Source organism: Microplitis mediator, chromosome 4 (assembly GCF_029852145.1).
Source record: "Microplitis mediator isolate UGA2020A chromosome 4, iyMicMedi2.1, whole genome shotgun sequence".
Taxonomy (NCBI): domain Eukaryota; kingdom Metazoa; phylum Arthropoda; class Insecta; order Hymenoptera; family Braconidae; genus Microplitis; species Microplitis mediator.
The window spans coordinates 8,964,718-9,541,433 of NC_079972.1; the positions used below are offsets into that span (position 1 = coordinate 8,964,718).

Genomic DNA, 576,716 nt, shown 5'->3' on the forward strand with positions numbered 1-576,716 from the left:
TTAGATAATTAATAGTATATTGTGTGACAAAGGATGAAACACGTATGTTTCTGCCCGCTGTATGAAGGTATTTTTGAATTACGAATTCGCTGGCAGTTGTTTGCAGCATCGGCTTGAAATTATCTTGTTTCGACGGGCAGTAGAGACTCTGAAACTTCAAGTTTCGATGCTGGTATCATGAAAATAAAAATAATATACAAAATGTTGTTTTCATTTTGTTTTACATCGTATTATTCGTACTAATCAAGCTTATCAATAATTCATAAACCGAATAATTCATGCCTACCATAATAAATCGATTACAACAAATAGAATCCTCAAGGGAATACGTTGCTGAATTTTTCATCAGACATAACAAGAAAATTTAGCCATGGCCCATATTTTATTATTGGCTATTATGTTACTCATTATAAGTATCGTGAAGATTTTACTATTATTTTTAGTTAATTGTCAAAAATCTATATACTTAAAAGTTTTGCACTAAAAATTGAAAAAATAAATTGTAATAAATTAAAACGCAGATATATATTTATGAATGGTAAAGGATAAAATGTTGTTATCGAAATAATATTATAGTATTCAATTCCTACCTTACATTCGTAAGTTATTAGTATGCATAATATATTATATCAAACGTTTTTATATTCGTGTCATGAGTGAATTCGCGTATTTCAACAGAAAGAAAAAAGTAGCAGTTATTAGATTTGTTTAATGGATATTCGTTTTTCCATGATTATATTTTTTGTTTTTTTATTACAATCTGTTTTTTTGGAAACTTTGTTCCATTAATACTTCCTATTAATAGCATATTGCACGGCAATAGTTAAAATAAGACGATTTCAGATAAGAATGAAGTTGGATGATACTATCAAAAGTTTAATCGTTTTAACCCATGCTACGTATTATATTTTTCATATTACCTGCATTAAAACTAAGTTTTACCATTATTTACAAATAATAATGCTTTCGAGGTCGGATAATTCGAAAACAGCGGAAAGTTTTGGAGTTAGCTTATAGGGTCAACTGTTTTTCAGATTTTTTTTATTGGAACTCATATTATTTTAAAAATTTTCTAAACACAACTGTTAGCTTGGTTGATTATTAGAATTACAAGTATTTAGAGGTTTACAATAAACAAATGCTCTTCTGATACAATGAAATGAAGTATAAAACGAATTTACCGGGCAGAAACTAATGCGCTTTTTCTCTAGAGAAGAACTTATCAGTTTCTGTCCGCCACATTGCATTGGTCAGAAATTGGCTTGTTTTGATTGTAACAACAGGCATTAAAACTCGCAATTTGAATACAAGAGATATAAAAAATTCATTAAAAAAATTAACTGTAATAAAAACTATGATTTGTTTTTTCTATGTCTGTACACTGAAAAAAATAATCGCTAGCTGCTATCTTTCGTATTCGAGATACAACATGAGTCATCCTATAAAAATAAGAAAAAAAAATTTTGTCAACTAATATTGTCTTGACGGCTCAAAAACCAGATAATTGCATGAGATGATTGATCTTCAAATTCATACTTACGAACATATTTACATGTATTCAATCAAATATAATCTATACATGCAAATTACTCAAATTGCACTCAAAATTTGGATGAATTAAAAACTTATTTTTCAAAAATCAGAATGATATCGATAATTTATTATTAGTTTTTTTTTTTTTTTAATATTCTAATTATAAAAAAAAAAATTTTAATACTCGTCGTTATTTTTTATGTAAAAAAGAACCACTTATCTTGACTGAAAAAACTTCAATTAAATATTTTTACTTGTTAAGACCCATATTAACTTACAAAAAATTTTGGGAACCCGAGCATAGTTCGATGACTCGAAATGCTTTATTAATCCTTTGAATGATATAATTAATAATTTAATTTTTTCTTATTTTAATTCAATGCACATTTCAAAAAATTTAAATAAATCTATAAATTTTGCAAAATGTTATACTTATATTAAGAAAAATTAAACTATATGAACATTTATCATATTCAAATCACTTCAGCACTTAGAGTAAATAAAAGTGAAAGTAAAAATTGGAAAGTAAATAATTAGATTGTCTACCCATTTCGAATCGATAAATAATCAATATATTAAAAAAAAAAATTTGAATTGAAAAAGCAATACTAACGTATTGTTTCAAATTTAAAAATTTTATTAAATTAGAAAAATAACCGATAAAAATTATATTTTGATAGGATAAAATGAAGATTCAAAAGTAAGTTTATTATCATTAACAAAAGTTCATTATTACACTTTCAACTGTCAAGTCTCATGGCATGACATTCACTCGTTTGCTGGCAAATATTTTCGCCCATTCTTTGGACTTGCCAGTTGATACATAACCATTGACGATAGTTCTTGTTCGGACATCCGCTGTTTAAAATTCTCTGGTTACTTTTTGGATTACTCGTACATAAAAATCATCAATTAATTATTTTGTTATATAAAAAAGCATTGATATTTTATCGTGTTGTGAAAATATCTCAGCTTGTGTATAATTGCATATAAAAAAATTGTTATAAAAATTAGATATTGTCATAAATGTAAAATATATCGTGGATAAACAAATACGTCTTGCTTTCGTAAGGTTTGTTGGCTCATCATTTTAGAGATATATTAAATATATAATATATTATTCGAATATCAAACCTGTCCCTAATTAAAAAAAAAATGATTAGAAATGATTGAAAACAATTTAATTTCAATACTATATAGATATACATTTATTATTGAGTAAATCGTTTTGTTTAATCAAGGGTCATACGTCACTCAAAAGTTCTTTTAAATTTCAATAAAATTATCATAATATAGATAATTCTGTTGATTATTTATTTAGATTTATATTTTAAATATTAAAAATAATTTTCAGAATAAAATTGTATAGTATAGCAAAGACAAAATCTTAAAACTATTACTGAGTATAAATTTATGATATAAATTAAATTGCGAGCATTGCTTTTAATTTAATTAAAATTTTCAAAATAGTCAATCTTTTTTACTCAGTTGGAAATAGCTTCCGTAGCTTTTACTGTAGGTATAAAGTTTATACCTTAATTAAAATATCATCATAGTTTAACAAACAAAAATTTTGGAGTATCATGATGATAAAAAGTCTACATGAATATAAAAACTTGATCAGTGCATTGAATTAATAATAAAGTCATTTAACATTTGCAATCCTGTTTGATTGTTACAAACTTATGTTGAGTGAATGTGTAGTAAATAGAAGTATATAATGTATAAAAAAATCAATTTTCTTATTTACTATTTTAGGATTGTGAAACAAATTCAAAAAAGTTAAAAACAATAATGTTGTGGCCGAATTAATTCGAATTCAGCTGCTAGAAATAATAATACTTTTATTCAATAATATATATTGATTTGTATGGATCCATATGACATCTCAACTTTGTAACTTTCATCATCTATCCAACAAAAATGGAGACGAATCTCAAGAGATCATTTCTAATGGTATGTAACTAAATAAACATTGTTATGGAATTAAAACCTTAAGTTTTATTATTTTTATAATAATTTATGCACATAAAAAATCAAGTATCACAGAGTTGAACGATAACAGATTATATCTTTTTAAATAATTGAAATCAGTCGATAATTCTCTGACGAATCTCACTCAATATCAATTATGAGCAAGTCATTAAATTAAAATATAGTAATCGATTAATTTATCGATACGTTGATTATGAATTATAAAGAACTCAATTATCTACAAAAGAAAAAAAAATTAATTAAAGATGCATCTTTATTTTTACACAGTTTCAGCATTTCATTAACAATCAATAAATTGGTAATATCTGCAGCCGATTTAATTGGAAAAATCTATTACTTTTTCGTTAACTTTGTCTTATTTCAAAACGCTAAAAATAAAATAATAACATTTTCTTTTTTTTTTTTACTTTTGACCTTGGTTAGTTGAGACAAGAAAGTTCTGCCCAAGGCAATAAACTCCTGATATGTGATCACATATAAGCCCCCGTTGGCGTTTTGCCCAAAGAGTAATGTCTGACGTAATTCTTGTACGTTCTACATTTTCTTTCTTTTATTTACTTCGTATGTCCAGCTATTGCGCAAAATAATCGACGATTAAGTATAAGAATTAACAGATCTGCTGACATTTGATATAATTTTCTAAAGAAACAAATCTGAGAAAAATAAAAAAAATGAAAACTAAATGATCAAGTCCAACAAATATTGATGAAGTGATTATGTAACTTAGGTATTTAATTGGTTGTATTTAATTTATTAATGACATTTTTCTTTATAATGATGATTAAAATAATCTGAAAAACGGTTGACCCTGCGGGACAACCCCAAAATCCCCGCTGTTTTCGAGCTCAGAGAGCTCAAAAACATTATTACTTGTAAATTTTGGAGCTCTTCGAACAAAAAACTGTTAGACCGACAAAACATATATTTTACTGAAAAAAAATAATTTTTGTTGAACGATATCTTTGGAACGATCGAATCAACGATTCGAGAATTATTGGTGGCAATCGAATGACCTCGCCGAGACTTAAAACTGATTACATTTTGAGGCGAATCGGGCAAGTGGTTTATGAATTATACGCAAAAAACTTTAAAAAAAAATTTTTTTAATTTTTATTTTTCGTATAACTTGTAAACTATACGACCGATTGACTCCAAAATCGAATCAATTTCAAGTCTTGGTGAGCCCTTTCGATTACCGCCAAGAACGTTAAAATCGGTTAACTCGTTCCAAAGATATCGTCAGACAGAAAAAGTTTGCACACACACACACACACACACACACACACACACACACACACACACACACACACACACACACACACACACACACACACACACACGCGCGCGCGGGCGGACGGACGGACGTCCGGAAATAGTCAGAATAGCTATAGCTATTCCTATAGGAAGGGCCTCAAAACGTCGACATCCGATGAAAACTCGATTTTCGAAAATCGAACCGAAACCAATAACTTCCCTTTTTTTGAAAATTTCCAGTCTTCATAGCAGGAAGTTGTAAATATTTCATAAGGATATACTTTATTATTTTTCGAGTAAATATTGAGGCATCAGGATTTTATTTTTAAACAATGAAAACACAGATATTGAGTTCTTCAAATACCACATAAATCTAAAGGAAATAAACTTCTTGTAAACAAGTATTTATGATAGATATCCAAACGCAATCACAAAGACATTCTACTATTTTTAAAACAATAAAATTCTGGGGGAAAAAGCATTGATCTTCTATACTATTAAACATATTTAATAGCAATCAATCAATATTTTTTTAGCAAGTTCAGTTTATTGGTCGGAGTACAGATTTCTCCATATATTAAGCTGTTCTGGAGCACAGTTCGGAGCAGAAAACTAAGGACGTAAATATTTTAGTAAACAAATTTGCTCTAAGCAGCCCAAAGCAACAACCCCAAGTTGAATAAAAATTCACAATAAATAAATAAAAGTAATGATTAAAAATAAAATGAGCGATTGAGGTGTGCAATTTTGGATTTTCCAAGATTTTTTTTTTTTACTTTTCATACGATTTGTACAAACTAGTTTTTAGGGTAAAGTTTTTACAACCGTTCTGTTTTTCTTTAATTTTTCAAATTTAAATCCATTTAATATCTATTAATTACGTAGAATATCTATTTTTAAATAGTTATTGGATTTTCATGAAAAATTATGTCTTAATTTTTTCAATAATCAACAAATTAATATTCTAGTAAAATTAATAAATTTTATTATATATCCGCAACAATTCTCCATGAAATTGTATTGAATTCTACTGGGATGATGGTTATTTCCTATCTGGGATTCTTTTACTAGTGGAAATATACAGTCAGCATATTTTTTTTCTAAAAAAAATTCATAATCAATAACATTAATTTTAAAAAATTTTGATCTTTGACAATGCTTAAATTTATAAATTATTATATTCTGGGTTTTCGTCATACATTTATATGTTCAAGTATTTTAGTGCGTATACAAGACAGAGACCTACTGATGAAAACCTGGTGAGTAGTACAAGAATGTGACGATAGATGGAGTGTAAAATTTTATTTAGTTCTGTTCTGAAGACTTGGGTTAGAGTTTTTATAAGCCATATTTTGAGCAGAATTAAGTACTCTGGTTTCCCTTCAACATTCGTATAAATCTTTCGCCTTTTACTAAAGATTTCCGTGGAGGGGAACAAATGATGAGTCTTAACAAAATTTTTTGTGTGCCCGGCGGAAGCTGGGCCAATAATAAACCCAAAAACAATTATTGATATAACTCAATATTTCCGAAACTCTTTGGGAAATTGTAAATTTATTACAAATCCCACAGTAATTGGTATATACGACTTTGATTCGTCCCAAGCCATAAAATAAATTTTTATTTTACTTTTCCTTTTACTTGCTCTTCAGTACCTATTACTATGCCGTTAACTAACATCTCCAATTGTTGAGAATGTACGTTAACTGAGGGCGACGGGATCTGTACAGATCTTTTTTTTGATTAATTATTACTAACTGTTGATTTTAATAGTGTGGAAATTTTTGGTTTTTTCCGGATCATCTAAACGCTCAGCTATTCTTTCTTGCATCTTGCGTATTTTTAAGATGACCTGATGCATATTATTTTGTTCCTAGAATTTAATATTTCAGTATTTTATATACATTTTTTATATAATTTTTCTGATTATATGGATTAGAATACATGGCGGTATATTTACGATTGTTCAGTCATGAGCATGCTTTCAAAATTTAAAAATGATATAAAAATTATAAAATTGAAAAGTATTATTTAAATAATTATATCGAGCTATACGTAATATCCTGAGCAAAAATGGTCAGATCTAGTCTTTAGAAAAATGAATCTAATGCACATCGCTATTTCAAAAGCCTGTAACTTGGTCAAAAATGAACCAAATAGCAATTTTTTTTTTCACTTTCTTTGTTTTCAGGTGTAGTTTTTGGAAAAAATTACAGTAAAATTATTTATGAGTATCTTCTACTTTTTTTTTCAATTTTTTGAAAAAAAAATCCAAATTTTTTCGAGGATTACCACTTTCAATTAATTTTTTCGTCTCAATTTTTCAAACACTGAAGTTGTCTATAAATCCTTAAAATTTTCCAGAGTGATGTTTTGTAAAAAAAGCCCAACTGGGCAAACATTTTTTTTTCAATTGATAAAACAAAAATAGAAGGAAAAATCCGCCCACTCTGGGATTAGCGGAAAAAATCGCAGAAAGAATTGAAGTTTTTTTTGAGAAAATAAAAAAAAAATCAAAAATGGCGAACTTTAAGAAAATAATGGTTTTTCTCAAAAAAGCCGAAAATTTCATAGAGTTTATCATCTCAAAATTTTTTTGAATTTTTTTGTCTGAAAAGTAAATTTAAAGACAAAAATTAAAAAAAAAAAACGTCCCAATTAGTCAATTTTTGAAGAAGTTATAGCTATTTGAAAAAATAAAAGCCTTATTTTTGAAAAACTCATAACTTTTTTTTGGTTGGGTAAAAAAATTTAGAAATTTCCTGAAACATGATTTTAATGGGGTAGAAGAGGAAAAAAAATTTTCAGCCAAATCGAAAGGGGTCGGGGTCAAAAGTGGTCGATTTGGCGTGGGATGTCCCATATACTTGAGTCGAAAAGTTGAATTTAATATTTTATTTTTACTCTAAATTTTGTTATTATTTATTTATTTCTTTTTCATTTTTTTATCTATTCAATAGACTGAGAATTTCAATTCCCGTTCAATAATTCAATATCGTAAAATTATTATTTGTCGACTTCCATATGCCCGAAAATAATTTCTATAAGAAAAATGCCAATGTTATTATAAGGAATTGTACGAATAATTCACATGTTAACACAGGAAGAATACCTATGTGATGATTAGAATTTTCACCATGTTGACAGAGTAAAAATCCCTATAATAACATAAGTATTTTACCTATATTAACATATGAATTATTTCTATGCAGGCGTGGTGAAAATTTCTATGATAATATAGGAGTTTTTCCCTCTCCTTTCATTTTTGTTCTCCGTGTACTTACACAACACTATGCACAGACACTCAGACATCATCCTGAAAATTGTCAAAATAACTTCCGAGAACATTAAAACGCCGAGATCCAATGAATACTCGATTTTAAAAAATCAGACTGAAAATGCTAATTTCCTAATATTTTTGAAATTTTAAATTACCTCAGCAGGTGATTAAAAAAACAAGTGGTACAATTATAATCAAATAATTAATATGAAAATAATAGATCAAGTATTCAAATTTAATTATGGATAATTAAAGTCCACGGTCCATGAGGAGCAGATGAAACGGCAGCCGTTACTCATTAGAGCAGTAATGTAATTGAGAAACTCAGTGCCGGTCCAATGTTCCGCTATACCATTAACTTACTTCTGCGTAATGAGTGATTATTTTATAAAACATGTAATCACTATCGTCGATATGACTCTTACGTTTCATGGTATAGTTTCATGATCGTGTATTATATATTAAATTGGCTGGGTTACTGTTACACATGGTAATGATTTTTGTTTTACTTTTTCTCTGTCCAAGTTTTTCCAGCTCAAAAAAATTATTGTGCACTTATATTTTTAAGCTCCAAAATACTATTTGTAAAACTTACAGTTTTTAGTTTTTTGAGCTTAAATAAAATTTTATAGGAAATATTATGTCATAGGGTAAGAGTACCACCACCCAGCCCCAATCACTTCACGTTGAATTATATCTATATATATTTTTAGCCAATGTTAAAATATATGCCCGGCTAGCTACTGGTGTGGTGTTGGGTACTGGTACTCTTACCCTACATTAATTTAGAAATGAACAGGAAAAAATTTCGTTCGCGATATCTCAAAAACAAATTGATCGATTCAAATAAATCTTGACCTTTCAGTGTTCGTATTTTTTATAGAAGCCAGCTTCTATTGTCTAATAGTAAGAAAGTAATGGTAATAAAAATGTGTGTGCGGCAACCTTTTCATTTTTCATCATGAATTTGCTTTCTACTTTAATTCGATAAAATTTTTCAATCAAAATTGAAAATCGCAATATAAATTAAGATTTGATTTTCAAATTTCGTTCAAATGCTTAATATAATAATTATAATATTTGAACAGTTATACAATAACTATTGACGCACTTAATATTTTTGATTTATCAAAAATACTATATTTCTTTGTACAAAATACTTATGGACATACCTAAGTATAGTAGTCTTTTAATAAATCAAACAATATTAATTATTTAGGATAATTCAATTGTATGAAATCGTTGAAATAATTTAAAAATTCATATATACTTCAAAATATCAACCTTTTCCATTTCAGGAGACCATGGAAATTTGGATAAAAATAAAGAGTTCGAATGGATAGACAAATCGTCTTTTGAATCATCGATAATTCCAGATGACGATGATATGGAATGTACGACAGCTGTAAGTATGTTTTTACCCATATAACAATCTTGTTCAAGCCTTGAACAAGCCTGGTCTCAAGTTCGATAGAAGTTAGTGTCTTTTCCTACCTATGTGTCTTGCTACAGATACTTGTGGCTAGATTTCAATAGCAAGTCTAGTGCAAGCCTTACACAAGAAATTCGCGCCAGATTACAAGTCAATTCTGGAGGAAGACTATAGTAGAAAATAGTTGCGCATGGCTTGCTCAAGATCTGCTCAGGGCTCAAAATTGACCTTGAGCCTTGAGCAGATCTTGAGCAAGCAATGCGTAAGTATCTGCCGTAAGTTACTGGTACAAGAAATGCGCCAGACACTTTTAAACTGCACCGTATCTAAGATATCTTCAATATTCTTGTGTACAATGCCTTGAGCAAGTCATGCACAAGCCTTGATGACGATTTCCTGCTACATGATCTTGCGCAAGACCCATACGTAGAAAAAGACACTAGTGACTAGGGGTTTTGCTCAAGACACCGGCACCAGAATTTTGCTCACACATGTGTTACTTGAGTAAATAAACAAAATAATGTTGATTAAAAAATTATTATTAATTAATATTCTTCGTCAATCATCATTCAAAACCCAAAAATCCTAAAATATGATAATGAAAGTAACTGAAAAAACAATAATATTATCAAATTAATTAAAAAAAATATTCAGTACCAACCCTCACTTAATATGCAATCGTACATTGTTCCCATACTATATTATATTAATATAATATAATTCATTTTTTCTTATCAAGAGAAAATGATAAATGATAAGTAACTGATAAGATCCGTTGAAATCCAATAAGTTCATTTATATATGATGACAAGATGCTAATTCGTGTCAGTATCAATTCGATATCTTTTGTACATAGTCCTAATGTATATAAAATATATCAACTTATGGTACACCAAGTGTCTATTCCAATATCCTCAATCCAGTAAAATGACAGAGCTTTTTTAAAAGTAAAGTGGTTGTGTCAGTGGTTTGCGAGCAAGTGCACTCCACACTCATTTGCGCATGTTTTCCCCACCACAATAAATGTAAAAATATATACCTGGTATTATAAATGAATAATAAATATAATTTAATTTGTTGCAAACTTGTGTATAACATGTTGTAACAATTGTTCGTAGAGTTTGCTAATCGAGTAAGTTATAATAACAGTGTATGTAATATAGCAAGGGTTGGTAACCAATGTTATTTTTAAATATTTATACCCCTGTCGCGACAACCCTTTGTTTTAGCAGAAACGTGGAGTTTGTTAACCTTCTAAAGATAACTTGAACTCTTTGTCTGTATGTTATACCGAGTTCATAAATTATTTTAGGCTTGGCAGTTAAAACACGTTAGTTCATAAGTACTTGAGTAGGGGTAATTGATTAATAAAGAGAGCACGATAAAAGGGGTGGTTAGTGTCTTAATATAGTTTTCATTGTTCGATAAATAATTTATCAAACTTATGAATAATCTCATTTATTATAAATGATTGTCTGGAAGTGAAGAAGGAAAGTTTAGTTAATAGACAAAGTACACCTGTATGATTTAGCGCTTGCGCTCTTAATTCTTCGGCTACCAGTTTATTGTGTGCCCTCGGTGAATTCACTTTAACTCTTTTAGTAATAAATCGGGTTGTTGTATACCTTTATTGATTGACGGCTGAGATAGACAACTGAGAAACAAGTAGGACATATTTTTCTCTACTCAACCGTTGAGTGTCATTCTTGATATTAGCTTAGTTGGCCTTCAACGGTGCATTGTTTTTTTTTTATTATTTTTTTTTTAACTATTATTATTATTATCATTTTTTTCTTAAGATATTGAAATGTAAAATTTTCTTATCATTGATAGTTTCTCAAGTGCGAGAACACTAGCTTGAAAATTATCTCAGTCAGTATAACTTTGACTTTAATGTTCATAAGGTTGACAGTTTATATAAATATCACTTACATTTTATACGCGTTGTTTATTAAAGTTTTTTTTGTGAAAAAATTGCAATGTGATAAATCTTAACGAGTTTATTAATTAAAATAAAATTTATATTTAATTAAAAATAAAGTTTATCTATGAAAATGTGTTTTGTGTTTGTAAATTATTATTTTCATTGATAAATGGTTTTCTATGTGTGAATTTATCCATTTTTTCGTAGTAAATTTAATGGTGAATAATAAAAAATGTGTGACACTAGACGATTAACTCATCGAACTTTATATATTTCCGGATCCACGGGCATCGATGATGTGATTATAAATGATAATCAATCAGAATCGTGGTCTTCGAGATTTTTTTCTATTTTTTGCGGTAGATTGAGCCGTAGAAAATTATTCTCGAATTCAAATAAAATGCAAGTGATGGTTCTCCCAACCAGTTCTTTAGTTAGTGATGTATGCTTTTGATATATACAATACTGATATATTTTATATTATAGTTATTTGTCGTTATTAAATTGTGCAATTGAGTTGATATTTTTTGAGGTACACAGTGATAGGAAGTAGTAATGAAAATAAGAGTGACAAAATACGCATGTATTGATTTAAAAATCGGAGTTTTACATTTTTTTTATAAAATGTGTTAATAAAAATTATTTTTATTTAATAAATTATTTGGATAAAAAGTAATCTTTAGTTCGTATATAAACAACTTTTTAAAATTTTTATTACTACACGGGAAAAATTATCTAATAAATTTTACTCGTTAATTGTGAGTAAAACTTGGCCTGCATGAATAATTACTCGTCCTTTTCTAGATAGTATTTAATTATGGGGTAAAAACACCCAATTTCGAGTAATTTTTAAATAAAAAAGAACAAAAAATAAAAGAAAACGAATCTGTTTTTATTTTTTCCGTATTTATTTTGTTTTCGACTCAGGTTTACTTTAAATTGCAGGGTAAATTTTATCAAAAAATTCTCTCCGTGTAGTTGTTGATTACTATATTTTATTGAAATAGTTGCGTATTTTTAATTCTTTTACTGTCTTCAGAATTAACTGTTTGTTTTTAAATAAATATAATTTCGAAAAAAGTAATGTTATATCGGTCCAAAAATTTTTTACAGTGTAGGTAGATTGTATTATGGCCAAGCCTAAAAATAAATTTTAATTGTTTTCAGCACATAGTTGATTTTATAATAATAAATATGTGTAATTTAAAGTTTTTTTTTTTTTTTTTTTCAATAGTTCAATATATGGGTCAAAAATAAAACTTGATTTAGACTTTGTTTACCAAGTCGAAATTTAAAGCCTTTTTTCACAAGACAAACTCGACTTTTTTTTACAGAGGTATGAAAGACATTGAGTTTTTGCCTTGGTTTAGACTTAACTGGCTTCCTTAGTCGCGATTTAAGACGAAAAAGTCTAAATCAAGTCGAAACTGACTGGGTTTAGACTTATTCGACTCAAATTATGAGGCGAAAAAGTCAAAACTAAGATGAAACGTGGAAAACAAATTTTACACTAAAAAATACTGCTTGTTTTTGTCTTAATCGCACAAGTCTACAGTAAGGCGAATAAATAACTTTTTTTCGACTTGGTTCAGCAAGTCAAAAGTAAGGTGAATGACTGTCGTGCTCGAAGTAAAGACGAATAAGTTCAAACTATGATGAAAAAAAGTTTAAAAAAATTTAATTTAAGTTGAAAAAGTCGAGATCTTATCGAAAAATCGTCGGCAAGTCGATAACTTCAAAAGAAAATAAGGTGAAGCGAGCCTGAGTCAGGTTTTACTTTTGAACCGGGTAATTCCCCGTTTTATTTATTTTTTTTTTGTTTTTCTTAATTGAAGAATCAGTTGATTAAGATTGTCTTTTGTTGTACGAAATAAATTGTACGATCTAACAAAAAGAAATATTTATGAAAAATTTCATAACTGCAAATAAAAAATATTTTACGAAAGATCCTCGTACTCGTCGTCGCGAAAAATTAGATTTTGTAAATGATGAGATTGTCGTAGAAAATTTCCCTTTGTCCTACTCTGTATGTTTTGAATCTCTCTGTTATAATAAACTTTAATTGACAATCCTATTCTCTTAATTTTTAAATAAAGGTTATTTACATATATTTATATTTAATTTTTTTTTTCTTTGCAGAATGGACCGCAGGATTTTAAGTCAACTTTATCGATAGCAGCATCATCTCAAATAGTTAAGGTAAAAGCAACAACTTAAATTTAAACTCAAGGAACATTTTTTTTTTAATTCATTTCTTTAAATTAAAAAATTTTTCTTCAAATTCTACTGTAACACTTTTGATTTCTGTAGATTTTATTAGTATTTTCTCGAGATGATCAACAGTTGGATGTTTTAAATACAGTATCAAGAAACTTGGGATGGAGTGTCTCGATAGCCAAAAACGCGGAGCAAGCAGTTGAAATTTTTCAAAATCGATGCCACGATTTGATAATAATCGATCGAAGAGGTCATCGAGCATCAGATGGCGATGCGATTTGCCAGTACACATTTATTATTATTTTTATAATTATATTTTATAATAGAAAAAAAAAATATAATAAAAATAACACAATTATTTAGTACACGGAAAAAAAATTATGGAAACGGTGCCCATAATTCTATAAAAATTTTTCCTATACCAACATAGGAATTATGACCATAAATTATGGGATCAGTTCTTATAATTATGGAAATGCCCATAACATTATTATAGGAATGCTTCCTATAATTATAGGAATGGTTCCTATAATTTATAGGAATTGTCTATATGGGTACCGCGACTATTAAACCGAAGACAGTTCAATCGGCGACACTTCGATCAACCTAGCCACATTTCAATCGACAAAAAATCCCTGATAAGAGGGAACCTAAATAAGGGGGTCCAGATTTTTTTCAGTTGAAATGTCGCTAGGTTGAACTGTCGTTCGGTTGAAGTGTCGTACGGTTGAAGTGTCGCCGGTTGAACTGTCTTCGGTTTAATTGTTACAGAACCACTATTTTGCGAAAAAAATTTTCTATAATATTATGGGAATGGTTCCCATAAAATTATGGGAATAGTTCCCATAATGCATAGCGAAAGTTCCCATAATTTTCTTTTTGTGTGGTATGATACTATTGTTTTTTTTTTTTTTTTTTTTCAAGAGCTATACGAGCCACGAACTATCATCACAGCAGCGTAATTTTAGCATTAGTTAAGAAGTCGTAAGTAATATTTTTTATTTAACATTAAGCTTATTTAATATAATAAGATAATTTATAATTATTTATTTTTCTATTAATTAAGATTTTTTACGGCAACCAACAAAGAAAAAATAATGACACTGGATCTGCTTAATGTCGGTTATAGTAGAGTAAGTAGAAGTGGCAAAATATGTAAGGGTATATTTCTCACTATTTATTTCTTTCACTTTTTTAGTTGTTTATTATTAAAATTATTGAAATTTTTTTTTGTAGGATTATTTAACTAAATACTTAAATTCTTTCAGGCAATGATGGAATGTTCACACGATGTAATGCTAAGTAATCATTTGATCGGGATCTATGTAAGTGAAATACAACCAAGAATGCAACTCGCTGCAGCACATGCGCTTTATGTAGCCATGGATAGATGCCGAGATATGGTGCATATAACTGATGATCAACATATAGTTCGCGTAAGTATATTAATAAAGCTTAAATTATATATTAAAAATAAATTAGAAAAAAAAAAAACATTTCGAATTTTAGTTCGTTAATAGAGCAAGTGAAAAATTATTGGGCTACAAGTATGACGAAATTTTAGGAAGTAATCTTTCAGAAATAATATCATATGAAAATTTCGTATTGATGGATCAGCAGCTGCAGCGTGGCAGAGAATTCGAGGGTAACATGAATTGCAGGAGAAAGTTCAATGATACAATTACAATTAACTGCAGAATTATTCCATTCTGTGCCTCGGGAAAGTAGGTATTTTTTTTTTATTTTGTTATATCATGTAATTCAAAGTTATTTATTTACACTGTGAAAAATCAGGAGTGACTATAATGTGGATATTATTTTTCTCCGAATTCACTTCGTTACTCAAAGCTCAGAAGTTTAAAAAAACTTTTGTTTCAGCGGAGTGATTTCGGAGTGATATGGATTTTATGTTAATTACATTCATACTCTAATTCGTAATTTTAATGTTAATATAAACTCGGGGATGCTACAGTTTCCGTAGCGTCGCTAAATGACTGTGAATTCTTGTTGAACTTGATGAAATAAGACTTTTTTAAAGAAGAAAATTTTTCGATATCTCGCTTAGTTTTTGAGAAAAATGCGATTTTTTTCGAAAAAGTGAAATATTTCATAGATCTTAATATCTTTAATTTTTTTGTATTTTTTTCCGGAAAGTGCATTTGAAGACAAAAATTCTGAAAAAAAAACGTCTGAATTAGTCCATCTTTGAAGAAGTTATAGCTATTTGAAAAAAAGTCTTATTTCATCGAGTTCTGCAAGAATTCGCGATCATTTGGTGGCGCCACAGAAACCGTAGACTTCCCATAAACTCCTCTTTGGAGTGAATTTCACTCCTAGGGAATTGAATAAATAAAAAATGAACTGCTCTGGATTTAATCCGTCTTTAATCTGCAAATTTCTTACAGTGTATGGGATATAAGTTCATCGTTATTAATTTTTATTTATTTTTATCAGAAAACCTACCCATTATGTTTACATTCACGATACCATGTACTTATTGGAAAATATTGGAATGACATTTAGTGGACAAAATCCTCGTGGTAGTCTACACTCACTTCGTCGCGGTTCCTACGATCTTAAATCAGTTGGTAGTGATCTCGGAAGTAAGGATTTATCATTTTATCTTATCTATGATAAACTTTATCTTTTTTTTATGTAGTATATTTTCTCAATATTTTTATAAATTACTCACACTTTTTCCGGTAGCTGTTGACTTATAATATATCGCTGTTTAAAAGATAGTATTGTATTTATTTTTTACATATTTAACAGCTCAACGACGATCAAGCTTACAAAAATTAAACAGTTTACCCCTGGAAGCTCCAATAACTAAAGTAATGATACTTTTGACAAATGTCATGACTGAAGTAAATGCCACGAATCCTGAATTAGCAATGCAGATTGATAGGGTATTGCTTTATATTTAAAAAAAGACGACAATTGTTTACAATCACGGCTCCACACATTTTTCAAAGTTCCAAATGCTTACACCTTAAATTTCCATAAATAAACTTTTTCTGCGTGTTCAGTTACACGCATGAAGTTTGCTGCATGTATTTTTGTCTTTAACACTAGATATCTATCCGGGCCAACATGAAATCGTGAAAATTTTCTAATATATAATTAAAATTTTTATATAATGTCGTAAGATAGACAGTGGAGTTCTATGGGTCTACCTAAGAACTACAATGATTTTGGAGCTCTCGTAATACTTAAAAATTAACATATTTCTGTTATTTTTATACTTTTACGATGTATTACAGCTCATCTAACATTTGTATGCAAGTAATTTGGACGGTATCTGCCTCCCCTTGCTAGTATAGTATTGGGTTCCCACACGGAAAAAGTATATATCCGTATATATTCGGGCAAATCTGAATATATACGGATATATAATTTTTCCGTGTGGGTTGAAGCCCGCAATACAGTTTTAGATCGGCGCGTACTAGTATAAGGCCATCTAATGGCCGATTTCTTCACTTGTAGTTATCTTACGATTAAAGTTATTTTTTAGGTAACGTGAATTAATTGAAGTACGTTAACATAACCTTACAGATGAGTCCGTTAACGTACCCAGAGTGAAACTACTATTTATTGTGGCATATAGGCATATACCTTAAGTTTTGGTGGTTGATAATTTTAAAATTAAGCATATTTATTTATCCCTTTAGTATTAATTTATAGCTTACTGATGCTTAAAAAACACCTAATTAATCAAATATATCTTCAATCCGCCGACAAATGCTTGAGGTTGAAAAATTGGTTTCAAAGCAATTTGTCTATATCTGAATTTTTGCTTGAAAAAAAAAACAGGTGGAGCCACGATTGTACACAATTACCAAAAAGACGAATACATTATTTATAATAATTAAAAAAAAAAATGTTTTTTTTTATGTTATAAGGCGATTGAAGCTCTTAAAACAACAGAACTTTACAGGCCGTATCTTAAAGAAGATACAAAAATTTATAATGATCCAGTTGCATCGGATTTAGTGGAAGCTCTTTTATCAGTAAGACTTAAAGTTTTTTTGTTTATTTATTTATTATCAGTGAGATACAAAGAACTATAAAAATTTTTATGATATAATTTAATAGAAAACGTCTCATTATATTCGTGATTCACGAAGATCATCAAACGATTCAATGCGAAGTGTAGCTATAAAAATTGGGCATTCAATAAGCAATCGAATGCAAGCAAAAACTCCACATGGACCAAGAGAAATTGATAAATTATTGGATCGAAGTCTTGACTGGGATTTTGATATTTTTTATTTAGAAGTACTAACTGATAGAAGGTTTATAAAAAAATATTATTTTTGTGTTTTAAGTAAAATTTATAAATCGTTAGAGGTTTAAAATATTAACTTTAGAATGTACAGTCGAACTTAATTAACTCGGATTCCATTATCTCGGAACTTCTCTTCAATCTTGACCCCCACTACGAACTACGCTGTCTCCTACCCGATGCTATACATTTGTATGGACAATTGATTTTAAAAATATTTAGCATTTTTCTTTATTTATAAAACAGTATTTAGTTGATTATATTTTGAATTTGTTACACGTAACGGACGAACGAACGACTTACACTAGACAGTGTACTGAAAGGCATTATAAACAGAAAGTGGCATTGTAGTCAAATATTGCAGCGATGTTCACTCAAATATGAAATCTATTAACTATTAATAAGTCTACATTTGAGACAAACAAATTCTTATTTCATTCAAATAAGGCTGAAAAACTGTTTCAAATAAATATATTTATTAATATCAAATAAATATTTGATGGCGGTGAAACGTTGCCAAGTGTCATATAATGGCGAGAAAACATTTATGGAGGAAAATAATTTTACTTCTATTTCAATTCTTCTTTTTAGGATGAACGGATACATAGTATTTTAAATATACTGACGAGTTGCTGCAAGTATCACCTTTCTTATGTATAGTTCCTTTTTATACTGAAAATAATTTAACATATTGACATTTGTTGATTTATCATCACAACCGCCTATGTCTCCATAAAAGCAATGTATTTTATGTCGATTTTTAAGAATTTGTTTCTTTAAAATATGGACGGTTACCTATCCCAAAATTTTGACAGTAAGTTCTTTGATATAAAATCTACTAAAAAAAAATCGGTCTATAAGTTGACCCTGCGGGCCAGCCCCAAAACTTCCCGCTGTTTTCGAGCTCAACGAGCTCAAAAACACTATTGTGAATACATTTTCAAGCTCTTCGAGCTCGCAAATACTTTTGTATGCCATTGTTTTGTAAAAAAACATTTTTTAGCATTTCTTTCTCCCACGATATCTCGCGAACGAATTAACCGATTTTGATGGTTGAGGCGGCAATCGACGCGTTTTGTCAAGTTCTAAAGCTGCTCAAATTTTGGATTTGATTTATCGAGTCGTTTTTGTGATATTTCAGGAAAAATAAAAATTTTTTTTTTTTTTAATTCTTTCGACAACGGTTTCTCTTGAACGAATGAACCGATTTTGATGGTTGAGGTGGCATTCGACGCGGCTTATAAAGCTCTAGAGCCCAGTCCATTTTGGAATCAATCTATCGAGCACATTAAAAGTTATCAAAAAAAAACATTTTTCAAAAAACTTTATTTTTGGAATATCTCTGAATGAGCCCTACCGATCAAGCTCAATTTTCTCTCGGCTTCAAGATATTGTCAATTCGCGTCGAATGACACCTCAAAGTTCAAAATCGGTTCATCCGTTCAAAAGATACAGGTATTTACATACGTACGTACGTACGTACGTACATACATACATACATACACTCGGACATCATCGTGAAATTAGTCAGAATAGCTCCCTCGGACCTCAAAACGTCGACATCTGATGGAAATTTGATTTTCGTAAATCGGACCGAAACCAATAACTTCCCGAATTTTTGAAAATTTACAATTTTCTTAGCGGGAAGTTAAAAAAAAATTCGAGCCCTTAAATTGAAAATTATTGTCACGCTCATACATCCTTAATATCAAATAATACTTCTGTCAGTATGTCCGAGTTAATGGAGTTCGGCTGTATTTGACTACAAGAGGATCAATCCTGTTTAGAAAATCTCATAGAATCTAATAGATTCTCATGAATTCCCATATATATTTTACAAGAATGAATGAGTTCTATGAGAAGTGCTATAGTTAAGTATAGGGTCTTATACATACAGCTATAAGAATCTATCGGATTTTTTAAGCAGGGAAGTTACGTTGATAAATAAATTTCATAACTTTATTTGAAAAATAAAATTTATCGTTAACAGGCCGCTGGTTCATTTGGGAATGAATCTCATGTGTCGATATAATGTTCCGGCTAGATTAAATTGCGATGAAACAACTTTACGAAATTGGCTTACCGTAATTGAATATAAGTATCATTTGGACAATAGTTATCATAATTCTACTCATGCAGCAGATGTTTTACAAGCAACGGCAAGATTTATGCAGTCAGAACGACTGCAAATGGTATTAGAACCTCTTGATGAGGTTGCCGCATTGATTGCCGCAGCAGCGCATGATATCGATCACCCTGGTAAATCCAGGTAAATTAAATGTGTTATTTAATTATAATTTATTGTGTACATTAATTTAATTATTTTTCAGTCAATTTTTATGTAACGCTGATAATAAATTAGCTATTCTTTATAACGATCTATCAGTTCTTGAGTCTCATCACGCAGCATTGACATTCAAATTGACATTAGCTGATGATAATGTTAACATTTTTAAAGTTTGTAATTTTTAATTATTTAATATAAATTGAATGTATCATTGGATATAACATAAGATATTTTCACTGCAGAATTTAGAGAGAGAAACGTATAAAATCATAAGGCAAAATATTATAGATATGATTTTAGCAACGGAAATGACGAAACACTTTGAACACTTGGCGAAATTTGTTAATATTTGTAGTGGTAGAGGTGGTGATGAGGTAAATAAAAATATTTCATTTAAAATAAGTTATTTTACTAGTGAAAAAATTTATGGAAAGGGTATAGGGGAGGGTGGGGCAGAGCGGCCCCCCTAAGCCAATAATTATTTTTTGTGGCTTTTAACCATAAGATCACTTTACTTTTGTCCTATTTCGAACAAATTTATGGACATTTTGCCAAAATTCTGAAATATTTTTTTTTTTTTTGTGGGGCAGAGCGGCCCCCCTTCAAAAAGTGATAAAAAAATTTTTTTTTTCGTTTTTTTTTTTTTTTAAATTGTTTTCATCATTAAGAATGTATTTCTTTCTCTTGACAACTATTTTTGGTTTTATATTACTCGAAAAAAATTTTTTAAAGCGTAAAAAATCGTTCACTCTCGATTACCTTAATTACTAATTGTTATTTAATAAAAAAAAAACATCAATTCTATAATTTTACTTTATTTCAAAAATTTATCAACTAAAAAAAGATTTAATTTTTATAAATTTTTAGTGACCAAATTTGCCTCTTACATAGAGAAACGGCCGAAAAATATGAAAAATAATTTTTTCGGAAGTTTCGGCTGGTTCATTTTGCCCCAGGTGTTATGCGTAGGGCTAGAAATGGGGAATTATAACAATTTTTTTTTAATTTGACGATAAAAATATGAAAAAATCACTTTTTCAAAATTTTGGGCTTGTCCATTTTGCCCCAAATGTCATGCGTAGGGGTAAAAATGCGCAAACATATCGGATTTATAGTAATTAGTCGAAAAAAAAAAAATTTTTTTTTTGGTCAAAATTTCAGGGGGGCCCCTCTGCCCCACCCTCCCCTATAGAGAAAAAAAAAAGTATTTCTAACGTACGTGATAAATAAACGAGACCAGGGCAAAATGACATACGAACTCCATTAACTCGGATTCCATTATCTCGAAACTTCCCCTCAATCTTGACCCCCACTACAAGCTATGCTGTCTCCCACCCAATGCTATACATTTGTATGAGTCTGTGTATATTTATATGTCATCATACATGTGATATAAGTGCGCATGCGTATAGTTTACTTTTTAAGGGAGAAGGGGTATCCGTTAACTAGGAAATTCCAATAAATTTCCGCTCCTCTGTGGATTAATTGTCCGAGTTAATGGAAGTCGACTGTACCATTTTTGAGACAATAAAAAATTTTATTTTGTTTTTAAATGCATAGTTATAGCTGATAGAAAAAGATGAGACAAGTTGATTAGTCCTGACTTTACTACCATTTACAAATTTTCAGTTCAAAAATAGTTTTTTTTCATTAGTGGCCCGATTTATCTCATAATCAACTTTTCCCGGTACAGTCGACTACCCGTCATGAGCCTGCCCTTCATAAGCCTCTTCTCCTCAGTCGGGAGTTACTGAGTCCAAAAAACTTCCCCCGCTTAACCACTCTAAGGAGTTTAGTACCACAGAGCCCGTTATAAGCCTCTGTTAAAATTATGAAAATTATAAACTAAGAATAGGAAAAATAGACAAATGAGAGATGAAAATTTACTATCTATGTTTCGCGGAGAATAACTTAATCATGATTAAGTAAAATATAATTTATTGTTCATAATTGTAATCATTAATTATTTTCAAAGCTTCTGTTACAATTGAAAAGTTTTATTGAGCATTAAGTTCATCAATAAAATTATTCTTTTTATTATTACTGTAATCAATACCGTTATCATTATAATTTTTTGCATTATAATTATTATTTGTGTAAAAAGTGTCGCGTATGTAACAAAATGTAAATATGACGTTTCAAATCATCTAAAATAAAACAGGCTTATAACAGGTAATCGAGAACAAAACTAAGCGCACGGTAGTGGGAAGACTGAAATTTTAAGAAAAGTTTTCCCTACGTCCCCTAGACCAGGCTCATGACGGGTATTCAACTGTATCAATAAATTAACAGTGTAATTATATCTATTATTTATGATGATTCCAGTATAACTCTGATGGAATTGATATGCCAACATTACTACAGCCGGAAAATGTAACACTAGTAAAAATAATGATGATTAAATGTGCTGATGTATCTAATCCTACTCGTCCCCTCAAATGTTGTATTGAGTGGGCCAAAAGAATAGCCCAAGAATATTTCAATCAGGTTATTAAAAAAATATTTAAAAAATATTGAAGATGAATTAAAAAAAAATAAATAATAATTATAATAAAACAATTAAAAATTTATTGCAGACTGACGAAGAAAAGAAACAAAAAATGCCAGTTGTAATGCCCATGTTTGATCGTAATTCTTGCTCTATTCCTAAATCTCAAATTGGATTTGTTGATTATATCATCAATGATATGATCGAAGCATGGGATGGTATGCATTCAGTATATATTTAATATTTAGTTGACTGATTTTTAATGTTTTGTAACAGAATAATATTTTTATATTTGATACTTTTGAACAGCTTTTATTGACATGCCAGAATTAGTAACACATATGAAACAAAATTATGATAAATGGAAAGAATATCACGTAAGTTAAATTTTTTAAATGAAAATTTTTATTTAAATAAAATATATTACAGTAATTTGTTTTCATAATACCTATGTCTAAAGTTTAAGTTCAAAAAGCGGCATTGTTTACCTTATGATGAAAACTTTCCTATTTTAATCCCTTAATATAAGATGTAGTTTTAAACTTTAATCTGTGGTTATTAATTTTTTTCTTAACTTTAAAATAATCAGCTTCACTGCTTTAATCAATGAAATTAACCGTCATAAGTCTGAAATTCTCATGTCATGATTAGAACAACATGGACTAAAATACAAAGCTTTCAATATAAATAATGACGAACAATATCATGCATGATTCAAGACAACAGACGAATTCAAAATTTTTTACTCATTCGAAACCGCGCTGTTTTTCTCTATGTCATACAATATACTATTTTTAATTTTTGTTTTCAGGAAAAAGGAATTTCGACATTGAATGATATTGAACGTCTTCAAATGTCACCGGAATTAAAAATACCTAGTTCACAATAACAAATACATTATGTACTTAAAATTTGTATAAACTGTTTTAATTAAAAAATATATTTTATTAATCATGTTATTTTGTTTTTTTCAATAATAAGTAATCCTACCAAAAATAGAATTTCTGTAAAAAAAATCGTGCCAAGTACACGTTCAAGCCCTTTTACAAAAGATTAAAATTTACTCTATAAAAATTAACAAAATCTAAAAAATACCAAGTAGCAGGCAAAATTTAAAATCATGAGAAAAATTTTAATAGAAATAAACGAATTAAAAAAAAAAAGATTCGAATGTACTTGGTGTGCATTATTACTTGATTTCAGCAAATTAATTCATATCATCGATTTTGAAAACGCATTGCTAAAAGTATACGATTCAAAATATAAGTGCTCGGCTGAGAAATAAAACTACATGCCCGAGTCGAAAAATTCACCCTCATTGCAACCTTAAAAACTTCACAGAACATCAACTGAACCTCCATAACCGCGTTTAAACCTAAAATAAACCTGTATAACTTGTCTTTAACCTTTTAATCTTTTAACATTTTTAACCTTGAGGTTAAAGATGTTGAATTGAGATTATATTTCGACCTCAATTTAACCTCCTACCTGCAGAAAGGGAAAAAAATATAGCATGGAGGTTGAAATGAGGTCGACAATTAAATTTGATAGTTCAGAGATAAACTTCATTTTAACCGCCTAAACCTCACTAGTTGTGAGGTTCAGGCAGTTGAAATGAGGGTGGATTTTTCGACTCGGACACCCACCTCATTCGTCGGACTTGGCTCCAATAGATTACTCTTTACTTAAGTCGGTAAGTAATCATTTACGTGAAAAAAGCTTTGATGACACTCAGTTGAAACAATTTATCAACGACTTTTTAAAGCGAAACCGGTAAAGTTTTATCCCTGATAGCCACCATAACCGCAAGTTAACTTCAAGCTACTGCCGTATTCTAAAGCCAACTTAACGGAAAGTGTTGGAGAGCAAGCAGTTACCTTTAAGTTGACAGTAAATTGTCTGTAACTTGAATTCAATTTGACTACAAGTGTTATTGTCAAACAATGACGTTTTTGATTGAAAGTTTTACTTCGAATTGATGGCAAGTTTTTCTGTCAAATTACATTCAGATGACGGCAGTTGATTTGCATCAACTTGCACGCAAGTATTATCCAGCCGAGGCTTACCAGAAATTTGTCGTTAAGTTAGCTGAAAATGTTTCACTGCCGAACTTGCTGAGCAAAGGTTGCTGTCAGGGATACAGATCCCACCCACTGTTTGCTTAATCGATGGAGAATGGTAGTAAACAACGGCGGTGATTATATTGTTAATGATTGATAGTCACTAATAAAGAAAACTTGCAAAAAAAGTGATTCGCTCTTGAGGTGTGCAATAAATAAAATTAGATAATAAGTAACTAAAATATCTTAAAATCTGATAGAAACAAGGTAGAGGTACCATTTGTGGCCATTGCTCCATTTTTGGACATTTAATACTTTATTTTTATTAATGAAAAAGTGTAAAATAAAATTTCTATTTTAATGGCGGGATAAAAGTATTTTGAAAAATATTCAAAAAATTAATTATGTTATCCCATTTTCTACAAATTATTTTATTCAAATTTTTTGAGTATTCAAAACTGGCTCTAAAGTGGCCAAAAACGGTACCTCTACCCTATCCATGATGGTTTTGTACATTTTGTAAGTCACTTTCTTATGAAAGTTTTTAATATCCAGAACCGGTAGGTTTACCATATGAAGGAATAAAAATAAAACCAATTTCTATTGTTGGAACTTGCATATGTTTTTATTTACCTGATAATTTGACAAGTTATTAATACATATATTTTATGATAGTAGTAGTGTTGATACAAGGTATTTTATTTCATTTTAATTATTACATGTTGGTATTTCCACATTAGAATTGATGGTTACTCGATACAAGATTATTTAATGGTATTTAAGGTTCAAAAGCCAACATTATAGGTGGTGACACTTTTTTACTACATAGCTTTACAGTAAAAACTTTCTTTTAAGTTTGCAACATGCTATGGTATAAATATTTATGTATGTATAATACATTTTCTCGCCGTTGACAAATAATAATAGTAATAAATGCTTTATATAATAGATTACAAATTTTTCGTTTTATCCAGTTACAGTCATACATTAATTTTACATCCGTATTATGCACTTACATGACTTTGTCAAAATGTAAGTAAATTTTCATGTCAAATAATATTTATTAAAAACTACATTATTTTTTTTTTGTTTTTTTTTTTTTTGTTGTTTTTTTTAAATTAATTGGAATAATGTAGTGATACTTGTTGTATGACTATGAGGTTTAGTAGTTGCTTAATTACTAAAAGTCTTATTATTAGAGATACTAAATTTTGTAATTTACTTTTGTATTTAATGTTATTAAGTCAATGAAGTAATTGATAGCGATTATTTAAGCAAAAAAAAAATTTTTCTTATTATTAGTTGACTCTAAATTATTAATATTATATTAATTAGCACTTTGATTACCTTTATATAGCTATAATTAATATTCCAAAATTATATTGATCGATCGATGTGCAATTATTACAAGAAAAATGATAAATTATGTTTACAGTTAAACATTTTTTTTTTTTCACTTATTTTTTTTTTTTTATCCTCCTTTATAAACAGTAAGATATTAATCCCCTGTAAAACGCTCACTCACGTTATAATTATTATTATTATTTTTTTTCAAATAATTAGCAATAGTACTTATTAATTTTATTCATGCGTAATCTAAGCATACATTTTAGTTCAAATACGTTTTTCCCAAAATATTTTATGTTCACTATTTTTATTCACGTTCATAGGTATGGAATTTCCAGCATTGCTTCGATTGTCTACGTATACGTAATATTTGTTTCACTAGTCTTTAAATATTTCTTATTCATTCTTATATTCATGACTGCTATAGTTGTATATTTTGTCATAAGAATATTTTCGACAACGTGAATCATTTCGAAAAATCTTAAGCTTTATTTTAGTCAAATGGTTCATAAATTTCGTGTAATTTTTAATTTAAGTAAACTATCCCACCAGCGAGATAACTATTTAAAGTTCACGAGTTTGCGTCACTAGCTCTCAGTTACTTCTCAGCTTGTGAACTAAGAAGTTAAGCAAAAGTGCGATTTAATCAGTGCGTATAATTTTAATAATTATTAAATGTAAATCTATATAACGATGAGTTTATTTGTTCTTATGTTAATAATTATATTAAGGCTCGTTTAATTTACATCTAGGTAGGAACGTAATGTTGAATTATTTCAACTGATCTTAAATTATGATTTTTTTTTTTTAAATTATCCGAAAGTATGAAATTAAAAAGAAAATTAGTATACATTTGTGAACGATAATTACTTTTAAATATATGTAATAATTTTAAAAAAAAGCATTGAATAAAATTTTTAAATGAGTACAGAGCATATCCACTGCGCTTCGCGATTCGAGAGTGCAATCGCCTATAGGCATAGTTAATTATACTAAGTAATTGTACTTATCAATACTTAATTTTTTTTGCTTATTATATGTTTCGATTCACGCGTTTTTTTTTTTTTTTAAAGAAACACTCACTCTATCATTTATCTCTTGGCTTTTTCAATTAAAAATTTAAAAAAAGTTTTTTAAAAACGATACATAAAAATGAAAATTTGTTAACTTCAATTTAAACTTTTTAAAAGTGATGTATTTAAGACGCGATAAACACTAAATTAATCAGTAATCTTTTATTTTTCACTGTGAATCTTAATATTCGATGTAACCTGAGATTGTTTGCTGTTTAAAGTTTATTTTTTTCTTTATTTTTTGTCTCGAGTCACAGCTTGACCATTTTTATTTCTAATTATTATTATCATTATTAAGACGTACTTATCATAATTATTATCAATTATTATTTAATTAAAATCTCAATCATAATTTATTTTAAAATTCAATTACTAACGAAAATAAAGTAATTAAAAATTTAAAAAAAATTGAAAGTTAAAGAATCAGACGCTAATTTAATAAACGATCAACTGAATTATTTGAAAAAATAATGAAATAAATTTATTTAAAATTTTAATAAAACTATAGTTCATTAATTAAAAAAAAATATATTAATAAACGAAACTAACTTAAGTACTTAATTTGGAAGAACGCATATACTATTACTAGTATTATTGATAGCCTTAATCCGTTAATTCACTTAATCTAATTATTCAAATAATTGTGCGATCATTTAAATTACTGACCAGTTCAATGCTCAAATTTTTTTTTTCCAATCAATTTAACTTAATACGTATATTACGAATATGATATTTGAATGATATAACTATTAATTAATTTGAAGATCATTAATCATTAGTACTTTAATTATTTTATCTTGCATTTAGATTATCATAATTATTTAAGCCTACATATATACACTGTAAACAATTTGTTGAGCAAACGCGGATTAAATCCAGAGCGAATGTGAAGACGAGGATTTTTTATTCATCAAATTCACCCCGAACGGGAGTTTATTTTTCTATTAAAACTCCGGATCAGGGTGAATGCAGATTAAGAAAAAATCGACATCCGAAATCACCCCGATATATTCTTTATTTACCCGAACTCTGAGTAACAGAGTGAATTATGAATAAAATAAGGTCCGTATTTACTCATAATCCTTCTCCAAAACTTCCGATTGTTTACAGTGTATGTAAAAGTACGTTAAATATTCGGTGTTAAAGCCCCTCAGTTATTATCCTAGCAATTTTATTCAAACCCTACGATTTTAATTTAAAAGATGTCCATGCAATTATCTAACGAATATTAAATCTCACAGAAAGTACAGCTCGATTTAATTATGATACTTCATTAATTAATAACCCTCACTCACTTAAAGTAATGCCGATAATAATACAAATTATAACTCATCGTTTTATTTATTACATTATATATTTATTAATATACCTAATTAACTTATTCCTTAATAGAATATGTCAGTGGTACCTCTGATGTTTCGCGATTGGTGGGATGACTTTGATCGTCCGACATCAAGGCTTATAGATCAACACTTTGGTAGTGCTATAAGTCGTGATGATTTATTTTCTGGTCTTTCATCGTGGAATATCAATAGACCACGTTCAATTTTTCCTACCTCGATGTATTACAGACCATGGAGAACTCTCGCAAGATCTAATTCTGGTGGTGCGAGCACTATTCAGTGCGACAAGGACAAATTCGAGGTAAGAATTTTTTGAATGGGATAGCGACGAATATTCTCGACGAATTTTTTTTTTTTTTAAGCATTTTACCGAATTTTTAAGAACCACTGGCTTGACTAATTTTCATTTTAAATTTAAATGTAGCTGACAGTGAATATTAAAAGCACACAATATTGAAGAGTTTATATTTTGCATAGTAATATAGTTATAATTATTATTTACTGGAATGCTAATTACGAATTAATAATATTAATTATAACATTATAGACCATACTGTAAATATCGCGTAGTTATATAAGTAAACATAAATTTAAATAGATATGATTTAATCTAATGATTATGATGAAACCCTTATATTATACATTGCTATGTATAAATATTGGGTAATGATTAGTCATGCTGATTATTATTTTTTTAATACGCATAAGACGATTTATAAGCAAAGCGTTTAGCTCTATGATGTCAATTATATTTTAGGCTTAGAGTATATTTGCTCAGGAATAAATACTTTTAACTTTTATCGAATGCTATTTTGTCAAGAGGTTTTTTTTTTCAATATCGTCATATTTATGACACTCTACCGAAACTATAACTATACTCTAAGGTCTTAGGGAGTTTTTATCATAACGTCGAAATGCATTATTTTGTTTTCGGTTTTACGGATTTTATTATGTCATTTTCAACAGGATTTTTTCAACGACCCTTGATTTTTCTGATACTTGGAATTTAAAAAGTATCAGAAAAATCAAGAGTCGTTGGTGGTTTAAAACTTATTAAACTGTTTTCAATTTAAAAGTAATGAATATACGCTTCTAAAAAAAAACTCGAAAAAAACGAACCAAAATATATATGAATTTAAAAAACTATTAATTTAATCTATCGATTAAAATTAATTGATTTACTTCTTATTCAATTAAAATCCGATATTATAAGACTTTACCAGTTACAACTGTACTGATATATTAATAAAAACGTGACTCAAAGTGATTTTAGTTCGCTATTTTAAAGGTAATGCTGTTAGCTAATAAATAAATCACAAAATTATATTATTAGTGATCTAAAAAAAGTAATCAGAACTAAAAAAAAAACTTCTTTTTTTTTTTAAATTAAAATATTTTGCTTATAACGTGTCGTGGAAATTAAAAAATACGATAAACGTATCTTTTAATTCCACGACACGAAAAAATAGAACAATATTCAAATCTTTAAATATGAAATTTAAAAAAAATCAACTTTTATTAGTATATCAAATTAATTCAAAGCTTCTGTAATTGTGCCCTATAACCACTACGCTAAAAATCGACAAAGCCGTGCAAATGGTTCTTTCTCTTGTTGGCAAATATCTTTTCAGATTTTACTTATATATCTGACTTTACTACTGGATAAAACGTATAATTTTTAAAAATTAAATTGTTAGTTTTTTAGTTATCTTATTTTTTGTAACGATAGATTGTAACTCGTTAACAACTATGATGTTTATTTTATGATCTCATACAATCTAGATGATTTTAGATTATGTTTCACACCACCGTTTAAATACCATTTAAAGTTGTTGTTTTTTTTTTAAACTTATTATTATATATGTTATTCAAATTTGATCTTTTTTTATTCAACCACCAATATCTATTCAAAACAATCAAATTAGAGCTTTCTTCTCAATGTTTTTCGAAATTTCAATAACAAATAAAATTATTTAAATATGAAAAATAAATAAAATAAAAGGAAATAAAAATAAGTTACTAATTAGGTTACATTATTTAAAATTTTATAAAACGCAAGTAAATTTAATGTTAAGTAAATAATATATTTTTAATTATAGTACAGAAATTATTGAATTTTAATTAGTAATGAAAAATAATATTCCGATACCCCCTCTTTAAGAGAGGGGGGAAAATAAGATATAAAATTATAACTTCAAATTTGCTTAGTAATTTTATTTGTTTTCAACACTGCTATTAAATGCTTTTATAAATTTTATAATTTTAATAAAAATTTATAAAATTTAATGCCGATAAATTATAGTTTAATCAACTACTATCAAAAATTTCTCCCTTGAATTTATTTTCATTTATGTACTTTAATGTTGACTCAAGTTCCCAGTTCAGTCTTAAATAATTACCCAATTTTTTTTTAAATTTTATATTTGTATATATTGTTGTACCATAAAAAATAATGAAAACACCCTCAACACCCCAAGGGGGTGTAGGGCTAAGTGTAACTCACTATTAGCTCTCTCTATTTACTAAATGTATATAAAAAAATAAATAGATTTAAATTCAAACAGCCAATATAATAACACAAGAGACGTTATCTTGTTAGCCTCGTTACTCTCACAGTCAATATATTTCCGTAGATAAAAGTAAAAATATTAGTAAACAATTAATAATCTTGAGTTTATTTCTGATAATAATAATTAACTTTGCATGAATCTTGGAGTCGAATATGATAATAATCAAACATATGATATTGTTTTATGTAATTAAGTGAAACACTTGATTTTTTGTTTGTATAATCGTTCATCACGACTAGCATTTTAATTCACCCACTTGTATGTCAACCTACAACTTTTAATTAAGAGTATTTTTCACACAAGTAGGTTAGCTAACAGCTACATTTTATTTATTGTATATTTTTAAATGTTTTTATATTGAGGTAAAAATTTATATTTATTTAATATAAAAACGAAAAAAATTAATATTTACAGTTAAAAGCGGCTATTATCTAGCAGTACTTCGACTCGCGAGCGAACTCGCGAGTCTAAAAGAAAAAAAAAAATCTATCAATCTGTTAGAAAAATGTCTTACAAATGGACTAGAAATTTTTAGTAAAAAGTTTAAAATACTGATAAATTATATTTTTTTTTCTTTATCAAATCAACTGCTTTCAATAACTTTTAAAAATAATCTTATGTTAATAGTTTGCGTATAACAGAATATTTGTACCTCGTTATTAACTTTTAAGCTCCAGTAAATTATTTATTACAGGTGATTTTAGATATACAACAATTTTCACCGGATGAAATAATTGTCAAAACGGTTGACAATAATATTATTGTGGAAGCGAAGCACGAAGAAAAAAAGGACGAGCACGGCTTTATCAGTAGGCACTTTATTAGAAGATATATTCTTCCTTCATGCCACGATCCACTGGAAGTAACATCAAGCCTTTCTTCAGACGGAGTGCTTACAATTAGTGCGCCCAAAAAGGTAACGAAAATCTATACAAATATGATTTTTTTGCGACTGTATCTTATCGCCTGGCTCTCAAACTCAAAAGCCCAGCGAGCGGGGCCCGCTTATGAGCTCCTAACTATCCGGATCTTAATCTATTCGCTCTTATTGAATTTTTCGTTCGTTTTCTTTTCTTAAATTAATCTGTATATACATAACTTAATCTGCTTCCATTAATTGATGTTGTATGTCACCGTTTGTATATTCGGCGATAATGCTGTTGACGCTACATCCCGAATGTACAAAGCAAGCACTAAATCATGAACAAAAAAATATTTATATTGTAGATATAGATAAACGCAGTACTATCGGCATCATTAATTTATGACAGGTCGTATTGCCTCTGGATCTGAAGATAAATCTACCGCAGGTCATTTGATTTGGGACTTAGATTTGTATAACACTATTCAATAAATCTTAATATAATAAATTTCTACATCGAAATTTTTCGAAATAACAGTTGAAAATTTTTTAAATAGATATTTTGGTGATTTTTCGTCTTTTTAAACCCTGTCTCCACCTTCGTGGCGCTGTGTCACATTTTCTACGACCCTCCCCATCAATATTGCGCCACAAATAATAACCCCCCCCCCCGCCCGTATATATTTGGTATTGTATTAGGGTTATCAGATATTTATGGCTGAGTTTTTTTTTTGCAAACAAAATCTTTAAATACATACTACAGACTGCGCATTGATGCACTACTGTCTAATCTAGAAGTGCGCTTCAATTTTTTGATAATATTCGTTTCTTTAAGAGAAAAGCTCGGCCAAAATTCCTGATTACTGTATTAGTGCAACAAAAATGATATCGTTCGCTCATTTGGGTGAGAGAAAAAAGTAAGAACGTCTATTAAAAAAATTTAGTCTTCTTTTAGACTGACATTTTATAGTGTTATAAAAATCTAAAAATTCGAATATAAGAAATTTTTTTTCAATTTGTGTTTTCGATACGTAATTTTTTTGCAGATACATTAAAAGTAAATTTTCTGCTAATCGTTGAATGATTTAATATTGTTATCAATAGTTGAAATATTTCTCATTAAATTTGTCCCACAAATAAAAGCCCTACAGTAAATTCATTTTCAAGTCCTACACTGTAAAAGAAAACCGGGATAAGTCCAGGCGGTGTAGGTGTTAAATTTAAACACCGTAAGCGGTGTTAAAATAACACTGCCGCTGGCGTAAATATTCTTTGCCGGTGTTAAAATATTTTTTGGTGTTGAAAATATCCCTGATTAAAAACTCCGATTGAAACCAATGAATTCTGATTGAAAGTCTATCGGATTTCAATCGGATTCAATCGGAGTCAATCGGAATTCAGCGGTTTCAATCGGAGTTTTTAATCAGGGATAATACTGTATCAAGTAGCTTTCCAAATTTAATACTCTGAACGGATGTAGTTTACCCCGCTTTGACACCAATATTACTCCGCCTTTACACCGGTATTTTAACCCCGCTCTTTTTACAGTGTATGAGAACACGAACCGGTGTCAATTAATTTCGCCGTGTGTACATTAATTTAGCGATTTTGAATTTTTAATTGAAAGTTTTTTTGGATTTATAAAAAAAACATTCATCTTACCTATAACTTGCTTGGATTATTCATTGAGAATGGGCAGAGTTTGATTAAACTTAACCCAGCAAAGGAGCATGAGATGAATAGTAAAAGCTGAAGTGTACGGATTACTTATTACGCCAAGCCCCTAGGGCACTCTAGAACAATAAGAAAAAAATATTTTATATTATTACACTTGAATTATTATTATGCTTTTCTTATATTATTATTTTACTGATTTCAGAAACTTATGTCGAGCACTAATGAGAGAATCGTTAATATTGTTAAAACTGGAGAACCAGCAGCAAAACCCGAAGAAATGAGACATATTGTAACTACCGAAGAAAACTAATAAAAATTCGTTTTATAATTTATATTTTATCGTAGATATTAACTCATGAATTTACGATAATTTGAATCAATTTACAGTTTAATTTATACTAAGAGTCTTAAATTGTTTCATATCGACTGTCTTCTGAAGACAAAACTCTAAATTTAAATTCAAGTAATTATTAAGGAAATTTTCAGACAGTACCCTCCCCTCCCACTTTTCAAAAATATGCAATGACTTTCAATTGTCATTAGCGTATCAAAATTTAATTAATGAATTAAAAAAAAATTAAAACTTTAATTGAAAAAAGGACAACGAAGAAGTAATTTCGCCGATATAGAATTTAAAAAAAATTACTTACAGTTGATATCAATCGGAAGTTAATCAAAATTTGTTAAATAAATTTCATTAAAATCTTCATGTCAATTTTTGACGTTGAATTTTCAAATTTTTTAGGCTAAAATTTATTTATCAAATTTTGATTAACTTCCAATTGATGTCAACTGTAAGCAATTTTTTTAAAATTCTATACCTCGGTGAAATTACTTATACGTTGTCCTTTTTTTCAATTAAAGTTTTAATTTTTTTTTTTAATTAATTAAATTTTGATACGCTTATGACAATTGAAAGTAATTTAGAATTTTTAAAAAGTGGAGGGCACTGTCTGAGAATGGCCTTAAGTTTTTATTAAACTATTAACAATATTAAAATTATAAAAAAACACTATATATTTTGTACTAAAAAAAATATTATACATAATATAATAACAAATGCATAATTTCCATAGATAAAATTGCAGGTATAATTTAGAATTAAAAATTTTCCAATGATTCAAAATTGAGAAGAAAAATTTGATCCTTGATTAAAAGAAAATTGAAAAGTATTAAAAATGATAAAACTTGGATTCTTTTCAACACTTCTCAATACTTTCAATACTTTTCAATTCCTTCTCTTATGGAGCTTTAACATTGTAGATCGTTTTCAATTCTTTTTTAAAATCTGGGATTGCAATATACCAAGTAATTAAATAAAAAATGAAATAGAATGTATTAATTATTTGTAAATAAAGTAATCAACACTAAAAATGACTTACGGGTTATTAGCGCGCTCCGCACGCACAATTGCTGCCTTTACATGATCCTGTGATGTTGTTGTCACCAGTTAATTTATGGTAAATATCTCAAAATGGTTAAAAATATAACTCGGAGTTTTCGACTATACTCTTGATGTGAATGTAGCGATGGCTCGTTAGTGAATGATGGGGAGCCGGCATACCGGCACGCTTTTATAGACCGGCTTCGGCGTAGAATCTTCTGGAGCGCAGTGGAACGAGGCTACTAAACCGTCAACTTACTACGCATTTACCTAAAACTCAGAAATTAAAATATCTTTAGCATCCAAATTATTACAATAATATTGTCATAATTTTTCGATAATTATTCATATTTTAATTTGTTTAATTATCACTTCGTTGCTATTTATTAAATAAATGTTCTTGTTGTCATTGGAGTATTGATCGAGCCGGCGAAAGACGAGATTTCTGGTACGTTCTATACCCCACCATACATGTCACGCCAGTAGCCTCCCAGCCGGCACGTAGGCCACTATTTCAATGTGTTTGTACTTCAATACAACTTTACTTTTCGTGTCTAGACATTGAACTTAATGATATATGAGGTTGTTTACGAATTGAAAGAATAAAAGGAACCGGTGAACGATATACGCAGTTATGCAACGTTTTTCTACCCGCCAAAACAGTCAACAAACCGACTTGTTTTTATTGTTGTTTATTCAATACTTTATATTTATAATTTTTTATTGTTACAAATTATGCAATCAGTTAAACAATAAAGTTTTATCAATCATGGTGAAAAATTATACGTTATAATTGTTTATTTATTTATTACATATTCACAAAAAATTTAACATCTATAAAAATAATTATAAGATTTTAGAACAAAAAATAGCGGGATTTAGTATGATCCTGAAGTTAGCAGACAATTAGTAATTTTCGGATTTTTTTTTCAGCAAATATTAATTATAGGAAAACAAAAACTAAAAATATGCAGATGTCGAAAATTCAAAAAACTACAGGTGCATTTTTTTCAAATATATTTTTTTTTTTTTATAATTTATTATTTAAAAAAAAATCAAAAAATTATTAGGATTTATTTATGAGTGAATGTAGCAGATATAAGATAAATTTAAAATTACAAACAAACAATTGAAAATATGAAAATAAAAAAAATGCCCATACTTATTTTCACATTCTATAAATGTGCATTTTTTAAATTTTGTTAGCTTTGAATTTAATTCACTTTTTTAAAAAATTTTTAAATTAACAATTGTCAGCTATATTTACACTCATATTTATTTACTGTAAATTATTATAATAAACTTTTATATAAGCAATTATCAACATATAATTGAGAAGATGATAGTAATTTAATAATAGTATAAATTATAAATAACTCAATATAGTTATTACGATTAACAGTATCATTAAAGTAAAATATTATGTGTGGTAATTATATATTTCTTAATAATTATCTATGAGACGAAAATTTGATTTATTTAATGTGCTTTTATAAATCAACAATTAATTGAATATAATTAATGTGACAAAAAAATTTTTATTTTTAAAAATTTGAATGTTAAACAATATTGTATAGAAATTTTTTTTACATAATGATAAATTTTGCACATAAATACAGAAAAATAAATAATCTAAAACGGCTGCGTCAAACGGTTTTATAACGTTTTATATATTTTGAATTCTCGAATGTTCTATGCCCTGGTGCAACCAGGTTAAATCGATAAATGAAACTGCGTCTCAAAAATATAATAAACCATCTCTTAAATAAAAATTTTCGTAGTGATCTGTATTTTTTTATATATTTACGAAAAATTCTAATATACGAAGCCAATGTATTTTTTTTTATTTTTATAAATTTTTACATTTTTATTCATCTTTAACTTTTAGTTACAATAACTCATTCATGTTGATATTTTCATTATTACTTGCATTATTATTATTATAAAATACTTTTATCGCTAATTTTAATTATTCATTTTATAATGATTCTTTGAAAAAGTATTTTTTTATTAATTTAAAAATTCTATTTTTACATACAGTTGCAGGAAAATATCATGAGTAATTTTTATGATTTAAATTATGCATATTTCAAATTTTATTTTTATACTGAATGTTATTATTATGTGCAGTCAAAAGATGATGTAAACCATAGCGAAATATTATCCTTTTGAGTTCAAGGTCAACGAAGTGTACTACCAGTTCAATATATTTGGGCTTGGATATACCGGCAGATCCCGCCCGTTTCGCGGGGTAATAAAAAAATATTAGTAATACGTAAAAAATATGTACTTTATATTAATGCGAAATTTTTTAAACATAATTGAATAATTTTTCTCTGATTTTCTTCAAAAACTACATTTGAAAACGATAACCTTGAAAAAAAAAAACGTCCTGATAAGTCAATTTATGAAAAAGTTACAGCTTTTGAAAAAAAAATTTTTTTTTTTTAATTCACAATTTTTCTTTGGTTAGGTAAAAAAATTTGACAAAATTCTGAGAAATGTTTTTGATCGAGTAGACAAAGAGAACAAATTTTCAGCCAAATCGAAAGAAGTTGGATTTCCATATATCTTTTTTTATTCGAAAAACAAGAACGATTGATAATCGATAACATTTATTAAAATGAAATTTGAAAAAAATATAGTTTTTATCATCAAAATGATAAAAATCAATAATTATATATAGCTAAAACCTTCTTTGAAATACGCAGAAGTATATGGTACAAATTTTGTGTCAAAATATTCACTAGTTTTTTCGTGATGGACGTTCGAAAAAAACACCTATCATTTTATAGATACAGATGTTAGGGTGACAAAGATTCTTCTATTTTTTATATTTTTGTTGGGTTTACCCCAAAATATTTCATTATTTTATTTCTTCAATTTAATGCAATCAAATATTTTTTAGTGGTTGCTTTTAAAATTTTTAAAGTAAAGTTTTTAAAATCATAACAATAGCTTTTTCATATTATTTTATCTGCCTTACTCTGTCTGAGTAATTTTCCATATGTCTTCTCATAAATATATCATTCGAGTTATCAAATGATGCCTTTTATACTGCTAATAGCTGTAATTACTAAATTAATCTTATTATATTTTATGCATTAATGAAAATTTCATTTTTCTATAGTTACGTTATGATTTTTTCTTTTTATATAAAAAAATTTATTAACATGACTACATATCATACTTTTAAATTAATAGTTACTAAAAATATGTTAGTTTTTGAGTTTCTACTGTTCATACAAGATTTGAAGATTACTCAAACAGAAAAAATATGTTTTTCAAATTGATGATTAAAAATTTTTAAACAGCTACTTAATGTTACTATTTTAATCCAATTTTTGGGTATTTAAGTATACTGATGAGTGTTAATCACAAATTAATCATGAATAATAATAAAAAGCTATTTTTCAAGTTTTGAAAAATTTTATAAATTCCGAATAACCTCTAATAATTGTTTTATTGTACGAAGCTTGTGAAGGTCATTTGCTTCAATAACAATCATAATATTTTAGAGTAAAACCGCAAATTATTTACAAAAATGATGAAAACAATAGTCACACCGGTTGATACCGATCTATGGTAATACATACAAATTATCTTTAAATTTTTACTTCAGTACCAATTTCAGGTAATTGTATGGATTAAAAAACTATCAATTGTAGTTAAAGTAGCTTGTTGAAGATTATAAATAAATAAATAATAGATTAAACAGCTATTGAAAATTTTATGGGAACCGTCGAGAGAATCGTTATAGAAATAAGAGTAAAAACATAAAATTTTTTATGGTGGTTTCGACGTAGGGTATATAGATGCAATGTATTTTCATAATTGATGTTTCTTTTTGTCGAAAGAGAGTTTCACCGAAAACACAAACTTCACTTGCTGTTTATATATTTATAAATATTGAAATGCAGTAGAAAAGTGGCTACTATTAATACAGCTTGATAATTTTATAACGAGGTGTCACCCCTCGTTAAAAAAAAGTTTTTATTATTTTACTATTATAAACGGTTGTGTGTTGTGACAAAACTTATGAGCGAAATAATTGATGGCTGTTCGGATAGACGTTCAACGATGAGTTGTCTTGTACTTTAATTTGATATTTTTTTTTCTTTTCAATTAATATTATAGTCTAATGTTATTCGAAAAAAATTTATTGAAGATTTTTTAAATTTGTGTCTTATTCATGCATTAGATCAAATGAGATTTTATTGATGCAACATTAAATTGTTAATACACTATTTTAAAATACCTGTGTGAAAAAATCTGGAAACTGGTTCCCGAAATTTCCCGCTGTTTTTGAGCTCAAAGAGCTCGAAAACATCCCGAGTCGAAAAGTTTCAGTATTATTTTAAACTGGTTCAGCTGCTAGTATAGCCAACAGTTGAAAAAAATAAGAAGTTGCTAATTAAAATACATTATAAAATGAGCCTGGACTTAGACTGGAAGGTCGTCATATTTCACTTTTCAGGACCATCAGACTAAAATTAAGCTTGAAAATACAATCAATTACTCAGGCTATTCAGTTTGACCAATGCGTCAAATCAGGCTTTTCAGGTTGAAATTATGCTCTATAATTGGAGCGTGATCAGCTTGAAAACAGTTTAAAATTAAGACTTTTCAAGTCCAGGCAGGAAGGCCAATCTAAAAGTTTTCGTCACAAATGAAAAAAAATCATAATCATAATTTAGAGAATTTTATCAGCAATTAATATCCTTTAAAGTACATGAATATGTAGATTTTATTAAATCAATGATTGATAAAATAGATAACGATTGTTTTTATCGTGAAGTAATAAAAATTATTAAACTAGCGTTTCATGGTTTTTTAATCTCATCGGCTGAATCACTTTGAATATCAGCTAGTTCAATATGACTTGAACTGATCTTCCTGTTTGGTATACTAAAGAATACTTGATATGTATATGTTCCAAGTAAAGCACCAAGGGTTGGGCCGATCCAATATACCTATTTACATTCATCACAAGAAATTTATAATATAGTGCATTAACAATAATAGGAAATTAAGCATGAAAAAAGTATTAACTCTATTAATTCAGCAACGTTTCGTACTTTATTAGCTCTTAATCAGGCACCTATTATGACAAACTATCCCCATAGCAACCGTTACAATGTCAACAGTCTCCATAGCAACCGTCTGTACGGCAACAGTCTCCATAGCAACCGTTTCCATGACAACAGTCTCCACAGCAACCGTTTCCATGACAACAGTCTCCACAGCAACCGTTACTATGTCAACAGTCTCCATAACAAACGTTGCTACGGAAACAGTCTCCATAGCAACCGTTGCTATGACAATTTTTTCCATAGTAACTGTTGCCATGACGACTATAAGCGGTGACATAACACCAACTTTTTTAGGATAGCTACGGATAAATTTGACTGCTTACAAATTTTGTACTGATGTAAATCCCATGTGTATTTTTTCTAAGCCTGAAAAATTGCTAATAAAGCACACAACCTTGCTGAATTAAACGAGTTTATATATTTTTGATGGTCAAATTCCTACTATTGTTAATGCCTTAAATTGAAAGTATTGATGATTGGTATGAAATATATTCATGTTAAATTTTTTTTCTTCAGTATATATGTATCCATATATAATCGTAAGAACCTACCCATTGATCATCCCACGCCCCATTCCAAAGTGCAGGACCGAAAGTTCTGGCTGGATTCATGCTGCATCCGGTATAAGGACTCTAGAGTAATATTGTTCAGATAATTAATAATAAGTATATTTTCTATATGAAATATAAAATAAAAATACTGTATGGAAAAAAACCTATTATACGATTCGTCATGTAACTTACTGCAGCAAATGATAAAGCAGCAACAGAGAAACCAAATCGAAGAGCAGTAGAATCAGTAGTATGTGCACATCTTTCATCCCAAGTAGCACAAGCAGTACACAAAATGATTCCAGTACAAATAGCTTCTATCAAAATTGCTTGAACTATTGTTACACCTTGATGTATTACAGTTACGCATAATGGAGTTGTTGAATTGGCCATGCCATCGTTAAATAAATCATCTGGTGTAACTATCTGAACAGATTTATAGACAATTAAAGCTAAAAATTTTAAGAGTTAATTGATATCAAAAAAAATTTCTCTTTGTGCTACGAAAATTCATTTTTCAGTATTCTCATGCAAAAAGTTCGAAATCTTGCCACAATTAGTGGGAAAAAATGTTACTTTTTGTTATAATGATCAAATAATAAACTAATATAAAAAACAAATAATATTTTTAAAGGATAAATTTAATTAAGTGAATAATGAATAAATAAATTTGAAAATAATTTTACTTAGTAAGTGGTAATATTATTCAAAAAATTAAATTGAACAGCAAGTATATTAGGATGATAAAAAAAAATGTTGGAAAATCCTAGATTGCATACCTTTATCGCTCATATGATAGTAAAGAATAAAAATAAATAAATAATAATTAAAATGTAAAAATGATTAGTCGGAATTTCCATTCCCGTTATTTGAATTTTTTATTGATTTACTATATGACAGCTTTGGAACCTTATCAACATGTTCATTTAGTAGTTCAGGATTTTATATTCAAAATAAAGAGTTGATTACTTTTAACAAACCGTATCCTGCAATGGCTCCGATAAATTGCCCTATAATATAGACAACACTAGTTGGGATAGTTTTTAATCCTACTATGGCAGCACCAATTGTTACAGCAGGATTTAAATGTGCACCACTGATGTGTCCAAGCATCTACATTATGTTGACAATAATTTTTTTTTATCTATCAATGACATTATTAAAAAAATTTTCTATATTTTTACTCATATACAAACCATAATGATCATATTAACTGTAAGACCAAACGTTAACGCACTTTGCATCGGTGGAGGGGGAGCTGGGCCCATGGTACCTATACCTCCCATACATCCAATGAAAATTAAAATGGTGGTGCCAATTACTTCTCCAATGAACATCGTCAGTGTTCCTTCTTGGAGTTTCCATATTGAATCTGCATTAGAATATCCAATTAAATGATAACATAAATTGTAGTAGTTACAGTTAAAATTTATGTAGAAACGTTAATTCTTTTGGCGAAATTCAGATCTATTGACTCACGTACTTTTATTAGTATGACTCATTATAATAAAACTACTGGTTTATAAATACTAAGTCCTACTAACTGAATTAAACTATTAGCACTGCTACATAATTTTCGCGTGATAATTGTTGAGATAAAGGAATTTAAAAATGATTATCAATGTGATGGTCACTTTTATGATTTTTTTTTTTGCTTATTAAAATCACTGTTCAAGTACTCAAGTAAATTGATACATTATCACAGGTCTTGAAAATTATTTATTTGTCTAGATGATGTTATCTTTTAAAGAATCGTATTTTTAAAAATATAAAAATAAAATTTATTACCGATAAAATTCTTTTATCATCAGTTTTATCTATATGATTAAATATTGCCAAAATTTACATTAATAATTTAGATAAAATGATTTTAAACTGCTTCATTACCATATTTAATAATTAATAAATATATTTTTGATTTTTCAAACGAATATTATACAGTTGAAAAATTTGTTAAATTTAACACAAATTACATGTCCCAAATGGTTTACACAATATGTAGCATTTTTTTTGTGTTACAGTAACAAAAATGAATCCTCGACTTTATAACTGTATGAATTCTCGGAATTTAGCCAACTGTTATTTTGTGTTAAATTTGTTTTAACACAAAAAATATGTTGAAATTAGATAACCCATTCAATTTTAGTTAAATTTACGCTTGATGGCGTCAAATAATTGACACAAAATATACAACCATTGAATTTTTATATACACGGAAAAAAATGATGCTCAAAATTTTAATAGTTTGTAGTTTATTTTTAACTTAAAATTAGTATATTCGATACTAATATCGAACCAGGATCATTATATATAATACAAAATGGCTATTATTTATATTAAAATTTGATACACATAGAAGAGCAAAATTTGTAATTTCGTATATTAAAATTAATATGAAAAAGAATCGATAAATTGATATCGATGAATTTATGATGAATCAATAAATTAATTTATAATAACATTTTATATTAATTATTAGTCAATGGGATAGAATTTATAAAATAAGAGTTAAAAGTTTTCGGTATTTTTATGAGCAAAAAATTAGTATCTAGTATACTAATTTTTCATTTTATTATTTACCATTTATTCGATTTATGTATTTGTAAATTAATTTATAATGATGAATAAATAATATTTTAAGCTAATAATTGATCAGTAATATCGAATTTATAAAATAAAAGTCAGAAACTTTTGCATTTTTTCGGCTGGAAAAATCAGTATCTAAGATACCAATTCTTAATTTGACCAATCATTACTTTTTAATAGATGTATGTCATAAATTAATTAACTTTCACTGATAAATCACGTATTTATATACCTAAAAGTAATAATATTTACTTACTTTTTAAAATAATTGATAGTGGTTTTTAGGAATCTACAAAAATTAGTAAACTACTTTGCATTAAGTACATAATGGTATTAATTATTGATAACAGATTCCACTTTTTACTATTATTTATTAATATTTATTATTCTGTTTTTTCCGTGTACAAGAACACAAAATTTTGAAGTGTGTATGTGACAAAAGTTTAGGTCTAGCACTTCGATGACTGAATAAAAATAAAAATAATCAATTTCTACGATATTTAGTGAAAAGTGGAGTAAGTTGAATGGCCGATGAAAATTATAAGTTATTATCAAACTTATAAGTATCAAATATTACTGTAATTCAAATTAAATTATACTTGAATAATAAAATATGTTAAGTCCAAATGTACATGCGTACTTCGAATCTACTTATTTTTCTTTCCCAAGTTAGATGGCCTATCAGTGAATCCACTATTTTCTAACAGAACAGGCTTTCGAAGAAGATCAGAAAATGGAAACTACAGCAACAAAAAATGATAATACTAATCAGAATAAAAATGAATTACAATTAACAAAAATTAATAAATATCAAAATGTGAATTATAAATCGGATGCAGATTATGCGGTAATAGTAGCTCGGACTCTTTTAACTCCACTCGGTATTTATCCATTACATGGGTCAGATACAAGTTTGAGTAAATTTTTAATAGGAATTCAAATAATAATAGTTTTTGGTTTAATGTTATTTCTACTGGTACCGCATTTTATCTGGACTTTTTTCGACGCTGAAGATCTTAAAAAATTGATGAAAATAATTGCTGCTCAAATATTTAATTCATTGGCTCTGATTAAATTTTGGACTATGATTATCCACAAGAAAGAATTGAGAAATTGTTTAATACAATTGGAAAATAATTGGAAAAATGTATTATGTGAGGAAGATAGAGTGATAATGATAAAAAACGCTAAAATTGGAAGATTTTTTACGATCGCATATTTAAGCCTCTCTTATGGTGGTGCTCTACCTTATCATATTTTGTTACCATTGACAGCTGAAAGAATTGTTAAAGAAGATAATAGTACTCAAATACCATTACCTTATCCTACTGATTATGTTTTTTTTGTTCCTGAAGATTCGCCTGGTTATGAAATGCTTTTTGTGACTCACATTATTATTAGTACAATGATTTTATCAACAAATTGTGGCATATATAGTCTTATGGCTACTTATATTATGCATGCGTGTTGTCTTTTTGAAGTTGTATGCCGACATTTAGATGAATTTTCAAAAAATAGAACTGAAAATGATTTCAAGGCTGAACTTACTTGGATTGTTGAGAATCATAATCGAGCTATACAGTTAGGATTATATTAATTTTGTGTTGATTTTGAATTTTATTACGAGCATTAATTCGATTAACGAAATTTTATTTTTTAGATTTGCGGAAGTACTTGAAAATTCACTTAATATTGTGTTTCTTTGTGAAATGGTTGGATGTACAGTCATAATATGCTTTTTGGAGTATGGTGTTATTGTGGTATGAATATAGAATTTAATAAATAATAATTTCAATAAAAGTGGATTTAGATGAACACGGAGAAAAAAAACAGTTGTTTCCTATGTTGGCATTGTAGCTACTCTGTGGATATAGGAATATTTCATATGTCAACATAGGGAATTTTACTCTATGGAAATATAGAAAAAAATACTATGTTACATAAGACCTTTTCCTATAATACATAGGAAAAATTCCTTCGCCAGCGTAGGAATTATTCCTATGTAAAAAAAATTATAAAAGGGTGACATTTTTTTTGCATACACGCTGAAAAAAAAATGCTAGCTATCACCATCTTGTAATAGGGAATGATTACCATCTGTCCCGGGAAAAAAAATTTAGATCTGTTCTGATCAAATTAGATCAGCTCAGATCAAATTTGATCATAATTTATACTGAACCCAGATCAGAGTAGATCTGATTTGATCTGTTCAGATCAAACTAGATCAAACTAGATCTGATCAGATATGACATTTTTCTTTGGGAAAAAATAGTCCAGATCTACCCTGATCAAATCTCATCAAGTTAGATCAACCTAGATCTAGTCAGATCAAAATAGATCAACATTGATTAAGCGATCAATTTATGAAGTAAATATAAATAGATCTAATTGGATCTATACGGATCAAACCAGATCTGAGCTGATATAATTTTTTTTCGGTAAAAAAAGTTCAGATCTGCTCTGATCAGATTAGATCTGTACAGATTATAAAGATCTTCGTGAAGAAATATTTCTTCACATTAAATAATAATTATAAGATTAACTAATCGTAATTGAAATAAATGGCTTCAATCCTATATATTTTATATTATTGTGATATATTTAATATATTTTAAATCAGACATATCAATTTTTATTAGGATAGAGATAAAAAACAGATCGATGTAGATCTAGCGAATTAGATTAAATTTGATCTGAGCAGATCTAAGAGTGTTTTTTATTTACCTTGATCTGTTTATAGATCCAAGCAGATCTATTCTGATCAGAGTAAATCTAATTTGATCCAAACAGATCTGGCCAAAATGCAGATCTGTTCAGATCTGAAACATCAGATCTAATTTGATCTGAATAGATCTAAATTTTTATTCCCGGGTAATCATTCCCAATTACAAGATGGTGCCCAATTACATTTTTTAGTAAAAAAATAAACATAAGCTAAACAAAAATATGTTGCATAGTAAATTTATCCTTGCGGATACGAATTACGGTAAAATACGGAAATTTCCCGTAAATTGCCGCACTTTGCCGTATATTGTAGTAATTTACCGCATTGTTACCATAAATTACCGTATGCTACATAGTAAATTTTCTTATATTACCTAGTTTATTTTTCTATGTTCACATAGGAAATTATACTATGTCAACATAGTAAATTTTTCCTATGTTAGCATAGTAAAAATTCCTATGTAAACGAAGAAAATCTTACTATATATCATAGGAAAATTACTTGTTTTTTCTCCGATTATATTGTAGGATTGGGAAGACGGTAAACTCTTAGGTTTAGTAACATACATGATTTTGATGACATCAATTTTCGTTAACTGCTTCATAATTTCCTTTGTTGGTGAGCGCTTAAAAGAACAGGTATTTATGAAAATTGATTTTTAAAAAATCATTCATACAAAATTTTAATTATATACCAATTATTTTTATGTGTTTCAAGAGTATTAAAATTGGTGAATCTGCATACTTTGCAGAGTGGTATCTGTTACCAAAAGGTCTTGTTTATGATTTTATGCTAATAATGATAAGGTCAAGTAAGCCAGCAAGTTTGTCAACGGGTAAAGTTAGTGATTTATCGCTAGCTGGATTCGCTGGAGTAAGAATACATTTTGTTAATTATCAAATAGTGTCACCAAATATAAATATAAGAGTTTGATATCATTATTTTCAACAGCTTGTCAAAACTTCAGCGGCATACCTGAATTTTATACGAGCTGTTGTCTAGTTTATATTCGACAGTCACTCGGAAAAATAGTCAACAAATTTTCATAAATATGTCACTTTATATGGTGTGTAATCTTCACTCGAATATGTATCGTTAAAAATAAATCTTAATTTCATACTTCATGCGCACATGTTGAAACAGATTACACCATAAAAATATTGTGTAGTTACGTTGAAAACGATCCGTATTAAAATTTTTGAGTGAAGCACTTAACGTTTTATCATGTTTTTTCCACTATGTTACTTGAAAATTTTTAACCGATTAATGTTTAACATTTAAAAATTTATATTATGAAACACTACAATTTTTTAAAATTTAAATTAACTATAAATGGGCTGTATTTCAAAACAATGGAATTTTTTGCTGACCGTTTGCAACTAACATCAAATTGTGTTGGTTTTAACTTCATATTTTTTTCTGTGCAGAACATACGGCTCATGCGGTTATTCAACTTTGATCTAATATGAAGCGATTACAATAATTGTTATTGAATTATGTATTGCTGCAATTTTTTTTAAACTTTGTTTTTTAGTATATACAACGCATAAGTTATTTAACTATAAGTATCGTAAGCTTACAATTTTTTTAATTTGATATTTTTGTTAAATTGAATCGTGAATAATTTGTGTGCGCAAGCGTATACAGTATTTGTATTCGTCCAAACCCCTTAGTTGTCTGTATATCATAACTTTTATTTTCAAAAGTAAAGATAGAACGTTGAACATGAAACAAACAATAGTTACAAGCTTAAAAACTTACAAGTACAATAACGATTTTGTAGAAAAAAATATTGAATATGCAATTCAAATAAATCGATGGCTTTTAACTCCTCTCGGTATTTGGCCGCTATCATCAAAATCAAATTTACTTGAAAGAGTAATTAACTATATAATTATAATTATATGCTCACTATTATTAATATTCATAATTGTACCGGGTAGTCTTTTTACTTACGTAAAAATAAAAAATCCTGCAATAAGAATAAAACTAACAGGAGCGTTGAGTTTTTGTGTGATGGCAATAATAAAATATTACTCACTGGTATCCGGGCGTAAAAATATTGCAGATTGCATCGAACACTTGGTTTCAGATTGGCTACGAATAAATCCATTAAATAACCGTGAAATAATGTTAAAATATGCTCAATTGGGACGTTACGGTTCAATAATTTGTGCTCTTTTTATGTATGGTGGTGGTTTATTTTATGCAGGTATACTTCCACATGTATCAGCAAGTGTTAAAAATGAAAACAATGTAACTATTCGGCCAATAGCTTATCCAAGTTACTATATTATTTTTGATCCACAAGAAAGTCCAGCTTATGAAGTTGTTTATTCTTTACATTGCTGCTGTGCATTTGTAATGCATTCAGTTACAAGTGCAGCTTGTAGTCTTGCGGTAGTTTTTGTGATGCACGCATGTGGACAATTAGATATTCTCATTGCTTGGTTAAACGAACTTGTAGATGGAAATGATCACCGTAAAGAAGTCAGTAAGAGATTTTCCGATATAATCGAACAACATACAAGAACTCTCAGGTATAATTAAAACTATTTTTATACTCGGAAAAGAAAAATAGGTAATTTTCCCATGTTACATAGCAATATTTCCTTGGTTCATACACTGTCAAAAATAACCGGGGTAAGTCCAAGCGGTGTAGGTGTTAGAATTTGCGGTGCTAAATTTCAACACCGAAAGCCGTGTGAAAATAACGCCACCGCCGGTGAAAATATTCTTTACCGGAGTTGAAATATTTTACTTTAGGAATGTTTTTTACTTTCTCGATCCCTACAGTTAAACAGTGTGCGTGTGTGTGCTCGTGTGTCTGAATGTGTGTGAGTGCGAGTATGTGAGTTTGAGTGTGTGTGTGTGTGTGTGTGTGTGTGTGTGTGTGTGTGTGTGTGTGTGTGTGTGTGTGTGTGTGTGTGTGTGTGTGTGTGTGTGTGTGTGTGTGTGTGTGTGTGTGTGTGTGTGTGTGTGTGTGTGTGTGTGTGTGTGTGTGTGTGTGTGTGTGTGTGTGTGTGTGTGTGTGTGTGTGTGTGTGTGTGTGTGTGTGTGTGTGTGTGTGTGTGTGTGTGTGTGTGTGTGTGTGTGTGTGTGAAGATATTTTTTGCGTTTTATAAGCTTTCCAAAGTTAATACTCTGAGTGGACGCACTTTACCCCGCTTTTACACCGGTATTTTAACACCGCCGAATTAAGCCTCCTACACCGATGTTATTTCATTTTAACACCGCGCGGAGTTAAAATGAGTCTATTTTTAACACCGCTCTTTTTACAGTATATGGAAATTTTCAGTATGTCAACATATCTGTTGACTCCTAAATAACTCCCGATTTTTTACAGTGTATAACAAAGTGAAAATTCTGTAACAGTGCGTTTTAGATTTCCGTCTTGGAGATTGGACGTAAAGATATCAGTTGCCCCTATAGCGATCGATTATGTTAATTTTGTGATATTTATAAATTTTCACACTGTTCACTTAATAATTGTTTTTACAGATTTATTGCAAGCACTGAAAATGTACTATGCGAAATCTGTCTAGTTGAGGTTATAGGGTGTACTTTAAACATTTGTTTTTTAGGATATTACTTGATGTTGGTAAGTATACTATTTCGTTATAAAAAATAAAAGAACATTTTTTATAACTCCTGTGTTTAAAGTTCACTATTCGAGCGTTGTGAGGCACGAATAAAATAGGTGTCTCGATAATTGACGAAGCTATAGAACGATATTGAAAAATCAGCTGTTTTAATTTTCAGCATGACTGTGCTGAAAATTAAGTTGCTATAATTATATACAAATCAAGGATAGAGAAAATCATCTCCCTATATATGATTCGTATCGCCTAGTTTATTTACCCGCACACTCGATACTCAAAAATTAACTAAAACAGATGAATTGAAAAACAAATCATATAAATAACTTATTTCACAAATACATTATATATTTCTTTGTAAAATTTTATATTTCTTAGTAAAACAATAATTTTTTTTTTTTTTTAATTAATTAAAATTCTCTCAGTTGAACTTTCAACATAATCGTTATAAAAAATATTGTTCGAGACGAATGATTAAAACGAGAAATCCTGTATACGTGTCTTATCAACACTCGTCTTAGCCCTGATTAAAAAAACGATTCAAAACAATTAGAAATGATTCAAACGATTAAATTTTAATACTATATAGATATACATTCATCATTGAGTAAATCGTTCTGTTTAGTCATGGAGGCTATGTTACATTGCAACGAGAACAAGTACATATATCTTTTTCGCACAAACGAAGCGAGACTTGTGTTGCCAACACAAGCATACCGCAAACCCTCGTTTTGATCCTATGTATCGAAAATAGCTATTTCTCACCTCCGGGCGGAAAGCGTCAACTTTCGTCCCGCTGTGCAAAACGAAGTTGCCGCTTTCCGTCCCCGTTAAGGAGAAAAATAGTATACACTACTCGGGAAGTAAATAAGAAAGCCTCAGATCACATGTTTGGTGATCTCGGCTTCGCCTTGGCATTACAAGTGATCTGAGACATTTCTTACTTTACTTCCCTAGGTGTGTAATATACTAATTTTTCTTTAATTTTCTTTACGTATTTTGGATAAGGAATGGCAGCAAAGTGATGCTATCGGAATAATGACTTATACAATACTTTTGATATCCTTCATATTTAATATTTTTCTTTTCTGTTACATTGGTGAACTTCTAAAAGCCAAAGTATGTTTTATTTTTATTAGTATACATATTATAATTATTAGCTTTATGAATTTATCAGCTGCAATTGTTTGTATTGACCACTTTGTACTGAAAAATGTTTCATTATAGTGCAGTGAAGTCGGCGAGAGAACTTTCATGATTGATTGGTATCGTTTACCTGAAAAAAAAGCACTTGGATTAACTTTGACAATTGCCACAGCACAAAATCCTATCACAATAACAGCTGGAAAAGTGTTTAATCTTTCTCTAAATGGTTTTTGTACTGTAAGTATATTTTTCGATTTTTTTTTTTTTTACTTAAAATACTATAATTTGAAAGATTTTCATTTTTCAAGGTAATCAGAACCTCGGTTACGTATTTAAATCTCCTACGTACATTTATGTCATGAAAGATTAATTCAATATTATTATTAATATTAATTACTTAATATCCATTTGTTAATTTATTTATACTAAAATTATCTTTAATCACTCAATTGCTGTACAAATTCTTTTATTTTGCATTCCTGAGTATAAAGTTAACCTTTTTATTTGCATATAGTTTCCCTGGTGGTTTAGAATCACGGTGGAAACACGGTGGGTTTGTTCCATTTTACCACCGAGATTACAAGGTGTTGCCACCGTGGTTCCACGGTATACCCAGAAAATCGGTTACACAGTGGGACCAAGGTGGAAACACAGTGGTAAAGCCACCGTGGAACCACGGTGGATACACCGCGTAATCACAGTGGATACACCGTGTTTACTCGGTGGTAAAATGGCACAAACCTACCGTGTACCCACCGTGGAATCACGGTGTTTACACTTCCACGGTGATTTCACCGTAATTCAAATCCACTAGGGTTACGAGTTCCTTAATTGTGTAAATGCTCGAATGCGCTTTATGATACACACACACAAAAAAATCTAAAACTTACAGTTTGTTTCGTAAATATATCTTTCCTAACCCAAGTGGATAAAGGTTACAACTTATATCGCACAGTAAAAAAAGTGGTGTTAAAATAGAGCTATTACCCAAATAAGACATGCTTGGGCTAGGGCTGCACTCGAGCCGAGACAAGACAAGATTGGAACGATCTTGTCTCGATCTTGACCTTTTTCGTCTCGTCTTGACCTCGAACTCGAAATGTAAGTCTCGCATTGATCTCGAAAATCAGTAAATTGATTATATCGTCTTGTCTTGTCTTGGTCTTGAATTATCCTGAATTTCTCTTAAATTAATTTAAAATATTTTACACAATTACATTTCATTGGTTTGTATTTTATAATTGGGATAATTTTAAAAAATGTCTTGAATTTGTTATTAAGTTCTTCGTTCTTTTTAAAATAAACGAGCTTCCATAGTATTTTTAAAATACTATTTTAATTCCATGTAATATAATTAATAATGTTAAATTATAGCAGCAGGTTAATGAGCAGCTAGAAGGCTTACTCAAGATACTTATTCCAGAATCTTGCTTAAACACCTGTTACTATGGCACCTCTAGTATATCGTAAGAACAAAATTCTGATTTATTTAGTGCGAAAAATTCAGAAATCAAAACTAAAGTATCCATTTAATATTTTCCAATAAAATATGTAAATTTAATAACAGTAACAATAATAACAGTAAACTAAATCACAAATTTTATTTAACAGTTTTTTAATCATTTTTAAAACTTTTTTTTTAATCACAAATTTTTTTTTAATAGAGCTCTATTACACTGTCGTAAACAACAACGATTGACTACATGAATTATAGTCATGTATAAAGACAAAATCTTGATAAAACTATTTCACATATATTTATTATATTGTATTGGTTCTTGTCAAGACATTGCAAGATTTTCGATGGTCTTGGTCTTGGTCTCGATATTGCTATCAATTACTGTAATTTACCGTAATTCGGATCTGCTAGGGTAAGTCGAGACGAGATCGAGACAAGATCAAGATAATCTCAATCTTGAGTGCAGCCCTATGCGCAACTATTTTCAACTATAGCCTTCTTCTAGAATTGAGTTATATTCTGGCGCGAATTTCTTGTATAAAGCTTGCACTAGACTTGCTATTGAAATCTAGCCACAAGTATCTGCAGCAAGACACATAGGTAAGAAAAGACACTAACGTCTATCGAACTTGAGACCAGGCTTGCGCAAGCCTTGAACAAGATTGTTATGTGGTTACAACACTGAAAAATCTTTTAACACTGGAAAATTTTCTCAACACTGGTGATGGTGTTATCCTAACACCACTTGCGGTGTTAAAATTTAACACCGATAAGTTGCAGATTTTGATAGTGGCGACATTGATTTTGTTCACAGTGCGTAATTATTAAAGTGTATGTAGTAATAGATACCGTATAATCAAGATCTAAATGTAATTGTAGTTTAATCGAATAGAAAATATTTTATTTAAAACTGAAAAATGCAAAAAAATATAAACATAATTTTACAATGTAGGATTAGCAAAAAATTTAAAAACAGAAACTTTTTAAATTACGAAACTGTAATTTAAAAAGTTTTTCTTTCTGCATGAAATAACAAAATACATAAACATATGTTTTTACGGTTGAACATTTTAATATAATATACTTATGTAATTTCAATATAGATTTTAACTTTAATTTTCTTTATGGATAAAAAAATATCAAAGGTGAAAAAAAATATTTTTAACTTTTAATAGAAAATAATTAAAACTTTTTCGCTGATCTAAGTAATGAATAAAAAAGTAGCATAGCAAAACTTTATAGAAAAAATTATTTAATGTACCTTTTAACAGTAATGATTATTAAACTGAACTGAGAATAAGTTTCTTGCTCACAAGCTATTGATATTAAAGTTCAGTCATTTGATGAAAAAAATGACTAATAATTTACTTCTTTATAATGACTGTAGAACAGTAATTTTATTTAATGACTACGAAACTTATTTGTAATTTTAAAATAAAAAACGTGCGCAAGCGCGACTATAATTTTTTCAATATATTTGTAGAAAGAACAATCAGTTAACTATAAGTGTTCTCCATAGAAAGATTAACTGACGTATATGAAAAGACAAATGTAAGGTCGTCATGAGAAATAATGAAAAGGACAATTTGGATAATATAAAAATGTTTAATGAAAAATACGCTTTACAAATTAATCGATGGACTCTTAAAATATTGGGAATATGGCAGTTTGTTATTGAATCCTCTAATTTTTCAAAAATTGTTGCTGTTTGTCTTATGATAGTTTGTATAAATTTATTAACATTTGTCATAATACCAGGCGCGCTTTTTGCATTTGTTCTCATAAAAGATCCGGCAGTCAGGCTTAGGATTACTGGAGCTTTGAGTTATATTGTTATGGGTATTATAAAATACTATTATTTAACAACTCAAAGATATAAAATTAGTGATTGTATGAATCATTTGATTTATGACTGGAAAAAAATAAACAAATTCGACGATAAAAGTATAATGATAGATTATGCTAAATTTGGTCGTCAGAGCTCTATTTTAAGTGCTATTTTTATGTATAGCAGCAGTATATTCTACGTGTTTATACTACCTTTTGAATCAACAGGAATGAACAACAAGGGTAATGTTACAACTCTATCATTCGTTTATCCCTGTCATTTTATTATTTTTAACCAATATGAAAGCCCAGCATATGAAATAGTTTACATTATGCATTGCTCCTGCGCTTTTGTACTGGCTTCAATTACTAATGCAACGTGCAATCTTGCTACAGTTTTTATTATGCATGCTTGTGGACAGTTAGAAATAATGACATTATGGTTAAATGATATAGATACGCCTGAAAATACAGGAAAAAAAACATATTCAAAATATTTTGCTATTATTGAACAACACACGGAAACTTTGAGGTAATTCATTGGTATATACATATATGTGACTTATAAGGGTAGATTCATTTTCCGACAATATGACGCGCACATAAATATTTAAGCCAGTAGTTTGGCTGGTGTTTTTTTTTTATTTTATTTTATTTTATTTATTTTTATATTTTTTTTTTTTTTTTGAAAGTACGTTGGAAAATAATAAGTGATCTCAAAAATTTGAGCTTGATACGACCAAAATTCAAACGCTGTCAAATTAAATAAAATTGAAAAAAAATTCATGTTTTAGAGTTTTTCACGATTTTTTTTTTCTTATACTCTATGAAATGTAAAAACTCAAGTAAAACAACATTCTTCTCGATGAAAAATGATTTTATCTAATTATATATGAGTATAAATGATTATATATGAGATTATCCATAATTATATATGATTGTACGTAATTATACATGGAATTATATATGAACCTATATATAATTAGATCTGATCAGACCTGGCTGATCAAGGGTAAATATCTCGCTGCGCTCGTGCGAGAAACGTGTATATACTCGTTCTTAAAATAGGAAAACTAGCAAATGACCTGGGTGATCTCTTAAAATAGTACACGGAAAAAAATTTACTGTTGCTGCAACAGGAAAAAATCCTGTTGTAGCAACAGGATTTTCCTGCAGCTGCAACAGGAGACAGCCATGTTGCAGCAACATTAAATTTTTTCCGTGTAGTTAAGGGCTCAAATTTTGACCAAAATATTTTTTTTTACAAATTCTACAAGATTTTGAGTCAGCACCTTGAAAAAAAAATATTGCTCTGAAACGAGCCACCCTAATGTATATACTTTTAACAGCTCAACTTTATTTCCCGTTTTTTATGTAGATTAGTTGAGAAAATTAAAGAATTATTCCAACATATATGCTTTGTGGAAGTTATCGGATGTACTTTGAATATTTGTCTATTAGGATACTATATTTTACTTGTGAGTGCTTTAAATATCTGATATTTATTATGAATCGAAAGATACATAAATAGTGTTAAAAAGATCTTTTCCACAAAATTTGTTTGCTAAGGAGTGGAAAAACAACGAAACTGGTGGAATGACGACGTATATATTGCTGTTAGTTTCATTCGTTTATAACATTTTTTTGTATTGCTACGTTGGAGAATTACTTACTGAAAAAGTAAGTTTCCATCACCTATATACATAGGTACGACATGCTAAAACAAAATATTTTTATGATAGTGTCAGGATGTAAGTAATGTTGTATATATGAGTAAATGGTATCAGTTACCTGAAAATCTTGCTCGAGGATTCGTTTTAACTATTGTCATAGCTCAAAATTATGAACCTATAAAAGCTGGAAAATTAGTCTATCTTTCTATTGACACTTTTGGTACGGTAAGTTAAGAAGAAAAAAGATTAAATTTGATTGTTCTATTTCTGTCATTATAATTGCTTCTTCAGTTTTTACTTAAGACGATTTGTTTAACTAAATTATTCCATAGATAATTCGAACTGCACTGGCATATCTGAATATTTTACGAACATTTATGGAATAAAAGTGACCAGTAAATTATTGAATATTATTTTTGAGTCTTATAATAAATGATTCTATTGAAATTCAATTAAAAAATTCTACCTTCCATTTTAGTCACTGTCAATTCACAGAATGGATACTGATCTAAAGAAACCTAGAAATTGGTGATATCACAAATTTTTTTGAAAAGTTGATTGATAAAAAAGAAATATCAGTCGTATTCATAACGATTTATTATTAACACACGTTTATACTTGTACCTAATAATAGTATAAAGTTGTACAATTGAAAAAATTGAAATTACATAAATTATTAAAATAAAGTTAATCAATAATGAAAAAGTTTTTGTAGATTATTGCAGGTGGAATTCCCACGTTTTTATAATAATTTTTTATCCGTTCGGTTTTAATTATTCATGTTGTACATTTATCAAGAGCGCATGCGCTTTGATGATTATTTTTTTGGAATTAAACGTAGCTTAATGTTAGTATTCTATAAATCTTTACGTAGTGATCATGAGAAACGGAATGGAAATTCTTGGTACTGTGCCTGATTTAACAGAACAATCACAAAGTGACATAAAATATAGTACAGAAATGAATCGTTGGTTTTTACAACCGATTGGCATTTGGCCAGCAAGTTCAAATATTTTTGAAAAAATTATCTCTGAAATTTTGGTGATTGTTTGTTATTTTCTAATTTGTTTTCTCCTAATACCATGTGGTCTACATACTTTTCTCAATGAAAAAGATCCAAGGTTAAAAATGAAAATGATTGGTCCCTTGAGTTTTTGTTTAATGGCAATTTGTAAATATTGCTTTTTAGTAATGAGAAAAAAACAAATTCGTGAATGCTTAAAACATATTTATGTAGATTGGCGCCGAGTTCGCTCACCATCAGATCGAACGATAATGTTGATAAATGCAAAGATAGGTCGTTTCATTGCTAGTCTCTCTGCAGTTTTTATGTACAGTGGAGGATTTTTTTATCATACGATAATGCCACTCTCAGCTGGTAATTTTATTACACCTGATAACATAACTATTCGACCACTAACATATCCGGTTTACGCTCCTCTTTTTGCTGCTCTGACAACCCCATCTTATGAAATTGTTTTTACAATACAGTGGTTCTCAGGTTTTGTATTATACAGCATCACTATTGGAGCATGCAGTCTAGCAGCTATATTTGTTCTTCATACGTGCGGACAACTTAAAATTGTCATGTCTCGATTGGAAAATTTGATCGACGATGATAATAAAAAATTTACTGACAGTTTGGAAAATCGAATAGCTGAGATTGTTCAAATTCATCTCCGTGCACTTAAGTAATTACATTATATTCTATCAATTATTAATGTATCGATTATGAAACTTTAGAATATTGTTTCAACTGTTTGCACACGTGAAAAATTATCTATCAGAAAATAGGTAAATTCATTTTGAATTTTTATACATAGAGACAGAATTATAGTGATCGTTTCTAAAATCCGTTTATAAAATAGCGTCTCATATTGTTATGGTAATAATTACTTGAACTTATGGGATATATACACCCATGATTTCTGGAAAAAGTTCCCATAACTACACGGAAAGAAAATTATGGGAACGATTTCCATAATTTTATGAATTTTTTTCCTATACTAGTATAGGAACTATGATCATAAATTATGGGAGCAGTTCCTATCATTATGGGAATGCTACTCATAATATTACAGGAATAGTTCCTATACTATTCCCATGTAAAAAAAATTCGTTCCAAAAAGATTCCAAAAAAGTTCTGCATGTGGAACTTCTAAAAATAAGACAGATTAGAACTTCGAATGGAATTTTTTTGGAACATTAGTAATTTTGATGGTAAAAGAAAAGTGTTTATGAACAAATTTAGAGTCAAAATAGGACGTTTTTGGAACTTTTTTGGAATTTCATACAGACATTCCAAAAAAGTTCCAGAATCACCACTTTTGACTTTTTTATGGACTAAAAAAGGCATTCCAAAACATTCTAAAATCCCTACTTTTGCATCTTTTGTAGACTAAAAACGTTCCAGAGACATGCTAAAAAACTTAAAAAATCACTACTTTTGAATTTTTTATAGAACCAAAAAAAACGCCCATAAAAAATTCTAAAAAATTTCCAAGAACGTCCTTTTTTGACTCTAAATTTGCTCATAAAAACTTTTTTTTTATCATCAAAATTACAAAAGTTCCATTCGAAGTTCTAATTTGTCTCATGTTTAGAAGTTCCACATGCGGAACTTTTTTGGAATCTTTTTGGAACGAATTTTTTTTACACGGGCTATGGGAACCATTCCCATAATCTATAGGAATGAACCCTAGATATTATAGGAATCATTCCCATAATGGTATAGGAACCATACCTATAACAGTATGGGAACTGTTAAAAGTTCCTGTATTGTATCTTAATTGTTAAAAAATTAATTGTCCTGGTGGGTAAATAATTCACGTAAATATATTCTTATATTTAATGATATTAATTTAAATATTCATCAGTTTTATAGTGCGAACTGAAAAAATTTTAAATGAAGTATGTCTTATTGAATTTGTCGGCTGTACTATGAATATATGCTTTCTTGGGTATTACTTTATGACGGTACATATTATTTATGAAAATATATACACATATGTCAACATTAATAATTTTTAGGAGTTTGAAAGAGCAGAAACAATAGCCACTGTGACATATTGTGTTCTTCTTGTATCATTTACATTTAACATTTTCATTCTTTGTTATATTGGTGAAATGCTGACCCAACAAGTAATTGATATCTTCAAATTTAATAATTACAATCGATCATAATTATTTTGAATTAGTAAATAATGTAGAATTTATTATTTCATAGGGGATCAAAGTTGGGTTAACAGCGTACACGATTAACTGGTATGAATTATCAGGAAAGAAAGCAAAAGATTTAATTTTACTTTTGGCAATGTCTAACTATCCTAATAGTATAACGGCTGGAAAAATGGCAGAGCTATCATATAACAGTTTTTGTGGTGTAGATTTCAAATTTATTTATTTACTTAATTTTTAGATCTAATATTTTATAACTGACTGTAATTTAAACTTTTTTTTTTCAGGTTTTAAGAAGTGCTGCAGCATATTTGAATCTTCTACGAACTGTTGTCTTATAACTAATTTCGTAATAAAAATTTTTCTAAAAATAGCTAATGACTGTCATGTGAATAAACCGAGAAATTCGCTTGACATACAATTTCTAAGAAGAATTATTTTCAATTATTAAATAATACTTGTCATTTATTTATTTTTTAAATTTATAATATCGGAAGCGATCAACTCTCTATCAACGCATTAGTGAAAATCATGTGGCAATCACTATTTGGCAGTGAATAGTCATTTATTGCCAGTCACTATTTTCGCTATTTCAAGTTTAAGACAGAAGTTACACGGAGAAATTATTCTCGTTTGAAATGCTATGGTGTCATATTAAAGTCGGTCTATGTTGGTCACCCGCAGAAATTGTATATAAACATGTTCAAAACTAACTATGGCCAAAGTAAAATTGACAACGATTATAGTCATTTTTGCATGTGTTTATTCAAATTTCCGTCAGATGGTCACTATGATCTGACTTAACTATGACACTATAGCATTTCATGACACCAAAGAATTTAATAACTCAAATAAGCAATGCGTTAATAATTGAATGCATATCGTTGCCAAAAGGCAACGCACTATTTTTTGACTCACAAATATAAAATTGCATGGAGAAAACAAAATTTTTCTAATGATAATTGAGCACTAACTTTTCATTTCACGTTCTAAGTGTGCAATCCCCCCATGGAAAAAATTTATATGTTGAATATATTAAAAATAGATTTCTACATATAAATCATATATAAACGCAATATAACAAAAATATACGTAAAATATACTGAAAATATATACGAATATATGCTACATATAAAAAAAATATAAATAGAATATATATGGAATATATAACTTTTGGCCGATTTTCGTATATATAAAATATATGTTCAATATAATGAAGTTATATGTATAATATATTTTGTATGGATAATCATAAAGGCAGTAAAAGTTCAAAGAAATATATACATGATTCAAACCCATACGAAAAAAATATATATCCGGATACATCCGGGCAAATCTGGAATATGTTACATATATCCGGATATATATTTTTTCCGTATGGGAACGATCTAATGGATCGTGATCTGCGAAGGGAACGATCTGTATAGCTACCGTCGCGATCTATTTTATTCACGATCCGAATTGCTGTCAGTACTATACACATATCACTACTCACACTAACCTCCAAATACCTAACGAATATCGTAACAGTGAGAATACTGTATCATGCTGATCACGATAAATTTTCTTCCATATGACAAACAAGTAAAAGATTGTCTTAACACAATAATTCCATAAATACGAACATTCAAATTTTAGTGACAATTGCTTTTATCATTGAAATTTATCACAGCAGATGATTTTTACAACAAAAATTTTTTTTAAAAAAAGCCCAATGATAAGCAACAATAGCTTTAGTACAATATTCGATGTTTTTTGTGATATCAACTAATTTTTATATTCTTTTGTCTAAATGAAAGAAAGAGAAGAAAGTAACGAAAAGTTATAGTAAAGTTTCTGATCAATAGTAAATTCAAATTATTCTTATACATACAGTCATAAATTTTAAATAAATATAAAGTAAGAAGTGATTATAATTTTAATTATTTAAAACTTTAGTTTTTAAGTGTTTTACGCACGCGCTATAAATTTCATCCCTACTAGGTTGTAAAGTTGAATTATAGAATAAAAATTATTTAATTAGCAATTGATCGTTATACTGATAGCCAACAATGAAACGTAAAGAGAAGAAAAATAGTCAAACGAAAAAAAAGATTAATTTAACAGTGTTTGATGATATTGAATATACTCAACAATTATTAAGTATATTAGCAATATGGCCTTTGGTATCAAAATCATCTACAATAAAAAAAATACTCTCTTGGATTCATCTTTTAGTAATTATCGGTAGTCTAATATGGAATATCCTTTTTCGATGTATTTTCATATATATTTATGTGAAAAAATTTGATGATCAAATAATGCTAATTGGCCCGACTTTTTTTCGTGTAATTATTTTGTTAAAATATTTAGCGATTATATATCATCGGAAAACGATTAAAAAAATATTTAGTCATATACAAACTGATTGGAATGGTGTAGAGTGTCAAGAGCAACAAAATATTATGATGAAAAACGTACAAATAAATAGACATGTTACTCTTGTATTTGCAATTTTCATGTATTCAAGTGGAACATTTTATAATTTTGTCATGCCTCATATACTACCTCTACTAACTCATCGGGGTTCAAGAAATACTTCTCAACGATTGACTATTTTTCCTGGCTATAATGTCCTTTTTGACGTTCAAAAATCACCACTCTACGAAATCACATTTTTTTTTCATATATTTAGTGTATTTGCTGGTTTCTCGGTGCTCGTTCTCGCGTGTAATATTGCAGTAGTTTTAGTAACTCATGCATGTGGACAAATTCAAATAATCATTGGTCAACTAAATTCACTTATTGATGATTTCACGAACAATGAAACAACTTTATACATCAAGTTTTCATCGATAATTAGTCGCCACATAAGAGTTATTCAGTAGGTTATGCTAATAAATTTATTTTAATTAAATCCACCTATTTATAATAACAGTGATTATGTATTCAGTGAGAATGGCTAGTACAGAAGAGAGTAAAACTCTTATTAATAAATAAGAGTTTCAAACTCTTGTGTATTTCCTACAGGTTATACATTGTAAAAATTGGGAGTGATCCTGAGTCGAAATTTAAATCGTAGATTGAACGTACTAGACGTTGAAAACGTACACGGAAAGATTAGAACCCGACTGGTTACTGTTCTGCACCCGACTCAGTACGGTGCAGAACAGTAACAAGTCGGGTTCCAATCTTTCCGTGTAAATTCAACCTTTCAAGACATAAACAGCCGTAAAAACGTATTTTAGACGTAGTTGACGTACACAGAAAAAAATATATATTACTGGTTACTGTTCTGCGCAGTAATCGACGAACAATATAGGGAAGTCTCAAGTGTCAGGAATAGTAAAGACACATATGAATGTAGTAACCGTTCATATCAGACCAAGACTGAGTACTGTTCTGGATGTTAATGAGATCTAGGAGGCAAAGTAACCATTCCTATCACTGTATAGTAAGTATGTTCGCATTCTATACAGCAACACGAGCTGTGTTGAGAAGTTTGTAGACTCGTCTACCGTGAACGGTGACTATAGTAACAGTAACCAGTCATATGTTTTATGTACTGTGTAGCACAGCACTGATTACTGTTTAAAAAGTAATATAGTCCAGTCAAACAGACCTGATAAACGGAAACAGGTCCAATCAAGTCTAATTTTTTGAGGTAAGCTTCTTAACATTATTATAAAACATACACCAAAAAATCAAGGTAAAATTTCAATTAGACAGGTGAAAAAAAAAATAAAAAACACTTTTAAGTAGCGTTATATCGAAGAATTAAATAAATTTCGGTGAAAAGTGCTATATAAACGTTGTAGAGAAAAAAATTATGAGTATCCTCAGTTTTATTGTACACAAGTAGTAAAGGTAACAGAGCACCTGAAAGTTTAAATGGAGAGTGGAGAGTTAATTCTTCGATAAAACGCTTATTAAAAGTGTTTTTTATTTTTTTTTCACCTGTCTAATTGAAATTTTACCTTGATTTTTTGGTATATGTTTTGTAATCATGTTCCGAAGCTTACCTCAAATAATCAGGCCTGGCTGGACCTGTTTCCGTTTATCAGGTCTATTTGACTGGACTTAATAGTGCGAGTTAAGCAATGACTCATTTCTGTTCTAATATGAATTAGTCATGTTTAAATGTATTTTTCCCTATATTGTTCGTCGATTACTGCGTAGAACAGTAACCAGTACTATCTATTTTTTTCCGTATAAGACACAAGAGTATAATACTCGATGTTACTAGATATATATAACCTTTTACTTAGATTTTCAAACAATATCATTAAAGATGCTTTGTATGAAACATGTCTTGTGGAGATCGGTGCATCTTCTGTACTTATATGCATCGTGGAATTTCTTTTTCTTAAGGTAATTATTTTCATAAGTAATTATCGGCGTATAACTATGAAGAAAAAACTGTTTTTGATAAAGCTTATGTTGTAGATGATAGAAAATAAAAATTATGCAAATATGATACCATACGCTATGCTTTTGGCAAGTCTAACTTTGAGTATATTAATAATCTGCTACTTTAGTGAACTTCTTGAGAATCAGGTACTCAATTTACAATAGCACTTATGTGTTTTTGAAATGTTAATGGTACCTTATGAAAAAACTATTCATAATAGTTCATTGAAGCCGGAATTCAAGCATATTCAATTAATTGGTATCAACTTCCGCCAAAAGCAAGGAAATATTTAATTTTAATAATTATCATATCTCAACGTTCTTACAAAATAACTGCTGGTGGAATAATTGATCTATCTTATATTGCTTTTGTGCAGGTAAATAATAAAGAAAAATTATGGATCGATTTATTTAAGACATTTAATTTAAAAATTTTCATTCTCAGATTCTCAAAACTGGATTTGCGTATTTACAACTACTAAGGGCCACGAAATAAGTAAATAAATAAAAAAAGAAAGTTCCGTATCACTAAAGGAAGTAAGGCACGCCGAAGCTAAAAAAAAACAGTTAAAGAATCAATTAGAACAAAAACATTTAGCTATTAAACAACTAATTATATACTCGTGAAAAATAAAATTTAAAAAGCTAAAGTGTTTTCAAACGTTTATTGAGTTTTTTACAGCTCTTATCATCTAAAAGAGTCTTAGTAATAAATTTGAAAACACTTCTCTCACCTTTCATTTTCATCCATGCTAATTCAAAAGTCACAGATCTCTGGAATTACTGAATAATTTTGTAGCATTTGATAAATAATATTATGAGTTATTCGGAAAAAATGAAGTAAATCGTTAAGTTTTTTTTTTTAATCACTAATATCTTTAAAAATAATGAATCGATTTCGGCGTTCAAGATGACATTCAACGCAGTTTCTTAACCACTGTCGTTCAAACATAAACTTTTATCAATTATGGTAAAAGACCTACACTGTAAAAAGAGCGGTGTTAAAAATGGACTCATTTTAACTCCGCCCGGTGTTAAAATAAAATTACACCGGTGTTAAAAATACCGGTGTTAAATCGGGATAACCGGTGTAAAGGCGGGGTAACCGGTGTAAAAACGGAGTAACATCGGTGTAAAAGCGGAATAACCGGTGTAAAAGCAGGGTAAACTGCGTCCACTTGGATTATTAACTTTAAAGATTATAAAACACAAAAAATGTCAGTTCTTTATGAAAATTAATAAAGAATATCATTTATTAACAAGTATAGCGATCGAGTAAGTAAAAATATTCACAAAGTAAAATATTTTAACACTGGTAAAGAATATCTACACCGGCGGCGGCGTTATTTTAACACCGGTCTAGAATATTTACACCGGTGGCAGCGTTATTTTAACACCGGTCTAGAATATTTACACCGGTGGCGGCGTTATTTTCACACCGCTTTCGGGGGTAAATTTAACACCGATAATTTTAACACCTACACCGTTTCGACTTACCCCGGTGATTTTTTACAGTGTAGTACTCGATTACTCCATGTATTTGTATATCTAAGTTTCGTAAAATTCAGTAAAAATAGATAGATAAATACATAAGTGATCGGGTACTACTTCCCTGATCGGGTGCTAGGTCTACCGTAGCTCAATAATTGGAATTTTATTAGAAAAAAACACTTTTTCGCAATTCTTTCGACAACGGTTTCTCTTGAACCAATAATATAATATAATGAATCGATTTTGATGGTTGAGGTGGCATTCGGCGCGGCTTATAAAGTTTTAGAGCTGATTGTATTTTGAAATCAATCCATCGAGTACATTACAAGTTATCAAAAAAAAACATTTTTGAAATATCTCCGAACGTACCGATTATGCTCAGTTACATACGTATATACACATACATGCACTCGGACGTCATCTTAAAACTAGTCAGAATATATTCTAGAGCTTCCTACAACCTCAAAACGTCAAATTCTGTTAGAAATTCGATTTTCAAAAATCGGACCGAAATTAATAACTTCCTTTTTTTTAAAAATTTTCTCAGCAGGAAGTTAAACAGTTAGTTTACGAGTAAACTACCTTAAATTTGAAAATAGAGCACATCGATGGAAATCATTTTTGAGGCCATGTGGATAGAATTCCCATACCAGAGCGCATTCCAGATTGATTTTCGCTCTTCATCGTCTTAATAATAAGAAACAAAACCAATAGAAAGTCAGGTAAAATTACGTCTATTCCTCTCTGATGCCGCAATATACATAACCATGTTTAGAAAATAAAGTACATAACGCGTACTTAAATTTATAAACACATTTAATATACATGAAATTATTTTAATAAATATGATGTAAAACAGACACAATTTACTCAAAGAAAATAAAGCGAATTTCTACTACTCTTAAATATATATTTATATATAGCTAATTGTCGGAGTGGTTTAAACTTGTTTGTATTGATATTTTTTATAATAACGAAAATTACGACGATAAAAAAGTATCGTCTTTGTATATTTTAGTTTGAGCGATGTTCAATTTTGTTTCTCTTTACTAATAGCTATTAATCTTATAGCTTGATTCATTGCTGAAGCAAAGTTATAATTTTATTATGTTTTATTGATAAAGAAAATAGAAACAAGTACTTTGTTCAAATAACAGTTACAAAGTAAAATGACAGATTCTAAATAAACAATGCGCACATGCGCAAATGCTATATTTTTTTTTCGTAGCTGTGCCAAAGAATGATTACTCGGGGAAAGTGCTTTAAACATAACAGTCAAAAATATTGGGGCAGCAAGAAAACAATTTTCTGTTGAAGTAAAAATCATTTAAAATGTCCGAAAAAACGACGAATACAATTATCACTTCAAAAACAGTTAATTCCAACTATGCTCTAGATGTTAATCGATGGATTCTAAAAATATTAGGTGTTTGGCATTTTGCGATAGATTCATCTTATTTCTACCGAGTTATCGCGTTCTGTCACATTATAATTTGTACATTTCTCTTGTCATTTGTTATAATACCGGGTCTACTTTTCATTTTTGTGATTGTAAAAGATATGACGACAAGACTTAGAATAAGTGGATGTTTTAGTTTTTGTGTTATGGGAGTCATCAAATATTATTATTTAATTAAAATTAATAAACAAATCGGAAATTGTATAAAACAGTTTAATTCTGATTGGGAACAGATAAATGATATTAAAGATAAAACAATTATGGTGAAATATGCTCGCTTTGGTCGTAATAGTTCGATTATTTGTGCTGCCTTCATGTACGGCAGTTGTATGATTTATGCATGTGTATTACCTCACGTGTCTGGAGTTTTCAAAAATAAAAATGATCCAACGGAACGAACATTTGCTTTTCCTTCTCATTTTATAGTCTTTGATCAGTATAAAAGCCCAGCTTATGAAATTGTATTTTCAATTCATTGCTGCTGTGCTTTTGTATTCGCTTCGATTTCGAATGCAACGTGTAATCTCATTACGGTATTAATTACACACGCATGTGGACAGTTGGAAGTTTTAATGGTGTGGCTCAACGATCTTGATAGTTTTCAACAGAATAAAGTATATGCTGAAAAATATTCAAAAATTATTAAACAACATGTCAAAATAATTAGGTACGATATACATGTAAGTGAGACCGGGGTACGACGGCCCACTTTAAAAGTTTGCCAAAAAATTTACGCACAGGCCGTAATACGTGAAGCCCTACTTGTGCATATTTGTTTATTTTTCTATATAATTTTTACTTCTTCAGATTTATTATCAAAATTGAAAATTTATTCCAACAAATTTGTTTCATCGAAGTCGTGGGATGTACTTTAATCATATGTCTTGTAGGATATTATATTTTACTTGTAAGTTTTACACGGAATTATTATAAATTCAAACACTTTTTTTTTATAAAATTTAATTTGAAGGATTGGAATCAAAAAGATACTGGAGGAATGACAACGTACGTAATGCTTCTTATATCATTCGTATATAATATTTTTTAACTTCCCGCTAAGAAAATTGCAAATTTTCAAAAAAGGGAAGTTATTGGTTTCGGTCCGATTTTCGAAAATCGAGTTTTCATCAGATGTCGACGTTTTGAGGTCCTAGGAAACTATTCTGACTATTCCCGGGTGGACGTCCGTGTGTGTGTGTGTGTGTGTGTGTGTGTGTGTGTGTGTGTGTGAACTTTTTTTTGTCCGACGATATCTTTGGAACGGATGAACCGATTTGAACGTACTTGGTGGCAATCGAAAGAGCTCACCAAAACTTAGTCTTGATTAGATTTTGGGGTAAATCGGTCATGTAGTTTACAAGTTATACAAAGAATAAGAATTAAAATTTTTTTTTTATTTTAGTTTTTTATTGATTTCTCAGAAACGACTTATACGATCAACTTCAAATTCTAATCAGCTCTAGAACTCAATAAAACGCGTCGATTGCCGCCTCAACCATCAAAATCGGTTCATTTGTTCGTGAGATATCGTGGGCAAAAGAAATGCCAAAAAACGGTTTTTTGCGAATATCTTTGAAACGACTTAACCAAACAATTTCAAAATTTGATCAGCTCTAGAACTCAATAAAACACGTCGATTGCCGCCTCAACCATTGAAATCAGTCGATTCGTTCGTGAGATATCGTGGGAAAAATAAATGCTAAAAACGGTTTTTTTCGAAAAGAATGGGATACAATAGTATTTTCGAGCTCAAGGAGCTCGAAAACAGCGGGAAGTTTTGGGGCTGGCCCGCAGGGTCAACCGATAGACAGATTTTTTGTATTGTTACGTTTGTGAATTACTTACTGCAAAGGTAAAAATGTTTATTGTTACTACACGGAGAAAAATTTATGGTAACAATTACAATATATTATGGGAATTGTTCCCATTATAACGCATGGTAACCAGGTTTTTTGAAATGTCGATTATAGGAACGGCACCAATATATATTATAGCAATCGTTACCATAATATATAAAGTTTATTCCCATATACTTAGGAACCGTTACAATATGGTTATAGGATTGGTTCCTGTTCGCTTATAGGAACTATTCCTATGAGTATGGTAATCATTAACATAATTCTTTCACATGAGATATGGGAACTTCCTGTTTAGAAAATCTCATAGAATCCAATATATTCTCATAAATTCCCATTAAGATTTTATGAGAATGAACGAGTTCTATGAGAAGTGCTTTAGTTCTCTATGTGAAGTGCTATAGTAGGGTATAGGGCCTTATACATACAGCTATAAGAATCTATCGGATTTTTTAAGCAGGGCTGTTCCCATACTTATGGGAACTTTTCCCAGAAAGTATGGGGGTCTATATCCCATAATTCCAAGTAAAAGTAATGATTACCATACACAGTAAAAAATATTGTGTATTTGTGTCGAAAACGGTTTGTGTTAAACTAACACAAAGTTTGTGTCACTTTTTGTAACATAAAAAATGTGTTATACACTTTTTATTAACACATTTTGTGTGTTACTGTGGAATTTTTTGCGCCCTCTTGTGGCGATATTTCAACATAATCTTTGTGTTAAAAAGGGGTTACACAAAGTTTGTGTCGAAATTTCAACACAAATTTTGTGTCAACCGTTTTTAACACACAAACTGTGTTGATTTTACACAATATTTTTTACTCTGTAATGGTATGGGATGATATTTCATAAACGCACTAGGAACGGTTACCATAAACTTCTCTCCATGTAGTTTTATCATAACATTATAATACTATACTTTAATTATAGTGTAAGTTAATAAGCGAATCGACATATTTGACTCGGTGGTATCAAATCACTGAATACTTTGCTCGAGGATTGATATTGACTATTGCAATTTCTCAAAAATCTACTCCAATGAAAGCCGGAAAATTAATACCTCTGTCAATAAATACTTTCGGCACGGTACTTGAAAATTTTATTTTCAAAATATTTTTATTATTTAATTGCTTATTTGCTGTGCTTTATTCATTTGTAGGTGATACGGACATCAGTGGTATATCTCAACTTTCTACGACAATTAATGGAATAAAATAAATGGTTATTAGGCATTGATTTCAAAATATCGTATTATGGATAAAAATAAAATATAAGTCTTTAAACCCTGGTTAAAGATTCCGATTAAATCCGATTGGAATCTAATTGAGATTAATCCCTTTAAAAAGGAATTAGTGAAGTTCACTGCGAATCAGCGGATAGTCGCTATGTATTTCTACAACTACACTGATAAAAGAAAACCTTTGAGTCAACTTGGTTTGAGTTGAGTCAAATACGCGACGACTTTAAATAATGCGAAACACGCTACGACTTTGACTGAAAAGCCACGCGTATTTGGAGGGAATCGTCTACTCGAATTCATGGCTTACTTGTGAACATATCATTTGCATTTGCGACGACTGTTGCGCACTCAGTTAAAGAATATACATAATTGAGTCAACATACTAGAGACTTTATTCCGCCTACCTCTGCTTTTGTTTCTACAATACTTAAATTTGATGTAAAAAATGATGATATTCTATCTACTTTTTTTTAATTTGAGTAAACTTGCATTTAGTCGTACGAATATAGTTTTTTTTCAACTTAATTGCTTTATATCTTTCTTCTAAAACACTGTAAATTGTACGAAATGTTTACAATGTTACTGCAATTTATTCAAGTTGTCGAGTCATTAATGATCGATCTTGCATCAAAATAATACTTTGTAGAATAGAATGGTGACATGACCGTTGATCCGTAGACAATTGATCCTAGCGACAAATGATCCGTAGACAATTGATTCTAGCGACCATTCATTCGAGCGATAATTTAATTAATAATTTAATAAAGAGAATCACCGTGGCTCGCGGATAGTCTAAACAGATGACGATGCATGAGACCCGGGCCACGACGGTTCTCTCATAGGAAACCTGAGATGCAACGTTAAAATTTTGATAATGTATTATACCAAGGAGCGACAGAATCAAGGCAGTCTATCACAAGATCTAGTAGAGCCAAGAACTCTACACAAACCTGCTGGCTTGATCCTGTCACTCGGACTTTGAGGCAAAATATATATCCGTATTTTATTAAAATATGCACTCCTTATTTAAACTTTGGGCGCTGCTACCGGCAGCTTAATACTCTCACCTGTTCTGGGCGTTGATACCGACAGCCTAAGCGCTTCCTTTCCGAATCCAAAATTCATGCCGAGAAGCCGAAGGACAAGCAAGAAGGCTCAGCTACGTCGCGTATTATGAACGATAGCCGAAGAACTCTGGCGATCTCATCACGGACCGTCCGAATTGTGGGTTGTTGCCGAGGAAGTCCTTCTTGATCCGGTGACGTTGGTCGTTCGAAATCCGGTTAACGAGTTACCAAGTTCGTGTATCGCAATAAGTGAAGTTCGTGAGCCGTCGAGCTCTTGTGTTGTTGATCCGTCGGGCTCTGGTAGTGTGATTCAACAGTTGGAGTCGCTCGCCCTTACGGAGAAACCGGGCCTTCAAGGATCGCCCTGTTCAGAGGAGGATTCAAGGGAGAACCCGACCTTCTGGACTGGCATCAACAAGGGTTGGCAGTTGGTTCCTGTGGACGTTCCATCCGTCTATCCACCTAGCGAAAGTATCCCGTTCCACGACCCTCGTTACGGGTACTATTCTGAGGCCTATTTCACGGCCACCGGCAGAGACGCATACGCACCTCGGGAGGAGAAGAAGTTACGTAGAAAAAGGGATTATTTGGGCCAACTTATGGGACCCATAATCTCCACCATGGTAAGTGAATAAAACTCTTTTGCATAAAATAACAGAAGGTCAACTGACGCACCTGGGGTCTATCGACACACTAACGACGTCAACCTGGTAAATTTAAAAATATTCTGTCTCATAAATTGAGAAGCCAGAATGTAACAATAAATTTTTTTTTTCAGTGTATTCATTTACTCTGGATACACGCAATCAATGAAATATTTAACTTTTTCAATTACAAAAGTACATTGCAGGTAGCAAATAAGTAGTCATATAAAAATGAAATAAAATTTAATCAGTAGTACTAGTTCATTGTGGCCAGAAGGTATCCAATTAGTTCAAAGTCATTTGTATTATCATTGAGTAAATTATCTGATTGACTCGCCACTATAATATATTGTGGAAGATAAAAAGTTAGTTAAGACGATTGCATAAAACTTTTCATCAACAACATTTACAAAATTGATTGAAAGAAATCAATGATTTCCATTAACTCAAAACAGTATTTTTTTCAAATTCATAGTTGCTTTATCACATACATAGACGACTTTATTGTAAGCCTAAACCGTAAAGTCTTTTATTCAAACCTCCCTGTAAACTTGTTTCAATTTCCATGTTTTTGAATCAATTGAAGGTACATAACGCGTACTTAAATTTATAAACACATTTAATATACATGAAATTATTTTAATAAATATGATGTAGAACAGAAACAAATTACACAAAGACAATAAAGCAAATTTCTGCTTTTTTTAAATAAATATTTATATATAGCGAATTGTCGGAGTGGTTTAAACTTGTTTGTATTGATATTTTTTATAATAACAAAATTACGACGATAAAAAAGTATCGTCTTTGTATATTTTAGTTTGAGCGATGTTCAATTTTGTTTCTCTTTACTAATAGCTATTAATCTTATAGCTTGATTCATTGCTGGAGCAAAGTTATAATTATATTATGTTTTATTGACAAGGAACATAGAAAAAGTACTTTGCTCAAATAATACTTACAAAGTAAAATGATAGATTCTAAATAAACAATGCACACATGCGCAAAAGCTATTTTTTTTTTTTTTTTCATAGCTGTGCCAAAGAATGATTACTCGCGTAAAAGTGCTTTAAACATAACGGTCAAAAATATTGGGACAATAAGAAAACAATTTTCTGTTGAAGTGAAAATCATTAATAATGTCCGAAAAAGCAACGAATTCGATTATTACTTCAAAAACAGTTAATTCCAACTATGCTCTAGATGCTAATCGATGGATTCTTAAAATATTAGGTGTTTGGCAGTTTGCGATAGATTCATCATTCTTTTACCGAGTTATCGCGCTCTGTCACATTATAATTTGTACATTTCTCTTGTCATTTGTTATTATACCGGGTATACTTTTTATTTTTGTGATTGTAAAAGATGTAACGACGAGACTTAGAATTAGTGGAGTTTTTAGTTTTTGTGTTATGGGAGTGATAAAGTATTATTATTTAATTAAAAGTAATAAACAAATCGGAAATTGTATAAAACAGTTCAATTCTGATTGGGAACAGATAAATGATATTAACGATAAAACAATTATGGTAAAATATGCTCGCTTTGGTCGTAATAGTTCGATTATTTGTGCTGCCTTTATGTATGGCAGTTGTATGTTTTATGCATGTGTATTACCTCACGTGTCTGGAGTTTTCAAAAATAAAAATGATCCAACTGAACGAACATTTGCTTATCCTTGTCATTTCATAGTATTTGATCAATATGAAAGCCCAGCTTATGAAATTGTATTTTCAATTCATTGTTGCTGTGCTTTTGTATTAGCTTCGATCTCGAATGCAGCGTGTAATCTCATCACGGTATTAATTACACACGCATGTGGACAGTTGGAAATTTTAATGGTGTGGCTTAAAGATCTTGATAGTTTTCACCAAAATGAAGTATATGCTGAAAAATATTCGAAAATTATTAAACAACATGTCAAAACAATTAGGTACGATATACATGTAAGTGAGACTGGGGTACGACGGCCCATTTCAAAAGTTTGCCAAAAAATTTACGCTCAGGCCATAATACGTGAAGCCCTACTTGCGCATATTTGTTTATTTTTCTACATATTTTTTACTTCTTCAGATTTATTATCAAAATTGAAAATTTATTCCAACAAATTTGTTTCATCGAAGTCGTGGGATGTACTTTAATCATATGTCTTGTAGGATATTATGTTTTACTCGTAAGTAATACACGGAATTATTACAAATTCGATCACTTTTTTTTCATAAAATTTAATGTGAAGGATTGGAATCAAAACGATACTGGAGGCATGACAACGTACGTAATGCTTCTTATATCATTCGTATATAATATTTTTTTGTATTGTTACGTTTGTGAATTACTTACTGCAAAGGTAAAAATGTTTATTGTTATTAGTTTTATCATTACATTATAATACTATATCTTAATTATAGTGTAAGTTAATAAGCGAATCGACATATTTGACTCGATGGTATCAAATTCCTGAACATTATGCTCGAGGATTGATATTGACTATTGCAATATCTCAAAATTCTACTCCAATGAAAGCCGGAAAATTAATACCTCTGTCAATAAATACTTTCGGCACGGTACTCGAAAATTATATTTTTTAAATATTTTTATAATTTAATTGCTTATTTCTGTACTTTATTAATTTGTAGGTGATGCGGACATCAGTGGTATATCTCAATTTTCTACGAAAATTAATGGAATAAAATAAATGGTTATTAGTCATTGATTTCAAAATATCGTATTAGGAATAAATACAAAAAATAAGTATCGAAGCTCCTGGTTAAGGATTCCAATTAAATCCGATTGGGATCCAATTGAGTTTAATCCCGTTAAAAATGAATTAGTGAAGTTCATTGCGAATCAGTGAATAGTCACTACATCTACAGCTATAAGTATACCACTAATTCAACCAGCGGTATACTTATAGCTGGTTCCCAGTGAATATTCTCTAATTCGGAGTAAATTTCACTGATTCATTTTTAGAGAGATCAGAATAAATCGGTTTCAATCGGAAAAAAATGCACAATAATAAAGGTATTATTTTTCGATATTCCGATTGAATTCCATGGAAAATTTTTAATTGGAATGATTTGGTTCCAATAGTAAAATAATAATGAAATTAAAATAATTTTTTACGATTGAAACTGATTGAAAATTTTAAATGGGAATTAATCGGAAAATGATTTATATTTTTTTGCATTTTTTTCCGATTAAACTCAATCGGATCCCAATAGGATTTCGCAACCAGGGAGGTTCAGTACGAAATGAAGATTAAAGATTTATTTTTTATGACATCTACTAATACAAAATATATTAATAATAATAACTGACAGTATTAAACAATCATATTTTCCCAATTTTTCAAATAATACATGTGGGTGTAAGAATATAATACAGGTAATATAAATTCAACTATCGATATTTTTTGAAATTTCGTTCCGGACATTCGGTTACTTCTATTATAGTTACATTTTTCGTGGTTTGATTTTGTCATAATGCAGCTAATAATCACGAAAACAGTATGAAATTTTTCGAGATTATTTCAGTCGGCTTGAAAGTACTTGTATAATTAATTAATTAACTCGATAACTTGTTTTTCAAAATATATATATAATATATTTTGAAATATTGATTTTCGTAAAATACAGTTTTAAAACATCCATTAATAAAATTAAACTGTAAAAAAAAATGTTTAACACCATTTATTAATAATTTATTCCAGAAAATAAATAATGTCATTTTTATAATGAAATTTTTTTGCGAAAATCTTTGAAATTCATACGGTATTGATTTTACAATTAGATTGCGGAGTTAGATTTTTTTATACGTACGTTAAATTCATAGGAACTGTTCAAAATATATACTAATCAATAACAATTAGTTATATACTTATACGAATTATTATATTATAATTTTTTAAATTTATAAATATCGATTTAGTATCATCAATTTTATATAACAACTCAAACTATTTTGAGAAAACTATAAATAATCGCACGTACACAATAGTATTAAAATAAAATAGTAAAAAAAAAAAATAAAGTTTTAAACTTTAAAAACAATCGTTCAAATATAAATATTTGTTACTAAGGGTTATTTTAAAACTACAAAAACTTTTGTTTAGGTATAAACTTATATTTTTAAGGAATATATAAAAACTTTAAAAAAACTGTAATTGCGGTATAAACTTTTGATATGAAAGAGGTAGCTCATACCCATCTAAAGTTCGCGTATATTTTTATGTTGACAATTACAATGTAACGCATGCGCAAAAAATAGTCTATTGTATAAAAAAACGAGTTATCGAAATTATTTTCTTTTCTTCCTCAATGTGACAAGAACGGCTTATACTTGTCAGTTAGCCCTCGCGAAAGTAAAATATGAGTACTGACAATACTCAACTTGATGCGGACATAGAATACAATTTAAAATTAACAAAATTTATCCTCAAACCTTTGGGTGTGTGGTCCATAGTTATAAAAGATTATAGATTTATTAGCAAATTGTCATCAGTTTTTATAATTATATTAAACTCATTTATAATGTTTATAACTTTTATGCCTTGTTGTGTACATATGATATACAAAGAAACTGATCCAGCAGTAAAAATTATATTAATGGGACCATTTGGTTTTTGTCTTACGAACTGTTGTAAATATTATTTCATTATTTTTCGTTCCAATATCATTACACATTGTTTAGAAAATCTTAAAAGTGATTGGGCTAGACCAAAAACAAAGCAAGACCGACTAGAAATGATTAAAAATGTCAATATTGGGCATAATATTACGAAACTTTGTGCTGTATTTATGTTTTCTGGAGGTGTGTCATATCATACAATAATGCCAATTTGGAGTGGTAGTACAGTGAATGAAGCCAACGAAACAATCAGGCCGCTTGTTTATCCAGGAAATGAAATATTTGTAAACTGCCAAGAAACACCAATCTACGAATTCATTTTTATTCTTCATTTAACGTGTGGCATGGTAATGCAAACTATTACGACAGCGGCTTGTCACTTAGCGGCAGTATTTGCTAGTCATGTATGTGGACAAGTGGACATATTAAAATCACAATTACAAAATCTTGTAGATAAAGAAAGTCTGATGATAGATGGTACTATCGAAAACCGGATTGCATCGATTATACAAAGTCATGTTAGAATTTTAGAGTAAATCTTTGTTTATTATCACTGGTTGTTCGTCAAATTTGTCTTCTTGTAATTATAATATTAATGAAAATTTTGAAATTATTTTTTAGTTTTTCAACAAATATAGAAAAAATGTTACGTGAAATTTGTCTCGTCGAAGTAGGGGCATCAACTCTTATCATATGCTTACTTGAGTACTACTGCATGACTGTAAGATGACAATTTTTTTTTTTCTTTTCTAACAATCTAAAATAAAAGAGTTTCGTACTAATAATTAAAAATTTTTCTTGCAGGAATGGAGCAATAGTGAAACAATAAATATTCTGACGTACTTAATGTTATTAGTAGCGTTAAGCTTTAATATTTTTATATTTTGCTATATCGGTGAACTATTAAAGAAGCAGGTAAATACCTATAATCTTCAAAATACTATTCGCATGAAGTAATGCGTCAAGCTGTTTGATAAAATAATCTCGGTGATACCTTTACCAAAACTTCGAGTTCCAACGATTATTCAATTAATTTAAACAAGCCAATCCCAAAGCAATACGAAGTAGCATGATAAAATAAATGGATTTCTCTTCTCTCTTAAAATGAATCAGTGAAGAGTGCTTCAAATCAGTGAATATTCACTGCGAAACAGTCCTAAGTATATCCCACCAACTGATCCCACCAAAAAAGATTCTCTGTTATAAGGTCGCGCCAAGTACACGTTCAACATTGTCATTACATTAGTGGACAGACAGTTGTCTACAAGTTTCTCAGAAAGTTGTCGACAGGTTGCGGCAATAGATTGACTCCAAATTTCTGGGGAACTTGTAGTCAACAGTTACAAAAGCTGAAAGTTGTCGACAACTTGTCGTTAAGTTGGTCAGAACTCTTATACACCAACTATCTGATCAGAAACTCTGGCTATCAGGATTTAAACAAAATTAATTATGAGTTTATTGTAGGTTGGTATTTTTTTTTTTATACCCAAGTGAATAATAAATAATCGAATGACAATTCAGGATGACGTATATTGCATGCTTGACATTCTTTATATTATAAATAGATCAGAATAAATGAGATCAAGTTTGCCGAACAGATATCTCTTTTAATTTAACAGCAAATATACGTCCACTTCTGCTGTTCAGGTCTGTGACTGCAATTTAACAGAAAGCTGCCCGCAAAAGTTGCTTGTTCAACTTTTGCTAGTAATTTTCTGTCCGATCGTGGTAGTAAATTTCAACAAACCCTAATAGCACAGTTTGCTTAGCAGAGGTTTACTTTACAAAATTTTTCGTCAAATGTCCGTCAACTTTAGGCTTTTCTGATTTTGACGACAATTTGTATACAACTTGCTATACAATTTGAGGTAAATTTACTACCCGAATTAGAATGCAAATTAACTTCACAGGTTGACTAGAAAAAAGTTGTCGTCAATTTATCGTTAATTTGACTTGAAAAATTGTGAAGTATTTTTTTACCGTCAAATTGTAGACACTTCTATTTATCAATTTGTTTACCTTCTGTAATGGTAAGAATGAACATTTCCAACTTTTTTTCTAGTAAAAAAAGTTGCCTCCAAATTGAAGAAAAATTTCTTTCCACTTTTGCTGTCAAATTGTCGGTGAATTCGAGCTGTAATGTACCCCCAATAACCCTGAAAATTTTTAAATTGATCTATCGTACCGTTTTTGGGGGTAGATTCATCAAAGTTTTGCAAAACAATTAAAGGAACAAGTTTTGTTCCTTTAAGTGTGAAATCGAAATCAAAATGAAAAAATAATTTTTTTTCGACTTTTCTTAAATTTTTGCGTTCGTTATCAGCAAATGCAAGGAAAAGACACAAAAAAAAAAATTTCCAAAAAATTAAAAAAAAAAATTTCTAACACAAAAAAAAAACAAGTTGCAATTCTTTATTTTTCTGTAATTTTTTTAATGAATTTTTCGTATGAAGGCTGATATTTCAGCGACAAGTTGTCGTACGAATCTCAAAAAATATGCAAATTAAAGCTGATTAAATTTGCTAACTGACATATGCATTGGTTTAGCTGAAACAATTTTTTCGCAGCCCGTGGACTCTCTCAAAGAAAAGAACAAATTTTTGTCTCGCGGTATTTTTCATGTTTGCGCAATGGCTGAAGATCTAAAAAAATTTGATTAAAATGCGTCGAAACTAGAGATTTCAAGCTACAAAATGCTTTTTTTTTTGTTTTTCGATACGATTATTTATGTCAAAGTTACAGCCTTGCGAAAATCACTAAAAAATTTCTAAAATTTTTTCTTCTTTTAATTTATGGCATGAGTGTTGTTATTTAAGGACATGGTAAAAAAAAAAAAACATAATATTAAGAATATGTCACGTACCTCTCACACTGGAGATAAATCCAAGATGTCGTCAACCAATATAATGCCGTTGCAGACATCATGCTCGTAGCAGTGCTCGACACCATCTCGATCAAAGACACATACCACACTCTTTCGTTTTTTTTCAATGTCCGGAGAAGGCGGACAATCAAGTACAATTTCATAACGCTTATAACCGACAGAGTAACCGTCAATTTGTCAATTTGACGACCTCTGTCGGTCTCATTTTCTGGATCATTCGTAAGCCATGGTGTGAAAAAATAATTGGGGTGGATGAAACACAGTGCTCCTTCGACCATGCACGGATTCATTATTTTTCGCGTACAAAATGCCCTCTTTGTACTATAGTACAATCCAAAAGAGTACTTGTAGCTCTGTCAACTGACAGAAAAGTACTCGAACAAAATCGTACTGAAATTGGGAATTTAACAATTCTAGAATATCTTTCTTACCAGGGACACTACAAATGGTAGGCGCGATCTAGTGGCGAGCACCGAATTACTCCCGCTGCTGCTGCCTAGCACCGGTGACTTTCCCCGTCTCCATATCGATCTTTTCTTCCAATAGATTTTTAACTTTCCGCTAAGAAAATTGAAAGTGAATTTTCAAAAATTCGGGAAGTTATTGGTTTCGGCCCGATTTACGAAAATCGAATTTTCATCAGATGTCGACGTTTTGAGGTCCTAGGAAGCTATTCTGACTAATTTCACGATGATGTCCGAGTGTATGTATGTATGTATGTATGTAAATACCTGTATCTTCTGAACGGATGAACCGATTTTGAACTTTAAGGTGTCATTCGACGCGGCTTGTCGATATCTTGAAGCTGTAAGAAAATTGAGCTTGACCGGTAGGGCTCGTTCAGAGATATTCCAAAAATAACATTTTTTTAATAATGTTTCTTTTTTAATAACTTTTAATGTGCTCGATGGATTGATTCCAAAATGGTCTGGGCTCTAGAGCTTTATAAGCCGCGTCGAATGCCACCTCAACCATCAAAATCGGTTCATTCGTTCAAGAGAAACCGTTGTCGAAAGAATTAAAAAAAAATTTATTTTTTATTTTTTTTGAAATATCTCAAAAACGACTCGATAAATCGAATTGAAAATTCGATCAGCTTCAGAACTTGATAAAACGCGTCGATTGCCACCTCAACCGTCTCAATCGGGTTATTCGTTTGAGAGATATCGTTGGAGAAAAAATAGTAAAAAACTATTTTTTTCGAAAAGAACGGCATATAAAAGTATTTTCGAGCTCTAAGAGCTCGACAATGTATTCACGACAGAGTTTTCGCGCTCAAAGAGCTCGAAAACAGCGGGAAGATTTAGGGCTGGCCCGCAGGGTCAATCGATAGACAGATTTTTTCTCTTGGCTTAAGCAACTTTTATTATCTCGGTCGGAGAATACAAAAATATTTGCGTGAAAATGCAAATTTCAGGTAATTTCAACTGTCAAATTACTGTCAACTTTACGCTAAAGTGGCTATTAGGGAAGTTGAATTTCTAATTTGACAATAAAATGGCTATCAGGGTTAGTTCAATCAAAGTAACCTATTATGTATATTATATTTTCAAGTTACTAATGTTCCAACTCAATGATTGCTTCCAAATATATACAAAATAATTTTGAATATGCTTTGGCATGTATACTACTATAATATAATACTCGATATCTCATATAGTATATGAGAGCAGTGCTACCACCATGACAAATGTCGAAAAATGGACAATTATGTAAAATATTCGTAGGATCACAAAACGTGGGCGAGCATATTTCAATAGAGTATATTATTGTTTATTAACCACTAATTGTTAAAAAAATAACTTTTTTAGTAAAAAATGAATAAAATATAAAATAATTTATACTTTTGAAAGTTATTTATGGCTTAGATAAATATTTTATAGCAATTGAAAATTTGGAGCTGTCAAAGCGAGGTCTGTCTACAGAATAGAGACACGACAGGCTCGCGCTACACACTTACACACATACGTGTGTTTGAACGTGTACTTGGCGCGAGACACTGCCGTGTCTCTGGATTCAATTAGTGATATCTAATATAGTGATATACTTGGGACTATTTATGCAGTGAATATTCACTGATTGGAGTACTTTTCACTGATTAATTTTAAGAGAGTTCTAAGAACGATTTCGTTTCATAAAACCCAGAATATCTCTACGTCATTCTAATCAACATTGTTTACAGTTTTTTGTACTCACGACATTGGACTTAAATTAGTTTTTTTTCCAATGGTTCCAAACATTGAAAGGAATTGTTGCATAATATGCAATTTTGTCGCACAATATTACCCCTAGCGGATCCAATATTACGGTATAATTACGGTAAATTGTCGTAGATTACGGAGATTGGGTAATATACCGCAATCTTACTGTAATATACCATAATTATATCGTAGTATTACTGTAATGCTGCCGTACTCCTATCGTAATCTTACCGTATTAGACTGTAATCCTACCGTAATCATACCATAATCCAACCGCTGTCCTACCGTAATTCTACCGTAACATAACTGTACGCATACAATAAATTTACGGTAGAACTACGATAAAAATACGGTAACGACTTGTGCGATCATCAATAGCAAAGTACATGTCTTTGATTAAAAGTACTATCTTTACGGTTAATTACAGTAGAGTTACCGTAAAGCCTATAATCATTTACCGTACACTATACATTTTCTTACTCTACTTATATATAAGTAATTTACCGTACAATATATTTCCTTATAAATTATAAGTAATTAGGGGAGAGTGGAATAACTACTAACCCTTAAGAACAAAAAATAAGTCCGTTATAAAGCACCACCTCTCCGCTTCGCGTTCGAGGTGTGAAATACTATTGAAAAAATTAAAAAAACAAAATTGGCTAATTTATTTATTAATCAGAAATGTTGATCATTTGCTGTAATAATCATAAATAAAGTCAATTTTTAAATCAAGAATATTTTCTTGATACAAATATTTTTTCTCTCAGTGTACGAACATAGAAGTGCAAAAAAAAGTTCGATTTTTTAATTGGATAATCATAATTCTTTTTTAAGTTTTTTCATCAAAGTAAAAAGTTAGAAAATAATAATTTTTATAGTGTACTTCGATTGGAGAATCAACCTACATGATAAACTGGTACAAAATTCCTAGGAATAAGGGTAAACAACTGATGCTCATTATTGCTTCATCGAATAATCAACGTAAATTAACGGCTGGTGGTATGATGGAATTAACTCTTCGCAGTTTTGGCAACGTAAATACATTAAATATAAAATTAACTAATTATATTCTAATACAATCATTTCACAATATGCACAGTATTTGATTGATTACAATCTCGATTAATAGTAGGGGAGACTGGTCATAACAGACAACTTTATGAACGAAATACGAATATTGACCGGCTTCGAAAGGGATTTGCCGATATTTGTTAAATCCTATGAAATTATTGTGGTCATAAAAACAATCGCTTTTGGCGAATTTCACCTCATAATATAAAGTTCTCTCCAAGTAATAATTTAAAAGATTTTTTTTTAACTTCCTGTTATGAAAATCGACGATTGTATCAAAATTTGGGAAGTTATTATTTGCACTCCGATTTTCGAAAATTGATTTTTTATCAGAAGTCGAGGCTTTGAGGTCCCAGCAAGCTATTTCGATTGATGACTATTTCCAGGCGCGCGTATGTGTGTGTGTGTGTGTGTGTGTAAATAACTCTTTTTAAGCACTTCTACAAATAACACTTTAGCGAGAGAACGATCGACAACTTACCGCACTTATCGCACAATAGACTATCAATATTCAAAATTATAGCATTAGCACTGAAAATGTTTTATTTCAGCAAACTATAGAAAACATTGAAGTCTCAAATTTCGATGAAGATATTACGAAAATAAGATTTAAAATTTATATTTTATTTTTTAGATCATTAAAACTTCAGTGGCATACTTAAACATGCTCAGAACTGTGACTGAGTAAGAAACATTACCCATGTATGATTGAAGACTGCAATAATAATAATCATAGTATAATCAACAGCAATGAAAAATAAAAAATACCTTTGTAATACAATCATGTTTAAAATATTAAAATAATATATATATTTTGTAAAAGACGCAGTCATATAAAATTAATTTTCGTAAAAGCTATAGTAACATCACTGAGTTATATTTGAGATCACACGATCACCACTTTTCATACTTTAAAAATAAGTATTTTTTATTTCAAACCAAAATGATTTCCTAGATAGATATTTTCTAATAAACACAAGTAAATTGGGTTTCAACAGTTCACCAAATTTCTGAGATTTATGTTTTGCAATTAAATTAAATATATACAAGAAATACGATGTGAATAGTTTTGTCGATAATGAAGTAGACGAAAGGGTTTTAATAATTAATCTACGTCGCTAGTGTCTTTTTTCTGTCTTACGCTATCGTGCTAATATATATTAATTATGATAAACAATAATCGATAGTGAGAAATGTGAGAAACTAGACAGAAGCTCATAAATTTGTCTCCTGCAATAATTTTTTTTTTTATAGTATTACAATCTTAATCAATCGCTTTCTACAGCACTAGTAAATTAGCTAAAAACTATGACGATTTTACATGACAAAAAATTTTTTGAAAAGGATACGAAATATATAATTGGAATCACAGAATCAATTAAACATACGCGATGGCTTTTTACATTATTAGGCCTGTGGACTTTGATGTCTGATTACACAACAACTGCAGAGAAACATTTGAATAAAATTACAAGAATTATTTGCTTAGGATTAATGATATTTGTTATTGTTCCTGCATTATATCATTTGTTTTATTATGAAAAAGACTATAAAATGAAAATAGCATTATTTGGTCCTATTGGAGTTTGTATAGCATGTGCATTAAAGTATCTTGCAGTGATCTATCGCCGAAAAGAAATTAGGCAATGTTTTAATGAACTCGAAAAAGACTGGACAAAAATAAATAATGACACTGAGCGCGATCTTATGTTCAAAAATATACATAAGGGTAACAAAGTTACTGTTTATTTTGCTATATTCATGTTTGGTGGAGGGATATCTCATCAAGCAGCAGCCCCATTTTTACCCGGCACTCCGCTTTCTTTAGTGCGAAATTCAACAGATAAACCACTCGTTTTTCCAACGTCAATGTTTAATAACATTTTTGATACTCAAATAACTTCTATTTACGTGTTAATTTATATAAGTCATATTTTAATGGGTGCGGTTGTATGTATAATGACGGTTGGTACATGTAATCTTGGTGCTATTTTTGTCACTCATCTTTGTGGACAAATTCAAATTATGATTTTTAGAATAAAAGCTCTCTTAAATACTAATAGTGATATGGATAATAATAATTCCTACAAGCAAATCATTCGAATAATTATACTGCACAACAGAGTGATTACGTGAGTTTTCAAAATAATAGTTATCGTTTATTATTGATTTAATTATTGATCAATTTTTTGATTACGCATCTCAAAAAGATGCGTCATACATGTGCCATATTTTTCTTTCTCGTGGTTTTTTAAAGAAATGATATAATAAAACATTGGTAGATTTAAAAATGATGTTATACTCACATAGAAACTCATAAGGGATCCAAAAAAAATTATAAAAATATTGTAAAAAATAACAGTATACTCTCTTAAAATGAATCAGTGAAGAAACCTGCAAATCAGTGAATATTAACTGCGAATCAGTCCCAAGTATATGACTGATAAAATTAGAGATATACTTGGGACTATTTTTGCAGTGAATATTCACTGATTTGCAGGTTTCTTCACTGATTCATTTCAAGAGAGTATGGAAAAAAAGGAAAAACTGGGAAAAAGGAATATTTTCTATAAATGGATGAAATTTCTCAACCCTGTTTAGAAAATCTCATAGAATCCAATAGATTCTCATAAATTCCCATAGCAATTTTATAAAAATGAATGAGTTCTATGAGAAATTCTATAGTTAAGTATAGGACCTCATACATACAGCTATCATAAGAATCTATCGGATTTTTTAAGCAGGGAATAGACGGTCTATTTAAATATTCCGATAAATTCTTATAAAAGTTTTTTTATCCGAATTAATCAGAAATTAATACCAGGAATTCGATATTATTTATAATAATTTATGAGATATTCTCAGTGAAATTTATCAAAATATTTGTCATCTAACTATTGGGTATCATCCATTCATTGGTCGAGTTACTCTACCGAAATTTTGTTATCATTTATCATTGTTGGATTTTTATAGTTTATCGCAGAATATCCAATCAATTTTGAATGAAGTATGTTTCGTTGAAATTTTGGCATCAACTATTATCATCTGTGTAGATGAATACTATTGTATGATGGTAAAATGTTCATATTTGTAAATAGCAAATAAAAAATAATTTTTTTGTTATAACTTCATTTAGGTATGGAGATACAACGAAATGTTTGGTTTTGCAATATACGTTACATTGTTGATAGCATTTATATCAAGCGTTTTGATTTTTTGCTACATTGGTGAGCTCTTAAAGGAACAAGTACGTTATTTATTTTGTTATTGTTGAAATAATTTTTATTTTAAGCTCTAACTTCTATACAGGGGGAAAAAATTGGTCAATCAGTGTACATGGTTAATTGGTACTTACTTCCATCTAAAACTGCGCGTGATTTTATTTTAATTATCGCAATGACTCAACATCCAGGTAAAATCACTGCTGGCGGTTTAATCGAATTATCTTGTAATGGTTTTACTTCGGTATGTATTTCTTTTTTTTTATTTTTCAATACGTTTGTACAAAATTTCGATTTTCTGCTCCGTTAAACGAGAAGAAATAGTATATTACATACCTAGGCCAGTAAAATAAAAAAAGTCTTAGATGACATGTTTGTCAGCTCGGCCAACAATTACATGTGATCTGAGACTTTTCTTGTTTTACTGGCCTAGGTATGCAATGTACTATTTTCTGCAATGGGAAATTAAGATGCAATAAGTCATCCCTCGAAAACAGGCAAAAATTAAAACTTCTTGTAATAGATGTGGTGAAAAATAGTAACTACACCACGAATAAACAAAGTAGGAAGTCTGAATCTATGTGTTTGCCACCCTCGTCTTCGGCTCGGGTAGGCATCCACACACGTGCATTAAGATATCCTACTTTCTTTTCAAAGCGTGCAGTCTATTGTTCATATTACCTGCATTGAAACTCGTAGTTTTAATACCTGATTGGCAAGACGAAATGAACCAATTTCAGATCAATGCGAATCATTGAATTGAATCTATATTCAGTTTCTGCCATCGAAACGAAAACACTTTGTTTCTACGTGCTGCATTAGTTTCTGTCTTCTGAACTCTTCCAGAGTTACTTCGTTTAATATTGTATAAGCTTCAGAATGACTGTGAGTCGTTCTAACAAATGAAGTTGACAATTTAATTTGTACATATGTCATTGGTCTCAAGTTGTTTCATTTGATCTGGCTTCAGTTATTGAAATACGAAGATTGAATCTGTAAGAATTAATAATTTTTTAAATTTATTTTAAGGTCCTGAAAACTTCAGTTGCCTATTTTAATATTATGCGTGTGGTAGAGCTATAAGAAGTTATTTTAAAAATAACAATAATTTTCACGTATGTATGTGTTATTGTATATTTTTATTGATTTAATAGAATATTTAAAAATGTTGGAAAATCCAAAAGTGCGCAGCTCAATCGCTCATTTCATTTTTAATGATTTTTTTTTATTAAAACTTTTTTTAAATCCCGACTTTTTGTCTTACATGTCGTTATTTTTTTTTAATCCTACTGTCACACTAGTGCTGCTGCCAGCTAAATTTTTCGTGAATTAACGGTTTCAAGTTTTTTATTGATTACAAATAAACAAACAATAAAAATATTACAAAGCTCATAAAATAAGAAGTAGGCTGATTAATGTGTATCCAGATTTATTGTGTCTATGAACTTTCATATACGAGACAATTGACGGGACTAATTCCTTGGACTAAAATAAATTATTTATAGTATATTACACTACAAGGGCAGAAAGTTGAGATTCCTGCACTGCGCGCCATGATGCCCGAGGCTTCGCCCACAAATAAGACAATTGATGCCGGAGATATGTACTTACGACCAAGGTATGAAGAAAAATTTTTAACTCAATGGAATAATGAGTTGACTTAACATTAGGTTGAAATTATTCATTACTCAATTATCTTTATACTGGTATACAATTTTCCCATCTTGATGCAGTTAAAAAAATGTAGAAATGATTTAGGCGAGAAAAATAATAGCATATAAAATAATGCTCCCTTAGTACCTTATTCGCACTGGGGGTATGCGAAAGTACATCTATTTTTCATTACATAAGAAATTAATATAATTATATATTTTTCATCCACAATACTCTCACTTTTTCATTCTATACTTTCAAAAATAACGAATACGCGAACAAAAATTTCAGCTACTCCTCTGGGAAATTTACTATATCTGTTCAACAAAAAATAAGAAAAACCGTTTTTTCAACATATTTGAAGATTCTGTTTAAGCTTCCAAGGTAAATAAATTTTAAAGAACATCGGTCAAGTGATGCTTTTTTTCGAGATATTTAAAAAAAAAAATACATTTTTTTTTTTTTCTCCTGCATATCTCAGCACATACTTGACCAAAAAATTTTGATGCCTCAAAAAACATTCAAATTGATTCACTTGTGCGAAAGATATAGATAAAGAATAGACACATGCACGTATACTCATAAATATGTTCTAACATTCGCCTAAAAACGGTCAGAAACAGTTTCTTAGGTCTCAAAACGTCGACACATAGTTGAAAACCCGACGTGAATCAATAAATTTATTTTTTTCCAAATATTATATCTCTTACGATTTAGACTTTTACTCAAGTAACAGATCTTAAACTTTGTATATAAAATATACTATACAATGTATAATGAACTATACATAATATATTACTATCATTTCCATAGACAGTTTAAAATTAATAGACTCTTAATTATTAACATTTACTAAGTTTATAATTTAAAGTTTCTCTATTCGCTTCTTACGCAAGCGCAAAATATACTGTCCGTTCTTAACAACGATTCAAAGTAAAGCTGTACTGAGTTATTAAAAAAAGAACAATATAACAGAAAACCGGGAGTTATGGATCATCGTTGTCTTAAAAAAGTTAGTCAACCTAGCAGTTCAAATTCAATGAAATGTGACGCGTTTAAATATACCTATTGGTATTTAAATTTGATAGCAATTTGGCCATTAATTTCTCAGTCTTTGGCTATTAGAAAAGTAATATCTGTTATCCACGTGTTTTTTGTAACTGTTATGCTTTTATGGCAGATAATTTTTAGATGTTATCATGTCTATTTCTATGCGATCGACTTAGATGAACAAGTTACTTTAATTGGTCCTATGATATTTATTCTCGTGTCTTTACTTAAATACTTGGCTATTATTGCTCATCGTAAAACGATTATGAAATCTATAGAGCATATAAAAACTGACTGGAGTATGACTAAGTGTCGTGAAGAAAAAAATATAATGATAAAAAATATAACAGTCAGTAAAAAAATAACTATTGTATTTTCAATACTTATGTACACGAGTGGTGTATTTTATAATTTTATGATGCCTCATGTAATACCCCTTATATTTCGAAGTAATGACCGAAATTATACTAAACGCCTAATAATTTTTCCCGGTTATAATAGTGCTTTCAATGTTGATTCCTCTCCGTTGTATGAAATAACTTACTTGTTCCATACTATTGCTATATTTTTTTGTTTTACGGTGCTAGTTAGCACATGTAATTTAATAGTAGTTCTAGTAACTCATACTAATTGCCGAATTCAAATAGTCATTGTTCAATTGAAGTCATTGATAGAGGATTTTTTTGACGGAGGAAAGTTTTCATATCTGAAAATGTCAAACATGGTTCGACATCATATTCGAGTACTTGAGTGAGTTTTCATAACAAATTAATATTGAGTGTATTTATTAAGTAAAATATAATTAGTTCGAAATATATATTTTATTTTGTTTAGATTTTCTGATAAAATTCTGAGAAAACTTTTATCAGAAATTTGTCTTGTAGAGATTGGTGCAACTTCTATGCTTCTATGCGTTGATGAATTTTGTTGTTTAAGAGTATGTAAATCATTAATTTAAATTTTATTACACTCAAATTAAAATTTTTACAGCTGTTAAGTAATCAAGACTTCGCGAATATAGTACCATATATTATGTTATTTCTCGCTTTGAGTTTGAATATATTGATATTGTCTTACTTCAGTGAACTTCTTAACTCTCAGGTATTAAGTAAATGGAGGATCAGGCAGAATGGAAACACTATAGAAGAAATATCGCATCCGGGAAAAAATTTTTTATGAAATTTTCATGAAAATTTATAAAATTTCACATGATTATTATCAAGATCCCAAAGAATTATTGGTAAGAAATTTTATATAATTTCATGAAATTTCATGAAATCTATAAAAAAACTTTTTAAAATATTAAATAAATTTATAAAATTTTATTAGAAATCATGAGATAATTTTATGAAATTTCATAAAATTTTATAAAAATTTTACATGATTGTGAAATTATACATAATTTTGACAAAAAGATCACAGATCAAAAATTTTTTATTTTTTTTTCTCCCTGATTAAGAAAAATTATTTGAAACGAATTAAAACAATTTGAATTATGTGACGCATAAATACACACTTAACATGAACTAAATCATTTTTCTTAATCAGGGCTAATCAATATAAAATTCCAGTGTCAAATATTGCCGAGGTACATTTAATGACCAGGCACCTCAATACCCTTGAAATTAAAAAATCGGTGAATTTATTGATGAAACATTTAGAACTTCTGACTACTTATTTTTTATGAATTAAATTCAACAATTTTTCAATTTCTAAGGACACTTAGATACCCGGTTATTAAATGGAACTCGGTCGATATTTGACACTGTAACCCTATTCCCTTTTACAAGTTCAACCCTACCAACGCTTATTTTTTTTTTCTTTTTTTTAATTACCCTTATGGTTCCGAGGTTGTTACTAGAAACCATAAAGGCGTATAAAAAAAAGAATCCAAAACAAAAAAATTTGATTTCTTTTTTTGTTTGAACTTCTTGATAAAACTCGATTATGTAAAAATTAAAAAAAACTCATAACAGAAGAAAATAATATTGGATTAGAATACAATTGTTATAACAGCTTGAAATGTTTCCGACCGTTGTTTTGAACTAATTTAACATACTTTGAAAATGTAAATAAAATGTACTCATTGGTTGCAAATTTTCGGATAAATTCCATTGCGCTTGATCCTCTTCGATATTTTAATAATAGAAACTTATAACCCAATTTTTTATCAAACAAAGCCTTTATTCTTATTCATGAAAAATTTTTAATTAGTTCATCGAAATCAGTAATCAATGCTATATGACTGACTGGTATAAAATTCCTCTTAAAGCAAGAAAATATTTTATTTTGATTATGAATATGTCTCAACGACCTCAAAAAATAAGTGCTGGTGGAATAATAGATCTATCGTATATGACTTATGTACAAGTAAGTAAATTTTAAACTAATATATTTTACAGAATTAGTTAACATTTCAAATTGGAGACCGCTATACTTTCCATTTGGAAGTATCTAAAAATTATTATTCTCACAGTTATCAATGTATTGATTTCTTAAAGATTAATAATAGTATATTGTACAACTAGTGCGGTAAGTTTTCGATTGCCTACGAGAGCAAAGTTGAGCGCACGAACGAAGTGAGTGCGCTCATTTGCTCGTGTGGGTAATCGGCAACACCGCACGACGTAAACATACTTTTTTTTATTGTTAATGCGACATGAGTACTATTTTAGTGCTCGCTGTTTTGTTCCCCAAGTAGCTTTTTGCTGATTCAATTGTTGCCGCGACATTTTTGTGGGTTGTACGATAATCTGCATGCGACTAGAAGTAAATTTGCGTGCGACAAGTTTACTTGTCGCACTCAAATTTACTTGTCGCACGCAGATAATCGTATAACGCACACAAATGTCGTGGAAATAGTTGAATGGGCAAACAGCTATTCGGCGAACAAAAGAGCGTGCGCTAAGAATAGCACTTATACCGCATGAATGATAAAAAAAATTTTCCTACCCTTTAAAACACGCAAGGATACTTTGGCTATTTAAGTACGCAACAGGTTTAGCGATTCGTACTGAACAGAATTTATTTATTTTTTTTTTTTTAGATTATTAAGACTGGATTTGCATACTTACAAATTTTGAGAGCTTCAAATACGCAAAGTGATGATTAAGGAAATTCACTTCAAAAAAATGAATTTCATCATTAACCTGGACTGAGTTCTACGAACATTAACCCTAAGGATCAAAAGCACAATTACACTGAGAAAAATTATTTGTGAATTCAAATAAATCATTAACTTTAGAAACAATTCTTTGAATAAAAAAAAATATTTGTTGGAATTAAATCCATATTTATTTAATTCAGTAAATTTATGTAAGCAGAAATGATAGGTGTCTGTATGTGCATGTATATGGAAGCAAAATTTTTCCATATGATCTTTGAATTGATTAAACAGTTGAATAATTATTTTTCACAGCAATCTAAAATGTCTCTTGTGAACTTGAGTTTGATTACAATTCACATCGATTTCCCGTTGAAATTCTCTCCCGAGTTATCACAAAAAAAATTAGCTTTTGTCCATGAAAAAACTCGAAAAGTATTGCATAACTATTTTCTTATAAAGATAGCGTCAAACTAATTTTTAGACAAAATATTAACAATACAAATATTGTTTTTAGAAAATTGATCGTAACGTTCACGAGTTATTTTGAAATCATTTTTTTTTTTTTCGAATTTTAATTTTTGGAAAATCATGAGATTCTACTGAACTGATCGATTTTAAAATTTTATTGGATTTAATTCTCTATAAGCCTCTTCAATTGCCACAAAAAATACTCAAATCAGTTGATTCGTTCGAAAAACAGTACTTAAAAATTTTCTTCACACACACAACGTTAATGTTCAAAAAATGTCATATGAAAAAATTTTGTTAGCACACACACGTTAAAGTCCCCTTGAGCATCGTTAGAAACAATTATCTGGAATTCAAAATCTTAACATATATTGAAAACAGAAAGTTCGACAATTGGTCTCAATATAAATTAATAACTTTTTTTTCATTATAAAATAGTCAATTTCTATAGCAAAAAGTCATAAAACTTTAAAGACATTCAAAATTAATTTTTACTGGATAGAAAGTATTATCGTTCTTATTCATATCAACACTCAAATTATTCAATGTATTCCTATACCATTATCGAAATCATACATATTATGGCATATCGCATAGTTCTCATAGACAGTGTATAATTAATTAAATCTTATTTATTAATTTGTGCTTCGGTTGCCACTCGAAAATACTCGTATTGCTTAACACGCAAGCGCTAAATCGAACACTCATTCTTAATGAAGAATTATAAAAACCCAGCATTCAGTTAGCGAAGAATAATATATAGTAAAACCGGGCATTATGGATCGTTGTCAAAAAAAAAAAAATCAATCGAATAAACCCAACAACTCAAATGGTTACAACGTTTTTAAGTACACCTACTGGTTTTTAAATATAATAGCAATCTGGCCACTTATGTTTCAATCTTTGGCCCTTAAAAAAATAATTTCTATTATTCACGCGTTTATTGTAACTATAATGTTTTTATGGCAGATATCTGTCAGGTGTCTTCATATGTATTTTTACGCCAACGATTTTAACGAACAAATGACTTTAATTGCGCCAATTGCATTTATTTTTGTGGTATTACTTAAATATTTAGCTGTAATTTATCGTTGTAATATTATTATGAAATCAATAGAGCATATAAAAACTGACTGGAGTATGATTGAGTGCCAAGAAGAAGAAAAAATAATGATAAAAAATGCGAAAATAAGTAACAAAATAACTTTTGTATTTTCAGTTCTTATGTACACAAGTGGAGCGTTGTATAATTTTTTTATGCCTCATGTGATACCCCTTCTATTTCGAAATAATAACCGAAACACTTCGGAACGACTTGTTATTTTTCCCGGTTATAATGTTGTAGACTATGTTAATTCATCTCCATTGTATGAAATAACGTTTTTTTTTCATGTTATCGCTATTTTTTTTTGTTTTACTGTGCTCGTTAGCACTTGTAATTTGACAGTAGTTTTAGTAACTCATGCCAATAGTCAAATTCAAATAGTCACTGTTCAACTAAAGTCACTGATAAATGATTATCTCAATGGAATAAAATTCTCATACCCAAAGATGTCAATTATGATTCGACATCATGTGAGAGTACTTGAGTAAGTTTCAATAGAAAATTAATATAAAGTTTTATAAATTCTTTAAATATAAAAAAATACAGTATTTTTAAAGTATGTTTTTCATTTCATTTAGATTTTCGAATAAAATTCTTAGAAAAGCGCTATTAGAAATTTGTCTAGTCGAGATTGGTGCATCTTCTATACTTCTTTGCATTGATGAATTCTGCTTTCTAAGGGTAAGTAGATTATTAATTATTGTTGCCCAGTAAAAAATGAATCGTCAAAGTGTAAAAGAAAGGTGTGTTAAAATTCTGCGTGTTGAATTTTTAACACTTTTAAGTGTCAATTTAACGAACAGTATTTATTTTGTTTGAACTGTCGCAATCGATTGATTTTTTAATACACAAAAATGTTATGTTATACGAAAGTAACACTTCGGTTGCCCAATTTCAAAACACAGTAAGTGACAAATTTTTCGAAATCAATGTTTTAGTATTTTTAGTTCCAGTGGAGTCTTGTGAACATGATTCGATGCATATTTAAAAAATTTTATTTTTGTCAGTTACTGTGTTTTGAAATTGGACAGCCGACTTTTTATATGTTACTGTCAAATCAACACACAAAATATGCTAAATAATCTCGACCAACACAGAAAAATTCTTGGAAAATTTTTTTTACTTTTAACATATACGCGTGTAACTTTTTCAACACTCACGACATATTAAAATAACATATAAATAAGTGTAAATCGTTCGTTTTACACACGATATGTGTTGATTTTGACGAATCCTTTTTTAGTGTGTGCATTAAAATTGAATTTTCTCTTCTATATATTTATATTGAATATAGATGATGGATACACAAGACATCGCAAACACGATACCGTATATTATGTTATTTTTCGCTTTGAGTTTGAATATATTGATACTGTGTTACTTCAGCGAACTTCTTAACTCTCAGGTATTAATTAAAGAGGCGGGCCAGGCAAAATGGGAACGTTCAAAAATATTAAAGATAAACTTAGAAAAAAAATTGATATACGTCTTCGGGACCATATAATACTCAAAAAAAAGGAATTTCCATTAATTTTTTCGGGTGCTATCATAGATAAACTTAAAATAAAATAAAAATCGTTGAATTATGTAATGAATGTATTCCCCAACAGTCAGTTATAATTGAATATTATTCTCTTTATCCACGGAATAAAATTTACTGGTGCTGCAACAAGAAAAACTTCTGTTGCAGCAACAGGATTAATACTGTTATTGCGACTTGATAGTAAAATATAGTTACACAGTAAAAAATTTTGCGTCATTGCGTCAAAAAACTTAGTGTTAAATATTTAACACTTTTATGTGTACATTTAACATTTATTCTGTTAAATCAATACAAAAAAGTGTGAAATATTTAACATAAAAATTTTTAACACTGCATGCAACAGGACTGCCTCCTGTTGCAGCAATAGTAAATTTTTTTTCGTGCATAAATTGATATTTTATCAATGTAGAATGTCAATAAAACAGTAATTTACGTAATAATATATCAATTTTTCAAATAAACGTATAAGATTTATTACCATTTGGAAATTTTTACTATATATTTAGTAATATATCATAAAAATAATTCAATTAGTAATTTTTACTAAAATATATGAAATATTGTAATATTTTCGAAGCTCGTTTTTCCGTGTACTCAATGGTGGCAAATTTTCAGGTAAAACCCATTTTGCTTGGTCGTCTTTTTAATTTAATAGTACAAATTTTTAAAATAATGATTCTTCTTCATCGTTGATCATAAAAAATTTGAAATCAGTTCATCGGAATTGGCAATCAATGCTACATGACTGACTGGTATAAAATTCCGCTTAAAGCAAGAAAATATTTTATTTTGATTATGAATATGTCTCAACGACCTCAAAAAATAAGTGCTGGTGGAATAATAAATCTATCGTATATGACTTATGTACAAGTAAGTAAATTGTAAATGAATATCTTTTACAGAATTAGTTAACATTGCAAATTGGAGACCGCTATACTTTCCATTTGGAAGTATTTTAAAATTACTATTCGGTAACGCGCGTTTTTATCCTCAGACAAAATATCCTCGGACAAAGTATCCCTCTAACTAAATATCCCTACTATAAAAAATATTAAAGATTATTATTATTAATATATTTTATCACGATAGCATACACAGAAAACGTGTGAAAAAAGGGCATATCCTTATTTCATATTATTCTTCTGATAAAGATTATCTTTATTGTTGAAAGAATCAATCGGAGATATTTAGACGAAGGAACATTTTATCGTGAGGATATTTTGTCGAGGATATTATGTCCGAGGATATTTTGTCTGGGATCAAAAGTCGCAGAATCGTTACTTCGGTGATTCGAGTATACTCGTTGCCTATAGGCAACAGGTTTGGCGATTCGTACTGACAGATTTTTTTTTTTTTTTAGATTATAAAGACTGGATTTGCATTCTTACAAATTTTGAAGGCTTCTAATATGCAAAGTAATGAATAAGGAGATTCACTTTTAAAAAACTTATTTAATTATTAACCTGAACTGAATTCAACGTACATTAGCCATGAGGAGCAAGTAAAAGTATATTGTAATCGTGGATGTACTTCACTTATGAGTGTTTTAAATAGTATCATTATCGATAAATTCGATAAATCAATAAATAAATAATCAAATAAATGGCCACATTACGAAGAAAAAAAATATGTATATATATATATATTTGTTGAATACATACTACCAAAAAAAAAGTGCCATCTGGAATTTCCTGTAATAAAAAGGTAGATCTTTTATTCAAATATTTAAATTAAATTTGTAGAAATTAAACTAGATACTATTCTTTTCATAAATTATTTAATAATTAAATTATTCAGATATGAATAAAAAGTACGTATATGGGTAAAAATTTATCACCGTACGTTGTGTAACTTTCACACCGGCAGTCTTCAAAACATTACCATCAAATCATTCACACCAAACCTTGGATTCAAAATTTTTGACAGTCTATGATTCAAATTTTCTAATTGCACTTTTATAAATCTGCTACACCGAATAAGATATCACAAAGCATAGTTAATAATAACATAAGAATTTTGTACCATTAAGTAATGATAAACAGTATATTACACACCACGGAAGATATCTTCAGGCTCGGGTAGGAAATTTTACACGTGGCTTAGAATGTCTGACTTACCTCTCTTGGTGTGTAATACGCTATTTTACTCAATAAACTCATTTGTAAGTCCATTTAAATATAGTGGAGATCCACTAGTTGCGGTAAATTGAAAAAAAATAAATTTGATTTATTTTTATTGGCTGTGTATGTTTATTTATACGACATTATTTTTTAACACGTAACTTTATTCAAGAATTACTTAGTTCATAAATAATAAAAAACGAACTTAAAAGTTTTCAAAATTTCAGAAGGTTGTCCTCTTGCCAAAATAAAAGTCATTGTTTTCAAAATGTACAAAATTTTTAGAGTAAATTTTTCTTGCTTTAGATTCCACTGTGTCTTTTTAAGTAACTAATAAAAAATATCATAGTTATTATGTCACAAATTTTTCTTATTTCTCAATATAAAAACTGAAGAATACATAATGAATTAAGTACGTCAAACTCTTCAGACGGTCTCGATATGACTGAACGGTAGTATATTATGCAAGTGTAAAAATAGTATGACCGACTATACCACAAACTTTAGCATGATATATGTTGTAAATAAATACGTTCAAATCACGGATAATTTATCAGAAATTTAAATAATTCGTCAATACGCAGCAGTCAAAATCTTCTTTTTCTTATTTAAGCATTTGAATAATTTAATCATTATCAATAAGTTAACAATTTGTATACATAACTAAATATATGTACTAACGAATATGATTTCATTAAGTTGATTTATTAATGAAGTTATCGATAAGCTTGCGCATTATTCTGATTTAATGAGTATGCTTGGCGCAATATTATTAGTAATATCTATTTAGTGATAAATATAATGTCAGTTTCAAGAAGTAAAATTAAGAAAGCATCATTGAAAAACAATGACAGTAAAAAGGACATTGACATGTATATCAAACATACGCGATGGCTATTTTATATACTGGGATTATGGCCTTTTATGTCTAATCACTTGACAACTTCTAAAATATTTTATGCTCTGATTATACAAATAATATGTTACAGTGTATTGATGTTTGCAATAGTTCCATCATTCTATCATATGTTTTGGTATGATAAAAGCATCAAAATTAAAATAGCGTTATTCGGTCCGACAGGAGTATCTGTAGCGTGTGCTTTTAAATATTTTGCAGTTATTTACCATCTCAAAAATATTAAAAACTGTCTTAATCTAATGAAAAACGATTGGGAAGTTTCCAAGAGTGAGGAAGATTGGACGATTATGATAAACTATGCTAAGAAAGGAAGTAATGTGACCTACTTTTGTATCGCTGTTATGTATGGCGGTGGAGTGTCTCATCAATCGGCTGCTCCGTTTTTACCCAGCAGTCCAACAAGTTTACTACGCAATTCATCCGATCGACCATTACTCTATCCCACATCATTGTTTGATCCTTATTTTAATACTCAAAACTCTCCTATCTATGAAATTTTTTATTTATCACATATTATAATGGGTGTTGTTGTTTGTACTATGATGATCGGCACATGTAATCTCGGAGCTATTTTAGTTACTCATATTTGTGGTCAAATTGAAATTATAATTATAAAACTACAGAATCTCACAGAAAATCGTAGTCACAATGAAAATTTTGATAAAAATATGTCATTGATTATTCAACGTCATAATAAAATAATTAAGTAAGATTATTAATATTAAACCCTGTCGGATATAGCTTACAGTAGATGAACCGAAATTCACCGTATTTTCGGTAAAATGAACCGTAAATTTCCTGACATTCACCGTAATTTACAGTAAATTCGCCAGGGTTTACAATAAATTACTGTATTTTACGACAAGCTTTTAAACTTTGCGGTTACTCTCTAAAAATGAATCAGTGAAATTCACTTTAAATTAGTGAATATTCACTGGGAACCAGCTATAAGTATACCACTGGTTGAATTAGTGGTATACTTATAGCTGTAGAAATAGTGACTATCCACTGATTCACGAGAATTTCACTAATTCATTTTGAGAGAGTAAGCGACCGAATTTCAGAGTATGAATTTTATCATAAAACTACGATAAATATAGCTCAGTTTTACGGTAAATCGGCATAAAACCGTTTTTTACGGAAGTTTACGATAAATTGAATCCACTGGGGAAATATTTTTAAATGTGACCCAAGTAACGCATGCTTGAGCAAGATTCTGGTGCCAGTATTTTGAGCAAAACCCCTGGTCACTCGTATCTTTTTCTACGTATGGGTCTTGCGCAAGATCATGTAGAAAGAAATCGTCATCAAGACTTGTGCATGACTTGCTCAAGGCATTGAACACAAGAATATTGAAGATATCTTACACGGAAAGAAAATTATGGGAAGTTTTCCTATGCATTATGGGAATGGTTCCCATAATGGTATGGGAATAGTACCTATACTACTATAGGAATGGTTCCCATATATTATGGGAACCATCCCCATAATAGTATGCGAATAGTTCCCATACCATTATGGGAATGGTTCCCATAATGGTATGGGAACCATCCCTATAATATCATAAAATTCTTTTTTTGCACAATAGTGTAGAAATTTCCCAAAATTTGAATTTTCTTGAATGTTTTGTGCTGACAAAAAATTCTTGTTAAAAATTTTAATGTTTTTTTGCCAAATACGATTTTTTTTTTCAATTTTTGAATTTTTGTTTTTATGTTTAATAATATTTCTGTGTATTGTAGAAGTGATTACCACACTTCTTTAAATTAATTTTTTCATGATAATATGGGAACTATTCCCATAATATTATAGGAATGGTTCCTATAATTTATGGGAATGGTTCCTATAAATTATAGGAACCATTCCCATAAATTATAGGAATGATTCCCATAATATTATAGAAAGTATTCCTATAAATTATAGGAACCATTCCTATAATTATAGGAACCATTCCTATAATTATAGGAACCATTCCTATAGTGTTATAGGTATCATTCCCATAATTATAGGAACTATTCCTATAATTATGGGAAACATTCCTATAATTATAGGAACCGCTCCTATAATTTATGGTCGTAATTCCTATGTTGGTATAGGAAAAAATTTCACAAAATTATGGGAACCGCTGCCATAATTTTCTTTCCGTGTAGATACAGTGCAGTTTAAAAGTTTCTGGCGCATTTCTTGCACCAGTAACTTACGGCAGGTACTTACGCATGGCTTGCTCAAGATCTGCTCAAAGCTCAAGGTCCATTTTGAGCCTTGAGCAGATCTTGAGCAAGCCATGCGCAACTATTTTCAACTATAGTCTTTCTCCATAATTGAGTTATAATCTGGCTTGCATTAAACTTGTTATTGAAATCTAGCCACAAGTATCTGCAGCAAGACACATAGGTAGGAAAAGACACTAACGTCTATCGAACTTGAGACCGGGCTTGCTCAAGTCTTGAACAAGATTGTTACATGGGTAATTAGATGCGTATTGATGATTCTAATTTATTTTTTTTGCTATTTTTTTACAGATTGTCAGTGTATACAGAACAAATTTTGCGTGAAATGTGTTTGATTGAAGTCGTCGCGGCAACTTTATTTATCTGCATGGATGAATATTATTGTTTAATGGTCAGTATGCTTCAAATACATTTTCAATGTGTTCAATAGTATCACACACCTTAAACGTTATGAGTCTGTCTTTTTCCTGATAGAAATAAAATCAAAGCATAAATCTGATGATACACTTTTAGAGAAAATAAAAAAGTAATGGTATGAAGCAGTAATACAACCAAATTCCACTTAGTAATGGCTACTGTCCTATTTCCTCAGACATTCCTTCAAGGATATCACACTGTAAAAAATTTTGAGTCCACGGTGTGGTGTGAATGATTTGGTGTTAACATTTTTGTCAAATTGAAAGCAACTTTTGCTCTTCGGCTACTTTCCTCCAACTTTCAGGACAGCACTTGCTGTTAACTTGTCTTCCAAAAGCGGCAGTAGATTGAAGGAAACTTTTGTTGAGCAAATATTTGCTCAATGAACCTGGCTATCCCTATTCTTATAATATAAAACACATCAAATTTATATGAAGCCAAACTTTTCGTGATTGGCTAAAGACTCAAAACAGCTTAATAATATACCCAATTTACACAATATACATTAAGGGTGGGCAGTACTGATCAAATTTTATTTTTCTAATTACCTCTTTTAATAATTTTGTCACTCGAATGATGAAAATCTTCCGAAAAAGTTTGTCCACATACTTTTTCGGAAGCTATAAAAATTGCCGTAATAACAATTGATTAATAAATTAAAAGAAAAGTAAAATTCGGTTAGTACAGCCTGGCCTTAAAATAATTAAATACACTGCCCGATGAAAAAAGATTTTATACAATTATATATAGACTATATAATTCGTATAGAAATAATTTGTATAAAAATTTGTATAGAAATTGTATAGAATTCTATACAAATTGTATACAATTCTATATAATTGTATACAATTCGATATATTCCAATTATATAGAATTGTATATAATTATATAGAATCGTATATAATTATATAGAATTGTATATAATTTGTATAAAATTGTATATAATTATATAGACTTGTATACAATTTGTATACAGTTGTATACAATTGGATCGGGCCATTTTTTGTATATAATTTTATACAATTGTATAAAATCTTTTTTCATCGGGTGTAATAAATTTTAGTGTTAAAATGAGGTTAAATATCAGTGTAAATTACCCATCCTCGTAATTTTAACATAGTGTAATCTACTTTTTCACACCAATCTGTGCTACTACTTAAATAGATAATTATATTTTTTAGGCTTGGAAAAATAATAATAGAATTGGATTAACAATTTACTCCATCTTATTAGTGGCATTTATTTTTAATATATATATTTTTTGCCATATTGGTGAATTATTAAAACAACAGGTAATGAAATTCAATTAATCCCATGATTTTTCATATTTGTTAAATATTATTTTCGTAAATTTTAAAGTTTGGTAAAATTGGAGATTCAATATATATGATTAATTGGTATAATTTATCACCAAAAAATGCTTCGAACTTAATTATGATGATCGCTATTAGCCAGAATCCTCAAAAAATAACTGCTGGAGGACTGATTGAATTATCATTCAAGGGTTTTTCTAATGTATGTATGAAATTACTTTTTTTTTAATCCTAAGTATTTTTCATAAAACTAAATCACAATAACTTTGAAAATATAAGTTTTCGCATACTATTATATATCTAGTATGAACGAGAGTTTGATAGCTGTGTAATTAAAGCACTCACCTTGAACTCGTCATACTCGACACCCTCAACACTTTAGCTAAGTAGTTAAGGGGCACAAGTGCGTGCTGTGGGTAAGTGTGCTCAAACCCATTCATTTCGGACTTTAATGCATGGAATTGCGCACAATTGCCCCGCATGACTCTACGAAAAAAATTTTGGTGACAGTAGAGCACTACCTCTCCTCCTCGCGTTCGAGACGTGCAATATATATCCGGGATATATCATATCATACATACAATTTCGCCCTGATATACACTAATGGAAAAAATTAAAGGATCAAAAAAAAATTCCAAATTTTTGGGCGATTTTCAACAGGCCCTAACTTTGAGAGAAATGGTTGTACAAGATATTTAAAAAAAGGAAATTGTAGCTCCAAGTGTCTACTTTTTGGATTAGAACTGCCAAATTTTTTAGCGTCAGCGGTTTTAGAGTAATCTTAGAAAAACCAGCGACAAAAAAAATTTCAAATTTTTTTAATTTTTTTTTTTTGGTCTTCGGGCGTGGAAAAAATTTTTGTTGCTTAACCACTATGAGGATCGGATACATTCATTATTCAGCTTTAATTTCTTTTTTTATGGACCTTGATACGTCCACTTCTCGCCGAGATATCGGTCTTCAAATGGAAAAGGATACTTTTGTCTTTGATTATCGATATGTCAGAAACCAATGATCGCACAGAAAGTTAATGGTGGGTTTTAAAATCTTGAATAAATTCCCTTCAACGATTAGCCATTGCTTTTTCGAAAAAAAAATTTTTTTCTATCGTCACATGAATTTAAAAATGCAACAAAAAATGGCTTTTTGTGGTTTTTTGTAAAATCAAGCGCTGAAACGAAAATATTGTGGAAATCGATAATGTTAACTGTGCATTTTACAGTTCAATATGTCCACAAAAACCCTACAAAGAGCCAGATCAATCCAACCAGCCATTTATTTGTTTCACTCGATCAATTTTTTGAAAAAATTAAAGGATCACGTTTTTTGCTCTGAAAAGCTCATAATCTTTAACAAGATTAAAACAAACAATTTTTCTAAGCTTTGTCCACAATTTTATTGCAGACTGTGCTTAAATTTCCAAAAAAGATAAGTTTTTTTTTCAAAACAAAATTTTCAAAAAAAAAAATTTTTTTTGAATTTAATGACTGAGAGATCAGCAAAATCACCGGGCCACTTACACGGGCCTTTGGCGCGTGTATGTAACCCTACGACTCGTGCTGAAAATATTGCCCTCGCCACATAAAGACTATCTTCGTATCCTAGCTATGCCATATACTATTTTTCATATTGTTAACGTACTTACTTACACTATAGGTCTATAATAAACTACTCTTTTCATTATTATCTTTCTTTAAGGTAATAAAAACATCAGTGGCATATTTTAATATATTACGGATGGTGGAGCTTTAAAAATTAACTTTACAATATGGGAATGAACAATCAACATTTTCTTTCATTTCAATACTATGACATCCGTATGAATTCTTAAGCTACATCTATAAGACAATACTATTATTTACTATAGTCACTTTCCAATAGAGATATTATAATAAACAGAATCAATGCTGATTTGACAAACTACAAAACACAAATAATTATAGAATAATATCGCTAATATTAAAATAATAAAATCAAGATAAATTTAAAGATATATTGTAGAATTGTTTGAATATTTGCGTTTATAATTATAAAATGTAAAGGTATTAATGACCATATTTTTTTACTAAAATTGATTTTATATTGTCACTCAAAACGTGAGATGTTTTATTTGTTTATTTTAGAGCACGAATAAATAAACTTTAATAATAAATTCCAACAGCTCATTCTATGCACTGTAAAAAATTTGGGGAGTGAACGCGCATTAAATCCGGAGAGAATGCGAAGCGGATGAATGCTTATTTATTTAATCTCCTCAGGGTGAAATTTACTCCAAAGGGGATTTTATTTTTATAATATAACTCCAAATCGAAGTGAATTTGGATTGGAATAAAATCCATAATCACCCCGAATCCACTCCCGATTTTTTACAGTGTGCAATAATAAATATTACTTGAACCATTTTTCCGATAACCGATAATATTTTAAGCTCTGGATTATAGAAAATACTAATATTCACCCTCAGACTGTATATTGATGCGAATTTGTACCAGCTAAATCGCTAAGAAGTAAAATTAAAAAAAACACTGTTTTTTTCTTTAATAAGTCCATTATTTAGGGCCCAGCCCGATTACTGCATTGTAACAGCGCAATAGAGAAAATTTTTAGTGAGTAAAATTCTCATACTACTGGCACAACACTTTCCAGCTTTTTTGAACAGTCCAGGTTTTTGAGAAGATTTTTTTTCCGGCTCCCAAAAGATCAAAAAAGTAACAATCCATTGATGTCTACAAACACAGACAGCCCTCTGGTTATACGATGTAACTGGTATATCATTTACGTCACGAATATTAAATACTTGTCGGATGTAAAAAAAAAAAAAATATGATTGTTTATAATTTTTGGACATTAATATCTTTAAAATTACATCCATTTACGTTCCTCCTTTTTCTCATGAATGTATTCCAACATACACATAAATCCACATACATCTATACAAAAATTAAGAATTGACACTCCGATTAGAAATATGTTTCATACATAAAAATTCAAAAAGTATACATAAAAAAAACAATTAATGATTTCAAAACAGTTCGTAATTTCCCAATTTTTAATTAACTTAGCATTGTTTAAGCAACTCTTGTTGTCCAGTTGTTTCCTATGTACTTTTATTTTAAAATGAAAACTAAAAAGTACTAAGACAAAATAAAAATAATAACAATAACTGTGTTAATTTTTTTCAAGTGAAATTTTAAAATTTCTATTAAATATGTAAGCATCGGCATAAAAATTAAAAATTGCTGAATATTAAAATAAGTACTTAAAATGAAGCATAAGTTTTAATCGATCTAAACTCTTTAAAAATTAGTCGTCTTATTAAAAATTTAATGTTTCAACGCTACTATATTCTTCATATGGACAATCTATAATGAATTTATTTTTATTCATTAATGTTTCTTCTTTTATTATTTATACTTTCTCTTATTTCTTCATACGCAAGCGCAAGTTATACATGTGATATTAGGTACTAAAAAACGTAAAATACTGCAATCAATTATCAAAAGACAGTATAACAAAACCGCGCATTATGAAACGGATTTTAAAGCAAACTAATTTGCCCATTAGAACGAATAATAATTCAAATAAACACTACGCTGTTGAGTATACGTACTGGTTTTTGAGTTTACTAGGAATTTGGCCCATAATATTCCAATCATCGGTCATTAGAAAAATAATCGCGCTTATTCATGTGCTTATTGTTATTAGTATCTTTATATGGGAGTTTATTTTTAGATTCATTCATATGTACTATTATGTGGACGATTTTGATGAACAAATAACTTTAATCGCTCCTATATCATTTCTTTTTGTTATATTACTTAAATATATGGCTGTAATTTATCGACGAAACACTATAATGAAGTTTATAAACCACATAAATGCTGACTGGACTATGATAAAGTGCCAAGAAGAAAAAAAGATTTTGACTAAAAATCGTAACGTTTGTAACAATATAACATTTGTATTTACAGTATTAATGTATTTATGTGGAGCATTTTATAATTGTATAATGCCTCATGTGATACCGTTTCTAATCGGTAGTAGTAATAACCAAAATACTTCTGAACGAATGATTATTTTCCCTGGTTATAATGTTGTCATTGATGTTGAATTTTTTCCACTCTATCAAATTACATATATTTTTCATATCATTACTGCATTTTATGGCTATACTGTTCTCATTGCCACATGTAATTTGACCGTAATTTTAGTAACTCATGTGAGTAGTCAAATTCAAATAATCATTAGTCAGCTGAATTCATTATTAAATGATTTTTCGAACGAAAAAAAATTTTTATACGCTAAGTTGTCACTTACGATTCGTCGTCACGTCCGAGTTCTCGAGTAAGTTTTAATAATACATTTTAATGTTAATTTTATTTTAATTATGTATATTACTCGTCTAAATTATTGGATCAAAAAAATTTATTACAAGTTTGGTCATCTTGATTAGCTTAAAAAATGATCACCATGATAGTTTTAGATATAATCAATTGTTTATAAATTTGCGATTTTTACTTTAACAATTTATCACTTGAAAATTTTTTATTATTTTGATTTGAAATTAAGTACACAGTTTCTCTAATTCTTCCTCTTCAAAATCATAGTTTTGACGTTCTGATCCGATGAATAGTTTACATTTTAGAGCAGTTTGTTTACGCGGTCATGATTTAAAAATTATTGTTTTTTTCTAAACTAGTCACACAGGGTCTTTTTCCGGTAACATTGGATTTTCTCGTTATTTATATTATTTCGAACAACTCTACAAAGTATTCTTGGACTAATTATGCGACTAAAAGGTTGCGGAAAAAAAAACTTTTCTAAATTCAAAAATTCATATCTTCGAAAAAAAAAAGAAACACCTCTATGAAAATTTCAGTCTTCTAAAAACATATAAAGGTAGTCTACTAAAAAATTTGAGCCAAAAAAATATAAGCTTTTGATTTATTCAACTTTAAATATTTCAAAATTTTGTAATTTTTTGATTCAAAAATTTTTTTGTTTTCAAATATATTTTTTTTGTGGTCCTAAGTATCCTCTTTGAAAAGAACTAGTCCGATTCTTGCAACTATAATAGTTTTCGAGATATTGAAAAAATAAACTTGGAAGAATCAAAAAATGATAAATTTTTGAATTTTGCATAACTGTTGGAAAATATTTTTTTAATGGTTGTTCCGTTGGTAAAACTTCGTCATAGGGTGAAAGAAAACATCTGACCCAATTTCATCCAAATCGGAAAAGGTCGATTCCAACCATCGGTCGATTTGACATGGAATGACCCATATATTTTCTGTTTTATTTAGATTTTCTAATAATATTCTTAAAAAAACGTTGTTCGAAATATGTCTAATAGAAATTGGCGCATCTTCCGCACTTCTTTGCATTGATGAATTTTGTTTTTTACGGGTATGTAAAGAATTTATTATAATAACATTGTGCACGGAAAAAAATAGATAGGAATGGTTACTATGCTACACAAGAATGATCGTAAAGTATGTAAAAATTAATCTTAGCACATTACTAGTTCTCGTTATAATAGGAATGGGTCGTTTTTATATACGACTGAATACGATCCAACGTAGCAACCATTACTACACGGAGAGAAATTAATTATGGTATCTACAATACGAAATTTGTAATTTTAACTATCTAAAACGGTAATAACATTTTTCAGTGGTTATAATGATAAGTATAACTATTGAAAATGATAACAGTTACAATTGATGATGGTAACGGTCACTATCGAAGATGCTAATTGTAATTATTAAAAATTATAATTGTTACAATAGAAGATGGTAATTCTTACCATTCAAAGTTGTAAAAATTCTTAACTAAGAATATGTGTGTGCATGTGTGCGAGTAAGTGTGCGGGTAAGTGTGTGCGTGCGTGCGTACGTGCATGAATGCGGGTAAGTGTGCGCATGTGTACACACCCGTGTGTATGTACATGAGAGCACACCCGTGTGTGCATGTGTACGTGCGTAGATCCGTGTGCATGTGTGTGTGTGTAATTAATCACTTCCCCAGTTAAACAAATTACACATAGACGAGCGTCAGACTATAACGTTTATATTTTAATTTTTTATTAGCTTAGATGGTCATGATTATTTAGGCTGATGGTAACTATTACCATCAGGTTATTAAGAGTTACGATTTTTTATAATAGTAATAATTATTTAAGATAATAACAGTTATAATTTCTGGTTATCATAAATGATTGTAAACTTTACCATATAGATGGTAAATACTACCAGTCAGATTGTTTATTTAATAATTTAAATGATATCATCAATCATATAATTCAGTTTAAAAATTGTACTATAACTTGATGGTTACTTTTACCTTAAAATTCTCTCCGTGTATGTTACACATTATGTCGAAAACATGACTGGTTATCGTGTTCACAGTCATCATTCGCTTTCCAGATACTGCAGGTTCCTTTCAGCAGTCGATGTGTTACTATATAAAATAGGTATAGGTCCTGTGCGGATATGCGAAAGATTCCCCGGACAAATGCGTTTTATTGTCGTTCAGCATAGTAACCGTTCCTGTGCTGGACAGGAAATATTGCTTTCAGTCACATGTCTGACTACTGTTTACAACATTAGTTTCCACAAAACAGTAGTCAGACATGTGACTGAAAGCAATAGTTTCTGTCCAGCACAGGAATGGTTACTATGCTGAACGACAATAAAACGCATTTGTCCGGGGAATCTTTCGCATATCCGCACAGGACCTATACCTATTTTATATAGTAACACATCGACTGCTGAAAGGAACCTGTAGTATCTTGAACGCGAATGATGACTGTGAACACGATAACCAGTCATGTTTTCGACATAATGTGTAACATAGTAATGGTTGCTATGTTGGACCGTACTCAGTCGTATGTAAAAACGACCCATTCCTATTATAACGAGAACTAGTAATGTGCTAAGATTGATTTTTACATACTTTACGATCATTCTTGTGTAGCACAGTAACCATTCCTATCTATTTTTTCCGTGTAGTTGAACTGTTCTTTTATTTCTTATTCATTTCGGCTATAGATGTTGGATAAAAAAGATTTCGCAAATATGGTACCCTATTTTATGATATTTCTTTCTTTGAGTTTGAATATATTAATATTGTGCTACTTTAGCGAACTTCTCGACTCTCAGGTATTTTTCATTAATTATGAATCCAAATTTTTAAGACAAAAAACTTAGTCTTCATGAAACGAAAATCTGGAACAGTTTATGGAAATAGGAATACAATCATATGCGATTGATTGGTATAAAATTCCATTACGAGCAAGACGATATTTACAGTTAATGATAAATATGTCTCAACGACCTCAAAAAATTAGTGCAGGTGGAATAATTGATCTGTCTTTTCTTACCTATGTGCAAGTAAGTTTTAAAAAATTTATTAATATGTAATTATCTATGGACAGAAAAAAATGAAAGAATCGAACTTTTCAGATTATTAAGTCTGGATTTGCATACCTACAAGTTTTAAGAGCTTCAAATATACACAAAAAGTAGACAAAAAAAAAGTATGTTTAAATTATTTATTCATTGAATCGTAATTGATTAAAACTCGATATCAATTAAAAATAAAAACGTAACCGAGTTTTGTAAAGTGTTTGTGAATTATATTATGTGAGAAAGTTATAATTCATTACCGTCTAAAAAAATGTAGTTCTTTATTTTAATAAAAAATAGTCTTATCATAATAAGAGATACGTGAAAATGCCTTAAATTGTTATATTTAATTTCCCGCAAAGTCAAGCAGTTTGTTAGCGCAGGTATCGCTGCAAGATGACAGTGACTAGCCAACAAAGTAATTCTTACTGTGCTGTTTAGGAAGTTACTTTAATCGAGCAAAGATAGATCAACTTAACAAAATAAACTTTATTTGAAAACAATCTCTTACCAACACAGGATTCCTTCATGTACGTAACGGAAATCTTATCATTCAATATACTACTATTTCTGATGTTTCTTTTTTTCGTTAATTCAATACAAGGTAATAGTTACTAAATGTTTTATTGCGGTAGGCGTATTTACAATACATTTCTCTCCGTGCTCGAATCATTTCCAGCTATTATATGTTCGAGATGATTTTTACGAAAAATTAAAGAGGTGCTCTCTTAATCTGAATCAGTGAATATTGACTGATGTAAATAGTCCCAAGTATATCATTGCCAATCAGTAAAATGTTACTGATTGAATCAGTAGAAATCGCTTCATTATTCTAATCAGTAAAATTATTAATTATCAGCTTCACGGTGGATTAAATTTTTTGTATGTATTTTTGTCTTTAACACTGGATATCTATCCGGACCTTGCAGTTGAAGATTGACAAAATAGCATAAGATCATGCAAATTTTCAAAAAATAAATTCTTCTAATATATATTTAAATTTTTATATAATACCGTAAGATTGACGATGGCGATCTATGGGTCTAACTAAGTGTTACAAAAATTTTTTAAATTCTTGTAAAAGTGAAAATTTGGCATATTTTTGTTATTTAGTTACTGTTAAGGTATAGAACAGCTCACCTCACACTTTGTTGCAAGTAGTTTAAACGGTATCCGCCTCCCTTGGCTAGAATGGTGTCTGGCTGAAGCTCACAACACAGTTTTACGCCGGCGCGTACTAGTATAAGATGTAGTCTAAGGCAAGAGTGCGTTAACACAGCCTCACTGATGAGTCCATTAACATAGCCTTACTGAAGAATCCGTTAACGTACTTAGGACGAAACTACAAACATTATGGCAAATAGGCATATACCTTAAGTTTTGGTGGTTGACTTAAGAGTCAATTGAGTTATAAAAGAACAAACTCCCTATTTACTCCGTATGTGGAGCGATTTTTCGTGAAAATTCCGAAACGCCGAGCACCGGAGTGAATTCGGATTTATATAAAATCCATAATCGCCCCGAATTCACTCCCGATTTTTTACAGTGTGCAATAATAAATATTACTTGAGCCTTTTTTCCTATAACCGATAATATGTTATGATCTGGGTTATAAAAAAAATAATATTCACCATCAAACTGTATATTGGTGAGAATTTGTACCAGCTAAATCGCTAAGAAGTGAAATTTAAAAAAAAAACACTGCTTTTTTTTCTTTTATGAGTCCACACTGCAAATCCAAGTGTTTAACTCAGTGTGTTAAAATAAAACACGTTAGTGTTTTCTGCAACTTAAGCGCTTAGAAGTAAGACGGTATAAACGTTTAAACAATCGCATAAATCATTACAAGTGTTTTAAAGGTTCGCGTAAAGTGTTCAATCCGAAAACGTTTTATCCGTTTAAAGAAAAAAACACTTCTACCTGTTTTATTATAAAGCGCTTACTGTTACATTAGACGTTTAAAAAAACATCCAGTGTTTTAAATTAAAACAGATATTCCGGAATTGAACACTTTTTCAGAAAAAACGTTTAATCTAAAAAACATGTATATTATAAAACGCTTAAATTTCTTAAACAGTTTAAAAAAATTCTATCAATTTTGTCAATCGACAAATGATACAAATAACAATTTCAAAATATAAAAGTGTAATAATTTTCAAATATATTTATGCATTACAATATAGATGTATCAAAACGTATTTTTTTGTATTGAAAATAAAATTTTACGAATGATTGAACTCGGTTCATATCATCCAATGAATTCTAAACGATCATAATTTATTAATGAAATAAATTTTAGATTTATCATTTTAAACGACGATAGAGATATTCTTGAACTAATACATTTTTTATATCTCCAAAGTTAAGTTTCTGTGTATCAGCGTATTTTCTCTGATGACATTCTTTCTGTAACTAATAAGGAATAGTATTTTAAAATAAACATATGATGATTCGAAAAAAATAACCCGGGAAAAAATAGTATACTATTTAGTAGCAAAATAGTATACTATTTAGGGCTCCAGCCCGATCACTTCAAATATGTAACGGCGCAAGAAAGAAAATTTTTAGTAAAATTCTCACACTACTGGCACAATATTTCCCAGCTCTTTTGAGAAGTCCAGGTCCTTCAGAAGATTCTTTTCCAGCTCCCAAAAGATCAAAAAACGTAAACACCCATTTCTGTCTACAAACACAGACAGCCTACTGGTTATGTGATGTAACTGTTATTTCATTTACGTCACGAATAGTAAATACTTGGAGAATATAAAGTGAAAAAAATATTACTGTTTATAATTTTTGGAAATCAGTATCTTCGAAATTTTATCTATTCACGTCCCTTCTTTTTTGCATGAATATATTCAAGCATACACATGAATCCGTATATATCTATACAAGGAATAAGAGTTGACACTCCGATTAGAAATATGTTTCATAATTAGAAATTCAAAAAGCAGACATAAAAAAAAAAGTTAATTATTTTAAAACAGTTCGTAATTTCCCAATTTTTAATTAGCTTAGCAATATTTAAGCAACTCTTGTTGTCCAGCTGTTTCCTATGTACTTCTATTTTAAAATAAAAACTAAAAAGTACTAAGACAAAATAAAAATAATAACAATAATTGTGTTAATTTTTTTCAAGTAAAATTTTAAAATTTTTATTAAATATGTAAGCATCGACATAAAAATTGAAAATTGCTGAATATTAAAATAAGTACTTAAAATAAAGCACAAGTTTTAATCGATCTAAACTCTTTAAAAATTAGTCGTCTTATTAAAAATTTAATGTTTCAACGCAACTATATTCTTCATATAGACAATCTATAATGAATTTCTTTTTATTCATTAATTTTTCTTCTTTTATTATGTATACTTTCTCTTATTTCTTCATACGCAAGCGCAAGTTGTCCATGCAATAATAGGTACTAAAAAACGTAAAATACTGCAATCAATTATCAAAAGACAGTATAACAAACCCGCGCATTATGAAACGGATTTTAAAGGAAACTACTTTGCCCATTCGAACGAATAATATTTCAAATAAACACTACGCTGTTGAGTATACGTACTGGTTTTTGAGTTTACTAGGAATTTGGCCCATAATATTCCAATCATCGGTCATTAGAAAAATAATCGCGCTTATTCATGTGCTTATTGTTATTAGTATCCTTATATGGGAGTTTATTTTTAGATTCATTCATATGTACTATTATGTGGATGATTTTGATGAACAAATAACTTTAATTGCTCCTATATCATTTATTTTTGTTGTATTACTCAAATACATGGCAGTAATTTATCGACGAAACACTATTATGGAATTTATAAGCCATATAAATGCTGACTGGAATATGACAAAGTGTCAAGAAGAAAAAGAGATTATGACTAAAAATCTTAACATGTGTAACAATATAACATTTGTATTTACAGTATCAATGTACATAAGTGGAGCATTTTATAATTGTATAATGCCTCATGTGATACCGTTTTTAATTGGTAGTAGTAATAACCAAAATACTTCTGAACGAATGATTATTTTCCCTGGTTATAATGTTGTTTTTAATGTTGAATTTTTTCCACTTTATCAAATTACATATATTTTTCATATCATTACTGCATTTTATTGCTATACCGTTCTCATTGCCACATGTAATTTGACCGTAATCTTAGTAACTCATGTGAGTAGTCAAATTCAAATAATTATTAGCCAGCTGAATTCATTATTAAATGATTTTTCGAAAGAAACAAAATTTTCATACCCTAAGTTGTCACTTACGATTCGTCGTCACGTCCGAGCTCTTGAGTAAGTTTTAATAATACGTTGTAATGTTAATTTTACTTTACTTATGTATATTACTCATCTAAATTATTGAATCAAAAAAATTTATTAAAATTTTGGTCATCTTGATTAGCTTAAAAAATGAGTTTGAAACAATGATAGTTTTTAATATTAGCAATTGTTTATAAATTTACGATTTTTACTTTAACAATTTATTACTTAAAAAGTTTTTAATATTGTGATTTGAAATTTAGTACACAGTTTTTATGATTCTTCCCCTTCAAAATAAGACATTGAATTTTCTCGTTATTTATGTTATTTGGAACAACTCTACAAATTATTTTTCGACTAATTATTTGATTAAAAGGTTGCGAAAAAAAAAATTTATTCTAAATTCAAATATTCATTTCTTCGAAAAAAAAAAAATAAAAAACATCTCTGAACATTTCAGTCTTCTAAAAATAGCTAAAGGTAGTCTACTAAAAAATTTGAGCCAAAAAGAATATTAGTTTTTGATCTATTAAATTTTAAGTATTTCAAAATTTTGTAATTTTTTTATTCAAAAATTTTTCTGTTTTCAAATATATTTTTTGTGTGGCCCCCTGGTTGAGAAATCCGATTCACTTCAATAGGATTTGATCAAAAATTTCCGAAATATATATTATTTTTCGATTGAAACTCATTGAATCCCATTCAAAATTTTTAATCGGAATGAATCGGTTCCAATCGGAAAATAATTTTTATATTTCGTTATTATTTTCCGAATAGAACCGATTCATTCCCATTAAAAATTTTGACTAGGATTCAATCGGAAAATAATGTTTTTATTTTTATGCACTTATCGCGTTTGAAACCTATTCATTCCGATTATACTCAATCGGATTTCAATCGGAATTCTTAACCAGGGCCCTAAGTATCCTCTTTGAAATCAACCATTCCGATTTTTGTAACTATAATAGTTTTTGAGATATTAAAAAAATAAACTTGGAAGAATCGAAAAATGATAAATTTTTTAATTTTGCTTAACTTTTGGGAAATTCTTTTTTAAATGTTTTCCCGTTGGTAAAACTTCGTCATAGGATGAAAGAAAATATCTGACCAAATTTCATCCAATTCGGAAGGAGTCGATTTCAACTATCTGTTGATTTGACATGGAATGACCCATATATTTTCTGTTTTATTTAGATTTTCTAATAACATTCTGAAAAAAACATTGTTCGAAATATGTCTAGTAGAAATTGGCGCATCTTCCGCACTTCTTTGCATTGATGAATTTTGTTTTTTACGGGTATGTAAAATAGTAGTTTATCTATCGAGTGCAATCGTGTTTAAGACGCGAGTGTGAAGATTGGTGCCCGAGCCGAAAGCGAGGGTACCAACACACGAGCATCTTAGACTCGATTGTACTAGATAAATACATTAGTTTTTGTGACAGATATTTGAAATTTACTTCATTTAGTGCCTATAAATGGCAGGTTATAAATCTGCGTTTATTTATTTGGTAAGATTGTTTTGTGTATTTGTTGAAAATTAGAGAGAAGTCGGTAAGTGGACGAATTAAAATGATGATAATTTTGTCACAAGATGGCTCGTTAAGTTACTTCGATATTTTTGGTCGTTTGCTATCGCACATGTAACCAAAAAATATTTTTTGATCCGATGATGACGTCACTATTAGAAGGATTAGGTATCCTTTTTCCCAGCTGTATCTTATCTAATATTTTTGGCTGCCGGCTATAGGCTCTAAATGTCGTAGATTTCAAGTGTCAGTCACAAAAAATTTATAATAATAATATTGTAATTGAACTGTTCTTTTATTTCTTATTCATTTCGGCTATAGATGTTGGATAAAAAAGATTTTGCAAACATGGTACCCTATTTTATGATATTTCTTTCTTTGAGTTTGAATATATTAATATTGTGCTACTTTAGCGAACTTCTTGACTCTCAGGTATTTCTTATTAATTGTGAATCCAAATTTTTAAAACAAAAAACTTAGTCTTCATGAAACGAAAATCTGGAACAGTTTATGGAAATAGGAGTACAATCATATGCAATTGATTGGTATGAAATTCCATTACAAGCAAGACGATATTTACATTTAATGATAAATATGTCTCAACGACCTCAAAAAATTAGTGCAGGTGGAATAATTGATCTGTCTTTTCTTACCTATGTGCAAGTAAGTTTTAAAAAATTTATTAATATGTAATTATCTATGGACAGAAAAAAATGAAAGAATCGAACTTTTCAGATTATTAAGTCTGGATTTGCATACCTACAAGTTTTAAGAGCTTCAAATATACACAAAAAGTAGACAAAAAAAAAGTATGTTTAAATTATTTATTCATCGAATCGGAATTGATTAAAACTTGATATTAATTGAAGTAAGAAAGGTGACTGAGTTTTGTAAAGTGTTTGTGAATTATATTATGTGAGAAATTTATAATTTATTACTGTCCAAAAAAATGTAGTTCTCTATTTTATTAAAAAATAGTCTTATCATAATAAGAGATACGTGAAAATTCCTTAAAACTTTCTTTTCACTTCCCGCAAAGGAAATCGATGATTTTCGAAGAATTCGGAAAGTTATTGTTTTTACCCTGATTTTTGAAAAATTGAGTTAATCCAAGATTGATTTATTGTTGTTCGTATATAGAATATAAAATAGCCTACAATAAAAAATTATAATATATCATTTGTACAAAGAAAAAAATCGTAAATAAAAAACTTCGAGTTTGATCGAAAGTTGTGGAAGAAGCTTAAACGTGCCGTAACAATCATCTATATAGATAGTTGATTAAATGAAACATTGTATAGGTAAAATAGCAATCTAATCTTTATGCAAATAAAGTATTACGATATTAACAATCTACGATTTTCCAAACACACACCAAGTACATTGAAATATCGTTATACAATTTTTTTTGAAATTTTATCAAAATACACTTATCCAAAAAATTAAAGGAACAAGAAAATTTTATAAATTTTTTAGTGATTTTTGGAATGCTGTATTTTCGTGAAAAATGATCGTATCGAAAAAATAAAAAAAGCAAATTGAAGCTTGAAATCTCTAGTTTGAAGATCTTTCAGCAAAATATTTTTTTGAGCCACGTTTTTTGCGGAATCAGAAGAAAAAGGTCGAGACAAAATTTTTCTAAATTTTTTGGTTTCATTTTTTAGGTCTACGGGGCCGGGAAAAATTTTTTCGAAAAAACGAATTCATGGCTTGTTTAGGAAATTTATTCAGCTACAGTTTGCTTTTTTTTGTTTCTCTGTACGACAATTTGCTGCTGAGATATCAGCCTTCAAATAAAAAAGGATCCTTTTGTCTTTGATTATTGATATCTCAGCAAGAAATGGTCACACAGTGATTTAAAGGACAGTTTAATAAACTTGAATAAATCCCCTACAAGCTCCATTTTTGATTTTTTCAAAAAAAAATTTTTTTTCATCCTTGACATCCATTTGAATAACCTTTAAAAAATAGCCATTTTCTGGTTTTTTAGTCGACTCATCGCTACTCTGCAAATATTGATAGAAATAAATAATGTTGCCAGGTAATTTTACAGCTTAATGTACCCCCAAAAACCCTGGAAATTTTCAGATTGATCCATTGAACCGTTTGTCCGGTCCGATTGCTCAAAGCTTTGCAAAACAATTAAAGGAACAAGTTTTGTTCCTTAATTTGTGTTATCATTACCAAAATGAAAAAATTATTTTTTTTTTGGATTTTCTTTCATTTTTGCGTTAGTTATTCAGTAAATGTAAGGTAAAGAGAAAAAAAAAAAATTTTCCAAAAAACGAGACCAAACAAGAATTTATTCCAATTTTTTTTTTTTATGTTTTATTCGGGGGGTTATTTTTTTTTTTTCGTTTTTCGGAAAAAAATTTTTTTTTTTTCTTTACCTTACATTTACTGAATAACTAACACAAAAATGAAAGAAACTCCGAAAAAAATTGATTTTTTCATTTTGATAACGATTACACAGATTAAGGAACAAAACTTGTTCCTTTAATTGTTTTGTAAAACTTTGAGCAATCGGACCGGACAAACGGTTCAATGGATCAATCTGAAAATTTCCAGGGTTTTTGGGGGTACATTAAGCTTTAAAATTACCTGGCAACATTATTTTTTCTATCAATATTTGCAGAGTAGCGATGAGTCGACTAAAAAACCAGAAAATGGCTATTTTTTAAAGGTTTTTCAAATGGATGTCAAGGATGAAAAAAAATTTTTTTTTGAAAAAATCAAAAATGGAGCTTGTAGGGGATTTATTCAAGTTTATTAAACTGTCCTTTAAATCACTGTGTGACCATTTCTTGCTGAGATATCAATAATCAAAGACAAAAGGATCCTTTTTTATTTGAAGGCTGATATCTCAGCAGCAAATTGTCGTACAGAGAAACAAAAAAAAGCAAACTGTAGCTGAATAAATTTCCTAAACAAGCCATGAATTCGTTTTTTCGAAAAAATTTTTCCCGGCCCCGTAGACCTAAAAAACGAAACCAAAAAATTTAGAAAAATTTTGTCTCGACCTTTTTCTTCTGATTCCGCAAAAACCGTGGCTCAAAAAAATATTTTGCTGAAAGATCTTCAAACTAGAGATTTCAAGCTTCAATTTGCTTTTTTTATTTTTTCGATACGATCATTTTTCACGAAAATACAGCCTTCCAAAAATCACTAAAAAATTTATAAAATTTTCTTGTTCCTTTAATTTTTTGGATAAGTGTATTTGCCATGACTTTGAATCATATTAGGTGCTTGGTATTTTTTCAATTTGACTTTTTTTTTTAAGAAATAATTTTTTTTCTCTTCTAAATAATTTCAAGCGTGTACTTGGCGCGACTTTATACAGAGAATCTGTTTTTGGTAGGATCTATCCTTACTATGTAAAAAAAAAACTTAATAGCGGATAGAATAAGCTATATTTCCCTTTTTTTTTTTTTTTGTTTTACGATAATTTTTCCAATTCCAATAAGGGTTCAAAGTTACATGATTGACTCTTGTGAGTTAATAAAAATGACATTAACTCGTTATTATATACCTTTGAAAGTTTTCGACAGACGGTTATAAAATTTTGTATACTGATTCTTCAGGCAATTATATTGATCGGTCAAAAACTTACAAGATCGGTTGAGTATCTGGGAAATGGTGGCAATTTAAAGTTTTCTAATCAATGAAAAATGTTGCGATGGATTTTTTCTTTAATATCTTTTCAACGGAAACTTGAATTTTTATTATGTATAAAGAACGTCAAAGCCGAGAAAATAAGCTATATTTTTCTTCCTTTACTTTATGTTTTAGGATAATTTTTCTAATTTAGATAAAGGTTTAAAGTTACATGATTGATTTTTGCGTTATGGTTAAAATTCCATTTTTCTACCTTTGGCGGTTTTCGACCTCAAAATTCATTAAAAATGTCAATTAAAAATTAATTTATACTGTAATCTTATTTTAGAACTTCAAAATGATGAAAGAATAAGGAATCCACTCTCGTTTCGTATGCCGAATGGCCTTTTTTAACTTCCCGCTGAGAAAATCGACGATTTTCAAAAAATTCGGGAAGTTATTGGTTTCACCCCGATTTTCAAAAACCGGGTTTTTATCATATGTCGACATTTGAAGGTGTGTGTGTGTGTGTGTGTGTGTGTGTGTGTGTGTGTGTGTGTGTGTGTGTGTGTGTGTGTGTGTAGATGTAAACCTCTCATATCTTTTTGATGAATGAACCGATTTAGATGGTTCTTGCGGCATTCGAAAGATATTTTCTGAACTTAGATTTTCAAAAAAATTTTAGACCATTTAGTCAAATAAACTCTGAGATATTTAAGAAATACGAAAAAAAAAAAAATTTTTTTTTTCGTTTTTTTTGGATATTGTGAAAACTGTTGGATCGATTAATTCCAAAATCTAATCAGCTCTAGAACTTGAAAAATGCTTTCGATTACCACCAAGAACGTCTCAATCAGATATTCCGTTCAAAAGATATCGTCGACGAAAGAAACAGTAGAAAACGGTTTTTTGCAAATATCGTCGAAACGACTAAGCCAACCATTTCCAAAATTTTATCAGCTCTAGACTTCAATAAAACGCACCGATTGCCACCTCAACTGCCTTAATCGAATAATCCGTTCGAAAGATATCGTCGACGAAAGAATGAAAAAAAATCGTTTTTTTTTTGTTTTACGTGAATATTTCGGAAACTATCGAATCGATCAATTTAAAAATCTCATTAGCTCTAGAACTCGATAAAAGCTTTCGATTGCCACCTCAACCGTCTCAATCGGTTAATTCGTTCGCGGGATATCGTGGGGAAAGAATTGGTAAAAAACGGTTTATTCGAAAACAATGGAATACAAACGTATTTTCGAGCTCGAAGAGCTCGAAAATGTATTCACAACAATGCTTACGAGCTCAAGGAGCTTGAAAATAGCGGGAAGTTTTAGGGCAGGCCCGCAGGGTCAACCGATAGACAGATTTTTTTTATATAAAACTTTGACATTTTCTGCAAATCCTCAAATTTTTCCAGAGTGGTGTTTTTTCAATTTATATTTTTTTTTCCAATTGAAAAAAAAAAATTTTTTCAACTAACCTTATTTCTCATAACACCGTGCTTAAAATTTTTGAGAGGGCTTAGAAATTTTTTAAATTTGGAAAAAAAAATAAAAACAATAAATTTAAATAGTAATCATCGAAATTTGAATTTTATTAGAAAAATCAAGTTAAAAAATAGAAGGACCTTCTGAATGATTTTTTTGTATTTTTTTCTGAAAACTATATCAAAAACGAAGAAAACAAAAAAAAAAGTTTTCGTTTGGTCCATTCTTGGACAAATGCTGGGAGTTCAAAAAAAAAATTCTTTTAACCATAAAACAATGAGTGTAGAACAAAATTTCTAGTAACCTTGATATTTACTGAAATCGTGGCATTTCTTATGACTTTTTATTCTCTGGCAGTGCCCCTAACGCATGAAAAAATTTGTAAAAGTCTCTAAATTTGGGGTGCTATAGTATATGCTGGCCTAATTTAATGATTTAAATTATTTTTCATAACTAAAATGGGTAAAGTTTCATAATTTTATGACGAACAATCAATCATCTTTCGACTGAAAAAAGAATTTTCAAGAAATTTTTTTTTTTTTAAAAAGTTTGTAAAAATTGGAGCTAAATACCGTTCGGTCTACGGTATAGTGTAACAGGGTAAAATAGATTCCAATGGCTATTTATTAAGATCTAAATTTTGATTTGTCCACGGTCGATAACGGGCCCAAATTATAACCCGGTTTAGTAAATTAAGTGATTCGACATGTCACCGGGTGTCGCTAATCAGTGAGACCCGAACATCCGTCCCTCTCTTTGACTAATTAATTTAGTAGGGATGAGTTTTCCGGGGGTAAATCAAAGAGACCCGAATCGAAGAGTTATAAGGGAGTGAAATGCCAAAAATCGAGAGAGTCAGTCGGACGACCGAAGGCGATGGACGCCTAAGTGAAGACAAGAGTTAGTGAACGACAAAAGTCATCAAACACATTGTAATACAAGGTTATCTATCATATTACGAACGAAATAATAAAATTGTGACAGAAGGAATTACGAGGACAAATAAAGCCGGACAACGGAAAACCTGAAAACTCAACTAACACCAGAGAGATTGGTAGCAGCCCGAAGCAAATCATCACCTAAAAATTCCAAGGACTGCTGAAATAAAATTTGGAGGTAAATCATAATTAATTCAGGCCTCTGATTAATTTTGTTAATCTGGCAAATTAATTATAATATATTATTTAATATCTTTCCGTTGATCTCGCGTAAAGAAACGGATAGTTCAGGCTCTCCAGCCGTTCAATCTCGTGTTCTCGAAAGTTCCGTCGCGTCATTTGTCGTTAATATCTGGTCTAAACTCTGTAGTATTTATTCAAGGCTCCACAGCCAGAATAAAATAAAATTATCGCATAAATAATCCGGTCATTAAAACTATTAATTTATTAATTTATTTCAGGCTCTCCAGCCGTTATAATTGATAATTGATATTAAGATTAATACAGGCTGGAATTTATTTCGTCGGCCGCATTAATTCTAAGATTCATTAATTCAATCGATTTACTCTATTAACGTCAATAAAATCGGGAACCGCGTGACGCCAATTCACCGGCCGAAAATTCTAGTCAACCCGAAAACAAATTCTAGTCAGAACGTGATTATTAAATTAATTTTAAGTTGAATAAAATATCTAAAATTTAATTAAAGGATACTAGAGTTTGAATAAATTAAATTGTGAGTAAAAAGTGAAACGGATTATTTTAAAAGTGAAATAAATTATTGTGAAAATTGTCAGTGGAAAAATTAGGAATTGAAAATAATAATTGTATAAGAATTGTGGCAAATTAATTATAAAATTTTAATCAGAGAAAGTTAATTAGGAAAATTTATAAGTGAAAAAAAGATTAATTAATTTATGAATTATATTAAACAAAAAATAAATTAATTAATTGGAAAGGACAGTAAATCATAGAATGAAAAATTTTATATTGAGTATGGGAAATTATGAAGTGTTGAAAAATTGAGTGAGAAAGTTAATGAGTAGAGTCACTTAGTTATAGAGTCAAGTTAGAGTAAAGAAACTGTGTCTGTGATGTAAGTCCGGTGGACAAAGATTAAGTTAGGTTTAGGATATGTCCGGTGGACACTAGGAAATAAGAATATGCGGGTTAACGTCCTGTGGACGGTTTTTTAAAGTAGAATTAAGGAAAATAAGGTTTAACGTCCGGTGGACGGTTTTTTAATCAAAGTGTATTAAGGTTAAAGGTTTAACGTCCGGTGGACGGTTTTTTAATGAGAGAGTGTGTGTGTGAGTGTGTTACGTCCGGAAGACGCTTAAAATACGTGTGTGTGAGAGTGTGGAAACGTCCAGGGGACGATATTTAGTTTTGTCATAAGGAAAACGTCCAGGGGACGAGATTTAGTTTGTCATAAGTACACGTCCAGGGGACGCATTTAGTTTGTCATAAGTATATAAATTGTTAAACAAAAGGTTAAATAAATAATAAGCAAGGTGCTTAAAATAATTGAAATTAAAAGCAAAGTTTTAATAAAATTTATTTCAGCCTGTTCACTATTCCTCTCCTCTCTCACAAAATATAAATTTACAAACGACCCTGAGAATCAAAAATTACAATTAACATCCAGTTCTGGAAGGCCGAGTCCATCTTCCAGTGGCGCCCTAATATTCGACCATAATACTTAGGTGCGACCAGACTTGGCAAGCTAATCACTCTGTCATAATAGAGAACGGTAGGCTCGTGCCATGAAACATCACACATATACAGATGTTTGATTTGAACGTGAACTTGGCGCGAGACGCTACCGTGTCTCCTGATTTATTACAATTTGTAAAAAAAAAAAAAAAAAACAATTTTAGTAATGTAAAATTTTGTTAATTTCCAATTTTTTCGCTGAGAGAATATATTACTTATTAAATTACAAATTCGATAGTTTTGTGATTAAAAATAATAAAACATGAAATTTTAAGATTCTTAATAAACTTATTTATTGTAATCGTTTTTATAATACAGTTGATAACATACAGTCTAGCCATTACAAATGGATATTGTGCTCGTAAGGCATTTAACAATTATTTTGAAAAAAAATTTGTTAATAATTATATTACAAGCAAACAGTCTTTCAAAAGTAAAAATATTAAACATATAATATATACATGAACGAAAATAGTATGTGTATAATACTTAATTAAATGACGAAATCAATTTTAATGCAACATCTTTTAATAGGATAAAAAAAGTTTTCAGTAGTTGAAAACTTATGTAATGAAAAAAAAATGTTTTAATCAAATGTGATTTCAATTGTCTAACTTTTAACCTTTATATTAAATACTTACAATTAGTTTATTTGTATCCTAAGAACGAAACACGGCTGCAAAATACTGACTTAATTATCAAGAACTTGTTATGCAATACTTTTTGCATACTTTGACAACTATCCCATAATCTTAAGTGTTTTTTTCTAATCCTCTTATCGACTATACACTAATTACATTTTCTTATTAATTATATATAAATGAAAATGGTGTAATATTAATTATTTTATTTAACTTATTAATTTAAAGGATTAAATCCCAATCAGTAATAAGTAATGAGATAAAAGACTCTTAACCTGATCAATACCATAAGTCGCTCGCTTCATCTGATTAATCCCCGGTGGATCCGAATTACGGTAATTTACCGCATTTTGCCGTAATTTACTTTAAATGTGGTAATTATACGGCAACTTTTTGCAGTTTACAGCATTTTACAGTAATTGTGACAAAATACGGTTATTTACTGTAATTTGCGGCATTTTTACCTTAAGTACCGGACGTTTTTTTTTTATCGTTTCTACAGTGCAAAACCTCACTTTACGGTAAAATACCGCAGACTTGCCGGAATTTTACGGTGAATTACTGTTGGCTTACTGTAAATTTACGGTAAAAATGCCGTACTTTTTTGTGGGATATCGTACTTTTGTCGTAAAGCGCCATAAATTACGGTATTTTAGCGTAGAATACCGTGATTCTTCCGAATACTGTAAATTACGGTAATGACCGTAATTTACCGTGATTCAGATCCGCCAGAGATGCGTTTTCATGATTTTTATTAAAAACGCAGTTTTAAAAATCGCACTCAGCCGCTTGTAATTATATCACGCAATTATTCTGAAGTTAATAGACAATTAGTAATTCTCGGATTTTTTTTTTAACAAACCAATTACCAAAAAAAAAAGCAAGTAAAGATATGCACCTATAGAAAATTAAGGAGGCTGTAGATGCAATTTTTGGAGAATCGTTTTTTAAAATAATTTATCGTTTTAAAAAAATCCAAAAATTATTAGACATCGGCTAAATTCAGTATCGTGTTATTCAACATACAGTTGATGACTCTGGTTATAAGTTACATCGGATGTTCCACTCACTCTCACGACAATTTCATTTCTTCCTGTAAGTAAGAGTATAGACAGAAACATTGCTTATAATTAGAGTGTACTGTATTTTTCGACTTTTTGAAAATTAAATCAAGTAATTTATTTTATAAATTACTTTCCTAATCAATATACTTATCATAGTTCAATTGATATTGTTCTCAAACGAGTATAGGGCCATGTGCTGATCGCGTAATGGCTCATCACAATTTTCAGTGAGCGACTATGGGTACACTCAACGAGCTCATTTAAAAAATTAATGATATTTCTAAATATTGAATGGTTCAATCTTACATCAATGAAAAGTGACCGAGTAATGAGTCTTTTACCTCAATTTAAATATTCCATAATCTCAAGCGAATTTAAAATTTAAAAAAAATAATAATAATGTCGCTTGTAATTATATTTAAAAATTTGTTTGTTTTTTAATCATTCCGACCATTAGTTTTGTATAAAATTTTTCTCATACACACAATAAATCTATCGAACTTTTATAGGTAGTCATTTATCAAATAGTTTATGTTAAACTACCTCATTAAGTAATTATATATTTATTTATTTTGTAGTAAAAAGATTTTAATCAAAGTTTATATCAAATATTTATTTAAATAAGTATATAATTGTATATTGAGTATTCTCACCGTTCATGACAGAATTAAAAATTTATAAAAACAGACGATAAGCGATTTCATATATAATTTTCGAATACTTTTCAAACCACGAATCTAATATTTTTCTTATCATTTCATTTTAAATATTTACGCATTTCTCAAACTTTTAACTTTCAATCAAATTTTCTCAAATGGATTAAAACTTTTAAAGTTAAATATGCGATCTTTTCTCTTTATCCTTTTTTCATAATTTGTAGTTATTAGTGTGTTTCATACTTATGTAATATTTAATCTGCGGGATAAAAACGAAGAATTGCCCTACCATGGATTTCCGATGAACAAAGTTTTTGTACGACATCCATTGCTTCTTCAGCAGGATAAACAGTATGTGGTGGTGGTTCAATTTTACCGGTTGCAACTAATTGTACAAGCTCACTGAGTTGTTCAAGAGCACCTGGTTCTATAGATTTTATATTTTGTTCGCGTTCTTCAGCGCGTTTGCTAAATTTAGGCAAAAGACGATCAGCTACTTCTTTTATTACAAAAACTACACCACCTTTAGTAAGACACTGCATGCTACGATGAAGACTTCTTGAAGTTGTACCATAATCAATTACAATATCTACTGGACCTTGGCAGGCATCTGTAGTACGTTCAATTAATTGCTTTTCGTAAAGTCCTTCATTCCACTCAACTACATTGACACTGAAAAATTATAAATGAATATATATTGTACTTTGTATGCATAGTTTTTATTTTTCGTCAAGTGTAATATTTATTGTTTAATTTTCCTAAGCTTTAGCGCTTAATTTTAATTTAAGTATTTTACATTCGATTTTGAAGTTTTCCCATTTAAAATACTTAGGGAAGTTAGGACTTTTTTTTTAATTCTCTATAGCTTAGCCGCATTTCAAATCACCGGGTCGCCGATTGCGGGACTTTGTAGGTAATTTAATACTTTTCAAAAGTCTCCTTACACTCAGAGAAAAAAAGTTAGTCAAATCAACTAATTTGAGGACAACAAGTCAGTTTGATACTTAGGACTTGGTTCAGGTACTTGTTTCAACTATTTACTAGTAATATAGACTACAAAAATTTTGTTGTGGCAACTAGCTCTGATACTAATATTAGTAACTACATAGTTTCTGTCATTGTTGCTATACTTATGTTGTGCAAGGAACAAAAGTATAGTTAGCCTTTACTACTGATCTTTCATAGTAAATGTAACTATCCAAGTATAGTTAGATTACATAATCTATTTAGTTAATTGTACCATAGTTATCGGAACTACTATTTTTTGTTCTGATAGCATTCAAGTCCTCTTAAAATGATAATAAATTTTTTTGTAATTTATAGTTTATACAAGCGGTTTTTAAACACAATAGAGTATTTGATATAAAATAGAATATTTCAAAAAATTTTTAATTTTCTTATAAATAACGCTAGCAAAATATTTAATTTTACACCGGAAAAAAACGCTTCTCAAAAAACATTATTTAAGTGTTAAAGTATGTTGAAATTGTTAATGATCATTAAATTTATACTTTAAATATCTTTTGTATATCCTTCCACCTATTATATACTAAAATTTAAACTTTTCGTTTTTGTTAAAAATTTTAAGAACCTACAATTTTTCTAAGTATTTCATAACACTCATATTTAGGTACTACATCTGTTAGCCATACGACGTCTGAAAATTTTAACAAAGATCTCTTTGTAATAGGATTCATTTTTTTTATTACTCTACGTAACTCTCAATACTAAACTTTCTATTTCTCACGTATCGTTTTTATTCTTTTCTAGTTTCTTTGCTTTGACTGTTAAAACTTACTAAAATTGTCTGATACCTAAAGTATTTCCCAGTTCGGGCTATCTATATTTTTCTCAATTTATCTATAAATTGTCTTATTGAGAGGTTTGCATGTTTAGGTTTCCACTATATTTAAATGGTGCTCCGGGTGAGGAACGAACTCACGACCTTAAGATTATGAGACTTGACCTAAAGTATTTCCAACAAAGATCAGTTGTGAACAAGCAGCCTTGAGAGCACGTCGTGGCCACATTTAAGCTAAATATTTTAATTGAAAATCGATATTAAAATGTAAATTGAATTAATATACAAAAATAAGTTGATTATTTTTTTATGACTTTCCCTTCCTCACCTCTCCATAATTTTACACACTCAGGGAAATTTGAGTCGCAGTATCTAAAGTACCTCAACTTAAGCAATTAATTAAGGTGCTTAGATGTATGATTGCTTCAAATCGCTAGCCAAATCGACAGTTGCTATTCACTCTCTAAGACTGAATTAGCAAAATTCACTAGCAAATAGTGAATATTCGCTAATTCAGTTTTAGAGAGCATATTTCTGTGAAGTATACTCATAAACTTGAACCAAATGAAATTTTTTCGATCATAAATTATAACTACTAATTCAAGATGATACTTAAAACAACTAAATAGCAATCTTTCTATAAATTTTTGATGCAAAAAATACCGTAAAATTCTCTGCGTGTAATTGTTTTTTCTGTATGAGTTTTGACAATAATTTTTTTTTTAATAATTTGGGTTTTAGTTGATATTGACTAAATAATAAAATATACAGTAAAAATGCAGATAACGATTTTTCAGGAAATTTGATTCTCTACAAAAAAGGTCATCTTAGTTAAGTGGCTCAAGTTTTTCGTTCATGTAATATAGGGATTTTATTAATTTTGTAAATAAAATATTTTTTTAAAAAATTCGACCAAATTACTTTTAATTTTAATTTTAAATAAGTAAATAATTTTCTTTTTATTAATTTAACCCACTAATGAAAATACTACGATACTGAAGTTAGCCGATGATGTATAATTTTTGTTTTTTTTTTTAAATGATAAATAATAAAAAAAAACAAAATTTTAAAAAATTGCACCTGTAGTTTATTAAATTTTCTTCATGTGCATTTTTTTTTTTAATTTTTTTTTTTTTGATCGTTTATTATTTGAAAAAAAATCCAAAAATTATTAAACATCGGCTAACTTCAGATTCATAAAATACTAAGGATTAAATTTGATAAGCTTCGGAAAATATCTTGACAAATATTTTTTTTACAAAATTAATAAAATCCCAATATCACGTGAACGAAGAACTTGAGCCACTTAACTAAGAGAACCTTTTTTTGCAGAGAATTAAATTTCCTAAAAAATCGTTGTCCGCATTTTTACTGTAAATTTTGTTATTTAGTCAATATCAACTAAAACCCAAATTATTATTATAAAAATTATTTTCAGAAACCATACAGAAGGAACAATTAGTATCGCGGTAAAATTACTAAGGAGACTTTTGAAGAGTATTGAATCACCTACAAAATGCCGAAATCGGCGACCCGATAACTTGAAATGCGGCTGAGCTATAGAGAATTTAAAAGAAAAAAATCCTAGCTTTCCTATGTATTTAAATGAGAAATCTTCAAAATCAAATGTAAAGTACTTGAAATGAAAATTAAGAGCTGAAACTTGCAGGAAATTTTTTTTTTCAATGTCTATAACAATATTTTCAAGTGGGAGTGAAAAAAAAATAGTCATTCCAAACGGATCACCCTAATATATATATTATTTGCATGCGTAATAAAATGTCTTTTAGTCATGCCAGAGAAGTACAGCTTCCAACACACGTACATAAGAAAACTCACCGACTTTTTTCCAGTTTTTCTGGTAAACAAAAACGAAGTAAAAAACAAGACTCGAGGCATTATTTTATAACTCCGCAATCTACATTAGTATTTTTTAAAAATTTTTATTTGTTTGAGGAAGGCATGGACTAGTTCTCATTTACTATGCAAATGCAACAAGGATAGTACCGTCGCCCACTCAAGTGATAGAGAAAAAAAAGACTTCTTAATTAAAAAAAAAAATCAACGAATTTGTGGATGCCGACCTCTTAGAACTGGAATAACGAACATTCGATATTTTAACAGTAGAGCCAATTCTCTCCGCTTCGTGAATGAGGTGAGCAATTTATATTTATACGTACATAAAATTAATTTCTATATAATGTATATAAAAACTACTTACTGCTGAAATTCTTGTGCCATAAGTAATCCATCGTCTCTTAATGACGCTACTGTAATCATAACTTTATTTTGCATGTTACTAAAGTAATACGCAGCTATTCTAAGTGTCCACAGAGCAAGACCTCCAGTACCAACAATAAGAATCTTACAAACTTGATCTTCTGGACGTTCTTTTAGCAGTTGCTATAAAAAAAAATATATATATTAATTCATATTTTCGTACATAAAACAATAGGCAATAAACTATTAATAATTATTATGATTTATTTTCATTATATATAAAGTTATTATATACCTGTACGTGTTCGTGAGCAGCAAAAACAGTGTTCATAGCTAATAATGCTCCAGCTGGTAGCATTGCAGCAACACTCAGCGACATATTATCAGGGACTTTGATGAGATACTTGAGATCAGGGACAACAAGGTATTCAACATATCCATTAGGTATTCCCTCAAATGGATACAAAATTACACGGTCACCAACAGAAAATTTACAATCATCCGCAACTCCTGATCCAAGTGACTCAATTATACCAGCAACTTCATAACCAGGGAATAATGCAGCATCACGAACACCATAATGAGGTAGAATTACAGGAAATTCACTCTCAATAGATGTCTCAGTTGCCAGACTACTTGAACTTGATGCTGATGTTAAACTTGAAAGACTCGGTGATCGTTTTGGATGATAACAGGCACCAGCACAAACCACACGTATTCTGGCACCTTGTATTGGTACATCTGGTACAGGGACATCAAAACTAAAGACGCAATCTCGACCAGTCACACTAGGACTTTCGATAGATAACTGACGACACAGCTTATGCATTTTATTCTGAGTACCTCTGTATAAACAGAAAAAAAATAAATATATAATAAGACAATAATTATTCAAATTACTTTAATTTTTATAAATTTTTGTCATTCACGGAAAAAAGAGCAGTTGAAAAATTACAGTTTGTACAGTAAAAAAGGCTTTCGGGGCAAAAATCTTTAAACATTAAAGCTTAAACTGTAATTTTAGAAATTTGTTATAGTAATAAAATTAAAACAATTTTAAGCAGCAAATTTTACAGTTTAAATCGACAATATCGAGTTTGAAACTGTAATATTTGTTATTTCTGTAAAATTTACTGAAAAAAAATGTAATTTTCACAGTTTCAGACTCGGAGCGCTTTACTACTATACGAAACTGTAATTTTTCAACTGCTCTTTTTTCCGTGTTCATACAAGATAAGTGTTATCTTAGCGCACGCTCTATTGTTCGCCAAATAGCTTTTTGAGTGCGTAAATAAACTTGTCACACGCAAATTAACTTCTAGTGATGCAGATTATCGTTTAACCCACACAAATATCGCGGCTACAGTTGAATCGGCAAAAAGCTTGAGGAACAAAACAGCGAACCCGAGTCAAAACACAAGTTCTAGTTTAGTCCTCAAAAGCCTCAATTCCTTTAATGTTTTATTTGCCGCCCAGAAAGTAACTCTACTTGAATACTCAAAATCCTCAATGAAAACTATGAGGTCTAAATGCGAATAATTTATCGATTTTAAATTATAAAAACTAAGACCTCAAAATCCTCAACGAATGAAAAGTTATATTTCAGACTTTGAAAAATTTTAGATAGAAAAGGGAGGGGAGAGAATACGTCGAATGAGACTTTTGAGGTTCAAATGTGGATAATATTATTCCTGTATGTTTTGAGTATTTTGAGGCTCTAATCCAGATTATGTTATTCCAGTTTAGTCCTCAAAGTGGTAAAAAGGGTCGTAACTAGTATTTTAAGGACTAAACTAGGATAACTTTCTGTACTGTTGTCAATCTTAAAATTCTAAATTGATCCTCAAAAACCTCATTGAGAACTTTGAGACTTAAATCCGAATTTGTTTTTTGACTCGGGAACACTAAAATAGTACTCATATCGCATAAATAATAAAATAAAAGTATGTTCGATTTGTGCAGTGTTGTCGATTACCCACACGAGCAAATGAGCGCAATTACTTCGTTCGCAATCGACAACTTACCGCACTTGTTGTACAATATACTATTAAACTAATTTTTTAAGCATATATTTTACCCATTTAAAGAAACGTTTGAAGTGACACATGGTGAAGAACTAACTGGCGCTAATTCAACATGCATTTTGTAAAACTTTAATATATAATTTATAACTAATAATAAATAACAAACTATTAATAATAATAAATTATTATTTAAATAGCTTTTTATCAATAATGTACTTTTTTCACTCTTAATTTATAAAACAATATTAATTATTAGAAACAAAGCACAGCTTGAAATTGTGTTTCAATATCAACTCCATGAAAATGACTAACTGGAGTAAACAACGTTCTTCCGTCTTTATACGTACCGCATTCATAACAACCAAGAGGGGAAACATCTAGGTAGTGGGGATAACCTGGATGAACATTCGTAAACCGCGTGGTAACACAAAGATACTACTACTACTACAACGTATATATATATATATATATATACATATCATTTCTTATTTTTCAAAACAACCGTCGTCATTTTTTAGTGTGATTGTATAAAATGGACTTTAAAAAACTATGCATAAAAAAAAAGTTTATGATAGAAATGAAATAAATATAAAAATAGTTGATAATAATATTGTTTTTCATTAGAGATTACATGATAAATAAATTGAAACACGTATTATGAAACATATAAGAATTATTGATGATAACTCAACAATAATATTAAAATAACCTTGACATAATAATTATCAATTTTGTTATAAATATATATATAAATATAAACATAACAAAATTAACTTACGTATATATATATATATATATATATATATATATATATATATATATATATATATATATATTAGACTGATTCAAGAAAAGCGGCTACTTTTTTTTTCAAAAATTGTACGGAAAATATTCTTCGAGATGACGAAAAAAAATACCGTCAAAGTTTGAGCTCTTAATATTAATATTAACAGCCGCCTCATCGCAGTTTTGGATTTCACATTTAAATAATATGAGAAATATTATTTTGAAGTTTGTAATTTCATTACTCTGTAGAGAATCAGAGTATTGGTTACATCAATAGGCATATTTGTTGGAAATTGAACGCTGTACAAAAAAGGTATCTTATCATTTTTCGATAAATTAAATTTTTCAGAAGTTATTCGAGGTCACAGTTGGATTCATAGTAAATTTTAGTATTATTTAACTTTTTCGGCGAAACTATCAGACTTATCGTAAAATATTACAGGAGTTTCTTTGTAGATCATTTTATTTCCTACAAATTATCTGGAACAAAGTTTCCGAAATTTTTAAAAGTTCTTTGGTCATTTGCATTTAAAAGTAAGTGATTAAAATCGGCCAGTGTACGATTTCTTGGAACAAAGTGACATTTAAATGCAAATACCTAAAGAACTTTCAGGAATTTTGAAAACTTAGTAAGAAATAAGTTGTAGGGAATGAAATTATCTACAAAGAATATCCTATGATATTTTGCGATAAATCTGATAGTTTCGTCGAAAAAGTAAAATAATACTAAAATTTACTATGAATCCAACTTTGACCTTGAATAACTTTTGAAAAATTAAATTCATCGAAAAATGATAAGAGACATTTTTTGTAGAGCATTCAATTTTCAACAAAAATGTTTATTAATTTTTCCGATACACTAATTCACTAATAAGTAATAAAATTCCAAACTTTAAAAAAAATATTTCCATGTTATTTAAATGGGAAATCGAGAACTGCGATGAGGCGGTTGTTTTTCTTTCAAGTATATAATAGAATAGATTCAATAAACGACCTACAGTAATCCATGTCAAAATAAAATGTCCATAAAAGCATGTAGTACAAGTTATCAAACGATTATCAATATTGATTTAATATTCCTGACAGTTACAAAATACTATTCTTTAATTAAAATTTAATTAGAATAAAATTAAGTATAGAGAATGTATTGATGATATAAATGATTGATAGTAATCAACTACTTTAGTAATGTCAATTTAATCTATAAAAATTGATAAGTATAACAAAGTTGTGTTGAAATTTTTTATCATTATAACATATATTTCGAAAATTTGTATTTATAAGTTGATCATTATTCATTCTTTATTATACTGCAAAACTTAGTCATGAGTCGTTGACATCTTTCTAAAAATATGTAAAGTTTAAATTTACAAAATTCGCTTGATCATATATTATTTTGCATATTTTAATTATTATTAACTATAGTTAACAAATAAAAATGATAATTAGAATTACTTAAAATAATATGTACTTATATTAAAGTATCACTGAAATTTTTCTAAATTAAATACAAATTTTCAAATCAACTTCGTTATTTTTTCGGGAAGCTAATAAACATAAAACGTAATCGAATGACGTTATATTATAATCATAAAAAATATATCACTGTTATTTTCTATTTCCAGCGATGGAACACGCGAGAATGAAGGCCATCACGTAGTACTGTAAACAAGCTTAAGTCGTAAAATAATAAATAACATCTATTCGAGATAGAAAATTTAACATTAAAAATAGCTTTGAATAAAATGACTGATTTAAATATTTCTAATTGAATTTGATTTGAAATGATTATTGAAGTTTCAAAATAGAATCATAACATTCGTATAAATTTTTTTTTAGTGCAGTTGTTTCAAAAAAAATGTTTATAAATAATAAAAGAAAATTACAAAGATTGGTTGTAAAAGTAAAGATACCCAAACAAAATAAGTACACATGAGATCATACTTGTGCTGGTGTATGAGTGGAAAGTAAAAAAAAGAAAATGCAGAGAAGGAGAAGTTAAGCGGTCGATGCTGCCACCGATTCACGGTTTAATCACGTGCACATCAGCGAACATTCACGTGTTCGCGGCGAGCTAAACTGTGCACAGCTAATCCTATCTTACATTACTGCAAATATTAACTGCAGATTTTATTATGCTACTGGTTACTATCACTGCATTAATAATAAAATAACAACACACAGTTTTTTTTACGTTTGTTTATTGTCATTTATAGATACAAAACATATAAATCGATGAGCTACTTATAAAAATATGACACTTATAGAATAAATATTTCTATGAATTATGAATTTAAAAATATCAACTAGTGCACAATTACGCAAATGTTCTCTTTAATTTTTTTTTTCTTTGTTTCTGTTAAATTTATATTTTAAGATAATTTCTCACACTACTTCTATATACAAAAGGTAAATATTTAGGTAAATAATTATTCTTTTATTTGGCATGATATGACTAATTATCAAAAATGATAAACTTAATTATAAATATCGTAAAATAAAAATAACTTAAAAAATAATATATTTCAGTAGTCGTGTATAAACAAAGAAATTGTTAAGAATACTGATTTTTTATGTGCGTAGGAATAATTTCGGGCGTATTTTTCCGTTAAAAAAAAAAAATATTGTTGTGACATAAATATATCACACGTGAACTTCCTATCTACGCGTTGAATAAACACGATAATCATAATTTATATTAATAAAAATAGACAAATAATATTACACCGAAAAAAATATTTGTGAAGATTCTAATCTTCAAGGGCGAATAATAATTAAATTAAATATGAAACTACGCATTCATAAATTAAAATAAATATAAATTTTTAAATAAAACCTTGAAACAAATTAAATCATTTTAAAAAAATATATTGACAACAAGAATGTTTTTTCAAAAATTATTTAAACCCTTTTTATAAGAGTTTTATTTCAATTATTTATGAATATATATATATAAATATATATATGCATTTATCTTTGATTGTCATACAGTAAAAAAATACGAAAAAAATTATTCCTTACTAGATTTTAACATTGAGCAGATGTTGTATTGATAAAAAAAATAAACCTTTATGTTCTTACAATTTACAAAGATAAAATTTATCTCATTACAATAAAACACTTACTTTTTACGACATTCTATTAAGATTTTTTGGGTATTTACAAAATTTATTCATCATAAACAAATATCTGCGCGCGCATCTACCTATGCTACAACTCTATTCAGTTAATCGATATTGATCTTAAATTTTTTTTATCATTTTATATTGTTTCATTAATCAATTAATATGTTTGTTAAACTATATTATCAATAAACGTTGAATAAATATACTGTTATAACTGTTAATTAACTTCGTTTTCTGTATTGCTATAAAAAATAATTTATATGAAGTTAATGATTAGATAATTTGATAATGAATATTACCTTGAATTATAAAAAACGTTGTAATAAATGTTTATGTAACTCATACCGAAAAATACGCCTTACTGGCTAGAATCAGCTCATAAAATTTTATATTAAAATACAATCTTTCCTAATTGGTCAAAAGTGTAATTTAATACATATTAAATCACTTACTTTTATATTAAACCACTTAATTTGAGTGAAATGGGCGGAGTACATCCCTACTCAATAATTCAAGCCAATAACTAATCTATCAACTTCCTCTCTTGTAACGTCACTTTGAATTTAGCTACCTTATTAATTAATATGACCAAAATCTCTAGACTGCACATGCGCAATTAGTTAATTAGCCCACGCATGTGTAGATCAAAGCAAGGTCAGCTGAATTTTATAACCTTACGTAAGATAAAAGTCCTAGTACCCGATTAGGCAACTAGTACCGATCACTTCATGTATTTGTATATCTATATTTACTGGATTTTACGAAATATAGATATACAAATACATGAGTGATCGGGTACTAGATTCCTGATCAGGTATTGGGTCTCTTACCTCACTCTATTAATTGATACCACACAACATCAAGTTCTTCAACTTTCTGCTATAAAAATTGAAAATTTTCAAAAAAAGGGAACTTGTTGGTTTCGATCCAATTTTTGAAAATCGAGTTTTCATTAGATCTCGAAATTTGAAAGCCTCGAAAGCTATTCTGACCATTTTCAGGTGGACGTCCACGTGTGAGTGTGTGTAACTTTCTTTGTCCGACGATATCTTTGAAAAGAATCAACTGATTTGAATGTGCTTGGCAGCAATCAAAAGGATTCACCAAACTTAGAACTGAGTGAATTTTAAAGTCGATCGGTTGAGTATCAGTTACCAAGTTATTCGAAAAATAAACATTAAAAAAAAAAAATTTCAATATTCTTAGCGGGAAGTTAAATAGTATATTACATACCTAGGCCAATAAAATAAGAAAAGTCTCAGATCACATGCAATTGTTGGCTGAGGCGATGCCGAAGCTGACAAACACATATGTGATCTAAGGGCTTCTTTTTTTACTGGTCTATACTATGTTTATAGTTTTTGTTGCACAACTCAAAATAGTGACTGATTTACTTCAAAATTTAATCAAATCTAAGACTAAAATGTCCCTTTCGATTGCGGCAAAAATATTGCAAATCGGTTAATTTATTCCAAAGATATTGTCGGACAAAAATGATCCTTTTTCAGTAAAATATACTTTTTTCAGACCACTCGCTTTTTGAGCTCAAGGAGCTTAAAAATTTACCAGTAATAATGTTTTCGAGCTCAGAGAGTTCAAAACGTAAAGTTTTGTTAAATGAATAATATTAAACAAAGTATCCAATTTTTAAAGTGTAAATCTTTTTTAATAATATTGCGTAAATTATTTTAATAATTCTGACTGTATGACGCTGACTTTAGACATTTAACAGCGTTGTTCTTTATGAATTCATTAAATAAACTATTGTATACTTTTAGTGACATCGAGTATAATACCGATTCCACATAATGTATGAGATACTATTAAACAACTCATCGTGCACACAATAAGAATTTTTAATGATTTATGATGAGTATTCATAAATAATCATATAAAACATTGTAAAATTATGCTGTATTTTATAGATCAATAAATATATATTAGCGTGTCAACAGAAACTAATTTTTTTTTCAGGTCTCATAGTCTCAAAAGTTTCTTTGGGACCTAAAAAAATTCTTCTAAAAATCAGCTCAATATCTTAAAAATTGCACTGGCGCTTGACAATTTTATTTTCCCAATACACGTAAAAAAAATTTTTTTTAATTTTTCCTCGAAAATTAACACGAAAAAAGTTACAAGCCTTCAAAGTTAAAAAAAGAAAAAAAAATTATTTTTGTGTAATTACTGTTTTTACTTTTTAGGTAAATTTTGTAAAAATCTAGATATTGTATTTGCTTTCTAATTGGTGGTATTTTTTTTTCTAATTTAAATTTGCAATCTGTATTGATACAGATCGAAAAAGTAAAATTAATCATTACGGTTTTAAATTATTTTATACCTTGAAAGCTCGGTAATTTTTTTTCTATTATTTTACAAGCCCGATAAAATAATTACTTATTTGCAGAAAAATTGATTTTTATAAAAGATTGCAAATTCAAATTAAAAAAAAAAATACCGCCAATTAAATAACTAAAAAGTATAAACAATATTTATTTACACAAACAAAATTTTTTTTCACTAACTTTGGAGGCTTGTAACTTTTTTTATGTCATAGTTACGAGCAAGACTATTCAGGAATTTTTGTAGGGAATTTGATTTCCTATAAAAGTATGAAAGTCGAAATTGAACATAAATTTTTTCGATCAATTTTAGAGGAAAAAATGAAAATAAAAAAAAAAAAATTTACGCGCATTTTGAATGGAAAAATAAAATTTTTAAGCGCCAGCGCGATTTTCGAGATATCGAGCTGATTTTTCAGGTCCCAAAGAAACGTTTGATACTATGAGACCTAAAAAACAAAAAAAAGTTTTTTTTTCGACACACCCTAATATATGTAAATATATTTTAGTAATTTAAAGTCAAATAATCACGTGGTAGCTCAATAACGTAAACAGTACAGAATGTATAGGATTTGTGACGTAATTGAGGTCAACAACTGATAATGAGTAGTTTTAAATATGAAACAATCTATAAGTATTATTAAAAATTTTAAATTTATGTCTATTATTAAATGATGTATGAATCATAAATAATCATACATGATTGTCTAATATTTAAAATGAACTGTTATCGCGTAAAAAACAAAGGAACAAAGTTAAATCAAAGTCATAACAATAAATTCTATTGATCGAGCGGTAAACCGTGTGTGTACAGTCACTGTCAAGTAATTGAACCGGCTTCCGCATATACCATTAATGAAGATAATAAAATAAAAACTTTGTTTATCTTCAGTGAAGTAAAAAAAAAAGAGTTTATTATTGATACAGATAATTTTATAAGTTTAAACGCATGCATTTTAAATGATTAGATATAAAAAATAAAACTTACTAAAATTGACAGATCGAACAATGAACACAGGCGCACAATTTAAACGTTCTTAAGCGTTTGTTTCGTCGTGACGAATAAAATTCGATGACATTCAAAAAATTAATGTTATTATTTAAAATTGTAATCTTTTCTTTTGTCTCGAACAACTATGATGAATGAGTCAATAATGAGTTTCTGTACGCAGTCATGTCCGTAATGGACGACCCTGATAGGGTCTGGTATAGAAAACGCGCATCGCGTTGAATTACTTGCGCGCCGACGCCAATTGTGATACAGAATAAAGATATGTTACGGAATAAATTGCATATTTTTAATATACAATATGAGTATTCAACTATATCATTTAAATTATTCGATATAATTTTTATTTCATATATTTTTTACATATTATCTTTAACAAAGTTTCTAAAATTTTGAAAAGTTCTTTAGTTGTTGGCATTTAAAAGTAAGTGATTAAAATCGGCCAGAATATGATTTCTTGGAACAAATTGACATTTAAATGCAAATACCTAAAGAATTTTCAGGAATTTTGAAAACTTTGTAAGAAATAAGTTGTAGGAAATGAAATTATCTACAAAAAAGGTCTAATGATATTTTGCGATAAGTCTGAAAGTTTCGCCGAAAAAGCAAAATAATATTAAAATTTACTATCAATCCAACTTTGACCTCGAATAACTTTTGAAAAATTAAATTTATCGAAAAATGATATGAGACCTTTTTTGTAGAGCGTTTAATTTCCAACAAAAATGTCTGCTGATTTTTCCGATACTCTGATTCGTTGATGAGTAATAAAATTCGAAACTTTAAAACAAATTTTTCCCATGTTTTTTAAATGAGAAATCGAAAATTACAATTAGGCGGCTGTTAATATTAATATTAAGCTTAAACTTTGACAGTATTTTTTTTCGTCATCTCGAACAATATTTTCCGTATAACTTGAAAAAAGAAAATAGTCGATCTTTTTGAATCAGTCTAACATATATAAATATACATTTTCACTACGCATGCGTAATTTATCCTGTACAGTGCTGTTATCTAGCAACTCAACAAGGCACTCTTGACTGAGTTGAAATAAAAATCCCACGTTTATCTATGTATCATAAAAATGTTAATCTTTTTTTTTTTTATATATCACTCGCTCGGTATTTTAAATTTATCTCTACCTCTTTCTGCAGTTTACTACTTTTTTTTTATATTGCACAAAAGCGGCAAAAAATGAACTAGATAAATTTAAAAAAAAACGAAAACTTGTATTTTATTTGTACTAAAGGTCACTGGGTAAAAAATTGCTTTATAACTTGAAAATAAAAATTTCAATACATCACATTTCTAAAAAAAAAAGTTGATTAAAATTAACATAAAATTTATATATATTAATGACAAAGCAAAACGTACTCGTTTAGTTATTATGATTTTAATTTTTTTTCACATAAATTTGACGCTTCCGCTGAAAAAAAAAATTCATTAAAATCGAAACATAAAATAGTATTCTATAGTAGATCAAATTTACTTAACAGTTTCAGAATTCATTATTGATAAAAATGATTATTAAGTTCACAAATTTTAAAAAGGGAATTAAGAATCACCGACGAAAATCTGCTCACGTTCGTATGCATAGCAAATATATACATAAATAATTATATCATATATATTTATAGGCTTTAATAGTTAACCGAATTTAATTTAAAATACACATGTAGATAAATAAGCATAATTTTTATTTCAATTGTCATATTTGTTGAATTTATAATTTTTAAAAGGTATTTAATTTTTGAATAGCTCGCGTCACGAATTTCGCTTGCGTGTAATCATATACTTAGACATTATTATAATTACTTTCTATACTACTTGATCGAAACCCACTCTTCCGTTCGATTAAATTAATTACATTCGAATTGCATTCACTAAAGGTAGTGGAGTTTTAGCTGTTAAGTATGCAAGAAATCAGTAGTCTTTGATCCGCCAAACAGTTCACGTTCAAGTTGACAGAAAAAAAAAATAAATAATAAATTAGTTGTTATATAATATTATACTTATCATTGTGATATATTTATATTATTTTTAATCGATCAGAATGGTAATTTTTAAATTATTTTATTATAATCCGTCATTGTATTGGGTTCGCATGATAAGTTTTATTTAAAACAAGCGTGTTTTTGAATAATGTAATAAAAAAAATATATATGAAGATCCTTCGGTTAAATTCTTGGTCGTTAGATATATTAGATTCTTATAATTGATAATTGTTTAAATAAATATTTAGTTTTAATTAATATCTGATAAATTATGATCCTAAAGTTAGCAGACAATTAACAATTTTAGAATGTTTTTTTCAACTAATTAATTACAGAAAAAAAAAATCTAAAAATATGCGCATGTAGAAAATTTAAAAAACTATAGGTGCAATTATTTGAAATATTTTTTTTTATAATTTATTGTTTTTAACAAAATCAAAAAATTATTAGACGTCAACTAAAGTCAGTATCGTAATAAATTAATTATATTTATATTTAATCTAAATATAATTAAATACTTAAAATAAATAATTGACTGAAAATAATATATATATTACTTTTATTACATCCTATTATTAAATTTAATATCTATAAAAAATTTTGTCATAAAAGTCATTTTTTTAATGGTTTTAAAATAAATATTGATTAGTTTTTATTATTTAAAAAATTTTAAGTAATTATTACTTTTAAAAAATTAAATTCTTGTATTAAAAAATTTAATTTTAAAAAACTATTAAGTCAAAATTAAAATAAAATGCATTAAAAAAATTTTTATCGTCATTAAAAAATAAAAAAATAGAATTTATGCAACGTAATGATGGCTCAGCTATAAAAATAATATCGCGGCAAATAAATATTTAAAAATAAATTCGATTTATTAAATAGTCGATATCTCGAATTATCGAATAGCTCAATATTTTCACCTTGAGTAATACAATCTCGTGCATGTTATATATGAGGTAAAAGAGGTTTAAAGGAAACACCTGACTACACTTGAATCTTGATTTGACACAGTCAAAGTGACTTGACTAGTTGGCTGTGAGCCATCAATCTGACCTAAATCCAAACAATTATTTAAAAAACAATTAATTATAAATATATATTTTTTTAATTTCAGTTGAGTGGTCAAAGATTTATTCACGTTACTTTTCAATTAGCAAGTGCTGTAAAAGGTAAATTTATTTTTAAATATTTTTAAATAATAAGTAAACTTTCATTTTTACCGCACTTTCTCTTCAATGTTATCCAGCTGTTATTAGACCTCATTCCTTGATAATTTTGCAATACTCAGTTATACAATATATGTATATATACATACATACATACATATTTATATTAGTTTTGCAGCATGAGAAGATGATTACTTATCATCCTTCAATTTAAATATTTATTATTTTCTTTTTAGGAAAAGCTGACATAATGCCGTGCCCATTTCTCACGCGTCTCTCCGCTAATTACGTACGTAATTACAGTACGTCATTGATAACAAACTACCGTCAGTACTGTCCAGTGATGTCAAGATTATCTAGCACAGCAGCAGAAACTGAAGAAATTCGCAAGTCTATAGCATCTATTACGCAATGTCCTTTTCTCTTAAAAGAACCTTCAGCAATAAAAGAAGCGAGTTCTGCAGTTGAAGATGACATCATTAGTTTAGGTGATCCTAAAAATGAAGAAAAAACTTTTCCATATGAAGAATATTTTCATGAGCAGATAATTAAGAAAAAAAATGATCATTCTTATCGGATATTTAAAAAAGTAAATCGTCTTGCTCAAGAATTTCCTTCAGCGATTGAGTATTCTTGGGGTGAAAAACCAATAACTGTTTGGTGCTCAAATGATTATTTAGGAATGTCACGTCATCCAGCGGTAACAGGGTCTGTACATAAAGCATTGGATGATTTCGGAGCTGGCGCTGGTGGTACCAGAAACATTTCTGGTAATTCAATGGGCCATGAAAAATTAGAAAATCGTCTTGCTGAGTTACATAAAAAAGAAGCTGGTCTTCTTTTTACTTCTTGCTTTGTAGCCAATGACTCGACGTTATTTACCTTAGCTAAAAGTTTACCAGGTTGTCATATATTTTCTGACTCGGGTAATCACGCTTCCATGATACAAGGTATCAAAAATAGCGGTGTACCTAAACATATATTCCGACATAATGATGTAAGACATCTTGAAGAACTGTTGTCGAGTGTTGATCGTTCACTGCCTAAAATAGTAGCATTTGAAACCGTACATTCCATGGATGGAAGCATATGTCCATTAGAAGAAATGTGTGATGTCGCTAAAAAATACGGAGCTTTAACATTCGTTGATGAAGTTCATGCCGTTGGCTTGTACGGTTATTCTGGCGCTGGTATTGGAGAACGGGATTGGGTGCTTGATAAAATGGACATAATATCTGGTACCCTGGGTAAAGCATTTGGGAACGTCGGTGGTTATATCGTTGGATCGTCTATGCTTATAGACATGATAAGAAGTTATGCAGCTGGATTTATTTTTACAACTTCGCTACCACCTACGGTTCTCTATGGTGCGATGGCTGCCGTTGATGTTTTGGCCTCGGAGGAAGGCCGAGCTCTCCGAGGAATGCATCAACAAAATTGCAGTTACTTAAAATCAATGCTTACTTCCGCTGGTCTTCCTCTAGAACCATCTCCATCTCATATCATTCCTGTTAAGGTAATTATTTATTTTATAATTATTTTTTATAGCTGATAATTGATAATATATTTTTAAAAAATTGTTGAATTTATCCATAGGTCGGAGATCCTCTAGTATGTAGTCAGATAGCCGATACATTAATTAAAGAAAAAGGGCATTATATTCAAGCCATAAATTATCCGACAGTTGCCAAGGGTGAAGAAAAACTACGGATCGCACCTACGCCACATCATACAGCAGAAATGATTGATAAGTTTGTGCAAGATCTACAAGATGTTTTTCATCAAGTCAATGTACCTAAAGTACCATTAGCTTGTGAATATTTCTCACAGGCTATAAAAGTTAATTAACGTTTGTATAGATATTGATAAATAAGTCGTGCAAATGGTACAAAAAATAGTTTAATTATAAAAATTATATTTATGGTAATGAATTTTAAAATTGTTCAATTTTAAATGTACTAGAACATCTATAACGTGTAACATGTACGATTGTTAAAATATATGGATACATTATCCGGGATAAATTATAATTTTGCTGATTATATAAAAGTATCATACCACTTATTTTTTAAAAAAATTGTTTAATTTAAATTTATAATACGTATTTATGACGTGATCAATTTTAATTGCAATTATAATATTTTAACAAATGTTACTTTATGTCTTCAATACTTTATTTATTTTGATTCTTTTTTTATATTTTTCACAGCTGAAAAATATTCTTTTAAATTGCGGTGAAGCAAAATATTTTTTTTCAATAAAAATTTATTTTTAATTATTAATTCACATTGAATATAAACAATTATATTTATCAACTAATCTTTATTTGCTGTTAAACATGTTTTGAAAATAAACTTCCATTCGATTTTACTGAAAATTATTTAAAACTACAATATTTACTTTTAAATTATATTGGAAAAAAGTTTATAATTTTTTTGATTAAAAAAAACTTTCCTCAGCATTAAGTATTTTTTTTTCCCATCTACATAAATAGATAGATAGATAAATATATTGATTTGATCCTAGAGCCGTAGCTCCCTAAGGACCATAAAAAATATTGAAAATCTTACAAAATATATACATGTGTATGTTTTCCAGTTTTTAACAAAAATATTAATTAGTCAACTACTCGTCATAAGCCTGCCTTTCATAAGCTTCTTCCTCTCAATCGGGAGTTACTGAGTCCAAACAACTTCCCCGACTTAACCACTCTAAAGAGTTTGGTATCAGAGAGCCCGTTATAAGCCTCCGTTAAAATTATCAAAATTATAAACTAAGAATAGGAAAATAGACAAATTAATGATGAAAATTTACTATCTATGTTTCGCAGAGAAAAATTTAATCATTATTAAGTAAAATATAATTTATTGTTCATAATTGTAATCATGAATTATATTCAAAGCTTCTGTTACAATTGAAAAGTTTTATTGAGCATCAAGTTCATCAAAAAAATTATTATCTTTATTATTAAAAGAATGAGGAAAATTTTGTTCCCGCCATATCTATATAATAGAATTAGTAAATGTTATTGAAATTGGTATCATTAGATAGGTCTTGACTTTAATTTGTGTCTTTTCATAGCTTAAACTCTTTTTAATTGCCAAGTATCGAGATAAATAAATTTATCTATATCATTCGATTTACATTTAAAGTACGCGGAATAAAGACGATCGTATTTATTTTCTTTACATAAATTAATACTTTAATTATTCCGTCACTAAAAATGACTGAATGTCACTGAATATATAGCTATACTATTTATATCGCGTTACTTATTCCAAAATGACAGATTTTTATACTCCCTTTTGGTTTTAGGAATCTTCTCAAAGCCAAAAAAGTGTGCATAGAAAAAAAAAGGATTCATCGACACAAAAAAACTTTACTCGCCTAAAGAAAATTTTTACTTACCTCAAGAAATTTTTTGCATTATGAATTGAAAACAAAAATTTATTTAAAACTAGAAAAAATTACTTGGTACAAGGATATATTTCTTGACCAAAAAAATCTTTTTTCGTCCCAAGACAATTTTTGTATTTAATTGATAATGCATAAAATTTCTTGGTGCAAATTAACATTTTTTGCGGCAAGAAATCCTTTTTTTCTGCGTATTTTATAAATTTAGTAGAGATATTTGGGCAGTCACGTAGTGACTGCAGATTGCTCTTCATTATTAAGTAAAATAGAATTTATTGTTCACAATTGTAATCATTAATTATATTCACAGCTTCTGTTACAATTGAAAAGTTTTATTGAGCATTAAGTTCATCAATAAAATTATTATTTTTATTATTACTGTAATCAATACCGTTATCATTATAATTTTTTGCATTATAATTATTACTAGTGAAAAAGATAAGTATTTATTTTAGCACTATAGGCAGCAGGAAAATCGGGATAGTTGCGTATGTAACAAAATGTGAATATGACGTTTAAAATCATGTAAAATAAAACAGGCTTATAACAGGTAGTCGAGAAATAAACTAAACACACGGTTTGGGAAGACTGAAATTCTAAGAAAAATTTCCCCTACGTCCCCTAGACCAGGCTTATGACGGGTAGTCGACTGTAATTAATCATTGATATTCAAAAAATGATAAAAACAAGCAATCCTAAATTCTTTAAAAGTTTGTATTGACGTCAGTTCGGGCGGTAAAGAATTCCAGTAATTAAAAACGAACTTTCATATATTGTTAATCTAGATTTTGGTATTCTTAAATAATCTTGCCTACACACAATAATTAGAAATTATAATTCAATGATTATTCTGACCTCAAATATTTTTAATTAAATCTATGTGCATGCGCATGAAATAACTACATGCGCATGCGTATAAATATGAAAAATTATTTAGTACTCACAGCTGAATTCTTAAAAAATAACCAACTAAAATCTGTATTTTATATTTAATATCCAGAATTATAATCAATTATTAAATTTAAAAAATTTAAACTTTTATCGTCAACTGCCAAAAAAAAAAATCAATAATGAATATTTGAACTGACAAAAGTAAGTTAATAATGAAATAATTTAAAATAATAAAACAAGAAATTAACTTGTAATTTTATTCACAGGTATAAATTTTAAATAAATTAATATTAAGAGTAATTTCGAAAGCAATATTTATAGATAATAAATAAATAATGTATCAATAAATTTTTCGATTACTTGCTATTAAAAAAATTTCACAATCAGCCTCAAGTAAAAAGTAAAAATAAATAAAAAATGGGCTCAGAACAAAGTTCCCAAGGCGGAACTCAAGGATCTGGACGATTCAGCGGACGATCTCGAGGACAATTGAGACGCGGTAAAAGTGTACCAAGTCGTGAACATTTACCAGACGACACACCACCACGGTCATCAAGTCCAGGGCCTAGTATTTGTTCCGATTCAGACCTGCCTTACATATCTTATACTGTTAATCAACCAATTGGAGATTCTCCAAAGATATCAAGTAAACCATCACAATTAATAAGAGGAAAAAGTTTTGGTAGCTCAGAAGTCACAAGACGTAAATCAAGTTTAGGAGTAAGAAAATCTACCATTGCCTCAGGAAAACCAACATCATCATCAACAACGACAACAACAGCACACAATATTGTTGTTGTCAAACCAGCATTGTCTGACCCTGATGCAGACAAAGATCCAGATTTAATTAAACTGCAAAGCATACCGATGTTTTTACCAATAATGCGCGGTACGCTTAACTTGCCACCGGGAGTACGCGATCCCGAAATATTGGAACGACTTGACCCTGTTGGATTGTATAATTTATGTGCTAGATATCAACATCATTTGAATGCAAACGCCCAAATGATTGCTAATGAACAAAATGCGCTCTGTGTTAACATCGATGTTGAAATAAATAAAGTAATGGCTCAGGCTGTTGAGCGACAAAAGAAATTTGCTAAATTTGCTGAACATATGAATAAAGTTCATGAGCTCAGTAAACAATTAACCAAGTGCCATATGCAATTAAATCAAACATTAGAGAGTCTTGAAACGCTTAATAATTTATTACCTATTAAAGACCGCTTAGAACCTTTTGTTTGGACAACTGGATAGTTAACATAATAATTATTACACTCAATTACTCACCTTTTTATTCATTTGCATTAATTTTATCGATATTTTTCATTATTATCTTCGTCAATGTGTGTAAATAAAAAATCTGCGTTGCTAATTATAACTTTGATGTTTAAATTAATTTATTTAATGATAAAGTTATAAAAAAAAAAAATTTCCAACGTGTTATGAATAATTATTGTTATAACGAAGTTATTTCAGAAGATTTACGACGAGTTTTTAATAATTTGTAAGCTTCAACTGCTTCATTTCGATGGTTTTCAAGTATCCTTCGCTCTGCAGAGGGTAAATTTTTTCGCTTACCCTTTTTGTCTATCGACGTAGGCTGTATTTTATTGTCTTTCAGCAGCGAATGTAAAAGTAATTCTTTTTTAGCAGGCTGTAAAAAAAATTTCATTCAGTATTAATGTAATTAATTACAATAAACTATACTATAAAAATTTATTTATTAAATTAAAAACCTTATTTAGTTTATTTGTTTTAGGTTTTATTTTAATTTCCGGTGGAGCATGAGCAACTTCACCAAATTCGACTTTGTCTTTAACTATTAAGTCATCAGTACACTTTAGTAATTTTTTATCCTTCTTCACCTGCATCTTAAGCTTACGTTTTTGAACTTTAGTCAACTTAGGTTCTGTTACAGTTTTAACTTTTTTTTTCTTTCCAATGTTTTTATGTTTCATTTTTAATTTAAGTAACTCGTCGATTTCATCTTTAGGTTTTTTTTGTAAGCCCTCAACTTTACCAGTAACTGGATCTCTAACTACTTGTACATTAAATTTATTTTCAAACTCAGCTTCTTTTAAATACATTTGTGTTTCACCATTAACACGATGCCAGAATTTACTATCTGATTCACCAGGTCTTTGACTAAAAACAGGAACAACTTTTTCAGGTTTAGCTTTTGGATTGAATGACTGGACAGTATTTTGTGAGCCAACTGTTATTAATTTATTTTTATTTTTAACTACTGGTTTTTTTCTTTTGACTATTTTATTATCATCATTGCTCTTGAAACTCATAATTCGTTCCAAGCTCTTTGGTATCGGTTGGTCTTCAATATTAACTGGTGGAGCGTCAACTTTATCTTTAATTCTGTAAATAAAATTATAAACAGTTCAAAATAAGTAAAGTTTAAAAAATTTTTTTTTTCGTACTCAGCCCATCGTTTTGCACGTTGTTTATCTGGATCTTTAACACCTTTGTGTTTTTTTCCTGGTATTTTTCTTCCCATTATGATTTTAAATTTAATTTAAAAATTTTCAAAACTATAACAATAACCACGTGTTGCACAGCAACACACGATAATTTATAGGTTATATACTACCTACAAAAATAAACACCGTAGATAACAGAGAGCTTAAGACATGCCTGGGCATGTTGTTCAGTTTTATTATTTAAATTTAGTATATTTCTATGAAACGACAATAATTTAAAAATTATACATGAGTGTGAATGTAGCTGACAATTATTAATTTTTTTAATTTTAGAATAAATGAATAAAATGTAAGAAGAAATTTAAAAATGCGTATTTGGAGAAATTCAAAATTCGTACGCACATTTATTTAAATTATATATTTAAAATTTATAAATTGTCTCATGTCTGCTAGATTTACACTCATAAATTATATCTAGTTCGCATAGATAATCATTAAATTTGAATATAAGTACAAATTATTAATTAATGTTAAGCTTAGAAAAATATATACGGCAAATTTCACTCGTTAACAAAAAAAAGTGGCCATCGAGTCGATTGAAATAAATGGAAATTAGAAAAATGTAATGTCATATTTTCAAATTAAAAATTACATCGAATGAATATATGTAACAATATTAATTACAAATTAAAAAGTCTGACTGAATTAAAATTAAAATTTTTTATAACGTTTGACATAATATTTTGTTTTGTCTGATAATTATAAATGATGAAAAGTCAATAAATTGAACAAAAATTAAAGAAACATGAAATATAAGTTCAGCGCAAATTTTTTGCGCTTCAATTTTTACTGGTAATTTGTCATCCAGTTTTGGTTATACTGATGACAATCAGCAGTCAAAGTGGCTATTGGGATTATAAAAATATTATGTTCAATTCATTAATAAGTACATAATATAAAATTACAATATAACTATTCGAAGATAAAATATTATTACAACGGATGAATTCTCGTAGTTACTCATAAAGATTTTACGAGTATGAATGAGTTTTAACTATTAAAATTGCTAACAGAATCATCCTGAAGTTAGCAGACAATGAACAATTTTCGAATTTGTTTTTTTAACAATTTAATTTAAAAAATAGAACTAAAAATAAGGAAGGGGCCCTGTTCCTGACATCTTAAGAAGTATCAGCTGAGGTTATTTTATGATAACATTCACTAATCGTGCGCCTTTGCTGATCTTTAAAATGGCCAATGATTTGACGTCATAATTTCAGTTTTACTAACTATAATAATTATTATTATTAATAAATAATTCAAATTATTGATAAAATTATTTTTTTACAACGATTATATCATTAGCATAAATTAAAGAATATTTTCAAATATTATTTGTCCCTTTATCTATTCTAATAATACTTTTTTTATAAAGTTGAAACATAAAAAGTTAGTTTCCCATAAGACTCTGTGTTAAAACTTTGATTTTTAATCGTTAATAACTTTTTCAAATGATCCATAACATACACGGAAATTTTCAAGAACAATCATTCCCTAATTAAAAACTCTGATTAAAACCGCTGAATTCTGATTGAATCCGATTGAAATTTGATAGACTTTCAATCGGAATTCATTGGTTTCAATCGGAGTTTTTAATCAGGGTTATTAATTCTTGCCAAAAGTATAAAATTTGAATTTTTATCTAATAGTAAGACCTCACGCAAGAACGTCCTAAAATTGCTGAAATGGAAACTTTTGGACAGGGTAAAAAAAAACCGTCAAAAGAATAAATTTAAAAATATTTTTTTTTTTAAGTGTATATATATATTATTAGACCTCGGGTAATCCCATATCCGGCCACTTAGTCAAATACAATTTTCATATCAAATTCAAATTCATTTTTTTTTTAGTCAGTCAAATGGTTACCAGCCAAATTTAAAAAAAGTTAAAACAAAACTCAAGTGCTGCGCTCTGCTCTCAATAATGTAGTTTTATACCATCAATCAGTACATGTGTATTTTAAATATATCAGCTGTTTATGTATATATGTAAATAATATTATTGTTTTGTTGAATAAAATCATATTTATTAAAAACAGTAACAATTGATAATGGAACAATCAAAGTGAGTATTATTTCATATTAAAATATTTATCATTTGTAATAACTGTTGTTCTTTTGATCGCCTGTGATCCTATTATTGATATTAATTTGTGCAATAAAATTAAGTTATAAATATAATCCGCTGCGTAAAATAACAAACAAGTTATTTAGTAATACGATGGATAATTATTTGTATCTATAAATAAATAAGTGATAATAAAATGTCAAAAGTGTCACGGATTGCACCAATTATTTGGGAAAATAATAATGGATGCTGTTTGATAAGGTTTATGATTAAGAAAAGGTACAGTACTACCACAAATACTATAAATGATCATAATGATCATGATAAAAACAAATTAAAAAGACCAATTGTTACTGAAAAAGAAGTGAATCCTGATTCTATTGATAATATTGATAATAGTTCATCGAATTCAATTGACAATGCGGATGATTTTGATGAACCAGCAAATTGTTGTATGTCTGGATGCACAAACTGTGTTTGGATACAATATGCTGAAAAATTGAGTGAAAAATTGACAAACAGCAATGGTGATGTACAAAAAATTATCATGGATAAAGTTACGGATTCAAATATGCGTGCTTTTTTATCCATGGAATTGAGATTACGTAATATTAAATAGAAAGAAATTATTGTGAAACAATTAATTTTTAATTTTATTAATTTTATTGTGAGAATTGTATAAATAATTTTTAGAATGATAAAATTTTTAAATGTATAGAGATGAATAATTACTTGATCAAATAATTTATTATAATAAATAAACTTATTTTGTTTATACTTGAACTAGTTATTGGAGTATATGAGATTTTTCCCAGAGAATTTATTTTATTTTTAAAATACTGTATTGAAGTTGAAAGAATTATCACCTAAATCCAATATACCCGATTGTATCATACATGGTGGCCAGATTTCTAAGAAACCTGGAAATAGCAAGGAATTATAAATATCGATGTTCTAATTAGCAAATTGTCTAACTTAATATTTTTTAGTAGGTAATTCTGTGCAATTTTCAGAGAGTAATTGTCAGAAAAAATATTATTTGAGTAACCTAGACAACTTTTGAGTAACTAAACATTACTTTTTTATCACATGAATGAAGGATTTTCTGAAATAGTTAGACAATTTGCTAATTAGAACGTCGATATACTGGATAAATTAGGGAAAAGTCAGGGAATTTCGTCACAAAGCTGGAAAAATTTTTACTTTCTTTTCTTTTGACTGAAAAAATCTGATAAATTATTTTTTCTGTCGAAACTGTTCAAAAAGTGGCGCGGCGCGAATGCGATTGTAATATGGTCTTGAAAAAAAATTAGGAATTGATTCCAATAGCGAAAAAATGAAGCAGTTAAAATTAAAAAGGCTGTTAAGATAAAAAAGTCTTAGTAGAAACTAATCGTCAGAAACTTCAAGCTTTTAACATGAATATCGACAAGTTAAAAACCAAAAACATTAAAAGTATACATTAGTAATGAACTAATAAGTTTCACTATATATTATTCGCATACTTAATCGGTTACACAGCCGCTTATCGGTTCTCGAAAATTCATTTTTCAAAATTGTTGCAGTTATAACTCGAAGACAAATCACCCGATCAATTTGATTCGAATCGTAGCATCTTTTATTCATGTTTCTACGTACCATGAACCTCCAGTTTTCCGATCGAATCAAAAATGTAATTTTGGCAGGCCAAAAATCATCAAATTTTCGCGCAATATTTGAAATTTTTTTTAAAAACTCTACCATTTTGTTAAATTTCTATTTTTTTCTTAGCCCGGGGATCATGGTACGAGAAATACTTTCTAGTTCAATAAACTTTTTGGTTCTTTTTTATTTCATGCACTGTGAAGGTCGCTATTACTGTAGCAGTGACGGGACTTTTTTTTTTAAGCCTTGGGAGATTGTGTGTAACTCGCTGAACTTTGAATTTTTTGGTCCAAAAATTTAATCTTTTATTGATTATATATCCACAAATATATCCTTAAAACATTAAAAAATTCCATGCCGTAGTTTTTTTTTCAATAAATTCCCAAAAATCATCTTTTCTTCAGGAGGTCACACTAGTGGTCCCCCTTAATTGTCAATTTTCTTAACGGAAAATTAAAAAATTGTAGTCATTGCGTCTGAAATCGTCTCGTTTTATGTCTTCTCACGCATTGTACTATTTTTCACAAAATTTAATAGTGAAGTGAAAAAAAAAAATTAAGACAGTTCTTCATTTAAAATTTTTTTATAAAATATATTTATTCGAATTTAATTATAAATAATCAATAAAATTTATCATTAAAAAGTCATCTAGTTAATTACATTTCTTAATACATAAACATAATATGTAACTTTGGTGTATTAAATACATAAATTAATAATTATTATTAAAAACAAAGAATAAATTGCAAGCATAAGAGTAACAATAATTACATTAATGTCGTTAACGAAAAAATTGCTGCTGATATAAAAATCACAGAATATATCTGGCTTTCATAAATTTTGCAATTAATAATACTGAAAACTATTATCTTCGCGAAAAGACATTGTTATTAAAATGATTGTTTGTTTAAATTATTTACAAAATTATTAAGTACTATTTTAATGTCTTAAGTACAATTCAAAATATCTTAAGTAGTAATTGATATCGTGCAAAAATGATATTATTATGATAAATATTTCGTTAATGATGCGATAAATTTTTTTAGCATCAATCACGAATAATTGACGCTATTTTTGTTGCTTTTAGTATAATTTATAAAAGCACTATGAAAAAATTACTACGCCAAAACATAGTGAAGTTTTATTTACAACGGTTGTCATGATTTAATTTTTATCGTCATAAAAATAATTTGTCATGACACCAAAAATATCATATCAATAAAATCGATTATGATAATTTATTTTCTTGATTAAATAGCGTATAAATAACTTGCTTGAAGTTAGAGCTTGTTCGTGTCTCTTTTTTCTTTCTCAATGTTTCTTTGAATTGTCTCCATGCTGCATAACTCGTTGGGTTTTCTGGACCCCAATCTTCTGAAGGTTTAAATGCACTCATAATCATCTGTAAATGAAAGTCATTATTATAAATTTTGATCATAAAAAAGTATGATTAACAAAATGATGATATTAAGGGCATTCTCAGACAGAACTACCCCCCCCCCCCCTCCACGCTTTTTAAAAATATGCAATGACTTTAAACTGTCATAAACGTATTAAAATATAACTAATTAATTAAAAAGAAATTTAAAAAGACGACGTAGAAGTAATTTCGCCGAGATATAGAATTAAAAAAAAATTACTTACAGTTGATATCAATTGGAAGTTAATCAAAATTCGCTAAATAAATTTCAGTAAAATCTTCATGTCATTTTTAATTCGAATTTTTAAATTTTGTAGGCTGAAATTCATTTAACAAATTTCGTTCAACTCCCCATTGATATCAAATGCAAGTAATTTTTTTAAAATTCTATATCTCGGCGAAATTACTTCTACATTGTCCTTTTTTCAATTAAAGTTTGAATTTTTTTAAAAATTAATTAATTAAATTTTGATATGCTTATGGCAATTGAAAGTCATTGAAAATTTTTAAAAAGTGGGAGGGCATTATCTGAGAATGACTTTAATATTAAACTCTGAGCCCATTATAATAATACTAGTACGTTTAAAAGGTAAGATGGACAGTTTTGTTATATATTTTAGTATTTATAATTTGTTGTTGCATATCTATCTTTATATAGATATGCTTTATGATTGTAAATTTTAATAATTTGTAATAATGTTTTCATGGTAGAGCTCTGAAAAGTCAACAAAGGTGACGAAACGTTGGCGAATGAAATAAAAAGTTTTACATCACTTTTTTGTCCATCTTTCCTTTTAAACGTACGAGAATGGCTTTAATATTTTATTTTTATTTTTGAATCACGCATGGTCATGATGTTGATTGTATTTTTGGCTTAGATGGCCTTTTATTATTAAATTTTGGTGTCTTATTTTTGTCATATTGGAAAATCACTAAGGACCTTCACGAATATAATATATATAATTATAAGACTATTTAATAATAATTTTCATTATATATAAATTTTTTCATGTATCTAAAGATCGGAACGTTTTTTGCGCAACAGAAAAAAGAATTGGAAAGAAAAACATCTACTGGATGACTAGATTTCCGAAATATTTCGGATATAGATTGGTATGTATGTCAGCCAAAATTCTTAGGCCGCCCCAACCACCAGAACTACCCCTTAAGCAGTCAAATTACATAAATTTTTTCATTTTCGTTGCGTGAAAAATGTTCTAATCTTCAGGTATATTTTTTTCAGAGTAAATTCAATGTTATAATCGAATGGAACTGAGTAAAATAATGTTAATTTAGTTTGGGATGAATATTTAAATTAAAAATTAATAGTTACCTCTGAAATTCCTAAATCTCTTTTAGTCATCATTGTATATATCATCCAAAATGGTAATTGAAAAACACCAAATCCCAGTAGCGTCCAACCAACGGCTATCAAAAATAACAATGACAATTTTTAAATATATTTATAACAACTTGATGATCAAAATGATATAAAATAATCTATATATACCATAAGCTGAATTTGGATAAAGAGTATGACCATATTGAAGTGGTGAACGATCAATTAAACTATAAATAAATATTATTCCAAGTAATACAGGCGTAACAACACCCCAACAAATCCTCCAATAAACGGACGGCCTTTTTTTCAACATAAATTCAATATCATCTAAAATATTTTCGAGCCCGTAGACCCAAAATATTCCAACTATTTCGAAAAATGCGAAGGTAAATACTATAAATGATGCTGCATAGTAATCCACAAGGTTTAAAATAAATTGTCCACCCTATTGGATAAAAATAATTATTTAAAACATAAAGAAGATTTTAATATCAAAAGATTTAAAATATATTATTATTATTACCGGTGTACAATATACACTTCCGACACCTAATCCAAAAAGACATACGCCTAAAACGATTTTCCAAAATTTCAATTGTGGAAATTGATCACTAATAATACTGATGATACCACCGGCAAGTGCGATTCCACTGCCGATTCCCAATACGTATAACATAAAGAAAAATAAAAAGGAAAATAACTGAAATAAATTTTAAAAAATTAATTTATTTATAAATTAAGTTAGATATTATGTATATAAAATATTTATTACTGCTGTACCTGTGGTAGAACTGTAAATTTAGCAATCGCATCTGGATAAGAAATGAATGCAAGGCCTGTACCACCTTTGACAACAGTACTTATGTCTTCTATACCAAGTTCATGTGCGAGATTGCCGAGAATTCCAAATATTGTGATACCAGCAATAAGACTTGTGAATGTATCAAGCGTTGTAACAACCATGACATCTCTAAAATATATGTATATGTGATAAAAAATTTTTTCTTTGATGATCTTTACACTAATAAATTTCAAATAATAATAATATACAGGCCGATCGATCTAGTATCCGACTATTATTTTATTTATTATATAATTTACATATACAACGTTCCACACGCACAAAGAAAAAAAAATTCTCGACTGAAAGGATATATTCTTTGTTCAAGAAAATTTTTTTGAAAACCTCAATTTTCTCGGATAAAGTAGAAACCTCCTCAATTAAGATAAATTCTCTTGGTTCAAGAAAATCTTGACTTGTTTCTCGAAAATTTTCGTTTTCAAAAATATTTTCTTGACTCAAGATACCTTTTTTTTCTGTGCAGTAAATCTGTGGCAGTGTCAAGTTTACAAATTTTTTTTTTCAATCACAAAAATACTTTTAAAATCACAATCATGTCTAATAAAACATCCCTGATAGCCACCTTAACCGTAAGTTAACTGTAAACTACAGCCGTATTCTGAGGCCAACTTAAAGAAAAGTGTTGGAGAGCAAGCAGTTACCTTTAAGTTGACAGTAAATTGTCTGTAAACTTGAATTCAATTTGACTACAAGTGTGACTGTCAGACAATGACGTTAAGTTGATTGACAGTTTCACTTCAAATTGACGGCAAGTTTTTATGTCAAATTACATTCAGATGACGGCAGTTGATTTGCATCAACTTGCACGAAAGTATCATCCAGCCGAGACTTGCCAGAAACTTGTTAAGTTAGTCGAAAATGTTTTACTGCAGAACTTGCTAAGCAATTATATTCAGAGTGTGGCTATCAGGGATAATAATATTTTTTATCTGATTTTACTGATATTGCTGTTACTAAAATTATATGATAAGATCTCAAATACTGTATACTAAGTCAAAAATTGATTACCTAGTGACTGTGATAAGGATAAACTCAATGCAATTCGTAAAATTACTAGTTGACCTAAGTAAAAGTGAAGTTAAGACTTTATACCTTAAATCCTTCTTTTTTATACAATTATTACCGAATGAATATTGATGTAATTCAAAACTAAATTTATCTATAAGTATTCTTATTGTATATAGTCGTACTATGTACTCACAACTATATGTTCTTTTGTAATAAATGTAATTACTATGTTATGAAATTTGCCGTTTGGCCTGTGCCTTGGCATTAATAAACGAAATTCTAAATTCTAAAATTTAATGACAGATGAATGTTATTATTATTCGTTTATATTTAACTGACTATATGGAAAAACACAGGAAGAATACAGTTTCAAAAAGTGTTAGTGAAGCACTCACAAAATAACAGTTTGATAACTAAATCACTGGGCCTATATATTATTATTATTATTATTTGTAATATGTATATATAACATTCATTATTTATCATAAAAAAACTATAATTTTAAAATTAGGAGTTAGTAACCTTACCTATAAATATTGTGATTGAATTCATTATAAGAAGAATACATAACAACACCACCAAAACATACGGATAAAGAAAAGAAACATTGTGTAACAGCTGCATACCAAACACTAGGATCAAATAATTTAGCCCAATTTGGTTTTATGAAAAAAATAATTCCATCACGAGCTCCTTCAAGTGTAACTGCTCGTACAAGAAGTGCAATCATTATAACATAAGGAAATAATGCTAAAAAATACGCAGCTTTTCCAGAGCTTTTAACACCGCGTACTAAGACACCAAAAATACACAACCACGAGGCAAACAGACAAAGTGTTAATTTCCAATCTGGCCAGCCAATTCCATCATCAATGTTTTCTTTTTCATTCAACACGGATTTTCTACAATATAATATAGTTTATTATTATTAAATAAATTTAAATAATAAATAATAAACTTACGTAAAATAAAGTTCCGCCGAACTTTTCATATTTGTCATATTAATCATTGATTGCACAGTAACATTATTATTATCATTTTTTTGTGAATCAATACAATTGTCACCCCAATCAGGTTGACATTTAGCCCATGGCAATTCTGAGCTAAAACTTGCTAGAAGATATATAAGTGTTACTGACATTAATGAACAGTAATAAGTGCCTACGGATAACATTGAAAACATTTGAGCCCATCCGACACCACGAAATCCTGGTACAGCAGACCACATTTTAACAGATGATCTACTTGTAAATTGTCCCATTATCATTTCAATATAATAAAATGGTTTTCCAACAAGAAATAATACTATTATGTATGGTATTAAAAATGCACCACCACCATTTTCGTATGCTGTAAATGGAAATCTCCAAATATTTCCCAATCCTATTGACATTGCTATGCATGACATCAAAAATTCAGTTCCATTACTCCATGTTGCTCTTTCTGTTCCTTCGGTAACCTGAACATTTTTATTATTTTTATATTATTATGACAATATAATTTAATTTTTTTCTTTTTTTCTATATAATTACCGTTTGTTCAGGCGTATTTTTTAGCCCTCCGTGAACATGATCTAATTCGTAGTCGTTCTAATAAAAATAAAATACAATAAGTAAACCATTGAAAATAAATATTAATTGTACGATTTTTTTTTGTTTTGTTTTAATTGTTTTTTTTTTTTAATACATACTTTTGGTGATAATCCATTTTCTATATTTATTTTTAAATCGATTCTACTGCCGTCATCGTTAATAAATGCTGGGTTTGGTTTTCCATTCTGCGAAGAAAACATTCATTTCTTAAAATATATGAATTTTAAAAATGATACGGTTTATATTTAATGATAAAGTAATGAATAAACGTATAATAACACGAGTGCATTAATTAAAGTGACACAAGGTTACAAACGTTTAAATTCACTCTAATCATCAACCTATAAAATATGTTGAAATTTAAAATCTCTTGTCTATTTCCTAACATTAAATAGCGTTAATAACATATGTATGATAACAAGTGACAATTACTCAGTATCAGAAAATTTATATGTCCTAACTTTCGAATTTGTATCAACAAGTGATCAACAGAAGAAAATAAAAAAAAAATTAATTGCCTTTTACTTCCCGCTCTATTGACAAAAATTTATAAGACATAGTATAGTGGATAAATAAAAAAATTCCATACGATAACGTCGTAGTCGTGAATAAGCTTTCTAATTCTTTAATACATTTAGATAAATTTATATTGTCCCTATAATTCATATTGTGTATAGATATGTATTCAATAAACATAAGGATTTTTTTTTTAAGTAATGTTTTCATCGCGGATGAGTTTGCTTATGAATACCTTACAAGACATACAATTCTTATTCGCAAACAATAATAACAGTAATAATTGTTCTCACAATAATTAAATGCGACTGAATACTCATTATTTTTAAATGAATATTTATATTTAACGTTGCTTTAATAAATCCTTAATCGTAAAAAAAATTGTTTTTAATACTCGACAATTTTTATTTATTTTTTTTGACGGAGAAAGAGAAGGTCAGGCTTAAAAAAAAAATATTTTTTTAAACAAAAGAGAAAAAAAATAAAGATAAATTATTGTAAATCACATCGTGCAAACGCTCTTATGTAATGGTAATAAATTATATTTAAAATAAATTATAAATTTAAATTAATTTATATTAAATAACTGCAATTTCGACAATTTATCCTTGATTTAGAATAAGATAATCTTTCACTTTTAGTACTGTAATAATTATTGAGTTCAAACATTTCACCCACGTGCGGGTGAATGTTGTAGCTGATAGTAAGTTAAATACACGTACATACGAAAACAGGTTTTCATATACCTAACAATTGTTAGATTAATGCATCCCTATGAGGATCATTATATGTTCATGCAAATAGTTCTGTGTCATGAGGCTTCTACATTTGATTTAAAATGAATCCTTTTTTTTTATGATCATAAGAAACGAATGGCAAAATTTAAATAATTTTTTACATTTTCCCAAAACTTAGTTTTGAAAACGAAACTGAGATTCTTTTATGTATAAAAAATGTTTGAAACATACACAAGAGAAAATTTTAGTTAGAAATAAATCCCTTAATAGTATAAAAAGATTATTCCCCCTTAGATATTGGGAATATTTCTCGAATACTATGGGAAAAATTCTTATGGTGTAAGGGAACCATTCCAATAATACTTAAAAACCATTCCTAAAAATTATTGGAATGGTTTCCATTTTTATCGGAAGATTTCCTATCATCATGGGAATGGTTCCCACGACTAATTGATCCGTTAATTTTCTCTTCATGTACCATTATTAGATTATTAAAAACACTTACCTCCGAAGGATTCATTGTAAATTATTTACAATTTACTTAAAAATGTATGATTAAGTTAAAAAAAAAAGTTCGTAGACCCCCGACTCTAGCTAGTCCCGATGAATGTAAATAAAAACAATAGTTGATTACAAAATCGTTTCGAAATGTCGTGTGAACTAGATGCCGAACAACAACTCACTGACACCGGGGAATATCTAAACGGAATGGTCGTCCACTTTTGCGGCAATTCCATTTCAACTGAAGAAAAGAAGTAGGGATTATTAATATTTTTTTTCCCCTCTCTTTTTTCCATTGAGATTAAATCTCCACGTGCATACAAACAAGATTTAATCTAAATTATTTTTATTTCACATATACAGGTATATAATATAATGTTTCTTCATTAACACTCGAAAAATGTTATTAGTTCTTTTAATGACTTTTAAATCTTATCATTTTCACGTATGAAAAAAAAACATGATGAAATTTAAAAAAATATTACATAGACTTTTATTATTGATATTTAAAGTAATATGTCTTCCAATCATAATAATTATATATACATATATAGTTCTCGCACGAGGTCATGAAGTGATCCTGTCGTTCAGTAATTGATCAATTAGATTTATAAACATATAAGTATACAAAGCTTAAATAAATTCTCCATTTTTATTTCATTTTTAGGTAAATAGTTCAAGATGATTCAACATTTAAAATTATTTAATCATTCTTTAGTGTACTTAAGATGCCATTAAATTTCAGTTAAAATAAACTCATTATCGTGCCAAGTAATTTAAGATAATAATATACTTGAGGCGATAAATAAATTTTTTTAATTTACCTTCATTTTTGTAGGAAGCATGTTTATTTTGATTACACTTTCTTACTCGTGTACAATGTATGGATGCATATACTTTGTGTACATATAAACATTTTGCATCATGTAATATTATAGCATAAGTCATGGTATATGCTTAACGGTGTCATTGACGGCTATGTAATTTCATGTCATCAGAGAAAATGTTAATAATGAAACTTACATGGTTTTGATCAATTAAATAACAATTATACAAGGATCTTCATTGTTATTTATTTGTTATTTTTATTAATGGTAAGTTCAATAAAATTTTACATCATTTATCAAGAATACATAATTTTGTTTTTTGGAAGTGATTAATTTTTCTGTGAAAAATGAGCCATATATGGAAATTGGTTGTATATGTTTCATATATGCCCAGATAGCAAAACGACGTCTTGATGAGTTCTGAATGAATTCCTATTTATGATTTGGACGCCTCATCAACATCTTAAAGAAGTCTTTAAGAAATACTCAAGATGTCGAATGAGCGACCTAGTGAACTCAGTAAGACGTCTTTGAAAAGAGTTATTTTTTCTGACTTCGCAAATAAGACTTCAGTATGAATTTACCATGAAGTCTATAAGGAGCTCCTAATTTTGACTTCATAAAGAAGTTTAAAAAAGAATACATTTAGTCAATACAAAACTGACGTCTTATTTATGGAGTCTTCAAGTACTCTCAGTTAAGAGTTCTTAAAAATGACACCTTTAAGAAGTCATTATAAGACTTCTTGAGGACGCTTTCAAAAAGACGTCGTAAAGCAGTCATTTCGACTTTAATGCTGTCTGGGTGCGTAAATACGGAATGGGTAAAAATAACAACTAACACCGTTTGTTTCAATTTTTACTCTTTTTTTATATAAATGTTACTTAAAATTGAATACTTTTTACTTCATAACTGAATAATATCCACACGGAGAAAACAAAATAGATATTTTTCCTACGCGCTGAAAAAAAAATGCTAACTATCACCATCTTGTAATAGGGAATGATTACCATCTGTATGTGATAATCATTATCATGCTTTATGTTAACTATTTGTTTGTCATAAAGTAATAATTACTATTGCCGATAGTAATAGTTACCATCTCGATAGTAATATTTCTTATGTCTGAAAAATTTTATAATTTTGCCTTCTAAGATAGTAATGATTGTCATCACGGATAAGAATGATTACCATCTAAATAAGAATGCTTACCATCTCCGATAGTAATAGTTAACATAAAAGCACAATAATGATTATCACATACAGATGGTAATCATTCCCTATTGCAAGATGGTGATGGTTAGCATTATTTTTTCAGCATGTATGTTCGCATAGGAAAAAATCTTATGTTGCCATAGTGAAAATCTCTGTCAACATATATAGAAATCCACTTGTAAAAATGGGAAAAATACGTACATTTTATAGGAATTACTGGTCCTATATTATATAGTAATAATTCTTATGTCATTATAGAAGCTTTTCCTAAGTTGGCGTAAGGATTTTTACTATTTCAAGATAGTAAAAAATTTTATGTCAACATAGGAAAAGTTTCTGTAATAACATAGGAGTTATTCCGATAGTTAACATAATTGAGTTATAATCTGGCACGAATTTCTTGTGTAAGGCTTGCACTAGACTTGCTACTGAAATCTAGCCACAAATATCTGCATCAAGACACATAGGAAAAGACACTAACGTCTATCGAACTTGAGACAAGGCTTGCTCAAGCCTTGAACAAGATTGTTATATGGGATATTATCATCAGGTAATTAAGAATTACGATGTTGATAATCGTTATAAGTAGTTAAGATAATAAAAGTTATAATTTCTTATTATCATCAATAATTGTAGATTTTGCCATGTAGTTGGTAGATACTACGATTCAGATTGTTTATCTAATAATTTAAAGATATTCACTGCTGTCGAAATCAGTTTAAAAATTTAACTATAACTAGATGATAACTTTTACTATAAAATTCTCTCCGAGATGAAGAAAAAAATTATAAATAAATCAAAATTTATTATTATTATTTTTTTCGTTTCTTTACTTTGATTATTTAGTAAATGCGTCACGTATACTTGACAGTGTTATTTCAGTTACGCAGAAATACTATTGATGTGCAATAAAATTAATATAATACACCTTTTACGACAATTTGACAGTGAATATTTTGTTTGAAATATACAGTTAATGTTTATATAAATTTATACATTTTATTAAATGATAAAATGTAGATATAAATTAATAACGTAGAATCAAAATCACACAAATTTATATTCTTAGATTTGTTTTTGTTCATAAAATTCAATATTATAAAAATATAAGTGCTTAAAAAAAAAGTTTTTAGAAACATTGTTGATATTCGCTGGAAACAAATGTGATATTTCGAGAACTAAAAGTAACGAATGATTCTCATTTAAATGCATCGAAGTATTTTATGTTGATTTTCACACCGAAAAATAAATAAAACAAAACCAATAAATACCGTTCAGATGAAGAATTAAAGTACGAAAAAAAAAGCTGGCTGACCTTATACGAATCGAAATTTAATTTTTGAAATTTTGTAGAGAAATCTACAATTCAAATATACAATTATCTATTCATTTTTATATTTATTTTTATTATAATTTTGTATGTTGATGTTATGCACAAAAAAATGTAGTTTTTGCATATATTTTTATTTATGAAGGATATCTTTAAATTATTATTATTATTTATTACATTGATATCGAACTAATTCCTTTATCTTTGTTTAAAATGGATAACAATTACAATTAATTGATTCTATTTCCAGGTTAACATAAAGTATACACCCAGATTCTATATGAATCAATAATAGGGTCAAACTCTCATTCATTTAACAAAAATGAAATTACGCGCAGTCATGTAAAAAGTATAGTCATAATTATATACTAATTGAATTTCATAAAAAAATTATGAAAAAGAAAAATTTAAATAGATATTTACCGCTAAAATTGTTTAATTAAATACGTCTATAACTTTTACATAATATTTCACACACTCATACATACACACACGCCCATATATATCTATATATAGATTTATATCATGTATATTCATATTTATATTATATATTTATAATTTAATTGACATCTTAATGGTGTAGTTAGTGATAATTTTTCGATAAAATTTATATATCTGTCATCTATTAATATATTGAATTGTCATCATATGTAAATTTTATATAATTATGAATAGTTGTTCAATTATTTTGGTATTCTTTAATAATATCATTCCTTATAGAATTTAAATATACCATTTCAAATATATGATAGATTTATTTTTTATATTTTAATATAATACAGTACAACTGTCGTGAAAAAAAATCGTTGTCGTCGAAAGAAAAAATGAATCCCATCGATTTAATTTGATTGTTAATAAAATGCTAAGGCAAGAATGTAAAGATGATGAATTTCAGGAAATTGTTGTTGCATAAAAACTTCATATATACAACAAATATAAACCATCGACAGACCTTTCACAGTCAACGTCTTAAATTAACATACTTGCGGTTTCTACATCAAGGACAGAAGTAATTATTTTATATGCATACATATAAATAAAAAAAAATGTTTTATTACATATTATTGTCTATTTTAAAAAATATTTTTAATTATTTTTACTTTGATTTAGTGACTATTATCCCAACAGACCAGTTAATTTCAATGATTTTATCATATTTAGACATTGTCAAATTTATTATTCTTATTATCTCAATATTATTTATTATTTTATACATCCTGTAGAAGAACATAAATATAGATACATCCGTTGTCCATGTCTATTGTAATCATTGTCATTGTTTTCATTAAATTTAAATTTTAGGGGAACTCAGAGGACACCTAATTACTACGGAAAAGAATGAAGTATCTCTATATAATGCTGTTGAATAGATTTATATATTAGTTCGTTAATTAAAGTGTATATTTATTAAAATATACTTACATTAGTCATGTGTGAAAAATTTTTCCACTGTATTTATTGAGGAAAATCAACAAATTTGTTATTTTAATTTAATGTAGATGACTTATAATGTTTTTTACAAAAAAGTAACAAAACAATTTTTTTCCGTTTAATGAATGATGACGCATTGGAAATAAAATACAGCGGCAACTATTTTCACGTGTTCTATAGTGAATGTTATTTAATTTTATCCAGTGAATACTAGATTTAGTAAGATTATAAAAGAACTTTCACTTAATCTAACATTACAATACTACTCTTAACTTTTTTACTTCATTTAAAAATAACGCAATTTGCATATAATTATAGAGTAATTGTACTTGTTAAATGTCGTATAGGGCAAATGGACCAGGTAAAAAAAAAAAAATAATTTCAACAGTGTGATCTTTTTCACTAGTTCTATTTTTTTAGTCCTTAAATAGATACTCGTTATCAATATATTCCAGCCACAAAAAAAAAGTTTTAATGTGGGACAAAATTGATCGCCCTGAATAATGTATTTAATTTAATTTTTTTTACGTAATTTAACTTGACTTGGTCGTCAAGCGCAATGAGCTCTGCTCAAAAAAATTGAACATTTATAAATAATTTTTAATATTTAATTTTAAAAAGCTTGTATATTTATTCAATAAATGTATGAGACTATTCGTGTTTTTAATAAACCAAACTTTAATTAACTTATTTAAGACAAATTTGAGTTAAATTATTTGATTAAAAATTTGTAGGGCCGATTTCATATTTTTGATTTTTTTGTGAAAAATTATGCGTGACTTTGACTGTAGCCAGGTAGCTTATGCGAATAGTTTAAAAAAAATTTGGAATCGCATTTTGCCCCTTAATCAGTTGATTTTTTTTTATAATCAATATTTTTTGAATTATTCGCGCTTTTTTATGTAAATAAAGAATTTACAACTTACGTTATCTGACAGTGACAATAATTACACTAAAAAGAATTTTACTATCATTTAATAAAGAAGAAAACTACGTTTGTCATAAAATATATGTGTACATAACATATCAATATTAATATTTATTAACTGATATGGAAATTATCAAAACTTTTTTTAACCAAATTCTTGTTTAAATAATATACATTTTGTTAAAATATTGACTTGAAAATTTGAACAAATAAATTTCACAACCGAATCAAAAACAAGAAAAAAAATATCAAAAGCTTCATTTTTTACTTTTATCAATTTTTATTTTTTTTATTTTTGTTTATTTTTTATTTATTTATTTTTTTTTTTGTCGTTAACAATTTAGTCAGAAATTACTAATTACGGCAGTAGACCTGTGGACTGTGTTCTTCATGTTGTCGACCTCACTCAATTTCATAATTTATACGCCGTGTTCTAGTTCAGTCACCATCAACGATTATTACCCAATTACCATGTCAACGTGAATGATGTTGAAAGCATCAAAAGAAACAAAAGCAAAGTCTAGATTATGAGCGCTTACACACAATCAGTAACTAATACATGATGCATGAACCAGACCTTGAAATACTTTTCTGTATCTAACGAGTACTTATGGAGGATGAGGAGTTACATCGATATAATAAAAATTATTATAGCTATTCATTATGATTATATGATCTTTATTGTTATAAAAAGTTATAGTATTTAATACAACTTGTATATTGATTGCGAACCCTGTTTTGGAGAGATAAATTTTCGATTTGAGTTCTAATACACGCTAAGAGACCCAGTACCTGATCAGGGAACTAGTACCTGATCACTCCGTGTATTTGTAGGGGAGGGTGGGGCAGAGCGGCCCCCCTGAAATTTTGACCAAAAAAAAAATTTTTTTTTTTCGACTAATTACTATAAATCCGATATGTTTGCGCATTTTTACCCCTACGCATGACATTTGGGGCAAAATGGACAAGCCCAAAATTTTGAAAAAGTGATTTTTTCATATTTTTATCGTCAAATTAAAAAAAAATTATTATAATTCCACATTTCTAGCCCTACGCATAACACCTGGGGCAAAATGGACCAGCCGAAACTTCCGAAAAAATTATTTTTTCATATTTTTCGGCCGTTTCTTTATGTAAGAGGCAAATTTGGTCACTAAAAATTTATAAAAATTAAATTTTTTTTTTTAGTTGATAAATTTTTGAAATAAAGTAAAATTATAGAATTGATTTTTTTTTTTATTAAATAACAATTAGTAATTAAGGTAATCGAGAGTGAACGATTTTTTACGCTTTAAAAAATTTTTTTCGAGTAATATAAAACCAAAAATAGTTGTCAAGAGAAAGAAATACATTCTTAATGATGAAAACAATTTAAAAAAAAAAAAACAAAAAAAAAAAATTTTTTTTATTACTTTTTGAAGGGGGGCCGCTCTGCCCCACAAAAAAAAAAAAAAAATTTTCAGAATTTTGGCAAAATGTCCATAAATTTTTTCGAAATAGGACAAAAGTAAAGTGATCTTATGGTTGAAAGCCACAAAAAATAATAATTGGCTTAGGGGGGCCGCTCTGCCCCACCCTCCCCTATATCTATATTTATTCAAATTTGTTAGATATACTAGTTCCCTGATCAGGTACTGGGTCTTTTACTTTTTACTGTTAAAAAATATTTTTTAACTTCCCACTAAGAAAATTGCAAATTTTCAAAAAAAAGGAAGTTATTGGTTTCGGTCCGATTTTCGAAAATCGAGTTTTTTTTATTGAGGATAATTGTCATGGAAATTTAATAAAATTCATTCGTTTTATATGAATATCGATTTTCCACATAGTTAAGAAAATTAAAGCATAATTTTTACTAAAAATACAGTGAGACTAATTAAAAATATGTTCTATGTGTGATTAATGATGATATTAAGAGATTTTAATTCAAAGCATCGTAAAATAATGCAGTATAGACTTCACGGCTTGCCTTACTTGCTATTATAATTTTTCTAGAGCAGGGGGTCGTATTTGAAGCACCTGAGCCATTGTTGCCCTATAACTTCATATTTTTATGTTTTTTTCTAAGATTATGTAGTCGAAATCGGCATTTTGGCCAATGTCTGCCCATTTTCACGGCCAATAGCTCTCCGGCTGAGACTTTACGGCTTGCCTTACTTGCTATTATAATTTTTCTAGTACAGGGGGTCGCCCTTGACGCGCTTGAGCAGTTGTCGCCCTATAACTTCATATTTTTTTCTAAGATTATGTGGTGGAGATCGGCATTTTGGCCTATTTTTGCTCATTTTCAAGGCCAATAGCTCTCCTGCTAAAACTCAACGGCTTCCATTAATTGCTATTATAATTTTTCTAGGACAGGGGGTCGTATTTAACGCAGCCGTGCAATTATCGCCCTTTAACTTTATATTTTGATTTTTATTTCACGACTAAATCGCTGGAATTAGTTGCGTGCTTCGAAGTAAGATTAAATTGTTATAATTAATATCATACGTTTTCGTAACCAATCGACTCCTCAATTACGTTACAATTTTATTTGTAACCATAACAATTTGTTACCGTAAGCTTATCATATTTGTCACTATAAAGAAATTGTTCTATCCTGTCTTTTGTTCTGAAGACGAAACTCTTTTTCCGTGCTTTTGAATTGAAGTCCACATTTTGTTTATTCAAACAAGAATAATTCGCAAACAAACATGTAAACAATATAAACAGACCTTACCTTCAAATTTATTTTAATCTCAATTATTTTTACATCACAGTCATCGCGTATCTAATAAAAGATTATTTTCCCGCTGTTTGATTTAAAAATTTCCAATATTTGCGCGCGCATTTCTTGCAAGTGCATATGATAAAAAAGGCAAATATATTGGTAATCACGCCCTCTATTAAAGTATCTGACAGAGATCATCATCAGCATCAACGTCATCACAAGACAACAATATTATCTGCCAAATGACAATAATAAATATAATAACTATTAAATAAACTCAAGTAGCGAGACGTAAGAGTGAGTTACATCAAACATCTTGACCCTGATATTATTAATAAATTTTTTTAACAAGAATTACCCGGGCATTGGAGAGTAGTTGCTCTTAGTTGTCTTGCTATCGTTCAGTGTATCATAATTAAATCGGCTGTGTTAAAAATGTATCGATTGTCTTCCATATTATTAAATATATTTTAAATTTATAAATTTTATTTATTATTTATTACGAGTGCTTTTAATTATCAGTTGTCTGGTGTCTAATTACCAAGTGTTCTGCTGCTGTCATTGTCAGTTTTACAATCAGCTGTAATTTATTTATCTGTCATCCCCACCTTTTATTACCGCCCGTTTATCTCAGACGACTAGACGTTTTCTGTTTACATATTTATTATCTTTTTTTTTTCTACTTCTCTTCCTTTCTCTTTCTTTCTCTCTTCCTTTCCTAGTCGTGTCGATAAAATAAATTATGTCTCACGTTTGCGGTACAACATTGAGTAGACGTGTAGTTATCATTAGGGGCTGGTCGAGTTCAAAACATTCATGGGAGTACAGAGGACGACCGCTCTATCCATATTCACCGGGAATCGCTGCTAGTGGCATAAAGTTAACATCAACATATCAACTCCGTTCATTAGCTTCATTACCAGTCTCGTCATCGTCGACAACACCAGCAACAGCCGCGATAGCGTCATCAGTCGTGAATAAATCCGGTAAACCGACAACAAATCATCGAACTTTCAGTAGTACTATGGCTAAAGCTAGTGATCAATGTACACTTACTCTGGATAATGTTTTCTCAAATTTACGGCGTATGGAATATGCTGTACGTGGACCTCTTCTTCTACGTGCGCTGGAAATTGAGAAGGAACTTAAAAAAGTATGTAATTTTATTTAAAACTTTTAAATGATAGTAAAGTTTGTGGACGTCTGACTGATAATTTTTAAAACTTTGAAATAATAAATTAAAATTTTTATAAACTAAAAATAAAAAAATGCATGTTTGGAAAATTCAAAATTTTTTTAATTTTATTTTATTTTATTTGTCATAAGAAAATTTTATGCCTGCTACATTTGCACTCATAACTTTTATTTACATGAGTGTGAATGTAACAGACATCAGACAAATTTAAAATAATTAATAAAATTAAATTTTTAAAAAATTAAAAAATTAATAAGTGCATTTTTTATAAATATTATTTTATTAATTATTTACTCTATTTATTAATAATTTTAAACTTGTCTGATGTCTGCTACATTCACACTCATTTATTTACTAATATTTTATTTAATCTGGATTATTTAAAAAATTTAAACGCAGTTATTTTTATATTTTATTCAAATATTATTTTATTCGTTGATACTTTTAAGAATTTATTTGCACTTAGATTCAAAAATAATGGAGTTAAAAAGAAATTATCTTAATTATTTACTCTGGGAATTAATTATTTTTATTTCTCATTTATTTACTTTATTTTTAATGAGATAATAAAAAAATAAATGATCAAGTATACGTGACTTTTATCGAAACACTCATGACGCCGGCGTATTTTAAGTTTTTATTTTTAAATTAATTATTTGCGTACAAAGAGTTGTTGCGCATTCAGATATTTAGACAATAAAAATTAAATTGACTGAATGACATGTTTTGTTGACGTTCTGAGCATTGTAATTACAGTTTATTTTATTTCTATACTAGAATATGATAATTTATAGTTTATTGTTGAAGGGCATTCTCAGACTACCGCCACTTTTTAAAAATATGCAATGGCATTCAACTGTCATGACCGTATTAAAAGTTAATTAATTAATTTAAAAAAATTGAAACTTTAGTTGAAAAAAGGACAACGTAGAAGTAATTTCGCCGAGATATAGAATTTAAAAAAAATTACTTACAGTTGACATCAATTGGAAGTTAATCAAAATTTGTTAAATAAATTTTAGCCTGCAAAATTCAAATTTAAAAATTGACATGGAAATTTTACTGGAATTTATTTAGCAAATTTTGATTAACTTCCAATTGATGTCAACTGTAAGTAATTTTTTTTAAATTCTATATCTCGGCGAAATTACTTCTACGTCGTCTTTTTAAATTTCTTTTTAATTAATTAATTAATTAAATTTTAAAACGGTTATGACAATTGAAAGTAATTGAAAATTTATAAAAAGTGGGGGGCAGTGTCTAAGAATGGTCTTAAAAGAGAAATTTAAATAATAGTATTTGCATTATAGTCTATGTATTCTATATATCTATAGTATCTATATATTAGTAGTCTTTTAAAATAATAAAATCTTTCTTTGTAGATATTTACATATATATTTGTGTATATTAAGATGATTATTATAGAATTAAAGTATTAATGACCTGATATGCCATTAGTAATTAAAAATACTTAGCGATTTATCTTTATTACTAATCTAACATATAAAACATTGTTTATGTGATGACAAATGTCATGTTTTATGTTAATTATTATTTATCATCTACTTATTCAAGAGTTAGTCTTACTTAGTATAAATTAACAATACACTTTTAAAATTTTCTTTTTGATTATCAAAAGTAATTGTCATATTAATTTATAATTATTTCATAATCTTCAATGAAAATACAATGTTACTATTTAAAAATGTGTTCTATTTTATTAATTAAAGTATTGGTTTTAATTTTAATTCAAATAATTTGTAAAATATAGTAAAAACTTCTTTTTTTTTCAAATCTTCAACTAATATATTATATTATATATTATATTATTGCGAGTTTATTAAAGTCTTGCTATAAAAGTTTTCGAATTTAAAAACTAACGTGCATTAAAAAATAAACAACTTAAAATTATTGTTATGCTCTTTTAATAACTATCAGCTTTAAAATGAATATTACGTAAAATTAATTAACGTATGGAGAACAAGAAAACAGTTATTGGAATGAAATAAAATAATACACTGTGATTTTATTTTTTATATCACTTATAACTTGGAAATTTCATATTCATTATGAGATGAATATAAAAGTTTTTAGTTTTAGTTTAGTTTATTAACAATTATGCCAAGGCTAATGCTAAATGGCCAAGAGAAAATATACATAAGAATTTTTACATTATTTTGCAGTTTAAACTACAAACATTTGAAGTGTTTTGCATAAAAATATTTTAAGGATAGATAAAATTGAACTGATATAAAATTATGAATGAATATAATAATTGAATTTATAAAGAATTAACTGAAAAATTTAAGAGTCATTGAGATAACGGTAAAAAACAAAAAAGGAGATTGGAATTATAAAGAATCTACATCGTGTAAGTTCACTAAGAATTTGATGACTAACAATAAAAATAAGAGAATTGACTAATACTAAAAGTATTATTAACTCTAAAATAAAAATAATAATAATAACACTTATTATTTTATTGTATAGAGTGAGTACTTCCTGTTGTTAAATTGCGTACACAAACGAACAACTTGAATCGATCAACTTTAATTACGTACATTGACGCAGCATGCAAATAAATTCTCAGAAATATCACACAATTTTTCATTACCTCCATTATTATGACCTTAAATTATTATTAATAAAAATTACGAGTATCCTACAGTCACTACGTGACTGCCTGAGTATTATTATCAAATTTACAAAATATGATTTGAATTTAACTGTTTATTAAAATCTATACTCTAAAATTAACTCTAGAATCTTTTGTTTATTTCTATTATCATTGAAATTTAATGAGACAAATCTCATCAGTAACTCGCAAACTTATTGATTTCGATGATTGTATAATCATGGGATTCTTGAAAAAAAATCTACACGGTCAAATTTTTTTTTATTAGTCGTCTAATATATTTTTTTTCACTGATACTCAATTAAATCTGTTTAATTTTTATTATCAAAGAAGACATGGCATAGACTAAATTTTTCTTATTTTCTCTTAATTATATATATAATAGTTATATATATTCAGTGACAGAATAATTAAAATATTAATTTATTTAAAGAAAATAAATACGATCGTCTTTTTTCCCGCGTAATTTAAATGTAATTCGAATGATATAGATAAATTTATTTATCTCGATACTTGGCAATAAATAAGAGTTTGAACCATGAAAAGGCACAAATTCTAGTCGAGGCCTTTCTAACGATACCAAATTTAATAACATTAACTTATTCTATCATATAGATATGGCTGGAATAAAATTTTCCTTATTCTCTTAATAATATAGATGATATTATTGACATATATTTTTTTTATTTTTCAGGGTGTGAAAAAGCCATTTAAAGAAGTAATTAAAGCAAACATTGGCGATGCGCATGCTATGGGCCAACGTCCAATCACAATTTTACGTCAATTATTACTATTAACAATATCACCGGAGCTTATGAATGACCCGCGTTATCCAGAGGATGTTAAAAAGCGTGCACGAGATATATTAAATGATTGTAAAGGTGGTAGTGTTGGCTCGTACTCTGAATCACCAGGAATAGAAATAGTACGTAGACATGCAGCTGAATATATTGAGAGACGTGATGGTTATCCATCAGATTATAAAAATATTATTTTATCAAATGGCGCATCAGATGGAATAAAGTCATTTTTAAAATTATTTAACGAACAAATAAATGGACTACCGTCGGGCGTAATGATCCCAATACCTCAGTATCCATTGTACTCGGCAGCTTTAGCAGAGTATGGTCTGTCACAAATTGGTTATTATCTTGATGAAGAAAACAAGTGGGCATTAGATACTGCAGAGCTTGAAAGAGCTTACAATGAAGCTAAAAAAACTTGTAACCCACGTGTTCTTGTTGTTATTAATCCTGGAAATCCAACGGGACAAGTTCTTACACGCAATAATATTGAAAGTATAATACGTTTCGCACAAAAAAATCGATTATTTATTTTAGCTGATGAAGTATATCAAGATAATATATATGACCCAGATAGTGCATTCCATTCATTTAAAAAAGTTATGATTCAAATGGGTGCACCCTTCAATAAAATGGAACTCGCATCATTCATGTCGATATCAAAAGGTTCATAAATATTAAATAAATTATTTTTCTATTTACACAATTGATGTTTGCACATAGAAAATTTTTAAATAAATTATTTGTTTAGTTGTTTTTATACTTCAATAATTAAAAAGAATCAATAGGTCACGGATCTTATGTCTAGAGTTTATAACGTAACTTATTATTATTATTTTATCGAACATATATAAGAGTGTTAAACTAGTTTGCTTTAAAATATATTATTTTTATTTATCTTATCATTTATTTGCTTCAAAAGATCATATCATGAATTAATAATAACAATCAACTGACGATTGTTTGTCTACTTTTATCAAAAATAATAAAGATAATTTATACTGATTAAAATAAATATTTAAACAGGATACATGGGCGAATGTGGAATTCGATGCGGGTACGCTGAATACTTTAATATGGATCCTGAAGTAATGGCAATTCTTTCAAAATCGATATCAGCGATGTTATGTCCAACTGTATTGGGTCAAGTAGCTATGGATGTTGTAGTTAATCCTCCAAAACCCGGTGAACCATCATACGAACAATTTATAAAAGAAAAGACAGCTGTACTTGAGTCATTAGCCGAACGATCACGACTAGTTGTCGATACACTGAATAGTATTCCAGGTTTTAAGGTAAATAATTTTATTTTATCATATCACCTGCATTAAATCTACGGGTTTCCATGCCTGTTTTGACAGTCGAAACAAGTTAATTCTACACCAATGAGATTTACAGAGCAGAAACTGATCAGTTTCTTCCTTAGAGAAGATTTGATTTGATTTCTGACGATGGTGTCCCTGTCAGAGTTTAATTTGTTTATTAAAAACCTTTACCATGGTGACCACATTTCTGGAAAACCTGGAAATGTCAGGGAATTACAAATATACTGGAAAAATCAGGGAAAAGTTAGAGAATTTCGTCACAAAGCTGGAAAATTTCTTACTTTCTTTTCTTTTGACTGAAAAAATCTGATAAATTTTTTTTTCTGTCGAAACCGTTCAAAAAGTGGCGCGGCGCGAATGCGACTGTAATACCATCGTGAAAAAAAATTAGTAGAAATTGATTCCAATAGCGAAAAAATCAAGCAGTTAGAATTAAAAAGGCTGTTAGAAAAAAAAAGTCTTAGTAGAAACCAATCGTCAGGATCTTCAAGCTGTTAACATACATATTGACGAGTTAAAAAACCACAAACATTAAAAGTATACATAAGTATTGAACTAATAAGTTTCACTATATTTATTATTCGCGTACTTGATTAATATTTTATTAATATTCTATAAAACGTTCTTATTTATGAAATTTATTCTGGTGAAAATGAAAAATTTATTTATATTTTATTATAGAGTAAGTTATATAAAAACATAGATTTAAAATCAAAAATAAAAAATTATTCATTTAATAAATAAAAAAAACCTATGAACATTGACAAATACTAAAATAAAGTTTCATTTAACGGCAATGATTGATTATTTATTGAACTGACTTAGACTATTTTATTTTGAATTAAATAAATATTTCCAATGATTTAATATTACTACATATGGCCGGAATTTTTTAAATTATTTGACTGGAATACCTGGAAAAGTCAGGGAATTTCAGTTTCAAAAATCTGTGGTCACCATGAATGAGATTTAGCGATCAAAAACTGATCAGTTTCTTTCTTAGAAAAGAAACTCAATAATTTCTGACGATTTCGTCCCTGTATGAATCGAATTTGTTTATTAAAAACCTTCAAATATTTACGTAGTTTTGATAACTCATTAAACTAACAGTTGTGTTTGGAAAATTGAAAAAATAATGTGAGTACCGGTCATAAATTTGCCTGTTTCGACTGACTGTAGACATTGAAACTCAGTATCAATGCAGGTAACATGAAAAATACAGTACGTGGCTCGGGATAAAAGACAATTTCCGATTTCAGGTGATGTCAGTTGACCCTCCTCTGAAATTGTCTTGTTTAATCCTTTTTCATACAGTATACCATTTCCTTGTAATTAAATTAAATTCATTATTTTATTTTTACAGAGTAATCCAGCTATGGGTGCAATGTATGTATTTCCTCGTATAAATTTACCACCTAAAGCTATCGAAGCTGCTAAAGCTGAGGGTCAAGCACCCGATGTATTTTATGCATTTAAACTTCTCGAGTCAACGGGAATTTGCGTGATCCCTGGATCTGGTTTTGGTCAAAGACCTGGAACTTATCACATACGTACAACTATTTTACCACAAAAAGAAATGATCAAAACGATGCTTAACAGTCTTAAAGAATTCCACTTGAAATTTATGAAAGAATACAGTTAGTTAGTTTATTTAATATATTAATTAATAATATTTTTAATTCGACAATAAGGTCGACAGGTCGGCAATTTTTATCTTTTATTCTTTAACACAGGTGACATTATTATTAATTTTACTCATTAATTAATTAATAATTACAATCTATACCATAATTTTCTCTGTTAATAATAATCTGTAAATGTTTTATCATCACTACTATTTTTTTATTCTTAAATATTACAAATTAGCGTTGCCTCTATTTGTAAATATTTTTTTAAAATTCATAATCACTACAAAAAAAAATATTTTCATTACTAAATAAATTAAATGTCTATATATTGTTGAATAAATATTTGTTCAATAATTATAATAATAATCAATAATCACAGTCGTTGTCAAATTGAAACATTATAAATTTTAAATCAAGTAACAACTTTAAGTTATTTATATTAATAAAAATTAAATATACAAATGAATATTAATAATTAAAATGATTATCTTTATTTAAATATAACAGTAATTACAAATCTTCAGCTAGTACTTCAAATTCACTAACAAAAAATCTCATATCATTTTCAGTTAAACCCGAACTCTGTAATACAAGTCTGAAAAAATTTGGTCTACCATGTATTGGTTGATACGTGACCAGCATTGATCCTTTTTTGACCATTCTTTCTTTGATAATCGGTGCTATTTTGTGTAATATCTGAGTGAGTTGTTCATTTTTCAAGTGTCTTTTTGATTTAGGCAGATACCAAAAGCAAACATTCGTACACTCCGGTTCCTGAAGTAATGTCCAACCATCTCTGTTGCGAATTAAATCAGCGAAATATCTTGACAGTTGAAACACACGATCAACGTGCATTTCAAAACCCGCTGTACCCTTGGCCTTCCACATGAACCAAAACTTCAATACATCGGCTCTTCTTCCACACTGTATGTGTTTATCACCAGAATCAAAAGACGTATCGTAAAATTTATCTTTTTGGAATAGATAAGTGGCATTAGAGCTGTGGGCTGACTGAAGAAGATTTTCATGCCGTACCAATAGTGTTGAGCACTGCTGAGGCGCTGCTAATAATTTATGAGGATTCCAAGTTACTGAATCAGCGAGATCAACACCGTCAAGATACCGTCGATGCTTAGATGACATCAAAGCACCGCCACCCCACGCAGCGTCAACGTGTAACCACATATTATACTTGGTACATATTTCATGAATGCGCCGAAGAGGATCATAGACACCTAGAACAGTTGTTCCAGCAGTTGCAGACACCATCAACGGTATTGCATTCTCATCAAGAGCACGACAAATTTCTTCTTCCAGATTATCAACGTCCATTTTACCCATGCTATCAACTTTAACGCAGTAAACGTTACTGGTACCAATTCCTAAAAAGGCAGACAATTTTTTGATCGAGTAATGAGCATCTTCTGAAGTAAATACAACAAGTCGCGGTAATCCTGACAGTCCTGTTTCTTTCAACTGTGGAAATTTATGGTACCGAGCGAGATTTATTGCGTATCCATTAGCCATTGAACCACCGGGGCAAAAAATCCCATCACCTTGACCGTCTTTCCATCCAATTATTTTTCTCATTTCACACAATACTTTACTTTCCATCAATGAAAATACTGGAGATACTTCATAAGTATACACTGATGGATTTAATGCATCTGTCAACCATTGTCCTACTAATCCATATGGATCAACACTTGAAAACAATTGATTGACAAATCGTGGATTGCCAGTTTTAACACTGTATTTAATAACACCTTTAATTAAATTTATCAATTCTTCATGTGATGTACCTTGTTTTTTTAACTTAAGATTTATCAATGAAGGCAAACTTTCTGGATCCACCCACTCTACGACTTTGGTATTGCGTGACGTGCCCTAGATTTAAAATATATATTTTATAATCACACTGTAATTTTTTATTGCATTATTTTAAGTTAAATTTTATTGAATTATAATTAATGGTAGTTTACAATCATTTGTCAAGAAGGTATTTCGTAATAATGGAAATCAACTATCACAGAAAGTTTATTGACCAAGTGAAACGTAACGAGGAGAATGCTTGTCAGTAAATATTAATAATTCACGTCAAATGATTATAATTATAAAATAACTTTGGTATTAATAATTATTTACTATGTGATATTTCATTAGCAGGCTATTAAGTCATACGTGAAATAAAAAATTTAAATTTTAATAATATTTCAAACTCTATAATTAGTAAGGACAAGATTTTTTCCGTAATTTCGAATGAATGGTTAGAATGTTTGGTATTACGGCGAAAATATTGGTCTTATAAAAAAAGTTTTGAAACAAAAGTTGTAGGATATTTAATTTTCGAAAAAAATCGTCTCCTATGATTTTTTTATACGACCAATATTTTCATCGTAATTCCTAAATTAAGATTCATAATGAATGATTCAAATTTTTGATAATTATGAAAATCTTAATTTTGAAATTACGGTGGAAATGTTGGTCTTAAGAAAAAGTTATATGAAACATTTTTTTTACAAAATTAAATTTTGAACAACTTTTATATGAAAAATTTTTTTATACGACTAATATTTTCACTGCAATTCCAAAATTAAGATTCATAATGAACGGTTTAAATTTTTGATAATTATGAAAATCTTAATTTTAAAATTACGGCTTTCTTATCAGAGCTATGAAAAAATTATAAGAGACATTATTTTCGTAAAATTAAATTTCCTACAACTTTTGTCTGAAAAATTTTTTTATACGACCAATATTTCCACCGTAATATCACAAATTTGACAGCATCAATCATTAGTTGTTATTTTTCAATCAAATCAAAAATCCTGGCTCTAGTGATTAGTATGCAGAGAGTATTTTAATTTTAATTTTGAATTATGCAAATACTAATTAAACTTACATCAAATACTGCATGTTGTAAAATTATTTCAAAAGAATCTCGTAGAAAATTTTCGTGAGTTATTTTTGATGGCGCGCTCTGGTAAGTTGAAGAAGAAGAAGAAGAAGAACAAGAAGAGAAATCGTCAGCACAAATATTTGAATTTTCCATATCGCTCGATTTATTTTTATTTATTTTTAAGTCATCAGTGGTGATTTTATTTTGAAAATAATTATTATTAGAGACCGGCAGTTCTTTGAGATCTTCAAAGCTCTGGTGATCCGAATCTTCACAGAAAGTGCCCTCATTAGCTGGCATTGTTAACTCAATGCTGGTCAAACTAACTCTGAAACTTGTCTAGAGAACAGAGCGTCCTTTATAAGCTCCAAAGGTTTGATCAAGGACATAAGCGTATAAAACCCCTCCAACTTTTATGTTGCATTAAATAATTAAATGTTTGGTAAAGTCAGTCAACCGACGTCACATCTTTACTCTCGCACTCCTTCCTATCTATTCTAAACTATTTTTCCTGATCTTTAAATTGTTTCCTAGAAAAAAAAGAGGAAAAGACTTCATTTTTATTTTCTTTTCCAGTTATTTTTATTGTGTCATTGAAAATTCTTGGGTACTAAAGTACTCAGTCAATTCCTGGATCGTTTAATACGAGTTACAAGTAATTATTTTTATTATTAATTCATTAAAAAATAACGAGTAGTCGATTATCCTGTTAGGTTTTTTTTTTTTTTTTAATTAAATATCCTTAGGATATTATAAGATATTTAATAGTTTTAGTAGAAGGCCAGTTTCAGTGTCTCATGGGAAGTAATATTGAAGTCAATGTTATTTAGAATAATGAAACTATTTATTTAAAAAGATTCGAGGCTACTGCATGCAAAAAATTAACTTTCAATAGTTATTTATAATGATTAATGTTTTTTTTAATAATCGTTTTTCGTAGCTTGTATTTTTTTAAATAAATCAACAGCATTTACTTTCTCTGTTTATTTTTTCTATTTTCAAAAGAATTAAAAACTATGTCATTATTTTGGTTAAATTAATTTTCGATTATAAAAAAATGTATTTATTATCATGAATATTTATAAAATTAGTTTCAATGAATGAATAATTTAAAAAATAAATGTGTGAAGAAAATAAACAAAATTTTTTTTCCTTATTGTACAGTAATTCGGAAAATTTTGAAATTTAAAGATTTTATCCGCTTATTTTTGGATAATAAAAACCAGCTTCCGTTTGGGTCAGACAATTTTTTCCAGAGCGATTTAGATTATTCTACATTAGGGTATATATTTACTAAAATACATTAGAATATGTAATTTTTAATAAATAATTTCATCTATTCATGACAAAATCTTAAGATGTTTTGAAGCGTTGGGGAATTATTACAATGATTATTGATCATAGAAAAAATTCCTTAACGTTTAAAAACAGCTAAACATTTTGCGATAAATAGATGAAATTATTCATTAAAAATTAGGGTAGAGGTACCATTTGTGGCCACAGCTCCATTTTTGACATTTAATCCTTTATTTTAATTAATGAAAAAGTGGAAAATAAAATTTTCATTTTAATAGTGGGATAGAAGTATCTTTAGACATATTTTAAAAATTAATTATGTTATTGGGTCTTTTACAGATTATTTTATTTGGATTTTTTAAGTGTCCAAAACTGGCCCTAAAAGGGCCAAAAACGGTACCTCTACCCTATATGTTCTAATGTATTTTAATAAATATACTATAATAACAGACAAAATCTGCGAGTAATTTTATATCTTTCTATAACATTTAAAAATAAATAAATCTAATATAAAAAGTCTACAATTCGCAATTTAAAAAATGGTTAAATTCAATCACTGGTCTCCAAAATTATAAGTAAATAACAGAAACTATCAAATATTTCTATAATTGTCAATAAACAGCAAAAAATTTAAAGAAGAAAAAAAAATCAAATTTGTTTCAGTCTAGAACTAAGAAAATAGCTGCCTAAAAATTTTTCGATTAAACCCTTTCGAACATCATACAAATAACTAAGTTCTTGCCAAGCTTCAAATTTTTTCATCAATTATTACCAGAGATATAAATATTAAAGTTTAATATTTAAATTTAAAACTCTCGCTGTCTTGGGGGCCAGATTAATTTTAAAATTAAGAGCTACAACTTTACAGAATCTTTTTTTTTATTATTTGGAACAATTTGAGCGGGTGTAGCAATTAAAATTCAAAAGTGACCTCCGCAAGAACCACCCTATTATACATATATATTTTTTCAAATATTTTTCATGTATAAATCCAAAAATTTAAGATTTAGATTTGGATTATTCTGTTTAATTTTTATAAACAAATCCATCAAAAAATTAAAACTCCTCAGATATTTTATAAAAATACTTTTGAAAATTAAAATTTTTTTTTTTCTCAATTTTTACTTCGCAATCCAATAATTATATCAACCATATGAAGGTGTTACAAATAACGGTTACATTTTTAGTCACGTTATTGTAAAATAAAAAATTTTTTTTATTTATATACTTTACCATTGCCTAATTAAAAATGAATTAAACTAATTGAAGAAAGGAAATTAATAAATTATCGCTCAAGTCAATGTATTTAAACGACTGCGTAAATTATCAAAATTAAATATAAGTAACAATAACCTCATGATTTTACTGATTAGTCCTTATTAAGGAACAAAAGTTTCTAAATTGTTGATAACATCTCAAGGTCATTACACGTTAACAAGCATTATAAGTTAATAAAAACGTTTATTATTCGCAAAGTGTAATTTAACAGAGGGCGAGTTATGTTTATCCATAAGGGTATGAAGTAAATTGAATATATATCACATGTAAAATAAAATATCATTTATTATAACCATTAACTATGCATAAACATTTATAACATTCATAAACATTCAATAATTATTACGCGATTTTTAAATTCATACTTTCTATGGAAAAAAATAAATTATATCAAATAATAGTTTCGATTAAATTGATTCATAAGCACTTGATCGAGTAATTAATTTAAGTTTTGATCATTTTTCTCAATATAATAACAACATTAAAGCAATCTTAGATCTATAAAAAAAATTATTTAATTTGAATCATATTACAGTCGACTACTCGTCATAAGCCTGTCCTTCATAAGCCTCTTCCCCTCAATCGGTAGTTACTGAGTCCAAACAACTTCCCCGACTCACTCTAAGGAGTTTTGTACCGAGAGCCCGTTATAAGCCTCCGTTAAAATTATCAAAATTATAAACTAAGAATAGGAAAAATAGACAAATTAATGATGAAAATTTACTGACTATGTTTCGCGGAGAATAATTTAATCATTATTAAGTAAAATATAATTTATTGTTCATAATTGTAATCATGAATTATATTCAAAGCTTCTGTTACAATTGAAAAGTTTTATTAAGCATTAAGTTCATCAATAAAATGATTATTTTTATTATTACTATAATCAATACCGTTATCATTATAATTTTTTGCATTATAATTATTATTAGTGTAAAAAGTGTCGCGTATGTAACAAAATGTAAATATGACTTTTAAAATGATATAAAATAAAGCAGGCTTATAACGGGTCGTCGAGAACAAAACTAAACACACGGTTTGGAAAGACTGAAATTTCAAGAAAAATTTCCCCTACGTCCCCTAGACCAGGCTTATTACGGGTAGTCGACTGCATGATAATTGATAACAATTAAAATAACATTATCAATTATTAAACTAATATCACCTTTAAATTATAAGTATTAAATTCAAAATGTAAAGCTTAAAAAATTTCATTCAGTGGAATAATTATTTTTTTCTGATTAACCAAAATAAGCTCCACAATTAGAGCACTTTTTATTTTTTAACAGCAAGCAGCATAGAATCCCAAGTGGAAAGAAGAAAATTGCACAAAATAATCCTAAACACGTGTAATCATCTTCCAAGATTCCAACCTATTAATCAAAATAAATAATTAATCATATATTTATAATGTATGATCTTGAAGTTAGAAGACAGTTAAAAATTTTCAAATTCTTTTTTAATACCTAAACTAAAAAAAAAAAAAAACTAAAAATATGCACATGTAGGAAATTTAAAAAACTATCAGTGTAATTTTTAAAAATAAAATTCAAAAATTATTAGACGTCGGCTAACTTCAGTCTTATTATAATTTTACTATAACAATAAATAATAAAAATAATCAATAAGACAATATATATTTACTCTGCAAGCTGGACAAGCTCCAACAAGAATTATTTCTGGTACAATAACAGTCGTTGTAGCTCCATATGACGGAATTGATGAATTTTGATATGGAATTCCATCACTTGGATAATAACCAGGTGGCGGTTGCCACGAAGAAGGACCTACTATAATTTAGTAATCATTAATTATCATGAAAAAAAACTTCTTTGATAATTATTTATTCAATTATGCTGAGAATTGAATTAATTACTACAATGTAATAAAAATATGAGTGTAAATGTAGCTGACAATTGTCAAGTTTTTAAATTTTAGAATAAATGAATAAAATGTAAGTAGAGTATAAATAAAAAAATGCATATTTACATAAATGCATAATCTGTACGCGCATTTTTTAAAATTTCAGTATTTTAATTAATTTATTTACTTATTTAAAATTTATGAATTGTCTCAGGTCTGTTACATTTACACTCATAAAAATTATACAACTATGTAATTTTTTTCAAGTAATTACAGTAGTAATAAAAAAAAAATACCACAAAGATCTGGTTGTATTGTTTTTTTTTAATGAGATAATTAATAATTGCGTGATAAGATGAAACGAACGTATCAACTGTCATCGTAAAAAAGTATTGATAGATTATTTAAAATGATCATTTAATTTAAAAGTATACAATAAAAAAAGTTTTAAATAATTAATATCATGTCTCATGTCTTAACAATTTTATATTAATTATAATTATTTATAATTAATTATGATATTGCAGTAATGAATAATAAAGTAACAATAAAATATAATTGGATAATTGAATATATAAAAATTAACCTGATGGTGCAGTGGCAGCAGAATAAGGTGGTGGTTTATCATCTTTAGAATACAAAGGTTCATTTTCCATTATTATTGTTTATTTAAATTCAATTGTCAAACTATCAATTGTCTCGAAAAATTTTATTTTTATTATTACGTTAAATTAACTGTACGTTTAATCTCAGCTGAGATAAGTACCACTAATTTAATTACTAGAAAAATTTAATTATTTTTTTTTTCTTGCAAATGTTTCAATCCTGTCAGATGCGCAGAATTGCTGCGCTAATTTTAAATTTATTTGCATCATCATAATTCAATGTTTTTTTTTTATTAATAAATAAATATTTATACATTATAATCATTAGTTATGTAAGTAATTTATTCATTAAGTAATTATATGGTAGTACATTTTAATAAATTTTCAATGCGAACATTTAAATTATAGATTATTTAAATTTTCCCTCAATTTTAAATTTGCGCGGGATTAGAGGTCGTTTTTAAAATTGAATTTTACATGATATTCAATAAAATATATAAGAAAATATTATTGATTAATGAGTTTTTATAATAATTATTATAGTAAAAACCAGTTTTTAAAAATATTATGAATGGATTTAATTAATTTTATGCAACTAAGAATGTGAATGGAAAATAAAATAGTAACCATGAACATTTATTTGTAATTATTAATATTTTATTTCGTAATTAGTGAATAATTTAAAAAATAATGATTAATTGGAATGCCATGTATGAATTTATTATTCATTTGTAATCAACTTTCCTGCCTAGTTCAGTTCTCAATAAATAGGTCAATTAAAAAGTTATAATTATTTAAATTTATAAATAATAATATATGATTTAAATCTATTTTAATATCAAATTATATCTAGATAATTATTAATTCAAATTTTAATGTCGTCCGGTACTTTTTAAATAATTTGAATCTGAGTGTAAATGTAGCAGACATAAATTTTTTGATTACATATAAAATAAACAAATGATTACAATAATAAAATTAAAAAAAATGCATGTGCAGATTTTTGAATTTTCTAAACGTGCATTTTTTTATTTTTATTTTATTATTTCAAAGTTTTTAAAATTGCCCGCTAACTTTACTGTCATTTTGGGTCTAGGGTTTTAATTTTTATTTATTTAGTAACTTTTAAAATACTAGGTTATGTATTCTTTATTCATCATCAATATATACATGTGTGCATGTGTAGGTGTATACCTGTTTTATTTGACATACATATATATTTTCGAGCTACGTCAAAATTATAATGTGGCTATCTTTTTACTCACATCATCACTAGAATGTGTCAGTAATACAAATTATCAAAAAATATTCATACTACCCAGGTACCGCATCTCCAAAAATTTATTTTGAAAGAAAAAGAAAAATTATTGATCATAAAAAACGTAAATAATTAATAATTTAACACAAATTAAAATATCTATAATTTTTAAGTAAAAAAAAAAATAAAGACATTAACGCCCTTTGGATTTAACAATGTAATTAAATTATCATTGTTTAAATTTAAAAAACTAGTGGCAGTGATTATCAATAATAAATATATGATAAAGAATAAGAATATAAAATGATAATTTTATTAATGCATAGTGACAGAAGCATTAGTAACCTCATCTTAAAATTATCATCTTCATCAGTATCAGCAGCAGCAGCAGCAGTAAATCAAGAACTTTCAGTAAAAATTAATCAGTAATTCTGGATGCCTTAATTTTAAGGCTAAATGTTATTTAAGTCGATTGGGTTTTCTAATGACAATGCGAAATAATTCTAAAACTAGAGAAATGTTTATAGTAAGAGCACTAGAAAAGATTCTCGCTGATAAAGATGTCAAACGATCACATTTATCACAATTACGAAAATCATGCGAATCTGCATTGGGTAAGATTATAAATAATTATAATTTTTGTATTTTCAAATTAATTGTCTTGTTTTGCTTAACAGCTGTTTGTTTAAAATAAACAGTATTTATTAATTATTGTATTATTTTTTGACAGATGATTTACGGAATGAAATTAAAGAGGTACCAAATGTTCAAGGAGAAGAGACTGTTTCTAATGCGTTACCTCAACCGAGAAACGACTCAAATGTCATATCAGCTGAGAAATACTTTCTTCCATTTGAGTTAGCTTGTCAAAGTAAATCCCCGCGTATTGTAGTTACGGCATTGGATTGCCTACAAAAGCTCATAGCTTATGGACATTTGACTGGTAATGTACCAGACTCGACGGATCCGAACAAATTATTGATTGTACGAATTGTCGAGACAATATGCAGTTGTTTTATGGGTCCGCAAACTGATGAGGGTGTACAGTTGCAAATAATAAAGGCATTGTTGACTGTAATGACAAGTCAACATGTTGAAGTACACGAAGGAACTGTTTTACTCACTATACGTACTGTTTATAATGTTTATTTGGCATCACGAAATTTAGTTAATCAAACTACTGCACGTGCTACACTTACACAAATGATAAATGTTATTTTTGCACGTATGGAAACACAAGCAGTAAGTATCATTTTTTTTCTTTTTAAAACATTTTATAGAAATCTAACTATTGCATTTGTCTTCATGACGGAATTTTTGAAAAATTTTGCTACCTCTTAGCTCGACAAGCTGAGTCAGGAAATACATATGGTTCAAAAGTTTACATATTTATACATATATATTTATACGATAGAACGCGGCTTGTCACGACGATTGCGTCCACAATTCTTAATGGATCTCAATGAAACTCAACATTTTCTGTAGACGATATTGAGATCAAGTTCGAATATGAGCAAAAACGGTCGATTAGTTTAGAAGTTCCAGAATTTTAAAATTTTTTAAATGTAAAAAATTCATATTTTTACTGATTTTTTCTTCAACTTTTGAATGTGACAACATCGAATTTATATAAAATGCATCTAAAAGCTCTTTAAATAGGCTTTAATTTTTATGCCTAGGTAAACGCCTAGACCAAAGAAATTGCTTATCTTAACACTCATTGAATGAAATTTTGTTATTGTATTCGTTTCTGATGATCAAAGAAATTTTTTTGTGGCTTTTCCAGTGCCTCCGATTGAGGATATACATTTTTCATATATATATATCATGAAATCTACTTCCATTTCAGCTGTCGAATGACTTTTTTAATTTTACATGTACATTTTTTTACATGAACAAAATTTAAGCATAAACTTGAATAAAAATGCAGTGTGACTAATTAAAAATATGTTCCATGTGATTAATTAAGATGTTGAGTTTAAACTCAAAAATCTTTTGAAATACTAAACTAACTTTTTTTTTAAATACCTTAATTAGTTTTTAATAATTGCGAGTTTATTCAAGTTTGCTATGAAAATTCAAGTTTTTAGAAACTAATTATACATGAAAAAAAAGAATTGTCAATTAAAACTCAGGTTTTTCAAATAACCATCAGCTTTAAAATGAATATTTAAAATTTATTGACTTGGAAAATAAATAAGCAATTATTTAAATAAAATATATTGTGTTTTTAATTTCTATGACATTTATGACTTGGAAATTTAAAGTAATGTAAAAATAAAGTATATAAACAAGTTATTATATTATGCCATATATGTATTTTATATTTCTGACTGATATGAACTTGTTAATAACTTAAAAGAATTTACTTTTAATTTGAAGGAAAATTTTTAACAGTATTATTACAGTCGACTACCCGTCATAAGCTTGGTCTAGGGGACGTAGGGAAAATTTTTCTTAGAATTTCAGTCTTCCCACTACCGTGTGTTTAGTTTTGTTCTCGACTATCCGTTATAAGCCTGTTTTATTTTATATAATTTTAAACGTCATATTTACATTTTGTTACATACGCGACTATCTCGATTTCCCTGCTGCTTATAGCGCCAAAATAAATACTTATCTTTTTACACTAATAATAATTATAATGCAAAAAATTACAATGATAACGGTATTGATTACAGTAATAATAAAAATAATAATTTTATTGATGGAGTTAATGCTCAATAAAACTTTTCAATTGTAACAGAAGCTTTGAATATAATTAATGATTACAATTATGAACAATAAATTGTATTTTAATTAATAACGATTAAATTATTCTCCGCGAAACATAGATAGTAAATTTTCATCATTCATTTGTCTATTTTTCCTATTCTTAGTTTATAATTTTGATAACTTTAACGGAGGCTTATAACGAGCTCTCTGGTACTAAACTCCTTAGAGTGGTTAAGTCGGGGAAGTTGTTTGAACTCAGTAACTCTCGATTGAGGGGAAGAGGCTTATGAAGGGCATAGGCTTATGACGGGTAGTCGACTGTATTATTTTATTTATTTAACTGAGGTATTATATTACTTATTATTAAAAATAGGAAGAGGAAGCAATAAGAACAAGTGAAACACCTCAACAATCAGAAGCACTCGTCACATCTAAAGTTGAAGCTGAATGTGAGACTTCATCAATTGTCGATACTACTACCACCACTACTTCTATATCTAATGATACAACTTCATCGTTTGAAGCACATCAAATTGTTGGTGAGATTTTGGATGATATTGTTAATAATGTTGTGCCAGAAGACAACAGTATTAAGACAACAACAACTGAAGAGCAACCAAGTATTGACCATATACCTACTGATGACAATACGGATGAAACAGCAAATGAAAATGACAATATGGTTACAGCTAAATTTACGCATGTACTTCAAAAAGATGCTTTTCTTGTTTTCCGTGCTCTTTGTAAATTATCTATGAAGCCATTACCTGATGGTACACCTGATCCCAAGTAAGTATTTACAGCGTAATAAATTAACACCCATAAATTTATCAGTAAATACTAAATACATGTTTATTTTTAGATCACATGAATTGAGATCTAAAATACTATCGCTACAATTACTTTTGGGTATTTTACAAAACGCTGGTCCAGTTTTAAGATCGAATGAAATGTTTGTTATTGCGATAAAACAATATTTGTGTGTAGCATTATCAAAAAATGGTGTTTCGTCAGTACCTGAAGTATTTGAATTATCACTGGCTTTATTTCTTGCTCTATTGGCGCGATTTAAAGTCCATTTGAAAATGCAAATTGAAGTGTTCTTTAAAGAAATATTTATGAATATACTTGAGACTTCAAGTAGCTCATTTGAGCATAAGTGGATGGTGATTCATGCATTGACAAGAATTTGCGGCGATGCTCAGAGTGTTGTTGATATATACGTAAATTATGATTGCGATCTTGCGGCTGCTAATTTATTTGAAAGGTAAAATAATGATAACAAGCAACCCACAGTCACTACATGACTGCCTGAGTATTATTACCAAATTTATAAAATATAATTTGAATTTAAGTTCTTATTAAAATCTATACTCTAAAATTAACTCTAGAATCTTTTGTTTATTTCTATTATCATTGAAATTTAATGAGACAAATCTCATCAGTAACTCGCAAACTTATTGATTTCGATGATTGTATAATCATGGGATTCTTGAAAAAAAATCTACACGGTCAAATTTTTTTTTATTAGTTGTCTAATATATTTTGTTTCACTGATACCCAATTAAATCTGTTTAATTTTTATTATCATAAAAGACATGGCATAGACTAAATTTTTCTTATTTTCTCTTAATTACATATATAATAGTTATATATATTCAGTGATATTCAGTGACAGAATAATTAAAATATTAATTTATTTAAAGAAAATAAATACGATCGTCTTTTTTCCCGCGTAATTTAAATGTAATTCGAATGATATAGATAAATTTATTTATCTCGATACTTGGCAATAAAAAAGAGTTTGAACCATGAAAAGGCACAAATCCTAGTCAAGGTCTTTCTAACGATACCAAATTTAATAACATTAACTTATTCTATCATATAGATATGGCTGGAACAAAATTTTCCTTATTCTCTTAATAATATAGATATAGATAACTTGTAATTTATTTATTTTTTAAATTTATTACTTGAGAGCTTGTTATTTAATTTAATAAAATTTAATTTTTAGACTGGTGAATGATTTATCAAAAATAGCACAAGGTCGTCAAGCATTAGAGCTTGGAGCTTCTCCTAATCAAGAAAAATCAATGCGTATACGCGGCCTAGAGTGTTTAGTATCAATTTTAAAGTGTATGGTTGAGTGGAGTAGAGATCTTTATGTTAATCCTGGGGTACCTGTTGATCAACAATTGCCGACAGAACCACCCGATCCTCCATTAGGTCAACCATCTTTACCACGTTATGGCAGCGCTGGAAGTTTGTCTTCAGCTAATTCTAGTCTTATTGGTATAAAAGAAATGCCAGATTCACCAGAACAATTTGAAGTTCAGAAGCAACAAAAAGAAGTATGGGAAGCTGGCATTGATATGTTTAATAGAAAACCCAGCAAAGGAATTCAATATCTCCAGGAGCAACATTTATTGGGTACTGCGCCTGATGATGTTGCGAGATTTCTTCATAATGATGAACGATTAGATAAAACAGCAATCGGTGATTTTCTTGGTGATCATAATCATAATCAAGTTATGTATAATTATATCGATCAAATGGATTTTGCTAACAGAGATTTAGTCACTGCATTGCGATATTTTCTTGAGGGTTTTCGATTGCCTGGTGAAGCTCAAAAGATTGATCGTCTTATGGAAAAATTTGCTAGTCGATATTGCGAGTGCAATCCAAAGTAATTGTTTTATTTAAATATTTATTTATTTAATTGCTTAATTATTTATTTATTTTTTCTTTTCAATAGCAATGGTCTGTTTACAAGTGCTGATACAGCTTACGTGTTAGGTTTTTCAATAATTATGCTTACAACGGATTTACATTCACCGCAAGTTAAAAATAAAATGACTAAAGAGCAGTATATCAAATTAAATCGACGGATTAGTGATAATGAAGATTTACCTGAAGAATATTTATCTAAAATTTATGATGAAATTGCTGGTAATGAAATAAAAATGAAGTCACATCCAAATAGGCCAGGAAAACAAGGTAAAAAAAATAACAATTAATATCTGAATACATTTAAATTTAAAATTATTTTTAAAAAAATTACTAGTTATATCAAGTGAAAAGAAACGTCGGCTATTGTGGAATATGGAGATGGAATTGATATCAACGGCAGCAAAAAATTTAATGGACTCTGTTAGTCATGTCCAAGCGCCATTTACAACCGCAAAACACCTGGAACACGTTCGGCCAATGTTTAAAATGGCCTGGACACCTTTTCTCGCGGCCTTTTCTGTTGGGCTTCAGGATTGCGATGATCCAGAAATAGCATCACTATGTTTGGATGGTATACGATGTGCTATTCGTATAGCTTGTATTTTTCATATGACGGTAATTAATATTTACTATGAAGCCCTTATTAAAAGAAACGATTCAAAACGATTTGCAATGTTAAATGCTCACAAGAAGGGCGATTCAAAAAGTATTCAAAAGCATTAAAAAGTATTTAAAATTTTTTTTTCTAATCGTTTTAAATCGTTTCTTTTAATAAGGGAGTAGGGGTGTGCGAATTTTTGAATTGTTTGATAACCCAAGTAGCACAGAGACAACTTTTTTGGTATAAATATGACATGCAAATGTTGGTTCCGAAGACAGAGAAGAGTTGTGTTGTTTTTCCTGTCTTATTTCAATTAAAAAATCATTTGGATGACTTATTTTACCACTATTTGTGATTTACTTTTTGTCGTCACTTGTGTTAAGTCTTTTAAGCAGACATTTTTTCGGTGACATAAATTTTTCATCGATTTGTCAACATATTGCTGCCTTATCGATACAGTAAAAAGTTGCCTAAAAACTGATGTCTTATAGATATCTCAAAGGCAAGTGTACTACTTGGGGTGCTCCTTGAGAATTTTTTAACTATTTGAACTCGTTGCATAATTCGAATCCTTCAAATAGTTTATTTCTATTTTGAAGCTTTAGTATAATTCGAAATTTTCATTTCTAACTTTTTACAAAATCAAATGATATTTAATTCTTCAACTTAAAGAATACTTGAATAAAATTTCATTTTTCAATAACAGTGGTTATCGTAATAAATAAGATAATATAAAGTTTAATAAATATTTTATTGAACTTTAATGCTTCCGTAGAGATCGTTAATATTTTTTAAAATTTAAGTGTTGAGCAGTTTCAAATTTGCTTTTAAAAGTTTTATTTTCTTGAGTAATTTTTTGTATAGTTTTTAAATAAAACAATTAAAAAAATTTCACACTAGTTTATCATAAGTTTTGGTCTGAAAATTTTTAATTATTTGATTCTAATATTAATGTGGGATATAACGAGAACAATAAAATAAACAACGTCATGAATCAAAAATCATAAACTTCCAAATAATTTGAAAATTCACGAATTATTCGATTCGAATTTGTGTCGATTAACTTGTAAATTCGAATATTCACACACCTCTACTATTAAGAAGTTAATTTATTAAATAATTATAATAATAATAATTATTATTATTAACAGTTGGAACGCGATGCTTACGTTCAAGCACTGGCAAGGTTCACTCTTCTTACCGCAAATTCCCCAATAACTGAAATGAAAGCCAAGAATATTGATACAATAAAGACATTAATTACGATTGCTCATACAGACGGCAACTATTTAGGCAGCTCGTGGCTGGACGTTGTAAAATGTATTTCACAGTTAGAACTTGCTCAATTAATAGGCACGGGAATACGACCGCAGTTGTTGGGTCCACCATCAAAACCATATTTTCCATTACCGCTTAATAATTTTACAAATTTAACACACAATAATTCGCATCAATCAAATAGTCTCAATTTAAGTTCACTTGATCCGAGTGTTAAAGAATCAATTGGCGAAACAAGCTCACAGAGTGTTGTTGTTGCTGTTGATAGAATTTTTACTGGATCGATACGACTTGACGGTGATGCTATTGTAGAATTTGTAAAAGCTCTGTGTCAAGTATCACTTGAAGAACTTTCTCATCCATCACAGCCACGAATGTTTTCATTAACTAAAATTGTTGAAATTTCTTATTACAATATGGGCCGTATTAGATTGCAGTGGTCAAGAATATGGCAAGTCGTTGGTGATCATTTTGATCGGGTTGGTTGTAGTCCACGACAAAATATATCATTTTTTGCTGTTGATTCATTACGACAATTGGCAACAAAATTTATTGAAAAAGGTGAATTTGCTAATTTTAGATTTCAAAAAGAATTTTTACGACCATTTGAACATATTATGAAAAAAAATCGATCACCTGTTATTCGTGATATGGTTGTAAGATGTGTAGCTCAAATAGTTAATTCACAAGCACCAAATATACGGTCAGGTTGGAAAAATATATTTAGTGTATTTCATCATGCCGCTAGTGATCGTGATGAATCAGTTGTTGATTTGGCATTTACTATGACTGGGAAAATAATAAATGATTTATATGCTAAGGATTTTAGTATTATGGTAGACTCATTTCAAGATGCCGTTAAGTGCCTAAGTGAATTTGCTTGCAATGCATCCTTTCCGGATACTAGTATGGAAGCTATAAGACTGATACGCACTAGCGCCTCGTATATCGATGCCAATCCTCAGATGTTTGCCGAGGGTATGATGGACGACAGTGGAATGGTATCTGAGGAAGATCGATCATGGGTATGTTTAGAAATTATTTTATTTTATTTCATCGGTCCTGTAACATTTGGCACGTAGACGAAATTAGGGTAAGAACACCAGTACCCAGCCCCTAACAAGTAGCCAGCCGGTCATATACTTTAACATTGGCTCAAAATATATATAGATATAATTTAACATGAAGTCGCTGGCTACTGGTTTGGGATTAGGTACTGGTGCTCTTACCCTATATTAATAATAATAATCTATATAAATTAATGAAAGATATTCAACAAGTACACAATATTAATTTATTTTATTTAATTAAGGAAATTCTTAGATAGTACTCCGAACTTTTTAAAAATTTGCAATGACTTTAAACTGTCACAACCATATTGAAATTTAATTAATTAATTCCCTGGTTAAAAACTCCGATTGAAACCGCTGAATTCCGATTGATTCCGATTGAAATCCAATAGACTTTCAATCAGAATTAATTGGTTTCAATCGGAGTTTTTAATCAGGGTTAAAAAAAATGAAAACTTTAATTGAAAAAAGGACAACGTCGAAGTAATTTCACCGAGGTATAGAATTTAAAAAAAAGTTACTTACAGTTGACATCAATTGGAAGTTAATCAAAATTTATTAAATAAATTTCAGTAAAATCTTCATGTCAATTTTATAATTCGAATTTTCAAATTTTGTAGGCTAAAATTTATGTAAAAAATTTCGTTTAAGTCCCAATTGATATCAACTGTAAGTAATTTTTTTAAAAATTATATATCTCTGCAAAATTACTTCTACGTTGTCCTTTTTGCAATTAAAGTTTTAATTTGTTTTTTAATAATTAATTAAATTTTGATATGCTTATGATAATTAAAAGTAATTAAAAATTTTTAAAAAGTGAGGACTGTCTGAGAATGGCCTTAATATTCACGGTTATTTTGGTAGCGGTTACTTTGTCGCGAGCAACTAATCACGATACCCATTCTATATATCATATTTAATTGAACGTAATAATTAATAAACTATAATTATTAACAGGTGAGAGGCTGGTTTCCATTGTTATTTGAATTATCTTGTGTTGTCAGTAGATGTAAACTTGATGTACGAACACGTGCATTAACTGTACTATTTGACGTCGTCAAGACACACGGTGCTTCATTTAAGCCTCACTGGTGGAAAGATTTATTCCAAGTACTATTTCGTATTTTTGATAATATGAAACTTCCAGAACAACATACAGAGGTAAATAATAATATTTTATCATATCACTGTGAGTTTGAATGCCTGCTTTGCCAGTCGAAAGCCAATTTCATACCAATGCGATTTAGCATCATTTCATTTTATAACTACTAATTAATATCAACAATTGATATTTATTTTAGAAAGCCGAATGGATGACCACGACCTGCAATCACGCGCTCTACGCAATCGTCGACGTCTTTTCTCAATTCTACGATATTTTAGGTCCACTTCTTCTCGGTCAACTTTATTCCCAATTACTATGGTGTGTTCAGCAAGACAATGAACAGTTGGCTCGCTCTGGTACTAATTGCCTTGAAAATCTCGTTATAAGCAATGGTATTAAATTCGATGAAGAAACATGGACCAAAACAACTCGTTGTATTCTTGACACTTTCGAAAGTACTTTACCGTCAGTGCTCCTGACGTGGAAACCCCCGTCATCAAATAAAGAATCCGATATGGATGTTATCACCGGAGACCATGATAATCATGTGGGAATATTGAAGCGTAGTCCAAGTACACAAAGTCTTAATAATAATAACAACAACAATAATAATAATAATAACAACAATGACTTACCGCGATCACGATTATTTTCATCATTGCTTATAAAATGTGTAGTTCAATTAGAATTAATTCAGACTATTGACAATATTATATTTTATCCCGCAACATCACGTAAAGAGGATCAAGAAAATTTAGCTCTAGCACAAGCCGATATGTTGAACGGACGATCAAGTGATTCGGGTATCGATGGCTCAGGTAGTGAACAAAAAGAAGAACAAGGAATGTATTGTTTATTAACAACTATACATCTTTTACAACTGGTTGATTGTCTTCTGAGATCACACAGATTCGCTAAAAGTTTCAATGTTAATAATGAGCAACGCAATATCCTTTGGAAAGCTGGTTTTCGTGGTACCGTTAAACCAAATTTACTGAAACAAGAGACCCAATCACTTGCATGTGCACTCCGTATACTTTTTAAAATGTATAATGACGAAACCCATCGTACTAATTGGTCAACAGTCGAGTCTCATTTAGTTGAAATATCACGTGAAGCTTTAGAATATTTTTTAGTTTTACCAAATGAAGCTCATCGTGATGCGTGGACACCTATTTTATTACTGCTACTTAATAGAATTCTTAAAATGTGTGATAATCGTTTTGCCGTACATGCAGCAAATTGTTATCCATTATTATGTGAAGTCATGTGTTTTGATCTTAAACCTGAACCACGATCTGTCTTGCGTAGATTTTTTTTACGAATTGGTCCGGTATTCAGGATTACACAGTTGTAACGATAATTTTATTATTTTTATTTTTATGTAATTAAATCAAATATTAGAAATTGGTTATTGTTTAATTAAAAAAGACAACCGATAAATTATTATCATAATTTTATAATATTATATTATTATTACAATAATTTATTTTTTAATTTGTATTATGCGACGAAATTATTTCACACACATATAAATATGTAATGTTATATACATCTTATAAATATATTATATAATTAAATATAAATATAATTAGTAAAATAATGAGGAAAAATGCTTTGAATTATTGACTACGATTTAAATTGGGGCGTGCATGATTTTTAGTCTTTTTATTATTGATGCAAGTAAAATTTTTTTTGTTATACGTAGAAAATTAATATTATATACAACTATTTTATTATTATTTTATGTAGTAAGTGTACATTGAAAAATGAATATTGAATATGTGACAACAGGTCGGTCTGATTTTAATAAAAAAAATAAAAAATAATATTCGTGATTTTAAATTTAAAATACACTACCGCTCAAAAGTAATTGGCCACTCAGAAAAAGGTATTTTTTAAAAGTTTGAATAAGTGAAACGATTTCATAGTAATTTTAATTATTTATTAGTAAATTATTAGACGGAATACTAACAATGAAACCTAATAAAGTTGTTTTAATAGATTTATTGTTTGGAATATAAAGAAAAATATGATACTGAAGTTAGCAGACGTCTAATAATTTTTGGATTTTTTTTTAGACAATAAAAAATTTTTAAAAAAATATTTGAAAAAATTGCACCTGTAGTTTTTTAAATTTTCTACATGTGCATATTTTTATATTATTTTTTTGCAGTTGATTTATTGCAAAACGAAAATTCAAAAATTTTTAAATGTCTGCTAACTTCAGGATCATAGAAAAATGCAGGTGGCCAAATACTTTTGAGCGGTAGTGTCTTATTAATTAAAATGTACAACCTGGAAATCATCCGATTCCAGTCAAAAGCACTAAGAACAATAGTACGTACCCTGGTACGTATCATACCAGGGTGGCCACGAACCGGGAAATCCGGGAATTATCAGGGAATTTAATGCAACCGGGAAATATCATGGAAATGTCAGGGAATTTCGAAAAGTATCCGGGGATGAAATTGTAACAGTTCAAAATTTAAAAAATTTTAAATTATACACTAGTTATAAAAATTAAGGGATATTAAAAAAATTTCAAATTTTAAAGTGATTTTCAACAGGTTGTAACTCGAAGGAAAATTGTCATACGACAAAAACAAAAAAGGCAAATTGTAGCTTCAAGTGTCTAGTTTTCTGATCTGGGTTTTAAATTTTTTTATTATGTGCGGTTCCAGAGTAATCCTAAGAAAACTATTGAAAAAGAAATTTACCAAATTTTTGCTCGTCTTAAAAACGGTCTTCGAGCTTCAATAAATTTTTTTCGATAATTATGATTGATTTTTGATTGCTCCGGAACCGTGCATAATAAAAAAATTTAAAGACCCAGATCAGAAAACTAGACACTTGAAGCTACAGTTTGACTTTTTGTTTTTATTGTACGACCATTTTCCTTTGAGTTACAACCTGGGGAAAATTACTAAAAAATTTGAAATTTCCCTTAATTTTTGTAACCAGTGTATTTTGAATTTATTTAAATCACAAAATTTCTTATTAAATATTTTAACTTATACATTTTTAACATCGAATAATCAAAAATAGGCAATATTAATTTATTTTATTGACATTTTTTATGGTTTCTCGCATGATTTAACTATCAAATTTAATTATTGAAAATGAAAATATAATAAAAACTTTGAATATCTAAATGAAAGAAAAGTTCTGAATCAGGGAAAAATGTGAAAAATTTTACTGGAAAACCGGGAAATATCAGGGAATTTTGAAATCATTTCTTTGTGGCCACCCTGGTATCTAATAACAGTCTGCATAGAGACCTCTATATGATGACCGTCAAGGAAGAAATTCAGTGTTACAGCACCAGACACCACATAAGATGACTTAACATCCGAATAAGCTGGCAACTAAACTACTGGATCGTAGCTTAGAAGTCAAGCGATTAAAAATATTCAAACCACTAGATCTCCTTCAACGTTTTACATAAATAAAATCTCTGTCAAAACTAAAAAAGAAACATCACTGGATGCTCAATAAATACCTACGACATCTAAATGAATTAATATCCTAGGATAGATTGTAATTTTTCAGTAAATAAAAATAAATTAAAATGTATAACTAGGTAATGAGCCACACCATTCTTGTACAAAGACTAAGACGTCATTGAGTGGCGATTCAGAGGGAGCTTGTCGTGCAGCGTTCATCAGTTTATTCCAATCATCGCGATCAACAACGCGATTACTTCCTTCAAACCTGACAACAGAAGCACGAATTGGATATCCAGTTAAAGCACAAGGTTGTAGTGCAGCTGAACCATTTGCAGGACAGGTGAGAGACCCGATGTAAACTCCTCGCTGATCAACTGGCAGACCCTGTTCAATTTTCTGATCCATTGACACAGCCAGCACCCACTCGCGTACATCCTCTCGCTCTTCTTGCGTCAGACTGAGTGTCCCAGGAAGGGGAACTTCTAGAGGGAAGTCAGTAATTCGAAGATCATCAACATCTAAAATGCTTCCATCACCTTCTTCTATGCATTCTTCGAGATCTAAGAAGTGATTTAGGAAGACAAAAGCCTCGCTGTGGGATCCAGATTTGCGTAATTCAACTCCTGCTTCGTAGTAACAACGATCAGCGAGTACAACGTCTGTGTATCTCAGAAGAGAGACTGATGTCTTGGTAACAAGATTAGCGAGATTTGGAAACAGCTGGCAAGCGCATTTTACAGCTGAGTAATGAGTAGCTTGAAGTAATCTTCCAAACTTTTCTTCACTTGCTGACGAACCTTCTATTTGTTTTGTAAGGCCCAGTAAAAAAGTACGTAGCTGTGATAAACGTGTGTATCGTGATTCAGGAGATCCTTCATACAAATTTAAAATCATTTCCGCTAAACGATAATAAAGATTATGGTACTGGGCAATAGGAGGTGCTCCGTATTGTGAATATAATTGCAAAGCTGGCTCTGGTGTTCCAGATTTAAGTAATTGAGCAGCACGTTGTGCTAAATATTTGTGTAAGACTTCGGTATTTAATGTACTGGCTATTTCAAATACTTGGATCCATTGTCCCTTACGAGCAAGATTTTCCAAAGATTTATCAGCATCACGTTCTCCTCGTCCACTTAGATCATTATCAGTCATAGCAATGGCATTGTCTCGTGCACTCTCACGATACTTATCATCTAAATAAGATTCTAAGTCTGGTGCAAGTTCGTGAACAATCCGTCGAGCTCTCATCCAATCTCCAACGGACACTAGCGCATTAATAGCTTCCTTCATTTTGTCTGCTTGAAGATAAACCTGAGCTGCTAATGCGTGTTCTCCTGCAACGACTAATTTAGAACCCAGTTCACCGCCAACTTGAAGAGCCGTTTCAGGATCTGCTTGATTTAATAAAATATCTGCTGCTTGGATTAGTGCTGGACGTGATGCATCGATGATCAAAATATCTAACGCAGTGCGAACTTCTCCGGTTTCTAGCCAACGTCTTGCTTCATCTAAACTACTTGTTCCATCTATTCCGGAACTTTTGTGCGTTAATTCACGACGAAAAGCTGCCTCATGACTTGGAAGATACTCACGGCAAACTCGCATCGCTTCTGACCACATTCCTGCTGACTGAAAATTAATTTAAAAACTTTAACATCTAGATTTAAACAAACACGTAGGGGAGATCGGGACATGATGGCCCACGTTAACGAGTAATTATTTCTTGTGGATTTTGATTACCGGTTACCAATCACCTTCATATTTTTAAAAAATTTAGTTATTTTACAATAATTTTGATTAAAAAAATTTTTCTTTTCGGGGTACGACGGCCTGTACCTAAAAATTATTTTTCCAAATTTTTTATTTTATAGTTTATTTGTTTTTTATGCAAAAAAAATTTTTTTCTGCCCCCCCCCCCCCCATGCCCCCAAATATAAAATAAATTTTTTTTTTCATTAAAATCAACTTCGTTTTTTAAGATTTTCCAGTTATCTTATTTTTTTTATGTAAAATTTTAGGAATAGGCCGTCGTGCCCCAGATAGTTCGTATCACTTTGAAAAAATATATCAAACGTATGAAAAAAACTTGATAAAAATTTTTTTTTTAACTTTGGGGGTGGACCATCGTGCCCCGTCTTCCAAATATAACTCTAATTAAGTATAAATAACAAACCTTGTAATGGTCAATAATTATTTCAGGCTTGTGAGCTCTTAGTAAAAGTGACTCAGCAAACGCATAGTCTTTATTATCAACAGCTTCAGCAGCTCTGGCAACCAGAACCTGCGCCACGGCTTCTTGACTTACTGACTGAGCAACTTCTTCCGCAGCATCCCAGTCTCTCGTATGAATATACATTTGTACAGCTTCAGTAGCTTTCCCAGCTCTGATAAATTCTTTTTCAGCTTCAGCAAATTTGCCTTCATCCTCCAGTGCCATAGCATACTTGTAATGAACTTCTTGCTGCTGTTCCGGAGTTCCGTATCTCACAGCCTCCAGTGCCCAATCAAATAGATTAGCCTCGCAGGCCATCAGTAGACATGGATCAAAATAATTAAGTCGGATCAAAAGTCGAGCGCCCAATTCCGGTGCTAGAGTACGTGCCCACATTAGCGCCACTTGCTGAGCTGCAGTATCACCAGACGCCTGCTTAGCAACTCTTAAAGCATCTTCCCATAAATTTGCTGCCTTGTAAGCAGCCACTGCCCCTCTCCAGTCTTCGGCTCCAATGAAATGTTCTTCAGCTTCACGCGCTTTCCCAGCTGCTGCCAATTCGTGTGCTAGATATGCATGAGTAGTTTTCAATAAATCCGGACGATATTCAGCAACCAGCCGAATCATGTCATGCCGATGACCAGCACGACGGTACATCGCAATTGCTGCGTCGTACTCACCAATAGCAACAAACAATGCTTCGGCATAACGGAAGTTACCAGATTCTTGTAATTTTTCAGCATGTTCTGTTAAAACTTTAACGGCTTCTGTAGACTCCATGTGTTCCATCGCAACCTCGTAAGCTCGTGACCAGTTATTTGTTTTTATATGAATTTCAATAGCGCGTTTTGGATCTTTAGCACGTAAAAATAAATTTTCAGCTAAATTAGTATCGCCATTTGATGCACAATATTCACCAAGCTTATAACATTTTTCTTGAATTGCTGAATCCTCGCTGTCAATTACCTGAACTATTTGAAGAGCTTTACGCCACTGTCGTGCATTTATCGCTGAATTCAAAGCCGATGCTATTTCACCGGCTTCAATAAAATGATTTATAGCTGCGTCATGATGACCAGCTGTTGCCAAATTATGACCCCAATCTTTTTCAATACTCACAACAGAATTTGGCTCAACAGATCTTGCCAAATCTAGAGCTCGTGCAAAAATTCCAGCTTCTTGATAACACTTGATAGCACCAGAAGTGTCATTTGTTTTTTCTAAAATTTCTCCAGCTAGTTCCATCAAGTCTGATGATTTAAGTGCTTTGACTACTTCATCAGTAATTTTAGAGTCTTCTAATAGAGATTCGTTTGACAAAAGAAGTCGTCCAGCGCGACCTGCACGACCAGCTTCCAAAAAAAGTTTGACAGCACGACGTGGATCATCGGATTCAATTATCACAGCTGCTCGAGCTGCCTGTCCACTGTTAAGTAGCCAAGCTAAATGTCTATCCTTAAGATTTTTTAATCCAGTCCAGTCTCGATTTTCAGCCAAATCCAAGGCTTCCTCCCAGTGCCAATATTTTTGGTACATTTCCAATGCTTTGTCTAGTTCATTCTGTTCAAGATAAATCGCTTCGGCTGTTTTTAATTCTCCATTTAAAATAGCCAATTTAGCCCAACATTCAGGACTTGTCAGAGGATCATTACCCGTTTCTTGATAATATTCTTCACCAATTCTCACAATATCTTTCAAAAAACTCGAGTAGGCAACATCTCCTAATGCTGCGTAACATCTTGCAGCAATCAAAAATTTTCTCTCAGTCATAGCATTGCGCGCAACGTTTTCCCACATGGCTTCAGCTTCCGGTCTATCGCCCAAGTCCTCAAGAAATAAAATAACTCGACCGAAATCATTATCATGTAAAGCTGTACCAAATTCAATCAACCCTTCGTCTAATGGATAATTCACACGAGAACCAGCTTCTTCAACAATAACTGCCGTCTTTCCATCATCGCGGTCAATATCTACAGCATCACCACGTATAGAAATAAGTGTCGATGCTTCCGGTGCGTCAACATTATACCAAACTGCAAGTTTATCACCAGTCTGAGCAACAGCCACATCACTTCCAGGCACCCATGAAGCAAAACCCGTCCCAGTTAACAGCAATATCCTGCTACCTTTGTCATCGCACAGCCACAGTCGAGCTTTTTTGTCTCGCGACAATAATCTGTGGCCTGTTTCACTCAACTCCAACCAATCTACACGTGCGTCATGACCAATAATACTTATTGTTGATCCGTTTATTAAATCAACGATTCGTACCGTCCGAGAATCCAGTAAATAAGCAAGACGTTTATTCTCTGGCATACCTAGAACCTGTCGTTCATTTATGCGTACGCTTACAACATGTGGATTAACAGCTTCAGTTCTTACTGACCCCAGTATTTCATTTTTTCCGTACTCGACAATTGTCAGTTCTCCGGACGAAAATATTAAACAGACACCAGGATATTCAAAAAAAAATTTCTCACTATTTGATTTATCTTCCCAGGGTATTTCACTCAGTAAATTCAACGTGATGTCACTGATAAGTAAAGTTGAACTGGTACGAGCTATTATATGATTGTCTTTACGGCCTAGAATTCTTACATCTTCAATTTCACTTCCTGTGTAAGATTTAATGCTGACTGGACGGTTTGAACCACTTAAAGATCGCACGACAACTTGACTAGGACCTACGTAAGCAACTTCGTGACTTCCTCTTACCATCGCACGTTTCAAAACAGTCTCAAATTGTTCAATGACACCGCAAAGACCTCCAATTATTAAACGCGAACCATCTCGTTTCCATGCTAAAGCCGTAACTGTATAGAAATTTGGCAGTACGCGAGTATTCGTTTCTTCCCAAACAGCACGACGTGGACTCCAATCAATTATTCTAATTCGATTCCACGATCCAATGGCTACACTTTGTCCACTTGGACTGCAGCATGCGACTGTTATCTCTTTGTCCGTATTGTCGCGCGAGTAATCGAAAGTTTTGATTACTTTACCGTGAGAATCGTAGACTATAAATTTTTTGTCACTTCCTCCGGCACAAATATGATCATGCGGCCAAGCTAAAGCATACGCAGGTACTCCGTGAGTTAAGATTCTACCTGATGGTTCAGTGACACCATCACTTTTTAAATTGTATCGTATAATACTTCCATCGGCATGACTTGATAAAAATCCTGATTTTTTTTCACTGAAATAAACATTTATTATTTTTGAATATGTTTATAATTTAATTAAAATTGATAGGTAATAATTATTTTTTATTACTTTGATGCTAGAGCTATTGTCATTGCATCTGCTGTATAAAGTGTTTGTGCTTTATGAGCTTTTAAAATAGCGACACGAACTTTTCCATCACTCAAACCAACAATTATTGGACCCTCTGTTGGCCAGATCATACATGTTACTGATGAGCTTTGCGCAAATTTGTTACAAATAACTTTTTTTTCACCCCTAAAAAAATATTATCTCTTAAATTAATTACTCTTTGTTAAAATTTATTTAATTATGGCTAAGGGGGGTAAAATAGGCTTTTGAGATTAATTGGGCTTCCCCTGATTAAGGAATCTAATTTGAAATGATTTGAAAAATCTAAATTATTTGATATTGTGTCATACCATAACATTATAATTTGAAATAGTTCAAAATAATTTCAAATTCTGAAATTCAAATTATTTATGAGATCTACTATTATATAACACGTTTGCTTTTTTACAAGCACATCTTTTAGTTGGGCATTGCATGTTTGAAGCTCTACACGAGCATTTAGTATCCCTGCCCACCACGGCAATTTTTAACAGCTTCCCTCAAAGATAACAGATTATTCATGCCGATTTCATCCCGTAAAAGGAACTGTAGATGTCATGCTAGCTTACCAAGTATAAATAAATCAAATTTAATTTACTTTTTTATTTAATCCGCATTCACATCTATCACTCCTAGACTTTACACAATTAAGTCAGCAATACTACCATAAGAAATTTAACGAACTTTCGAAATAACTTCGGGATGTCATGTAATTCTGTAACATTACACGATCTCTCTGAAGCTCTGTTGCATTTCATGAAAAGCCTAAAAATTTTAGTCACCGTGTAACGAAATGATCATTACATGATCTGTCTACAGTTCATTAAATGTCTAATTTCATGATGTGTCTACGACATATACACCCCCGCTCGGCATGAATGTCAGAAAGATCTCTTTTGATATCAGAAAGATACCATAATTTTTTAGATAACCAACACAAGATTTGCAAATACATTGCATACCGTCTACGTTCAAGGAATACTGATGATGTTTACAGTCAGTACAGGATAAATAGCCTGCAGAGTAGTAGACAGTGTGCTAATCCATTTTTACAAAACAATCAATGGATATATCGATTCTCCTAAAATCTTGGAACAGTTCAGTTTCATCTGCTCAAGATCAGATCTAAGATCCCGAAGGCTACTGTATTTAATGAAAACAACAAAAAACTACGTATGTTATGGACCAATAAACAGGATTGCGAATCTCGTTAATAACCATTGTACTGAGTTAGATTACTTTGGTGGTTCACTCTCCTCCTTTACATCTAATGTAAAAAACTTGTTAATACTCTATTAATCTGTACTAGTCGGTGCAATAATTTTCTTGATAGTACATGCATAAAAATTATGCTATCTAATCATTTAATCTTGTAATAAAAACTTTATATGTATATAGCCGATCGGCGTTTATTCTATTCGAAATAAATAAATAAATAAACTTTATGATACCCAGAAGATGACTTTCTGACATTCATGCCGAGCGGGTCTCTAAACAATTTACTTCTAGTTCATAATACAAAAGATGGAACAAGAAAATTAAACTCCATAACTGTTTTTTTAATTTATCAGGAAATTGTCCCACATAATTTTTATTTTTTTAACTATTGGATCATATCGATAAATACTTTCTTAGTGACTAAAATAAAGTAAAATTAAGTAAAACCAATTAAATATTTTTAAGGAAAGTCCATGTAGCTTAACATTTTTTTTTAATTTTTATGTTTGCCGTTCTGAGTTCCCTGTAATCACTACTTAGTACTTACCAATCTTCACCAATTTTATATACATAAACAATATTATCTGTTTGTCCAACAGCAATTTTAGTTGAATCCGGAGAAAACGCTATTGCTTTTACAACATAACTTTTTTTTCCATACTAAAAATTAAATATATACATATTGAATTAATTATACTACTAATTTAAAATTAATATCTACTAAGTAATAAATAAAAAAAAATAAACCTTAGAATCTACAGGTTTTGTAGAGAAACGATCCTTCTTAACTCCTGTCTCATCAAAAAGATAAATAGATCTATCTGCCAAAGCAACTGCTAATTTTAAATTATTTGGTGACCAAGCAATACTGACAGCACGATTTTCACCCTCATTACCAGCCAATACACAACCTAAATATTTTAAAATCATAATTATAATAATTAACTCATCAACAAATAAACAAATATTATTTATTATACAAAATTTATTTATTTTTATCACATATATATTTTTGTTTACAAATTTATTACCATGGAAACACTCAATTCTTAATTTAAAATTCAAACGTTAGCTCACGTGACAGTTACCATTTTTTTTTAATTCGTATATTTACGAATAATAATCGATTAATTTATTTTAGATTTCTAAAAATGGATTATTATTTAAATATTTTTGAATGAGTGTGAATGTAGCAGACAATTTAAAATCTTTTAATAAATAAAAAAAATGTAAGTAAAATAAAAAATGAAAAAATACGTATTTAGATAATCGAAAAATCAGTTCGCGCATTTTTTGAAATTTCATTACTTTAATTCATTTATTTATTTATTTATTTAAAATTTATAAGTATAAATTTATGATCCTGAAATTGAGAGACAATAAAAAATTTTCAGATTTTTTTTCAACAATCAATTACAAAAAAAAAAGGAAAAACTAAGAATATGCACTTGTAGAAAATTTAAAAAAATTACAGGTGCAATTTTTTCAAAAATTTTTTTTTTCATAATTTATTGTTTTAAAAAAAAATCCAAAAATTATTAGACGTCGGCTAACTTCAGTATCATGTAAATGTAGCAGATATAAGACAATTTTTAAATTTCATATAAAAAAAAATTAAACAATTAAATTGATAATATAAAAAAAAATGCATTTACTGATTTTATAATTTTTCTAAAAGTCAATTTTTTAATTTTTTTGTTGAGAAAATTTTATTCTATTATTTTAAAATTTTTAAAATTTTCAGATGTCCGCCAACTTTACTGTCAATAAAATTTATACATTGTCACATATCTGCTACATTCACATTCATATTTTTTAAATTATTTAAAAAATTTATTAATTAAAATTTTTGAACATTCAGAGTAGTCACGTGTTCTCTTCTCCATTCAAAATATCTCATTTTCACGTGGTTATTTTCTATGAGTGTGAATGTAGCAGCCAATTGTCAATTTTTCAAATTTTTAAATAAATAAATAAAATGTCCGTAGGATAAAAATAAAGAAATGCATATTTAGAAAAATGCGAAATCCGTACGCGCATTTTTTTAAATTTCATCATTTTAATTCATCAATCTATTTATTTCAAATTTATAAATTGTCACATATCTGCTACATTCACACTCATTATTTTCTAGATAAAGATTAAAAAATAAAAATGTCAGCAGTAGGACGAGTGTTTACACAAAATCTTTTAAAAAATTATCATACTTTTAAAACCTTAGGTAAAGTAAAACATGATATTTATTATTTATACTATCAGTTATTTAATTACATGAATGTATAATTATTTAAGTTGTGATTTATAAATTTCATACTCCAATTAAAATCATAACCTTAAAAATTAAATGCCGAAATTGAATATAATTTGATATTTATAAGTAGGAAAACAGGCAAGATGTCTTGGAACACAAGCACCGGAAAATAAAACAACTGAAACCGACAAAGGATCTGATAAAAATAATGATGACGTTCTTGGTTTTTCAAAACCTCAAGATCGTGGTCCACAGGAGTATCGATTTATTTATCCCGAGTTTTTACCAGACCCAGCACCAGAGCATCGTAATTATCTGAGAGAAAGATTAGAACGTATGGATATGCTGTCAAGGAGAAAATTTGTTGATATTCCGGAGTTTTATGTCGGCTCGATACTTGCTGTCACTTATTCAGAGCCGCATGCTCCAGGAAAATCAAATAGATTTGTTGGGATTTGTATTCAACGAACTGGTTGTGGTTTAAGAGCTGCTTTTATACTCAGAAATGTCGTTGACCATCAGGGAGTGGAAGTACGTTATGACATGTATGATCCAGCTATTCAAAAAATAGAATGTCTAAGGCTTGAAAAAAGATTAGATGATGAATTGTTTTATCTGAGAGATGCACCCAATGAATTTAGTACATTTCCATTTGACATGGATACGGAATATCTGCCAGAGGGGACCCCAGTTCCCGTTAATAAAACTATAGTGCCTTTGAAACCATTACCTTGGGGTGCTAAGTGGGAACAATCAAATATGAAAGGATTGTCTGCTAATTTCAGTTTATTGTCTGCAAATCGGTTGAGGAAACGCGATGTCAGTGCTAAGCCCTGGGAGAAATATGATCTTATGAAAATTTACAGGTAAAGTTTAATTGTTATTTGTTGGTTTTTTAAATTTTGCTTTGGCAGTGAAACCACTTTTGCAATCAAATTTTAATGAAATTTGACAGGCGTAATTTTTAATAAATAATTTCATCAATTTTTAAGAGACTTAAGAAAAGGAAGATAAGAGATAAAGAATAGGAATAAGAGATAAAAATTAAATGATATACAGAACGGGTACCGCGACTAGTTGCTGGCGACAAAATAACCGTGAATATTAAAGCCATTCTCAGACAGTGCCCGCACTTTTTAAAATTTTCAATGACTTTCAGTTGTCATAACCGTTTTAAAATTTAATTAATTAATTAATTAAAAAAAATTAAAACTTCAATTAAAAAAGGACATCGCAGAAGTAATTTCGCCGATGTAGAATTTTTAAAAAATTATTTACAGTTGACATCAATTAAAAGTTAATTAAAATTTGTTAAATAAATTTCAGTAAAATCTTCATGTCAATTTTTAAATTAGAATTTTCAAATTTTGTAGGCTAAAATTTATGAAACAAATTTCGCTTAACTCCCAATTAATATCAACTGTAAGTAATTTTTAAAAAATTCTATATCTCGGCGAAATTACTTCCGCGTTGTCCTTTTTTCAATTTAAGTTTTAATTTTTTTTTAATTAATTAATTAAATTTCGATACGCTCATAGCAATTGAGTCATTGAAAATTTTTAAAAAGTGGCGGGCATTGTCTGAGAATGGATGTAACTATAAGATTTTTTAAATTAAAAAATCTTAATGAAGATTAATTCTGCGGGCCGGTTTATATTTTTTAATTGGACCGTCGTACGATATTTAGTGAACTAATCGATTCAGTAGTTTACGATTCGTGTGATAAAACCGTAAAAAAAAAATCCACTTTTTAGATTTTTAGATTTAATAAACTTTCAAAAATAAACTTTGAATTCTCGCCGAATATTTTTATTCACTGTTGCTTATTAATTTTCAGGGAAACTATTCCTGATGAAGAACAACAAGCCATTTATTCAGAAGTCTACACGAAACTGCACAGCCTAGAGATATCAAGAAAGAAATTGAAACGTAAACGTGGTTTCCTTCGTCCAACCAAAAAAGCGTAATTTTGTTTCATTGTATTTTTTTTTTTTAATATTATCAATAAAAATTGAACAATCGATAGAAAAAAAGGTTCTTAGTATTCAAAACATTTGTTTTCACTTACATTTAATGACATACATTCATTTATTTGTTTTTAAAATGTATTTTATCAACCAATTGTAGTGACATCACAAAACCAATCAATTTTTTTTTTTATAGTAGTGGATATTTCTTTAGCATACAAGATCTTTTAATAATTTTACCCTATGTACAAAAGAGTATTTCGTTTTTTTTTGTATGGATTTTTAATGTGAGTTATAAAAAAGCATATGATAAAAAAAACTTTAGTCATTACTATTTTTTTTTTCTCACAATATCGCACTGATTATCTGTACATTACGGAAAAAAGTATAATACTTTGCTTAAAAACTAGTTATTACAGAAGAGCTCATAAAAAATGATAATATTTACTAATAAAAATATTATGGAAGCTATTAATGACGATTAATTATTTAATAATGAAATTGAGATTTATCATTTTCCTTTTTATAAGTATATACAGTTTTGGACATACTTTAATTTTGATCTAGATCGAGACAAATAATTAGGCATTAAATCTATAGATTTTTTATAATAAAAAGATTTAAAAAAAAATTGTCTTTTAGTAAAAAAAATTTTCAGCTTAATATACTTTTTAATCGTCTCATTAAATAATATTCACTTACAGTGAACATAATTTGTTATTTTTAATTAAATAACGAAAATAAACGAATAATTGTAAAATTATAAAAATTTTATGTGGACAGTAGAGCGATGTTAATTTCTTTAACCATTTTAACACGATTTAACATTTTTACAAGATGTTCTTTAGCAAGTGGTGATGTTGAATACCAAACCGGACTGTCTGGTACACAACTCCGTTCTGGCAGGAGATAAAATACATCATTACGTGTTTTAACACTTTCTGGACACTTGGATATATAAAATTCGTAAAGTTTTACTGGACAACGTAGTGGATTTTCTTCATTTTCTTGTTGTTCATATACTTTTTTCTTTTTAGAATTGGCTTCTGTAATTAAATTATTTATATTTACTGGATTTAATTGCATACTTAATAATTAAAATAAAAGTAATACAAACCTAGAGTTGATTGGGGTGGATAAAATCGTAAAAGTACGTTCCGTGAACCAGGAGTTTTAGCAGCAGTAACTGTATTTTGTACAGTTGGATTTCGTTTCCAGTGTTTCATAATATGAGAAAATGATAACTGCATATGTTCATCTACTGACTGTTATAAAAAATATTACTTAATATTTTAATTTAAACTTTAAGTTTTTATTTTAATAAACTAATTTAAGTAAGAGACCTAGTACCGGATCAGGGAACTAGTACAAATACATGAGTGATTGGGTACTAGGTCTCTTATTTTATTTAAAATTAATTTTACAAATCCCTATTGATGTTTTACATTGATCATATCAATCAAAGAATTATATAAACTTAATTTATTTGTTAATTAACTTGACACTTATTTTTTGTGTCTTTTATTTAACGTTATATAGAATGATCGATCTAGCGAATGAACATGAGCAGTAAATGAACATTATTTAATTTTCAACTACATCATTTAAATTTTAATCACAATACTACATAAAGAAAATACTTGAATACTGTTTCATTGACAACTTTTAGAACTTGTATTATAATTTTTTTGCATCTTTCTATATTAAAATTTTTAAAAATACGACTGTTCATTTACTGACATTCACCGTATACTTTGTATATTCCCTTTAAGGATGCCAACAATGACACGGTAGTCTGGGTGAAGTTTGTCAATTTCGAACAGGAGATCCTGATATATCTGTTGTTTGTGCTCTTATTTAACCGTGATGTTATTTTGATATTATTATCATTATTGTTCGATTGTGAATTAATGAAACGATCAGAGATTGATATTTTTTGTGATGAAGGGGAAATGGCTTTACTGATCAACTTAATTGACTTCCTTTATTTAAATATTGGGTAACGTTTCGTTTAAATGATTTAACATCTTCATCAATACAATAAAATTTATAACATATAATAATTATAAAATTTTATTGTATTGATTGTACAGAAGCAAGGGTCTGAAGATGTTAAATCATTTAAACGAAACGTTACCCAATAATTAAATAAAGGAAGTCAATTAAGTTGATCAGTAAAGCCGTTATCCCTTCATTACAAAAAATTATTATTATTATTATTATTATTATTATTATTATTATTATTATTATTATTATTATTATTATTATTATTATTATTATTATTATTATTAGGGAAGTGCGAATAGTGTTCGATTCGAATAAAATAACTCGACAAATTACAAACTTTCAGATTATTCGAATATTCTGTTCGAACTTCAATCATAAAATTTTATCTAACGTATGATAATATTTACGAATATCTTTAAAACTGATGAATAATTCAAAAATTCACGAATAGTACGAACTTTTCGAATAATAAAAATATTAACATTCACTTGAATACAAATAATTAGTGAGTTCGAATTATTTGCACGCCCGTAATTATTACGTGTTTATTTTAAACATGTTTAAAGTATTAATAGATTCCCATCGATATCACAGAGAAATATTGTGCGAAATGTTTAGCAAATTAAATTTAAAAATAATTAATTAATTAATAAATTATAATTACCGTTAAATTAAAGTGCTTTGTATTGAAAAACATCAAAGTGTTTAACAGTACATGAGGAGAATGTGCTCCAAGTTGTTTGCATTCCCATAAATGTTCTTCTTCAACCCGTGTTACAATATATTCTAAAATTAAAAAACGATTATATCAAATATATGTATTTAAACTTTCACATATGTATTTATTTACACAAATAAAATGATACTTACGGGCGTCATTGTACAAAACAGAAAATTTTTTCGCCACATCATTCAAACAATCAGTAAATTGTTCATAATATGTGTCAGTAAAAATATTATCTATCCTATTATTTTCAAAAAGATATTGTTGTATTCCTAAACATAAATAATAAATTGTGTCTGGTGCATATTCAGCTCCATTAGGTTTTCTCACTTCCTTAACAAAATGACAAAGCGAATAATTAAGTTCATCAGCAGTCAGTTGTAGAAGATCCGTTTTAAATAATTTCAATTTTTTAGTGGCTGTTATTTGTTTCTCTAATTCATTATTTTTAGCAACGACCCATTTTCTCCATGCATTTACACCAAAAGTATATTTCAGTGCCATATTAGCGTCTGGTTTTTCAAGTGGTTCAGTAATTGTAGTTAGGGTTGTTTCTGTTTCTGTTGCTGCTGGTGCTGCTATTACTGTTGTTGTTGTTTTAGTTATCGTTGTCCCTGTTCCCGTTGTTATTGTTGTTGTCGCTATGGATTCTTCAGGTGAAGTAACATCAACATCATTAGCATTGTTACTGACAGTACTACTAGATCTACGTCCTTTTTTAAGAGATCCACCACGTGTTTTATTGTACGGAATAACACGTTTCCTTCCTTTATTTGTGGCCGCTGATTCTGAATTATCTGTAGAATCACTAGCAGCATTACCTTCAGTTGATTTTGTAGAATTTTGTCCAGCTGTAATAGTATTAGGTGTCAATGCAGCTTCTAAATCAACAGCAGCGTCTTCTAATTCACCTGTTGTCATTTTTAATGCTTCTTGTAACATATCATCACCCAGCGTATTATTACCATCAGCAACTTCACCGTTATTTTCATCTGCTGAATCTGATGAATCACTGTCAGTTTTCTTATCCGTAGCTACCATTTCTGCCATCATAAGCAATTCAGCTTCAAATGGATCCGATGGCACTTTATCCTGTATCCTTTTTAATTCTTTAAAAATACCCTTAGTACTATTCCGTGTTGTGGGAATAAAAATAGGTACAGGTATTGGCAATGGAAATGGTACAGGTACTGGAAATGGAAAACTCCACATGTGTACTGGGAATGGAACATAAATAGGAACTGGAATAGGAACCAAAATTTTCGGAATTTCATCAGTTTGAGTTGATTTTGTACAAGGATGAGGTTTTACTGAAACGCCTTTTGTATGCATCAATGGTTTGCACTGAGTCATTTTATTATGAACTTTAACCGGACTGACTGGTCTTGTTATTACTTGTTGTTTGTAAATAACTTGAGTTGCATTAGCATTTAAATTAGCAACATTGTTTGTACCGACACTTATCGATGTTGGATTTTTTTGTGATATTGCAACAGTTTGTCCATTAGAAGCTAAACTTTTAACTGACGATATCACAGGCATTGATTTTTGACCAGCGATTGTTATACTCGGGACATTGACCATTTCATTGGGTTTTTTAGCTGTTGTTTGCATTTGCATTTGATATTTTGCTGGATACGTACGTTTAGGCGTACCCGTTGGCACAGGTACTGTTGCTGTCGAAGTTGTTTTAGAATCATCACCACCAGGTATTGTTATTGGTGACTTAGTATACTGTGCTTGGAATTTCATTACACAGTCGTAACGACAAAAATTACGTATTGTAGCATCAGACATTGTCAAGTGATATTGAGCTTGGGCAAATTCCTTACAAAAATCACAATGTATACGCCGTGATGATACAGCATTCATTGATACTTGATAAAGTGTTAAACAATTTAAACTACACATCGTTATGACTGATCCATTTTTCAATTCTTTTTTAATCATATCAAAATTATATTTTTTAACTTTACACCAATTACATGGTACTATTTTACGGTGCGTTATTATAAATATATTAAGACAAGTTTTATTACAAAACGTGTGAGCTTCATTTTGATAAAATACCACAGTATTTTTCTTTTTTCCTTGATCGAAATATTTTTTACAAGTTGAACATTGGTCTGGATCAACTTTATTAACAAATTTAAATGCGGCAAAACATGGCTCACTGCAAATTGCCACTGGCGCTAAATGATTAACTTGTACTTCACAGTAAACGATTTTCTCCTCCTGACAAACGCTGCATGATTTTTTTTCAGGAGTTGGAGGTTCTGTTGAATTCATTTTAGAATATTTTTCCATGCAAAATTGAGTACAAAAATCTTTAAATTGTCCTTTATCACCAACTGGCGCCAAAAAACCATCAGAACCAGAGCTTATGTCTTTTTGACAGTAACTACATACTTTTAAACCTTTTTTAAATTCTTCCAAGCATGTTGAACAACAAAATTGACGCACGTCATATCCAAAACGTACGCAGTATTTACCTAAACTCATTGCTGCAACATTGCCGTTACAGTTACGACAATAACTGCCGTATTTTGTTTGAAATTTACCCAAGCATTCTTCGTTACAAAATTCCATTGTTTCCCATGATAAATTACGCTCGTCATTTGTCTCAACAATTAATAAACAATTAGCACAGCGTTTTTCATACTTTGAATTAGCTCCGTCGCTTGGTATATCTGTTGCTAAATTGTTTGTTGACGCATACGTACTTTGACATGCTGATGAGCAAAATTTTTGAATCTCATTGCCTACTTTTAGCTGATGACTGCATACTTTTTCACTCTTACATTGCTTACAAAATTCAACTCTACTTATTTCTTGGACTTCTGAGTTTTTAGACTCAGCTTCAACGTCAATAATATTGTCCACGACTTTTAATCCTAATTTTTTAACTCCTGTAATTTTTTTTAAATCGTTATTTTTATCTTGATCGCTATCTTTTTTGCTGTCTTTGTCTTTCTCTTTTTGATTTGTCGCAGCAGAGGATAGAGATGATGCAGATACAACTGTTACAGTTGGTGTAATTATTGGAGCATCACTGGCTTCTTGATTAACTTGCGCTTGGTTTACCAAAACTATTTTTTCAACGGATTCAGGAGATAGTGATTCAGATTTGTCATTTGATTCGATGATTTTTTCATTTATTTTGTCAGCAGTTATTTCTTTATCAGTCGGTTGGTCTGTTACTATTTTAGTATTGTCTGGAACAATACAGAGCTCGTCATCTTGACCAGGTAAAACAGATGACTGATCTCCAGTGCTTTTGGTTTTATCTTCATCTTTTTTATCTTTATCTGGCTCATTGTCATCAACTTTATCATCTTTACCAGCAGGACCATCGTCTTTGTCACTTGAATTCGTCAATTCGATGGTTATTTCTTCAATTACTTTGTCTCCCGAATCTCTGCGTTCTTTGGAAGATGATTTAAATTTATCAGATTCACTTGTCGTTTCATCATTATCAGGAACTGATGATTGATTACTATCAGCAGGATCTGCCGAGTCTTTAGCACTTAGAATATCCTGAAGATTGTCTGCTTGATCTCCAAGTTGCTGGAAATTAATATTCCGTTCTTCTAAATCCACTGTATCCAGTGATTCTGAATCAGCAGCAAGAGTATCGCCACCAAAAGGATCTTCAGCGTCCATTGACTGACTTTCAATTTGAGATTCATCCTGTTTATCCTGAACTATTTGGACAAATTCTGTATTCTCTGGTTGCTCCGATGACTTACTTGAGTCCTCTTTGTTTTGATTTTCTAAATCAACTTCCACTGAGGTCAGTTTATCTTCAGAACTTGCTGAAGAATCTTTCTGTGCCTCTGAAGCATTCGAATCTTTATCTTTGTCATCAATTATCTGAAGATCATCAGTCATTTTATCTACACCCGTTGAATCAGTTGTCTCATCGGGGGAATCTACAGATACTAGTTCAATTTCAGATTTTTCCTTATCATCAGTAGACTTTAATAAAATATTTTCAGCTTCATTTTCTACTTCCACTGTCGCTTCTAATCGATCCGTTTCCGATGGATCAGTTGTTTTATTATCTTCTATTAATTTATCTTTTAATTCAGTATCAGTCCCACTAGATACGCTCATTATTTCTGTTGAATCTTTCGCTACATCAGCTGATAGAATTTTACTCGAAATTTTTGATTCAGTAGATACTGGTGGCAAAGAATCAACATCAGATCCTTTAGATTTATCACATTCATTGGCAGTATCAATTAAACTCGTTGATACTTTAGTAGTTTCATTAACGCTCGTTAATTCAGTTTCATTGGTTACTAATTTATCAAGACTTGTTATGTCATTAGATGTTATTTTTTCATTCTCTACTGGTTCTTCAGTGCTGGCAGCTACTTGAGTATTGTCAATTGTTGAATTACTTGAGGAAGTATCTTTATCACTGGAACTTTCAGCAACAGCAACACTCGTTTCGTCTTTTTTTTCCATAATTGTTTTTTTTTAAATCTAGAATATATATTTGAATTTTTTAATGTTTATGTTGATAAATAACTATTTTATTTATATAGTAATGAATTTATTGGTAGCAACTTACTGGTAAAATATATTTGAAATAAAAAAAGTAATAATTAAAAAAAAAATGAAAGTAAAGTTTGCGGACATCTGACAATTTTTAAAACTTTGAAATAATAAATTAAAATGTTTATAAAATAAAAATTTTAAAAAAATACATGCTTAGAAAATTCAAAATTCAGTGCATGCATTTTTTTTAATTTTATTGTTTTAGTTATTTAATTTTTTTAGATGTAATTTAAAAATTTTCGAATGTCTGCTACGTTTACACTCATTTAAAAAGTATGAGTGCGAATGTATCAGAGATACATTTTAAATTATAAATAAATAGAGTAAATAATTAAAAAAAAATATTTGTAAAAAAATGCACTTATTAATTTTGAAATTTCTTAAATGCGCATTTTTTTTAAATTTAATTTTTTAAATTATTTACTCTATTTATTTATAATTTTAAATTCATCTGATGTATGCTACAGTAACACTCATAAAAATGCTAGGTTATGCTATTTTTTATTTTTTTTTTTTTTACCAGTGACATTGAGGTTAATTTTGTAAGAAATATTTATAAGAATCGTCATAAATTAATAAGTATTTTAAAATTTTACGTTTAATGACTTAAAATGTTGATTTTGAATTATAAAAAAATAATAAATAGTCGGCATAAGTGTGCAGTAGAATAGCCGCCAAGTCATTTTTTGGGAAAAAAAATAAAAATAATTTTTAAAAAGTTATTTTTTGTTAGTAAAATAAATTATTGATTGAGTATAGATAAAATATAAATAGCCATACTTGTTTATTTATCGTTTGTAGATTTTTTTAGTTATAATTTTTCATGCAGAACATTATTATCGTATCGTTAAGTTACACACATTCTCATTACACATATATATGAATTAAATTTACAACAGGAGCTACAGAGGATGCTCGATGCTTTAAAAAATTTTAACACACCATCAACAGCTACGCATAAAGGTGGATTTTTATTTAGCAATAATGTTATTTATATTTCATTATCCGGTTGAAAAAATACTTTCTTTTAATTGGCTGTTTTATTAATTCGGTGGCTTGTTTTTTTTTTTTAAGGTTAGACAGATAGAAGACGAGAAAAGAAACTTTTTGTCTACGTCGCTCCATCTATGGTTAAAAGTAGCGAAATATTTATACGAGTGCACAATCTTTCAAATTTAAAATACTAGAGAAGTTGCATGTTTTGTAATTAAAATTTTTTCTTAAAATTTAATGAAAGTTGTTAAGAAAAATTGAGGAAAAACTTTTATAATAATTGATTTCTCGATTAATTTTTAAATTAAAAACTGTAAATTCAAACACTAGTGACGTCATTAAATCGGTTCCGACGCGCCACCTCACGGAGAGATGAAAAAATATCCATGTTTACCCTATCAGAATCACAACAAAAAGAAAATACAAGAGAATTGTGTGACTTTCATTGGTTCTAAGCTCCAACAGATGTAATGACGTCATAACCAATTATAAGTCATTTTTTTTGCGCCAAAATTTATTTAATTTATTCATTTTTATAATTAATTTTTGTATTATATCCTGGAGTTAGCAGACAATTGACAATTTTAAAATTTTTTTTTTCAACAATTTAATTTAGAAAAAAAAAAAAAAAAAAACAATAACTTCCCGAATTTTTCGAAAATTTACAATTTTCTTAGCGGAAAGTTTAAAATATGCACATGTAAGAAATTTAAAAAAACTCAAGTATTTTTGTATTCTATATGCTTCAAATAGTAGGATTAATTTCCAAGCACTGAAGGTTTTTCTGCAAGTAAAACTCGCTAGCAAATACTATATCATCATCTATACTTCAACCAACTGTGCTATAAATTCAATCCAGGATGGCCTTGCCCAATTTGCAACACAAGAAAACCAGATTCAATGGAACACCTCATCAATGATTGCCCCATCTTTGTTCAATACCGCCAATTCTTTCTCCAACCGCATAGAGCCTCGAAAGTTTTAATGAGCCAAGACACACATTCAATTAAAGCTTTATTCTATTTTTTACAGTGCTGCTGCCGCTTGAGGGCTTTCTGCTTATGCGAATATTACACGCCCGGTTTTTCAACTTAGCTTTTTACGATACACTGTGAATTGCACGATATTTGATTCTGTTTTTTCTTTGCTTTTATACTCTATTTTATTTTTTTAATTAATTAATGTTTCTGATAATCTTCCTGTCTTATTTCTAACCAATTTTTATGGATTATGTATCCGGGAAACAGAAACAACAATTACAATTACAATGTATACTTTAAATAAAAGTTTAAAAAAAAATCATTGTTACATCTTATACAGAGCCTGAAAAAAAAACTGATTAAAAATGTATTTTTTAGCTTTCCAAGGTGGTCAAGTATCTTAACGAACTAATCTCTAAAGTATCAACTATATATTTTTTAAATGTTAAGAAATAGACTAGGAATAAATGTTTTCATGTTTTGATTTATATTTTTAAACTAGGCCTCACTAGCAAGGTGAAGGTTACAAGCAAAGCGATCGACTGTACTGACCGAATTTATTGGGGGTTTCCTTAGGTCACTGGTTGTGACATCCCAGACAAATGCGGTGCAGTATAGTAGGCCAGAATATAAAAAAACTGGCACGTGTCCCGTTTGGGACGATGTCCAAAAAGTAAAAAAAAAAAAAAAAATGACAGCTTCAGTCACATTGTCAGAAGAAATGACAGGATAAGAGAAAACTTTAGGAGCGACAATGGTTTTTTATTCTTGAAAAAGACACTAATCGGTGATATAAACAAAGTTGCGAACAATGAAAACAATATTTTCTCGAATACTTTCAACATTTATTTTATATTTTGTTGTCTAATTTAGTATCAATATATTTTTAAAATATAAAATGAATAGAGATCTCTTATTACTCAAGTAATCAGAGCAGATTTAATTAATATCGATCCAGACATTGTTTTAAATTTATGTACATGTAATTATTTTATGAAGTTTGGTTTCGACAATACAATATATTTTTTTATCTACTATCTGAAAGTGAATTAGCTAAATTCACTAGCAAATAGTGAATATTCAATAATTTTCACTAATTCAGTTTTAAAGAGTATGTTCAACGAGTGTTACATACTCTTCATGATAAAGGCATTGTCATTATAAATATCAGCATGATTTGAATAATTAGATTCCAATAAGACCTTGAAAGATAACATTTCACGAGATCGATAGCTTACATTTTCACAGAATAAATTTAAAAGATCAGTTAATGATTTTATGGTGTATAAATTACTATCTAACTCGTTGCTTTTAGAAACTGGTTGAATAGTTGTTACAATTGTTTTATCGTTTTTTTGTATTAGATCCTTTATCTTTGATTCAACTTCAGTCAATGCAGATTTATTCTAAAAAAATTAACAATACAAATCAGCCAATCTCAGGATTTACGACAGAATATAGTAGATCAATAGTAATACTTACAGTCAAAGATGGAAAAATAGTTGAAGGATTCCAATCATAACGACATGCTATACATTCACACAAAAAATTATAGTCATCTTTAAGCTGTTTTTTTCGCTTGGCTGTAGGAAGTTCGTCAAAATTTGGTCCGTAAGATATGAATAATTGTTCACCTTTCTTAACTTGTCGAGTGACTCGGAATGTCATTAAGTTTCCATAGTGTGCGGGGCACACATTGCTAAAACAGCTGTGATTAAAAAAACTTGCAAAAGATCCAAGTGAATCTCCTCTTTTCATGTCAATAAATGGCATAGACAGCTAAAAACAATATTTAAAAAAGTTTAAATAGATGAACTCATATAATATAAGATTTCTAATCTATATAAGCTTGGATACCAAAAAAATTCAAATAGTTTTGTAAAAACGTGGATTTGCGTACAGAAAAACAGTTTAATGAGCTAATGTGTATATTTCTTAAAATCAACGATCCTAAAAAAACTGCCCACTCATTATTTATACAGTCTCGTATGCCATTAATCCCAACACCTAATAATGTAGATGATGAAGCAAAGGAATGAAGAATGTATACACTGCTTAATAAAAGACCTTCAACTTCTGATTTTTCTCTAAATGAAACATCATGGACCAAAGAATAAACTGTAGAATATTCCGAGCGATCATGTAAGCCATGAGTTAAGACTTTTTCAATCGAATCTGAAATATCATTGACGAAATAAAATTTTTTCATGATACCAGCATCGAAACTTGAAGTTTCAGTGTCTCTACAGCCCGTCGAAACAAGCTAATTTCAAGCCGATGCTGCAAACAACTGCTAGCGAATTCGTAATTCAAAAATACCTTCATACAGCGGGCAGAAACATGTGTGTTTCTTCCCTTGGCAAGAAACACAATTGTTTCTGCCCGGTGTCAGTTATATTTAATGTTCATTTGCAGCCTTATTACTCTCATTTGTTTACTTGTCACTTCAGTTTACTCATTTCATTTTTTAAATGACAATTTTAATTAACCAAATAAAATTACTAAAAAATGAGTAAAAATAATATTTTTGTCTTATTTACTATTTAATGAGTGACTGTAAATCACATATTTCTCATTCTCTAACATTTCTCGCATCATCGGCTTGAAATTAACTTGTTTCTTACTGACTGCTGATACTGAATCTCGAAGTTCGGATGCAGGTAATCATGAAAAATATAGTGTGTGACTCAGGATAAAACACGATTTCAGACTGCGGCTCGGACAGCCAACTCACCCTAGTCTGAAATCGTCTGAAATCGTCTTGTTTCATCCCTTGTCGCACAATATACTATTATTTTGGAATATGGTTGAAAGTAATGAAATACCTGACATTTCATTGATTTTTACAAGATTATTTTTCAGAGCTTGTAATGAACCTGCTTCTTTAATTGCTTTTATCGTTATTCTTACAGCCATTAAATCAAGCCATTCACACTGACCCATTGACAATAACAGAGATATAATTTTACATTCCATATCATGATATTCGTTCCAAGCTTTATCTCGGCAATCTTCGTTGCAATAAATAACATGAACACAAGTCTCACAAGATACACTAGACCATGTACGTTTCGAACAATACCAGCAATGGCTATACCATAGATGGCGAGAATTAATGAGCGCATAAGCTTTTTGTACAAAAACAACTTCACCAACTTTAATATCTTTTGTAGCAACGATATGACGCCCATAATTTTCAGAATGTTTTAGCTCTATAGCACTGGAAGCTCCCACTATTTGAGGATTATCTTGAGGCGTTGATGGTAAAAATTTGTTAAAGTCATAGTGTATGAATGATGCATTTAACGAATAATTTTTCAATAATAAACTCAAAGATGTTTTAATTTTTTGTTGACTTGTTTCATCTATTTCTGACATCCAACATTGAGCTTTAGTTATTGCTTTTTGAACTTCAGGCCGCATTATTGGTTTGATTGCCCATAAAGCCTTGGCTTGACGAGTATATAATTCCGTTTTCAATTCATTTGGATAACCGATTTGTGAGGCTCTCTCTATATCTTTCAAACAATCTTCGTAGTACCCTTTATTGAACAATGCAACCGAGCGGTCACCGTATGCTCTAGCTAGTTCGTAAGACCCAAGAGGTGCAAAAGCAATAGCTTTAGAGTACAATTCTATCACAGATTGTGATGATTCAGCTAGCATAATTTTATTTGCTTCAGTTATTATTTTAATTGCAGCTTTTTTATTTTTAATATTCATGTCTTCTATTCCTGGAATATCAGTGACTGTCATACACCCTAGCACGTGCGCCATTATTTCTTCTTGATCTTTTAAATCTTCAGGGATATCGTTATTCACTGAAATTTCAACGATATCTAACGGAAAAGATTTTGTTTCAGCCATATCTGCGATAGTATGGAATATGAAATTTATTTACTGGTCGTATTAAATTATTCTATCATTTATATAAAATTACAAAATTACAACACGATTGACTTTTCATTGATCAATTTTTAAGTAATGGTACAATTTTAACCGTTTGAGTAAAATAATTAATGATTATCGATTTAGCATTTATTGGTATCACCTGATTTGAGAAAAATCACTTGTATATATTATATTCTCTTCTATATATTAGTTATAATTATCAGAATTTTTATTTCAATTAATTTCATCATTTATTTCCATTTAATTATTTTGTAACTTCTTTGTTAACAATTCACTTTTTAAATTTAAAAAATCTGACAATTTTAAAAATAAATATGAGATTCTCAATAAGATTTATAATGCTGATTGCAAGACATTAATTTTATTATTAATACACCTGAAATAGATTAATGATTTGATTATAAAATATAAAGTTAATACAAAAAAATGTTAACAGTAGACTTACTTGATTTCAGTTTTTCAACTATTTGAATTCAAAATCTAATTTATTTGTCAGAAATAATAAAACAAAGAGTAAAACAGTTGTAATAATTATTAAATCTCTGTTTGGATGGGTATCAATTAAACGATTGAACTATAATATAAAGTCGATATAAAAGTTTTATTTGCAATTCAATGTCACGTAGTGACTGTTTGCGAGTATATAAATATATCAAATTTATTTCATATTAATTTATAATTAAATTGTCTTTCAAATGATTCGCTCATTGATTATTATGAAATAAAACGATGAATGCTAGAATAATTATGTGGATATATATTTAAAACTCTCACAAGGGTTTTAAAATTTCTGTATGTATTTTATTTTACCCCAATGGGCACGTTTTTTGTAATTTACCTCAGCTTTGAGTGCGCTTGCGTATCTCGATACGCGCGCGGTAATAGTGTATGTACTATATTTTAAAATTAAATTCTATTTTTAAATTAATGACTATTTTTAGAAGTAACTGCGGATAAAAATATTTTAATTGATTATTTAACTACGCGGAAAAAAAAGAAATGTTGCTGCAACAGGAATAGGTCCTGTAGCATGAGTTTGTTGCTGCAATAGGATCCGAATTGTGACAGTTACAAGATTAGTCCTGTTGCAACCACAGGTTATTCCTGTTGCAGTCACAGGAATAGTCTTAAATTTGTAATAAGTATAACAGTGTGAATTATACATAATAGGGGAGGGTGGGGCAGAGCGGCCCCCCTAAGCCAATTATTATTTTTTATGGCTTTCAACCATAAGATCACTTTACTTTTGTCCTATTTCGAACAAATTTATGGACATTTTGCCAAAATTCTGAAAATTTTTTTTTTTTTTTTGTGGGGCAGAGCGCCCCCCCCCCCTTCAAAAAGTGATAAAAAAATTTGTTTTTTCGTTTTTTTTTTTTTTAAATTGTTTTCATTATTAAGAATGTATTTCTTTCTCTTGACAACTATTTTTGGTTTTAGATTACTCGAAAAAAATTTTTTAAAGCGTAAAAAATCGTTCACTCTCGATTACCTTAATTACTAATTGTTATTTAATAAAAAACAAAATCAATTCTACACCCTGATTAAACAAAATGATTAAAAATGATTTCACACGTTAAATGTCCATAAGAGACAGGATTAGAAATGATTTGAAGGATTAAAAAGTATTTAAAATGATTAAAAAACAAATCATTTTAAATCATTTTTAATCATTTTGTTTAATCAGGGCAATTTTACTTTATTTCAAAAATTTATCAACTAAAAGAAAAAAATTTTATTTTTATAAATTTTTAGTGACCAAATTTGCCTCTTACATAGAGAAACGGCCGAAAAATATGAAAAAAAAATTTTTTCGGAAGTTTCGGCTGGTCCATTTTGCCCCAGGTGTTATGCGTAGGGCTAGAAATGTGGAATTATGATAATTTTTTTTTAATTTGACGATAAAAATATGAAAAAATCACTTTTTCAAAATTTTGGGCTTGTCCATTTTGCCCCAAATGTCATGCGTAGGGGTTAAAATGCGCAAACATATCGGATTTATAGTAATTAGTCGAAAAAAAAAAAATTTTTTTTTTGGTCACAATTTCAGGGGGGCCGCTCTGCCCCACCCTCCCCTACATACATATTCATACCAGTTACTGCGCAAACTTTCGAGCATATTTACTTCGTTGTCTTATATATATTTATTAAACTGTAATGACAACTATTCAAGGATGGGACTGAGTACTATTCTACAAAGTCCTAATTCCCATGCTAGATAGCGATTTTTACCATTTTACTTGTTTCAATGTAACACAGTAATCATTATCTGAAAAATGGTAATGAATCATATTCTACATAGCATTATTTACCATTTTACAAAAGATGGGTCTAGTTACTAAGAAGAATGGTAATCATTACTGTTGAATAATTGTACGTCAGTTAAAAAAAATCTCTCTCTTATACTTTTACTTTTTAATTTTATATTTTATTTTTGTGTCTTTGGAGAAAATGCGGGGACATCTGGTCTGCATTTCCTCTGTCCTTAAAGCAGGATTAGGTTTCATTAATTCTTTGAAAACGAAAAGAATATTTCTCTCAGGGTAATAAAACTGGATATATTCGTGAGACAAAATGCAAGCTATAACTTATACGTAGACCAAATGTAACTGTAGGATGTAAGGACCTAGGATAAGAAATATATAGAAATAAATATTCAGTCTTAACTAGCTCTCCAAGCTGTAAGCACGTATCCTCCGATTGCTCTTTTCAATTCTAAATAAAATCACAGTTAAAATTAATAAAGACATAATTTATTTAAATAAAACTAAATACGATCCTGTAAACCTTCGTCATTTCCAACAATTACTATTCTTTTCTCTCCGCGTACGACAATAAACTAACAGAACAGCAATAAATATAAACGAACAAATTATTTCGAAATTTAACACTTTATCGGATCTTGACATTTCAGATAAACAAAAATTTCACAGAAGATTGAATCAAATAAAAATAAAAAAGATAAGCAAATGACCCCGACTCTTAATGACCTGTGTCTTGTTCAATTTACTGACGCATCTTTCTCTAATGTAACGCATATCCATTACTAAATAATTGATTGACGATATGGTAATTTAGACGAACTTGAAAATAAATCTGTTATCATTTCTATAAAGACGCGTTCACACTTCGGAACTAAGTGAGATGGAATTAATTCAATTATTTATTTTTATTGGTGGAATTTTTCTCTGTAACTGCAATAATACTACAATTGACGGTAGGAAATTGAATTTATATCTTTTTTGTTTAGCATAATTTAATACTTAATAAGTTTTTCATTTCAATGTAAATTATTATTAGCTATAATATTAATAATCATAACTAAAATTTAATTTATTTATTTTGTTCTATACTTAACTGTTTAGAAAATAATATAATATTGTAACGAGAGTGAAACTTATTTTTAAATATTTGAGTATCTAGAAAACAAATGTCCTTTTCTTTTTGAATAGGAACGCGACTCGAGTCAGCCGTGAGTCAGGAGTATTATTGACATTATCCGTGTCAAAAATGAAACTTGATTCAGGCTCGTTTTTTCGTTTCATTTTCTTTTAAAGTTATCAATTTACCGACGATCTTTCGATAAGATCTCAACTTTTTCAACTTAAATTAAATTTTTGTCAACTTTTAGAACTTTTTTCATCTTAGTTCGAACTTATTCGTCTTCACTTCAAGCACGACAGTCATTCCCTTTACTTTAGACTTGCTGAACCAAGTCAACAGCAAGCAGTATTTTTTAGTGTGAAATGTGTTTTTTGCGTTTCACCTTAGTTTTGACTTTTCCGCCTTATAATTTAAGTTGAATAAGTCTAAACCAAGTCAATTTCGACTTTTTCGTCTTGAATCGTGACTAAGTAAGCCAGTTAAGTCTAAACCATGGCAAAAACTCAATGTATTTCATATTTCCGTAAAAAAAGTAGAGTTTGTCTTGTAAAAAAACGGCTCCGAATTTCGACTTGGCAAACCAAGTCTAAGTCAAGTTTTTTTTTTGACCCGGATAATTCAGCTTTCATCTTGTATTTTAATAACTATTCTTTTCCATGCCTCATCTTTTAATTATAAGTTAAATTAAATTAATTATAAGTTGCTGATTATTATAATTATCAAATATAATTAAAAATCCATTTTAGGAGATGATACAAAGATGAAAATAGCACAGGGAGAAAAAAAATTGGGTGACCAGATTCGATTAATACTCAAGCATTATCAGCAACCGGATCCTATCGGCCTTCCGGGTGCCCCTATATCTGATCCAATGGAGATCCCAGAGATGAAATATTCGTTTTCCATGTATACTATGGTTTTGAAATCCAGCAAAATGTATGGTCTCTCAAAATTTCGGATTGAACACGTACATTCCGAATTAGCATTGATGCAGGTAAACTGTAACTTTGACGTAAAAAAATTCGAAATATTATAATGCAAAATAAAAATCGATAACCCGTTAGCAAAATTTAAATTCTGAGCGAGTTTTATGTGTTAAGACAAAAAATTATTTGAGTACCCAGTACCCAAACGCTGTAACCGTCAAAGCTCCATTAAATGTTTATTTTTGAGTTCTTAAAAAAGTTCAGAAACATAAACCTAATAATTATAATTAATTTGAATTTTCGAAGCTCGAAACTGGGAATTTTCAGACCCCTGCAGAGTCAGCCGTTTTAAAAAAATAAAATAAAATTAAAAGGTTTCAGCTTCTTTGAGCATTGAAACGATTGATGTTCGAGGAGTTTACACACTTTCTACATTTTCATCATGGCTGCCAGGATCATCTGGAAATTACACTGTTAAATTAACCGGAGTAAATGTTCAGGCCCTCGCAAAACTTCAAGTTGGACCAGATGGAAAACTTAATGCCCAGGATATCGATATGGATTTAACATTTTCAAATATTGATCTAGATTTTCAGAATCTTGGCTTTTTGGGATCAGTGTTTCAAAGTGTTGTTAATTCTGTAGGAGTTTTTATTTTCGACAGCGTTAAACCATTCATTCTTAAAGAAGTTAATACAAATATAAGGTAAAGATATCGCGTGCCAAATGCCAAAAGGGCGTATAAAAAATTTTTTTTTGTCATTCTTTTTAGAATCGCTCGAAACGTAAAGATCTGCAGAAAAAAAAATTTTTAACGTACTATCGCCAAAAGGGCGTATATCTTTAGATCTTCGTATCTTTGTATCTTAAGATTTACGCCCTTTTGGCTTTGGAAATTTTTTTTTGATTTTGAGGCTTAAAACATGTTTACAAAACGATTGGCACCAAAAAAAAAAATTATACGCCCTTTTGGTTCTTCAAAGCCAAAAGGGCGTATAACTATTATACGCCCTTTTGGCATTTGGCACGCGATATATATTATATTACGATCGTAATTGATGTTGTTGCTCAATAAAAGTGGTGAAAAATGACTATCGTCTAATTTTAGAGGTGAATTAAATAAACAGATATCTCAATTGCCGCAGTACTTTCCAAACTCTATTTCGCCCTTTGACATGGCAGTTGCCGAGGCTCGCAAACAAGTTTCTGATATGGGATATGACCCGTATAGAATTAAGGATTACTCTCAAAGTGTTGGAATTTTCACTGTTATGTCAAGCCACACCTGGCTCACTGGACTTGCGAGTTTTTATCGTATGGGTAACATTACACTCACTATGGAAAATGGAACGGTAAATTAATTATAGTATATTACATAATAGCTATCACTTAAAGGGGAACTAGAGGTTTCAGTGTGAAAAAAAAAATACTTTTTCGAATTTTTTTCAGCTATATGGATAGAGTAAATTAATTAAAACCATTTGTACATTGTTAAGTGTCATTTCAAGAACATTCCCTGAAATTTGTGCGCGAAAATATCCACAAACGAGCCGGTGACAAAGCTTTTCCGAGAACGCCTTTGAAAAAAACACGATTTGCGATGATCACGGTATCTCAGCTAAAAATGATCCGAAGTCAAGTCGAATATACCTCTAAAATTTAGTCAAAGCATCGTCAAATCCTCCCCCCAACGGTCTCTGATAATTTTTTTGTTCATTTCTAAATTTTTGGTGGTCATGTTAAGTGAAAAGTGCTACTTTTTACGAAAAATTCCGCTGTTTTGAGGATGGAAAACGTTGGGGGGAAGTATTTTATATATAGAAAGTGTGTACCGAGTTTGAAATAAATCGGTCGTGTAGTTTTCAAATGGCAGTGATCACGGCCTTTAAAAAAGTGGTTTCGAGAAAAACGCGTTTGAAGTTTTATAAAAAAAAAAGTGAAAACAAATTTTTTTTTTTCAACTTAGGGGAGGATGGGACAAGAAAGCTCTGATTGACTTGAAATTTTGGGATTATATTCTTTTAATATTTAACTATAAGAAAAAACAAAAAAAATCGATTTTTCAAAAGTGCAAAACCCTAATCCCCCTTAAGCAATAGCATACTTTTATTGGTTATCAACTTGTTATTATTTATTTCGAATTAAATAATTTAAACTAAAGGTTTATGCAATGATGGATGTGGGCACACAAGAGATCGAAGGTAAAAGTCACTGGGAAATGGGTTTGATCGGGGGTTATCTCTCCAGGGCTGGAACAGTTTCATTCACGGTTCAGTATTTACGAGTGCAAATAAAATTAAGTCAACCTGTGGATACCCGGAAACGTGCATCTCTAGAAGAACTTAATTTTGAGCTTGGTAATATTCAAACAAGAGTACACGGCGCGGGTACACTAGATTATATTATAGAAGCAGGAGTAAATATATTACCTAATTTATTACGGTATGCTTAAAAAGATTTTTCTTTATATAAAAATATAAGTATAGGTTTTACTTTTATTTTGTAATTATTTTCTTTTAATATGGTCATAAGATATCAAATCATGGATGCCATTGAGGGACCTGTCAAGAGACGGCTTCAAGATGAACTTGATAAGGTGGATGTAGAAAAACTGATTAACGACAAAATTCCGGAAATTGAAGAAAAAATAGGTTTTCTTCGAGAAATGACTCCGTCGGAAGATATTGTCCTTGAAAAATCGGCACCACCGCCTGTAGATCAAGAGCCATTTAATGAAAATGAAGAAGAAAGTGATTTTGAATTAAAATCTTTGTTCAGCTAAATTGTCATACACTTTAAAAAATCGGGAGTGAATTCGGAATAATTATGGATTTTATTTCAATCTGAATTCACTCCGGATTTAATCCGCGTTCACCCCGAAAATTTGTTACAGTGTAAAATCATAAAATTCATCATATTTTCGTTTTTTTCGAGTGCTAAGATATCACTGAATCGTTTAATTTAAAATAATCATTTAAAGTAATCATGTAATTAAAACTTTATGAAAATATCGATTATAATGTGTCACACAAAAGTTTGAAAATTAAAAAAAAAATAAACCAGGAAAAAAATGTGAACTTTTTAGTTTTTCCAAACATTTTTAAAAATTTTATTTGTTATTTCTTTCGCCACATTAATTTATAAATTGCAGCGGGAAGTTTAAAAAATTGTATCTAATATATGAAGTCGTACCTCAAATTGTTTTAAGTGAATCGACAATGAAGACAGCTTACTACCATCGGCATCGTATTTCTGAATACATCTATTAATAGTTTACATTGTTGTTATCAGAAGTATTTTACACGAAATAAATAGTTTATATAAACGGTTACATCTCACATAAAAAATTATCTCTGTAGGTCTGATTGTTGCAAAATATTACTCTGTATTTAAAATTTATTTTGATAGAATTTGTCTTCAATAATTAATTTAATGAATAATCATTCTAGCAAATTTAACAATTAAATATACATGTTTATTAAGATCTATTAATACTTTTATAGAATATATGAAGTAGTAATTAATGTAGTTACGACTCGTCAAGTTCCCCCAATGGAAAAGGTTTTGGTGATGGTTGCTTGTACTTAAATCCTTCAACATATCTTTCGACTTCCGCAGCTTTGTGACCGTCTAATGATTCAATTATTCTTATTTTTTCCGCGATCTCTTGGTGAATTATTGGCTGGTACTTTTTGCCGAGACCCAAATGTTCCATGTCATGCAGGAATTCAATGCGTTCTTTTATACCTCGTGTTACTGTAAGAAATATATTTATTTATTATTTAATAACTTATATACATTCATGCTAAGTGCAAAGCTGGTAATTATCGTATAGAAATACCCAAGTAAGTTACTACTTCTGTGTTTAGCACGGTACTATATATAAATATAATTAAAAATTATTATAATATATATATTTAATCAAGGAACTTACAGTCATCTAAAATATCATCATTACTCGGAGGTAATGGACCTTTTTTCGGCTTATGACGGATCGCTGGACCATGGGGAGTCTCTGGCATATCTTTGCCAAATGCCATCATGCATGCCAAATGACGTTTCTGTTTCTCTTTATTCACTAAAAAAGTTTTTTTTGTAAGAAAAAAAAAAATTTTTTTATTACATAAATTAAACTTTCTGTATACTTATAGAAGGTTATTTCTTTTTTATATACTTACATAATGGTGTAGTACGTCTATATTGTTCTCGTTCATAAGCTCCGCTATTTACGATAACTTCTTGAGATCTTCTTTTCCAATATGAAGATGGAATTACCTTAACAAAAACATTTTTTTTATAACTTGTAAACTACTTGACGGATCGACTTCATAATCTAATCAGTTCTAAGTTTTGGTGAGTTCTTTCAATTGTTGTCAAAAATAATCGAATCGATTAATTCATTATAAAGATATCGTCGGACAAAAAAAGTTTACACATACATACAGCCGGAAGTCCATTAGGAAATAGTCGGATTAGCTTCCTAGAGCCTCAAAACGACGAGATCTGATGAAAACTCGATTTTTGAAAATCGAACCGAAACCAATAACTTCCCTTTTTTCGAAAATTTTCAACTTTCATGGCGGGAAGTTAAAAAAAAAATAGAGTAAAAAAAATCTGTCTATCGGTTGACCCTGCGGGCCAGCCCCAAAACTTCCCGCTGTTTTCGAGCTCCTTGAGTTCGAAAACATTGTTGTGAATACATTTTCGAGCTCTTCGAGTTTAAACATACTTTTGTGTGCCATTGTTTTAGAAAAAAAAAACGTTTTTTACCATTTATTTCTTTAACGATATCTCTCGAACGAATTAACCGATTGATACGGTTGAGGTGGCGATCGACGCGTTTTATTAAGTTCTAGAGCTGATTAGATTTTGAAGTCGATCGTTCAACTCTTTTCTGAGAAATCAATAAAAAACTAAAAAAACAAATTTTTTTTTTCGTAATTCGAAAATATTTTCGAGTCTACTTGATCAATTGATCTGAGATTTTCAGGAAAGTTGATGGCCAACAAGCTCTTTCGATTGCGGCCTTAACTATCCAAATCGATTCATTAGTTAAAAAGTTATAGACTGTTCACACACATACATTCATACACTTGGACATCATGTTCAGCGAACAAAATTATACCATAAGAACGTTAAATTATAAATTTCACGTAATCCTAAATTTTTTTTTTTGCAACTATTTTAAAGTTTTTTCATGGTTTTTATATAGTTATCATTTTTTTTTAGTAATCATTTGATTGTTCATTGTATTCGAGTACCCCGTTTTGCCCTCCCCCCCCCTTCTCCTTCCCCTAAATACTAACATATTATTTTAATAACTACAGAATCTCATCAAGGAACGATGCTGCCAAGTGGTTAAATTCTTTAACTTTACTCTTGGACAACAAAATACAACCATCAGTAAACTAGAAATATCCTAAAAACAAAAACTGCCCAGGATATATAGATTGTATAACCTATCGAAGTATACGTCCACACTGAGAAAGAAATATTGTGGGATTTCTAATAAGAGAAATTTCAATCAGACAACCTGACCCACTTGACAACATCAGGAGACTTGCTTACAGGTTTTCAAGCTTGATCACCCTCATCAGGAATCGAGATGGATTTGGCTGCGGATAATTAAATATCTCTTAGAATCATCAATTTGTTTCGTTCACACTCCTATTGGATTGACATTATGGCGTCATGATAATCGAGACACCGAGACCACCAGAGGCCGTCAAATAAACCCGTGGCTAGTCACACTGTCGCGTATAGGTTTACTCAAGTCTTATTTAATTATCCGCCTTTTACGAGTCCTAAAAGATGATGAGAAGGCTTGGTATGCCTTCGTCATCGATTCGATAACAAGCACTGGTTGGTCAATAATATTGTCGATATTATTATTCTTAATAACAATGTCATGGATATAAAACCAGTGCGAGAGGTACGTGAAAGATTCTCAATATTGTGTTGTTCTTCACCAAGTCCCTAAATAACTATTTATATTTCGCTTTTTAGACAATTAATGAAAAGCGAATATATGGTTTGGAATTTCAGTATGCTGTATTGAAAACTTACTAAACAATTGTAAATTTTTATTCATATAGTAGAATAATTATTTTTTGTAAGTCCATGTTTAATTTCTAAAAAAAAATTATTTATGGAAGCATTGATAACAAATACTAATGCCACGATGTAAAACAGGATATACTATGAAATCATCGAGATGAGCACTTATCGTTCTGTTATACAACAGAAGAAAACTAGTACCAATATTGCTTCCAGCATTGGAATATACCACTTCTGAAATAAGTTTCTTACCAGGGACACTACAACCGGTGGGCGCGATCTCGTGGCGAGCATCGAACCACTTCCGCTGCTGCTTATAGCGCCGGTGACTTCCCTCTCCTAGATATATACATATATATCTTTACTCCCAAGTTATTTTTCTCTTAATAGTTTAAGCATTTTTTTTCTTGGTTGGAGCATACAAAAATTTTTGCGTTTAAAAAATAGTACTTATTCCGAGAAAATTTATTGTCTTCAAACAAGAAAATGTAATATTGCTTCAAAACACTGACACATCTTTCTCAACAAAAATATCTCTCATATTTAGAAAAATCATTTGTAATTTCAGTACACAGTAAATCAAATTACAAATAATGTTTGTAAATTTTAAGAATTTTTTATTGGAAACTCGTCAACGGTTCGGTAGAATTACCAAACGAATAAGCAAAATAAAAATTTTTGGCAAAATTACAATGGGTTATATAATTTACAAGTCAGAGTTGTAAAAGTATTGAAAATATTTGTGAACTTTTAATGACTTAATTGTAATTTCAGTTACCATTTTTTTTTGTAACTTTACAAAAAATTGTAGTAAATCAAATTACAAACAGTATTTGTAAATTTTTAAAACTTTTAATTGGAAACTGATCAACGGTTTGGTGAAATCACAATACGTGTAGAATTACTACATAAAGATAGTAAAACACCAACTCATCTTGGTAGGTTTCCTAACACGTTTTGGTAGATTACTCGAATTGTATTGATAACAAACTGATTTGTAATTTAACTCATATTTTGCTTTGTAAAATATTTGTAATTTTACAAAAATTTTTAACAGTATACCGAACATGATTTAAATAAAATTATGGGTGCAACACGTAGATTAAGTCATAATGTGTCAGTGCGAGTACGATATACTATTATATGAGTTGACAATATCTAAAAATAATTATCAGAAAGCTTTATCGCACTCATCATCAGGCAGCGCGCGACGAATGATAAAAATGTATAGTTCAGGAGAGTAAATAAAAAAAATCTGAAAACCGGCCTGATCCTGCCGGCCTGATCCTACGGTTATTACTTGTAAATTTTTGAGCTCTTCGAGTTCGAAAATTTGTTAGACCGGTAAAACATACCTTCACTGAAAAATTATAATTTTTGTCCGACGATATCATTGGATGGAATGAACCGATTTGAACGTTCTTAGTGGCAATCGAAAGGGCTCAACAAGACTTAGAACTGATTACATTTCGAGGCAAATCGGGCAAATGATTTATAAGTTATACGCAAAAAACCAAAAACAAAAAAAATTTTTAATTTCTATTCTTCGTACAACTCGTAAACTACATGACCGATCTACCTCAAAATCTAATCAATTCTAAGTTCTGGTGAGCCCTTTCGATTGCCACCAAATACGTTCAAATCGGTTGATTCGTTCCAAAGATATCGTCGGACAAAAAAAGTTTACACACACACACACACGGACGTCCATCTGGGAATAGTCAGAATAGCTTCCTAGGACCTGAAAACGTAGACATCTGATGAAAACTCGATTTTCGAAAATCAGATCGAAACCAATAACTTCCCTTTTTTTGAAAATTTTCAACTTTTTTAGCGGGAAGTTAAAAATATTGTTTTTTTGCGATTTTTTAAAAATTTTGATATAAGGCCAAATATGGAGTAATCATATATAGCCATGTATGATTCGTTTTTCACGGAAATAATTGAATTATTATCAAGTATCAAAATAACGAATAAAAATAAAATTACACGTGTGTGATTAACTGTTGCAGAAGATGAACGTGAAATAGGTGGTAATGATTCCCCACGATTTACTGCATTTTGTATAGACTTTCTTTGCAGCATTGATAACTTTGATTCTTCCATCAAAACTAAAAATAAAAACAAAACTTAATTAAAAACATGTTTTCTGACTAGAAAAATTAACTAATTAATAAATTAAAAAATCGAAACAAACTTTTAATAAGTTGTCGAGTTTCTTCGCTGTACTGAGCTCGTGGTGGATTATGAAATGCTCCAACCCCGAGTTCAACTCTTTGTTCCTTTCGCTCCATTGTATTTTATATATTTCTTATATATATATTTTTATTTGTTCAACTTTTATTCAATATTTCCCCAATTTTATTACTCTATAAATATGTAAACTTCCAATACTTTCTTTTCAAATAACTTATTTTATTAAAATTATTATTTAGTGTATTCGCTACAATGAAGCTTTCATTAATTGTGTTTTATACTTTTAGTTTATTAGTTTCGTTTGCTAGAGATTTATACGAATAGTTTCCATGGCAACTCAATTAATGACTCTGAACTAAGAATCGTATTACAATTTATTATTTTCCGCTTAATATTCAATTTTAAAAATTATTTATTTTAGTGGGAATTCTAAAATTAAAAAACTTTTATTAAGAAATAAATTATTAACTCTCCTAATTAATATTAACGATTAATTATCTAAAATAATTAAATTTATTTGTTCAAAATTTTTAATAATAATTTTAAAAAAATGTATTCATTTAAAAAAGTATATATATATTTTTTAATACACATATTTAATGATTTAAAATGTTTTTTCAAATATTTAAAATATATCTTTTAATGAATAAATTAAACTTTCGCCGAAACTTTTTAAAATAAATGTAATAAATTATTTTATAAATAATATGAAGCCGGTAGTTTCATATTTTTTTTTCTGCGAATATAATAAAGCAAATTTTCCTTATGCGCATGACAGAACCCCGGAATTTTCAACCCCTAGAAAAACAATATTCGCATACGGGGTTGTCGGAGACTCAGTCTATCGGTCATCGACGTTTCGCGAGTTGAAAAAATAATCAAAATTAAATTTTAAAGCACAACACTTGAAGCATAGTGACAAATAATTATTTTAAACTCTTCAGCACATTGTTTATTTATTAATAATTATATTTGTTTAACAATAATAAATACTTTTACTCATTTATTATTCACATCGGGCGACCATAATACCAGTTATTGATTCACGAGTCATTGCAATTTACACTGCCAAATACTAGTTTATTATTTATTTTATTAACTCATCGTTCTATATATTTTTTAAATTGTTTATACTAATTGTTAATTCATTAATTAATTGCCATCATTTTTTTTTTTGTTAAAATTACTCTTTGAAACGACAAAATAAAAGTAAATAAAAAATTTTAAATCGAGTAATTAAAAAAAAGAAAAATGAAAATTGGATTGCTGGGAAATTTCTTGCATTGTTTCAATTTGAAACAAGGCACCGTCTTAATTGCCATCTTACAATTAGTAAATTATTTTAAATTGTTATTGTTTTGTAATTTAAAAAAAATTTTCAATTAAGTAATTAATAATTTATTGTATGCAGTTTGTATCAGGAATTAGTATGACATTCTTCTTGTTGGCTTTGGCACACGCAATGGACATACAAGAAATGGTTGCCAGAGATTCAGAAGAGGCACTTGAACGTGAAGCTATGGAAGCTATATCATCAATGCATCAAAACACTAAAAGAATGGATATTGCCCATCACAATGCAACAGGTTTCTTCATTGTCATGCTTAAAAATTTTATTAATCAATGACTTTATGCTGCAACCAATATATTTATATTATCGTTAAATGTTTAACTATTAATTGCAGAAAAAGTATATTCAATGTATTGCGGATTAGTAATCTCAGTAATACATTTTATATCGACTATATTACTGCTTTATGGAGTTTTAATTGTGAGTGATTAAATAATTTGAATATTGTTTATTTTAACTATTAATTAAATATTTTTTTAAACTAGAATAATCGTCATTTTATGGCGCCTTGGATGATGGTAATGATGACAACGATTGTTGCTCTATTTTTATCATTGTTCCTTGTACAACAAGACTGTCCTTTTATTGCAATACTTGGTGGCAAAGCTGATATGATTGAACGTACGTACAAAACATTTTTAAGAGGATAACTCTACTGACCTCTAAATATAATGAATAACTTTAAAGATTTTTTTGTTGATATAAAATAAAATATCCGTTTCATATTTTAAATTCGTCGCTGACAAAGTTCTATTAACAGGGGTTATCAAATATTTTTGGCTGAGTTTTTTTCGCAAACAAAATCTCTAAATACAAACTACATACTGCATATTAATGCACTGGTGTCTAATCTAGCGAAGTACGTTTTAATTGTTTGATAATATTCGTTTGTTTAAGAGAAAAACTCGGCCAAAGTTTCCATTTACTGCACAAGTGCATCAAAGATAGTACCGTTCGTGGACTTGAGGGTAACAGAGAGATAAATGCGAACCCCTTTTGGCGTTTAAAAAATGTGTGTTTTTATATCAGCTGCATTGAAACTGACAGTTTAGTGATGTAGTGATTTAGCAGGTAGAATATTATCATTTCATTTCCGAGGGGAGAAACTCATTTGTTAGTTCTTCAATAGGCGGTGGGATTACTCATCCAACCGTGACTGCTACACTGTAAAAAATCGGGAGTGAATACGGACTTTATTTCAATCCGAATTCACTTTACTTGGAGTTCCGGAGTTAAAAAAAAATGATCCGCATACGGAGTAAATAGAGATTTTTTTTAAGGACGGTCCGGAGTTTTGATACATGAATAAATTTATATTTAATAGAAACAGATGTTAATTAGAAACATAATTATTTCAATAAATAATTCATTCAGATGTTAATAATTAAATTTAAAATATTATGTTCTTAATTTATAAAATGTTTTAGTAACTCACTAAATTATAATTTCATATATATAATACATAGTAAAAATATTGAAGTATTGAATAGCTATAGTGACATAGTTTTTATGGGAATATTTTATATTTCGGTACAATATGAAATGTTATCTCGTGGTATGGTTGATGTAAGTCATACGACAGTTTGTGACTCAGTGGAATTATATTTGTTCAAGTTTTATTATCAGCTGCTTATAATTTTTAAAAATCATTTCGCGCAAAGATATGAAAAGGGAGTTCGTAATTATTTCCGTACTCAATATAAATGTCAAAATATCAAAGACTTAAGCTCACTATGTACTAGTAATTTTTTTTGTAATTAATAAATTTTCTAAAACTCCCCTTCGAAGTGAAATTCACTCCAAGGGAATTAATAAAATAAAAAATCATCGTCTCCGTGATAACTCCCATTTGAAGTGAATTTTACTCTGAAGGAGAGTAAATGAAGAAAAAATCATCCACTCCACGTTCACTCCGCAAATTTTCTACAGTGTAGGGTACACAGAAAAAACAATATCGTCGTGGCAACTCTCTGGGATAGTACTGAGTACTTTCTGTAAAAAAAAAAATTTCAGGCAGTACTGTATGCTATCTAGACTGCGTCTACTACTATCTAGATTATATCCACTACTGTCCGGGATAGTACTCAATACTATCTAGAGAGTTGTGGATACAGTCTAGATAGCATACAGTACTGAAATTTTTTTTTTACAGAAATTACTCAGTACTATCCCAGAGAGTTACAACTACTATATTGTTTTTTCCGTGTAGAAACCCTGTTTAGAAAATCTCATAGAATCCAATAGATTCTCATAAATTCCCATAGAGATTTTATAAGAATGAATGAGTTCTATGAGAAATGCTATAGTCAAGTATAGGACCTTATACATACAGCTATAAAAATCTATCGGATTTTTTAAGCAAGGAATAAAAAAAAAAACAAATTTTAGAATTTTTATAACATATTTAAAAAAAAAAATCGCAAAAATTGAGTTTGTTCCATATACTTTCATTGACACAAATATAAGGAGGATGTAGTTCAAAGACTAATTGACAATATGTTGTGGATATTTTGTTTTAATTTTTGTTCTAACAATGAACAAAAGCATTTTCACAAGAGATGACTTTATACCTTTAAAAATATGTAAGCTTTTTAACATTTTATTTTAAAAACTAATGATTAATTTTTTTTAACCAGGAATTGCGGTTCTATTTTTAATAACGATATTCTTATACATTTGGTTTGTGGTATACAGTACTTACAAGAGTCTAGAGATTAAAAAAGGAGGAATAACACATGAAATTCATAATGTAAAGAAAAATAAATATGCATTAACACCTGGTGAAGGCACAAGTAATGGAAAAGTACGTTTACATTCAGGTACTCAAATTCCTTATGAAGTTTAAGACAATACTTATTTATAAAAGTTATAATAATAAATATATCAATTAAAAAAAAAAATTCATGTCAAAAAAATTTTTAATCCTTTTGGCTACTCGTGTGTAATTTTTTTTCTGTTATTAAAATCAAAATAAACATTAAGAAAACAACCTAAATAAATAATAATTTTCTGGAGTGAATTAATAAATATATATATACATATATATAAATCGAAAAGTAGAATGGAAAACTTTGATACGCAAAACATAAAAAGTAGAGACACATAAAATGCATTTAATTAAATATAATTAATCGATCGTTATCAATATTTAGATAAATTGTAATCGTGGTACAGCTATTCTGCTTCTATTATCTTTTTACACGATAAAAAAATTAATTATAATGATAATATTAATGATTAAAAATACAGTCAATCGGATTCATTTGTCCATTGAGTACAAAAATGTGTTCTTCATAAAATAATTTTAGGCTTAAGATTTTTTCACGTAACAAAAAAATAATAAATAATAAATAAATAAAAATATAAGATATTGAGGTGTAATTTAAATATTTAAATCAAATAATTTATTTTTGTTGTGTTTCATTCAAAAGAGTTATTGTAATTTAATTTTTAAATTAAACATATTTCTGTATTTTTAATGTGATTTAAATTTTTAAAGAGCCTGCAAAAAGTAAATTAGCTTCTCGTCCATCTTCTTCTACTTCTTCTATGACTTATTGTTATTGTTCTGTATGTGTATTATGGATGTGCGATATATTTATTAATAAAGCTTACAATGTCTAATATAAATAATTATTTTTATTTAAATACCTGTCAGTATATTTATCCTTTTAAAAAAATAACTATTTATTATTTATCCCAAGTAACAGTTGCTTGAGCAAGATTCCTATATAACAATCTTTTTTCAATTCTCGAGCAAGTCTGCGCTCAAGATCGATAGGTGCTGGTGTCTTTTTCAACGCATGTGTCTTGTTGCAGAAACTTGTGACCAGATTTAAATTGCAAGCCTTATACAAGAAATTTGTGCCAGATTATAACTCAATTCTGCAGGAAGACTATAGTTGAAAATAGTTGCGCATGGCTTGCTCAAGATCTGCTCAAGGCTCAAAATTGACCTTGAACTTTGAGCAGATCTTGAGCAAGTCATGCGTAAGTACCTTCTGTAACTTACTGGTGCTCGAAATGCGTCAGAAACTTCTTAACTGCATCGTATCTAAGATATCTTCAATATTCTTGTGTACAATGCCATGAGCTGAACATACACAAATCTTGACATAGGTTTGTTGATACACGATCTTGCGAAAGACACATGCGTAGAAAAAGACACTAGTGACTAGGAGTCTTGCTCAAACACGTGTTACCACGGTTCTGGTGCCGGTTTCTTAAGCAAAACTTCTGGTCACTAGTGTATTTTTCTACGTATGGATCTTGCGCACGATTATGTAGCAAGAAATCGTCATCAAAACTTGTGCATGACTTGTTTAAGTCCTTGAACACAAGAATATTGAAGAAATCTCTAGATACGGTGCAGTTTAAAAGTTTCTCGAGCATTTCTTGCGCCAGTAACTTACGCATGACTTGCTAAAGATCTGCTCAAGGCTCAAGGTCAATTTTGTGCCTTGAGCAGATCTTGAGCAAGCCATGCGCGACTATTTTTAGAATTGAGTTATGATCTGTTATGAATTTTTTGTGTAAAGCTTGTACTAGACTTGCTATTGAAATCTAGCCACAAGTATTTGCAGCAAGACACACAGGTTGGAAAAGACACTAACGTCTATCGCACTTGAGACCAGGCTTGCTCAAGCCTTGAACAAGATTGTTGTGTGGGACTATGCTATCTATTTCGACTAAAAGTTGTTTTATTTTTTAAAGAATATAAAATAGGAAATTATGATTAATATTAAAGTTAATATTTTTTATAATGCATACTTATTGATAAACTCCGTCAAAAATTTAATTAAATATTTTTATAAACATGTTTCCTTTAGAATTTCAAAACTAAAGGTAAAAAAATCTGAAACAATCAAGTACTACGTGTTACCGGGAGTTTTTTACGAAAATTATTCATGTTGTGGGAGCACTGGTTTTTCTTAGAAAAAAAGATAATCGCTTTTAGATTTACTATAAAACTAAATAAACAAATAAGCTTTTCATGCAATTTTTAAAGCCTAATTAACGCAAATTCATAAAAATTATATATTATTTGACGTGAATAAATACACAAGAAATTAATGATTATTATACAGCAGTAATTATTTTTTTAAACAACTTTAATAAATAACTTACGCAATAACACAAAGATCTTTACATATCTCCTCTTTTAATTAATTAACTCAAAATTAACTGATAAAAATGATTGGACATTAGGGTAAGCTAATTAAAAATTTTAAATCGCATTAAATATCAATTTAACCCTTAAATGACACCGGCTGGCATTTTGACCCCAGACCATTTAAAAAATTTTTTTTTTACTTCTCCATAAAAAAAAAAAAAAAAAAACAATGATTAAGGATGAGGCTTCTTTTGAAAAGTAAGAAATATGGTAAAAAATTTTTTGTATTATTCAAAGAGAAATTTTAAAAACTCTTGGCTATTTTTTAGAATATACTAAAAATTATTCAATCATCAAAATCAGCAAGTTTTAGGATAAATGAGAATATTTGTTGCGGTAAAGTTTACTGATACTATAAATTAAAAAATATCATTTAATAAATGATTTGATGTACAATTAAATTTTGAGAATCTGTAATAAATTAAGTAGTGATACTTGGACAGTCACGTAGAAACCGCAAGTTGCTAGTTAGTAATAATTTAATAATATCATAGTAAAGTAATTAATTTTTTCATACAATGATTATAAATCAAAGATCATAATAATTTGTGAGATATACGTACAGATGACTCAGACGGTATCCACTTGCATTTGATGAAATTTTTAATTAGGATATCTTAAACTATTAATTGTGTTGAAAAAAATTTGTATGTATATATTTATCAAGGTTTCCATTCTACAAAAGAGATCTCTTATGCTTTTTTAATAAACCTAGTCGTTTAAGAGATATTCGATGTCTAAGTTGAAACAAAATTTTCACAAAACAACTTGAAATTTTACTCTCATAATTTACAAAATCCTTCATATTTCAAGCGCAAATATCTCATTGCTGAAAAGTTATAGAATTTCAAACGAAAAATATTATTTTTTAAATATATTAAACTTTGAGCTTCGGTATCACCTACATAGTTGGATTTACGAAAACAGCGTAAGAAACCTTTTTTGAAGAGTGATGAATTTCCTACAAAAAAACTTATAACGCTTAATTGTACGTCTATGTGTTGAAGAGTAATCAAATTTCAAACAAGAACGCAAATTTTGAGAAGCAAATCAAACTTTGAGCTTCGATATCTCTTAAATAATTGGATTTACAAAAAAAAATATACGAGACCTTTTTGGAGATGATACTAAAGTTAGCCGACGTCTAATAATTATTGGAATTTTTTCAAAACGATAAATTATACAAAAAAAAATCGCTCTTGTAGTTTTTTTAATTTTCTACATTTGCATATTTAAAATTTTTTTTTTTTTTTTTTTGTAATTGATTTGTTAAAAAAAAATAAATTCGATAATTTTTAATTGTCTGATAACTTCAGGATCATTTATGCACGGAGAAAAATGTTGGCTCAAAACCTACCAATTTTTATTATGCTGTCGACCAAACTTGAAACAGGAAGGGAAGCATCCAAAAAATTATTATGCTCTTATGAAAAATTATTAAGCCGCATCACAATTATTATAATGTATGGAAGTAATTGTTATTAAATCTTATCGATAAGTATATCGCGCGTAGTAAGTATTATGATACAGCATAATGATTTTTCGTATGAGCATAATAATTTTTTGGATGCTTCCCTTCCTGTTTCAAGTTTGGTCGACAGCATAATAAAAATTGGTAGGTTTCGAGCCAATATTTTTCTCCGTGTGAAGAGCGGTAAATTTCCTACAAAATTTTGTATTAGTTATAGCTTTTTTTATTGTACTAAAATGGGAAAGTATCATTACTTAGGCAGGGTTAAACGGCATTATATTCAACTTTTTTGTTTTATTTTTATTAATTTTTGGTCACAAATAAATGATTTATAGCATGGCTAAGTAATAAAATCTAATTTGGGAAATAACGGACACCCTAATATATACATATGTATATATCAGGCATAACTTGTCATTACGTTGGCACACGTAATTTTCAACGAATTATAATTTAATTCATTTGAAAATAGTTATAATTAAAATTTACTTTATTTGATAAATACAATTTACTTTCAAAAATTCACCTTCTACTTCGAATATCGGATATTCTTTTGAAATTAAATACTTATAATTAAAAAAAAATTAATTTTTATAATTAACTCCAAATTCGTCGATTATTAATTTTCAGTTAAAAATAAAAACAGTCTCAAATATACAAGAAATATTTGCATAATTATTAATACATATAATAATAATTTAAAAATTAATATTTTTGACAAGAAATTCGGCCATTAACTTAATAATGAAAATTCTTTTATATCAATATTATTTTTCAGTTTGATTTAAATAATTAGCATAATTTTGGTAGCGAAAAAATTGCACTTCCATTAATAAACACTAATTCAAATACTTAAAATTATGATCATCAATATCAAAGACAAGATAAAAATAAAATTCAATAGAGATTCATCGCTATTAATTATTTAACAATTAATTAATTAATTATTAAATTATTCAAATGTAAACAATTATCACTTTACCTCGATCACATTTACGTCAACAAAAATTCGATTGTCCATAAATAAACTTGATATAAAGTGATTCAACGTTTATTTTTCAATAATATTTTGTTCTTTGTTTTTAATAGTAATTTAAATAATCACTTGATCACATTTTGTCGTCTGTCATTTCAAGAAATTGCGCGTAAAAATCACGTGAACACTCACCTTTGTTATTAAACACAAATTTATAATAACTACCATCAGCGCATATCACTGCAACAAAACATATAATATAATAAATTAATAATAATACTTAATAATGGAATTAGTAAAGTAGATAAATTTAATTATTTCAAAAATAAACTTCAGTATTCTAAATATATAAATTAGGGTGTGTTGAAAAACAACATATTTTTTTTTTTGGCACTACCAGAAATTGATAGGATCTGTCGAAACAAAAATTCTGTCAGAAGATCGGCTCTAAAATTCAAATTTGAAAGGTAGCTCATCGCATTTTTCGATTTTCCATTCAAATAACATGGAAAAATTTTTTTTTAAGTTTTGAATTTTATTAGTCACTAGGGAATCAGTTTATCGGAAAAATCAGTGAAAATTTCTGTTGAAAATTGAACGCTTTACAAAAAAGGTCTCTTATCATTTTTCGATAAATTTAAATTTTCAAAAGATATTCGAGGTAAAAGTCGGATCTATAGTAAATTTTAGTATTATTCGACTTTTTCGGCGAAACTATCAGACTTATCTTAAAATGTTATAAGACCTTTTTTGAAGATCATTTAATTTCCCACAAATTATTTTCTATCAAGTTTCCGAAATTTTCGAAAGTTCTTTAGTTATTCATGTTTTAAAGTAAGGAAATAAAATCGACCAGAGTACAATTTTTTGGAACGAATTGACACTTGAATGCAAATAACTAAAGGGCTTTCAGAAATTTAGAAAACTTTGTAAAAAATAAGGTGTAGAAAGTGAACTGATCTACAAAACATTTCGATATTTCCTATCAATTTCTGGTGGCTCCAAATAAAAAATTGTTGTTTTTCGACACACCCTAATATAAATAAATCTATATGTTACCTATAATACTATTATTAGTGCCAAATGCACACAAACATTGTGGACCACCTGGTACTTGAAATTTACAAAAACTCCAACTAGAACTAAAATATTTTGGTAAAAATGTTGCTGATGCTAAACTTGACTGACGATTTAATTTTTGATCTTCAACAGCAAAAACGTGGACTGTTCCATGATCACTTGCAACGCATAACCACGTTGAGTCATGATTAAAATTTATGCTAAAAAAAATTTTAATAGTAATAATTTTAAATAGATTTTTTAATGTTTAATTTATTAACAATTGTTAGCAACTATTGTAACAACATAGATGAGCAACCTCTGCCCGAGTATCTACCAAATTTAGTAAATATTAATTGAATTTAGTCTTAATAATTTACTTTGAAATTTTTTCATTCTTTCGTAAACTAATTGGTTTCAATAATTGTATAAATTTATAAGATTCCTAAAAAAAAATCTACACAGGGTAAATTTTTTTTTGTAAGCCGTCTAATATATTTTATTTCTCAACTACGATGAAAGATACAAAAAATTTATTACATTTTGAGGGTTTACCAAAAGGCTGTCTTCCATTGATATGAAAAAATCAGTATCTAATCTCAAAGTATCTAAACATTTTTAGGTCAGTAATTTTATAAAATCATATCGATGATGCAAAAAGAAAACTGCTCAAATTTCGGGGTTTACTAAAGAGATGTTTGTAATTAGCTGGTTAATTCCCTGGTAAGGCCGATTTTTGAATATGAATATCTAATCTGGGACCCGATTAATAATTATCAGGTGGAGAAGCTAAAAAGGGTTCAAAGAATGTTTGTCAGTCACATAAGATTTAGAAATAACGGAAGGAATATCTTGTGAGTCGGCAGCAGGCCTATGAATATATAGGCTGTAGGCCTCTTGCTGTTAGAAGAAAATATCTAACATTATGTTGTGGTGCTGATATTATTAAAAACCGATTGGATGTCCCTGAATTAGTTAGTCAGTTCAAGTTCGTGGTGCATTACATTAGTGTGAGAACATCAAGAGTACTCGTTGTCCCAAAAGTTAAAACGCGCTACTCCACGCGAGCTCCGCTGTATATAATATCGAAGTTAGTCAACGAATTTGCATCTGAGATTGACATTTTTGGTGTTTCGGCTAATAAATTTAAGTGTCGCTAGAAATTTAGTAATGTAATTAATAAAACTGTTATTTCCTTAGTCGCAAAGTGGCTGGATATTATTTATATATAAGTGGTATTTGTTATTTATTATTTTTTGCTGTTACTTTTATTTTATATTTTTCGCTTATAACTTTTTTTTTATTATCATCCAGGTGATGTTATATGTTTATTCAATTTGTAATTTTAGTTTATCATTTATTACCTATTGTTTCAATAATGTATAATTGCCGAATGGCGTAAATAAATAAATGAATAAATAAATAATTTAAAAAAATAAATAAATAAATTAAAAAATCCTGTATTTAATTATGTTTTTCACTATCATACTTTATATGGGATTTGATCTTACATCATAGTTTCGAAATCTATGTAAAAAATGCATTTGATTTATAAAATAAAATTAAAGTTATACAGAATAATTAATTGATTATAAATAATTACCAATAAATATTAGCATGATTAGCACCTCGTCGTAATTCATTAATCATCGTACCAGTTTGTGTATCAAACACCCTTATCAATGTACCTTTTTCAGATGATGTTGCTAATCTAGTACCTTGTAAATTTAATGCAATGCATGACAATGGTGTTTCATGTGCTTCTATATTCAAAGGTTGCTTTTCCGTATTCGCTAAGTCAATTACTGTAATTAAAAAATAAATATATGATTAATGAATTTGAAATAAATAATTAATATACACAAAAATAATTTATTAATTAAACTTTTCATACTCTGTATGTGTCCATTTTTACGACCAGGAAAAGCTAGTAATGAATTATCACTATTAGGGCATAGTACACAAAGTCCTCGTGGATTTGGATTTGTCTCGAAAACATGTAACTGTTGTGGATTTTGTGTGAAAGTAAATACTTTTATTATACCCTCGAGAATAGCAACTATTCTATCACGACGTAATTTAACTCCTTTTACAGGTGCATTAAATTCTAGAGTAATTGCTGGTAATTTTTTAATGTCATCCCATATTATAACTGCAACAAAAAAATTTATTTAAAACAGAACTTGTTGAATATTTAAATGAAAGTAAAACATTTCTATATTTAACTACTAATTTTTAAATATTTGTAACAAGTATGTACATAAATCAAATGATTTTACTGTTAATAAATTAAGTTAAAATAAATACTTTAATCTGTAATATGAGTTTTTAAAATTACTATTGATTAATAATTTAATATTTTACTAGTAGTAAAATATTAAAAATAAATGATTTTCATAAAAGGAGTTATCAGATATTTTCGGCTGACTTTTATTTAGAAACAAAATCTCTAAATACAAACTACATACTGCATATTAATGCACTGCTGTCTAATCTAGCGAAGTACGTTTTAATTGTTTGATAATATTCGTTTGTTTAAGAGAAAAACTCGGTCAAAGTTTCTATTTACTGCACAAGTGCAATAAAGATAGTACTGTTCGTGGACTTGAGTGTAATAGAGAGAAAAGTGCGAACCCCTCATAAATGAATTTTATTTGTTACTAACCCTAAGATAAATAAAAAGAAATTCAATAAAGTAAAAATTTTTTTGGCTTAGTATTATTTTAGTCAACTATATAATTGGCTTAGAAAAAATTGTATTAATAAAAGAATTGATGTTTATTTTATTAAAAATATACTTTCTTAAAGAAAAAATCAGGTTTGGAGTAGCAGAGATCACTAGAATTGAAGACGAGTAAAGTCAACCAGAAATTCAATAAAGAGAACTTGATAGCTAAGAGATAAATAGAAACATTAATCTTTAATGAAAAAGACTATTTATATTTAAATCTCGGGTTACTCTACTTGATTTGCAGAGATGGCAAAAGTAACAAAGTTTGTTTTAAAAACTGTACTTGTGTAATAAAATAACAATAATATATTTTCTTGATAATTATCAAAAAAATAAAGTCGTAAATCAAGAAATATTCAGTAGTATATATTTTTTTTTCAGTAAATTTAATGTCAATATTTTTAAATAGATTCAAAGTATTTTTATGTATTTAAAACAATTTCAAACGAATATGAATAGAAGTTTAAAATTTTTTTATTTTTGGTAAATAACTAATGAATACAAGCAACCTACAGTCACTACATGACTGCCCGAGTATTATTACCAAATTTATAAAATATAATTTGAAGTTAACTGTTTATTAAAATCTATACTCTAAAATTAACTCTAGAATCTTTTTTTTATTTCTATTATCATTGAAATATAATGAGACAAATCTCATCATTAACTCGCAAACTTATTGATTTCGATGATTGTATAATCATAGGATTCTTGAAAAAAAATCTACACGGTCAAATTTTTTTTTATTAGTCGTCTAATATATTTTTTTTCACTGATACCCAATAAATCTGTTTAATTTTTATTTTCATAAAAGACATGGCATAGACTAAATTTTTCTTATTTTCTCTTAATTATATATATAACAGTTATATATATTCAGTGACAGAATAATTAAAATATTAATTTATTTAAAGAAAATAAATACGATCGTCTTTTTTTCCCGCGTAATTTAAATGTAATTCGAATGATATAGATAAATTTATTTATCTCGATACTCGGCAATAAAAAAGAGTTTAAACCATGAACAGACACAAATCCTAGTCAAGGCTTTTCTAACGATACCAAATTTAAAAACATTAACTTATTCTATCATATAGATACACTCGTTGTCATTAATGCCTGGTCCCCCAGACTGTAGAATCTTAGCCATGCAGGGGGCCAGGCATCAATGACTACGAGTGTATGTCTGGTACAAAATTTTCCTTATTCTCTTGATAATATAGATAATAATAAACAAATAACATACCTCTATTAGTTGGATAAACAGGTTTATCACCACCGCCAATAAGTGCTAAATAATTGCATCTAAAAAGCATTTCAACGTATCCAAGACCTCCGTCATTAAAGTCATGACGTTCTTTTTCTTTCAGTGGGTCACAGTTATAAACACGATATCCATTCTCCATTCCACAAGCGAAACATCCTAAAAAAATGAATAATATCAAATACAAAACCTTCTTACCTAAAATTAATTATCGTTAACAATTAAAACAACTCTAAAGCTATAATATAAAATATATATATATAATTTCATACCTTGATCTTGATTAAAACCGGCATAAACCAAGCCATTGCTGTAAGTATTTCCCGTACTCAAGTTCATTTTATTATTTTATTTACATAAATAAATTGTTAGCTGATAATTAATTATTTGTTATTGTTATTCGATTGATAAAAACAAATTTAAATAAACTGACTAAATCGGTAATAATAAACCACATGGTAATTTTAATATTTTCATTATTGTAATTGTCACCATTTTCACGCGTGTCGTCTTCGTGTATATATTATGCATATGTACTGACTTGACACAAATAAAAAAAAAGTAACGTCACAGTACTCACGTTTAAATAAAAAATTTATAAATGATATGTATAGATTTTATGTGTATGTACATATATAGATGTATATGTATATTTAAATTATTTAAAGTTTAATAATAAACTTTAGTTGTATTAAAGATTGTTCATTATATCAATCAGCTGATAAATAGAACAACTAACTGTTTGTGAACCGATCCCACAGTTTATTCTTTTTTTACTTTTTTTTTCCGGGTGTTACACACTGTAAAGATTACTGCATATGTGAGTGTGAACGTAGCTGACAATTGGCAGTTTTTAAATTTTTTAATAAATAAATAACATGCAAGTAAAATAAAAATTTAAAAATACGTATTTAAATAATTGAAAAATCAGTACGCGCATTTTTTAAAATTTTATTATTTGAATTTATACATTTATTTACTTAAAATTTATAAATTGTTGGATGTCGGCTACATTCACACTCATTTACATGTACATATTATTTTTCGTGTGTTTATCGTAACTTCTGTCCTCTTCGTCTCCATCTAATATTTTAAAAATGCGCATGCGGAAAAAGACGTGGGAGAAAAAAGAGAAAAAAATTGTAGTTCAAAATTCATCCGCCTCAGCGCTAGCTTACAAAATTCGCGCGCGAAAAAATCTAGCAACAAGAAACTAAGTTTAAATTAGATGATTGTGAATGTAGCTGACAATTGGCAATTTTTTAAATTTTATAATAAACGAATAAAATGTAAGTAAAATAAAAAATTGAAAATAGAGTATTTAGAAAAATACAAGATCCGTACGCGCATTTTTGAAAATTTCAATATTTTAATTAATATATTCATTTATTTCAAATTTATACATTGTCTCATTTATAAAAATTTATAAACGTACTTATGTATCTATTTATTCAAATCGAATAATTTAAAAAAAAATCGAATAATTTAAAAAAACTACCTTAAATGAACAAATTAAGGGTGCATTCCGAAATGCGCTGCGAGCAGCTGTAGCGTAGCGCATTTCGAAATGCACCCTTATTAATTATTCTTATTACTTGCGCGGTAAATTTGAGTATTTGAAAAATAAGTTATTAGAAATTGGAGAAAACCAAAAATCGTACGTCAAAATAAAATCGGGACAGAATATGATAGAAAAATATTTAAATAATTGAAAAAAAAAACACGCAAGTGTTTGATGAACAAACCTTGGTGGGAAAATAATGATTGCTTAAACTAAGAGAAAAATAACTTGAGAGTAAAGATATATATGTATATATCTAGGAGAGGGAAGTCACCGGCGCTATAAGCAGCAGCGGAAGTAGTTCGATGCTCGCCACGAGATCGCGCCCACCGGTTGTAGTGTCCCTGATAAGAAACTTATTTCAGAAGTGTTATATTCCAATGCTGGAAGCAATATTGGCACGAGTTTTCTTCTGCTATATAACAGAACGATAAATAATCTCGATGGTTTCGTAGTATATACGATTTTACATCGTGGCATTAGTGTTTGTTATCAATGCTTCCATAAATAATTTATCTTAGAAATTAAACATGGACTTACAAAAAATAATTATTTCAATAAAAAGTATAGTCTATACTATATGAATAAAAATTTACAATTGTTTAGTAAGTTTTCAATACAGCATACTGAAATTCCAAACCATATATTCGTTTTTCATTAATTGTCTAAAAAGCGAAATCTAAATAGTTAGTTAGGTACATGGTGAAGAACAACATAATATTGTGAGAATATTTCACCTACCTCTCGCACTGGTCTTAAACCCAGGATGCTGTCACCCAATACAATAATATGGACGATATTATTGAGCTACCAGTGCTTGTTATCATGTTGATGACAAAGGCATGCCAAGCCTTTTTGTCTTTTTTGACTGTCCGGTAGAGGCGGATAATCAAATACAATTTTATACAACTCATAAGCCACAGTGTGACTAGCCATTCGGTTATTTGGCGAACTCGGTTGCCTCGGCCTCTAAATTATTATCACGCCATATTTTCAATGCACTTAGTCTAGGGCTCTATTAACATTTGAGCAGAAGGTTTTACTCGCTTCCTCACATGCTCTTAGCCGGTGCGTATATTTGGATAATTGACATGGGCAATCCTTGTATGTTCAAGTTCAATAATGCTACTCTATCATTCATGCCCATGAAACTTTCAATCCGGTTCTTACGGGTTTTATTTATTATGAAGCCGACTCTATGTTTGCCAGGTGTGTGTCCGTGTGGCATAGTATGAAGTTATTATATTTTTCTATCCGGGTGCCCGTCCTCCTTATTTCACACAATCCCATTATGTCGTATTTGACGTTGAAGCAGAAGCAGAAATTAATACTGAACGTGTTCTTAAAAAACGTAGTACCACTACATGAAGCCGCAAGACAAAGATACATTTTTTTATTTTTGTTTTTTTTTTTTTAAGAACACGTTCAGTATAAATTTCGCGAATCAAGTCAACGTTCAAATTTTTGCTAAAGTGAGGGTAGGGGAATGAATTGCAAAATCGATTGCTTTGTATCAACTAGCGGTCCAATAGCGGCAGTCAGTATCATCGACAACGGCAGTAGTAGTCCAGATCTTTCTTTACGTTTAAATTCAAACACAGTATTGCAATTAATTCACGAAATTATTCATAAAATTTATTGCTCACAGTCATTATTTAATTAATATATGCGGTGTTTGGAAAATTTAAATTGTGCAAAGTGTCTATGGTGTCGTCAAGTGTTGAGTGTTCAGTGCTAGTGTAAAGTGTAGCGAATTGCTGATGCTGATAACTTCCAAGTTCCTGAGCAAAATCATCATTTGTTCAAGCACTTGCGTGTTTTTTTTTTAATTTTTAAATTTTTTAAATATTTTTCTATCATATTCTGCCGCCTTTTGTTTTAACGTACGACTTTTCTCTAATTTCTTAAAAATTATTTTTCAAATATACGCAACAGCTTTTCGCAGCGCATTTCGGAATGAGTGTGAATGTAGCAAATATGAGACAAATTTTTAACTATAATTCAACAAAGTAAACAATTAAAAAAATGAAAATTTCAAAAAACACGCATACCGACTTTCAAATTCTACAAATGCGCATTTATTTATTTTTATTCGATTGACATTTCGTTCATTTATTTCAAAATTATAACTATTGACAAAGATCTGCTACATTCACAATCATGAGTATCAATGTAGCTGACAATTGTCAATTTAAAAAATTTCGAAACATTTGAATAAAGTGTAAATCAAATGAAATAAAAAAAATGGGCTTATAGAATTTAAAAATCAGTATGTGTATTTTTTTTATTTTTAATTTTAATTTTTTAAACGAGTGTGAATGTAGCAGACATCAAACAAATTTAAAATTCGAAATAAATAGAGTAAATAATTTAAAAAATAATATTTTTAAAAGATGCCCTTAATAATTCTTAAATTTTTTAAATGCGCATTTTTTAAAAATTTTATTTCATTAGTTATTCACTTTATTTATTTATGATTTTAAATTTGTCTGATGTCTGCTACATTCACACTCATATTTTTAATTGTTTAATTCGTTTATTGATAATTTAAAATTTCTCTCATATCTGCTACATTTACACTCATTAAAAAATTTAAATCTTACATAAAAAATTTTTTCTTAAATACTTCGAGTAATTTTAGTATTCATATTCCCACAATCATACATATGAACTATGGTTTCAAGTAAAAAATAAATCAAATTTAAATTAGCCACCAATTATTCAAAAATATAAATTATTTTCACTCATGACATTTTTGGATCAGACTTCTCATGAATGACTTTACGCTCATTAGTTTTCATTCATAAAATCTATCATTTTTTTATTCAGTTACATAATAAAATAAATGACATTTTATTTTTAATAAGTAAACGAACAGAAAGTGAAACAATAATTATTGCATTTCCGTGAATATAAAATTTAAAAAAAAGTTTAAAACTTAGTCGTGCATAGATGTTTTTTTTTCTTTTATTCTCTGTTTCAGTTTTTTGAATTACTCTGTTTCACTTGCACTCAATACCCTAGGTATTAATGGAAGCTAATGCTTTGAGTACTAACCAAAAAGAAAACATAAATCGCAGTGTGCTCTGATGGTGAGAGCCCACCCAGCAGAGCAAGATGGCTCCGCTCAGTACCACCAATAATCGACACATTTTACGTCATATTATTTACAATAAATCAAAATGTTACTTACTCTAATAATATTATTTTATTATTAATAACAGCTTAGTTATTTTATATATTTATTAATAAATTATTATTTGTTGATAAATAGGTGTACTGAGAAGTAATTGTGGATTTTAAATAAAAATTAACAAGAAAACGGCCGGTTGGCGTGCCAGACAGGTCAGTGTATTCCAATATCGAACTTTTCTCTTAGAACTGTATTATTTTAGAAAATTTTCATTTTTTTTTACCACTATTTTGTTTTTTATATAAAATCATTTTTTAAAAACAATTACAGTTCAAATTATAAACTAAAAAATCTTCATAATTTTTTTTTTATTTAAAAAAAAATAAAAATTATTAATTAGTATCGCTATTGAAACGTTTCACGGTTGTGTACAAAAGCATATTGATCTATCCATGCCTGTCATTTTTATATTTTCTTTTTTTACATATTTTTTTACCATCACATTAGACAATTATTCAATTAGTGATTAAAATTTTAAATAATTTATTGGGTTTTTTAGTTTTTTTAATTTAAAAATTTTTAAAATAAAATACTTTTGTCAGTTTCGGAGCTCAGGTAATTTACGTTTTGTTAAATTATTTTATTGTAATTACTAGAAAATTTTAAATTTAAAATTCGGTGGACCGAAAAATCGATAGCTTTTAATGTATGCAGTATTTAAGTTTATAATTGATAATATTAATTATAGATTGACAGGAAAGTGATTTATTTTTAGTAAACTTTTTTTGCCATTGAATATCGATGGGTATTGTATTGTGTGACCGTGAAATTTTTATTGAAATATTGGTTTTTAAATGTCAAATGCTATTTTACACGCGATTGTTATTATTAATTTACGATTCGATAAATAAATTTATTTGTGTGAATTAAAACAATAAATTGTTAGCATTTTATTGCGACTTAACAAGTTTTTTTCATAAATATTTATGATTGATTAATTACTATTATTTATTGGTTCAATTACTTGTGTTTAAATAACTGTAAAAAATTATTTATTTATATTTTTTTAAAATTATTGTTGTTTTTATTTATTTAAAAAATGAATAAGTAGACTTTTTATTACGAATTATTGAAGTGAATCATAAAAAGAATTAATTAATTAATTTAAAATGTAACTTGTAATTGAATTATATTTTGCTATTTATTGAACTCGAGTATATTATAAATAATTAAATTAAATTATTAGTAACTTAATAAATTAAATAAATTACAGTATTGATATTTGATTATAATTCTTGTAAGATAAATTTTTAAAATTTTAATTTAAATAGATTATTTTATTGTGACTTTATTTGAATTATATTTGAGTCATGAAATTATTTAACTTCTTTTTATTAATTAATTATTAATTTAAAATGGAAGTATGTAATTTATATTTTGGAAATTTTAAATACTAATTTGATAAAAAATTAATGTCAGACAAATAATAATTGAAAAAAAGAAATTTTTAGCTTTTCATGTTTTAAAAAAACGTTAAAAAAAATTTTAGTTTGTGGTTGAGTCTTTCTTGGTAAGGGAAATTAAATAAAAGTTAGCTGACGTTGTTCTTTGACATACATTTTTTTTAACTCATACGAGACTTTTTTGAATTTTAATGTTTGTTCTTAAAAATAATTTTAATTTTTTTTAAAAAACAAGGAATCATACTTGAATATTTTTAGTGATTTTTAAAATTTTTTCTTAATTAAATACAGTTCTACACGTACAATATACTAATTACTAATTATAATAATTAAAACTTTAATTATTTTTTAAAAACATCAAACTAATTACAGTATTCTTTTTTATTCATAATGTTATTATTAATATTTTAATTAATTTCTTAATTACTGAAAAAGATCAAATATAATTAATTAACTTAATATTTAAATGATTTTATTTTTATTACTCTGGGAACAAACAATAGAAATCTAATTATTTAAATGTCGATAATTTTCTATAATTAAAAATTTTTCTTTAAATTTGCTCTTAGAAATTGATATAAATTTTGTTAGATACAGAAAATATTAATATGTGAATTAAATGGATATCGAATAAAATTAAAAGAATGCGCATTTATAGAATTTAAAAATCAGCATGTGCATTTTGTTTTTTTTTACATTTTTAATTGTTGAGTTAGTTTATTTGTAGATCAAAATGTGTCTCACATCTGCTTCATTCACACTCATAAGCTAGTAGACAATTACCAACTTTCGGATTTTTTTTTCTTTTTTTCAACAAATCAATTACAAAAGAAAAAAAACTAAAAATATGCACGTATAGAAAATTAAAACAACTATAGGTGCAATTTTTTTCTAATTTATCGTTTTAAAAAAAATCCAAAGATTGTCAGGCGTCGACTAACTTCAGCATCATAAATATTAAAATAGTAAAAGCAGCAGACACTTGAGACTTTTATACTTTTTAAATACACATCAAATATTAATATCAAAAAAATTCCTTGTCACATTCACATAAAACTGTATAAATAATTCATTAATCAAGAGTAGGACAACAAAACAATTAATCAGCAATCAAAACACTTATAGATCAAACAATATTTTCATTGCTGATTAATTGTTTTACTGTTCAAGTATTCTTGATTAATTAATGATAAATATAAATATCGTTTTTGAAAATTCATATCAAGGACTGGAAAATTTTTATTTATTTCAAAATAATTTTTCTTTGGTAACTTGTAATTTTTCTATAAACATGGTGGCCACATTTTTGAAAAACCCGAAAATGTCAGAGAATTATAAATATACTGGAAAAATAAGGGAATTTTGTCACAAAGCTGGAAAAATTTTTACTTTCTTTTCTTTTGACTGAAAAAATTCAATAAATTTTTTTTTCTGTCGAAACTGTTCAAAAAATGACGCGGCACGAATGCAATTGTAATACCGTCTTGAAAAAAAATGAGTAGAAATTGATTCCAATAGCGAATAAATGAAGCAGTTAAATTAAAAAGGCTGTTAGAAAAAAAAAAGTCTTAGTAGAAACCAATCGTGAGGATCTTCAAGTTGTTAACATCCATGTTGACAAGTTACAAAACTAAAAACATTAAAAGTATACATAAGTATTGAACTAATAAGTTTCACTATATTTATTATTCGCGCACTTGATTAATATTTTATTAATATTCTATAAAACGTTCTTATTTATGAAATTTATTCTAGTGAAAATGAAAAATTTATTTATATTTTATTATAGAGTAAGTTATATAAAAACATAGATTTTAAATAAAAAATGAAAAATTATTAATTTAATAAATAAATAAACTTATGAACATTGACAAATAATAAAATAAAGTTTCATTTAACGGCAATGATTGATTATTTATTGAACTGACTTTTAGCATTTTATTTTAAATTAAATAAATATTTCCAATGATTTAATATTACTACATATGGTCGGAATTTTTTTAATTTTTCGACTGGAATAACTGGAATAGTCACGGAATTTCAGTTTCAAAAATCTGTGGTCACCGTGTAAAATAATTTACAAATTTTCTATTTTTTGTACCATAAAATTTAAATTTTTTTTTAGACTTTGATCTACTTAAATCTCTGTCTTTTAATTATTTATATCTACAAAGTTCTCAGTAGAAATAATTATTTCCCAGGATAAAGTAAAAGAAAAAATTCTATTGTAAAAACTGCAAAATCAACATTAACATAATTTAATATTAAAATATAATAATAACAATGAGGATCTAAATGCATGGAATGTTTTAATTAAAATTTTCCATTAAACATATGTTGTATGTACGAACACAAATGAGAACTTTTAAAGTCTAATATTAAATTATTTTATTTCAGGTAAATTAATATAGTGCCATTGTCAGAATAACATTGCTCATATTTAAAAAAAAAACAATAATAACGTTAATAGAAATAATAATAATAGTAAATGTGTAATCGCGCTCTTTTTAATAATAGCCATTAATTAAATAAATATTAATTAAAATAAATAAAATCGATAATAATTACAAATGCAACGAATTTTTTTAAAGTATAATATTAATGTGATGTTACGAACAAAAATAAATGAGTGGATTAAGTGATAACATCAAATTAAAATGAAGTCTATTAATAATAATAATATTAATAATAAATAAAATAAAAGTAAAATAGTGATTTAAATAATAAAATGGCAAAAATGTTGCCAAAGGGGACTTTTTTAATTTTTATATAGAGATTGTATAAATAAATAATACAACGACCAAAGATAATTATCGATACTGGAAGTTTAAATCGTAAATAATTATTAAGATGTGGAAAAAAATATAAAATTGAAGGCCACGTTGTGTCTAAGAGAGTTAACATTTAAAGCAAGTGGCGGGTGATAATAATTTTTAAAATTAATAACTGTTAGCTAATTAAGTTTAGCTAAAAATATATAAATATTAACTGTAATAAATGAGTTTTAACATGGCACGTAAAAGTGATAATATTAAATGTATTAACATTGCGGTTGTTGGATTGTCTGGGACTGAAAAAGACAAAGGACAAGTTGGAGTCGGAAAGTCATGTCTTTGCAACAGATTTATGAGATCACTTAGCGATGACTACAGTGTTGATCATATTTCTGTTTTGTCACAGGTAATTAATATTTTTTTTTTTTTTATAACTATTACTATTAAATAAATATATAGGTTGTTTTAAATCAATACTTTTTATTTAAATTGTTTGATAATTAATTGAGTTGTTCTTTTGTAAAGGACATTCTCGACAATACCCTCTCCCCACTTTTTAAAAATTCAATTAACATGAACTGTTATAACCGTATTCAATTTTTTTCAATTAATTAAAAAAATGAAAGCATTAATTGAAAACAGGACAACGTGGTTACAATTTCGCCGAGATATAGATTTAAAAAAAAAAAATTATTTATAGTTGTTATCAATTGGGAGTCACATGAAATTTATTGAACAAATTTCAGAAAAATCTTCATGTTAATTTTTTAATTCGAATTTTCAAATTTTGTACAATGAAAAATTATGTACTTGAAGATCGGAACGTTTTTCGCGCAACGAAAATGAAAAATAAATTTATGTAATTTGACTGACTGGGCTGAGGGCTGGCTTAAGATTTTCGGCTGACATACCAGCATCTATATGCGAAACATTTTAGAAATCTAGTCAACCAGTAGATCTTTCACTTTCCAATTTTTGTTTTTTCGTAACACGAAAAACGTTCCGATCTTCAGGTACACGAAAAATTACAGTTTTTAGTGCAAAAACAGGACCCTTGTATAAAAAAACTTTAAGTATTTATAGTTTGCACTATAATAATTTAGATTACTTCTTGTAATAAAGTAATCACAATTGTAGATACCAAATTGTACAGTTTCTAATGTATTTTTAGTTGAAGAAAACCTGTTTGTTATTAAGGTCTGATAAAAGTCTTGTATGAAACTGTAATAATTTCTATACACCTCAGAAATAATGTAATTTTTACAGTTTCGAAGTAGAGGGGCTTTTCTCGTATTTAAAACTGCAATTCTCGTTAGAAATGTTATGGTGTTATAGTTAAGCCGTACCATGTCGGCTACCTGCAGAAATTTAAATAAATACATGGAAAAATTACTTTGGCCATAGTAAATTTACAACGACTCTATCACAAATTACTGTAATCATTGTAAATTTTACTATGGCCATAGTAATTTTTCCATGTGTGTTATTTGAAATTCTGTGAGGTGGCCACTATGGTCCAGCTTTACTATGACACCATAGCATTCCAGACAGGAATAATTTCTCCGTGTATTTACCAAATTTTGTTCAACTTCTAATTGATAACTAAGTAATTTTTTTTTAAATCTATATCTCGGCGAAATTGCAACTGCGTTGTCCTTTTTTCAATTAATGCTTCAATTATTTTTTAATTAATTACTAAGATTTTAATACGGTCATGACAGTTCAAGTTTTGAATATTTTAAAAAAATTGGGGGAAGGGCATTGCCTGAGAAAGTCCTTAATATGAATAAGTTCAATTTTTATTGATTTTGTACATTTAAGACGTTTAGTTTTGAAACCGGAAGTAGATGTCAATAAAAACCAATTTTTTAAAGACAGTAAAAAGAAAAAAATGTCCGGATTCTTTGAATATAAATTTTGGGCAAATTTCTAACTTATTAATGATTAGATTTGTTTGATTTTGTAATCATCCGTTTAAAATTAATTTCTAGTTGTATTGTGTAGTAAATTCTTAAAAAGTATGACCCCAAAAATTATAATTTAAATTTATAAAAAAATTAATTAAAAATTTTTCAGATTATGTAGAGTAATTTTAAAACTTGACGCCTCATTTATAAATAAGTTTTTTTTGTTCATAGCAATTATTTTAATTAAAAACTTTTAATCAATATATTCATTGAAAGACATGATTAATCATGACACATAGCAGCTAACTCTTTGTATTTTCAAACAATGTAATGTACTTGTTTACATTCAATATAATTAATAATTTAAAACAGCAGTATAACTGTGACAATATTTGATCATGTAATATGATTAAATAATTTATTAATTCTTTGTCAATGTCACAATCGATTCGTCAATGTTTCCAAATTCTAATTAGTAAAAATTTTTTTTTTAATTATTTTCAGTAGCACAGTAAAGAAAACTTTTAAAAAATTAATTAATAATTTAATTTAACGCGTGAAATAATTGTCGTTTTATTGACATAAATACGTAAGCTAAAAATAATTACAGAATAAAAATGAATTATTGTACGGTGATAAATCAGAGCTAAAATATTTAAATTCATTAAAAATAGTATTTGAAAAAAATAATATCGTTCTTTTTTTGGGTAAATCTCGTAACTGCAAAATTATAATTTTTTCAGAAATCGGTCAAAACAATGTACCTGAAGATCGGAACGTTTTTCGCGCAACGAAAATGAAAAAAAAATTACGTAATTTGACTCCTTAAAGGGTAATCCCGGAAGTTGGGGATGGCATTAGATTTTCGGCTGTCATACCAGCATCTATTTGCAAAACATTCCTGAAATTTAGTCATCTAGTAGATTTCTTGCTATCAAATTTCTTTTTTCGTTGTACGAAAAACATTCCGATCTTCATGTACATTCACAACATCTATTCTGTTACACGTGCGTTAATCGAAATATTAAAATTCAAAAGTCTCTCGAACATTCGTTATAATTATTAAAAGTTTAAGCTTGTTTTACGCAGTAGCAGCACTAAAGAATTTTTTTCACTCATAATTTTAATTATGAAAAAAAAGTAGCTATGAGGTTTACCCAGAAAAGAGACGAATACATTCAGTCGCTTTATAAAATTTAAAATCTAGTGATCTCTTAAAGTTTTTAATCAAGTAAACGTTTATTAATAAATAAAAAATATTATTTTACAGTCGGACTTTAGTGGTCGTGTTGTAAATAATGATCACTTTTTATACTGGGGTGAAGTAGTAAAAGTTGCTGAAGACGGCACTGAATATCAATTTCAAGTAATTGAACAATCAGAATTCATAGATGATGCATCATTTCAACCATTCAAAGGCGGGAAAATGGAGCCATATGCAAAACGATGCGCTGCTACTAAAATAACTAGTGCTGAAAAATTAATGTACATTTGTAAGAATCAATTAGGAATAGAAAAAGAGTATGAACAAAAAGTATTACCTGATGGTAAATTAAATATCGATGGTTTTTTATGTGTATTTGATGTCAGTGTGGTACCAAATCGTTCAATTGAAAAGCAAATTGAAATCGTATCGAACATATTGAACAATTTAATAAAAACTAAAAAACCTGTTTTATTAGTGACAACTAAAAATGATGACGCTAACGAACAATATGTAAAAGAGGCTGAAAAATTGATATCACGAAAAGAATACAAGAGTTCAATTTCAGTTGTCGAAACTTCATCACATGAAAATATAAATATTGATGCTGCATTTCTAGTCTTGGCACAAATTATTGATAAAACTAAAGTTAGAAGTAAGATAATACCTTTTAGTGAAGCTGCTAGATTAAGAAAAGAATTATTAGACGCTTCAACAGAATCTCTACAAAGATTAATACGTATCCATGTTACGGATTATCGCGCACTATGGTCACAAGCTTCGAAAAAACTTGCTCAGCACAAAGAGTTTAATAATTTTGTTGAATTGTTTGGTATCGATGCTACACAAAGGCTATTCAGGCGACATATTAAAAAATTAAAGGATGAACAAATAGCTAAGAAAATACAAGGTTATTTAGATATGTTGCCAGATATTCTTCATGAAATTTGTCCAGATATTTCCAGTCTTATTAATGAGTGAGTTTAATAATTATATTTATTATTATGAACAATTTTTTTTATATTTTCAAAGGGAACTTACACTTTTTTTTCTTTCGCACTTGAGTGGAAGAACGAAACTGTCCTCGGTGTACTTGTACAGTAAATGGAGGCTTTGTCTAAATTTTTCTCCCAACAAATGCACGGAAAAAGAAAAAATAATAAAGTTTCGTATACTAACGCAGCGCTTCAAACAATAAACTGAAAACATTTAAAAAATTAGTTTCCATTAATAATTTTATTAAATAAAATTTTCAGTCATAAATTTTACAGTTTGAAATTTACTTTGGGCTCAATAGTTTAGTAAAATCTTTAAATTATTATTTGAAACTGCAATTATTTTTTTTTCCTGTGTAGAAACTTTCAATATATAGACCGAGGATCGCTAGATTATAAAGTAATGCATCGATCCTTGGTATGTAAATGTGATAAAAGCTTTCATTTGAGAGAAAAACGGACAATATTGTTTGGGAATCCCGCTCAATTATATTTATCATAAAAATATGCCTGTTGCAATCGGTTTCATAACGATACTTTTGAAAAATTTTTCCCTAATGTCCAATTTTGTCGGTTGTGTCGAAAAATACCATCGACGAAAGTTTATAAATATATACGCGCTTTGTTATCACAATAGCGGCCGCACAATTTTTAACGGATCGTAATGACATTTGATAAATTATTTGGGCGAATACTTTGATGGAGTTCGAAAATAAGTAAAATCGGTTGATTAGTTTAGAAGTCACATCTCATACTTATTTAAGGACATTTTCTAGTAGATTTTTTTAGTAGATTTCTCATAGAAATCTGGCTATTGAATTTGTCCTCATGGCTGAGTTTTCAAAGAATTTTGTCATAATCTAACATAATTCATCGAGTAGGTTCCAAAAATACTATTAGATAAAAAATGTATGTATATAACCCGGTTTGTGGACACGGTAGCGTCTACAATTCCAAACGGATTTGAATGAAATTTAACATATTTTTTTTTTTGGGTAAAAATCTAGGTCAAGTTTGAAGATGAGCCAAATTGGTTGGTTAGTTCAAAAGTTCGGCTGCCCAATTTCAAAACACAGTAACTGACAAAAATAAAATTTTTGAAATATGCATCGAATCATGTTTACAAGATTCCACTGGAACTAAAAATACTACAAAACCGATTTCGAAAAATTTATCACTTACTGTGTTTTGAAATTGGTCAGCCGAGTTGTGGGTGTTTAAAGTTTTTGAAATCAAAATGAAAAAAAATCGTTTTTTGTCAATTTCTCTCCAAATAATTTTTGAATGTAAAACGATAACTTATTTCTGTTAAATGTATCTGATAGCTCATGTAGTTAGCTTTCACTTTCGTTATTTAACTGACCATTTCGACAACTTTTTCAAATAGATTAATCACAAAAAATTTTTGAAAAAATTTTTTTATGGCTTCAACTTTCAATGTCTTTTGAATGATACGTTGCAGGTTAATTTCGTTGATTGCATCTTGTAGCTAAAAAAAAGCTTCAAATTACACTACTATGACTTTATCTAAATGAAACTTGGCACACACATCGTTCAAGTTAATACTTAAATTTTGATAATTTATTAAAACAATTATGATTCAAACTTTATATCATAGATTTTTAATGTGCTTACTATTATCAAAACTTTTAGCGGTTCAATAATGAATAGATTCCGAGAAATCTGCGGCCTTTTTAAATATTCAATGATTTTCAACAGTTATAAAAGTATTAGGATTTTATTAATTAATTTTAAAAAAAGTCAAGGTAATTCTCAGACAGTGCCCCCCACTTTTTAAAAATTTTCAATGACACATCTGTCATAAGTGTATCAAAATTTTATCAATTAATTAAATAAATATTAAAGCATTAATTGAAAAATGAACAATTTTGCGAGTTAAACGAAATTTGTTGAATAAATTTCAGTAAAATCTTCATGTCAATTTTATAATTCGAATTTTGAAATATTGTAGGCTTAAATTTACTTTCCAAGTTTCGTTTAATTCCTAAGTGATAACAACTGCAAGTAATTTCTTTAGAATTCTATCTCCAGACAGAATTGTAACTGCGTTGTCCTGTTTTCCACTAATGCTTTAACTTTTTTTGAAATTAATTAATGAAATTTTAATACGGTGATGACAATTCAAGGTCATTGAATATTTTAAAAAGGTGGGTGGTCTGTCTAAGAATGCCCTTAAAAGATATTTTATAGAGAAAAGTTAAAAGCTATCTGTTAAAATACTTTTTAATTATCATAAATGTCACCTCAAACTGAAAACTTATACATAATGTGAAAGTTATTAAGACGATCCAGAAGTTCATTAATAAAAGTTATTTTTTACGTTAATCTCAAAATTATCTTTTCAAATATCACATGAAAGTTTTCTGACACACCAATCTTATAAGTAACGTCACGTTTAAGTCAACAATAGATAAATCTTTGAATGATTTAAAGGTGATTATGTCACTTGAAATAGAAAGTACACCGAAAAAAGTATACTATTAAAATGAAATAATAAAAAATATGTAGAATATGTAATATAAAATGTGTACTTTATATTAATGGGAAAATTTTTTTAAAATAATTGAATAATTTTTTTCTAACTTTCTTCAAAAACTACATTTGAAAATCACAATTTTGAAAAAAAACGTCCTGATACGTCAATTTTTGACAAAGTTGTTTATTGAAAAAAAACCTTTTTTTCTTAAATTCATAATTTTTTTTTATTGAGTAAAAAAAATTTGACAAAATTCAGAAAAATGATTTTGATCCAGTAAAAAAAAAGAAAAAAATTTTCAGCCAAATCGAACGGAGTCGCGTTCCAAAGTGGTCCATTCCCAAATAGGACAGAGACAACTTTAAGATGTCTTAAAGATGTCTTTTAAAAACATAAGACAATTTTTTTTTTGTCCCAAAGTCACCTTTTTTGGTATAAATACGACATGCGAATGTTGGTTCCGAAGACAGAGAAGAGTTGTGTTGTTTTTCCTGTCTTATTTCAATTAATAGTATATTACATACCTAGGCCAGTAAAATAAGAAAAGTCGCAGAGCACATGTAATTGTTGGCCGAGGCGAAGCCGAACATCAAACATGTAGTTTGAGGCTTTCTTTTTTTACTGGCCAAGGTGCGTATACTATTTTTCTGCTCGACGAAGCCGGAAAGTTGCAACTTCGTTCAGGGCAGCGGCCAGAAAGTTACCACTTTCCGGCCGGAGGGCAGAAAAAAGTCATTTAGATGACTTATTTTACCACTATTTGTAATTTACTTTTTGTCGTCACTTGTCTTAAGTCTTTTAAGTACACATTTTTTCGGTGACATAAATTTCTGATCGTTTTGTCAATATATTCGTGCCTTATCGATATGTCAGAAAGTAGCCTAAAAACTGATATCTTATAGATGTCACAAAGGCAAGTGTGCTCCTTGGGTTTGGCCCGAAATCCCCCATATATAATATTCTTTTGTTTTATTTGAAAATAAAGAACGATCGACAATCAATAAAATTTATTGAAATCAAATTTGAAAAAAATATAGTTTTTATCATCAAAATGATGATAATGTACAGCTAAAAACCTTTTTTGAAATACGCAGAAGTTTATGGTGCAAATTTAATATTAAAATATTCAGTAGTTTTTGCGTGATAGGCGTTCGAAAAAAACACCAATCATTTTATAGATATAAATTATTTTTAAATTGATAACTTGATTTATTTATTGAGTTAATGAATTATAATTATTAAAATTAATAGAGAATGGTCAACAGTACAACAATTTATTAAAGAACATCCAGACTTTCATCAACATTTCTATGAATGTCCAGAAGATATATCGTGGATTGATTACGACTTTGGTGAAAATAATACAACTAAAATTCCATATGAAGTTCTTGAAACTCCAGAAGCTGAGACAGTCTTCAAGAATCACATCAACGCTCTGCAACAAGAGCAAAGACGATTAGAGTAATTATATTATTTTACAAACTTATTAATTAAATTAATAAATAATTGTCCATAATAATAATAAATAAATATATATATAATAATGCTTATGCTTTATTTTGGGTGGCGTTTCTTTGTGCAGACTTCCAAAGAGGTAATTTGTCAGTTTAATAATTGCTCATTAATTCATTATTTTACTAATTGCATGTTAAGTTAATTAATTTTACCTTTTAGTTTATTTACTGTTAGATATTTACTTTAAAAGTTATTTTAAATTTAATATATGTTATTTATATACATACATATTTACGTTTGTATACATATTATATGTTTTTATCAGATGGAAAAAGCAATTTAAGCAATTGCTAGAGGAAACTGGGTACGTAACGCCTGGAAAACATTTGTCAGAAGTGCGAGTACTGTTCATGGGTCGCGAATGTTTCGAAGCGCTTTCTCATCATGATTGTCAAGAAATTTATGACCAGCATCAAAAAGAAATAATTGAGAGAGCGAAACATAATTTCCAAGTATGAAAAATATTTATATATTTATATTTTTTTATTAACCTTTCGTCTGTCGCGCTATGAGGGAATTCCCGCTTTTTTTAAAATCATAATTTCAGGAAAAAAAATTGGAAAATCCAAAAGTGCTCCTCAAATACTCACGCAATATTTTGAATAGTCAATTTACTTTTATTAATTACTGAGCCACGTATTTATTTTTCAGCTAAACAAAAGTTTTATTTGTTTAATTAAAACGAAATATTTTTTAAAAATACGTACAACGATACTGTCGATTCTTAGTTACCTAATAGGAAAGATATTAAATAACTGATAGCGTTTAATTAATTACCCGCGTTTTTTGCATAGAAATTGCCATGGCAAGTATGAAGTAAAATAATAGTCAATAAAAAAAAGTAAGAGAAAGAAAGGAAAACATTCCTAATAAAAATGGCTGCAGGGTGTGTTTGTTTGCATGTAAAAATGCCTGTTTTAATAGAAATTATTTATTATAAAAAAAACGAGAGCTACAGTAGTGATTTTCGAAAAGAATTTTCTTTGCATAATTTTGATGATAATGAAAGAAAATTAAGTCATTTTGTCAAGTCGTTCTTGAAATATTTGATGTCTGTAAAATTAGCTGACCCAACTCAATACAAATTGAATTTAAATTAAGTAAAAATTATGAGCTTTTTAGGTACTATTTAGATGCCCAAATAACAAGTTAGGTGCACAAACGATTTTCGCAAAATTTACAAAAAACGGATGGACTGCCAGAATTTTTAATTCCATTTAATCAAAGCAATTATTATTTTTTTTTATGGCGTAAAAATTATGTGCTTATTAAGTGCTTCCGAAAATCTTGATGCATTCTCGGAAAAAAAAAGAGTTATTTAGGAAAATATATAACTGCCGCCAGGAAAGCTGGGTATCCATAACCAAAAGATATAAATCAGAGCATATGTACTACACTGTAAAAAAAGCGGTGTTAAAAATGGGATCAATTTAACATCGCACAGTTTTAAAATAAAATAACACCGGTATGGGTCGTGTAATTTAGCGGTGTTAAATTCGTGTCAATATTTGGGCCACAGACTTTTTTTGAACCACAGAATATCTCGGCTACTCAATTTCAAAACACAGTAACTGTCAAAAATAAAATTTTCGAAACATCGACGTTCTAATTAGCAAATTGTCTCTTAACATTTTTTAGTAGGTGATTCTGTGCAATTTTCAAAAAGTAATAGTCAAAAAAAATATTATTTTAGTAACCTAGACTCAAATATTATACGTATACCAGATATGGAATTGATTTTTAGATGGAAAAAAAATTTTTAAAAATCGATTTTGAAAAAGTTTTCCCTTTCTTTGTTTTGAAATTGGAGAGCCGAAGTGACGTCCACGATAAATTTTTTTTTATAATAATACGTATCGGGCAACTTAATGAAAGGATCAGGCTTACTCATTAGTGTTTCCTCTTTCTTTATAATATGCAAGTGTGATATAAAAATAATATATACATTTCAATGTGAGGGAATCGCGTGACCTTGACAAGTTCGTTATAAAGCCCAACTTCTCCGCTTCGCGTTCGAGGTGTGCAAATAATAATTACTTTCCTAAACCGATTCAGCAATTTGTGTACTTATGTCTTACTATTCGATAGAAAAAGTTTCTATAACTTAAGTTGCCTTATTTTTTTTCTAAATTTATGTTAATGCGAATAAATCGTGAAATTGCGACAATTTCCTCACTATGCGACTGATCTCTCGAGATCACTTACGCGTAAGTAAAATTTATATGCACCGTTGCCATATTTATAAAAAACGTTCTCAGCTGATTCAATCAGTTTAAAAATATAGAGTCTAGTCGTAAAAATGACAAATAAAGTTCATAGAAAATATTTATCTTCTATGAAAATAAAAAATAAATAATCAAATGTAAATTAATGAGACTTCGAAATCGACGTAGCAACATGGCACTAAAATTAATATAACATTGCGGCGATTCTTTCACCGCGCGACTAACGATGTCCCTCGACGGACGAAAAGTTAATATCGCTAAACAATAAATAATAATATATTTTATGTATTCAATTTTTTGTATTTTTACCAGGAACTTTTACTTGAACACGCGGACTTATTTTATCACTTCAAAAGTATAGCTCCGTCTGGCACAATTACGCAAGATGATATTAAGGAAATAACTGATGCTTTAATAGATGACTTTAGGTAATTGCATATTTTAATTACAGTAATTTCCATTGTGATTTCATTAAATCTGGTAATCTTTTATTATTATTATTATTATTATTATTATTTATTACAATGTATTCTATTATTACTATTTCAAAAGGTACAAGACATTGGATAGACTTGATCAAGATAGAAAATTGATGCTTTTTCAACATCTTGGTTTCGTTCATTGTCCAATTAGAGAACATTGTCCTGCATTTCCTAATTGTATGGATGCTCTTATTGAAAGAATACTCGGTACTAAAGCACACAGGTATATTATTTTAATAATCCATTACATATTTTTATCCTCTCAATAGAGTTACTCGAATAAAATCCATAAATATACAATATTTATCATTTTATTTTTATTTATTAATGAAAAAAAAATATTAATATTATTAAAATTATTTCCAGAAGACATTAAAATATTTAAGGAATTAAATTTTAATGTAAAATAGATTTAATTAACCGGAAATAATTAAAATAATTTTAATTGAGTATTTGATAAAAAAATTTCTGAAGTAATTTTTTTTACGTAATAATAAATTATAATTAATTATTAATAATTTATTAATAGACCATCGTCATGGAACCACAGTAGTCAATGGCAATTAACATCCGAAAATAATCAATTAAATTTAGTAATACTTGGTAGCAATGGACTTGGAAGTGAATTTGCTCAGGAAATAAAAACACAAACAGATGACGATGAAGTGGAAATTGATTGTCAGTTATATACACTCGGTTATCGAGTTATTGACGGTGACGTTGGATTACCCCACAATTCATTTACAACCTCGGATTTTATGCCACACGGTGAGTCATTAATTTATACTTGTATAATAATTTAAGAGTAATATCGTTATGTAACTTGATAATAATAAAAACAATAACCATAACATCAGTCATTAAAACAAAAATAATAACGAGCAACGTACAGTCACTACGTGACTGCCCGAGTATTATTACCAAATTTATAAAATATCATTTGAATTTAATTGTTTATTAAAATTAGCTCTAGAATCTTTTGTTTATTTATATTATCATTGAAATTTTAATAAGACAAACCTCATCATTAACTCGCAAACTGATTGGTTTCGATGATTATATAATCATGGGATTCTTAAAAAAAATCTACACGGTCAAATTTTTTTTTATTAGTCGTCTAATATATTTTTTTTCACTGATACCCAATTAAATCTGTTTAATTTTTATTATCATAGAAGACATGGCATAGACTAAATTTTTCTTATTTTCTCTTAATTATATATATAATAGTTACATATATTCAGTGATAATCAGTGACAGAATAATTAAAATATTAATTTATTTAAAGAAAATAAATATGATCGTCTTTTTTTTCCGCGTAATTTAAATGTAATTCGAATGATATAGATAAATTTATTTATCTCGATACTTGGCAATAAAAAAGAGTTTGAACCATGACAAGACAAAAATCCTAGTCAAGGCCTTTCTAATGATACCTGGAACAAAATTTTCCTTATTCTCTTAGTAATATAGATAATAATTGATGATAAATTTAAAGTATCGATCAGATTTTTTTTTATATTTGTTACGAGAGGAATTACGGCTTTCCCGATCGACTCAATTGTCAGAGAACTTTCTAGATTCTATTCTTTCGCATGAGCGATTACACGTGGGTTAACAATGCTAATATCGCATTATTTTATGTGCGCGTTGCAATACCACACATTAATAAAATAGAATCTCATTATCAAAGATGTCATTATTATAGAAACAGTCGCTGTGTTTCCGTATTTGATCACTTATGCGAGAGAATAGAATCCAGAAAATTCTCTGTCAATTGAGTAGATCAGAAAGGCCAAAATTCCCCTAAAAACAAAAATAAAATAATGATTTTTAAAAATTACGATACTGAAAATAATTGACATTACAAAAATTTTTTTTTAAATGAACAAGCCAAATAAAAATTGATAAAAAGAGATGTCAAAAATTTGTAAAAATATTTTTGTGATCGAAAAATACCCGGGTCATAATATCAAGCCTCAATCCAGCCTCACTGAGTAAAAAAAACATTTTGAGCCTCAGATAATAATAATCGAATTTAAATTACACAGTCGAGGCTAGGTTCATTTGAGGTTCATCGAGGCTTATTGAGGCTAGATATTATGACCCGGGTAGTCTAATGTCTGTCACCTCTGTATCATTTAAAATTTATAACGGCCAAGAAAAAATAATCTGTAAAATGTCAAAGATAGATAACGTAATATTTAAAATATATTTGTGTTATATAAAAATAATAATCATAATATATTATTTAAATTGTAGGTTCATTCTGTATTTACGCGAATGAAGATTCATTTGAATATATACGGTCGTCATTAGAAAAAACGTTGCTCTCAAATTTAGAGCAAGAAGATCGATTACCATTTCAGGGATTACCAATAGTAATAATGTTTGTACCTGACATAACTATTGACGAAATGGAGTCAATGAGACTTAGAGAAGAAGGACAAAATTTAGCTGACAGTTTACAGTGTCCGTTCATTGACGTTTGTGTCGAAGATTTGGAGCCAGATAAGCGTTTTCCCCACTCATTAGTTAAAGAGGCACTTCAACAGCTCATACAGTCGATTAATCATCGTGCCGGTTTTTTAAATATTTACCAAAGTGTTATTGAATGTTTAGAGCCCGATATCAGGTCAGTTATCAACTCTCATTATCATTCATTAATTATTCATTAATAGCTTATTAATATTCATTTTTTTTTGTTAACAGAATAATAATGTGTATGTTTTGTGGTGATCCCTATTCAGTGGAGAATGTCTTAGGGCCATTACTAAGCCATCAGTGTTGTTTTTTAAGCGGTGAAAAATCAATTGTACTCGAAACATTTCTTGGGGACTCAAAGCGACGTGTTGAAGTCATTATATCAAGCTTTCATGGCGCTAATGCATTTCGCGATGAATTAGTTCATGGATTTATTTTAGTTTATTCAACTAAAAGAAAAGCTTCATTAGCAACTCTAAAGTATATTTTATTTTTAATATTTTTGTTAAGGGGCCGTTCATAAAATACGTCACGCAAAATTTTACCCCTCCAGTTTTAGACCTCCCCTCCCTTCGCCACGTTATGTCACATTTTCTGCGACCCCCCGTGTACCTGAAGATCGGATCGTTTTTCGTGAAACGAAAAGTAAAAAATCTACTGGATCTAAATTTTTGAAATGTCTCACATACGCGCTAGTCTGTCAGCTGAAAATTGCAGGCTGATCCTAACTACCGCTTAAACAGTCAAATTACATAAATTCTTCATTTCCGTTGCGCAAAAAGCGTTCCGTTCTTCAGGTACATCGACAATCTCCTATCAATATTGCGTCACAAATAATGACCACCCCTCCCGTAAATGATATATTTATTGCAATTAATAGTACAAAAATTTCTATATACAGTAGGACCTCGTTATAAGACTATTAGTTTATCTCTTAAACTATCGCGATACCGGGTTTATAAAAAAAGACAGCAAATAGTCTTATAACGAGAAAAATTTGTACAATAGTTTGATGAGCTGCGAACGTTACGTTTTTTAGACCTCTGACCCCCCCCCCCCCCCCTTCATGAGTATGAACGTATTTTATGAACGACTCCTTTAGTATCCAAATCGGTCATAAATATTAAATTTTACGATTAACAAATTGAATAGTTATTTATAAATTATTTGCACAAAGTGTTTGTGCCTGTTTTTGATACTCGACATTTTATTTAATTAAATAGTAGGGAAAATGATTAATAATTCAAATAATATTTATTACAGCGCATTTTCAATGAATATTCCAAATTTACCGATTCAAATAATGGCAGTAACGGATACCGGAGGAGCTAACGCTTTCTTCAGCAATGATCTATCTCACATGCTTATCACCGAAGGAAATGCTACCGCAGACCGACTTCAAGCTCACTTTATGACATCAGCGTCTAGTTGTCAACAAAAAAGTAATAACAATTAATATTTAATTCAGTACTTTGTTGTATTTATGTAAATTATTTTTTATTAATTGATTTATTTGTTTATTTATTGCAGCGGCATTCTACACGCCATTTTTCAAAGAAGTTTGGGAGAAGAAACCTGAAATCGAGCAGGCTTTTCATATGGAAGAACCTGGTAATTTAAATGACAGCGGTGAAGGCACCTTAGAATACTCAGCATTACATCCAATGCCACCACCAAGACACGAAAGTTATCATCTACAAACACCAGACGATGGGTAAGGCATCTATATATAATTTTATTTATTAGTTATTTTAATTGATGTGTTTATTATTTTTTTTTATTGAAGATTTAATTCTGTTTGAATCATAGTAAAAAATTTACTGAAATTGTTAATTAATGAAAATAAGATGATAAGATTCTATTGTATTTATGTACTAATGAGCGCCATATATTTTTGATAATTAATTTATTTAAATTTTCAAAGTATCCAAAACTGGCCCTTAAGTGACCACAAATAGTACCGCTATTTCTACCCTATGGATATTATGGTTATTAACGGCATTCTCAGACAGTGTCCCCCTACTTTTTAAATCAATGACTCAATCGTAATGACCGTATTAAAATTTCGTTAATTAATTTCAAAAAAAGTTAAGCATTAATTGAAAAAACGACATCGCAGTTACAGTTTCGACGAGATATAGATTAAAAAAAATATTTACAATTGATATTAAATCGAAACTTTGTAAATAAATTTTACGCTAAAAAATTTGAGGTTCCAAATTATTTATTTATTCATTTAACGCCCCTCGACAGTTATATATAGTAATAACAAATATAATATAATATAATGTGTGAATAATTAATCAATCATCAGCGTAACTTTAACAACAATAATAATCAAAAACAAAAACAAAAAATCATAAATCATAACCAGAATACTCAGTTTAGAATTGCCCTTCTAGCTTTCTCCTTACAACTGTCCGATGATGCTCCAAAAAAATCAACTTCTGTGGCATCTTCATTGATAATTTTGGAAATTCTATATAGTGGAGAGCGTGTCGAAAAACGCGATCTTACTATAGGAATCTCCATTTTTCTATTAGATTTCAAGTTTATTTGGCACAGCAAAATCCAACATACCAAGCAGCTCTGAGGCATCAAGATGCCTATTAATAATATTAAACCCACAGCACAATGTCAGATATTTTCTCCTATCAGCTAAGGAAGATAGTTCAGTATACTCGTAGACTTGATGTCTTGATGTCAGTACACTCGTAGGCTTGATGTCCAGCAGGATTCCCTTCTTGCTGTTTCGGTATCTGATATGTCTTAAAAATCTTATTGTTGACATGAAGATTTTACTGCAATTTATTTTCCAAATTTCGTTTAATTCCTAATTGATATCAACTGTAAATAATTTTTTTAAAAATCTGTCTCGGTGAAATTGTAACTGCGTATCCTTTTTTTCAATTAACTTTAATTTTTTTTTAAATTAATTATCGAAATTTAAATAAGGCCATTTAATATTTTTTAAAAATGGGAGGCACTGGGAATGGTCTTAAAATTTAAAAACTTTGAAAAAATTTGAGTCTAAAAATTGCATTAGCTATTTAAGTTCATGATTATTTAGTTGTAATGGTAGTATATAGTAATTAATTATTTGTAAATTAAAAATCTAATGAAAAACAGTATGTCTGTAACTTTCAGAAGTGGATCGGAGTCGTACGAGCAATTGACGCCTGATGGTGAACTGGGTGATACAGTATTAAATGAACAATTTAATGATCATCGTGCCACACCCAGCGATGATAGTGATATTTATAGTCAAGTTGATTTTCATCGCGAAGAAAGAGAACGAGAACTACTTAAAGGCGGTGATTTCGCTAATAAATTAACAGGTTTGTTTCTCTTACTTCTATTTATTACTCCTATATTGTTACTTCCATTCATTCAAAATTTTTAACAAAGTCAAATCATTAAGAACTATAGAATATAAATTTATTTTCACATTAATTTTAATTTTTAACTCATAAATTCATAAATATTTAAAATCACAATTTATTTTATTTTCTTTCATTTAAATTTACATTTTTTTTTTCCAAAAGTCAATGAATTTTAAATGATATAAATATTTTAGCTCATAGATATTTTAAAAATCATCAATATTCATTTTAATAAATTATAATTATAAAAAGTTAGTGAAATTTTTGGAAAAAAATTAGTACCGTATTTTCAAAAATTTTCTAATTCAATTTCTCGAGAATTTTTAGATAATTCGTCCTAATTTTTTAACTTATACTGTAAAAAATTTGCGGACCGAATGCAGATTAAATCCGGAATTAATGCGGAGCAGATGACTACGGACCTCATTATAAGACTATTTATTGTCTTTTTTATAAACCAGGTATCGCGATAGTTTGAGAGAGAAATTAATAGTCTTATAAAGAGGTCCTACTGTATTTATTTAATCCCCTCGGAGTGAAATTTACTTTGAAGGGGAGTTTATTTTAAAATCAAAACTCCGAATCGGAGTGAATGCGGATTAAAATAAAATCCAGATCACTCCGAAATCACTCCCGAGTTTTTACAGTCTATTCACCCGAGAAAAATAATTGTAGCTTAGATCTAATTGGATTTAATTTTGTTAATAATTTAGATCTATGACAGTTACTATTGAAAAAAAAACTGAGTAGTTTATTTATCTAAATATTTTTTTATTAACTTATTTATGTGTTAATTTATTTTAAAACAGGATGGGTGAAAGATACATTCAATATGCATCATGACGGAGTATCGAACACGTACTCGCATCGAGCATTTACTACAGGCCGTAGAAACATCTCGCAAACAAAGTCACGACCCAAAGGCAACAGTCAAACATTAAAACAACCGGGTAAAATAAATTTAAAAGACTTTTCTAACGTGACGGATGCGATAGCACGTATGAGTGTTGGAGAAAAAATAGAGCATGGTTCGAAAATGATGGGCCATGCGCCACTAGCGACTCCGGAACTTGTAGATCTTGAGTACGCTCATCCCAAAGACGTTGTGAATAATCTTTATCCGACTTACGACGGAGAGTATGCGTACGCTCTTGTACAGGATTCTATTTCGAATAATAAATCTAAATTACGGCATAGACGTGAGAAGGGTCAACCATGTAAGTTTTTTTTATTTACAAAGTTAATCAATTTATAGAATTGTTGATAGTTTATTTGGTTTAATTATTATTTCTTTAAAGTTACAATTGCTGTAACATTAGTTTACATCAAGTCTAGAATTTTTTTTACAAAGTTACAGTTTTAAAAGAAAAAAACAAAATTTTAAATAATCGTAATAGAGTCGACTACCCGTCATAAGCCTCTTTCCCTCAATCGGGAGTTACTGAGTCCGAACAACTTCCCCGATTTAACCACTCTAAGGAGTTTAGTATTAGAGAGCCCGTTATAAGCCTCCGTTAAAATTATCAAAATTATAAACTAAGAATAGGAAAAAATAGACAAATTAATGATGAAAATTTACTATCCATGTTTCGCGGAGAATAATTTAATCATTATTAAGTAAAATATAATTTATTGTTCATAATTGTAATCATTAATTATATTCAAAGCTTCTGTTACAATTTAAAAGTTTTATTGAGATAAATAGATTTATCTATATCATTCGAATTACATTTAAATTACGCGGGAAAAGAGACGATCGTATTTATTTTCTTGGCATAAATTAATACTTTAATTATTCCGTCACTAAATATGACCGAATGTCACTGAATATATAGCTATATTATTTATATCGCGTTACTTATTCCAATATGACAGATTTTTTATACTCTCTTTTGGTTTTAGGAAGCTTCTCAAAGCCAAAAAAGTGTGCACAGAAAAAAAAAGGATTCATTGACACGAAAAATCTTTACTCGCCTAAAGAAAATTTTTACTTACCCTAAGAAATTTTTTGCACAGTGAATTGAAAACAAAAATTTATTTAGAACTAGAAAAAATTCCTTGGTGCAAGGAATTATTTCTTGACCAAAAAAATCTTTTCTCGCCCCAAGACAATTTTTGTATTTAATTGATAATGCATAAAATTTCTTGGTGCAAATTAAAATTTTTTGCGGCGAGAAATCCGTTTTTTCTGCGTATTTTATAAATTTAGTAGTGATATTTGGGCAGTCACGTAATGACTGCAGGTTGCTCGTCATTATCAAGTAAAATATAATTTATTGTTTATAATTGTAATCATGAATTATATTCAAAGCTTCTGTTACAATTTAAAAGTTTTATTGAGCATTAAGTTCATCAACAAAATTATTATTTTTATTATTACTGTAATCAATACCGTTATCATTATAATTTTTTGCATTATAATTATTATTAGTGTAAAAAGATAAGTATTTATTTTAGTGCTATAAGCAGCAGGAAAATCGGGATAGTCGCGTATGTAACAAAATGAAAATATGACGTTTAAAATGATAGAAAATAAAACAGGCTTATAACGGGTAGTCGACTGTAATTAAATTCGAATCCATAAGTAGAATTTGAAAGCTCAAAATTTTAGTTTTAAACTGAACGATTCTTTGTATAATTTTTTAAAAATTAACTTAATCATTAAATAAAACTTCGAGAAATTGACTTGAAAAAATGTAAAAGAAAAAAAGAATTGAAATTAAAATATTGAGCTTTCAAATAAATTAAAAAAATAATTTTTGAATTAATATGGAGCTTAAAAAAAATTATGTTTATCTTGGACTTTTTTTTAACTTTATTTCAATAAAATGAGACTAAAAATCTGGAAAGGTTGACCCTGCGTCAACGGGCCAGCCCTAAAACTTCCCGCTGTCTTTGAGCTTTTCGAGTTCACAGATAGATTTTTTTATCTTACATTTTTAGGATCTAAAGAATAAAAACCGGGTACAAAGAACCATATGATAAACGGATTTTAAACCTTTACTTTAAATACATGTTAACATATATGTAAATATATATGAAAAATGATTGTTTGTCAACAGCATACAGTGATTCAGATTCAGAATGGAGTTCATTGGAGCGTCAGCGGGCGGACGCCCTCAGTAAGACGAATAAAAAACCCTCAAGTTATAAACGTACTCGTAAGAAACGCACCGCAATACCAGTAGCAACACCAAAAGTACCTTCGCTAGCCAGTATGGTCAGTGGCGATGGTAACATTGGTATCAATTACGTGAAGGACGACAAGAGTTGGCGTATCGATCCTACTGAACGTGGTAAGATAATTAGCTACCTTTAATATTGTATTGAATAACATGCATAAATATACATATATAAGGTTACATGTCTAAATATCACACAACAAAATATCACAGTCACAATATCACATGCCAAAATACTGTACAATAAATTATCGCACTTCTAATTATCACTTGCTCAAATATCGCAATGTTTTAATATCACACTGTAAAAAAATTTGGTGTAAAAATTACCCCTGAGAATTTTACATGGCCGTGTAGTGTGAAATAACGGTGTAAAAATTCTCGGTGTAATTTTAACACTGTGTGATCATTGAACATTTTTAACTACTTGATCAATAACTATCCCTTATTAAAAGAAGCGATTTAAAGTGATTAGAAAAAAAAATTTTCAGATAGTTTTGAATACTTTGAATACTTTCAAATCGCCCTTCCTATAGGCATTTAACATTACAAATCGTTTTAAATCACTTCTTTTAATAAGGGATATTAATTTCATTTAAATGTTAAATAGTATTTTGAACATTTGACTTTTAAACGGAAATCCCGGTCTGAAGGACCAAAAAGATTATTAAATTAGAAGGTATTCCCTTACCATGACCCTCGGGCTAAGAAAAAAATTGAAATTTAACAAAATGGCGGAGTTTTTAAAATAAATTTCAAATTTCGCGCGAAAATTTGACGATTTTTGGCCTGCCAAAATTACATTTTTGATTCGATCGGAAAACTAGAGGTTCATGGTACGTAGAAACATATATAAAAGAAGCTGCAATTCGAATCAAATCGATCGGATGATTTGTCTTCGAGTTATAACTGCAGCAGTTTTGAAAAATGTATTTTTGAGAACCAATAAACGGCTGCTCTTCTGATGTAACTCAAAAAAACTATTCGAGACATACACTGAAAATTTTGGTATGATATTTTTCAAGATATAGACTACCCTCGCAGATTTGAATCACGGTGGAAACACAGTGGGTTTGTTTCATTGTACCACTGTGATTACGCGGTGTATCCACCGTGATTCCACGGTGGCTTTGCCACCGTGTATACACGTCGTTTTCACTGTGATTACCCGGTGGATACACCGTGGAACCACGGTGGTGAAATAGCACAAAGCCGCCGTGGAATCACGGTGGGTACACCGCGTAATCACAGTGGATACACTGTGTATACCCGGTGGTAAAATGGAACAAACCCACACGGAAAAAAAATTCACGGATTTTTTACGATTTAACTATCGTAATTTTCATTATATAGTATTGTAACGCTGGACTATAAGTTTTCAATAATAATTTTTACAATAGACTATCGTAATTTTTATTTTATAATTTATACTACTACCAGAAAGAAAAAATCAGATACTATAGAGTAAATTATACAAGTTGTGTTAACATAAATTCTAATACAACTATCGTAAAATGAATGAGTCGGTAATGTAGAATTTCTTTAAATATAAAATAATAATTAGAAGTCAATGGAGTAAAATATATTTTCTTAAAAAAGTAGAACTTACACGGAAAGAACAAGATAGTTCTGGCAAACATGCCAGATTATTCTCAGATACATCTGAGTGAAAAAAAAATTTCAGATGCTTGTGAGGTCTATCCAGATAGAACTGAGATGAATGTAGATTATATTGAAATCTATCTCAGATTTACCTCAGATGCATCTTGGATTATTTATTGTTAGATACTTCTGGCGACTATCCGAAATAGTTCCCAGAAACATCTGCATTGGTTCAGTATCTATCCGAGATTATTCTCAAGTAAATCTCCGATACTTTTTGGCTAGCGCATGCGCGTTGAACGTAGTCATTTATTTTTTTTTTTTGTATTTTATTTATTCTTCATTATATTTGTTTATTTATAATATATATCCAATATTATATTTTAAATAAATATTATGTATAATAAATATATATTATATTTATTATAATTAAACCAATAAAACGTCTATTGAAAGAGACAAAGCTTTGAAAATAAAATTTTTAACTTCGAGTAATTGTTAAAATTGCAAATTATTTATTTATTTTATAATATATTATATATATATTAACGATATAAAACTTATGTAATTACTTATAATTAGATAAATAAATAAATAATTTGCAATTTTAACAATTACTCGCAGTTAAAAATTTTATTTTCAAAGCTTTGTCTCTTTCAATAGACGTTTTATTGGTTTAATTATAATAAATATAATATATATTTATTATACATAATATTTATTTAAAATATAATATTGGATATATATTATAAATAAACAAATATAATGAAGAATAAATAAAATACAAAAAAAAAAAATAAATGACTACGTTCAACGCGCATGCGCTAGCCAAAAAGTATCGGAGATTTACTTGAGAATAATCTCGGATAGATACTGAACCAATGCAGATGTTTCTGGGAACTATTTCGGATAGTCGCCAGAAGTATCTAACAATAAATAATCCAAGATGCATCTGAGGTAAATCTGAGATAGATTTCAATATAATCTACATTCATCTCAGTTCTATCTGGATAGACCTCACAAGCATCTGAAATTTTTTTTTCACTCAGATGTATCTGAGAATAATCTGGCATGTTTGCCAGAACTATCTTGTTCTTTCCGTGTATAATTAATAAAAAAGAAAAATTTATCATTTGGAATTTTTTTTTTTTTTTTAACAGTTAAATTGAGAAGGAAAATACAATCTCGAAATAAAAATAAAACATGTTGAAGTAGTAATAATAAAACATTTATTTAATATTTTTTCAAACATATTTTTTTGGTATATATAAAATTTATGAATAAATAACTCATTTATTTGTATTCAAAATACGCACATGTAGAAAATTAAAAAAACCATAGGTGCAATTTTTTCGAATACTTTTTTTCTATAATTTATCATTTTTAAAAAAATCCAAAAATTATGAGGCGTCTGCTAACTTCAGTATCATAAAGAAATGTTGAATGTCCATAATTTGAGGTTATTGAAATGTTTTACCTCTCGCAAAGCCGGGTAAAATTATTCATTGTCGACAAATGAAGATTATCCTGTAACAAAATTAGGAGAATTGAATTTATTAGAAAAAATAAATTTTCATTCATTTAGAATCATTTATCCTATGACCACAAAATACTACTAAATTGTTTATAAAAATAAACTTCTTGTCCAGATAAATGATTTTAAAACGAACGATATACATGATACTGAAGTTAGCAGATATCTAATAATTTTTGGATTTTTTTTTAGACGATAAATAATTAAAAAAAAAATATTTAAAAAAATTGCACCCATAGTTTTTTAAATTTTCTACATGTGTATTTTTTTAGTTTTTTTTTTTTTTGTAATTTCTTTGGTGAAAAAAAAAATCCGAAAATTACTAATTATCTGCCAACTTCAGGATCATACGATATACCCACAGAATATTAAGTTTAATAAAAATTGAATAATAATAATTATACTTACACCACCAAATTATTATATTCCACAATCTATGTAGGTTTGTAATGACGAAAGTACAGTTTTTATTTTAAATTTCTTATTTACAATTGTCCGAAAAACGTCATGAATAATAACCTCTATTTCTGCACTACACTGTGGATAAAGATGAACTGATTTATAAATATATATAGTTGAACCACAAATAATACAGACAAAGTAGATGTCATCATTTGTATTTATATATATATATATACACTCATACAAGCATCACATCATGGTTTGTGACAACACTTGTCTTTCATACGTAAACGCTTCAGATGGCATATACTATACCATTTCAGAAAATTTACAATCCAACTATCGTAATTTTTGTAGCTTGTATTGTAAAAACATAGAGGCAGCACTGTAAATTAAAAGGAAGAATAAAAGAATAAATAGTATAATTAAATCTTATTTTTTATTCTTTTACTATTTACGATAGTAACATTGTAATATTTCTTATTGAATTGATTACAATAAACTCTTAATGAAATTACGATAGTGAATAGTAAAAAATCTTTTAAAAACTGTAAATTTTCGTATCATATATTTGAATGTTACAGATAATATAGTCCAGGATTACGATAGTAATATTGGAATTTTTCGTCGAATTTTTTTTCCGTGCACCGTGTAACCACGGTGGATCCACGGTGTTTACACTTCCACGGTGTTTCCACCGTGATTCAAATCTGCGAGGGTATCGAAATATGCAAAAAAAATTGATTTTTTCGAAATTTCACACTAGTGATAAATTACACATTTACACGCTTGATGATGTAAAAGTTTTTAATTCACACTGCCTAAATTTAACACAATGTTTGGTGTGATTTTTACACCGAGTCATTTACACTACACCGAGTCCAAAAATTTTTTTCAGTGCAATTGAAAAAATATTATATTTATTGACATAAAATATACTTACTATATAGGCATCGAATATCTGTATGTAAACGATTTTTATGGTTTTTTTTTTATACGCGTAATATTATTACGCTGTGAAATTCGGGTGTATGATATTCTGATAAATGATAATTAGACGTGAGATATTTTCTTATATGATATTTTGGATTTGTTTTTTTTCATGTGATATTATATGATACTGAAATTAGCCACGATCCTGAAGTTAGCCGACGTCCAATTATTTTTGGATTATTTTTTAAACAATAAATTATAAAAAAAATTGCACCTACAGTTTGTTAAATTTTCTACATGTGCATATTTTTAGTTTTATTTTTTTTCGTCATTGATTTGTTGTAAAAAAAAATCCAAAAATTATTGTCTGTTAACTTCAGGATCATAAATTAGCCAACGTCTAATAATTTTTGGATTTTTTAGAAATAATAACGTCATAAATTTACAAAAAAAAATATTTCAGAAAATTGCACCTATAGTTTTTTAAATTTTCTACATGTGCATATTTTTATTTTCATTTTTTTTTTAATTAAATTGTTGAAAAAAAATCCGAAAATTGTTGATCGTCTACTAACTTCAGGATCATTGATTTGTGACTGATATTTAGTCGTGACACCTAAATAATTATTGTCAGTTAAATGTATACTTATCTACATATATATGTTTATTTGTATTTGTATTTGTATGGCTATGACTATCTGTATGTTACTTGAATGACAAAGTTACTCAAGATAGTATAGTCAATGTATTATTATTATATATTCAATAGTATCAAGTGAAACACCAGATAGTTCTGAGTCAAGTGAACCAGAGCACGGTACAAGATCAAGATTAAAACCAAATAAACATGCTGGTGCTGTTAGTGTGAGAAAGAGATTTGGAAATTCAGCGGCTACGCTGCAGCATCCATTCAACCTTAAACATGTGACTCAGGATATGTTCAGTGTGTCCTGTGAGTCCTTAATAAAATTAAAATTCAATTGAATTATAATGCATAGTGACAAATGTGAATGAAAATTCAATACTTATTTTAATTATTTTGATATTTATTCCCTTGTAAATTGTATCTGCATGAATTATTGTTTATAAATTTTTAAATAATATTTATTTTATTTTATTGCAGATGATGAATCCAGTCTAGATGTATCCTCTCCCAGAGAAATAAATTCACCGAGTGTAAGTATACATTAAATTTTTTTTTTTGTATAAAAGTTATTTTGACGTGAGGTGAGATGAGAGTTAAATGTTAAATACGATAATTACAGTTTGGAATACTAACGAAGGGTAAGGACTGCGACAAGCTGACGCGAAAGAAAGACAAGCAGAAGGCTAAAGAGGATGAGAAGTTGGAGAAGCGGAGGCAGAAAGAAGAGAAACTTAAAAAACACGCGGAAAAAGAGAGAGAACGTGAGAAGAAGAAGCAGGATAAAATAAAACAAACCAAAGGACCTGGTGGTGGTACTGGGGGTGCTGGTGTCTCGTTAACGGGCCAAAGTCAATTGTCGCTTATTGAAGATTTTGCACAGAGTGAAACTAACAGAATACCTTTATTTTTGGAAAAGTGTGTACGGTTTATTGAAGAAGAGGGTCTTGATTCTGAGGGTATTTACAGGGTTCCTGGCAATCGTGCTCATGTTGAATTACTTTTTCAAAAATTCGAAGAAGGTAATTTTTATTTTTACTTTATTTATTTTTGATAATCCGTCACAAGGCTGGTCTAAGAGACGTAGGGGAAATTTTGCTTAGAATTTCAGTCTTCCCACTACCGTGCGTTTAGTTTTGTTCTCGACTACCCGTTATAAGTCTGTTTTATTTTATATAATTTTAAACGTCATATTTACATTTTGTTACATACGCGACTATCCCGATTTTCCTGCTGCTTATAGCGCTAAAATAATATTATATTTTACTTAATAATGATTGAATTATTCTCCGCGAAACATAGATAGTAAATTTTCATCATTAATTTTGATATTTTTCCTATTCTTAGTTTATAATTTTGATAATTTTAACCCAGGCTTATAACGGGCTCTCTGGTACGAAACTCCTGAGAGTGGTTAAGTGGGGGAAGTCCTTTGGACTTAGTAACTCCCGATTTAGGGAAAGAGACTTATGAAGGGCAGGCTTAAGACGGGTAGTCGACTGTACAGTCCAGATTTTTTACAAACTTTATTGATAAAGAATTAAAATTCACAACTTTATCAGTTTAGATTACAAACTATCAGTTTCAATAAAAAGTATTATAATTATTAATTGAATAGACGAGAAATTTATATGCGGAAACAGATATCAAGTCAAGAAGTAACAGATACTTATCTGCTATAGACGTAACAGATACTTACAAAGTGACATTTCTTGTACACTTTACGTCCCTTTGAATTTACTGTCCATATTGCAGCATTAAATTAAGGGTGTACTTACAGTTCCCCCTCCCCATTTTTAAAAAATATTCAATGGCTTTAAAGTTTCATGACCGTGTTCAAATTTTATTAATTAATTGAAAAGTAATTGAAGCATTAAATGAAAAAAAGACAACGTAGTTGCAGTCGCGATTTCGCCGAAAGAGAAAAAGGCGAAGTATTTAAAAAAAAATTTTAAATAACAAAAATTAAACTGAAAGAAAAATTTAAAGATAAAAAATAAAATTAATAAGTTAAAAGTTGAATAAAATATTAATAATAATCATGTGCAATTTTGGATTTTCCAACATTTTTTAAAAAAGTGGCGGGTATTGTCTGAGAATACTCTTAATTATCACCACAAATTGAACTGAACTACTATCAAATCCAAATACGTAAAATTAAAAAAAAAGTTTCTTCTGTATTATGAAAAAAAATTCTAAATTCTAATCCATTTATATAGAAAATTATTTGTTACTTCCGGATTACCGTGGCTTGGATAGTAAAACCTTTTGTATCCTCACGTAAGTCCCCTTCTTTTTTTGTAATGGTTTTACACGAAACAATGAAACAGTATTTGAATACAACAGTTTTAGGAAAACAAAGGTTTTATTAGAAACAAAGAACAATTTCAAAGGATAAAATTTATTTAAATATTCAGATGTTGAATTTTAATAATCGGATTAGTAACAACGTCGTTTTAGACTGACAGTTATGCATGTTATTTAAATTCTCGTAAAAAATTATGACATTAGTAGTATTAATATTAAAAAATCATTGATTGAATACTTATATATATTTGTTAACTATTAATTTATAGAAATGATCCTGAAGTTAACAGATGATAGTAAAGTTAGCGGACATTTGACAATTTTTTAAATTTTGAAATAATATATTAAAATGTTTATAAAATAAAAATTAAAAAAATACATGTTTAGACAATTCAAAATTCAGTGCATGCATTTTTTTCAATTTTATCATTTTAATTATTTAATTTTGTACGACTCTTAATGCGAAGCATTAGTGTGCTTTACGATCTAAAAATTCAATTTGCCTCTTTTTCGCCGCTGTTTTTACTGTTTTACTCTTGTTAGTCCACGGAGCTTAACCAAGTCACACAACATCGAATAGAGAATTTAATAAGGATTAATTTTATTACTTATAAAGACGAATTTGATGGATTAAATAACTAAAAAAACATCAAAAAGTAAAAAAAAAATTTCCCGTCAAGCAGTAGAAAAAGTGTCCGTAACCCGTAAACACAAAAACTCGAGAAAAAAGCCATTATTTGGATCACTTTTTTTTCTAGAGACTATGGTAGGGTTGAAGAAGAAGTGTGTCATAATGGCTATCAAATTCGGCCCCGTTTAATTATAATTAATAAAAAGAACTTAACTAATTTTGTATATCTATATATGTTTTTTACATATACTTTCGTCACACCAGTCGCACCTGCGCGAAAAAATGCATCTGACTATTTTTCAGAGCGAAATTTAAATTTCTAATTCAATAGAAAGGAAAATAAAAATGGTCCTTGAAACTTTTATCGTACATTTTTCTTTTTTTTTTTTTTGCAAATGAACATTGAGTCGTGCACTTTTGGATTCACCAAACTTTTTCTATATGTAATTAAAAAATTGTCGTATGTCTGCTACATTTACATTCATAGTTAAAAGACAATCAACACTATTTGGATTTTTTTTTACAACAAATCATTTAAAAAAAAAAAGAACTAAAAATATGCACGTGTACAAAATTAAAAAAACTACAAGTGTAATTTTAAAAAATTTTATTTTTTAAATTTTAATCATAAGTAATAATGAGGATATTTTTTTCTGGATTATTTTGTCTTTATACTAAATTTAAGATAATAATTAGTTACTAAATTAATAAAAAATATAATTTATGTACTTTTGATTGTTTAAGATGGTAATGTCGATATACATTTATTGGATATTCCGGTAAATGCCGTAGCAACAGCACTCAAGGACTTCTTTTCAAAACGATTACCACCACTTATCGACAAAGAGCGTATGATTGAACTAGAAAATATTTCCGGTTCGTAATTATTTATTTATAATGTAAAAAATAATGTAACAAAACTGATTATAGTGAATGAAATTTATCTAGTAATATTTTTTTTTGTAATTAGGTGCAAGAGGTGTAAGTAAACCAATGTCTGCAACCGGTATGAATATGGAAGATCCAAGCTGTAGATTACTCGCCTTACGATCGATGCTTAATCAGTTAAATCCAGTTAATTTCGACGTTTTGAAATTTATATTTCAACATTTCGTAAAGTAAGTATTATAATTATTAATATTACAGTCGGACTCCATTAACTCTGATAGTTACACAGAAAAAAAAGTTATCTTGAGTCAAGAAATTATTTTGGAAAACAAACGTTTTCGGGAACCAAGTCAAGATTTTCTTGAGCCAAGAGAATTTGTCTTGGTTAAAGAAAATTCGTCTTAGTCAGAGGAGATTTCTACTGAATTCGAGAAAATTAAGGTTTTCAAAAGAATTTCCTTAAATCAAAAATATTTACTTTCAGTTGAGAAATTTTTTTTCCTGTGTAGTCTATGGAGGAGCAGAAATTTCATGGAATTTCCGAGTTAATGAATGCCCCTTTTTTCTTAAAAAGTTAACTATGCATATGTGATCTTACATTTACATGAATGATGCATAAATAAATATACACAGACACATACACAGAAAAAAATAATTTCTTGGCGCAAAAAATTTTTAATCGTCTCAAGAAAATTTTTACTTGCCCCAATAAATTTTTTTCATTATAAATTGAAAAGAAAAATTTTTTTGAGGTGATAACAAATTTCTTGCACCAAGAAATTTTTTCTAATCCTAAGAAAATTTTTGTTTTCATTTTATAATTCAAATTTACTACAAATTTATCGGGTAAGAAACAGCGTAGCTTGTAGTGGAGATCAAAATTGAGGGGAAGTTCCGAGATAATGGAGTTCGACTGTACCTTCTTTTATTTATAATTAGAGTAAAGTGATCGATAGTCAATCTCCTATCAGTACCCAGTGTATTTTCTCCAGTATATTTTATTAAAATTATTTTAAGCCAAACAATTAATAATTTCCCTACTGATTAGATGGATTATCAGTAAACTAATCTATAAATCTATTGAATTACTTTCATGAAAAATCCAGAGGGAAGTGACTTTTCTCATTTCTAAAACATAACATTTTATTAATAAATACAAGAAATTATTTTCATGCTGACAAAAAAATTTTAGTCATAAAAAATAATTTTGCAATTAATTTTTTACGGAGACCAATGACTGGGTACTGTACTGAGTTTACTCTAATTAATAATTTATAATTAATAAGTAATAATATTAATATTATGTTATTTAATATTTTCAGAGTGGCAGAAAATTGTAAGTTAAATAGCATGGATAGTAAAAATTTGGCAATTTGTTGGTGGCCTACATTATTGCCAATTGAATTTAATGACTTGGGTAGATTTGAAGCTATGAGACCTTATTTGGAGGACGTTGTTCAAACAATGATCGATCAGTATCCCTTTCTTTTCTGTGACAAAGAAGCCATCGTCATGGTTTAGTAATGGACTATCACTAATTCAAAATAAAATTAGGACCTATAATTAATAATAACAATAATTATAATAATAACAATAATAATAATCATAATAATATTAATATTAGTATTAACATTAATATTAATAATAATAATAATATTTTATATTTAATGGGGTCCTACTTCTCTATTAAAAATAATAATATACAAAGCAAATACATTTGCACTAGTCCAATTACACTGGGAATTTAAAAACAAAAAAAATAAAACTAAAAAATCGGTCATAATTTGAAACGTCTGAATTTCCAATTAATCAAACGGTCGCGAGTAATAGCAACGAGTCAATCATGGTGTCATATAAGTATGCATGTATTTTGAGTATATATATAACATATATACATATTTACAATTAAATTAATTAATTAATTTATTTTAAATATTTATAATAAATTACGTAGTGATAAATAGTACGTAAGTTTTAAATAATTTTTTAGCACTGTCTTATTTTTATTTCGCACTTTGTCAACTCATATTTTAATGCTTCTACATCAGCATTTTAATAAAAAAAAAATGAATTTGTAAATTGAATCAATAGACGTTAATTTTGAACAAAGAAAAAAATAATGAGAATAAAAAAAGACATTTTTTAGGTTGTGCCATGCCAATCGTATCTGTTTATATTTAAAAAAAATTAGATATCGATGCACGGCGGTGATATATATAATCTATTTGCTTATACCATTCCGTCTAATTAAGAAAAATGATAATGATAATTAATAATTTAGTGAATAAAACGATTTTATTAATAATGTCAATCGTTTTATAATTTTAATAATGATATTAATAATTATAATTAATAATAATAATAATAATATTGATTGATTGAGTGATTAATTAAACCAAACCAAGAGTATTTTTTACTCAAACCAATTTTATGGACAATCCATAGCAAAAAAAAAAATATGAAACATGTCAGTGCATCTAAAATTCATGTAAATAAAAAAAAAAACTAAACAGGCTCAGACATAAAAGTTTGTCCCAAAATAAAAAATAGACTAAAGTGATTAGCTGTCGATGGTTTGACATTGAAAGTGGTCAAAGTAATTAAAATAATAATTATTAATGATAATAATTGAAATAAATTGTCTGAAGAAATGCCTCGATCAAATAAATGTGGACAATAGTTGTCACTAGATGTGCCATAGTTTATACAATTTGGTATTGTGGAGATACATAATCGATTACCCTTTTTGGTAATTTGATAATTCGATATCTGTGACCACATTTGAGAGTAAAATGTTTTTTTTTTGTTAAATAAAAATCGTGGTATCTAAACAATGACGCACAATAACTGCCTCCAAGTATCGCAACTGCAAATGCGTTAGACAATTTATTGTCTGAAAAAATATTAAAAGTAATAATGATTATTATGATTATTATTATTATGATTATTATTATTGCGATAAATTAAATGGATGGTGAAAAAATTTTTTAATGAATTTTTGAGCTAGGATTGAATTTTGGATTAGAGATTTTTAATATTTTTTGTTTAGGTTTTCGTGAAAATATTTAACGCATAATGCTCGAGTACTTTTCGTTGTATTGCTTTGAAGACGTATGTTTCATCTAATAATATGCTTTCTATGTAAATTTATTTTTTAAAAATTTTTAGTTTAATGAGAAAAAAAACTATCAGGTTTTAATAATTATTTATTTAAAAAAAAATAAATTTTAATACAAATTTATATATATAAGAAACTTGTTTTTTTTGTTGTACACAAAAGTTATAATAATAAAACCTATAGATTATTATAATTTTTGTTATTCAGAAAAGGTTTGTTTTGATTAAAGTAAAAAATTAGTCATTTTAATAATTAACTCACTTACACATTTAGAAATTCCAATAATTTTTTGTTCTTTACACTAGTAAGGCAAGAGACCCAATACCCGATCACTCATGTATTTGTGTATTTATATTTACTAAGTTTTACCAAATATATCTATACAAATATCTAAAGTGATCGGATACTAGTTCCCTGATAGGGTACTAGGTCTTTTACCTTAGATGAAATTTAAAATAAAGAAACTTAAAATAATATTTTCTTAGGAGTGTGTGAATCGGGTTCGAATCGAATCGAATAATTCAAAACTTTTTAAATAATTCGAAGCTTTTTGAATAATTCAAAACAATGCGAATCTTTTCATATCATTCGAATTTCTTTGAATTATTCAAATTTTTTCGAATAATTCGTAACTTCAAATTATTCGTTAATTTTATAATTATCCGAAAATTTTTGTATTATTTGTAAATTTTCAAATTACTTGATTCGTATTGAGAAAATTCTGTTCAGTTTTCAAATATTTAATTTTTATTCAATGAAGAGCTTATTTTTTAAAGTAACAAAAAAACTTTTTTCATAGTTTTGTGTCTAAATTCTATTTACCTCAGACAAAAATTTGAATTATTCGGAAAGTTTCGAATTATTCGAAAAATTCGAATTCGTCGATTCGAAGTTCGAATCGAATAGTTTGATTCGATACGAATAATTCATGAGTTCAAACTATTCGCATACCCCTACATTTGACATCACAAAATAAATGTATTAAATATGAATTATTAATTACCGCAATTAATATCTGATAGTTTTATCTTAATTGAATGCAAAAGTTAAATATTACGTCTTCGAGGATTTGCATAGACGCTTGGAAGCTTGATCAGTGTTAAAATTTATACTAAAAAAAAATAAAATAATTAAAAAACAAAAAAAAAAATGTAATGTAATATTTCTAAGATAACCATTGAGTACTTGATGAATACTCAGTGATTTGTAATTGTTCCAATTTAGTAGTATCGAGGTTTTATACATTCGTACATACATAATAACATGTAACAGTGTAATAGAAAAAAAAATTAAAAACCCAAAAAAAATTATTAATAATAATAAGTGATAAATGTGTGTCGCGTTTGAAATTTTATAATTAAAGGGATCCGATGCAAGTGAAAATGATGAGCGATCAATGAATTATTTTTTCCTCTCACTGTGTAATTAAAGCATCTATTGTCTAAGTTTATTGACTATTGTCTCGTTGTAATTCTCTTAAAACTTAAAAAAAAAAGTTTCTATCCTCGTTATTGGATTTTTATAATTAAAATTAATAATACTAATAATAATAATAACTAAAAAATATCAATGCCTAAATATGATCTGGCAGTTCTATCACATAATTGGCCTCTTCTTTTTATAATCAACCCCAATAAATTATTAATTAACAGGGACCTATAAAAAATAATAAATAATTACCACAATAATTATAATGATTAATTACAATTTAATATAAAAAATTAAATTTAAATAAATAAACAGCCGGTGTTTTTTACAATGAATTTATTTAAGTGATCAATAATGAGCCTACTCGATAAATAATTAAAAAAAAATAAATAAACAAACAAATCTATTAATTAATGAATTAATTAATTAATAAAAAACAAGTTAATAATTATTAATAAAATTGAGAATTGAATGGAATGTTAATAAAAGATTAATTGATTAATATTTATTAATTATATTAATGTGTATGATGATTAAGTAATTGACGTATGAAAGTTTTTAAATAATTTTAATTAAAGATAAATACAGTATTTACTTAATTTATTTAATCAATTTCTATTAGTTAATAAATTATTTAATTATTAAAAACATATATAAATATATTTATATTTGTATCAGCAATTTATTTAAACAGTTGCTTAATTAAACGTTTACTGACGCTTGATCTCACATTCTTAAATATATATTTTTTTTAATTGTATAAATAATTATATTAAAGTCAAAAATATTTATTGTACAGAAGTATTAATGGCTTATTAATTAAAATTAATTATTTAGATTGACGTTAATTTTATAAATAATAATAAAAATAATTAAACTTTTGTCAATTTTTAAATGCACAAAATTAATTGTCTATTTTAAATTTAAATTTAAATTTAAATATTTCATAATACATTTTTTTTTTTTACAATTTATTAATTTTTTAATGTATATATTATTAGCTTAGATAAATATTTTTATTTTCAGTATTGTGCCATTGATATTATAAATTTTTTTTAATTAAAAACGCGCGTAACAAACGAAAGTATTTGTAGGAGTTAATAAAAAAAATAAAATAAAATAAACACTTGAAACTCCATCGTTATTTTAATTTGAAAACTGTACGTATATACATTTATATAATAACAAATTTTCATACAAATAAATCAATTATTTGATTAAACAAAACGTCTTCAAATAAAGATAGAGTTGAGTCTTGACAGCAATTAAAAATATTAAATATGAGATGATAGTAAAGTTAGCGGACATTCGACAATTTTGAAAACTTTAAAATAATAAATTAAAATGTTTATAAAATAAAAATAGAAAAATACATGTTTAGAAAATTAAAAATTCAGTAAATGCATTTTTTTAAATTTTATTATTTAATTTTTTTTAAATGTCATTGAAAAATTGGTATCAGGAATGTTTGCCCGCGGACATTAAATCCGTGACTTTATAATAATTTATTTACTTCATTTACTCATTTAATTTTTTCAGTACCATTGCAAGCGTATGTTAACATACTATTGTAACTATACACACACAAAACTTTTGAAAAAAGGGCACATTACCGATTTACAACGTCGCGGATTTAACGTTAGGAAACCGAAAAATTATGTACCTGAAGATCGGAATGTTTTCCACGCAACAAAAATGAAAATAATTCATGTAATTTGAATGTAAAGGTGACAAGGCGTAGTTGGGGGTGGCCTGCAATTATCGGTTAACGTGCGAAACATTTCAAAAATCTAGATCCGTAGATTTTCACTTTTCATTTGGTTCCACAAAAAAACGTTCCAATTTTCAAGTACATGGAAAATTTTCGTATGTCTGCTACGTTTAAATTCATGTAAAAAAAGTATGAAGATGAATGTAACAGACAGACAAATTTGAAATTATAAATAAATATAGTAAATAATTATAAAAAATGCACTTATTAATTTCAAAATTTTTTAGGTGCGCATTTTTTAAAAGTTTTTTATTTAATTAATTATTTACTCTGTTTATTAATAATTTTAAATTTGTCTGATGTCTGCTACATTCACACTCATTATTAAATATTTTTTAATTAAAAATTAGTGTGAAAATTTTTTATTTTCTTATTAAAAGGAATTCAATGAGAACATGATATATAAATATGAAATAATTATATATTGATATACAATTTATTTATCATTAATGATGATGGAGTAATGAGTTTAAATTTATTAATGGATTAATATTAAATATCTAAGTGTAATAAAATAAAAATAATTAAACTTAAAAAAAATTTTATTTTAAACTGAACTGTGTAAGTTGACAGTACGTTCAAAAATAAAATATCAATCGATCAAACGTCATAAACGTTATTTTTATCATAAATATGTCCATTGGATTATTATATGCCAAGTTTTAATATTAATAATAATAATAATATATTTATTAATTATCAGAATTACCATTAAGTTAAATAATTATTAATTAATTTATCATCAGCTTGGTGTATGTTTTATTAATACAATAATAAATGGGTAAGACTACTTGTCTGTTAAGTTGAGAGTTAATTAATTAATACACTAATTAACAATAAACTCTTAAGTAATTTGAATCAAAGTGAAAATAATAATTATAATATTTAAAATAATTATAAATAAATGAATGAAATATAGGGCCTATTGTGTGCATTTATTAAATTTTATTGATTTATAATAAATGCTTACAATTGTGAGTAAGGATTAATAAATATACTTATTAATTTTAATTATGTATTATTTAAATTTATACAAAGTAATACTTAAATAAATACAAAACAAGTACACTAAAAAACACACTAAATCGATGTCCAAGAAGTATTTAAAAAAAAAGTAAATAAAAATCGTCTTTATGTACAATTTGAAATTTATTGTTATATAAATTTATTTAATTTTTTGTTATTTTCAACAAGCAAATTTTTTTTTTAAACTGATTAGTAATTTATGTGTTCCTGGTGTTGTGATAATTATGGAGTGAGTTTTTAACGATTTTAAATTTAAAAAATTCAATATTTTTTTAATCCTTTTTTTATGATTCTAAAATTAACAATCCTGAAATCGACAGACAATCAACAATGTTCGGATTTTTTTCCCATTGGTCAATTACATAAAAAAAAAAAATATGCGCATGCAGAAAAATTAAAGAACTACTGGTGCATTTTTTTAAAATATTTTTTTTTTTATAATTTATCGTTTTTACAAAAATCGAATAATTTTTAGACGTCCGCAAACTTCAGGGTCATAAATTAACATGATAATGATAGTGAAGTTAGCCCTGTTTAAAAATATTGATTGAAAAGAATTAAAAGTGATGAAATTCGAATTCTTTTCAATAATTTCAATTGATTTCAATTTTTTTGTTTGTATATATAGATATACAGTTTGCATGGAGTGACCGCTTCTCAATTATTTTCAATCAATATTTTTAATCAGGGAGTCGACGTCTATTAATATTTGGATTATTTTTTAAAATGATGGACTTAAGAAAAACAAAATATTTGAAAAAAGACACAGAATTTTTTTAATTTTCTACAGGTGCATATTTTTTATTTTTTTTTTTCTTGTAAATGATTCATTGAAAACAAAATTCAAAATTGACAATTGTCTGCTAACTTCAGGATCATGAATTTTTAAACTTATTGTTGTTCCAATGAGAGCTCGAGATTTTTCCCCACTACTTTTTTTTGCGCCGCCATTTTAAAATTCAAAAAAACTGCGGTAGTGGGGAGGAAGAACTCTAGAGAAGGAACAAAATCCAAACTCACCACTGGTCCGAGGCCACTATCCAACTCATTTCCTTTGTTTTCTATTCAAAATCCATTTTTTTCTCTTCATTTTATATTATTTTAAATAAACATGGATATATTTTTTAAAAATATATGGATCAGTCTGAAAATTGTCTTCATTATTGAGTGAGTGAGGTTATAAATCTTAGAAATAAATTAATGAGCGTCAATTTGGCTGACAATCGTCAATTTTTAAATTTCTGAATAAATAAATAAAACGTAGGAAGAATAAAAATAAAATAATGCGTACTTAGATAATTAAAAAACCAATACACGCATTTTTTGAAATTTTATTACTTCAATTTATTTATTTATTTAAAATTTATAAATTCTCATATCTGCTACATACACATGAGTGTGAATGTAACAGACATCAGACAAATTCAAAATCATTAATAAAATAATATTTATAAAAAATGCACGTTTTAATTTTAATGATAGTAAAGTTCGCGGACATCTGAGAATTAAAAAAATTTTGAAATAATATATTAAAATGTTTATAAAATAAAAATAAAAAAATACATGTTTAGACCATTCAAAATTCAGTACATGAATTTTTTTTAATTTTATCATTTTAATTATTTAATTTTTTTGTATATAGTTTTTTCAATTTCCTACATGTGCAGATTTTATGAATGTGAATGTAGCAGACATCAGTCCAATTTTAAATTATAAGTAAATAGAGTAAATAATTCATGAAATAAAATTTCAAAAAAATGTGCATTTAAAAAATTTTAAAATTAATAAGTGTACTTTTAATGAATATTATTTTTTAAATTATTTACTCTATTTATTTATAATTTTAAATTTCTCTGATGTCTGCTACATTCACACTCGTGCATATTTTTGTGATACTGAAATTAGCCAACGTCTATTAAATTTTTGATTTTTTTTAAAAACAACAAATTATAAAAAAAAAAAATTTCACAAAATTGCACTTATAGTTTTTTAAATTTTCTACATGTACATATTTTTAGTTTCTTTTTTTTCTTTCTAATTAATTTGTTGAAAAAAAATCAAAAAATTTTTAACTGTCTACTAACTTAAGTCATAATTAAATAATATAATTTTTTTGTTTTTTCATATATATATATATTAATATACCTCTTGACAATTATCTAGGTCTCCTGCAATATATATTAGCAATCTAGATTGTGGCTCAAAAAAAAAAGTAAAACCCGATACTCTATCGTCCTTTCAGTTCTTGGTTTATTTACAGGAGCAATAGCGCCAGACCAAAGACCTCGTTTACTCCTGTACTTGAGGAGATTCTAGGTCTCTTTGAAGCTTGGATGGGCAAGTTGAGTCAAGTGGTTGAGTAAATCGGGCGGCCCTTGAACGATGAATTGACAAGTGGTGACTTGTATATATACTTTTATATACACACATCTCCTCCAGAGCACACATACCTCGATACCTAAATATACATCCGTACACACATACGTCGATACACAAAGCTGTCGTAAATATATTCAGTAACAGCCTTCGTTTCCGATCAACGTAAGCTTTCCAACACTTTACAGTTTTCCTTTTAACCGAAGCTTTTTGAGTCAATAAAATAAATAAATAAAGATATTTACATATATATGTATTCAAATAGCAGATGGTTTATTTTAAGAATTAACTACATGCCGTCTCATCAAAAAATTTTTACATTTATTTATTTATTTTTGTATTATTCTTACATTTTTTTTTCTTATCTCATTACTTCGTCCAATTTACTAGAGGGTTTTTCAGACTTTCGCGTGTAGCTGACGTACAACACACTCGGAGACATTATAATGAGAAACTGGTTTTGTATTCATCAGCGTACGAGAAAACATTGAAAAATACCGGGGTTTTAATGTAAGTTTGTTCTTTTATTTTATTATTTTCATTCAAAAATTTACTTTAAATATTTTATAATTTATTGTTTTTATTTTCCACTATTTATTTAATGTGCGTTTGTAAAAAAACCATGAGACTTTTTTATTTTATTTAAAATTTGAAATTTAAATCTAACAATTCAGTAGTTTAGGAGACAGTATATTGTGTAACAAGGGATGAAACACAACGATTTCAAGTTGGCTGACATCACCCACAGTCTGAAATTGTTTCATCTGAGTTATACACAACATTTTTCATGATTACCTGCATTGAAACTTAGTTTCAGTATCAGTAGCCAGTCAGAAACGAGTTAATTTAAATGAGTGTGAATGTAACAGAAATCAGACAAATTTAAAATTATTAATAAACAGAATAAATAATTAATAAAATTAAATTTTTAAAAAATGCGCTTTTCAAAAATTTTGAAATTAATAAGTGCATTTTTTATAAATATTTTTTTTTTAATTATTTACTCTATTCATTTATAATTTTAAATTTGTCTGGTCTGATCGAGTATTAGCGTAAGTGTAAATTATCATTTGAAATTTATAACTAAGCAGAAACTATAAATACTGCTGTAAAAAATGACAAGTGAACGTCGAGTCAATTTGGAGTGAATACGGAGCGGATGACTATTTATCTATTTAATCCCCTTGGAGTGAAATTCACTCTGAATGGGAGTTTATTTTATTATTAAAACTCCGGTCCGGAGTGAATGCAAATTGAAATAAAATTCAGATCACTCCTTAATCACTTTGCTAAAAAAAACTCTCTATTTACTCCGTATGCAGAGTAATTTTTATAAAAATTAATCACAAACTCAGAACTGTCATTTACCTAAATAAAATTAATGTTCTGAAATTACTATTAAACAAACGAGAAGTATCAGAGTTTAAATTGCGAAAACTTTCAGTCAGTGGGTAGAAACATTATTTTCACCATACCTACGCCGAAAGTTTAAATTCCCGCACTATTTAGAGGGAAGAAAGTCGTTATTTCCTTTTATGAGAAAACAAATGATAAAAATTAGCGAATGCGCCATTCCCTCTAACAGAGGCAAAAATTTAAACTTCCAGAGGCAGATCTGGTGACAAATCGGATACACACCACGGATTAAAGTAGGGCTGCCATGCTTAAGAAAAGGGCAGTTCACTTACTGTCTTTTTATCTTACCACCGTTAATTTAATATTAGTGTAATCGAAAGTGAAGTTACTGCCCTTTTCCTAAGCACGGCAGAAGCCGCTTCAATCCGTGTGTTTGCCATCTTCGCATTTGGCTCGGTTGGGCGATTCTACACATGGGTTGGAATGACCGACTTTCCTCTCTAGGTGTGTAATATACTATTGTTTGTTCCCAAGGGACGAAACAAGTTTGTTTCTGTCCGCTGACTGAAGGCAGTCACAATTTACCCGCTGAAACTCAAAGTTTCGATGCTGGTATCATGAAAATAAATTTAGGGACATTTGTATCTGCGATATTTGTCGATTCAGTAGACAAAATTCTGTCGAGACAGGCGCGTATACTATTGTGTTTTGTCACCTTTTCTTTTTTTATTTTATTTTACTTTTTTTGTACTAACGCTCAGTCGAGTTCCTTTTATTACTTCTGTGCTCTCTGGTCTTTGAGTAATACTGTAGATGTACCAAGAGAAAGGGTAGGATGGGATAAAGATAGAGAAATAAAAGAGAAAGAGCATGTTGCAAGATATCGACAAAAGCTTAAAGCTATTATCAAAATCTAGTACACTTTGAGTTTGATATTTTGCCAAAGAAAAAATTGTCTTAAGAAAATCATTCTTGTCCTGCTTTAATTTATTATTAGTTATTATGTGACGAGCAAAAAAAAGTTTACACTAGATTTAACCGAATCATTACTTTTCTATCGGTTGATTTTTTTTCTTTAACGTAACTTCGTTTTATAGGAAATTGAAACTTTTTTTTTCTTACGAATTTCAAGATTAATGAAAGAGAAATTTATTCCTACTTTTTTTACTGATCCTAGATATCATTAGATAGTATAAGAGGAAAATTACTTTCGGTGCCAAGTATGAATACTTTTTTTTCTTTTTATTACTGACATTTATTGTCAGTAATTAAGAAATTAACTCCATTTATAATTGGCTATAAAAAATATTCCTACAGGTATTTTCGCTGAGTTTAGTTCAAATCTTATCAATTCATCTGTAGATTGATAAAAAAACAAACTCTGAAATAAGCATTTTTAATATTTTACTTGATTATTTTAAAAAAATATCAAATCTTAATAAATTTTTTGAACAGTACACAGAAAAAAAATATTTCGTGGGATAAGAAATATCTTGCGTTATGAAATAAAAACTAAAATTTTCTGAAGACTAGAAAAAATTTTTTCGCGCAATAAATTTTTTTCTTGCCTCAAAAAAATTTGTTCTCGTCCCAAGAAAATTTTTAATTTATCATTCAAAAATTTTCTTGGGCCGATTAAAAATATCTTACATCAAGAAATCCATTTTTTCTGTGTAATTAGGATTTTCTCTATTCGCGCAAACTGAAAAAATTTCTTAGTAGGGGAAGGGGGAGGGCCAAAACGAGGTACCCCCAAAATTTTATTAAAGAAAAGTTTTATATTTTAAATGGTTTTTAAGCATTCCAAAATCACTTTTGTAAATATAATTGAGCGTTATTTGAAATTTTTTTTGTTAAACTTTTTCAAAAATCAATTGTCAGTTGAAAAATATTAATGACTTTTGTTTTATGGTAAAAACTATTAAAAATTTGTTTTTCTTCTTTTGTATCCAATAATCATGTAAAATATAATTTTCCTTCATGTAAATTACTTACAAAAACATTTAACTTAATCAAACTCATTTATAATCCAGAAATTTTTTTTCTTTTTACCTTTTTTAGGGGGTACCCCATTTTGCTCGCAAAAATTAAATTTTTTTTTTTAACGGTAACTGAAAATTTTTTCTATTTACTCTGAATGTCATTAAAAAAAAAAGATTCAGTGTATTTGAGGCCTTGAAAACTTGGTATTTCCTTAAGTACCCCGTTTTGCCCCTCCCTCTTTTATATTTACGTAAAATCTCCTATGTAAACAAAATTCGTTTCAAAAACATTCATTACAGTGAACTTCCACAATTAAAAGTTAAAATTTTCCAAAAATTCTTTTGTGATGGTCAAGATTATTTTTAACACAACACTATTTTTGAGTGTTGAAGAATCATTCAATCGTTAAATTGACACACGAAAGTGTTAAAAATTCACCACTCAGAATTTGAACACCTGCTTGTTTTACACTTCGATGATTCGTTTTTTGCTGTGCACTTTCCATACCCTCGAATAAACTTAAAATAACTAAGACCTAATTGCTTAGTTACCGTGTAGTCTTTTTCTGACAAACTTCTTGTTCTAGATAAACAATAGCATAAATAATAACAGTATAAATTTTTTTTAAAGCAATTTTCGAGTGATTACAATGACAGTTTATTAACTGGCGGGATCGTTACATGTCATTTAGTCAGGCAATGAATGTCAATTTATTTTATAGATCGTGCCAACTGATACGCTAGAAATCTGTAAAGTTATAATCTACTTTTATGCAGAAAATTATTTAATATTGATTGAAAAACCAGAAAAAAAATATTTACTTTATTTATTATAAAAAGTCGTCATGGCATCTACACTGTAAAAAATCGGGAGTGAATACGGATTTTATTTCAATCCGCATTCACTCCAATCCGGAGTTTCAATACTCATATAAATTTATATTTACACTGTAAAAAATCACCGGGGTAAGTCCAAGCGGTGTAGGTTTTAAAATCGGCGGTGTTAAATTTCAACACCGAAAGCGATGTGAAAATAACGCCGCCGTCGGTGTAAATATTCTGTACCGGTGCTGAAAAAAATTCTCCGGTGTTAAAATAACACCGCTGCCGGTGTAAATATTCTAGACCGGTGTTAAAATATTTTACTTTGTGAATATTTTGACTTATTCGATCACTATACTTGTTAATAAATAATATTCTTTACTAATTTTCATAAAGAACTAACATTTTTTGTGTTTTATAATCTTTAAAGTTAATACTCCAAGCGGAAGCAGTTTACCCAGCTTTTACACCAGTATTATTCCGCTTTTACACCGGTTACCCCGCTTTTACACCGATATTACTCCGTTTTTACACCGGTTTCCCCGCTTTTACACTGATTACCCTGATTTAACACCGGTATTTTTAATACCGGTGAATTACTCCTCCTACACCGGTGTAATTTTATTTTAACACCGGGCTGAGTTAAAATGAGTCCATTTTTAACACCGCTCTTTTTACAGTGTAATAGAAACAGCCGTTAATGAGAAACATTATTATTTTAATAAATAATTCATTCAGATATTAATAATTAAACTTAAAATATTACGTTTTTAATTTATAAAATGTTTTAGTAACTCATTAAATTATAATTTCATATATATAATATATAGAGAAAAAATTAAATTATTGAATAGCTATAGTGACAAATTTTTTATAGGAATATTTGATACATCGGTACAATATATATTTGTTTATTTATTTATCACGCCAATTGGCACTATACATCATCTTAACATTAGTTAATTATAATATAATATACAATATATGAGATAATAGGGCTAGATTGTTATACAATATCGAATTTAACTGTGTGAAAGAAAATAGAGAAAATTGGTTGCTTGAAAGTTACAGTGTGTGAGCAGCTAGTATTTTAATAATCATTTTCTAATGTAAGAGCGAAAATTCTGGTATGACCCCTGGACGAAGTTGACATCACTATGCAGAGAGTTGACTAGATCGCATATCCTATTCTTAGGTCCATTTATCACATAGTTTTTAGGATCCTGCATTGCCTGAGATTCAGCGCGTTTGGTATAAACTCGAAATCATTCATGATTTCCGGGGAATCTATTAATTCATTGAATAGCTTGAAAAATATGAAATGTTATCTCGTGGTATGGTTGATGTAAGTCATACGACAGTTTGCGACTCAGTGGAATTATATTTGTTCTAGTTTTATTATCAGCTGCTAATAATTTCTAAAAATCATTTCGCGCGAATATATGGAAAGTGAGCTCGTAATTATTTCCGTACTCAATATAAATGTCAATATCTCAAAGACCTAAGCTCACTATGTATTAGTAATTTTTTTTATGATTAATATTTTCCGAAACTTTCCTCCGGAGTGAAATTCACTCTGAGGCAATTAAATAAATAAAAAATCATCTGCGATTACTCCCACTTGAAGTAAATTTCACTCCTAAGGGAAGTGAATAAATAAAAAGTCATCCACTCCGCGTTCACTCCGAAAATTTTTGACAGTGTAATTATAAAAATTTATAAATTAGCTTTTGAAAAGTACAGCATTTAATTCTTTTACTAGTTATACTTAAATATTATATTATTATTTCCATCCTAATTATATTGTTGTGAGCTTGTAGTTTAATTTTTAATTAAAAGAAAATTTTTTTAATTAAATTAAAATATTAAATTTAATTAATTAAAGATGAAAGCCGTTTCACAAAAAAAAAAGTTATCATAACAAAAGTAAGGATTTAATTTTTCAAAACTTGTCAACTGAAAAGTTAACTTTAAAAAAACTCTTTTTACAACAGAACTCAAATACTTAGTGCCCGGTAAAACGAATTTGAATCACAAAGTTGAGAATTATAAATTTAAATAAAACTAACGATATAACAATAGATCGTTATCAAAAATACCCGCAATAATTTTTAATTCAACCAACCGCGGGAAAATTTATTATTTCGTAGCAGAAAACTCAGCAACAATAAAATTAAAAATGAATAAAAAAAAAATTAAACCGAAGCGCGGGGTTTTCAATCGTTTAAGTGCTTTATTAACTTTTTTATTATAGGGATTATCGAGATTTGGTTGTAATATATATAAAAAAAAAGCAAACTATAGCTAAAGTATATAATATGAGGTATTATATCGTGCTTTAGTTATAAATCCGTTGGATTAAAGTATAAGTTTTACGATGGAAAATTTTACAACAGCATTTTCAGCGTCTATTCGTCTGTAAATTAAAGCCCCAGCCTGTGTTTTTCCTCATGGAAGAATACGAAATGACTGGTGAAGAAAATATTTATTCTATTTTTCCATTCTCTCTCTACCCTTTTTGCTTACATGCTCCAACACGGAATAATACAACGATATACTTAAAGTTATTCTCGTTAAATTAATGACAGTCCGACACAACATTTCGCTCACAACCACTTCAACTTCATCTTCCCCTTATGTTCCCATATTTTTTTAGCGTCTCGATGACAAGACACGGGACAATGCTGCGCTCTTAAATCTTCAAGTTGTTAACCCAGTTCGCACAACCGCTCGTCATTGCAACGACTATTTTTATTTATTCTTCTTCCTCTACTTTCTCTTTTAGCTTAAAAAATTCGCGTTAATTTAAAAGACTCGACTGAATGGATTTTCTCCCTTTGCAACACACAATTCATAATAACTTTCGAGTAATAAACTTTATTTATTAAAACAACTTCTTAATAATCACCCGTATGAAACATATGGTTAAAACATATACAATCTCTATGTTTGCAACAACAAAATATATGATATATTATATTGTATATTATAAAAAATCATATAGAGATTTTGGCCGATTTAATATAAAGTTATATACAGTAGTAAATATATGTATGCCATATATGTAACATGTTTTCCATATTGAGCTATATATATATATCTGCATTTACCTAATATATTGTATCGATATATTTTCTTTTATATTCAAAACATATAAAATTTTTATACGAAATGAAATATATTGTAGCATATAATTTATATTATATATGGCACCATATACTTTCTTTGTTATATTTAAGCATATATTTTATTCGGTGTATGTGTATGTATATGGGTATATATTAGGGTGGTCGTTAAAAATTAAATCTTCTCAGGTGCCCCATAAAGAGCTTCTTTTTAGTAAAAAAATAAGTGGGGAATTTGGGTTTTTCTTTTTAAGTAAAAAAAACACGTGCCTCAGAACGATCAAAGTTCATTTTTCGATACAGTTGAGGTTTTTTTTATATATCTCATGAAATATGTAGATTAAAGGAAAAAATCATAGGAACAATTTTGTAGGAAATTCAATTCTTGACAAAAAAGGTTATTTTAATTTTTTTAATAAAATGTGCATTAACACGTTTACGAAGATATTTAAAAAAAAATTTTTTAGATCTTATCAATTGAGCATTTAAGGCATTACGAATGTTAAAAAAATTGCCGAAGTGAGGCGAAAAAAATTTTTCGATCGCAAAGCACACTCTGATGCTTCGCATCATGAGTCGTGCAATAACGTTTTTCCTTAAATATAGACAACTTCGTAACTCGTAACATATCAATCATTAATGCTTGTTAAAATTTCTATATACTTAGAAAAATTTTATTTTCAACATTTGTAATTCTAAAAATGCTCAATTGATAAGATCTAAAAAACGTTTTTTCAAAATATCTTCATAAATACTTATTTTATAGAAAAAATGAACATGACCTTTTTTGTCAAGAATTTAATTTCCTATAAAATTGTTCCTATGATTTTTTCCTTTAATCTGCTTATATAAAAAAAAACCGCGATTGTATCGAAAAATGAACTTTGATCGTTCTGAGGCACGTGTTCTTTTTACTTGAAAAGAAAAAGCCAAATTCCCCACTTATTTTTTTACTAAAAAGAAGATTTTTATGGGGCGTCTGAGAAAATTTAATTTTTAAGGACCACTCTAGTATATATATTCAGATCTAATTCAATTGGAGTTGGTTATACGAAAAATTTTTTTTTTACTATATACAATATAAATATATATTTATATATAGGATAAAAATATATTTTTTGTATATGATAGAAATATATATTGTACATATGTTAAAAATATACGGACTCGTGTATGATGAATATTATATTTTTTAATATAAAAAAAAATATATCAGAAAATATAGTTAAATATGCCACATATTTTTTCTGATATTAACCATATATTTTTACATATATGTTTTTCCACACGGACAGTTAATACTTTCACTCATATTATTAATAGTTGAATTTTTTTTATGAAGTATTTAATTTACGGATCAATTAAAAAAAATTTAATATTTTTTTTTTTGATATTCTCACGGTCTTAATTTGATGAAATAATTTTTTCTTATAAAATTTTTTTTCGCGTTAAAATCTGTAAATAGAGTAGACACGATAAAAACAAAAACCCGAGAGCAAAACACAGAATTAAAAAAATAATAAACAAAGAAAAAAGTACTCGGGTATAATTCGTAGCTTTTGGAAGTGGTGGAGCTTAAAGTGGTGTTTGAGTCAGTGCCTCATAACCCTCGAGTCGGTATTGCAGCCAGGATGAAAAGCCACTCATATTCTGTGAGTTTGTACCAACGGTGTTCATTAGCGGCCTAAATTTACTTTATTTTTATTATTTACTCTCTTATTTTTAAAAAATAAGCGCATCATCATTTTCATAGACCGGCTTCAAAACAAAATTCAGAGCCAACAAATTAATCTCCCTTTCAATCAAAAACTCACCGTAATAGGGAGTAAAAAAATATAAAAATGATCCATCAATAAGCCAAAAAAAATTATTTCTGTGGAAAAAAAAATTTGCGTTAGGGTTCAGTAAATGTCAGAGATATATAACAAGCGATATAAAAAATACGACAGTAAAGGGAAACAAGGGATGGCGACTAAGAGAGAGGGGCTGGAAGAAAGAGAGAAAAATAAAGGGAGAGATGGTGATGAAAAAGAGGCGAGTCATTAGGGATTTGAACCGAAGAGTAACTGAGAATATTCTGAAGGGTCTCATTCTTTTTACGATGACGTTTTTTTTTCTTTCTGCTTTTTTTTTTTATTTCTTTACTCCCTTGCTGTGAAAGGAAAATGATCGAGCGTCATATCAGCAGTAACTACTGTAGACTGTACTGATATAACAGCGTGTGTAATATGTAATGTAGTACTGGGTAAAGCTCAAGCGAAAGCTCTCGTACACGGGTAAGGGGAGGATCGACACAAACGGATTGGAATATCTAGTATATGGGATAGAATAGGATAGAATATAATAGAGGAGAGAGGGATTGAGGATGAGTAGAGAGCACCGGATGATGTGTAAAACCGGGTGGCGGCGCATGACGTCACTCAGAACCTCGTGTTGCCCAGGTAACGGAATCGTTGCGGCGTCGAGACGCCGTGCGTCGCCACTGCGCTCCCGGCTCGTAAAAATCAATTTGGACTTTGGCTAGGTAGAGGTCCAACTTGCGTGGCGCGTCGGTTCGCCACGGGAACGTGTTCTATGAGGTTGCCAGCGTGCTTTTTGCCTCTGAGCTTTATTGTATCGACAACAGAGCCGGGCTTTGTTGTAATTAATAATAATATTTATTCATTTACTCCAAAGTCACATATTCATTTCCATTCATATCAATAATTAGTTGTCATTTTTTAAAATAAATTTCCAAAAATCGTCTGAGCAATCGGTAAAAAAAAAGCCGCAAGTCTTTTGATTTAGATTTTATTAGCAAGGACAATTGTACTGTAAATAGTATAGTGAGTTGTCTCGTGTTATGTAGAATAGAGAAACTCTGAAAATAAGCTCACATGCCGGTTTAAAAAGCCAAGCAGTCTCGTGTTATTTATATCTATATCTTCATCTGTATGTTGTTATTTTTTTTTTAGAGAGAAAGAGGTAGAGAGTAAAAGCTCGTCGACATTTATCAGTGGGCTTTTACACAATATTTATATATGTATATGTATGTGTATATGTATATATATGCGTATTTGTCTAAAGTAGTACGTCATATAGGTACCGTATGAGCTTTTGCTGGGAGAGGAACGGAGGGTCGATCTGAGCTGTATAGAGAGTACAGTAGCAGGATGAAGAAGCTAGAGCAAAAGCTCGGGCTTTATGTAGTGAGGGTAGAGGTAGAAGTAGTGGAAGTAGAGAAGGTGGTGCTGGTGGTGGTGGTGGTGAAGAAGACCCGTGGAGAAGGAGGAGTAGAAAAGTGAGAAGCTCGTCGGGTCTTTTACGCGCGCGCTCGTGTGTCCGGCTCTGCGTCAGTGCCAGTGCGATCTCCCACGGGCTGACGAAAGCACCGTGAGAGCACTAGACTAAACTACTGTACTAGAACTATACTACGTTACTAGAGTAGAGTAGCAGGCGGCGGCGACAACAGACGCGAGGACACGATCGAGTGCTTGACAATTATAGGAGGATTATTGTTGTTGGTGTTATCGGAAAACACTCAAGACACTTGCTGTTGTGAGAACCCTGTGCTCCATTACACCAACATACCTATATATTTATATACATATATATTTATAGATATGTGTATATAATCGGACGCAGGTACGTCCGCAGGTTAAATATGCTCCAGGAGGAGCCTCGGTCAAGGTCAGATCCGGGCGACAGCTGGGTGATTTGTGATTTTTAAATAATAATTATTGATTTATTTATTTATTATTGACTCGGCAAGTGCGACGAAGACAATTTTATTTTTTATTTATTTTTATTAGTCATATATTTGATATTGTGTGTACCAGCTAATTTTGGCAGGCCTAGAGAAAAACAAGTGGCAAGTGGGTAGACATGCTGACCGAGAATCATCAGATCGTGTGCCGGGAATATTGGCGTCGTCGTGTGTCGTTTAGATAACGAGTTATCTTTTATTTTTTATTTGATACAAATAAATAATTGATGAATTATGTATTTAAAATAAAGCTCAGTGGCTGCAATCGAAAATAAATAAGTAAAAACGAGGGAGAGACAGGGAGAGACAGAAGAGGACTGAGCGTGTAAGGAGAGCAAGTGATAAGCAACTGATAGGTTTATGAGTTTATATTTGTGGACTAGCGAGTTTGCTGCATCGGAGTATCATCGGTGATGACGATGGAGACGACGAGGAGGAAGAGGATGATGATGACGATGATGCTGGAGGGCACGTTGCCAAAGCGTGATTGGCCGGCGGTGCCGCGTGTGCGGCTGTTCCTGTCACGTTTGTACTCGAGGTTATCTAAAGCCTCGTGAGTACAGCCAGGGTTTAACACACGATTGATTGTTTACGGAGGATGCCGGGCTGCGACTTGCGGATTACAAGCCGCCGTCGTCGTCGTCGGCATCACTGTAATATTTGTCCAATAGATCACTATCAATCTAACAGTTGCTACTGTAATAATCATAATCAGCGTCAGCATCATTATCAACAAGCTCGGGGCAATACAGATCTCAAGGGTTGCAATAAACGTTCAGTGTTTATTTGTGTTAAATCGGCGTGACTGTGACGTGATGATGTCTATCGGTTTATTAGTGACATTGAGCTAAGGCCAATCGGTACAAATAAATATTAAAAAAATATTGAAAGGGATATTAGATAAATAAATTGAGTAATAAAAAGTAATTAATTAGTAGTAAATAATAAACGTTGAGGGAACAAGGGTTTAAAAGTAATTTATCAGCGTTATTCCACCGTCAAACATGGCCTCGGTGGCAGCCTGGCTGCCGTTTGCCCGCGCGGCGGCGATCGGTTGGGTGCCGATCGCCACACATCCACTGCCACCGCCGCCGATACCCAAAAACAGACGGAAAGCTGATGACGAGAAGCTCCTTATAAATGTCAGTGGTCGTCGTTTCGAGACGTGGCGCAATACCCTCGAGAAGTATCCCGACACTCTCCTCGGTTCAAATGAACGTGAGTTCTTTTACGACGAGGACAGCAAAGAGTACTTCTTCGATAGGGACCCGGATATATTTCGACATATATTAAACTATTACAGAACGGGAAAGCTCCACTACCCGAAGCACGAGTGTCTGACTAGCTATGACGAGGAGCTCGCGTTTTTCGGCATTCTCCCCGACGTTATTGGCGACTGTTGTTACGAAGACTATCGGGACCGCAAGCGCGAAAACGCTGAGCGGTTGATGGACGACAAATTGAGCGAAAATGGCGAACAAAATTTGCAACAGCTCACAGACATAAGACAGAAAATGTGGCGGGCATTTGAAAATCCCCATATATCCACAGCCGCGCTTGTATTTTATTATGTTACGGGATTTTTCATAGCCGTAAGTGTGTTGGCAAACGTCGTCGAGACGGTGCCTTGCGGGGCGCGCCCTGGACGTGCTGGTACACTATCATGTGGTGAACGATATAAAATTGTTTTCTTTTGTCTTGATACCGCATGTGTTATGATATTCACTGCTGAATATTTATTGAGGTTATTTGCAGCCCCGAGTAGATGTAAATTTGCACGGTCAGTAATGTCGATAATTGACGTGGTTGCTATTTTACCCTACTACATTGGCCTTGGTATCACCGACAACGACGATGTCTCGGGGGCATTTGTTACATTACGTGTCTTCCGTGTATTTCGTATTTTCAAGTTTTCACGTCACTCCCAGGGTCTAAGGATCCTCGGCTACACATTGAAGTCATGCGCATCTGAACTTGGGTTCCTTGTATTCTCACTTGCCATGGCCATCATAATATTTGCCACGGTTATGTTTTACGCTGAAAAAAATGTCGAGGGTACCAATTTCACTTCCATACCTGCGGCATTCTGGTACACCATCGTTACAATGACCACTCTTGGGTGAGTTTTCTTATTATACTTCACCTGTAATTTTATCATTTTTGTCATTTCCCTACACGGAAAAAAATTTTGCCTCGAAACCTAACAATTTTTATTGTGATGTCGACCAAACTAGAAACAGGAAGTGAAGCATCCAAAAAATTATTATGCTGTATCACAATACTTACTACGCGCGAAAAACTTATCGATAAGCTTCAATGACAATTACTTTCATACATTACCCGCATGGAAAAGCTATATATTGTTAAAAATATATAAAAATATATATGGTGAATATGTAATAAATATATGGCGTCAAAAATATATATATTTATGAATATATGTTTTTTACATATATTGGATTATATATTTTTAATAATATATTTCTTTTTACATAATGTTTTATATTTCTCTATATATATTATCTCATACAATGCTCAATATATTTTTGTCACATATGGATGGTATATATATAATTTATAAAGTATAATATAAGAAAATTGATATATATATTTTGACTCATATAATTAGTGATATATTGTCTATATAATTGATCATACATAGAAAAACTTATATGTTTAAATCTATGGTTTGCGGTATATTGAAGTTATATTTTTCCAATATATTAAAAACTATATTTTTCTCGATATATTGAAAATTATAATCCTTATATACCTATATTTTTTGAGAAGCTGCCCGATAGCATAGAAATGAAAATTACAAACTAAAATGCATTATTTTTATTATGTAACATACCATAGTACGAAAAATATGTATAGTGCCATATATTTTGCAATATATTGGAAAACATATGAAAAATATACATCATACTGTATATTAATAAATATACTACTTTTAATACAATATATCAATATATAATAAAATAGAGCAAAATATATGGTAAACATACATAAAAAAGTTATATTGATAAATATATCATTAATATATTGTGCAATATATCACAATATAATATTCATATATTTTAAAGTATATTTTTTCACATATAAAGTTTTTTCATAAGGGTAGAATAATTGTGATACGGCATAGTAATTTTTTATAAGACTACAATAACTTTTTGGATGCTTCACTTCCTGTTTCAAATTTGGTCGATACATAATAAAAATTGGTAGGTTTCAAGCCAACATTTTTTTCCATGTATACTGAAATTTTATTAATTTCATTAAAAAAATATGTTTATTTTTTTACGACGCTCGACTCGTATACTAAAGTTAATTTTTTTTTTGAGTACGAATAGAGCACTTGAGTTATTTTCTAAACGCTTTCTAAAAGCTCGCTTTACAACATTTTTATATGGTTCTTTAAGATTTTATGTAGCAGACATGAAGAATCATTACATTGATCGTTGTCGTATAAAAAATTTCACACTGAAAAAATAGAGACAGTTAAAAATGTTTCAATTTATTAGGAGTATTTTTAAAACTATCATTTATTTTTAGAATATTCATGTCAGTTTTATTTTTTAAATAATTTTGCATAGACAGCTGACAGATCGCACTTAGATCACAATAAGCTGAATAATTTTTTATCACTTATTAATTTTATTTGCGCTTTCAATTAACAAGTTTAAAAAATGTCAAAATTCTTTATCAGCAATTAATAAAAATAAATAATAATTATTGAGTATTAATTAATCATGAGACCAAAAGTGAACGCGATTATGTCTGACCTGATTGCACATAAGCCCAAGTTATCTTCAGTAGTCTTAAAATGTTTTTCACTTAAAATACCGGTACCAAACCTGTCATAAAATTTACTTATTCCTCAAAATTACCCCGCGTTTATAATTTATAATTTATAAATATTTAAATTTAATCCTTCTCTACGACCGTCACTGAAGTTACCCAAATTAAGATTTAACAAATCTAAAGAGAGTCAAGAGCAGTAACTTATCCCGCTTTATTATTTGTAAGCTTTAAATATATTTCCTACAAGAATAATATTATTTTGAGCTTTATTACACTTGACAGATTGTCACAAATAACTTTAAATTTTATTTTATTATTTAAAGAGTTCAAAATCACCCATTTTTTTATTAAAAACAAGCTTCAAATTTAATTAAAAAAATTTTTTCTGCATTATTGGTCTCCCAAAATAACTACACACAAAAAATAAGGATTTCTTGGCGTGAATGATTTTTATTTCCCCTAAGGTTTGTTTTATTATGAATTGAAAACGAAAATTTTTCTAGTATTAAGAAAGTTTTTGTTTTCATTTTTTAAAATGAAATTTTTTTTGCGCCAAAAAATCCTTTTTTTTCTGTATATAAGTCGACTTTTACCCACACTGAAAAAAAAATTTATTTGAGCCAAATATATCGTACATTTGGATATGGCCAAGTAAATATTTAATTGTGAGAAAGATAAAATATAATTTAGCAATTTAATGTACCTGAAGATTAGAACTTTTGTCGCTAAACGAAAATGAAAAGTAAAAAATCTACTGGATCTAGATTTTTGAAATGTTTCGCACGTCAGCCGAAAATTGCAGCCTAGCCCATTTACTTCTTAAGTCAAGTTACATAATTTTTTTTCATTTTCGTTAAGCGAAAAACGTTCCGATCTTCAGGTACATCAATTTAATTGCGTGAGATAAGTGATTGATTTGGGGTAAAGAAATGATCTAATTGCTGCAAATAAAGGTTAGTTGGGCCATTTAAGTATTGCCAAATTTTCCGTTATTCGTCACAAATTTAATATCTTTACCACAAATATATCATTTACTTACCACAAAAAAATTATGTACTTCAGTCAATTTATAAAATTATTTCAATCAACTGTCATATTTAGTTGTACCAAATATATTTATTTGTCATTGAGAAATATTCAAAACAAAGTCACAAATAAATTCATTTAATTGTGACAAATATTTCTTTTTTTCAGTGCAATCGTTGTCAAATCATACCGATCAATATTCAAATAAAAACTATTAACCTGTACTATATTTATCATGAATAATAAAAATAATAATTAATACCCAAAATAATTATCCCTTCTGGATTTAAAAATTACCAAGGGACTGACGGTCACTTTTCCTTCAAACTTTAATCGCAGGATCAACAGGTGCTAGGGTGTGTTTCCTCTCGTGCTTGTCTAGTCGAGTCTTCTCAATCTCTTGACTCTCCTCCCTTCTATTCCTCTTCTCTCACCAACACCCAAATCCTCAGAAACATTTTAAAAATTCACGTGTTTCACATTTATTAACCAAATCGTAAAAGTAAACATAAAATAATATTTTGCAATACTTTCACGTAATTCCTATTACTTTAACCCAACAACAGAGACATAAATTTAACTATCGATTCATTCCCACCCCTTCTTTTTTACATTATCCACACTCGGTCTTCTTACACGAAAACGTTGTACTAAATTTTTTTAAACACATACTATTCCAAGACTTATTTTATACAAATCCGCGTGTTTTAATTTTAAATGTATAATTTTGTGTTATGTTAATTACCTTGGTTATTTTATTCATTGTCTTATCACACAATACATACAATTTATTTTTATTTTTATTTATATTTATGGTGCCCACATTAGACTTCTTCACTAGAACAAACATTATAAGCCAACAGGCATTTCCGGTGTCTACTGGTGCATAGTACATATTTTATAGCCAGCTCTGGTTTTACCTAAACAGCCCGGGTTTTTTAGCATACATTATATTTATTAATTTATTAAAATATATAAGGGTACGGACATATAAGTAGAGTTGCGTCACGATGGTCTAGTCTAATAATTTAGCAAAAAAAATTTTTTTTATCAGGAGTCGTTCGAAAAATACGTTCGCGCTTATAGGGGAGGGGGTGTCGCTTACTGTGACAAGGGGGTCGGGAGTTTAAAGAAACGTGACATTCGCAGCTCATCAAATAATTTTGCAAATTTTTTCGGTTCTTTTTTTTTTGCTACAATAGAAAGTCATTCGTTTCATATTTGTAAATATGTAAATACTTCTATGGATATATTTTCGTAATAATGAGGGGGGGGGGTATAAAAGGGTAAAATTTTGCGTGATGTATTTTATGAACGGCCCCTCAAATTCTTTAATTGTATTGAGTTTATTATAAAATTTGGAGCAAAATTGAAGTATGGAAGTAAAATTCGACTCCTACACGGAAAAAAATAAACTTTAAAAAGTGTGTGAAATTATAACCCGGAACCTGGGTGTCAATATGGGGAATTTTAACATTATAAATAATAAATTTTATAATACGTGTTGTCAATTTTTTAAATATCTGTCACGATTTTTAAAGTCCAAATAGTAATTTTTCTTGCATAGACAATAAATTTTCATACTTATCCTGTAATTATTCACGTGTTAATTATAAATGAAAAAATTACTATTTAGAATGAAAGTATTTACTGATCACTTTATCACTATATTACTTGTCGTTCTTAATATATATAGTTCATTTGTTTCCATATAGAAAATGCAATAAGAAAACTTTTTTTTTTAATTTAAAAACAAATAACGAACCCTTAAAAATTCTAAGTCAGAAAATTTTTTTTTTCTATTGCTATCGCGCTGTAAAAAAAAATATTTTATTAAAAATTTCAATGAATCATATACTCGTTGAGTATAAGTGAAAAAATAATACCGGAAAAAAAATTTTGGAATATCGTCGTTCCAACAAAAATTAAATTTACTGTAAAATAACTACAGGTTTGATAAAAATAAACTAACAAAATAAGTTGAGTTTGGTGGTCACAAGCCACAATAATTAATTACTCGGATATCTCTCCGCGTACCGGTCTCCTATAACTAAATATAATAAAAATAATTATAGAAGTTTGTTTGATCTAATAGTAATTATAATTAAATAGAGTTAAGAGTTGAGAATAGAGAGTGTAATATCAATGAACATGGGTATTGTAGTGTTGTTATGTGCGTTGTTGATGTGTGTAGAGCTTGTTTGGTTCATCACGGCTAACGTGTTAATTCAATGTCTATCTAACTGTCTATATATATATATATATATATATATATATATATATATATATATATATATATATATATATATGTCGAAATGTGACGTATAGACTTATCTGCCGGTGTGTGCTGACGTGCTTACTTGACAGGTGTACACACTAGTTACGCTTATACTGGTGACCTATAAGGAAGGCTACGGCATTGCGGTCACTGGGCTAGTCACATACCCTCATATAATAACCCTCTCTTATATTATATCCTTCGTTTATTCACTACTTTACCCATCTACTCATCTACCATTTGCCATCCTCTTAAGAAACATTTTTTTATTTTTTAAATTATCCAGCATTTATTTTACACTAAAGATTATACACTTTATATATATACATTACAGCCTCTACTTTTCTTGTGACACTTTTTAAACTCGGGTATTTTTATATCATCATTTCATTGAGATATTTTTTGTCTAGTTATTTTTGGTTAAGTATTTATAACTAGTTTTGATAATTACAAGTTTATTTATTTTTATTTTTTAAATTTAAAAGGCTTTCAACATCTTTTTTTTTTTTTTTCAACGTTACTGTAAAATTTAATTAATTCTTTTTATTTTTTTTATTTAAATATTGTAAGTAATATAAAAAAATTTAATAGAAGAACTGAAGTAAATATTTAAATATCAATATTTTTACTCTTGATACCAATAACTCAATTAAAAATTATACTTTTATTTTTGCGCAGAGTAAAAAGCAAAAAAACCAATGGAAGGTTATTTAAATATTTATTTTAACGTCGTTAAAAAACTGCAATAAAATCTTTTTTTTTTTTTTACTAAAGAGCCTTACAATAAAAAAAAAAATTTCTTTTGCTTTTTATATTAAGTAATTTATTTTCACAGTATTTTAAATTTATCTGTTTAAATATTTATAAATATTAAACTTGGTTAGTGTTTACTTTGTGCAATCTTTCGAAACGGGTAATAGAAAAAATATAAATAGTCTAAGCGCGGCTTTGAAATCTAACTGACGCAATAGAAATCCATAGAAGTCAACTTTTTTTTTTGCTCATATTTTTTAAAATAATAAAATATGTATTGTATTCAGAGGACGTGTAAATTTGTTACTGCCTTAATCCGACGATTTTTTAAAATTTATTATCGTGACCCTTTCGATCGTAATTTTTATCGTAAAAAATATTCGACATTCAGGAGTAGGAAAAAAAGTAGAATGGGATTTTTTTTCAGTTTTAATGCTTGTTTATAGTGGTTTTATATCTGATATTCATGGGAACAATTGCATTGGTTTTTACTATGACTATGAGAGATGAATAAGATATAGTGTAGATATATTTATATATATGTGCTTTTTTTTTTAAACATGAAATATAAGGTCTTTTCGTACAATATTCTGTGCTTCGGAATATAAATTATTGCAACTATTTTTCATTGTCTGCTCTTGAAATTCCGAAATCTTGCTGTCTAGCTCAGACGTGTTGTGTGCACTTTCCTTATTTCACACTCTATTTTTCAAATTGTTTTTTTCATACTTTTCGTTTTTTTATTCGTCATCCCACCATTTCTTTTCCGAACAATTCTGTTTTCTTGCTTTAGTTTTTTTCAGTGTTTATATAAGATGACTTGACAAAAACAAACAAAAAATATATAAAATAAAAGAATAAAAAAAAAAGAAAAACTTGAAAAAGATTATTACATTTTCTACTCTCTAGCTTTCTCACTATTCAAGAAAGATTAATGATATATTTAAGCTTTAAATTTTTCAACAAGATTTCTATCAAATTTTTTCATAGCTTTCATTTCTTAAATTAATTAATTTTTTTTTCGCTATAAATTTTATGCAATTTTAAACTCGAATATTACTTATTTTTTAACTAGGTATTATTAAAAATAATTCAATTTATTTTTTTGCTTCGTTATAATCATTAATTTGTTAATTATTAAATTTTTATATTTTAATAAACAAGTAAAATCGGGAAAAATGAGACTGTTTTGTAAAAAAAAACTTCATAAGTAAAGTTTGTCATCTAGGGTAGAATTTCATATCAAAATTTTTTTTATTAAAAAAAAAGTTTTTTTTTTCTATGCTGTATTTAAATTTTTAACTTCCCGCTGAATAATTGAAAATTTTCAAAAATTCGAGAAGTTATTTTCACCCCGATTTTCGGAAATCGAGTTTTTATCAGATGTCGACGTTCTGAGGTGTTAGGAAGTTATTCTGACCATTTTTAGATGGACGTCTGAGTGTCTATATGCGTGTGTGTGTGTAAACTTGCTATAACTTTATAATTAATAAACCAATCTGAATAGTTCTTGCGGCAATCGAAAGAGCTTGTTGATTATCAAATTTTCTAAAAATTTCAGATCAATCGATCAATTACAGTCTAAGATCTAGAGGAAATACGAAAAACTACAATTTTTTTTTTTTCGTTCTTTTGAAATTTCTCAGAAATGACTCAATCGATTGACCTTAAAATCTAATCAGCTCTAGAACTCAAAAAATGCATTGATTGGCGCCTCAACCCCCTCGATCGGTTTATTAGTTCAAAAGATATCGTGGGTGAAAGAAATGCTAACAAACGGTTTTTTTCAAATATCTCCGAAACAACTGAACCGATCAATTGGAAATTTTAATCAGCTTTAGAATTCAATAAAACTTATCGATTTCCACTTCGACCATCTCCATCGGTTCATACGTTCGAGAAATATCGTTGGAGAAATAAATGCGACAAAACGTTTTTTTTTTTTTTTAAATATCTTTGAAATGACTGCGCTGATCAATTGGAAATTTTAAACTACTAAATTTATAATTTGATGACTTAACTGGACATTGAATTTGAGCCAAGTCGTTTTTTTGAGAGCTAAAAAAAAATTCTATACGCAACTTTTTCTAGTTTTTCTGATTAAAAAAAAAATAAATAATTCACTAAAAAAAATTTTGCTACTGGCCAACTTACCCCCATTCTCTCATGCATCGTTAAAATTTTTGAACAAACAAAAAAAAATTTAGATCATACATTTTGATACATTTAATTAGTTAATTAGTAAAATGAAAGTCATATTTATTTATAATTAAAAAAATTTGATAATTTATATTAACGGAATGTAAATAAATCCGTTTATGAAAGTTTTTGTAAAGTAGAATATTATGAAAATAAAAAAATATATTGTTATTATGATTAAAGTTGAGAAGTTGTGGTATAAATTCAAAAATAGTACATTCATACGAGTAGAATAAATTTACTACACGACCCGTAGGTGAGTGGAGAAAATTATTTGTTTGCTCTCGTGACTGGGGTGTAAGTTGAAGTGAATACTGTAATCATGAGGGTGAGGTGCTACTTATTTTACACATATGTCATATACTTTATTATCAGAACTCAGATCTTTTTAAAAACAGTACTTCAAAGAGACTAATGATATATATGTTATAATTGGACTGGGTTTAAATCAATAGATAAGCTTTAGTAGCTTATGAATTTCTATAATTAATTGTAATAACTGTCAACAAATGTCAAGTGTTTGATATAAAACTAGATAACATTACATTAATATTTAAATGTCAGAATTTCCATCAATCATTGATTGGTTATTTGTAATTCTGATGATTTCCAGTAGTCACTATTTAGCAATTTTTAATCTCTTAAATTTTCATTGGCTGTCAAATATTTATTTTTTATTCTGAATATTTCTATTAAGGTAGTTGTCTTGCTACAATATTGTCAAAAAGTTATGAGCCATATACGCGGTAAGAGTAGGTTAGGTGGTAGTTAAAACGAGACATTGTTTTTGTTTAATACTGTACCCATGAGAAGTTTACCTACACACTATTTACATGTACGTATACACAAATACTATTGAATATTTTGTTAACTTAAAATTTGACAACGTCGCATATGCTCTGACAGTTGCTGTATAGTGTACTGAGTATATGTTGAAGGTAGTTCACTCGCAAACCGAATTTTCATAAGAATTTCACGTAATTGAAAAATGATATCAAAGTAAATGTCCTGCATGTAATTTTAAAAAATCCGAATTTTTGACTGTTTGTAAAGCGAGATATTGATAATCAAAGTGCACACAATTAACGTGTAGTAGCTCGGACTAACCTAAAAGAAAGTAATATTTTTATGTATATTTCAAATTATTCTGCTTAAGAATCTCTCCCAAAACTAACAGATTTCATAAAAAAAATTTTCTAATTTAAAAAAATTTTTAAACTATCATAGTACCGATTAGTAAAAAAGTTATAAATATTTAAAGAAATCTGTCTCACAATTTTAAATGAGAAAAAGCGAGTAAGCGATATCAAGTAAAAGAGGAAGTACTAGCGAGTGACAGAGTAAGCAATAGCACACACTATAGGACGCGAGTGAACTACCTTAAATTTACCGCTCAAATAATACTATGTATACTCGCGTACAGCGTTGTCAGATTGTTTTTTTCCAATTCACCGACATGTATATTTTTTCATTTATTGTTGAACTTTGCGTTGCTATATCTCAACAATGAGATGGTGAATACTTATTTTTTTTTTTTTTTTAATAAATTCAGGACAAATTCATTAATTTTCTGTTAGTTTTTCAAAAGTTTCTGACTGTTAGTTTTTTATTAGAATGAGGAACGCGGCTTGAAATGCATACTCCTCATTGCTCGCAATGTTAATGATACGAACTTTGATTTTAAATATTTCAAATTAGAGATGGTCAATCGACTTTAAATTTTAATGGCAATTGTATCTTAATACCCTTAATAAGTATAAAAAAATTTTAGAACTTTCTGACATTATGCCCATCACCCGACAACTACCTTAATTATTAATTTAAAATATTTTTAGTACTCATTATTTTCAATTCTTAATTAAAAATATTTCTATAAGTTTCTAAATTTTTCTCCAAACGAAATTTTACTCAGTGACTTCTTTATTAACGAGCTATGTCATTTGAATTTATAGAATTATTATTATTAAACACTAATAAGAAAATAATTATTAATTAAAAAAAAAAAAAAAACAGCAACCTCATGGCTCATGATGGCCCTTGATATAATGATGTGCACTCAATAAATGTCTGAAAATATGAATTATTAAATATACTATTGATTTTATCGCCTACAAACATTTTATCATACATGAAATTAAATAATTAACACTTTTCCAGTACAGTCAATCTGTTAAATTTCATTAATATATTTGACTGTGAGTAAATAATTTAACCCACTTATAATAAAAAAATTTTGAATAAATAATTAGACAAATATTGAATAATAAAATTATAAACTCCGATTTATTAAAATTATATACTCTCTAAAAGTAAATTAATTAAATTCACTAGCAAATAGTAAATATTCACTACTTTTCATATTCAGTTTTAAAGAGAAGGAGAAAGGTGCGTAAAATGGACCGCTAAGGAAATAATGAATTTTTGTATATTTGAATACGAGGATTATAGTTTTTTTTACTTTCATTTGAAGTAATTAAGTCAAATTTCCATTTGCCATAGGGAAAAATTTCCCCTCCGGGCGGGCAAAACGGAGCACCCAAAAAAAATGACTATTATATATATTAACACCAAGGGAGGAAAGTAGGACATTTCAAGTCGTGTGTATAATTGCCTTCGGCTCGGGTGGCAAACACGCGGATTGAGACGTCCTACTTTCCTTCGTGGTGTGTATACAATTTTTCACCAGATCTGCACCTGAAAGTTTAAATTTTGGCCTCTGAGGAAATGGCGCATGCGCTAATTTTTATCATTCGTCTTCTCATGGAAAAAAAAAAACGACTTTCTTCCCACTAAACAGCAGGAATGTAAACTTTCGGTGCAGATATGGTGAAATAGTATATTACACACCCAGGGAAGTAAAGTAAGAAATGTCTCAGATCACATGTAATTGTTGGCCGAGGCGAAGCCGAGGTCAACAAACATGTGATCTGAGGCTTTCTTATTTACTTCCCGAGGAGTGTATACTATTTTTCTCCTCGACGGAGGCGGAAAGCGGCAACTTCGTTTTGCACAGCGGGACGAAAGTTGACGCTTTCCGCCCGGAGGTGAGAAAAATTGTTTTTGCCATATCAACCGCGAAAGTTAGATTTTCAAGCATCATGCAGAGGGCGCAAACTATACGATTTCTGGCAATCTATAGTTTGGTTAACTTTCCTCGAACTTGTATCGAAAAGTAACTTTTCTCTCTCTATCTGTCTCTACATTCCTAAACGACTTAAAACATTTTTGTCTGTTTCTCTCTCAAATTCAACTTCTGCCGTTGATATGACAATAAATTTTGTTCGATACTTTATGCTCAAAGGTAGAAACCCCGACAGACTTGAAGTGTAGGCACGCGTTTGAGGCTATGGATACATTCTCATCAAGACCTCGTACTATATCGTCTTGATAAGAAAGCGCCTATAACCTCAAACTCGTGACGTCACTTCAAGCCGTCAGAATCCCTACCGTTCCGCATACGTATCGAAAATAACTATTTTATCCAAGTGAACAAATAGACTTTCAATGAAGGTGGAAAAAAAATAAAATTATTGAAGATAAATAACGTATATGAAATTTATGACACTGTATGTATTTTTTGTGACCAACAATTCAATGAGTTGTGAAAAATTCCTGAGAAAAAATGTACAAAAAAGATGATAAAAGTCGTGAATGACAATTAAAAATAAGTTTGTAAAAAAAAAATTTTCTTTCAACTTTTGGAGTGGTCCGTTTTGCGTGCCCTTGCCCTACATGTAGATGTAGGTATTTAAAATTAAAAATTATAAATAATTGTTAGTAAACATAAACTGAGAATAATAACCATGAGTAATTATCGGCTGTTTCATTGTGTAAAATTTATGGTCCAATTACAACGATTTGCATTCGCATTATATTTTACACGAGTGACATATTTCACTCCCCTTATGAAATATCTCTCTCTTTCTCTCTCTATCTTTCTATTGCACTGTGAAATATATAGTATAATAATAAGCTACACAACACTTGTTATAGTGAACTAAGTGTATATTGTATATCATACGCGAGGTCGTATCACATGGTAACTTTTGAAAGTTTGATCAAAGTACCTAAATAATAATTCCTGCTGCAGAATAATATATTTCTCCATACCCGCGTATAAACCATATGACATCCAATTTAAAGTTTTAATAAAACTTAAAATTTTTTTTAGTCTGAAATACACGTGACCCGGTCAAGGATTTCGAAAATAGCCTCAAGCAAAATTGAGTTAAACGAAAAAAAATATATATATATATATATTTTGTAAAAGACGGAAACGTTTGTATGAAATAATTCATAACCGTGTCTATTTAAAAAGACATTTATCGTCTTGTATGTTGGCATGAATTTGTAAAAACGTCAAAAAATATCTCTTATCCACATCCGTATATTTGCGAATGCTCAGTGTACAATTTTGGTTAGTCATTATTTAATCACCAGATATCATGTCCTTGAGTGAGATATTTCGATCATCAAAGCGTAGGGAATTCCAGGCGGTTAAATTTGGTATTTAACCGATCAGTATCGTTATCGATATACATATATATGTCTATAGCCGTGTCAAGGGTTTACTAAAATGACAAAGCCATAGGAGATTAGTCAAATAGTTAAAGCAATAATGACAAGCCTCGGCGATTAATCATATCCCTCGTAACGCGAGAGTAATATTATGGCGGAGATCAAAACATCCGATTATATAATACCTCTAATTATGCTTGATCAAAAATTTACGTCATTACATAAATTATTACTAATAATTTTTGTATTACATTAATACAAATATAATTTTTAAAAGACGTCTAGAAAAAATTAGATTTTGAAGAATTTTTTTTCGGCTAAAAATTTTTATTTACGGTTTCTAAAAGAGCGAGAAGTTGGCCATTCTAAATAATGGAGAAAATTTTTGGAAAAAAAAATCCTTTTTCAAAAATTTTATAGCCGATACTCTGCTCTGGCCAATTTGCCCCACTCTTCCCTAAATTCTTAATATAAAAATAATCGTCAAAAAACAAAAAATTTTTTTCTAAAAAATAGTTTCCCATTTTACCCTGGGTTTCCTCTGTATTTTTATTACTAAGATTTAGACCTTCGTCTTCAACTCATAACGAGTGAAATGAGTATTTGAAAAGAGACATTTCAGACGCAACAAATCCTTAAGGGATTGGCTACCGGCCAATGTATATAAAATTTTTTTTTGTACGACTTCTTGCTACTCTTTTGACAATTTACGCATCCCTCAAATTATTATCTTGTCCCTTCAATTTGGCAACATAATCTGACGCTCTGATTTAACTTGGACGCCCTTTAATCTAGGTCGTACATTTTTTTTTTTATTTATATACCCAGCACTCTTCTATTATGTCTATAATATAATATAGTATAATATAATATAATATGAAATATTGTTATTTATTAATATCAGCATCGATCTTACGTATTTTTCTTCACTACTGTCAATTTGTTAAATGCAATTTGTCAAAAATATCTCACGCCCAATGACACTCTGTGTCGAAACAAATTTCTGATTAGTCTATTGTGATAATCTGGGAATCGATTGCCGATTTATTGATTCCGCGGTGGATTCAACGATCTAACGGCTTGGATAACAGATAGAATCTCACACAAGAGCTTGTGTGTGTACTCGCATCGAAGATAATTGATAGCTCATGAGTACAAACTCTGCACGGCAATATTGTCTAATCGTTGGCATGGCTAATTTGTGCACTGACCTTATTTATATTACGACCTATTTTTTAATCACTTTTATTATTATTTTATATGCATGTATTTTTTGTTGTTTTTTTTTTGAACTTTTAAAACTTTTGCACTCTTCACATTCTCGCGACGATAGCGCGTTAATTTAGTTATTAACTTTTTAATGATCTTCTGCATAAGTACATTTTTTCATACTTTGTTCCAAAAGTTTTCGCTCATACTTTTAATGCATGTACTTTTTTGCTTTCAATTTTTATAATTAAAAAAAAAATTCAGCTAACAATGGACTTAAAGTTTCTTACAATTAAACAACTGTTAAATATTTACTTTACCAGCATTAAATTAAATCAATTGATTGGAAATTCAATTATTTTAGCCCGAGATAATTAGATTTATATTATAATCAGTAATGAGTAATTAACGTGGTGCTAATTAAATTTATTATTTATTTAAGCAATTAAATATTTAAATCCAACATAATATATATGAAGATAGAAATGTGAATTAAATTCGATGATTTATATATTTTAAGGTTAATGGTAGGGGTGGGCGAATCGGGTTCGAATATAGCTATTTGAATTATTGGTAATTTTTAATTAGTCGTCAATTTTAGAATTATCCGAAAGTTTTTGAATTATTTGTAACTTTTCAAATTACTCGATTCGAATTGATGAAATCTTGGTCAGCCCATACAAAGTCACCGAGCTTCGAAATTTTCCCATAGATCGGCCGATGCCTGGTTTGCAATGGTTGGCCAATGAATGGCTAACTATACTGGCCCGTGCATGGTGAATCATTGGCAGCCGTCTTTTAGTTTATAAAAACGGCGCACAATTAACCGCCGTTCGTTGGCCAATGGTTTGATCGAGTGCTCCTTGATACCAAGCTTTGGCCGATGATTGATTGCCACGATTGGCCAATGCTTGCGACTGACATGCGTGACACACCGTTATTATCCGATATTTAGCCGATCTTCGGCCGATGCTTGAAAATTGGCAGCCATTCACGACCCAGTAATGGGCCGATTCTTTTTTTTTTGTATGGGAGCTTTTATTTATTTTTTATCACTTTTTATTTGTTTATTCTCATTCAGAGTGAAATTCACATCAAATGGGAGTTATCGCGGAGACGATTATTTTTTATTTATTTAATTCTCTCGGAGTGAATTTCACTCCGGAGGGAAGTTTCAGAAAATATTTATTATAAAAAAATTACTAATACATAGTGAGCTTAGGTCTTTGATATTTTGGCATTTATATTGAGTACGGAAATAATTACGAGCTCACTTTCCATATATTCGCGCGAAATGATTTTTAAAAATTATAAGCAACTGACAATAAAACTTGAACAAATATAATTCCACTGAGTCACAAACTGTCGTATGACTTACATCAACCATACCACGAGATAAAATTTCATATTGTACCGAAATATAAAATATTCCCATAAAAACTATGTCACTATAGCTGTTTAATAATTTAATATTTTCACTGTGTATTATATATATGAAATTATAATTTAGTGAGTTACTAAAACATTTTATAAATTAAAAACATAAAATTTTAAGTTTAATTATAAATATCTGTATCAATTATTTATTGAAATAATTGTGTTTCTAATTAACAGCTGTTTCTAGTAAATGCAAATTTATTTAAGTATGAAAACTCCGGACCGGAGTGAATGCGGATTGAAATAAAATCCGCGTCACTCCGCCCATGAAAAAATTCTTATTCACCCCTTATGCGGAGTGATTTTTTTTTAAACTCCGGAACTCCGAGTGAGGAAGTGAATTCGGATTGAACTAAAATCCGTATTCACTCCCGATTTTTTACACTGTAAGCTCTATCTACCTCTGACAAAAATTTGAATTATTCCAAAAACTATTACAATTTTAAGTCGTTCACAAGAGAATTTTGAAATTATTCGAAAATTTACGAATAATTCGACAAATTTAAAATTTCGAGTTCTTTGATCCGAAGTTAGAATCGAATAGTTCGATTCGATACAAATAATTTGTAAATTCAAACTATTCGCACCCCCCTAGTTAATGGGTCTAATAATAGTTAGGATAAAATATAATAAAAAATATCCTGTCAATTAATATTAAATGAGGTGTGTCGGGTGTTTGATAGAGAAACGAAACAACATTTTAGTATTTACCGTGCTCGTTAACTATCGATTTTGCGTCAACTCGACGGGGACAACCGGGTCGAGAAGAAAGAGGAGTCGAAGAACCGAGGATGAGGTGGATGAGAATGAGTATAGAATGAGTAGTAGGGGCTAGTAGAAGAGAGTATAAGCTTGTCTTTTACAAAAACCGATAAAACATCCCCAAGACTACTCGGGCTACATTTTTTCTCGATCCGGCATCTTTCTCACTTCACGTGAAACTTGGTTAGTGAGGAATAAAAGACTCTGTTGTCTCGTAATTTTTCAATCTGTCTCAATATTTTACCTGACAAAAAAAATTAACAAAAACTTTTTTAAAAAATTTTATATTTTACTTTATTAAATTTTTTCCACAGTTAGGTAATTATAACATAGTGGTTCAGTAAATTATTACGTCGTTTCATTTATTAGCGAATTTTAATTTAAATCCACGTGGTTTTTATTTATTATATATATTATATTTATTTATTTATGTGAGAGTATATTATTTGTGATGACATTGTTTCCAATATACAATTATTTTTGCTATTAAAATGTAATCTGCTGAAAGTTTGTTTTATGGTCAGGTGATTCAATATTTAATATAGTTATAATATATATATGCTATACATATATATCAACTAATTTTGGCTTCATATTTATTACATTTAATCAATCGAGCAAAGTGAATAAATTTTATTTATAGCTTCGGTTATAAACTAAAAATAATAAATAATTCTCAATAATATTGTGCGGTAAATTAAATTGAATCTAAATATAAAACACTTATGGATTCAACGTACGATAAATTTAAATCAACTTAATTAATAGTGAAAGATCAATTTGAACAAAGAAAATTTATAATGGATGTTTTGAAAACTTGTCAAAAAATAAATATTTAAATCTCATGACAAATATTTCAAATTTACAAAATAAACTCAGCAAAATTGTAAACTTCAACAATGCATACCTCAAACTTTCATGTTGAAATAGAAATGTACTGTCATGCATTCACACTGTACTTAGTAATTACCTTTCAAGTGCATGAGATAAGTTGTAGATATATGCGTTTTAATGTTTTGTAGACAGTCAGAGGTCATTAATCGTTTTAAGTCGACTATAGAGAAGTTTAAGCTCGTTTGCGCTTGAGGTATGCAAAATAATTGGTCGGATATATAAACATTTATACATTGTAAAAAAAAGGGGTAAGTCCAGGCGGTGTAGGTGTCAAAATTTTCGGTGTTAAAATAACACCGCCGACGGCGTAAATATTCTTTACCGGTGTTAGAAAAATTTCCCGGTGTTAAATATTTTTCATGTACCTGAAGATCGGAACGTTTTTCGCGGAACGAAAATAAAAAAAAAAATGAAAAGTAAAAAATCTACTGGATCTAGATTTCTGCGATGTTTTGCACAGGTGTTAGTATGTCAGCCGAGAATTGCAGCCACCCCCGACCTCCGGAATTACCGGAACCTGCAGTCAAATTACATAAATTTTTTTCATTTTCATTGCGCGTAAAACGTTCTGATCTTCAGGTACATTATTTTTTGGTGTTAAAAATGTTTTACTTTGTGAATATTTTTATTTACTCGACCACTACAGTTGTAAAGTTTTTTTTATTAATTAATTAAATTATCGGTGACTGGAATGGTGGGCGTAAAATTGTGTAATTTTCAAATAAATTACAGATAATATAAATAATTTTTTAAATAAGTACATAGCAAAATTGAAACTTCCTCCAGATCATATTCATTAAATTTTTTTATAGGTAGTACATTTTTTTTTTCTGATTTCTATACGTGGAACTTTTTTTACACTGATTTAACACCGGTATCTTAACACCGTCTACATCGGTGTCATTTTATTTTAACACCGCGTGGTGTTAAATTGAACCAATTTTTGACACCTTTCTTTTTACAGTGTAACTAAATTTTGATATTAGTGTCATTTTTTTTTTCGTACTTTAAAAGAAATGGAACAATTTTTTTTATCAAAAATACAATTTCTCAGGTTGAAAATATGGGTCTCCAAATCCTTATCCATAAAACTCAGTATTATATATATCTATATATATATAAGCCGACAACGAATAAAATTTTTTTATGTGGAATAGAGGACGAGTTATTTCTTACTTTTGACATAGAATCATTTTCTCGTCCTTAGGATTTATCAAGATATATATATATATATATATATATATATATATATATATATATATATATATGTTCTGTATTTCAGTATTTCGTGAGTCGTAAAAAAAAGTAGCTTTGACTTTTGTCATCAGTAGTTTATTTTACTGAAGAATAAAAAATTTGTTTGTTTTCTCCGTATTTATATGAGTCTTAGAGGCGTTGCAATGCGTGACAAAGTTACTGGTTTTATAGGGATTGAAATAAATTTATATAAAACTTTGTAACATACCAACAAAGAAGTTTATAAGTATTAAAGAATCCGGTAGGTAGTAAACTTTCTCGAATTGGAAGAGAAAAATAAATAAGTTCGAGTAAAAAATGAAAAGTGGATAACGAAATTTTTTAAAGTCATATTCATGAATATAGTAGTTCTAACAATAAATATGTAATATATCACAAGTAGTTAAGTAATACATTCATTATTTAAACACACGCTAAATTTTCCGTGATATGAAAATAATTAATGTGTTAAAATGTCATGCACTTACTGAAGTCAATAATTAAAATAAAAAGTTTGAATGTCAGATTTACCATAAAGTATATAAATATTTATAACATAATTTTTATTAGTTAATCAGAACTACATATATTTCAACATAATTTGAAAATATTAATTATCATTGTCATTGAAATTTTAATATTTAAAATTTCGCGGACTTTGAAATTATTTTCATCAAAATTAAAAAAAAATTCTGATCTTTCAAATTATTTGAAATATTTAAGACTTGCAAAATATTTACTGAAATTTTATGACCTTTAAAAATAGTTAAAAAAAATGTACAAAAAATTCCAGACTCTAGACAATTTTAGAATCCCTAAGATGATAAAAGAAAATTCAAAAATTTTCAGAAGTATTTCTGAAAATTCTATCAGCTCTAAGAATTGAAACAGTTAATTGTAAAAAAATAACTTCCCGAATTTTTCGAAAATCTTTGATTTTCTTAGCGGGAAGTTTAAAAGCCATAGGTTGAAACACGTTACCAATACTAGAAATTTATTTTATTTATTTCTTCACATTTTTTTCTTTACACAGAAAAAAAGGAATCTTAGAGCAAGAAATATTTTGCAGCATGAATTGAAAACCAAAATTTTCTTGGGGCGAGTGAAAATTTTTTGCATCAAGAAATCCTTTTAGTAGATTTCATAGAAATGTACCTTTTGCATTTGTCCTCATGGTGGAATTTTCAAAGAATTTTTCCATAATTTATCATAATTCATCGAGTAGGTTCCAAAAATACCATTGGTTCAAAAGTTAATATATATATACAACGCGCCTTGTTGCGACGAAAGTGGCCACAATTTTTAACAGATCGCCTTAATGAAAGTTATCGCACTTTTTCTATGAACAATTATCACGGTTAAGTTCGAAGATGAGCAAAATCGGTCAACTAGTTTAGAAATGGTGGACATTTGAAATTCCAAAAATAACGAAAAATCCGACTTTTTCGGCTTTTTTCGTAAATGACTTTTTAACGGGTAGGTATATCTATCCTTGTTATCTAAAAGAACTTGATAGACGATAGAAAAAGCTATATTTTCCTTTGTTTATTTTTTGATTAACGATAATTGTTCCACTTTTAATAAGGGTTCAAAGCTAATAATTGACTCATGTGTTATGGTGGTAATGCCATTGTTTATGTCTTTGAAAATTTTTGATAGGTGATTATTAAATTATATATACATAGAAATCTACTTCCATTTCGGATGCCGAATGGCCTTTTTTTTCTGTGTACATAAATATTAAACATATGTATAAAAATTATTATCACAAAAAAAAATAATTCTCAAATAAAACAAATAGGTCAAAGCCAATAATTAATCATTAAAAACAAAAATTACGATAAACCACTGACAGATATAATCTTCAAAAATTTTTTCCTCTGACCAGAAATAACCAAATGCACGGTTGGTATTCTATAGAGCAATCAATAAATAAATGAGTATGAAGCAGAAAACGAATGATCTTTTGCAAACGTACGCAGATTTTACTATCGCGGCATTACCGGATGAATTGACTTTAATATTTATTACATCCGGCGCAAATCGATTTCCGGTTAAAGATTTCAGATTATTTTTGATACAGCAGTACCAGCAAATGCCAATACCAATTCCAAGGGTAAAAGATAGTAATAGTAAAATATAAACAAGCCTATCGGCCAATGAAAGACCACCGAGTAAAATGAATTTTGACAATCAGATTAGCATGTTCTCCAACAGAATATAACCACTACTACTACTATTACCTACTTCGAAATAGTTATAGTAGTAGTAGTAATAATAATAATAGTATCTGCAGCAAACAGTGGTTTATATTAGTTGGATATTATTCCTGAATCGGTTATAATATTAAACAGGAATAAATTTATGTCCTAGCACTTGAACAGGAGCTTAACATTTCACTACGTTATAGTAGACCGAGTAGCTATGATAGATTCATGTCAACACCAGTATAATTTGAATTCACAGTTGATTTCTAACATCATAATAATATTAGACCTCAATGATGTCGTACATATTTATGTAAATATATGTAGACAACGATTTTAACACAAATTACAGAATAATTAGCCGATTAAATATGCAATGGTCTTAAGAGGAACCACTAGTGTCATCTCCGGATAAAAAGAACATTTTTGGGAATTTTATTAAAGAAAACTACTGCATGGAATGTTTTAATGTTTCAAGGATATATTTGTGGATATATAATGAATACAAGATTAAATTTTTGGGCCAAAAAGTTCAAAATTCAACGAGTATTTTCCGTACTACGACTATCGGGTTAAGAAAAAAAATGAAATTTAACAAAATGGCGGAGTTTTTTAAAAAAATTTTAAATATTGCGCGAAAATTTGATGATTTTCGGCCTGCCAAAATTACATTTTTGATTCGATCGGAAAACTGGAGGTTCATGGTACGTAGAAACATATATAAAAGAAGCTGCGATTCGAATCAAATCGATCGGATGATTTGTCTTTGAGTCATAACTGCAGCAATTTTGAAAAATGTATTTTCGAGAACCGAAAAGCGGCTGCTTTTTAAATGGCTGTAACTCAAAAAAACTATTCGAGATCCGCACTATTTCAAATTTTAGTATGTTATTTTTGAAGGCATAGACTATCGAAGTATACAAAAAAAATTGATTTTTTCAAAATTTCACACTAGTGGTCCCCTTTAATAATTGATCATGCATTTGTTATAGACAAGACTGGCAACCTGTTGAAAAAAGAGCTATAGGCACGTATCGTTTTTCATAAAATAGGTCAATTGATATAATAGTAAACTTGCCGTGACATGATATCGTGCATCAGAAGAAAACTTTTATTGGATATGTTATAAAAGCATTTGTGTGTTAACATGTGGCTTCTACAGTTATGTTATATTGCTTATTTGTGGGCTTACACATATATTTATTTATTTAGACGTTATTAGCAGGCATTTCTTTACAGAGATGCCTTTTTTTATTGACGTATAGCATGTTGTTTGTTGTTTGTATTATATAATTTTAAATTCAAGTTATTTTAAATAAAGAAGCTCATTTAGTTAGTCGAGCAGAAAGTTTTATTATAGATAGGGACTGTGGGGAAAACGTGTCTTGGGAAAAAACTGTAGCCTTGGATCGATTTTATTGGAAAGTCTTTTGCATAAATTACATAAAGTTCGTTTGTTATCAGGAGTTGGAATAAATTAATTATTTAATAATGATTTTATATATGTATGTACTACGTGGGCTTACGTCTTTATACTAAGTAGACGATAACTGTTTTATTAATAATTACATTAAGAGGATATTGATCTATGATTTTATGTTTATTTCACTAATTAAGTTTATTATCAAGATGGTAAACTTTGACATATTTGACTAATTTTAGGAAAAATTTAATTAACTAACTCGAATACTTTTACACTAGCTTGCACATATTCTAGAGTACAATCCTATAGAAAAAGGTTGTTGAAACTGATTTTTATTATAATTGAGAAATTAATAAAATGCAAAAGCGCACACCTCAGTTATTTATATAACATGATATAAAAAGTATATTAAAAGATTTTTATTAAAAATAAGTATGAAAAACTTTCGTGTTATCGACAGCTAGTAACTTTTTTTGACTGTTTTTATATCGTTCGTCTATTTTTATAGTGTTAATGGCTATTAGTATAGAAGAGAATATAGCGGATGGACAGCGTAAAAAGAAAAAAAATATACTCCCGAGTATACTTGTAGAAAAAATATAAATTCACGATTAAATTTGACTGAAATCTCAGAAAATTCATCAACTTTTCTGAATATCTTCTCAACGGTGAGGATTTTATCAGTGATTTTCAATAAGGTACATCTGCTGGATGCAATGAAACTTATTAAAAAAGAATTAGGTCAATTTATTACACAGTACGGCATTCATTGTGTCAACGTACGAACAAATAGACCAACGGACTTGACTCTAAACAAACATTCAAATTGTATTTTTCTACAAATGTATCACGTGAATTCAATAAAACACATTCATTACGTAAATCAAAATATCTAGTTAATAAAAACGTCCTCTTGACATAAATTAATTGTCCTACATGAACTCTGGATACGATTTAACGAAAGTTCTTTAATGAAAAATTTCTAAGCGAGCGAAAAGCTCAATCGTCGCCTTCGTCATTAAAGTCTGCAGAATGGGATAAATATAAAATTTTATTGCTACATTTTTTTTTATATTATTGAGTAAACTTGTGGTCTATAAAGTAGAAATTTTAAATCATTTTTTGATTATAATCTGTTGGATTAAATTAAGGGAATAAAATATAATAATAATGACGATAACAATGTTTTTATAATTTTTATTATAAAATCAATGCCCGAGGTTAAAACTTTTGTTTGTTCTAAATATTTAATACAACTAACATTGTATAAAAACAAATGTTGTTTTAATCATTCATAAACAATCATAAAAATACGTTATAAAAAATTTTCACGTCTGTATTACTATGACGCAGATGATATTTTCCGTGACGTAAAAATAGGACACGAAAACACGTGATAATATTTAAATTTTGAGGCAACATACATTTATAATATTATTTCAGTAGGGTTATAGAGATCGTCCCTCGAGTTTAGTATTCCGTTTCCCTACATTGATAACACTACCTCTTCTATTTTACTCCTCGCAATGCTCAGAATATTCATAAGCATTTACTAACCTTTATTTTTATCGATTTTCTACGCTTATACTCTAATATAAATACTGTTACACCACTATTATTATTATTGTCATTATTGACGTGTATACATTTATACAGACAAGTTTTACTGCCAAGGCCATGGTAAATATATACCGACTAAAGTAGACATAATTAATAATAGAATCATGATAAATAAATATATATTTGAAACTTAGACAAACAGCTTCGATAGAGTCGTCTACTATTAAAAGTTATAACTGGATGATAAATATGAATTTTATCTATAAGATGTTGGAATAAGATTAGAAAAGGCCTCGGGGATGCTACAGGTGATGTAGCGATAAGAACTACTCTTTATTCAACCCCAAACTTTTATAATAACATAAATAAATGGTTCCATAAAATATTCTACGTCATCCCACGTTTGCGATAAAAATAATATATTTAGCTAAATTAATGACTTAACGTTTAGAAAAAAAATTTATATGCTTTTCTTCTTATTAATTTAGTTTCTGTAATTAATACAATTTTTTCAGTCTACAAAATTACCATAGTATTCAGAATTTTGTTTATTTTAAAATAGTCAAATATTATTTGCCTTATTTTTTATGTCTAACGAAGGTTGTTTGTCAATACAAAAGCATTAGTCGGGTCTTTGAACATAAATATATGTATGAAAACAGATAGAATAATGTGTTTTTTATTTATTTAATATAACATATGGGTTATAGTGAACAGTCGTCAGTAGAAATGTTATTTTTATACGCCGTAAATATTATCGTAGTATTTAAATTTTGCCCTTTTGGCTTATGATGGAAAAGTAATATAATTAGCGCTAAAAAAAATAAAAAAAAGGCTATTCGGCATCTGAAATGGAAGTAGATTTTTCATTATTCCTCTCTTTTGAAGTTTCTAGACAAATTTGAATTAAGAATCAATTTTTTTTTTACATTTTTAATGAATTTTGAGCTCAAAAACCGCCAGAAATAAAATAATTTGAAAATTTTAATTGCCACCATTTCTTAAATATTCAACCGATTTTTAAAATTTATGAATTTGGTCTAGATAATTGCCTAAAAAATATGTACATAAAATTTCTTAATCATTCGTAAAAAATTTTCAAACATATAATAATGACAGTTTTACCATAACACGAAAATCAATCGTGTAACTTTGAACTTTTATTAAAATTTGAGAAATCATCGGCAAATCAAAAATGATAAATGAAAAATATATCATAAACACTCATTTTATCAGCTATGGCATCTTTTTCACTCAATAAGGCTACATGTTTCCCTTAAAAAATTATTTAAGAAAAAGCGGCAGAATTCACGTTTGTCGTTTATTTGAAAATTTCAAATCGCCACCATTTCTAAACTAATCGACCGATTTTGCTCATCTTGGAACGTAACCGAGCTAATCATTCACAGAATAAGTGTGCCAACTTTAATTAAAAATTATGAATATACATAAATAAACTTTTGAACCAATGGTATTTTTGGAACCTACTAATACTTTAATTCAATAAATTAAAAAACTTTTTCTCAAATAATTTCAATTAATAAATTATTTAATATTACCGTAAATGGTATTAGTTTTAGAAGTTTTTTTTGTGTCAAAATAGTATCGAGTTTTTAGTTCGCGTATAGAATTTAAAAACAAAGGGAAAAAACAGTGATAAAAAAAATATAGAGATAGCGAGAGGTAAAAGCTCAGGTTTTTCACACATTTATCGAACGATTCTTAGAAGCTCATCTACTTTTTCCTTATATACTTACAGACAGTATTATCTGAACAAACGGAACAAAGAATTTTTCGTTAGTCCGTCGCGCCAAGCACTTGGTTCAAGTTTGCCAATTGATGGTCGACAGTCTCCTTTATCTCACTCCCTATTTTATAACTTTTTATTCCTTTTATATATTTCTGTGGATTCTATCATTTCTTCCTGTTACGTGGATTGAAGCGGAAGCTCGTTACTGGAATTGCAGCGGTTGCCCTATTCTTACTTATATCTATATCTCTTATATATTTTTACAGTGACAGTGACTTATAATCTTCGACAGTAACCATTGATCTTGACCAAAAATAATAAAAAATTAAGTCAATAATTTTCGATAATTTAAACTTCAGATGACATGGAATTCAACCAAAAAAATTTCATTTATTTTATATGAACTGCTCGGACATTTTGTCCAGGCAATCAATTATTTCAAATAAAATGTGCCTGCGAAAGGGTTTGTTTCACATCGATACACGTGTATCGACATTGTTATTGATGCCTAATGTCTTTTTGATAAATAACTGTTACTGTAATTTGTGGGGTTGGTAAGCATATCCGTCAGTTACAACCGATAGGTGATGCTTCTCTGGCATTCTTCCAATGCTACACATATTACCTATAGCGTAGATCCTATACTACTCATTCTCGATCATATATTTTATTGGACGAGATTAATCTACTTGTCAAATCAACTTTTTTATCTATTCGTTGATTTCGATGCACAAATTATTATTTTTTTATTCGTTGCGATAAATTTAATTGCCCTATTTATCAATGGTAGATCGTTATACCAACAAAAAATGTCGGTTATTTCGATGAGAAACAGTTTAATTACTTTATTTTTAATACTCTTTCGAAGAAGAGTCAATTTTAAATAATAACAAGTTGCATAATGTTCAATTTTTTGTTTGTCCCATTTCGCGAAATTGAATTGAAGAGTTAGTGTGATCAATGTAGGGAAACGGAATACTAAACTCGAGGGACGATCTCTATGACCCTACTGAAATGATATTATAAATGTATGATGCCTCGAAATTTAAACATTATCACGTGTTTTCGTGTCCTATTTTTACGTCACGGAAAATATCATCTGCGTCATAGTAATACAGACGTGAAAATTTTTTATAACGTATTTTTATGATTGTTTATGAATGATTAAAACAACATTTGTTTTTATACAATGTTAGTTGTATTAAATATTTAGAACAAACAAAAGTTTCAACCTCGGGCATTGATTTTATAATAAAAATTATAAAAACATTGTTATCGTCATTATTATTATATTTTATTCTCTTAATTTAATCCAACAGATTATAATCAAAAAATGATTTAAAATTTCTACTTTATAGACCACAAGTTTACTCAATAATATAAAAAAAAATGTAGCAATAAAATTTTATATTTATCCCAGTCTGCAGACTTTAATGACGAAAGCGATGATTGAGCTTTTCGCTCGCTTAGAAATTTTTCATTAAAGAACTTACGTTAAATCGTATCCAGAGTTCATGTGGGACAATTAATTTATGTCAGGAGGACGTTTTTATTAACTAGAGATTTTGATTTACGTAATAAATGTGTTTTATTGAATTCACGTGATATATTTGTAGAAAACTACAATTTAAATGTTTGTTTAAAGTCAAGTCCGTTGGTCTATTTGTTCGTACGTTGACACAATGAATGCCGTACTGTGTAATAAATTGACCTAATTCTTTTTTAATAAGTTTCATTGCATCCAGCAGATGTACCTTGTTGAAAATCACTGATGAAATCCTCACCGTTGAGAAGATATTCAGAAAAGTTGATGAATTTTCTGAGATTTCAGTCAAATTTAATCGTGAATTTATATTTTTTCTACATGTATACTCGGGAGTACATTTTTTTTCGTTTTACGCTGTCCATTCGCTATGTTCTCTCCTATACTAATAGCCATTAACACTATAAAAATAGACGAACGAAATAAAAATAGTCAAAAAAAGTTACTAGTTGTCGATAACACGAAAGTTTTTCATGCTTATTTTTAATAAAAATCTTTCATTATACTTTTTTGCTATACAAATTATGTATTTTCCAGTTTCCAAGCTTCATAAAAACCGACTATCATTTTTAAAAAGTAAATTCAAATTAACAAAACAGCATTCAATCTTTTCAAATTAAAAAAAAAAAAGTTATAACAAAATATACTAAAAACTAATTGCCCCTATAGAAAACAAAGTATTAACATTAAATCTCCTACGATATCCGATTCCCGTCGATTTTTTTTCGGAATGTCTACTTTGTATACACAAATACCCTCAACTACCCGTATTATTTGCACGGCACAAGTTTCGGCGTCACGACAAGGAGCTTAATGACTCAAGTACATACACACACTCTATAACTCGTCTGTTCAATGATAACGTCTCTCATACATTCATACGTTATAATTTTTACCTTTTCTTCAGTGGTTACCTTTCGATGTAATAGTATTTTAGTACATACGAGGGTAACTAACTGAGGTGAGAAATATTGCAGCATTTATCCGCACGAGAAAGCATTTACTTTGATTGTCCTAGCGTGAACTTGCCTGTTTAATTAATCACACTTTTATCGAGATTAATTGAATACTCTTTTTTTCCATCCTCACTCTTACACCGCCATTAATTATTTTTTTTGTTTACTATTTTCGACCCGCATCCTTTTAATCCGGACCTAATCCATCGTCTCTCCTTCTATTCATCTCTTTTACCCTCCGCCAGACTCGAAAATTTTAATATCATCTCTAAACAAAAATTGAAAATACACGGAAAAAAATGATGCTCAAAATTTTAATAGTTTGTAGTTTATTTTTGACTTAAAATTAATATATTTGTATACTAATATCAAACCAGGATCATTATATATTACAAAATGGCTATTATGTATATTAAAATTTGATACACATAGAAGAGCAAAATTTGTATCTTCGTATATTAAAATTAATATGAAAAAGAATCGATAAATTGGTATCTACAATTATTTATTACTATTCAAATAAACATAGAAAAATTAAAAAAATTTACCACTTATTCGATTTATGTATATAATAAATTAATTTATAATAACGAATAAATAACATTTTATGTTAATTATTAGTCAATGGGATAGAATTTATAAAATAAGAGTTAAAAGTTTTCAGTATTTTTATGAGCAAAACATCAGTATCTAGTATACTAATTTTTCATTTTATTATTTACCACTTATTCGATTTAAGGATATTGTAAATTAATCTATAACGATGAATAAATGATATTTTAAACTAATAATTAATCAGTGATACACGGAAAAAAATAAATAGTAAATGCAACATGATGAAATCATGTTGCATCCACATGATTTGTCATGTTTCGGCTACATGACAATCATGTTGCGGTAGCATGAGAAAAATCATGTGGCAGCAACATGATTTTCATGTAGCCTTAATAGCATAAAATTAAGCTACAACAACTAAATGTTTATGCTTCAGAAGAATTATTTATTATCAAGCAACAATCAAGCCAAAAATCGATTTTTTGAAAATCCTAACTACCCCTAACCCCTTAAGCAAATATATCATTTACAAATGATTTAATTTGATAATTTACTCTAATTTTCATCTGCACTATTATAAATCCGAAAAAATCTAGTTGCTTGATAATAAATAATTTTTCTGAAGCATAAATATTTAGTTGTTGCAGCTTAATTTTATGCTATTAAGGCTACATGAAAATCATGTTGCTGCCACATGATTTTCTCATGCTACCACAACATGATTGTCATGTAGCCGAAACATGACAAATCATGTGGATGCAACATGATTTCATCATGTTTATTTACCAAGACTGCATCATGTTGCATTTACTATTTATTTTTTTCCGTGTATCGAATTTATAAAATAAAAGTTAGTAGCTTTTGCAATTTTTCGGCTGGAAAAATCAATATCTAAGATAGCAATTCTTAATTTGACCAATCATTACTTTTTAATAGATGTATGTCATAAATTAATTAACTTTCACTAATAAGTCACGTATTTATATACCTAAAAGTAATAATATTTACTTACATTTTAAAATAATTGATAGTAGTTTTTAGGAATCTACAAAAATTAGTAAACTACTTTGCATTAAGTACATAATAGTACCAATTATTGATAACAGATTCCACTTTTTACTATTATTTATTAATTTTTAATATTCTGTTTTTTCCGTGTACTTATTTCTCAATAAACTATAAATTTTTTGCTCCGTAAAAAAAAAATGAATAAAATAAAAATCAATTAAAACTTTTTTTTATCTCATCGAAAGTTAACAATAGACTTTTTTTTTTTACTTTCATTTGACTTTGCAATTTTTTTTTTCTTTTTTTTTTTTGTTAAGCTTAAGCCTTAGCGCTCCTCCGTAACTTATTGTAGCAGAGTTTAACGATGCGAATTAAATACTGGTTCTATTGCCGGTCGATGTAATTCTCTACGTGTCGAGGAATATTGTTAGAAAGTAAAAGACAAAGATGTTAAAAATATATATATAGAGTTAACGATTAGTCGATAAGTCGTTACTGTGTCACTGTAGAGCAATTTAAAGCCACGCCTTCATCAACTCCCTGGTTGAATCTCTGAACAATCTTCTATCTTCTCGATTCTCCTGCATATTATATCAGTATTCACAGAATATATCCTCTATGAACAAGGCCCCAACGTTGTTCGCACCCGTTTTAATCCCTTTTATGCACACACAGTGCTTACGTCCATCCTCATACTCATCTCTCGAGTCCTATCCGTACTTACTCTCGAGGCTCTAAAAGCCGCGGAAGTCATTAAATTCTCTGAGCCGTCACCCACTATTCCGCATCAAGTACTAAATTATTTTGAATCCATATTCAAATTGCACCACAACTATTTTACACATTTGCTGTTTATGTGCAGATTGGGGTGGGTCAAAAAAAATTTTTTATTTATTTTTCGTTCCCGCCCCTCGCAAAATTGGTACATAATAAAAAAAAATTTTTTTCTGAGCTTAAGCTGAAAAATTTGAGTTCCAGAGTTCGCTCAGAAATTTCAAAATTTCGAAAATTAAAAAAAAAATTTCTTTTTTTCAATTTTTTATTTGTTACCGCAAATGTTATTAAGTATAAAAAAAATATTTTTCTAAAAATTTGAACTTAAAATACAAATTTTATGAAGATGCGACCGAGTTTCAAAATTTTCAAAAATGTTGATATTTTTGAACGGCCTTTAAACTTCATACTTTATGGTCTCAATTTTTAGAAGATAACATGACAAAAAGTTGAACAAAAAATTATTTTTGAATGTTTATTGAACAAAAATAACAGTTAATACGGATACAAAAATCGTAAAGGTTAAATCTTATTTTCTATCTAATCCACTAATTAAATTGTAAATGGTGCGTTGTAATATTTTTTACCATTAAAATCAAATGTAATTAAAAGAACATACGTTAATTAGTGATGGTAATATTAAGAATGGAAGAGTTATGTAGAAGATAATCATAAATTACCATATTCTAAAGTGAATTCACCAATTTATTTCCTGTATAATTGCTCGTGGCACTAATTACTTTATAATTGTATGCATTTTCTCATCAAGTGCGCCATCATTTTATGTATAATTGCTTTAATTTATTATTAATTTTTAAAATACCTTTTTATGTTTATTTTTATACCCTTTTATAGTTTTTTATATTCATTAGACTGTCATTTTATTTAAACATTTCCTTCACTTACACAACGAAAATTTTTTCTACATAAAATAAATCCGGTCGCCTCAATTAGAATTTTTAAAGGTCGCGGTAAATAATCATAATTATTTTAAATTCAAATAAAAAATTGCTTTTTTTCTTGAAAAATTTTAGTTGGCAAGATGTCTTTGCATTTTCAAACTTCTCTTCATTCCGAGTATAAAAAAAAATTCAAGTCAATGTTACTTCAAAAGGTCAAAGTCACTCATGTTGACTTTCTTAACTTTCCGCTATGAAAATTGAAAATTTTTTAAAAAAAGGAAGTTTTGAGTTTCGGTTCGATTTTCGAAAATTGAGTTTTCATCAGATATCAATGTTTTGCGGATAGAAATCTATTTTGACTATTTTCAAAGAGACGTGTGTGTATGTGTGTGTGTCAATAATTTTTGTCGTATGAAATCTTTGGAACGAATCAACCGATTTGAATATACTTGGCGGCAATCGAAAGGGCTCGCCAATACTTAGAACTGAGTAGATTTTGAAGTCGATCGGTTCAGTAGTTTACAAATTATACGGAAAATCAATATTATAAAAAACATTTTTTGGGACAAGTAAAAATTTTCTTGGGGCAAGTAAAAAATTATTGCGCCAAGAAATCCTTTATTTTGTGTACAAAGAAAAAAATTTTCATTAAAATTTACTGTTAAATTCATTTGAAAAATTACCGAAGTGTACTCAAAAAAAGTGTACTAAATTGGTGAACGATACCGTTATTTGGATTAATATTTACTTGAGACGACGGTAAATTTTTTTAGTAGCTAAAGAAAAAAAATTTGGTTTTTCTGTAATTTTTAATATTAAAATTGTAAAAAATATTTATTCATCTTATTAATTTTTCACGTTTATTATTTTTTACCGTCATACTATGGTGAAAAATTGATGGCTTTTTCTATATTTTTTACGTTGTATATTTGAATAATTATAGACATAAAAGGTGACTAGATCAGGAATTTCACAACGTCGCACGATTACTATTATTTTAACAGTAATTTTTAATAGAAATTTCTTTCCGCGTACGTTTTTCTGTGAAATGGTTTTTTTTTGGTCCAAGCGTTTTTTTTTAACTCGAAGAACTCAAAAATTCACAAACACTAATGTTTTTGAGCTCTCTGAGCTCAGAACCAGCGGGAAGTTTGGGATTGGCCCACAGGGTCAACCGTTTATCAGATTTTTTTTCTGGTACAAGTTTAAAACACAAAATTCTTGTTTAAATTTATTAAAATGAATACCCTCATAAATATTAATTTTAATGTTGAAATATAAACGAGTAAAATGTTTAATTAACATTAGTACATGATACACGACGTTGAGGATTAATTCAACACGTTCTAATTTGGCACAGCACTTATTTGTATGTAACTATTTTGGCTACCACCAAATTCTTTATGTCTAGTTTACTTATAAAAATATAATGATCACTTGTCTCAAACAGACAAAATAGTAATAAATAACTAGATGATAAATCTGCATATCCGGTCAGGTGGTTTATTATATTTTTTAACAATTTATTATAAAAATAAATAGATTTATTATGCAGATTTTTATTTAAAATTTAAAAGATAAATAATGAATGGAAGTGGTAAAAATTTAACGTAAAGATAACGCGCGCACTCGAATAATAATTCATTTAGAACATTTGGATTCATATTTTTGAATGATTGATTGACATTATTGAGTAGTTTAGATCCGTGTTTAAATGTCGATAGGAAAATTTTACAATCAACGTCTTTTCTCGCGAGGGAAGTTGCCATTGGTGGTGATGGTGGTGCTGATGGTGATGCTAAAATGGGGGATGATATAGAGAATGGCCTGGGAAATTGGGTCACTTCTCAACAAGGCTGCGCATTTACTACCGACGTCAATGTGCGGGTTCACTCTCCCGATATCGTTCTCTCTCTCGCCCATCTAGTTCATTCAGTAAACTTTGAAAGCACAGCGAAAGTCGTTTGTCTCTTCACTTATATCATCGTCTTCTTCTTCGTTCCTATACACCGCACTTTTCTCTTGCTCACTTCCGCAAACTTATTCTCGTCTAAACTCTCCTATGTCTATTATATTTTACATGATAACCGACTTGTTCATTCATGTAATTAAGTAATTTACCTCGTAATCTAACTATTAATATTATTATGTTGGTTTTTTATTTAACTACCACTCAAAAAATTTGATTCTGAAAAAAAATATGTGCAGATTGGGGTGGGTCGAAAAAAATTTTAATTCATTTTTCATTCCTACCCCTCGCAAAATTAGTGCATGTGAAAAATTTTTGTCCGAATTTGAGTTAGAAAATTTTAGTTCCAGGGGTCGCTCAGAAATTTCAAGATTTCGAAAATACCAAAAGAAGTTTTTATTTTTAATTAGTTACTTGCTACCGAAAATGTTATTAAGCATAAAAAGATGATTTCATAAGGATTTGAACTTAAAATATAAATTTTATGGAGACGCGCACGAGTTTCAAAATTTTCCAAAATGTTGATATTTTTGAATGATCTTTAAAATTCATACTTTGAGGTGACAATTTTCAGGAGATAATACACTGTAAAAAATCACCGGGGTAAGTCCAAGCGGTGTAGGTTTTAAACTCGGCGGTGTTAAATTTCAACACCGAAAGCGGTGTGAAAATAACGCCGCTGCCGATGTAAATATTCTGTAACGGTGTTAAAAAAAATTCCCCGGTGTTAAAATAACGCCGCCACCGGTGTAGATATTCTTTACCGGTGTTAAAATATTTTACTTTGTGAATATTTTTACTTACTCAATCACTATACCTGTTAATAAATGTTATTTTTTATTAATTTTCACAAAGAACTTTCACAATGACATTTTTTGTGTTTTATAATCTTTAAAGTTAATACTTCAAGCGGACGCAGTTTACCCCGCTTTTTCACCGGTTTGACACCAGTATTTTAACACCGCCGAATTACGCCTCCTACACCGGTGTAATTTCATTTTAACACCCGGCGGAGTTAAAATGAGTCCATTTTTAACACCGCTCTTTTTACAGTGTATAACAAAAAATTATTTATGAATGTTCATTGAAAAAAAAAAATAATTAATACGAATACACAGGTCGCAAGGGTCAAATCTTATTTTACTCTTTTTCTGCAATTAAAAATTTTCTATTAAAAAAAAAAAAAATTACATTTAACTGGTGGATAATTCAATTGGGAATTGAATTTGACACTTATTTAACAGACATCTACTTCTTAGATGCGAACAGTAGATTACTTTCTTGTTGAATGTTTAAGTATTCACCAATTTAAATAAACTTTTTACGCTAATACCCTTTACAGATTGAGTGATAAAGACTTCGAACGAGTAGTCATTTTACAATATAGAAAAGTTAAATATTTTTTAACAATAAAAGTTATAATTGCAGATGAAACTTGTTAAACGCGATTTTAAAAAATGTATGCAAACAATTGATTCTTTAAATTCTTATTGTTGTCATCAGTGATTAGGGTTTGATAAAAACAACAATGAAATCATTTTCAGATAATCGTTACGACTTAATACGGATTATCGTAGTCGCAACTTATATAATGATACTCGTATAGAAAATTACAACACATATATATCTTATTGACCCTAATTCTCATTAAGTCGTGAGTCATTAGTTCAGTGGGAAATCTTCTATAATCTAGATGGTTCAATAGTGGCCCATCAATTATTTAAATCCTAAGATAAAAAAAATACAGTTACACTGTAAAAAATTATCGAAATGAATGCGGAGTAAATCCGGAGTGAATGCGGAATGGATGACTTTCTTTATTTAATCTCCTCAAAGTAAATTTACTCCGAAGGAGAGTTTATTTTAATACTAAAACTTCGAATCGGAGTGAATGCAGATTGAAATAAATTTCAGATCACTCCGAAATCACTCAGCTGAAAAAACAAACTCCCTATTTACTCCGTATGCAGAGTAGTTTTTTTTTTAACTTCGGAACTTTGAGTGACGGAGTGAATTTGGATTGAAATGAAATCCGAAATCTCTCCGAATTAACTCCGAATTTTTCACAGTGTATTGAGAAATGGTCTGGATAATTATAGCATTCACTCCGATACGGCACCGAAAAAAAAAACTGTTTTCAAGTATCTGCGTGTTTGTATCCCCCCGAGTAAATTATTTAGTAAAAATGTACCCCAGCCAAGAATATTTTCTTAAAATAAGTATAGAAATTCTCAATTCGAGAAAATAATACTCGGTTGGAGTATATTTTTACTATGATTAAACAAATATTTACTCGGGAGGATACAAACACGCAGCTACTTCAAAACAGTTTTTTTTTTTTAGTGGGGTGTTTTAATATTAAAAATTAACACCTTTTAGGAGTGAATTTCACTTCGAACCGGATTTCTAATATTAAATTAACCTCCCCTTGTAGTGAATTTCACTTCGAGGGGATTAAATACATAAACAGTCGTTCGCTCTGTATAGACTTCGCTAATTTTTTACAGTGTAATAGTAGAGACAGCAGGACAAAAGGGAGTTATTATTAAATGCATATTAGGTGTTAGTAGAAAAAAAAAACCTATCGCTCAACCGGAACACACCCGAGAGCATTTCGAATTACCGATTGAGCTTCTATTAGGTTCAATGAAAAATTTTAATTCGGTAATGTAAATTTTAATATTGAAATGTATCGAAATAAATTTCCGTACTGAAATTTACATTGAATAATATTGTATGAAAACGATCAATCTCTATCGCTACTTATTATAATTTGACTCATACTACATCAATGTCAATTTCTACTGATAATTCTGCACTGTAAAAAATTCGTGTACACGGAAAGAAAATTCTGGAAACGGTTCCCATAATTCTATAAAATTTTTTCCTATACCAATATAGAAATTGTGACTATAAATTATGGGAGCAGTTCCTATAATTATACACTATAAAAAATCACCGGGGTAAGTCCAAGCGGTGTAGGTGTTAAAATTATCGGTGTTTAATTTACCCCCGAAAGCGGTGTGAAAATAACGCCGCCACCGGTGTAAATATTCTAGACCGGTGTTAAAATAACGCCGCCGTCGGTGTAGATATTCTTTACCGGTGTTAAAATATTTTATTCTGTGAATATTTTTACTTACTCGATCACTATTACTTGTTAATAAATGATATTTTTTATTAATTTTCATAAAGAACTGGCATTTTTTGTGTTATATAATCTTTAAAGTTAATACTCCAAGCAGACGCAATTGACCCCGCTTTAACACCGGCATTACTCCACTTTTACACCTGTTACCCCGCTTTTACACCGGTTTTACTCCGCTTTTACACCGGTTACCCCGCTTTATCACCGGTATTTTTAATACCGGTGTATTACTCCTCCTACACCGGTGTAATTTCATTTTTACACCGGGCGGAGTTAAAACGAGTCCATTTTTAACACCGCTCTTTTTACAGTGTAGGACTGTTTCCCATATTTATAGGAACAGTTCCAATAATTATAGGAATGCTACCCATAACATTATAGGAATGGTTCCTATAATTTATAGGAATGGTCCCCATTATGATATGGGAATAGTTCCTATAATATTATGGGAATGGTTCCCATATTGGTATAGGATCTATTACCATGTATGGTGGGAACCATCCCTATAACAGTATGGGTACAATTCCTATACCATTATGGGAACTATTCCCACAATGCATAGCTAAAGTTCCCATAATTTTCTTTCCATGTAGTGAAAGCAGATTAAATCTGGAGTAAATTCAGAGTGAAATCCGGAGTTTATTTTAATATCATAACTCCAGTTCGGAGTGAATTCGAATTTAAATAAAATTCGTAATTACTCCGAATTCGCACTCCCGATTTTTTACAGTGTACCAAAGAAAATTTCGAATATTTATTAAAAACTGATATTTAACACAAAAACGTAATAAATTTTTTTTTTTACTCAATTATTTTACCTAAATCAAAGCTATACAAAATTTATTTTCATACCAAAATAGATCGAGCCCTACTTTTGCATGATTGAATACCCAGAACTTGAATAAATAATTAAAACATATATATAAAGCGCAATCAATGGTGATAAATACACCAAATATTGTGCCTCCCACGCAATAAAATATATAAAATATAAATAGAATAAACGTGTTGAGTATTAGAGAGTAAATTTGTTTATATGTACACAGTAGTTAAATACACAGACAAATATTACAGCGTCGATCTGGTCTTTACTTGGTATATATCTACAAGTTTAAGTAGTAATAGAGTGAGAGAGATAAAATAAGAGAAATCGTTTAAGACAGCGAGCTTTTAATAGCTCGTAGTGCAACTCGTTTTACTCTTTCTCACTTCTTATATTAACTTTCTCGCACTTGTAATGTTAGTTTTGTAATTCCTACCTGTGACAAATGCTGCCAGAAAAACATATATACATTTATATTTAAATTACCCACGTTATTTATTTTTATAATTTTTTTTTTTTCAAATTCTACTAGAGTATCAGTATTAAAATTATTTTTTTCGGTTAATTTTTTAAAAAATTATGAGATAAAATGATAAATATTAGAGTAATATTATTTATTAAAATGTCTGAATATTTAATATATGACTAGGTCTCGTATCTCATAATATATATATTTTATAAAGTTAATATATCGTATATATGTACAATATACAGAGTATTATGTCAACGTAACAAGAGAATAGTCTTTTATATTCTGATATGTATATATATTTATATATCTACATATAATAACATTATACTTTATAGTCAGTGTTTACTCAGTACTACAATTACTTTATATTACGATTATACTGAATTCTCTATTGTGAACTCTAAAAGATATTTAAACTCCTCAGTAAAGCTTTCTGTGTTCGTAGCTTAACTTTTTGAGGTAATTTAAACTGTGTCGAACTAGCTTTCACAATAGATTTAATAATAATAATAATGAAAAAAAATTTTTCATTAAAAATAACCCGAGTGTAAAGTTGGGAAAATAAAAATTATTAAATGAATGTCTGACTATTTTATTCTAAAAAAAAAAAAAAATAATAGAATGGCAGTACTCGACATGTAAATTTTACAGTCTAGATAACGTTTTACTTTTGAATATTTTATTTTTTTTTACATCTTCTCTGGTACGAAATTGGTGGAATTTAATTGAATTTACTCAGACTCTTTAAGATAACTATTTTTTTTTTTTTTTTTTTTCATTGAGAAAGTTGCATTATTTTATATTGTAAATTAAAGATAAATGTTCTTTTCTACATTCATTATTTTTTAATATAAGAAAATTTTTTTTTTTGTAGTGATTATTAGTAATTAATTATTTTATAGAATCTGTGGACTGCGAAAAAAAAGTAAAAGTATAAATTACAAATTAAATATTAATAAAATGTTGTCGACTATTACATTGTACAAAATTAGGAGTCAATTCGGAGTGATTACGGACTTTATTTAAATCCAAATTCACTCTGGGACTCGGGGTTTCGAGGTTTAAAAAAAAAATCATTCGCATACGGAGTAAATAGGAAGTTTGTTTTTTTTCAGCGGAGTGATTTCGAAGTAATTTGGATTTTATTTAAATTTACATTTACTCCGATTCGGAGTTTTAATATTTAAATACTCCCTTTCCGAGTGAATTTTACTCCGAGGAGGTTGAATAAATAAAATAATGTCGTTCTTACAAAAGTAGTGTTATGATCGATTTCATGATCTTGACATTAAAATGAAAATAAATAAAAAACAATGTGAAAAAATTTTATCAAAAATTATTTGTAGGGGATAAAATTGGCTACAAAAAAGATCTCATGACATTTTGTGAAAAGTCTGATATAAATATGAGTTTAAGCTCCAATAACTTTTGAACAGATGGATTTATCATAAAATGATAGGAGTCTTTTTTTATAAAGCGTTTAATTTTCTACGAAATTAGATCCTGAGCTTATCTGTGCAATGAGCCATTGTCGAGGTATAAAATTCCAAACTTAAAATTTTTGTTTTCCCAAGTTATTTAAATGGGAAATCAAAAATCACGACGAGGCAGCTCTTAGTATTAATATTAAGCTCAAACTTTACCAGAATTTCTTTCATCATCTTGAACTACATTTTCACGGTCACTAAATAGAAAAAATTTGTTTTTTTTTGGCCCACCCTAACATATATATTATGGTTTTTCAAAAAAAAAATTACTATGCATACGGAACAAATATAGGGAGTTTCTTTCTTGGCCTAGTGATTTCGTAGTAAGCTGGATTTTATTAAAATCCGCCTTCACTCCGATTCGGAGTCTTAACATTAAAATGAACTTCTCTTCGGAGTGAATTTTACCCCGAAAAAATCGAATAAATGAAGAATAATTCTCTCTGCATTTAATCCGCATCCACTTCGCAAATTTTTTACAGTACCTTCAATATATGACCGCATTAAATTTTTAAGTCTCATAAAATAACAAACACTTAATTATTTCTTGCCTTAAGCCAATCTATTTACTAAAATAATTTAAGTAATTACGTCGTAATTACCCAAATTTAAAAAAAAGTGACCATGAATTAATATATTTAATTGCTGTCCATGAATGCAAGCATTAAATTTCTGTACAAAGAGTTTAAAACACGATCAAACAATTTATCGCTCACGGCAATAAAATTAATGAAACATTTAAGCAAGACGATAAAAACAATAGTAGTCTGGTTGTGACGTACTTCTCAACTCAGAATAATTTTTCAACCTGGCCACACGGTGTCTGTGTCACGCATGTATTCCGCGGAACCACGCGTTTCAAGAGCTGCCGCGTATCTATACTAGTCGTACATACACTCTATATATCTATCTATATATACTACCGTATAGTTATATTTGTAGAGTTTCTAGAGAGTACACGAAGTAGTGCTTTTCTAAATATACCCACCTAATATGACGTACAGTTTGAGCTCTCTCTACACAGAGCTTTCTAAGAGCAAGGAAAATTTTTATCTACTCTGCGGTATCTAAGCCATAGGGTTTCCTTTTTATTTTATTTAACTTTTTCTTGCTTATATATTCAGCTTCCATTCATCTTCCATCGTTTCTTTCTCTTTCTCTCCCTCACTGACTCTTATATTCTTTCTTTATTTTTTTCTCCCACGACTACAAACCGCTGGTTTATTTTTTATTTTTCTTATTTCTTTTTATACTTCTCATCCAAAAGATTCAATTTTGTTAGAATTAATCAGACTGAGCTTTTCTCTAGTTCACAATAGTCTGTCTGACCTCGTATATAAACAATCAAGGCCTCGGAAGATTAAATAACAAAAATAGTGATAAATTTATCAGCAGTTAAACTTTTAAATATTGGATATAAATAAATAAATAATAATTAATAGTAATATGAAGTGAATAAGAGTGAGGAAAACAGCCAAGATAAATATTTGAAAGAAAAAATAAAACTAAAAGTTCAACTGTGCTTTCATAATCGACAGTAAGCGGCTTTGGGTCTAGGTCTAGGGATTACTGTTTTCTCTTGAGCTTGTAATTTTTCACCTTTTTTTTTATTTTTTATTTTTATTTCGCGCCTTTCAGAATCTTTTATCCCTGCCGGCATCCCTCGTACACATTAGTGCGGCTCGTTTTTTTTGTGCTCAACGACGCGATCAAGGCAGCTCAGACAAACAACAAAGCACTTTTTGTTTTTTCGTTATCGAGGTTGTTGAGGTTGTTGCTAATGTACCGTAGTTAACTTTATTTTTCGTTCAATTGTTATATTTACAAAAAACATAAGTCATTTATTTAATTAAAAAATTTATAAAAACCTCAAATCGAATATATTTTTTTAAAAATATCTTTGTGATAATGATTATTCAGATATTTTAATTTATAATATATTATAATATTTTAATGGTAAATTAATTTTTAATTATAAACTCGAGTAATTAGGTCATTATATTCTAAAATATATGAAATTTTTTTTTAAATTTCTTTTATATACTGTACAAAATTTGCGGAGTGAATTCGGATTGAAATTAAATCCAGATTTCCTCCGGATTCACTCCCGGTTTTTTACAGTGTATTTATTTATTAATACTTATTTACTAGTACTTACGGAGTTATAAATTTTCTGACAGAGACTTGTGAAAATAAGTATAAATAATATTGACTCCACACCGTAAAAAATTTCGGTGTAAAAATGGCCCCTGAGAACTTTACACAGCGGTGTAGTGTGAAATAATGGTGTAAAATTTTCTCGGTGTAAATTTTCCATTCGTGTAATTTTAATACAGTGTAATCTACTTTTTTTACACCATTCCGTGTTACTTGTAATTTTGATTAATGAGCAACAAACGATCATTGAATATTTTTAATCACTTATTCAATAGCTACATTAATTTTATTTAGATATTAAACAGTACTTTGAACATTTAAATATTTTTATGATTAATTTTCTTAACGCAAAATTATCATGAATCATACATTTACACGTTTGGTGGTGTGAAAATTTTAAATTCACACCGCCTAAATTTAACACCGAATTTGGTTTAATTTTTATACCAAAATTTTTACACCGAGACATTTACACTACACCGGGTCCAAAAAATTTTTACAGTGCATTTTTTTCCTAATTTCATTGAATGTTTACAACATTAATTCTTAAAAATATTCAAACTCTCAGTTGATGTTATATTTCTAGGCAGGAAATTCCAAAATTTAATACCCGTTATCAGAAATTAATTCTGCTCATAATTACTATGACATGATAATACCCGTAATCAGTTCGTTACATGATGGTTTAATTAACTTTTTATATTATCAAAGTTATTTTTAGATAATTTTTAATTACTATAATTAACTTTCATGATCATCATGTTTCAAAAATACCATTGATTCAAAAGTTTGTGTGTATATTTGTGTTCAGAATAACTTTTAGTTTTTTTTTCTTGACAAATCTATTTGCTATTTTTGTTGCCAATTGACGTTTTTTAACTTCCCGCTAAGAAAATTGTAAATTTTCAAAAATTCGGGAAATTATTGGTTTTGGTCCGATTTACAAAAATCGAATTTTCATTAGATGTCGACGTTTTGAGGTCCTAGGAAGCTATTCTGACTAATTTCAAGATGATGTCCGAGTGTATGTATGTATTTATGTACGTACGTACACACAAAAAAAAAAAATTCTCGACTGAAGGTAAATATTCTTGATTCAAGAAAATTTTTTTGGAGACCTAAATTTTCTCAGATAAAGTAGAAATCTTCTCCAACCAAGACGAATTCTCTTGGCTCAAGAAAATCTTGACTTAGTTCCCGAAAACGTTTGTCTTCAAAAATATTTTCTTGACTCAAGATATCTGTTTTTTCTGTGTACGTACGTATGTATGTAAATACCTGTATCTTTTGAACGGATGAACCGATTTTGAACTTTAAGGTGTCATTCGACGCGGCTTGTTAATATCTTGAAGTTGTAAGAAAAATGAGCTTGATCGGTAGGGCTCGTTCAGAGATATTCCAAAAATAAAATTTTTTCAAAAATATTTTTTTTCTGGATAACTTTTAATGTGCTTGATGGATTGATTCCAAAATGGACTGGGCTCTAGAGCTTTATAAGCCGCGTCGAATGCCACCTCAACCATCAAAATCGGTTCATTTGTTCAAGAGAAACCGTTGTCGAAAGAATTTAAAAAAAAAAATTTTTTTATTTTTTCTGAAATATCTCAAAAACGACTCGATAAATCGAATTCAAAATTTGATCAGCTTTAGCACTTGATAAAACTCGTCGATTGCCACCTCAACCGTCTCAATCGGTTTATTCGTTTGAGAGATATCGTTGGAGAAAAAATGGTGAAAAACCTTTTTTTTCAAAAACAACAGCATGCAAACGTATTTTCGAGCTCGAAAATTCATTCACAATAATGTTTTCGAGGTTCTTGAGCTCGAAAACAGCGGGAAAATTTGGAGCTGGCCCGCAGGGTCAACTGACAGACCGATTTTTTTTTAACAACCGAAGATCAAAAAATACATTTTTCTACAGCGAAAACCAGACAATGTCACATAAAAAATCGCATTATCAAAACCCTGCAGGCTTTTAAAAAATAATTACCCTTTTCTCAATAAAATTTGATACTAAACCCTCGTTTGCAAAAAGACCCAGCAACGCTTGCCACTGCTATTTTATTAATAAAAAAGTTTGTAAGTCCAACTTTTAACAAGTTTAAACTTTATTTGTTTATCGTCTTTAACACTTGTCTTGTGTGGGCAAAAAATAATTAACCAAACATAAAAATAAGTATAATGTAATCTTATTAAAAGTACTATAAGCTTAGGGTGACATTAATTTTAGTAAAGATAAACTTCCGTCTAATTCATAAAAAGATAATATCAATAAAATATTTATCTTCTTAATTTAACGCGAGTGTTTAAATTTCGTCTAATAGATTTATTATACCACAATAATTTACCTTAACACGAGACTAAATTATCGTGACAGAATAAATAAAAGTATTTAAATATACATTTAATAAATTTATTAACCTTGAAAAATTTTAAATGATGCCCTTGTCTATGACGTCTTTTTCTCTCTGTAATTTCCGTTCTCGCGTGTTCAATATATATATATATAAATATATAATAACAACATAAAGAGACAAAGGAACAGTATCTTTACGAGGTCTTGCGTACATAATTTACCTGGCACGTTCTCAATGATATTATTATTATTATTATTATTATTATTATTATTATTATTATCATTAACTGGAATAACGATGTAATAATATATAGTTTTATATTTTTATAATATAATAGGATTTATACTAGATAAAATGGATGATTGAAAGTGAGTTTTCAATGCTACCTTTTACTTTTATTAACGAAAACGGCTCACCCTCTTTTTTCTTTTTTTTTTTTATCTCTATACCTTTCCCTTGAGATTTCGCTATACACGGAAATGAATCTTTGGGTTCTTATTCATGCTTATATACATAGACATATATATGTATTTAAATATAAAAGAGGGAAAAAGTAAAACATCAGTATAGAGCATATAAATCCAATGCAATGGATAGTGAGTGCGCTAGTAATTAATAACTAGAGGCGCGTGGAAAAAGTGGTAATGAGGAAAAATTTATGTCTTGCCTTTAACCGCATTGGTAAGCTTTTTATATTATATAAATACGTGTACGTATATTTATGTGTGGTTCTTTGTACATTCAGCTTAAACTGCGGTATTTAGTCACTGCGTTTTAATAAAACAAAAGTTCGTATAAATAAATTTACTTTCTTTATTTATAGTTCCGTGTTTTGAATTATTTTTGCTACATTATTAACAACTTTTTTTTTTTAACTTTAAATTTATAAAAAATTTTATTTGAGTAACTGTCATCTGTCATCACTATTTGCTTGCATTTATATTCTCATATAATTTTGGCGGGATTGAATTTTTTCACCGGTTAGTTTATAAATTTATATAATTTATATACTTTTTTAAAGTTAACGAGGGGGTAGAAAATATTCTGGTCAGTGGTCGAGTCACGAAGACACGAAGGGACACTTGAAAAATTTTGTGAAAGCAAGAATTTCTTTTTTACAAAAACTTTTCTTTATTTTGTGATCATTATTATTATTTAAAAAAAAAAATGGCCTACTTAAATTTAACGAGGTATCTAAAATATGAAACAAAAACTTTAGGGTACTCCGTCTTGCCCGAATTTTTTTTTTTTAATATTTAAATCTCATTAAAAACTTATTCAATGTAAATAAAATAAAATTCTATACAGTAATTAAAATTATTCATAAATTACTATTCACTTGTACAAATTGAATGAAAAAAAAAATTATGTCGGGTAATAGAAATTTCCAAAATATCTCTATTTCAAATTTATTTTTAAATATAGATAAAAAAAAGTACTCTAAAGTAATTAAACTGTATGATTAATGCCAACAAAATTGTCTATGTTTATCTGTCTGTCTGCCTGTCTACGTTGTTTGACCTTTCAGTTCTATTTTAACTCTTCGTACGTTTTTAAAATTACCAATTATAATTTTTATTACACTGTAAAAAATTTGTGATATGAAAGTGGATTAAATACGGAGTGAATGCGAAGCGAATGACTGTTTTTTTATTTGATCCCTTTGAAGTAAAATCCGGAGGTTATTTTAATATTTAAAACTCCGAATCGGGGTGAATTCGAATGGAAATAAAATCCGTAATTACTCCGAATTCACTTCTGGTTTTTCACAGTGTACTCTATATTCATTAGGGTTTTAAAAAAAACAATTTTTTTGCTATCGAAATCAGGTTCAAAAGTTTCATTTAGATATAAAAATACGCCCGTGAAAATTAGAGCTCTTAATATTAACATTAAGATTTCCCGCATCACTTTTCTATTTTCCATAAGAATAACATGGAAACATTTTTTTTTGCATCTTCTGATTTTTATAACTAGCTAATGATGCGTCGTAGGAAAAATCTCCACACTGATTTCGTGAGAATCGAATGCTCTACAAAAAAAGTCTCTTATCATTTTTTGATAAATCCATCTGTTCAAGAGTTATTTGAGCTTGAAGTCAAAGTTATGGTAAATGTTGAGATCTTTTTACTTTTCCAGCGAAACTTGTGAACTTTTTTCGGAGAAAAAAAAAATTCGAATTTTTTTGAAAGACCCAAATATTCATAATTGCAAATATTAAACCGCTTTCTTTGACAACATATTTAAAATAAATTAAAAAAAAAAATCAGTAATTTACTGTCATTAAAATTTTAAATTTGCCGCGAATGTAACCGCAGTAATTCACATCGCGATTAAACAACGTCATTGCATTGAACCAGGATAAGCCGTCAGCTTTACCATGTCCTATCATCAGATTTGCTCATCGTATCCCACATAGATATAGACAGTTGACGAATATTCAGATGGATGGGGAGCAATCACGGTCTAAAAGCTCATCCTGCATAACCTGCGCGACCTCCAAATACCTATATCTCTCTCTCACTATTCTGTCTCTCTCAGTCTCCATTTCCATCCCTATCTCTGTCGTCGTCTCGCTTGTAATTCTCGGCTGGAAACCCCGCTTATCGAATTAAGTCGCGATGCTACGACCCTACCGGGGAATGGAACCACGAGCATCTCACGTCTCTTGGGAATTTACCATCCCGCTCACTAATTCTAGGTATCGCGGGTGCATTCGTGATTAAATGATTGTCTACTCCCCCATCTGAATTATTTATTCTATGTTTTAAAACATAAATTATATACCACAGCCGACAGCCATAAGGACATGGCTCTTATTCTATCATATTTATAGATAAAGAAAAATCCTCGAATGATTTATTTCTATTTTACTTAAGATTAATTTAAAATTATGACAAGCGCTGAAAGATTTATTATGAAAAAAGTTCAAAATTTTAAAAGGATTTTTTTTTTTTATTTTTCTCTTTCAATATAAATATATATGTGTATTTTTTTTTTATTTAAGTACTAAAGGGGAAATGAAAGTGTGTTTTTTCAAAGTGATGAAAGTCCTTTTGAGATTTAGTTAAAACGATCTGGATTTTTCTCTCTATGTTTTCAGTTTTTTTAGTCATCGTACCTGTTATCAAAGCACTTCGAGCCTTTTGCTATCCTGTTATGGAGTATGTATACAGTGTGTAATGTGTAGTGTAGAGTTGTGAGTTTTGTAGGTCGCAAAACCGAGCCCTGAGTGGATCGATGTGTCTCATGAAATTTCAAGCTATCGTACTATTTCCGGGACCTTACATTGGTCAGGGTAAAGTCAACTGACTAGAAAACCGTATCTACCTCTTTTATTTTTATATATAAATACATATACATGTGTGTTAGATGTTTGACTGTATGGGCATGTAGAGTTTTACTAATACACATTTTAGTATAATAGTTTACTTGCATATATTATTATAGAGGTCTAAACTTTTACCACGTAGTCGACAAGTTAATAGATAGTAATACTGTTAATTTCATGCTCCGTTCAATTCAAACCTCATTTTAGGCCATGAAATGGCTTATACGTTAGTATTTTTTGAAATAGATGAAGATATCGTTGATGAAAATTTTCATGACCCCGTTAATTAAATTAATTTGTAAAATGAAAGTCCATCACGCACAAAAAAATATATATATGACATATATGTCCCATATAGCTGATACATTGATGCATATATGTCACATATATATTTTTAACTTTCCGCTAAGAAAATTGAAAATTTTTAAAAATTCGGGAAGTTATTGGTTTCGGTCCGATTTGCAAAAACCGAATTTCTATCAGATTTTTACGTTTTGAGGTTCTAGGAAGCTATTCTGACTAATTTCACGATGATGTCCGAGTGTATGTACACTGTAAAAGATCACCGGGGTAAGTCCAAGCGGTGTAGGTGTTAAAATTATCGGTGTTAAATTTACCCCCGAAAGCGGTGTGAAAATAACGCCGCCACCGGTGTAAATATTCTGTACCGGTGTTAAAATAACGCCGCCACCGATGTAAATATTCTAGACCGGTGTTAAAATAACGCCGCCGCCGGTGTAGATATTCTTTACCGGTGTTAATAAGTATTTTACTTTGTGAATATTTTTACTTACTCGATCACTATACTTGTTAATAAATGATATTTTTTATTAATTTTCATAAAGAACTGGCATTTTTCGTGTTTTATAATCTTTAAAGTTAATACTCCAATCGGACGCAATTTACCCCACTTTTACACCGGTTACCCCGATTTAACACCGGTATTTTTAACATCGGTGTATTACTCCTCCTACACCGGTGTAATTTCATTTTAACATTGCGCGAAGTTAAAACGAGTTCATTTTTAACACCGCTCTTTTTACAGTGTATGCGTACGTACGTATGTATGTATGTAAATATTCATAACTCTCGAACGGATGAACCGATTTTGATCTTTGAGGTGTCATTCGACGCGGCTTGTTGATATCTTGAAGCTGTAAAAATTTGAGCTTAATCAGTAGCGTGCGTTCGGAGATATTTTAAAAATGTTTTATTTGGATTACTTTTAATTTGCTCGATGGATTGATTCCAAAATCAATCAGTTTTCGGGTTGGCCCGCAGGGTCAACTGATAGACCGATTTTTAACTTCCCGCTAAGAAAATCGATGATTTTCGAAATTTCGGAAAGTTTATTTTGATAAGACTGATAGTCTCGCCGGAAAAGTAAAAAATTCCAAAATTTATTATAAATTTGACTTAAAGCTCAAATAACTTTTGAACAGTGGGATTTATCAAAAAATGATAAGATACTTTTTTTGTATAGAGCGTTCAATTTCTTTCTTTTTTTTTTGTATAGAACGGTTTATGAGCTGGAAAATTATAAAAAAAAAAATTTTTTTTTCCGTGTTATTTAAATGGAAAATAGAAAAATGGATTGAGGCAAACCTTAATATCATTATGAAGAGCTCAGAATGGTACAAAAATTTTTATTTTTAGTTATACTGTCAATGTTTGGATATCATAAAAAAAAAAATGTTTTTTTTTTTTTTAAACACCCTAAAGAACAGGCATGAATAGGCATGACCAGGCATGGTCAGGTCTGATCATTTTTTTCCGGAATCTGATACAACCATCATGGATTTTCGTAAGAATCCGGATAAAATCCATGACTATTGATGAACGGAAGAATCTGTAGCAAACCACAGAAACTCATGAAATTATTTTCCGTTGGAAGGGAAATGACCATAAATTTTTATGAATTTTTTCATTTGAATTCTCGTCCATTATTACCATCGTGAATTCTCATACGACTCGAGGTAAAATTTATGCTTGACAAACAGAGGAATCCATGGGAATCCATAGGAACCCCTTAAAGATATTTTTTATAAAATGGGATAAGATCGTAAATTGTGATGGATTTTAATGAGTGGATTGTCATCCAATATAACCATCATGGATTCCCATAAGAATCGATGTCAAATCCATAAGAATGATAAGTGAGCAGAGAATTCCATAGAAACCCATAGGAACTCATAAAGATATTTTTTATTGAATGAGGAATGAACATAAATTTTTATGGATGTTTTTTATCCGGATCATCTAATATAACCATCATGAATTCTCATAAAAATCCGAGTGAAATCTATAAATAGGTTGTAAATTAAAATAGTCCATGGGATTCCATAGGACGCCAGAGAAATCCAGGGAAAGTTATAATACACTGTGAAAAGAGCGGTGTTAAAAATGGACTCATAATGCAAAATGCACTGCCCGGTGTTAAAATGAAATTACACCGGTGTAGGAGGCGTGATTCGGCGGTGTTAAAATACTGGTGTTAAAAGCGAAGTAAACTGCGTCAAACCAAACGCAAAAAAAATCGTGACATACATACACACACTCAAACTCACGAGCGCAAACACACACACGCACGCTTGCGCGCACGCGAGCGCACACACGAAAACACACGTAAGCGCACACACACTTACTCAAACAAACATGTACACACACTCTCTCTCTCTCACACACACACACAAACACACATATGCACACATTCACAAAGTAGAATATTTTAACACCGGTAAGAATATTTACATCGGCCGCGGCGTTATTTTCACACCGCTTTTGGGGTTAAAATTTAACACCGCCAATTTTAACACCTACACCACTTATACTTACCCCGGGGATTTTTTACAGCATATAAATTATGTTCTATCTTGAACTTCTCGTGCTTTCTTGCAACAAACCTAAATTTACTCGAAAATATCTACGATGAGATAGAATGAACAGTACAGGAATTAACGAATTCGATGTAAAATGATGTCCTATCAGCAAACGATGTTTTGCAGGGGTGTATTGAACAGCATTTAGTTAAATACCCGAGAAAAATGATGAGTTTTTTTTTAAAAAAAGGCTTTTATTTTTTGGAATAGCTATTAACTTCTTGAAAAATTGACTCTTTGGGACGTTTATTTTTTTTTCAAAAAAAAGATTTTTAAACGCTTCAAATGTAACGTTATTAAATTTTAGTTAAAACTACATACTAAAATTAAGTTTGATGATTTTGCCAAAGATAAATTAATTTATAAAACATTTTATAAAAAAAATTATCAATGCCCAGATCGCACCACGAGGAGGTATCATCAATTGCGTTCCGCACACTCGAGAAAAGAGGATTAGTCAATGATTGTTTTAAGTAAAAATAATTAAATTTTCACTGAACCCAATTAACGACTCAACTCTTTTATCGCGTGTTAAATAATCTTCTAAAAGGTATAATATTCATACATACAAAAAAATATTTACAAGTAAACAACATGGTTGTTTACATTACCGAGCAAAGGCCAGACTTTTCGTGACTACGGGCAACTGGTTCCAATTTTCTTAAATGCCGATTCTGCAGAGCTGGCTTCACTCCCTTCGGAACCGTGATCAGCTCCACCTCCTTCTCCACGATGACGGGTTGTGGCACCGGAACCTTCCTCTGGATAGGCACCATTTTTGTCTTGATGTTGATGGTAATTGTCGGCCTAACCCTTTGGCAGCTCACTGGGCGGAAGTTTATATTTCCGTCGATTCCACAATGAAGTGAAGAAGTTGTTGCCAGTTCACTTACTTCTTCAGTTTTGGCTCTTTTTGATTGAGCATCAGGCTCAACGCCGAAAGTATCAGCACTTCGTTTGAACCCAGTATTCACAACACACGGACTTGAACCAGAACACTGAACACTCATGATGAATATAAATTTTTAAAATATAAAAACTTTTGATTTAGAGTTTTGAAAATTTTATTTGAACCCAGAGACAACTCGGTTGAAAGTTCGAAACTGAATGATGTTAAAATTTTTGGGACCGGGGTTTAAATAAACTGCAACATACTTTAGAAAGGGGATTTTGTATCCAGTTGCACTCAAATATCGGTAATTAGATTTTAATGGTAAGGGTCAATGAATACTTTACATCATTTATGACCTTCCCATTTAGACCCATCTTAAAATTAATCCTAAGAGTTTGTGTAGATAGGAAAAGACAAAGGGACTATTTGGAGACATATAATTACACCCATATGTCTGCTGCTTTCTCTAGCAAAGAGTGTATTCAGGTACAGGTATAGATATAAATATATCATTTAAGGTAATGACATTTTTGAAGCATTAAATATTAAGTACAATGTTTGTATAGTATTATCAATTTGACTAAAATACATATATACCAAACACTCTCGTATATAACTTAAATACTTCATCTGTCTGGCGTCAGTAGGAAAAAATTGGTAATTAAATTAGTATTTAAACGTTTTTGAAAATCCATTCGGTGAAAGAATAATTTTATAATATTTTGTACTAAAATGGTCTGATAAAATTCAATAAGTTTTCATTGAATTCCAAAAAAATTTTAGAGTTAGTATTTGTGGTTGAAAAAAATTATAAAATTTAAAAAAAAACTCAATCGAATGTTCCGAGTATATAAGTATGTGTTCTTGATGATGATGCATTCAAGGCTGCATCTAAATGCTGCAATCTACTGCGCTGACAAAGAAGAAATTTATTAATTTTGAAAACAGAAAAATTTTTTTTTTCCGGTCTCGATTCATGATAGAGTCATCTTATAGAATACATAGCGTATGTATTTCGAATATGTTCCGAGTATATAAGTATGTGTTTTTGATGATGATGCATTCAAGGCTGCATCTAAATGCTGCAATCTACTGCGCTGACAAAGAAGAAATTTATTAATTTTGAAAACAGAAAAATTTTTTTTTCCGGTCTCGATTCATGATAGAGTCATCTTATAGAATACATAGCGTATGTATTTCGAATATTTAATTGACTTTTTTTTTTAAATTTTATAATTTTTTTCAACCACAAATACTAACTCTAAAATTTTTTTGGAATTCAATGAAAACTTATTGAATTTTATCAGACCATTTTAGTACAAAATATTATAAAATTATTCTTTCACCGAATGGATTTTCAAAAACGTTTAAATACTAATTTAATTACCAATTTTTTCCTACTGACGCCAGACAGATGAAGTATTTAAGTTATATACGAGAGTGTTTGGTATATATGTATTTTAGTCAAATTGATAATACTATACAAACATTGTACTTAATATTTAATGCTTCAAAAATGTCATTACCTTAAATGATATATTTATATCTATACCTGTACCTGAATACACTCTTTGCTAGAGAAAGCAGCAGACATATGGGTGTAATTATATGTCTCCAAATAGTCCCTTTGTCTTTTCCTATCTACACAAACTCTTAGGATTAATTTTAAGATGGGTCTAAATGGGAAGGTCATAAATGATGTAAAGTATTCATTGACCCTTACCATTAAAATCTAATTACCGATATTTGAGTGCAACTGGATACAAAATCCCCTTTCTAAAGTATGTTGCAGTTTATTTAAACCCCGGTCCCAAAAATTTTAACATCATTCAGTTTCGAACTTTCAACCGAGTTGTCTCTGGGTTCAAATAAAATTTTCAAAACTCTAAATCAAAAGTTTTTATATTTTAAAAATTTATATTCATCATGAGTGTTCAGTGTTCTGGTTCAAGTCCGTGTGTTGTGAATACTGGGTTCAAACGAAGTGCTGATACTTTCGGCGTTGAGCCTGATGCTCAATCAAAAAGAGCCAAAACTGAAGAAGTAAGTGAACTGGCAACAACTTCTTCACTTCATTGTGGAATCGACGGAAATATAAACTTCCGCCCAGTGAGCTGCCAAAGGGTTAGGCCGACAATTACCATCAACATCAAGACAAAAATGGTGCCTATCCAGAGGAAGGTTCCGGTGCCACAACCCGTCATCGTGGAGAAGGAGGTGGAGCTGATCACGGTTCCGAAGGGAGTGAAGCCAGCTCTGCAGAATCGGCATTTAAGAAAATTGGAACCAGTTGCCCGTAGTCACGAAAAGTCTGGCCTTTGCTCGGTAATGTAAACAACCATGTTGTTTACTTGTAAATATTTTTTTGTATGTATGAATATTATACCTTTTAGAAGATTATTTAACACGCGATAAAAGAGTTGAGTCGTTAATTGGGTTCAGTGAAAATTTAATTATTTTTACTTAAAACAATCATTGACTAATCCTCTTTTCTCGAGTGTGCGGAACGCAATTGATGATACCTCCTCGTGGTGCGATCTGGGCATTGATAATTTTTTTTATAAAATGTTTTATAAATTAATTTATCTTTGGCAAAATCATCAAACTTAATTTTAGTATGTAGTTTTAACTAAAATTTAATAACGTTACATTTGAAGCGTTTAAAAATCTTTTTTTTGAAAAAAAAATAAACGTCCCAAAGAGTCAATTTTTCAAGAAGTTAATAGCTATTCCAAAAAATAAAAGCCTTTTTTTAAAAAAAAACTCATCATTTTTCTCGGGTATTTAACTAAATGCTGTTCAATACACCCCTGCAAAACATCGTTTGCTGATAGGACATCATTTTACATCGAATTCGTTAATTCCTGTACTGTTCATTCTATCTCATCGTAGATATTTTCGAGTAAATTTAGGTTTGTTGCAAGAAAGCACGAGAAGTTCAAGATAGAACATAATTTATATGCTGTAAAAAATCCCCGGGGTAAGTATAAGTGGTGTCAGTTTGAGGTTTAGCCACCTCAAAAGTTAAAAAAATAACATAAAACGTTATTTTTTCCGGATAAATCAAAATACAACGTACTAAAATGTTTTGAAATCATAACAACTCTTTCTCTTCATGGTCTCTTTCGATCATCTTATAATGTCATCTAACTTGTTCTTTAGTTTAAATCATATTATCAGCAAAAAATTGGAAAAACAGCAGTTTTTAATATTTTTCTTAAATAATTAATTCCTAATTACATTAATTAGATTAACTTATTAATTAAAATTAAAAATTTTATTATACATTTTATGTAAATACGAATAACTTTTTATTTACTTCAAGCATTCGGTAAATAATTTATTTTTAACATGAGTGCTTTGATAAAATTGTGAAGTACATTTTAATATTTTTTTCATTGATAAATTTTTATGGTAAATATTACAATTTTCTAGAAAATTGTTTTTGTAAAAAAGTTTCCGGCTGGCAAAGGCGAGGTATAATAAAATTATTAAAGAGCTTTGTAGATTATTGTTGTACGTAAAAAACATATATATGTATATATCATATGGAAATGATCTAACGTGTTAAGCCTGGGGTCTAGACTATTGATATTGAAGCCATTCGTAATTAACGCTAGTAGTAATTCGATAAAATTATAGCCGGTAACGCCTTTTAATTATCTTTAATTGAAGATTTAAACCTCAACTACTAGGAATAATTCCATTAGATGAAAAACTTTTGACCCACTTTTAAAAACAGGCTTAGACGACAGTTCAAAGTTGAGATTAAAAACTTTCGAAGGATTAAGAAATTATTACAATCTATTTTTAATTACAATATTTCCATATTGATTACTTACAATGATTATTTTTCTTTATTTGATTATCTATTATCCAATAAACTAATTAATAACTTCTGAATTTATTTTCAATGTCAATTTTTTCTATTTAAAAAAATTGCATTTATTTTACATAAATTAAATTTTTTTTTTAAAATGAATTATCAATTTTTTTTTTTAATCAGTCATTGATTTCGACAGGATTCAAACCCAGTTCCCTAGTTTGTTCGTCTTGACGTCATCAGTAATCTAAATTTAAACTTTTGAAAATTATTAAAGGAGACCACTAGTGTGAAATTTTGAAAAAATCAATTTTTTTTGCATACTTCGACAGTCTATACATACCTTCAGAAATAACAAACTAAAATTTCCAGTGCATATCACGAATAGTTTTGCACACTTCAAGCGCGAAAGCGCTGGTGTGCTTTATGATCGCTCTAAATTTTTTTGAGTTACAGCCATCTAAAGCGCAGCGGCTTTTCGGTTCTCGAAAATGCATTTTTCAAAATTGCTGCAGTTATGACTTGAAGACAAATCATCCGATCGATTTGATTCGAATTGCAGCTTCTTTTATATATGTTTCTAAGTACCATGAATCTTCAGTTTTCCGATCGAATCAAAAATGTAATTTTGGCAGGGCAAAAATCATCAACTTTTCGCGCTAAATTTGAATTTTTTGCTCTCAATTTGAAATTTTATTTAAAAACTCCGTCATTTTGTTAAATTTTAATTTTTTTCTCAGCCCGAGGTTCATCGTACGGGAAAGACCTTCTAGTTTTATAAACTTCTTGTTTTTTTTAATTTTATCCACTGTGAAGGTCGCTATCACTGCAGTGGGGGATTTTTTTTTTGAGTCTTGGGAGATTGTGAATAACTCGCTGAATTTCGAATTTTTTGGTCCAAAAATTTAATCGTGTGTATTCATTATATATCCACTAGGGTGATTAAAAAAAAACAAAAATTTTTGTTTTTTCTCGGAACCAGGCTCAAAAGTTTCGTTTAGATGCCAAAAAAGGCCTCTGAAAATATGAGCCCTTAATGTTAATATTAAGGTTGTCAGCATCGCACTTTTCGATTTCTCATAAAACGATAAGAGAGTTTTTTACAATGCAATTTATGGTTCACAAGTTTCAAAAATCAGAAGACAAAAAAATTTTTCCTGTGTTATTCTTATGGGAAATTGAAAAGCGGGATGTGGGCAACCTTAATATTAGTGCTATAATTCATAGTGGGAAATAAGGACTCAGTTTCTTGTGGACTATTTTTTATTTCTTCAGGGCTCTACAATGAGGAATACATAACATTAAATTAACAATATACAAGCATCAAATTATAAATACAATACTTATATCTCAGTCAATACATCAACAATAATTAACCCCAATAAAATCTAACTTTTAAAATTATTAATTTCAACAAACATTTTTCAAATACTAACCAAAATTTAAAATTACTCCACAATCGTCATCAATACAAATCTTAAAATGCCCCAACTGGCAGAACAATACATCCAGAATACAATTTTAAAATGATAAATAAAAAATTGCTTTGTAAAAACCTTATTGTAAACGTACATACACAGATTATTCAACTCAGTTATAATAATATCCACTCTTAATATTAATATTAAGGGCTCATATTTTGAGAGGCCTATTTTAGCATCTAAACGAAACTTTTGAGCCTGGTTCCGAGAAAAAAAAAAATCGGTCTGTCAGTTGACCCTGCGGGCCAGCCCCAAAACTTCCCGCTGTTTTCGAGCTCAAGAACCTCGAAAACATTATTGTGAATACATTTTCGAGCTCTTCGAGCTCGAAAATACGTTTGTATGCTGTTGTTTTCGAAAAAAAACGTTTTTTACCATTTTTTCTTCAACGATATCTCTCAAACGAATTAACCGATTGAGGTGGCAATCGACGCGTTTTATCAAGTTCTAAAGCTGATCAAATTTTGAAATTGATTTATCGAGTCGATTTTGAGATATTTCAAAAAAACTAAAAAAAAAAAAATTTTTTAATTCTTTCGACAACGGTTTCTCTTGAACGAATGAAGCGATTTTGATGGTTGAGGTGGAATTCGACGCAGCTTATAAAGCTCTAGAGCCCAGTCCATTTTGGAATCAATCCATCGAGCACATTAAAAGTTATCAAAAAAAAACATTTTTGAAAAAACTTTATTTTTGGAATATCTCTGAACGAGCCCTCCCGATCAAGCTCAATTTCCTCACGGCTTCTAGATATTGACAATCCGCGTCGAATGACACCTTAAAGTTCAAAATCGGTTCATCTGTTCAAAAGATACAGGTATTTACATACGTACATACATACATACATACATACTCTCGGACATCATCTTGAAATTCGTCAGATTAGCTTCCTAGGACCTCAAAACGTCGGCATCTGATAGAAATTCGATTTTCGTAAATCGGACCGAATTTGTGAAAATTTACAATTTTCTTAGCGGGAAGTTAAAAATTGTTTTGTTTTTTTTAAATCGTCCTAATATCCACAAATATATCCTTAGAAGATTAAAACATTCCATGGTCTCCTTAAGAGGATGTGCCATCTATTTTTTTTCTCACACACATGTGAACGAACGGAACTGTCCTTGTTGCACTTACATTAGCAAATGGAAATTTCAAATGAGCCGTTCTCAGATATAAACTGCAATTTCCGAACGAGAAACATTTCATTCGATAAATAATAAGTTTACGCATCGAATGACATATTTCGTTTAATAATTTGGGTCTTTACCTGTGAAAACGGTTCATTTGAAAATCACCTGGTACACTCTCTTAATGAAAAAAATAATTTACGAAATTTTAAATTCAGTTTAAAATATTCAAAAAATTTTTTACCCTAAATATTTTTTATTAAAAATAAATTTGTAACAGTACAATGAATGCAATAATAAAGTTAATGAAAAAATTATATTCTTTTTCTATAGACCGTATGTTGAATAACGTCAAGCGAGTAGTAGCAAAAAATAGAAAGTAAAAATATGGTTAGCGATAAAAAAAATGATTTCAAGCGGTAACACACACACTTGGGCATTTACCGACACACATACGACACATTTTATAGCAGGTATAGATATAGTTATAGCCGTAGATGTAGAGAAAATGAAGCGTATGTATATTTCCGCACGAGAACTCAACGTCACTGATGGTTTTCACTCTCATCTGTTCTCTCTTCAAAATATATTTCGCCGTCACGGCCTCACATGTTCGAAGCATTAAATTTGCCGGAAGAGACGGGACCAACGACGAAATGATGAAAATATAAATATTAAGTCTACAGGAAATATAATAAAAAAAAGTGTTAAATAAAAATAAAAATATAGTAAAATAGCCTGCATAATTTGAGAAGCGAAAATGTTGAAATAAAACTAAAAAAAAAATTTCTAACCGCGCATTTAAAAAATATAAAATCCACACGTCGATTACGCTTTCAGGAAACGTATTTTTCCAACAACTCGTCCTTGGATCGTGTCACGCGCAGATGAATATTGCAACCGGGTCATTTTATCCCGGGTTTAACCCTATGGCACTCGTGCACTGGGACCCGCCCTCTCTTCTTCTGGTATAAAAAATAAAAAATGCAATAAAAAAAAAAGATCGTTCTATTCCTGGTCTCATTGAGAACAAGAAATAGAAGGAAGTCTCGTTACTCCTCTTCAACACTTAGCTAGTCTCGGCATACATGGGCCGGAAAAAGAGAGCATTAGTATAAAAAATGAATAAAATAATTCGTAACTCCCGGGTACGTGCTGTCGCATTGGTCACCATTCACGTTATCGTAAAGTCGGTTATCCGCGTTCGCGTCTACGTTAGTAGACATACCACATCATGTGCGAATTTTTATTGATCCGAGTGACTATTAAAGTAGCTGGGTTGCACCGCACTTGGACAGACCTCTTGCCAATATTATTAAATATGCATATTTAGTTCGCCAACATTTTTTCATTTTACACTACGTACAGTACTCTTACAGTCTGGAGTATTATTGCCCAGTAAATTTTTTTTCTTAATCAATATTAAATGTATAAGAATGTAGGAAATTTTATTTCTGTACCTAGCGAATGTATGTTGGCATTTTATTTATGAGTCAAGTTATATAATAAGTTTATTGTTTTATTGTCGACAGATATGGTGACATGGTACCGGAAACGATTGCGGGTAAAGTTGTTGGTGGTGTCTGCTCATTGAGCGGAGTACTGGTGATAGCCCTGCCTGTGCCTGTGATTGTCAGTAACTTCAGTAGAATTTATCACCAGAATCAACGTGCTGATAAAAGAAAAGCTCAGAGGGTAAGTTTATTATTATTTTTATTGTTAACTAATTTTTTTTTATTGGTGATAATAATTTTTATTGGAAAAAAAAAAAATATTGCGGGCATTGAAGCTTTCGGAAATTAAATTATGAATTTTTAGGGTAACATTAAAAATTTAAAAGATCAATGCGTTATTAATTTTCAAATTAAATTTTTTTCTGAGCAAATGTTTGAAGATTAAATTTTAATTTCATTTTCAAAATCTAAATGCGTGAATAAATAATTAAAAACTGATATAGGGGAGGGCTGGGCAAAACGGGGTGCCCCCGAAAATTCCTTTTGTAAATGTAATTGAGCATTATTTTGAATTTTTTTGGTTAAACTTTTTCAAAAATCGAGTATCAGTCGAGAAATCTTAATGACTTTTGCTTCATGATTAAACTATTAATTTTTTTTTCTTTCTTTGTGTCAAATAATCATGTTAAATATCATTTTTGTTCATGTAAATTACTTACAAAAAAATTTAATTTCATCAAATTCATTTAAAATCCAGAATTTTTTTTTTTCCTTTTTTAAAGGGTACCCCATTTTGCCCGCCAAAATACAAATATTTTTTTTAACGGCAACTGAAAATTTTTTCTATTTACTTTGATGATCATTAAAAAAAAAAAAGATTTAACGTATTTGAGTCCTCGAAAACTTGGTATTTCCTTAAGTACCCCCTTTTGCCCTGCCCTTCCCTAATATATAATACTTTGCAAATTTGATACTCAGTATTTTGGTTTAAATTAAAACAATAATAGGGTAGAAGTACCATTTTCGACCAGTTTTGGCCACTTAGAAATTTTGAATAAAATAATTTGTAAAATACGCAACAACACAATTATTTTTTTAAAATGTGTTTAAAAATATTTTTATCACCTATTGCAATGAAATTTTTTTTAAATATGTTTTCATTATTTAATATAAAGTATTAAATGTCCAAAAATGGAGCAGTGGTCACAAATGGTATTTCTACCCTAATTTTCTGGGTTTTGAAATTGAATCAGACAAAATTTGGATGTCATTAATCTTTAACGGAAATTGATGATTTGTGAAAAATTGGCAAACTTCCTTAATGGAAAAAAACTTTTCGATAAAAAGTTTAATAGCTGAGATGTATGTCTGCAAGAATTTAAAATTAATTTTTTTTTTATATTTGGCATCTGTCTTTGGGTAGAGGTTTGTCATTGAAGTTAATATTGCAGGAAAGCTTTAGTCCGAAATGTATTTAATAATTCAAACTTTTAATGTTCGATGATTAAATTTTATCTTACACTAAATTAAAATATAAATCAATAATTAAAATATTTGATTATTCATATACCCTGTGAAAAATTCGAGTTAACGCGGACTATTTATTTATTCTTTTCGAAGTTAAATTCACTTCTAAAGGGAGTTAATTTTAATATTTAAACTTCGAATCGGAGTGAATGCGGATCAAATAAAACCTCGATCACTTCGAATTCACTCCCGATTTATTACAGTGTAATAGAATAATTTTTGTCTTATTAATTAAGATTACGATAAAATTATCTTTAATTAATTAACGAGTCTGAAGAAGCATTGAAGTAAAAAAATATTAAATCTGATAGAATAAAAAAGATAATTTTAATTAAAATGAACAAAGAAGTCTGGTTAACTCGATAAAAAATTCCAATACCGTATTAAATTGATAGAGTTTATAATTATCCACAAACGTTTCATCAAATTAAAACTTAATGACTAAATATACACTCGAGTCCATAATAATAAGACACAATTATAAAAGATCTTTTGTCCGATACGTCAATAATGTATACATTGTCTCCATCCCGTTCCATTCTTCAGCAATCCGATAAACCGTTTTAACCTCAATTCCTTCCGTAATCTATTCTGTCGTTCTACGCCTCGACCAACGACAATTGGCTCGCGATGGGAGACCGATCTCTGCTCTTCTCTTGTCTGCTTTACTATCCTATACTCCTCTGTCTGAAGCATCATTTCCGTTTCAATTGTAATCCAATAAGTAATAAGATCGCATATAACTACATTCAATCTCTACTTACGCTCCATGTCTGACTATCCAATATTCATTTCACTAAAACTATTATTTTAAACATTTAATGTCTTGTAATAATGATAATAATAATAATAATAATTATTATTATTATTATTATCTCACTTATATAATTAAGAGAATAAGGATAATTTGGTTACCGCCTGATCTACGTGATGAATTGGATGAAATTTCGTATTGTCATAAATAACTTGACTTGAATTCGTACTTCATAATATTAAAAAATTTTTTGTTTTAATTATTGATGATGGGAAATAAGTATAATGTGTGACAGGGAATGAAACAAGACGATTTCAGACTAGGGTGAAGTTGGCTACCCGAGCTACAGGGGAGGTGTGACATCACCCGCAGTCTGAAATCGTGTTTCATCCTGTCACACACCATATTTTTCATGATTACCTGCATCGGAACCTCAAGATTCAGTGTCGGCAGCCAGTAACCCATACAAAGTCGCCGAGCTTCGAAATTTTCCTATAGATTGGCCGATACCTGGTTTGCAATGATTGGTTAATAAATGGCTATCTAGTACTGGCCCGTGCATGGTGAAGCATTGGCGGCCGTCTTTTTGCTTATAGAAACGGCGCAGAATTAACCGCCGTTCGTTGGCCAACGGTTTGATCGAGTGCTCTTGATACCAAGCTTTGGCCGATGATTGATTGCCACGATTGGCCAATGCTTGGCATACCGTTATCATCCGATATTTAGTTGATCTTCGGCCGATGCTTGAAAATTGGCAGCCATTCACGACCCAGTAACGGGGCGATTCTTTTTTTTTTGTATGGGAAGAAACAAATTAATTTCAAGCCGATGATGCGGAGAATTGTTTAAGAATGAGAGATATGTAATTTACAGTGACTTCTTAAATAGTAAATATCTCTAAAAACGAATTAGTGAAAATCAAGTGGCAATCACTATTTGGCAGTGAATAGTCACTTATTGCTAGTGAAAAGTATACCACTGTTTGAATTAGTGACATACTTTTCACTAGTAAACAGTGAATAGTCACTATTTTTACTGTTTCACATTTAAGAGAGTACAATAAAAATATTATTTTCACTCATATTTAGTAATTTTATTTGGTTAATTAAAACTGTCACTTAAGAAATGAAATGAGTAAACTGAAGTGACAAGCAAACAAATGAACATTAAATATAATTAAGACCCCGTGTAGAAACAATTGCATTTCTTCCCAAGGGAAGAAACACGCATGTTTTTGCTGCTGTATGAAGGAATTCGAGAATTACGAATTCGCTAGTAGTTGCTCGCAGCATCGACTTGAAATTGACTGTAGAGACAGGGAAACTTTAACTTTCGATGCTGGTATCATGAAACTTTAATTTAATTTTAAATTACATGCTAAAAAAAAATGATAATCATTACGATCTTTCAATAGGAAATGATTACCATATTGTAAGTATGTGATAATTATTATCATGCTCTTATTTTTTCGTATAGTAATATTTATTATTGTCGATAGTAATGGCTAACATTTAGATAGCAATATTTCTTATATCTGAAAAACTTGTAAATTTTACCATCTGAGATAGTACACAGTTGAAAATTTTGTGTTCATGTGTATAAAAATTCAATGGTTAAATATTTTGTGTCAATTATTTGACACTTTCAAGTGTAAATTTAACTAAAGTTGAATGTGTTATCTGATCTCAAAAAGTTTTAAACCTGTATTGTTGTTTGACACAAGTATAATGTGTTAAATTAACACAAAAAATTAAGTGGACCGTTTCGGACATGTGATTTGTATTAAATTTAACACTAATTTTTCAACTATATAATGATTATTATCTCAGATAAAAATAGTTACCATTTTCGACAGGAAAAGTTAATATGAAAGAATGAGAATTTTTCAAAGGTAAAGATGGAAATAGTTACTTCGTTGAGATGAAAGATATTGCCGCTTTTTTTCGCGCGTATAAATAACTCAATTTTCCATCGTTTATACAATTTGACAGTTTTTTTTTTCTTACGATTTGTGAGTCGTATATTAAAAAATTTTGTTAAATATATACGTAGAAAAGTTCGCCATAAAATTTCCAGTGCTAGTTCAGTAAAACTGAAGCCAACTACAATGGGACTTTTTACAGTGCTCTTTATAAAATATAAAGTTTCAAAGCAAACTATAGACATATACATTTTATACGAAGTACCGTAAAAAGTCCCACTGGTGCTAGTTGTTCGAGCTTTATAAGCGCCACTGTAATTTTTATCTAAATTTCAACCTTGAATTTTATAGAAAAATTCTATGTGTTATTTTTCCATCGGTCATTTTTAAAAATTTTAAAGATTTTCGAACAGTCACAAATTTGATAGTTAATTAATTTTTTCTATCAATTAGGAATAAAATCAATAAATTATTTTTATCGAGTAGTCGAAAAGTAAATTATCAGATAAAAAACGAAATTAATAGTCATATATATTTCTATGATTATTATTAATCTGTCTCACATTAAATATGCATGTAGGACTATTTAAGGTCTATTATATACTGCGTACCCTTATAATTTATTTAATACACATTTAAGATATAAGATGAAATATATATCTAACATACTCAAAGGTCTTTTCACATGCACTTGTGATATACAACTGTCTCTTGAGTTTACAGAGCGTGGCCACGTTTATCTCTCTGTGGAATAACGGCAATAAGGTGTGGGAAGGATATTGCGGGTGCCTTGTGGCTATATAACTTTATATATCTATATATATATATGTACCTATATATATGTACCTATATATATGTATATAGTAAAACGCATGAGATCCTAGACTTGAAGTAATTTCCAAGTGTTGGCTTGTGCTTTAGCATTTCTCTAGAGAATGCGAGATGCTGGATGCTATAACGGTCGGTGTGTAGAACATTTCGAGAATAGGCGGTAATGGATGTGCCACGGTTGCACTTTGCTAAACAAAATCGTTTTCTTGTACTCTTTATTTAAAATTATGCTAAACAGATGTTTTTTTTTACTTTAGACAATTCAATTAATTTAAATGCTGATAGGAATTTTCTCTTTAGATCCATACATAACTTATATGGAATAAGTATTCTGCATCTTTAAAAAAATATTTCTTTTTTCATACCTCGTTTATTTTTAAAATTAACAACCCATACAAAAAAAAAGAATCGGCCCATTACTGGGTCGTAAATGGTTGCCAATTTTCAAGCATCGGCTGAAGATCGGCTAAATATCGGATGATAACGGTATTCCAAGGATGGCAGTCGCAAGCATTGGCCAATCATGGCAATCAATCATCGGCCAAAGCTTGGTATCAAGAGCACTCGATCAAACCGTTGGCCAACGAACGGCGGTTAATTGTGCGCCGTTTTTATAAGCAAAAAGACGACTGCCAATGATTCACCATACACGGGTCAGTATAGTTAGCCATTTATTGGCCAATCATTGCTAACCAGACATCGGCCGATCTATTGGAAAATTTCGAAGCTCGGCGACTTTGTATGGGGAATTTTTTTCCGCTTCGGAGTAAATTTCACTCCAAGGGGATTAAATAAATAAACAGTTATCCACTCCACATTCACTCCGGGTTTAATCCGCGTTCAATCTGCAAATTTTTTATAGTGTAATAAAATAATATAAAAATTGATAGCAAGATAAAAAAAAATACTGATAAATATAATTAATTTAGTTTTGAGTCAGTTCACTTAACAAAAATTTAATATCGATTGTTAAGCGCGTATTTTTAAAATTTCGTTAGCAAATTTCATAATTATTCGTTTGAAAAAGACCGCGGTTTTATAAAAAAACGTCTTTTGAAAACTTGATTAATCATAATTAATTAATGAATCAAATAAAGTTTATGCAAGTTAGCTGTCGATAGAGTAGAAATTTTAAATAATTTATCCGTCTTGAAAATTAAATTTAATCAGACAAATAATTTATGCATAAAAAAATTCAACCATTAAAGTAATAATAAAAATTCGATAAAAAAAGTCGTAATTATCATGATAAAGTCCGTAATTATTTAAAATAATAATAATATTAATTGAAAAAATTATAATTATAATTATAATAGGGGGAATATGAATATTAAAATAAAAATAAATTAGTAAATTTAAATATGAAGCACACAGGAAGAGGGTTTTAACTGTAAAGTTAAACGAGGCAACTGTAAAATATAAAGTGAAGGAAATGGTAACATCTTTCGTTTAATTCCCGTATACTCTGAAACCTGGGGGCCAGTCGAGTTTTCCCGGCGGTGTTGGGTAGAGAAAGAGAGAGAGGATGAAAAAAAAGGAAGCGAATAGTACAGAAAATACAAGTTCACAACCGAAATAAATGCGAAAAGATTTCCTTTCCTATATGTACACATTTACACATATTTTAAAAAGCAAGCAAAGAGGATATATTTCACAACTGGCGATGAATACTCGTGATAGTAATATTACAAGCAAAAGGTCAGACAAGTAATGGGCAGCTTAAAAAAAAATAACGAAAAAAACTACCAGTTCAATTTAAAACTGTATGTTTAAGCAAGGTCTTGCACACCTCTTTTCTTATCTCCTCGTCATTTATTTTTTCCATTCTACTACTTCTTTCTTGTCTAAACAAAAAATACATTAGTTGTTAGTAGTGTGTAGTTTGTATTTTCAGACATATATCGTATTGTTTATGCTTCTTAAAGTATTTAAAAATTAAACAAACATACAAATAAAAAAGTCGAATGTGAGTTGATAGTCAAAGTATGTCCGCAGGGTGAATATGAGCCTTGTTGTGGTTCATAATACAAGACTATTTTTTTCCGTCATAAATTTACAGTATGAATTATTGACGATCTGTACACACAGATAATTTTTGAGTAAAAATTACCCATGAAGTTTGCTACTGTAAGGATATCTAGCCAGTAACTAAATTTTTATTATGTTGTTAGTAGAAATTGCACTTCATTTAGATGCTATCGAATAGTATATTTTACATGTGCATTAGGGTGAGCCAAAAAAAACTAACCTATCGAATTTACGTCTTAAAAAGAACCTATTTATCAAGAAATAAATTCTCCCATTGGGCAAAATTTTTAGCTCAATTTTAAAAGGTGTCGGTAGCCATTTGAAATTTCCCATTTAAATAACATGCAAAAAAAAATTTTTTTTGATTAAAAATATTATAACTTTTGAACCGTGTAAGATAAAAATTCGGCTCTAGAATATTCTTGTAGGGCATTAAATTTCTTAAAAGAAAGTCCTGGGAGTCGAATTTGTAAACTTGATATTTCGTATACTCACAGGCTATCAAAGTCTAGAGTAAACAGAATCATACAAATTTAAGGCTTTATTTGGATTTTCCAAATACTTTTCTTTTATTGTGATCGATGACAAAATATTATTTGTTACAACGAGGATATTGTTGGTGATTTCATTGCACTACATGTAGAACAAATTTTCTCGTAGTATTGATATTTTTAACATTAAAGCCTCAAATTTGTATGATCCACGATTTGATTGATACCACGTTATCAACTTTTTGGGTAATTTTTACTAAAAATTTTTTTGCGTGTGAAAAAATTCGTTCAAAAAAACTTTATAAGTGAACTTTTATGTTAATCATTTTTGGAACTTCGAAAATAATTAAGAGTAAAATGATTTAACAACTGAATACTTTTCGGTAGAGGTAGGTAGTTCTGGACCTGTATAGTTCCATGAACTATGTCTTTTGTTGGATACGTATCCGATCGTTCCTCAAAATTCACTTTAGTATACTCACTAGTTCTTTTTTGTCCACCACTGCCGTCGTTACCAACAAGCAGTAAAGCAGCAGAATAATTTTGATTAGTGATTTCTTACGGAACTTTGAGTTGAATACCAAACATAATTCATTCTCTATTTATTATAAAATAATATAGTTCGCCGTGAATGCGTCTTAAACACATAGGTCGCATAGCATAATGTTGTGCATACTAGAATATTTTGTATGTCTACGTTCTAAAAACTGAATCTTCATGAGAATTAAAAACATTAAATAGTTCAACGGATATGATTCCAGGAACTAGTTCCCGGAATGTTCCCGGAACTACCCACCTCTACTTTTCGGGCAGATTTTGAGGAATTTTTTAATCAAAAAAGTACTTTATTTAAGAATTTTTTCAGTATAAAGAATTTAAAAAAATACTTTTATCAGAACTTTCAAAAACGATGCCAGGAAGCTGAAAACTTCCTTCACTTTGAATTTTTTCAAAATATCAAAAAATAACAAAAGTATTTTTTAAATATCTGCCTTGGATTGAGTTGTGAAAATTAAAACTGTTTAAAAATTTTACTTCTCATTTAACGTTTACCACAAGAATTATCAGACTAAATAAATACTTGCAACCTGCAGTCTCTACGTGACTTCCCGAGTATCACTACTATGTAACTTAGTAAATATGTTATAAATTTATAGCCCATTAAATTATTTTCTCACTAATACTTTTTTAATTTTTATTATCATCAAAGTTTATGATACAAATCTTCATGATTGACCGTAAAATTTATTAATTTTGTTGACAGTATGGTCATGGAATTTAAAAAAAAAACTTAACCCACGCAAACAAATTTTTTATTAGTCTCATAATCAATTTAATAATTTATAAAAAATAATTTTTTTTAAAATATCAGTAATATTAAAAAAATAAAACGAATAAAAATTTTACATTCAATGATAACTTAAATATTTTCTTTAATTAATTTTAATAAAAAATAATAACCTTGACTACGTTCACTAAAAAAATATGAGTATCCAAAAATAAGAACAAAAATGATATTTTTAGCTTTTGAATTTATTTTTAAACATTCCAATGACCAAGTAATTTCTTCGATAGCGTGACCTCCCTTTGCTGTTTTCATGTATATAGACGTAATACGTAACGTAACCCAACACATACATATATCCAGCAGAGTACAGTAGTATAGAGTTGTTGTAGGTCGACCACTTGAATTTATATCCGTTTCTATCCAGTAACGTCCAGTAGTTTACGTACGGTTCGCTGAACTGACGTTTCAACAATATCTAACTGTTAAACCGAAGGAGCTTTAAAGCCATTTACAAAAGGTCAAGTACTTAAATTTATTTACACCTTTATTCATTTATTTACCAGAAGAATTTAATTCTTCGTGTGGGAAAAAGTAATTTTTATATAGGTTACTCATAAAAAAAAAATTTATTACTTTAATCGGTTTTTAAAAGCAATAAATCAATAATTCAAATATTATTACTATAAAATATATGTGTGGGGATTGTTGATAAAACGTTTTAACTGGTTAACGATAAAGTTTATTAATGGGCAATGAGCCATATATATTATTTATATATTTATATGAAATATAATAAATTTTATAAAGTGGGTTATAGTCTTATTGTGTTGATTTATGATCAGTTATATATTATGTAATTTACTATATTGATATATATTTTACTTTCTATAAAACAATTAACGGAAATTGTTAAATTAATGTCTGATGTGAGGGATGAGAAAAGAGGGTAAGAAAAAATGTGTGCCTTTGATTTAGTGACTTTTGTTTGGTGACGGTACATTCTGAATTGAAATTGAGAAAGACGGATTTCGCGAAAGAGGAAAAGGAAGTTGGGAAAAAAGAGGTTGGAGAAAAATAAGGCGACGGAGGGGAAATAAGGAGCGGGAGAGGAAGGATTGAACGGTCGGAAATTGAAGTTAGGTATTTGGTGACGCGCGACTGGTTGCGATTGACGATTTCTCTCGAGTTTAGGAATCTTGGGAACGGAGAGAAGACTGAGAATGACGACAAGGTAATCAGATTGGCTTTCACGATGATCGATTGGTTCACTCGGTAAAAAAAGCTTAAGACCTTTCATGGAAGAGTTTGGATTACTTGCTAACTATTTTTTTAACCAAGATTTTGTAAGTTAATGGATTTTGTGAGTCTGTTATTTAGACCCTCAGACTCTAAGAGTATTTTTCTTAAATCTCTGAGATAATTTATAGGAAATCATTGAAATCCGATGAGTTGTGAACGTTTATAATAAATCTTGTGAGCATCGCATTCGAAAGTTTACACGTGCTTCCTGAAAAACAACTTTCAGTCGAGAAATATCCCACGGTAACTCGAAAATTAATAACCGGTTCCGATGGAAAAAAGCTTACTTTTTTCGTAATCAGTTCCTCTGTCGCGAACTAGGATTTGAATTTTAAAAATAAAATTCTATAGTTTTTCAAAGCTCTTCAAGTAAAAAATCCTAAAGATTCAAACTTTTTTTAAAAAACCGGCATATTAATTTACACGGTTATTTTGAATAATCCAGTTCCGGTAACGACGACGAGCTTCCTCGTTAAGATTTTGTTTGGTTCATTTTTTCTGATGACTACAATAAGGGTTATCTTGCGACATTTGAGCCATAAAAAATATCCGAGGGTCTAGTGTCTCGTTATCTCAAATATTCATTATTTTTTTTTTTATTAAAATTTTACAAACTCATCTTTACACAGCAATAAAAAATACTTTACAAACGAAATCTTAAATCTTTCTTTTTTCAATTAAAAAAATAAAATATTTAAATTCAATATTTAAATCCCCTTGAAAAAAGTTATTAAGTAGTACAAGACATCAATAGTCAGCCGTTTTTTTTTGCTACCAAACGATTTTCAATCATTTTAAAAAAAGTTTATTTATGAAACTGAGCTGAAAAAGTAATTACTTTTTCAATTTTCATTTTCACTAAAAGAATCGCAGCTGAAAAAAAATTCAATGCTAAAAATAATATCAAAAAATACTGAATTGATGTTCTTACTCTACAGAATAACAAAAAAAAAAAAACCTGTATCAATTCATAACACAAGAAATGTTCTTTATATATCGACAAAAGGCTTAGCAGTGAAAAAAATTCTAAAAATTTGTATTCAGGTGAGAGCATAAAAATCTGTCACAAATTTTCACATCAACGATTTTGTTATCGTTTCTACGCGTTACATTCCCTATATTACACTCGATATCAATACAGCTGATCAGCCAATGTATATAAATATATAAGCCGATAGTATCTTTCAGTCAATAAATAAACTCACAAAATTATGTGTTTATCGTTGCCTCAAGCATTTTTGGCACTTTACACAAAATTACAGTTTACCATATTATTATATACTTTTTTTTCCGTTTTATTTTTTCTTTACCTATTATTTAATTTATGTATACATATATATATATATATATATATATTCATTTTTTTTTTAAACACTTCCAAATTTATCGCCTTCAATACGATCAAGTACGATCTTGTACACAGCAGACTCGTCTAGTATATTAGCCAGTTCACATTTGAGGATTCAGACAGTGAGCTGTTTATTTTGGAACATTGCCAGAAACACTGTCTGGTTATATCTTAACTTAATTATCATTATATTTGAACAAACAAAAAAATGTCCACTACAATAAAATCTAATAAAATAAACATTAAACAAACTTATTATTAATGTCAAAAGAAACTATTTTGAAATTGACCTATGCTAAATTTATCATAATTTACATTTAAATAAACCTTCATATATATATGTATATCCATTTTGTTTGTTTCAATTCTATATTTAAATTTACAAATTAAAAATGTATTTTAAATTTTTTCCGAGTTTATTTTTTATCGTTTTTTACAAATCTATATTTTCAAAATTTTTTTAAAACATAACAAAAAATTTTTTCCTATGGTCTCGCGTTGGTTTAAACGTTATATTGATTTATAAAAATTTTCGTTTATCAATGAGACAAATACACTAATCCCAAATGTCACATAAATATCGAGTATTTAATACGTGATTAGTATTCATTCAAAAATTTTTAGTGAGTGTACTAGAAAAAAAAAATGAAAATTTATTCAGTGACAATGACGCAAGTTGTTATGAATTGATTTACCTGCAACAGATGTACAACCGTGCACAAACAATCCTCACAAATTTACAGAATGGAATACATATAATGAATAGTTGTGCCCACATGACCTGAAAGCATTATTGTTTCGGAAGGTGTTCCGTTTCAAATCACGATGAGACCGATGGTTTACTCGAGTTTATCGGTTACATGCACGCATGATTTTGTATCAACTACATGGACCTCTTTACTTATGAGTATATACATTACCATCAGCCTTAATGATGCAATGCAGTACAAAACGAAACAATCCAAAATCCAATACAACAGACAGTAAATGAAATATATAGGGGGGAGGAGTAAACAGGGTATTTAAGGAAATTCTAATTTTTTTCTGGCAAACTTCCCTGATGTCTAGAAAATTAAATAACACTGGTGTAGGCAGTGTAATTTGGCGGTGTTAAATCGGTGTAAAAAAAAATTCCACGTATAGAAATTAGAAGAGAAAGATGTAGGGAAGGAGGGGGCAAAGTGGGCCCCTCAAAATTTTCTATACGCAAATAAATTCGGACGGATAATAATAAGCTTAGCGAAATTTCTTATATAATGAGGGCTAAAATAGACCACCAAAAATTTTCATTAAATATAATTTATTAAGAAAGTTAAAGATAATAAAATTACGTTTTAAAGTTACATCGCCGCAGTCTATTGAAATGATTTTTTATATTATTAAAGTACAATCGTTTTATAGTTATTTGCAATTATCACACGTATAAAGAGTAAAAAATATTAAATCCGAAATTTTTCGGAGGGCCCACTTTGCTCCTAATTTTCGATTTTTCAATTTTAATGGACGCATCATCATGAAGTGAATAAGTATCAAGGGTCTGAAAGAAGTAAACGCGTAAAAAAAAAATTAATGATAATATATAATTATTTTCTTTAAGGGGCCCACTTAGCCCCCCTCTCCCCTATTACATATAAAAATTTAATGAATATTATCTGGAGGAAATTTCAGTTTTGCTATGTAGTTATTTAAATAATTACTTGTGTTCTACTCTCTTAAATATGAAATAGTGAAAATAGTGATTATTCACTGTTTACTACACTCTGAAAAATCACCGGGGTAAGTCCAAGCGGTGTAGGTGTTGAAATTATCGGTGTTAAATTAACCCTCGAAAGCGGTGTTAAAATAACGCCCCCGCCGGTGTAAATATTCTGTACCGGTGTTAAAAAATATTCTCCGGTGTTAAAATAACACCGCTGCCGGTGTAGATATTCTTTACCGATGTTAAAATATTTTACTTTGTGAATATTTTTACTTACTCGATCACTATACTTGTTAATAAATGATATTTTTTATTAATTTTCATAGAGAACTGTCATTTTTTGTGTTTTATAATCTTTAAAGTTAATACTCGAAGCGGACGCAGTTTACTCAGCTTTTACACCGGTATTACTCCGCTTTTACACCTGTTACCCCACTTTTACACCGATATTACTTCGTTTTTACACCGGTTACCCCGCTTTTACACCGGTTACCCTGATTTAACTCCGGTATTGTTAACACCGGTGAATTACTCCTCCTACACCGGTGTAATTTTATTTTAACACCGGGCGGAGTTAAAATGAGTCCATTTTTAACACCGCTCTTTTTACAGTGTAGTAAAAAGTATGTCACTAGTTCAAATAGTGGTATACTTTTCACTGGCAATAAGTGAATATTCACTGCTAAATAATAACACCGCTTTCGGTGTTGAAATTTAACACCAAAAGTTTAACACCTACACCACGTGGACTTACCCCGATTTTTTTTACAGTATATCAATTATTATTAACCGTCCGTATTATACGATTATTTGCCATGTCCAATAATGTTTAATTGTTAAATAAATATTTGGTTCCATACAAAATATATTAAAGTGCCCTTCTTACGTGAGTAAATTTACATTTATATAACTTTGTGATCTCAGTGCCTTTACAAGTGGATTTGTATTCCATAAAACGATTATATTGCTACTTTATCTTTGTCGCTTGCTATAGTTAATCCGTCTAGCTATTTTCATCGTCAATCTATAACCACACAGAACCAGTACAGAATATATAGGAGAATATAGTAAGCTCAGGCCTTATTTCAAGAGTTTGAGAGTTACTACTTGAGTTACTCGAACAAATCGGGTGGGTTCAACTCTCGAGTCTCGAGAGCACTCGCCCGTGGAAATTCTCCCGAGTATGGTTGTGAGTCCACAAGCTATATATCTACACTTATATTCTCAGAATAAACTCAGTTAAACCATAGGGTTAATAGAGTTTTGTCCCTTTTTTTTTACTCTGGCTGCTGCTAACTAATACACAAGTCTCAGTTTCATTTTGTAGTGCGATTAATTTATTTCTTTACTTCCATTTCGTTGATTTATTTTCGGCCTTGTTTTTAGTTCTTATTAACAGACTAATTCAAGAAAATTCTAAGCAAATAGCCAATCTGTCACGTCAAATTAATTGCTTTATTTTTTAAAACTTTTTAAATTTGCTAACTTTTTTTTTTATTTTTAATTACATTCTATTTATTTTTTTATTGTTGTCAAGTAATTTAACTCTTATCCGAAACATGTTTTTACAATCTAAATTTATGTTGACAAATTATTTTCTCACAACATTTTTTAATGAAAATCTTGAAAAAAATTATAAGATAATTTTTTTTACTATAAAATATTTTCGAACATTTAAATACAAAAATGTACTTTTTTTTGTATACTGTAAAAAAACGGGAGTGAATACGGATTTTTAAATAATCACTCCACATGAGGAGTGAATAGGGATATTTTTTTATGAGCGGAGTGACGCGGATTTTATTTCAATCCGCATTCACTTCGGTCCGGAGTTTTGATACTTAAATAAATTTATATTTATTAGAAACCGCTGTTAATTAGGAACACAATTATTTGAATAAGTAATTGATACAGATATTAATAATTAAAGTAAAATATTATGTTTTTAATTTATAAACTGTTTTAGTAACTCACTAAATTATAATTTCATATATGAATCGTTTATTTGAGAAACCCCATAAGTCATGTTTTTTACGAAATTGGGTTTTTGGCATTTTTGGGCTCTTTTGATGTCTCTGCATAGAAATCAATCAAAATATGCATCAAATCAGCGTTTAAAAAAAAAATTAACGGGGTGACAGCAATTTCATTTAATTGAGAAACCCCATAATGACTCAAATAAACATATGCAATTTTAGTGTTACAGAAATAATTTTTTTTATTTTTTATTTAAAATTCGCGCTTTCCCATACAGGAGCTGCCAAAGTTGAACAACGGGCCCCTACTTGGCCCAGCACTGGGGAACCTAGCTTTGGCACACCTATATTGGCCCAGGCTTCGGCCAGGACTGGGTAACTTAGCCTTGGCCATCCAATGGCAAGCCAGACTTGGGCCAAGACTGGGTAACCTAGCCTTGGCCGTAACAATGATTACCCAGGCTTGGGCCAAGACTGGGTAACCTAGTCTTGGCTATCCGATGGCAAGCTAGACTTGGGCCAAGACTGGGTAACCTAGCCTTGGCCGTCCAATGGCAACCCAGACTTGGGCCAATGTAGGATTACCCAAGTTTGGATATACCTATGGTTTATATAAGTAGATCATATAAATGTACCAGTTCAACGTTAGTAGGTTCGTCCAGTAGCTACCGTTCGGACCTAGTAATCAGAAGGACGGCAGTTCGCTCCCAGAGTCCAGCAGAATTTCCACCGAGTTTTTTTCACATCATTTACCTCCCCTAGATGATTAAAACGTTAATGATCATGAATTCTACGAGGTTAATAATAATAAATTTTTTTTAATTAAATTTATTCGTTTCCTGGAAGCCTGGGCCAGGTCTGGCAAACAAGCATGGGCCAGGTCTGGTAACCAAGCATGGGCCAGGTCTGGCAACCAGGCTTGGCCCGAGATTATCATTCCAGGCTTCTACCAAGGCTGGGCCAAGACTAGCTTACAAGCCTGGCCCAAGGTTCTACAAAGTTGGGCCAAGTCTGGGCCAAGCCTGGGCCCGTGGTACTTTCCTCTCTGGGTTTTTGGGAAATTAATTTCAAATGTTGTTTTATTGTTGACTATTATATGACTAATTAAAATGTTTAAATTAATTATAATTTTTTGTAATTTCTGAGTTTCAGAGTTCAAATACATATTTAATACTTCATTTTATCAGTCTAATAAATGATTTGAGTGGAAACATTTAAAAAAACAATGATTTTATAACTATTTTTCCGTTTGGTTGAGAAACCCCATAAGTCAATCAACTTTAAATAATTTTTTTAAGTAGTTTCAGTTAAAAAATTAAATTTTTTTTGTTGAATCTTTTTCAGAAACGCTAACATTATTGTATTCAATTATTTATTTATTATTTTAATGTCAAGTTTTTCCAAAAAAATGTTTTTTGTGTTTCCTGAAAAATTTTGTTTTCTTGACTTATGGAATTTCTCAAATAAACGATTCATCTATAATATATAGTGAAAATATTAAATTATTGAATAGCTATAGTGACATAATTTTTATGGGAATATTTTGTATTTCTGTACAATATGAAATGTTATATCGTGGTATGGTTGATGTAAGTCATACGACAATTTGTGACAGTGGAATTATATTTGTTTTCTTATCAGCTGCTTATAATTTTTAAAAATCATTTCGCGCGAATATATGGAAAGGGAGCTCGTAATTATTTCCGTACTCAATATAAATGTCAAAATATCACAGATCTAAGCTTACTGTGTATTAGTAATTTTTTTTTTAATTAATATTTTCCGAAACTCTCTTTCGGAGTGAAATTTATTCCTAAGGGGAGTGAAAAAATAAAAAGTCATCCACTCCATGTTCACTCCGCAAATTTTTTACAGTTTATGGATATTTTTTTCGTATTTATTTATAAAAGATATCTATTGGAATGAACTTGACATTAACGAAGTGAAGATAATAGAAAAAAAAAAAATTAAATAATAATAGACAGATGAAAAAAACAATTTAATAAATGACAGTTTTCTGTTGCATTGGGATATTTTATTGAATTTAGGTATAAAACTATAACTAAACTCCACGACCCGAATCTCACGTGAATACTCGATCGACAAGCGTGCGGCAGGTTCGTTAAGCGCTTTTATAGACTAGTATATAGCGAACAAATATACATATCTCTAGACTCAAGAGTACTGAGCTAGTAGTGAGGGTTAAAACGCGAATGTTTTCGGAATATGCAATTTCCGTATTCATTCTACAACAGTAGCCATCAAGAATTTCAGCATTGTCAATTTCATAGTCGTTCGCTATACCCGACGAGACTATTTTTTAAAATTTTTCTCTAGTTATTTTTTTATTTTTTACGCCCGTTACAAAACACTTTCAATCAGATTTTGTTTCCACACGCAAAAATACCACCGTTGCCAATCACATCAACGGCTACTATTTTAAATCGCCAGTTTCCTAGTTGTTCATTTTTTATATATCCCTATCGATTAGTATTTTTTTATATTTCATTTTACTACGATCAGATCAACAGTGAGAAGTTTATTTGACATTTCGATACGATATTGTAACTCGTTAACGATTCACACGTTCACTTTTTTTTTTACTGAACATTATTGTATTCTATCATTATACATTTGATTCAAATATTATTTAATGAATAGCAGATCGTTGCAAAAGGAATGGGGAGGGGGTGAAAAAAAGTTGCCAATTGTGATGATTGCAATTTTTTTTCTTTCACAAAAATACAAAAAAATTGAGTAAGATCAAAGACAGTTTTTTTTTACCTTCAACATATATGACGTATATATTCAATGTATATATGAATAAATTATCGATTGAAATCAATAAAAGTAAATTACTGTCACTTTATTTGAGTAAAATTGCTGTTAATTGATCAAAACAAAATTTTAGTAAATTTATTTTGAAATTAAAAATTTTATGTGGCACAATTGCCCCATGATTTTTATTTCGTCTTATAGTTGAGTTTTAAAAAAAATTCTAGATAAGACGTTTTGGCTCTGCCTTCTCTTAAATCGATTATCGATAAATCAAAAAAATTTTCTATAAATATTAAATGAAATTATATATTATATTAATAACCTATTAATACATTCATTGGCTTCACTGGTAACGCTCGATTAATTACGAAATAAATTTTATTTAAACAGTACTTGTCCCCACAAGTTTATATTAAAACAAAATTGACCGTCTGTTATCACAAAATTAATTTTGTCCCTCAACAGACAATTTGACAATTACCCGAAACAAATTACGGCAATAATTAAAAACATTTGTAATGTAATATTTAATCTAAAATCCTCTTTAATCAACTGATAGTGTGATACTTAAATAATTATTTAATTAACTTATAATTGGACCATCAAATTTGAGCTCCGTTTTATAATTGATATGTACTTATAAATATTTATGCTAATTGAACTAGATACTATGATTTGTTAATAGAATTTGATGATGTATTAACTGAGGAAATTAGACATGAAAGGATTAGTTAGTTATTAACGAGCTATTCGTGACTGTTCTTCACCTTTATTCTGAAATTTTACTTCTAGAAAAAAATAATATTATCATGAATAAGATTTAATGCATATTATAAAGTTATTTAAAATTTCAAAATTTTATTGTTATCTGCTGAGAACAAAATTTATTTACTCAATATTTTTATTAGGGTGGGCCAAAAAAACTAATTTTTTTTCTTTAGTTACCGTGAAAGTATTGTTCAAGATGATGAGAAAAAAATTCTGGTAAAGTTTGATGAGCTCTCAATATTAATATTAAAAGCTGCCTCTTCGTGATTTGTGATTTCCTATTTTAAATAGCATTTTTTTTTTTTTTATTTATTTATTTAAACTACAATCTGTTAATTAACATTAAGTAATTTTTATGGTACATATATTACAGGTTTTGGAGGTAAACTCTATGGCTTGTGAGGTATTTAATTAGTTGAAACGATTTTTCAGATCTGACGGTTTATATCTTTTCAATCTTCTGCTAATTTGTTCGACGTTCAGTAGGTTTGTTGCTAGAGTGTTGGGGTAATACATTAGTCTAGTCTCGTAGTTGATGCTGAATTGTTTTATTTCAGATTTTACAATTGGGATTCCGAGATCTCTGTGAATTATCTTGTTTAACACAATCCATGGCGCGTTAGCTATAGTTCTTCGTGTTTTAGACTGGAATCGCTGGAGTATATTTTAAATGACATGGGAAAAAATTTTAAGTTTGGAATTTTATACCTTGGCAAAGGCTCATTGTACAGAAGCTCAGGATCTATTTTCGTAGGAAATTACACGTTCTACAAAAAAGTCTCTTATCATTTTTCGATAAATCCATCTGTTGAAAAGTTTTTGAGGCTTGAACTCAAATTTATAGTAAATTTCGAGATCTTTTTACTTTTCTGGCAAAACTATCAGACTTATCAAAAAATGTTACAAGAACTTTTTTGTAGACAATTTTATTCCCTACAAATTATTTCTGATAAAGTTTTTTCAAATTCTTCATAATTTCCTTGTTATTTCCATTTTAATGCCAAACTCTTAAAAAAAGTAGTGTTCTGATCGATTTCATGAGGTACAAAACAGTAAAATAGTAATTTTTGCAACTTAATTTGCCTGTAGGCAAGTAAATAATATGTAGGAATAATAAAAATCTAAAACATACAGTTTGATTCATATATATATTCATATATAAGCTTTTTGAACCCAACTGTGTAAAGGTTTAGTTGCAGCTTACTCTGTAATCATAAAAGGTCATGTAGTGAAGATATTTATTACATAAAATGAATGAAAATTTTTGTAGTAAAGATCGTGAGCCTAAAAAAGTGTCCAATAAATTAAATTGATAAATTCAAAATTTTGGTAATTCGATCAAAAATAAATAAGTTAAATATTTTTTCTGTAAAATTCCATGCCTTACAAAGCTATGCATTATATATATATAATCAGTTATGCCGAAAAAATATCTACAAAAAGTAAAAAGGAATATAATAATATTTGATTATACTATGCATCAAATTCGAAACAAATCGCAATTTTTAAATTTCTGTTGAATTAAAAAAAAATTTTTGCATAAAAAATTCCGAGCAGTGAGCATAAGGAAACATTTTACTGTAAAGTAGCTCTGTCTAATGTATATAAATATACTTTGAAATATATATATACCCAAAATTTACCATAACATCTCAGGGTTAAATTAAAACTCTAGACAAAAGTGAGATATCGTTATCGCGTGACCTTTTTGCATCAACTAAATCGGTTTAACCTTTTAAAATTTACGGCTTGTAAAGTGCTATTGTAAATTGCTATCCGATAAACAGCTGATACCTAAACCTCACGTGATATGAGTTTTATATACAATTTCTCTATCCACTTTTTCATAATCAATAATCATAATAATTTTAAATTTACCAATAAATCTACTATCGCAAAATATATTGTTAATATTTATTCAAAGCTTTGATACTCAATCAACCGTTTAATATCGATTTAATAATCGATTCTATACATAATATTAATAAATAATTTATTTGATCACCAGTAAATCGTGTATGTTGTTAGTGTAACCATATGATCATAAAGAAAACTTTGCAGCTTGTAAATTAATTTTATCGCGTGACTTTGATCGCATGAGCTAATATTTACCCTTACATACTTGTGATAATTAATAATTTCTTCGCGTCACCAATTTTGCTGTTACTTTATTTTGGGAGTTCAAAATTTATTCACATTTTAATTTATGGAATAATCGTGTATATTAATAGATATAAGTGAGAAAAAATAAAAAATAATTTACAAGAAGATTTTTAAACCGCCAATTAAGTCAATTGAATAATTTAACATAGTAAATTAATGTCGAAAATTATGATTCATTCATACTTATATCGGACAGCCATTCAATTAAAAATATTCATTTTTCATTTATGCAAATTATTCATTTTTTTCTTTTTATTCATTTCATTAAAACGCTGACGAGGTTTTTTTTATCAGTGATTATCAATTGGAATTAACTCTTTGATATAAAAAAAAGTTACTGGGGTATAATCAATTAGAGATTGATTGGTCGTTTTATTAATCGAGATTGCAGATATTTATGATGTGGAATAACAAGTATATCGTTTATACTCGTAATGTAGATTGAAAGAAGTAACGATATGTTTTTGACATTTTAGCGTTTTATATTTATGTATTTTTTATTGTTTTTGCTCTCAATATTTTTCTTTATTTATAAGCATTTTATTTACTCCCTGTCAATTCCACATTGTTATGGAAGTCTTGTGAAATATTAAAGAATTGAAATATTTTTCAATATTCTACCGTTTTTCAATATCTTACTATTCTTTCGATAGCTTTTCTTACAGTCACTTCATACATTTTTTGATTTATCTTTTCGTTCATTTTCATGTCCCTTGACAAAATAATATATAGCATGTATTGGGATAAAATATTTTTTAAATTGACAATTATTAAATTTTTATATCCATCAAATTTCAATATATAAATGTTTCATAACTTCGGCTATCGAATCTTATTTATGATTAAATTATTACTCATGATTTGCAAGTTCATGGAAAAATTTATTTACTTAATATTTTTTTATAATTATTTTCATCTTGAAAGTCGATTGTTTTCGATCCAACGTTGTACAAAAATAAAAAACTCATACTTAATCCTAATTCTCAGACCTCTAAAAAATTGAAAATTTCCTACATGTAGTCAGGCCGACCGCAGACAATTTTTGGATATTTTGAGATTGATTGTATGAATTATTAAAATTTAGAAAAATTCTGAGCCAATATTCAATACAGAGAAAATGGAACGCACATGATTTTAATGTGTAAAATAAATTTGGGGATCTCTGAAAAATTTCTAAAGTTTCAGAATCAGGGGAAACTAAGTTTTTCATTCAAAAATTCATCCCGTACGGAAAAAGTATAATTTATCCGTATATAATCGGACAAATATGAATATATGCTGCATATATGACATATATTCAATTTTGCCCGTATATTTCCCGGATATATACTTTTTTCGTACGGGATAACTTTGATTATTTTTGGCTATGAGTTCAGTTTTTTTTATTTTTGACATAACATAAGGTAGAAGCACGATTTGTGGCCACTGCTCCATTTTTGGACATTTAGTGCTTTATTTTTATTAATGAAAAAGTATAAAATAAAATTTCCATTTTAATGATGGGATAAAAGTATCTTTGAACACATTTTTGAAATAAATTATATCATTGCATCTTTCACAAATTATTTCATATAAATTTTCCAAGTGTCCAAAACTGGTCCTAAGGGAACCAAAAAACGGAACTTCTACCCTACATCGAGAAGAAAGTAGTTTACTTTAAAAGGGTCCAAAAAATATAATTATTTTGAGTGTATCGTTGGGACCTAGAATTAGCACTGTGACGTCATATGTCTTAATTCAAATATGGTCACGTTCAAATTTTACTCTGAAATCGGTTGTGGTCTTTTAGACTCCAAGTGAGTAATAAGTAAATAAATTTTTTCATATTCGCGTGAGTCATTTATAAAATTTTATATTTAAAATAGTTAATTAAAAAAAAATGTAGTATACACCCGACTAGAAATTTTTAGTTGAGACCTATTGAGTCCTTATTGGGTTGCCCTATAGGGACCCCACATAGAGATGTCACGCAAAGACCTATTGGGCCCTTATTAGGCAGTCCCAGCTGGGCCCCAATAGGGATTTTTTTTTATTTTCACGTTGAGATTTCCTACTTAGGTCCCACACAAAATCCAATTGGGAAAAATGACAATAATTTTTTTATTTTCACGTTGGGCTTTCCTACTTAGGCCCCACTTAGGACCCAGTTGGGAAATACTGACCATGAATTATTTTATTTTTGTTTGGGGTTTCCCGATTGGGTTCTGTTTGGGCCCTCATAAGGATTGCCTTATTGGGAATGCCCCATTGGGACCCAATGAGGTCCAGATACATACACTGGGCGATCCCAAAGTAATTTCTAATCGGGACAATTTCAGTCAGACATCGTTATAAAGCTATAATTCTGTCTTTTTTATGAACCAGGTATCGCGATAGTTTGAGAGAGAAACGATTGGTCTTATAACGAGGTCCTACTGTGTTATCAATAATAAATTTTAAAAATCAAATTTTAAGCATCAAAAATATCCATTAGGTTTTCATAAATTATTCTCATCAAAGAAATGATAGAAAGACTCTAATCAAATATTTAAAAAAAAAAATTTAATAATGATTTTTTTTCAACTCTACAAGCACTGGGTCATTTATCATTGAACTAAAAATATTATATTTAGATAATTAATGAAAAAAATATGTTCAAAATTGAGTAAACTCAATGCAATATATGCTTGAGGATTAATATTTGTTCACTGAATTTAAAATTTTATGAAATTTATTCGCCCAATAAATTAACCCGTGAATAATTTATAAAAAAGTTATCAAATATTAATGCGTAAGTTTTTTTGCCAGCGATTGAAAACTTATAAGGTTTTTTTTTTTGTTATATTCTGTAAAGATCGAAAGCCATAAAGAAGATTGTAAAAGTACTTTGAAAAGTTATTTAATCAAAACAGTTTTTTTTCTTTACAAGAATTTGTAATTCATACTGTCATGAAAAAGTTATAATTATCAAAAATTCAAAATTCGATTGAATCCATACTAAAAAAAAAAAGGTTGAATTTTTTACATCGATTAATTAAGTCGCGTTTGAGGAAAAAATAAATCCACGATCGAGATAGAAATTTACGTGAGCAAGAAAATCAAACAAAGTATTTGGAATTCAATTGAATCAAAGTACCACATAACAAATGTTAACCTCAAGCTAACAAACTACCTACGATATACTCCAACAAAAAGAGTATGTAAAAAAAGTAATCCATATGTATGCGGTTTTTAGTCGAAAAAATAAAAAAACCAAAAAGCAAAAATAAGTTTCTACCATTGGAAATTTGTCTGCATAAATTACGATCTATTCATCAGTACTTATTCAAATTCAAGCTTTAAATTTATTTAAAAATTACCAAGAGAGGTAAATAAAAACAATTCTCTTGCATTTAAACATTAATTCGTTTTTTTATTGGACATAAAATAAATTGAAAAATATTTCAGTTTTTAAAGTTAACGTAACATGTGTTTCCAGAAATATTTCAGTTATTTTAATAGCTAAATAAATGGTTGAGTCATGAAAATTCATGTTTTCCAAGAATTTAAAAATAATAAGAACAATAATAATAAACTTGTTCTTCAATTGAATTACCGTCACAATTCAAGCTTAATATTATTACTCTAATTTTGAATGAAAAACATATAAACTAAATAACGTGGATAGGATTTATATCTAAAATGGTATCTTGGGTTTTGTATTTTTATATTTTACTTTTCCTTTGCCATGTTCAAATTATATATAATATATATCACATATACACAAGCAAAGAACTAAAAGTACAAATGTTTGCGAGGAGTAGAAAGTCACGGACATCGTCGACGTTACGTTGAGAAACAGGGTTAACGAGATTCTCGTGTAAACGGTATAGTAGAGAGAATGAAAAACAGACTGAGCTAGAAGGGAGAAAAGATCTCGAGAGCACCCGTCACTACGACGACGACGTGTTAGTTTTTAAAGGATCAACCAATTCACTATTAACTTCTATCCTATATTATTATTATCAAACATTTCCCTCTTTTACTTCTATTTTATTTATTTATCAACAGCTTTAATTACAATAACAAATATATGAAAATATAATTGAGGAGAATGGGGAAAAATAGGACACCATTTTTGAAAAAAAAAAAAAAAAAAAAAAAAAAAAAAAAAAAAAAAAAAAAAAAAAAAAAAGTTGCCTACTAATTTTTAGCTATGGTTCGTAGAAAATAATAGAGCAAAATGATTCGCTTTATTTTTTTTTATTCAAATATTTATTATCTGAATTATTCTACACGGAACGAAATAGTAGTGATTACTGTTCTGCGCAGTATTCGACGAAAAGTATCGGGAAAAATGAATTTTAATATGACTGATTGATATTAGAACAGGAGTAAGTCATTGCTTAACAGGTACTATTACTTTTTAAACAGTAACCAATGATGTGCTACACAGTACATGAAACATATGACTGGTTACTGTTAAAGTAGTCGTCGTTCATAGTTCAAGAGTGTACAAACCTCTCAGCACAGCTCTTGTAGCTGTATAAAATCCAAAAACTTCCTATTTAGTGACAGAACGGTTACTAACTTCATATGTGCCTTTACTATTGTTGACACTACTAGCACATGAAGTTAGTAACCGTTCATGTCAGAACAGAACTGAGTATTGTTCTGGAGGTTAATGAGATCTACGAGAAATTCTCAACTAGAATTTTTTCCTGATTTGCCTGAAGTACCATAAGGACCTTATCAGGTTAATATAAGGTTTGCCTTATTAGGACCAACCTGACGAGTTCCATATCAATTCCTCGTCAGGATACCCTGATCTGGACCTTATTTGAAATAAGGTTAACCTGATAAGGACCTCGTCAGGTCCTTATGAAAAATTCTAGACGGGTTAGTAATCATTCCTGTCACTAAATAGTAAGTTTTCGTATTCCATACAGCAACAAGAGCTGTGCTGAGAGGTTTGTATACTCTTGAACTATGAACGACGACTACTTACCAGTAACCAGTCATATGTTTCATGTACTGTGTACTGTGTAGCACAGCATTGGTTACTGTTTAAAAAGTAATAGTACGTGTTAAGCCATGACTTACTCCTGTTCTAATATGAATCAGTCATATTAAAATTTATTTTTCCCTATACTTTTCGTCGATTACTGCGCAGAACAGTAACCAGTACTAGGGGAGACCGGGCAAGGTGGCCCCCCTAAGCCGGTTATCGTTTTTTGTGGCTTTCAACCATCAGATCACTTTACTTTTGTCCTATTTTAAACAACTTTCCGTGTATTCAAAGTCGAAAAAATTACTCTGAGGTGAAATGTGTGAATGTGATGATCGTAAAAAAAAATTTTGACTTAATTTTGAAGTCACAATGTTATAGCTGATCAACTTGCCCATTTTTTTCTATTATTCGTGACTGTACTGTAAATCAATCAACGTGACTTTTATTTTGTGTGTTATATTTAAAATAAATAATTGTCAGTGAATAGATCGTTAACTGAAAATTCGATAATGCATCGAATTTTTTTTATTGCTGATTTTAAATGAAATTCTATTTAAACAGTATTCGCATTCTTTGTACAATAGGATAATAAAATAGTATATAAACTACTCTATAACAAAAAGAATACTTCAACAAACAAACTCAATACAATTTAAAGTTTATTTACTTTGTTATTTACACAAACCCGGGTCAAAAAAATAAATTTAATTTAACTTTTTGACTTGAATTTGAGTCCTAAGCCAAAACCAAGTCAAATTTGACTTTTTCGACTTTAATAGATATTAAGTCAGTCAAGTTAGCCTGGAAAAGTCAAAATCAAACGTGTTTTCCATGATACTGTAGTTAGCCGACGTCTTATAATTTTTCATTTTTTTTTATAACGAGAAATTATCAAAAATATTTCGAAAATTGCACCTATAGCTTTTTTAATTTACTATATGTGCATTTTTTTAGATTTGTTTTTTTTTGTGATTAATTTGTTGAAAAAAAAATCTGAAAACTGCCTGACCCTGCGGGTATTTCTCTATAAAATTAAGAAGATTCACTGAAAAAAATAATCGCTAGCTGCTAGCGATTTTTTTCTTTAGCAGCTAGCGATTTTTAATCGTTAGCTGCAAGCGATTATTTCGCAAGCTGGAAGCGATTTTTTCTTTAGCAGCTAGCGATTAAAAATCGCTTGCTGGAAGCGATTATTTCGCTAGCTGCTAGCGATTTTTTCTTTCTTTATATATATATATATATATATATATATATATATATATATATGTATTTATATGTATATATGTGTATATATATATATATATATATGTATATATATATATATATGCATATATATACATATAGATACATATATATATATATACATATATATATTTGTTTTATTTTCGAGTTATACCGATGCTTAACTTTTTTTTATACAAGGATCCGATAAGTCAATGTTAGCGAAAAAATCACTTCCAGCTAGCGAAAAAATCGCTTCCAGTTAGCGAAATAATCGCTTCCAGTTAGCGAAATAATCGCTTGCAGCTAACGATTTTTAATCGCTAGCTACTAAAGAAAAAATCGCTAGCCGCTAGCGAAATAATCGCTTGCAGCTAACGATTAAAAATCGCTAGCTGCCAAAGAAAAAAATCGCTAGCAGCTAGCGATTATTTTTTTCAGTGTTGATTGTTGTATCAAAAAATAAACAGTTAAAACTTTCTTCTTGATAAATTTAAAATGTCAATACAGAATTTTGCAATAAAAAACATACATCCATATTAAAAAAAAAAAAAAATTGCTAATAATTGTGAGCATGCGATACATGAGGTGAAAAAAATGTTTAGTTGCTTCGAAGCGTAAATAAATAATTCGCCGAGGCATAAATCTGAATTTAACGCTCGGCTATACTCCAATTGAGTCCACGCACAAGGTAACTCTATGAATTTCTATTCTGTTGACTTGTGAATTTGCATTTGATATCTCTCGTCTAGAGGTTCAACGAATGAGTAAGCAGCTTACCAGCTTCCATTTGAATACTCATTGATGGAATATGCGGAGGTTTTCTCGCGATTCAGAGAGCCCTTATATTACACTCTACGTCATCACACAGCAACTATATATTTCAGTCGTTAGTCGATATTCATTTCCATTCGCGATCAAATTAATTTAACACGTTCAAATATTTGTCAGTACGTTGATGCCAAATGAAAAATAAAAAAAAAAGTCCATGGGATTTTATAATTGGCTGTGCATTTTTGATTACTCCGTAATTAACATATTTGAGTGGAAGTAAAATGATCATCCGTTCTAATTAGGTCACAGGCGTTTAATGTTTTATTTTTTTTTTATTTTATGTGTTGCCGGAATTAAATGCCAGTATTTGTCGGAAATTTTACCAGGTGTTGCATTATTGTTTATGTATATTCTTAATGAGTTACACTCATAGTTTACGGCATTTAATACATACACAAACAGACGTTAAGAATATTTTATTTTTATTCAAACTGTTTGTTTGAATTATTAAGTTATTGTTGTTGTTGTTGAAGCTCTTGTTACGCTTATAGTTTTGGATATGTTTATTCAAAGTTTATATACATATATGATTTATATTAATGCCGGATTCAGTAGTCAACTATACTGTTGATTGATGATAACAACTTTCATGGACGCTATTTCTCACGGGTTTATCTTTTCATGTTTAACACATCATAAATGTTCTCAAAATTCGCACGTTATGCTTTAAAGTCGGTTCCAAGCTTCTGAACTTATTTAATTTGAATTATATGAATACACTCTAAAACCAAGTGTATAGTCGAAATTAACACACTTGCCGAATAACATTGAAAAGCCATAAGCAATCTATAGATTTTTAACACACCGTGAAACGTGTTTTAAGTGACTACAAAAAATTATAGTTTTGTTTATGGCCTTAAACATAGAACACACTTAATATGTGTTAAAATAATATACTTGTAACACACTTTTTTTTCGAGTGTACAGAAAAAAAAATTATTGAACTGGCTTTGATTCGTAGCAAGGCTGTAATTATTTTATTGATTGCTATACAGAGAAAAACGAGCTAAAGTAAGATTCCCTTTAAGTGGATTTTTTTTTTCTGTTCAATGTTTATTTATGGGGTCTAGAAGAAAATAGGACGAGTTAAACATCGGAAGGGTGGCATCCCTAAGTTTTTATCAAAAGAATTTTTTTATTCATTCTATAGCGATTTATTTGAACCCGCGATTTCGTTTTGTTGTATTTCTTCCTCCTTTATTCAAGGAAATATCTCAAATAACGAATACTTTTATGAAAAACTTTAGCCTCAGTGCCCAGAGTATCGAATTTTCTTTAAGAGAGTGAAAAGAGGTGATTTTTAAATGAACCGTTTTCATAGACAAAGACCCAAATCATTAACCTTTCGTTGGTCGCGCTATAAGGGAATTCCCGCGTTCTTTTTGTTTATGACAATATTTACCAAACTACACGGAGAGAATTTTTCGATAAAATTTACCCTGCAATTTAAAGTAAACCTGAGTCGAAAACAAAACAAATACAGAAAGAATAAAAACAAATTCGTTTTGTTTTATTTTTTATTCTTTTTTATTTAAAAATTACTCGAAATTAGGTGTTTTTACCCCATAATTGAATACTATCGAGGAAAGGACGAGTAATTATTCATGAAGGCCCAATTTAACTCACAATTAACGAGTAAAATTTATTAGATAATTTTCCTCGTGTGCTTATTATTAATATTGAATATGTTAACTATTTCTATATTCAAGTGTCAGAAATCGATATAGGGAAAGACCGGGCAAAACGGGGTAATTAGGGAAATACTAAGTTTTCGAGGACTCAAATACACAAATTTTTTTTTTTTTTAATGATAATCAAAGTAAATAGAAAAAATTTTCAGTTGCCGTTGAAAAAAAAAATTTTTATTTTTGCGGGCAAAATGGGGTCCCTCTTAAAAAGGTAAAAAAAAAAAATTTCTGGATTTTAAATGAATTTGATTAAATTAAATTTTTTTGTAAGTAATTTACATAAAGAAAAATGATATTTTAAATGATTATTTGATACAAAGAAAGAACAAAAATTTTTTTATAGTTTTTATCATAAAACAAAAGTTATTAACATTTTTCGACTGACACTCGATTTTTGAAAAAGTTTAACGAAAAAAATTCAAAATAATGCTCAATTATATTTACAAAAGTGATTTTGGAATGTTTAAAGAGCGTAGTACAGTATGGCGCCGCAATGTCATCAGACAATAGCTCTTTCAAAATTTCGCGCGTAAACTTCCGTATTGATGTGACAACTATGGAGACTATATACATATATATGTACATATACATACTATGTATATAGTCTCCATAGTGGCAACACTGCAGTAAAATTAACTTTGCGGCGATTCCCTTATCAGCGACCAACGACGTGTGGGAAAAGGTGCGCGACCAACGAAAGGTTAAATAAAATATTTTATTCGATGCGTAAAGTTATTACTTATCGAATGAAATGCTTCTCTTTGGAAATTTCAATTTATATCTGAGAACAGTTCATTTGAAATTTCCATTTGCTAATGTAAGTGCGACAAAGACCGTTTCGTTTGTTCACATGTGTGTGAGAAAGAGAATAGATGGCCAATCCTCTTAACCTTTTTTAGACTTAGAAAATCTTTTTTTAACGAAAATAAATTTTATTTTATATTATGGTGTCTCATTTTGCCCCAGATACTCTCATAATTTGAAATGCGCATTCGGAAATTATTTCGAGTGGAATGTTTCGGAAAATTCTGTAATTGTCGGAAATATTTCAGAAATTTCCAGATTCTTTTGAAATATGGCAGAAATTTGAGAAAATTTACTGAAATATCAGAGAAAATTCGAGAAATTTTATTAATACTCCAAAAACTTGAAATTTTGAAAAATATTTATAATATATAAAATAATTAGTTTAATGATGCGTTGAATAGAAAGATAGTTAAAGGCATATAAAGTGTGAGAAGTTAATAATAATAATTTGAAATTTTTCATACGGCTCATTGTCGGCACACGGGTTCTCTCAACTTATATTCGGTCTCTTTGTTATATCTATGTTCTATTTTCGCAAACGAAACTCTCAGCATTACTACAAGCGCTTTTCTTTCTCACACTCTACTTTGACGAGGGTGAAAAGTCGCTCGGAGCTTTCTAGAAAATAAAAAAAATAAAAGTTATAAAAGTCCCTGGTTTTTAGTTATTTTACGTTCTTTTTATTATTATTATTATTACTTTTATTACACAACTGACTGTTTTAAATTTCTACTTTGTAAGATGTATCATTTTTTTACCATCGGATAAATCAACTTCTTTATTGTATACCCGAGGAAGCTAAAAGTTATAACGTCTGTCTTATTAACTGAAAACTTTATTCAAACATAATTATCTTTAGATTTATATTTTTCTTTTTAACAATTTCTCCACGAGAAAATATAAAGAATCTTATATATGAACCATTTCTTCATCATACATTTATTTAAATAAATAAATAAATATGCCCTGGTTAAAATAAAATTTAAAAATTTTCTTCCCTTTTTCTTAAATAAAAAATAAAATAAAATACTAAAGTGTGAATTGCTAGAGCATGTAATATTTACGGTATATATATTTATCTTTTTCTTTAAAAATTTTAAATCATTCCCGGGCATCTGGTTCGCAGTTACTGGCGTGGAAACTCGATTGCCTTGAGAGCTTAAAATTTATTGCTGATATCTTAATGCCAATTCGTTAAATCTCGGAAATAACATCCAATCGTCCGTTTAAAATGATCTGATTTTTTTTTTGTTTTTAAATTACCCGCCAAAAAAATTGACACGCCATTATTCGATTTTTCAGTTTTATTGGATATCGTTTATTCTAACAATCGATAATGCAGAAATTTTACATGAGTGAATGTAGCTGACATTTAGCAACTTTTTAAATTTTATAATAAATAAATAAATTGTAAGAAGAATGAAAATTTAAAAATGCGTATTTATATAAACAAAAAAATCTGTACGCGCATGTTTTTAAATTTCATAATTTTTATTCATAAATCGTCTCATGTCTGCTAATTTTATTTTCATCGATACAGTTTTTTAAATTCATAATTTTATTTAATTAATTATTTATCATGATTGTGAATATAACTGATAGTTAGGAATTTTTTCAAATTTTTAAATAAATAAATAAAATGTGAGTAGAATGAAAATAAAAAAATGTGTATTTAAATATTTGAAAAATCAGCGCGATGTGGCAGACATAACACAAATTTAAAATTATAAATAAACAAATTAAACAATTAAAAATTTAAAAATTAAAAAAATGCACGTACTCATTTTCAAATTCTACAAATGCGCAATTTTTAAATTTTCTTTGATTTTTATTTAAGTCACTTTTTTCAAAATTTTTAAAATCGACAATTGTCAGTTCATTCCGCACGCGCTTTTTTAAAAATTTCATGATTTTAATTCTTTAACGTATTTATTTAAAATTTATAAATATTTTGACGTCTGCTACATTCATATCTTAATTTATTTTTGATAATCATCTTTTATTAATCATAACGTACTTATACTCCAATTATATGCGCATGCGCTATCGTGTATAAAAATTCATTCAACGTGATCGCGGCTTACAAATTAACCTAACATTTGATAGTTTCATCACACAATTGTTTTAATATCAGTTACATGTCATGAATTTCAAATATATATAGACAGTAAAAGGTATATTATTTTTATTATTTTTATTATTATTACTATTATTATTGTGTAAAGTTTAATTAGCAAGAAAAACTAATTTAAAAAATAATTCTATTGAAAATAAACTAAAGGAATATTATTATCAAGATGGATAGTAATAATTATACTCCATACAATGAACGAATAACAAACTTTTTGGACGAGCTGCACAAGTTGACTGAGACAATCAATGCTCAATTGAAAAATAGTAAATCAGGTAGAGAGGATGACAATACTTCAAGATCAAGGCGTAATTGTGATGTACCACATCCTGGGTCAAGTCAATCACAATCACAAGCTCCAGAAACTGTCACTAAACCTATACCAGTTTTAGTATCAAGAAATTTTTCACCTGAATGTCAAAATTCTGGATCAGATGATGTACGACTGATACACCAGGATTCAATCCCCAGACCAAGAGATTTATCATCAGATTATAGATATCCGGTTTTTAGACCTAGAAACACATTATCAGCCCAGCGATTCCAGCGTCCTTATGTACCAACTCCCCGCTATCAAGATTACGATCATCCAGATTATAATCAGTTTCAAAGTTGCAATCAATATCAAAACTATAATCAGTATCGGAATTGTAATCAGTATCCAAATTACCCTGACGTTCCAGACGAGTATTCAAATAGACGTAGATATCAACCCTATTCTGTCCCACCGGCAGTACGTCCTCGTGCCGTAGCAGTCAATGGAGTTTCTCATTTTAAAAAATTCAAAGAGTTGCCATTTTTGAATCTAATAAGCGAGCTGCTGCCACCTCAAATTTTGCATTCACTTAGTCAGGGATGTGATCAGGAAAATGTAATCCGTTTGAAGCTGAACCAGAATGAATACGACACTTTTGTCAACTCGAGATATCTGAGAGACAATAAACTGGAATACAAAAATCGGATACTCATGCGTTTTTGTCTGGACAAAAATACAAATCAACTTGAAGACAAATTTCCCCTAGGTCTGAGAATTAAAGTGAACAAACATCACGTGCCTTTGGATGTTACTTTTGAAGACTGGGTATCAATGAAATCGAGACCAATTGATATAAGTACGTTTGTTCAACAGAAATCTAAAAAATATACAAATAAAATAATAATAAACTGGTTGGATGATAAAAGAAAAAACAATAGATATGCGGTGGCTATTTATCTAGTTCACAAAACAACCAGTGATGATTTGTTCGACCAATTGAAGACCATGGGTCCCAGGAATTCAGATTACACGCGAAGACTTATTGTAGAAAAATTAAATGAAGACGCTGAGGGTGAAATTGCCACGACTGATTTACGCGTATCACTCGTTTGTCCCATTGGTAAAATAAGAATGTCTACACCCTGTCGCACTTCTGGTTGCACTCATTTTCAGTGCTTTGACGGACTATTATTTTTGAAAATGAATGAACTGAAAGCGAAATGGAACTGTCCGATTTGTAACAAACCAACTTCCTATGATGATCTTGTAATTGACGATTACTTTAACGAGATTCTGTCCTCGAGTAAGTTGAAGCCAGATGTTAACGAAGTTCAATTATTCAAAGATGGGTCCTGGGATAATTTTGTTCCACACGAAGAGTCAAACAAACAGATGGCAAATAAACTTAAGTCGAGGCTAGATGTTGAAGTTATTGATGTGGACTGTGTGCCATCGACTTCTGATTGCGATACTCAAGTTATTGATTTAGTTTCTAGTGATGAAGATAATTTTGATTGCTATGGTACTTTTATTAAAAAAGAACCTGGGGTTCTTAAGGAAGAAATTAAATCTTATATTCTTGATCGAGAGTCAGGTTGTTACATTACTACTAATTCTGCAACATCCAGAGATGATCATTACTTTTAATGCCATTTTTTATTATTTTTTTTTATTTATATATTTATATATTTTTTTTTATTTGTGTCATTACTGGAATAATGAGATCTCATAAATATTAATACTCAATTTAATTATAAGTTTGTATCTATTGTGTGCGTATACTGTCGAAGTATATATATATTAAATATATAAAATGTTGGCTACATTTTGAAATCAACTATTAATGTGATGATAATAAATTTATTTTTGTTATCGAGCTAAAAATGTACAAAGCTTTATATAAAAAATATATGTATAAAAATTAAATTAAGAATTTATTTAATTATTTATTTAGACATAAAAACTCGCGGCTATGCGTTTTATTTTTTATTTTTGTTGTTTGTAAAAACAAAATTTAATTTGCGTTTTAAAATAAAAAATAAAGGCGGGCTCTAAAAAAATATTGCATGGGATAAAAATTTTCTGTGGTAAAAAAATTTATTTTTATTTTTATTACATTTTATTCTGACTGTCGTATGTGTAAAAAAAATATTTCGATACATCTATAATTAATTTTTTAAAATATTTAAATCGAAATAGAGATAATTGATGATTATGAAGGTAGCAGACAATTAAAAAATTTTGGATTTTTTTTTTCAACAAACTAAATAAAAAAAAAAAAATAATAATATACACAGGTAGAAAATTTAAAAATTATTAGTGCAATTTTTTAAAATAATTTTTTAAAAATAATTTATCGTTTTGAAAAAGATTCAAAAATTATTAGATGTCGGCTAACTTCAGTATCATGATATGTACTTGTAATTTATTATTATTTTTTTTTCAAATATTTTTGTATTAGAACTGAAAAAATTTTTGTGGTAAACATGTTCTATAGTTAAAATATTTTTATATAAAATTAAATACTTATTACTAAAAAATATAAGTATCTAGAATATAAAAAAATTTTTAAATTCTAGTATTAATTATTTAAATAATAAATATACGATTTAAAAAGACATGATATTTATAAATAGTTTAATTTTAATTATTTGTAAATTATAATTTTCCGGGATATTAAAAATACATTAAGAAGCTGTTCAACTTTTTTACATCGCCAACCGAAAAAAATGTTTGATCCTGAAATTGACAAACAATCAACCATTTTTGGATTTTTTTTTCAACAAATTAAATACAAAAAAAAAAGAAACCAAAAATATCTACAGGTAGAAAATTTTAAAAAATATTAGTGCAATTTTTTAAAATATTTTTTTTTTTAAAGAATTTATTATTTTGAAAAAGATCCAAAAATTTTTAGACGTCGGCTAACTTCAGTGTTATGATATGTACTTGTAATTTATTATTTTTTTTATTTTTTCAAATATTTTTGCATTAGAACTGAAAAAAATATTTGTGATAAAAATACTCTAGAGTTAAATATTTTTATATAAAATTTAAATACTTATTACTAAAAAATATAAGTATGTGGAGATTAAAATAAAATATAGAAAAAAAAAAATTTAATTCTAGTATTAATTATTTAATAAAATAAATACTTGCAATACTTTAAAAACATTTTGAGTAAACGATTTCAAAAGTCATGATATTTATAAATAATTTATTTTTATTAATTTGTAAATTATACTTTTTCTGGGATATTAAAAATATATTAAGCTGTTAAATTTTCTCACATAGATGACCGAAAAAATCTATAATCCTGAAATTGACAGACAATCAACAATTTTTTGATTTTTTTTTCAACATCAATTACAAAAAAAATTAAACTAAAAATATGCACGAATAGAAAATTTAAAAAACTAGATACAATTTTTTCAAACATTTTTTTTTATAATCTATTATTTTGAAAATAAATTATTATACGTCAGCTGACTTTAGTATCATAGAAATGTGACTTTGTCCAAAAGATTTTTAAATTTAGGTACTGAATAAAACCAAACCTATTTCCAAAAATATTAGGGGTCTCATTTTACATCGGATCAATATTATTTTTTCATAACAAATAAACAAAAAATTATGCCCCGAAAATTGATTGAAAATCTCTACACAGTAATAAAAATTTTAATAAATTAATAACAGCTAATGTTGATAACATTGAAACTCAAACTGACAACCAATGAAAAAAAATATTTTAATTCTAACACTAATTTTTTAAAAAAATAAATACTTTAATTACTTTAAAAATATTTTAAGTACTTTACAAGTTCAATAGTCATGCTCATAATTTTCATAAATAATTAAATGTTAATTAGAGTAGAAGTACCATTTTTGGCCACTGCATCACTTTTGGACATTTAATACTTTACTTTAATTAATAAACAAGTATAAAAGAAAAATTCTATTGCAATAGTGTAATGAAAGTGTCTTTACACACGTTTTAAAAATTAATTAGGTTGTTGCGTATTTTGCAAATTATTTTATTAAAATTTTTCAAGTGTCCAAAAGTTGCCAAAAACGATACTTTTAACCTATATGTAAATTATAACTTTCCCGCGATATTAAAAATATACTAAAGGAATTCTCAGGCAGCGCCCTCTACTTTTTAAAAATATTAAATGATCTCGAACTGTCATAACAGTATTCAAAATTTATTAATTAATTTCAAAAAATTTTAAGCATTAATTGAAAAAACGACAACGCAGTTAAAATTTCCCCGAAATATAGATTTTTTAAAAAATTATTCATAGCTATCAATCAGGATCTAAACGAAATTTTGTAAATAAATTTTAGCCTACAAAATTTGACATTCCAAATTATTGTTGACATAAAGATTTTACTGAAATTTATTTTCCAAATTTCGTTTAACTTCTAATTGATGTCAATTTAAATTATACTGAAGTTAGCCGACGTCCGATAATTTTTGGATTTTTTTTTAAACAATAAATAATTAAAAAAAAAATATTTGAAAAAATTACACCTATAGTTTATTAAATTTTCTACATGTGCATATTTTTATTTTTATTTTTTTTTTGAATTAAGTCGTTGAAACAAAAATTCAAAAATTTTCAACTGTCTGTCTTCAATAAATGCTTTAACTTTGTTTAAATTAATTATCAAAATTTGAATACGGTCATTACAATTGAGTCATTGAATACTTCAAAAAAGTGGGAGGCACTGTCTGAGAATGCTCTTAAAATGTACAGTGATGTCATATTTATTTGAATTCAACCAATGAACTATTACTTTTATCTAACATATCAAACACACTATCGTAAATCAGATTTACTTTTCACAAACGTTCTGAAGAAACGATAAACGGCCACAATTATTAATAGTGAAGTGATCAATAATTTATAACCCATTTCTATTGTGAATAAAATTTATCAACTGATTTATTGGTTTTAATTATAAAATTGACTCTCTAATTATTCAAAAATCAAAATAAAGTTAATTATTATAATTACGTAAATTAAACTGTTCATCGGAATTTAAATTAGCACATGTGTTACATAATTTGCAGAATTTTCGCTAAATTAAATCAACCAGCGTTCTATCTGATATTAAACTCAAGTTTATTTTAATTAATAAACTTTGAAGAAACCAAAAATATAACAACAAAACACGATATAATTAATAAACGAATATAATTAAAATTTAAACAAGAGCTCAAAAGATGTTATTATGTTGAGTAGTACATTGTATTGCAAACTCGATCCATTGTTTATTTTAGTAAACTACTTTTAAAATTTAATCCTCTGTTATTTGTTTTGTTTGCTGTGTATTCTGTATTACATTACAACAATGAACGCTAAATAAGTGACATCAATTTATCATTATACATAACAATACACAAAGAAGTTCAGAAAATAAGAATTTAGTGAGTAATCATACTGTGATATTTAATGAAATTGATTTATAAAAATACCAATCAATAAAATTAATTATTCAATGGATCGAGATTTTATTTAAATATAATTATAACAAGTATTCAAAATATAATGGACCGATTTCCGTCACATGAGTTGCTAAACAGTTCTCGAAATTTAAATGCAATACTTGAATATAATCGTCATCAATTAACAGCATTTAAATATGAACTAAACCACATGGTCCATAATCGAGTTGTAAGGCATCCACCAGTGAATTTTACAAAGTTGCCATTTTATGATACATTGGGCGAAATAGTTTTTGGAACGAGTTTAGAGTCAGGAGAGCAGTGGATACAGAATCCTAGCGAAATCACTGTGGTGAACAAATTAAGTTTTTATTTGAATGATCTTGATATTCAAGATATGAATTATTTTTCATATAAAGTAAATGGCGTATTGGAAAGTAAAGCTAGAGTTCAGATGCGTTTTTGTAGAAATAATACTTCGTATGAACAACGAGATTGTTTACCGCCTGGTCTACAACTTTACATAAACGATGACCGTGTGGATCTTAATCAAAACGCTAATGAGTCGTATGGATTCAGATTTGAGCGTTCATGGCCATTAGATATAACTCCGTATGTTAAATTATCAGCTGGGACTGAAAATAGAGTCAAGATTATACGGTCATATATTTCTGCACACGATGATTACGCTGTGGAAGTTAATTTAGTTAGAAAACTAACCAGTGATGATTTGATGGCCCGTTTATTGGCTAAAGGTGCCTCAGATCCTTCTTGGACTCGGCGATTGATCAAAGAAAAGTTCAACGGTGACAACGAAATAGCGACAACAACTTTGCGTGTATCACTGGTCTGTCCGCTTGGTAAAATAAGAATTATCACACCTTGTGTTTCTAAACAATGTACCCATTTACAGTGTTTTGATGCTTTGACATTTTTGAAAATGAACGAGCGTAAACCATCTTGGGGCTGTCCAGTTTGTAACATAGTCACAAAATTTGATGATCTAATTATCGACGGTTATTTTCAAAATGTTTTGTCTTCAAATAAATTAGACGGTAATGAAATATCTCTACACGAAGATGGCTCATGGGAAAATTTATCTGTCACAACTACTGAGAAGAAAAATGGTAACTCTAAAGCGATTGTTGTTACTGATGGTACCAATTATGAAGATGATGATATTTCTATAATTTATTGCTCAGAAAATTGCAGTGATCTAATTGTTTTGGGTTCCAGTAATGACAGTATTGATTATTCGTCCGACAAAAATATTTCAAATGATTCAGCTCCAATTTCCGTTGGTAAAAACCCCGATATTATTTTTATCGATTGAAAATTATCGTGAATTTTACTATCAGCTAATTTATTAATCGACGAACGCGTACATTGAATTTAAAATTTAATTATTTATTTGAACAGAAAAATTTTAAGCTGGTACTTGAAAATTTTTCGTAATACTTTAGTGATTAAATATAAATAATTAACTGTCTAAGATTTTATCAAGTAACTTTACTATACAAATTTATTTATTTATTATTTTAAAAGTTCGAACATTGATTTGAAAATTTATTTATTTATTTATTCAGAAAAAACTTCAAAGCTGGTACTTAAGGATTTTTCTCTACTGTTTGATATTTTCTCTCTAATTATTAACTACATATTTATGGAAGCTGGTATTCTCTAAAAATTCATGTATTAAATATTTAACACATTCGAGTATTAAATTTATTATAAAGTTACTATTTATTTAAATTAAAAAAAATCTAGAGCTGGTACTCGAAGATTTTTTTAAAGCTTTAATATCATTAAACATAAAATAATAATAATATTGATAGTGAGCTTCAGACATTACATTGATTGATTGAAGAGTATCGGAAATATTTATAAGCATTTAACAAACGTAGAAACTCAATTAAAAATTCAATTTTTATTTATTTAAATAAAAAAAATACTCATGCCGGCTCTCAAATATTTATTTGTATTTTAATATAATGGAACGAATTAAAAAATATATATGTATTTATTTATTGAACTTTTATATTAATAAAAAAATATTTATTTTAAAAAATTATTATTATTATAGTAGCAAAAAAAAAATAATTGTACTTAAAAAAATTTATGTCACTTAAAAAATTAATTTATACATTTATATACTTGATAATACATTTTCTTTTTTTTTTTTCAATGCAAAATAGTCAATTTATTTATAAAAAATTCCATTGAAAATAAATTCCCACATTACACTAAAAAATTGAGAGTGAATTCGAAGTGATTACAAATTTTATTACAATCAAAATTCACTCTGTCATTCGGAGTTCCAGAGTTTGAAAAAAATTACTCAGCATACGGAGTAAATTCGAAGTTTGTTTCTTCAGCTGCGTGATTTCGGAGTGATCTGAATTTTTAAAAAATCTGTATTCACTCCGATTCGGACTTTTAATATACACGGAGCGAAAAGAATAGTTCTAATGCTTATGTAGAATGGTAACCATTACTATGTTACATAGTAACGAGGATTTTTTAGCGATGAGAGTCACGGGACAGAGTAATGCCCCCCATTCTACATGGTAACGTTGGCTATGCTAGCATAGGAATGATTACCATTCTACATTGACGAGAGAACTATGTAAATGGACATGACTACAAAGTTACCTAGCAACATTTACGATCTTTAATTTATTTTATATTTAGTAAATAAGGTTATGACAAAACAAATAACTCAAGTTACTTTAAATATATGTAGAAATTGAATTAATCTATCGAAATAATTAAATCATTGCTCATAATGAAGTATCATTTTTTGATAAAAGATAAAGAATGTCAACGTGGAAGAACCGTCAGTAAAGCACCCCTAGCGCTTTCGCGCTTGAGGTGTGCAATAATTTAAAAAATTAGAATATTTAGTATTAAACAATTTATTTACTTCGTTTGTTTACTTTGTTGTCTTATATATATTTACTAAACTGTAATGACAGCTATTCAAGCATGGGACTGAGTAACATTCTACATAGCCCTGATTCCCATGCTATATAGCGATTTTTATCATTTTACTTGTTTTAATGTAACACAGTAATCATTACCAGAAAAATTTTACAAAAAAATAGTCTGGTTACTATGTAGAATGGTAATCATTACTATTCGTTTCTCTCCGTGCGATCTTCAGGTACATGACTTTTATTATTACAGTAAACTCCGCATTTAACTCCGAGAGGATTAAATAAATAAGCAGTCATCCGCTCCACATTCACTCCTGATTAATTCTGCAAATTTTTTACAGTCTAAATAATTCCACAGGAACTTAATTACCAAAACATAGTTCAGTAAATTTATAATCTGAATCTCTTGTCTTGTGAGTAACAAATAAAACACCGAATTACTTGATTATTAATTTCTTAATTCCGACAATAAACAGCAAAGTATACTAAAGAAGACAAGATCAATAATTCACGTGTAAGCAGCAGTAGGTATAGGACACAGGTTGTTGTGCACGATTTCGGCATTGCAGCACATGGCAACGAGAAATCCGGTACACGACAAACTCTACGTGACTCATTATTTTGGGTAAATTATTATGCACCAGGCTTTCCTCTACTCGTGCGAGTGACTACTACCATTCTATACCGCCGCTACCTCTAATTAATCGGTGAGGTAATTATGCCACGTGTTCGTTCTCTCGCGAATCCAAATAATCGCCGAAATGTACGATTGTCAACTCTGTCTCTCTTTATATAATATTATGTCTCTATATGTTCATCCATATGTATATATACATAGAAATGAATAAATATACAATAGAGACATTCAATAAATTTCAATTGTACATTTTGTTTGGTCTTCCGGATCGTTTGTCGAATTATATTAACCGAAGAAATATACAATCCTCATTTAATTTAATCTCATATACTATTTACACATATTATAATATATACTATCCAGTTAATTTATTGTTCATCTAGTGTACGTATTTTGTACACATATATAGAGGAAGAGAGGGTAAAACGGGTCCGCTGAGGAAGTAATAGATTTTTGTGCATTCGGTAAATTATTTTTCGACTTCCATTTCAAGTAATTGAACCAAATTTGGAGTTGCCATAAATTTTACTTCCCCGGGCGAGTAAAACGGACCAACTCCGAAAAAGGGATTTGTAATACTGTTAGGAAATAAAGATACCGCAGGGAAAAACAAATACTTGAAAAATTACAGTTTTGATAGTAAACATAATCTGTTCGAAATCAAAAGTATGAAAATTTCTGACTATAGGGTAGAGGTACCTTTTTTGGTCACCTTAGTGCCAGTTTTGGACACTTGAAAAATTTTAATAAAGTAATTTGTAAAGTACACAATGACATAATTCATTTTTAAAAATATGTTCAATGATACTTTTATCCCACTATTAAAATGGAAATTTCATTTTATACTTTTTCATTAATTAAAACAAAATATTAAATGTCCAAAACTGGAGCGGTGGCCACAAATGGTACTTTTACCCTACTGTAATTTTTATAATTTCTATTAATGATATTAATCATACTATGAGCTGCAATTTTTATACTTTCGAGTTCGAAAATATTGTTTTTACTGTTAAAACTGTAATTTTTCTTCTCCTTTTTTTCCGTGCGAAAAAAAAATTATTGAAGATAAATAACTTATAAAAAATTTCAACGTAATAAAGACGACACCGTATGTATTTTGTGGGGCCGATAATACATTGAGTTCACTAAAAAATTTCCAAAATAAGAATAAAAAAGATAGTTTTGTATACTGTAAAAATTTTTTTCGGTTTCGCCTCGGCCAACAATTACATGTGGTCTGAGACTTATCTTATTTTACTGCCCTAGGTATGTAATATACTATTTCTTGCCCTCCAAGCCGAAAGTACGGTCTTTCTGGTCGCATTAGACGACAGTAAGTGCCTCATTTGTGGCCGGCTCGCAATGCAGAAAGCTGTCACTAGAGTGCGTATATTTAGTATGACTTGGTCATGTAGCAAACATACAGAGATTTTTCAATTACAAACAAATAATTTAAGAATTAAAAAAGTCAAAATTAAAAAAAAATTCACATATAGATTTTTTAATTTTTGACATGTGTATTTTTTTCATTCTTTATGTAGGACATTTTATTTTATATTTTTAAATTATTAAAATTAACCCTTCGTTGGTCGCGCTTTACTGCCCGCCTTCGTTGGTCGCGTCGCGGGGAATTGCCGTAATGTTAATTTTCTTACAGCGTTGCCAAATCTATAGATAATTTATGACAGCCATACGAGCTTTCTATATTTTGGTTCCGTATATGTGGCAACGTTGAGATTAAAATTTCACTGTCTAGTTTGGTCACGCTTACGGGGAATTGCCGTGATTCGACGTTCATTCGACATTTATTATTTAATATATAAGTAACATAAATAATTATAACTTTAGAAATTCTTTTAATGTATGTTAAATAGATCAAAGAAGGAATAGCTGAATTGTTGAAAGCTAAAAAAAATTATTTTTTTTTATATTACAAAATAAAGAAAAAAAGCGGGGAATCGCTCATAGCGCGACCAACGAAGGGTTAATAAATATCTGATAAATTCACGATAGCGCATATGTAACAATAGTCATGAATGTGCCTGTCAACTTATTTATCATATCATAACTATAAATTTTATTGAAATTTGAAAAGTCTTGTGGCTAAAACTTTGTTACCAATAAAGAAAATAACGCATAGAGTAAGAAAATATACGAGAGGTAATAATATATTATTAAAAAAAAATTTTGGAAGATTCAAAATTGTGCAAAATGATAATAAGATTCATAAATGACAATTAAAATTTTTGAGTGGTCCGTTTTTCCCGCCCTTTCTCTATATTTATTAATTTTCTTTAATAAAAGTATTAAAGATGTAGAAAAAAAATGTGATATTTGGCCCTTGTATTTATATATTCTCATTTTTCATCTACGTCAGAATTGCCCTTGCAATTGCCAGAGTTGTTTGTTTATTTATCTAACGCAGTGAAGCGGTAGAGTTTGATATATTGCTATGGAATTCTTTGGTATGTGTATATTAAATGTCTACACGAATCAATAAAGAACGTAATACCGCGTACTAGTTTACGTTAAATGTTTTTGGATCCCAGTTTGGTGCATCTGCAAATTGTCTGTATGACTTTGATTGTTGAGCCTGCATAAACTGATTTTTATTTGACCTCAGATATTTAAATATTTGTGTTTAAATTACTCGAGTTGAATGATTATTTTTTTTTTTTTTATTCAAAGTTATAATAATATAAAAAAAATATAAAGGTTGTGATAATATTTTTGTGCTTTTTTAGGTGAATTTTAGTAAAGATAATATTTAAGTCGAGTATACCATAACAAAATACATGGTTTATTTAGACGTAATTCAAATAGCCCGCGGTTTTTTGAATACGAAGAAGCGAAAGCTCATGAAATAAATTTTTAATAATTAATTACATATTTAAATAAATAAATTATTTAAAGAAATGAATTTTAAATTTAAATTTAATGTTAAATAAAAAAAAAAGACATCCGGTCTTACACGGAATAGAAAAACAGATTTCTGAATTAGATACAAAATATTGTTAAACGTCATAAAAAACGAACTACTCAATTAAAAATAACACTATAATAGTGTAATTAATACTTATTTTATGTGCTACAACATGAAGTTCAAGGAATTGAGTTATGCCTTATCATTCAGAAGTTATTAAAAGACTAAGCTGCAAAAATAAGCTTTTCAAATTTTTTACACACGTAACATAGTGAAAAACAAAGCTAATCGCATGAACTTCAAGATACATTTTACAGAATTAAGTTATCAGTTTCGGTCCGAAAATTATTTGGGAGGAGGGGGCAAAGTGGACCTCTCAAAATTTTCTATACGCCAATAAATTCGGAGGGTAATAAGCTAATCGAAATTTCTTATCTAATGAGGGCTAAAATAGACTACCAAAACTGTTCATTAAATGTAAATTATTAAGAAAGTTAAAGATAGTAAAATTACGTGTTAAAGTTATATCGCAGCAGACTATTAAAATGATTTTTTATGTTATTAAAATACAATTGTTTTATAGTTATTTGCAAATATCACACGTGTAAAGAATAAAAAATATCAAATCCGAAAGTTTTTGGAGGACCTACTTTGCCCTTAATTTTCGATTTTTCAATTTTAATGGACGCAGCATAATGAAGTGAAAATAAGTATCAATGGTCTAAAAAGAAGTAAACGCCTAAAAAAAATTAATGATATTATAATTATTTTCCTTAAGGGATCCACTCTGCCCCCCTCTCCCCTTTATACACTAATGCAAAAAATTAAAGGAGCAGAAAAATTTTATAAATTTTTTAGTGATTTTTGGAAGGCTGTAACTTGGTGAAAAAAAATCGTATCGAAAATTTAAAAAAAGCATTTTATAGCTTGAAATCTCTAGTTTAGGTGTATTTTTTTCAAAATTTTTTAAAAGCTCCGATTATTGTGCAAACATGAGAAATACCGCGAGCCAAAAAATTTCTAAATTTTTTTTTTTTTTCCGAAGAGCCCACGGACCGCGGAAAAATTCTTTCAACTAAACGAATGCGTACATCGTTTAGCAAATTTATTCAGCTTCAATTTGGTTTTTTTTTTAACCTCGTAGGACGATTTGTCGCAGAGATATCAGCCTTCAAACAGAAAATGATCCTTTTGGCTTTGATCTTCGATATTTCAGGTACCAATGATCGCACAGAAAGTTAAAGGGCGGCGTTGAAAACTTGAATAAATTCCCTACAAGACCCTGTCATCATTTTTTGAAAAAAAAAAAAATTTTTTTATTTTTAACATCCATTAGAAGAAAATACAAAAAAATGACTTTTTTTGGTTTTTTAGTAAATCAACCGCTACTCTGCAAATATCGACAAAAAACATAATGTTGCCAGGGACTTTTTTAGCTTAATGTACCCCCAAGACCCCTGTAAATTTTTAAATTGATCTGTCGAACCGTTTTTTAAATTTTCGATACGATTTTTTTTCACCAAGTTACAGCCTTCCAAAAATCACTAAAAAATTTATAAAATTTTTCTGCTCCTTTAATTTTTTGCATTAGTGTATATAAAGCCAGAAATTTCTTTTTTATGAAAATCAAAAAAAATTTCAAACACCCATAACTTCTAAACTAGTCGATCGATTGGGCTCATCTTCGATCGTGATGACAAGGCGCGTTATATCGCATATATATAAACTTTTGACTGGATGGTATTTTTTGACTCTATTAGGTAAAATAAGACATATGGTGGCAAAATTCTTTGATAATTTCATCATTAGACGTATTGCAATAGTTCGATATCTAAAGGAATTTATCTAAAAAAAAAAAATAAATAAACTGCGAAGTATTCAGGAAATTAATTTTTATGTTGAAATTTCTGTTGAATTTCACTAAATATATTTCTCCGGTGGATTAAAATGAAATATGTTATTTATTATGAAATGTTTCTTGAGCTTAAATTAATAATACTAGAGATGATTAACGTTCAGATAATCAGGGAAAAAAAAATGACAGAGAATATAAAAATAATAATAATGCCTTGGGTTTTAAAATTTTTCACGGGTCACTGAAAAACGGGTTTCTAAAGAAAATTGTAGAATCAAGATAAAATAAAAACAAAGAAAAATGCCTGAAAAGAAGGAGAAAAATGTATAAAATATAAGTACACAAAAGAAATAAATAATAAATATAAACATAGATAAAAAAGTATGAAAACAATGTCTTGAGAAAATATGAAAAATATAAAGCTGTTTCTCGCCTTGAACTTCAGGTATATTATTCCAGTTCTCGTTGCAGCTAAAACGTGTTTACATTTTTGTTTTTAAACTTTTTTTATATTTCATATGATAGTGAAAGAATAATCAACGAGTTCACTGGAAATAGGAATTTTTACCCTAGAGCCACTTGCTGCTGGAAATATAGAACCGAGATCATGTTCCAACCTCTCTTTACTTATTTATTTTTTTGTTTGTATTTCTACGCCGATACGCCAGTCGATGCTATGAAAGATTAAATTTCGAGTCTAACTTTTTTTTCACAATTTGTTTGTTTTGTTTCAGAATATATTTCGCGATACATTTTTTTTTTTTTTCATTTTATTTATTCATTGTTTTTAAGTGTAACCCTACTCACATTTATTCTGAGTGATATTTAAATTTATATCGTTTTTTCAAAATGAATATTACACTTACAAGTAATAACAGTATTAAATAAATAATGATATTTTACTAAAAGCTTATATTTAATTTCTATTAGTCTTCAAAGAAATTTCATTGATTCTTATAATTTTTTATTCTAATGAGTAAATACACTTTCACTGTGAAAAATCGGGAGTAAATCCGGATTTTATTTCAATCCGAAATCACTCCGTCGATCGGAGTTCCGGTGTTTTAACAAAAAATCACTCTGCATAAGGAGTGAATAGGGATTTTTTCATGGGTGGAGTGATTTCGGAGTGACGTGGATTTTACTTCAATTCGCATTCACTCCGGTCCGGAGTTTTCATACTTAAATAAATTTTTATTTAATAGAAACAGCTGTTAATTAGAAACACAATTATTTCAATAAATAATCGATACAGATATTTATAATTAAACTTAAAATATTATGTTTTTAATTTATAAAATGTTTTAACTCACTAAATTATAATTTCATATATCGATACTGCCATTCTAATACGTCGTATCCCACAAAATTTGACATTTTCACTTTTCTTGAAAAATGGAATCATTGTAACAATATGCAGCTCATGTCAAAATTTCAGAGGTCAAATTGTTTATTTAGTATTTTTAAATAAACATTCTAATATGTCGTATCCTATATTCGCATAGGTTTAGTCACGCTTAACATTTTCAATTTTAAGTTAATTTTAAGCAAGCAATTAACGACATACGTAAAAAGTTAATTATGCATGATTTTTTACTCTTCTTACAGCATACAATTCAAAATTATTTATTCACTACAAATGCCTGTATTTTATGAAAAACATAAAAATAAATTTGTAGGTTATACCAATGTAAACATATTACAAATAATTTTCTTTGTCGACCGCGAAACGTTTTTATCTTCTCCTGAAAAATTTCCCAAATGTGAGATACGACGTATTAGAATGGCAGTATCGATATACAATAGATAGTAAAAATATAAAGTTATTGAACAGCTATAATGACATAGTTTTTATGGGAATATTTTGTATTTCGTTACAATATGAAACGTATCTCGTGGTATGGCTGATGATGTAAGTCATACGACAGTTTGATGTACCTGAAGATCAGAATGTTTTTCATACAACGAAAAAAGAAATTTGATAGCAAGAAATCTACTAGATGACTAAATTTCAGAAATGTTTTGCAAGTAGATACTGGTATGTCAGCCGAAAATCTCAGACCATCCCTAACTTCCGGGATTACCCCTTAAGGAGTCAAATTACGTAATTTTCGTTGCGCAAAAAACGTTCCAATCTTCAGGTACATACAGTTTGTGACTCAGTGGAATGATATTTGTTCGTTTTATTATTAGCTGCTTATAATTTTTAAAAATCATTTGGCGCGAATATATGGAAAGGGAGCTCGTAATTATTTTCGTACTCAATATAAATATCAAAATTTCAAAGACCTAAGCTCACTATGGATTAGTAATTTTTTTTATAATTAATATATTTCGAAACTCCCCTTCGGAGTGAAATTCCCGACCCCGCTTCACAGTAAGCGACACCCCTCCCCCCATAAGCGCGAACGTATTTTATGTTATAAAATTATTAAAAATTAGCACTGATGTATTTTTAATGTGAATTAAAAGTATGTAAAAAAAAAAAAGTTACATTAAATTAAAAGCAAAGTTAATTAATCATGATTATAAAAAAATATGAAATATCGCTGAGAATATTTTTAAATTAAATATGCTAATTTTTCTTTGTGATAATTGAGAATAAATTTAAATTTCATGAGATCATTTTACTTAGCACATCATTTATCTCCAGTTACTATAATTTATTTTCAAGATAATTTCTTATTAAATTCATGAATAATTTTTTTTTAATCTCAAATATTGTATTTTATTTTTTAGCGAAAACATCAAAAATTTTTTAATTATTTCTTTTTTTTAATTTAAATTGAGACAATAATTCTTGTTATTTCACTCAACTCATATTTACAAATTTTAAATTTTATTTTAAATCGATTTAAATCGAAATTTATCACTTTGGTTTGATAATTTTCCCATACATAGATCTTAATCATTTCAAGTAAACTAACATTAAATCAATCAAAATTTATGATACGCAATTACATAAAAAATACTCTAAGTATTTTTATAAAATTCATCAGTTACTCAGACGTCAAAATTCTTTAGCCATTTTTTAAATTTCACCAGTAATAAATCACAGGACAAAAATTTATTACCGCGCACCAGATAGACTTACCCTGTAATTTTTTTCAGGCTACAAAATCTTTAAATACTTACGTAGTAGCCCAATGTCTACTGTCCATAGATTAATTTAACCTACACTGTAAATAATTGCAAGTGACTTCGGAGTTCTAGATTTTATTTAAATCCAAATTCACTCCGATTCGGACTTTTATTATTAAAATAACCTCCCTTTCGAAGTGAATTTGACTCCGAGGGGATCAAATAAATAAACAGTCATCTGCTCCACATTCACTCCAGGTTCACTCTGCAATTTTTTTTCTTTTTATTCAAATCGATACTTCAAACCGTCTAAATATACCGATAGAAATATAAAATTATTACCTACTAATTGGATATATATGTCCTACTCATTGTTCTATCGGTGAACTGTCATGTTAAAATTAGTTGAAAAAATTTCAATCATCAAATTACATACTCCAAAAACATGTTTCATTACCTCTAGCTTAATTAACTTAAAAAAGAACGGAATTATTTTTATATTGGAAAAAAAATTACATTGTTTCTGCAATTTACTTTTTTTCAAACGTATTTTTATTGAACATCCTTTGAAAAAAAAAACTTATAAAAAGTTTTTTATAACTTCAAAAAATTTAATAACAATAGTATTTTTTACTTCAGTTTAATAAACAAATAAAAATAACATTTTTATTTTTATTGTTAAAAAACATTTTATTATAATTTTATTCCACAAGTTGGTTACTTTTACAACAGTAAAAAAACTCATCTGTATTTTTTTTCAACTACATCGTAAAAAAATATAATCCACTAAAGTAGTTTTAAAAAAATTTTTTTTTGTTAATTGGAAAAATATAATACCGCGGAATATTATGGAGTAAATAATAGAATAGAAGGCATTCTATTGAAAATAGTTGACATTGTTTGTCCATTGTTGACATTCTAAAACCTCTATATTGACCTTTAGTTCGGATGTTGTTATTATTTATCAAGTTATCTTAGTAGATATAGGACTAAAGTGACAAATGGAGTATTTATATAGGCAAAGTTGTCCTTTACACTATATAATAAATACATAATATATTAATTGTCTGAAAAGCGACTGCGTATAAGGTTAGAGATTAAATTGAGAGAATGAGTAGCGGACAAAAAGTTTAGTAACATATAGCTATTGAACCTTGCGGACTTTAATTGCGCTGTGACCGAAAATTACGAGCAATAAAACTCGTGAGAATTTCAATTGCATCCACGTACTAACCATGTTGGTACTTGTACTGCAACAATTAAACTTACCGGAGCTTTCATCGGAGAAAAATTAATAGAAAATGATTATTATGTTGTTCATTTTTTCGAGGTATTTTTTAAATTTCCCGCTCTGAGAACTGAAAATTTTCAAATAAAGAAAAGTTATTGGTTTCGGTCCGATTTTCGGATCGGTCGATTTGTTCCAAAGATATCGACGGACAAAAATTAGTTATTTTTCAGCAAAATGGTTCTTTATTTGGTCCATGAGTTTTTCTAACTCAAAGAGTTCAAAAATTCACCAATATTTTTCGAGCTCTCTGAGCTCGGAAACAGCGGGAAGTTTTGAAATTGGCTAATACCTGGGTCAAAAATAAAACTTGATGCAGACTTGGTTTACCAACTCGAAATTCGAAGCCGTTTTTCACAAGACAAAATCGACTTTTTTTACGGAGATATGAAATACATTTAGTTTTCGCCTTGGTTTAGACTTAAATAGCTTACTTAGTCACGATTTAAGACGGAAAAGTTTAAACGAAGTTGAAATTGACTTGGTTAAGACTTATTTGACTTAAATTATGAGGCGAAAAAGTCAAAACTAAGGTGAAACATGAAAAACAAATTTTACACTAAAAAATACTGCTTGCTTTTGACTTTATTGCTCGAAGTGAAGACTAATAAGTTCAAACTAAGATGAAAAAAGCTCCAAAAGTTACCATGCTAAAAAAAAGAATCGGCTCATTACTGGGTCGTGAATGACTGCCAATTTTCAAGTATCGGCCGAAGATCGGCTAAATCTCGGATGATAACGGTATGCCAAGCATTGGCCAAAGCTTGGTATCAAGAGCACTCGATCAAACCGTTGGCCAACGAACGGCGGTTAATTGTGCGCCGTTTTTATAAGCAAAAAGACAGCTCCCAATAATTCACCATGCACGGGCCAGTATAGTTAGCGATTTATTGGCCAATCATTGCAAACCAGGCATCGGCCGATCTATGGGAAAATATCGAAGCTCGGCGACTTTGTATGGGTTGACAAAAATTTAATTCAAGTCGAAAAAGTCGAGATTGTATCGAAAAATCGTCAGTAATTCGATAACTTGAAAAGAAAATAAGGTGAAGCGAGCCTGAATCAAGTTTCATTTTTGACCTGGGAGAGTCAACCGTTTTTTACATTTTTTTAAGGTATAATTAGGTTTTGAAACTTGACATTAATGTTTTTTTTGTTTTGTTTGATGTTTCAGAAAGCGAGACTGGCACGTATCAGGATCGCGAAGGCGTCAAGTGGTGCGGCATTTGTCAGCAAAAAGAAAGCTGCTGAGGCGAGAATCGCTGCACTGGAAAGTGGATTACAGACGGATGAAACTTACAGAGAGGAAGATATTTTTGAGCTTCAGCATCACCATCTTCTTCGATGTTTAGAAAAGACCACGGTGAGTAAATAGTTACTTATCTTTTTTTTTATTTTATTCATTTCGTATCAATATTTATTCATAAGTTTCCAATATTCAAAAATCGTATATCACAATTTTTCTGATTTATAGTATTTTGTGCCCTTTATTTCTTATAAGTAGACAATAAAAAAAAATTTAATAAAACTTTTCATTAGATATATTAATATCGCGTGAAAAAAGACCGGAAGCGAAAATTACCGTCATATTAATTTCAGTGACTAATGAAACTTTTTTAATTAAGAATTATATTAAAATGAGTATCATATATTTACTATTCAAAATAATTACCAAAATTTTTTATGAATTTTTCTAAACATGTTTTCAAAAATAATTTATTATTATTACACACAATAATTAATTTTTCGGTAATGTTTCAAAGCAAAACTTCTTGTGATGGTAATTAAAAATTAGAAAAAAAAATATATAATTCGTAGTCAAAAAAAAAAAAATATCACATCGTAACAATAAAATTAAAAAAAAAAAGATTTGGAACGTGAATAGATAGTCGAGTGTTGTTTGTAATGTTATTTTTTTCTGGGCAACACTAGTGTGCGACATATATTTTGGTTAACATCCGAATTCCCCGGAAGCACTTTAGACGTGGAACTCAGTTACTACTAGTCGTTTGCTTGTCAACCCTCGTTGTTCGTCTTCTACTGTCGTATATAAATATCTACATGTACGGAATTGAGTGAGAGAGGGCAATAATGTCCGCATGTATCTATAAGGATGAGTCAGCGAACAGGAACATAGTTGTATTAAGTAAATGCTGGCATTAAAACCACTCGGTACATATATATTGCTGTGTACATGTTACGAGAACTGAACTCTGATTGTAATCTTCAACGTGCCTCGGGTGACATGCAATAACAATGCACTTGAAATTAAATCATCCGTAGTTACAGCGTCGTCTAAATATTCGAGACGGAAAAATTGAGATTTTATTACTGGAAATCAGTTCTATTGTCTGGAAATTAATAATTAAATAGAAAAAAAAATTTTTGATAAATAGTTGATTACGAATGTCCGAATGGTGTTCGAATAATTTGAATTTTTTTTTTGTTACTTGCAAATTTTCTAGTTATTAATAAATTCTTAAACTATTCACGGAGAAAAGAATAGTGGAAAAATTACAGTTTCAAATAGCAGCAAGCCCTTCTACTTCGAAACTGTAAAAATTACATTATTTCTGAGACGTAGCAATTATTACAGTTTCATACAAGACTTTTTTCAGTCCTTAATAGTGTTTTATTCATAATAAAGTTTCATTCAACTAAAAATACAATAGAAACTGTAAAATTTAGTATCTATACACTGGAAAAAATTGGGAGTGAAATTAGAGTGATTACGAATTTCATTTAAATCCAAATTCATTTCGTCAATCGGAATTTAGGATTTTAATAAAAAAAAACTCCCCGGGAAAAAAAGTTCAGATCTGTTTAGATCAAATCTTATCAAATTTGATCAGGTCTGTTCAAGTTTTATGCATGAATAGGTATGAACAGATCTAATTTAATCTGGGCAGATATAGACAAAATGCATGCAGATCAGACATGTCTGCAAATCTAAACTTTTTTCCCCGAGTCTGCATGCGGAGTAAATAGGGATTTTTTCATGGGTGTATAGTGATTTCGGAGTGACGTGGATTTGATTGAAATCCGCATTCCAATTCGAGTTATAATATTAAAATAAATTCCCCTTCGGAATAAATGTCACTCCAAGGGCATTAAATAAATAAACAATTATGTGCTCCGCATTTACTCGGGATGTAATTACTTTAGTATAAGAAATAGTTCCGATTATTACAGTACAAACTATAATACTTTAAGTTTTTTATACAAGGGCCCAGTTTTTGCACTACAAACTGTAATTTTTTCACTGCTTTTTTTTCCATGTTCGATTCAAATTTAAATTATTCGTTAGTCTTGAAATTCTCAGTAAGCTTTCAGAACATTTTTAGATTTTCAAATTATTTATTACGAATTTTGAACATTGAATCTTAACTCACATCTGATAAATTATAAAAAAAATTTACTGTAATCCTTATAAATAATTCGAATTTCAAATCAAATATTGAAGTCGATAAGACACAAATAATTTGTAATTTCAAATTATTCGCGCCCTAAATATTGATATCATTTTTCTTGTTAGAAAAAAAAAATACCCAATAAAAGATGGTCGAAAAAAAGATATGTGAAAAAATTCAATACATCTATCCATCATTTTACCATTAGTGCAAAGTTAAATATTATTTGCTACTGACGTGTACGCTTTTAACTTTATTTATTTAACCTAGAAATCATACAGCCATATATGTATGTATTACAGATATAATATTTTATTCTTTTTAAAGAACGGAAAAAATAGTGTAAAGCAAATAAAAGAGAATAAAGCTTTAAATCCAATAGAGCATGGAATTTTGAATTGATACTGCAGGAAATCGTTCGGGCTTTTCCACTCAAAGAAAAACCGTCTTGGCTCGTATTGGAAAAAATATCTTGTACTGTGTATTTATTATATTGTTTTGCAAAGTGGATGCAGATAACGATCTACAAGTCACGTCTTGCACTTTTATTGAGAAAATGAGGATAGAAAATCTGCTAGATATTAGGGATTTTAAAAGTAATAACAATAACAATATTGGAAATTCACACGTCGACACTAGTGCAATTTAATCTATACTTATTTCAGATATTACAGTTAAGCCATAAGCCTCAATTTAAACTGTTAATCTTTTGAATAACTTTATTGTAAAATAAAAATAATTAAGTAATTATATCACTGTAAAAAATCGGGAGTGAATCCGGATATTATTTCAATCTGAATTCACTCCGTTACTCGGAGTTCCGGAGTTTTAACAAAAAATCATTCTGCATAAGGAGTGAACAGGAATTTTTTCATGGGCGGAGTGATTTCGGAGTGACGCGGATTTTATTTCAATCCGCATTCACTCCGGTCCGGAGTTTTAATAAGGTACCCGCGGGTAAAAAGGCCTGTCGGGTAATAAGGCCTAAGTGACAGAAATGATATTTAAAATAACCGCCTCCGCTAAAGGCTACTCTAGTAGAAGGGTCTTGCATATAGATGTTACGACAAGTTTATAGAGTCCCGATTCCACGTTCCCTGTCTTCTATATTTCATCATTCGTCATATGATGTCGTAGCAAAGAAGAAATTATAAAAAACAATCTAGTCTTCTGATTCTTAAAATGGATACTGAGAGTTTTAAGTGTTGTTGAACAAAACAATCTAGTCTTCTGTCTTTAAAAAAGTATTGTTGCTAAATTTAAGTGATGATCTATCTCTAATACCAATTTTATTAAGTATAATTAAACTATTCCACTTTGTTTAACCCGTAGGCCTTATTACCCTACCGTAGTAAAATAAAGCCTATTCGTATGGTTTTTGTAAAAGTTTAATTTTTTGTTTGTTTGTGGTATTACCATTACCATTACTTCATTACTTATATTTAATAGAAACAGCTGTTAATTAGAAACACAATTATTTCAATAAATAATTCATTCAGATATTAATAATTAAATAATAATAATTAAACGTAAAATATTATGTTACGCAAAAAAATAAATGATAAATTTTATTCGGATTTTCAATTGATTTTTATTGTTTGAACAATAAACCCGCATCAAAGAAGGTAATTCATAAATGATATAATATTGAAAGCGAAAAAGTAGAAGAATAATTCTCTAAAATATATTGATATGAAAAAAAATAGTCACTCCTGGTCTTTAAATTTTATTCACATACATTAAAAGCTTACAAACACAAGTAATATTTTATTGTTCAAACTATAAAAACTAATGCGCTTAAGATATAATTTTTGACAATTTGAAGAAAGTAATAATTATATACCGTTGTACATAAAATCAATTTTTCGACATTGAAAATTTTATTTATTATACTGAATGTTTTTTTTACTTTTTTACTATAAACTTTAATGTTTAAAACATCGAATGTTAAAGCTGAAACGTTAAATTATAACTTCATTTTTTTATCTACCAAACAGTAATTTCTATTATACTTGTAACATGATTTATTTACATATAAACTTTAAATTTCAATATTTAAATTAAGATTATTATAATATATTCAATAAAACCACGAAATTACTGTTTGAAATGATATTAAATTGTGACCACAATCTAAATTTTTAGTTATCAATTACTAATTTTTATAATTCCTTTTTTTGCGTGTATTAATTTATAAAATGTTGTAGTAACTCACTAAATTATAATTTCATATATATATATATATATATATATATATATATATATATATATATATATATATATATATATATATATAATACAGAGTGAAAATATTAAATTATTGAATAGCTATAGTGACATAGTTTTTATGGGAATATTTGATGCTTTGGTATAATATGAAATGTTATCTCGTGGTATGGTTGATGTAAGTCATACGACAGTTTGTGACTCAGTGGGATTATATTTGTTCAAGTTTTATTATCAGCTGCTTATAATTTTTAAAAATCATTTCGCGCGAATACATAATCATTCCGTACTCAATATAAATGTCAAAAAGTATCAAAGACCTAAGCTCACTATGTATTAGTAATTTTTTTTATAATTAATATTTTACGAAACTCCCCTCCGGAGTGAAATTCACTCCAAGAAATTAAATAAAAAAATTATCCACTTCGGGTTCACTCCTTGTTTACTCCGCAAATTTTTTACAGTGTAGTTTGTAATTTTAAATTCTTTCATATTTTTTTTTTAGCTTCTATTTCAAAGCTACATTGATCTCAAACTCCTTAGTTTGCTATCAGAGGGTTAAAATAAATTGTTTGAAAACTACTTTTATTTTTTGAAACATCATTTTTATTCGCAATAGTAAATTTTTTTTGTTTTCTATAGACTGCAGATATTTTAAATTATCTGGAAAGTTTTCGAGAAATGACGAGCAGGTGGCCCTTGAAATTATATAAGAAAAAAAAAAATTCACGGACTTTTAATTAAAAAAAACTTCGAAATTTTTGTACTTGCATTGTTATTTTTTTTAACAACTTTAAGTCGAAAATCAAATAATTAAACACAAAAGTGAGGAAGTTATATATTTGAAACACAAGTAACATTGTAACAAGAATTACTGCTTGGTTGATATATAGATATATATTTGGTAGTTTGGGTCTGTTATAAACTTTCTAGAAAGTCAATTCTCATTCCAAGTTAGTGGTTCGTTGCGTTCTCGGTCTAACATTTCAGATGAGACGTGATAGGGTCGTATCGATTCGTTGGATCTCTCATGGGAATAGGAAATAGGAAAACGTATGAGCGTGAAAGATAAGATGAAGCATAAGTTTAAGTTATGCTTTACCATCGAGTTCCATTTGGATGCTTCTATTTTATATTCTTAAGCTTATCAATGTGTTTGCTAAAGCCACACTCTGTTGCGTTTTAAACTCGATAAGAATTTTGATTTTTTAGGCTTTTAATTTTTTTCTTCAAAAATAGAACTTATACATATATATATTTGGAGTACACAGAGAGAAAAATATTGTCAGAGTAAGTGTACGTACCGCTATTCTGGATATATGATGTATACTCATCTTATTTAATGATACGCCGTATAGCCAATTTAACTATACGGATCCTCACACTAGCAAAACAGTTACTTACACAAGGTGGCCACGAACCGAGAATATCGGGAATTATCAGAGAATTTAATGCAACCGGGAAATATCATGGAAATGTCAGGGAATTTCGAAAAGTATCCGGGAATTAAATTGTAACAGTTCAAAATTTAAAAAATTTTAAATTATACACTAGTTATAAAAATTAAGGGATATTAAAAAAATTTCAAATTTTAAAGTGATTTTCGACAGGTTGTAACTCGAAGGAAAATGGTCATACGACAAAAACAAAAAAGTTAAATTGTAGCTTCAAGTGTCTAGTTTTCTGATCTGGTCTTTAAATTTTTGTTACTATGTCCGGTTCCGGAGTAATCCTAAGAAAACCGTCGAAAAAGAAATTTACCAAATTTTTGCTCGTCTTAAAAACGGTCTTCGAGCTTCAATAAATTTTTTTCGATAATTATAATTGATTTTTGATTGCTCCGGAACCGTGCATAATAAAAAAATTTAAAGACCCAGAGCAGAAAACTAGACACTTGAAGCTACAGTTTGATTTTTTGTTTTTATTGTACGACCATTTTCCTTCGAGTTACAAACTGTTGAAAATTACTAAAAAGTTTGAAATTTTTTTAATATTCTTTAATTTTTGTAACCAGTGAGTATTCTTAAATAAGGTAATACCCAATAGTTATTCTGATGATACTTCATTTGAAGATACAATGAATGGTCATTCTAACAATATTTTTCTCGCCGTGTGTGCGAATAGTTCAAACTGAAGAATTTTTCGTATCGAGTCGAATAGAACTATTTGTTTTGAACTTTGAATTGAGTAATTCGAATTTTTCGTAAGTTTTCGAATAATTCGAAAATTTTCTTTTGAGTGACTTAAAATTGTGATATTTTTTTCAACAATTCAAATTTTTGTCAAAGATAAATAGAACTCAGACACGAATCTATCAGATAATTACACTGAAAAAAAGACTTATTTGAGCCAAAGATATCATATATTTGAATATGACCAGATAAATATTCAGTTGTGAGAAAGATATACTTGAGCAATTTAATTGCGTGAAATAAGTGATTTATTTGTGATAAAGAAATGATCCAATTGCGGCAATTAAATGTTAGTTGGGCCATGTACTTCAAATATCTATCAAGTATCGCAAAATTTTCCGAAGTTCGTCACAAATTTAATATCTTTACCATAAATATATCATTCACTTTCCCCAAATAAATTATATATTTCAGTCGAATTATAAAACTATTTGAATCAACCGTCATATTTAGTTGTACCAAATATATTTATTTGTTTTTAAGAAATATTCTACTCTCTAAAAATGAATTAGTGAAATTTACTGCGAATCAGTGGATAGTCACTATTTCTACACCTATAAGTATACCACTAATTCAACCAGTGATATACTTATAGCTGCTTCCAAGTCCATATTCACTAATTCGCAGTGAGTTTCACTGATTCATTTTTAGAGAATTAAGAAAGTCATCAAAAAAACTGATTTACTTGGAACAAATATATCTTTTTCTCAGTGCACTTTGGGTTACTTTAAAAAACAAAGCTCACCCTTGAGTAAAAATTGAATATTTGAAAGCCGATCCAAATTTCCGAATTGGAATTAAATAGTCCGAAAATTTTCGAATAATTTGAATTAATCGAACTATTCAAAAATTCGAATTATTTGATTCAATTTGCACACCCCTAATGTATATATATGACAAGTATCTACTATATGTAGTACAAGATATATTGAAGTAAAGAAAAGTACTGTTGTAAAAGTACAAAGCTTTTTGTAGTTGATTTAAAGTTTTCTTTTCTCAATTTCAAGGGTTTTTCGTAGACTGAAATGCTTTTGAACTTGTGGCTAAAATTTTCTTTTGTGTAATAAAAATCGTATATTTTTCAACTGGAACCAAGAACATTTTATAGCGCCCATTAAAAAGAAAAAACAACTAAAAGAAATAGTAAAAAATAAAAATTGAATTGTAGCTAGATCATGAGCAAAGTGGCTGGCGGTTATACGAAAAGTTAGTGACGGTCAGTATAGTTTTGCTACTTCAATAAACTTCTAATGATATTGGATGTTATCTATTTTTTTTTTCTATCGTATTTGTAACCCAGGTCAGGTAACGGCTATAAGATATAACGATAGACTTTCTCTTGTATTCTTTCTTATTCTTAAAGCACCAATGAGTTCCACTTGATTGTCCAAAGTGCATTTTAAAAAAAAAATTGACCATTTTCTGTAACAAGCTTTGCTGACATTTTACGGAAAATTACTTGAATCTTTTATTGCTCTCACATTAAATTACGTTAAATATTTAAAATAATTGTTCCTGCGTTTCTTTTAACTGGAAAATTAGCTATTAAAGTGGATGTCTGGGTCATGTGGGTTAAAAATCCTTTTAAAAATATATAATTGGAAATTGGAGTGTAATTATATTTATTTTTAATTTAAAATATTTTAACAGACTTATACTTATTTTTAGTCCGATTAATTATAAAAAATATGTTCTCTATAATGTTAAATGTAAATTTAATATGGAACGGAACATTGATTTATAACTTTTATATAATAGGATTATAAAAAGTTTGACCGAATATAAAACTAATAAATGTCAGAAAAGTTAGTTCCATTATTTTTTTTTTATTGTTAACGACATGACTAATGTTGATTACAAAATTATTTTAATTAATAATCATGTTTATTGACATCTAAAAAATAATTATAGGTAATTATTGTATTTATAAATGACACAGGAAAGAATTATTTTATTTTTAAAACATAATTTTGAGAAATTCAAGACGTAATTTTTTTAAGTAGAAAAAATGATTTATCTATGAAAAGTCTTGTGATTTGCGAGCGTACCTTAGACGTCATCTGGCGACCAATTTTTTCATAATTAAAGTATTCGTCTCTGGAACTAATTAAGCTAATCCAGCAGCTTTTTTTTTTTTACAAGAAAAATTACAAAGAATAGAGTCAGCTGCATTTTTTTTTATACAAAAGTACATCTTATTATTTTTACAATTAATTTCATTAAATTATTTTCATCTAAGTGGCTCTTGGTAGCCACTGAGATGAAAAAATACGAGAATTTGATAGTTTTTTATTTTCCATAATTTTTTTGAACATTTTGAGTGCAACAAAAATTGTTTACCTTGATTTTTTTTTAGCTTTGATCTACTAGATCTCAATTATATTTTCTTGGGCACATCTAGTATAAAATTAAAAAAAAAAATAATAATGTATGGAAAAGGAATACCTGTAAAAACTTTGAGTCTGTGGTATGAATGATTTCGTGTTAAAATTTTCACTGCTAGTGTGAAAGTTGCACGACGTACAGTGTTATATTTTGGAGTGTGAGTTAGAAGTTCACACCACCAATGGTGTAGATGTATAAGTTCTTCATTAAAAGCTCTCGATTACTTCACCACTCGGTATTTAATTTTGAACTGCATCAATAACAATAATGATATACTAGTGCTGCAACCTGTATATTATTTGATAACTTTTAACTACAGATTATATTTGAGGTAATAACTCCGAACGGTGTGAAAGAAAAAACTTATACACTGCTTGATATTTCACACCAATAAAATTTCACACCGAGTTGACCGTTTTAAGTCTTCGGGGACCATTTTCACACCAAAAATTTTTTGCACTGTACAAAATTGAGAGTGAAGTAAATCGGGAGTTTTTCCAACTGAGTGATTTCGGAGCGAACTGGATTTTATTTAAATCCGCATTCACTCCGATTCGGAGTTTTAATATTAAAATAAACTCCTCTTCGGAGTAAATTTCACTCCGAGATTAAATAAATAAACAGTCATCCGCTCCGCATTCATTCCGGATTTAATCCGCATTTACTTCGAAAATTTTTTACAGTGTACACACGGAAAAAAATAAACGTTAAAATTATAACCTGGACCCTGGAAGGATACTGAAATTAGCCGACGTCTAATAATTTTTTTGAATTTTTTTAAAAACGATAGGTTGAAAAAAAAAATATTTGAAAAAATTGTACCTATAGTTTTTTAAATTTTCTACATGTGCATATTTTTAGATTATTTTTTTTTAATTAAATTGCTGAAAATAAAATTCGAAAATTTTTAATTGACTGCTAACTTCCGGATTATGACCTGGGTGTCGATATGGGGATTTTTAAGATTCCAAATAATAAATTCTATAATATTAATTTTTCTTGCATATATAATAAATTTGAATACTTGTCCCATAATTATTCACGTTTTAATCATAAATGAAAAAATTACTAATTAGAATAATAGTATTTACTGATCAATTTATCATTATATTACTTGTCGTTCTCAATTTATATAGTTCATATTTTTCCGTGCACTGTAGAATATGATGATTTTAATAAAAATAAAATTTATAAAATAACTATTTGTTTTAAAGGATCGAGAGTTTGTGGAGATGGATGTACCATTCAATGGGGCACCAAAGAGACCAGGTTCACCATCGCCATTGACATCTCCAGCCCACAGCACAGCATCGCGTGGTGGACTACTGCAGTCATGCTGCGGTCGTTGTTATCCTCAGCGTTATCAGGTACGCGGTCGGGGCATCCTCGTCTCAAGGACATCAATCAGCGATCAGGGTCCGCCGTCCTTATCATCGCAATCGCAACAATCGCAATCGCAATCGCAATCGCAATCACATCCATGTCATTCTTCTTCGCGTTACGCGGATCCCACCGCGGTCCCAAGCGTCGCATTTAACATTCCCGGCGACGCTGATCGCCGTCGCTTTACCACCGGCGCCCCTGACAGTCCTTACAACGAGACGCGGGTCTAAAATTAATTACCTTCACATCTATAATATTTATCACATATTTATTGATAATTATCATTATTATTTATCACACACTCGAGTATAGTGTCGAGTATAACTTAATAAGTCGATTACGTCAAAATATTAATTAATAAATAATTATTTAACGTGCACACATGACAGGGTATTCGATAAATTTTAAATTATACTAAATTTTATTCGATAAATTAATTACTCGATTCGACAGATCGCGATAAGAGTCCGCCGGCCGGCACTCATTTTTTTTTGTGACGGTTGTTGACGATATTGTTTTATATTTACTCATATATATTTATATTATTGTTTTTTTTTTTTTTACTATACTATAAAAAATAATTATTTTTTACGTCAACGACTGAACTGACGTTTTGACATCTAAATATTAATATTTATTATTATTATTATTAATACATAAATATTTATATAAACAAAATTCATAAGATCGTCATATTTATTATTATTGACTTATGGTTATTTTAAATTTTTTAAAATAAAAATGACGATTTTAAAATTGTAAAAAATATATAAAATTATATGGTATAGGATGTAGATAAATAATAAATAATTAAAAGAGATAAATAAAATTTATCTTACGCAAAAAAAAACTAGCACATGAAATTTAATATCGGAATTAAAAGAAAAAAATGTGCATTGATAGTTAAAGTCGTTTTAGTAATTAAAAAAAAAAATTCAGTATTAAATCGAATTAATTTTTTCATTACTAGTATTAAAATGGCGTAAAAATAATTTTACAGGATATAAATAATAAATAAATCCAGTGCGCCCTTTTATAATTGGTAATGTAAAATAATAAATAAAGCGGTTTGCGTTGATTATTTGATACTAATTGTAAAGGTTCAAGTGATTAACAAATCACTAAGTGTGCCAATAGACGATTAATGCGCGACATATCATAAATTTTAAATAAGTCTTTTCTTAATTAATTAATTAATCAATTAATCAATATTTAATATCTCGAGCTTCATTGTTTAATATTTATATAATATTACACTGTAAAAAATTAGCTGATAATTTTTAAATAAATTATCTCAGTATTTTTTACAGTGTAATGTGCGCAGTTAGAAATTTTGTGTTACGTTCAACACAAATCGTCTATTGCAAACGGTCTACACAAATTTTTGTGTTAATTCAATACATTGCGTTTGAGTTGATTTTTAACACAAATTTTATGTTATATAATTGAACACATTCCCGAGTCAAAATTCAAATCGTAGATTAAATTTACGAGACGTTGAAAACGTAAATTCAAATTTTTAAGACGTAAATAGCCGTAGAAATTTATTTTAGACGTAGTTGACGTATACTCTGGGTCTTACAGACTACACAGTAGCTTTGAGACAAGAAATAAAAATTCTAAGCAGCTATACTCTATAGGAAAATATTTTGAGCCTTGTGAGACATTACTCTATTAATGGCTCTCTTCTTGTGCTCCTAGTCTTACAGACCCGGGTCGAAATATCTAGCCTCAATCCAGTCTCACTGAGTAAAAAAAGCATTTTGAGTCTCAAATGATGTTCAAAAAGTCTCAATGAGCCTCAAATAATTCTCAAAGAGACTCAATGAGCCTCAAATCATGATTAAAAAGCCTCAAATAATACTAATCAAATTCGAATTACATAGTCGAGACTAGGTTCATTTGAGGCTCATCTAGGCTTCTTGGGGATATTTGAGAATCATTTGAGGCTCATTGAGGCTGGATTGAGGCTTACCTGGGTTCGATGAGGCTAGATTGAGGCTCGATATTTCGACCCGGGGACTACCTATAGAAGAACAATATTTTGGGGCCTTGCAAGAGACAACTCTATTTTCTATACTCTTTAAATTAGATCACGAGCCATCAGTAGAGATCTTTCCTGCAAGGCCCAAAACATTTTTCAAAAGCTGTTGACAATTTTAATTTCTCATCTTCTGGCCGCTAGATATGTTTTTTGGCAATAAAATGTTTCCGATATAGTTCAATTTTTTCTAGTGCAAGTTTTGAAAGGTTGTATCTACGATTACGCAAGTCATATTTACGTTTTCGTACGTCAGTTACGTCTAAAATACATTTTGATAGTTATTCACGTCTTCAAAGGTGGAATCTACGATTTAAATTTCGATTCGGGTAAAATCTGTTATTTTGACAGAAAATTTGTGTAAATTTAACAGACTTCTCGTGTTAAAATTAACGAACAAATATAAGCACATAACCTAACCAACTTAAGTATACTGATCTAGCCTTATTACAAATTATGTCAATTTAGCAAACAATTCGTTTGATTTTTCGTGACTTTTCTAAAAAACAGAGCTATAAATTATCCTCCCGTAAAATGAGAATAAAAAAATAAGTGAACCTGACCATAAAAATATGAAAGTTATCTATGATTATATTTAATTGTAAATCAATTACAATTCATGTTTCCTTGCAGACAGTGCTGCCACAATGCTTTGCTTGGTTATAGTAATGAATAAACCCGCGGGAGTGTTTAGCTAAACAACACAACTTTTGTGTTAATTTTCGAACAATACAAGAAATGTGTTACATTCCAGATTTTCTAATCATTTAACATAAAAAATCTGTTAAAGTAAAATGACTCGAACGGTTTGTGTTGAATTAACAGATTTCTGTGTTGAAAATCAACACAAAAAATTCAATCAAATAATTATTTGAACACGAATACACAAAATTTCAAACTGTGTGTGTTAGGGCGGGAAAATAAATAAATACTTATTTCGAATGTGACAGCTGTTTTTGATAGCTACGGATCGTTTATATTTTCATTAAAAACATATCAAACATATAATCGGCAAGTCTGAAACTATATCTGGCGTGCAATTTCACTGAAAGTGTTCGTATAAATTTCCCATTACCCTCTAGTGTAATTACTATGGGACGTTATCATGGTCATCGTTATAATGATACTTGAAATAGCTATTATTACATATATATTCTCTTTTACATACATATAAGTATATGTAGATGTATATATTAATGTCTATACTAGAGTCCGGCAGGAAAATTTTAATAATACGGGCTTCTATGTATCCAGTTAATTCTCAATTATTTAACATGATATTGTTCTTCATATTTTTTTTTAATTGATTAGATTTTCATTAATCTACTCAATTAATAGATTAAATGTTTATTTTTTGATTTTTTAAAACCCCGATTGATTTAATTTTAGAAAATATTAAATGCTTATTATAATTATAAAATTTTATAATATTAATCAGTTTGTCAAGAGTATAGTTAATTAATATGATAGATGGGTAAGATGAGCCAAAAATTTTCATCCATATTTTTTTCAATAAAAAATTGTTAATTACTTATTTATTAACGAGAAAAAAAAAATTAACAATTTTGTCTTGCTCCGTTTTTGTTTGTAAAAAATACATAAATTTTTTTTTTATATAGATTTAGGTTTAAAAAATTATTAACGCTATTGCTTTAAATTCAGGCATTTAATTATAAGCAGTAGAGCTTAAAAAAAAATTAAGATTATTCTGGGGTAGAAGTAAAAAATTAAACAATCAAAAAAAATAATAAAATTTTTACAATAAAATAAAAAATAGTAGTACAAAAAATCTAGTCTAGTATTCTCTGTAAAAAAAAGGGTACAGTTAGTAGAGTATCCGATTAAGAATCTCCGCTGGTAAATGGCGTTGCGATGTCTTCCACGTGAATTCCGAAGCCTTCTTACAAACTCCTTCCTGCTCAGCTCCTCAAAAAACTATTTTACCATTTCACTTAATATCTCACTCCCTTATTCTAAATACTTTCAACAAGCACCAGCATCTACATAATTCTCTGCTTCTATCTCTTTCTCTGAAGTATTCGTGATATTTGCACTTAAATCCAGGGTGAACCTTTTCCCACGTCTTCCATAATATTCTAAACATCTATTGAAAGCCTGAGCTTGTGCCAACCTTACAAGTTAAAGCGCATCACAACACTCATTTTATTGTTCAATTTATTATTCTCTTTCAATTCTTATTTTAAAAATAAATCATACGTAAAAATATATCTGAAATTTTCTTCGAGACTTTTGAATATTATATTTAATAAAAAAATAAAAGCATCGAAAATTTTATTCCACCTTAAAAAAAATGCTTTTATATCATTTCCGTTTTTTACATATATATAGAAAGTATAATCCTTTCCTTTGCTCTTATCCATTTTTAACCCGCACACTTGTTAAACTCGTGACTATAAATTCAATTATCGCGCCCTTTATTTAAATAATCAAATTATTTTTTTTCTTTAAAATATCTTTTATAATTTTAAATATATAATATACGTACATTGGTATATATAGAGAGAGAAAGGGTAAGGAAAATGGGGATGGGTGGGTAAAATGGACCACCCCGAAATCGTGATATTATATACAATTATATATAATTATATATGATCATCTGTGATTTTTTTTCGTGGCATTGTTTATAATTCTGTATGAATGTAGCTGAAGGTTGGAATGTTTTTCCGGCAACGAAAATGAAAAAAATTTATGTAATTTGACTACATAAGCGGTAGGTCCGGAGACTCGAGGTGGCTGAAGATTTTCGGGTGACATTCCAGCGTTCATATGCGAAACGTTTCAGAAATTTAGTCATCAAGTAGATTTTTTACTTGCCAATTTTTTTTTTCGTGCCGCGGAGAAGGTTCCGATCTTCGAGTACATCTGTATGAATCGTATATATTTATATATAAATCATCTATAATTCTATATAATCATATAGAATTTTTTTTACTCGAGCATACGGTGTCTTCTTCGTCATATTTAAATTTTATATTATTTATTTTCAACAATTTTTTTGTTTTCGGCATCTTTATTTACTAACAGTATTGCAAATCTCTTTTTACACTTGGAAGTAAATATAAACAATTTTATTACAGTCACTTTTTTGGGAGGTCTGTTCGTTTTGCCCGCTCAGGGAATACAATTTTTTTCTATGGCAACTGAAAATTTAATTAAATAATTTCAAGAGGCCAAAAAAAACAAGACGATTCAATGTATTTAAACCCTCACGGAAAAAACAGCAGTTGAAAAATTACAGTTTCTATAGTGAGAAAGGCTTTCGGGGCAAAAATCTTAAAACATTAAAGCTTAAACTGTAATTTTAGAAATTTGTTATTGTAATAAAATTAATACAATTTTAAGCAGCAAATTTTACAGTTTAAAATGTAATTTTTGAGTTTGAAACTGTAATATTTATTATGCCTGGGGTAAAAATGTAACTTTTACAGTTTCAGAGTCGCAGCGCTTTACTACTATACGAAACTGTAATAAATACAGATATGAGCAATTTTTCAACTGCTCTTTTTTCCGTGCACACGGAAAAAGATGTATCTGGGAATATATGCCGGCAAAGTAGCATACATATGACAATACTAAAGATATAAGCCGGATATGTATACCATTTTGCCGGGATTTATACTTTTTCGTACGGGAATGCACTAAAATTATTTGCTTAGTGGTCCCGTTTTACCCGACCTTTCTCCATATTCAGCTCGTTATCCATTAATGTTTCATTTCTTTCATCACACAAAACAGAAAACCAAAAAATAAATGGTTTCCTTAAATTATGGGAACCATTCCCATAATATATAGAAACCTTTCCCATATATATGTAGAAACCATCACTATATACTGTGGGAAATATTCCCATGAGTATATCTTACACCGAAATATATATGAACGTGCGTAAAAACTGATCGTTTTTTAAATTTTTTCTCCACGTGCCATTCAATGTTTAGATTTTTTCAATTATTCCGATTTAAAGTTCATAAAAAAATTTCAAATGTCCCATAAAATAGTAGTACATGTATATATAAATATAACTTTTTGAACGAACATGTCATGTTAAAGGACCGATTGCACGCCAAGTAGTATCAGTTATAAACTAAAATTGAAATTGTTATATATATAAATATTTATTAATTATTGAGTCGCGTTGAGATCGTCTCGTTTAGATTTATATATATATATATAAATATAAATATTTAAATAATAGATGATAATATGAACGATGGAAACAAGACTAAAAAATTAGTTATTAAGTTAATTGATAAATTAATAAATTGATTGATAAATGAATAAAATAAAATATTTATAAATTAAGTGGAAGGACTTTGTCTGGCGCCTAGAAAAAATATAGTAATAGAATCTAAACAATCATAAGTAGGTTAAATAATAAACTTTCAATCGATAGTCAGGCCTACGAGTCGCGTGTTAACGATTCGATCGTAATAAAATAATAATAATAATTATTATTGTAATGATAATTATTTTAAAATAAAATATGTAAAGAAGAATATGCATCATTTTGCGGGCTAGTATTTATAAATTATATTATATAAAAATATATATTTAATGGAGAAGATGGGAAAATATTTGTAGGATAAAGAATTTAACTGAGATGTGTTACTATTTATTTTTTTTTTTTTTTGGTGAGACAGTTTTGTCAGTTTTTGTGTAACGACTATTAGAGATGACGGACAGTGACGACGATACAAGTGACATATAGCGCATAGAATTACATTTAATCCTGTGCTAGAGATATATGCTGACACAAATGTGTCTTTTTACTGCGGTAATAATACTCAGCGATCGTGATAATATCGCCTTTAGTATTTATATTTCTCGATCTTCCTCTTTCTCTTATACTGTTCTCTTTTATATTTATATATATTTTCTCTCGTTAAAGAGACAACTTTAAGGGGATCGTTAGCCATAAGATAGCGAAGTATTTTCTTTTTTAATCTTAATGATAAAATTGTTTTTTAAAAATGGAGCGTGCGGCGAAATTTCGAAGAGACCATAAAATTCCGAAGTTGAAGCAAAAGACACGGTTTTGAAAAATAATTTTTTTTCCTGTAAATCACGCGATTTTTTATGAATAAAAGTCAATTTTGTAAAATAAATTTATTAAAGAAATTAGTAAATTACGAATTTTATGGTGTCTCATTTTACCCCGATCTCTCATTGGAGAGGTCATTAATATCTAAGGACTTTGAAGTCTGATTTATTGCAGTAGAGTAATTACTTTTTACTTAATGAGGGTTCAAAGATTGGTATTCAAATAAATTTAATTTTCGCGTACGCGCTGACGTTCAGACACTTGTTTCTTAAATTAAAAATTTATGTTATTGAAGATCGGAACCTTTTTTGCGGAACGAAATGAAAAGTAAAATCGACTGGATCTAGATTTCTGAAATGTTTCTTACACTGAGAGAACAATTTATTTGAGCCAAATGAATAGATTTATTTGACTAAAAAAAAATCATTTATTTAATTCAAATATATATTTATTTGTAGCTAACAAATGGTGGTACAGTGCCACCATTCGAATACAGATTTGTTAACTATAAACAAATTATTATTGCATTCAAATGAACCATATCTTTGTCTCAAATAAGTATTGATTGGGTCCATTCAAATATGGGATTTATTTGCCTGAAACAAATCTAATTTGGCTCAAATAAATTGTTCTCTCAGTGTACGTCAGTCGAAAATTGCAGGCCACCCTCCAACTACCCCTTAAGTGACTTTAAAAGTCAAATTACATAAATTATTTTCATTTCTTTATTCCTTTGATTTTCATATTTCCGATTTCAGGTACATAGATTTCTCTACTTTGAGATTTATATATATATGCCTAAGAAGGACATGAAGAGTTTCTTTATATCTCAGGTCTATGATTCTTAATACACTAAAAAATCAGGAGTTAATTCGGAGTTATTACGGATTTTGTTCAAATCCGAAGTACCGGAGTGATTTCAAAGCGACCTGGACTCTATTTCAATCCATGTTCACTCCGATTCAGAGTTTTATTACTAAAATAAACTTCCCTTAGAAGTGAAATTCACCCCGAGCCGGAGTTTAAATATTAAAATAAACTTCCTTTCGGAGTAAATTTTACTTTAAGGAGATTAAATGAATAAACAGTCATCCGCTCAGAACTAACTCCGGATTTAAACCGCGTTCACTTCGAAAATTTTTTACAGTTTATAGTTTTACATACTTCCAATTAAGTCTTCTTCAATATAAAATATCTTCCGGCTAACGATCCCTTTAAATTTCTTAAACGTCTCTCCTTTACTTAATTCTTCAATAATGAAATTAAAAAAAAAATTACTAATTAATATAATAAAAAATAAAAATTTATCAATCAACTATTAGATAATTAAATAAAAATTTATCGTGATATTTTTTTGATCTAGTTTAAAAATTATAAAAAAAAAAACTAAATTAAAAGATGATACTTGACACATTCCAGTAGCGATCGAAACGTCTTATATAATATCCAATTTAAATAAAAATAAAATCAAAGGCCTAATTTATAAAAAAATAATCAATAAATTAAAAAATGTGGGCATAATAATAATTAGTGCAATAAAGCACTCAGTAATTACTCTTTCACGAGCATAAATAATTATTATATATAAAAACAACTACCGCCTTATTAAGTGAAATAAATATTAATAATTATAATCCATAATTCATATTAATAATAATAATAATAACAATAATAATGAGCTCTTTAGCGGCAGATGTATTGTCGACTTTTCTCAATCCTATTGTTCTCTTAGTTTTCTAGCGATACTATATAATAAACCCGAGGGTTGTGGGCGTTAAAACTTTAATTGAAATCCCGGTTTCTTAAAGGGTCACATTCTGTACTGTGCCACTCTCGTTTCTGTTGGCAGCATTAATTATGCTGGAATTAGGAGCATGTCGGGCGCAATCTTCTCACTTTATTAACCGGAACATTATTATCGTGTGAAAAAAAGTTTAACACAAAAAGCTTCGCCGTATTTTATTTATATTTATTCAACTCCCGAAAACTTCACCTAAATAAAAAAAAAAAAAATTTACGGCGAAGTGGAACAAAAGCGGCTTAATATTTTTCGGTAATAAACTTCTTTTTTCTTAAGTTTTTACGGTAATAAATTAACGGCAGTTAAAACTCTAATTGCATTTTTGAGTAAAAAATATTCATAAGAACAAACAATTGAATTTACGTAAATTTGAAAATTTCATTTAAAATCAATTTTGAATTTTAAAATAGTGAATAGAAGAAGAATGGGTAGAAAGAGAATAAGAAAATGGATAATCTTCAATTGAACGTTGGATTGAAAAATAAACGGAATTGTCTTGTGAAATAGATCCTAGGTTTCAAAATGTCTCGCAATGTAACAGACAGTAGAAAACTCTTTAGCGTTGCGTGTTTTTATTTATTGTTTTTTTTTTTTTTGTGGTAGTACGGTCATAAAATTGAATAAGTGTATAAATATTAATATACGTAAAATATATACGTGTATATTGAGGATAAAAATTGATGATATATAGGGTTAAAAGAAGTGATTTGAGGAAAAGGCCACGATTTCCGGTTCACTAGCTGCAAGGATCGTCTTACCGGAAATTAGCTGATTTGCACGTGAAATATAGCTTGAAGGATTTTTAAAATATAGCTTTATAGCTATAAATAGATAGTTGTATAGTAGAGTGTGGCAAGAGTTGATAGATATTTTTTTTTAACATCGCAATAATCATAAATCAATCATAAATGTTTGAAGTCTAGGGTAGAAGTACCATTTTCGACCACTTTGGCGCCAGTTTTGGCCACTCAGAAAATTTTAATAAAATATGCAATGGCACAATTAATTTTTTAAATGTGTTCGAGTATACTTTTATCTCACTACACAGTTGAAAATTTTGTGCTCTTGTGTACAAAAATTCAATGGTTGAATATTTTGTGTCAATTATTTGACACCATCAAGTGTAAATTTAACTAAAGTTAAATGTGTGATCTGATGTCTATAAGTTTTAAACTTGTATTATTGTTTGACACAAGCATTATGTGTTAAATTAACTCAAAAAATTAAGTGGACCGTTTGGGATATGTGATTTATGTTAAATTTAACACAAATATTTCAACTGTGTATTACAATGGAATTTTTAAAAATTAAAATAAAGTATTAAATGTCCAAAAATGGTGCAGTGGCCACACAAATGGTACTTCTACCCTACGTAAACATTACATGCTTGTAAATCGGTAATAAAATGCTCATTTTATCGAGTTGTAAACATATGAAGAAAATGAAATGTATATATGTGTATGTAGTATCTACGCCGACATATATATTAGATACATAAAATATACGTTTCATAGAAACATATATGTCGAAATAGGAATATAAAGTTCTAAATTGGAAAAAATTTTTAAACGATTCTGAGAGACTTTGTTTTTATTTCTTTGAAATAATGCGGTATTGATTTATAGTTTCACCGATTAAATGGATAAAGTTTTAAAGCTGAATTGTGATATCGATTTTATCTTTAGGTTGACTTTAATTTTTGAGGAAATTTAAATATTTGCTGACAAAAAACTTTAATGGCTATTTTTCATTTAAAAGTTAATTTAACTTTATGACTTTGTTTAACACAAGAAATCAATAATCAATCGTTTTTAGAGGGTATAGGATCAAATAAATTTGTTAAGACTATTTATTATTCGCGACGTTTCGTGTAATTATTTACACTTTCTCAAGCTCGACAATGAATCACAAAAGTTATTACAAAGATATACAAGTCACAATATCAACAATAAAATCAATAGTACACATGTGTACATACCATAGTTAGATTCTTAACATCGTCAAATATATAATCTTTGTCGTGTTTCATTATTACTAGAGCCAGGATTTTCACTTTGATTTAAAAATAACAATTAATTATTAATGCTGTCAAATTTTTTATATTACGGCATAAATATTGGTCGTATAAAAAAATTTCCCAAATAAAAGTTGTTCAAAATTTAATTTTATAAAAAAAATGTCTCTTATAATTTTTTCTTAGGACTAATAAGAAAGCCGTAATTTCAAAATTAAGATTTTCGTAATTAACACAAATTTGAATTACTCATTATGAATCTTAATTTTGGAATCACGGTGAAAATATTGGTCGTATCAAAAAATCATAAGAGAGATTTTTTTTATAAAATTAAATTTCCCACAACTTTTGTTTGAAAACTTTTTTTATAAGACCAATATTTTCGCCGTGATATCAAACATTAGAACCATTCATTTCAAAATTAAGGCAAAAATCTTGTCCCTAATTATTACAGTAATGTCAGAAATTATGTCATTAAATTTAAAAAATGAATATTCAAATTTTTATACTAATTTCAAATTTTCTTCTCGACAAATTTCGTCCTCCAATTTTTTTAAATATTTGAATAAAAAAATTATAATTATCAAAACAAGAGCCACAACTCATTAAAAAATATAAATTCAAAAAATTTTAATTCTTAAAATGGAATTCAAATTTTCTAAAATAAATACCTCTGACTCAAATTTAACATTTAAATTCAAATTATGAAAGTTTGGATCCTGTATAAAAATGACAAATATTTTTTTACCTGAAAGTTCTTACGCGAAAGTAAATTACCGGATCGTAAACGTAACAATAAATCGATTCGATAAAAACACGATTGTTGAAAAAAAAATTAGCTTATACCGCGTCACACAATTCAATCAACATAAAGTACAATAATGTAACACGAGTTGCTTTTATGAATAATGCATAGAGGAAGGAACAAGGAGAGACCGTATTGGTGGAGCAGCATCCACTTCAGATGAGCCAGGCAAGATGAAATTGAATCTTGAGTGTCAGCCTAAAATGCTCCGTCAACCCCTTTATCATCATTACTCTTTGCTAACGAGCAGATGCTACTTAAACCCTTCTTACACTAATTTTTTTTTTTTTTTTAATATATTACCTCCCGTCACTATCAGTCTCTTTTTGGTACCTATATATTTGTTGCCAATTTATGCCTTATCCTCTTGTATATTAAACTAATTAATGTCTCTAAATTTATTGATTATCACTTATCACTTATTAAAATCCTGTAGATATTTAATTGGTTAAATTTTTAAATGTTTACATATATAAATAATTGTTTTATATTGTTGTTTATAGAACAAAATTTAATTTTATTCAGCTATTAATTGTTGGTCGAATTGGTGTCATTTTAAATATATTTTTGCGCAGTAAAAATTTTTTTTGTTTGTGTTAAATTAACACAGCGTCGTTTTGTTGCTCAAATATTTTTAATAGATTTATTTTTGAAAATTTGAAAATTTTTTCTCGATAGAAAATTAACAGTTTCTTAATGTTAATTTCAGATTAACACAAAACTTATGTTAATTTGTTAAAGTATTATATGGAGTCATAAAATTACACTTATCACGTATTAAAAATATTTTGTCTCATTTACGCGATAACTTTACCAGCCTATAAATCAACGGGCGAGAGGAGCGAAATAAGTTTCCATAATTATTTTATTTTATTTGACACAGAGGCACCCTTTCATAGGGTGATTCGAGCCACGTAAAGTTGTTTGAAAAAAATTTTTAATTTATATTAAGTCCTACAAATTTGCATTCGGATAATTTAAGTCAAATATTTAACGTTCATAATTAAAAATAAATATCAGATTCCGCCAAATGATAAATTTGTTAATTTAAAAACTTAAAAGTTTTATTTATTTGAGGGAAGTTCTTCTGGTAAGAATTATAAATTTTTTCAAAATTTATAGAGGGGGCCTTTTCGCGCCAAATTTTGATTTTTTAAATTACTGGGCCGTATTGATACCGAGTACTTATTTGGGGACTAAAAAAAAGTTCTCTATTAAATTTTTTTTTTAGACGGCTCGTTTTATCTCCGACTGTATTAATTTTTTCAAGATATTAGTAATGATTATTCAGAATATAATTAAAGTTTTATAAGTTGTCGGAATAATAAAAACTAAAATTAATTTGCATTAAATGAAAATAATGAGACTTTTATAAGTCGGTAAATAAAATGAAAATATATAAACTAAAATCGTAAACCGTGTTCTTCATATATTAATGTCAAGTCTTTATGATATTTTTAATATTAGTAACATTTTCAAATTAACTTTTTAATGTATAAAAAAAAAAATCAAGATTAATATTTAACTTGTGTATCAGTTGACATTTAAAATATATAATAGTTTCTGGTTCTATTGTAAAAAATTTGTTTTAAAAATGAAACATAAGTTTTGTGTTGTTATTTTTTTACAGACGAGTTATTTTGATATTTTTAGCACGTGATTCATGTTAATTTAAAAAAAAAATTTTTTACTGCGTATAAAGTAACAGTAGTGTACATAAAGTAGAAAAAATTTTATATTTACAAATAGAATAAAAGTTAATTATTTAAAATTTAAATGAATAAATTCGTGTTATAAAAAGGAATGAAATTATTTGCGACTCTGTACTGTGTTGACGTTTTTCTTTATTACGAGCGATCGTTAAAATACAATAACAATAGTAATGACAACAACAACAACAGTAACGAGTATGACATGAATTCGTGTGTAATAAAAAAAAAAGTATGGAAACAAAAAAAAACGTCTGACTAAAATGCGGACTCGTTTTAACGTCGCTTCCTATTATTCATTCACGTCTGTGTCTGGAGTGGTATAACAAATCCTATGCAAACATCGAGAGGAAGCGAGAGCTTTTTAAATAACCGGAAGAAGTAGACTTTGTACAGATCGTCCTACTCGAGTATTTTTAATATTCACAGGTCCATAAAAAATAATGCATTTTTTTACCAGAGATTTTATTATGTCACATCATACGCGATCTGTACACCAATTTATTTTTTTTTTGTTGCAACTGTAATTGGTAATCGATACTTTAATGTTAATCGATCGTGATTCTTAAAATTAATTACGTATAAAAAATTAAAGCCAAATACGATAACGCAAATTGAAGTCATGTAACAGGTCCAGATTTTAAGATATCCGGTTATTTTACAAAAATAAATTTTTTGGTGCTTCAATAGTAAATATGAGGTAACATTGTTGCTCTGTGCTCAAATAGAAGCTCAAGTTAAACTTAAAAAAATAAATCCCATTTATTAAAACACATAAACTTTATTTTAATCAAATACCCATCAGTTTGTGAAATAAATATGTATTTTACTTAAAATACCGGCAGCAAACCAGTCATCATATTTGCTTAGTCCTCAAAATTACGACGTGTTTATAATTTGTGAATCTTAACATTTAATCCTTCTCTACGACCGTCACTGAAATTACCCAAATTAAAATTTAACAAATTTGAAGAGAGTCGAGAGCAGTAACTTATTCCACTCTATTATTTGTAGGCTTTAAATATATTCCCTACAAGAATAATGTTACCCAGTAAAAAAGGATTCGTCAAAATCAACACATACCGTGTGTAAAACGAACGTTTTACACTTATTTATATGTTATTTTAACATTTGAGAGTTGGAAAAGTTACACGTATGTTAAAAGTAAAAAATTTACCAAGAATTCTTTTGTGATGATCGAGATTATTTTTAACATATTTTGTGTGTTGATTTGACAGTAACATATAAAAAGTGTTACTTTCGTTTACAATAATACTGTGTATTAAATTGACACTCAAAAGTGTTAAAAATTCAACACTCAGAATTTTAACATACGCATTTTTTTACACTCTGACGATTCGTTTTTTACTGTGTATTTTGAGCTTTATTACACTTAACAGATTGTCACAAATAATTTTAAATTTGATGACTTCTTCTTCAACCTCATGTCTTCTAAAGTCGAGTCATAACCCGCGAAAGAGTTCAATAACACCCATTTTTTTCTAAAAATAAGCTTCAAATTTAATTAAAAATTTTCTGCATTCTTGGGTCGAAAAATTTGATCTGTTTTAAATTAAATAAAAATTTTGAGTTATTTCCATTCAATTTTGCTTTTTATTTGTATTCAATTGACTTCTGAAATTTAATCGAGTTTTACCCGTACTATTTAGACTATTTTCAGACTTATTTTCCATCATTTTTAATCTGGTTTTGGTCGCCTCTAAATGAAAGTCAGACTTTTACTACCTATTATTTTTATTAGTCTGTTTTTGATCGTCAGATAGAAAACAGCTTAAAATTTTGATAAAAATGCAAAGACAGACCATTCAGACTTGAAATGAATCTGTAAAATTTCACTGGTTCATTCAGTGAACTTTTAGTCATTGGTTGAACCAGTGAAATTCACTGATTGAATCAGTAAATGCCGCGCTCACTGGTTTCAACCAGTGAACTAAAAATATGTAAAGTAAAAAGTTCTGAAAATAAGTGTGAATTTACGTCAATCAATAAGGAATATTTACTTATTATCTTTATGTGATATTTCAACTAAGTTTTACGTAACCATAATAATTATATGACCAAAATTTTTACACAGTATAAAAATAAATAACTGGAGTTAATTTGATAATTTGGAACTAACCTCAATCTTAAGTGACATTTTAAAATTTAATGTTCAACAATTAATGGATTATTTAAAGCCAATTGTTAAGGATGATGATACTTTAACAAAACTTTGTTTTATCACTAAATAATTTTAAATGAAATATAGTTATTATTAAAAATTATTTACTCTTTAAGCATGAATAAGTGAAATAACTGAACATTCACTAATTTCAAGTGCAAATCTAACTACTAATTTCCAAAAAGTGGTTTAGTTGGCCCTCAGAATTAGTGAACATTCACTTATTTTCACTTATTCATGTTTAGAGAGTAGTTGATAACATCAGCTTTTCACGTTGTTTTTAAAAATACGTCTGTAATAAAATAAAATTAATCGAAACTAATAATTTATAACCTATTTTCTTTATATTTATATACTACACCGAAGTGTTCCATTGGTTCAACCCGAACATTTCACTGGTTAAACCACCCGTGTAAAAAAAAATTCGTTCCAAAAAGATTCCAAAAAAGTTCCGCATGCGGAACTTCTAAAAATGAGACAGATTAGAACTTCGAATGGAACTTTTGTTCCATTTTTTTTTGGAACGATAGTAATTTTGATGGTAAAAAATAAGTTTTTATCAGCAAATCGAGAATCAAAAAAGGACGTTTTTGGAACTTTTGCATCTTTTGTAGACTCAAGACGTTCGAGAAAGATGCCAAAATAGTTCAAAAATCACTACTTTTGAATTTTTCATAGAACAAAAAAAAACGTCCATAAAAAATTCCAAGAAAGTTCTAAGAACGTCCTTTTTTGATTCTCGATTTGCTGATAAAAACTTTTTTTTACCATCAAAATTACTAACGTTCCAAAAAAGTTCCATTCGAAGTTCTAATCTGTCTCATTTTTAGAAGTTCCGCATGCGGAACCCTTTTGGAATCTTTTTGGAACGATTTTTTTTTACACGGGAGTGATCGATCACTTAAATTCACTGGTTGAATCAGTAAAATTTCACTGATTCATTTGAACTATAGTTTGACTAAAATCAGATCAAATTTTTCGACCCGGGTTCTTTCAAATTACTTAAAGTATGTTTGTACTCAATCGTTACCGAATCGTACTTATAAATTATCTCGATATATTCAGCCCTCGATAAATAAAAATCAACCATAACTATTAATAAACAATCGATTTTTCTGTTACGTTATTATTAAAATTAAAACTACTACGACAACTTGAAGTATTGATCTTGACAGTAAACTCACATGATCGTTACCGATCAATGAATGACAGCAGCCTATAGTAAATCGCAATTATATAGAATGCATAAATAATTTGTAACGACATTAGCTACTAAATATAGTTAAATTTTTTTTTCATTCTCGCTTTACGTGATTCGTATCTTATATACAATAACACACAACACATTATCATACATCTCCATTTAGCATTTAAAATTCACAATGCGTCCATTATTACCAATACATTATTATCATTTTCCGGTAATCTATAATGGCGTTAAGTTACCACACGTAATAACCGTAACCCAATATAAATAATTACCACATATTTTATTTAACTCATGTCCAGTTTAATTTATATAAATATAAATATTAAATAAATCAATAATTAATGCTCATTAATATTTTATTCAGTCTCACCTATAACTTACGCATATATATTTATTCGGCCCTTTATATATGACTCCAGATCAATTCGCAACCACATTTACATTTACATCGACCTTTTGTAATTATAAAAAAAATAAATAAATAAATGATTAATTTACTGGCTAATTCATATATTTATTTATTTAAAAAATAATAGTAAAGTAAAATATAAATATATGAATAAAAAATAGGAAGATCGTTAGTGTTAGGCGTGACTGACGTGCAACAATGTAGTGTGTGTTTGTGGTGTAAATTTCAGCAGGCGTACAGTCAGTACATCCCAGCAACGAGAGCCCAAACCTCGGGAAGTACAGCGGGACAGACGGGCACCGTGGATGACACTTATCTCGTTGAAGCTTCGTTTTGAACAAAAATATACATACATATAAATATATACTATTAAACAAAAAAACTGCCCCTTTATTTTAAAAAATTTGAGAGACGCAATAAATATAAATATATATATAAAAATATAAATATAGATAAATATCGATTATTGCATGAAGACATGAATAATTTTGATTTAACAGAGAGTAATTTTAAATAAAAGAGATGCGAGTTGTGTTAAAGAAAGATTTTTTTGAAAAAATATATATATATATATCAATATATAAATCAATGAAATTGTTTCCCTATTTTCGTGGCATGCCTGACAATATTGGCGATCGATCATCATCATCATCATCATCGTGGCTTGTATGTATTTATGACGACGACGATTACCTCGGCCATCAACTTGATCAACGTCCAACGGATCCAACCCTATCTGCTCTACTCTGCCTGCTCTTCTCTGCTCTACAACTAAAATAAATAATAATCTGCTGTGCTCTGGGATTTCTCTACATATCTACGGACTTATTTGTCTCTCGTACTCGCTCTCTCTCTCTTTTCACGTGTTATTTATTACACACATACCATATGTGTGTTAATGTGTTTCTATCAACGATTTAAATGAAAAAAATAAATAAAAATTAACCATTAAATATAATGGCGCGCATTTGATTGCTAAATGCCAATAAATTTAAAATTATAAATTATAAAATGGGATATAAATATATGGAAATAAATAAATAAAATAATTATGTATATAAATTTATAAATACATAAAATACAATGGGATTAATTGCATTGCTGTTAATATGAAACACGTGTTAAATCACTAGAGCTTATCGTATCAGCTAACATCCAACGAGAACAAGGATAGAGTGGTGCTGGTTTACAGCGACCGTATTGAAGTACGCAAAAAGGTAAAGGACCTTAACTAAAAAAAAAAAAAAAAATATGACCGGATAAAAGAAAATAATTAAAAAAAATGGAAAAATTAATTTTTTTTTCTCTCCATGGACTTGTAATTGTCTGTTTAACAATGAAGACTCAAGTGATTCTTCATTGTTACCATCTGATTCAACGTGTATGTTAAAAAATGGATGACGTATGTGTTTAAGCTTTGGCTTTGTGCTTCACATTCAAGATTTTTTTTACTTGCCTGTTCTGCGATTGCCGTGTCTGCAAAGAAAATCTTAACTTCTATTGACAAAAAAAAAAATAATAAATAACAGAGCTTTTTTTTCTGACTGCCAGAAGACGGATTCAGTCTGAGTTTTGTCTTTTCACGCTAGTATAAGTCTAAGATTGAGTAAAATATATGCAAAGAAAAGCTGGCAAGATGATTTTGAAGCATGAAAAATATTCAGGATGAAAATAATAAATAAAAATATTTAAATTGTTGAGTCTTGAGACGGCTCTATTTGTTAGTAAAGTGTCGGCGCTTACAATTATGTCATTTTTTTATTATTTTTGATATATATTTTTTTTTATTATTGTTATTCTTAAGGCTTCTGTGTGTTGATGTCAGTGTATGTTCGTACCCGTCATAAGGTAAAGCATTAAAAAATAAATGAAGGAAAAGTGAATGCGATGCGCACATGCCAACCTATTTTCTGCACATGTTTATATATTTGTGTATTTGTGTATTTTTTTTTTTTTATGATAATTTTATTGCAATGGCTGAGGTTTTCGTATCGAAATATACTTTATATATCTGTGCACGATTTTATGATAATTATTTAAAGCACTTTGACATATTTTTTATGTTTAATTAAGGAGATCCTTGTAAATAAATTGTTGTCGGAAGTTTTAATTAAATTGGTTAAGATGTTTATTAATTTTTTTTTTTTAATAAAATCAGTAAAGACCCGCAGGCAAGATTTTAATTGACAGCTAATCGATATTTATATTATAATTACTTAGGAACTTCAATTTATTAAGTAAATATTTTATTAAAAAAAAATTATTTTCAATCTTAATAACTTACTTTTATATTTTTTAATAAAAACTTTTTTTTATTTAAATTAAAATATTTTGTTATTTTCCCTGATTAAACAACTGAATTTGAGCGAGTTGAAAATTTTAATTCTCCTCAATTCTGTCGAATTCTGCAAAACATAATTCAACAATTGAAAATTTCCATTCTGTTATATTACGTTAAATTCGGTAAGACAGAATTTAAAAGAATTCACGGATTATTTTCCAATTAAACAGAATAAAACCGATTTAAAAATTTGGAATATGTTTTTATTCAGTTTAATTCGGAGTCAGAACAAAAAATTTTAGAATTATTTTCGAATTAAACCGAATAGAATTATTTAAAATCGTTTCAATTTGGATGAATTCTAGTTTTTCTGCCGAATTAAACAGAATTATTTTTTAAGGAACCGAATGATCAGAATTTATCTGAATTATATAGAATTAAAAATTGAATTCTGTTTAATTTGATTGATTTCAGTTGTTTAATCAGAGTTATTTTAAGTACACAGAAAAAAAATTTCCTAGCGCAAGAAAAAATTTGTTATCGCTTCACAAAAAAATTTTTCTCTCCTCAAGAAAATTTTGGTATTTCAATTCATAATTTGAAAATTTCTTGGGTCAACTAAAAATTTTCTTGGGGCGAGGAGAACTTTTTTGCGCCAAGAAATCCTTTTTTTCTGCGACGATAAAAAAAAATTGATTTTAAAAAATATGAAATGTGAATTAATTACGAATAATAATTTTTTAAAAATTGTTATTTGAAAAAAAGGTAGAGGCTAATTTGCAGTAGTTATTTATTTTGACATGTAAAAAATTTTTTTCGTTCTTTATTTTTTCATTTTCGGGAAAAAAAGTTTAGATCTGCATTTTGTTTATATCTGCCCAGATCAAATTAGATCTGTTCAGATCTAAACTTTTTTTCCCAGGATAGTAAAAATTTAGTTTCTGACTAGATGTGCTAACACAGGGTGGCCACGAACCGGGAAAACCGGGAATATCGGGAATTATCAGGGAATTTAATGCAACCGGGAAATATCATGGAAATGTCAGGGAATTTCGAAAAGTATCCGGGAATTGAATTGTAACAGTTCAAAATTTAAAAAATTTTAAATTATACACTAGTTATAAAAATTAAGGGATATTAAAAAAATTTCAAATTTTAAAGTGATTTTCAACAGGTTGTAACTCGAAGGAAAATGGTCATACGACAAAAACAAAAAAGTTAAATTGTAGCTTCAAGTGTCTAGTTTTCTGATCTGGTCTTTAAATTTTTGTTACTATGTCCGGTTCCGGAGTAATCCTAAGAAAACCGTCGAAAAAGAAATTTACCAAATTTTTGCTCGTCTTAAAAACGGTCTTCGAGCTTCAATAAATTTTTTTCAATAATTATAATTGATTTTTGATTGCTCCGGAACCGTGCATAATAAAAAAATTTAAAGACCCAGATCCGAAAACTAGACACTTGAAGCTACAGTTTGACTTTTTGTTTTTATTGTACGATCATTTTCCTTCGAGTTACAAACTATTGAAAATTACTAAAAAATTTGAAATTTTTTTAATATCCCTTAATTTTTGCAACCCGTGTATTTTGAATTTATTTAAATTACAAAATTTTTCATTATATATTTTAACTAATCCATTTTTAACATCGAATAATCATAAGTAGGCAATATTAATTTATTTTATTGCCCTTTTTTCTGGTTTCTCGCATGATTTAATTATCAAATTTCATTATTAAAAATGAAAATATATTAAAAACTTTAAATATCCAAATGATACAAATAAAATTTCTAAATCAGGGAAAAATGTGAAAAACTTTACTGGAAAACCTGGAAATATCAGGGAATTTTGAAATCATTGTGGCCACCCTGTAACAGTACCAAACTTTATGGGTAATTTTTACTCAAAAATTATCTGCGTGTATTAAAGAAATTCAAACTTCTAATGCCTCATTAAAATTTTTTACTGACAAAAATTGTACACATTCTCAGTACCAACAATGTCTTAGCATTATTTATAACTCTTTTTTTAAACAATTTTTTAAATATATTCATAGTCTTAAAGCTAAAAAAAAGTCATAAAACAAAATAATCTAAAGGATCTCCTTAAACAAAGCACTAAAAACACAATTAAAAAACCAATAAAACTACTCTACGGTCTACTTATTGTCAAAGGCAAAGACTTTAACAGGCAATAAAAAAAATTCTAGACAACATAATTTCTCACATATCCAACCGACAAAGTACAATAAAATTAAAACCGACAATAAAATTGATTCCTGTTGCATATTAATGCGCATTACATACTAAATTACTCTCAAACCGAAAGCACTTTGGGTATCATTAAATATTAAAACCGTAATATACATATTAATTATTTATGACTACAAATTAATCCCTGAAGCCTCTGACAGTAAGATTGCGCACTCAGACCAAATTTTATAATAAAATAAAATGTACAAACAAATTAGTCACCAAACAATTAAAATTTTACTTTAAGTTAATAAACAAAACTTTAATAATTTATTTATTATAATTTATATATGTATATATATTGTTAGTATGTTGTCCTAGCGTCAGACGATGTTTCACTTGCACGAACCATATTTGCATTGCACAGTATTGTAAATATTTAATTAGCAATGTCGTAGTTTCCATGACTGGCATATCCACTACCACTATTTCCACTTCTATTACTGTTACTACTACAACTATTCAAACTATATAATTGTATAAATATATTTATATGTATATTGTACTACAGTAATAGTTTAGTAGTTGCTATTTTAATATTTAAACCACTTATATTATTTTATTATATAAATAGAATTGCATTTTATAAAAATTATTTTATTTCAAAATAATTAGGTCATTGGACATTGAGTATTTTTTTTTAACTTCCATTTAATTTAAAAATTTATATATTTATTTATTTTTAATTATAATTATTTTGTTATATTTATACTTATAATTAATAATATATTTTTTAATTACTTGTAACGTGATATGAAGCATTAAAATACTTGGAGCAACGTCTTTCCTCTCTCCTATTTTTTTTTCTACAAAAAAAAAAAAAATAAATAAAAGGTTTTTGCAAAGTACAGGAAAAGTAATTTAATTAATAATTAAAAATCTTGTTAATTATTTATGATCCTGAAGTTAGCAAACAATCAACAATTTTTGGGTTTTCTTTTTGAACAATTTAAATATAAAAAAAAAATTTGCACATGTAGAAAATTTAAAAAAATACTAGTGCAATTCTATGAAATATTTTTTTTTTTATTTAAAATCGCTTTAAAAAAAATCCAAAAATTATTAGACGTCGGCTAATTTATGATAGTAAAGTTAGCAGACATTTGAAATTAAAAAAAATTTTTTTAACAGATAAATAATGAAAAAAAAATGCACATGTCGGAAATTTCATAAACTATACGCGCAATTTTTCAAACTATTTTTTTTATTGTTTTTTTTTTTTGTTAAAACAAATCAAAAAATTTTTAAATGTCTGTTAACTTCATTGTCATGGCTAATTTCAGTATCATAATTATTTAAAAAACAACAGGGAAGATAATCGTCCGAGATAAAAGGAGAGAGGAAATGATTTAAAATGAAGAATTTAGGAGAGAAAGAAAAATTTTTGAAATATGTCCGAAATGAAAAAATTGTTCCAGGACCTTAAGAAGCGCGGTTCCCACCACACCTGCGACATGCAGGCCCTACAGTCACTTCCGGTCCCCATCACCACCACCAACACCACCACCACCACCAATAATACTTCTACTACTACTACTACTACTACTACTACTACTTGTACTACTACCTGTACTACGTCTGTCATGACTTCTGGTGGGCAGCCACCGCTTCGGGTATCGGAGACCGCTTGAATCCGATGATCGAGCCGCGTTGTTGATCTACGTCTTCGATCAAGAAAATGATTCTGCTCGTCTTATGTCTTATGTCAGAGATCACATGGCCGTGTCCCTGTCTGCCCGAATTTAACGGTGAGCCTCAAAAATCTTAATTCTTGTCCTCCGTTTATTTAAATTCAAATTTTGGCGAGACTCAACTCTTGTTCTTATTTTTTTTACTGTTAATTGTTAATGTTTGTTAATAAATTAGTAATTAAATAGTTAATTAGTTGTTTAGTAATAAAAATAAACTGATTTATGGTTTTGATCAGATGTAAAATCAATGGGAGCGTCTGATTCGCGGCTCGGACAAGCGATCTGTTTCCGATATCACTCGAGTTTACTTTTTCCCAGCTCCTTTATTTTATTTTTTAGCCATTTCTCATTTCGTTACTTTTTTTTTTAATATATTTTTTATTTATCTCTGCCTATCCGACGGATTTAATCAAGACGAATTAATTTAGTTATATTGGCAGGCAAGTGGCAAAAAATATGCGCCAGTGAAGAAGAAGAACAGAAAAGAAGGGAAATAAAAAAAAAAAAATTAAATGGACAAGTCGAAGAAAAGACGAGTCTGTGGCTGCGAAAATTTATTATCTCGTCTTAAATTAAAATTTTAAATGGAATTTAATTAAATTTCTTTTTTTTTTAAGAGAACATTAGAGATAGTATTGAAAAAATCACACTGGTTTATTTTACATGCATGGTATGGTTTTATTAATGCTAATTAATTAACTCACTAGTTAACTTTTTTAAATAATATTTTTATGAATGTTTCATTGCTTGAATTTATTTGCATTGCTATTTTATTTGTAAATATTTTTATAATTTTTTGAAAATTCCATAAATGCTGCTACAGTTTTATTTATATTTCCCGGTTAATATGTCAGTTGAAAAATGCATATTTATTAAATATTTTTTGCTGAAAGATAATTTAAAAATAAACTGATGTTCAAATAGGTCAATATTGATCTGAAAAATATTAATAGCTTTTTATTTATTTTAAAATAGATTTAAATTCCATATGATTCAATTTTATTTTTATAAACAGTAATCATTTGTATTTAATTTGATAGGAGATTTAGTTTTATTTTAAATTATCTGGAGCTTTTAGATCTCAGAAATTTTTATTTTATGAAAATTCAATGGCTAGACATTTTTCGTTACTGATACAAACTTTTTTTTTTTTTGTCTTTTTTGAATTTGATAATAAGATGGCGGGTAAGAGGATAATAAAGATGACATTTATTGATTTTTGTGAGTCTGTTATTTGGACCCTCAGACTCAAGAGGAATTCTTCTTAAATCTCTACAGTAATTCATAGAAAACCATTACAATCCGATGAATTATGGATGTTTATAAGAAATTTTGTGCGCATCGCACTTTAAAGTTTAAACGCGCTTCCTGAAAAACAACTTTTAGTCCAGAAATATCCAACGGTAACTCGAAAATTAATAACCGGTTCCGATGGACAAAAGCTTATTTTCTTCGTAATCAGTTCCTCTGTCGCGAACTAGGATTTGAATTTTAAAAATAAAATTCTATAGTTTTTCAAGGCTCCTCAAGTAAAAAATCGTAAAGGTTCAAACTTTTTTTAAAAAACCGGCATATTAATTTACACGGTTATTTTGAATAATCCAGTTCCGGTAACAACGACGAGCTTCCTCGTTAAGATTTTGTTTTGTTCATTTTTTCTGATGACTACAATAAGCGTTATCTTGCGACATTTGAGCCATAAAAAATTTCCGAGGGTCTAGTGTCTCGTTACCTCAAATATTCATTATTTTTTTTTTTTATTAAAATTTTACAAACTCATCTTTACACAGCAATAAAAAATACTTTTCAAACGAAATCTTAAATCTTTCTTTTTTCAATTAAAAAAATAAAATCTTTAAATTCACTTATTTTCTGTTGACTTAAATCCCCTTGAAAAAAGTTATTAAGTAGTACAAGACATCAACAGTCAGCCGTTTTTTTTGCTACCAAACAATTTTCGATCATTTTAAAAAAAGTTTATTTATAAAACTGAGCTGACAAAGTAATTAATTTTTCAATTTTCATTTTCACTAAAAGAATTGCAGCTGAAAAAAAAATCAATACTAATAATAATATCAAAAAATACTGAATTGATATCCTTACTCTACAGAATAACAAAAAAAAAATAAAAACTCGTATCAATTTATAACACAAGACATATTTTTCATGAATCAATAAAAGCTTAGCCGTTAAAAAATCTAAAAATTCGTATTCAAGTGATAGCATAAAAATCTAGAACAAGTTTCCAGTAATAAATAAATATAACAATAAAAATTACTTAACAATCGAAGTAATAAATTTTGTATTTTTTAAATTTCTCAATATTAATATCAATACTCGTGATATAGAAATGAAAAATTATCTACATTGAAATCAATTAAAAAATAAGCGATTAATTTCCTCGAACTGCCAAACTAATATCGCAATATTTATAAAGATAAAGAAAAAAGTCCAAATGTACAGATCGCAAGTTAATAAATGTCATCTTATTATCCCATTACTTACTATCTTTAAATTAAATAAAATTTATGAATTCATAAATTTATTAAACCCTAAAATTATTGGGGTATTTTTTACTTAACGAAGATTATTAAATTCTAATTAAATAAAATATATGATATCAAAGTAAGTCACATGCAATAAAGCAATATCCGTTTGCCGATATATATATGTATACCAAGTTACTTGTATCAGCTTAAATTTCAATCACGAAGAAGAGAAATGCCACAAGAGACGTATAAAGAAACTTGATCATTATGGTGATAACGATCAAAGTCAGCCGAGACGGCGCAGATTTAATATGCACTAGTGTGAAAATTTTAAATAATAAATAGGAAAACAGAATATAAGAGAGAAAGAAAGAAAGTGAATGGTGGAAAAAAAATTCGTTCGAAAAAGATTCCAAAAAAGTTCGATATGTGGAGCTTCTAAACTTGAGACAGATTAGAACCTCAAGTAGAACTTTTTTTGAACTTGTAATTTTGATAGTAAAAAAAAATTTCACCTAAAACTTTATATGAGCGAATTTTGAGTAAAAAAAAAAACGTTTTGAAATTATACTGAAGTAAGCCGACGTCCAATAATTTTCGGATTTTTTTTAAAACGATAAATTATAAAAAAAAAATATTTTAAAAAATTGCACCTGTAGTTTTTAAAATTTTCTACAAGTGCATATTTTTTTTTTTGTAATTGATTTGTTGAAAAAAAAAAAAATCATTCAGGATCATGTTTTAAAATGAGTGTGAATGTAGCAGACATCAGACAAATTTAAAATTGTATTATTAATTTCCAAATTTTTTGAATGTGCATTTTTTAAAAATTTTATTTTATTAATGATTTACTCTATTTATTTATAATCTTAAATTTGTCTGATGTCTGCTACATTCACACTCATGTTTTAAAATGTATTTTTACTCCATTTTACCCTCGTTCCGAAAAAGTTCCCATTAGAAACCAATAGTTTCATAAAAGTCCAAAAACGTTCCAAATCAGAGGTCTTTGAACTTTTTCGAAATAAGGGTAAAATGTAATGATAGTAAAGTTAGCAGACATTTGAAATTAAAAGAAATTTTGTTTAACAGATAAATAATAAAAAAAATTTATTTCTAAAAAAATGTACATGCCGAAAATTTCATAAACTATACGTGCAATTTTCCAAAATATTTTTTTCAATATTTATTTTTTTGTTAAAAAAAAATCAAAAAATTTTTACATGTCTGCTTACTTTATTGCCATCAAAATGCAATAAAAATACGTTTTGAAAAATATGTTTTAAAAACGTTACATTTTTATTCAAAATTCGATCATATAAAGTCTTAGGTAAACTTTTTTTTACTATAAAAATGACAAAAGTTCCACTCGAAGGTCTAATCTGTCTCAAGCTTAGAAGTTCCACACGTCGAACGTTTTCGGAATCTTTTCCGAGCGATTTTTTTTTACACGCGACTAATAAAAATTGATCACAAATAAAGGAATAAAGTAAAATAAATCTGGTTTTCTTAAAACGTGAAAATTGAAAGCAAGCTAAATGTATGTGTTCCATCAGAAACTGATGTGTAGGATGAAAATTTAGGTCAAATGTGAATTAGTTGGTGCTTTCAGTGGATGCTGGGTGTGATAGAGTTTCTATTCAACAGAACTTTCTCAAACATCCTACAAGTTCTTTAATGAAAGATGAAGTTTGCGTTGCTGCATCATCAAATGTATCAATGCAGATTCTAGTTTTCGAGATTACTAAATCAATGAAATTATGTATACATATATTTATATATATTAGTTCATAAAGTGTTACTTGACTAATGAAATTTGTTACATACTGCTATTGTAATATGAGCCACTTTGAATGTTGACTGTAACTGAAGTTGTAAAAACTTATCGCTCAAGTGGTAAAACATTTAATGGTCAGACGTTGACATTAATATCTAAAATAAATTGCTTTGTTATTTATCAAGTCTATCATCTCTGAACTAAAAGACAAATATATCAACGTATTGAAGGCGGAAAATAATAATAATTGATATTATTTTGAAAAAATAACTAAGGAATTATATTTTTCTCCGGTAATATTTTAATGTCATGATTCACTGAGTAAAAAAAATTATGTACGGAAAAATCTATGATAAAGTCTCTGAGGAATGGATAAGTGATATGAAGAAATAAATAAAAAAAAGTCAGTACGCTGTGGATTAAATAAATTAAAAAAGTCTGCTCTGTATGTGGGTTCATTAAATTTATATATACACTGTAAAAATAACCGGGGTAAGTCCAAGCGGTGTAGGTGTCAAAATTTTCGGTGTTAAATTTAAACACCGAACGCGGGTTCAAAATAACACCGCTGACGGTGTAAATATTCTTTACTGGAGTTAAAATATTTTACTTTGTGAATATTTTTACTTACGCGATCACTGAAGTTAAAAAGTGTTTTTATTAATTAATTAAATTATTGATGATTGAAATGGTGGACGTAAAATTGTGTGATTTTTAAATAAATTACGTGTAACATAAGTAAGGTAAAAGCCTCTATACCCGCCCAGTACCATTAGTCGCTCTCTTTAACTGTTTAAGGCGTTTTTATAAAAAATAAATTACTACTAAAAATATTATTATTGATAAAGAATTATTTGTGAATCTAAATATATTAAAATATGATGTATCAAATTATTTTATAATAGATTATAAATTTAAATTAAATGACTGTTTTCAAAATCACGCTCAGCCGGGTATTTTTTACTGTAACGTTCATTCGTGAATTTAAATTTAGGTTACGTCAAATTTTTTAAGAATTGTTATAACTGTATCTTATTAAATATATTTTTTACAAACTTGAATTTTATTCGAATACTGGAAACTTCAAAAAATAACTATAAAAAAAAAATATGGTTTTTAATTTTATTTATTAATTTATATCGAGTGATTTAATCTCACTCCAATGAAAAGTGAACGGGTATAGGGGCTTTTACCTTAACTACTTAAATAAGTGCATAGCAAAATAAGTAAATAATTATTTTTATTAATTTCTCATTAATGAAAATATGAAGGATTAAATTTGATAGGCTTCGAAATAATTTTTGACAGATATTTTATTTACAAAATTAATAAAACCCTTGTATCACGTGAACGAAGAACTTGAGCCACTTAACTGAGAGGACTTACACCGGTGTTATTTCACTTTAACACTGCGCGGTGTTAAATTGAGTCCATTTTTACCACCGCTCTTTTTACAGTGTACATATAAAAAAAAAAAGGAAAGTTTAGGAATAAAAAAATATTTCTATCATATTTTATTAAAAAATAAATAAATTTATGACCTTATTCGATGTGCACATAAAAATATGATCAAGTTTCTTTAAAAGATGAACTAACTGACTCAGTAATTGATGATAAATTTTAAATTAAAATTACTATGAATTAAATATTTTTTTCGATCGCGCAATTGAAGAAATTGACAAAAAAAAGTTGTGGAAAAAATTCAACTCAATTCTTTTTTTTTATTGGTAGTAAATTTTTTTGTGAATAAAATAAAAATAGCTGAGACTTTTTGGCTGTAAAAAGTGTAGGATAGTATCAGAGAGGAAATGCCACCATTATCAAGCGAGATTTCATGTGCAACGGATGTGCAGTATGGAGAAAACGAGAGGGAGAGAGAGAGAAAGGATAAAAGTGGAATTGAGCGAGAGTTCAGACTCTGAAAATATATATATATAGTCATCGTAGAACAATGTGGTTGAGATATCGATCTGGAAGTTGGGAAGAGTAAGAGAGAAAGCAGGAAGGATGGCAGTAACAATTGTTAGGGATGAAGAACCAGAGGAAGAGAAAGACAACGCTGACGTTTGTCTTCTACTTGTTTTCTGTCTTTGTCTGTCAGTGTACTGTAGTGAAGTAACTGTCAGGAGAATTGGGTGTTGTCTCTATTCCCTCTTCGGCATTGTCATTCTGGCATCAACCATCCCTTTAAACTTTTATAACCACCACGAAAAATCAAGCATAAGATCTTAACTTACCGACAACTCAACCACCGAGTCAAGTAATTCATTTCCTGATTTATGGATGGATGAGTTATTTTATTATTATTGTTATTTTTATTTATATAATTACTCTATTCATTTATTTTGTCGCATTTAATTCAATTACTTTTGACGTAATAACTATCGTTGGTTATTTTCAGAAAAATTTTATTTAACAAAGAAAAATTTACCATAAACATGAATAAAAAAAAATTTACGTAACACTATGAAGTAAAGTATGAAAGTAAGCCAATGAAAAATTTAAAAAAAAATCGTCATACATAAAATCACTTATGACTTACCAACGAAAGGATTACCTTAAAAGCTCTCATTTCAAATCCAACTCTTCAAACTCCATTTACATATTTTTTCCTTCACTTTTATTTAAGTACGAGGAAAAAATATAATATGAATTCATGTAAGTTTAGTTTCCGAGAGAAGTGAATCTAAAACTATACACTACTACACTTTTTTTTCTTCTTTTATTATTATGTTTGCACATATATTGTAGTGACATTGTTTTTCATGTTCACTGTTCGAAATATTCATACAAGAAAAAATTTTTAAAATAGTTTACTCTGGACAAGTGAAAAATAACTTTTTTTTATACTGAACAATAGCATTTTTGTTGTTCAATTTTTCAATTAATTATACAATTAAAATTTATTAGCTTCAATCAGAAAAGTTTTTTAAAAATTTAAAAACATTCTAAGATCTGCTAAAAATTTTATAGATTTTTTTTAGGATATTTTATTGAGAACTGGGAAGAATATAAACTGAGGTAAAATGGACCAGTGTCAAAACAATTTTTTTGATTTCCATAATCAAATTAATAAAATAACAATTTTTAGTAGTGACCTCTTTAGCTCGGAAATTTTTCCAGTTTTCAATAAAAAAATTCAGATAACAAACAAACAAAAATTTGTATAGAAAATTTTTAATTGCTCGCATTGTCTAGACTGACTTGCATTCTTTTCTACGGTTCCGTCTCATTTTATCTCAGCCAAAAACATCTCAGTCAAAATATCTCATAGGGGGCCGTTCATAAAATACTTTCGCACTTATGGGGCAGGAAGGGCAGTCGCCGACTGTGGCATGGGGGGTCGGGGGGTATAAGGCAACGTGACGTTCGCAGGTTATCAAACAATTTTTTCAAATTTTTCACGGTTTGTTTAATATTATTTTTTTGTCAAAAAAGAAAGTCATTCGTTACATATTTGTAAACATATAGATATTTCTATGTATGTATTTCCGTCATAAGGGGGGTCTATCATTTGTGATGCAATATCGATAGGGGAATCGCAGAAAATGTGACATAGTGTGACGAAAGAGGGGGAGGGGTCTGAAAAGGTAAAATTTTGCGTGATGTTTTTTATGAACGGCTCCTACACTAACATTTCAATTTTACATTCGATACTCTGTAAGAAATTTGTGGAGTAAACGCACTGATAGAAGGGTTTCTTAGCATTTAAAAAGATTTCTTAGTATTTAAAAAATCATTTCTTAAACATCATTTTTATGTATTTAACAAATATTTGTTACTATGTAAAAAATGGGTTCTTAATATTTAAGAAATTATGTCTTAAGACAGACATGAACAGACATGATCATGACTAATTTCAGGTCTGATCATACATGAACAGGTCTGAACATTTTTTCCCAGGAAATCCTCCTATCAGTGCGCAGATAAAATTCGGAGTGAATGCAAAACAGACTGTTTATTTATTTAATCCCCTCGGAGTAAAATTTACTCCGAAGGGGAGTTTATTTTAGTATTGAAACTCCGAATCGAAGTGAATGCGGATTTAAATAAAATCCGTAATCACTCCCGATTTTTTACAGTGTAGTGACGTAAGTAAATATTTTTACATTGAGATATTTCACCTGATATATTTTGACTGTGATGTTTTGGCTGAAATGTAAAGACGGGTCACTTTTTTCTACATTTTTTTTTCCTCAAAAATCGTGTCCTTTTTTTAGTGTCTCATTTTACCCCACCTCTATATTAAACTAAAAAATAAAAAAAAAATTGATTCAAAAAAATTCCCCATGTTATCATAATGTTTGTCTCCAAACTAGACATTGTTTTTTATCGCTTTAATCATTTTTCCTTGAATGCTTATTCACCATCAGACGTTCTCCATTTTGTCGCTTCACTAGCAGTAGTAATATCACCATTATTATAACTTATATAACTATATAAACTATTCATAAATAAATAGTCACCCACGACAATGTGACAAGTACAATATCTACTTGATAGTACCAACAATAGTACTTACAGTCACAGTTAAATATTCCCAACAATAAAACCATAAGATAAATATGAATATCAGATAGTTGAGTCTCGCCAAATATTACAATAAATCAACTTTATTATTTTTTTCATGAGAAAATATATAAGATTTTTATTTACAGTAAACATAAATGGTCAGTGGAGGGTCCAACGAAGGGATGGCTAACAATAAAAAATATAATAATAGCACTGGATTTTTAATATATATAAATAATGATTATAATTATGATAATAATAATATTAATAATTCTTTTTTTTTATATAATTAAATTATAATAAATAATATAAAGGTAGAATTTGTTAGACCGACAGACTTCCTTTGTATCTTTGTACTCAAGTCGGTCACAAAACAAAAAATTACTACGCCCTCGTTCTTTCACGCGATCAATTGTTGCTTCCGGTTGTAATTTACCGGTCGCTTCAAATTTAATAAATACTCAAATAAAAAAAAAATTAATAATATTAATAATAATAATAATAATAATAACTTATTATTTAATAAATCGTCTCTTGTAAATATTTATTTTTTTTCTGTTGAAAAATAAAAAAAATATAGATAATTAATAAATTTAAAAATCTAATTAAAAATTGGAAGTATTTAGAATATATTGTAGTACAAGTCTTGCAATAAAATAAATTCTAAAAGGTTCCAAAATAGTAGAAATTAAAGTGGGCAAAATAATTAAAAAAAAATCAATTAATTAATTAATTAATTAACAAAAGAAAAAAAATGTTTAGATTTTGAAAGTGTATAGATTTGTGTCGAGTATTGAGTGAAGTAATGAGGATAATTATATAAATATATATAAAAAAAATATATTAATAGTCGTTGGGATTCAAAAATATAAATTAGTAGTGTGGAATTTTGGACTTTATGAAATTGTTAATTAATTAAGTGAAAGAGTCCGTGTGTTTAAGTGTAAAAATATTTAAATACTTATTAATTCTCGATAGATTATTATTATATAAATGTTATAGTTGTTTAAGTAAAGTATAAATATATAATATGATATATATATTATATACAAGTGCTGATAGTACCTTGCGATAAAATCGAGACAAAGCCGATATGCGAACGAAAGATCGGTGAGGGACAAGCAAGCTTTTACACACAATCAACCCTCTTTTATCAACAACCTGTTGCTTATTCCAATATTTTCATCACTAATTCTTGAATTTATTTTTCATTTTTTCGTATCTACTTTTTTTTTTTTAAGTCAATTATCTAAAAATTTCTTTTTGTACAGAGACACTATTGATTTTTTTTACAAGTTAAAAAATCTATAGAAATGTTGGAAGCGCGAGTGTTGTTATTTGAAAATTTAATTTATTTTTAAAAAATGTGAATTTTGATGTTAGGAATCGGAAGCGAATAATTGAGAATTTAAAATGATTAAAAACAAATGGAAAGTTTGATAAACTGAAAGTATGTAAAAAAATTTTGGAACAAAAACAGTTAATGGGATATATTGTGTAGTTTTTGTGTATGAAAAATTATAATTTAGGATAAATTATAAAATTTAGTTTTGTTTTATTTTTATTTCAAATTTTACTACTTAATATTTTTTAAGGACGTTCTTGCGTGAGGCTTAATATTAGATAAAAATTCAAATTTTATATTTTTGGGAAGAATGAATCAATAATTATCGTTCTTGAAAATTTCAATGTATGGTATCGATCATTTGAAAAAGCTATTAACGATTAAAAATCAAAGTTTTAACACAGAGTCTTATGGGAAACTATAACTTTTTATGTTTCAACTTTATAAAAAAAGTATTATTAGAATAGACAAAGGGACAAATAATGTTTCAAAATATTCTTTAATTTATGCTAATGATATAACCGTTGTAAAGAAATAGTTTTATCGATGATTTGAATTATTTATTAATAATTATAGTTAGTAAAACTGAAATCATGACGTCACTATTGGCTATTTTGAAAACCGGCAACGGCGCGCGATGAAAAAAAATACGTTTGTAAACATAGACAAAGGTGTTCATGCCTAATAACACGTGTTTCGAGCAAGAATCTGGAGTAAGTATCTTGAGCAAGACCCCTAGCTGCTAGTGTCTTTTTCTACGTATGTCTTTCGCAAGATCGTGTATCAAGAAACCTACGTCAAGATTTGTGTATGTCTTGCTCATTGTATTGTACGCAAGAGTATTAAAGAAATCTTGAACACGGTGCAATGAAAAAGTGTCTAACGCATTTCTTGCACCAGTATCTTACAATAGGTTCTTACGCATGGCTTGCTCAAGTTCTGCTCAAGGCTCAAGGTAAATTTTGAGCCTTGAGCAGATCTTGAGCAAGCCATGCGCAACTATTTTCAACTATAGTCTAACTCCAGAATTGAGTACACACCTCCGACCAGACCTTCGGAGTACGCACGGGGTCAAATTGACCTCACTTCACTTTTGAAGAGTTATATCTCAAAAACTATGCATTTTATCGGAATGCAAGTCATGACGTTTTTTGTAGGTAAAACAATGCTCTTTTGAATACAACTACCATTATTTCGAATTAACTAATTTTTAACGGTGAAAAAATTAATTAAAATCAAATTTAACTTGAGAAATATTTCAGGATAAAAAAAATTCTGGGGTCGAAAAGACCCCCAGTGTACTCCGAGGGTTAAATCTGGTCACAAATATCTGCAGCAAGACACATACGTAGAGAAACACTAGCACCTATCGATCTTGAGAGCAGACTTGCTCCAGAATTGAGAAAGATTGTTATATGGGCATAAAATTATTGGAGGTTATTTTGAAACTTTCGAAATATTTAAGTTATTTGTTCAATCACAAGTAATTAAACAAATTCCCTTTTAAAAGAGTCATGATCATTTCTCACATTATAATAATTATTCTTATTATTATCGTCCATGATATGTATTAATCAGATATTGGCATATATATGTATATATTGAGATTTAAAAATTGCGTTATTGCCGGATTTATTATGAAAAAAAGTCAAAGTATTGTTTAGTTAAGAAATTTACATTTTTTACAATAACTGTTACTTAAATATTTTCGATAGTTCAAAAAAATTGACAAATTATTGATATATTTTCAAAACTTTAATAGCCTCAGAATTAAATTTGGAACAGTTAGCCCTTATTTGACTCACAAGCAACGCAAGAATGTCCTTAAATTAATGCGACTTTTAAATTATGTACTGCGGATTTTGAAATTTCCAGAAACGAATGATCAAAAGATTTGGATTTTTTAATTGAATTTTGACTAAAATTTTGATATGTTAAAAATTTGTCCTAATTGTAGTTGCTTATAGTATTGATCATAAAAAATGTGTTTTTTTTTATCCCTAAATTGGCTGATTGATGAAAAAATTGATGAACCTAAAAAAATAAAAAAATATATAATCACCCCTGGTGGAAATTTTTCAACATCTTCTCTGAAAAACTCAGTTCTAAAGTTCTAAAGACTGTTTCAAAGTTCTCAAGACTTTTTCAGAGTTTTTCAGAGAAAAGTCCAAAAAATTTCCACCAGGGATAACTATTTATTTTTCATTAATCTCTGAACAAATAATTTAAATTTATATAAAAAAAAATTACATTTTTTATGAGCAAATTTGAATAATTATCAATTCTATTATTATAAACATTCAATTACTTAATACTTATTATTAATGTGATAATTGCAAAAAAAAATCTGAATAATTATTTTTCTCAGAATTAAAAATTATAAGTAAATAATAGGGCAATTAAATATCTAACTACATTCCACGTAATGAGAAAATGAGAATGAGAAAGTATAAGGGTCTTGTAATTAATGCTATCGAGCTGCTGGCAGATTTCGTATAATTATAGTAATTTTAAAAAATAAAATAATAAATATATTAAATATTAAATTTAACAAAAGTTTAAGTAAAAAAAAAGTAAAATAATTATTAAAATAAGTTAGGCAAATTTCTTCAGTGTTGTGATTAGTCGTGTGTAAAATAATAAATATAATAAATAATTATAAATAATTTTACGTATAAATCTGAGGGTGACTGTCTGTACAAAATAAAATATAAATATTAAAATAATTTGAATTTAAATTTAAATTTAAATTAAGACAAGACAATAGTCAGTCTTTGGTGCATGAAAAAATAAAATATTATATAATATGTCTTTCAATTTACTACCGTACTGCCAATATTTTCTGAAAAAAACTTAACTTGTATTTTAAATAATTAATTTAATTAATTCATTAATTTAAAAAACAATAAGACGTTGATCCGTCAAAAATTTTTCTTTATTTAAATTTTCCCGCAAATTGTCTACTGAAAATTATCAACGCCTGTTACACTTGTTAACCAAAAATGTAAAATAAATACTTAAATTTATTGAATTAAAACTGATAATAAAAATAATTAAAAAATATATCGAATTTTGTTGCAATGCGTCTTAAATTTATAATAGAATTTTTTTGAACTAAGATCGAAAATTAAAAATACGAGGGTTGAATCGGGATTTAAATTAAATAAGAGACAAATATTTATGGTACTTAAAGAGGATGTGATTTAAAAAAAAATATATATACATAAATTGTTTTATCGTATATACTTAAGATGTACAATTAAGATTGGGTTGGTAAATAAAATTTTATCAGGAGTCCTAGAAAAAATTATACTACAAGTTGTCTGCATTGATCGCAAGTGACCTAGTCTGTTTAACAATAAATTTTAATTTAAAATAAAGTTACTGCTTGATTAACATTTTATGTATTACAGAATAAATAATTTTGGTAAATGACACAGGTATTTATTTTTAACTAAGGTTTTAATCGATAGTTACTTTTATTATTTACTTATTTTGTCGGTCACAATTAATCATTTACTTAGTAAATTTGTAATTACTTTTTTTATTGTTGAATGTCAAGTAGTGGAAAGTTAAATGTACATAGATAAGCAATTAATGATAAAGAGGATGGATAGTTATTTTTTCAAGGGATTCAAAAAATCATCTAACTTTTCTGATGGATTGAGTTTAAAATTTTATCTCATAAATCAATGGAAAATAATTTTAAATTTAATTAAAGAATTAAGGGGACCGCTAGTGTAAAATTTTGAAAAAATCAATTTTTTTGCATACTTCAATAGTCTATAGCTTCAAAAATAACACTAAAATTTCCAGTGCATATCACAAATAGTTTTTTGGACTTACGGTTATCTAAAGAGTAGCCGCGTATCGGTTCTCGAAAATACATTTTTCAAAATTGCTGCAGTTATGACTCAAAGAAAAATCATTCGATCGATTTGATTCGAATTGCAGCTTCTTTTATACATGTTTCTACGTACCATGAACCTTCAGTTTTCCGATCGAATCAAAAATGTAATTTTGGCAGGCCAAAAATCATCAAATTTTCGCGCGAAATTTGAAATTTATTTTAAAAACTCCGCCATTTTGTTAAATTTCAATTTTTTTCTTAACCCGAGGGTCATGGTACAGAAAATACCTTCTAGTTTAATAAACTTTTTGGTTTTTTTTATTTCATACACTGTGAAGGTCGCTATCACTGCAGCAGTGAGGGATTTTTTTTTTAGTCTTGGGAGAATGTGAATAACTCACAAAATTTTAAATTTTTTGGTCCAAAAATTTGATCTTGTATTCATTAGATATACACAAATATATCCTTAAAACATTAAAACATTCCATGCAGTAGTTTTCTTTAAAAAAATTCCCAAAAATCATCTTTTTTTCAGGAGATCACACTAGTGGTCCCCTTTAAGTTGTTTCGGGTAAAATGAGACACTATTTGAAAGAAATTAAAAAAATATTTGTTTCCAAAAAAATTACGATTTCTTCAAATTCCAATTCTTATTTTTATTTCCGACGCCGATAAAAAATAATTGATCTATAAATACCGTAAAAAAATTTTTATTAAAATAGTATGTCATTTTACCCGTCTTCTCAATATACTCACACACATACTTGAGATCAGAATAACATTTTCTATAAAAATCCAGAGAATCGATTTTGATGTAATTTTTAATGGATACCGTAAATAAACACTCGACTACTGAAAGTTTATTATAATTAATCTGTTTCTTGTGTTAACACCTACATTATTCTAAAAATGATTTAAAAAATTAAAAATAACTCTTAACCCGAAATTTATTTTAATCTTCGAACAACTTAACCTTTAAATTACGCTGGGAGCCATTTTGATTCCAGATCGTTTTCAGTTTTTTTTTACAGAATTCATTCAGAGAGAAGTTCTGAAATCTCGGTCATTTTTTTACGATAGGTTCAGAATGTCACCGTATGACACAGATGACATTTAATTCCCAGACGTGTGTCAATTAAGGGTTAACTAACTGTTATTTTTGCTCTTTCAATTAAGGGCATTCTCAGACAATGCCACCCACTTTTGAAAAATATTCAATAACCTTGAACTGTGATAGCCGTATTAAATTTTATCAATTAATTTAAAAAAAATTCAAGCATAATTCGAAAAAAGGACAACGTAGTTACATTTTTCTACGATATAGATTCGAAAAAATTAATTACAGTTGTTATCAATTATGAGTGAAATGAAAATAGCAAATAAATTTTATTCCCTGTTTAGAAAATCTCATAGAATCCATTAGATTCTCATAAAGTCCTATAGAAATTTTACAAGAATGAATGAGTTCTATGAGAAGTGCTATAGTTAAGTATAGGACCTGTACATACAGCTATAAGAATCTATCGGATTTTTTAAGCAGGGTTGAAATATTCAAATTTTCTAGGCTAAAATTTATTTATCAAATATCGTTTAACTTCTAATTGATAACAATTGTATTTAATTTTTTTTAAATCTATATCCCGGCAAAATCCTAACTTCGTTGTTTTTTTTTAATTAATGTTTTAACCTTTTTCTCACCTCCGGGCGGAAAGCGTCAACTTTCGTCCCGCTGTGCAAAACGAAGTTGCCGCTTTCCGCCTTCTTCGAAGAGAAAAATAGTATACACTCCTCGGGAAGTAAATAAGAAAGCCTCAGATCACATGTTTGTTGACCTCGGCTTCGCCTCGGCCAAGAATTACATGTGATCTGAGACATTTCTTACTTTAATTCCCTAGGTGTGTAATATACTATTTTTAATTAATTAATAAAATTTAAATACGGCAATGACAGTTGAAAGTCATTGAAAATTTTTGAAAAAAATTGCGGACACTGTCTGAGAATTCCCTTAAAGCATTAAAAATTCAACAAAAAAAGATTTTATTCTTACAACAAATTTTTACTTTGTCTTAGCAGTTGAAAAATGAAATAGGGTCTAATTTCCCTGGTGAAAATTTTTCGGACTTCTGTCTGAAAAACTCAGTTCCGGAGTTCTAAAGACTTTTTCAGAATTCTAAAGACTTTTCCGGACAAAAGTCCGAAAAATTTTCACCAGGGTTAACTCAGGTCTTTTCTATAATAATTATTAAACAGATATAATTAAAATTTTTTTAATTAAAAATTAAATTTAACCCTTAAATGACACCCGTGTCTATGAAATGTCATCTGTGTCATGCGGTGACATTTCGACCCTAGTGTGAAAAAATGACCAAGAATTTTTAAAATTTCTCTCTGAATTCGTAACAAATTTCTTTTTTTCCAAAGAGGGGTCAACTTGAATCACGTTTTTTTGAAAAAATTGCAAAAACCGTAAGAAAATTTGAAAATTATCTGGAGTCAAAATGGCACCTGGTGTCATTTAAGTGATTAATTATAATAATAAAATAAAAAAATGACAAAGTAATAAAATCCATAATCTTAATATAAAAATTATAAATATATAATAGCTATCGCTTTTCTATATACGGTGTAAAAGGTGACCAGTTGACCCGTAAATGCTCTGCGCCACAAATAGTAACCTGTTTAATAATAAAATGCCAGCATAGAAAAGCATTGAATCCCACACAAGCTCTCAGCATATATTTAAAAACCCATGAAAGACGCGAAAATTGCATTCGTTATTTTAAATTTTAAAACTTTTTCTTTTTGACGCTCAGGAAATGATCAGGCCGCGTCGCTCGGCTGAGCCACCAAAATCAATAACGACCGATTGAACAAAAGAAACGAATAAAGAATGACGATAAAAAAAAAAAAAAAAAAAAAAAAAATAGATCACTTTCTGCATCGCGAGTGCGAACCGGCATGAACAGAAGCGACGATTCGGGTTAAATTTAAAATGAAATGAGGGAGTTGTAATATAATGTATAAGGAAAAAAATAAAATTCAATAGGGCACACTCTGCATGTCTATTAAATAAACGTAAAAAAATTTATTCTGAAAATAACTTGAGTGTTCAATCAAACGCAATTGAAAAAAAATTTTCTTTGAGTTTAAAGAAACTGACGATAACTTTTTCAGCTCAACACTAACGATCTCATGATCCGGAAATTTAAAAAGAAAAATTTATTAGATTATAAATATAATGCCAATTTAATCGCACGTCACGCGGAGAGAAAAGAATAGTAATGATTACCATTCTACATAGTAACCAGACTAATTTTTTGTAAAATGGTAATTAATTAATGTAACGGGACCAGAGTCCACCTCCGTTTGACGGGAGACCGTTTCCTCACCCTTTTGAGCATACACGCGCTGCGAGCGTCCCCATCTTCCACCCAGACGACACTCTTAGTCGAAAAATATAATCAAGTGACGACTAAGGTGGACATTAACCGGAAGTATAATCAAAAATCCTCATTGCGCGTGGTATCTAACCACAGCCATCACACGGAAAAAAAAATAGGTGCTGCAACAGGAATTTGTCCTGTTGCTGTAACGTGATAATCCTGTTGCTCCCACAGGACTGCATCCTGTTGCAGCACCTATTTTTTTTTCCGTGCACGAGTCCTACCTCTCTCGGGCCAAACACTGCTCCCATCTCAGGAAATAAAGAGACTCTGGTCACAGTGGGCTTGGAAAGGCCCCCCGTGGTACCAAACTCCTAGCTCTGGTCAACATGCTTGCGTAGGATTAGTGATGGGGTGCAATTTCTTTCCATACCTATGTAAAGGGCTTCCTCTGCTTGTTTCTTTCGGGTTCCCAACAAGCCATTATCCCCTTGTTCATCCCCTAATAAATTTTCTACTTTCCCGAGCTGACATACTCTAATTATTCAAGTCAAATCAAAGTTCAGAGCAGCTCGGAGGTTGTAAAATGGTAAATAATGATATGTAGAATAGGATTCATTACCATTTTTCTGGTAATGATTACTGTGTTACATTGAAACAAGTAAAATGGTAAAAATCGCTATCTAGCATGGGAATCAGGGCTATGTAGAATGCTACTCAGTCCCATGCTTTAATAGCTGTCATTACGGTTTAATAAATATATATAAGACAACGAAGTAAACAAACCAAGTAAATAAATTGTTTATTACTAAATATTATAATTTTTAAAATTATTCTTTATCTTTTATCAAAAAATGATACTTCATTATGAGCAATATTTTAATTATTTCATTAGATTAATTCAATTTCTACATATATTTAAAGTAACTTGAGTTATTTATTTTGTCATAACCTTATTTACTAAATATAAAATAAATAAAAGATCGTAAATGTTGCTAGGTAACATTGTAGTCATGTCCATCTACATAGTTCTCTCGTCAATGTAAAATGGTAATCATTCCTATGCTAGCATAGTCAACGTTACCATGTAGAATGGGGGGGATTACTCTGTCCCGAGACTCTCGACGCTAAAAAATCCTCGTTAAATCCTCTGTCAAAAAAATCCATGTGGGAAATTATAGGAATCCATGTAGAAAAGTATGGACTTATGTAAGAATCCATAGGAATTAATATTGGAGTGTATGGAAATTCCCGTATGGAAAACTGTGGGTACTTGGATTCTCATTTTGAAAAGGTGCAGATTCCCATGGGAAATTTTCGTAAAAATCCATGTAAGAATCTATACTAGATTCCCATATTGACTTGCCATGGTGTGGATTCCCATAAGTACCCATGTGAGAATCTTTCGTGATTACGCTGGATTCTTATAGGAATCCATATAGAAAAGTATGGATTTATGTAATAACCCATAGGAATTGGAACTATTCTTTTCTCTCCGTGCAAAGTGTCTATTTTTTTATTCATATTTATAGATATTATTTTTTTATTTTTTTATCGACTTGTCAGATATCCCAGCTCTTGATATTTCTGTCCTCGAAGAAAAATATAAAATTGAATTTAAAAAAAAATTTCCCGGCAAAATGACATATTGTAGAAATTATGAAAGGTCTATTTTTTAAAATTTCCAATATTTTTTTTTTTATTTAAATGTCAATTGGCTTGTTGAAAATTCTCATACTCAGTTCAATTATCCTATTATTAAATTGAATAATTATCCACAAGTACTTTTATTATTTTATTATTCAATTTAAATTATTCATTACAGAGATGAAAAATAAAAATATTGATTTTAGTCTTTAAATATATAGATATATATTTATATACATAAAATCATTTCTAGAGGCTACTCTTTGAATAACTTATTCATTGGACCGTACTCGACCTTATGCTATTTTGATTCTCGTCTGCGAAAGATAAGAACACTTTTTATTACTTTTTTTTTGTTTATTTAAATCTTATTTATAAATAAATGTATTAAATTATTTTTATTAAAATCGAAATGAATAAATTTTTTTTTTATTACTCATAAAAGGCAATGGAATTTAATAAATAAAGAAAATTTTAATAGAAATACTTTTAAATGCGGTTGTAAAATCTACGAATCTTGGCAACAGAAAACAAGAGTTTTTTCCTACTTGAATATTTGCCAAAGATGCCGATTTTATTTTTTTTTTTCAATAATACTATCTAACGTTTTTATGAACGGTTGGTGATTCTAAAAAATAATTGAATGAGTGGTTATATATATATTTATGTATTTAATTTAAAAATAATATTGGGGTTGGAAAATAAATAATCGGCGGTAAAGATAACTGTCCTTCGCGTTGCCACGGTTGAAAGCTCTTTAATATTAAATGCAAAGGTTGTGTACCAAAATAAAACGAGATAAGTGTAATGAAGAGGCACAAAAGACCCGGCCAATAGACCGTCAATAATTAATTAACACTCAAGCATCACTTCTTTATAATTATTATCACTTTATGAAAGTCAGTGTTAGAAATAATCGCAGGGTTACTACTTGAATTATACTGATTTTTTTTTTATTAGCGAATAAATAAAAATTTATTTTTGTTAAAAATAAATCTCAACAAAATAAAATTTTAATTTAATAAAAACGAGTTTACCAAAATAACGATACTAAAATTAGCCGACGTCTAATTATTTTTTTCAAAACGATGAATTATAAAAAAAAAAATCGGTCTGTCAGTTGACCCTGCGGGCCAGCCCCAAAACTTCCCGCTGTTTTCGAGCTCGCTGAGCTCGAAAACATTATTGTGAATATATTTTCGAGCTCTTCGAGCTCGCAAATACTTTTGTATGCCATTGTTTTGTAAAAAACCATTTTTTAGCATTTCTTTCTTCCACGATATCTCGCGAACGAATTAACCGATTTTGATGGTTGAAGTGGCAATCGACGCGTTTTATCAAGTTCTAAAGCTGGTCGAATTTTGAAATTGATTTATTCAGCCGTTTTTGAGAAATTTCAAAAAAACCAAGGAAAAAATTTTTTTTGAATTCTTTCGTCAACGGTTTCTCTTGAACGAATGAACCGATTTTGATGGTTGAGGTGGCATTCGACGCGGCTTATAGAGTTTTAGAGCTGATTAGATTTTGGAATCAATCCATCGAGCAAATTGGAAGTTATCCAAATAAAACATTTTTGAAAAAATTTTATTTTCAAAATATCTCTGAACGCACCCTACCGATTAAGTTCAAATTTCTACGGCCTCAAGACATTAACAAGCCGCGTCGAATGACACCTCAACGATCAAAATCGGTTCATCCGTTCAAGAGTTATGAATATTTACATACATACATACGTACGTACGTACGTACGTACGTACGTACGTACGTACGTACACACATACATACACTCGGACATCATCGTGAAATTAGTCAGGATAGCTTCCTAGGACCTCGAAACGTCGACATCTGATGGAAATTCGATTTTCGTAAATCGGACCGAAACCAATAACTTCCCGAATTTTTGAAAATTTACAATTTTCTTAGCGGGAAGTTAAAAAATGTTAAAAAATTGCACCTGTAGTTTTTTAAATTTTCTACATGTACATATTTTTAGTCTTTTTTTTTTAATTAAATTGTTGAAAAATAAATCCAAGAATTGTTTATTGTTTGCTAACTTCATTAAAAAATAATCATTTTTATATGACTGAAGTTAGCAGACAATTAAAAATTTTGAAATTTTATTTCAAAAAAGTGTTTACAAAAAAAACAAAAAACTAAAAAAATATGCATGTAGAAAATTGAAAAGACTACGAGTACAATTTTTAAAAATATTTTCTTTTTTTTAATTTATCGTTTTGAAAAAAAATCCAAAAATTATTAGACGTCGGCTAACTTTAGTATCATTTTTTTTTAACAAGTAAAAATTTTTCGCGCCAAAAAATCATTTTTTTCTGTGTACAGCTACGCGATTACACAACTAATTATCTACCGTTTTTTTAAATTTCAAGATTGAGAAGAAAATCATATAATTTATTTTTAAAAATTAATGCTCCCAAAGTAATAGACCTATAAACCGATCAGGGAACTAGTACTCGATCACTCCATGCATTTGTATGTCTATATTTAGTAAAATTTAGTAAATATAAATATACAAATATATGAGTAATCGGGTACTAGTTCCCTGATCGGGTAAAGTTGAGTAAAAATTCGGTACTTTGGACGTCATATTATAATTTTTGGTATCTAGTCATCAGACCTGACTTGAGAATCCTCACCCTTGTATTCATTAACTATCATAATATTTAATTAAGATAAAATAAAGTTTGTTGAATGTAAATCGTCTAATTTAAAATATTTTCTTGTTGTTAGTAAGTATCTCGAGCGTAACAATCAGTTAAAGAGTTGATATAAAATGATATATACATATATAATACGTCCGCATTTAAACAATACTGCGAACTGCGAATGACTGTTATTTTATTTAAGTAACTTGTAAATTATCTAAATAAATATAACTGTTATGTAATTAATACTAATTAATAAATAACGATCTCGATTCTACCCTACTATTTAAAAATTATCAGGTTTAAAAAAATTCCTAGATAAAAAAATGTTAAGATTTTAATTATAGTTCGAATTAAAAAAATAAATAGATAATTGTATACTTATATATTTTTGTTTTCAATGTTTTCTTTTTGGATTAATTGTATATTATAAAATCTATTATCATTATTGTTATTGTTATTGTTATTGCTATTATTATTAGAGGCCAGTGAATGGACTAAAAGAATTTATTAGCAAAATAATTATGCTTTTGAGAAATATAGGAGAGAATTAATTATAAATCGACAAATAAATATATAAGACGTTTCGGTTTACCCCTCGGCGTGAAGAGTTTCTTAAATTTTTCGCGTCTGTGATTTGATAATCACGGTATCTATATATATATCTTTAAGTATGCCTGAATGCGCATGGCACCCGATTACTGATTTATATATATTTTGTATAGGAACGTTAATTAATTGATTGGAAATAATATATATTGAAATAGATGGTGCACTTGTGAGAGCCGGGTTACAGTGGCGGCATCTATGACAGAGCAGCCAAGTAGCTTTTCAAAATTTTGATTACTTATGAGAGATCAGGGCACGATGAAATATCTAAGAAAATTATTTAACAAAATTTTTGTTTTCTTAATTATCCGAGATCGTTTATCGGCTTTTTTTTAGAGTGCAGTTTCGAAAAAATCCGCTAGGAACAATATCAGGTGGAGGTACAAAAACGTACTTTTGTAACCTAAATTACAAAAAAAAATCGTTATGTCAAAATTAGTTCTTACTTAACCAAAGTAATTTTGCTAATATAAATTTATGTCTGCAATAAATATAAGTTTTTCAAGCACAACTACATTGTAAAAAATCGGGAGTGAATTCGGAACGATCTGGACTTGATTACACTCCGATTTCGAGTTTTAATATTAAATTAATCTTTATTTAGGAGTTAATTTCACTTAAAACCGGAGTTTCAATATTAAAATAAACTCCCCTTCGGAGTAAATTTTCCCGAGTCTAAAAAATAACTTAATATTGACTTTTTTGACTTGCTTTTGACTTAATCAATTTGATTTTGACTGCTATAATTTTTTGACTTGCATTTGACTCAGTTAACTTGATTTTGGCTACACTTACTTTTTTTTAGCTTCAATATTAATTTTTTAACTTGAAAATTTAAGTCAACTAAGTCAAATTCAAGTCAAGTTTGACTTCAATGACTTAAATTAAAGTCAACTAAGTCAAATCCAAGTCAAACTTGACTTAAATATGACTTAGTTGGCGTAAATCGGTACTAAGTAACACTACTTAGTCAAAACCAAATGAGATTTCATATCTTAAAATATCTTTTTAATTTATCAATAAAAGGAATTTAAACTTCACTTGCTTTTGTCTTGCTAAACTTGCACGGAGAGAAATGTCAAGTAAATATGCCTATGCAGCATAGTAATAATTACATTACTCTTTAGTTTACATAAGCAGTCATATAAGAGCGGCGCGTAATACAAACTATAAAGTACCTAATGTATCATTACTATGTTGCATAGGCATGTTTACTTGAAATTTCTCTCCATGTGCTTTATTTACAATTTTTTAAATTACGCCAAAGTCGTTATTTTTACGACCCGGGTTCCTCCAAGTGGATTAAATAAATACACAGTCATCCACTCCACATTTAATCCGCATTCACTCCAGAAATTTTTTACAGTGTATTTTATTTACTTAATTCTTTGAAATTACCAATTAAAGCTGTACCCGTAATATAGAAGTTGCCAAATTTCGTATAGAAAAAGAGACTAATTTTGATCAATAATAAAATTCTTAATTAATTTTTTTCTTTTTTAATTTTTAAAATATCTCGTCATGCCTCGGGTATCTCATAGTGCCCCACTCTCTCATATATATATATATATTTGTATATATAAAATTTGTTTCATTACTGATAATAATTTGTAATTTACCTAACTAATAAATCTACAGCACAATAAAATATAAATTAAGAAAAAAAATAAAAATAAATATAATTTTCTTCTTGAAATTATTACGATGACAGAGTTACTAAATTTCGCTAAGTACTTAAATCAATTATTTGTCTTAATTTAAATTATGAAAATAATAATAATTAGACTAGAAGACGTTTCGGTCTCGAGAATTAAACGACGAGATAAAAACAAACGTAGATTAAAAATATAAATATAAATATATATAAATAAATAAAAATTAATCGACAGAAATAATAATTATTAATAAATTAATTATATACATAATAAATAAATACTAAAATAAAGTATACTTTTTATTATATTATTTCTAGTGCGTAGCACGAAACCTAATAATCGGTCGTAGATCGATCATTTATAGGGGGCTCTGATGCTACAAGCACTCGCAAAAGGAACCACTTTAATTATTAATAATAATAATAATGAAAAATGAAAATATATTTATTAAGATATGCGAACCGATAAAAAAAAAAGATTAAATATATGGAAAAATAAATAAAGTACTGTCTTTATTCACGTTATCGCTGTTTTATTAATATTTATTTTAACCTGTCCCATTTATTTATTTGTTAATTATCAAGGTAAGGAATGTATAAATAATTATTATAAATAATAAATAATAAATTAATGCTGTTCAAAACAACATTTTATTTTTCTACGTCTTAAGTATCAGTAATACAATTATTTAGTTTTGTATTTAAATAGATAATTATTTTTTTTGAGATCCCCGTGCAATAAAAAAATCGTTCCAAAAATGTTCCGAAAACGTTCATGACAGAACTTCCAAAATTGAGACAATTGTGAACTTTATTTTTGGAACTTTAAAAAAATTTGAAAGTGAAAAATTTTCAACTGGCGAAGGCTGTTCCTGCGTCATGGTTTTTTTTTTTTTTTTTTTCTGAGCCTAAATAATTTGACTATTGGGTTCGATGAACTTTAAAAAAAGAAAGAAATCCCGGGTCATAATATCCAGCCTCAATCTCGCCTCATCGAACCCAAGTCAGCCTCACTGAGTAAAAAAAGCATTTTGAGCCTCAAATGATGTTCAAAAAGTCTCAATGAGCCTCAAATGGTGATCAAAAAGCCTCAAATAATACTAATCGAATTTAAATTACATAGTCGAGACTAAGTTCATTTGAGGCTCATCGAGGCTTATTGAGGATCTATGTGCATCTTTGGAGGCTCATTGAGGCTTTTTGAACATCATTCGAGGCTCAAAATGCTTTTTTTACTCAGTGAGGCTGACTTGGGTTCGATGAGGCAAGATTGAGGCTAGATATTATGACCCGGGATTAATTTAGAAATTTGAACATTTTTGAATCTTATCAAAATTATCAGTCATGAGGCAAACAAAAAAAAATAAAAATATTTATGAACATTTTTGGACTTTTATTAGAACTTTTTGGTAAAGTCAGTTCTTTTTGACTTTTCGTACTCGTTCAAAAATAGTCCAAAAAATGAGTGATTAAAACAAATTCTAAACTTTTTATGAACTCACAAAATTGTTAATTCAAATCAATTTTCTTAAAAAATTAAAAAAAAAACACAAGGAAAGTCCACATTGCAGTACAACCTGGTCATAAGTTACTCGGCTATAAGTTACTTCTCCTCTATTCTTTTTCGCTCGTCTCAAAATGGTACCCGAACTCCAGTTTCACTAATGAAGTTTTTCGACTGTCGTGGAGGAGATTGTTTCTGCAGTCCTTTTATGTTAATAAAATATGTACGTAGATAAATAACAAACGTCAACTAATTTATAAAAGGACTGCGGGCACAAACACAAATACGACGCTCACATATGCAGAAAACCGAGCGATTGCCGAGTAAAAGATAGAAGTAAGAGAAAGCCATTTCCGAGAAATTTCTCTTCTGCAGCCCCTAACAGTAACTTATAACCAGGTTTTACTGTAATTGAAAATTTTTCACACCTGTAATTATTTATAAAGTACCGAAAATATTCAACTCAAAGTTCAGAATTGTCTCAATTTCGGAAGTTAACTGTCAGAACTGTTTTTGGAACATTTTTGTAACGAATTTTTTTTACACGGGTCTATATAAAACTCTAGAGTAATTTATTGTACTCCATCTCTGACGTTGAGATGTTGTTTATTATTATTATTGTTTATTTGTTTATTATTTTTGTTTTCAATTAAGAAAGAAAAAATTAAAGGAAAGTACTCCAGTATACGACATTGAGAATAGCGAATGAAAAAGGAAAAAAAAATCTTGAAAATTTATCTATTAAAATGGCTGTCGCTCTTCCTTGACAGCAAGTGTCGTACTGGACACTAAGTGGCCTCACTGGACTTCGATTTCTCGATTCTGGCCTCATTGGAGTCTAAAAAATTTCATTTAAACTTGTTTAGATTTTTTTTTTTTTTTTATTTAACTAGGTTAAAAGGTTGGATGTATAGTACCTTAAATTCATCTATTGATTCTCTCAGGTCTTCGTCAGAGTATCCTTTCATTGCTTTGGTAGCAACAGGACCCATGTAATTATTTACGACTGCGAATTCCATAAGAGAGAGAAATACGAAGACGCTACATGACGACATCCATATATCGATGGCTTTTACGTATGAGACTGGTGGTAATGATTGTTGGGACTGAGTATTTTGAGTTGCTTTAAAAAAAAAATGAAAATTTATTATTGTGTTAACATCTATAGTAATTACCCGTATGAAAAAACAATATATTGTTAAAATATATAAAATCATATATGTTTGCAACAAAAAAATATATGATATATTATATTGTATATTATAAAAAATCATATAGAGATTTTGGTCGATTTAATATAAAATTATGTACAGTAGTAAATATATGTAACTTATATGTTTTTTATATTAAGCTAAATATTTACATTTATATATATACATACTGTTTATATATATACATACTATTATATATATACAGCTATATATATACATTTACATTTACCTTATAATATATTGTATTGATATATTTCCATTTATATTCAAAAAATATATAATTTTTATATAAAATTAAATATATGGTAGCATATAATTTATATTATATATGGCACCATATATTTTATTGGGTGTATGTATATGTATATGGGTATATATATTCGCATCAAATTAACTAATTTTGAAAATTTTAACTGCAACTTAAAGAGTATATTAAAATATAGATCTAATTCAATTGGAGTTAGTCATACGAATAAGAAAGTTTTTTTTTCCATACACAATATAAATATATGTTTTTATATATGATCAGAATATATTTTTCGTATATGATAGAAATATATATTTTTATGTATGATAAAAATATAGTTTTCGTATATGACAAGAATTACATATTTTCATATATGATGAAAATATATTTTTTGTATATGATTGACATAAATATTTTATACATGCTAAACATATACGGACTCGTATATGATGAATACTATATTTTTTAATATAAAAAAAAATATATCAGAAAATATAGTTAAATTCGCCACATATATTTTCTGATAATTATCATATATTTTTACATATATTTTGACCATATATGTTATTTTCATACGGGTGTTGTAAATTTACATCTATATAAATTTTAAATCCATACATATATGATATAATTTTCATATTTCTATTTTCTGCGATTAATTTTGATAATTTTTGTATTTTTTAAAATATGACTTACGATAAAATAAATGAATATAAAACGTATAGATTAAATTTTAAACCAGTAAGATTAAGATTGAGTTTACAAGAAAATCCATAAGGTACAGCGTTAAGTTTACTATGGTATTGGTACAGAAATAGTTTGTTAGAAACTGCAGACTTAAAAGTATAAACTTTCTATACTATACACGAGCTTCTCTTATTAACCCTTTGTACTGTTAACATTTTTTATTTTCTTTCTTATTGTAAGAACAAGAAGCTTAGGAACTAAAGTTTCAAAATCTCTGATCGTTAAGGCTGTAAAAATATTTACAGACAGGTAAAAATAATAATAATAAAAAAAAATTATTTTCTTTTGTGTTTTAAATCAATACAATTTTTACGATTCATCAAAAATATACTCGATTTCCAATGACAAAACACTTGATTGACTATACTCTATAAAAAAAAAAAAAAACAAGAAAAGTAAATAAAATAAAAGTGTCAACTACTGAAATGAATGTACAAGAAAGCATAACAAGAATTCAATGAAATAAAATAGTTTCAATCACATAAATACATATGCGTATAAAATTTATAGACGTATATAAATATAGCTAAGGTCAAAGTTGTGACAGCTTATGCCGATTTTTTTTTCTTTATTCTTTGATTCAGGTCAACAGAAAATAAAAGATTTATATATATATATAGAAGTATTATTTATGAAGGTGGTTAAATATATAGGAGAGACCGAAGCATGGATCCTTGGGGTAAGAAGGAGCCTTAAACCTTTCATTTAAACAAAAAAATTATTTTTATTTTTTGATTAATTAATATGAGGTTTTGAATAATACGAAGTACTGTAGGAGAAGAGGGGGCAAAACGGAGTACTTAAGGACATAGTTTTCGAGGACTCAAATACGTTAGATTTTTTTTTTTTTATGTTAAAAATAAATAAAAAGAATTTTCAGCTGAAAAAAAAATTCTGAATATTAAATAAATTTGATTAAATTAAATTTTCAAAATTATAAAAAGTTAATTAAATTTCGAAATTTAAAAAATTGTAAATATTTTCAAATTGATTATTTAAACATATCTGAAGTAATTTGACACCAGGAGTTCTGTTATCGTAAATTGATAAGAAAAAAAATCAAATTTATTTTATACTAATTTTTTACAAAAACGAAAATTTTCCAAAAAAATTCAAATGCTCAATTATTTTTACAAATGAGATTTTGGAATGTCTAAAAAAACATTTCAACACAGAAATTTTTACAAAATTTTGGGGGTAACCCATTCCGCCCTCCCCCCTCTCCCTTATAGATAAAATGGAGCATCTAAAAAAATTTAAGAAAAAAAACAATTTCTTATTTGAATCGTTTATTTGAGAAACCCCATAAGTCATGTTTTTTACAAAATTGGGTTTTTTGTATTTTTGGGTTCTTTGGATGTCCCTCCATAGAAATCAATCAAAATATGCATCAAATCAGCGTTAAAAAAAAATTAACGGGGTGACAGCAATTTCATTTAATTGAGAAACCCCATAAGTCAATGACTCAAATAAAAATATGCAATTTTAGTTTTACAAAAATAATCTTTTTTTTTTTTATTTAAAATTCGCGCTTTTTTGGGAAATTAATTTCAAATGTTGTTTTGTTGTTGACTTTTGTATGACTAATTAAAATGTTTAAATTAATTACAATTTTTTGTAATTTCTGAGTTTCAGAGTTCAAATACATATTTAATACTTCATGTTATCAGTCTAATAAATGATTTGAGTGGAAACATTTTAAAAAACAATGATTTTATAACTTTTTTTTCCGATTGGTTGAGAAACCCCATAAGTCAATCAACTTTAAATAATTTTTTTAAGTAGTTTCAGTTAAAAAATTAAATTTTTCTTGTTGGAATCTTTTTTTGAGACGCTAACATTATTGTATTCAATTATTTATTTATTTTTTTAATGTCAAGTTTTTCCAAAAAAATGTTTTTTGTGTTTCCTGAAAAATTTTGTTTTGTTGACTTATGGGGTTTCTCAAATAAACGATTCATTTGGCTTTAGACAAAAAATTTTTGTAAAAAATATTAATAAATTTTATTTGATAAGCGACAAAAATTAATTACTCGCTTAAATATCACGCAATACCCCAGTGTCCTAATATTAACTCATAGATATAAGATTTCACAGCAATGAATTAGCATCAATGCAATCAGTATCAGGTATTACTGGATAACTGTTCGATATTCAAGGCAAATAAAAGATTCGTTGTGTCAACTGCTTCTATAAATATATATAGATGTATATTTAAGATTACCTAGAGTGAGAAGAGATGTAACACCTAGAGTGACCCGTGCAGGAATAGCTTCAGGCTTTATCCAAAAAGCAATCCAGGACATGACGACAATTAGCGCTGAAGGTATGTACGTATGGAATAAATGATAACCAAGTCTACGTCGCAAATTGAATACTATTTGAATGCAAGTAAAATTGCCAGTTGAATATTCGATTGTGCAGTCGGTTGTATAATTATTTGCAATGTCCAATTGCGGCAGTTCAATATCAGGATTCACAACCAGCGGATCCGTTATGTTCCAGATGAAAACTAAGTCCTGGGTCGTGTGCGAAACTAATTTTTGAATAATAAATTATCAGTATTAGTGTATATAATTATTTTTATTTATGTCATCGTTATTTATTCTAACGAGTTAATTTATAGATATTTTAACGAGTCGACAAACAATTGTGTGGGCTGGAGTAAGATTAATCGACGATACTCTATTGGATGTGACTTGTGTGGTCGGGAATATTAATGAAAAGATAAGACATTGAGAGATACTAATGGATGCTTTAATTAAAATTGTCGGTTATTAATTACTTTGGACACATTTTGTTACACTTTGAATTTAAGTTTGTTCTTTAAGTTAGGGAAGACCGCATCTAAATGTTTACTGCTCTGGCATTCATTTATTATTGTCTTGATTATATTGATTCATTTTTTTTTCAGGCTCGTAATAAAATTTGTAAGATCTCGGGCTATTATTCTTGACAAATGTTTATTGTCAAAAAAAATATTCAACATAAGTATTGAAGGTCATATTAAAATTAAAATTATTTTTACACACTCGGGAAAATATTTATTAAAATAAAAAAAAGTAATTTATTGTCATTTGGTTAGAATAAAAAAAATATCGAGCTCTATATTTGTATTTTTTAAATAAAATAGTAGTTGTAATTTTTTTATTAATTAAAAAGATTATTAAGTAACTGACACATTCATTATTTTTAAAGTAATTTTTTTGTTAATTTGCGGAGTGGACACGGAGTAAAATCGGAGTGAATGTCCGTGTACTTATTTATTGTTTTTGGAGTAACATTTACTCCGAAGGGGAGCTTAATATAATTTTGAAACTTCAGTTCGGAGTGAAATTAACTCCGAAAGAGAGTTTATTTTAATATTAAAACTCCGAATTGAAGTAAATGCGGATTTTAAAAAAATCCTGATCACTCCAAAATCACTCCGCTGAAAAAAACCGACACTCTGTTTACTCCGTATGCGAAGTAATTTTTTTAAAACTCCGGAACTCAGAGTGACGGAGTAAATTCGGATTTAAATAAAGTCCGCAATCACTTCCGATTTTTTGCAGTGCACTTTTAAATACTTTCAAATTCTTTGAGCCTCCAGTACAGTATCAAAAATTGGGAATGAATTCGGAGTGATTACAAATTTTACTTAAGTCCGAATTCACTCCGTCACTCAGAGTTTCGAAGTAAAAAAAAAATCACTCCGCACATAAATAAGGAGTTTGTTTTTTCATCGGAGTAGTTTGGATTTTATTTAAATCTGCATTCACTCCGATTCGAAGTTTATTTTACTCCGAAGATATATAAATAAATAAACAGTCATCCGTTCCGCATTCACTCCGGATTTAATTCGCGTTCATTCGTAATTGATTATTCATAATTAAAAAATAATTGTATATTTAATAAACTGTGATGAAAAAATAAGTAAATAAATTATTTGTAATAGTTAATAAATATATAACAACTATAAATACATACGGCTCTCTATCATCATCGAACAAATCTGAGTGTCATGAGGATAAGATTCAAATTTCATTGCGCACGAGAGAACCAGTGTAAGTCTGTAAAAAAATATTTTTATTAAACTCAAGCCAAAAATCTACTTAAAATACACTACTAGATAAGAAAAAAGTACACAAGAAAAATGTTTTTATACTCCAAGTTAAGCTGTAAATTGAATTTACTTTTGAAAGCTTAAATAAGAATTTACAAGTTATAAAAAATTTTCTGTGCTCAGTTTATGTTTTACGACTTAATGCACTTTTTTTTTTTTCATTTTCATTTACTACGTTTTCTACTCCTGTCTTCTTTCTTTTTAAATTTTTTAGTTCAGTTACGATTGAAAGTAATAACAGGGAAATAAGAAAAGAACGTAAGGAAAGATAAAAAAAAAGAGAGCTGGTTATTAACAAAAAAATGATGAAAAAAAAAAAATTACTTGGACATGTAGAGCAAAGTCTTGTCATGATAAAGCCAGAGATAGTGATTTGGTATCGACATCTCGTGAAAAGTAACTTTCTTTGCATTTTTGAAGAAACAGTCAGGGCGCCATATGTTATGGAGCCAATCGACGTCCAGTATTCTGTATTCTTCTGACATATTCTCTGGTAACCTTAGCCTTGAATCCCTCCAGCTTTGAGCTAAGAATATGTCAGCTACATATGTCTAAAAAAAAATTATTACTTTTTTTTTATTTTCATAAGAAACTTCTTTTTCAAAATCAAAACCTTCAAAAACTAATGCTTCAATTTTGTTTATTTTTTATAAGAAATTTTTAACATCAAATTTCAAGTTAATTTCATTTAATTGGAACTTTTAACTCCGTAATTTCTGAACTCTAGATCTTTACTAACATGAATTTCAATATTTTTAATACCTTAGGTGCGAGAATAAGCTCCATAGTTAAAAAGTTGCAAATAGAATTGAACTCCGATTTTTAATAGGAGTTATTTTTTATTCGGAGTTAATACGGAGTCTATTTTAAATAAATATTTTTTAACTCCACTGATTATTATATTTAAAATATTATTTAAATAAAATTTATCAGTCTTAAAGTTAACTCCCTAGTGTAAAAATTTTAGATTTAAGAATTCGGAGTCAATTATTATCTGTAGTTTAGTTACACTTTTTAAGCTCCGTTAGTTTTTAAATATAAGCTTTGATTAAAGTAAATTTTTAAAAAATTTCGATCAACTTCTTGGTAATCAAAATAAACTCCTAACTTAGTTAACTCCAAAATCTATAATTTCATGATAATTCATTTCAATAGATTCAAAATTTATTTCACAGGATTTTAATTTGACTCCACGAAACTCAATAATTATTGTTCGGTATCAAGGGGGACCACTAGTGTGAAATTTTGACAAAATAATTTTTTTTTGCATATTTCGATAGTCTATACCTTCGAAAATAAGATACTAAAATTTCCAGTGCATATTTCGACTAGTTTTTTTAAGTTACAGTCATCGAAAGAGCAGCCGCTTCTGGTTCTCGAAAATACATTTTTAAAAATTGCTGCAGTTATGACTCGAAGACAAATCATCCGATCGATTTGATTCGAATTTCAGCTTCTTTTATATATGTTTCTACGTACCATGAACCTCCAGTTTTCCGACCGAATCAAAAATGTAATTTTGGCAGGCCAAGAACCATCAAATTTTCGCGCGGAGTTTGAAATTTTTTTTTAAACTCCGCCATTTTGTTAAATTTCAATTTTTTTCTTAGCCCGAGGGTCATGGTACAGAAAATACTTTCTAGTTTAATGATCTTTTTGGTTTTTTGATTTCATACACTGTGAGGGTCGCTATCGCTGCAGCAATGGGGGGACTTTTTTTTGGAGCCTTGGGAGATAGTGAATAACTCGCTGAATTTTGAAATTTTCGGTCCAAAAATTGAATCTTGTATTCATTGTATGACCACAAATATATCCCTAAAACATTAAAACATTTCATGCAGTTGTTTTCTTTAAAAAAATTCCCAAAAATCATTTTTTTTTAGGCAATCACACTAGTGGTCCCCCTTAACTCCGTTAATTTTTTCATTCAATAGAAAACAGAAACAAAAAATATTAATAAATTAAATAAAGTGAAATAGAAAAACAAAAAAACTAGTCACGCATTGTTAGTGTGGAAACAATACATACCATCGATTCTTCATTTATTGAATCGAGACTGAGAACAGTGACGTGAAAGTAGACCATGGTGGGTTGCCCATAGAACTTTGGCGCCCTGTGCTTGTCATATTGCTTCGGATTCAAAGGAAGAATATCCCTGAGCGATAGGGAAGCCTCTTTTCTGCCGTAGTCCTCTACTTCCACTCCTCTGCGATATCACAATCGAAGAACCAACAACAAAACCCACGTTCATATTCTCGTACATTTACTCATACATTTATAAGTTATCGTGTTGGAGATAAGAAAATGGGGAATATATGTATATATAAATATATTTACATATAAATTATTATCTATACATAAATATATCTATGTGAATAATCATTACATGATAATATGAGTTATCGGAGTATCAGTTATCGGCAGAAATTCAACCTGTGGTAAAATATTTTTCGAGCTTTTTTAGATTAATCCAGATCTGGAGCTTTCTCGTGTTACCGCCGCCGGTATTAACATTTAACGGTAAAGTCGTTATTTAATCGACACCCTGATAGCCAACAACTGCACGTTGACGCAAATCTGTGGCCCAAATTTGACGTGAAATCAACTACAAAAACCTGATGTACAATTAATTGGCGCAAACTTGTCGTCAATTTAGATGCAAATTTTTTTTCCCGCAACTTTTACGCAGATTAAATTTTCTGGATTTGAAAAGCGGGCGGTTTACGCCAAATTGTCGTTTATTTGTAGTCAAAAGTTGACAGCAGCTTGATGTTAATTTGACGTCAAATTGATCGAAATGACTAAACAGCTTTTTTAAGAGTAAGTCGATAAAATAGAAAAAATTGTACATTAATCCTGATAGCCACCTTAACCACAAGTTAACTTCAAGCTACTGCCGTATTCTGAAGCCAACTTAGAGGAAAGTGTTGGAGAGCAAGCAGTTACCTTTAAGTTAGCAGTAAATTGTCTGTAAGTTGAATTCAATTTGACTACAAATGTTACTGTCAGACAATGACGTTAAGTTTATTGAAAGTTTTACTTCAAATCGACGGCAAGTTTTTCTGTCAAATTATATTCCGATGACGGCAGCTGATTCGCATCAACTTGCACGCAAGTGTTATCCAGCCGAGGCTTGTCAGAAACTTGTCGTTAAGTTAGCCGAAAATGTTTTACTGCACAACTTGCTGAGCAATTATATTTAGAGTGTGGTTATCAGGGAAATTTTTCTATAATTAATTTTAGGTAAAATGAATTAAAGATATGGAAGTTTCGTTTTATATAATAATTTACACTGTAAAAATTTACGGAGTAGACGCGAATTAAATCCGGAGTGAATGAGGAGCAAACTGTTTCTTTATTCAATTCCGAACCAAAATAATCGTGGATTGAAATAAAACCCGGATCACTCCTAAAAAACAAACTTCCCATTTAGTTCGTGTGCCGAATGATTTTTTTTAGACTTCAGAACTCCGAGTGACGAAAGTGGATTCGGGTTTTAATAAAATCCGTAATCACTCCGAATTCACTCCCGATTTTTTACAGTGTAATTACCGATGCATTTAATATCCAATTGAAAAATAGACCACTAGAAAAAAAGAGTCACCCGGCCTTACCCGGAATGAAAAGGAAAATTTCTTGTTTAAATACAAAAATTTGTTAAATTTGATAAAAAACGAACTACTCAATTAAAAATACGCTACAGTAGTGTAATTAATACTTATTTTAGAAGCTACAACATGAATTTCAAGGAATAGAGGTATGCCTTATCATTCAGAAGTTATTAAAAGACTAAGCTGCAAAAATAAGCTTTTTAAATTATGGTGAAATTTTCGAGATCATCAAATTGTTGGAAATTATTTTTAAAAAAACACGTAATATAATGAAAAACAAAGCTAATCGTATGAACTTCAAGTTACATTTTACAGAATTAAGTTATCAGTTTCGGTTCGAAAGTTATTTATGAAGAAAATTCATCTTTACGAAAATCAAAAAAAATTTCAAAGAACCATAACTTCTAAACTAATGGACCGATTAGGCTCATCTTCGATCTCGATCAAGGTAACTGTCCAATTAATAAGTGGATAAAATTTCATGAAGATCCGTTAAGAATTGCGGGCGCTAACGTGATGACAAGGCGCGTTACATCGCATAGATATACATAAACTTTTGAGTGGATGGTATTTTTTGACTCTACTAGGTAAAATAAAATATATGCTGGCAAAATTCTTTGATAATTCCATCATGAGATCCATTGCAATAGTCCGATTTCTAAAGAAATTAACTTGAAAACTGTTAGATGTATTTTTAAAAAAATTTAAAAAGAAAAAATTTGAAAACCTCAATGATAAATTCTATTACTTGCCCTATTAGGTCAGCCTATTTATTAATATTGTTATAATAATTTCAGATTCTCGATCAATTCATGCAGTATCATTGAAGCCGTAAAAATTTTAAATACCCCTGAGTAAGTTCCACGATGGAGCTTGTACATATATATTGACACGTGATGTAAAATAAAGTCATAGTGATAGTTAATTGAGATATCAGACAATAAAATATTATTTATTTCCGCATCGGGTGTCGGTTATTTAATTTAATAATTAATTTATTACTAAAGCGCTAATTATTTTTAAAAATTAAAAATTTAAGTTACAAATTGCGGATTTAGTGTGACGGATTGTAATTAAACTCAAGAGTCGTTTGTTGTTTGTCTGTGTGAGTGATTATTACCTTTCGATCTTGGGAAAAAATCTGTACCCGCGCTTTCTTGCGGACAGTCGAATCGTGCGGGACGTTAGACTATTGACTTTAATATGCCAGCCCTCTACCTCCGTTGAAAGAACCGGTTCGCATATTTTCTCGCTGAAACTCCAACAGTTGGGGAGTATGACGGGACTACGGGGTTTTTTTTTAAATTTAACCTATTATCGATAATCGGCGATCTTATCGCGTTTGATTCTTATTTATTTCAGTGGGTTGGTAATTTAAATTCGTTAATAATCGTTGGGTTTAATACAAATTTTTTGTTTTTTTTAGGAAACGCGCGATAACATCGACGATAATCGATTTTACATTTTTATCACAGGTTACATGTACTCACGAAAAATGTAGAGATCCCATATCTACGATGGTGTAGAGACAGCAAATTATCATCAGATAGTACCTCGTCATACCTTTAATAATATTTTAATTTTTTTTTAGTAGTGTTAATTAATTTTCATAAAAAATTATTTAGAGAAAATTATTTTTCACATTCCGATGATGTCATAATCAAAAGTATGTAAAAACAATTTATTTTTAAGTCTTACTTAAAAAATATGTCGAAATTTTGTTATTTCATGTAAAAATATTTTGAAAAAAATTATTCTTAAAAATCATTGATACCAATCCGGTAAAAAAAAAAGTTTTTATAAAAAATATATTAAGAAAATATCTTAAGAAAAAAAGTTTTTCCCGTTCAATTAAAACTTCAGTAAAAAGATTAAAATTTAAAAATAAAAAAAACTGAAATTTCATTAAATCTTTCTCGTAATAAATTTAATAAAAACTATTTAATTTCACTAATTATCTAACCAGCGCAATAAAAGTTTTTTAAAAATTCCTTACCCCAATAGGCTTTCCAAATCGTCGACCACAGGGTCCCGGCTTCGTTGACACATACGAATAATTTATGAAACCACGGCGATTACGTCGCCTCGATAATATCAGTAAATAATTAAAAAACAGTAATTGTAAGAATAATTAGTATCTAAACTCGTGCTCTTAACTTTACTATCTCGGGAAAAAAATAATAAACTTTTACAATAGTAATAATAACAATAAAGACACGTCCGTTTCATCTGGGTCGTTTAATTTTCATTCTCCACTTGAAAAACTTTAATTGTTTACAGTATTCAATACTGATAAACAAATAATAACTGGAACGCGCCAGACTGATACTTATTTCCTAGTCTGAGTTCAGGTGTAAGTGTGAGTATTAATGTGAGTAAAAGAAAGACAGCAAAAGACAATATATAGCTATTTATTTATTTCTTTCTTCAGTCTGTCCGTCTGTCTCTATTTATTATCTTCTTCTAAATCATTTATTCTCTATACAATGCAATATTAAATATAATAATCTAAAGTTATTTAAATCACGACAGTCGCCACTTGACTCTTCTTCCTCGAGGTTTCACTAAAGCTGCCACCCATGGTCGCAAACGCTAACCCAATTTGTCTATCGACTAACTGATTAGGCTCTTGCTATTTCTATTATACTCATCGTTGTGTGCTTCTGCCTATTGCTTACTGCTTATACTTTTGCTTTTGCTTTTGCACATGCTTATGCTTATGCTTTTACTTCTGCCTTTGCTGCTACGCTTACTTTGACGACCTCCCTCGTCTATTACGCCGGCAATGACAAGACAGACAGAGACGCAACCCTTGAACGCTATAAAAATATTGTGGTTTAAATAAAGAAGAAAAAAAAAGGAAAAACTTGTACAAGAGTTTTGCATGTCAAGCCACATTATTGAGTGTATACATAGTCATTTATTATGTAGGCTAGTAGTGTTTACCTCACACCTACTTCGGTAGTGCTTTTTAATAAGATTCCGTCACCAAGAAAACCACCTGACCTCTGCTATACCTTTTTTGATTATTTTAAAAAATTAAGTCTTAAATTTTATTGTTTCATTAAATATTACTTTCTATTGCAATTTTTAACTCTGCGAGTGGACACTGGGTCTTTGGACAAACAGTCAATTTTTTAAAAAATTCCGGTCTTTCGATTAGTCTTCAATTTTTGTTAACAAGAATTTTACATTTTTGACTTTGGAAACTTGGGCCATGTATTAGACACTAAGAAGTCATCCAGAATTTTTTTAAGCTTTTTTGAAAGCTTAGAAACTTGACCGTTTCCTAGAAACAGTATAGTGTACACATCCAGGGTTAAATATTACTTCTATTTGATTAACTATTAATTAATGAGTGCGTTAAAAAATTATCAATAAAGATTCCCATCTCTATCCAAAAGTTCCCATAGAATCCACTAGAATGGGTTAAAAGCCGCTTAAAAACCAATACAAGCCTATAGGATTCTATGCGGCTTTTGACCCATTCTAGTGGATTCTGTGGGAATTTTAGGATAGGGATATGGTTTCCTATAGAAATATTAATCTGTTCTTTTATTTATACACGGAAAAAACAATATAGTAATGGCAACTCTCTGGGATAGTACTGAGTACTTTCTGTAAATAAAAAATTTCAGACAGTACTGTATACTATCTAGACTGTATCCATTACTATTTAGATTATATCTACTACTGTCCGGGATAGTACTCGGTACTATCCAGAGGGTAGTGGATACCGTCTAGATAGCATACAGTACTGTCTGAATTTTTTTTTACAGAAAGTACTCAGTACTATCCTACAGAGTTGCTACTACTATATTGTTTTTCCCGTGTACGTGCGTTTCAATAGACGATAGACATAGAAATCCAGATACCCCAGATTCTATAGAAATCACGTATATAGAAACCCAGATTCATATATCAATTTTCCACAAAGAAATCTATATATCTAAGCTCCTATACGGGAATCCAGGTACTCATCGTTTCTTGTGTGAAGTTCCTATATGGGAATCCAAATACCCATGGTTTCCTATATGGATTCCTATGGGTTTCCATGCAATCCTACATGGATTTTTTTGATAAAATTTACATTGAGATATTAGTGACTTTTTAGAGATTTTGGCTGCATAGTTGCCAGAAGTGTTCAACAGAAAGTAGCGTGACCTCACAGAAAAAGCGTACACTAACAATAAAAACCACCCAATGTTAATAATTTTAAATAAATAAATAGACACTTTTATTTTTAAATAGTTTATTTTTGAAAATCTATTGATAAATAACAAATGACGAATATTATATATTAGTCAAGTTGTCCACAAGTTGATCGCAATTCACAGATACCAACTTTCTGGGGACTAAATTTGGCTATTAGGAAATATAGTAAATTATGAAGACATGGGAATAAGCCGAGAACACAGTAAGAAATTCAGAAAATATTTTTCTTCATTCTTAGATGATTAGTAATCACACAGGCGAATTTCGAAGTAGCCGAAATTGTGAAAAATCGCTGAATAAAAATTTTAGCGCAAGACACGTCTAAAATTCGCCCAAATTGTGGTAATACGCCCCATCTGGCAACCCTCTAATTGACTGAGATGTAAAAAGGGGTCACCATTTTCAGAGTGGTTCTAAGTTTTTATTACTGTTTATTATTTAAACAGTAATTATTAAAAATATTTTCGTAACTGGTTACTTATAAATAAATATCACTTATACTACAATGATAACACACTTAAACTAGAAATGATAACACCACAACTAACAGCAGTAAAAGGAAGGCAAAGAAAGGTATAGTTTATTGATATACAGATGTATGCTGTTATGCTGTCAATATATGACTAACTGACTCTAGTTGCGCTTCTATAAAACAAGAGAAGAAGGCATTTGTTTTCTAGTTATCCAGATATTTTAAAAGATCAGTTTCACATTCGTTACACTACCCCCTTCTCAATAAAATTATCGTCCCGATAAAAATTGTGTTGGAAGAATCGAATTTAATTGAAATTAAAATCATTTACAATTTTGGTTCGATTCCGCTATGGTCCCAACACACCCTATCTATCACCCTACAGGGAAAAAAAAACACCATAGCCCAAAAACAACCCTGTAGACTAACGCAAAGATAATAAAAAAATTTAAAAAAATAGTCTATAATTTAATTGAGCTAAGAATTGATAGAAAAAAATATTCTGCTAAGAAGTTAATTGATGTACGTGACTCTATTTTCCTATTTAGCGAATCAAAATAAATAAAATTAAAAATGTAACTCTCCTCTTGATTGAATGAATCTTGAACGGGAATGGGACCAGGTTCAGGATGGGAACAGGAACTCCTTCTTCTCCTCCTTGAAGGACTAGGAATGGACTCCCTCACATTCGTTACAATATTAAGGATTCAAGACCAGGTTAATGTTGAAATAAAAACAACCAATTAAGAGACAGTATTTTAATCTCAATTTTATTCACCACCACTTCGGTAAATAGTCTTTATAATAACTTATAACAATTTATTTATTTATTCATTTACCACCGCATCCTTTTTATATATTTATATAATATAATATACATAATCACCAGACGTGATACTTGCAAGTTTTTAAAACTCGCAATATTCAGCAATAGAGATATATTTTTTTTCAGCTACAGCCACCCATAGTAACTGCAATAATATTTCTATTTATCTTGTCATTTTGACAAAATTCGCTACTTATTTTATTATTCGTTTATTTTACTTATTTTTTTAATTTATTTACATACACATTAATCATTTCAGTAGTTAAGGAATGGAGTTGATGTCTTTAAGTCAATGATTCAAGTATTAGTAAAATAAAATGTCGAATCTATAACTCAAAAACACCCTGAGCTTGGATATTTTTTTAAAAATTATTTTTACTCATAAATTCCAAAAATTTATAAAAATAAATTTTAGGAATTATCATTTATTTTATTTTACAGCCTCGCATTAGATTTTCTTTCAGAAAACTACTCGAGGATAAGCATTTTTAGCATAGCGCTACTTTTTTTAATAGTAATATTAATAATAATAATCATTATAATTATTATTATTAATTAATAATGTAGTCTTATATTTAAAAACTCATGTGGCTGAGGTCAGATCGTTATGTAATAAAAAATATATTTATATATATCTTTATAATACATAATTATTAAAGTGACAAATGCGCGATTAATGAGTATGTATATCGAGCGGTTATGAAATTTAGTCAGAAATTTGAGCTCCGTAATATTTTTAACTAACGTCAAAAATTCATAGAAAAAAAAAATGAATATTTAGAAAAAATATGAAAATCTGAATTTCATAGTAAAATTCGGATAGCAATTGATGGTTGAAAGAAATTTTTAAATTTTATTTTTAAAAAAATTTATCGTGAGTCGATAAGTTTTAAATTACCCGCGAGTAAAAAAGCTCGCGTTTATTTCATCTGAGCTTTTTGTTGGTAATGTAGAAATTTTATTTACTAGCATAAGTTTTTAATTTTCTAACTTACTACTTCAGAATAAAAAATATTCGAATACAATTATTTACAATATGACATTTTTTTTCAAACTTAATTATAAATAAATATATTTGAATATTTTTTTTTTGGGCACTACTATAGTTTTAAATCTCTGACCCCTGCCACAATGCTTTTAATGACACCTTCGTTAAAAACAAAATTAAATACTTTAAATAAATAAAATTAGTTATCACTTTATAAATGAATATTTAAGTAAAAAAATATTTCATTCCGAATGTGTCATAAATTTGCATTCAATTATTTTATTATTTAATATTTATGTCGTAATAACAAATAGAAAAAACTGAATCTACCTTAAACAATGTATTAAATATATATATAATATATATATCCGTGTAAAAAAAATTCGTTTCAAAATCGTTCATGACAATGAACTTTTAAAATTGAGACAATTCTGAGCTTTAAGATGAACACTTTTGGAATTTTGAAAAAATAAAAAAGTAAACGGTTTTCAACTGGTGTAGATCCTTCCTGCGCGTTTATATTTTTTGAGCAAAAGTAATTTGATCCTTGATTAAACAAAACGATTCACTCAATGTTTAATGTATAGGGTAGAGGTACCGTTTTTGGCCACTTTAGGGCCAGTTTTGGACACTTGAAAAATTTTAATAAAATAATTTGTAAAAGTCACAATGATAAAATTAATTTTTAAAATGTGTTCAAAGATGCTTTTTACCCGCTATTAAAATGGCAATTTTATTTTACACTTTTTCATTAATTAAAATAAAGTATCAAATGTCCAATAATGGAGCAGTGGCCTCTACCCTATCTGGTGACACGCTTAAATATCCGTGGACAAAATATCCGCGAAAAAATTTCCGCAAAAAAATTTCCGCAAAAAAATTTCCATTGATAAAATATCTGTGCGACAAAATATCCATCGGACAAAAAAAATTCAATTGATTAAATATTTGTCAACAAAAATTTAATTTTCAAATTCAGGATATTCTGTCCGTAGATATTTTATTGCACACACAAAAAATTCGTGAAAAAAGGGCGCTATCTTTCACACTATTTTATGTGTGGGTATATTTTTGTAATTGCAAACACACTAAAGTCGTGAAAAAAGAGCGCTATGTTTCACACCTATTTATGTATGTATCAATCATATATATTTTCGCATGAAGTATTTAATGAATTAAATGATAAATGTTTATAAAATATGATTTTGATAACTTTCTTCTACTGTTATTTTAACTATAAAAATTTTAATCTGATGGATTCATCCCTTTGTTACGTCAATATTCAGGATATTCTGTCCGTAGATATTTTATTCATTGGATATTATTTCCGTGGATATTTTGTCGTGTGGTTTTTTTCCAACAATTTAATTAAAAAAAAAAAACTAAAAATATACACATGTAGAAACTTAAAAAAACTATAGGTGCAGTTTTTTTAATTTATCGTTTTTAAAAAAACCCAAAAAACTATTAGACGTTGGCTAATTTTAGAATCATTGATTTGACAATTTTTTACATTAAAAAAAAAAGGAATTAATTATGAATTATTAAAAATTTTCGACTCTTACCAAAATTATTCAGGTATAAGGCAAAAAAAATAAAAATGATTTGAAAATATTTATGAACATTTTGTAGAATTTTTTGGGGTCAATTTTTTTCACTTGTTTTGGTCAAAAATAGTCTAAAGAACAAGTGATTGGAACTAATTATGAACTCATAAAATTGCCAATTCAAATCATTTCTGTTTAAAAAATTCAAAAAAAATAAATAAACCCGCAAGAAAAGTCCACACTACAGTTGAAAATTTTTTCACACTTATAATTATTTTAAACTTCAAAAAATGTTCAACCCAAAGTTCTGAAGTCTCAATTTTGGAAGTTCAGTCAGGAACATTTTTAAAACGAATTTTTTTTACACGTGCGTATATAAACCAGTGTAATTGGCTGACTTCTCATTAAATTGAGGAAGTCCTGATATGTTAAATTGCTACAACCATGTGCGATTTTTTTATTTTTCATTTTAATTATTTATTTATAATGTTTTTTTTCTGTCCTTCAAACTGTGTATTTGTGCACGTGAATACTCTTGTTTATTTATTTTTTTCTTGTTGTTATAGCGGTTGTATTTTATTTACTTAGCCGTGTACTCTCGCTCTATTTCTTTCTGCCATGCGATAATAATCGCGGGCATAAAAATTAAATATTCGCACGTCCTCATGTTTTTTTTCTTTTCTACACATATTTTTTTTAGAGTGTTTATGTTCCTCTGTTTACTCACGCGGTATCGGACGGTTGACATATGTTTCTACATAGTCAATATTTTTTGTTTCTATGTCAGCTTGTGGATTTTTATTTAGTTGCCAGTTATTTTACTTTTTGTTAGCTTTTTTTTTTTTTTTTGTTTACACTGAAATGTGCAAATACAATCAATTTTTAAAAATAGGCCATATTTGAGAGATTGAAAAACTCATAATTGGATAGAAAGTCAATGTATACATTTTACTTTTTTTTTTTACTCTACCTGATATTTTTTTAAAAATAATTTGCGTGTAAACAATTTTACAAATCGCAACAATTAAAATTTACTTATAATTTAATTGATCCTAAAAATTTTTTTCTAAACAATTATAATAAATTAATAAGATCATAATTATTTACACCCAAATATTTTTTTAACAATAATTTATATGCCTTTAGAATTTGGTCAACAAAAATTTTTAAATAATTAAATTTTTATAATCTATAAATTTCAACATCTAAATTTATATCCATGAATAAAAAAAAGTTTAAATATTATTTTATTTTTAGTCAGTATGAAGAATATTATTTGTACATATATAAAACATCGAGTCTGAGCATGTGGGATCAACACGCACAGAGGTCCAATAAAAATCGTATCACTCTTCTTAGATACGGAGCTTTTCTACATTGCTATCATTTCTCTAGCACCTATTTCCTTATCAAACCCAGCAACTACCGCAGAACATCTCGGACTTCCGCATTCGATATCCCATAATTTTTACGCCTCCACTAAATTTTTTACTCTACTCCCGCAATATTTTATCTCCGTTACAACTTATCCCTCGATACAAATAAATCCATTAACTATTCCCTTTCCACTCAGCTATCCATATAAATTGATAATAATATTTATTTTAAACAAAACACTTAAAATACTCGCAATAAAAATCACTCAATAAATTACACTGTGAAAAATTTGCGGAGTGAACGTGGATTAAATCTGGAGTAAATGCGAGCGGATGACTGTGTATTTGTTTAATGCTCTTGGAGTAAGATTTACTCTGAAGGGGAGTTTATTATAATCATGGTGGCCACATTTTTGAAAAACCTGGAAAAATCAGGGAAAAGTCAGGGAATTTCGTCACAAAGCTGGAAAAATTTTGACTTTCTTTCTTTTGACTGAAAAAATCCGATAATTTTTAACTTCCCGCTAAGAAAATTGCAAATTTTCAAAAAAGGGAAGTTATTGGTTTCGGTCCGATTTTCGAAAATCGAGTTTTCATCAGATGTCGACGTTTTGAGGTCCTAGGAAACTATTCTGACTATTCCCGGGTGGACGTCCGTGTGTGTGTGTGTGTGTGTGTGTGTGTGTGTGTGTGTGTGTGTGAACTTTTTTTTGTCCGACGATATCTTTGGAACAGATGAACCGATTTGAACGTACTTGGTGGCGATCGAAAGAGCTCACCAAAACTTAGTCTTGATTAGATTTTGGGGTAAATCGGTCATGTAGTTTACAAGTTATACAAAGAATAAGAATTAAAAATTTTTTTTTATTTTAGTTTTTTATTGATTTCTCAGAAACGACTTATACGATCAACTTCAAAATCTGATCAGTTCTAGAACTCAATAAAACACGTCGATTGCCGCCTCAACCATCAAAATCGGTCAATTCATTCCTGAGATATCATGGGAGAAAGAAATGCTAAAATCGGTTTTTTTTAAAACAATGGCACACTAAAGTATTTTCGAGCTCGAAGAGCTCGAAAATGTATCCACAACAATGTTTTCGAGCTCGAGGAGCTCGAAAACAGCGGGAAGTTTTGGGGCTGGCCCGCAGGGTCAACCGACAGACAGATTTTTTTTTCTGTCAAAACTGTTCAAAAAGTGGCGCGGCGCGAATGCGATTGTAATACCGTCTTAAAAAAAATGAGTAGAAACTGATTCCAATAGCGGAAAAATGAAGCAGTTTGAATTTAAAAGGCTGTTAGAAAAAAAAGTCTTAGTAGAAACCAATCGTCAGGATCTTCAAGCTGTTAACATGCATATGGACAAGTTAAAAAACCAAAAACATTAAAAGTATACATAAGTATTAAACTAATAAGTTTCACTATATTTATTATTCGCATACTTGATTAATATTTTATTAATATTCTATAAAACGTTCTTATTTATGAAATTTATTCTAGTGAAAATGAAAAATTTATTTATATTTTATTATAAAGTAAGTTATATAAAAACATAGATTTAAATAAAAAATAAAAATTATTCATTTCATAAATAAAAAAATCTATGAACATTGACAAATAATAAAAGAAAGTTTCATTTAACGGCAATGATGGATTATTTATTGAACTGACATACTATTTTATTTTGAATTAAATAATTATTTCCAGTGATTTAATATTTCTACATATGGTCGGAATTTTTTAATTATTTGACTGGAATACCCGGAAAAGTCAGGGAATTTCAGTTTCCATAATCTGTGGTACCATGTATAATTTTGAAACTCTGGTTCAAAGTGAAATTAACTCCTAAAGGAAGTTTATTTTAATATTAAAACTCCGAATCGGAGTGAATGCGGATTTAAATAAAATCCAGTTCACTCCGCTGTCAAAAAATTCCCCATTTACTCCGTAAACGAAGTGATTTTTTTCTCCAACTCCGTAACTTCGAGCGACGAAGTAAATTCGGATTCAATAAAATCCGTATTCACTCCCAATTGTTAACAGCGTAGATAAATTTTACAACAGATTTATTTAAATCTATTAATATAAAATATAAATCATCAGTATATTTTATTATTATTAATAAAAGTGTATTATTATCCGTTGGAAGAACCACAGATATGATAAAAATACTTGATATGTATATATAAAATAATAACCAAGTCTGTGAGTTTAATTGTGCATTTCTGAGTAGGCGTGTTCATGGGAAGCATTTTTATATATATTTTTCTTTTTTTTTATTAATAGACTTAACAATAGATAGATAATTAAAAAAATCATTGCTTATAAATAGTCGAAGTGATAAAGTATGAAATAAAAGTGAAGAAAAAAAATGCTGACATTTAACCATCTGTCAAATACTTATATTTGTCAAGTTTTCATAAAATATTATCTACCTCACCAATATTATTTTATTTATCGTTTTGTTTTGTTAACATGGAACTTTTTTTATCGGTGGTTATTTTAATGGAAAGCAAAAGTCATTGACATAACTATTTTATTAACTATTGACGATGCGGAATTGATAGCTGAATTTTTATGATCGGCCTAGTAAAATTCAGTCGACTGTTGGACATGTCCAGTTTTTTTTTTTTTATTTTTGAATACAAACGAGGATGATCTATGTGTGGTTTTTGCAATGTTGAAGAATCGGGTCAAAAAAAGTCATATATATATGTATATAGATGAAAAACGAAACAGTTACTCGTCCTAATCGATTACAGTTCCCTGACTACATTCCGCGTCAATCATAATTTTATTTTCACAATGCAAAGTTTTATTGGATATTCAAATTGTATTTTATTTCCTCAAACTAACTAACAATCGTTTGCTGTAAAAACAAATTACTGACAAAACATTTATTTGCTTACTGTTTCACACTTCGGTCAATGAAGTTTTTTTTTATTGAGTATTGGAAATTAGTACTATGATTTCACAAGTACCAATTTTTGTTATGGCAATTTATAACTTTTGTTGTAGAAAAAATATTTTACGTGCACTGTATCATTTTTGTAAAGTCGATTGGTCATGACAAAAATTAGGATTTAAAATTTATGATTTATGATTTTTGAGTTCTGACTTTAAAAAATATTAAAAATTAAATTGTTCAGTGCAAAAAATTAATGGCGTAATTTAATGATTAGACAGATAAAATTTAAAAATAAAAATAAATTTATTTAATTACTCAGCACAAATTAAATAGCAATCACTGCGTAATTATCAAAGTAGGCCAGTAATTTATACGAATAATTCCGTACTCAGAACTAGGGTAACTCCCTAGCGAATAAGTATAAAAAATTTATCCTTCTAGAGTAATTTAATTACTTTTACTTTCAATAATAAATTATTTAAAATAACTCGATACTCATAACTTTATAAAACTAATTACGATAATGATTGATAACAGTAATTACTGGTAATATACTAATAAATTAACTAAATGACAATGACTTACTTTATCAATATTTTTAAATTATCCATTAATATTTTTAAGTGATACTTTAAACATTTCATAACTTTTATACACTGTAAAAAATTTGCGGAGTGAACGCGGAGTGGATGATTTTCTATTTATATGATTCCCTCGAAGTGAATTTCACTCCGAAGAAGAGTTTCGGCAAATATTAATTATAAAAAAAAATTACTAATGCATAGTGAAGTAGGTCTTTAATATTTTGACATTTATATTGAGTACGGAAATAATTACGAGCTCCCTTTCCATATATTCACACGAAATGATTTTTAAAAATAATAAGCAGCTGATAATAAAACTTCAACAAATATAATTCCACTGAGTCACAAACTATCGTATAACTTACATCAACCATACCACGAGATAACATTTCATATTGTACCGAAATATAAAATATTCCCATAAAAACTATGACACTATAGCTATTCAATAATTTAATATTTTCACTATGCATTATATATATGAAATTATAATTTAGTGAGTTGCTAAAACATTTTATAAATTAAAAACATAATATTTTCAGTTTAATTATTAATTTCTGAATGGATTATTTATTGAAATAATTATGCTTCTAATTAACAACTGTTTCTATTAAATGCAAATTTATTTAAGTATTAAAACTCCGGACCGGAGTGAATGCGGATTGAAATAAAATCCGCGCCACTTTGAAATTACTCCACCCATAAAAAAATCCCTATTCACTCTCTAAACATGAATTAGTGAAAACAAGTAAATATTCACTAATTCCAAGTGCAAACCGAACCACTAATTTCAAAAAGTGGTTCGATTGGCACTCAGAATTAATGAATATTCACTTATTTCATTTATTCATGATTAGAGAGCACTCCTTATGCGCAATGATTTTTTACTAAGACTCCGGAACTCCAAGTAAAGTAAATTCGGATTGAAATAAAATTCGTGTTCACCCCGGATTCACTCCCGATTTTGTACAGTGTAACATACTACATTTTTATAAAAGATTTTTTATTTTTCAATAATAGTAATAAATTTACATTAAAGACCAATAAATTAACAGTAATAACCATAAATTCATATTAATAATAAATAATTGCCCTAATAATTTTATAGTCCATAAAAATAATTTTTAAGTAAACTATAAATTTTAGTATCGACGATAAAAATATCGATATCAAGTAGACATTTGCAGTCGACGAAATATACCACCGATTATTTATTATTATATTTAGATTTATATTTATTATATGGCTGTGGTAAAACTGAATGAGATAATATTTGTGAGCTTGACAAATATGTTCACCTTTAATCGTTACAAGTGTCCAAACATTACGCGTGATAGATTGCGAACGCACTTGCGCACGCGTGTTTAAACTTAACATTTACTCACTCTTTCTCTCTCTTCACTTTAATGGTATCATATATATACATATATGTTCTGAGTAAAGAGAAAGAGAGACAAGTGTTATATGTAGTGTATATATGCTCGTTATCCGGCCCTACCGCGTGACATGCTCTCGCTGTATCATAAACTCTCTACATTATTGCTTTTCCGATAACCACGTCATACTTGGTACTCTGGCTCACGGTCGTACGTCTTGACTCAACTCTCTAGATTATACTTATATATGCTCTATGAATGTCTGAGGCTGACCAATTCATCTCATCTATATACTTCTTTCTTTTTTTTTCATCCTATATCATGTCTAGGTCGAAGCTCAATTTCACTTCATCTTTATTTATTTTTTTAAACTAAAAATTCATCAACCGACGATATTCCTTCCCGATATGTTTTACGTTTTTGAATTTTAGTTTATTTATATGCGATAAAAAAATTTTCACGTAAGAAAAATACTTTTTTTTTTTTTTTATTAGTAGAGTTTTCATAATTTTTAATCAAAATTGTACAGACGAAAAAATTTAGATAAATAATAAGATCATTTTTTTATTTTTTGATGATATTTAAAAATTATGAAAATTTCAGTACATTAAGGAGGACCACTAGTGTGAAATTTTGAAAAAATCAATTTTTTTTTGCGTACTTTAATAATCTATATCTTTAAAAATAACAGACTAAAATTTCTAGTGCATATCTCGAATAGTTTTTTTGAGTTACGGCCATTTGAAGAGTAGCCGCTTATCGGTTCTCGAAAATACATTTTTCAAAACTGCTGCAGTTATAACTCGAAGACAAATCATCCGATCGATTTAATTCGGATTGCAGCTTCTTTTATATATCGATACTGCCATTCTAATACGTCGTATCCCACAAAATTTTACATTTTCACTTTTCTTGAAAAATGGAAGCATTGTAACAATGTGCACCCTGATTAAAAGAAACGATTCGAAACGATTTGCAATGTTAAATTCCCATACGAAGGGTGATTCAAAAGCATTAAAAAGTATTTAAAATTTTATTTTTCTAATCGTTTCAAATCGTTTCTTTTAATAAGGACAGCTTATGTCAAAATTTTAGTGATCGAATTGTTTATTTAGTATTTTTAAATAAATATTCTAATATGTCGTATCCCACTCGCAGACTTTCGCGCCATTCTAAGAAGGTAATTATGCATAATTTTTTACTCTTCTTACAGCATATAATTCAAAATATTTATTCACTACAAATGCCTGTATTTTATGAAAAACATGAAAATAAATTTGTAGGTTATACCAATGTAAACATATTACAAATAATTTTGTTTTGCTGACCGTGAAACGTTTTTAACGTCTCCTGAAAAATTTCCCAAATGTGGGATACGACGTATTAGAATGGCAGTATCGATATGTTTCTATATACCACGAACCTCCAGTTTTCTAATCGAATCAAAAATGTAATTTTGGCAGGCCAAAAATCATCAAGTTTTCGCGCGAAATTTGAAATCTTTTTTAAAAACTCCGCCATTTTGTTAAGTTTCAATTTTTTTCTTAGCCCGAGGGTCATGGTACGGAAAATACCTTCTAGTTTAATGAACTTTTTGTTTTTTTTGATTTCCTGCACTGTGACGTCGCTATCACTGCAGCAGTAGGGGACTTTTTTCGGAGTGTTGAGAGATTGTGAATAACTCGCTGAATTTTGAAGTTTTTGGTCCAAAAATTTTATCTTGTATTCATTGTATATCCACAAATATATCCTCGAAACATTAAAACATTCTATGCAGTAGTTTTCTTAATAAATTTCCCAAAAATCATCTTTTTTCCAAGCGTTCACACTAGTGGCCCCCTTAAATAATTAAAAATTAAAAAAAAAATCAACAAATAAAATGACCGTGAGGGAGTTAAAGTATTAAGTGTCAACAGTTACTATTATAATTATTTTTCTATTAGTATTAGTAGTTACTAATTTAGTTAACATGTACACCCGACAATTTATATCGAACGATCGTTCGATTAAATTGACATATTTATCATACAGCCTCCTTTGTCACGTCATTTACATATTTCTCTTTTCTTATTTTCATTCATTTGCTTATCAAGGTAAAAATGTTTGCACAAACGTTATGTCCCATTTATTATAATATTTTTAAATTGATTAGTTTTTTATTTCCTCGTCCTCTTATTTAAGATTAATTATTTATTTCATTAAGCCGTGTCTATTAAATAGTTTACTCAGTAGTAACTTTACATTGTCATTCGTTTTATTTGTCTATTAAACAATTCATCGTCATGTAAAAAAAAATATCAAAATTTTTTATTCCAAAAAAACAATGAAAATTTTTTTGTCACTAAATTTAAATTGAATATATATTTTTTTACAAGTATATACAATTGTATAAACAAATAAAAAAACATCAGTTGATAAATTTATTGATGCATAAATAAAAAAATTAAAAATGAGTGAAAAAAATTTGGTTGCTTTCCACAAAAAAAAAAAAAAAAAAAAAAAAAAAAAATTACATAACGATGATTTATTTCACCCTCCATTCGTACGTTAATTACCAGACATACTTAACAAATAAAAATGAACTTTATACATTTTTACTATAAATTGCTCCTCAAGCTTTACTTTGTTGTACAGATTCGTAGAATAACTCGAGATCATATGGACCTCCTGTTGCGTTTGTTCAATACAACATTTATAATGGGGTCTACTACGTTCTCTGTCACGAAGTGAAGCCATTATTGAGGTGATTGTGATTAAAAGTTGTTAATAAGATACACTGTATGAGTGTTGTCGTAAGTAAAATAAATATTAATTTAAATGGAGACATTTTTATTACAATTGTTGTTGCTCCGTTGCCTTCAGGCAATTTCACCTCAACTTCGGCCATTTTGAAGATGGATAGAAGGGGATGAGTGTGAACCTCTTGGTGTTTGTTGTTTATTTTATCACTCAAGTCTTGGAGCATTGCACCGCATTCCTCCTGAAAGTTATCCATTTAAATTATATTAGTATTGTGTAATCTCATCTGAATATTCATTTTATTTCATTTATTTCTTTGAGATATTAATTTAAGACCAAATAATTAAATGTTTATTTTTAATCATTAAGTTGATCTGTGCGTAATGTCGTGTCATGTGAATACAAATTAATTTTGGATACGTAATTAATCAGCTTAAATTTTATGGCTTAATTTACAAATATTATAAAATATAACTGCAAAAAATCTTCATATCATTTAATAATAGAGGCAAGATGGACCTACTGTAATTTTGCATAAAATGAAATAAAAAGAGAGGACTGAACTAGAATAAAAAAAATTTTTTTTTTTACAGACTATACATATAAAAGACTAAAATACACATGGGGCAAAATGGACTACTTAAAAATGTTTAAATCTAAAATCAGGTTTAAAAAATTTTTTTGTAATAATTTTTGTAAATAATAAATTAATAACAATTTTTACTTCCCGCTATAAAAATTGAGAATTTTCAAAATAAGGGAAGTTATTGGTTTCGGTCCGATTTTCGAAAATCGAGTTTTCATCAAAGTTCGAAGTTTTGAGGTCCTAGGAAGATATTCTGACTATTTCTCGATTGACGTCTTGGTGTGTGTGTGGATGTGTGAGTATGTAAACTTTTTTTACCAAGAGTTAAAATTGACTAGATTTTGGAGTTGATCAGTCATGTAGTTTACAAGTTATACGAAAAATAAAAATGAAATATTGGCCTGCAGGGTTCCCTAATGTTTCATCCGCAGACGTTAAATCCGCGACGTTGTAAATCGGTAATGTGCCTTTTTTTCAAAGGTTTTGTGTGTGTGTAATTACAATAGTATGTTAACACATCCACGCTTGTCATGATACTGAGAAAATTAAATGAGTAAATAAAGTAAATAAATTATTATAAAGTCGCGGATTAGATGTCCGCGGGCAAACATTCGTGATATCGGTCTGCAGGGTCAGGTGGTTTTAAGATTTTTTAAATTACAATTTAAATTTTTAGTCAAAAATTTATTCACGCGCATTTTAAATTCATATGATGGACTGGAAAAAATTTTTGCGTAAAAATGGCCCCGGGTACTTTACTTTGCTGTGTAATTTTAACACCGTGTAATCTAATTTTTTGCACCCTATTCCGTATTACTCGTTATAATTTTAAATAATGAGCAGCTTAATTTTATTTAGATATTAAATAATATTTTTAACATTTAAATATTTTTATGATTATTTTGCTCAATGCAAAATTATCATACATTACACATTAACACGCATGACGGTGTAAAAGATCACACCGCTTAAATTCAACACGATATTTGATGTAATTTTCACACCAAAATTTGTACACAGACTCATTTATAGTACACCGAGTCCAAAAATTTTTTGCAGTGTATTGAGAGTAAAATTTTTTAAATTATCACTAAATTTTATAGAGTTCATAAATTTTAATAAAAGTACTTTATTTAATCGATATTATAATTAATAATTAATCATTAAGACAGATGTAGTTAATGAGATTGCAGATGACAGAGAATGGAATGGAATCGGAATTTATTCAGCAATGCATAGCTGAAGTTAATGACAACGCACGTAGTCGCCGGTCAACTAACGCATTCCACCATCGATTTCCATTATAACCGGGTGCCGTCTCTCCAACTCTCATTTCTCCGCGATTCCTCCTCTCTTCCAGCCCTCTCTTTTTCTTGTTTCTCGAGTCTGTTACCCAGAATTACCTACGGCTCGTTGAATCTTTAATTTCCGGTAGAAAGGTTCAAAAAGGTGCCATACCGTAATCATTTTTTTCAATACTACTTTTTTTTATTTACCTCTATTTTTTATCTATTTGTAATTTATCCTTTTATTTCAAATATTCGACTATTTTATCGCCCGCGTATAAAAAACTTAAACGTAAAAAATTATTTGTGAAAACATCTCGAAAAATACGATTCATTTTTACTTGTGTAGGAAATAAAATAAAATTTTTTCGACGCAATCGTCCAATTAATTTTTACGATTTTTCTCTAGTTGCCTTCCGGCGAATTAGTCATACTGCAATCGGCGAGTAAAATTCTAAAACTTGTTCTGTATCTCTCTAGAGACCTAGTATTTTTGTTAAATTAAATTATAAAAAAAAAAAATAATAAATAAATAAATAATAAAAATTGCAAAATAAAAAATAAAAAAAAAAATTTCTTTATTCAATTAATTTTTTACCCATTTATTTAAATGAATTTTCTCAGTGTAATTAAATACGTCAGAAATGAAAAATAAATAAAAATATATTTGGTTGTCAATTCGGGAGTTTAATTGCCAGCGTATGTTTTGGTACAATTGAATCGAGCGTTCTGCTGGGAACCCACTAATAACGAGCTCTCTCTTTCACTCTATCAGCACTCACACACTCGAGCTCCACCGAAAACCAACCCAGGATAATAATTCATTTTACATATCGCCCGTGCTAATTGTACCCAGCTTTGGTCTTCTCACCGGATGCTGGGAATTATCCTACCCCTTTTGTCTCACGCCCCCTCTCATCCTTTTCCACTAACACTCCACTCCGCCATAATCCCGTACCGCATTTTGATCTCATTCCTCCCGCTAAAATCCTCTCTTTGTGGTTTTTATTTTTCGCGAGGAAAAAAAAAAACTACGATGTTTTTTTTTTATTTTTCCATCTCAATTACTTTTTTATTATTTTTTACAACCCAATTATTAAATTTATCCATTTATTATAAAATCAGAGCTTAAATCCCGTAATACCGACAAATAATTATCATACAAAAAATTAATTAATTTTTTATGCACTTAGTTTCATTCTATATTTTATTTTAACTGTTTAATAATATATATATATTTTTTGCTTAACTAATTTAATTAAATATCCTATTTATATTCAGACCAAATGACCATCTTTTATACACTTAAAACATTTTACGAGATGACCGTGGGTGGACATAAAAGCTTGTGAAATTTTTATGCACGCGTTATTTTATAACTAAAGAGCCAATTAATGATGCACACATGTGACCCATTATATACCTAGTGCTTAGTCACATATATTCTGATGTATCTTGTTGACCCAAGATATAAGAGAGAGCAAAGCGGGGTAATTAAGAAAATAGCAAGTTCTCGGGAACTCGAATGCGTTAAATATTTTTAACTTTCCGCCATAAAAATTGAAAATTTTCAAACAAAAGGAAGTTATTGGTTTCAAAAATCGAGTTTTCATCAGATCTCGATGTTTTGAGATCCTAAGAAGCAATCTTGACTATTTTCAAGAGGATGTCCGAGTATATGTATGTATAGATGTGTGTAAACTAATTTTTGTCATACAATATCTTTGGAACAAATCGACCGATTTTGAGGTTCTTGGTGGCAATCGAAAGGGCTCATCAAGACTTAGATCTCAATAGATTTTGGAGTCGATTGGTGGAGTAGTTTACGAGTTATACGAATAATGTAAATTAAATAATTATTTTTTTTCAGGTTTTGTTCATATGACTCATAAACTACTCGTCCGATTTGCCTCAAAGTGTATGCAGTTCTGAGCCTTGATTACCCCTTTTAATTGCCGCCGAGAAAATCCAAATCGATTGATTCGTTCCAAAGATATCGTACGACAAAAATTATTTTTCTTTTAGCTAAATGTATTTTTTTTGGTTGAAAAACAAAATAAACACTTTTTGTGTACGAAGAGCTCAAAAATTTGTGTATAATAACGTTTTCGAGCTTTCTGAGCTCAAAAACTGCGGGATATTTTGAGTTTGGCCCATAGGGTCAGCCGTTTTCAGATTATTTTTTTAATGATATTCAAAGTAAATAGGAAAATTTTTCAGCTGCCCTATTTTCCCCTCCCTCTCCTATACACAGCTATGGGCAGCTGCAAGCTAGCAAATTTTGCATCAAGGATTAATATTATACATAAACGCGTCGATAAAAGGAGTAATCATTTTCCCGATAATAATAATAATGATTTTGAGTAGAGCAAGGCGAGTTGGAGGCTGCGAATGTGAATCTCTTATTAATGATAGGTTAATTGGATTGCCCTGAGGTAGATATAGAAGGGAACATCGACGTCTAGAGCATCGTTCGAGTACCAGCAGCAAGACCGATGATAGCTTAACCAGACATTCCCATATACCTCTATCTCGTATTCTCTTTCGTTACTATCTATCCTCATTCTCGGGTGCCCTAGCACTCGTGCTGTTTCACCGTCCATCCATTTCCATAGTCAATTGTCGTGCGGTTGGATAAACGGCCCGAGCTGATCGGCTCGCTGATTCATCCAATGACCTCTGGTCATATCGATCGTCTACAATAATCGCACAATATTCTATCAACATTATCATTATTATTATTATTATTGTTATTGATGTTGTTACTCCAAGTATTCAACTTGTAACTTAAATTAAATTACTCCATTTTTAATTTATGTCATGATATAATGACCTATTAGTCTCTTTGATTGAGGTCGTCGGTTTAATTACTCGATTTATTTCAATATATTGACAGATTATTTAAATGTCAAATTTTATGTAACTTTTGATCGATACACTGTAAAAAAACGGAAGTGGTTACGGATTTGATTTAAATTGGAATTCACTTCGTCACTCAAAGTTCCGGAATTTTAGAAAAAATCACTCTACACGGAAAAAAATTTACTGTTGCTGCAACATGGCTGCCTCCTGTTGCACCTGCAGGAAAATCCTGTTGCAGGATTTTTTCCTGTTGCAGCAACAGGAAATTTTTTTCCGTGTACATACGGAGTAAATACACTGTAAAAAGAGCGGTGTTAAAATGAAATGACAATTTCAATAACCGATAATTTAATTAATTTATAAAAATCATTGTGTAAGTGGAGTGATCGAATAAGTAAAAATATTCACAGAGTAAAATATTTTCAACACCGGGAAATTTTAACACCTACACCATCCATCGGACGTCCTAAATTTGATCAGGATCGCCGTCGAAGAAATTCTATAGAAATTCTACAGATAATCGAGACTCAGCTCCCAGAGTTCGAAAACAGCGGGAAGTTTTGGGATTTTCTCGTAGAGTCAACCGTTTTTCCGATTTTTTTACAGTGTAGGGAATTTTTTTTCCGACGGAGTGATTTCGGAGTGATCTAGATTTCATTTGAATCCACATTCACTCCGATTCGGAGCTTTAATATTAAAATACACTCCCCTCCGGAGTAAATTTCACTCCGAGAGGATTAAAAAAATAAAGTTCGTTCCGCAATCACTCCAGATTTAATCCGCGCTCACTCCGAAAATTTTTTACAGTGTATATATTGAAGATTTGATTTAACACATTGATCTAAATTTAGTTCGATTTATAAATTAAGATCAACATTCGCTGCAGTGATTTTATTTTAATGAATCACTATTTTTACCTTAAATAAACTTAAAGTTTTCTTTCTATGAACTAAAAATAAATTACGGAGAAACAAATAAATATTATCAATGAAATTAAAATAGTAAAGTTAAATCACTTGGATTACGATTAGTAAAATTTAAGATTAAGATCGTGCTCAAATCTTGGGGCTTTCGTGAGCACTGAAAACGATATAAAAACGCTATATGTAAAAAAAAAAAGTATATAATAATAAATAATAAGAAACGGCCAAAGAGAGTTATTTAGGAGAGGGGTTCATTTACATTGCGTGACAAGGCATTTTCTATAGGCTCCCGGACGTCTTTTACGTGTTAAAATCCCCCGTGTAAGTCAACTTAGTGCGTTGCATGTCATTCTTAGACTTTATTATATTTTCTTTTTTTTTTCTATTTTACTTTTTTACTAGTTTTTTTGCCTCGTTGATTCTCGTTTAAATTTTTATTTTTTTTTTATTTTAAATATGAACGACAGTCTGTGTCGTTATTGATTAAGTAGAGAGTACGTATAAGTAGCGCGGCACGCCATAATTTCGTCCGAGGAACTAACCTTTTATTTTGTGTCACAAACTTACTTTTAAACCGATTCTTCGTAAAATTTTAAATATTTTATTTTTTCTCAGATTTTTTATTTACTATTGATTCTACTTAAATAAAAATATCCTTTTATTTCCGTGCTATTTTTTTTTCAATGCATATGAATTTAAAGAGTTTGTAACATGCGCATAATTTTTTTTTTCAATAGATGAATTTGTTTAAAAGTGAAAGAAAAAAAAAAAATACTTTTGTGACTGAAGTCAATTGTCGGAGGTAATTTATTGTTGATAAACGGAAATTAGTTTGGAGTTCGTTGACTGGATTCAATGCATTAAAAAAAATAAAAATCGACTTTCAATGCGTAAAAGTTGATTTGAGTTTAACTATTGCAGACTAATGAGAATCAATATTTTTTTTTTTCGTTACACAATGCAGTTTGTACCTTAAAAAACTTTTGTCTGTACTAGGCGGGAAAGTTATTTCGATTTCTTTGACTTTGATCTTAAGCTACCGAGTACACTTCTAATCCCTTTGGCTTTGATAGATAGCAGTGCGATAAGCTTCGATTCCTATCTATCGCTAAAATTTTTTGTCTGACAATCGGATAATCATGTTTTTTAGAGCGTAAAATATTTTACAAAGCAGTATTTTTTTTTTTTTCTTATAAATTCCCATTCATGTAAGATTTAGGTAAAGCAATATATATATAAAAGTTCATTATTATTATAAAAAATTACACTGATAAGCAGGATTAATAATATACGATTTAATTTGAAATCTCGGCATCGTACTACGAGTACATTCGTATTTAACTCACAGAATTATTTTACAAAATTTCTTTTTTGCTTACAATCGAAATTGTTTTCTACTGAAAAAATATCCGACAGAATTATTCAGATTTTTAAGGTCCGATGAACTTTATTCTTGTGATTTAATTAAAGCAGAAAAAAAAATTGTTTCTATTTGTTGTTATTTTTACTATCTACAAATATTATTTTGAGCTTATTGATTCTATATATTCTATAGAGCACTGTACAACAAAAAATATTGTGTTATTTTTATTTGCCATTTTTTTTTTGAGCGAGGAATTCAGGTAGATACTGGGCAACGCGTATTTTTTAGATTTTTCTTATTAATTTAAAAGGAAAAAAATGTGGATCTTTATTAGTCTTCGGGAAAAATGTATCTGAAGATTGGAAAATAAATTGGCATCGCGTATAAAGTTTACACTGCGGACGCCTGTGCTGTTATAAAATAATTTTCTTCAACTCCAAGATATTTTTAAATATATGTGATGTGTAAATATACTTGTTTAGTCTCAAGTTTAACACAAGAACAAAAAAAAAACTTTTATTTTTATCATTTTCAATAGTAGCGGTCTCTTAAAGTTAAAAAGAATGTAGCCTACAACTCAATAATTTTTTTTTATTTGAATTCTCGTTCAAAAACAATTAATAGGAAGGGGGAAGGGGGGGCAAACCGGGATATTTAAGGAAATACTAAGTTTTCAAGGACTCAAATACGTTAAATCTTTTTTTTTTTTAATGATATTCGAAGTAAACAAAACAAATTTTCAGTTGCCGTTAAAAAAAAAATTATATTTTTGCGGACAAAATGGGGTACCTCCTAAAAAAGATGAAAAAAAATGTCTGGATATTAAGTAAATTAAATTAAATTAAATTTTTTTAAAAGTAATTTACATAAAGAAAAATTACATTTTACATAATTATTGGATACAAAGGAAGAAAAAAAAATTTTTAATAGTTTTTATCATAAAAAAAAGTCATTAATATTTTTCGACTGACACTCGATTTTCGAAAAAGTTTAACAAAAAAATTCAAAATAATGCTCAATTATATTTACAAAAGTTATTTTGGAATGTTTGAAAAACATTCAAAAACAATATTGTTTTTTATAAAATTTTGGGGGCACCTTGTTTTGCCTTCCACCCTCCCCCGCCCTAAATCTTAATTTATCATTTTATCACTTGAAATTCAATATCATTAAATTAAAATTTTCTAATTGTAACTGAAGATTTCTTATAAGAAATAACGAGCATAACAAAATAAAATTTATAATTACAAAAAAACAAGTATTTCATAAGTAAATATTTCATTTAAATATTTATTTACGTTTATATTTTTCATCCAGTAGTTTAATGAACAGAACTTCAATCAATAAGACAGGAAAAAAAAACATTTCATTCACAGAAGTTACTTAGTAGTAACAGTAATTGTGTTATCAGACAAAACATTTCTAGCGCGGATTCTACACCAACATTTCAAATGAATAATAAATTTCGTAATATCAGTCATACACTCGCTACATTATTTATTGTAATATCTCCTTCACTCCTTTACTAGTTTAATTAATTTATTTAACCTCAACTTCGCTTCACTACCATCAACAATTAGTTAACTTGTGACTTTTATAATTTACTAATCGAATATATATTTACGTTAAAAAAAAATATTCGGGTAAGTGCGAGTGTAACCAGTTGAAAATACACGACTGTCTCGAAAAAGGTGTTTTGATTAGTTAATTGAAGATACGTGTTCACCGCGGGTTATTATATACACGGGTTGGAATATCCTATTTTTCTTCCTTGGTGTGTAATATACTGTTGATTTCAGTCCGCTAAATCTGAATTTTCACTTGAATCTCATTGGCATGTCAATTGTTTGTTGCAAATTTCTGGCTTGTCAATTATATTTTAACTGTGAAAATAACCGACAGTTTTTATTTATAAATAAGTAAAATTTGTCTTGATTGTAAGTCGTGATTTAAATATACGCCAAAATCCCTGCAATTAGTTTGTTCCAACTAGCCTTAGGAGAGTGAAGCAGGTGATTTTCAAATGAACCGTTTTCATAGATAAAGGCCCAAATAATTAAATACAATATTTCATTCGGAGAACGGCTTGTTTGAAATTTCCATTTGCTAATGTAAGTGCAACTAGGACCGTTTCGTTTGTTCACATATGTGTGAAAAAGAGAATAGATGGCAAATCCTCTTAGACATTTGAGCTTAAAAATTCGGGTAGATCTTACGAAAAATACGAGTGGCACAGAATGAAACGTGAATGCAGGCACGAGTTATGTCAGCCCCCGCCTTTGGCTCAGGCAGACAATTTCACATTGGCTTGCATTCATATTGTTTCATCGTTAGTCACTCAATATGAGTATTAAATTACTACGGACTAAATGATTGAGATTTTTCTCATGATTTTCAATGCTACCAGTCACTTGGTGTTTTCAAAATTTTATAGTTTTTTGTAAAGTAAATTTTTTCCATTCATAAAAAGTATTGAACGTGTAATTGGCGCGATTTTTTTACAGAGGAGCTGTTTTAGGTGGGATTGTTTCATCCTGAGTCACTCAATATAAGTATTAAATTACTACGGGCTAAATACTCATATTTATTTTATTAACTATTAACAGCAAAATAAAAAAAAAATTGTTTTATTTTGTATCGCCGGGAAATTTTTTTTTTTAAGCTTTCTCAAATCAGTATTCGTTAACCACTACTTGAAAAGATTCCGCGCTACGTGATTCACAATAACGAGCAAGAAGAGAACAACAATACAGAGCATATCGTAAAAAAAAAAAAAAAAACAATAGTAATAATAGTAATAACAGTGATAAACAAGTAATAAAAAAAAAAAAATGGGTACAGTCTAACGAGTAAAAAAAAAGAAATTCATGTGTGTTGATACAAACGGTAATTTCAGTGAGTTTTCAGTCCTCATCGCGATTACACGGTCGAGAATAGCGTTTGAAAATGCGACTAACTGTGTAACTATACATGCTCACCGTCTAGTCGCCACGAGTACTAACACCGTACAGAGAGAGGGGTAGAGTGGGCCGTGTTTGTGTGTACCGAGGGAATTAATTTTCTTGCCGGTAATGAGAAATTCAGCAGAAGTTAGCGCTGTTGAGTAAAAGAGAGAGAATGGGAAAGGAATTAAAGGGATAGAAAGTGAACGTAAAGTAGTAACGGGTATCCCCTGTGGGTCAGGACTAAAATCGGCGAGTCGTCAATTCTCAACGGGGAAACGAGGAATTTTAATAACGTCCCAAGCACGTAGGCAAATGTCGATAAAATAACTAGCATGAGAAAACTTTTGTAGAGTAATGTTAAGAAAAAAAGTGTGTTTAGAAAAAGAAGGGGTAAAATGAGGACATTAAAAAAATAACACAAGTAAATGGATTTAAATTTCCGAGTAACTTTGTATTTAATTTTACAGAGATTACACTCGATATTTTTAAATGCTGTTAAAAATTTTTTTTATCTCATAAAGATAAAGGATAATGATGTACTTTGTTCAGTCAATATTATTTCGCGAATTACTTGAAACTTTTTTTTTCATTTTGTATAGAAGTGGTACCGAGAAGGACCATTCAGAATAAACGGATAATCAGTGCAAAGAGGCTTCGAAAATAATTTTCATCAAGACTGCAATTTTAAGGAATTTGTTTTTTTAAATTTCGAACTATTTTCTAAGAAAACTGAAAATTATAAAATTTTTCATTTATCTTTTTACGGCGCCTATTTTCACCTAATTTGTAAAGTGTAAGGGCAAGACGGACCACTTGAAAATAATCAAAAACGATTACCTAGATCTCGATTTATGATCATCGGTTACAATCTAAAGTTCCGAAAATCAAACATCAATAAATAATTTTCCTTTCTTTTAAATTTCAGTTTTCACCACAGGAAATTAAAAAAATTAAAGACAAAATTATGATTAATTACACCGGCACACAAAAAAATAAAGTTGTTTGTACTTTTGACCGGACCCTCCTACGGGCATGTACATTGACCCGCTGAATCCGAATTTGAAGTCCGTTTGGCCCGGTCACCCTCCAGATTTGAGTAAAATGCGAAAAACCCCCAAAAAAGTCAAAAAATTGCGAAAAACTGCAGTCACAGCGATGACGAAATTTTTGTGGACCCGGATCAAGTATGATTTTTATGTATTTCGAACTTACTGAATCTGAATCTGAACGTTAATTAGCCCGTTGAGCCGTTCAAATTTGAAAAAATTGCAAAAAACCGAAAAAAATTGCAAAAAATCATGAAAAATCGAAATTATCGAGATGATAAAAATTTTTTGGACTCAGATTGCGTAGGATTTTTATGTATTTTGTTCTACTGAATTTGAATCTGAAGTTTTCTTGCCCCATTAACGTTTTAAAATTAAAAAAAAACTCAAAATAACTATCGATACTATATAAAAAATGGCTCAATATTCTGAATAAATTTTTTTGTTACTTAAAATAAAATTTTATTAATAAAAAACAAATGATAATTATTATAAATAATATATATCAATAATTTGCATGAGGAACGTTAAGTTTAAGTAAATAAATGTTGAGATGCAAGTAGAATATACTAAACATGTGATATGACATATTCATTAAGATAACGTTCGTAAATGGTAATGTCATGAGTCATGAGTTATCAGTTATGCATGAGGATCTTTTGTATTCTTGTTAGTATGTCTGTCTTTATTGAGGATGTTTAGCATGAAAAGCTATAAATGAAAGTATCATAAAATAATAATAATAATAACTGTATTTAAAGACCGACACAAACAAGTCTATCGGAGATCTTGTCACCCCGAGTCTGAATTAATGAAACAGAATATCATTGTCATTATGGAAATTTAAAACTCAACTACTCGACTTAAGAGACTTTGTAATCAATTTCTTTAAACAACCTGACCTATTACTTCGATTCAATACTCATTTTTTATTATTCTCTATTCATTCTTTACTTTGTTAAGTAGTTGGCTCAATGATTACGTCAGACTATTACGTCTTTCTTTTCTCATTTTTCTTTTTTTATTATTTCTTATCGGCTTTTTCTTCCTCGAGTTTACTTTTATTCAAATACTCAATACAAATGAATTCATTGTTCTACAAATTGTATAAATAACTTGTATTTAATTATATTTCCATTAAAATAAAAATTTATTTTTCTTGTTAATAAAAAATAAAAATAATTATAATTATATTCACGGCGACATGATAATGAGTGAGTCTTAGTTGCCTAAACAAGCTATTTAAGTAGCTGAGTTTACTCAGAACAAATAGATTCGCGCGTTCGCGCATAAATCGAGATTTCCGGAGCATGCTGACTAGGCGCGTTTACTACCTCAGGGTTTCAGGTAGCAGTCACCTTTCCGGTTTCTGTCGGCAGTCAAAGAAAGCTTGCAGAGAGCTTCAACCGTTTAAGAAAATGCTCTAATGCATCGTCAAGCCTCAATGAATTGCTGCAGCAACACGAATACTGAATACAGTTAGATTCGCCCCAGGTTGGGCGCCAGCGAAAACTTACGTTCTTATATATGCATATTTATTTTCTCTACTAACCACATGAGCTCTATACTAGCCGTCGAGAGCTCTTGGCTAGGATAAATATATACGTCCAGGTGTTCCACATAGATAGGTAACATTGGCACAGTGCCAATAAAACCACCCTATTGCCAAGTCTAACGTATCGATTTTTGGTATGCGACTTTTCATCGTATTTCCCTAACGCCAGGACTTTGCTGCAATCGTTTGTCTTTTCTTTATTTTTTTTATTCATTTCTTTGACTTTTAAATTAAAGATTTTTACTAAAAAATTTAACGACGTCTTGTTGTCATTTATTATAAAAATTACTGAGTGTACACAGTAAAAAAATTTTTTATTTGTGTTAAATTAACACAATGAAATTACGCAATTTAAATATTCTCAATAGATTTATTTGATAATAAAAAAATTTTACTCGATGAAAAATTAACAGTTTCTTAATGTCACTTTCATACGAGCAATAGGAATAAAAAAGTAACACGATTTTATCTCTTTGGACAAAATCTCTCTAAAATAAAATTTTTTAAATTATTTTTATCAGTCCAATCCCTGATAGCCATACTATAACTTCGAAAATTTGACGTTCAGTGATTTTGATTAACTTCGCGATAAAATTATGTCAAGTTCTTGCAATTGACGATGATGTCAAATTTGGGCTGGGAATTTCCCATGATTTCATACATGTATGTGTAACACATTCTACACGGTAAGAAATATTTTGCGGATATCACTATACCAGTATGGGCGTGAACGCTATACTGTGTGGTATCGAAGATTTTCATAGGTTGTAAAATTGTATGCATAGATGATTCGACCATTACGGGAATAGTAACATTCGCAATAGTTTTCGCGGACGCCGCAATGTATGGCCGTCAGGCATATACTTCATTGCCGTATCCACATAAACCTAGTCTAATGACATCTATATAGTTTTGGTGGTAATACGATAGTATACATTGATTCACACGCCAGAAATTATGGCGGGAAAAACTAGTAGCATTGTGCTCTGGGCATTGTAGTACGGGTCTCAGGGCCATGCTGTTTCGCCGTACCTGCTATGCATACGTATGAGCAATACAATGGCTCCAGTACTATACTGTACAGTAAATAACGCCATACTTCTGGGACTCGTTACAATACTGTCTTGGAATATTTCACATACTATTTTAGCATCTGTCTTGAGACCATACCAGCATGGTGTTGAACGCCATGCATTCCTTATCGTGTATTAATTGAAGATATACACATAAAATGTGAAAAAAAACCTGAATACGATTCCAATCGTAAGTGAAGAAATCATTATAATTACATAGATTATTATAAGATCTCGTTTATAGAGATCGTGTTCGACAGATTTTGTCGTGGGGAGACTTTGTCGGGGAGATTTCGTCTGGGGAGATATCATGGCGGAACCAATAAAAATGGACTCAGCTTCGCCTCGGCCAACAATTACATGTGATTTGAGACTTTTCTTATTTTACTGGCCTAGGTATGTAATATACTATTTCTGTCCTCTTTACGAAAATATATGACGGCTTTGAAAATAATATACCATCGACTTGACCTTTATGTATTTACTGTTAGCTAATGAAAAACGTTTGACCATTATCATTAATCGATTCAAAATTTGATACTAATATTATTTTTAATTCCATAGTAAAAAAATATTACTTTGTACTGAATAAATAAAATTATTTTCTTTTTTTAAACTGAATGGGATATTTAGATCATTAAATAAAAGTATTAAAAAAAAAATTTACTTTGAAGTCTTAATATTTTTTTTCGCGGATATTTAAATGTAATCAAGAACTTGGTAAAAAAAAAAATGTTTTATAAAAATTTCAATAGACGACCAACAAAACGAAGGCTATCACTAGTAAAATATAAAAATAATTATAATCATAAAGATCATTATCTTGAAAAATTTTTAGTTAAAAAAATAAAAATAATGATATCTAATGATTTTTATATTTTTTTATGGTAGATAAAAAAACTGCTATGATTATAATGATAACATTCAAATGAGAACATCTCCATGACTTGAATCATAAAAAATGATTTTCTAGTGCAAGATAAAAATCACGTGTCCTTAATATTTTTATCAACTTCGATAAAGGAAGACGATGATGACGATAAAAAAAAACTATAGTCCTGTGATTTTTTGATGATCGATTAATCGATTTGTGGGTGAGAATATTCTTGTAGACTTTTGTGACCTAGATAAGGAATTTTTCCCTATATATTTTATCCTTCGAAAGACTTAACCACACTAGTATGTGCGGGGGTGAGGTATAGTTGAAGAATGGCAACCGTTACTTCACCCCACGATCCTCGTCTTTCAACAAAAGTAACGTTATTCCCTCTCTCTTTTTCTCTTTCTCTTGTTCGCTAAGGAACGAACGGCACTACGGAGCTAAGAGCTTCTTTTGATAATTTAGTGTACTGCTTATCTAAAGTTTTTCCAAGTGTTCTATCTTCTAGTACTCATGGTTTTTTTTTTTTCTAAAATAACAAACTATTTAAAAAAAAAATTATGTAATCGCGTGATTTTATTTTCGCAAATTCATTATTTTAAATATTTTTTTATTTTCTTTATTATTATTTTATGTTTTATAATTTTTTATAGCACTTTAACAGTATTGTACTTGTGTTATCGAAATGCTAACAGTCACGATATATTTCGTGGTAACACACTGTGTGACCTTAATTATTAACGATAAAATATTTGCGATTAATATTTAAAATGTGTATATATAGAAAGAGAGAGAGAGAGAGAGAGAGAGAGAGAGAGAGAGAAAAAAAGGAGAAAAATAGGTCCCTGGAATTTTTCATAAATTAAAATTTCAAGAGGCAAAACAGACTCTCAATTAAATTTTTTTTTAAGTTGTAAAAGTGGAACACCATGAAAATGGAGCAATTGTGTCTTACAACACCTGGGTCGAGAAATTTGATCTGATTTTAGTCTAACTGGATTGAATTTGGGCTAATTGCACGGTAAGAAATGCATGGCGTTCAACACCATGCTGGTATGGTCTCAAGACGGATACTAAAATAGTATGTGAAATATTCCAAGACAGTATTGTAACGAGTCCCAGAAGTATGGCGTTATTTACCATACAGTACAGTACTGCAGCTATTGTATTGCTCAGACGTATGCATAGCAGGCACGGCGAAACAGCATGGCCCTGAGACGCATACTACAATGCCGAGAGCACAATGCTACTGGTTTTCCCGCCATAATTTCTGGCATGTCAATCAATGTATGCTATCGTATTACCACCAAAACTATATAGATGTCGTTAGACTAGGTCTATCGGCCAGAAGCAATGTGGATACGGCAACGCAGTATGGGCCTGACGGCCATACCCACACGGAAAAATTATATATCCGTATATATTCGGGCAAATCTGAATATATACGGATATATGATTTTTCCGTGTGGGGACAACTATGGCCAATATTACTATTCCCGAAATGGGTGAATCATCTATGCATCCAATTTTATAACCTATACAAATCTTCTGTGTGGTCTGTAATTGAACTAGTTTATCTGTTTTTGATCTTTTATAAAAATCTTATGTACCTGAAGATCGGAAGGTTTTTCGCGCAACGAAAATTAAAAATTTGTGATTTGACTGCTTAAGGGGTAGTTGGGGATGGCCTCCAATTTTCTGCTGACATACTAGTGCGTATGTGAAACATTTCGATCATCTAGATCCAGTCGATTATTTACTTTTCATTTTGTTTTTTCATTTTCGTTTCACGAGAAACCTTCCGACCTTCAGGTACATAAAATTTTAAGCTGTTTTTGATCTGTTAATTTGAAAAACCGTTGCGTTACGGGCAAACAAAATTAGATTGGTTCTTGAACTTGGAAAAATTTTTATTCTAAATATTTGCAAAGACAAAAATAGATTAAATCATAGAGTTGGAATATTTTTATTTATGGACAATACTTATAAAAAATATTCCATGTTCCAGAATTGATTATGTTTACCATTAACTTAGTCTTTTATTTAGAAATGTCGGCAGTTAATGATAGTTTGACAACTTTATTTTTTAACCTGAGAATTTTTTTTAAAAAATTAAAAAATTTTAAACTATCCCTCCGAATTGTTATGCAAATATAATTGTTCTTACAAAATTAAAAATTTGCCGTTTCAAATGTAAAAATATCTCAACTGAACGACTTGTAACTTCATTACGTATTCAACGAGTAATTTTTAAAGTCTACTTCTTTCTCTGTAGAAAATTTTACTTGACAGACTGAAGGTATCTAGATAACTGTTTTTTTTTCTAATTATTTTAAACCGACTTGACACATTTGGAACTTTTTTATTAAAAGTTTTCGAGCGACAATTTCTTTCGCCGATGTCTTATTTTTACCGAAAATAACAGAAAAAAAATTCTAATGTCAATCAAAAATTTTGGTCGGATTCTCATTTTTTCTCTAAGGGAATCTATGAGATTTTTAAGTGCCTACATAAATTTTCTATAAAATTCTCTCGATTAAATCTCACAATTATTAAAAAAAATTTGTAAAACATCAACACGAATGTAAAAAAGTAAAAAAAAAAGACTTAATCGTAACAAATATTCAAGTATCGCAATAAAAATTTAAAATGCTAGAACGTAAATGAATTTTAAAAAAAGTATCAATTTTCCCGACACGTTTTTTAAATAAAATAAATATAAATTTCAAATATCCTCCGTTCTTTTGATCAACTCAGTTCTTATCTTAAATAAAAATAAAAATAAAAAAAAAACAATAATTTTCCATAATTCAGTGCTCTCTCATTCATGTATAAAGTAAAAAAAAAATTAATAAAAATCCATATTTATGTAATTACTGAATATTTTTCTTACTAAACATACAATGCATACAAGGATTATTGAGTGATTGACATTGCAGTCTATAGTATACACGTCGATAATCAACTGGGATTGGCTAAACGACTCTAGGCTACTGTATACCAACAAACTCTACATTGTAACCAACATATGAGCGTGTATACACTAATTGGAATAATACGCAAATAAAACAACTTGAGTATTAAATAAAACTATGGATTAAAGTAATAAAAAATTAATAATAATAATAAAAAGCTCCGAGTCTAGACTTGCAATTGCACTGGAAAAAAGTTTCAAGGCAATAAAAGTAACTCGAGTAATTTTTTTATATATTTATTTAATTAATAAAAAAGTATTTTGTGCTATTTGCTGAAATTAATAAACTGTATTGATTTAATTGAATTAAATTATCGATACAATCGTTGTTATGTTGAGTTGATAATTCGACAGAGTCACGCTCGAGTTATAAATCGATGACTCTGGTATTATATCTAACAGTAGTTACTTGTACGTTCGTATGGCGGTGTGGTGTAAGGATGTGTGTTGAGTTAAGTAAGGAACAGAAACAGCATACAGGTGTATAGTTAGTACTGTTAGCTTTGTCTAAGAGTCCCATAGCTTTTAAAGTTTCGAGTTAACGAAAAATCGATTTAGACTTCTCAGAAAGTCCAACACAGTAATTTCAAGATTCTGAGAAACTGCCACGGTGGGATTAAGCTTTCCCTCGAGGAGATGAACGAAAGGAGGAGAAGAAGAGGTCAGGGTCCGTTAAATTTCGAGAACCATGCACTGTGTAGAAACCCAACTCTGTTTTACGTCTATCCCAAACAACTTTTGAGCTTTTCCAAAGCTTGTGCGGGTACACTTCTTGTACTAATAATAAACTGGGATCAAAGGGATCTTCAGTGTGTAAAAAAGTTTAAATTTTAAACTTGTAGTCACTTAAATACCTAAATTAACTTAAGTTGATTCTACTTTAGTTACGGAAAATTATTCAGACTTTTTAACTTTTTTATTACTGCAGTGATTGGTCTATTTAAATATTTCTTTTACTTTTAATTATAATTTTCTATAAAAGATTTTAAAATAAATTAATATTTCATTTTTGGAAATTACAATTTTTTCAGCTATCAAATTATGAGTTCCAAAACATTTTCATGTTTTGCACACCTCGAACGCGAAGCGGGAGGTAGTGCTTTACTGTCACCAAATTTTAAAACAGAGTTTCGGTCAACTTCAATCATCATCACTAATTTTATAGAGCACTTAATTTAAAAAAAAGCACTAATAGCAAAAAGAAACTCCAATGAATAATTGTCACATAGTTATAAGTTTTTTTCTTTAGACTGTTATTAAAAAAAAGGTAATTGAAAAATATTTTACTTTGACGTCAGTTGGTCTGTACGTATGTGAACACGATATGTCTTGAAAGAGTTGATGAATCACTTTGATTTTTTTTTTATTAGCTTCGGATTCAATTCTCAGGTACCCCTTCGAATGTCGCTAATGTAAACCGTCACGTTAATTAATAATCGAATAAAAACCCAAAATTGATGGTTTCAACTAATAACAAATTCGCCATTTTTCTTCACAAATAGATATACAGAGTTTTTAGTACCTCGATTCCACGCGTTGTAATCGCTTATTTTTAACTTCCCGCTGAGAAAATCGACGATTTTCAAAAAATTCGGGAAGTTATTGGTTTCACCCCGATTTTCAAAAACCGGGTTTTCATCTGTCGACATTTGAAGGTGCTAGGATGCTATTCTGACATTTTCAGAGCGATGTATGTATGTATGTATGTGTGTATGTGTGTATGTATGTATGTATGTATGTATGTATGTATGTGTGTGTGTGTGTGTGTGTGTGTGTGTGTGTGTGTGTGTGTGTGTGTGTGTGTGTGTGTGTGTGTGTGTGTGTGTGTGTGTGTGTGTGTGTGTGTGTGTGTGTGTGTGTGTGTGTGTGTGTCCTCTCATATCTTTTTGATGAATGAACCGATTTAGATGGTTCTTGCGGCATTCGACAGATATCTTCTGAACTTAGATTTTCAAAAACATTTTAGACCATTTCGTCAAATAAACTTTGAGATATTTAAGAAATACGAAAAAAAATAAATTTTTTTTTTCGTTTTTTTTGGATATTGTGAAAACTGTTGGATCGATCAATTCCAAAATCTAATCAGCTCTAGAACTTGATAAAAGCTTTCGATCGCCACCAAGAACGTCTCAATCAGATAATCCGTTCGAAACATATCGTCGACGAAAAAAACAGTAGAAAACGGTTTTTTGCAAATATTGTCGAAACGACTAAACCAATCATTTCTAAAATTTCATCAGCTCTAGACCTCAATAAAACATACCGATTGCTACCTTAACCGTCTCAATAGGATAATCCGTTCAAGAGATATCGTCGACGAAAGAATGGATAAAAATAGTTATTTTTCGTTTTTCGTGGATATTTCGGAATCTATCAAATCGATCAATTCCAAAATCTAATCAGCTCTAGAACTCGATAAAAGCATTCGATTGCTGCCAAGAACGTCCCAATCAGATAATCCGTTCGAGAGATATTGTTAACGGAATAATAAATGTAAAATCTATATCTGCTTTTTCCATTGAAAAACATCATAATAACTGAACTTAATTACTCAAAACTAATATGTTCTTCTTTACATAAGTCATTGAAAGTGATTGCTAAAAAATCGTCATGTTCGCTGGTATCACGATATACTTACACGATGTAGATACAACGTATCACGTAAATACTTATTTTTGAGCTAATTATTGAATATAATTGTGAATAAATATATAAAAAACACTCATTCCTTCATTATTTTGGATTCTAAATTTTTAAACTTTAACATAAGCCGTAACCCCTTTTGAGCTTGAAAAGCTCATAAGAAAAGAGAAACAAAGGTATTTTCGAGCTCGAAGAGCTTGAAAACGTAGTTATACTTATGTTTTCGAGCTCTTGGGGCTGAGACAACAGTCTTTAATCAGTATTGATGACAAAGTTATAATTTTGCATTTAAATGAAATTTATAAAAATACATTGACTTCTCCCAGTGAGAATAATTGTGCAATTAATATTTTCTTGTACTCGGAATTCTTTTTTTTTTTCTCCTAAAATTTAAATAGCCAATTTAACAATAAGGAATTTCCAATAGGCTTATCGTCTCAACTATTATAGACATTATGGTTGTCTCAGTTATAATAAATGTTCTCCATTGTTGAATCATTAAAATTAAAGCAAAATTTTAGGCGTCATAAAGGTATTACCTTGTTCTTAGAATTTTTTTTTTTTCTGTACTAATGCCATCGTCTCGACTATCATAGTTGTCCAGACTATCTCTCAATAACTACAATTATCTCAGACATCTTTCTTCCATTTAACAATAAGGGATTACCGATAGGACTATCACCTGGACTGCTATAGTCGTCTTAGATATATTAAACGTTCCTCGTTGTCGAATCGTTAAAATGAAATAACAATTTCAGGCGCCAGTAATGTCATTATGTTAATCCATATTCAGAGATAAATGTTATCTATAAACAATTCTACTGTTGAATTTGTATTTGAGCACCAATGAGTGTCGTCAATAAAGCTTCGGTACAACTTTTTGTGTCTACGATAGACCTGAGTTAGGTAAAAATATCTCGGATTATGTTAATGACACTCATATAAAATTAAACAATAGTACAATGTAAATATTTGGAATATATGTATAATGTCTATAATAGTCGAGACGATAAGCCTATTGGAAATTCCTTATTGTTAAGGGGTTAGGGGTACTCAGAGGCCTGAAAAAATGATGATTTTCAATAATTTTTTTTTTGTAGTTAATTACTTTATTTGACAAAAATAAAAACATAGCTTTATTAGAACACGTTTCGATTTGACTTCACGAAAATTTCAAAAAAAAAAATTAATAATTCAAAAAGTTATCGCTGTTTTTGTAGAGCCCGTTCCTCCCGAAGTCCTTTGCGGTGATCATCATAAGTCCTTGGAGATTCATCTAAAATCAATCGGACAAGAAAAATTAGTTTTATTAATAGATAATCTTGTGCCTGATCGAAGCTTTTTTTTTTTTTTTCGAAATTAACAAAATGGAGGCCTCAGGAAATTTTTTTCAAATTTTCGAGAAAAAAACCGACAGTTTATTGTTAAAAAAAAATCGAAATTTTTGAAAAAAAAAAAAATCCTTCGATCAGGCACGAGTTTTTAATGTATTTCAAAAGTACAATAAATTTTATTGAAATCTACCGAGCAGTTTTTAAGTTACAGTGATCACCAGTTCAGAAAACATAGTTTTGAGAAAAACGCATTTAAAGTTTTGCTATGGATTTATGTCGAATTATAAGAATTATTTAATAACTTACACTGAGTCATCTATTCCTGGACCATATAATAGCTCTTCAGCCGTCATAGCAGCTTCCAAAATATTGATTTGCTGGTGCCTACGTTGCAATCGACCTTCTCGGGTGTTATCATTAGCGCGCTTATCTGCTACTTTGATACGTGCAGCATCCATTCTTTCTGCATACCGATGAGAATTAGGCCCACAATTAAGTCCTAGTGTATTCATCAAGACTAATAATGAATTTATACCCTCATTAAATATACACATAGCAACGTATGCAGCTATTTGTACGACAGTAAAACTAGTATTTACCGTTTTTGGGCATATTTTCCATACTAGTTGGTTAAAGCTTTCATTATTATTCTGATTGAATCCACCTACACATCTTGAAAGTAAATTTTCATTACTAAGACCTTCGTATATAGGCTTGATAGCTTTTAAAACATCAGAAGGTAAGGGAGAATAATCGTGAGAATAGGTATCAAGCTCTCCTCTTGCTTCAGCGCGCTGGTAAGAGCACCAAGATTCTTCGCCTTTTGGACACATATCATGATTCGGTTTTTCATCACTCGAATTTCATCAAATTTATTATTCGAAATTCAGTACTGCTGTCTTCAGGTACATCATCTTCAGTGTTTTGTTTTAATTTTTTAGAAGATGTACTCTGAATACTTTCATCACTTTCGGCTGTTTTCGGATTAAAAACATTCTTTCTTTTGACTGAACGCGACTTATTAATTTTTTCAGAACTCCGAAGTTCTCTTGAAACCTTTCTAGAATCACGTCCCATGGTTAATAATTTAATTCACTTGAGAAATAATTTATCACAAAACTATCGACTGATCAGTGCAACGACTACAGGTATACTGGCAACCAAAAATTATTTTTCAGTTCTTGTACTACCTACAAATTGTGAATATATGTAGAAGGATTTATATATATATATATATATATATATATATATATATATATATATAATTATACATACATTAAAATGGGGAGATATTCATGGCAATGAAACCCGAAAGGTCGGTTGCTTGCAGCTGTTTCTAGCTACCTGCTCTCGAATGCCACGTAGCACCCGAGCGTCCTTTGGTCATTGTTAAATAACTCGAAAAGAATTTGTCGGATTCACTTCAAATTTTCACACAATATTTTAAAAATATTATACTTTAAGAAAATGCAAAAAAAAAAAAATCGATTTTTTGAAAATTCTGACTACCCCTAACCCCTTAAATGGGCTATTTAAATTTTAGGAGAAAAAAAATAATTCCGAGTACAAGTTCGGAACTTTAAATGACCTGTATGGGACTTTGGGATTTTTACGTCGAAAATATTAATGACACAATTATTCTCACTGGGAGAAGTTAATGTTTTTTAATAAATTTCATTTAAATGCAAAATTATAACATTGTCATCAATACTGATTCAAAAATACTTCAATTTTCGTATGAAAAAAGGACTTGGCAGTTTCAATAGCAGTAAAAATACTATGCTTTTACAATATATATCAATGCTACAGTTAAATTTTGCGAATTAGAGTTATTAGTAATTTCATGAATTCATGTTATTTCTGCAAGAAAAAAATATTTTTAGCGATGAAAATAATTAAAATCAGTTACTGTTATTTCGTCTTATAATGTTTATTCATCATAATTAATGCATTTAAATTCTATAAGACTTGAGCAGCGAGACAACTTATTCTTTTTATACTTAAAGTAGTAAACAATAAATATAATGTCAATTTATTTGATTAGAAAATTTCAGAAAATTTCAGTTATATGGACAAAGATTTTAGTTTTTAAGTACCATGTAATTTTGTTTATTTAAATTTTAAATAAATTTTTATTGTTTTATTGACTAACATTTTGATTCAACAAATATTTTTCTAGATAAAGTTATCATTGGGATAAATAATTTGAGAGACATAAAAAGTAATACGGCAAGCCATATGTATCTGTATACAAATCATCAAAATTGATTATTTAGCTTTCCATATGAAATAAAATAATAACCGAATTTCAGTAGATTTCTTCGAGGGCCCATTTTGCCTCAAATTAAAAAATTTTATTTTTGGAGCATACTGATTACGAATACATGGCAGATGACTAGAAAAAGTAAAAGGGTAAAAAAAATCAAACAGAACTTTTATTTTGGAGGCCCATTTTTCCCCAAATTCAAAGATTTGTAATTTTCAACAAATGTGGCATATTGAGACCAACAACATGAGATGGGGCTAGAAAGAAGTAAAACAAAAGAGAACTACTTAAGGGGCTTATTTTGCTAGCCCCCCCCTCCATTTCGTTATTTGAATCCCCATAAACTTAGTATTTCCGGAAGTACTCTATATTGCCCCTTCCTCGGCAAATTATGACCATGGATATTTAAGAGTAGGGGTACCATGGAAGGTACCATAGACATCATCATTTAAAATCGTTTTTGATCTTGAGACGAGCAGTCGCTTATATAGTTACTCTCGAAAGTTACTCTTGTATTAAAATCACAAAATTCAAAATCAGCGGCTTTTAATAATTTAACTTTAAATTATTATAAAGTGAACAGTGACTCTAACAGTAAAGTGCTAAAGTTCGTAAACTCATAAGTTTATTGGTTGAAAATCGACAATTATTGACTAAATAAAGTTTATTACAATGGAATTAAACCGTTTAAATTATACCTACGAATACGTTTGCAACTTGATTGAACAAGAAGTTATCGTAGATATTGATACAGTGGTTCCAGTCATGGGTGGTTTAACGCTGCTTCAGATCGCAACTTTCAACAATGATAAAAAATTGGTGGATTATCTGCTTCGCAAGAAAGCTGATGTACATCCAAAAAGCCGATACTGGGGTACAGCTCTTCATACTGCTGTCATAATGAAGTACCTGCCTATAACTGAGAGTCTAATAAATTATGGGGCAGATGTTAATGCTCGGGTACTTGTGGACCCTTATGTGACTCGTTTCCGGTATCCAGTGTTTGAAAATGATGAAGATATTCCTGAGTTTTTATTGAAAAGAGACGACGATGTGAATAGGACATTGATTCTTTATGAATTGTGTTTTGCCAAATCACCATTACAAATTGCTGTTGATCAAAGTAAAGAAGAAATGGTGGAGCTACTTTTAAAAAGTAATGCAGATCCGAATCTTGTTACTACTTTTTTAACACCACTAAACTGTGCTATTAGTGAAAATAACTTACTAATTACAAAGCTTCTTCTGGCATACGGTGCAGATGTTAATAGTGTAAGTGATTTTGGTTTTTCAATAGGAAGTTCTCTACATTTTGCTGTCAAATGCCTGAACACGGAAGCAGTAGAATTGATCCTTAATGATAGTATGGTTGATCAAAATATAGTGACAGTGTGTGAAAATTCAGCGCTTCATTACGCAATTGAGTTTGCAATCGACGATAAGATCCTAAGACAACTTCTAAATGCTGGTGTTGATATCAATTTAATAAACAGTGATGGTGAAACAGCTTTTACTTCAAATCTAAATAATTCACCAAAAGTTAATGACGCAATTATCGAACATATTGCAAAACTCAGTGCGGCGAATTTTTATATCAATAAACAAAATTTAGCAATCGTAAATGGGGAAAAATTCGGTGAATTACGCGATCAGTGTTTAAGTGAAATAGAAAAAATGAAGATAACATATGTTTGTACGAGCAATGTTACATTTTATAATGTTCTTTGTAATAAATGTGAGCACAAATTGGCTGTTAGTTTAAAGTATGTTAGTGGTAGTGATATTTTTGATTTGGACATTCCATCTCTTTTTCCACTATACGGTGGAATGATAAGTTATCGTTTGAAAAAAGCATTAGGACGAAAAACATTGTTATCTAATGCTATTAGTTTTACTAATGATATTTTCAATGAAATCCAACTCCCAAGTACTTTTACAAGGGATATTTTTAAATTACTAACCAATAAAGATTTGAAAAAATTACAATGAAATAATTATAGAAATATTTTTAATTAATATTATTAAGTTTGTATCAAATCAATAGTTATCATAAGTCGAATTATAAAATCATTGAAATGAAATGTTTTACACTCGTAGTGTTGATAAGTATAATTAATAAATATGTGATCTTCATTAGCAGTATTGTAAATTTATAATTTCTTATTTAGTTTATTTATTTTTAATACATATAATACACTATGCATATGACATTAAGTTTATTATTTATCTTATAAGTTTGTGATTAAATCGATTAAGTTTTATTTTTACTTTTTTATAATTTTATAACTATTTATTTAAATTTTTTCAAGTTGTTTCACATAAAAGAATTAAATTCATTGTAAAATAAAAGAAAATATTAATTCTAATTTGGTTTCAAAAATCAATTCTCAATACATCAGTTATTTCTAATAAATTCGTAGTTCGTAAGTCATAATTTAAAATTGTAATTACTAATTTAATTTGTTTATTTTCATTACATATTTGTTTATTGTATACATCAAAAATAAATTATTGTCTTCTAAAATATTGTGTTATTGTCACAATTTATTTTAATATTTAATTATTTATAATTTTAATTACTATTATTTATTAATTTTCTTTAATCAAAATTTTTGCAATTGTTTTCAATTTGATTCGATTTTTCATTGTTTTCCAAATATTTCAAAATAAAACAAGTAAAGTTAAAGTAGAATAATTAAATAAATTAACAAAATCAGTACATTTTTGCTTCAAATATCGATTTTAAATAAATATTCCAAACTTTAATTTGAAAAATTTTTTGTTTTTTTTGAAATTTCTCATAATTGACTCGATTAACAAAATTTTAAATATTAATTCTAAAATGGCCTATAACAGCAAGCATATGCCTATTTGGCATTAATTTCTTTTTTTATTTTTTAGCTAATGCCAAAAAGGCACATGCTTGCTGTTATAGGCCATTATGGAATTAATATTTAAAATTTTGTTTTTTGATCAATTTCGTTATTCTAAAGCGATAAGTGGCTCCTAAAAAATTTTCACCGAACAATCAGAAAATTGAAATCGTCGAGCTTCAGAATTTTATTTTTTTTTTCTTAAATTCACGATACGACCATCATCTACATAAATACAGCTACTCCAAACTCACTGAACAATTTCGATATTTTTTTTTACTTTAATTTTTTCCCTTCGACTTCAAAATTTAATCAGCTTTAGAACTTTATAAGCCGCATCGAATGCGAATACAACCATCTCAATCGGTTAATTTTATCGAGAGATATCGTTGGAGAAAGAAATGGTAAAAAACAGTTTTTTTCGATTATCTTTGATGTGACTTATCCGATTAATTTCAAAATTTGATCAGCGCTACAACTTAATAAAACGCGTCGATTGTCACTTTAATCATCTTAATCGGTTAATGCGTTCGAGAGATATTGTTGGAGAAAAAAATGGTGAAAAACGAGTTTTTCCAAATATCTTCGAAACGGTGGAACCGATCGTTTTTAAATTTCAATTAGCTCTAAAATTCAAGAAAACGCGCCGATTGCCACCTTAAACGTCAAAATTGGTTGATTAGTTTAAAAGATATCGGTGCTGAAAAGTTAAAAAAATAACATTTTATGTTATTTTTTCCGGATAAATTAAAATATAATGTGATAAAATGTATCTGAAATCATACCAACTCTTTCTTTTTATAGTCTTTTTCGATTATCAGATAATGTCATATAACTTGTTCTTTAGTTTTAAACATATTGTCAGCAAAAAATTGAAAAAACCCAGTCTTTAATGTTTTTCTCGGATATTCCATATATTATTGCTCTGACTCAAGTCAAAACTCATTCAAATCTTGATTTTGATCACTGACATTGATTTTTGCCTCAATACATTTATTTCAGAGAACATAATCGATAATAAAAATTTAAAAGCCGCTTCTTCATTAATGATTTTCGATTCTGAACTTTTCAAACTCTAGCATAAAACGTTACTTGTTAGAGCTTAAAAAGCTCATAAAAAAACGATTGCATGTAATCGAAGAGCTCGAAGATATATTCACAGTGATGTTTTCAAGCTCCTTGAGCTCGAAAACAGCGGGAAGTTTTGGGGCTGGCCCGCAGGGCCAACCGACCCCCAGATTTTTTTTTTTACTGTTAGGACTTGATCACTTTCAATGTGACACCTGGTGGTGCAAATCGAAAGCGGCTATTTTTTTCGCGGGAAAAAATTTTTAAACTGAGTATTTAAATTAAATTAAAAATTAAACGTAATGAGGTTGGTTTTATTTTTGCACACCTCAATCGCGAAAGCGTTAGGTGTGCTTTACTGTCATTCTCTCACTCTCGGCCCTTTCACTGACTTTAAATCCTCTCTACTTTCTTTATAGTACACCAAAGTTGTTAATGATATATACCATTTTAAAGGAAATTTATTAAGGAATATTTTTCAATGCAATCCTTATTTGATTAATGATGTGATTAATTAAAAAAAAAAGATTTAGTCCGAAGCCCTCAGTGCGTCAATTGTGGTGTTCGGACTCGACTAAACACGATAACTTTCGAAAAACAAGACTTATCGACTTAGTTTTTTTTTTATTATCTGTGTATTTCTGATCACAAGAACCCTTTCAAAAATTACTACCTGAATCCTTTTTGTTTTGGTGTAATTAATAAAAAATGTGAAAAATGATTCTTCGTGAAAAATTTAGCTGCTATTTCTACTGTTGTTATTATTTTTTTCATTGTTTCTCTCTATCAACTACTGGTGGCAGCACTAGCGTATCAATATGTTTGAAAAAAAAAGCGACATTTAAGACAAAACAAGGCGGGATATTTAGAAAAAAATGTTAGTAAAAAAATATTAAACTGAAAATAAGAAATAAAAATAAAAAAATCAAATTGATAATTTGTAAGTTGAATAAAAGTTCATAATAAAAAAAAATATATTAATATTATATAATAATAAAAGAAATGATTAAAAATAAATTGAGCGATTGAGGTGTGCACTTTTGGATTTTCCAACATTTTTTTTTATTTTTGCTATTATAGTTATTTAACTTTTCTTCTCAGTAGGTAAATAAGAATTGCCAGTATCGTACTGTCAAAAAATATTTCGTGTTAATTTAACAGATAAAACTTTTTTTAGCTCAAAAAGACCGAATTGGCCTGGGTTCGATTCCCAAATCGGGCAAACGGGCCAAATAAAATTGGTGTATTACTGTACGATGGACGGTGTGGCTCAATAATTTATAGATCAAATTGAACGGAATATAGTGTAGTGCCGGATAGCTCAACTGGTAGAGCACTCGGCGCGATACCGACATGGTCTGGGTTCGATTCCCAGTTCGGGCTATCTATATTTTTCTCAATTTATTTATAAATTGTCTTATTGAGAAGATTATTTGTATGTTTAGGTTTCCACTAGATAAAATTGGCAATACGGGCAAAAAATACATGGTTCAGTAATTAATAAAAGTAAATTGACCACTCAAAATGTTACATTAAGTGTTTGAGCTGTGCACTGTTGGATTTTCCAAATACTTTTTTTTTGTTTTCAAGTAAAATACACAAATTTCGAGAAAAAAAAATTGTTTGGATTTCATATTTTTTTAAATAATTTTTTCGGACTTATTTTACTGATAGTATATATTTTTTTTTCAACTTTCGAAGTGTAAATTAAGAAAAAAATTTATTGAAATTGGACAATTAAAAGTCGACTAATGGGAAAAGTACAAAGAAACCTTAAAAGTGTAGAGTTAATTAAAAGAAAATAATTCGAACGTTCGTTTGTTAGAAAAAATCAATTGTACTATTTATATTGTTTTAATGAAAAGATATTCGTCCAAACAACAGACTAAGTTTACATTTGAAAAAAAAAAACCAACTTAAACATGAATTTCTCGTTAATTAAAGATAGAAAATTAATTAACCTCCCGGGTAATCGTATTGAAATAGGTTTTAAACAATAGAGAGTATATTTGAATGTTGAATAGTTAAATCGTTCTGGATTAATTGGAAGTATAGTAAGCAAAAGCATGAAAGTGAATAGAACTACGGAAAATATCAACTGCGAATTCAATGTTTTTACAGAAAAAAAAAATATCTATATGTATATATGTATAGATTTGATTGTGATTTTTAAATCGTGAGCGTATGACTGGAAATCCATGAGCTCCCATGAGTATTGGGGCTATTTTTTTTTTTTTTTTAATGGTAATAATCGATCGAAATATCATGGGAGAAAATGTATATACAGTATACGAGTAGTGAAATAAATGGAAACCGCACAAATAGCTTCAATTATTCATATTTTGCGGCTCGTCACAAGCTCTCGCGTACACGAACAGTTGACTCTTTGATTAATTTCCATAACCAAACAATTTCATAGCGATCGCTCGCATCCCACGACAAAATTAACTTTTAATCGTACGGTAAATATATATGTATATATTATATTTATTAATATATTTTATGCAATTATAGTTGTTAAATTTAATTGGCCGAGTGATTGAAATTTATCGGGCGGTATTAAATTTTTCCGGTCACTAATAAAAATGATTTTTTTAGTATATCGTTTTGAGAGAGAAATAAGTTTTTTGGTGGTACATAAAATTGGTTGAATGATGGAATTAGACGGCAAGAAATTTATTTAGCTTTTTCGACTTACCTTGATGCGCAGCAGGTGCTGTAAGCTCTGTGCTTGACTGCTATTAGGCGGTGGATTATTTCCACCGAGTCGCGCCACTGCTATTACATTCTCTTGCGTGACGTTGTATAAAAAGAGGGTACACATAGTCTGGAAAATATTTTTTTTTTCATATAAGACAAGAATAATTAGTTACATTTATATGTTTTTTCATTTTCTTTTAAATATACGGAAAGAAAATTATGGGAACTTTTGCTATGCATTATGGGAGTAGTTCCCATAATGATATAGGAATTGCACCCATACTATTATAGGAATGGTTCCTATAATAGTATGGGAACTATTCCCATAATATTAGGGGAATGATTCCCATTATGGTATAGGAACTATTCCAATAGCATTATTGGAACCGTACTTATAATATTATGGGAATAGTTCCCATATTGTTACAGGAACCGTTCCTATAATGTTATGGAAACCATTCCTATAATGTTATGGAAATGGCTCCTATAATTTATGGGAATGATTCCCATAATATTATAGGAATAAATCCTATAAATTATACGAACCATTCCTATAATGTTATGGGTAGCATTCCCATAATCATAGGAACTGTTCCTATAATTATGAGAAAGGTTCCTATAATTATAGGAACTGCTCCCATAATTTATGGTCATAACTCCTATGTTGATATAGGAGAAAATTTTATAGAATTATGGGAACCGTTTCCATAATTTTCTTTCCGTGTAGATTTTAAAGACTATTAATTTCTAGACAATTTGAACGCTAGTTTCTAAGTTTTTATTTTATATACCTTTAAAGATTAACATTAAAACTCATTTTATGAACGCGTTGAATTTGGTTACTACTCTCTAAATATGAATAAGTGAAATAAGTGAATATTCTTCACTAATTCTGAGTGCCGACCGAACCACTTTGTAAAATTAGTGGTTCGGTTTGCACTTGGAATTAGTGAAGAATATTCACTTATTTCACTTATTCATGTTTAGAGAGTGTTTTTTCTAATGAAATTTCTGGATTACATTTGAAGAAAATCATGGAAATTTTCAAAAAGTGTAAGATATTGATATAATTCTTTTAAAATATAATACATTCACAGTCTCTTTTTGCTAAGGAATATTTGATCCAATATTTAGTTTGATAACGTAAGCAATCTAAAGTTTAATACTCCATTACATAATTATTATCAGAACAACGTAACTGACATCAAATTCACACATAAATAACCTGCGCACAATATGAGTAACGTGATATGTTCACAAAGTATCAGACCTTCATGTTTACGGGAATATCAAATTTCAACGTCAATAAACGATAGCAATAATAAACGCATTGATTATAATTATGTCTGGCACAAAAAAAAAAACAAAAAAAAAAATTAAATAAATAATGAACCCATTAGCAAACTCGCATGTTTCCGTATTAACACGAATGTAATTAATTAAATTAACTTTGTTATGATAACTTTAATAATTATATACATGTTATTATTCACGGAAAATAATAAAACAATGAATGATGTCTAACAATTGCTTTATATCATTGTTAAAAATGAAATTTCCTTTGTAATATTATTATTATAATATGTTTTTTTTTTTTTTTTTTATTGAAGGAATCTCGGCTTTATTAGTAATAATAATAACCGAATTTTAGTAGATTTCTTAGAGGGCCCATTTTTCCTCGAATTTTAATTTTTTATTTTTAGAGCATATTGATTACGAATACATGGCAGAAGACTAGAAAAAGTAAAAGGGGTAAAAACATCAAATATTAAACCTTTTTTTAGGGAGCCCATTTTGCCCCGAATTTCAAGATATGTAATTTTCAATAGACGCGGCATATTGAGACCAAATATATGGTAAAGGACTAGAAAGAAGTAAAACAAGTGAGAACCATTGATGCACTGAAAAAAATAGTTTTTCTCACCTCCGGGCGGAAAGTGCAACTTTCGTCCCGCTGTGCAAAACGAAGTTGCCGCTTTCCGCCTCCGTCGAGGAGAAAAATAGTATACACTCCTCGGGAAGTAAATAAGAAAGCCTCAGATCACATGTTTGTTGACCTCGGCTTCGCCTCGGCCAACAATTACATGTGATCTGAGACGTTTCTTACTTTACTTCCCTAGGTGTGTAATATACTATTCCTCCCGGTAAAATTTTTGTTCTGGTAGCAATACTGGTATTCTTGTGGTAAAAATACCAAAGTTTATTTCACAGAGCAATACGAATACTGACTGTAGCAAAACTCGGTATTACTGTAGGCATAATACTATAATTAAAATAAGAAGAACTTAACCTTACTTTATTGACATGCATTGATTTATGTAAATAAGAGCATTTTTTATTATTATAGACGTATTAACAATTCAGACAATAAATGAATAATTCAATAATTATAAAAAATAATATTGTACGCCTTATTTTAATATTTTTTAACACTTGCACTCTTATTTCTATCTCGTAATAACATGAGGTAAAAACGCGGGAAACAAAAATTGCTATAGGATAAGTATGTAAGCGCTGGAGACACCATTGCATTTGCTATAGTAACATAGCATGAAGTTTTAGTCCCACAATAAAACTCGGTTTTGCTGTGCGAATTATATCAGGTTTCTTATAGTAAGAATATGTTTACTTACTATAGGAAAACTGGATCAAAAATATTTTGGATTCCGGGAGGAAAAAAACTTTTTTTTTCGGTGTGATATAAGCCCTTTTTTTCTTAAGAGGCCCATTTTGACTCCCCCCCTTCCCTATATACTCCATCTATAACTATATATGATTACACAAAATCATTTTTTCCCGGGATGTTATAATTTATAAAAAACGGTTTCGCCCCGGATAAATTTGCTGGGCTCTTCAGTAAAATTGAAGCAAGTATATTCTGCTTTAAACTGTTTAACAGGTGATAAGAATTATAACGGTAATTCTTATTATGATGATGTCAAAACATGTATTCTAAGTTCACTGTCACATTTTAGAAAAATTCTCTTAAATTTATCTAGCCTTATATAATTATATGTTTTTGGTGAATTTATCACCATCAGTGTTATTATATATTTTTATTAAAGGCATCAAATATAATACTACTGATCGTGATAAACTCACCATAAATGATTATCATTACTATTGTTAACAAAAATAATATAAATAATAAACCTTATTGTTAGCTTCTTCACGCATAAAGCTGTCAAGTGAGTTAACCGCGTCCAGCACAGTTAAATTGTTGTAAGTTTTCATGAAATCCTCGTCTGTTTCGCTGTATCCAAGAAACATGAAGACCCCATGAGGAATATTGTAAGTTTCTGTTTGAACACAAAGATGTTTGTTTGAACATGACAAGAACAATTTCATTATACTTGTATAGTTAAAGTTTATTCATCATCTACTGTAACTCTGTTAACAATATTTAAAGTAAAAATAAATTTAACAGCTTGCTTCAGTAATTTAATTCAATTTTTTAGTCAAACATTTGATGCAAATGGTTATTTAAATAATAATGAGTATTTTAGTAAGTTTTCAATTGATGAATAAAGAAAGGGTTTATATTTACCGGGAGAAGGTCGCATACATATAAAACGACCGCTGTAACACAAACATCGACCTCGGAAAGCTTGGTAAGCTGGGGCTGCATGATTGTAAAAAGCAAAGGGTGTCTTACAGGGTGATGGCTGGACACAAATCGTGTTGCAGACAAGCGTTACACCCTCTCCACACTGGCACAGATCCGAGCATTCTGGCTCGTTGTCACGATAGAGCTTTAAAATTTATTTCAGATTAATCAAAGTTTGTTTATTTTTCCTTTTATTTAGAGTCTACCCTACTGTTACATTGAACAAAAAAATAAATAATAGAATACCCAAGGAATTTTTATTGAACAATATCAATAAAATTTTGGGTAACTGTTTAGCATTAAAGTCAACACGGGAAAAACGAATTTCGTCCAGACAACAAAAGAAGGGATAACGAAAGATTTTGTTATAATGACAAATATGATTAGCTTACGGTAACAAATCAATTTGTTATAGTACCAAATGACTTTGTGTCGTAATTAAAAAGTCGATTTGTTATGAGAACACATGATGTTTATTATAATAATATCGTCGTGTTTTAAAGCCGGCATTTGCTACCGTGAGTAATCTTAGCTTACAATTACAAAAATTTTTGTTAATGCTACAAATTCATTCTGTTACTTTAACAAAACATTTTTTTTATTGGAACACAACAGTTTTGTTCCAGTTACAAACCATGGCTTGGCCCAACGAAGAATTTGCTAGTATCACAAAAACATTGTAATCCCAACGAATGCTTCGTTAACCGTATATTAAGGCAGAATTTGTTAGTGTAATTTATCTTATTTGTGGTCACAAAAAATTTTTTTCCGTGAACGAAATTTTTAAAAATTCCCAGTGCTTACACCTTCATTAAATTTTGACTAAAAATTAATCAAATTCCAGTTTGAAAAAATAAATAAATTAATAAAAAGTTTGACTAGTGAATAGAGAGGAATTTTTAGCAATTGACTGACTCAATACAAAAATTGAATTTTTAAAATTCTTGTGTACGATAATATTTAAAGCGTGTACTTAAAATTTATGAAAACTATTTTTTTATGGTCATAAAAAAATTCTTCTTCACTAAAGATCTTTGTAAGCCTGTAAAAAAAACTAAAATGCCAATACTGTAAACGACATTTGATTTTTGAAAGGGGCTAAAGTATAACAAAAACCATCAAATAAAATAGATTTTTTTAGCCCAAGTAAATTGCTTTTCAGTGTACTTACTCTTTTTCCTTTGCCCTCGCGTATGTACTGATGATTTTGCCTCGGTCTTTGAAACACACAAAAACCTAAGAACATAAACGTACGTAAATAAACAAACAAATAAATAAAAGGTAAATATATCTGTATATAAAAATGTTCACATTTCTTCACTTTTCTACGTCAATTCTCTAGCTTGACTCAAATATAAATTCTATAACACTTTTAATGTTCCGAGAGAACTATTCCTATTCACTTTCTTTCTTTCTTTCTTTTTCTTTATATATATTTTTCCAATTTCTCTCAGTGTTACTGCGATTGAGTAGCTGCTGAGACATGCCTTTTGGCTCGGAAGTGAATCGCGCGTCTGTCGAAATGTCGCACCAACGATCAAAGTGTTGGTAAAAGTCAGTCATGAATAGTAAAAAAACAAAAAGTAAATTCAATAAATATTTTTCTCTGTATTAAATTCTAGTAAACAATTTATTTTAAATTTTATTTTCCTACAGTCTTTCATCTTTAGCATTCATATTTTTAATAAAAATCTTAAGATAAATTTTGTAAATACTAGAGAAAAAAAATGTCAATAGTTTGATTTTTTTTATCGAACGGGGCAAGTTGTGCAATTGAAATACCTCGAAAACTAAACAACTTACAATAAAAGTGTAAATGATGAAAAGAAAAAGTTACGGGAGGATGGTATAACCTATATGTTTGTATACATGCAATTGTGATAGTGACAAAAACGATTTAATAATTTGCGATTGTTAATCATCTAGCAATATTTTTGGTCTCATAATTAATCACTATTTTAATTTGGTATTTATTTACTTAATAATTATTGTTAAATATATAATTTTAAATACAAAAAGTGTAATAATAAGCCAAAGATTGGGAAGTTTTAATTTTGTTTGATTTTATTTTAAATATTAAAGTTATAATAATAATATAAGTATGCAAAAATCATAACAAATTAAATATTTGCTTGTTAATTACTATTTTATGTTGTATTCATATGATTTTATACAGTCATTCCGTTTATTTTAGCCATTGCACAACTAGCCCCATACTATGCTCAACTAACCCCACTAGTGGGGCACGTTGAGCAATTTGGAGCGCTCGCGTATTTCTGGGAATAACTTGTAAATTTACACTCAGATCGTTTTTGTGTCGCTAGGCCATTTGAAGAAGACTAAATTACGAACCTAACAGCACATGAATTGTTTAAATTCGATGCATCGTCTTAAAGTTATGGAAGATCAAACCAAAAAGTGATCAACTAGCCCCGCCCTGCCCTATCAAATTTATCTTTAATTTTTAAGTATGAAAATTTTGATTGAATTATTTGAATAAAATTTCGTTATAGCAGATTTTCAGATCAAAATTTTTTCTGCATCCATTTTTAGGCAACCCAAATTGCCCCATCACGTCCATATTACCCATACGTGCAATTTGAAAAAATCTAGGGGTCCATTTTTCCTATATAATTTTAATTTATAAAAAATTTTGTGGCCCGTTTCGCCTCAAGTCAAAATAAATATATGAACTTACGTGGTGGTGGTGTGCTTGTAGTTGTTGTTGAAGGAGTTGTAATTACAATAGTAGTACTTGTTGTACTCGGTGTGCTTAAAATAATACTGCTGCTAACACTAAATGTATCGACGTCATTCATCGTTGGCTGAGTCGTTGATTTTTTAGTGACCTCTGGTATAACATTATCGTCTTCAACACTATCGGTAATTAATGGTGTGATTGCCAAAAATGTTGCTGATGTACCCCAGGTATCAGTGGACATTAGCGTTGTAGTTGGACGCATATTGGAATGATGGCGATGTTTTTTACGGGCATGGAAATCTTTTTGTGACTCGACTGTAATAAATTTATTAATGCAGTCGTCTATTTGTTACTGATGTTATTGTGGTAAATTTACAGTTAATAAACGACAACAAAGCAGTCGGATGAATGGGAGATGAAAGAAAATGTCAATATATGACCTCGAGTAACATTTGTGTATAATAGAGAATGGTATATTGTGTACAATAGGACACATGGGAAAATTGAATAGTGAATTGTAAACTGGGTTTCGACGTCTTCGTCTCTATACTCGGGCACTTAGGGCATACGAGTATAAGGCAACCAAACCAATTTCTTGATATCTAAATTACTTATCTAGTCTGATGAATACCAGTCACTGTGCACAACTACTAGAGCCTTTTCAACAAATAATAATCAATAATATACCTTCGCGATGTTCATGTGAGTCTATTCATACGGTATAATTAAATAACTTTATTAATAGAAAACTTATATTTTAATAGATTAAATTTAAAAATTAATCTTTTGGATTTAATGCATACCCTATAAATTAAACTAATTCAAATTTAATGATAGTTTGGTACCGTTACAAAAATTTATAACAGACAATTAAATTTCAATAGAAGATACGAAAAAAAATATACATTTTGTTGGATTATTCCAAGTCACGAATGCACACCACGAAAATCAAGAAGAGAAAAGCTTTTTTGTGACAGACACTTGAAATGTACGACATTTAGCGCCTATAGCCGGCAGCTAAAAACATTAAATAAGATACAGCTGGTAAAAAAGATACCTAATCGTTTTAATAGTGACGTCACTAACGGATCAAAAAATATTTTTTGGTTACATGTGCGATAGCAAACGACCAAAAAATATCGAAGTAACTTAACGAGCCATGTTGTGACAAAATTTATCATCATTTTAATTCATATACTTACCGACTTCTCTCTCATTTTTAACAAATACTCAAAACAATCTTACCAAATAAATAAACACGGGTTTATAACCTGCCATTTATAGGCACTAAATGTAGTACATTTCAAATATCTGTCACAAAAACTAATGCATTTTTCGAGTCTAAGACGCTCGTGTGTCGATGCCTTCGCTTTCAGCTCGAACACCAATCTTCACACTCGCGTCTTAAACACGATCGCACTCGATAGATAAACTACTATTAGAGACTTGGTGTCGAGATAACAGTATAAAAAGTTATTTTAGTTTAGTCCTCAGAGTAGTAGTTAGGACCAATTTCATCACTTTTAGGACTAAACTGGAATAACGTAATCTCGATTAGAGAGATACATACATTTCGATAATTAAATGCAATATTTTCGATTCCATTCGGAATCTCCCTTAGCTAGGCCTTCTTACCCGCCGGTACCTTATATCTTGAACGAAAATTTTTGAAGTTATTAAAGTATTTATTTGAATGTTAATTATGAATAAATTAAATATTTATAGTCAGAATAAAAATATAAAATTTTAGTTGATAACTGATACAGAATTGAAAATGATCATGAAAGTTTACGACTGACCGAGTTAGAAAAAATTCAATTAAAAAATGTTTGATAAAAAAATTAATCAACAGTTTTTTTATGTACAAATTTTTTTCGGTTGAAAAAAAAATAGCAAAAATAATTTTTTTATTATTTTTTTTAATTACCCCACCTACAGTAACTAAAAAAAAATATATATAAAATAAAGTCTCAGAGAAGTTTTTTAAAATTTACTAAAAATGAAAAAATTTCTAACAAGTCTTCATTTTAGTATTTGAGTAAATAAAATAAAATCAAAACACAAAAACAACATAATTAGAGCGTGTGCTGTTAGTTTTCCCAACAATGAAATTTAAAAAATAAAAAATAAAGGTACTCACCAACACAAGGATTAACCCAAAGTAATCTCTGCCATCCCAAACAATCATACAACTGCGTAAGGTCAGTGCCCTTACAAGCACAATTGGATCTCAGTTCCGTGCCAAGAATACCTAGCATTGCTCTTCTGCAGTCAGCAGGCGGACCCGCGCATTTTTTCGTCACGCTATCCACTGCACAACTCTGCTCATAGTGTTCCAATTTATTTCTAAAAAACAAAAAATATATTAAATAAACAGCAAATACTGATTACAATCAACCCATTAATTAATTAGTTAATTAATTATTATTATTATAAGATATATATTGAACAGTATCAATATAAAATATCTATAACGCTCATATTAATTAACATTATTTATTTTTCATATTAATTTAAATCCCAAGCGACCATTAAATAAATGACTGAATTATTATTCATAAAATGTCAATCGATTCTCTTGTGTCATTATTATTATTAATGTATTTTAATTAAAAAGATATTTATTAACAAATAAAACAGTATAATGAACGTCAATTGACAGAATAAATTGTGAAAAAAAAAGATTTTTATAAAAATAAATTCAACTTTAGCGATGCCATTGAGGTCAAGTACTACGGAGTAATAATCGATTTTTTTTTTTTAGGTATAACAGACATAAAAGAACTCTTGAGTAATTTTTTTTTTATTGTTATTATTATTATTATTAAACTTGGAATGCTCGATCTTAATTGTATAATTTATAATATATTTCGCGAAATAAGGTCAAGTTTGAAGTGTATATTCGAAACAGAATGGAGATGGGAGGGACGGGATGGGGTTCATGTAAGGAGCTAAAAAGTATTTCACCTCTGACATTTTCATTGCGCTTTAGTATATTATAGTGATGATCATCGTACGGATAATAATGATCAATTTGATAGGATTACGAGAGATTATACCTGCATAGGTTATCCTCACGGCACGCTAATGCTAAGCTGTGACAGGTTGGAAGCTCGGAGAGATCATGACCTTGCGCACAGACTGGATGCATCTTTTCTTGGGCCACAATACACTCGTCATCTTTGTCTTGAGTTTTTCTATTTATAAAAAAAATTATTTATGTATCTATTTAGTGAAACTGTTAATTAATTAGAAATTAAAAGACTAAAAATTGTTTTATTTATGTCTAGTGGACTCAGAGCTTTGTCTTCGTTTTTCCGGCCCAGAATTTTTAAGTTATTTATATAATTTTTTGGAATAAGAAAAAAATTAGCAATTGTTAATTGATGGTAGGAAGTACAAAATAGTTAAAGACTTCATTGACTCAATCAGAAAAAAAAAATAAAAGCTTAGAGGTCAGTTAGTGACGAAAGTATTCGATTAAAGTCGATAAAAGGAATTTACCCTAGTTTCGCTAGCAAAAAGAATTATCTCGTGGCTTTAAAGACTCGATTTATATATTTAATAGCTTATTTGACAGGAAATAAAAATCAGAAAATTATCGACTTTCAAGCAAATTACAATTTTAAATTTGAAAGTACACAAAAATAAAATCAAGTTTTTTAAACTTCCCGCTATAAAAATTGAAAATTTTCAAAAAAAAAAAGGAAGTTATTGGTTTCGATCCAATTTAAAAAAATTAATTTTTCATCAGATCTCGACGTTTTGAGATCCGAGGAAGCTATTCTGACTATTTCCAGATGGACGTCCGTGTGTGTGCATGTCTGGATGTGTGTAATCTAATTTTTGTCATACGGTATCTTTAGAATAAATCAACCGATTTGGACGTTCTGGGCGGCAATAGAAAGAGTTCACCAAGACTTAGATTTGGATAGATTTTAGAGTCGATCGGTCAAGTAGTTTACGAGTTATACGAAAAATAAAAATTAAAAAATGTTTGTTTTTTAGGTCTTTTTTATATCTCATAAACTACTTGTCCGATTTGCCTCAAAGTGTATGCAGTTCTAAGTCTTGATGCACCCTTTTGATTGCCGCCAAGAACGTTCAAATCGGTTGATTCGTTCCAAAGATATCGTACGACAAAAGTTAAGTTTTTTTTAGCTAAATGTATTTTTATTGGTTGAACAACAAAATAAACATTTTTTGACTTCGAAGAGCTCAAAAATGTGCAAATAATAACGTTTTTGAGCTTTCTGAGCTCGAAAACAGCGGGAAGTTTTGGGGTTGGCCCACAGGCTCAACCGCTTTTCAGATTTTTTTTTTAAACTAGAAAATATTGTTTTTGGTACAGAGATCTATGATTATACAAGTGGAAAAATAGTTCAGCAATAATTTTATAGAATTTATTGCTTATGATTTTTTTGACGTAAGCTTCTTGTAAAAAAAATTATTATACTCAAAAATAACAATTTTTGCTGTTAGTTTTTAGATGAATATTTATAATGAATAAAAAATTTAAAAGAACACTTTCCATCAGAAAAAATAAGTAGAATTTTATATCTACCGAAAAATTATTATCATAAATTTATGTTGTACTAAAAAAAAAAAGTTATAAAAAAAAATGAATAATTAGGACGAATTAAGAAGTGAATAATTAGTTAAAAAATCAGAGCGTTGTAAGATAAATTGGCTGGTTAATTGGGTACGTGTAAATTCGCGATCCGGATTTCTTGGCTCGTATCTATATCAATGTAACGAACGAATCCACTTCTAAATTGGTTAAATGTCTAGTGGAGCTCGTTGTTACCATCTCTCAGCTTTTGGTTCATCGTACTTCATGATTACCCTACTCACTTTTCCTTCCTTTTTCACTCTCTCAGGCTCCACTCCCACGAATACTGTTAGTCCAACTACAAGTGAAGTCAACCCTCTCGTCGGTCGTCGAAGCCCCCAATATAAATTAAAACAATTACTCACTTGCAGAGACAAAAAGCAATCTCCATCGAGTGACTATCATTAGCTTTTTTGTAGAAATTCTGCAATGCATTCATACACTCATTACGAGCACAGCTTGAAGCATCGCAGTGATTCAGTATCGGCTGAAATAATCCTCTGCATTCTGAATCATTTCTGAATAAATTATTTAACGTTTTATCATATTTTTATTTATTCGCAAACAACTTTTATTTCATTATCTGATCGTTTTAACTTACCGACACATCGAATAAGCTTGATGACACGTACTCGACAGTATCAGTTTGACAGGTTGATGAATCTTCTCGATATCAATCGCCGAATCTAACAAACAACACACATATTTTATTAGCCTACCTCATTTTGCGGAGAACATTTATTATTTTAAATCCCGCGAAAAAAAAAAATTACTCGGAAAACATTAAAAAATTTTATATCATAAATTATTTTCCAAATTTACTTGAATTTTTTTAACATCGAAAATCACTTTTGTTTAACAAACTATAGCAGACGGATAATCAATAAAATTAAAAAAACATCTATAGATGTTAAAAAAAATTTTCATATGGAGGGGGGCAAAACGGGGCTTTCGAGGACTCAAATTCGCTAAATTTTTTTTTAATGATATTCAAAGTAAATATTAAAAATTTTCAGTTGCCGTTAAAAAAAGAAATTTCAATTTCGCGGGCAAAATGGGGTAAATTATACCTAGTACCCGATCAGGGAACTAGTACTTGATCACTTCATGTATTTGTATATCTGTATATAATACACTTTAGTAAATATAGATATACAAATACATGGGTGATCGAGTACTAGTTCCCTGATCGGATACTGGGTTTCTTACACGTAAAAAAATTTACTGTTGCTGCAACAGAATTTTTCCTGTAGTTGCAACAGGAGGCAGCCATGTTGCAGCAACAGAAAAAATCCTGTTGCAGCAACAGGATTAATACTGTTGTTGCGACTTAATAGTAAAATATAGTTACACGGTAAAAAATGCTGTGCCATTGCGTCAAAAAATTTAGTGTTACAAATTTTTGTGTTAAATATTTAACACTTTTATGTGTACATTTAAAATTTATTTTCTGTTAAATCAACCCAAAAAAGTGTTGAATATTTAACACAAAAATTTGTAACACTAAATTTTTTGACGCAATGACACAGCATTTTTTACCGTGTAACTATATTTTACTATTAAGTCGCAACAACAGTATTAATCCTGTTGCTGCAACATGAATGCCTCCTGTTGCAGCAACAGTAAATTTTTTTCCGTGTACCTTACCCCCTAAAAAAGTGAAAAAAAATATTTCTGGATTTAAATAAATTTGATTAAATTAACGTTTTTTGTAAGTAATTTACATAAAGAAAAATTACACTTTATATCATTATTGGATACAAAGGAAGAAAAAAAATTTTTAATAGATGTCTTAATAATAAAACAAAAGTCATTAAAATTTTTCGACTGACGATCGATTTTTGAAAACGTTTAACAAAAAACAATTCAAAATAATGCCCATTTATATTTACAAAAGTGATTTTGGAATGTTTGAAAAACATCTAAAAACAAAATTTTGTTTTCATAAAATTTTGGGGTACCCCGTTTTGCCCCCTTCCGTCCCCTATTTTGAACGACAAATATAAAATTTCCATAATTTATAGCATTCTAATGAAATATTGAAATTTTTCCAAGTATACAAACAATTTTTAACCAAAATCATGAAAAAGATGATTGATGTACGTAAGACATTACAACAAAAGATAAAATTTCCCAGTACATTAAATTCAACAGGAAATGTAAAAAAAAGTATTTATATATTTATCCAGTTAAAAAAGCGCGAGTTCTAAATTTTTTTATTATTTTTCTTCTTCAATTCTTTTATTATTTTTTCTCAAGCATGACGGAGGATATTAGGTCGATATATTCAAGCACCTTGGATATTAAAGTACACCCTCTTGTACCCACGTCTCACATCGTAGCGGCGCACACCGGCTATGTTCGATTCGATAAGAAAAATGAGGCCAGAATACTACCACCGCAGTAAACCCAAAAGCTAACGTTTCTACGAGGGATCACTATACAACCCCTACTATTTCCACTACTACCACAACTGCAACACTAAAGTATATTTATACTGTACATCTTGAGATAAATTCGACATGGTTTATTAAGACAAACGAGTGAAACTAACTTTTCTTTCACTATACCTCAAGTTAACTCTTCTCTTCGACTGCGACACATCTTACAAATAAGATGTATTATTACGCTGACTGACAAATACTCGATGTTAAGACAGATATTCTCTAATGTGGCGCAGCAAATTAAATAGTCATTCTTGTAAAACAACTTTCTGACTTTTCAAACAAATGAATATTAATGAAAACAAATATACGTGTATATATTATTGTAATTTTAGTGAAAATACCCTCAGGCTGATGTAATTTAATACATAGTTGGCTTTAGTTTCTGGTATAATTCTTGTAAGAGGTGTCTTATGATATGCTTCACTTACAAACGAACAGGATAATATTTCTCCCTTCGTCCTCTCAACCTCTTATTTGAGAGGGGTTTATATCAGAGTCGGGTGAGTAGAGTTTATCTGGGGAAGGATGCCGCCGACAGAGATGCACCATTTAAGGCTTTAACGACCTAGTACACTAGCCCTTTAGCTATTTTATAAGTTCTGTATGAGATAATGAAATAATAATAATTCACTTTACTTGGAGTTCCGGAGTTTTAGAAAAAAATCACTCCGCATAAGGAGTAAATAGGGATTTTTTCATGGGCGGAGAGATTTTGGAGTGACGCGGATTTTATTTCAATCCGCATTCACTCCGGTCCGGAGTTTTAGTACTTAAATAAATTTATCTTTAATAGAAATAGCTGTCAGTCAGAAACAAAATTATTTCAATAAATAATTCATTCAGATATTAATAATTAAACTTACAATATTATGTTTTTAATTTATAAAATGTTTTAGTAACTCACTGAATTATAATTTCATATATATAATACATAGTGATAATATTAAATTATTGAATAGCTATAGCGACATAGTTTTTATGGGAATATTTTATATTTCAGTACAATATGAAATGTTATCTCGTGGTATGATTAATGTAAATCATACGACAGTTTGCGACTCAGTGGAATTATATTTGCCAAAATTTTATTATCGGCTGCTTATGATTTTTAAAAATCATTTCGCGCGCATACATGGAAAGAGAGCTCGTAATTATTTCCGTACTCAATATAAACGCCAAAATATCAAAGACCTAAGCTCACTATGTATTAGTAATTTTTTTTATAATTAATATTTTCCGAAACTTTCCTTCGGAGTGAAATTCACTCAAAGGGAATTTTATAAATAAAAAATCCTCCACACGGAGAGAAATTTATGGTAACCGTTCCTAGTACGTTTATGAAATATCATCCCATACCGTTGTGGTAATTATTACTTGGAATTATGAGATATAGGCCCATACTTTCTGGGAAAAGTTCCCATAACTATGGGAAAAATTCCCATCATTATGGTAACAGTTCCCATATCGCATGTGAAAGAATTATGGTAATGATTACCATAATATTATGGTAATCGTTCCCATTATACTATGGTAAACGTTACTATTATATTATGGTAATAGTTACTATATATTATGGTAATCGTTCCTATTATGCTATGGTAATCGTTACCATAATATCATAGTAATTGTTACGATAATATTATGGTATTGGTTACCATATATATGGTAATGGTTATCATAATTTTATGGTAATGGTTACCACATACATGGTAATGGTTACCATATATATGGCAATGGTTACCATATATGGTAATGGCTAGCATATATGTGGCAATGGTTACCGTATATATGGCAATGGTTTCCACATATATGGTAATGGTTACCATATATATGGTAATGGTTACCATAATGTTATAGTAATGATAACCATAATATATATGGGTGCCGTTCCTATGATCATTTTAAAAAAACCGGTTACCATACATTATGGGAACCATTCCCATAATATATTGTAATTGATACCATAAATTTCTCTCCGTGCACTCCGCGATAACTCCCATTTGGAGTGAATTCCACTTCGAAGGGGAGTGAATAAATAAAAAGACATTCACTCCGCGAATTTTTTACAGTAAAAAATTTCTTATATGTTCAACTTTTTTTAAAAATCAAGCAATTTTTGTTTTCGTCTTTTAATTTTCTGCCGTCGACTGAAAGAAAGATGGCGAAAATAAAAATTACCGAGGAGAATTTCTATTCTCGATACTCGGGCTTAGGTGTAACTATTTACTGGAATGAGCTTCTGCGGAAAAACCCAGTAATGGCGAATCGAATTTCTCTACAGTTAAACTTGACTTTTTTTCTTAATTTATTTTTTCCGTTTTATTTAGAGTTTTTATTTGTTTATTTTATTTTATTCTCCTTCTTTAAAAAGATATCCTTTTGATGTTAATACAAGCTTAAAGAGATAAACTCTCCGTTCATGAGTGAATAGAAGTTTTTGTCAACGATCGGACCTTCGTCAGATAATTGATCGAAAATAGACGATAGATTGGTGACTAAATACGTGATTGGTACTTTCAAATTTGTTTAGTGAAGTTTTGCAAACAAGGATTCTTGTTTGTGATGAGTAAATATACTAGTGATTAATGGTGCCGATGATTCGACTTATTGTGAGAATGCTGAGAATTTCGGTCCAGATTAAGATCTTTCATTTTTCTTTCCGGTAAAATAAAATAATGAATTAAATTTATTGTAAAGAAGTAAAATTTTAATTTTGTTTAATAAAGTTTAATATCAATTCCGAAATAATTAGACACGTAATAACAGTATCAAACGTCTCGGCTTTTTAATTAGCGCGAAAACAAAGGGAAAGTGTAAGATGACAAAAAAACTTTTCGTTTGATGACAAAATACTTGATTGTTAGAAGCCGGCGTGACACTCGAGAAGCAACAGTAATAATGGAAAAAAAAATTTTCTTTATTTTCTTGAGAAACTGAGACACCACAAAGAGATGCCGAGGATTCGAAATTCTTAAGATGTATTTAAATAAATAAAATTAAATATAATTAGACAGGTTATTTTCTAAACATCTTGTTATTGAATGCTCTAGAAATCTGAGAGACGAATTGAATTACTAATGAGTAGCTTCTCTGGCTTTGGGGCTCGAGTTTCAGAAATTTGTATTGGCATTCAAGTTTTCTATCTGCAGAGATAAGTTACATAAAAAATAAAAAAGAAAAAAAACAAACTACTTGAGATAAATTGGACGACAAACTGAGAAGTTGTCTTACATCAAGGAAAAGAGCTAAGTTTACGACAGCTATTAGTGTTATCATGATTAATCCTTAAATTTTACCTACTAAAACTTATTAATTTCCAAGATTTGTACTGCGAGCCGTATTTACTCAACTAACTTGTCATCGTGATCGTGGGTAATATCGCGACCGGATTCAGATATTCCTCTTAAGAAATAAGGAAATGAGAGTACTGTCAACTAGTTTAAATTTAATTTTATTTTATCTACAGTACTTAACTATTTTAGGCCTAAACCTAAAGTAACAACTGATAAATTATATATAGATGTTTATCAATTAGACCGTTTTTAACTTTTTAAACACGAAAAAATCCAAGTTTTAAACATGTAAAAGAAATTCATTTAGTCAGAGATTATGATGGTCAATTGGTCTGAAAATAGTGACAGTATTTTAGTTTGGTCACAACCGGACTGACTCATGTCAAGAAAATTCATCCCAACAATATTTCAAAAAGGCTAAAAACAGTGAGCTTCAAAATTTGAAACAATTTTGAACTTTGAGTGGAATATTTTTAGAACTAGAAAAATCCAAGTGTATACACTTATTTCTATAGTAAGCCTAAAACCGTAAAGTCTTTTATTCAAACCTCCCTGTGAACTTGTTTCAATTTCCATGTTTTTGAATCAATCGAAATCCAGTTGACTCAAATGCGGATTGACCAAGTAGGCAGCGTATTTGAGAAAAAAACACGATTTTTATCAGTGTAAAACAAGTTTCCAATCTCGCGACCTTGTTCTTAAACAGTTTTGATGGGAGTCAAAACTCTTCTATAATTTGTTTTAAAGCCTTTTTATTAACGTTTGCAAAGCAACAGAATTCTTAAATCTCTTTTGCCTAAAAAGTTCCGAAAAACCTGCCTAGTAAGTACTCAGTTGAAAATTTTTTCAAGAGTTCCAAAAATGATCAACTCGAAGTTCAAAATTTTCTCTAATTTGGAAGTTCACTGTTTTGAACCATTTTGGAATGAATTTCTTTTACACGGGGATAATTTGTGTAGTGATTTTCTGTAAGGTTTTTTTGTATGAAACTTCAAAGCCAATGAACAAAAGAACTAAGGCTAGTAGTTACTTTTTTCGGAAGCTATATTGTGTTTACAAACCTCCGTGCATGTCGGATATCACTCATATTTTAAATTAAAATGAAACTTTCGGCATCAATATTTTAATTAACCGACTTCGGACTCCATTAAACTTGTTCATTAACAAATTTTCTTTGTGATAGTATGAATTTTATGTTACTTCAGTATTTTAGAAAAGTTGTAGAAACAATTTTACGTGAGTTAATCAGCCGAAAATTTTAATGTGCAATAAAATACAACACTTTCGCACTAAAAACTTTTTTTTTATACCTCTACAATTAAGGGTATGAAATTTTTTTTACGTGTAATGGATTTCAAAGAGTGAACATAAAAAAAAACCACATTTTGTTGCACTAAGACATATTCTAATATGTGTAACTGTAAATGTGTTTCGAAAAATCGTTACAAACTCTTAAATTTTTATCGTCATTTTTTGCTCTTTTGCGTACACTATAACATTGTTTTATGTTTTATTTTTTGTTCAGATTGCCAGTTGCTTCCAATCGCATGCAGACGATAATGGAAAAAACATTGCTATTTTCTTTTCGGCTGTAAAATAAGTCGTAAACTCGGTGCTCTAAGTTATAAGTCAGATAATCGGAGAACATTACCTTGGACGGAGATTTTCCGATTTTGTGTTGAGTTTGAAAATAAAAAAAAAAAAGGTAGACTTTAAAATACTTGAACAGAGATCATGGCAAATAGCATTAATGTGATTCCTGTAGTTATAGTAATGCAGGTACCGATATTAAGCTTCTCGACATTTTCTCACGTGGAAACAAAATAAAAACAGGATAAATCGATTTACTTTACTATACTGTACTCAGGATACTATTTGCCATTGTGTGTACTGGGCTAGACGTACTGGGTGTGTAATTTTGCGATGGTGAAAACCCGAGCGTAACGATTCATCGTATACTGGTGTCATTACCATCAGCTTAAAGTGCATTTCTAGCGAAAATAAATAGATCCCATTTTAACGATTGCATATATACAGGCTAACAGAACAGTATGCCGCATCATTTGTAATCGAGTCCATCTATTTGGGATGTAGAATGAAAGAATAGAGTCGATCGGACTGTAATTCACATCGAGATACGACTCAAAAGTCAATTTTTAAACAAATCATTTATTTTCAACAACTCAAAATTCATTTGAATAAATTGTCACAAACAGAGGGTTATGACGTTAATTATGTTTACTTAAGAGGATGTGCCATCTATTCTCTTTCTCACACGCATGTGAACGAACGGAACTGTCCTTGTTGCACTTACATCAGCAAATGGAAATTTCAAATGAGCCGTTCTCAGATATAAACTGCAATTTCCGAACGAGTAACATTTCATTCGATAAATAATAAGCTTACGCATCGAATGACAGATTTCGTTTAATAATTTGGGTCTTTACCTGTGAAAACGGTTCATTTGAAAATCACCTGGTACACTCTCTTAAATCAATAATTTTAATTCTTTTATCACATGAGGCTACTATGATCAGATATGAAGATCCCTAATTTTTAAACTATGAGATTCCAATCTTTTAATCGCTCATTACTTCGATGATAACTAGTAAAACTTTATAGTACATTTATATGAAATTGGTCAGAAAATAGTAGTGATACTATTTGCCTCTAAAATTCCAAATTATTGGTAGAGACCAGCAGAGCTTACTTGCTCGGAACAGACTGACAAAAGTTGCTATTTTTCCGAGGTTTATATATTCATAAGGGGTTTGGTTGTCCTTCTTCAATAAGCATTGATGTGTTGATACCTCCTTAGCTAGGTTAACTCTTTTTCCTCGAAAAATACTTCGAGTGACCTAATTAGGTTGTCACATCATCCAGTTTAATTTTCATTTCGTCATAGGGGATGGTAACAATATATTAATTTAAAATCGTGTCCAGATCAACTTAATACAATGGTGAAGTCATAAGGAGGTGGACTATAACACAAAATTAGAATTTAATTTTGACCATATTGGACGTTTCGTCCCTTAATGACGTATGTCTCAATAACATCTAGTAGACGATAGAATTTATATGATCAAGGTATGATGTGATCATATTTGTAATTGGTTATGTTGTACCATGTGATTGTAAAATTAATTGTTTATTTATTTATATTGTTTTTGTAAATCTTTATAATGACTTGTTTTAGTTGCTGAAGAAGTCCCAATTGAGGGACGAAACGTCCAATATATGGTCAAAATTAAATTCTAATTTTGTTATTGTCCACCTCCCAATGACTTTACCATTAATGGTACCAATATTTATTATCGTAAAGTATTGGTTTTATATGTTTTCTTAGAATTTGACTTTTATTATCATGAACTTTAATTAAGTTAATATTATTTAATTCAATCAATTTGAGTCATAATACGTGTGTACCATTCGTTACAAAATAAATATATAAATAATTTAACTTACCATCATCATCAGTTGAATGATTTCTTCGATGATGCGGTCGATGCCTGAATCCCGGCAGAGCCAGCTGCTTTAGGGCATGAAGATCCTGATGATCAGCGTCAATCAGCGGGTTTTCCAATTGCGACTCGATGATTTCGAAGCTCGTCGTGTTGTCGGGATGGGAGATGATTTTCACTGTAAGCGCGCAAGTGTATCGTCCTGATGATTTAGTTTACTACAACTAATTTAACTAATGGGCTTAATTATAAGGACTTTGTTTTCACTAATAACTAGTCAAATATATTTAAAAGCCAGTGAAAATTAATTTCAAGACTTAAATCTTATTTTCGTTTTTTTTCGTGCAGATTTAAATAATAAAAATTTTTTTTCATTTTCAAGTCTACTTGAACAATCCAGGTATTATGGATAATTCGGCTGAAATTTTAATTTTTTAGTAATTGAAATTTAAGATAAAATTAAATTGTAAATGAACAAATATTATATATATTTATAAACGCGAATAATTATCCCGTGGTTACGAACCTTGAGCAATGAAGCCCTCAAAGGCTTCACGAAGATCAAAAAGTCGATCAATAGGCAGACCGAAGTCGTCGTCAATCCGGTCGACAACAACAGCCCCATGCTCGTAAGTAGGTCTCGGTGCAAAACGATTGGTGCCAGGTCTTAGTGCTGGTGCCGATTGTGCAGGTACTTTCTCGTTCTGAATTGCAGGCGATGCAGGCTGTGGTATTGATGATGATGGTGGTAGTGGTGGTGCAGGAACAGGTGATGGTTGTGATGGTGCATCGGGACGGTTATCATAGTGGTGACGATCGCGGTGCCGATGATTGTGATTTTGGTTGTGGTGGTGATGGTGCTGATAGTGCTCATTACCGCGATCGAATTTGTGCCTTTCGAGATCATGCTCAGTGCCGTTGTTTGCATGCTTGGGTTCGTTTGAAAGGGAAGAAGAAGCAGAAGAAGAAGAAGAGGAAGAACCCCCAATATTTTTATGATCCTCGTGGGAGCCAGCTAATCCCGAATTCGTACGGTCTTCGTTTGATTGAGGATCGTACGATCGGTAGACACCTATTTTGTGTCTGTCTGTTTCGACGCTACCAGGCATTTCTGGTAGGCCATAGTGACCATGACGATGACGATCGTGATCGTGATCGTCATTATTGTTACTGTAGCTGTAAGTGCGCGCAGTCGCGGGGAATAAAAAATAGGGGTACATACTGGTCGGGGGCAACCAGATCTCTTGAAAGTTCTCCTGCTGGGGGTCGAACGGATATAGGGCCGAGTCCGTTCCTGATAAGTCTAAGGACGCGGAGGAGGGCAGAAAGTCTGAAACACATAAGCAGAGTCGCGGCACACTCGGTAATAAGTGTAAACTGTTTGCTTCTATTCATCCTCGACCACGTGCACGAGGAATACTTTGTCTTTTTTTTTTTTTTGATAATTATGTAGTTCCGCGACATGAATTTGAATTTGAATTAGATACTCAAAAATTTTGTTCTAGGATTTTTTTTCTTAATCGTATCTACGCATCCTTAGATCAGAAAAAAGTAATTTTGTAAACTTTTTCTTTATAATTTAAAAATAATAAAATTAAATGTACAGAAATTTTGAATTTGAATTATTTTATAATTTTTTATTGAGGGGATGAATGTTTTTTTTTTATTAATTTACAAAATTACAGAATTTTTTTTTTTAAATGCAGGTACAATAAAATAATTAATTGGCAATAATTAGAGTAAAAAAATTTTATTGGAAATTTTTGAAAAAAATTTCGATTGATTGTTTGAATGGAAATTTATCTTTTCTAATAAATATGAGATTTTGGTAAATGTTCTAATTTTTTTTTATTATTAGTTTAAAAATGTGTAGATAGATTAAAAAAAAAATTTTTTGACAACCAAAAATAAGCAAAGCTACATAATTACCGATTTTCATTTTGAGACAAAACAATAAAAATACTTGTAGGCATTAATAAAAAATTTTAATTCTGCATTCATAAATTAAATATTTTCATACAAATATTTTTATTCCCATACATTAATATTTATAAGTACGTAGTAGTTGTAATGTGTACTGTTGAAAGAAAATTGTAAAAGTTTTAGTGAAAAAAAAAAACAAAGTAAGTAAAAATTAAAATTTTATAAACAATTTTCCCGCGAGTGGCATTTGCTTGGAAATTTCTATGAATATATTTTCAAGTCACTTGGGTTTTAATGCTTTCCGTTAAAATTTAATTTTAATTATTTATAAATAATCAATTTATTATGTCATTTTAGTAATAAATGTTTTCAAAAGTATATTATAAGATAATATTTATGAGTTAAATAAAACAGTATGTACTTTCGATCAAGTAAGAAAAATATATAAAGTTTAATTCGACAAAAAAAATATCGCCCACGAATATTATTGTTTTATAAAGCGAAAGAAAATTTTATTTGATCGACGAGCAGTGGACTTTAGGATTTGTGATATGATAAATGACGAATATGATAAATATGGTGGATTCAAGTGAATGGAATAAAAAATAAATAATGTAAGTTTTAATAGTTTTAAGTATAAGTTTATATGATATGTGTTGATGAGTGTACTCAATTATGAAGCTTTTTTTTCTAATTTTATTAATAGACAATTTTTAATCATTTTTTATACACACACATATATTTATACACAGAAAAAAATAATTTCTTAGCGCAAGAAATTTTTTGTGTGATAAATTGGAAACAAAAATTTTCTTAGAACAAGAAAAAGTTTCTTGGTTCAAAAAATTTATTCTCGCTCCAAGAAATTTTTAGTTTTCAATTCATAATACAAAAAATTTTTTGCACCAAGAAATCCTTTTTTTCTGTGTATATATTAGTGACTTTGCAAAATCATCAAACTTTTTTGTCCAAACTCGGATGAAAATTTTCTGCCCTATAGGGTAAATGCACCAGTACCCAGCCCCTAACCAGTAGTCAGCTGGTCATATACTTTAACATTGGCTCGAAATATATATAAATATAATTCAACATATGGCTGGCTACTTATTTGGGGTTGGGTATTGGTGCTCTTACCCTACATTTAAAAAAACGCTCAGGAAAAATCAGTGATCTGAAAAAATTTATAGAGATCACTCATAAATTTGTAAAATCTTGAAAATCAAATTTTTTGCTGCTCGATTTTTTTTTTATTGTCGCAAATGTTATTGTGAAAAAAATAAATTATTTCTAAAAATTATCCCATCAAAATATGAATATTTTGATAGCTCAAGAATTTTGAAATTTTTCGAGGACATCAGATATTGTCGAGTGACCTATAAATCTTTTTTTTTTTTTTCTTTCATGATCAGCTCACATGGTTATGAAGAAAGCTATAATACGAGACACAAAAAAAGCGGGTAAAAAATTCATTGTGAAGATCATATTCAATTGCAGGTATAATTTTATTTTGACATAAATTTCTAAGTTCATTGTTTTGAATGTCTCATTCTGACTTAAAAAGTTACGTTTTAATGTCTCGATATTCATATCGATAGGCCATTCGGATATATCGAAAGTTTCATACTCGATAAATTTCAATACTCTTGAGAGATCTTTAAAAAACCATATTTCGAGATAAGATTTTCAGAAGATAATTTATTTTTCATGTATAAACATTTGCTGTAACGAGAAAAAAATTTGAAACCAAGAAAAATTCGATCAATGATTTCTCAATATTATCAAATTTTTTGACAATATCCGAAAATTGTTCAAATGCTAATTTTTTTTACGGGATAAGAAGCTATGAAATTTTCATACGAGATTGAAAAAAGGCGATGTTTTGAGTCACCCTAATATCTACATATATGTATATGTAGAAATAATGAATAATAGTTTTATGAATAAGAGAAAGAGGAACATAAACATGCAAAAATTACAAAGCATGCGGTGCAAATATTTTTTTTATTTCAACTTATATACGGTCTACTTGTTTGTCACAAACAAATTAAATATAAATAAAAAATTCATTAAAGAATTTTATTTATATTTAGGTTGTTTTTTTTTTTTCTTTTAATTTCATATATGATGAAAGCCCCGTATACAAAAATGTTAAACATTTTTTTTCTTTTAACGTGTATTTTGAAGCGCAAAGAGCTTACGAAATGTAATTGTATAGTTGACAAACAATTTATATGTTACAGTGAAATACAAGTAATATAAAAATGTTTAAATAAATAGGGAGTGCAATAGAACTACATAAAAATTATAAGAATTTCCGGATTTAAATTCATGAAATGTTTGCTTTGATGGTTTAAAATATTCGATGGATTATTTAATAGTTTTTAAAACGAGAAATCGCTCGTCAATGTAGTCGTATGATGCCGCATTTCATAGTGAGAGAGTGATTTGTGCTCACGTGATGCATTGTAATGGCTAAACATTCTGATGGTGTGCGTCGGCATCCATCATACCTCATTCGAATCTTTATGCTCTCGTCAACATCATGTTTTATATTTTACATTATTTTAACTACTCAATTTTATTTACAAATAATCGAGTTTATCGTTCATGAAAAGGAAAATTTATTCCATTGGAAATAATTTAAATTCAACTTTTATGAAAAGTTGCATGCAGCTTCCGGACTTTTAGTCATTTTTTTTACTACAAATTTTTTGGTGACAGATTTTTAAATTTAGCGATAAATTTATTCTTTTACAGTCGACTATCCTTCATAAGCCTCTTCCCCTCATTCGGGAGTTACTGAGTCCAAATAACTTCCCCTACTTAACCACTCTAAGGAGTTCAGTACCAGAGAGCCCGTTATAAGCCTCCGTTAAAATTATCAAAATTATAAACTAAGAATAGGAAAAATAGACAAATTAATGATGAAAATTTACTATCTATGTTTCGCGAAGAATAATTTAATCATTATTAAGTAAAATATAATTTATTGTTCATAATTGTAATCATTAGGGCCAGGTTTTTTGCCTTAATTTGAAAATAATGAATAATTAGTGGTGTGAAATTTTTTATATTAAGGGGAAAACTATTGGTCTTATTAAAAATTTTTTCAAACAAAAGTTGTATGAAATTTAATTTTATAAAAAAAATGTCTCTTATAATTTTTTCTTAGGACTAATAAGAAAGCCATAATTTCAAAATTAAGATTTTCATAATTAACAAAATTTTGAATCATTCGTTATGAATCTTAATTTTTGAATTCCAGTGAAAATATTGATCGCATTAAAAAATTTTTCAAACAAAAGTTGTAGGAAATTTAATTTTATAAAAATAATATCTCTTACAATTTTTTCTTAGGACTAATAAGAAAACCGTAATTTCAAAATTAAGATTTTCATAATTAACACAATTTTGAATCATTCATTAAGAATCTTAATTTTTAAATTACGGTAAAAATATTGATTGTATAAGAAAATCATAAAAAAAATTTTTTCAATAAATTCAAATTTCCTACAACTTTTGTTTCAAAAGTTTTTTTATAAGACCAATATTTTAGCCGCAATATCAAAAATTTGAACTACTCATTTCAAAAATAAGGCGAAAATTTTGTCCCTAGTAATCATTAATTATATTCAAAGCTTCTATTACAATTGAAAAGTTTTATTGAGCATTAAGTTCATCAATAAAATTGTTATTTTTATTATTACTGCAATCACCACCGTTATCATTGTAATTTTTTGCATTATAATTATTATTAGTGTAAAAAGATAAGTATTTATTTTAGCGCTATAAGCAGCAGGAAAATCAGGAGAGTCTCGTATGTAACAAAATGTAAATATGACGTTTAAAATGATAGAAAATAAAACAGGCTTATAACGGATAGTCGACTGTAATTAAAATATCGGGTTAAAAAAATTGTCAACGGACATAAATATAAATTTTTTACAATAATTTTTAACATAATGAACATAAAATGTCAATTATTCGATATAAAATGATAATATTATAAGATCAATTTTTATTTTTCAATAAGTCATGAAAAAAAAATAATAATAATAAAAAAAGTATTAAGTATACGTATACTGATAGCACAAAATTTCGACGGAAAACTTATATCTTATTGAAGTTATCGAAAAATTTGCTCATTCATATTCATACACCACAGCTGTGGTTCTATCAGAAAAAAGGGAAAGGCTGAGTCGAAAAAAAATAAAATAAAATAAAAGTTTCCGTAAAAAAATAAAATAAAATAAAGTAGAAAGAATCTTTCTCGCTAATAAATTTGAATCCAACCTCAAAAGTTTTTAAACTATCAGCCTTTAGAATAAAAATATCTTGTCTTGATAAATGGTACTTTTGCAACATAAAAAGTACCGAGGAAAGTAATCTCATTTTCCATTTGAATTAATTTTTTTTATTTAATTTAGAGTAGAGGAAGGTTTAAATATTTTTTGGAATAGTTGCAAGTCCGGTCAATTCATTAAGTTGATGACAAAATTGGAAAAAAAAACCAAATAATAATAATAGTAATAATGAAAAGAATGATGAGTATAGTTGAATGTGAATTACGTAGAGAGCTTACGGAAATACGAGCTTGGGTATTGTGATTGTTCCATTTGAGAGGATAACTTTGGAGAATCTCAATGGAAATGTCTGACAGAATAGAGTCCTTGGAAACTTTCAAGAGAATAATACCACTTAAAATTGACTTAAACTCACTCTCACTTACTATATTGCTCTTTGAGACTGTCGTAACCCGATTTAGTTCACTAGTAAGTTAACTTTTGTTTATTAACTTTCTCTAAATAGTAGTGAATTGATATTTTTAATTGACAAAATTATATTTCGAGTGTCTCCGTTGAGGGGAAATTAAAAAAATATAATCTGTCTCCACACAGAAAAAAAGTAGGGGGGCGGGAGGCAAAATGGACCCTTGGAATTTTTGCTTAATTTACGTGATTCAAGAATAAGAAACCTTTGCGATGTGTTTGAGATTGTGCTTTACTTTTAATTCGTCTAAAAAAAAATTTCTGAACTTAAATTTGAAATTAATGTTTTTTTTTTTTTTCAAAGCTTGAAAATAATCTAAAAGTGGAACCAAGACCATGTCGGCCACGCGCTGAGTGCTTTTACAGTTGAGCTATCCGAGCTTATGTCCATAGCCCGTTCAATGGATTTGTATACAAAACAATAAAATAATTAAGCGCGAAAAATCAATTTTCTGAAAAATTTATTAATATACAATTGAGATGAAATAAAATAATAAACGAATTTTAGTAGATTTCTTAGAAGGCCCATTTTGCCCGGAATTTTAATTTTTTATTTTTGGAGCATATTGATTACGAATACATGGCAGAAGACTAGAAAAAGTAAAAAGAGTAAAAAAACAAATATTAAGACTTTTCATGGGGGGCCCATTTTGCCCCAAATTTCAAGATTTTTAATTTTCAACAGACGCGGCACATTGAGATCAAATACATGGTAAGGGGCTAGATGGTAAATCAAGTGAGAACCACTGACGATATTAGCCCATTTTTCTGAAGGCCCTCATTTGCCCCCCTTTCTCCTATTTCTTAGCAAAAAAAAATTTTACTAGCCCCAAGAAACTTTTTATCTTTAATCCATAATTCTGTGTACTTCTTAATAAAAGTTATGTGTCGAAGAAAATATTTAAACTTATTGATTGATGAAATTACAAATAAATGATTATTTGAAAAAATTTTTGAAATCTTATTAGCACACGGAAAAAAATTAATCGTGAATGCAACATGATGCAGTCATGTTGCATTCACATGATGAAATCATGTTGCATTCACATGATGAAATCATGTTGCATTCACATGATTTGTCATGTTGCATTCACATGATAGTCATGTTGCGGTAACATGAGAAAATCATGTGGCATTCACATGATTTGTCATGTTGCATTCACATGATAATCATGTTGCGGTAACATGAGAAAATAATGTGGCATTCACATGATTTGTCATGTTGCATTCACATGATAATCATGTTGCGGTAACATGAGAAAATCATGTGGCATTCACATGATTTGTCATGTTGCATTCACATGATAATCATGTTGCGGTAACATGAGAAAAATCATGTTGCATTCACATGATTTGTCATGTTGCATTCACATGATAATCATGTTGCGGTAACATGAGAAGATCATGTTGCATTCACATGATTATCTCATGTTACCGCAACATGATTATCATGTGAATGCAACATGACAAATCATGTGAATGCCACATGATTTTCTCATGTTACCGCAACATGATTATCATGTGAATGCAACATGACAAATCATGTGAATGCCACATTATTTTCTCATGTTACCGCAACATGATTATCATGTGAATGCAACATGACAAATCATGTGAATGCCACATGATTTTCTCATGTTACCGCAACATGACTATCATGTGAATGCAACATGACAAATCATGTGAATGCAACATGATTTCATCATGTGAATGCAACATGACTGCATCATGTTGCATTCACGATTAATTTTTTTCCGTGCAGTATGTTTTTCTGGTAATCTTGAAATTAGGATATGAACAGCCTTGGATTTCATCAACTCATATTTTTGTTATTTTTAAAGATGATATTTATTATTTAAAGTACTTTACTGAGCTTAAATGTTATTTATAAAAAAATTGTAAAACGAATGTAATTGAAAAAGCGATCGCATTAAAAGTTGAGAAAGATTAAGAGAAGAATTTATTATTGACATTTTATTTCTCGAATTTCTCCGTAAGCTCTTGAATCCGAGTGAAGATCGATTGGACGGGTGGGCAAATGATTTAATAGAAGAAAATCCTCTCGATCTTCATTAATCCAGGTACAACTAATACATTCAACACATCTATCTCTATATATCGAGCTCTCAGTCCTAATATATTGTAAACGGTTTTATGAAATTTTAAAAGGATCATTTTTTTTTTATACTTATTGACAAATAAATTATTCAATTTCATAAGAAATATGATGAAAATTTTTTTCTTTATAAATTAAAAAAATATATATTTATAATAATTTTATTAAATGGTTTTTATACATTAGCACTGAGATTTTAATAAATGATTACGTTTTTTGATAGGACATGGAATCAATCCAGAAAATATATACTGCGTTATGATAATGATAATAATTTATAATTATGAATGAATTTGATAATACGGTTGCAATAAAGTGCTCAGCATGATTATGAATCATGAAAATCAAGGAAGTATTCTCATTAAATAATTTAAAAAAAAAACCTTTATCCAAACTAGAATTGAAATTTGAAAACAATATTTACATTTTTTATGAACGTTTTGGCAAAAAATCAAATTTTATTTTACATGAATATTTTTAAACAATTTGGTTCCGGTAATAATGACAATTTTTTTTATTTAAATTGTGTTTTGTTCATTTTTTTGGTGATTACAAAAAGCATTATTTTGCGACATTTATTGAGTCATACAAAACTTATGAGTCTGGTGTCTCATTGGATCAACCCGTGTCAAAAAAATTACTTGATTTTGACTTGCATTTGACTTAGTTAACTTGATTTTGGCTACACTTACTTTTTTCAACTTCAATATAACTTTTTTAACCCTATTCCGGTGTCACTGTTTTCAGCACCCGTAAACATTGAACATAGGCCATTTGTGGCCACCGCTTATTCAACTATGTTATTCTGTAAGGAAAAATCTGAATAAATTCGTAGGTCTTCTTTGGACTTCTAACTATGCGATAAACTTGTTGCCAGCCCCGAAAATCCCTTTTTTAATAACCATTTTCATTAAAATTCGAAAGCATGTAGGCTGTTTACAGTAGAATACTCGGACACAAACGACCCATGTTCAACCGATAAGGGTTAACTTAAAAATTTAAGTCAATTAAATCAAATTGAAGTCATGATTACTTGGATTTGACTTCAATGACTTAAATTTAAGTCAACTAAGTCAAATCCAAGTTAAACTTGACTTGAATATGACTTAGCTGGCGTAAATCGGTACTAAGTAAGACAACTTAGTCAAAAGCAAGTCAAAACAAAATGTGTTTTCATATTTTAAAATATGTTTCTCATTTATTAAAAGAAGAACGTAAACTTACTTTTGTATTGATAGACTGCTATATTTTCAATTTTTAAATTTACGCCAAAATCAAGTTATTTTTTGACCCAGGAAATATTTAGAACCATTTTTGTATTCAAATTCCTCTATACACTTAAGCGTTACTGCATTTTTTTATTAAAGTAAAAAAATCATAAAATTTACTCATGTTTTCATCGATGAGAATACTTACTTATTGATTAATTTAATATGAAGAATGATCATTCATATATGTAAAATTGTCTTTTTGTATTGTTTTATCTTCTTATATGTAAAAATGTATGACATTTTACTTTATATATATATCATATAATTAATCATTTCAAAACAAATATTAAAATAATAATAATAAACATTTAAAATGACTCACCAACACATGGATTATGATTAACTGCGGAAAATATTTTATCGCAGCGTTTTTTTATTTGATTTCCCGGACAAATGCACCCGAACATCGGCGACAACCGCAATTGTGTCCAGGCATCGTGACAAGCTTCTCTGTAAAATAAAATGAATTTATGATTAATGATGAATGATTGAAAGATGAAAAATTGAAACTACAAATATGAAAAATCAATTTGATTATTATCTATTATCTCAAATCAGTAATTATCAGTAAAAAAAAAAAACTCCGTATATATTTTTCCTAATCTGTATCTAATCGTAATAGTGATACATATTTTTCCAAAATATAATAATCAGCGAAAGTATATTCCATAATTTTTGTGGTAATTTGTTTTTTGTATAAATTTAGCAATCAAAAATATTTCTAATTTTTTTTTGCGCATCGCTAATTTTATAAAAAATTCGTGTTTTTTCTTCTTATCATTCTCAAAATTTTAGAAACCAAAATTTAAATTTTTGATTACATATTTTATTGTTAAAGAAATGACTCATATATTTGATGAAGTACTAATTTATCAAAGAATCCATCATAGATACCAGTATCGTTAAAATTTTTGTCAAACACTAGAAAAAATTGATAAGAATGAAATGCCATTAATGTAGAATAATTTGACAGTAAAATTGGTCGGTGGTTAAAAGATGGAAGAAAAATGTTATAGAGTTTGGTAGAGAAGTGAAGCTTGCGTTGTGTGTCTGTAAGTGTGTGTGGGTTTGTGTGGGTGTGTGTGATAGGTAAAATTTTATCAACGCTAGAACCACTAGGGCAGTGGATGATTAGCGTCGTTATCTAGATCGTTACACGCGGCTGGTGCAAACTATTCCGGGAACTTGGCGAGACACATCCACCTGAGGCCTTACGGAATGCGAATTATTCCAAATCGTTGGTTCTTGCATTCGTGTGTGAATGCGATTAGATATATCTCCGATGGGAATTTACGCCTGCGAAAATCTTGTCGTGATAATACTGAATAGAATCATTTTTAATGTTTTTATGACAGTAATTATTACATTTATTGAGGTAGTTTTATCAATAGGAATATTTCAAGTGCATAATCCACATAAACTTTTTTTTTTGTCAATTAATTCATGAAATAATTTCATTTAACAAAAATAGTTTACAGATTTTACTTTTTAAGATCAATAAGCAATTTTTTTTTTCACTGATTCGCAGACGAAAAGAACTCAAAAAATCAACCCTTCGACATACAATAAAATTTTTTACAAATCAAAATAGGCGAAGCCCCACTTTTGCATATTCGTCCAAAATTTGACTGCGTAATCAGTAATGACATATCCCAATGCATAAGTAATTTTTGGATCCACTTGTTGAATTCAGCAAATAATTCAACGCATAATATTTACTATAAGATGCGACTCTTGCTCTGACTACTTTAAAACTTAAACTTTACAGATTAAAATTATACTGCTCTTTAATGGTTTCAAATAAAATTAAATACAATAATCCCTAAAAGTCACGAGATCGGAAGGACAAACAAAGTACTAGAGTATTAAATAATTAGTAAATAACACGTTTTACCAAAATAATTTACCGAAAATCGAGTGCTATAATGGGAGTGAAAAATTCAAGTATAATAATTCAAGCAGGATTTAATACTTCAACACAAAATTCTATAATTATTTTTAATTTTACAGTATTAAATAACTGTGCTGTCATCAATACATTATTCTAGCAAAATTACTGCTTCGTGTCCTAACGACATTTTTGTTTTACCGGCATTAAATAACGATAATTAAACGCTCAGATTATATGCATAATAAATAAATATAAACTTCGATCGAGTGATAAAATTGAATTAATAAAAATTTTCATTATAATTAAACCTTTAAAAAACAGATTTTAAATATACCATAAAAAGACATCATTAAAATCGACATAAAAAAAATATTTGATCGTAAAAGTAGATTCTCATTACACTGTGAATATAAATCAAAGATCTGAATTTATGAAAACTCAAATGCCCTCAAGAGAACGTTGAAAAATTTTTATCCCAGCATAGAATTTTAAGAAGATGAAATATTAAAAAAAATAAAAAATATGTAAAACGATTGACTCTGTGGTACAACTCTAAAACTTCACATTGTTTCCAATTTGGAAAGTATGAACAAAATTTAATTTTTGAATTCAATCTTAATCATCGTGGCCATTTAAAGTTAGGGTAGAAGAAACATTTGTGGCCGCCGCTCCATTTTTGGACATATAAAACATTATTTTAATTAATGAAAAAGTATAAAATAAAATTTATAGTGCAACAGTGTAATAAAAGTATCTTCGTACACATTTGAGGAATTAATTACATCATGGCGTCTTTTGCAAATTATTTAATTTTAATTTTTGAAGTGTCCAGAACTAGCCCTAAAGAACCCAAAACGGTACCTCTACCCTACACTTTATTTATACTGACACACATACAGCCATCACTCCGGAAATGATCAGATTAGTTTCCTAAGATCTCAAAACGTCGGGATTAATAGAAATTTGAAACTAGAAAATTGCAATGAGAACAAAGAGCTTCCCGGGTCTAAAAAATAACTTGATTTGGACTTTTTAGACTTATATGATTTGCTTTTGACTGAATTAACTCGATTTCGACTGCTATAATGTTTTTGACTTGCATTTAACTTAGCTAACTTGATTTTGGCTACACTTACTTTTGTTTTAACTTCAATATGACTTTTATAACTTGAACATTTAAGTCAACTACAGTTGACTTAAGACAGTTGATTCGTGGACAATTAATCCGCCGACAATTGATCTGAGCGATAATTGATCCAAACTGTAGTTGATCCGCTGACAATTGATCCAAACGATAATGCAAACAACATTATTAGTTACACACCCATTAACACACCCATGCCTGCAATGGTACTGAAAAAATTATCTAGTGAAATTAATTCACAACAGAATCAAGTACTATAAGGATAAACTACCACCAAATTTTATATCATTCGGTCAGTTGTTACTCAGAGGAATTGTCGGAGGATCAATTATCACTTGATTGAATTGTCGCTAGGATCAATTGTCTATAGATCAATTGTCGCAGATGAATTGTCGCGGATCAATTGTCTTCGGTTCAACGGTCGTGTCACCAAGACAATTTGGTCAAAAGCAAGTCAAAACCGAATGTGTGTTTCATATCTTCAAATATGTTTTTCATTTATCAGAGGTTATCAAATATTTTCGGCTGATTTTTTTTCGGAAACAAAATCTCTAAATAAAAACTACAGACTACACATTGATGCACTACTGTCTAATCTAGTGAAGTGCGCTTTAATTTTTTGATATTTGTTTGTCTGTAATAGAGAAAAAAGTGCAAACCCTTGTTATAAAAAAAAACTTAAACTTTATTTGCTTTTTGTCTTGCTAGATTTGGTTTATTTTCAATTTTTCAGATTATGCCAAAATCAAGTTATTTTTTTGACCCTAGTTCCGTACATTTTAAAAATTTTTTATTTCCTCTGCGGGAAGTATGAAATAAATTTATTTATATTATAATTACGGCTAAACTTACATAGATTACTTTTACGAGGTGAAAACGTAATACGCTTAAGTCCGTGCGGCCAAAAGTTTTTTAAAAAGAAATCCTATGTCTTAAACCATATGTTTACATTATTTATATCTAACTATGCATACCTTCATATATTTACATCTATATATATATATAATATATATATTACTGTTGCACATTTTCAGACTCCGACTTAGACTCAGATATTATTTTCGTGCAATAATACAATAATAAAATATAATTTAACTGCATTGTGCACATCTAGTCTCATATAAAAGATAATATAATGGTAAAAATAACAACAGCATAAAACTAAAATATACTTTAATAAATTTTCAATGGTTTAATTTTCAAAAATACTTTTATTATTATTATTTTTTATATAATTTCAATATATTTGGTACCAGCTTGCGTTGTATGGGTAGACGAATAAAAAAAAATTTTGTGTATCGATTATTGATTATTATGATTTATGCTAATAAATATATATTTAATAAGTATGAAAAAGTGGATTTAATAAAAAATGCGTATGTAATAAAAATGAAATGAAAAATTTATATTTATATCCACAAGTATAAATGTTAGATGGAAGAGAATATCTTGAGAGGTTTATAGACTCTGTTGCTTGCTACGGGATAAGAGTGTCTCTCTTTTGTGCAGCAAACAATATTGCCTCTCGTTGAAGGAAAGGAAGATTTATGAAACGCTTGAAACTTTAACTCGAGCTAAGATTGGCGCCAGTCCTAACGTTTTTATACTTATGTAATAAATGATAATAATAATAATAATTTTTATAAAAATAATAAAAGCCGAGTAGTTCTCTTTTATTAAATTGATGGTATCATTTTTAGCTGTGTAATTAATTTGAGGTAAAAACAAAATAATGGAAAGAAATAAATGAGGGAAAGCACCATAAAGTCTGGGCAAGTAAAATGGCGATTCCATTCTCGGAAACATTTTATTGCAATTAAATAAATGAAAAAGCAAAATGATACGTCATAAAAAGTAATTCGTGATTTTTTTTTTTTTATTGTGCTTAAAACAATGTTTAGTGTGTAATAGAAGTTATAAGGCGCACAGTCTAATATTCGTAGAAAAGTTTGATATGAAAGAAAAATTAACTGGCTATACTTTTATTTGCCATTGAGATTAAATTCATTTCTCAGAAAAAAATCGAAACTTTGGAAAAAAGTTCTTTATAATTTATTTTGGTAACCATTGCCATAATATTATAGTAACCATTACCATAATATTATTACTACCATAATGTATGGTAAACATTACCATAATACATGGTAAAGTTTACCAGAATATTATATCGGAATGTTTTACATATATTATGGGAATGGTTACCAATATATATATAGAGTTTATTTCCATATGTACTTACTGTCTGAAAGCGAATTAGTGAAAATCACGTGACAATCACTGTTTGTCAGTAAATAGCCACTTATTTCTACACGGTAAGAAATGCATGGCGTATAACACCATGCTAGTATGGTCTCAAGACAGATACTAAAATAGTATGTAAAGTATTCCAAGACAGTACTGTAATCAGTCCCAGAAGTATGGCGTTATTTACTATACAGTATAGTACTGCAGCTATTGTATTGCTCCCACGTATGCATAGCAGGCACGGCGAAAAAGCATGGTCTTGAGACCAGTACTACAATGTCGAGGGCACAATGCTGCTAGTTTTTCCCGCCATAATTTCTGGCGTTTCAATCAATGTATACTATCGTATTACCACCAAAACTATATAGATGTAGTTAGACTAGGTTTATCGGCCAGAAGCAATGTGGATACGGCAATGGAGTATGGGCCTGACGGCCATACTGACATTGCGGCGACCGCGACAACTATTGCCAATGGCATACTTTTCCCGCAATGGTTGAATCATCTATGCATACAATTTTATAACCTACAAAAATCTTCGATACCATAGAGTATAGCGTTCACGCCCATACTGGCATAGTGATATCCGCAAAATATTTCGTACCGTGTAGTGAAAAGTATACCGCTATTTAAATTAGTGGCATACTTTTCACTAGTAAACAGTGAATAGTTACTAATTTCACTATTTCAAATTTAAGAGAGATAGGAACCGTTACAATGTGGTTATAGGATTTGCTTCTATTTGCTTATGGAAACTATTCCTATGAGTATGGTAATCATTACAATAATCCTATTATCATGCGATGTGGAATGATATTTCATAAACGTACTAGGAACGGTTACTATAAATTTCTCTCCGTGTAATTGGTGAGTTTTGATGAAAGCATGTTTCTGTTTGAAGCTGTAGTCTCGAAAAAAATCATAAAACAAATCAGCTTTATTACTACTTATATTTGTCAATAATATATATTTAGCATTTTTGATTTCACTTAATGCATTTTTGTTTTTACTTAAATTTTATTTTCACTAGATCTGTAAGTGAATTTTAAATTCCTGTCCTAATTGGCGGGAAGAAAATTGCACTTTTCTGTTATGGAATAAAAAAGCAAATATAGATATGCACGTGCAGTATTCATCTCTCAAACAATGACAGAAATTTGAACTTCCGCTTGCAGATCTGGTGAAAAATAGCATGCACACCTAGGGAAGGAAACAGAACATCCCAACCCGCGTGTTCGCCAACCTCGTTTTCAGATCGGGTTGAAACACGCAAGATGGAATGTCCTACTTTATGAACATATAGATAATATTTTATTTAATAAAAATTCCTGTTGGACAAAAAAATTTATGGTTTAATTATAAAATTTTTTTTCATGAATGTTATCCATGAATTTTTAAGATACAAAAATCAGATGCTATATTACGAAAATATGGACTGTTGATAGCAGTATGTTTTTCTTACGGTGTTAAAAGTCAGGTAAAAATTTGTGAGATTGACATATTGACAGTAAACACAATTTATCACTTCTATATATATCTTCTTTCATATTTTTCACTCAATCTTTTCTTATATAGCAGACATTGAATTTAAATCAGAAAGCAACTGAAAAAAATGGGGTATCTTTAAAATTTTAAATCACTAGCAACATTTCGTTTACATTTTCAGAACAATGTTATCGCTACTAAAACTCGGGAACTTAAAAATATTTAATTCTCAACAGGTTTCCGAGTGAACAAGTCATTAATAAAAAATTTTTTCTAATGAACACAACCGAATTTACAAGAAATCATCTAATCTTTAAATTATCTAATTATTATCTAAAACATATTAAATTTTTTTTTTTAAATTTATAGTAATATTCCATTATTTTCTTAGTGTTCCCATGTGACCCCGAGGCTTCTCAAAACAAAAATATTTTAAAAAATGAAACATTATCTAGAGGTACTCCAGTAAATTTATAAAGTTTAAATTAAATTTAAACAGCCATAATGCTTGAGTATAATGATAATGTATAAAATTATAGCTATTACGTGGTAACTAATTGAAAATTTACATAATTTAAGTCTTTATAATCCACACAATTCATGTGAAAAAAATTCAATAAGTAATACCTCAAAACTATTATTTACAACAATAAGATGATAAATAAATTAATTATGAATGTTAGATATTAAGATAGATTTGAGCTTGAGAAAACGTGACTAGGACTTAGAATAATATCACTATCACTAGTAAGATGAGTAGAAGGTTAGCAGCCCTTGATTAAAATTCAAAGTGCCGTAACCAGAGAAGCGTCATGAAAATTTTCAGCCCTCTTGTGGCAACTCGTTTGAGCTAACGCTCTTCACATCCCTTTGCCTTTATTATTCCTTTCTGACTGCAACACACACCCACACACCCACACACACACACACACACACACACACACACATACTGCGAACTAACGTCTACCTCACTGCAGTTTATAGTTTACAGTTTCCAGCAGCAACAGCAGCAGTAGCAGCAATTTGCTTACGACTTTCACTTGGTAGGACATGTAAAAAGAAACACAAACTCTACGTGGGGTTACTTGACAACTCATCCGCAATCTTGAGCAATGTCAACATTTTATACACTCAAAATTCAGACATTACTGTGTACTTGTTATTTTTTCATGTTCTTGTAACATCAATTATGTTAAATATGCCGCAATATTCTGATATTTAAATTATTCATTTTTATCATGATGCGATATTGCATCTAAATAACATAGCCCTGGTAATTTGTCAAAGTCGGCTTAGTCATAAATTACTAAACATTTTTATTTACTGTAAACAACGCAGATTTGATACAACTAAATATTATGCACAATCCAAAAATTTATTGTCCATAAATAAAAACACTACAAGTTCAAAAATTAACCTAGTTTTGTCTGCCCGCAATGCGATTGTTTTATAAAACAACAGATCAAAAAGAGCTTAAAATTTCTATAAAAGATCAAAAACAGATCAAATATAGACCAATTAGTACAATGCAGTCCAGTCGGACTAAACTCAGATCAAATTTTTCGACCTGGGATATTGCGCATCCTACATGTGTGCGTTACGTATGTGAATCAATGGAAATCATTTGTTTTGCTATAAACAACGACTGACATTGCGATAAAAAGACCAAACTTATCAAGAGTTTTGATCATATAAAAATGTTTTCCGCATATGGCTAATAGTAGGGAAAGTAGATTATGTTAAATAGTACCGATTAAAGATTTTTGATGACAATAACGATCTTCAAATTTTCGTGTGGAAATTTTTTAATAACTAATGAGATGTTTTCGTGAATAATTTATGATGCTACTGATAGTTAAACATCGTTATTTAATTTAAAATGTTAAATAATTGATAAACTAAACGTTACATCAATATTCGCAATTACCTTTAACATAACAGACTACTAACCATAATACAAGTTTCCGCCCGGCTTAAACATTAATAACTATAGACAAACCATATACATTACTAATTAGTTAGACAACGTTTGATCTACTTGCATCTCTAATGCTTCAAGTAATATCACGGTTCAGGTGGTTGAATCAAAATCTATGTATTATGTATATATTCTACTGCTTGCTTTAAAAAGATCGATTGTTGGCCTTTATATCAAAATATGAAATACAGATGTAATTATGAATAAATAAATGATAAAAAGAAGAGGGCAACACAGACCTCATAATTTTTTATGAATTAAAATTGAAAGGGACAAGATAGAACTGAACTTTACATCGCACGGAACAAAAATTGTAGTTCTTCCAACCACAATATTGTAGTAGCGCGTACTCCAATATGTGGTAAAAGATATTACATAAGTAATACTGATAACTAAATATTGTGGTAAACATTGATGATTATAATTGTCGTCACTGCACGTGTGGTTGAGGTTACTCCAAGCTGTAGTTAGCATTTCTTTACTTCAACTTGTAGTAACTTCAACTACAAATTTTGTTGCAGCAACTACAATTTTTTTTCCGTGTCAATTAAATTGAGCTGGATAATAATAATAATAATAAGGCCAAATGATTGATTCAGAATTCATAAAATTTGTTTTTTAAGATTCAATTTTCAATAAAAATTTCTATGTGAGGATTAATTTTGATTCCTGTACAGATTGTTATCTATTTGTAATTATATCAGCCAAAACAGTGATTAAGTTGACAAAATGGACTCAAATAATTCCCTCAATACCAGTGTCCTGAGGTCCATATTCGTCCAGCTATGTGATAATGTTAACTAGTCAAATTATACTATAAATTTTACTAGCAGTTTTCTATTACCTGTGTAAATCCTATTAAAACTAAGCGTTTAAATCTTTACGTGTAATAATTTTAGCATAATTATAATTGTAATTAACATGTAATGTAAACTCTTTACTATAAATTTAGATCGTTGTACCAAAAGTGACCCTGTTATTAACCAGTAGGCTGTTGGGTCTATAATAAATAAATAAATAAATAAATTTTATCATGGGTAAGTAAATTTAAGCTCAAGAAGAAATTTAAAAAGTTTAACTTTTTTTTAGGGAGAAAATGTTGCTTACACGGAGAGAAACTTATAGTAACAATTACAATATTTTATTGGAATAGTTGCCATAATAATTCCTATAAATATGACTTTCATTTCTATATGATATTGGAATAGTTCCTATGGCATTATGGTAATCGTTACTATGTCCTTGTGGTAATCGTTCCTATATTCGAATGGTAATTTTTTCCGGGGTATTATATTAACCACTACTATAGTATTATGGTAATCGTTACCATATATTCTGGTACTAATTTTGATAATGTATACCATACGGTATAAGAACTATTACCATAATTATAGAAATTGTTTCCATAGGTATGGGGACTTTTCCCAGAAATTATGACCGTATAGCCCATAATTCCTAGTAGTTATTTCTATGACGTTATGGGTTGATATTTCATAAACGTGATAAAAACGGTCAATACCACAATTTTCATTCCGCGTAGTGACTAAAGTAAATTAAAATTTTTAGAAAGACGCATTTTGCTCTACATTTAAAACTTTTTTTTTGTATGGACTAAAAAATAGTAGATTTAGTGAAAAAAATTCACACTGTTGGTTATTTTTTTTTATTTCCAATGAGTCCGATTTTACTTCCCGTCCTCTTCCCTAATGATACATAGATTTGTACTTATATATCGTGTATATATTTATGAGTAAAAATGAAATGAAAAGTGGTACCAGCAATTTGATTTGAATAAATTTAATGACGTATAAAATAGACGGGACATAAAAAAATGAAATATTCGTATATAATGGTTACCATTATATGCTGTTGGGTATATCAATGAATGAATGAATGAATGGGGTGAATGAATGAACAAAAACTAACGGCAATCAACGTATAATCGAAATTTCAATAACCGAATAATGGTATTTATTTTTGTTCCATTTAATAAAATTGCTGGGTATCGATATACTTGTGATGTGAATTATTAAAAATTTTACTGATAAAACAAATAATTGTTTGTAAATTAAAAATGATTGATCGTTATATTGCGAGTGGAAAGTAACGATGAGATCGTAAATATATTTAAATATTAATAATAGTGATAATAATGATGGTAATTATAATAATAATAATAATAAAGCGGAGAAGAGGGGTGAGAATGATGGTACGAGAAATATCAGAGATGATAAGAGAGCTCTG

At 29.0% G+C, this 576,716-nt stretch overlaps 38 protein-coding genes, 5 long non-coding RNA genes and 1 other non-coding gene across 75 annotated transcripts in view; 27 read left to right on the plus strand and 17 right to left on the minus strand.

Annotated features, from left to right (window-relative positions):
- Positions 1 to 3,330: 3,330 nt before the first annotated feature.
- LOC130666967 (high affinity cAMP-specific and IBMX-insensitive 3',5'-cyclic phosphodiesterase 8-like) lies at positions 3,331 to 23,662 on the plus strand. 4 transcript variants are annotated; one of them, XM_057468316.1, is made up of 19 exons: positions 3,331 to 3,489; positions 9,361 to 9,467; positions 13,558 to 13,617; positions 13,729 to 13,919; positions 14,560 to 14,619; positions 14,702 to 14,768; positions 14,904 to 15,071; positions 15,145 to 15,359; positions 16,090 to 16,238; positions 16,408 to 16,544; positions 17,538 to 17,645; positions 17,731 to 17,930; positions 19,911 to 20,189; positions 20,251 to 20,377; positions 20,450 to 20,581; positions 22,533 to 22,694; positions 22,784 to 22,913; positions 23,005 to 23,072; positions 23,507 to 23,662. In XM_057468316.1, exons 1-19 carry the CDS (start codon positions 3,414 to 3,416, stop codon positions 23,582 to 23,584), a joined length of 2,514 nt encoding a protein of 837 aa, XP_057324299.1. In that variant the 5' UTR covers positions 3,331 to 3,413; the 3' UTR covers positions 23,585 to 23,662. The 4 variants fall into 4 exon arrangements, with proteins under 4 accessions (XP_057324299.1, XP_057324298.1, XP_057324297.1 ...); XM_057468315.1 differs by lacking the exons at positions 3,331 to 3,489; positions 9,361 to 9,467 and adding an exon at positions 11,277 to 11,851; XM_057468314.1 differs by lacking the exons at positions 3,331 to 3,489; positions 9,361 to 9,467 and adding an exon at positions 11,278 to 11,860.
- LOC130667247 (U5 spliceosomal RNA) lies at positions 6,149 to 6,268 on the plus strand. Its single transcript, XR_008989817.1, has one exon. It is a non-coding gene; the product is annotated as a U5 spliceosomal RNA (small nuclear RNA).
- Positions 23,663 to 25,352: 1,690 nt separating the features above from the next.
- LOC130666971 (uncharacterized) lies at positions 25,353 to 35,398 on the minus strand. The gene is made up of 4 exons (XR_008989772.1): positions 35,384 to 35,398; positions 35,010 to 35,281; positions 33,613 to 33,743; positions 25,353 to 32,281 (listed from the first exon to the last, which is right to left on the minus strand). It is a non-coding gene; the product is annotated as an uncharacterized LOC130666971 (long non-coding RNA).
- LOC130666969 (protein lethal(2)essential for life-like) lies at positions 28,571 to 35,162 on the plus strand. Its single transcript, XM_057468319.1, has 3 exons — positions 28,571 to 28,819; positions 31,783 to 32,004; positions 33,830 to 35,162. The coding sequence occupies exons 1-3, from the start codon at positions 28,571 to 28,573 to the stop codon at positions 33,935 to 33,937; spliced, it is 579 nt and encodes a 192-aa protein (XP_057324302.1). The 3' UTR covers positions 33,938 to 35,162.
- A 2,899-nt stretch (positions 35,399 to 38,297) lies between the features above and the next one.
- LOC130666968 (aquaporin AQPAe.a-like) lies at positions 38,298 to 42,297 on the minus strand. The gene is made up of 6 exons (XM_057468318.1): positions 42,139 to 42,297; positions 41,852 to 42,027; positions 41,625 to 41,768; positions 40,848 to 41,081; positions 40,656 to 40,736; positions 38,298 to 39,984 (listed from the first exon to the last, which is right to left on the minus strand). Exons 1-6 carry the CDS (start codon positions 42,155 to 42,157, stop codon positions 39,835 to 39,837), a joined length of 804 nt encoding a protein of 267 aa, XP_057324301.1. The 5' UTR covers positions 42,158 to 42,297; the 3' UTR covers positions 38,298 to 39,834.
- Positions 42,298 to 43,756: 1,459 nt separating this feature from the next.
- On the plus strand, positions 43,757 to 47,532 carry LOC130666279 (odorant receptor 49b-like). 2 transcript variants are annotated; one of them, XR_008989647.1, is made up of 6 exons: positions 43,757 to 44,822; positions 44,902 to 45,001; positions 46,494 to 46,604; positions 46,684 to 46,839; positions 46,918 to 47,032; positions 47,394 to 47,532. XR_008989647.1 is itself a non-coding variant. In XM_057467113.1 (5 exons), exons 1-5 carry the CDS (start codon positions 43,975 to 43,977, stop codon positions 46,966 to 46,968), a joined length of 1,266 nt encoding a protein of 421 aa, XP_057323096.1. In that variant the 5' UTR covers positions 43,758 to 43,974; the 3' UTR covers positions 46,969 to 47,296. The 2 variants fall into 2 exon arrangements, 1 of the variants encoding a protein (XP_057323096.1); XM_057467113.1 differs by lacking the exon at positions 47,394 to 47,532 and having other exon boundaries at positions 43,758 to 44,822; positions 46,918 to 47,296.
- Positions 47,533 to 47,551: 19 nt separating this feature from the next.
- Positions 47,552 to 59,849, plus strand: LOC130666278 (odorant receptor 4-like). 4 transcript variants are annotated; one of them, XM_057467109.1, is made up of 7 exons: positions 47,552 to 48,506; positions 49,468 to 49,567; positions 50,574 to 50,684; positions 50,793 to 50,948; positions 58,701 to 58,811; positions 58,897 to 59,052; positions 59,135 to 59,841. In XM_057467109.1, exons 1-7 carry the CDS (start codon positions 47,692 to 47,694, stop codon positions 59,186 to 59,188), a joined length of 1,503 nt encoding a protein of 500 aa, XP_057323092.1. In that variant the 5' UTR covers positions 47,552 to 47,691; the 3' UTR covers positions 59,189 to 59,841. The 4 variants fall into 4 exon arrangements, with proteins under 4 accessions (XP_057323092.1, XP_057323093.1, XP_057323094.1 ...); XM_057467110.1 differs by lacking the exons at positions 58,701 to 58,811; positions 58,897 to 59,052; positions 59,135 to 59,841 and adding an exon at positions 52,086 to 52,391; XM_057467111.1 differs by lacking the exons at positions 58,701 to 58,811; positions 58,897 to 59,052; positions 59,135 to 59,841 and adding an exon at positions 51,020 to 51,202.
- On the minus strand, positions 50,626 to 56,619 carry LOC130666285 (uncharacterized). The gene is made up of 4 exons (XR_008989648.1): positions 56,137 to 56,619; positions 55,789 to 56,026; positions 55,671 to 55,714; positions 50,626 to 50,841 (listed from the first exon to the last, which is right to left on the minus strand). It is a non-coding gene; the product is annotated as an uncharacterized LOC130666285 (long non-coding RNA).
- Positions 53,613 to 56,286, plus strand: LOC130666283 (odorant receptor 4-like). 2 transcript variants are annotated; one of them, XM_057467118.1, is made up of 6 exons: positions 53,613 to 54,529; positions 55,376 to 55,475; positions 55,567 to 55,677; positions 55,740 to 55,895; positions 56,003 to 56,065; positions 56,149 to 56,286. In XM_057467118.1, exons 1-5 carry the CDS (start codon positions 53,733 to 53,735, stop codon positions 56,054 to 56,056), a joined length of 1,218 nt encoding a protein of 405 aa, XP_057323101.1. In that variant the 5' UTR covers positions 53,613 to 53,732; the 3' UTR covers positions 56,057 to 56,065; positions 56,149 to 56,286. The 2 variants fall into 2 exon arrangements, with proteins under 2 accessions (XP_057323101.1, XP_057323100.1); XM_057467117.1 differs by having other exon boundaries at positions 56,003 to 56,286.
- Positions 59,850 to 60,836: 987 nt separating the features above from the next.
- Positions 60,837 to 64,000, plus strand: LOC130666282 (odorant receptor 4-like). The gene is made up of 5 exons (XM_057467116.1): positions 60,837 to 61,710; positions 63,095 to 63,197; positions 63,273 to 63,383; positions 63,458 to 63,613; positions 63,682 to 64,000. The coding sequence occupies exons 1-5, from the start codon at positions 60,899 to 60,901 to the stop codon at positions 63,730 to 63,732; spliced, it is 1,233 nt and encodes a 410-aa protein (XP_057323099.1). The 5' UTR covers positions 60,837 to 60,898; the 3' UTR covers positions 63,733 to 64,000.
- Positions 64,001 to 66,011: 2,011 nt separating this feature from the next.
- LOC130666284 (odorant receptor 4-like) lies at positions 66,012 to 70,317 on the plus strand. Its single transcript, XM_057467119.1, has 6 exons — positions 66,012 to 66,853; positions 66,994 to 67,093; positions 67,157 to 67,227; positions 67,999 to 68,038; positions 68,977 to 69,132; positions 69,206 to 70,317. The coding sequence occupies exons 1-6, from the start codon at positions 66,060 to 66,062 to the stop codon at positions 69,257 to 69,259; spliced, it is 1,215 nt and encodes a 404-aa protein (XP_057323102.1). The 5' UTR covers positions 66,012 to 66,059; the 3' UTR covers positions 69,260 to 70,317.
- A 1,764-nt stretch (positions 70,318 to 72,081) lies between these two features.
- On the plus strand, positions 72,082 to 82,484 carry LOC130667212 (uncharacterized). The gene is made up of 10 exons (XM_057468706.1): positions 72,082 to 72,930; positions 73,071 to 73,170; positions 73,234 to 73,344; positions 73,406 to 73,561; positions 73,634 to 73,686; positions 75,370 to 76,155; positions 76,245 to 76,344; positions 76,428 to 76,538; positions 81,590 to 81,745; positions 82,417 to 82,484. Exons 1-10 carry the CDS (start codon positions 72,137 to 72,139, stop codon positions 82,468 to 82,470), a joined length of 2,421 nt encoding a protein of 806 aa, XP_057324689.1. The 5' UTR covers positions 72,082 to 72,136; the 3' UTR covers positions 82,471 to 82,484.
- A 606-nt stretch (positions 82,485 to 83,090) lies between these two features.
- LOC130667213 (odorant receptor 4-like) lies at positions 83,091 to 86,112 on the plus strand. Its single transcript, XM_057468708.1, has 5 exons — positions 83,091 to 83,914; positions 84,756 to 84,855; positions 84,919 to 85,029; positions 85,092 to 85,247; positions 86,033 to 86,112. Exons 1-5 carry the CDS (start codon positions 83,091 to 83,093, stop codon positions 86,084 to 86,086), a joined length of 1,245 nt encoding a protein of 414 aa, XP_057324691.1. The 3' UTR covers positions 86,087 to 86,112.
- Positions 86,113 to 87,634: 1,522 nt separating this feature from the next.
- LOC130666281 (odorant receptor 22b-like) lies at positions 87,635 to 90,919 on the plus strand. The gene is made up of 5 exons (XM_057467115.1): positions 87,635 to 88,456; positions 88,541 to 88,643; positions 88,697 to 88,807; positions 89,921 to 90,076; positions 90,753 to 90,919. The coding sequence occupies exons 1-5, from the start codon at positions 87,645 to 87,647 to the stop codon at positions 90,816 to 90,818; spliced, it is 1,248 nt and encodes a 415-aa protein (XP_057323098.1). The 5' UTR covers positions 87,635 to 87,644; the 3' UTR covers positions 90,819 to 90,919.
- Positions 90,920 to 91,869: 950 nt separating this feature from the next.
- On the plus strand, positions 91,870 to 103,051 carry LOC130667214 (uncharacterized). The gene is made up of 10 exons (XM_057468709.1): positions 91,870 to 92,869; positions 92,964 to 93,066; positions 93,680 to 93,790; positions 94,643 to 94,798; positions 95,289 to 95,353; positions 96,795 to 97,673; positions 99,490 to 99,589; positions 100,797 to 100,907; positions 100,975 to 101,130; positions 102,627 to 103,051. The coding sequence occupies exons 1-10, from the start codon at positions 92,058 to 92,060 to the stop codon at positions 102,678 to 102,680; spliced, it is 2,547 nt and encodes an 848-aa protein (XP_057324692.1). The 5' UTR covers positions 91,870 to 92,057; the 3' UTR covers positions 102,681 to 103,051.
- Positions 103,052 to 104,444: 1,393 nt separating this feature from the next.
- LOC130666549 (odorant receptor 67a-like) lies at positions 104,445 to 108,590 on the plus strand. Its single transcript, XM_057467663.1, has 5 exons — positions 104,445 to 105,272; positions 106,232 to 106,334; positions 107,978 to 108,088; positions 108,164 to 108,319; positions 108,392 to 108,590. Exons 1-5 carry the CDS (start codon positions 104,455 to 104,457, stop codon positions 108,452 to 108,454), a joined length of 1,251 nt encoding a protein of 416 aa, XP_057323646.1. The 5' UTR covers positions 104,445 to 104,454; the 3' UTR covers positions 108,455 to 108,590.
- A 3,208-nt stretch (positions 108,591 to 111,798) lies between these two features.
- Positions 111,799 to 115,067, plus strand: LOC130666503 (odorant receptor 4-like). Its single transcript, XM_057467551.1, has 5 exons — positions 111,799 to 112,634; positions 113,796 to 113,898; positions 114,451 to 114,561; positions 114,637 to 114,792; positions 114,865 to 115,067. Exons 1-5 carry the CDS (start codon positions 111,817 to 111,819, stop codon positions 114,925 to 114,927), a joined length of 1,251 nt encoding a protein of 416 aa, XP_057323534.1. The 5' UTR covers positions 111,799 to 111,816; the 3' UTR covers positions 114,928 to 115,067.
- A 7,065-nt stretch (positions 115,068 to 122,132) lies between these two features.
- Positions 122,133 to 137,683, minus strand: LOC130666493 (quinone oxidoreductase). 2 transcript variants are annotated; one of them, XM_057467531.1, is made up of 4 exons: positions 137,509 to 137,683; positions 128,542 to 129,091; positions 128,248 to 128,429; positions 122,133 to 124,897 (listed from the first exon to the last, which is right to left on the minus strand). In XM_057467531.1, exons 2-4 carry the CDS (start codon positions 129,073 to 129,075, stop codon positions 124,480 to 124,482), a joined length of 1,134 nt encoding a protein of 377 aa, XP_057323514.1. In that variant the 5' UTR covers positions 129,076 to 129,091; positions 137,509 to 137,683; the 3' UTR covers positions 122,133 to 124,479. The 2 variants fall into 2 exon arrangements, with proteins under 2 accessions (XP_057323514.1, XP_057323513.1); XM_057467530.1 differs by lacking the exon at positions 137,509 to 137,683 and adding an exon at positions 130,324 to 130,578.
- A 1,738-nt stretch (positions 137,684 to 139,421) lies between these two features.
- Positions 139,422 to 142,912, plus strand: LOC130666465 (5-aminolevulinate synthase, non-specific, mitochondrial). 2 transcript variants are annotated; one of them, XM_057467474.1, is made up of 4 exons: positions 139,422 to 139,585; positions 140,641 to 140,695; positions 140,929 to 142,208; positions 142,289 to 142,912. In XM_057467474.1, the coding sequence occupies exons 1-4, from the start codon at positions 139,583 to 139,585 to the stop codon at positions 142,538 to 142,540; spliced, it is 1,590 nt and encodes a 529-aa protein (XP_057323457.1). In that variant the 5' UTR covers positions 139,422 to 139,582; the 3' UTR covers positions 142,541 to 142,912. The 2 variants fall into 2 exon arrangements, with proteins under 2 accessions (XP_057323457.1, XP_057323458.1); XM_057467475.1 differs by lacking the exon at positions 139,422 to 139,585 and adding an exon at positions 140,502 to 140,561.
- Positions 142,913 to 144,932: 2,020 nt separating this feature from the next.
- LOC130666467 (BLOC-1-related complex subunit 5) lies at positions 144,933 to 146,432 on the plus strand. Its single transcript, XM_057467478.1, has 2 exons — positions 144,933 to 145,198; positions 145,264 to 146,432. Exon 2 carries the CDS (start codon positions 145,415 to 145,417, stop codon positions 146,252 to 146,254), a length of 840 nt encoding a protein of 279 aa, XP_057323461.1. The 5' UTR covers positions 144,933 to 145,198; positions 145,264 to 145,414; the 3' UTR covers positions 146,255 to 146,432.
- LOC130666466 (coiled-coil domain-containing protein 137) lies at positions 146,366 to 147,620 on the minus strand. Its single transcript, XM_057467476.1, has 3 exons — positions 147,433 to 147,620; positions 146,737 to 147,370; positions 146,366 to 146,654 (listed from the first exon to the last, which is right to left on the minus strand). Exons 1-3 carry the CDS (start codon positions 147,507 to 147,509, stop codon positions 146,457 to 146,459), a joined length of 909 nt encoding a protein of 302 aa, XP_057323459.1. The 5' UTR covers positions 147,510 to 147,620; the 3' UTR covers positions 146,366 to 146,456.
- A 1,664-nt stretch (positions 147,621 to 149,284) lies between these two features.
- Positions 149,285 to 154,140, plus strand: LOC130666593 (uncharacterized). The gene is made up of 3 exons (XR_008989710.1): positions 149,285 to 149,556; positions 153,645 to 153,736; positions 153,867 to 154,140. It is a non-coding gene; the product is annotated as an uncharacterized LOC130666593 (long non-coding RNA).
- On the plus strand, positions 149,555 to 150,295 carry LOC130666592 (oxidoreductase-like domain-containing protein 1). The gene has a single exon (XM_057467742.1). The coding sequence runs from the start codon at positions 149,756 to 149,758 to the stop codon at positions 150,176 to 150,178; it is 423 nt and encodes a 140-aa protein (XP_057323725.1). The 5' UTR covers positions 149,555 to 149,755; the 3' UTR covers positions 150,179 to 150,295.
- LOC130666591 (sodium-dependent nutrient amino acid transporter 1-like) lies at positions 151,890 to 159,421 on the minus strand. Its single transcript, XM_057467741.1, has 10 exons — positions 159,186 to 159,421; positions 157,526 to 157,612; positions 157,368 to 157,424; positions 156,798 to 157,294; positions 156,363 to 156,737; positions 154,746 to 154,935; positions 154,489 to 154,665; positions 154,134 to 154,410; positions 153,957 to 154,051; positions 151,890 to 152,605 (listed from the first exon to the last, which is right to left on the minus strand). The coding sequence occupies exons 1-10, from the start codon at positions 159,198 to 159,200 to the stop codon at positions 152,432 to 152,434; spliced, it is 1,944 nt and encodes a 647-aa protein (XP_057323724.1). The 5' UTR covers positions 159,201 to 159,421; the 3' UTR covers positions 151,890 to 152,431.
- An 8,404-nt stretch (positions 159,422 to 167,825) lies between these two features.
- Positions 167,826 to 175,518, plus strand: LOC130666415 (alanine aminotransferase 1). The gene is made up of 4 exons (XM_057467391.1): positions 167,826 to 168,772; positions 172,144 to 172,918; positions 173,279 to 173,547; positions 174,941 to 175,518. Exons 1-4 carry the CDS (start codon positions 168,362 to 168,364, stop codon positions 175,217 to 175,219), a joined length of 1,734 nt encoding a protein of 577 aa, XP_057323374.1. The 5' UTR covers positions 167,826 to 168,361; the 3' UTR covers positions 175,220 to 175,518.
- A 153-nt stretch (positions 175,519 to 175,671) lies between these two features.
- On the minus strand, positions 175,672 to 178,456 carry LOC130666416 (cysteine sulfinic acid decarboxylase). Its single transcript, XM_057467392.1, has 2 exons — positions 178,108 to 178,456; positions 175,672 to 177,092 (listed from the first exon to the last, which is right to left on the minus strand). The coding sequence occupies exons 1-2, from the start codon at positions 178,402 to 178,404 to the stop codon at positions 175,716 to 175,718; spliced, it is 1,674 nt and encodes a 557-aa protein (XP_057323375.1). The 5' UTR covers positions 178,405 to 178,456; the 3' UTR covers positions 175,672 to 175,715.
- A 2,487-nt stretch (positions 178,457 to 180,943) lies between these two features.
- LOC130666375 (brain protein I3) lies at positions 180,944 to 183,353 on the minus strand. Of its 2 annotated transcripts, none has more exons than XM_057467317.1 (3): positions 183,128 to 183,353; positions 182,323 to 182,465; positions 180,944 to 182,051 (listed from the first exon to the last, which is right to left on the minus strand). In XM_057467317.1, the coding sequence occupies exons 1-3, from the start codon at positions 183,195 to 183,197 to the stop codon at positions 181,920 to 181,922; spliced, it is 345 nt and encodes a 114-aa protein (XP_057323300.1). In that variant the 5' UTR covers positions 183,198 to 183,353; the 3' UTR covers positions 180,944 to 181,919. The 2 variants fall into 2 exon arrangements, with proteins under 2 accessions (XP_057323300.1, XP_057323299.1); XM_057467316.1 differs by having other exon boundaries at positions 182,323 to 182,468; positions 183,128 to 183,346.
- Positions 183,354 to 184,341: 988 nt separating this feature from the next.
- Positions 184,342 to 195,565, plus strand: LOC130666253 (brefeldin A-inhibited guanine nucleotide-exchange protein 1). Its single transcript, XM_057467063.1, has 10 exons — positions 184,342 to 185,018; positions 185,135 to 185,646; positions 187,493 to 187,908; positions 187,982 to 188,386; positions 189,134 to 189,805; positions 189,875 to 190,116; positions 190,184 to 190,464; positions 191,602 to 192,753; positions 193,756 to 193,959; positions 194,100 to 195,565. The coding sequence occupies exons 1-10, from the start codon at positions 184,889 to 184,891 to the stop codon at positions 195,258 to 195,260; spliced, it is 5,175 nt and encodes a 1,724-aa protein (XP_057323046.1). The 5' UTR covers positions 184,342 to 184,888; the 3' UTR covers positions 195,261 to 195,565.
- Positions 195,566 to 195,640: 75 nt separating this feature from the next.
- Positions 195,641 to 205,098, minus strand: LOC130666252 (intraflagellar transport protein 172 homolog). The gene is made up of 5 exons (XM_057467062.1): positions 204,842 to 205,098; positions 204,642 to 204,754; positions 202,838 to 203,023; positions 199,526 to 202,760; positions 195,641 to 198,981 (listed from the first exon to the last, which is right to left on the minus strand). Exons 1-5 carry the CDS (start codon positions 205,022 to 205,024, stop codon positions 197,470 to 197,472), a joined length of 5,229 nt encoding a protein of 1,742 aa, XP_057323045.1. The 5' UTR covers positions 205,025 to 205,098; the 3' UTR covers positions 195,641 to 197,469.
- A 1,085-nt stretch (positions 205,099 to 206,183) lies between these two features.
- On the plus strand, positions 206,184 to 208,344 carry LOC130666289 (39S ribosomal protein L19, mitochondrial). 2 transcript variants are annotated; one of them, XM_057467123.1, is made up of 3 exons: positions 206,184 to 206,315; positions 206,476 to 207,211; positions 208,183 to 208,344. In XM_057467123.1, exons 1-3 carry the CDS (start codon positions 206,249 to 206,251, stop codon positions 208,310 to 208,312), a joined length of 933 nt encoding a protein of 310 aa, XP_057323106.1. In that variant the 5' UTR covers positions 206,184 to 206,248; the 3' UTR covers positions 208,313 to 208,344. The 2 variants fall into 2 exon arrangements, with proteins under 2 accessions (XP_057323106.1, XP_057323105.1); XM_057467122.1 differs by having other exon boundaries at positions 206,214 to 206,315; positions 206,473 to 207,211.
- Positions 208,345 to 208,604: 260 nt separating this feature from the next.
- Positions 208,605 to 216,544, minus strand: LOC130666286 (zinc finger MYM-type protein 3). Its single transcript, XM_057467120.1, has 5 exons — positions 216,390 to 216,544; positions 211,190 to 215,534; positions 210,984 to 211,105; positions 209,430 to 209,577; positions 208,605 to 209,358 (listed from the first exon to the last, which is right to left on the minus strand). Exons 2-5 carry the CDS (start codon positions 215,514 to 215,516, stop codon positions 209,084 to 209,086), a joined length of 4,872 nt encoding a protein of 1,623 aa, XP_057323103.1. The 5' UTR covers positions 215,517 to 215,534; positions 216,390 to 216,544; the 3' UTR covers positions 208,605 to 209,083.
- A 1,778-nt stretch (positions 216,545 to 218,322) lies between these two features.
- On the minus strand, positions 218,323 to 221,810 carry LOC130666288 (SET and MYND domain-containing protein 4-like). Its single transcript, XM_057467121.1, has 4 exons — positions 220,408 to 221,810; positions 219,483 to 219,757; positions 219,065 to 219,361; positions 218,323 to 218,988 (listed from the first exon to the last, which is right to left on the minus strand). The coding sequence occupies exons 1-4, from the start codon at positions 221,447 to 221,449 to the stop codon at positions 218,710 to 218,712; spliced, it is 1,893 nt and encodes a 630-aa protein (XP_057323104.1). The 5' UTR covers positions 221,450 to 221,810; the 3' UTR covers positions 218,323 to 218,709.
- Positions 221,811 to 224,510: 2,700 nt separating this feature from the next.
- Positions 224,511 to 228,888, plus strand: LOC130666574 (uncharacterized). Its single transcript, XM_057467686.1, has 6 exons — positions 224,511 to 224,711; positions 225,625 to 225,872; positions 226,179 to 226,510; positions 226,913 to 227,156; positions 227,966 to 228,246; positions 228,337 to 228,888. The coding sequence occupies exons 1-6, from the start codon at positions 224,639 to 224,641 to the stop codon at positions 228,584 to 228,586; spliced, it is 1,428 nt and encodes a 475-aa protein (XP_057323669.1). The 5' UTR covers positions 224,511 to 224,638; the 3' UTR covers positions 228,587 to 228,888.
- A 50-nt stretch (positions 228,889 to 228,938) lies between these two features.
- Positions 228,939 to 239,203, minus strand: LOC130666575 (UPF0193 protein EVG1 homolog). Of its 3 annotated transcripts, none has more exons than XM_057467688.1 (7): positions 239,060 to 239,203; positions 234,059 to 234,230; positions 233,851 to 233,972; positions 229,983 to 230,079; positions 229,739 to 229,882; positions 229,338 to 229,560; positions 228,939 to 229,249 (listed from the first exon to the last, which is right to left on the minus strand). In XM_057467688.1, exons 2-7 carry the CDS (start codon positions 234,153 to 234,155, stop codon positions 229,234 to 229,236), a joined length of 699 nt encoding a protein of 232 aa, XP_057323671.1. In that variant the 5' UTR covers positions 234,156 to 234,230; positions 239,060 to 239,203; the 3' UTR covers positions 228,939 to 229,233. The 3 variants fall into 3 exon arrangements, 2 of the variants coding, with proteins under 2 accessions (XP_057323671.1, XP_057323670.1); XR_008989706.1 differs by lacking the exon at positions 239,060 to 239,203 and having other exon boundaries at positions 228,983 to 229,066; positions 229,144 to 229,249; positions 234,059 to 234,468; XM_057467687.1 differs by lacking the exon at positions 239,060 to 239,203 and having other exon boundaries at positions 234,059 to 234,468.
- Positions 234,868 to 238,309, plus strand: LOC130666576 (uncharacterized). The gene is made up of 5 exons (XM_057467690.1): positions 234,868 to 235,389; positions 235,469 to 235,643; positions 235,743 to 235,828; positions 235,894 to 236,029; positions 238,045 to 238,309. The coding sequence occupies exons 1-5, from the start codon at positions 235,309 to 235,311 to the stop codon at positions 238,251 to 238,253; spliced, it is 687 nt and encodes a 228-aa protein (XP_057323673.1). The 5' UTR covers positions 234,868 to 235,308; the 3' UTR covers positions 238,254 to 238,309.
- Positions 239,204 to 242,763: 3,560 nt separating the features above from the next.
- LOC130667123 (WD repeat domain phosphoinositide-interacting protein 3) lies at positions 242,764 to 249,124 on the minus strand. Of its 2 annotated transcripts, XM_057468602.1 has the most exons (7): positions 249,063 to 249,081; positions 248,355 to 248,882; positions 248,065 to 248,241; positions 245,982 to 246,239; positions 245,691 to 245,892; positions 244,088 to 244,308; positions 242,764 to 243,268 (listed from the first exon to the last, which is right to left on the minus strand). In XM_057468602.1, the coding sequence occupies exons 2-7, from the start codon at positions 248,419 to 248,421 to the stop codon at positions 243,162 to 243,164; spliced, it is 1,032 nt and encodes a 343-aa protein (XP_057324585.1). In that variant the 5' UTR covers positions 248,422 to 248,882; positions 249,063 to 249,081; the 3' UTR covers positions 242,764 to 243,161. The 2 variants fall into 2 exon arrangements, with proteins under 2 accessions (XP_057324585.1, XP_057324584.1); XM_057468601.1 differs by having other exon boundaries at positions 248,355 to 249,124.
- A 3,603-nt stretch (positions 249,125 to 252,727) lies between these two features.
- LOC130667124 (rho GTPase-activating protein 190) lies at positions 252,728 to 288,201 on the plus strand. Of its 5 annotated transcripts, none has more exons than XM_057468603.1 (22): positions 252,728 to 252,988; positions 256,637 to 257,419; positions 260,191 to 261,101; positions 264,868 to 265,077; positions 265,199 to 265,210; positions 265,397 to 265,583; positions 267,669 to 267,784; positions 267,909 to 268,061; positions 268,368 to 268,606; positions 270,101 to 270,473; positions 270,551 to 270,802; positions 271,586 to 271,764; positions 271,853 to 272,036; positions 273,452 to 273,660; positions 274,515 to 274,922; positions 276,768 to 277,001; positions 282,128 to 282,310; positions 282,482 to 282,534; positions 282,624 to 283,023; positions 285,684 to 285,815; positions 285,910 to 286,057; positions 287,150 to 288,201. In XM_057468603.1, the coding sequence occupies exons 2-22, from the start codon at positions 257,237 to 257,239 to the stop codon at positions 287,346 to 287,348; spliced, it is 4,965 nt and encodes a 1,654-aa protein (XP_057324586.1). In that variant the 5' UTR covers positions 252,728 to 252,988; positions 256,637 to 257,236; the 3' UTR covers positions 287,349 to 288,201. The 5 variants fall into 5 exon arrangements, with proteins under 5 accessions (XP_057324586.1, XP_057324591.1, XP_057324589.1 ...); XM_057468608.1 differs by having other exon boundaries at positions 274,515 to 274,655; XM_057468606.1 differs by having other exon boundaries at positions 273,470 to 273,660.
- On the minus strand, positions 279,696 to 281,009 carry LOC130667125 (uncharacterized). The gene is made up of 2 exons (XR_008989806.1): positions 280,432 to 281,009; positions 279,696 to 280,016 (listed from the first exon to the last, which is right to left on the minus strand). It is a non-coding gene; the product is annotated as an uncharacterized LOC130667125 (long non-coding RNA).
- Positions 288,202 to 293,344: 5,143 nt separating the features above from the next.
- Positions 293,345 to 296,059, plus strand: LOC130667047 (uncharacterized). The gene is made up of 3 exons (XR_008989790.1): positions 293,345 to 294,337; positions 295,431 to 295,711; positions 295,949 to 296,059. It is a non-coding gene; the product is annotated as an uncharacterized LOC130667047 (long non-coding RNA).
- Positions 296,060 to 305,901: 9,842 nt separating this feature from the next.
- On the plus strand, positions 305,902 to 465,773 carry LOC130667044 (potassium voltage-gated channel protein Shal). 6 transcript variants are annotated; one of them, XM_057468420.1, is made up of 7 exons: positions 305,902 to 308,695; positions 366,849 to 367,011; positions 418,894 to 419,082; positions 429,147 to 429,299; positions 447,682 to 447,765; positions 452,496 to 452,825; positions 461,693 to 465,773. In XM_057468420.1, the coding sequence occupies exons 1-6, from the start codon at positions 307,581 to 307,583 to the stop codon at positions 452,706 to 452,708; spliced, it is 1,917 nt and encodes a 638-aa protein (XP_057324403.1). In that variant the 5' UTR covers positions 305,902 to 307,580; the 3' UTR covers positions 452,709 to 452,825; positions 461,693 to 465,773. The 6 variants fall into 6 exon arrangements, with proteins under 6 accessions (XP_057324403.1, XP_057324408.1, XP_057324404.1 ...); XM_057468421.1 differs by lacking the exon at positions 447,682 to 447,765 and adding an exon at positions 441,150 to 441,206 and having other exon boundaries at positions 305,903 to 308,695; XM_057468422.1 differs by lacking the exon at positions 447,682 to 447,765 and having other exon boundaries at positions 305,903 to 308,695.
- On the plus strand, positions 399,218 to 401,485 carry LOC130667045 (E3 SUMO-protein ligase PIAS4-A-like). The gene is made up of 2 exons (XM_057468427.1): positions 399,218 to 399,334; positions 399,442 to 401,485. The coding sequence occupies exon 2, from the start codon at positions 399,458 to 399,460 to the stop codon at positions 401,192 to 401,194; it is 1,737 nt and encodes a 578-aa protein (XP_057324410.1). The 5' UTR covers positions 399,218 to 399,334; positions 399,442 to 399,457; the 3' UTR covers positions 401,195 to 401,485.
- An 11,439-nt stretch (positions 465,774 to 477,212) lies between the features above and the next one.
- LOC130667046 (glycine receptor subunit alpha-2) lies at positions 477,213 to 490,900 on the minus strand. 3 transcript variants are annotated; one of them, XM_057468428.1, is made up of 9 exons: positions 490,119 to 490,900; positions 489,613 to 489,685; positions 489,243 to 489,407; positions 486,540 to 486,717; positions 484,836 to 485,062; positions 484,376 to 484,458; positions 482,631 to 482,942; positions 479,119 to 479,324; positions 477,213 to 479,039 (listed from the first exon to the last, which is right to left on the minus strand). In XM_057468428.1, the coding sequence occupies exons 2-9, from the start codon at positions 489,681 to 489,683 to the stop codon at positions 478,866 to 478,868; spliced, it is 1,416 nt and encodes a 471-aa protein (XP_057324411.1). In that variant the 5' UTR covers positions 489,684 to 489,685; positions 490,119 to 490,900; the 3' UTR covers positions 477,213 to 478,865. The 3 variants fall into 3 exon arrangements, with proteins under 3 accessions (XP_057324411.1, XP_057324412.1, XP_057324413.1); XM_057468429.1 differs by having other exon boundaries at positions 489,243 to 489,374; positions 490,119 to 490,899; XM_057468430.1 differs by lacking the exon at positions 489,243 to 489,407 and having other exon boundaries at positions 490,119 to 490,893.
- Positions 490,901 to 504,910: 14,010 nt separating this feature from the next.
- Positions 504,911 to 576,716, minus strand: part of LOC130666554 (uncharacterized) — a 255,052-nt gene continuing 183,246 nt past the window's right edge. The window contains exons 6-18 of one of the 3 annotated variants that reach the window (XM_057467666.1): positions 566,053 to 566,180; positions 556,178 to 556,981; positions 555,656 to 555,829; positions 547,052 to 547,136; positions 546,816 to 546,968; positions 544,898 to 545,035; positions 543,979 to 544,184; positions 541,836 to 542,153; positions 540,309 to 540,373; positions 539,078 to 539,282; positions 538,684 to 538,829; positions 535,529 to 535,657; positions 504,911 to 505,394 (exon numbers count right to left, since the gene is read on the minus strand). In XM_057467666.1, coding sequence (XP_057323649.1) covers positions 505,134 to 505,394; positions 535,529 to 535,657; positions 538,684 to 538,829; positions 539,078 to 539,282; positions 540,309 to 540,373; positions 541,836 to 542,153; positions 543,979 to 544,184; positions 544,898 to 545,035; positions 546,816 to 546,968; positions 547,052 to 547,136; positions 555,656 to 555,829; positions 556,178 to 556,981; positions 566,053 to 566,180 — 2,812 coding nt within the window. In that variant the 3' untranslated portion in view covers positions 504,911 to 505,133. The remainder of the gene's footprint in view (positions 505,395 to 535,528; positions 535,658 to 538,683; positions 538,830 to 539,077; positions 539,283 to 540,308; positions 540,374 to 541,835; positions 542,154 to 543,978; positions 544,185 to 544,897; positions 545,036 to 546,815; positions 546,969 to 547,051; positions 547,137 to 555,655; positions 555,830 to 556,177; positions 556,982 to 566,052; positions 566,181 to 576,716) is intronic. The other 2 variants (XM_057467667.1, XM_057467668.1) reach the window with 2 other exon arrangements.
- LOC130666555 (uncharacterized) lies at positions 526,338 to 528,105 on the minus strand. 4 transcript variants are annotated; one of them, XR_008989699.1, is made up of 4 exons: positions 527,899 to 528,105; positions 527,223 to 527,813; positions 526,930 to 527,122; positions 526,338 to 526,565 (listed from the first exon to the last, which is right to left on the minus strand). XR_008989699.1 is itself a non-coding variant. In XM_057467673.1 (4 exons), exons 2-4 carry the CDS (start codon positions 527,242 to 527,244, stop codon positions 526,562 to 526,564), a joined length of 237 nt encoding a protein of 78 aa, XP_057323656.1. In that variant the 5' UTR covers positions 527,245 to 527,813; positions 527,899 to 528,077; the 3' UTR covers positions 526,338 to 526,561. The 4 variants fall into 4 exon arrangements, 3 of the variants coding, with proteins under 3 accessions (XP_057323656.1, XP_057323652.1, XP_057323655.1); XM_057467673.1 differs by having other exon boundaries at positions 526,930 to 527,140; positions 527,899 to 528,077; XM_057467669.1 differs by having other exon boundaries at positions 526,930 to 527,813; positions 527,899 to 528,082.

Coding starts and splice junctions, on each gene's coding strand:
- LOC130666282 (XM_057467116.1), top strand. CDS start 60,899: ATGAAACGTAAAGAGAAGAAAAATAGTCAAACGAAAAAAAAGATTAAT. Junction 61,711..63,094: donor CGCCACATAAGAGTTATTCA/GTAGGTTATGCT, acceptor CCTTTTACTTAG/ATTTTCAAACAATATCATTA. Junction 63,384..63,457: donor GTGAACTTCTTGAGAATCAG/GTACTCAATTTA, acceptor TATTCATAATAG/TTCATTGAAGCCGGAATTCA.
- LOC130667123 (XM_057468601.1), bottom strand. CDS start 248,421: ATGAACTTGAGTACGGGAAATACTTACAGCAATGGCTTGGTTTATGCC. Junction 246,240..248,064: donor TGTTTATCCAACTAATAGAG/GTATGTTATTTG, acceptor TTTTTGTTGCAG/TTATAATATGGGATGACATT. Junction 245,893..245,981: donor TAAAAATGGACACATACAGA/GTATGAAAAGTT, acceptor TTTTAATTACAG/TAATTGACTTAGCGAATACG.
- LOC130666555 (XM_057467669.1), bottom strand. CDS start 527,456: ATGTGTCCAAAAGGCGAAGAATCTTGGTGCTCTTACCAGCGCGCTGAA.
- LOC130666467 (XM_057467478.1), top strand. CDS start 145,415: ATGGGCTCAGAACAAAGTTCCCAAGGCGGAACTCAAGGATCTGGACGA.
- LOC130666592 (XM_057467742.1), top strand. CDS start 149,756: ATGTCAAAAGTGTCACGGATTGCACCAATTATTTGGGAAAATAATAAT.
- LOC130666493 (XM_057467530.1), bottom strand. CDS start 130,388: ATGCATGTTGAATTAGCGCCAGTTAGTTCTTCACCATGTGTCACTTCA. Junction 129,092..130,323: donor TCAAACGTTTCTTTAAATGG/GTAAAATATATG, acceptor CTGTTTATACAG/AGGTACTCAGAATAAAATGC. Junction 128,430..128,541: donor CTGCTCACGAACACGTACAG/GTATATAATAAC, acceptor TTTTTTTTATAG/CAACTGCTAAAAGAACGTCC.
- LOC130666281 (XM_057467115.1), top strand. CDS start 87,645: ATGGATCATCGTTGTCTTAAAAAAGTTAGTCAACCTAGCAGTTCAAAT. Junction 88,457..88,540: donor CATCATATTCGAGTACTTGA/GTGAGTTTTCAT, acceptor TATTTTGTTTAG/ATTTTCTGATAAAATTCTGA. Junction 90,077..90,752: donor CGTATATGACTTATGTACAA/GTAAGTAAATTT, acceptor TTTTTTTTTTAG/ATTATTAAGACTGGATTTGC.
- LOC130666286 (XM_057467120.1), bottom strand. CDS start 215,516: ATGGAAAAAAAAGACGAAACGAGTGTTGCTGTTGCTGAAAGTTCCAGT. Junction 209,578..210,983: donor CAAAGCACTTTAATTTAACG/GTAATTATAATT, acceptor TTTTTATAACAG/TCAGTAGATGAACATATGCA. Junction 209,359..209,429: donor TCCACCCCAATCAACTCTAG/GTTTGTATTACT, acceptor ATTTAATTACAG/AAGCCAATTCTAAAAAGAAA.
- LOC130666549 (XM_057467663.1), top strand. CDS start 104,455: ATGAAACGGATTTTAAAGCAAACTAATTTGCCCATTAGAACGAATAAT. Junction 105,273..106,231: donor CGTCACGTCCGAGTTCTCGA/GTAAGTTTTAAT, acceptor TGTTTTATTTAG/ATTTTCTAATAATATTCTTA. Junction 106,335..107,977: donor ATGAATTTTGTTTTTTACGG/GTATGTAAAGAA, acceptor TTTCGGCTATAG/ATGTTGGATAAAAAAGATTT.
- LOC130667045 (XM_057468427.1), top strand. CDS start 399,458: ATGGATAGTAATAATTATACTCCATACAATGAACGAATAACAAACTTT.
- LOC130666278 (XM_057467109.1), top strand. CDS start 47,692: ATGAAACAAACAATAGTTACAAGCTTAAAAACTTACAAGTACAATAAC. Junction 49,568..50,573: donor TAGGATATTACTTGATGTTG/GTAAGTATACTA, acceptor ATTTTGGATAAG/GAATGGCAGCAAAGTGATGC. Junction 59,053..59,134: donor CATATAACAGTTTTTGTGGT/GTAGATTTCAAA, acceptor TTTTTTTTTCAG/GTTTTAAGAAGTGCTGCAGC.
- LOC130666288 (XM_057467121.1), bottom strand. CDS start 221,449: ATGGCTGAAACAAAATCTTTTCCGTTAGATATCGTTGAAATTTCAGTG. Junction 219,758..220,407: donor AAAAATCAATGAAATGTCAG/GTATTTCATTAC, acceptor ATGATATTTCAG/ATTCGATTGAAAAAGTCTTA. Junction 218,989..219,064: donor CTATTTTTCCATCTTTGACT/GTAAGTATTACT, acceptor TAATTTTTTTAG/AATAAATCTGCATTGACTGA.
- LOC130666575 (XM_057467688.1), bottom strand. CDS start 234,155: ATGGAGCGAAAGGAACAAAGAGTTGAACTCGGGGTTGGAGCATTTCAT. Junction 233,973..234,058: donor AACTCGACAACTTATTAAAA/GTTTGTTTCGAT, acceptor TTTTATTTTTAG/TTTTGATGGAAGAATCAAAG. Junction 230,080..233,850: donor CAACAGTTAATCACACACGT/GTAATTTTATTT, acceptor GTTTTTGTTAAG/GTAATTCCATCTTCATATTG.
- LOC130666466 (XM_057467476.1), bottom strand. CDS start 147,509: ATGGGAAGAAAAATACCAGGAAAAAAACACAAAGGTGTTAAAGATCCA. Junction 147,371..147,432: donor CGTGCAAAACGATGGGCTGA/GTACGAAAAAAA, acceptor TTTTATTTACAG/AATTAAAGATAAAGTTGACG. Junction 146,655..146,736: donor AAACAAATAAACTAAATAAG/GTTTTTAATTTA, acceptor TTTTTTTTACAG/CCTGCTAAAAAAGAATTACT.
- LOC130666416 (XM_057467392.1), bottom strand. CDS start 178,404: ATGCCAGCTAATGAGGGCACTTTCTGTGAAGATTCGGATCACCAGAGC. Junction 177,093..178,107: donor TACAACATGCAGTATTTGAT/GTAAGTTTAATT, acceptor TTTTAAATCTAG/GGCACGTCACGCAATACCAA.
- LOC130666283 (XM_057467117.1), top strand. CDS start 53,733: ATGAGAAATAATGAAAAGGACAATTTGGATAATATAAAAATGTTTAAT. Junction 54,530..55,375: donor CAACACACGGAAACTTTGAG/GTAATTCATTGG, acceptor TTTTTTATGTAG/ATTAGTTGAGAAAATTAAAG. Junction 55,476..55,566: donor TAGGATACTATATTTTACTT/GTGAGTGCTTTA, acceptor TTGTTTGCTAAG/GAGTGGAAAAACAACGAAAC.
- LOC130666967 (XM_057468314.1), top strand. CDS start 11,651: ATGTGTGACACTAGACGATTAACTCATCGAACTTTATATATTTCCGGA. Junction 16,545..17,537: donor TAGCAATGCAGATTGATAGG/GTATTGCTTTAT, acceptor TTATGTTATAAG/GCGATTGAAGCTCTTAAAAC. Junction 20,378..20,449: donor ATAATGTTAACATTTTTAAA/GTTTGTAATTTT, acceptor TTTTCACTGCAG/AATTTAGAGAGAGAAACGTA.
- LOC130666591 (XM_057467741.1), bottom strand. Junction 156,738..156,797: donor TCGGCGGAACTTTATTTTAC/GTAAGTTTATTA, acceptor ATTATATTGTAG/AAAATCCGTGTTGAATGAAA. Junction 152,606..153,956: donor GAGATTTAGGAATTTCAGAG/GTAACTATTAAT, acceptor TTTCATTTACAG/ATGATTATGAGTGCATTTAA.
- LOC130666503 (XM_057467551.1), top strand. CDS start 111,817: ATGAAACGGATTTTAAAGGAAACTACTTTGCCCATTCGAACGAATAAT. Junction 113,899..114,450: donor ATGAATTTTGTTTTTTACGG/GTATGTAAAATA, acceptor TTTCGGCTATAG/ATGTTGGATAAAAAAGATTT. Junction 114,793..114,864: donor CTTTTCTTACCTATGTGCAA/GTAAGTTTTAAA, acceptor CGAACTTTTCAG/ATTATTAAGTCTGGATTTGC.
- LOC130667124 (XM_057468603.1), top strand. CDS start 257,237: ATGAGTTTTAACATGGCACGTAAAAGTGATAATATTAAATGTATTAAC. Junction 268,062..268,367: donor CTCGGTACTAAAGCACACAG/GTATATTATTTT, acceptor ATTTATTAATAG/ACCATCGTCATGGAACCACA. Junction 271,765..271,852: donor GTCTAGTTGTCAACAAAAAA/GTAATAACAATT, acceptor TATTTATTGCAG/CGGCATTCTACACGCCATTT.
- LOC130666574 (XM_057467686.1), top strand. CDS start 224,639: ATGGAATTAATTCAATTATTTATTTTTATTGGTGGAATTTTTCTCTGT. Junction 224,712..225,624: donor CAATAATACTACAATTGACG/GTAGGAAATTGA, acceptor AATCCATTTTAG/GAGATGATACAAAGATGAAA. Junction 228,247..228,336: donor ATATTACCTAATTTATTACG/GTATGCTTAAAA, acceptor TATGGTCATAAG/ATATCAAATCATGGATGCCA.
- LOC130666465 (XM_057467474.1), top strand. Junction 140,696..140,928: donor ATTAGCAAGTGCTGTAAAAG/GTAAATTTATTT, acceptor TTTTCTTTTTAG/GAAAAGCTGACATAATGCCG. Junction 142,209..142,288: donor CTCATATCATTCCTGTTAAG/GTAATTATTTAT, acceptor ATTTATCCATAG/GTCGGAGATCCTCTAGTATG.
- LOC130667044 (XM_057468420.1), top strand. CDS start 307,581: ATGGCCTCGGTGGCAGCCTGGCTGCCGTTTGCCCGCGCGGCGGCGATC. Junction 308,696..366,848: donor GTTACAATGACCACTCTTGG/GTGAGTTTTCTT, acceptor TATTGTCGACAG/ATATGGTGACATGGTACCGG. Junction 447,766..452,495: donor GTATTGAAGTACGCAAAAAG/GTAAAGGACCTT, acceptor AAATTGTTCCAG/GACCTTAAGAAGCGCGGTTC.
- LOC130666279 (XM_057467113.1), top strand. CDS start 43,975: ATGGAAACTACAGCAACAAAAAATGATAATACTAATCAGAATAAAAAT. Junction 45,002..46,493: donor TGGAGTATGGTGTTATTGTG/GTATGAATATAG, acceptor ATTATATTGTAG/GATTGGGAAGACGGTAAACT. Junction 46,605..46,683: donor GTGAGCGCTTAAAAGAACAG/GTATTTATGAAA, acceptor ATGTGTTTCAAG/AGTATTAAAATTGGTGAATC.
- LOC130667046 (XM_057468428.1), bottom strand. CDS start 489,683: ATGACGAGGTACTATCTGATGATAATTTGCTGTCTCTACACCATCGTA. Junction 489,408..489,612: donor ATGGGATCTCTACATTTTTC/GTGAGTACATGT, acceptor AAAACCCCGTAG/TCCCGTCATACTCCCCAACT. Junction 485,063..486,539: donor CAATAAATGAAGAATCGATG/GTATGTATTGTT, acceptor ATTTTTTTTTAG/ACATATGTAGCTGACATATT.
- LOC130666415 (XM_057467391.1), top strand. CDS start 168,362: ATGTCTCACGTTTGCGGTACAACATTGAGTAGACGTGTAGTTATCATT. Junction 168,773..172,143: donor TTGAGAAGGAACTTAAAAAA/GTATGTAATTTT, acceptor TTTATTTTTCAG/GGTGTGAAAAAGCCATTTAA. Junction 172,919..173,278: donor ATTCATGTCGATATCAAAAG/GTTCATAAATAT, acceptor ATATTTAAACAG/GATACATGGGCGAATGTGGA.
- LOC130666375 (XM_057467316.1), bottom strand. CDS start 183,197: ATGGAAAATGAACCTTTGTATTCTAAAGATGATAAACCACCACCTTAT. Junction 182,469..183,127: donor TGCTGCCACTGCACCATCAG/GTTAATTTTTAT, acceptor ACTAAATTATAG/TAGGTCCTTCTTCGTGGCAA. Junction 182,052..182,322: donor GAGCTTGTCCAGCTTGCAGA/GTAAATATATAT, acceptor TTTGATTAATAG/GTTGGAATCTTGGAAGATGA.
- LOC130666576 (XM_057467690.1), top strand. CDS start 235,309: ATGAAAATTGGATTGCTGGGAAATTTCTTGCATTGTTTCAATTTGAAA. Junction 235,390..235,468: donor TAATTGCCATCTTACAATTA/GTAAATTATTTT, acceptor TATTGTATGCAG/TTTGTATCAGGAATTAGTAT. Junction 235,829..235,893: donor TGCTTTATGGAGTTTTAATT/GTGAGTGATTAA, acceptor TTTTTAAACTAG/AATAATCGTCATTTTATGGC.
- LOC130666284 (XM_057467119.1), top strand. CDS start 66,060: ATGTCCGAAAAAACGACGAATACAATTATCACTTCAAAAACAGTTAAT. Junction 67,094..67,156: donor TAGGATATTATATTTTACTT/GTAAGTTTTACA, acceptor TTTAATTTGAAG/GATTGGAATCAAAAAGATAC. Junction 69,133..69,205: donor CAATAAATACTTTCGGCACG/GTACTTGAAAAT, acceptor ATTCATTTGTAG/GTGATACGGACATCAGTGGT.
- LOC130667214 (XM_057468709.1), top strand. CDS start 92,058: ATGGATCGTTGTCAAAAAAAAAAAAATCAATCGAATAAACCCAACAAC. Junction 94,799..95,288: donor CGTATATGACTTATGTACAA/GTAAGTAAATTG, acceptor TTTTTTTTTTAG/ATTATAAAGACTGGATTTGC. Junction 95,354..96,794: donor AATATGCAAAGTAATGAATA/AGGAGATTCACT, acceptor ATTATTCTGATT/TAATGAGTATGCTTGGCGCA.
- LOC130667213 (XM_057468708.1), top strand. CDS start 83,091: ATGACGATTTTACATGACAAAAAATTTTTTGAAAAGGATACGAAATAT. Junction 84,856..84,918: donor ATGAATACTATTGTATGATG/GTAAAATGTTCA, acceptor AACTTCATTTAG/GTATGGAGATACAACGAAAT. Junction 85,030..85,091: donor GTGAGCTCTTAAAGGAACAA/GTACGTTATTTA, acceptor ACTTCTATACAG/GGGGAAAAAATTGGTCAATC.
- LOC130666253 (XM_057467063.1), top strand. CDS start 184,889: ATGACAATGCGAAATAATTCTAAAACTAGAGAAATGTTTATAGTAAGA. Junction 185,647..187,492: donor CACGTATGGAAACACAAGCA/GTAAGTATCATT, acceptor TATTAAAAATAG/GAAGAGGAAGCAATAAGAAC. Junction 187,909..187,981: donor GATGGTACACCTGATCCCAA/GTAAGTATTTAC, acceptor GTTTATTTTTAG/ATCACATGAATTGAGATCTA.
- LOC130666969 (XM_057468319.1), top strand. CDS start 28,571: ATGTCAGTGGTACCTCTGATGTTTCGCGATTGGTGGGATGACTTTGAT. Junction 28,820..31,782: donor GCGACAAGGACAAATTCGAG/GTAAGAATTTTT, acceptor TATTTATTACAG/GTGATTTTAGATATACAACA. Junction 32,005..33,829: donor CAATTAGTGCGCCCAAAAAG/GTAACGAAAATC, acceptor TACTGATTTCAG/AAACTTATGTCGAGCACTAA.
- LOC130666252 (XM_057467062.1), bottom strand. CDS start 205,024: ATGATTTTAAAATATTTAGGTTGTGTATTGGCTGGTAATGAGGGTGAA. Junction 204,755..204,841: donor CAAAACCTGTAGATTCTAAG/GTTTATTTTTTT, acceptor TTTAATTTTTAG/TATGGAAAAAAAAGTTATGT. Junction 198,982..199,525: donor TAATTATTGACCATTACAAG/GTTTGTTATTTA, acceptor ATTAATTTTCAG/TCAGCAGGAATGTGGTCAGA.
- LOC130667212 (XM_057468706.1), top strand. CDS start 72,137: ATGTCCGAAAAAGCAACGAATTCGATTATTACTTCAAAAACAGTTAAT. Junction 73,562..73,633: donor CAATAAATACTTTCGGCACG/GTACTCGAAAAT, acceptor ATTAATTTGTAG/GTGATGCGGACATCAGTGGT. Junction 76,345..76,427: donor TTGAGTACTACTGCATGACT/GTAAGATGACAA, acceptor TTTTTCTTGCAG/GAATGGAGCAATAGTGAAAC.
- LOC130666968 (XM_057468318.1), bottom strand. Junction 41,769..41,851: donor CAGTTAATATGATCATTATG/GTTTGTATATGA, acceptor AACATAATGTAG/ATGCTTGGACACATCAGTGG. Junction 39,985..40,655: donor GGGCGTGGGATGATCAATGG/GTAGGTTCTTAC, acceptor GAATGTAAATAG/GTATATTGGATCGGCCCAAC.
- LOC130666289 (XM_057467122.1), top strand. CDS start 206,249: ATGTCAGCAGTAGGACGAGTGTTTACACAAAATCTTTTAAAAAATTAT. Junction 206,316..206,472: donor TCATACTTTTAAAACCTTAG/GTAAAGTAAAAC, acceptor GATATTTATAAG/TAGGAAAACAGGCAAGATGT. Junction 207,212..208,182: donor GATCTTATGAAAATTTACAG/GTAAAGTTTAAT, acceptor ATTAATTTTCAG/GGAAACTATTCCTGATGAAG.